General features: G+C 42.4%; 2 protein-coding genes and 1 long non-coding RNA gene across 11 annotated transcripts; 2 read left to right on the top strand and 1 right to left on the bottom strand.

Annotated features, from left to right (window-relative positions):
- Positions 1 to 90949: 90949 nt before the first annotated feature.
- LOC120826256 (CUB and sushi domain-containing protein 3-like) lies at positions 90950 to 347944 on the top strand. 7 transcript variants are annotated; one of them, XM_078081429.1, is made up of 72 exons: positions 90950 to 91552; positions 152768 to 152990; positions 176474 to 176586; positions 194249 to 194446; positions 222419 to 222482; positions 237079 to 237191; positions 250520 to 250597; positions 253815 to 253902; positions 254080 to 254204; positions 262132 to 262253; positions 269158 to 269261; positions 270402 to 270514; positions 277207 to 277389; positions 277732 to 278058; positions 279589 to 279783; positions 281077 to 281215; positions 281582 to 281769; positions 282123 to 282311; positions 285721 to 285837; positions 288248 to 288463; positions 290208 to 290396; positions 293193 to 293293; positions 293716 to 293784; positions 293937 to 294093; positions 294915 to 295106; positions 296993 to 297119; positions 297432 to 297634; positions 297732 to 297923; positions 298344 to 298482; positions 298596 to 298783; positions 299604 to 299722; positions 299948 to 300023; positions 300175 to 300291; positions 303307 to 303420; positions 303515 to 303610; positions 303857 to 304060; positions 304243 to 304367; positions 304816 to 304912; positions 306417 to 306521; positions 306634 to 306752; positions 307244 to 307313; positions 307952 to 308068; positions 308336 to 308545; positions 309284 to 309472; positions 310184 to 310361; positions 312786 to 312931; positions 315052 to 315132; positions 315584 to 315697; positions 315808 to 315996; positions 316169 to 316327; positions 318304 to 318492; positions 319806 to 319991; positions 320488 to 320682; positions 321488 to 321661; positions 323558 to 323731; positions 326668 to 326853; positions 327503 to 327688; positions 328048 to 328221; positions 331757 to 331939; positions 332112 to 332288; positions 333774 to 333953; positions 334335 to 334508; positions 334624 to 334797; positions 337529 to 337602; positions 338252 to 338363; positions 338451 to 338630; positions 339838 to 339897; positions 340647 to 340805; positions 341646 to 341782; positions 342154 to 342241; positions 342860 to 342995; positions 343507 to 347944. In XM_078081429.1, exons 1-72 carry the CDS (start codon positions 91306 to 91308, stop codon positions 343664 to 343666), a joined length of 10782 nt encoding a protein of 3593 aa, XP_077937555.1. In that variant the 5' UTR covers positions 90950 to 91305; the 3' UTR covers positions 343667 to 347944. The 7 variants fall into 7 exon arrangements, with proteins under 7 accessions (XP_077937555.1, XP_077937553.1, XP_077937552.1 ...); XM_078081427.1 differs by having other exon boundaries at positions 222275 to 222482; positions 316169 to 316315; positions 326668 to 326841; XM_078081426.1 differs by having other exon boundaries at positions 222275 to 222482; positions 316169 to 316315.
- Positions 347945 to 435135: 87191 nt separating this feature from the next.
- LOC120826446 (teashirt homolog 1) lies at positions 435136 to 474481 on the top strand. 3 transcript variants are annotated; one of them, XM_040188737.2, is made up of 3 exons: positions 448906 to 449450; positions 449646 to 450321; positions 469907 to 474481. In XM_040188737.2, the coding sequence occupies exons 2-3, from the start codon at positions 450282 to 450284 to the stop codon at positions 473257 to 473259; spliced, it is 3393 nt and encodes a 1130-aa protein (XP_040044671.2). In that variant the 5' UTR covers positions 448906 to 449450; positions 449646 to 450281; the 3' UTR covers positions 473260 to 474481. The 3 variants fall into 3 exon arrangements, with proteins under 3 accessions (XP_077937547.1, XP_040044671.2, XP_077937548.1); XM_078081421.1 differs by lacking the exons at positions 448906 to 449450; positions 449646 to 450321 and adding an exon at positions 435136 to 435328; XM_078081422.1 differs by lacking the exons at positions 448906 to 449450; positions 449646 to 450321 and adding an exon at positions 454890 to 455019.
- Positions 444709 to 448452, bottom strand: LOC120826447 (uncharacterized). Its single transcript, XR_005713242.2, has 3 exons — positions 447818 to 448452; positions 445977 to 446057; positions 444709 to 445327 (listed from the first exon to the last, which is right to left on the bottom strand). It is a non-coding gene; the product is annotated as an uncharacterized LOC120826447 (long non-coding RNA).
- Positions 474482 to 499424: the final 24943 nt, after the last annotated feature.

Here is a 499424-nt window from a genome sequence, read left to right as displayed (position 1 = left end):
TTGGAGTTGATTAAGTCTGCTTTACAGCTGGTAGCCGGGTGCCGCTTAAACGTGTGCGAGTGCAAAAGTGTGCGATGATCGGGGGGAAGAAAGTGGAATACTAAAAAAAAACCCTGCTGTCTGCACAGACACATAATCATGGACCCGTTAAAGGCAAACGAGGAAAAGTATGAATGTGACAACATGCAGCAATACATGGACACGCTAATTGTTAATGCTAAAACGGGACCAAGGTTTCAGATGGGCAGATGTTTCACACCTGCACACTTTGCATTGTCTGTAGAGCTCAAATATCCCCTCTGTATGCACCCCCCCCCCCCCCCCCACACACACACAGCTCCCGATCCCCACCTGCCTGTCAGTCTGTTTAAACAGCTCGCAAACATCATTTCTGTTTTATTTTAAGTCATGTTTATGTATGAGTTACCAACAGTGTTGACTGAAGGTACCTGTGTGTCAAAGAGCAACATGTTAAGGAGGCGCGTGTGTGCATGTGTGTGTGTGTGCAGATGTATTTGAGTATTTTGTGTAAATGTGGGTCACTTGAGATGTACTTTTTTTCAACTTCCACAGGGTGTGTGGATGACGTTTTGGATTATGAATGTGGCTCATGTGGACAGCTGTGAAGAATGACGAGAGTATGAGAGAGAACCATGGAGGGAAACAGTAAGGGAGAGAGAGAGATGATGATCTGGCTATGAGACATATTGAATATTGAATGATTTCAAACAGTGACCGCTGTGTGCGCTGATTTCATATTCATTTTGGGATATAAAGCTCTCCCGCTACGTAGCTAGCGAGCGAGCTAGATGGGTGGACGTTGCTATTCATTGAATCAATCATTTATAACCACATGGGCTACTGTAAGATGAACTGCATCTCTGCCTCTCACTAATCCCAGTTCCCGCTGAAAGCAAAATTACAGCTCTCCATCGCCTCAGCACCTCGGGCGAGCATCATCAGATTCACAGTGAGGTCCACTGAGGAGGGATTTCATGTGTAATCTACTTTCCCTTTGTTTCCTCTTTACTACTCCAGTTGCTCCACACTTTCTCTTCTGTTGCTTTTCCTGCCTCTCTCTTTTTTCCTCCTTTCCACAAATTTCAGATGCACCTCATCACGGCAGGAGGCTCGACATTCCTGCACAAAGACGTTTTAGAAGCGAAAGGAATCACTTACACTTACATCCAAACACACTGAGCTGAGTCTCCCACACGCATTGCGGCATGAAGAGTTTTTCCTTGCCCCGTCCTTCACACCAGGGCACGGGAGTTATTTAATAATAATTCAGTTAATAATATCTCCTCCTCACGAACACTGATAATAGTATGCATTGTGTGTGTGTGTGTGTGTGTGTGTGTGTGTGTGTGTGTGTGTGTGTGTGTGTGTGTGTGTGTGTGTGTGTGTGTGTGTGTGTGTGTGTGTGTGTGTGTGTGTGTGTATATGAGTGTCTTTAAATGACTTTTTCTTTTTCTGTGGAAGGTTGATAATCTTTTGCTCTGTTTCCTCACCTGCAACACGCCAATCCACCACCGAATAACCTTCCCCTCACTTTTCTAATACGATGCATTTTAATTCTTTGCAGAGCACATGATAGGTCATCAGGACCAGAAGTCAGAGGAACTGACAGTAAACCACGTTTTTCTAGCATTTCTACCAGACTTTTGTTTTCGTCTTGGTCCTTGTTGACTCTTTCTCTAATGACTCGTTCTAATGGAGGATCTGCATTGTATGTTAAACTTTAATTGGGTTGGTTCTTGACGTGTAGCGAGAGTGTTTGTGAGTGTGTGTCTGTGTGTTAGTAAGTTATTGTGGTCTCCAACTATCAACAAAGCATCGAGACTCTCATCCAGTCTGAGCATAGTATTTTTATTTATATATTTCAAAGAAAAAGTTTGCCTCAACCAATTTGGAAGGAGGTCCCTCCCCGGTGAAGTCACAGTCTGCACATTATCTTTGATCAAGCCGCCCTGTGATGCGCTCTCTCAAGCGCACCGCGTCGATGCTTCCATCCCCTTTCATTGTCCCCCCCGCCCCCCGCTGTCCCTGCCTGTCCAAACATCGGTCTGCTCCCAGCGCAATGTCTGCCCGACAATTGGACAATTTGGGACGCAAACGTGTCCGGCCGCTGCGTCCTCATGAAAGTCCCATCAGGGTGCACAGGAGTGTGGCCGGCCACCGTGGTGCCGTTTCCTTTCGTAGAGACAACGACCACGACGCGTCTGTTGTTGCATCGCATCTTTTAGGAAAAATCTGTTCAATTCATGGACTCACAGTTGGGTTCGTAGAAGTCAACATAGAGAATTCTAGTGGTGCTACCAAATAGTAAAGCTTTTCGCAGCTCTTTCCTTATTTGCATTTACTTTTCAAGAAACCCACACAAAGCAAAGAATAAAATGCATCATCATATTTGAAACTTTTAACCAATGCAGAGGCAGCAGCTAATCAGTTCTGAGGTTTAGAGTTAGTTATTTATGAGCTTAAAGAAATATTCAGGTGCCCTAAAACATTTCATATATCATTAATAAAGCAAGTAAGACACAAAGACTAAAGTACAGCATGATGAAAAATAGAAATGAGACGGTATCTTCGGAGACAAAAACAAATTATAGATGAAACATGAATAAGGATCTTTATACATAATATAGTCATTTTTGTATTATTAAGTTAAAGCAAAGCCTGGTTATATTTGTATGAAAAAAATGTGATACGCTTTTCGAATAAGTATTCGTCCTCAATAATATAAATACAAAGCCAGTAACAGAAAAAGTGGAGGTTTTAGGTCAAATATTGTTTCCTACTATATTCTCAATAATAAGGTAAATAAACCTCTCCACTACAAAAAACAGCAGTGTGTGTATTTATTCCACAGTGCACCACAAAAACACAGTAATGACCAAATTATTGGGTAAGTTAACCTTCTATTCAAGCTGATTAGATTTCTATCTGCACTGACAGATCACAGCACCAGGTAATCTCCCCTTTTTACATGAGGCGCGAATGTCCTGATTCAAGTAATATTTGTTTACATCTGTACTCTGCTTCGGGCTTCGGACATTTCACATCAACAGCAGCCAATACTATTGGAAATACTTTAAATGTTTAATCCCGAGCTCCTCTGGGGATACTGAACGTCTACTTATTGATAACCAAAGCTTCCTTTACAATCAATATTTCCCCGAGGGAGGCCAAAAAAAAAAAAGGGCTGATGGTGCTTATGAATGCCACGGTGAAGGGCTCAGTCAGCTTCAAAGGCTTCACAGACCAGTTCTCCACATCTGCGTCACCATCGACTTTCTCCCGCCCCAATGCTTTGTTGAGAAAGCGTGGTGCCAAAAGCTACCAGAGATGTGTTGGTAAAAAAGTGACGGTTTCCCCAAGCACGTGTTAAACCTCTCAACATTTTGTCTTTTTTTTCTGAGGCAGGACCTTTGAGATGCTGGTGTGCAGCCTTGGACAAGTGGGACACACACACACACACACACATCCTGGAAATCTTTACAGCCAAAACATGCATTCAAGAGCAGCCTGAAATAATGTGGTGCCGTTGTCTGGATACTGTATTACAAAAAGGGTTTTTTCCTGATAAAATATCAAAGTAAATTCCCTTGGTATTTTGGATTATGTCAGCCATGCAGTTGCTCAGGGACCAACTATGGCCGTGAGATGATCAAGTAGCTCGGAGGGTTGAAATCCGTGGACATCTCTTGTGTACTACACACCAATTCCAGCTGCTCCCAGTGGCTGCAAAATCATTTTAACTTCCATCATTGGCTCCCTCAGTCTTCTCCCTCTGGGTGAGAAAATGGTTTAAATCTCCACCGATGCTGCCAGTGGCTTCTGTTCAAGAACACCAACGCCTCTCTCGCTTCCCCTGTCTTAATCTTTGTGCAACCAGTGTGGCCTGCTTGTTGTCTTGGCGATCCCCAAGCTGAAACCCATTCTTGTATTGCACTAATTGGATGTGTTTGGCAACACCACTGTTACCACGTAGTTATCGGCTTCATGCATAAGGATTACAGTGTATGCGTAGGTCAGGAAAAGCACAATTTTAACTCGATAAACATGAGTTCGTTTAATAAATGGTGTATGAGTTTACTCCAGCAATTTGCTTTAATTCAACACGGGTTAAATTGTACTGACCTTTGGCTGTTTTATAAGCCAGAAGAGTGGCTGAGAAAAACATGTTATTATCTTTGTTTTTTTCCATGATTATGATCTCACCCTTATTATTCTCACAGAAAATATAATCAAGTTAATTTTCAGAGTGCGTTACATTGATTATTTCAATGAAAATGTGCATGTCATTGAACCCAATGTGAGTAAGCAACTGCCTTACAGTTAAATGTAAATGAGGAAGGAGAGGGGAAAAAAAGTTAAGAAGAGAAAAGGAGAAAATGAGATGGTGGCGGCTCTCGAGCTTCTCCACCCTTCACTTCATCCATCCATTATTCAGTATAGCTGCAGGTCAAACTCTCAGCATCTTCTTGACATCCCCCCCTTTTCCTCTATACTGTATCTCCCACTACCTTCCATCTCACTGTCACCCTTTCATTTCCCCTCCATATGGGCTCGCCTTCCGGGCTCTGCCACAAAATCTGTACTTGCGTAAATCTCCTACAAACAAACCTACATGGTGAGGTTGAGGAAAAGATCATGACTTTAGGTTACTATAAATGCTTTATGGCAAAAAAAAAAAAAATCTACCAGGTGCATTTTCCCCAACAAATTACACCAGGGATGAAAGACCAGTTTTGTAATGTTAGATTGTATTAACGATTTTTTATTATGGGAATATGTTTCTGGATAATATCCGTTTGCGGTAGTGAAGAAAGGTTTTTGCCACTTGCCTCTTTGCACCTGTCCTTTCGCATTATGTTTGCATGGCGGGTTCAACAGTTGAGGCACTGAGGCACAGGCAAAGAAATCGAGACATGTAAATGATACATTTCAGGTTTTATTCATAAATTTCTTTTGTTAATTCATACAGAAATGAGTAAGAATTTGTGTGCGTGCGACCGATAACACGACTTGTCCCTTCAAAAACAACATCAAGTGCGGATTTTCTGTGCAGGCAAAAGGGTGTTTAAAAAAAGGATTTGTGCAACAAGTGTCTCTTCAGAGGGAGGATCCCACGCGCAACGTCAGAGTTGCCCGTCAACACTGAAAGGCATAATAATAATAAAAAAAAGATTACCTTGAAGAAAGGCTTAACTTCAGACGTATTCCGCCATCTGTGGAGGGAGTGTATTGTTGCTTTGTCTAACATTCACTCTATTTCCATAACAAGGGGAACTCTCACCTTCACATGTCACCCCAGCCCACTGTTTGCCTCAAAGAAACATTTACGTAACACTACTACATTTACACTTTTATTTTTTTGGAGAACTTCTGCCTCCAGGTTGGCTTTACAGCACAATGGCAGCCTCATGGAGCTGCTGCAAACACACACGTGTACTTTAATGGCATTTCTCACTAACTGGCTGTTTTTTTGGCACGGCCCCCAGAAGAGGTGTAGACTTAATCTTAATGCTGGTGCCCAAACAGGTGTGTTAAAGGAGCAAATGTCTTAAACCTTTCAGTCACTTTAAGAGCTAAACCAAACATCCAGACACTCACGTGCTCATCACGCAACAATTAACCGGTGCGCTTGTAAGTCCCAATGACGTCATTGCAGGCTCGGAATGGTCATAGGCTTGAAGCGACACCGCGCGAGGATGGTTCCGCGTGTCGTCACCATCACCAATAACAGCCCATTGCTGTATTTGTCGACAAAGAGCCACAGGTGAATGGCGGGTCTCCGGTCAGTGGCGGCACCGACCTGCTTATCGGTAGAGCGGCGGCACGTCGGCTTTGGGACAAGTGTCTTCTTCAGCCAAAAAGTAAACCAATGAATTCAAAGAAACTTTTTTTTTATTTATTTTTTTATTCCGAAGCCAGGAGGAAGAGACGTGACGTTTAGACGCGGAGCGGATACACAACACGGAGCCGGTGGACTACGGCGCGCGAGCGCACCTCCCCGGCGGCCGCGCCAGGTGAGTTAATTGATTATTGGTTGACTAATGACCAATACGCGCGTTTCAATGAACGAGCCGCAGCTTTTGGGGCGTCGGCACCGGCTGTTGGCGTGTTGCAATGTGCGTCTGGAGTCTGACGTGAACGCAAACTCTACTTTCGGCGCGGTTTCTTTCTTTCGTCCGTTGTGTGCTTCATGGCCTCCAATAAACCCTTTGTAGAGTTAAGTTAGATTCCTCAGTTGCTTTACTTAAAGTTTCATTCGTCCTTTGGTGTTTTGCGTAACTTTCCTTTGCCCACCTTGAAGGACAAGGTGGCCCTTGACTGAGCCTCTTTAACATTTTACGAACGACACCAAAAGGAAATCCTAATAATACAGGCCTCAACACCGGTGAACGTGGAAGGATCCTACAATGCTAATCCTCAAACTACTTTCACAGAGACAGTTGTGGAAAAGTAACTGTAGTAGTAACAACTTTGTGACTTTCGTATCATGAATCTGAGTCAATGTTTTTGACTAATGCCCGTAATGAGGAAAATGCCCATAATGAGAGCAGATTTATTGACTTTTAATTGACCTTTTTTTCAATTATCAGTTTTTTCTCCCTCCATAAATGTCCTGATTGCATTCTTCTGTGGTGCAGTGTTCTCGTTCCTGTGGTTATGTGGCAAAACTGAAATGAAGGTCCCAGCTTCTGTAGCAGTTGTGAAGCCATCCGTAAACCGCTTTACTTGCAGCTGTCAAACTATTACCGTTATTGACCCCTACGGTGCAGGAGGGGGTTGATGATTTCAGCAGGACAGTGGAAGGAATCTCTTGTTGAACATGGAGGCCGGTTGTCACATTTGTAATGTTGTTTTTGTGTGAAACGTCCTTTTGGATTGAGAACACAGACCTTGTGAGCGAAGAATTTTATCAACCGGACCAGAGAAGTATTGAATAACAATAAAATAATTGGGAGACTGTACGCTGTGTGACTAAAATATTGAAATTACTTTGTAAACGATGGAGCCGTGTGGACAAAACGTGCAAAGAATGTCTAAGAGGCATTTAAAGGCTGGCTGAAGTTACACGGACAACAATTGTGGCATGAAATGAGCTATTTTTAAAAAGGAGATGAGTAAGTGAGCAGATAAAACAGACGTACTATAGGAAAGCCCAGGGAATCCAGAAAATGAAGAGGGGAGGCGAGAGAGATAGAGGAGGAACATAAATTATGAAGCCAGCGGAATAGCTTCCATGACAGAGCGAGTGGGAACATGAATTGTGGAGTGAATGAAGACCTCCACCAATGGACACCGTCTCTGCGACACTTAAGGCCTTTCAAACCAGCCAGGGAGATGGAGCAGAGAGATGATGACTGAAATGAACAAAAGGTGGGGGGTGGGACGCTGAGGTGGAGGGGGGCCGGGGCAGGACAGAGGGAATGAATGAGACGGAGCGAGGTGGTGGGGAGGCAGGGCCGGAGAAATGAGGAACAAAATGCATCGGAGGAAGTTAAAGAGTGAATAAATGAAGCAGCAGGAGAAAGCATGGAAGGATAATGATCCTCGCGGAGTTAAGAGGAAGAGTATTAGGAAGGAGCGAGGTGGAGATAAAGTGAGTGACAGATTAGGGAAGCGCCTGAGAAAAGGGGAAACGGCGGGAAATGAATGGTGAGGACGCGATGACAAAGGATGGAGACCTGGAGGTGTTCTCGGCTCTCTTTTTCTAATACTTTATCGCTCCCTAACATCCCATCACTCAAGCCCCGCTTTTTTTTCACCCCGCTTTACAGTTTTTCTTTTTAACCTGTTCTTCATTTCTTTGTCCCTTCTATGTTTCTCTTTCTGCCAACGTTTTTCCTCTTTGCCTTTTATGTGGTAAAGTCTTAAGTAAACCACGAATACGTTGTTGAGCAACATTTGCTCCCATTTGAAGTTGTAGTGCGAGAAGTCAAGTTGAGAATAATTGATTAAAGCTCTAACAGCTCCTTGTCTCTCCATAATTTAACCACTAACTGAAAATACACCATCAGATTATTTCACCACAAATACATCTCCACTAATCTAGCAACACAACTGTTGTGTGGATTTTCAGTTTTATACTTTTTTAGTTATTTACAGTAAGTAAATTAAGTTTGCAGATAAAAGTACACTTCTCTTTAAAATTGTGATTTTCTCACCGTTCCCATTATCTGTTAATCTGCTGTGTTTCAGTTAGCCAAATTCCCCCACATCTCTCATTGAGAGTCATTAGAGTATGTGTTTACCATGAACCGCAACAATCCGAGGAATGCATGTGTGTGTCCTCATCCAGGTCAGGCCAGGTTGTAGATGGAGAAGATGATTCGAGAGGAAAAGACGACGATAGGAGTTCAGGTGAGGCGTGAAGAGACGAGAGGTGGACAAAAAAAAACAGGATGAACAATTGAAGTGTATCCACGGCAAGACAATTAGTCCCACATGTAGCTGACGTGCATGTGCGCGCTTGTGGTATTTGGAGGCGTGTGTGTTTATATAAAGTGCCCTCTTTTTTCTTTTTTTTTCAAGGGCACTTTTAGGCAGTAGATATTTGAATATCAGTGAAGCGATTCCATAGATATAAATCAAGAGACAAACTAAGAAGTGAGGTCGGTCTGAACAATATAGAAGATGACGGCAAATAATTAAATCTCTCTCAAACCTTCACTGGTTGTTTTCTGCGTCGTTCTGTGTATAAAGTAAATTGTGACATGGCATTTATGTTAATATGATTACTCCGTATATTAATTTTAGTGTGTGTGCGTGCTGTTGTATCTCGGAGGGACAGTTCAGCCTTGTAAGATCTAGTTTTTTTTTTTTTCGTTTTAAATTATTGCTCACACAGCATTATAGTGACGGAAAAGCAAGCTCATGCGCACACACAAAATAAATTTGCAACAACACCCACGTATCTTTGGCGTATACTGCAGCTATGAATCTTTAATGTTGGCTGACATTGTGTTGGGTCATAAAACAACGACTCTTGAGAGGGAGGAATGGGCCTCATAGGTCTTCAAACAAAACTTCATAAACGTTGTTTTGGTATCAAGCAGCTCTGAGCAGCAAGGTGACTAAACCCTAACAACAGGGGAAATAAATGTTAAAAAGAACCAGTTTCAATGATATTGGAAATTAAAATAACTGCACAAATGATTCTTAAATGTGTCCTTGGATGGGTGGTTTTGCAGTAAGTGGATTCCAAGTCGTACATTAAACATTTTACTAACGTTGGAGCACAGGATAATGTATTCAGTATGTGTTATATAGTGTCACAGATTAGGGCGGGTGCAGCGTAATCAGTGCACTACTTGGCTTGGGAAGAGCACCACCATCGGGCTATTTATAGTTAAATCTTTTTTAACTATAAATAGCCCGAAAAGTTTCATTGATTTACACATTGAAAAATCTGCATCTGCTTTACTGATATCTAGTTTCTTGTCAATACATACTTATGAAATATAGTAATAATAATATAGTCTATACAGGTATAATGTAACACTAAATGGAAATCCTCAGTACAAGCCTAGGGGAGTTTCACTCCACAATAGTTATTTATTAGGTTATCCTTTTATTTATTATATTAATTTATATTTAGTTCATTTCATTAGTTCCAGTAGAAATAAGAATCAGGATGAGCTTAGCCTAAAACAATAAAAAATGTAATAACTGACTTATCTATTCCCCAAATAAACAAAGCATTCTTTCCAAGATTAACAAAAAGGGGCTTCTCAACCACAGAAGTGCTCGTAGGCTACATTACACGCCTGGTCAATCCGAGCCGCACCCCTAAGGAGCGATTGAAACACAGAAACCGCCCCGCCCTCAGGCAGCGCGGTGAGAAGCATTCATGTTTCAGCACATCTACCGATGCTGAAGTAATTGCACATTCCACCACTTTTGTGTCGCTCAGGAACCCTCAGGAAACCCAGATAACTGTTAAAACAATACGACCTATGTGTCATACTTTAGATCAAGGGTTTAGTCCAGTAAGAAACAGGAATCAATATTAATAAAAGGCTGTGACCTTGGAGGCATCACTGACTGATGGACCAGCCTGTAGGGATGGTATGAATTTATCTAATCGATACTGCTCATCTGCTTTCTTTGTTTATTTTGTGAGGGGGGGAGACATTTAATGAGAAAAGAATCGCCACAGTTGTATTAAACAACTAAAAATGACAGTCTCACCTAATGCCATCGCTAACCTCACCTTCAGTGGATGAGTGTGGACGGCTGCTCAGCAAAGTAGAGAAAACTAATGCCTCCCAAAGTTTGCAGAATCTACTGGAGCCGCACATGACCTTTTTCGTCTCTGTGCCATGGTGCGTTTCGCACTGTACTGGGCGTGTTTGTGAGAGTAAAGCGCGACTCCGCCCCTTGTGCAAAGACTGAGACCGAAGTGAGGCTTTCATTGCTGCTTTTTTCTGCAGAGATCTTACTCCGTAACTTTCAAAGTACCGATAGCCGAAGCTTTAACTCAAAACCATGCCGATACTAATGTACAATTCATCCCTTCTAGCCAGCAGGTCTGGGTGAGCGTAAGCCGAGGCTCCACACTGTTAGCGCTGTACGGTAGCGCTGCTTCTTTATTTCCACCCACACAAAACAACAAATGTCTTTGGTCCCAGAACGGATTGAAATGATCTGTGGTGTGTGGTTACTGCAGAGAGAGAATAAATAATCAGTGAGGCGATCCGTGCTACCATTTACAGTTGGAATTGGACTATAAACTTTCATTCCAGCACTTGCGGATGGTAGAAATAGTGCCCTGAGATCCTGATGAGACAAAAGACCACAATGAAAAGGATAAATTAGCTTACTTTGCCTATTGAGTTTGGACCACAGAATTGCAGAATCAGCCGATGGAGTGATTTCAGGGGAAAGTGTGATGAGGAAAGCTGTGGCTCAGTCTGCTCTTTGGTAGTAGTAGTAGGCCAGGTACCTTCTGTCAATCAGGTCAGTACATTTTTCTGACACCTCGCAGGTGTCTACTGACCGTCTCAGCAGGACAGATGACCCTGCAGATATTTCTGAGGAGGATTGGAGGACCGGAGCGAACCAGACAGTGATGGAAGTTGTGCTGATGCTTGTAAAAACAGGTCTGTGGACCTCGATAACTAAAAGTTATGACACATGCAGTGTTTTTAGCTGCGAAATGTAAAAGAAAACCACCTCAATCATGTTTTTTTGTTGGTGAATGGTGGGCAATATTTTTGGAGAGTGGTCCACAATGATCTTTGGGAACATTTAAGAGCCTCCCCGTCCGCATTTCTGTGCCTATTATTATTTTACAACGATGCAACACTTTATTGATAGCATATGGTCCCTTTGCCGCTCACCCAGAGTCAGGTCACAGCACCGAGCTGAAAGACGTCTCCTGCTGCATGAGTGATGGCTCTCTAATAACTGAGCAACCCAGCTGCCTGTAATATCCAAGAGGGTCTGTGAAAGTGTGAGACTTGAATCTTTATTGTTTGCTGCACACTAAGCTCCAATTTGTTTGTCTGCACTCGACGATGACAGCTGGCTGACCCATCTCGCATCGATGCCAGCGTGGCGTCATCGGCGACTTTGATCGATATGACAGAGGGGGCACAAGTGGGGCCATCGTTTGCGTGAGGAGCATAGAGAAGGGTGTGCTTGCGTGTGTCTCTCTGGGCACGCATATTCCTGCAGTGGACCTGTGCTAATAATGGGGACGCAAACGCACACATACACAAACTTGGCAATTTATTTTTCCGCTGGAAGTGGTATTTACCAGACAACTCATCATTTCAAGCATGTTTAGTTACCATGGCAACACGCACTGCAGCTCGGGCAAGGGGCACGATGGGGAATGAATGATTAGTGAGTGTTGGTGTTCGTTTGGTGGAGATATTAAGGAGGGATGTGCATGCGTCGCATCAAGGCTCCGTGTGATATGGCTGAGCTTTTGTTTGTCTGTGAGATGAGAGATGAAAACTAAGAAAGGAAACCAACAGGATAGACCGATATATGAAGAAAGGGATACCATGACACGCTGTCCTGTTTGTGTGACAAACCGAATGTCCACTTCAAACTGGATCAGAATGGCCTCCTCGTGATAATGTGAGTGTGTGAGGTATTTGTGCGTGAGTATGAGTTCCAGTGTTCATGTTGTTGGAAACCATCTACGTTTCACAAATTCCAGATAGGACCTGATATGCACTGACAAAGGGGAGAAAAGAACGTTATAGTCTTTTAGTTTTTTTCGGTAAAGCGACATTAGCACAATTTGCTAATGAACAAGCTCCGGGGCTCAAGCTCAAGAAAACGCTGTGCCTGAGCAGTACAGGAAAGACTGTCCTTAATGAGAAGCAAACATCAACTTTCTCACTAGAAATACAGAAGGAAAGTTCATTCAAAAAATCAATGACAAATGAAAAAAGGAAGAGTTGCAAAAGCGCATTACAATACTCCTCCTCGCTTTGCTGGAACTAGTTGCCATTTTGCAACTAGTTCTGTCTGTTTTAGTCGCAAGATTGATAAATCGATAAGGTGACATTTTGCTGCTCACTTCTTTTAACCAATGATCATTCACAAGCAAAATTACTTTCCAGATGAAATTCTATGCTACTAGCCTTCTTAATTTCCTTTTGCAGAAACGTGTGACTTTGATTAGGGCCAATGTCCTCCCATAAAAAAGGTAATTTACTGCTAAAAATGATTATGATGTGTCAAAGTGTTAATTATAATATGTACAGAATAAGCGTTTACAGCTCTCAAATGTTTAGTGGGAATCTATATCCTAGCTCTGCGTACACACACATGGAAAACCACCTTGGATGCATTCACCACTTAACGCACAGTCAATATCTCACACCTATTCGTAACCTTTAAAAGTGAGCAAATAAGGCCTCTCACACAGGCAGACTGACGCACACAAACTGCTGCTCCCTGCAATCAATGGTTTTAAATCAGAGTACAGACAAACGCATACACAAATCACGCACACACACATTGGTTTCAATGGACACCAGCCTGTATGTGCTGTTGATCTAGGAAAATGCATTCATAACCTTTTTATAAGAGCAATGCACACAGAAGACACACATACACACCTGAAGTGAGCCTGCCGTTTTTTGTGATTGATGAGCATATTGATGTTCCATACGGGCTCTGGGGGTTATGACCTAATGTTTTGATCAATGACTGTGTGAGTCTCTGTGCCTGTTTTGTATCTAATATGCATTAGTATTCACTTGTAGGTATGTGTTGTGTATCGGCATGTCATAAATATGCACGTTTTGAGGTGTGTGTCGTTCGACCTTCTGTCATTGATTACAGGCAGGGCGTGATTAGAATGATTTGTTTTTGCGGGCTTGTCCCTGAGGCGTTCGGTACCTCTGCAAAATCCAACTTTAACTTCATATGTAGAGTTTGATGTTATGTGCTTTTCAACAGTAGTGAAATTTCAATGGCATACCAAAAATACCCTTTGATGACACTGTTATTAGAGCTCTACTCGGCAAAGTGTGATTATTGTTAAGAATGTATCTGCTATGTAATCCCGTTGAGATTACAGGTGTCTAATACATTTTTATTGTTGTGCAACGTTACTCAGGAACATTTATTACCAAAATATGTTGGCGGTTGGTGCATAACATCAGTCCGTACAACAATGGACATGTATGTGCATGTGGAGTGTGAAGGGAGTGACCGGTGAAGAGGGATGTCAGAGTCAGTCAGTGGGGGACTCTGGTTCTGTTGATGAGCCCGACTGGCGACGGGAAGAAACAGTTTGTGTGGCGGGAGGTCTTAGTCCTGATGGACATCAGCCTCCTGCCAGATGGAAGGGGCACAAACAGATCTTGTCCAGGGTGAGATGGGGTCGGAAAAAATCTGCCCTTCCATCTGGCAGGAGGCAAGAAACGAGGATTAGTGGGGATTTATGTTTTTTATTTTTTTTAATGATTTATAAAATCATTCCCATTATCTATACTATTAATTTAAAATATTAATACAATATTTTGACAATTTGTGTCACAGGGTGTAAAGAAGTGTAAACCAAAAAAAATTAATTAATATATAGGACTGTCGTATCAATGACTGAATGCCTCAATGGCAAAACTAGTTTTCAGAAGGCAAAACAATTGTTATTTGTCAAGAATAGACTAGCGGGGCTTCATGAGTCCACCAAAGCAGATTGTCTGTTTTAGTAACCATAACAGAGATGCATATCTGAGTAATTTCTTTCAGTTTTCCCACTATTTTGCTGCTTATTGGTGAGACGTCTTCCACAGGCTCACCATCTGACCAAAGGCAAATTCGGGTTTCATGCATGACAACAAAATTAGTTGGATCTTCAAAAAAAAAAAGTAAAAAGCCAAAGACAATATAATGGTAGTGGTGTACAGTAGATTTCAATTTCCATAGTTGTAAAATACTCATTTAAATTAATGGAAACACCAAAGGCTCACTTTCGTTTAAAGATATTCAATATAGTTCCTCGACTATAATTAGCGGGTACTTAAAAGGCTTATTGGAGAGGGAAACAGTGGTATATCACACGTAAATGGGGAGAAGACAAAACTAAAGAACTATAATAAATGTTTCACAAGAGAATATATACTGCAGTGTGCAGCATATTTAATTGGTTTCCGACATCAAAAGAGGATAAAAGATTTGGACGCCCGAGTTATTGAAATGAACACTTGCCTCCATACCAGTCATCATGTATAGTGTGCAAAATATGTTGATAGTCAATTTTAACGGCCTTCAGCAAAACATCCTTTACAAAACCATTTCAAGAGAAAATAATTTAATTGTAGTAAACTAGGATTTCTAAACACTTGATTCGGCAATTGCAATTCTGAACACATTGCATCTTGGACACACGATAAGTCTAAGATGGGAGCTGACGAGAAACACTTTATCTTCCAAGGCTTCCAGTCTAATTGATACAACGGCAGAAACATTTTACTTACCAATTGCACCACAGTCCCTCAACTAGCCAATGTGATAGTAGTAAATTGTCTTAGGAATAAAAGAAAGCACGACCTGATAATGTGATGGTACGACATTCATCAGAAAACACCTCCCCAATAAAACCAGTCGCCTTAAACACAGATGGAATGAGCACAATGGAGAGGCTGCAGACACTGTAATGTCACTCCCACCGTAGGCCTTTCAATTCTGCCTACAGACCTTAAGACCGTGTTTGAGTTAACCGTATTAATAGGTCAGCACCCCCCAAGCGAGGTGTGATGTACTGTGTATACGACATCAGTGAACAATACTGTATGCAGCAACGGTATATTAGCGAGGCTACTGGAAACGTTTCCTCTGCTCTAACTTACGAGTTCGATGACAATCACAAAAGAAACGTTGCAGTTAATTCATACAGAAAACGAGCGATAAAATACCAGCACTTTTTCTCCATTGTGAAATATCTTTTCTGTGGATTACACAATCAAGTGTTCCTTTCCATGGGGCGAACTTCCCTTAACAATAACACCCATTGAGTTGAATTCTGCTTGAAAGTCCTCTATTGTTGAATTTAATTCCCAGTGGTAGGACTGTCCTATGAGGCTGAGTTTGATCTAACTGGGTCAAATGGAACTCCATGCTGTAAGATGCAACCGGTCAGGGTGATACTGGGGTATCATATGCACCGTCACGGCCCCTTTCATTTCTTCCTTGCCAGCAGCAACTGCTATATAAGTGCTCAACTTTAACACCTGCTTATGGAAAGTATAAGAGTTTGAGTAGGTAGAATGCCTCATGCAGATTAAAAATGCATGTGTAAGGATATTAGCTGATCATCAGTAAAAATGTGATTTGCATAAAAGCAATAATGCTTTCTTGTTGAAGATTCCTGGTAATGCTTTATGCTAAACCACTAATGTGTTGACGATGACATTGGAAGAGCTTTAATGTTAGCTGGTAGCAGCCGGTGGGCAGAAAAGTCCACGCCTTGAGTAGCTAACAGCTACTGTTGACGTGCATTCCAGCTCCATTGAAGTTGAACATTAAGATGTTTAAATGTTATCTTGCCAAATTGAGTAAATAGTTTTAGAAATAAAAGAGGGAATTTCCCCCAACCTTCTCAAAATGGCTTTTTGAGAAAACAACTGACAGACTAACACAGACAATGTTATTAGTTTTTATTCAGGCATCATTTTCTTCTCAAGCTTGGCGTGAATTTAATTGTATGTTTTACAATAATAAGCAAGAGGAAATTCTTGTTTCTGTCAAGTTGAGATGACTTAATGTTTGACATTACGTAATGTTGAAATCTCTATTGTGTATTTTAAGGCCTACACTTTTGTGTTAACAAAGTAAGTTAGCTCCACTTAGGCGAGTTAAACATCTCAAATACTTTAGTGTCAAATCCATTTTCACCTAACGGAAAAATACACACAACCAAAATTAGCCGATTTCCTAAAGGTTGTCACAAAGTCACAGGTTTCCACCAACATCTGTTGAAGGCAGACACACATTAATTTGGCCTGTGACACTGTTTTGTATTGGGCCTCCAGTTTTGCTGACACCAACTCAAACATTTGTTTAGGGCCTTATGCCACAGCAGCGGTCCATGTTGCCAACTCACAAAGCACGACCCATCAGGGACACCGATAGAGCAAGAGATGACCCAACATCGATGCTCAAGGAAAGTGGCTATGGCAAATTTTTATTTAAAAAAAATGGAAGCATATAGAAAGATATGATGGATGACCTAAATCTTTTAAAAGTATTTTAAGCTGGCCAGAGAGGGATTTTCATATCAAATGGATGCGAGAAAAACTTAACCTGCGTTCTTCGATGGCACTGCCTAAATTAATATATGCTATATTACACACACGCTCTGATTAACTCTGAGTGCCATCTGGAAATGCAATCAACTCAACAACATCAACTCTGGCATCCCCACTGACTAAGCCTTTAGCTCTAATAAATGCACTCTAATAGTGCAAAAGAATATGCTCTTATTAAGTCTCAGTGCTAAATAAATACTCAAAATTGGGATTATTCATAATATATATTAAATATATGTTTTTAATTCATAATATAATTTAACCATATAAAAACAAGGGCACAACTTTTTCAATATAAAATGTAGTTATATGCCCAAAGTTTTATAGAAGGCCATGACATCCAGCTCATTACACAAATACTTAAACTTTACCCGAAAGTAGCCAGCTGAGTGTGTAAATGTTGAAATGAATGAATGTTCAAACTGGCGTGCATCGCTCATCTGCGGATGAAATGTTGGTCTTGACTAAATTAACCTTAATCTATGGTTAATACTTAGCTTGATGCAATAAGCCAATGCAGGTTCATAAGCAAGGACATGGTAATGGACGGCCCTCCACTTGAAAGACACTAAAATAGTAACCACAATGTTGTATGTGTATTAGGGTGAAAACTGACATTAAAACAAAAAAGGAACCTTCCAGCACTTTATTGAATGTCAATCAATCTTTTGAAAATAAATAGATGGGATCCAGTGGGTAGGTTGGGGACCATTAAGGCCCTGTCTGCTGTGAGACCAGTTTATATCCCAGTCAAGGGCCGTCATTGTCTCTCTCTTCATGCCTTACCGTTCTGTCTCGCTTTCCAAAAGATAAAGCAGAAATACCAACATATATTAACGAAACAAAAATAAACATTTAATAAATACAAATTGTGCACATTTCAAAAATAAATTCACACTACAAAGTGTACTGTAACTGTCAAACCTTAAATACATTTCCAAAAGACCAATATGACATGAAAATGAGGGAACACAATCTTGGAGCATCACTATCAGGACAATTTTAAAATTCAAGCCCCAGAAAATGTCATTCACCAGATGTGTCTGGTCATCCCTCAACATTCAGAGTAGTTAACTTTACGGTGATGTAATGGTAGACGGAATTGCCTGAGAAAAAAAAAATATATATTATCCATACTAAATTTGGCCTTTGCCTACTTTCATCTATGTATTGGAAGCAACGCTAATATTTATAAAGCTTCAGGAGTCCATTGTTTGATGTTCCTGTTGCAACAAACCATCGCAGTGGAAAAGGATTGTCTAGGAGGAATAGGCCGACAGCGTATCTCAATATGCAGTGAATGGAGTGCACCATGACATCTTAGACGGGTCAAGAGCCAATCACAGAACAGGCAGAGATTGACTCACTTTCCTGCCAAAGGGCAATTTGGAGAGTCCAGTTCACTTGATTTGCATCCTTTTTAAAATGCAAGAGTGCCTCAACAAATGCACAGAAGTTCATGTCAAATGAACATGGAGAGGACGAGAGGTCAGCCAGGTTTTGTTGCAAGGCCTCACCGTCGCACCTCCATATCAGACTGCTACAATCCTATGTAGTCTATGATAGTGATGATGACATGAGGCGTTGAGTGGCCGGGAGTTGAAAAAGCGCTACACGTGTTTGGTATATTTACCAATTACAAACCGATGGCCGGGGCAAGCATTGTAGGAGTTGGGTCAATATGAGTTAAGAATACAAATAGACTCAAGTATACCTGAATGTATTCTTTATGTGACCAGTATGAATTATCTGCCGACAGTGTGCTGGTCAAGCCATGCATTAGCAGCAATGTCACGTCTTATTGGGAAACACGTATTAGCCCCATGTGAGCAAAGAACCAAACAACTGGGCATCTGACAGATCAACACATTCTTAGAGCACCGCACTCTTGCAAGACCAAAAATAGCTTTAATGTAGCAAAGGGATTACTTCCGTTGCATGCTTGTGTGTGCGTGCGGGTGTACGTCTTAACATCAATTATGTAACAACCCGGGGAAGATGCATAATCAGGACCTCTGATGCCATGGAATACATTTTCTACAGAAAGAGAAAAATACAAATGTATTTGCATGCACACATCTACACACACAATTTCAGTATCTTCTGGCTCAACTCTATGATATGAAACATATTTGTGGCTCTGTCCAGAGTAATGGAAATGTATTTGCAATTTTGTTAATTAATTAGGGTGAAACATAATTAAATTAGATCTATTTTAATTCAGAGCTATTCTCGAATAACCAACGGAGTCAGTGTGCTGTGATTCTCCCTACAATGTTCTCAACTTGGTATCTTGTGGGTGTCTCAGGCTCTGCTCTCCCTTTCTCTCATCCTACCGCAACGACCATCCTCTCACCACTGGCGTCCCCCAGGGCTCTGTCCTGGGTCCCCTCCACTTCTCTCTGCACACCAACTGTCTCAGCTCTGTCATCCCCTCACATTGCTTCTCCTACTATAGCTATGCTGAGGACCACGGATGGGTATGGTTTGGGCTTTTTCCAATAGCGGTACTGAACAGATACCATTGCCTAAACAGATACTAAAAAAAACCCAAAAGGATTTTTTTTTTTTTAAATGGCAAAGCAATTTGCCAGTTAATATATTAACTGTTTAAACAATACTATAAATAAATAAACACATGGCTTCAAACTACAGCTTTTTACTTAAACTATGAACGGTTTACAGTACACTTGGTGTTTTCCCCCTGTAAGAGTTTTAGGTGTATCCATTAGCTCATGTTGATCATTTGTTATTGCAACTCTACCTGCCAGCGACATCAGACCTCTGCAGCTCATCCAGAATGCAGCAGTTTGACTGGTCTTTAATAAATTCAACAATTCCGTTCCTCCACTGGTTACCAGTGGCTGCCGGCCGGCATCCAAAAATGTGTACTTGCGTACCATTTGGCCAACAGATCCGGTCCATTCTACATCAAGGACATGGTTAAACCTCAGGCCCCCGGCCCGCTCACTCCGCTCTAAGAATCTGCTTGTTGCTCCCTCACTGAGCGCTACACACTCAAACAAATCTTGACTGTTTGCTGTCCTGGTTCCTAGATGGTGTAATGAGCTCCCCATGACAGCAGAAAGGATATTCAGCTTCCGACATAGACTAAAAACACACCTCTTCCGACTGTAGTACTTTGAATTTTGGCATTGTTGAAGAAATTGTACTTTCTTAATTCCTGTTGATCTGGTTCTGTTCCCCTCTTGGTTGAACACACTTATTCTAAGTTTCTTTGGATAAAAGCGTCAGCTAAATGTAACTTGTGTTTTCCCCTAACCAATAACCATCACTATTGCAAGCTACGGCACACACACGTACGAGGACACAGGACCTCTTCAACTAAAATCCTTCAACTAAAAAAAGGGTTTCACTTTCTCATATCATCATAATTACCGAACTCAATTGACATGCCAATTAGAGGAGGACACAAATATTTAACTAATCGGATATTTTTCCGTAGGGTAGAAATTCAGTTTTTGATTTAGGGATTTGAATATTTGGGTATAAATGGCGCAGGCAGATTATAACGAGACAGAGTTTTGTGATGGAGAGAGAAGTTCAGATTTGAATGCATAAATACAGTTTCTAAATTAAAACTAAATGCCAGGTACACACAATTTGTATGTATATTAGTAGCAACGACTATGACAAAGCTATTTAATACAAAAGATTATCCATTACTAAAAATTACTAAAATAATCCATCACTAAATGAAGACAAATCCGTTACGTATATTTTGTATCAGGCATTGTTGGATTTAAGTGCATACTTAACAATATATGATCAAATGTACACTAGTAACATTTTCTTGCATTGTTTGATTTTATACTCTGTGAAAAATGAAGCGGAGCGATACATTTCTTCCCAACTTGCAAACCTAGACTATAAATAACGAATGTTTTCGTCCAATATAGAAAGCCATCCATTTACTTCCTAGGTTTGTGAGGGAATGCTACCAATCCTTCAGTCTCCGTGCCCATTTACATTCCAAAGCCATCAGCTTTCTTTTATCATCTCCCTTTTTCCAGGCAGCTGGCAGTTGAGGCAGCAACATGTGTAACGGCTGACATCATGGCATGCTGACAGAAACATAAAAAGAGGTTTGGATGTGGTCTGGATGGTAATCAGCAATGCTCGAGTAGTTCTAGCCATATTCAAGAGTAAAATTAACTTACAAAGTAAGTACAATTTAACCCCCTTTGAGAAAATAGCAGAAGTTGTGAGGCGGTAATTATTTTACATTATCGAAGAGCAGAAAGGCAAGTTATTGGTTTGGCCCTCCTCAAGCAACAAACAGAGGAGACTGAAAAAGGACGGCTGAATTTTATCTACTCATTTAAAATGAAAAGTGTCGGCCCTTTTTTTGTAGCATGTATGACAAAGCTCTACTCAAACGCTTGTGCTGACTGAATATTCGTCCATTTGAGTGAAATGGTTTTACATCATCGTTTTTTTGTATTGCTTTCTTTTGTAAAAATGTTCCTAAAGTTTCCACTTTTCTTAAATCCAAAAACCAGCAAATTCTGACGAGTTCAAACTCTAGTATTTGAGCGTACATGTTTGTGTGTACATTTCCGTGTGTGGCTGCAAACTTGCAAAATCAGCAGGAGGAAAATAAAGAGGAAAAACAGAAAAGGTAGAGACTGGCTTTAGGCAGTGGCATAGTGTATGTGACCATTGATCTCCAGCTGTAGCACTGTGTGTCTGTGAAACTTTGTGTGTACGAGAACCGTTTTCAGCACCAGGCAGGGTCCCAATGCCCCCGCAAGAACAACACAACGGTTAAATAATAAACTTTTGTCTGTAATCGTTTTCCGTCAAACTGTTTTATGAATACATATCATTGGGAAACAGCCTGATTGCATTTTATGATTCAAGGAACAAGTTAAAACAGCCTATTGTTTCAATAAAATATCTGTAGCTGGCCGCTGCTGATTTCCTTTCATCCATTGATCTTGTACTCTGAGGCAGTTTTATTCCCCATGCTGGCAAGTCGACTCACCAATAAGCAGCAAAATAGTGGGAAAACTGAAAGAAATTACTCAGATATGCATCTCTGTTATGGTTACTAAAACAGACAATCAGCTTTGGTGGACTCATGAAGCCCCGCTAGTCTATTCTTGACAAATAACAATTGTTTTGCCTTCTGAAAACTAGTTTTGAGGCATTCAGTCATTGATACGACAGTCATATATATCTATATCTATCTATCTATATATATATATATATATATATATATATATATATTAGGGGTGTAACGATTCATTCACTTAATCGATTTATATTCCTGCGATCCAACTGAATCGATCTGTGCTCCGCAAATCGGCATTCCGGACGACATATATCGATTGAAATGGTACATAATTGAAACTGCACATTGGATTTAAGTACAAAAACGCTGTGGATGTGTGTTTGTTTTTTAGCACTTTAGACACGTTAAACGTTACTCGATTCAGTCTGCCTGTCTGTGACGTCATCAGTACGCAGCGGCAGCCGCGCGAAACTCGGAACAACAACAAACACAGCGTGGAGGAGACGACTGCGAGCAAGACCTTTCCAAACTAACTTATTGATCCAGCGCGTGGAAACATTTTGGCTTTTGCAAACACAGAGGTGTTCTAAATAAGTCTGTCGCTGTTTGTAGAATATGTAGAAGCCAAATAAAAAACACAGAAACACGACGAATCTTTCCGGCCATCTACTAAGGCGCCGACAGTCGGGCACCTCTAGCAGCGTTACCGCTGCAGCAGCAGCAGAAGGTCCAGCTCTGCAGACACCTCAGGCCTCGCCAGCACCAAACTCAACATCACAGTAACAATTGCCAAGTTTATCTATAAAGACATGCAACCCTACAATGTGGTTGAAAATCCGGGGTTCTGTAAATTGATCCAAACATTGTGTAATTATTGTGTAATGTTTACATTGAAAATGGCACTTGATTCAAATAAAAGGTTAATACATTTGCTATTAATTGCTGTTTGCTTGTTTATAATATCCATAATTAATTTAAACCTGATTTCCTTACAAGAAACAACAGGGATCTCGGAAACTTTGCCTGCACTGTCTAGTAACGTTACTGAATCGAATCGTTCTAAATTAACCCAGATCGTCCATGAATCGAATCTGCAACAATGAATCGCGATTCGAATCCTTGTTGAAATGAATTGTTACACCCCTAATATGTGTGTGTGTGTGTGTATATATGTACATACATATATGTATAACTACCTTCACCACATTGGATTAGCTCTATCACAGTGAAATTAAGGGATATATTTCAAGTCAGAAAGGGATCTGAACCATTTAAGTAAAATAAATACAAAGGTCTTTTTTTAGAAAGCGTTTTCCACAGCATCCTCCCTCGTAATTTAAGTTTTAGTTAGAATCTTGCTTTCGAGTGACTGTTGACCAGCTGCGAGCACGCAGAAGGGTCACCGCCCTTCTTCATATTTGTGTGCAATCCGCCCTCACGAAGTCCTTTTCTGTGCCTGCGGCTTGTTTCAATGTGTGCAGGTTTTGAATAGTCACGATGGAAAATGGTCTCAGGCAGAGAAGTCAGCCTGAAAATCGGTCGTCTCATGTTGTCATCTCAATCTCTCAATCACATTCCTCTTACAAGGTTGTTGACATCCCATCAAAGTGTTGTTGGTCGTTTGGGTATTAAGAAGTACAACATTTCTTCCTGACCTTGCCTTAAACGTGACATTGCAGCCTATTTTCAAACTTGCAACAGTAACAATCAAAAATCACTTATCCCACACATGGCTTGAATACTTAGCAACCTAAGCCCCCCATGAATACAGGACGTAATTATAGGTACACACACGCATATATACTCACGCACACCGTTAAGCCCACCCTGAAACACAAGAACGCGACAACATCTGATTACACATTTCACACACTAGGAATGCAACGAGAAAACAACAATTCAGAGCCCAGATGGCCTTTTTCTCCCCACTTTCCCCTGCCCTCATTAAATATCAAGTATCTCAGGGTGAATTGGCACACAGGAGCTCTATTTTTCAACTGAGGCGTTTCCATTTGTAGCTCTCAGACCTGCAGCCAGGGCTCTGTTGTTCCTTGTCTTCCTAAGGTTTGTGAAATGTTCAGCCTGGTTTCAAGGTAATTACACATGTAATCATGTGAAAAGTGCGAAAAAACAGAATTAAATGACTCCAGGAAGACTCCAGAAACCACACCCTGATGTGATGGCTCTGGCTTTGAAATCTGAACAGAAGAAATTCAGCTGTTAGCTATTAAACATTCTGAAATCTGACTGAATTATTTCAGGGATTTGTGATATCTGCATGGTTCAGTGGGCATGAGCAGATCAGGCAAATGGCCTGTTTGAAACAGCAGAAATAATGAGGTCTGAAATCCCCTGTTTCTGATGTATTAGCCGACTATCAAAAACCCTGTGTGAACATTTAAATATGAAACCGATAACACCAAAGTGCTTTCGAGGACATTTGGAGAGGTGTGGTGGCTGCACGGTAAAAAACCTGCACAATTACATATAACTGCAGAAATATTGTGACTCATTGAATTATACAAATTTAATCTTACTTCCGAGTAAAATATTCTCAAATTAAAAGCATTTATGGGCTTCATAAATGTTCTCCAATTTCCAGAAATGTTCCAATATCTTACAAAAAATCAAATTATTGTCCTTGGGTTTACTGCATGAACTATCCAACCTATATACAACCGTCAGAAGATGATGACATTTATGAACAAGACGCTTGTTGGTCTCTATTGAATGTTTATCAAATAACAATCATTAAAAAGCAGTGTTTAAATTTAGTAGAAACACTAATGCTAAGGAATGATATGCAAACATCCTTTGCTAATGTTTACTTAACGGTCAGCCTGAAAATGACACAGGTCAAATCTGCGCGGTGCTGTGATGGATGGACTTGGCTAAGGGTCAATGCCAAATGTGGGATTTGGCTTATTTTGTTTCCCCCAAAATACGTAATCCAACATGAGACCTTGAAACCATTCAGCACTCATGTGTAATGCTCAATGACTTGCAGTGATCATCACAATGTTCACTAAACATTCACATATTTGTTTTAAAATTGACTGTACAGTATCAAGATTTCATAGTTTTGGGCATCACTTAAATATAACTATCATTAAAGCAGAAATTGGCACTAAATATCAACATGTGCCAGTAGAAAACACTGTGTCTCATTGTACGATAACTGAACAAAAACTGCACAACACAATTAAAAACACCACCCACTGTTTCAGTATGGCTGAAAGACGATTTCAATTTTTCACTGTCTTTTACCTCCTACCTCTGTGACCGTTACTATGCCAACTCTTCATTTTAGGCCAGAATAACAATATGGGGCTATTGGAGGGCTCCCCACCAGTTTAGACACAATCCTGCCAGTTTTTACCCAATCTTGGCACCCAGTAGAGGAGCAGCTCTGTTAGCTATTCCCCAAATCCAGTGCTGATTAGCCATGCATTGTCTTGATATTCAGCTACGTTGCCTAAAAGCAGCAGGAATTTGAAAACTTGATGTGACGATCTGATTTAAATCTGATCTGGTCTTGACAGCTGAAGAGCGTCTGATGCTCAGTATTCAGCACCGTGACGCTTCATCAGAGTTTGTTGCACTTGATCGCTGTCATTAAATGTGATCATTTGTTTGAGACCGGGGAAAAATATGGTTTTAGACACAGTAGACGTTCGTGGTTGTGAGAGGCCGGCATGAAATGGGCACCGGGCGGCTCTGGATAGCACAGTGATAAAGATTGACCGTGTGAGGACCACTTTATGTTATAACATGTGCTAAGAAGATCAAGGTGGCATCCCTAAGGATGTTGCACTATGGACAGAACCATTGCTTTCCTATTTGTGGGCTTTTTGTATCCCTTTCACTGCTGTGTACTGAATCAGAAACAGAACAGTGTTCTCGGTACACTGTGAAATGCACCTTTCCAGATAAAATATTCTATAAGCCTGCCTTTTGGCATTCGTCCTTTCCCTTTTTAGAAAATTATAGTAATGGTCAGTTAAACTAAAGCTGACATTTGTGTCTTTTTTGTCCTACATCGGAAATAATCTTGCCGGACACATTGGGTTCCTTTCTGCTGCACTGCTCACCTGCTGTGGTCATTTGCTGCTGATACTTTCTCTGTTTGCATTTCTCAAGGCTCACCTGTGCAACACCACCTGTGGGCTCTGAGTCCAAGTTCCTCTGTACTACACGTGTGCCTCGCAGATGCTACACGCCCTGTGGATGTTTCTCATCCATTTTAACGAGTAACCAACGTGCCTTACCGAGTTTAGCTCGGCACAGGTCAACGCAGCTGAAGCTGCTTTTTGTCAACAGCCACTGTGCGCCAGGTTTGAAATGTCATCACCTCTCTCCCTTTTCTCTCTCTCCCCCCCTCTCTGACTTGTCTCATTAATGTGTGAAGCAGCCCCCAGGTGTTGCCCCCCTATCACACTTTGCCTTGTTATCTCTCTTCTTAATTGACCTCTGCTCGTTATCTCCTCTAAATGAAGGACCTCTAAGCCAGTGTTTAACGAGTAGAGGAATAAAGAACAGAGAAGGGGTGTTGAGGGTAGGACCTATGACATCCAAGCTCCCTGGGGGGGTTTCAGAAATTCTCTCACACACACACACACACATTCATATGCAAAGACAACCATGTTTGACGTTCACAAACACACAAGCACACGCAGAGTGACACATAGTCCAGCCACAGATGTGCAATTATGCATGGGTCAAGTCAGATCTGGGTATGTCAAAGGTAGGAAACAAGAGGTCATGCTTATAGAGACCGGATGGGAGGAGAGATTAGACGCAAAAGAAAGGAAGAAGGCAGGTCAGGGGCTGTTTTTGAGAAAGGGACCGAATGTTAAATGGGAGACAGAGAGCAGGATCATGAATTAATTAGAAGATTTATACAAACGAGAGGAGTACAGCGAGCCCCAGTTGGCCACATGGCAGCTGTTTTAGATCAGCCACACAACGGCGACTTCAGTCGTAATGTAAAACAAAGTGCTGGTCTTTGCGAGGCAGAGCTTAGCGTGTTTGGCTTTTAAGTTTCTAATGGCAATCAATTACCGTAAACTAATCAGCTGCAGGTGTGTACATGGGAGTTGGAAATGTTGACTGTCAAAAGTGGGACGTAATAAATGAAGTTGCGCAAAAGGCACAGTGAACGACGCAAATCCACATGATGAGTTATGATCTAATTCCACCAGTGGAATTATATTGTTATTTTGTTAAAAGATAAAAGTGCATCGTACATTTATTTGAAAACCAGCTAAATTTAAATCGTAATTACTTCCCCAAATTGCCATGTTAGATCCAACACTCTCATAAAGTCTCGTCCTGCTGTGTGTTGTGTATGTGCAGGCACATGTGATTGTGATAAGTACTGTATTTCTTTGATTGTTCTCCTCTTACTCTGTGCTCCATGGCAATCACTTTCACAGCTCAGCTGGCGTCCGATTATCTCTCACTCGCACACAGAAAATAGAAATACAGAAATACTCTCAGATACACAAACTGCATTATTTGCATACCGCTTCCATCTTGAAATTGTTATTTTGGTAATCAGACAGACCGAGAGGAAAGCTAATTATGGGACTGGATCCACTTAGCAGCAGTGAAGCTTTGTGGGTGTTTGTGTGCGTGCATGTCTGTTAGTGATAAGTGTCCTGTTTCTTCTTCAACATTGTGTAGAAGTAAATGTCAGAATGCACTGGATGGACAAAAAAACAGGGCTCACTTTGTCTTTGAACCTCTAAAAATGGAATGTTGAGCCAGTCTAGTTTCCCAGGGTGAACTTTGGACTTGTGTCGAAGAAACTGCCTTCTTCAACAGACCACAAGGGGGTTGGAGATAATATGGGTTTGAGGGCATGACTACTGGTTCCACAATTGGATCATCTTACAATGTTCTTTAATACTCAAAGGGGGTCCTGGCAGTGGTTCCCAAATGTTTTCCGTCAAATCTCCCATTTGTCATACAGGAACATTGAAGGCCCCCTGAACCAGAATCGTTTGTACTTTTTGTTTTGAACTAATTGGACTATAATAAATAAACTCATTCAGTTCTCAAATTTTTAATGAAAATAAAAAAGCAAATAAAATGAACTTCCGTGCAAACATCATTGCTGAGGTCCTTCGTGCCGACCGTAATGCTTGTAAAACCCAGGGACAGATATGCTTCGTTATGTTTTCGTATTTCTACCTTTTTTTGCCTTTGTTGTGGTCACGCTGCCTGTTATAGCTGTAGCAGATTGTCTTCATCATCACTTACTTTGTAACTGTGCTTTTTCTTTAAATTATCAATTTGATTATAGTGTTTAAGAAGCTTTTTTTATTACAGTTTTCAATGATATTCATGGTTGGTCAGCATTTCACACTTACTGCTGGGATCTCTGGATACAGGAGATATACTATGGATTTTCATTCGGCACGCCTTACCGATGCCGCTCCAACCTTTGTGCGCCATACAAGTTTTCCTAAAATTGAATTTTCTAGAATGTCTTGAACACGTGGCACAGCTGCAGCAAGATATGATCTAATTGTCCCATGTAGTGTTTAAGCCTCATAGCATCTATTGGCCATGACTCAGTGATTTTTAAATCTCATTAATTGGAAGGTTTGTATAATGTACTCTTGTTAAAATAGGATTTGAGCCAGGCTCAAAGAAGAGAAGTTTGGAAAGACACATGAGGATAATCTTCACGGGTGTTCTCATCTCTAAAGTCAAACATGCACACTTCAAGATCCCAAAATAATGGCGCGTCATAGTTTGAGATAATACTGTGTCACAGGGAGAACTGCAGTAGCTCGCATGGTACCCCGCATGCTAATGCCTCTATTTTACAACTTGTATTTCATCATTTTCTAGCCCAACCCGAAGGAAAATCTTTCAGGGGAAGTCTATTTTTAATCTCCACGTACTTGTGGAATCTTTAACATTTGACGCCAAATCCTCAAATACAGGTTGTTTCTCGCAAAACACGATGCACAGAAATTTACAGTGACTCCTATATTCAACTATGTATTTTTACCTTCAATTTACAACTCATAATTTGTAGATAAATGCAACCAGTTGTACAAACACGTTTTCATATTATAATATGCATTTGTGAATTGGCAATTTTGTATTTTAAAATGGAAAGTGTGTTTATTAACCTCTAATGGATTTTGGTGGATCTTTTCGAGTTTTAACATAATTTTCTCTCGCACAATATTTCCAAGTAAAATAAAGATCCAACACTTTCCAGCAGGTGTCGTTAATGTAACATTATTGTTATTGTTATAATGTAACATTATTGTTACATTAAGTTTAAAAACGGATTTAGGATTTAAGTAAATACAAAATGGATACGTACATGCAACCGCTTCGGTGCAAACGCTTTAATGTTTCAAATTTACATTGGACAAATTGGGAACGTGTGTGTGTGGAATTAATATTATAACACACTATTTAACATATGGAAAAGTTGCAGACGTGCTCATTACCACTTACTTTGTGGTATTTTATCGTTTAGTATTAATGGTGCATCATGTTCCAACAGAAGTGACGGAAAGGCATTATAAACCACCAACACAATTCACTGAGTTAATGTGCCGACATTTTACTGAATGATGGAAACTATGCTGATGATTCTCATTTGGAAGGATGCCACATTTTAAGGTGGTATTCATTTAGCCGGTTTCAACTTTTTAAGTGAACTCTGGGTGATTATCAGCATCATTTAGGCCATGAGGACTCGTGGTTGGCAAGTATGCCCATCATCCCTACTTCAACATTGCCAATGATTAATACTGACTTGCCTTTGCATCATAAAAGCATTGGAATTGAGTGTTTGGCCACTGAACCTTTTAAAAGCACTTCCTTTGGATTGAGGAGTCACTAACCCGATGCCCCGAGGTGGGTAATGTCACAGAGGGAAAAGACCTGCTCATAAAATAACTTCACGGAAACTAATCTCACCACACAGAAAATCTGAAAAATTGGCATCTCTTCCTCTGAGGAAGCTTTTTTTATTCACACCTTATCTAATCCACAGAGGATTTGGGATTTTTGTGTTCATTTACAAATCGCAATTGACGTGAGTTCGAAATCGGAGGCATATATACGCATTTGCAGGTGCAAAACTCACTGCATTTGTCCGTGCATTGAATTCACGCTTTACCGGACTTGTTTGTTTGTGAATACTTATGAGACGGTTTTCCATACTTCACTTTCCTTAGCAGTAGTTTTTCATGATTAATTATCTCTCAAGGAAAAGGTCCCCTAACTTCAGACACTGTAAGTAATAAATAGGGAAGGGACGTGATGCTCTGCTATATATATGCAAACCGCACACAGACACACACGCAGGAAATTGTAATTGATAAATGGGCAGCGAATTAACTTCTTAATACACAACCGGGAATACACACACACCACACACACCACACACTTTTCTCTCTAAGTGTGTGGCGTGATTATGGTTATTTGCTTTCATTGACAGACAAGACGGCCCAATTACCATCTCGTCTCCCCATCTCCCACCTCCTCCTCTCCGTCATCCTCTTGCCTCCTCCTCTCCCTTTTTCTCCTCTTTGATTTAGAAAAGGCAGCAAAAATAACTGTTGTTTGAGCCGTTGACTATTTCATAAATTGCTCTGTCTCTTTCTAGCTCTGTCTCCCTCTCTGAGTTTATCCCATCTGCAGGCAATTTGTTGAAAAATTCAGTATATCTATCATACAACTATTTGGTCAATTTTCCTCTTTCTGACACTTAATGAATGATTCTTACAATATATTTTTGCCAATACAACATCATAATGATTCTCTCCCTCCCTTCCCCTCTCTGCTGCTTGTGTTAGTGTGAACTTGTAAATGTGTTTTTGTACCTGCCACTATTTGATCAGAATGTTTTTAAAGACTGGGCAGTAATATGGCTCCTGTTTAAAATTCAGATTGAATTTGTTCAGAACTCAAGCAAATTGAATACAATACCAACCTTCTCAGAATGTATCTGTATTTTCAGCTGAACAAAATATCACATTGTCGTATCTACGGACACTTACTTGATACTAAATTGGCCATTTTCTCTTGGTGATGTGTTAAACAATATTGTTACAGGACCAATTCTGGACTGTGGGAGTGCATCATTTATTGTAAAATAGTCTCACACTGATTTCTTTTCTCTCTGACTTTTATTGCTTTTCACACAAACCATATGTTTTTGTTTTTCAGCTCTGTGTAAATCCAAACCAACTGGAAATAGGATGATCAAATGCAATGTTAGCCTAGGCACAGTATTTAAATATCTTGTACAGCATCACCTGTTGTTTATTATATTGTGGAAATGGTATCATTACCAATGGCAACCAACCAATCAATCATAAAAAACAGCAGCATCTTTGCTGTCTCCCCTCTATCATGCAGAATAAAATGAACAACTTCATGGAAGTGGAAGGAACAGTAACGTAAGCACTGCAGTGTACATGATTACCCAATCGAAAAGGTCTATAGGACGATAAAAATAATTGTACCAACATATCCATTATATATCTGTTAAGCTATATATCTAGTATATTTCTATCTTCCTACATTCTTAACAGCTTGATAAACCCCGAGGCAAACATGCCAATGTACTTTTGACATGATGCACCAGAAAATCTGCTCAGACATATTTTTATCCTGTCGTTTTTATTCCGCGGGGGACCACAGCAGGACTAAAATTTGAAAACCCACGTGTTGTCAACTGCGCAAAGAGACTAGTGCTTAAACATTCGCCCCGCATACTGTATGCACAATTATGATTGAATGCAAATTAACCTTGACAAGCCGGTCGGGTGGAATACGCTCGTCTATGTGTAGTCATGTGGCGCGTACTTGTGAGTACATGCAATATGGAACCATCATGCATTGCTGACGAGGGTTTCTCTTGGGAAATGCTTTGTGCGTCAATCCCGATGTTCTAGTGTTATTCTCCTGCATTCATGTTTGTGTGAGTGAGCAAGTTTATGACCGTATTGGTAATGTGGGGAAGCTTCGGTGGAAAGTAACTCCGAGAAGAAGAATTCAGCAGAAATCATATGCAACTGTCCAGATGTTTTTAGGGTGTGCAGATGCTTTGCAGCAGGCCTAATGTGTCTCCCATAGTGACACAAGAAGGTTCCGCAGAAAGCCGAATAAGATGGTTTTAGACGGTCTAAACGGTTGGAATTAACTTCCATGAAGTGAAAACCCATTCTGAGAGTTTTTTAATTTGTAAGATGAAAACAAGGAACTTACATGCACCCCACAATTACACCCAGCTTTTTGGTCTAATTTTTAAATGGGACGACCGGCTGGAATGGACTCCAGCCCCCCCCCGCGACCCTGTGTGCAGGATAAGCGGTTTGACGATGGATGGATGGATGGAATGGGACGACCATTGAAGACCATATTAAATTTGTGATTAAGACAATTATTTTATATTTACAATGTTTACTGAGGTAATGAGATGAGTACAGTCATTACTTTTATAGATGGCAACTAAGGATTGCCCCAGTGTTTTACAGAAAGACTAAGTTTAAGTTTCCTCCACATGGCTTTAACTTTTTCTTTTTTGGGTCCAGACCCACCTTCAGTACTCACCGCGTTGAGTCTCCAAACTGGTGTCATTAAAGTCTGTCTGTCAGTAAAGCATCACAGCTGAGGTGTTGAGTTGTGAATAATTGTGAGGTCTGCCGAGAATAGACGCAGGTGTTTGGTTTCTTTACAGTCTCATTCTTAACAAAGACAAACCAACAATGAAAGACTAAAGCCAGGGGAACCCAGGCTTTGAATGAGGAGACTTTTCATGTCAATGTCAAAGTCAAAGTCAAGTCTCAAAACTTATGTATTTTGCTCAGTATGTTAAATATTCATTCACACCTGCTGCATCTGCTGTGCAAAATTCCATACATAAATAGACCCGTCTGTGGTGTGTTCTTTCATAAAAGATATCTTCTCATGTGAGGTTACAGGTTATTTGAATCTATTCTCTGCCTCTGTCTTGGTTTCAACTCTGAATTTGCATAAATACTACCACCTTTTGAAACATACGAGGGTACACGCAATTCAAGTAGCCATCTAAGCCCATCTCCGTAAGAGTCCTGTGACCTTACAGCAGCTTTCACCTCTTTCCCTTTTTAAACATCCCCAAAGGCTGACGCCTGGTGACTCTGAAGGGAAAGTCATGCATGTCAGCAGTCTTCTTTGCTCTTCCCTGCACTTCAAACAGACCTGGCACATTGTCACTGCATGTTTAGGGCTATTCTCTCACCGGAAAATGAAGCCCCCTCCACATCATTTCAAGGCAGAAGCAATGGCATACCTCCTGAAGAACAGAGTGGTTTCTCCCCTTTGGTCGGTGTGTTGGTTGTACCGGTTCCTGGAAAAAGCAAAACATCCACACGCAATATTTCCACCCCTGCATTTGACTGCAGGCGCTACACCCTGTTCCATCAATCGCCCATGTGGTGCTAGGCCAGCGTGGCCATTGCTTTGGATAAAAACAGTCTTGATCTGTGAAGATCTCTGTTCTGTGGGTTGTTTCGCCTCGGCACGACGCAGGAATAGATAGTTGGCAAGAAAAATAATTCAGACGTGCTCTGAACTGCTTGTAGGACATCATTACAACCCAGTACAACCCACTGATCATTACAACCCTGATCGCCTCTATTGTTCCAGATGAAATCAGTTTTAAACCATTAGCCAGATTGAAATAGTGAATGCCTCAAAATAGCACAGCAAATAAGATCGAAAAAAGGAATTTCTGCAAATAATATTTTTAGAATTGGTATTAATGTCTACTGTTTCGGTATTTTGCATTAATAATAGCAATCATTACTCATGACTGCAGAAGCAGTTGCAGTTATTACACCAGCGACAGATTCAAAATTGTTATATTTATTTTAAGTTATAAGTACTTGTCAGGTAAACCTTCTGGAAAGTGTCGTATTCTGTATAGTGTCATAGTGTGTTCTTGCGTAGTGTGTACTTAAAATGAAGTGTGTTGAGTTAATGTAACATGCAATGCTGGTCATTGTTGCTTGTGAGTTTCAATCAGGATGCAGAGGGAAAAAAACTGATGGCAGAATAAATGGTCTGCATTCAGGACAATGGGTTTTTTTTTTCCCCCCAAAGCTTTGTGTTTAAATAAATTCCAAATAATTCTTAAATTAATTTTATGTTTATAATATTGTTTTACGTAATGGCAACTGTTACCCCTTAAAAGCTACTAATCCACGTTCTTTTCACTTGTTTTGCCTGTTTGGACTTTGTTTTTGAACGGTTTTGTGTACAATAGGTTACAGTATCCTTGTCTAACAACACCAGATGCCAGCCAGCTGATTAAATCACCGCTTCCAATCAGGCATCCACCAATCACTCCCACCTCAAGGCAAATTATTCAGATGGTAACTAAAGTTGACTTCAGGCTCATTCTTGGCTACTTTAGAAGTGCTTGGTTTTTAAACATGATTATTACCAGCGTGCTCATCACCAAAGTACCAAAACTCTACAACACGTTTTGGATTTGTTATCTTGTTGGGGAACAGAAGTCAACTGATCAAAGGGTGAAAGAGTAGTAAGTAGTTAAAATAGTAGCGTTTGGTTTGTTAATGAAAACCGCTGACTGATACTTTCGTTTGTTTGAGGCTGAGAAAAAGACGCAAACCAAAGAGGTGGTGGTCACATGTCCAAAATGTGGATTGTTTAATATTGCATCCGTATCTCATCTATCATTCTTTCTGCTAAGGTGTGTGTGTGTGTGTGTGAGATTGAAGTAAACCACATCCATCCATTGTCAAACCGCTTATCCTGCACACAGGGTCGCGGGGGGGCTGGAGTCCATCCCAGCCAACTTCGGGCGATAGACAGGGTACATCCTGGATTGGTCGCCAGCCAATCGCAGGGCTACACAGAGACACACAACCATTCACACATCTACGGGCAATTTAAAGTCCCCAATTAACCTGATCCCCAGAGCATGTATTTGGACTGTGGGAGGAAGCCGGAGAAAACCCACGCAGACACGGGGAGAACATGCAGACTCCACACAGAAAGGCCACTGGGCGGAATCGAACCCAGGACCTTCTTGCTGTGAGGCAACAGTGCTAACCACCACGCCACCGTGCCGCCCCGAAGTAAACCACAATATTCATGTTATTTTAAATGCTCCCTAAGGGATGTTTGTGTGTGTCGGTGGACATTTTAAACCCACATTATCCTTTCCAGCCAATAGATTGTGTGTTAATCTCTCTACCTGTGTGTGTGCACAGCAGTGTTTGTGCAGACCCTTTCTACAAAGTCTACTTCCAAACAAGGAGGGATCAAAGCAACGTACTATTGCATGAAACACTCTGCACTGTAGGGCGGAATCTGGCGGTTGGCCCATATTTGTTGTGGGTGTTAAGGGTATTTAAGGATATGTCACATGGACATATTGACTTACTAATTTATCCTAATATCCGATATCAGTCCTAGTTTCTTTCTATAAATATATAGTGTGTATAAATATGAAGGAGACCCCCCCCCACACACACACACACATATATATATATATATATAATTTATTTATTTATTTATTTATTCATCAGAGCCAGAGTCAAACTGGATTATGGGAAAGACCGTCTGACAGCAGACTAAATGCTCACATCATAATAATATGCATGGAATAACCAGATACAAAACTTTTTTGCATACACGCATAGATCAATTAAAAAAACTGTAATCATAAAACTTGGGCCAATAACTCCAAACAAACAAATCCGAAAAATAGGCTGTATTAAATGCATTGTGCTCATTGTCTTGTACTCCTGAGTCACACTCATTATGGGTCCATGGAAATGTGTTTTATCTCATGTTATATAAAGGTAAGCTAAACCGGAATCATCTTCCTTTCACCCTAGTTTTACAGATGGATATTATTATCTCTATCTATATTAAGTCTATCAATGAGATTTAACAAACTTTCCATGTATTTATGAGCAACATGTAGTAAATGCGAATCAAAGACATTTTGGACGACCTTTTTTGTAGAGAAAACCACTTTCTATGTTTAGGCTAAAATAACTGGGACTGAAAATATGCAACAAAATAACAGGTTGGGTGAATATAAATACTGCTTTTCAAATCCCATTACGTTGCCGTCTGTTGGTTCTGTGGTTATATCATCTTGGTTACAAAAAGTCTGGAGAAGGACCATTTGTGTGCCGCACTCACCCAGTGTTTGGCGTTCAGCCTTGCGTCCTAGACGCTGACTCGGCAATACCTATATTCACAGCCATGTTGAGCCATCATATGTTGACATGACTTCATCACTTCTGTCACAACCCCCCCCCCCCCGGACCTAAAGTCACTCACATGACACATACTTTCCTTAGACTTGTTTCTTGACTGTTATCTGATAGCTGTAGTGTAACAGGAAGCCATGCGTTCTGTATTTCCATCACCTTTGAATGCTTGTAATAGAGGAATGGATTCCTAATCTACGTTTTTATTTACCAGCCACAAATCCCTGTGAATCAACGCAACGACACACTTGAAATGGAAAAACCTCGCCAGACTTGTTTAAACGAGACATGTGGGGACCCAAATTGAACACTCTTTCACCTTGGGATCTATTGGCTCATTAGACGATACCACAAATATTTTCAGATGGAGATTGTAGCGAGCTGTTGTCTTCCCGGCTTATTACAACCTATTAGCACTCGTGTCATTTGGGAACCTGAAAGGAGCGAATGCAGTGTCTTCTCCTGTGAGCCGGGCCCGTTACAACATACCAGTACTCCTGTCGTGGGAGAGACCAAAATGAGTACATATATTGTGTCACCCTGGGACCAAGGCTCATTAAAGCATATTAGTACCTCTGTCAGGTAAAGAGATAACACAGTCCAAGCCATTTTGGGTCTTGACCTGCAGTAAAAAATGACACCCCGAGTTGGCCGTAAAGAAGCAGGGACACTATCTCCTTGTCAGAGTTTTTTTTCCCCCATTAGTTATCCTGTTGCTAATAGCGCCGAGACAGGGTTGGCCCAGAGGTCATTCAGCCAATCAGCATAGAACGCTGTAAGTGGAAAGTGGAATGATTATCTCTTTTTCGTCTTTCTGTCTTCGTGATTGCATCTTTCTCTCTCTCTCTCTCTGATTATCGTTGTCTCTCTCTCCCCGTCTGTTGCACTCTCTTCTTATTTCTCTCTATTGTTTTCTCTTAATCTACCTCTTCCTCCTCTTCTTCTTTGAAATTCTCCATCTTTCATTAATCCTCTTTGTCATTCTCCTATGGAAAATGTAGTTAACAAACTGATGACTGCAATCATCTTCATTTCACCCCCCGGGTCACTCACACAAACGCATGCCTGTACCTCGGAGTGTGTGTAGGTCTACTGTACCGATGAACGTGTGTGTGCATGCGGGGGTTCATCCACATTCTGACAGTGATTGAAGCAAAGCTCGCTCCTCATCACGGTTCCGTTAAATCTCGGCAGGAGATTGGCATATCATCTTTTTATTCCTGCAAAGTTATTATCGACTGTGTTCGGATTAAACCCTTTCTATATCATGATTGAGAGACTACTCAGACATGTATCAAATGTATTGAGTCCTTTTGATCGTGCCAAAGTTTACTGTAACATTTTAAAAAGGAAAGCGCGGAGATGCACGCTCTCTTCAAAAGAGTGATGTGTTGAAGTCTCTGCAAAGAAATAATTAGAAGAGAGGAGTCAAACAATGAAGAAAAGTCACACTAAATAAAGAGTGGGGGAGAAAAGAAGATTCTCAAGGAAAAAAGGGCAAAGTAGAAGGAAGAGACTTTCAGAGAGGGGACATTATGTAAAATGGGAGAAGAGCATGTTGAAGATAAAAGGGAGGATGGAATGAACTGAGAGAGTTAACCTGAATTCAGCCTGGTGAATCATGGTCAGAAATTAAACTTATTCATTTGCTGAACCTCAAAACGTCTAAACTGACTTTTTTCGGTGTCTTCCTCTGAGACTGTCTGCAGCCATTAGCACCCTAATTGGACTCACCAACATGTGGGTGATGATCTCATGTAACCACGAGAGTAAAGCAACCATTTCCCTCAGTGATTGGATAAAAACAGTCTATAATGAGGACCTGAATGCTCCCAGAAATAATTAATTCAGGGAGGAAGAACAAAACTATTCCGGAAATATGAATCAGCAATGAGAAATATGACATGGTTAAGAAGAAGCAAATATGAGCAGCAAGATAGACGGATGATTCATGTGGCTTGATCCATGCTAATGGAAGCTATTTGCAATGTTAATTGATGTGGGAACAATCGCTAATACTGTCAGACAGGGAGCGATGTTGACGCAGGGGCGCAAATGAGGAGAAGAAAGCTGAGAGGGAAACAAGATATAACGGGGAAAAAGAAGGAATGAGGGATGAAGAGTGCTGAGTCACCGAGAGAAAGCCAGCAGAACATCAGATTAGAGAGGTAAAAAAATTGGGCAAGAAGGTGGATCACCAGAAGGAAAAAAAAATCTCTCAGGGGGAATAGGAGCAGATAAGAATGGAGAGGGTGATGAGTGGTACAAATTTACAGTAGTGTTGGTCGGCTTGAAAAAAAAGGTTGAGTTGGAGGAGAAGCCGAGGAGAAAAGTACAGTCAAGGAGGATGGAAAGTACAGAAAGGATATTTTCTATTTGCACGGCATTTTATGGTGACAGCCCCAAAAAAGGGGAGAAGACCGTCAAAAGGGAACATGAACCTAGAGTTCAGAGGACAAATATGATACGTCATAAGTGATGGTGTGATTAAGACTGATACATACTGTGATTGTCACCTTATAAAAATAACATTATTTGACATTACATGTAATTTGAAAATTAGTTCCATCATAAATCGGCTAAATAAAATTGTCAATCGATTTATTCATAATCATTTTGTATATGCTTTTGGGCATTTCTTATTACAAATAAAGCTTCATTCTTAAGATTATTGCATTTTGCATCTGATTTGTGAAGTAACTAGAAACTTAATCCGTCAAATATCCGTAGCAGCCCAACGTAAAAAGTATTCAGCAGAGCAGAAGTGCAGAGTAGCATGAAAACAAATGACCTGAGGAAAGTATGAGTACGTCAGACTTGTACCTACAGTACTTGGCTAGAAGGACTTTGTCATATTCAACTCTAAGCTACCAATTACTTAAATTCAAGGATAATATTTTGGTTATTATTATTGTAGATTTGCAGTAGATTTTGTCTCCCATGTCTTAGTCAATTTGGGAAATACACTGTAAAAAAACGGTGGATCGCCACCATCAATCGCTGCTAAGCTAATGTACACAGACTGAATAGGTCATATTCAAGATTTCATGGAAGTAAGCAGAGACTTTTAATCGTTGGTGAACCTGTTGGGGCTCTGACTGGCTGTGTCATATATGGAGGAAGATCCTGTCTCAAGCGCGCTATTAATAATGTAAAACATAATTAAACATTTTAATAATGAATAAGCTTGTGCTTGAAAAGCTTTTTATTATTATACGTGACAGTTGCACTTTTTATTTTGCTGTTGGAACTAACTCAGGAGGTTAACCACTGTTCTCTGAAACCCCAACACGCCCCAGTAATGATATGTTCGTTATTCTCTTGTCACGGTGTGGTTCACTTCCTGTTGTATTTTGTAGTTTTCTGCCACTCGTGTCCCCGGGTAACTTCACTTCCTGCCTTGTCCCGTCATCCCCTGTGATTGTCTAATAGTTTCCACCTGTGTCCAATCACCTGCACCTCGCTTGTGTATTTAAGCCGTGTGTCTCTTGTGTCACTTGTCGCGTCATTGTCATTTGCCACGCATGTCCTTGTCTTTTGTCTTGGATGTCCGTAGTTCATGCCTGTGTGTTTTTGCCCCTTGGCCTTTTTGATTTTTGACCTTTGACTATTAAAGTCCCTTTTGTTTTGAACTCTGCGTCTTGAGTCCTGCCTCCACCCTCACCACCTGACAGAATGACGCGACCAAGAAAGGACTCAGCAGAGTTTTTTCCCCTGGACGAGTTCAGGGGAACCCGTCTGGCAATGGGCGGTCCACGGAGTCTCCAGCGGGCTGCTGGTAATGGGGGAACGGGGGTTCCAGCTGGGTACCTGTACTACTCCGTCTCCCCATCTGGAGCCCTCAGTAGGCATCTGGGTCACCATCCGCCGCCTACCACATGGTCCCCAGAGGAGGAGGCCATTTCGTGGTCGTCCGGCGGCGATTCTCACTGGGAGCGGGTAATGGACCTTGCGGTCCGACTCCAGGCCACCTATGCTCCCCACGCTCGGCCGCAGCGCACAATATCCAGCGCTGGGCCGCAGCGACGTCCCGACCCCGCTCGGTATTTTGTAGTTTTCTGCCACTCGTGTCCCTGGGTAACTTCACTTCCTGCCTTGTCCCGTCATCCCCTGTGATTGTCTAATAGTTTCCACCTGTGTCCAATCACCTGCACCTCGCTTGTGTATTTAAGCCGTGTGTCTCTTGTGTCACTTGTCGCGTCATTGTCATTTGCCACGCATGTCCTTGTCTTTTGTCTTGGATGTCCGTAGTTCATGCCTGTGTGTTTTTGCCCCTTGGCCTTTTTGATTTTTGACCTTTGACTATTAAAGTCCCTTTTGTTTTGAACTCTGCGTCTTGAGTCCTGCCTCCACCCTCACCACCTGACATCTCTGGGTATTTGGAAACTTGCTCAGTTTAGCATGCTTTATCCACCTGTGCAGGTTAAAATAAGGTGAGGCTGAGAAGGTAAAGTAGCCTTCTAAGGAGCAAAGACAGACGGGAGTTGGCAAATTTCTCTTATGCCTCAGATTTTTGTATATTTTATGTTAATTTGCCTCAGATTATTTAGTTTTTTTTTACCATTTCTTGTTTCCTTTTTTTTTTTTCTTTTATTGTCCATGAGCCTTTTACTAATAAAAGTCCCATTTTAGAACTACTCATGCTCACCGAGATAAAGGTAGAGAGAAAATGGAGAGAACGGGAGAGGAGAGACGATGAGTACAGTCAAGAGCGAATATGAAAAGACGTGATGAGAAGAGAGATGAGGTCACATACATATCAGTAATAGGTGGTGGATTCGAAAGCTGCAGAGCAAAACCGGGGAGGAGAATTGCGTCCCGAAGGGGTGTTTGATATGTCGCGTGTCAAATCCAAGGCTCCAAATGAAGAGGAAATGTCACATGTCAAAATCAACATTGAATTTTACTGTTAATGAAGAAAACCAGGCATGGGAGAAAAGGATGGATGAGATGAGTTGATTTGAGTGAGGCGAGTAGAGAGGCAGCAGAGGAAAAGCAAAAGCAGAAGCTAGAAAATGAGTGCAAGGGGATAAGTAGATCAGTTTAAAGACCGCAAGAAAGGGAAAGAATAGGAGACCAACTGTAAGGAAGCTATTAAAGGAGACACGAATGTGTCCATAGTGGTAATATGTGTCAACTGTGCCTTCCCTTTTGAACTATCATTAACATTCTGTCTCAAACTTATTCAGAGCAATTTCCCTTTGAGGGTTAGGTTATTTAGTCAAGATGGGATAACTGAGGAAATTGCAGAATAAGAAGCAGAGAAGAGTGGAAAAAGGGGCAGAGTTGTTTGTCGCTAGAACTGTGTAATTATTAGCTGCAAAGTAGAAAGTAAGCATCTCAACGCTGGCGCTTTTATAACCTAAGACGCTTTCTAGTATGAAGGAATATTTGACACATTAAGGGCTGAAGAAGAGTTGTACAGGTAAAAAGGATAAGCAGAGAGGTGAGTGTGGCATTTAAAAAACCGAGCCATACCAGCCATTTAGTAGCAGGGATTTAGCATTTAATTTAGTCTGGTGAATGCAATTTCCAAGGAAGATGCAAACCATCAGTCCAAGAGATTACATACTCTGCTGCTTTGCGGCAAAAGTTGAAGTTAAGTATGCAATAAAGCCGCTGTCTGACAGTGAGCATTGAGAGTACTGTACCGCCGTCATTGATGCGTTCCAAACAGATGTGGGAAGCCACATGGTACTTAGTGGTAAGCTCTGTTACCACGTAGCAAGACGCTACTAGCTCCGGAACAAAATGGTGTGTCTCATCAACGCAATGTTGCACCCATCGTCTCAGTATTGCCGCAGAGATAATGCTGTTCATTTAAGTCCAAATATTCACCTCTAATCTGTAGTAGACCTCTACTGGGTGCGTTTGCATGATTGTGCAGATGGGATTGTGTGTGTGTGTCCGAATGTATTTTTCAATTCCGCTTGAGTCTGTAATCCGTGCCAAAGGTCAGCACGGGGACAAACCTGTGAGTAATGAGAAGAGAAAGGAGGGGATCGTTTCTGGAGAGGGAAAGAGAGGACCCGAGGAGAGAGAAGGACGGGGACACAACTGAAAGAGAGATTTGTGACTTCAAGGAATTCACGCTGGTAAAGCGAGGAATAAGGAACGGGGGCAACATGAATTGTTATTGAAGGCGCCTGATTCTTGATGGCTGTTCTATACACCTTTGGTGAACTGTATCAAAAGTTAAATTTGATACGTTAAAAGTGTTTTTTTACATTGATCAGCCTTTTGCTCTGTCTAATGCTCTGTCAACAGAATTTGCTCCCCAGTTCATCATCTATCCCAAAGGGAGAACCTTGACCCAGTGAACATTTTCCCTCCTACACCCTATTAAATATTAAACAGCATAAATTAGTAACGATTGGTTAAAAAAAAAAGCATCTGAGCTTGTACCTCCTGCTTGGGTGTGCTTTGGATTGATCAGAATTGGCGGTACTATTCGCAGCTGAAATCCTATTGGTTGGTTCACTGGCGGTGATTAGTGGGGAGATATGGGGATAAATGGCCTAAACACCGTCTGGCTATCAAACCATAGACTGTATACAATCTGTACGTAGTCTCCATGACGCCCCCCTGAAGCATTCAGACAAGCCGTCGTGTGTAAAGTGGTTGGCTCCAACCATCGGCGTCCAGGCAATGGGCACATAGCCTAACCTGCAGCTAATCAATGAATAAATAAGGAGCATAGAGGTGGATTGTTGGTTGAGTCTTGCCCACTCAATTCCGCACAGCAGGCCGCTAGCAGCTATCCGACAGCTACCACACAGACAAGAAGCTGTCTGCGTTTTATGACGGGGCCCCGTGGGGATTGATTGGCTCTTTGCAGCCGGCCTCCAGTCGTCATTCAAAGAACCACTTTTGTTTGTTGCATCCGAATTGCTTAATTTCTTAGCCGATGGCCACAAACACTATGTTTCACTGAGGTAGCACATGGCCCCTTACAACCTATTATGATCATGCCAGGAAAAACCCATGAGCGTAAAGGGATGGGCTCTACTGCTAAATATACTGTGTGTGTGTGTGTGTGTATGTATGTATATTTTTTTTATTTCCCCTCCAACATCTTTCTTTTGTTAACACTTTAAGAAAGCTTTTTGTACATTTTTTTAATGTTTCTATTGCGTTCTCTGTGGATTCAGTCCTTCTGAATATGTTAAATGAATCTTGCCGTCCTTGAAGAATGGCCATGATTGCATCTGATCCCTTATTTAAAATGCAATAGTACAGGGAACCTCATGTTCCCTCTGCTAGACTGTTAAAGTGCACATGAGGTGCAAAAGTATAACGAGGTGAGACTGAAACATTCATTTTTTTCTTTGCATTGTTTAGTGGATTATTCTTTTTTTACAAAATAAAGACTATTGTGAGCATGTTCTAAACATGATTGTGAAAGTGCCAAGCGTGGCATAAGATCTAAATTTGACCCATATTGCCAAAGAAACTAACATCTGAATTAATATAAATTATTATTTTCTTGGATTACTCAGACACACACCTACAGTATGCATTGCCTGACTTGTTTCTCAATATCTTCATCTTTCCCCCCTTGTGTCTTTGGCAGCATCTCATTTTCTCACACTGAAGAGGGAGAAAGACAGATGAGGTGATATGTGATCAAAGTTAAATTGATTTTCGATGTGACTGGATTCAAAACAGCTTCCTCGATTCAGGAAGGTCAGGACAAAATAATCGTTCATTCATTATTGTGTTTGGAAAATTTGTAAAGCAGCTGTTTTCATGGATTTATTTTCTCTGGACTGCGACATTAACAATAAATGTATGTCCTGAAAACCCAAGTGACCATTTGCAACACCCTGCACAGAAAAACACGAGCAAACAGTTCAGAACACTAACGGCATTACACAATGCATGACTTTTTTCCCTTTAATTTCACATCCTTCCTGTCACTTAAAGGCTTTTCTTCAGCTCTGCCACACTTAGTATCGCTTTCCTTAAGCTGTGTCACTTGTTAAAGTCTTTTAGTGCTGCATGCCAAATTACCTCCATCACAGCCATTGGCAGTTGTGCGGCAGTATTTATTTATTTTTTGCCGCTCTTATTCCTTGAAAGAGACTCTCCCTACTCTGCCTCTGATTGGCTTGTCCTTGTTGCCCAGGTTCAGTTTATGTCTCACGGTGAAGATTGTTGTAGGGATCATAATTTCAACTAGTTATAAGCGGCTATATTTTTTCTCAGTTCAGTTTTTGAGAGTATAATTACGTGGTATATTTTCTATAAATGGAGGACACAGATGTTTACGCAAGGTCCTCATAGGAGATAAAGGAGAATTAGCGTTTAATGAGTTTGGAATTAATACATTGAAGAGTGATGTCTCCAAAGTGTGTTCACAAGCAAGTAAGTATTTGCTATTTCTTCTTTAAAACATTGGAGAATGTCCGAGCTGCTTCAGGCTCCAAACCCCTCACCTTATATGTGTCCCCCTGTGTGTCGTTTAACTTGTTGCCATGACAACTCTCATGCATACTTTCAAAACCCTCATTATATTTGACTTGATGATAGTTAATGCTTTAAAACACATCATCCACGCACGTACAAAGCAATTCACGTATACGCACACATACACAGTTATTTTGCGTGATGATCTCAAAGAAGAACGACACTGATTATTCTCCCCTTCATTGAAAGGTCCACATGTTGCTGGTCTTACAAATAATTATGTGTTAGCAGTCTGAAAAATACCATCTCATTTGTTCACTTCAAATCCATTTGACAAGAAATGTGTTTGTACAATCATTATTTTAAATGCTATAACCATAGAACATGACGCTCCCATAGGAAGATGCTCTGCATTCTGACTAATTAATTTAGCTCTCTTGTTATTTTTTGAATATGGTCCCAATTGTTCTAAGTCATGCTAATGAAGACATCCCATTTTACCGAACCACATTAAATCAAAGCACTTGAGCCTTTCTTCCATCATTACTGTTTATGTAAATTTCTTGTCTAATGAAAGTGATTAATTTACAGATCTAGTTTTTAGTTGCATTTGCCGACAGACATCATCCTGATTGCATTTAATGATATCATGACATCAATATCCTTGTTAACTCTCACAGTTGTGCTCCTGTCGCCTCTGATTCATGACACGTTGTCATCACTGTCAATGTCCTGACTCAAATTTACATTCTCCACTTTACTCGCTTAGCGCCCACCTAAAGCCCACCCAGCAGAATACATGCTGCATTGACAAACAAACCAATTGTGTGCAGTGGATTGCTTCATTTTTGGCCGATTCTGTGCAATTCAATTCTCAAGATAAGAAGAAATGTTGTCTTTTTTTCCCGCATTTTTCGTGCTAGCACTCATCTGATAAGAGTCCTAATTTTTAATTGGATCAATGCTTTCCTATTAATTAGCTATAATCAAATTTTGAACCAGTTTCAGACCAAACCTGTTTTAACAATGTTTTTGGGATATTGTTAGTTTACTTTTTGGGCTCCAACATTCAGATATTACATTCATGCCAAGTGAAACTTATTAAGTGAAAGGACATTATTCTGTGACACAGACATTCAACTGTAGCCAATTTAGAATAGATTAATTTGTGACGCACAAATCTTTGTTCAGCATGAGAAATAATTTCACTCACAAGACTGCAGAAATGAGATGAAGATGGGAGCGCCACAAAGGCGCTACAAAGAAACTATATTATTATTATTATTTGACTAGCCCGGTTATATTAACTTACATTCTATTTTTATGCTTTTCAAAACCATAGATCATGCATGCTTGCTCTTTGCTATTGTCACACAGTCAGTTGTGCATCATACATACTTACTATCTTACCAAGTGGAACACTGTCGCACTGGACCAGAATAAACAAAAGCTGCATAATGGCACATGCACTCCTCATTTAAGATGGAACTGACGAGGAGTGGGCCTCTTTAGACGCAGACGCAGTTTCTTATCCGGCTTGCTTTTTGTTGTTGTTAATAGAACTTTCGGTCTGAATCCATTCCTCACATTGTAGGAATCCACAGACAGACTGGAGATGACAGGCGAGCTAACAAAACAGTCTATTGGGGAGAGAGACTGACGCCACAAACATCTGCGCCTTCCCCAGCTGATTTATAGGGAATCGTTCAGAAATTCAAATCAAGCTCTGATAATACTTTGTATTATAAGTAGGCTCTTAATAATTAAGTCCATTGATTTTGATATCATTTTTATTCATTATTAATGGTTGCTTCTTTGGTTTAATATGGTTCAAAACTGAATTCTATAGCTGCGCTATGATTCTTCTATTGACATAATAATCTTTAATATTACAGGATCTTCCATAATTGCGACCAATCACACCATGACATAATTATTCAGTGATCCTACGTGTCCAAGCTTCTTAGTTTATCAGGTTAAGTTGACTCGTGTTGTATTGGAATGTAAATTATTTTCAAAGAAATTAGCTAACGTTGGACAGCAAACAACTAAGGTAACAAGATAACAAAACGGCGTCTGGGATTCTCAGTTGGTTACCCCGATAACTGATAAGTATTTTACCTTTATTCCAGAGTTTACTTCAGCTCAGGATTAACAAACTCCGAGTGATCACCTAACCCCAATAGTCAGCGCAACCAGAGCAGCCCATATCGTTTCCAAGCGATACTAAACGTTGATGTCCTCGAGGCTAACGTTGGGTGGCATAATACTGTTGAGATGTTGATACTGACATTCAAAACCTTACATCCAAGTTCTTGCTGAAGAATAAACAAACGCGTCAACCACCGCAAACATGTGTCAGTCTGCCTGTCCATCTCTCTTCGAAGTACATATTGGTCTGATGTTTACCATTTGTGGTATTTCAGCGCCTAATGTGAGGGCAAATATTAAAGTGATTGTACCATCTTTAAGTAAACTCTTTTCTCAGATAAGTCTCAGATCTAAACACCTAATATAGAAAAGGCTGTGCTGAGAGGTTTAGATTTTACAAACCCTTGAAATAATTAAGAGGATTTTTAGTTGCTCCTCCATGGCTCTGTTTCAAATGCTCTGATTTCTGAAGCAGACGTCTTGCTGCTAAATGTCAGCCAAAGTGTGAGGGAGCATCTTTAAGGCGTCTTTTTATCATCGTTTTTATGCTGTCTTTTTTGTGCATATCCTACTTTTGTTTTTGTGTCACTGGCGTTGAATGAGGACAAAACATCAGTGGTGATTACAGAGATTGAGTTAAATTTAATGGAGAATGTACGGGAGCCCATTTGTGTCCCTCTGCTTTGTATTTGTGTGTCTGCGTGTTTCCGTGTTGGTTCTTGGATGGCTGCGTATTTCAGACTTTCTCTGTGTTTCTGTGAATAAATTGTGTTTTTGTATGGTGGGCAGCTCTGTGCAACATGTATGACTATCTCAGAGGGACAGCAAGCGTTCTGTCTTTCACAGTTGGTCAGCAAAGCACAACTTTTCCTTTCTCTCTCGCTTTCCCTTTGTGTTTCGCTGTGTGTGTGTGTGTGTGCGTGTGCGTGTGCGTGTGCGCGCGCGCGCGGGTTTTAGACTAGCTAAGCATCAAAGTGACCTAAGAGAAGTGTTTTAATGGTTACAACATTTCCTCTTTATCCCTACAGGTAGAATATCGACTCAACAAGCCTAAGCGGTAGCAGCAGGTTTTTAGTGCCGTGGGACGCTGCAGGGTCACAGCTGGAAAACAGGGCACTTATAGGTTTAAGTCTACACATCGTTGTTAGTACTTCTAAGCAAGCTACTGAAGGTCGGCTAGATGTATACCACTCCTCCACGCTGACATTTCCACTTGATGCACTAGAATTGCAAGTTGTGCGAACGACTCTTATCACACCGGATCTATCAGTTGGTCGCACCAGCACATCATTTGGTTGCACCCATTCTGTTGGTACGGCATGGCATCAATTAGTGGTGGAAAGGCTTTTGAGAAGTGGAATTGTTTTCTCCGCGGTGAGTTCCCTCTCCACAGGTACTCCGGGTGGGCCGTGGGCTTGCGGCGCCGGTAATGGCGTTCATCTGATGCTTGACGAGTATCGTTTTAGATTCCTCAATGATGCGCGGATTGATTTGCGGGACCAACTGAAGGTGGATACGAGTGCTGTTACAGGCAATTTCAAATCAATTACAGCTATCGGTTTGGTTAGATTAAATTGTTTATTGCCTTTGGGGAACATGAACGCCAGAGAGAGAGAGAGGGGGCAATAACAACGGCACTTATTTTTTACAACCAAGGAGCCCACTCATTTTGAGGCGAAGAACGTCGTGAATGATAAGATTACATATATCCATTAAGTTTTGTGCCCTCGTGGATTGATCAGTTTGGATGACTCTGTAGAGAGCAGACACAGATTTGCCCCTACAGATGCAAAGGGATTATTAATTCATTGATTTGTAAAATAATATAGTACAACATCTTTATCTGAGTGGCCCTTAGGTCCAAGAGCTAAAATAATAACAGGCTTTTTTAAAACAGAAAGTATGGCAATTAATTTGTACCAATTTTGAGGACAATTAAGTGGATGGCTGTGGATCACAATTGGTCACATTACCGGACCTCTTCCTTTTATACACCTCTGCCACCTCGCTCTCTTTCTGCCTGTCCCTCTTTCTCCTCAGGTCTGCTGCCTTTTCCAGCTCAAAGTATGTGTGTGCGGATTAATACCGGATGAGCAGTCATACTACGGGAAGTCTAATCCGTCATTAAGGAGTTACACAGGGTGTTGAAAGACACAGAACAACCTGACATTAAATGATCATGAAAACTCATTTTAGAGTTTCAGAAGAGCAATGATTCAATGCATTGTACGAAGTGGCGTCACCTTGTCTTGAGAGAAGTGATATTTGACATTATAAATGGCCACATTGCAAACTGAGCTGTGCTTCAAGTTCTTACGAGCCTAATTACAAAGACTTCAGAGTGAGATGTGGGCCCATACTGCTTAATTAAGAACAGCTTCGGAGGAGGTTCCTGCTGCAGCAGCTGACAAACTCAACAGATCAACCTTCAAATGCATCGTGACTGCTTTCTGCCTCTCTTTCTCCCGCTCCATCTCCAAGGACAGGGTCCAGCTTGTTCATCCTGCTGGGCAGTTGATTGGATGGCAGCTGCCCTTCATGAGGGTGTGATTAAAAGGGCAGGAAGGACTACGCAACCAGACACAGCCAGGCCACCACCTGTTCCAAGCACCATCTATAGGAGGGCATGTTTAAAGCCCCGTCCCCGCCACCTTCACAGTTCCCTTCACAAAAGCTGTACACATGAAATCAACACACTGATGTTTTGTTTGCTATTTTTGACTCAAGGTTTTGCTGCGATCCCACAAATCATATCAAATCAGCAATGTGAAGCCTTATTTACCACATTTATCACAAGTTGTAATTTTATTACATAATCTAATTCCTCCATATTGGTTTTGCTACTTGCATAATACTTTCTGATGTGGGGGGTTTAGCCAAGCATGGTTGCTTTTTCATTAGACCAAAAAATGCATGTGTGAAAGGCCTGTAGAAAAAAAGTGTGTGTGTGTGTATGTATGTATGTATGTATGTATGTATATATACACACATATTATAATACCAGTCAGATGCAGGATGTCTGGAAGGATGTCCTTATAGAACATAACAATAAAACGAAACTTTTTTCTTTCTGCAGGTTAAATTTCATGTTCTTCAGTTGCCTTGTCAAGTAGGTGGCTGGATTGAAGTAATCCACTTGGTAATGGTTGAAACCAATTTACTCTGGAATTCAAGTTTAAATTTTGGTTTGCTATGAGAGAACTTGTAGGAGTTGTTATCGTGAAGATGATAATATTATAAGTTCCTATTCCGGTTATTTGTAATACTGAGCTTGTGTTTATGTGCCAGACAAGAGAAACCTGTGGAAAAGGAACAGGGCGAAAGGTTAAAAGACTTAGGGGGTACCATGGAGAAAAAAACAGCCCTAAGGTTGTGGAAGTGTTTGAGCCGGTCAGTGGCCCTGTGTCTCTAAGCGTCCGTGATCGTATTGTGCATGTGAGTGGTGTCACCGTCTGACCTTTTAGAGAAAGGTCAGACCATTTGGAAGCGGAATAGAAAAACCACGCTCAGAAACACATGTTGATCGGTGATACTAATCCACAAAACCGGACTTTGTTCCCCTTTATCAATCTACACAAGTAAGGAGTAATATAGAAAGTGTAAAGTTCATACTATGTTTAGGGTATCTTAGCCATAACCGATGTCATCAGTAGAATGCAACATGACTTCGTCCCTTATAGGGATACAGCACGATAAAGATGTGTATGTTGTTTGTATTTTGGACCTTTGTTCACTATGCTGGATTTGAACAAACCGATGTGTTGGTGTATGTATAAATGAAAGCGATTAATGAGACAATTACCTAGACTATCCAGACATGGCTTGAAAGCATTCTTTGTTCAGAACAATGGCGCTGTGCGCTGTAAAGGATACATGACTTATTCTCATTTACTGACCGAGCCGGCTCCTTAAATACTGCATACACACTATACGTTATTATGGTCATTTAAACGCGACAGTCATGGTATGCTAATGTGGTTGTGGGGGTGGTGGTTTTTTTTAATAGCCTGAGAGATGGTAATAAGGGTATTATTAATGCCATTGTGGCAGTGAGTTAGTTCATGCGCAGGATTCAGTTTTGACATTATAGTAATTCGATGTGGATCATGTTTTCACATTAACAGAGGTGTAGCCACATAATCTTTTCTTTCAATAACCAGAGATGTATCTCTAAATTAATGGCAAATGGCTGCTGCCAGTGGCAAATGTCTTGCTTGCACTTCTAGAGTATTTGAATTGTCAAGATTAGCATTCGCTAAATTGATTTTGTTTCAGTTTCATGCAGCGCATGGTGACAAAGAAGAGAAGAAAGTCTGTCAGGGAACTATAGAGATGGCGTGTTAATTAAATGACTTAACTGGCTAATTAACAAATGATGAAGTGTCATGATGCCCCTGGGAGACTCACAAACACACACCCACACACCCCCACGCACAGACACAGGAACAGCTGTTGAGGTTCCCGATCGAGGCCAGATCTCCTGCCCTCTGCAAGCACACGCCCATGTCCACATCCAGTCTAAGCACTGACACATATGCATCCTGACAATTGGAATTGTGTATGCGTTTATGTGTACTTGTATGTGCGTGAGAAAGAGAGACGCCTGCAACTTGGCAATTTTCTTTTTCTTTTTTTCAACCAATCTTTTTTTTTTTTTTCACTTTGCCCATAAAAAAACAACAATCCAATCTGATTCAGCTTTTATCAAAGCCACAATAAGAGAACATTCAAAGAAAATCAGCAATAATAACCTTGTTTTCTCCCCCCGTCCCACTTAGAAAGCAACATCTGCCTTCAGCTTTGCTCAACGGATCCGATGCCAGAGAGTACTTGGACAGAACATGGCGGTGGAATTGCACCATGGTCGTCTTCCAGATTCTGACGAATGCTCCCTTTTGTTCATGTGGACCCAATGCACATCCTTTTGTTGCTGGGTTCAAACGAAATGTTAAATGAATGAATCTATGCGTAGAGGGAGCTATTACGTATGTGATCACAATCCACAAGTGGGGCGCTTAGATATTCAACCCGGCAAATCTGCACACTTTCCTTTTGCACGTACACAAGAATTAGCCCGTTTAACCAAATGGTGTCTGGCTGTCCTCATCAAAAAAGTAAAAGCAGCAACAAGATTACTTCTCATCCGCCTGGTCCTCCGTGAGTAGTAGAACAGCGGAGGGACTCGGTAGACGGCTCGCAGTGTGACGTCTATTCCTCCTGCCATGACAATAACTCACTGGACAGCATGGCTTGAAGTCTTGCAACACGTCCGCCTGGGACGAGCTGCCCCTCTTCAGCGATACAACCTGCAAAGGCCGATTATGTGGGTTACTGCCTTTTATTTTTTGGAACACTTAATCAAAATTAAGATTTAATTAAGACTGATAGAGAGCACAAGCGATAGGGAGTGTGTGTGTGTGTGTGTGTGTGTGTGTCGAAAGCTTTTTTTCTTATTGGGTGGTGTGGCCTTTGTGGTGCTTCCACAGTTTGTCAGTTTTATCTGACATGCTTTCTGTCTGAGTTTTTGGGCCCGATGTGCACCATTACCCGGTTTGCTGGTCGTGGCAGCGGCCTCATCTGTGCAAACACCCGCACTCTGAGACTACTCGGCCCCTTTTCAACTCCATGTTCTCGTCTGACAGCCCGTATTTTGTCCAGTGCCCGTACTCACTACCTTGTCCTTGGGGAGAAATCATTTGAAAATAAGCAGCTGCGCCACATTGTCCATGTTTGTGCTTTCATTCTCTTGGAAAACAAATCACAGGCGGGCTCTCCTCCACAAGTTAAGTTACACCTCTTTATCGATCTTCATCTTTTCAGAAACCAATTCCCAGTGTTTTTTTTATTAAAAAAAATATATATATATATGTACACAAAGATAAAATACAAGTGCATCTCGGCGTGGAGACCTGGCGGTTGTGTGTAGGGTTCATGAGGGGCCCCCAGGGTTGACTGGAAACCAAAAGATATGCATAAATTAAACTTTTTTTGTTTTAATCTTCTGGGACACTTAATTCATCTTCAGAATTGATATGGCTCCCTTACACTTTACAAAGTAAGCCTTTTAGAATGCAGCTTTGTTTTCCATCAATCCCATTATGAGATTGGTGCCACCGCACTGCTACCAGGAGAGAAGCTGCCAGCTCTGCAATGTAACAGGCTTTTCCCGTACCAGTGATTCTGCTCCTGCTCTCAAAGTACAGCCTGCTCAAACACATCTGCTCACAGGCAGCTTTAAAGCAAAAGAAAGTGGACAACGCTCTTTACCAGCCGGATCTCTGCTTGCCGAGCAGCAGTTGTAGTTGGATGGTAAGATGATTAGAGCGGTGCGCCGGCTCTTCGCTCCAGCTGCGTCCTGGGTCGATGGCCACAGAAATCAGTCCCGTTGTCTTTTTTTGAGCCGGCGGCGTAAGCCCCCTTCCCCAGGCCGCCGTACTGGGAACTGAACGACTGTTTTTTGTTGTTGTTTTTTTACACACCAGGCCTGCAGTTGGCTTCTACTCACCAAAGCAGGCAGCGAACTCTGACATCATTATGGTCCTTGGCCATCCGCCCGGATACGGTTACCCAGTAAAGCATGATGCTGATTTTAAGCACGGCTCGTTGCAGGCCCTCACCTGGAAATGAGCCAGCATGCAGGGGGGGCTACAACAATGTCCATGGTGAGGGCTGCGAGACAGGAATAACCAGATTCTCCTTTTCTGCTGTTGAGAAATGGAAGGGAGTACAAGTCCTTATTAAATAGTTTAACATTCTTATCAGCAGAGTTAGAGTAAGAATTCGTAGGTGTCTGTGCCGCCCTGCTTGGCAATGCACAGTTAGAATGGCCAAGCAGGACCATTTCTCTTTGTGCAGTGATAAAGCTGCAGCTTTTTCCCTGAATACCTGGATCACCGTTTGTGTATAAAGAGTTTTATTTTCCCTCTCAATGGGTGTTTATAACAGCAATATGAAACCTCTCATGCATCAATTTAATCTCTTCGGAGAAGCAAAACACTCATGTAAGTAAAAATGCTACCGATTATTGAGTTGTTGGTCAAGTGTATGCTTTTAGCAGCCACCTGGGATAAAGCAGCATTGCGAGTTGGTCCGGTTGTATAAGACTACTTTAAAATGTGTTACTATAGAAACCTTCAGATGAGCCTGCGGTTAATGAAGTTGATATACACAAGTTGTGGGATCATAATTAGCTCTGTACCTTTGGGAATATAGGAGGTGGCAGCTTTACTCTGCCTGCTCGCTCCGTGATCCGCAGAGCGGGTTTCAGTCTCAGCAGTGTTGTGATACAATACGACTGCTATCTGATGAGCGGTTTGGAGCCATCTTGAATCAAATGCACTCAGGTGATTAAGTGTTTCAGACTGTGCACGGGTTTCCTTTTTAACCAGAAAGCTGTGTTTTTGCTGTCGGATTAAAACGGTCCAAAATATAGGGTGTCTTGCTGCATCCCTCCTCCGGTGGCCTCAATAAGCCCACTGTGTGCCTTTTGGTCGGTCTCTGTAGAGCAACTATTTCAGATGACACGGGATGGTGTTATCATTTGGATAAATGTCAAATATTCAACACTTAGGGCCAAATCCCACCCTTCAATCGTTCTCCCCCTTCTTCCCTCTCCCTTCTCATTAGCAGCCTCCTGCCCCCACCCTCCATCACTCATCCCACTCACCCCTCCTCATTTCTTAGTCAGATGAAGCTTTGCAAGGCAGAAGGTCACAGAAATGTCTCACTTGCACACACAGCTCTCCCCCCTCTCTCTGTCATACACACACAACTTGATCCCCTCTCATTTTTTTTCTCACACTCTTTCTGCTCTCCATCACATGAGGATGCATTCATTATTAAATCTCTCTCTCTCTCTCTCTCTCTCTCTCTCTCTCTCTCTCTCTCTCCCTTTCCTCTGAATACAGTACATACATTATTCTTTTTGGTCGGACTCCTCAGGCTTGATATTATACAAGAGGTGACAGATTCGGGGTTGTGACCTAAAGCTGCAAAGGTTTATTCAAAGGCAAAAGCCTTTCATCTAGGTGCCTTTGAGCAAGGCACTTCACATCACCATAGTAGTGGCAAAGTAGGGTCCAAAAGTCACGATACACCCACTCCCTTTCACAGCTGTGACTAAGCGTAATTATATAGAACAAGCATGTCGTATTTCTTTAATTGATTTCCTTGGTATGCTGAAAACATATAGTATGTCAGAGCTCACCAAACACAAAATGACAGTCTTGAAGGCAAAGCGATATCAGTTGACCTTAAGGCTCCGCTACCAATCATTCTCAACTTCAAGTGTCCAATCCATAATCAGCATTGATTGCCACAATGGGAAAAATGACATTGTCTGTAGTTTAGTTTAAAAAAATAATCATGTCTGCTGAATACATTTTTATTTCCCACATATTTCCCTGACTCCAAAACACAGTGATTATCAAGAGACAAGCCTTTATCACTGATAATAATAATCAGATTATTATGATAATGAGTCTCTTCACTCGCGTCTGGAAGGCGGAGAGAAAGGTAATTGCAATGTGGTCCGAGAAACATTTACAGTGAGCGACAGAAAAGAGAGGGCGAGGTAAGCAGAGGCGCATAGCAGCGCAACAACCACAAAGGATGACAACAGAGAGGCAGAATCAATAGTCCTGCTCTGTGTCTGCACTCACTAAGACATCGACGATGTGACCCCACCGTAACCATAGAGATTAGTTGTCACACCCTTGTCAGATCCACACTCCTTCTTGCCAACTACCTTCACGTATGAAATCTATATTACACACGTGGGGCACTGAAAATAAATCCCTCTTGGACTTTCAGCACTTCTGAGATCTGGAGATTGCTGACCACAATTAGATGTGCTTAAAACCTAATGTAAATTCCCCGCACTATTTGACCCATCTGTGCCACACATGCCGTAGATTAATGTCTGTGAATGTACGATTATAACAGCAAAATTCCATTATTATGAATAAATTTATATGAAAAGATCACCTCATTCACATTGTATTTAACTTTCCCTCCTGACCCCTTGAATGGGTCTTCCTGACTCTCAGGCCTGTAACAACTCAACCAGGGTGCCAACAACCATGAACTGTAACTATTCCAAATCTGCTGGGGATCCTTAAGGTGAACATGTTTCTCCCTCCTCTCATTTCCTATCATCTCTAACTGGATGTTGGCAGTCAAGCTCAGCCGGGGTTGTTCCAGATCACCGGGCCACATGTGGAGCTTTGCGTATGATAAGGAAGGCAAATGATTTCATGCCAGCATTTGTTGATGCTTTTGACCGTCACTGGCTTATTTTTATCTGTTCAATTCAAACGTTTTTGTGCTGGTGACACTCATCATTATTCTCATGTAACATTAGTGCTTAAAAAAAAAAGTGATTATTGTTTGGGTATTGTCGTTTTTGCATGTTTTTTAAGAGAAATTACATCCAGAAAAACAATTATTTTTCTTTATAAATATGTAATCCCTTAAGGTATGAACATCATATATTCTAATTACATTATTGGATTTATTTAAGTTATTTGAACCATCAACTGTTGATTTTTTTTACACAATATTGCATCTTTCCATCATACTGAAGTTCCAATAAAGGCTGAATAATGTTCTGAGAAACTCCACGTATGGTTACCAACAACAGAACTCAGTTCAAACCCCACTGTCACTGCTGCCTCCTCATCCTCACCAACCACAGTCGGCCTCCTCTCTCTCTCTCTCTCTCTCTCTCTCTCTCTCAAATTGCAGACATGGGTGGATGTGGGCTCTAAATTTTCTGTGTGTGTGGTGTCCCCGGCAGAGGAGTGAAGTTAATTGGCTTCAGCTGAGAGGAGAAGCAAGACACACACACACACAAACAAACACACATCCTGTCAGAAAAAAACCCTTAGAGATATTCCCCCACACACTTTTCTAAAACGTAGACTCACACTCACGCTCCTGCTGCCTAGCTCTGCTGAAGCCAAACACTGAAGCGTATTGTTGTGTCTTTATTTAGACCCACGGCTTACGTTGGCCACAACAGCCACTGATAACACCGCCTGTGTGTCTGTGTCCGTGGGTGTAGAGGAGCGTTTGGATGACTGCAGCGTAGCATGTTGCCCATGAAACGGGTCTTCGTGTGTTGTAGAATAGTAGAAGTGGGCTGTCTGCTGAGGGTGAAATCTGACAACGACCACGGCAGCACCCACACTCCAACATTTGTCTTCCCCATGTCCCGCTCATGAATTCTTTGTTTTCTTCTTGCTTTCTTTTTCAGACTGCCCTTTTCTTATTATTTAAACTATTTTCAAACTTTGTCCTCACACACACACACACACAGAGGAGTAAGCGACTCAAAATGAGGCAGAGCAATTACAATAATTCATTTTGTCATTTTTGTGTGTCTCTGTGAGTGTGTGCATGAGAGAGATAGAGGGATGGATGTTTAGAGAGGTTTCATCTCCATGAGGCCCAGACGTGCTCAAGTACTCTAAAACCAATTCTACACTCATACTGACACCCACACACACTCATTAACACACACCGGGTGAGACACATATCCGTCCTAATCCAGCACTGCTGCCTCTTAGGCACTCCTTGGTGAAAAGAGAGAGGAGGAGAGTCGGCGGGACGGGAGAAACAAGTGAATTCAGAGTTGAAGTGTTTTGTCTGGGTTTGCTCCAGAGGGTTTCACTCTAACACACAAACAAACAAACACACACATTTCACACACCTTTTTCCCCTCAAACGCATCGGCCCACCCCAACCCCACAATCTTCCGGTGGAAATGACTTTCAGATTGTTTCCCTGCGAAACCACTTTCACCGGCAGAAAAATAAACAGTGCATTTATCAGGGTATCAGATAGCCGAGACAGAGATAGATTTCACTTTGAATTACCACGCACATTCTTTACATTTTTAACAGAAACGATGCATTTTTTTCAGCCCGGCCTTTTTTCGGTAATGCATTGTAGAACACTGTCTCACTTTACATCAAAGCGAAGGCATGTGTGAATGTTCTTCGAGTTCTTTTGGAGCTCCGGTGACTTACTGGTCCCCCGGTGATGTCACAAAACGCTGCACCCACGGAGCACGGATCAGAAAGCACCTGGTTCATTGAGAACACAAACCTCTCTCTGCTTTCATTCGAGGATGATCTTTTGCAAACAGAAACTGCATCCAAGGCCAGAAATAACCTTGACGTCATAACGTTTGTTACCTTGGCTCAGCCATGAAGATTCGGTCATGTGACCATGACCGTTTTCAGGGAATTCGCCTGTCAGACGCTCGAGCCAATACACTTAGCTTGGAAAGTGTCTTGGCGGCCTCCTTGTCGCTGTCCATAGTGCTGATGTTGGATCTGGTCTCGGCAGGCGGGAACGGTTAGAATTCATTGCCAACTCAAATATTCAGTCAGTCTGGTTCTTATTGCTTTCTACTGTTTGTCGTTGCCATGGAGCAGTGTGTCTTCTGGTGTGAGATTGTTCAAACCTGGAACTGACCACATCATGCAACGCCAGTCGAGCCATCCCATCTAGTTTGTTTGTCCTTGCGTAGTGGAAGTGATAAATTAGCTTCTGTTTAGCTCTTCCTTGCAGCTGTGTGTCCAGTTGGTGTCCAATTTTGTTCCGGCCCTGTTGGCTGTGGTTTGTATTAGTTTATCATGCTGGATCCTGTATAAACTCATCTCTGCAATTGGATGCTGGCTACACAATGTTGCAGCATGATCTTTTTTCCTCCCAGCGATGCCCTGCGTCACACTGGCACTACAATTCAAAGCAGACATTTTTTAATGCTTTCAGGGGAAAGGCCAGACTGAGTGAACTCCACCAGCAAATACCTGCACTGCATCTATAATCGGGCTCAAGCCTTTCTGAAAAGTTTCATTACTGCTCTACTCTTCCAAGTCGAAACCTTTGAGTTGTCCTTTTTTAAACTGTAATTGATTGCCGAGGTCGTCTCTAACATGTTATGAGGAGCAATAATCATATGTGAAGAGAATGGACAAATAAATGGCTCCCTCCTATTTATTCATTTTATTCTCTCAGCCTACATACAGATCTTTGTTCTCAATTTATCTTTTTGTTTCTCGAGTTTGTGCATGTCTGTCGAAATCTGAAAGTTAAGATTCCTCATATACTGTAAGCAGCATTTATCCCGAGAGAACGAAAACATAACAAAATAGAAAAGTAGCATTCTTATGCATATTCAGTCTTGGTAGTCCCAAACTATGCATTAACATGAGTGCCTGTACACTGCACTTTACAATTGAGCAAACAACGGCATTAAAAATCAATAATTTATGGAGCTTTTCTTCTTGTAAGTGACTTGACATTCTGTGCACCAAGTCGGATGAACTATCTTCATCGATCATGAAAAACCGCCTACGGTTAAGACCTCTTTGTGAACCTGGAGGTTAAGGTGATAATCCTACAATACAAATTGCTGAGACACAGACTTGGAAATCCAAGTGATGGAGGATCAATTCAGTCGGGGCTCATCGCCGCTGTGGGGTAAAGGGTATGGTGCCGGTATGTATGAACTTTCTGCTGAGGCAAATGTGTGACTCATTTACTTCCATTTTCCATCTTGACTTGCTGATGCAATATGTGTGTATAGCTTACACACTAATTATCCCCTGAAAGCAAACACCCAAGACATCTTTTTACTCGATGTTCTTCATTAACTAAAACGTCCTTGCAAATTTTATAACTTTTGATGGGTTTGTTTTTGGGAACCAGCTTTAAGCTATGTGCTTACATTTGGCAATTATTACTGAAGTTGAGACTATTTTGCAGGCGCTATAAAACACTTTTACACATTTGTTTTCTAACCTGGATGAATTGCACTTCATCTGAGCTTCAGCACATATCAGCAACAATCTCGTTGCTCTTCTTCTGATGTCCGTGCTCTGGCTTTTTGCATTGGATTCTTGAGGCAAAACACTTGGGCTGCCTTTGGTAATGGTAAAGTCGTTTTAATTCCAAATACCTAATTCAACCTGAATAATGTTGTTTTTTTTGTTTTTTTGCCTGATCCCGATGCAAGCTTTTTAACATTCGGTATCTGCCAATTGGGGTTCTGATACCAAGCCAGAGGACGAACCTATTGGCGTCCTGTGACAAGATGCTACTGGGTTTGATGTAGTTCTGTGTGAGATGACTAATTTCCTACAAAATAATGGCAGCTCCTGTAAAGGTTAGCGTAGCTGCACCAATAACATTAGTTTTTTATAAGCACTGTAAACCGCATTTTATAACGTGTACGATTGGTTGAGAGTGAGTCACACATTATTCAGCGATTAATGTACAGTTGCGGTTCACATTGACCCGAGCGTTCCATATCACTGCCCACTCATAGTAACTGGTTCGATTTTGCGTAACCGTTTTACACATTTTAGCTTTTAGCTCTGTGGTGATCGCCGAAAAAAAGACCGGAAATCCCCCAAAGGATCGGTTTTCGGGCAATGCGAGCTTCGCATTGAATGTGAATGAATGAGATGGTGCGGGACCCGATGCTGTTTACATGCACGTACGGGGACTATTTTTTCTCTAGACTACTGAAATACAATACACAACGTTTGGTGGCTAATACTATTTTCTGCTGAAAGCCAGCTATTTACTTACTATTTATAATTTTGCTAGTAACCTTACTATAAAAGGTACTAGGCAGTAGTTTATCTTAAATAATGTAACAGTTCGAGGGTTGCCGAACACCCCTTACTGCTTAAGTATGGTATTTTTTTGGATATATAAGATTTTCACTGTTTATCCAAATTTATTTGGGAAACCGTTGACAGATGGTTCATCGCATCATCTAAGAGGTTTCCTATGTAGAAAAACCTGGGGATCAGGTCAGTATAGGCTGTGATTCTGGAAATAAATGCCTACCTCTATTTTGGGTTACACAGGTTATTGAAATGCTTGTTTGGGAACTCCAAAACTCCTCAAGCCCAATTTTAAGCCCCAAATCCCTAACTGAGTAACTGAAACCTGCAGCGTGTTACTTTCACTTTCTTCTTGGGCTCAAGAAGTTGAAGAGGCTCTTGTCTCACATTCAGCTTTGCTTAATCATAACTACACACACGCAAAAAAGCTGACTCAAAGCAATGCACTGACTGCAAGATTGTGTCTTCGGTCTGTGTGCATGTGTGTTTGTGTTGCACAGCATTTGTGTGTCTGAGGTATTACTGCAGACGTGCTCCGGAGGTTTTCATCTGCCCGAGTCTGTTGCCTCAGCCCTGCAGAGAGGAAGAGGAGGAGAGCAAACAAGAAGCTTTAGCGAAGAAAGCCGACAACGGGGAAAGTGAAGTAGAGAGTGGCGGTGAGAGGTGTTTTTGGGCGAATTAGACTCTTCCTGAGTGTGAGTCAGGCTATCTGCTTCAGCCTAATGGTGATGGATGGTCCACTGCTCTGCAACAATGGAACACTCATAGATGTATGGCACAGTGAGGCGCGCACACACACACTCGCAACGCACACATTCACAACTTGGGGGATTTAATGATGAGTTATGTTAACTCGTAAGATTTTGGTTCCTTTGGAGGGTATGCCATGCGGGTTGGTCGAAATGGACTGAACAAAGACACGAGACCACTACATCTGAGGAAATTGTTTGTGGAGGAAGGAAATCTTGAAACGATTGGCAGCTGTTGCCTCGGCAGCACAGCAAGGCACCTCCATTGCCCTGCTCCAAAAAGAAAGCAAGAAAAGCTTTGTCGGAACAATGTCGAAGACGATAAAAGACCGATTGATGTCTGCTGTCAATGAATGAATCAAGATAAGGAATATTAATTAAAAAACAGCCCCTCATGTTATGTTTTTTCTAATAACCAGACTATTTCATGTATGTTATTTTAGTCTTTTCCCCAAAACCCCAAGCAGCTGAACCTGCATGAATGCATCACTAAAAATGTTCTAAATGTAAACGTCACAAAATCTCTCAAAGCGAATGAATGAATGAAAGAAATGAAAATACCATGGTGTCATCACCTACATTTTCCTTATAAACTTCACTAAAGTTTTGGAAACATACTGCAAGTCTGATCTTTATTTTGCATCACCTATATCTAACCTTAATTCTGATGTTTTTTCATCCACAACATTGAGTACAGACTTTGGTAAGGCAGACATTTCAGAGGTTTGTGTAACAATTGTTAAGTCACAAGTATTGATCAAGTGCTGCTGGCTAAAAACAAAACAAAAGAATCTACAAAGAGTGAATGTGCACAGGAAGAAAGAGCATTTTTAGCTCTGTTGTGTGACTCGATCTGCTGTCCGATGCCAGCATGAAAGGCAACATACGCCGTTTTGACTTTGTGTTAAATGTATGTGAATGGTTCAAGGCCAGTTGAGTTGATAATGAATCAAGAGGGAAAAGGCTTTCTTTTTTTTACATTCATTTGAAATATACGTGCCTCGGTTTATCCCACCTTTTTCTTTGTCTAGCCTCAACTATAAAAATCCTTTTGGCCTTCATTGCATACATGATTTTCTACTCATTGTAATGGGAAAGCACCTCTCTACCTGTTCAGTCAATAATTTTCCTTCATGAAAGGACACAGGTTTATTATATCTATTTCCTACGGCTACTGTTTGATATAAAATATGACCATGAGCTTTGAAGGTGAAGATTTTATGTTAATACTTTTCTTGAGAATAGATCTTCCAGTCCTAGAGGTGGTAAACTTTTGAATAAGTGTTATGTGAGGGGTTATATTTATATGTGTAACTGTGACCTGAGACATTTTTACCCCTTAACAGCAACATGAGTAAAGCTTGTGCCACAGCCAGCCTAAGCTCTAATGTTCTCAGCTAGATTGGTCTTTAGTAAAAGGTTGGAAGGGAGATTTTAAGCTTCAGGTAGACAAATAGGACCTAAAAAATCATAGTATTTAGAATTGTGGAGAATATATTTGATACAATCGACAATGGATAACATCCTTTTTCAACATGCTCACAGTAATGGCTCAAGCTACCCAAATCATTTTCCTTATTAATAGACTGGAATGTTATGAAAAGAAATATGAAAAGTAATTTCCCTGCTTAGTTTTTATTGAACTCATGAATAGAAGAAATGTAATATATTTTTTATACGGGAGAGGTTGTATTTCCCTTTTAAAATGCAAAGATGACCTTGGTTTGACTTCATCGCCATGCAGTTCCTTTAAAAAAAAAACAAATGTTGGTACTAGTAACACTGCAGGTGCTTTTTTGTTTGATAATTCACGTTTTTCTACTGGGTATGTCACAGCGTGGGTTCTGCTGTAGTCTGATCTCTTTTCTGTTGTGTCTATTTGTTCAGAATATGTTGTCTGAAATAATAATGTGAAACTTACTCTGAAAAGTGAGACCGAGGGTATTGCCTGAGGTCAAAATATATTTTTGAATGTGTCCCGATGGATGGAAAAGCGTGAGCAAGCTTTGAAGAACATGAATCCAATAATCACGCCATTTGGTTTGAGCACTTGAACGAGTAGGACAGTAGAAGTGGAAAAAACTGCGGAGAAATCACATCTATATCTGAATTAATTGATTATATCATTAAGCATGCGTTTTTTTTTCACTTAGTAAATTTATGTTCTGGGGTTATGGGGTGCATCGCTTACAATTTTACCCCATTTACTGCGTGAAATACTAAATACACTAAAGTTAATTGCAACATTTCTGTTGCAGAATATGGTTTATTCAGTGTGTTGTTGTTGTCATTGTTGTTAGCTCCACCCTCTTTAGTCACTTCAGGCTGTTGAAACCAAAGTCACGGCGACTGCATTCACTACGATCTATGATACCACAGAGAACATTTTCACCATCAGACTCCTGTGGCAAGGCTTGTGGGAGTGACCCAAACTCACTGGGCCAATTATATTAAAATGAGTTTCTCAAAAACTGAGAGCAGGTGGAACCGACAGCAGGTCTTTATTTCTACATGAAATACATTTTTTATTTTTTTATTCTAAATGCAGCATAACTCTTGATGTGCCTACGATGTCCTTTTCCATTCCAACATTTGTGCAAAGCATTGAGTGCCAGTGGATGCTGTTAGTGGCGTAGCTTCCACAGATGTGAGCGCTGAATGCAGGTGCTGTGCTGGCTCCTGTTAGATATTGGCAGGAAGTCCACCTCCGGTATGGTATTCATCCATCTGTTGTCTTATTGTCATTGTCTAGATTTCGCTGGTTTGAACCCACAGGATGTTTTCTTTCTCAAGTGCTTGAAACCCCTCTTCCATCACTCTTCCTGCACACTCTATAGGCAGCTCATGCAAGCTGTAGGAGATTTTCAAGTACGTGTTAAATTCTGGTCTTGAATCTGAATCACGGCAAAGTGGTGAAACACGCTCCAGCTAAGTGCTCTCACTGTAAAGGGGATGTCATTTGCACCGCATTCAACTTCTCTCTGCCAATAGTTTTCCGTTTTGCTTGTTTCTTTATGGATCCAACCTGGACGATGGGATTGCTAAGTGGGATGTCCACACTGTCAGTCCCGAGATGCGACCTGTGACACACGCATGCAGAGACGGAATCGTGCACAGTACTCCTCCTGTCAGCCATCTCACCAGGTGCTATTTACGGTGCCACCTGCACCTCTCCGTGTGTTTGTGCGTCCGCGTGTGTGTTCCGCCCTTTGCTCGTGTACGCCTTATGATTAGTTCTTGTCATTCATTCCCAGATTCCCAGAACCAATTCTTTGCTGGCTCTTTATCTCCCTCCCCGTCTCTTTCTCTTTCTTTTTGCACTCATTTGCCGTTGACAGTACCAGATTCTCTCTGACATTTTTCCCATAATCCTACAGTACCAGGAAGTTAAGCCCTGCAGGGGCCAGACTGACATTTAGCAACTGCTCTCTAAGCAGGATTGTTGAACTATGGAGGCGCGCACACACACACACACACACACACACATTAATGCAGAAACACAGACGGAAAGATATGCCCATGTTTTCACACAAAAACTCTTACAGCCCATGCAAGTAGAACTTGTAACCTATAGAATCACAAATTAGAAAAAGGTAAAAGCAATGGTAACGTTCAAATGCACCGTCTATTGACAAAGCCACATGTTACAAAGGTCTGACCTATTTAGCAAAATTGTCAAAAGTCATCAATGCGACAGCACCTCAATTGGAATTTCTTAATGAAGATATTAATTGATCCATCCTCATGAATGCAGTGTCACTTCCTTTTGATTCTTCAGAATTTCCAAGTTACCAATGGCCTTGCCTATTTAATCTTACACCCTCTTCATGTAACAGATCAAAACCCTCCTTTCCCAAAGCAAATCAATCCAAATTCAATTCATGTGCATTCTTCCATGTTTTTGCAGTTCAAATACAGAATTTATAGACCTTTCCTCCCGACAGTGAATTACATGCATGATTTGTTAATAAGAAGTGCCATCTCAAAGTCATTTTCTACAGTAAATACCAATGATTTTGTAGTGTGCGTTGACTGCTGCCATTTTAGACTGTTACTTACAACTACTCTAAAGTGATTACGCAGAAGGTAAACAAACCAGGAGAAAGAGAGGAAATTAGATGAGACGTGAAGAGAATGTGCTGCAAAAACGTGGGGGGCAGAAGTGAAAGAGCAGCGTGTACGGATGAAGGATTGGTTTGAGAAGTATGGATGGAATAAAGAACAGCAGACTGTGCTACCAGCCATCTGAAATGTTATGAGCTGAAATATATTTTCTGCTTTAAACTATATGTAAAATGTGATTTGGCTCCAGTGTGTCATTTCCACAGCTCCGGTTAAAGAGAATGAAAGAAATCTTTAGCTTTTAGAACGAGCTTTATTGGATCGGATTTTCTTGGGCATCTCGCCTGTGTTCTCAGAAATCATTAGAAATGTCTCTCTCTTCATCCCTCTCCTTCTTAATCGACCAATTTATCCATCCTTCTCAAATCTCTGCAGCTTTCTAGTTTAACCCTTAAAGGCTTATTAGCGCTCCTCCTGTGTGTCTAGCTGCCTGCCCCTCATGCACTCAATCCTGTTTCCTCCCTCCTCTCATCCCTCACTATCTCCCAGCCCGTCTTGCTCTCTCCTCTGCTCCCCACCCTCACCCCAATAACAGCCTCTGGCCATGAAAAGTTTTACAGATGTGAGTTGGCAGACCTTGTGTGGTTGGTTTTGTGTGTGTGTGTGTGTGTGTGTGTGTGTGTGTTTGAGCGTGCGCTTACTCGTGCTCGTGTGAATTTGCGGGTGTGTATGTGTATGCTGGCAGACCTTGAGACCTGTCAGTGTCTAACTGTGTCAAACGAGGACGCTGGCAGCCTTCCAACCCCTCGTCTCCCCAGTCTCCCTCTCTCTCTCTCGCTCCGCTCTCCCCTCCCCCGACGCACACATATTAAAGCAAACTCGCAGCCCGTTAGGAAATCTCAGCATGGTGAACTAAACTGGGCACAGATCAGACTGTTGCAAACTATTTGCTAACTGACCTGCAGATACAGTTCAACCACACACAAATGGGTTGGCCCCTAGAAAAGCAATTTTGCAGCCTCGCACTTGATTGGATGTGGCCCGCATGTCTGCCATATCGGCCTGGAAGACATGCCAGACTATCTTCAACAAGTTAACTTGTTGCCCGTGCGCTCTATTTTGGCTGGGAGTCATTTCCTGAATGTCCTGTTCTCGCACTCCTGTGGAATATGTCTGATATACATTAGATCAACCAGCCAAAAACCTAAAGGGGTCGGTATCCTTCGACCGAAAGGCTCGTCTGTAAGTTGAAGAGTGTGCGCCATTAACATATTATTCATCACATCCCATCCTGCTGCATGGGGGCTGGCTTTTTGCCCTGCTTTTGAGTGTGGCTGCACAACAAAAACAGCTACAGACACTTTGGCAATGACATGTTACATCAACAAACTTCTTGATGTTCTTAATGGAACACATTTATTCATAGTCAATCGCTTTCTATTTGCTCCTAAATTGTTATTTTGTTACTGTCATGTCCTGATGTGCATAGAAGTGCCCTCACTTAGATAATGTTTTTATTTAAATCATTATTATTTTGCAATACTCTAATCTTTTGGTTCTGGTAGCATATATCATTGCACGTTTTACATTTTTTTTCATTCATTTTTTTTTAATTTCTCACAGAAAAAAATGTCTAGCTGACTTCTGATACAATATAGATGCTATAATGTATATATTGGACTGAGGTTATTGCAGTAATAGGTTTCATATGATCAATAGGAGCAGGTGTATTAACCTTAAGATAAAATTCCCTGGTGAATTTGCCGTGACCTGCTGCATGTCGACTTTAGAACAGATGGTACGTTCTGCCTTTGGTTGTTGCCTCCATAAAAGCCACGTGTTATGCTTCATTTTAACGGGAGACACACACAAATAGTTACTGCTCATGGCCGCAGATGCTGCTTGAATAGAAAAGATCCCTTAAATGCATGTTGCTGTACACTAGATGTTACAATGAAAAACGGTCGTAACTGAAGAGCCTTGATAATTATCTCCATGAGAGGATTTGAAGGTTACTATACAGTCATTTATATTTCCTAATTTTAGCCGACTTGTGTAAATAAACTTTCCCATGTCTTCTTCTAAATACAAATGAAATGGCTTTTAATAAAGAGTGTAATTTATTCTCAACAAACTCCCACCCCCACAGTTTAACATCATATGGCATCTGGGCAAAAGAGTGACCTTTAATATGAAACCAACAGCTGCCACACTGAAAATGAATGCATGGACATCGTGCTCGTTCATATCTATATCAGTCCCTTGCCCTCTTTCTTTCTACTGCGTTCCTTCGTATGCGACCCTCTTCTCTTTTTTTCTTATACGTCTCCTTATCTTTTCCCAACCTTTTTTTTTATTTCAGCCTGTCTCCGTTTCTCACAATCTGGCTGCAAGGAGAGCAGATGGCACTGATCCACAACTTTAGTTAAGTGACTGTCTCTAATGAGGAAGGACATACAGAGAGGTCGAGGGAGAGGACCAGATAAAAGCCAAATGATTCCCTACATGTGAAAGACAACAAAGCACTCAATTCTCAAAGTTCAAAACCTTTTTTACAACAAACTGTAATCAAGAACTATCTGGCAGTTAACACTGCTGTTCAATGCGCCCTACACAACCCGAACAGCACATTGAAACCTTGCAAAGAAGCTGGAGTGTTTATATGACTCTTAACACTCCCAAAAACCTCTTCACAGGGCTTAATAGGCTAAAAGGCTTAGAGCAAATTCCACTCTCGGACAGAAACAATGAAAAACAACAAAGTTAGATTATTTATTGCGATAAGTCAGCTAATGTTAAGTGGTGACTTTAGTGCTGCCAGCCAGCTCACACTACTAGTGTATTAGTATATCTATAACCTGCGTGTGTCATTCCCTAAACCAACATTTCCAAATGTTTTTAAAGGCGTGTGGCCTCTGAAATGGAGCAATTTCTACATTAGGGTCCCAGTTAAAATTGTGTCTCGGGATTATCCTGTTTATGCATTTGAACACGTACACTTGATATGCTGGTTGCAGAAATTAAACTAGATCGAATCGCAGTTTCGAGGAACCTTAACATGAAGATTGTTTTCCCAATAGGAACAAAAACATTGAGTTGTTTACAAACCAGAGATAGATTAAAGGCACAGAGAACATCTGCATGCACATGTTTTGCATCACAGCTGTTCACACCGGCAGCTATATGATTTTGTGAAAGTTGAAATATTTGAATGTATTGGATTTAACCATTTACCAGGAGTTTATTGATCCAGAGCATTGTGTTTTTGAGAAAATTGTCTAAAACTAACCTAGTTATTTTATTGAAACCCTTGAGTCCTTCACGAGGGACTTGGATACTATGGTGTTTCAACAACCAATCAAGGGGTTGGATGAACTTCTGCCTCTAAAACAAATGAAAACCTAAAGCAATGCACATTGTGATGAGGATCGTCCCCCCGTAGTAAATGGATAGTAGTGATATCACACAGTGCCTCCCCTGTGAGATAACTGCTCAAAGCCTCTGAAGATCCCCAGTTGTGGAGCAGCTCGGCAGGTTTTACAGTGCGACTCCCCCTGCTCGATACCACAGTTGGCTCACTCCTTCCTATTCTTCTGCAGGGACCTCCAGGGCAGTGTCCCGATGGGAATGAACCGGCAGGGTCGAAGACACTTTGATTGAGACGGGAAGGGGTCAATTTGGCAATGCATAAGCTGTGTGTTCTTTGGATCTGGTGCACAATGACTCTGCTCGGGACCCAAGAGGCTTCATTGGATTTGGGGATTTGGGGAGTCCTCATTCATTAGAAAACCTAAAATGCAGATAGAGATGTTAATCTTCATATTTAATTTAATTTAGGAAGATATGCTTCAACTCTGGAGCGTGATATATTTCAGGCTGAGAGAAGAATTTTCCTGTTATTTTAAATTAAATTCAAATGATTAAGCCATGTACTTTTTGTTAAAAGTAATATTGTAATCTTAAGGCAGAGGAAATTGATATAAAAACAACAGTAAACACGTTTATTAGTTGTATGCACAGACCTTTTTTCTTCTTGCATAGGAGATAAGCTAATTTAACTAACCTTAAAATATTGCAAAATGTTTCCCAGCTACAGAAAAAAAAGACATGTAATGTAATGCCTAATTGATGTTCATAAGAAGCAATACATGGAGGGACTATTCCAGCGAAGTCCAGTAACAGTTTTTTTCCTTTAATTTTCTTTTCCCTCCGCGCAGCAACGTTTTTTTCCCTCCTGAACAATTTGCAGCTTAGCTTGAAAAAAAATACTATTTTTACTATACTATTTAGTATTTTTTTTAGTATTTCTAAATCTCTCACTTTACATTGAGAGCTAATAGTTGCTATAACCATCTCTGTCTCTCTCTCTGCAACACAAAGTTTATTCTCATAGGCTGGAAGGAAGGTCGCACTGTGCACCAGCTTTGCTACAGTAATAAATAGAGGATTAAACGGCTTAGGCAAGTAATAACTTCAAGATTGAACTTAACAGAAGGATGGAAATGTAGTGGCGCAATAGATCAACAGGAGGCAGAGGATATGACAAAGAAAGGTGAACAAGATGCTCGTCTCAAGGTCTGTGGCTAAACGTTTAATGCATTGCTTAGGTTCCTAGAACCTCTCCAACTTTTCTCATTCAACAAATCCCACCACGTTAGGCCTTTTCAGGCCACACAAATTCAATTTACTCTCAACTACTGAAGTATAAATTAAGCCGTTATGTTGTAACGGCTGTTGTATGTCGTATATTATTTTTCCGTTTTGAAACACACACTTTCTCAAACTCCGTAAGCGCCAAGAAGATGATATCGATACTCTGCCTATGCCTGTGTCGCAGACGGCGTTTCTGCTTTTACATTGTCAATGGCGTCATAAAAGAACCCCTCATGAGCCTTTTAGAGTGTATAATGTTTCTCACCTGATGCAGTCAGTGAGGCCTTGAATTCAATGGTGTGGGTTGGGTTATGCATACAGAATTACAGAATTCTCAATGCCCCCCGCCCTCCGCCAAGCTGGCAGCAGCTGATGCTGCTGCGATTCTACTGTGGGGGGGGGGTATTGTGCAGTTAGCTGGTAGTTGGCAAACTCAGCGCCTGATGGGCTTTCTGGCAGCTTTGTGAAATGAGCCAATGGCTTAAAGTCCGCCACTGGACTGACAGCGTGTCATAGAGAGGGGTCATCGCCTATTATACCAGAGAGTTTAGCTTACATCCTTTCCTGCAACCCTGACAGTAAACCCTGACACAGTCCAACGTCTGTGCTATCAGACTGTGCTGGAGCTGCAGCACACAATGGCACAATCAAGACAAAGAAAGAACTATAGAACGCTGTATTATTCCATTTGAGACACGGGAGAGGGAGTGTGCAGGACGACGTCTGGAAGGTGAGAAGAAGGCAGGCCTGTTCAACGGTCATATCCACTTTGCTGTGCAGCTGCAATTCCCTTTACAGTGTATTCTTTAGTTTTCAAATTCAAATCAGGTTTACAAAAAAAAGTTAACTATAACCAGTCTCCAATGAAGTTGCTCCCAAATAATCATTTTAAATCATCGCTTTCATCTGAATCATTATATATGCTTCATTTCAAACACTAATATTTGTCTTCTCACCTTGTGTGCCGAACACGGAGAAGATAAGAGTCAAATTAGACGTGTTGGATGACCTTGATGTCCTTGGTGAGCGAAAAGAGAAGAAGGTACAGTTCCAAATCTCTGTCTGCCTTTAGTGCAGAGGTTGTGAATCAATTTTAAGATCCAGACAAGGCTGACGATAACATGAGATTGTCTTTATTGGACGTGATACACATCAAACTTCAGTATTTTGAGAATACTGAGATTTGTTGTTTGCTGTTTTGTTGGACATCTTTTGTGGTCTGGTGGTTTAAAAGGAGCAATGGGCGGAATTGGACAACATCTGGTAATGAAGTTGCTGCTTGCTAGTAAATGAATACCACTGCACTCACGCCTGCTAGCATGTCTGACTGGACCAACATTAGACAACAGGAAACACGTTCTAATCAGATTTTGATTTGGCGACACCGAGCCCCGGGGAGTGATACGATAACATCACCACGTCTTTTGCCTGGATGTGCACCCGTAAAAGGCGGCGCTTTGAAGAGCTGAGCTGAACATGATGATCGTGTGGCGACCTGAACAAGGTAATTTGTGTAGACCTTCAAGCGTTTTTTTTTGACAACTCAATAGGTGATGTAGAAGAGCTCAAATTGGTTGCGCATATACTTATACCATTTAAGTCGGAGCTTTCAAGAAAAGCTCGACATCGGGAGAATTGGTCAGCATACCCCGATTCTTGCAAGCCGTGGCATCGGAATGGTATTAAAAGGAGGATTGATTCAGGCGGGCTGCAGTCAATCCGTGCGAACATTGGGGCGAGTGACGGGATACAACCTGGACGGGTCGCCGGTCAATCGCAGGGCTGACATGGAGACAAACAACCACTCACTCTCACATACCTACGGGAAATGTATAGTCACCAATTAACCCTCAGAGCAAGTCTTTGGACTGTGGGTGGAAGCCGGCGTACCCGGAGAGACCCACTCACACACGGGGAGAACATGCAGACGCCACACAGAATTGCCACTGGGTAGTTTCGAACCAGGACCCTCTCGCTGTGAGGTAAAATTGATTTGACACAAGGATGCTATTTCTTAGTGTTACATTTGCGAGCAAAGAAAAGGCATTCATTGGCGTATTGACTGACTGGAATGAGGTGGCAGTGGTCATGAGTGGGCACAGCATCAACTCTGATAATGGAAAAGGGATGTAAAATACAGTGGCGGCTTTCTGCCCTTGTAATTGCCCCCCAAAAGATGGTTTTAACGCTAATGAGGATATATCCATGTTTAGGGTTAGCCTTGTCTTCGGTTACGTGAAAAAAACGAAAAGAAAATTGGCATTTTATTTATTTTTTTATGCTATTAACTAGGCACTATTGATTGCCGTAATAATGAAGCACCAACTGTGAAAATTCCGAACACTTGGGTTAAAAAAATGACTAAACAAAAATACTTTCTATTATAATTGATCTATGGGGTAATGTGTAAATTAGCTAATTGCCATGCTTCATCGCGGCACCACGGATGGTAATAAATAGCTCCTATACGAAGGAATGAATGGAGAACTGGATGGATAGATGTATACGGCAGTAAGGAGAAGGGAGAGCAAGAATTTGAGGGTTAAATGAATATATGGATGGATGGGTGAGGAGGCAAGATGATGGGGGAGAAGAGATGCATCAACTGGCGGCGAGTGAGTGACGGGCTGGAAGACGAAGAGGCGCAGATCAAGATGAGATGTGCGATCATAGATGATCAAGGTTTGAGAAGTGAGAGAAATATCCCTGATATCTGATCTGTCTGGCATTCCTTTGTTAAAAGTTGTCAGTAGTCATTATCAACATAAAGTAATAAAATATGAAACAATTATTTGAGATCGATTAAAATATGTATGAATTATTTCAATCCATGCACTGTAAGAAGTTCTTTCCAGTGGCTGTTTTTCATCCAAGAAAAAAATATATAACCTACCTGCATGTTTTGTCCCAGCATCTGCATGTAGTTTCATTTTAGCAGAAGTTTGCATACATGAGTTAGTTAGGAAAGAAAAAGCAAAATATGTAATGATTTCATTAACTGAATGCAATTTAAGTCGGTCTTGATGTCATGTTTCTAAAAACAAATAACACAAACACACACAGGCTGTGACAAGAATGTCACATAGTGAATTGAAGCAGTCAGCCACAACCTGAAAATTAAAATCTGTAACTACTGCAGCAAACACCTGTAGGGCATTACAAAACCCTTCTCTTTTTTCATTTTGACTATAAACAAAAGTCTGTAGATGCTTTTAAATGCTGCAGGTGTTTTGATCAAGTTGTCTTAAAATATCCTTATCAACAAGATCACTAGAACAAACATGAGCCCTTTATGTGAATTACAATTTTGCAATTCTTGCTGATGTCACTAGTTCCCAAATGTTCATGAAACATAAAAACAAATGGGAGACTACACCGTCCCATCTCTTTATATAATGTAATTTGCTACCTGCATATCAACACTTGAATCTAGATTGGATGCAAAGTGATTCTGAGCATCAATGTTGCCTGAAATAAAACACGGCTATGAAAAACAAAAGAGGGGAAAGAACCTGATCTCAGTCTGATGGGTATTAAAACACCTGAATGAACTTTTTTTCTTTGTAGTCAAGGGTACAGTGAAAGTGAAAGCCAGCATGGATCTAATACGTTGCAAAAAGCTTGAGGTTTTGTATTGTATGTTGAAATCCTGCTGTTGCGTTAGAAAGCACTGCATGGTTTAGGGCCAAAGTACATTGCTGTATCAAAAGGTATCTGTTGATACCTTTTGAACCGCTACAAAGCCTTTGGTTGTCTGGGACTGGTCTACTTTCTGTTCATAGTCAAAACTAAACATAGAGAAGCCACATTCGGTTATTCTCCTCCACATATTTTGAACAAAGAAACCGAAAGCTGCAGGTCTCATGAGTCCCTCAGCTCCTTTAAATCCAGATTTAAAACCTTTCTGTTTGCTGCTGCCTTTAATTGACCATTTCTGCATTTTGGAATACTGCTGCTTATATTTTTTAACGTTGTCTCTTTTAATCTTTTATGTTTCAATCAATGGGCCTTGTTCACCAATATCATCCTAAGTTATTTCTTACATTTGTCATTTGTCTACGTGTGATTCATGACGTGTTCCTGAACAGCGGAAGTGTTCGCAGGTGCGGTCTTTGAATGATGAATCCAAATATCTCGTGCTCCTATTTAACATATTGTTATAGAACATTTGGTGAATGAGGTCCAAAGTTCTTAACTGTTTATGAACATCCTTGCTTTATGTTTAAATGTTTCTAATGGTTTTATCTGAAGCACTTTGAATTGCCTTGACGTTGATATGTGCCAAACAATTAAAATTGGCTTTCCTTGCCTTTTATTATATTGTCATGTTCCAGCATTTTTTTATTATCCGTTTTTTCTGCAATAGTTGCACTGAACTAAAATTGTAATCAATATAGTTGTTACCTTTGTGACAGGCTGTACGAAATGTTGACGTCTTCAACAGAAAGAAAAGAGCTGAAAGAAATGCAGACGCTGCTTGGATATACACAGGTCCCTCGTCTTGACATAATAGCTAATATGCCGGGTCACGTTCAGCAGACACTGCAAGTGTGTGTGTGTGTGTGTGTGTGTGTGTGTGTGTGTGTGTGTGTGTGTGTGTGTGTGTGTGTGTGTGTGTGTGTGTGTGTGTGTGTGTGTGTGTGTGTGTGTGTGTGTGTGTGTGTGTGTGTGTGTGTGTGTGTGTGTGTGTGTGTGTGTGTGAGAACAAGTAGAGGACATGCAGCCTGGAGCAATGAATTCCAATAGCGTAGCACCGAAAGGTACTAAACTACGTGTGCACACACACACACACACACACTAATTCAACCCTCACACACCTTGTATACAGCTCGAAACTATGTTTTATTCAGAACAATGCCGCAGCCTAAAGGAAATGCTAATGTCGAATTTTAAGATTTCTTACTTCCTGCTTCCTCAAAGATGGATTGATTTGTTGTGTGAGTGTGTAAGATAGTCTTTGCATTGCATTATTCAAAACGGCCACACAAAAAAAATACTCAGTGGGCTTCCAGGATGAACGTGAAACTATGACATTGTTTAGAAGGTTGTGTTAAATGAAAAAGCCCTGACCTTTTAATTTGGATTTAATCGGTATCTGTAATCAGCCCTGATACTAAATGCATTCCTCGGTGTGCACTATAGTTAAGGAGAAAGCTGAGTTTCTATCCAGCGTCATTTTTCACGGTAGTATATAATTGTATATAATGTGTATCTTTTTATTCTATTTTCTTCCCTGTACATGCTGCTGTGATACCAAAATTTCCCTCTTGAGAGATCAATAAAGTAACTATCTATCTATCTATCTGGTAATGTAGTTGGAAGGAAGAACTAAAGGATATTTCAGCTTTGATTTTCTTTCTCTTCCTCTCCTCGTCTCTTCCTTTTGTGCAGCCATGAGGAGAGCTTAGATTTTATTTTATATCAGTGTTTTTGTGGTTCATAGCAGTAATTATGAGTTTCTTGTTAAAAATATATACTATATAACAATATCACCCCCCCCCCTCGTCCTCAGGCTTTGATTAGCTTGTACAAAACACATGGGGGCTATTTGTAAAGGATATCCACAAGCTGTTGGTGGAGATACTCTGAGTGGGCTGGCGTTGTATTCTAGTGACCCTTCTGGTGTAATGGGATTGGGAGCCAAATCTGAAGTGGATTGTTGAGTCAATCTACAGATAAAAATTATTCCACATATTGTGGATTGGTGCTCACTTTACACACCCAAATGTAAACGTGCCTCTGAAGGATACGTAGGGGAAACTGGCTTATACTCAATCTGTGTAAATAGAGGCAACGATTCCATATCATTGCTGTCATCCCTCATTAGGGTGAGCACAGCACAACAAGCTGCTTATTGCCCCTATTTATCACAAATATATGAATTCATTATATATTGATATATTTCACACATCTGCCTTCCAACAGAGTATCCGTCCTTTACATGGAAGAAATGCTAAATCCTTTTAAAGGCATTCTAATTTCTGGTCAGTCAGACAGATACATGTTTTTGATAAGATGATATCAAATAATGTAGTGACTTGGTATGTGCGACCAGAATATGCTTGTGTGGATGTGTATGTTGGTGTTTTTTTACTTTTCTACAAGTCATCAGTGTTGAGATAAGAAGTGTACCACCTGTGAAGTAACACACATATTCAGATGTTGCACACACAAACAAACACGCACACTCCGTTAAACCGGAAGCACAATCACATTGTTTCTCTTTACGGAGTTCTGACCTTAGCCGTTTCGTCCAATTTTCTCGGCTCACAAGCTCGCCATTAGCAGCACCTCCAGCTGTGTGTATTTTGAGTTAAATGGTGGATGTTTAAAGAGTCAGGACAAAAAGAAGAAGCATATATATTTTTTTCATTTAACTTCTTTCAACTTTTGCAAGTATAGTTTGTCTCCCCTGCTGCATGGCATTATCATCATCATTATGGGTGCCACATTTTCACATTTTAAGACACGGAAATAAAAATACAAGCACAGGTTTAAAGATAGAATCTCACTAAATGTATATTTATCAATTTCCTCAAATGGCACATACTGCACAACGCATCGGGATTTTCTTACATACATTACATGCAGTCTCAGAAACATCTTCACTAACATATTCATAGAAATCTGCTTGTGGCCACTACTGCACCAGACTCTCTCTCCCTTAAGGTAAGCCGGATGTGGAATGAGTCACATTTCAGTCCGATTTTAGACACCTGTCTGTCTGACCTGAAAGGCTGTCATTTTAACAAATGTTGCTGTCTGCACCAGCTCCTTTCAGGCTTCATCATCCTCCATCACTCAAGCATCAGTACAACCTGAAGCATTGTTCTATTCTAGAAAGCTAGTTTATATTTTGCTTGCACTCATTAGCCAAAGGTTTTCAGCCATGCTTCAATCAAATCAATCTTTGTCTTCTTTAGTATTGTTGATGCTCTAAGATGACTTTAGTTGGAATTTAGTTGGCTTGAAGCTGGAGGATGAGAGTAAGACGGAGGGAGACAAACATCCAACAAGAATAAAATGTATTGGAATGGGAAGGGATCTAGATCTAAACGGCACGTCCCCCCGCAGCGTGCTTTGTGTCTTAGTCTCTGGTGCGCAAACCTGTCCTCCATTGGTGGTGCATGTTTACTCTGCAGGTTGAGCAGGAGGCTACTAGTTTCCAGCAGCCAGCTGGTGCCACAGTGGAAATGCTGCCAGATTATTAATAATCTGCACCCATCCCCTCCATGACATCTTGGAAAGCAGCCACTTCCATTGAATGCATTTGCAGTCCAATGACAGTGACAATCCTTCTATAAACATTCAATTTTGGACCCTGTGAACCTCATTCACTCTTAATTTGTGAAGTCCCAGAGGTATATCTGGCATTGTTCTTTGCTGCCTTGCAAGATTGTGCACTCTCGAACTGTCCCTAAAGTAAAAATCCTTCTTCGATGATTTGCCCCACCTGAACAGACAGCCTCCCACTCATCATGAATAGAAATGAGACTTCAGCATTCAATTATTCATCATAGTGACGTATTTGTCCCAAAACCCCAAAGTAGTGAACATGCTGAACCTGTATTTTTGGTACACTCTGCTTCATCTTAAAGTGGAAACAGACAACATTTAACTTCACAGAGACAATCTGATCGCTTGAGGTTTTCCTTCAGAGCCTACTCCCTTGAGTCAACTGACACAACCACTAAGCCTCATGCAAATGAAAATGCGATGATGTCACCAATATGCCATGACGCCATCTGCCAACTTCACTTTTGAACGGAGTCTCCTTCTACGGTTCACACTGCCTTTGTCTTTGTATATTGTGCTCATTAATACACATAACTTTTTTATATTTTCACTATAGTTTAATGTCTGACTGTTTCTTCTGCAACATTAGTCACCCGACACCAACGACAATGAGGTGCAACGACAGTACAGGTATGGCATCACTTTGAGTGCGTTGCAAATCTAGATTTCAGCTCTGGCTGTGGGATTTCACAAGTCTGATGGCGACTGCTGGCTGAGTGAAAGAAGCAACAAAGACCCAAACTGTTATCCTCAAATAAGAGTTGGCATGAGAGCTCTTAAAGTGGAGAGTTGTTAAATGTGAAGCCTGCACCAACTCTCACCACTCTTAGACACGCACTAGCAGTTACCTTGCTGTTTGTCAGCTGCTTTTAACGCCTTTTCTCTGGTAGCACGTTCACACATCATCCTTTCCCTCCAGTGTGAAAGCGGCCCTAAAACACCCTCCCTGCTCCTCAAATACATCAAGCGCACAATCAGTGTACAATTACTACAAACCCCTGTGCAAAGGTGGACTAACCCGAGCAAAAGCCCAGGAAGAGGTGGTGCTACAGTTTTTCTACCTGTAAACCGCAGCGACACAGGATGGGAGGAGAAGACAGGAAGTATTTGTTTTGTTTTGTTTCCAGAGTCATTTGGGGGATAATTGACTTCACTCTGCACAGATGTCTCTCCACCTAATGGCAAGCAGTTTTATTGAGTGATACCTGGCAAAATCCGTTATTTGTCATCGTGCCTCTCCCTGTCTCTATCTTAGAAGATAACTGCAGCAGGAACACCTGACCTTTCAGTAGGAGAATCCCCTGATCCATCCATCTTTTTCTCTTCAATCCTCTGCTCCATCCCTCACTCCCGCTCGTCGCTCATCCATTTCCTCTCTTTGAACACGCCCATCTATATCCAAACGTACCTGTATAAGTCCTGCTTGTTGACAGTTGATAAAAAAAGAAAACTAAATCTTCAAATTATTTGTCAATATTTTTTCTTTATTAAATGTTCCCTAAAGTCACAATTGAGACATCATTTGAAGCAGTGTTTCCCTAAAATCCAAGTCAAATTTATAACAAAGTTGAATGTTTCATAGTTTTATAGGTATTGTTGCAGATATAGTCGGCTAATTTATTGCTGTTTAGGCACCACCACAAAGAACAAAATGCAATGTTATCAACTCTCTTGTTTTTATGTTATTGGCCATCTTCAACCGAGATCATTTGCTTTATATTCTATATTCAGAGCAATTGAAAGCTTCTGCTTTCTACTGTGGTTTCTATATCATTTAGCTGGTTTCACTGAATGAAACCAACTGGAACTACTGACGCTATTTTTATTATCTCAGGACTGAAACGTGCTCTTGCTGAGGGGCACAATGCAGGTATTCATTAAAAAAAGAAACCTCAGCAGGAGAACATGCATTCCATGCTGCAATGGAAATGCACATAAACTACAGAAATAAGGAACGGTGACTGTCAGAGGCATGAAACGCTGTTTGAAATTGAAATGAATGATTAATCCAAGAATTACAGTTTTTCATGATTTAATATGGAATCCTAATACACTTGCATTTGTGAATAATACTTGCGAGTTGTGACATGTTGCCTATTCCCCTGAATACTCCTTATTTCAAACCACATGACAGTGCCGTCCACCAGTTTACCAATGTGATGAGTTGTTTGTGACAATCCCGTTCCACCAATCCGTTGGTTTAATGTGAAAACCATAAAGAAACTATATAAATGTCCGGTGCTTCTTGCTTAGGTGTGTCCCCCGCCACCCTGTGACTCCCACTCTGAGTGGGGGGATTCTGATTATTGCAATAAGGGAATTGGCCGTCTGTGTCTCCTACATAATATTATTCCTCTCAAAACGGGTACTTCAATCTCACACTGGGGAACATTTTATGATTTGAGTTTTTCTGTGAATTTGCCGTCATTGTCTTCATATAGTCAGTATCTATTTCTATCAGTAAGATGCTTTTCTCCGACCTTTTCTGTGGCTGGAAGTTAAACAGGTGCGGCAAGAATCTTGCTTATTTGTGAGCCAAATGTCAAGCTTATTGAGATTCATGAAGGAAAATCAGTGTGGAACATTTCTGTTGACTCTAATGTTTTGGTGTGAATTCTATGCATAGATTTATATACTTGAAAATGCCCCCTTGTATGAATTAATGTACTTAACATAAGCAATCCTTCTGGTGAGATATCAAACACTCATTTTATGCACATTTAGCCAAATGTGATGGAACACAAGAGCCGGAATCCATACTGACAGACCTGAACAAGCGGAAGTTGAAGTTTTTATTGAATAGTTCTGCATTTTGGCTCAAAAGTCATTGCTTTTGACCAATTTTGATTGCTTTTCAACTGGTTTCAGGCACTGTCCCTCAAGGTGAAAGCTCTCTTCACATCAACACCAGAACTTGCCCCTTTCTATTTTTTTGAATTAATATACAAGGTTTTCTGCCGTGTTTACGTATTCATGAGCTGGAACTGAGTGAGCAGGCAACCATTCGGGCGCCATCTCAAGGACCATTTGACATGATACGCTGCTGGTGATGGTCACTTAGTGACTTTTCCTGTGATCAAACTTGTGACCTTTGAGTAATTGGATCATATCTCAAACCACTATGTCACCCAGCGCCTTAATACTCTCGGACACCCTAGTCCTCCATCTTCACTCAGTTTGCACAGTGCCATCAATTGAAATGAAGAAATGTTTGGAGTACGTCATTTCATTAACCAAGTTTCTAAAGATCTAAAATCTTTTTTATTTACACTCCATCTTAAAATGAAGCTTTCTTTCCAGTTTTTATTCACTGATGGTCAGTTGAAGAGCCGCATTGAGTAATTGCTTGCATCGCAGCTTGCACCATCTTTATTTGGGGTGGCTGTGGATATTACAGCACAATGCAGCACTGTGAATCAGGTTGAGGAGTCCTACAGCATTAATGCTCAACCTGATTCACCGTGGTGGCCTCAACTGTAGGAATCTTGTTTATAAATTCTGAATTCTATTTATCGAATTCACACAACTTGCATAACATGTGCTTTCTGCAAAAAGAAGTCATGGTCTTGAAGAATGATAACCAGTTCCTAAAGAACAATACAACCATCCTGTTGGAGGCAGCAGAATCCAACAATTTTGAACTTCAAAAACTGATGGACAACCTGAACGAAACAAAGCTGTTCCTGGAGGACGAACACAAGATCCTGCATGGGACAGAACACAGCAATGAGATTGAACTCCGACAAATGAAGAGTGAAATCACGGTCCTTGAGGACATCTGCCTCAAAAAAGAAGAATAGATGCATCTTTAGCAGGAAGATGGAGGACAGAGCGACTGAGTTGAAGAAAATGAAAGCAAAGCAGAATGTGGAGACAGTGTTTCTTTAACCAGATATTCAAGGTCTTTAGCAAGGCCTGCTAAACATCATTATATATAATTATATATATATATATATATATATATATATATATATATATATAATTACACACACGTAAGCAATACAAGCGATCACACCTAACAGCATAATATTACAATAAAATAACACAGATCTAACAATATAGTAAATAACATAAAATGACTAAATGTAGGTCTTAAATAAATAAATCACTATAAAAATATTCAAATTTAACTCGATCAATATCATCCATTCAAAGACGTTACTAGGGAAGATTCAGCCGATGCATCATCAGCAGTTTTTGGTTGGATTCACCATTGCTTCAGTCATACCATTCTTTACAGTGTTCCTTATCACTACCTGACAGACGGGGACACTTCTGACAATCACAAGGGGTTGAATAAAAACTCTTTGTACAATAACTTCCCTGTGGTATTGTGAGCAGCAGAACGTCCCTGCATACTGCTCTTTGTGTACCTACACCACAGCTGAGCAAGGGGGCTCCAGTAATCCCTGAACAATGAGATCATGGCATCAGTTGCCGTCATTTGAAATGTGCATTTAAGTGTGTTGTCCTGAGCGTGTGCTGTATTTTCTAATATTGTCAATATGTATTTACTGTATATCGTCGACTGATCTGTTAAAAAGATAACAAAGAAGATTGAGTTTTTATTTCCTTTGCATCAAAAGTTTAATGTTGTGACATTAAGTTGTAAGTAAAAGTCTGGACACGATTGAGTGCATCTGCAAAACCGCAGTGCGGAAACTAATCTAATAATTGGTTTTAAGAAAAACATAGCTTGTTTAACGGCTGCACACGTTTTCGATCTTGGGTAAAATGACAACACTCAACCATTATTTATAATATATATATATATATATATGAGAGTCCAATACAGCCTCCCAGCCCCTCCTCGCATTAACGTGTTGGATCTGCAGATGAATTCCTCCTAGTTTCTAGCAGCTGCTTGTGAGCTGCAATCAGGCGCCATGGCAGCATGTTGATAAGTGACCGCTGGTCCTCTCAACATGCGGTTGTGGTTTGCAGGACTCGTTCATGGACAGTAAAGCCGTGAAACTTACAGCTGATAATACTTTGATGATGATGTGGATCATTGCGAACCGTCTTTTCCATGTGCAAAGGAAACACTATGTTTCAGCACCCAGGACAGCGCCATATCCAAACACACACCCCTGTATTCTGTAACATTATTTTAAAGTTACATTATTTTTTAACTCGGCCAATAATTTAGTAGTTTCTTACTATTTCTCTGTTGACAAATTGAAACGGCAAAAAATATTCCAGGATCAGTTGACAGTGGGCCAGACTTGACCAATCAAATTTAACTGATTGGTCAAGCAAATTTTTGATTAGCGATAGTGGGCCATTTAAACAATTTATCTTTACTTGAGTCCTCTAAAACTACAGTAAGTACCATGAATATTATATTGTGATTCGGACCGTTTCTATGATGAGAAGGAGAGGCATTTGACTTCTTGGACTGAGTGAAACAATGACAAAACAGTCACCTTGAATTGTATTGTAAGTAGCCCACTGTGCTAGGTTTGACCATACATTTTCAACAGTTTATGCAGGGTTTATTTTTATGATTTATTGATATATTGTAGATATCAGATTAAACAATATTGGATGATTGTTGAAAGTAAAACACTGACTTTTCGCTTTAGTTTGCCTTTGTTTTATGGAATCAAATGGATAAGAAACCATCTCCTCTTTTCCCTTCTTGACTTGTCATGACGGATGGACACACTCGCTGTGCTCATCCTCCTCTCTCTCTCTCTCTCTCCTTTGATGATTTTCTAAGTGTGACCTCATTGTTTAGTTCATTAAACTGAAAGCCATAAATTTGACACCCCTCACCCCGAACACAATTGCGCACACATAGTCTACATACAGGCACAAGCACAGAGTCCACAGACGCTCCCTATTAATCAGGGGAGGCTGGTGACAGCTTCACAGTTGGTGCTTTATTTACAACCCCAAAACGCCCTGCCTAGGCGTGGGTGTTTGCTTGAGGGGGTGTTTGTGCCCTGCTCTTTATAGTGGAAAGAGGGAATGAGATGTAGGTAAATAACATTTTGTGAATATTCCTCCTTTCCCTTCAGGCAGTGTGTGAGATGAGAGAGTATCAAAACCTATCACACTCGAAATTGCTGCTCACCACAGTCAATCACTGCTTTGTTAAAGATTACACACAACCAGCATCTTTGATCCCGCACACACACACACACATTCAGAAGCATGCATGGTGCATTGGAGCACCCAAATCACCACTATCAGAAAGTAATGGGAAGTGGTAGCCGGGAGCGAACTCAGCTTCAGCCCTTAAAAACAGACCCTACATAAATAACTCACTTCAATGTGGAACAGGACCACCAGGATTGCACTCACACTTGAAGTGAACGGCGTAATCCTCCAGAAAGTATGTTAACAAGTACAAAAGATGTTTCTCACATCTGAAATACTTCAGGAGAGATACAGTACATGTCACTTTAACACATTTTTTAAAAGTGTAGACAAAGTAAAGACCGGGGTCTGAGCATCGAGAGCCGCCCCAATACGTGACTTTTGAACTACACATCCGTAGATTTGTAATGAATGAAATACATATGGGCCTTCCGTAAGGAAGATCCTTGAATCCTTACAGAACAAAGCCTTAGTGATCAATTGTAAATGTCAATAAGATACATGTAGCACTCTTTGGTTGGAATCTTTTGTTTTATTCTATCACTAAATACAGTAAGGCGTTTGTTACAGTTTGGAAGGATAGTCTCAGGGTTGACGTCCCTTTTTATATAAGGAATATGTTCAAAAAGGTATTGTTCCTCTTTGTTTGCAAGCCACACAGGAGGTATACATGTTGAAAATCTCTGTTTTCATTATTCATGAATGATATATCATTGATATTAACATAACATATCCTGTTTATGGTGCTGATGTATGCAGATGATATCCTTATGTCTAGTAAAAAAGAAGTGGAATAAAAATCTATATACGATTTATCGGATTTCTGTCAGAAGACAAAAATTGAAGGTTTATAGTTATCAGTTTTTATGGTTCCCTTAAGATATCTTTGTGGATCTCCATAACCAAGCCTGCCATGCAATGCTTGTGTCAACTTAGTTATATGTGTTGCAATTGTTAATCACAGCAGTTCCGTTATATGTGAATATATTACATGTCAAGTATCGAAATAATTATAGTTCAGAATGTCTAAATGACAACTTGCAGTAGTGTACAGTGTGGTTCTGGCCACATACCCACTTTGTATGGGCGTTGAAAGAGAATTATTGACTACTTTGGAGGCTGATGTTGTAGAAAGAAAACAAACTCAGTCAAATATTGTGCATAATGCATAATACGTATAAACATTGCTTCTGGTCTCGCAGATACTAGATGATGGGAATGTGAAAGTATCCGATGTATGAGAGTAGAAAGTATAGATTAAACCTCCCATACAGTAATGCATTTGAATTTGTAATTACAACTAGATAAGCCCCAGGTTTTTTTAAATAAGTTGCCTTTTTTAAGAATTGTCCTTTTGTTTAAGTAAAATCTGACTTACATAAGTCACGCCTTATCCCATAGTTCTATTGATCTGTTTGTGCTACATTCCATGGTCCTGCAATAAATAAAGAAAAAAAGGAACAAATAGTGAATAACTCTGTTCAAATCTCTGTTCATTTTATTGCACACAGAGGTGCTGTTTGAAAAAATGTTTCAGCTCTTCCTCTACTGCACGAAGAATATTTAAAATAGAGTGAAACTGTAGTAATTGCTTCAGAGGAAATATGCTATTTTTTTTAAATGTATTTTGAGTTATACTTAAAATACTTTTAAAAATACAGTGTGGGTTGGCTTTAGATGCCTAAATGTCATCAAGCACTGAAACAGTGAGTGTGTCTTGATCATTTTTTATAAAGGACCTATTCTCCATTTATCCATCAAAACATTTGAATGCACATTATTATGAATGCTGGATGGAAGCAACAACTCGAGAATGACTTTCCTCAGAGCTGCTAAACACAATACTGCACTTCCAGGAGAGACTCAGGCTTATAAATCAAGAGAGACATTATAAGCACATCTCTCTTAACATCTTGCTTTGTAAACAACCAATATGGTCTTATATGAGTTGAAACGGAGGAACCGGTCAGACAACATCCCGATCCAGTCGTCCAGGCCTCATCCATCCTTGGTTTTAAATGGAACCTTTTGCTCAGGTAGTCACAGCTAATCCACACACACCAAATTCCTTTTCTATTTGTTGCCGCTTTCTATTTGTAGCATGGCTCAGATTTCTAGTGATGGCCGACTCTAAGGGGTCATGCAAAATGTCTATAGTAATAAAATATTTTAAACTATCCATCGCTCATGGCACTTATTCGGCACATAAAGTGCAGAGGGTTTCTGCAGGCGGCTAACTGTGAAGCATTCCTCTCCTCCTCCCCTTTTCAATCAGATGGCATCTGTATCCATCCTGAAAGTAACCGAGGGCAACACTTCTTCTGCCATGTGTGAAACTAATCGGAGCCAAAGTCCTGTTGTGTGTGTGTGTGTGTGCGCGAGGGTGTGTCTGTTTGCAATAGCCACTGGCACCTTGTTGTAAAGTCAATGATGCTGCAGCTTGTTGTACATTTCCCAGCTTTCACTCAGACCGAAACACATTCACGCAGCTATATACAATCTGTCCTGCTCCATACGCACCCCACAAGCAACAATCCTTGTGCGCAGCTGGTGACGAACAAATGATGAACAAATATTCTATCTGTTGAAGAGTCAGTGGGCATAAATGGCTCCGTGTGTGTGTGGTTTGCAAAATGTGAATCACTCGATTGCGTTGACAGCGGCCGCCTTCCCGCCCTCCAGCACTGTGGCTTCTCATTGGATATCTCGTTAGTCACTTACCTCATGAGTGGATATCCCGCCGAGGGACCATGCTTGATCAACAAACAAAAAATATTTATTTTTTATATTTAAAAAATGTTTGGCTTGGATGTTGCTCTTTCAGAAAATTTGAAAACCGAAGAGGAAAAGGGTTTCTATGGTCCGCAGTAGCAGTTAAGCCTCCTGCTCATTTACAGCCATGACCGCTTCATGCCAGTCCCAGAGGGGCTCAAGTCAAATTGTTGAAATACACACTCAACATGGTCTTGTTGCCTCCCTGCTGTGAGGATGCTGCAGCCCTGCTGTTCTCGAGCATAGCCACTCTATCTGTAGAGAGTACTCTTTGTATCAAATAGGCTTGGTATTTGCAAAGAATTGTGGGTCCTGTTACCGTGGACAACAGAACTTTAGCAACCAACGGTTGTTACCAGTGTCGTTCATTGCTGTAAATGCATCTTACTCGTCTGGTGGGTGGATAAATGGGCGAACACGATTAGAGCGATAGAGTTCACATCTGAAACTGCCCTCACAATGCAGTTTGTAATGTGGGGCTCTGTGTACGTATTTCACTGCTTTTCAAATGTGAAATATTAAGGAAAACTGACGGTGAAAAGTGGACTGTGCCTTCTGAACTGCTCAGAAGTAAAATGGGGTCTGAAACCCAAATTGGTGATTTGTGAACTGCTTTAAATTTCTGAATCGAGCAATCTGCAGTTTATGCGCACTTCACGAAGCAATTTGCTGCGTGTCTGAAGATTCAACAGTTGCCAGTTTCATAATTATAGCATCAAACTCAAAGTATTCAAAAGAAATTTCCCCTCGACAACGCCTTATACCATCCCTCAACTCATGCTGCCATCCTGTCGCAAAGCTGTTTTTCCAAAAGGTGTTTGCTTGACAGAAAATATTAAATTGTCGTTACACAGAGACACAAGGACAGTGCTGCTCTTTCTTGTAGGTCACTAATGATTTCCCTTTAAGCTTTGCCTGCTGCGTTGTGCGCTCTCGTCTCAGGAGAACTCAGAGATGTCAAACCCAATACGCAACATCATCTGCATGAAAAGATCCTGCACACATTTGCCGTGCTCCATTGTGCCGTCTACAATTGCAGCAATAAGGGTTGCGTACGAGGAACCAGTTGGAGATTGATTTAAGCACTTCTTGAGAGAAGAGTGGTGTCGTCTCAAATCCTAAAAAACAAAGTGATTGCTGTGTGATCGGAGCAATTGCAAGAGTAATGAACCCAAATAAAAAGCAAACAATAAAATGTGGAATGTGGTTTGAGCCGGTGGCACAACTACGTGCGTGGAAATTGGGTCAAGTTGATGAGTTCAGTTCTGTGAACAACATTAGTCTGATGCCACTACCTGCTCGCAGTGTGGGCAGCACTGGCTGAGGCTCAATATACAGTAGGATGAGTCAAGTATGTAAAGTGGACCTTATAGTTTCCTGGGTTTCTAGGACATGCTGCACTACATCACATCTGCCTTTCAGGATGACCGCAAAGAAGCATTCAGAGAAGTGTTTTACTCATGCAAGTCTCTCCAGCTCAACCATCTCATTCCTTCACCTTTCTCTCGCCCTTTCACACATGGATTTCCATTCATTTTGTAGGCACATCCCCCTCCTCTGTCCTCCCCCCTGCCCCTTCACTCCCTGTCCACAATTCTCTAGCCCGAATGTTTTACATCTTGTACCTCCCCATTTCTTCCTTCACCTGTTTTTTTCTGTCTCTTTCTTCATTTTACTGGCCGTTTCTCCTCCTTTCAGCTCTTCCTTCTTCCTCACTCGCTTGTCTCATACTCACTTTGCCTCTCTCTTCTTGTTTCACTGCCTTCCCTCATCTCTTTGCTCATGTCCCCTCTCTTGGGTCTCTCTTTCTCTTATATTCATATAGCCTTCCCTCTCATCTCGCCTTCACACCCTTTCCATATCTTCCACCTCACACCCCCCTCCCTCCCTTGCCCTCTTCCTCACACTCTCCCCTCTCTCTCTCTCTCACGGGACACAGACCTCACACATGGCTTATGGATTTCTAAAAGCAACATCCAGACGTACAGTCGATGCATGGCCCACAAATCTGCACACAGCGGATTTGATACACGTGTGGAGCGAGGCACATCCGTACAGACGGTGTGCACAGCATGAACGCTCCCGAGGCGTGCAGGGAATATTTAGATGATGCCGGTATGATTAACACCGGGTTCGTGATGGGCAGAAAGAGGGAGGGAGAAGAGGGGAAAGAGACTGTGCCTGTAGATGGCAGAAGAGTGCTTTAAGGGATTGTGTGGGAGCAGTGTCCGCACGCCCCAAACACACACACACGCACGCGCACATATTGTCGATAACTCTCACGCAGGCACATTTATATGGCTACACCTGTGAGGATATTGCATTGACTGATTTTGGACAAACACTCTTCAGCACACCAGCACATAAACGCTGTAGATTACACTGAATCTGCACTCAGACACGGGAACGAGTGGTCAACAAATACGAGGCACTGTCGAGGACTTTGATTACGCCATGGAAACGAAATTGACCAATAACATGACTGGTTTTCTAAATGAGAAAAGAGATTTGCATGTTTCCCTTTGGGGCTGATCAGTGACAACACTCTTTAACTTCATTCAAATCGAAAGTGATGTTGAAAATGTTAAGTTCCTTTTGGGGTACTTTTTGGAAAGTGCTTGGATTGCGCTTGCTAAGTACATTTGTTTTGATTACTGCCTAAATTAAAGACAAGAAAATAAAATCACGATTTGACAAATGCTATAAAATGAAATTAACTCGTATCAAACAATGTTCAGTTATTTTCTGCTAATTCACTGTCAGTGATGGCAAAGCAGTTAAAATTCAATGTAATTCAAACTCTTGATCTCATTTGTGCAAACTGTGAGATCTCCAATAACTACATCCAGCAGCTCACATCTCTCCCAACTCAAACAGCCTGAAGTTCAGACTCAACATCCCCCCGACTCTGACCGTCCATTCATAACGTTGGAACAAAACCACATGCCATGCAGCCACAAACGGATGGTCAGAGATGGGTTCTGATACCACGGCTTCCTCTGAGGGGAAATAAAAAATTGATGAATGTGGAAAAATACATACACAAGACAGTTCATTCAGTTGTTAAAATCTTAGAACCCACACCTCAAATTCCACTGTTTGAATTTCACTGTTTATTGTCCAACAATTTACACATGCCTGGATGTTGTGGCACATTTGGTTATCTTATGACAATAGCATGCCACTTTGTTGCTCCTGTTGGCTTAAACCATGAAGCTATCTGCTGGCGAGTATGTAATTCCCGGGCTGATCTTTTATTCATGTCAAGCATGTTTAAGTTCATAGTTGTTGTTATTGACTTGATAGCCACTCACCATTCTCTCTTTTAAAAGCTAGAATGTTTAAATCTTTGCCCCAGTACTTTTGAGAGCGTGAACGAGGTGGCTGTGTGTTAGACTGATGAAGGAAAAGGAAACGAGCCAATTACATCACTGTCATTGCGATACTGCTTTGAATAAAAACGGAAATATGTGATGGTACTCTGAGGTGGAGGTGACCGAAGGCAGGATTCTTCACATCTTCCCTCATCACTGCCGGTATGTTTTGGATGAGATACTGTTTTGATTGCAACAACGTACCAATGCTGCAATCACAACGAGCAAAATGGTCCAACAGGTTTTCAGGATAACACATAGTTGCCAAGATGTGACATTAAGGGGACGAGGAGCTAAAAGAAGCTGTTTTTGACAACTGACTGTTGGTACGCATCAATGCTGGTAGGACGATCATATAAAATGTGAATATGGCAACCGCTGTTGACGGTTTACTGCATTTCCTCATGCTCCTGGTGGTTTGGGTTGATAACATACAGCTAAAACGTCTCGCTGCTTAACAATCACAAACATTGACCAGAAAATCTGTAGTTTCCGTGAAGAACTCAACAGCCCGACTTCACATAACAAATGGATTCGCGTCTGCGTCGATCATGTGCCACCAGATCCCAAAGTCTTCCCTGTATTGATTTTGTTTCAGCGGACATGTAGATCAATGAGCGGTGCCGGACAAACCATAATTGGTTGGTCTGTGTGACTATTGGACACGTGCTCAACGTGTGGTAACTGCTGTAGGGCAGTCCCTTTCCTCTCCCTTTGAACTTGGTTTTGTCTTCCTCTCTTGTTTCACTCCGATTTGGACACCCCCAAGTTTGGGCGTGCGCCCATTCCCCTGGGACGGTGTGGACGCCCCTGCACTTCGAGCCGAACGACCGGGACGGTACCTCTGCGTGCTCCAAATGAACCATGCAGCCCATCAACAGTCTACTTTTTTTAAAACAGTGCTATGATTTCCGAGGAGAAAGCACGTGATTAGAAGCGGGAGATTACGCGCAGCCCTCGAAGGCAGCATTTCCGTACTGGCGGGGAGAAGCAGGAGACGCACCAGCAGGGAGAGCAGACCCACCAAGTCCACCAGGCAAGGCGGGGAGGCGGGTGATACGTGTCTCCTTTGGTTTCTGACAACCACCACGGGGAGAGGAGGAGGGGGGGGAGGGGGTTGTCATTCCGTCTGTTCCTCGTCGGACTTGGACGGAGAAGCAGCGGTGAAGTGCCTGCGCGCATCGAGCGAGCGCCGGTTCCGCGTGTTTGGTAAGGAGATGGAAAGGGACGAGTGACAGTGGAGTAAGTCAGATGAATGGTGGAACCCGCTGGAGAGTGATTCATTTTGTCTTCTTTCAGGAGGGTCGAAGATGCAACGTTTTCCTCGCGGCTGTTTGTGAGGGGGCAGGAGGAGAGGAAGGATTGACGGACGCACGAGTTGATGGGGAGGATGAGAGGAGCGTTTTACGGCCACTAAAATAAATACAAACAAACACCACTGGACGTTATCGGGACACCGAGGGGGCAGAAACACCGCAGAGGGGACTTTCTTTCTTTTTTTTTTGGTTTACACAAGAGACGCGGAGGAAAGGGACACGGGAGGAGATCGGCTTTGACGGAGTGACGGGCGGGTGGTGGCGGGTGTGTGTGGGGGGGAGCGGGGGGGTCTGGGATATTTCTTTTATGAAGAGGGGATACAGCCCGCAGGCGGTGTGGATTTGAAGCTTTTCCGTGGCTCCCTGTCACTCTTTCGTCAGAGAGTGGATTTAAAGAGCGAGCGAGACAACCTGTGTGCCCGTCCCGTCGCTCCCGCCGCCCCGCCGCGCGCCTCATGGATGTGGACTCAATTCATTCGGGCGCCATGGAGGATTTATCTAGTCTGTGTTAACAGGAGGAGGCAACAAAAAAAAAAGAAAACCTTCTTCTTTCTGTCTTTCTCTCTCTCTCTCCCCTCTCTCCCCCTCCCTTGCCCTCTCTCTCTCTCTCCCTCTCCCCCCTCTCTCTCTCCCTCCCTCCGTTTTTCTGGATGTGAAGCAGCATGCGGCCCGGTGAGAGCTTAGAGGGCTCGCGCTCGGCTCGCGCAAGATGTACAGCTGTTAATAACAACACCGACACTGATCACACCGACAGCGGCACGGGCCGCCTCGCGCACCCCGGCTCGCCACAGCGGAGGATGAAGAGGGGGACGACGAAGAGGAGGACGAGAGGGATCAGCGGGAGGATGACGGCGATGCGCTGTTTTCTGTGGAGTCTCGTTCTGAGCTCGCTCTCCTTGCGCGCGGAAGGTATGCGACACACACACACGCACGCACACGCAAGCGCGCTGTCATAAGGGCACTTCGCGCGCAGTGACATAAACGCCCTCACGTGCACACTCGCAGTTTGATTAAGACTGCGTGCCGAGTTCGTTTTTTCTTCTTCTGCGGTAAAAAACGAAAGATTCTGCTTGTGTGCGCCTGTGGAGGGGTGCAGGGAGTGTGTGCGTGTTTTTGGGGTTCTGTGTCTGCGTGCGCGTGAGGATGTCTGCGAGGTGTCTCTGCGTGTGTGCGCGTGAGAGGGGAGATGCTCGTGTGCGCGTGCGTGCACGTATGGTGTGTTGCGGAGGAAGAAGAGAAGTAGAAATTGGCTCATAGGGAGGATGAGGGGGAAGAAGGATAGAACCGGCAACAGCCTCTTTCCCTATCTCCTCATTTTCAGCTCGCTTCAGTTTGCTCTCTCTCCCCCCTCTCCCCCCCCCCCCCCCCCCCTCTCTCTCTCTCCCCCTCTTTCCCTCTCTCTCTCCATCCTACTCTTCAATACAGCCATTGAGCTGGTAGCCAATAAATATTCTTGCAGTAGCCCTTGGGCTGTGGCAGAGAACGTGAGCTGCTTATACCAAAGTGCGTGTGTGTGCGTGTGTGAACGTGAGTTGTTTATCACGATGAAACCTCGAAGCCTTACACAGCATTTTATTCCCAAATATCTGCCACTATATATGCTTAATCTATTTCAGTTAAACAATGTTATATAATGGCGGCGGCTCCCGTTTTCTCGCTCTTATCTTATACGCTTGTACGTTGTGCTCCCCTCCCATACACACACATACACACGCTGTGTTTCCCCCTCTTTCCTTTTTGGGTGAAATAACATGTTAAAATATTCAGTCTCACACTTTCTTTTTGTTAAGTCTGCAACTTCCCCTGCTTCCCGTTTTTAGCTTTTCTTTTAATGTTATCAGAAATGATGTATGAACACACTCACAATTTAGTGGGCTCACACAGTGACACACACACACATATATATATATACTTATACAAACACAATCAATGCTGCATCCGCTTCAATGGTATGGAAACGATGCATCAATGTTGACCAGATGAAGGGAGAGGAGGCGTTAAAAGGAATATACAGGGAGGAGGACAATTGACTCATGAAGAGAGGAACGAAGGGGAAGAAGGAAAGCGAGTTGAGTGACAGAAGAGCAGAGAAATAATTCATGGGGAAGAGACAGACCGAGTTTAAAGCGACTCTTTTGAGCTTCTGGCAACACCGAGCCGAGTTGCTTAGGTCTCAGAACTTCTGGTGACATTTCGGGTTGAGGTCTGGCGAGCGGAGAGGTGGAGTTTGTTGTTCCGTGAATGGTTCCAGGCGAACAACACTACTGTGGAGTCCACGAGAAAGCATTTGTCTCTGTAAAGCCGGGGTGACCCCCCCCCCCCCCCCACTGTAGGGAGATCATGATTCCTTCAGTGACACTTGGCCTTGCACTCCTACTGACTGTAGCTTGACTCAACCCCCCCCCACCCCTCCCAAAAAAAAGGAATCTGCAGCCTATTTGCAAAGGCCTCTTTTTTTGTACGGTTCACTCGCATGGACAGATGAGAGATCGTGTCTTTTTTTCAGTCTGTCCAGCTAACGTGGAGACGAGAACACAGGGATTTCCTCGGGCACAACAGATCTCATTTGAACCCCTCTGGGGCACATATCTGGGCCCTGATCTCCTGGTGGCTGCCCTAGAGAAGCCTCCTAGCGTCAGATGCCTCCGAAAGCCTCGTGGTGGGAGTGTGGTACACACTCCAGGTTGGCTCCAGAGCACCTTTAAGCTAAATGTAAATTTCAGTAGAACTGATAAAATGTCAAAGGTAGCTGCGTAGATGGAAAAACTAAAACCAAAATAAATCCTTTTTTTTTTGCATCAAGGCTGGAAAGAAAGGTAGAAAAATGTGTAATTAAATGTCCCCTTGATCCATGCTGACATTACCGGGACCGCGGCTTTAAAAAGAGGCTGGAAAATTAAGAGCAGCCACCAGCCAAATGCTCATACATTTTGGCTGTGGCCGGTGAATTAGTCTACTCTACTGGCCCTTGGCGGGTTACCAATCATTGTATGGACCTACAATTCTATTCTAAATACCAATCTGAAAGGTAAAGTAATGAAATGGGCGATAATGGATTCACACACCGCTGAAGCCAGTGGACAAAAAAAAACAAGAAACGCTAATTTCTCCGTTGCTTAACACGTTTGACGCAGACGTACGGCACGGCCCCCAGAGAGGTCGCACCTTTGTCATCACACCGCCTTCTAATTGAGGGGCGAGTGTTCCACCACGTCTCGGTGTAATAAAATGAGGTCAAGAGGACAATCTTTGGAGGGGGGGGGGCTGATGAGAGGTTCCAGCAATCCAGCTCGCCCAATCCGACAGGCTATTATAACACACACTCTTTTTGTGTGTGTTTGTGTGTGTTTTTGAATGCCTCGTAATTTCACAAAGAGCCTAATTTTCGAATGATGAAAAATCGTTGTATGTTTCCCTCCCTCCCCCGGCGCCCCCCCCCACCCCCCTCCCAAAGCCCCCTCGTGTCTGTTTCATCTGCTCTCCCCGCTGCTCTGCTCATCTTAACCACCTCTCTCCCCCCCCCCCCCCCCTTCTCCCCTCCTCTCCTGTCCCCTGCCCCTCTGTTTTCCTCTCCTCTGCTCAGCACTTCTTCTGCGCTCTCATCTCTCCTCCGGGCTGCGACTCTTCCGCTCGTCTGTCAGATTTGTCCCCGTGGCTCCTGAGGCTTAATTTACTCACCAAACATACTCAATCGCACGTGTGCGCACATCCACACAAGGCAACCCCCCCCCCCCCCCCCCACACACACACACACATTTCTTACTGTCTCCCGGGCACTCAAATGTATTCTTGGCTACATTCAGCCTGTCGGAATGAAGGCCGAGAGCGTCTCGCAAACCTCACAACCTGCAACCTGCACCTTTGCAGCGGATGGGTGTTGGAGCGCGTTCCCGCCGCCGCCTTTGAACGATGAACCGTCTCCCCGGTTTCCTGACGGTGTGGATTTCTCCAGCACTCAATCAAAGGACTAACGCGGATCAATCCCGGAGCACTAATTGTCTTTTGGACGGTCGTGTAATCCATCGGTGGTCACCGGTGGGCTTAGGGATTCAAACAGGTTGTTAAAGCTGGTCCGCCGAATGTGAAGTAATTAAACCCCGGGGTGAAAAAATGCCTCATTTAATTCATAAATACACGCGCCGTGGGAATGCAGGGCCTTGTTTCTGCAGCATGGCTGAACCGAAAAGCATCAGTCGTCCCTTCGGTGGCGTAATTTAATCTGGTCATCAGTGTGGAATGCTCCTCCAACTAGCCTTTGTATCCCATCTCTGGGTACCAGAGATTGATTGCCGCCGACGACCAAGTCCAGCTTTAATCATTAAGTCATTGATTGATCTCGTCCATTAATACCCCGCCCTCTTATCATCTACCTGCGTTAGCTACCGGACCAGTATTTTGGTCATCATTCTCCGCTGTCAACCATCGATTGATATTCTACGCACAATTAATAACGAGGTTTAACGAGGAGCTCAGAGGCCAAAAAAAAGAAGCACTCTCGCGTGGACCATTAGCGCACCGCAGACTCTAACGCACACTTAATCCCGTGGTTTTACGGCCGGCTCCTCGGGGGGAGCGAGATATGTCTGTCGCAGTCAGCCGCTTGATCATATAAATACTTTTGACTTACAGGGTAAGAGAAAGGTTCAAGGTGGCTCGGGACCAGGGCGATGTGAGAGGGGGTGATTGTAACCCATAAGGCAAGGTTAATTTAATTCCTTCATTTGAACCAGCTTCTCTCCTCTTCTGTCCCTCCTGACCCTCATTCACCAAATCCTCTCCTCTTCTGTTTTCCCCCTTATTATCACACCTCTAGGACACGAGTCCCATCCGCGTTCATGATTCAAGCTAATCTTATACTATTAGCAGAGAACCAAAGAATAAACAGTGAAGAATGTGACGACACTTTCGATATGAACATCTGGTTGAGTATTAACTGGCAGAATATGCAAAATATGTTAGCAATGATCATTCTCAATGCAACCTTTTTTTCTGATGGTAATCAGGACAGCATTAATATCGCTCGTAAACTGTATTTCCAGATGCAAAATGGTTATCTATGAATGTAATTATTTGGATTGGGGTGGCTCTTCACCCTCAGAGCAAGTCTGGGTGTGCGTTGTTTCATAATTCTTAAAAAAAATCTTTTCCAACATTAGAGGGCATTGCAATCTCAGTTCTCCCTTTCGGTCTCCTACAATTATGTTTTGTGCTACTGGAGCTGCACTGGGAACTCCCCGTTGAGTAATGAGCAATGTTTTTGCTGCGTGTATTCTCATCCTTGATACTTTGGCTGCTCAATACCATTTATTTTTTCTCTTCATCCATCTTCCTCCAGCCCCACTCGCCCGTTCTTCTCTTCTCCTGCCTCCTCCAACCCACACTCACCTACTCTGGATTTCCAATCACCCCCTTTCTCACATCCCACATCTCTCCTCTTCCCCTCCTCCTTTCATCCTCTGGTTTTTGCCTTCCCCTCTGCTACCCCCAGCCCCTGTCCGTGGGCAATTTGTTAAAAGTGTTAATTGTAATAGGTGGCTGCTCAGTGCGTTCAGCTCTACTAATCTTGCATGTTTGTTTCCTCTCTCAGCCAACACACACGGTGCATAATTAATTCCTCCGTACACAGATTGAAATCAGGATGATGTGTTTTTCAATTGCTAGAGGGCCAAACGTACTTGTGTATTATAGCGTTTTATGATTTTAAGGATGCCGGCTTCCGCGTACTGAACAGGTGGCGGACTTGAAAGAGGTGATAATTTCGCCGTGCAAATTGGGCTAAAGAGAGACTGCGGTCCAGCGAGCTGATCCAGCTGTTTCCGGGCCCTGTGGATCCATAACTGCTTTTCATATACAATTGCTCTTTTCCCCCAAGATCTTGTGCAAATGTGTGTTTACAGTGTGCTAAGTATCAGCGTAATTTATCAAAATGGAAAGACTCATCAGCAAAGATGAATCTGCCATGTACTAACTTGCCAAATTATGGAATTCTATTTCTCTACGAATATTTTTGGATGCGTCTCTGATTGGTTTTCTCACTGAAACTGTATTATAATTGTGTGCGTTTGCTACAGAATTCCAAGAAATACACAGATGCGCACGTATGCTCGGATCAAATGCACCGAGTGTTCCAACAAAGAAAAGATTCAAGGCTTTCTTCTTCTTCTTCTACTTCTCAATTACTGAGAAGGTGACTTTTGGGGTCACATGATGTTTCTGAAAGACGCAGGCTTTTTGTGTCTACAGTGTAGACACCCTCAACACACACTCTCACACACACACACACACACACACAACACACGGTAATGCATTGCAGATGCAAATACCAACTGTCAGTCTTCCACATCTTCATTATTTCAAAGATGATTAGAAGTAGACATGACAGGAACAGGTTGTGTGGGCACATGCACTTACGCAAACACCACCCACACACGCACGCACACACACACTATTACATATACAGAAATACGTTGCGCACATTAACAAAGCCCGTGATATCCCGAGGTTGAGGCCGCTAACACACAAGCGCGCACACACACACACTTGTTACAGGAAAGACGGATGATAAATTAACAAAGACGGTCCGTTTCCTATCCAGCTGGTGCTCCCTGTGTGTGTGTGTGTGTGTGTGTGTGTGTGTGTGTGTGTGTGTGTGTGTGTGTGTGTGTGTTTCTCTAGTCCTTGTCGAGACAGCCTGTAAGGAAGGAGCTATTTCATCAGTGATGGAAAATAGCCTTTAAAGGTTTCCTATAGAAGGGCGTATCAACTCGGTCAGAGATTTCTGATGCGCTTAATGGCTGCGCGTTCTTGGTTCTTGGTGCTCACTTGGTGAACACAAGCAGTAGCAGACAGCGATTTCATACGAGAGCAACACAACAACAGAACTGAAAAGAAATAATGCAGAATATGAAGGCTTTGCAAAGGTTGTTGAATATTCGTGAGGAGGCCGGCTGTTCCTTCATAAAAGCGTGGCGGGCTGAATATCACTGCAACCTAAGATTAACTTGAGCTGATTAGATTTGGTGCCAGTCCTGTCACTTTGCCTTTGATTTGGGCTTATTTAGGTTCACTGCTGGTGTCTTCACTACCTTGTAGGTATCTCATGTTAGTCAAGGGAAAAATAAGTTTATAAAAACCAACGCAACGCAAAATTCCAATAAATACATTGCATGCATAATCATACTCTACTTAATTTACGGGTTGCAATAATTATTTTAGTGGTTGACAAATGATTCTCGCACAGCGTTGTTAGAAATCTTACCCCTTTTGATTAATTTGAGTAGAGACTGCATACACCTGGCAACTCTTCATCTTGCTATTTGCAAATAACTTTAAATGGCATCTTCATGTAATTCTAACCGTAAGCTCCTTAATGGATTTTCCTCCACAGATGCATGCAAATTGTTGTAGGTGATAATGTTCACTTGATGTAGCAGCACTGATAGTATTTATTCACAAAGATGAAATAAGGTGCTCATCATGTGCTATCACCATTAAACATGTTTAAACTACGTTTCTGTCATTACAATTGAACAAGTCATTAACTCTTTTTGTTCGAGACCTGTCATCGCACAACTCAACACGCTTTTCTTTACCTGCTGTAATTGCACACATTTTAAAATATTACTTCTAACACTGAATGTTTCCGTGCTCTGCTCTTATATCACATTGTTACCACGGTAACAACGTGAGCATAAGATCATTTCAGCTGTTGGTGTAGTACATCAATCAGCGATGCAATTCACTCACTCACACATACAAAGACAAAAGATGTGCAAAAACAAAATGTGTCAGTAAAATAGTATACATAACTAGTTTATTTTCGGCTAAGATCACAAAATCAATTTTCCATGTACTTTATTGTTCCGTCAACTTTCACATAATAGGATCAACTTGACGTATTTATGAAATAAGGAGCCCTTATTAGTGACACATTAAGTAAGAGGCTTAAGGGACCAACTAATAAGCAAGTACAGTAATTGGGTTTGATCATTTGAAATTTCCAAGGATTCCAAATCATTTGAATATCCATCCAGCGTGGGTCCAACAAAAGGGGACACAACCAGATGCACAAGACACAAATACACAGGACACAGATACACAAGACAAAGATACACATGACGAAGGCATGAAGGTAATTAGTTTTTTAAGGCAACACATGAACTCAACACATGTGACCCATTTAATAATCAATTATTTATCAACGGTGTATTTTAAAAAACACCAAGTGCTACACTTGGTTTAATCCTTCCATTTCATACAACATATCTTTCATACTGAAATACTACAGGGAAGTAAGACAAAGACACAGAGCCAACACAAGCAGTTTTTGTGTTTATATGCTTTGACCTGGTGTGTGATGACAGGTATGCCCATGTGGCCATAACCCACTGAAACATGGCTGTCAGCAGACATCACACACACACACACACACACGCGCACACACATCACTATCGCTAAAGCAATATTTATCTTTCTTTTATTATGATTTTTCACATCATGTCCAAATCCTTGCAAGCCAGAACATATTGGGACTATTTAACTGCACACACACACTCCTGCAGACTTATTGGCAAAGCGTGTCAGAGCTCGGCAGGTGATGCGTTTCCTTCCAAAGTGATGTATTTCCTGTCTTCAGTCTTGCGCCTTGGGAGCCTTTTTGTACCGTCGTTCATTTGGCCTATGTGTGTGTGTCTTTATGTGTCCACCTTTCTTTATGTGTGTGTGTGTGTGTGTGTGTGTGTGTGTGTGTGTGGACGCACAGTTGTTTGCCTGTCCGCTCCATTCCCAGAGAAGACTCATTTCCCCAGCAGGCCCTGTCAGGCTGGTTCTCGGCGCACTCAGTTCACAGCTGGGGGGCTGCTGCTGTCACCTGCTTACCTAACATCTCTCCTTTCCCTTTCCCCTCCTATAAGTAAAAACGTCTGTGAATTCTATGCATCAACATACATAGTTAAACGCTCTTTATTTTGGCAAAGAAATTCGACAAAAAAAATACACGTGAAACTGGTCCTTTATAGTTGGCCATAAAATGACTCCAAAGCGACTGTGCAGTCTAAAAGTCCTATTTTTACACCAGTGTTTAGTGCAAGTCTTCACTTCAAATTGCTGTTTTCTAAAGCTTTCACGCATGGGTGACCACCAGCATGCTCCAAAAGGAGGACACCTCTGCAGGGCAGGCAGGGACTTTAACCAACCACAGCTACTCTTTAATAGCATTTACATTCAATATGTGTACATTTTAATAACTCGTTGTAGGGCTGGTTGGTATGACCAAAAACTCATCACAGTATTTTGTAAGATTCGGCTGTTTTTACGGTATATCAGTTTTTTTGTTTTTTTATCGAGTAAACACATAAATTCATTGACTACGAAAATGACCGCCGGCCACCTGAACAGCTGTTCACCCCTCGTTGTTCACTGTTTGTGTGGCTGCTAGTGTTGCCACTAGAGGCAATACCAGCGGCTCGACAAACCTCGCAATAAATCGCTTAAATCTAATTTACGTCGGATTACTCAAAACCTAAAACCCTCCAAACAGCCAACACAGCTCCTATCTTGGGCACAAGTTGTGTTGGTGTGAGCTGCCGAAGAGCGACAACAGTTGTTACGCTATGCACCGGTATGAAGGCACAGTGAATTCATTCGTTGATTACGTGATCGAGATGAACAAACTGTCATGCAGCTCTTAGACAAAAGCCCAGCTGGATGCTCCGCTGGATTAACAGTAAGTGCTTTGATCTGTGGACATCGTCTCCCCCTACACCCTGACCCTACTCCTCCCTCTGTCTCACTCCAGTGTCTCCCTACCCGTCTCTCACGGAGTCAGCGTGTCAGTCAGAGGTCACACACTCGACCACACCTTCACATTCAGACCTGACCCCACAGGACACACACCGACCCCGCCATCTGTCATCTCCACGAGGAGGTTATTTCTCTCCTGTTTCATTGTCCGTCTTGGATTCCCTTTTGTAGAAAAGCAGTGGAGATGGACAAAACAAAAGCCCAAATTAACAATCCCATCTGATTGTGCTCTATTGATTCATTCTCGATTCGATGTGATGAATGCAAATCATGAGCAGAGTCTTGCGTTGTTGCAGCTTCTGATTAGGTTGTTACGATTATTACGTAATTGCTTGTGGTGCTGCACCTGTGATTCACACCTGGGTTGATTCTGACAAATTCCATCTGGACTCACATGTGGATTCTGTCTCTGGTATGAACCTCCTCGTCACGCGACTAACACAGTAAAGGATATAGATAATAACTAAGCCAAATAATTCCTTTCTTCTTTGGTAAGCTTCCTGTGATACATTTAGTTTCTCTTGCATTTGGTGCCAATGTTCCTTTAGGTTTAGTGGATAAGTACGTCTTTGGCTTAAAAAGAATGGCAAACTATTTTATGTACATTTGTTGATAGGACTGTGTAAAAACATGGTTTCCTATCAAGTTTCCTAAGAAAAGTTTCAGGAAATCATTTGAATTGATCCAACACTTTTTTTTTCTGCTTCAAAAGAATGTATTCCATCCCATTCAGAGGAAATGTATATTTGATCAAAGTTATACACTAATAAACAATATTATATACTATTAGGTAATATTATTTATTGTGTCTTTTTACAGGACAGAGAAAAAAAGATTACAAATCAATATCTTGATAACAAAATGAGCTCAGCAACAACAAAAAAAGATTAATAAAAGGGTAGCATAACATAACAAGTTTTATTGGTGAATATAGTACAGTTCTTACAATATTAACATTGTCAATATTGATTGGGGAATTGTCTTAAACCAAAGCCACATGCAGTATCGAGCTATAGGAGTTCTCCCTTTGTCAAGTGATATTTTCACCTTGCTGTAATTTGTGTTTGTGTCCTCCTACAAACACGCTACTCTAAGTGCTAGTCAATGCCCAAATGCCTGCCAGAGATTGGGCTGAAATTAGTTTCTGAGATCAAAACAAAAAGAAAGATGAAGGGATAAAAGCGGTTGAAAGATAGCTGGATTTGAACTGCTGGTCCTTGATGCAACAGAAATCAACATAATTAAAATCCATTTATAAAATCCAACATAGGGGACCTTGAACTCCACATGTGTCACACATGTCACTGCATTCAAGAGACATTCTGACTGACTACCTCTGCTCAGGTACCTGTAGGTATACGCTTCGTGTTCTGTGTGCCCCTATTTCGTCTCACTCTGCGTTTAGAGGGACAATGATAAAACAGGTGATGACCTCAGGAAAAACATATGTTCTCTGGAATGTATTTATTATATGATTAAATAATAGGGAAATAAGGAATAACCCACAGCTGATCAAGCATTTCTCTTATCACTCTTTTCTGATTTGAATGCAACTTTTGCTGTAAATTGTAACAGGCTTGCAACATTCACAAAACTCCAGCCACCAAAATTTAAATATTAATTTGTTACCATTTGCTTATGCATGCACTGTTTAACATAAAGGACTCCTCTAGTGCAAATCTGGGTACGCCATTAACCCAGTTCAGTGATTTATTGCGTTTTCAATTACAGTTACAGCCAACATAATGACACAGGAAGGAAGGATTATGGATTATATGGATCTTCAATTCATTTGTTCATTTTGTACTTGTGAGAAACTGGATTTTTAAAGGGTGTCAAAAACAAAATGGGTCATAAACAAAGTTTCTGCTTATTAAAGCCTGTGTGCTGCTGTTATGCTAATTGTTGACTAGTGTTGGATGAAGTAGTAATCCAGCTACATTCACATCACATTACTTTTAGTCATCTAGAGGGGAAAAAGTTTGATCTTTCCATAATAAGGAAAAGTATGTAAATGTTTTCCTTTGGCTATTTATTTCCTACTGACCTGTCTACTTTAGTCTGTAAGGGTGATAAGTGACTTTCCCTGATACATTGCCATGATTTAGATGTGAATTGCTGATATTTATGTTGGGTTTAAGTGCAGGACTTGTGAGCTATAGATTAGTACCAAACTTTATGCTCTGCTTCTGCACAGCACAGCAAACCAATAACTTGTGCTTGTTAGCCAATTTTCAAACAGGAGGCAATGCAATTATCATAAACAGAGCTGCAGGACAACTTCATCTATCTCCTATGGATTTTCTGCATAGAGAAAACCGTATATTTACAGAAGAGAGCACAACAGTGTATTTTTTTTTGGCGTCTTGTTTTCTACATATAATGGTTACGTAAAATTGGATGTTGCAGTAGAAGTATGGACAACGGTGGCGCATGAAGTAGTAAAGAGTAGACCGGGTGCGCCGGGAACCGCAAGGCTGGCGGTTCAAACCCCGGCTGCTCCGTGTCGAAGTGTCCCTGAGCAAGACAATCAATCCCCAACTGCTCCCCGGACAAAAAACATGAATGATAATAAATACAAACCATAGCATCAAGCTTTCCAAGACAAAACCGCGTCTGCTTTGATATTACTGTTACTCACACAATCCTGCAATAACTATTTAGATTTAGGAAACATAAGTACTAGTATTATTTTCTAATGTGAAAATTGATCAAAATTTTCATTGAGGAAAATAGAACAAACCCCAACAAGAGTTTGGTTATAATTAAGCCAAATGTAGAAGATGCCCTTGTGAGCGTGGCATTGAATACAATGAAATATACAGAACATTTGTAAAACCATGTGGCAGTTCTTTGACGCGGAGTAAAGGAGCGTGTATTAATCTGAGCACCACCTGAGTCTAAGTGCCTGTTTTAGCAAGTACCCTGCCTGCTTAAGGGTCCTTGAGCAAGTCACGCAAATCTGCGGGAGACACTGGGAAGACGGTGTCAACACTGATGATGGAATAATGTGAGTTAATGTGAAGTGTTTGAAGAGTGTGAACCCAGCTGTGGTAATGGCATTGTGGAACTCCGTCTTATATCTTGCAGGCTTTGAGGAGTAGTGAGAATAAGCTGTCACATTCGGTTTTTACAAGGCGGGTGTGTTTTTCTTTTTTCTTTTCCGCTATTTGAAGTGCTTTGTCAGTGCTGAAGGCCCCATGATGTTGTGTCAACTGATGACTATCTGCTTGAACTCAAGACATCTGAGAATCAGTTGGAGAACATAACATGTTCCTCTCAATGCTGGTTGGTTCATTGAAAGGGTTCTGAACCAAAACTCATTCAGGCCCGGGATGAAAAACGGTCTCACTGGACCAGGCACAGGCAGTGTCCATTCATCTGTCCATCCGTCCACACGACCACCATTTGTTTCTATTTGTGAACGTAGTGCGGTTGTCAAGTTGCATCTGCTGTTTTATTATGAAGCTTTCTACTGATGTGGTGAGCATTACGCAACTGTCTACTGACTGCTTTGTATTTTATTACGGCGTAGTGAAAATGTCCTGCCTGCTTCTATGGTGCTTTCTCGATTTAGAAATATGACGTCTATGGTAATTGTGACAAAATGTAAGAAATTAAGTATTTGCATCTCTCTTTTTGAATCAAGGTTGATTTGATGAAAAGCCCTTCCCGTCCGCCTCCTCATCGCTGTAGTAGTCCAGTCTTTAATTTGGTCTAGATGCAAGTGGATTGACCCCTAATGTTGCTGTCTGCCCCCTCGGAGCGAAGAGTTATGAGAAAGACCCCCGGGGGAAATAGATGTAGCAGGTACTAAGTAGGCATGTAACTGTGGAGGAAACAGTGTGGTGCTGAAATTATAATCGCACCTCCTCTTCACAGCTCAGCAGGCTTTAAGGAACCTGCCAAGATCACATTTAACACACACAGATAGACAGAAACACATGTAGAAAGACAGTTCGCCTGGAACACCAACACGCAGTGTGCACCCCCCCCCCCCCCCCCCCCCCCCCCACACACACACACACACCTCCTACTAAAGGGATATGATTGTTCAGTTTTGGGGCACTGCCCTTGGTTCTTTTCAACTGTCAATGGAAGTACATTTTGAAAATAAGTCATCTGTGTAGGGAGAGTTAAGTCATTCACGCAGTAATGCAGCTGTTGCCAATGTTGCGATTAGGCATTGCTGTGATTACTTTGAGCTGATACATCGTGCATCCCGCATAATAAATCAATTTAAATTCAAATGATCTGAGCCATATTGTGTAGGTGTTTTCCTTTTTTCTTTGTTTTTAAACCCAAACATGCTTATCAAATCCATATGCCCTCTGGCCAGAGGAAAAATAAGCAGCAGCTAAGAAAATGTCATTTGAAAGATGGCCACGATGGATGGCCAGTATGGCTCCAACTTAAAATGCCAATGCATACCTTGAGATAATTTGGTTATATGGTTTTGGACTAAATTATGTTTTTTCAGAGACTGGTAGACATTTTTTCCTCTTTCATTATCTTAGCTGTATGCTAACTGCATAAAGATGGAGAGAAACGGTTCCTACTCAGAAGAATTATTGGCTATCAGATATTGTTGAAAGCTAATTTACAAATTACATCAATAGAAAACTGATGTTGCAACTAAAAAAGTAGCGCAACTTGTTACCACTTCACCTCTAAAATGGTCCCAAGGTGCCAAAGACAGGGTTTTGTATTGATTTTCTGTAAAGGTTGAGTGTGAGATTTTGTGTTTGAGGCCCTGCTTGAGTGTTTTTTGCGGGTTTGTGTCCATCCTGGTGGTTCATCTTGGCTTTGTGACAGAGTCGGCAAATCTCCCTGTAGTTAGTCTCGCTGACATTTCACCAAAACTGCCAAGATATGTGCACGTGTACGTGTCCATGTCTTTGTGTGTGCATGTGTGTGTGTGTGCGTGCGCGCGCTGAAGGCCTTTTGTCTTGTGGGCCTGAAACAGCTGGGTGCTCCTCGCCAATTAACGAGGAACTCATTAATTACTGTTTACTGGCTCCCCACAGCTCCACAGAGAGAGCAGTAGCAAGAAACAGTCAGGAGACCAGAAGACAGTTTGAAGTAAAGTTACAGTAAAGTGGCAACTCTCCCGCTTGTTCCAGGAAAACAAAAATGGAATTTAATCTGAAAGTTCGATGGGCAAGGGTCTGAATCGACTGGTCGTCAACACGCAAAGTAGCTCTCTGCGACCAGTAACCAGCGTTGCCCTTCGTAGATGGCCGATTGCAGCCCAGTTTAACGGGTCTTTCACTGTGCATGAGTAAGGGACTTGGCACAAATACCGGGGTTACAAGATTACAAGGATTTTTATATCGCCACTCGACAACAGTGCTGTGCAACAAAATGCAGTTTATAGTCGCATACAAAAAACCCACAAGCAACAAACATGCAAGTAAATTATTATTATTATTGTTTTTATTAGGCAGGAGGAGGAATTTAGGAGTCAACCAGAGGAAAGTAGCGGTTTTGAAGTGTGGGCACGGCAGCTGATTCTTCTGCATTTCTTGCCAGACAGCAGCAGGGTGGACAGCCTGCGAGTAGGGTGGATGTTATCTTGTAATATCTCTCAGGCTTTTGCGTGGGCCACTTGTCACCAGTGTAGCTGATGCTCGGTAGATGGATACCAGCGATGTTCTGGGCGGTTTTAATCACACGCAGTAGAGCCCTCCTGCGCTGCGGCGAGCACCTCCCATTCCAGTTTGTATTGTTTCTGGTCTGGATGCTTTCTACTGCTCTCTGAAAAACGTAAAAAATGCAAACACACTGCAACGCACATAGATCCGCTGGTGTATAAAGTCTGTATTAACCCACACAACATTGCATGGATGATGTTACACTTTTTAGTCAGATAGCCTGTCTTCGCTTTAGGAGGTCGGGAATACGTTGATTATTCTTTTGAAGCTTTTTTTTTGCAGGGCGGCAACTCACCCCGGCTTCTTTATGCCCATCTAAGCTATTCAGCCGCAGACTTCCAATTCATTTCATATAATCAACTAATTATCCTCAGAATAACAAATTGAGCTACTGCTCAAAATTACAACCTATTTCTTGAAAGAATAATTACTCTCATTTCAAATTTCAACAATTATGCTATTACTTGCATAAGTGGAAGGAGGCAGCGGTGGAGTCGATTTTAATGAATAACAAAAGCTACTGAAATAAGGCAAAAGTTAGCAGGGTGTAGTTTGGGTCCTGCAGTACCTGCCTGGTTTCCTGTCCCGCCAGTGAACCACAGTTAAATGTGTGCGAAGTCAGCATCACGAGTAGCGCGGGAGCTATTCAAAAGAAAAATAATAAAGCCCAATGATCCCAGCAAACTGCCCAATGGCGTGCAGCCGTTTGGTAGAAGTGTGTGCGGAACTGAAAGTTGATGAAACGTCAAAACACATCAGAAACTAGATATCCCACAGTTATTTCTACATGGTAATTGTATAAGCACACAGCAGCAGTGCTGGAGGGGCGTTTAGCAGAAGATGAGAGGCACATCAAAAACAGAGAGGAAGCGATATAAACAGATGAGAGGAAGAGAGAGAGACGGCAATGGTTGTAGTTTCTCCCCGAGCTAAATGTCACTGCAGCCACCAGGTTTTGGTTATTTCTCTGTGTGTGCTCAGGTGTTTGTTCATGCCGGTGTCACGTTGGCATATCTCGCACGTCTTTTTGGTTGCCCTGGGGAGATCTTAAAAAGGTCAAGAGGATCAGTTGAGGTATACGCAGACACGCCAGCTTATATGACATGGAAGAAATAAACATCAGATCCACTTTGCGAGTTGAAGCAGAAATTCAAACATTGCTGACAGCTTCATCTGAAATTATTGATCGTTTTCCTCCAAAAGGAGAGACGGCATCCTTCCTGCTTTGTTTGTCTCTTGGGGTCACACCAATGGAGCTGTAAGATGATCACGTACGCCATGAATATGTTATTTGTTTGTTTCCACTAGAAACAGCCCATACATACAGATGTTCACAGCTTCATCAAAATAACACGAGCTCCATGCATGTTTTTTACTTTAGACGATGCCTAATCTGCAGGGACTTGGGTGTGTGTGTCTGCAGATGTATGTTTGCTTGTGGTCTAAGCAGTTAGCTATTGATCTGTGTGTGTGTGTGTGTGTGTGTGTGTGTGTGTGTGTGTGTGTGTGTGTGTGTGTAAAATGGCCCATGTAACGCTGTGTTGATTTTCATGTCAGACAGCAGTGTTCTCTCCTCACTCCATTACTTCCCATTCTGTTGTGCGTGTGCGTGTCTGGCTGTCTGCATCTGTGATTTCACGCCCAAAACAGTTCTTGTGCTTTTTTTTCTTTCTTTCCAGGCTTGCAGCTGTCTAATTGTTCATTACCCAAGCGCTCACACTCACGCGCACACAAACACACACACACATCACAATAACAAGGTGAACTGCTGCTGCACATAATTATGCAAGCGAACTGTGCGCCTCTGATTTTAAATGGTTCCAAAACAGAAATAAGCCTCAATGTCAAAAGCAAACAGTCATTAATGATGGACTCTGCCCCACTGTGTTTAAAACACAGGAAGCCCGGCTGTTTTAGAAGCTTAGAAGGCACTCTATTCTTCATTACATCCATTCAATCCATCCGAAAAACTGTGCCCGCTTTCATGTCTTAAGTGGAGTGCCGTTAGAAGAGAAACTTCCGGATTCGGTTAGCGAGAAGATATAAAATTACAGAGCTCCTGCGTGTTTTAGGAGGCAGACATTTCAAGATGTGTTTAACCGTCTATCAAAGCCGTGATGTCACAGTGTCTTGAAGTCCATCATGGTGTGATGTTTTACACCTGGAGAATGTCCCAGTTTATCAACAGTTAACAACAGTTGTTCCATAATTGTGTTGTAGTTGTGAGGCACAGACATTTTCAGAAGGTTGTGAAACATGAAAACCCTTTGGTCACCGAACAGAATCTGGGTTTTATTGAGGTTTTTATTTACTTATTGTATAAAATGTTATTCAGAATCCGCAGGGCTCCCCTCACTTTACTCGAAACAAAGTAATGTAAAGAAAAAATGTAATCAATTTCATGGAAACGCCACAAAAAACAAATATATAATTTCATATCATTTTTTAGTAGAGCGTTAAATCCAACTATTGAATCTCGATTCGGTATAAAGACGCAGTTGGGGACTGACACTATGGTTTGGTAGTTTCTGCTTACTGCTGTATATCAGGCACGCTCTCTTTGTGCACTCCAATGCATTTCAGGTGTCCTTTTGTCATTAAAGGTTGTCATTTTTTTTCTTTTTGTACCTTCTTTCACTTTATCGGTCTTGTTTACTCCCACTTCTCTTATGAATTGGCTACACAGAATGCCTTTCAACAGTCTCTGGACAATCGACCTGAACGTCCTCTATTCAGCCGAGGGGTTTGCGTGTAGGTGGAGGGGATAGTAGCAGTAGTCAGACTTTTCTTTTCTCAGGACAAAGCAAGAGTCACACATTTTGCATTCAGACTAGGTCAGTAGATATACTTTGCCGTTATTGGTGTGGAATGTTGTCACAAAATTGTAAATCCATCCTGAATGATGAAGGACCGACACCTACATTTGATTTCCTTTCCAACTCTAGTGATGTGTTGAAAACTGTCTAATTAAAATGTTTGAATTTGAATACACCCTCAACAAAATGGAGGCAGAAAGGAATGCTTATTCGCCCCAAATAGGTTTTTAGGAGCGGAACATTTTTTCAGGGAGCAATTTCTTCCATGATAATCTTTTGTTATGGGAAATAACACTGTACAAGCAGCAATTCCCAGAGCCCGGTCTTGCAATTTAAAAGCCTTTTCCTCCAAAATGATTGTCAGTCTCTAGTCTCCACTACGGGGAATATACGGGTCCTTGATCTTAGTTTCAGAAAATGAAAATCCTTACCAGTGGTTTAAGTTTGACATATATTACTGTTTTTGCTTTCTTGGCCCAGCTGTAAACTGTGGTATTATCCACAACCGCTGTTTAAAAAATCTATTCAATCCATAACTATAATAGCTATCCTTTCAGACAAAAGTGTATGGATATACTCGGTTCTTTAATTATAAGTCTGAGAAATATTAATGTTGTTTAAGTACTTTATCTGATAAGCTCCAATTATTATCTTTGCAGACCTGCAATTAACATATAATGGTGTGTTTAACATCTATAGCCGATTTTATTCACTGGCTTTCTGGCAGCTGTAACGTATCTTAAGGACCTGAACTAGTATCTATACACAAAGCACTGCTAATATATAGTGATCCCTTCACTAAGCCCTTTATCGTGGCAATTAGCTGGATGTCTCTTAACGGCCGGAGGAGAATAGGGCTTCGAGCGGCCAGCACAGGTGTGAGAGGGATGCAGGAATAAAGAATGGATTGAGGAACGGATTCATTTACTGGCCGGCTCAGTGAATGACTGACATGTAGGCTTTGTTCCAGCTGACTGACTGGCTGACTGATGCATCAGCGGACTAAATGATGAATAACAAAGCTTTATGACTGCTATATAAATTCCCCATGCGATGCATAAAGAATGAAAGTCCTGGTACAAAGATGCGTGAAGGAAATCAGAAGGGTCCTTAGCCAATGGGAGAATCTGCCTGGTAAGATAATAGAGCCTCCCTCCGCTCCTCTGTTTTTAACTCTTCCCTTCTGTGCAAAACAAACCCACCGTGGAGAATGTGAAGGTCAGCTGCTCACTGTAGTTGGAGGACAAGGCAGTGAAGTTACATTTTGTGTTAAAGACTATAAATGCACGTTCACATCAATGAAGTTATGCAATTGAAGGGGATTGTGGTCTAGGTCCTACCGCTGGTCACCTTCTAAATCCAAATTTCTACTTCTTAACACATTAAAGGATAGTTGTTTTCTCATTGAAATGATCAATAAATGCTCAAATAAACACAAACAAACACTAACACACACACATAAACGTTTATTACAATGACTTATATTCATCCCTTAGAGACTCTCCTCAACACTAACCACTGAGCCTAATGATACCTAACCGTAACCCATCCCAAACCAGGTATTCACCATAAAATGTAATGGTTTAAATTATGTGAATTATCACATTATTAAGAAGGAGAGTATTTTGGTTAAAATGAGACTAATTAACCAAAACTTAATTAGGTCAATAGTAACCAAAATGTCCTCACTTCCAAAAGGGTCCACATTCTTAAGGTCTAAAAATCCTGGTCCTCAAAAAGATAGATGTACCAGTATGCGCGCGCACACACACACACACACACACACACACACACACACACACACACACACACACACACACACACACACACACACACACACACACACACACAGTCCTTCGGTATACCAGGGGACTATACTTAACTAAGAGACAAACAATGTTTTCTAAATGGGCAACACTACATAGTTGTTAACAGACACTGTGTTTGTTTGTGTGTGTGTTTGTGTGCGTTTTAATCTGCGACAGACAGCTGATGTTTAAAAAGCTCTAATGTGTTTTCTCCAATCTGACAACCACATCAATGCAAATCGTCCGGGGAGGCAAACACATGCGCACACACACTCCCACAGTTATGAAACTGGACTTAGGGATTTGAAGTTTGTTTGTACTGCACCTCTCAAACATAGACAGACAAACAGCCACCCTGAGTGATGCACAGACACTTTCACCGACACACAGATGGGCCCAAAGATAGACGCGCACGCACTCATTGAGACCTACAAACAGACCCACAGAAAGCAGATAACTTGAACTTGAAAGAGATGTGCAAACAGGGAGAGGGGCGAGGTGGATGGGTGGGGGACAGGCAGAAAGGCGAGGAGACCACACGAGTAACTGATAAGAACGCATACACTACGAGTCCAAAGCTGGGACACATTTTCTCAATCAACACAATGACAGTGTGTCCAAACCTTTGACCCGCTACTGTGCACTGGCAATCGGTGGTGGGGAAGCACTGTGAGGCAGAGAAAGAGCGACACCACTTTTATATTTTGCACCGTCAGACGTGTCCGCTCACGTTTAATATGGACCGGCTACATCGTCACCTTCAGAGGTTCCTCACACACCACCAACAGGCTAAATTAGAGTCTGTGGAGTCTCTTACTGCGGATAAAACTGTGTGATTTGGATGTGATTTGTTGTTTTTTTCCCATTTATTCAACAGGTATTCCCTCATTGTTGATTCCCTTGAAGTGCTGTCGTTTATAACGCCAGTCAGTGGTGTCCGGGGACTGTTCCAAGTTTCCTTTCAGTCAGTCAGTAAAAACACATGCACATTTATAGTACATTTACACTCGGATTCAATTTGGGCTTGTGGACAAATCTTAACAGATTTCTTGTTTTGATTGGGATAAAACTATTTGCATGCTAATTTAATGAAGTATAGTCGTACCTCAAGGCTTTAAGCTGCACTTCACACCAAATGCATGATTCTTCCACTATAGGAGCTGTCTGAATAGCTCATCTTCATTGTTTCAGCAGGTTCAGCTGAACCGCAGATTGCTGTACGTTTGCTTTCTCAAGCACATGTTCCGATGAACTGCAGCTGAACTCTATGTATGATGCTATGTGATCGAGGCCGATTCGTAAGCATGCCGTACAAGAGGGACGTATGTTTACCCGGAACATTTATGTCCAACTTACAACTTCAGCCTCCCCTAAGCTAACCAGTGAGTGATTGTATTGTCTTTAAATTGATTGACAAACACAGGAAGGCTTTCTGATTCTTCACTGATTTAGAGTTGTTTTCAAGGTTACACCAGTTTTGTTTTGAGCTTTGATCAAATGGCTTTGTTCAATATTCCAAACCTAACAATACAATAGAATATATATATATATATATATATATATATATATATATATATATATATATATATATATATTATATATATACACAATATACAGTACCTCAGATCTGAAGCGTATAGTCCTGTATTAATACACGGGTGATGGTCCTGTTTTTCTCTCTGTCCGTCTGTCGACTGGACTTTCCCGTTTTCAACTTGACCAAAGTCATTTCAATAACACACGCACACACACACACACACACACACACACACTCACACAGACTCCCCAGTTACATCTTATGCCTCCTGCAATACACTGATAAGGCCCTCTCTGTCTCTCTCTCTCTGTCTCTCTCATTGTCTCTGCCTCTCTTGCTTTTTCTGCATCTCTTTGCTATGTCATCCAGTTTTATTCAATGTATCCATCTTGTTTACTGTCTCTCTCTCCTTATCTCTATTTTTGCATCCTCCCCATCTCTCTCCACCTCTCTCACACGCTCTCGGCTTTTCACTCTTTCCATCTTTTCGTCCCCACCGTGCCGCTTGTCCACCGGGATCATTCTGTCTCAAACCAACTCTGTACCTTTATCTGTGTCTCAAAATCCATCTGGGCTCAGAGCCTGGTACGTTGATGTCCAGCAGCAACTCACATCTTAACCATTATCTAATGCAATATTTGAGAGTAAAATTTAGTCCTGTTGCTTTGCTAAAATGTGCTGAGCACTATGGATTTATCAGAGTGCCCTGGAGCAACGAATTTTAATGGTCTGTTATTCCACAAAGCGGAAAGCTATCAGCTCAAGTGCTGATATTTACATTTAAAAGGGGGCATTCAGTATTTATAAAAGAGCTTTCAGACAAAGATAGATTATCTGAGGATGTCAAGTCAACTCTTGTTCTCGTGCCCTTTCTGGTACATAACAGAAAAGTTGACAGCAGCAAACAATCCAGCTCTCTAATCCGTATAGAACATTGCATAAATTAATATTTACTCAGTGGATTATGTCAATGAAGAAGATTAATCTATAGAAGTATGTGGTGTCAGTGATGAGAATAACGTCCTGCAAGGACATTGTGGAAGTTCCATGTTTTTTTGTCTTCTGAGGTTACTTGTTGCACTGTGTTGCTTTGCGTTAAATCAAGCTTTATTTAAATATATGACTTCAAATATTGTAGCGACCCAGTTCAGCAGTGTGTTCTGTCAGTGTCACGTCAGTCCCCTCACGCTGGCCAATCAGGGGGAGTTGCGGTTCATGCTAGACGGGGGTGGCCAGTGATTTCGGGGAGACGGTGGGAGGCGGGTGTTCTCGTTGTTTTGGGGGGCTATAGCGTGGGGTGTTAATATTTCCCCTGCTGGAGAACTAAATAAAGGATTGCTACCAGAATGTCCATTTGCCTGCGTGTGCTGAGTGACGCACTACACCCCGACGCTACAATATTATTATGACTTAAATGCTATTAAGGCCTCATATTCACTTGCGGACAGCAAGCTTCACAATTTGCATGCACTCCGTGTCCATCTTCCGAGTGCAAAATGCATCATTTGCTGAAGCACTTTGATGACTCTAATGATTATTACTGTAAGTAAATCATTGCAAGAACAATTCAGCCACGGGACAATTGGTCTTTGAGTCAGGTAGAGTCGTGACTCCTTCCACGTTGCTCATGTTAAAATGGCAAACATTAAAATCAGTTGGAGGTAAAATGGGGCTTTGAGAATGAATGTGACGGTAGGATTATTTGATGTTTTTCGGCATTATTGCCTTTATTCAAAAGAGTGCAGAGTGTGAAGTGAGAAGGCAGACTTTGTTTCTCAAACTACTTTGGTAAATGCACCCAATAAATTTGTAAAAAAAAATGTATACGATGTAAAAAGTAAAACAAAAAATCTAATTAAACTGAGAGAAAAATGGCTTGTGAAAGCAGCTGCCAATAGACCTTTTTAAGTCTTCAATAAAGTCTCCAATATTGTGGTAGCTACACGTTATCATGTCTTCTCATAGACTTCTTCTAAATCCATACAAAGCTGCATGATTGTGATTATGATCGAATTATTATTCCAAAGCAGTGAAATCTGATTGTCATGCAACAGAATGGAAAAAAGGAGCCAACGGCGTCTTTAACCATTTTTTAATTCATGCAGTATATTACTAATTGGGGGAAATAATAAAACATTTTCTTTTTTTTAAGTAATTTGCAACATTTCAGCCTAGCGTTCTCATCTCAGTAGGCACGAGTGTGAGCATGAGATCTTAATCCATGGAGGGATTACCATCTGAAATGGGTATTATGATACAAACGCCGCTATCAGTTCTAACCCTGCAAACGTATTTACAGTGATAACACTGATCTTTGCTCTCTCTGTGTGCCAGGTTGCTATGATTGCATGTGCATGTTTCTCAATGCAGATCATATTAGGAGACCCTCTTTAAGTTCAACACCAGCGCCTCATTCAGCTGTCACATCTCATTGGCTCCTGGTGCCTCTAAATCGTCCTGCGGGCCAATAAAGCATACCCAAGGTTACAATGTCACAGCAGCTGTTTCCTCACGAGACGGAGTCAATTAATTGGGCCGAATGACTCAGCAAAACGTTCTAACGTGCAGTCTGACAAACACACAGACCCACACCAACACACTGATGTATATTCACTCCCAAACCAATTGTATGTATATACAACACCACCATAATATTGTCAATATGTCTGTCTATCTTTCGCTCTCCCTGTGTCTTTCTCCCACTCACACACGCACTCGTCTCCCTGTTCTGCACTCAATATGGCTCACAGTGCTGAGAACAATGACTAGTGTGATGAGTAGCATATAGAGCTTAACTTGAGCTTTGGTGTGTGTGTGTGTGTGTGTGTGTGTGTGTGTGTGTGTGAGCGTATTGGATGTCAGCAGGGTTGATTCACACTCACTTACCCCCCGACAACTGGAATCATACCACCCGCCTCTTGACGAGCTCACATCAACACACACTCGCACAAAGCTAATTACGAGTCTTCATTACTGTTGGATTATGCTGTTCAGTTCCGCAGCTACAGGATTTTTCTTTATGGGTGGAAGGCAGCTAAGTACTCGTAAGTACATCTGCTACTTTGACTTAAATAATGGATTTGAGCTAAGACTAACAAATGAAGAAGAGTAGTGTCAACCACACCCGATGCCACAAGACACAGCCCTCCAGTCACTTTTGGGGATTTATTTGTTTTTTCTTCTGATGATTGTGAGGATTTGACTTTCCTTCCTTTGCCTTTGGGTATTTGCAATGTTTACGACGTCTGAATTCTGGCGTTGCCAAAGCAAAATAAGACAGTGGTCATTAGCTTTCACAAAGCCCTCACAGTTCTTCCCATTTTGATCAACGATACAGCTGATGTACTGTGCCTTCACACACTTCTGTGAAATGAGGCATTGTTACTGACACTTAAGGCCAGACCATTTTCATTATACCTCCAAATGAAATCCGTCTCTCCATTCCCCCGCCAGCCGGACCACCGTCTATCTTACTGGTCTGGCCCACTTGAGATCAAGCCAGTATGTGGTTCTTTACCTAAAATTTGTTGGTCCGAACACTTTTTAGTTTCCTGCTCTGTCAGACTACTTTGTGATTAAACCTTATCTTATAGAATTGATGGCCAAAAATACAGAAACAAGACCTAAGTTCAAACCAGAAATTCCCTTCAAACTCTATGCGGGGAAAACCATTCATCATCATTAGCTGGTAAATGTAGATTAAGTCAGACAGTATCCTCGGGCTTGTACCAGTTTGCCACGTGCAATTACAAAGCTGTCATTGCTCAAGGGCACTTTGGCAGTTTTGGGAACTGAACCTTTTCATTATGTTGGCTATTATAATCTGCCAGGCTCCATTAATCCATATACCGGCTCTCTTTGCCCTCTTAAAACCACCACACTCACCTGCACCCCTTTCCTCTGTTTCTCCAAACCATGAAGTGAAATATTTAGCATTTTGTGAGCGTGTGTCTCCTCATGTGACCGCACGTTTTAGTGCAGGTGTGATTGCTCATAGCTGCCTGGCTGTGTATACGTTTGTGTGTGTTTGTGTGTGTACTTAAGTATGTGTATTCGTATGTCACGACTTGGCCCTCTGCTGGCTTGTTGCTGCCTACTTACATCATCCATCCAACATAGTTTAAACTCTGAGGCTGTTTTTTTGGCCTCTGCTCCGAAAATGGCATGCCCATGATGAAAAGGGCAATTTCTGTGCAACTACAAGGTCTATCTGGAAAATGTTTGCAGTCCGTATAAAAGAACACATGTGCGTGTGTTCTGATGGGAAATACCAGTATATGTGTTACTGGTTAAGAAATAAAGGACAATTCCATTATTTTCTTATTCTCAACAGTGACGTTTGACTTCCAAAATTCCCCCCCTGACCCGCATAGAACTGATCGGAAGGGGCAGGGTTTTGTCGCTCCAAAAGCGACTGAACGATGTCATATTTTTGATGAAAACTGCAAAGGTGACGAGCATTTATGATTGATATGATTTGGGTGCTTGGTGTTCCGTAACTTTGGGAAGGTCTGTCTGAGAGAAATGTTACGGATATTATCTTAATCTGAGTTTAATGCGCTGTTTCGTGTCTCGGTGTCTTTGTTAGCTCGTTGCTTCATCGATGGGTGGACAAATGCACCGTGTTGCCCTTTTCCAACTTTTTCAGAGCTTTTCAGAAGAGTGGACGTGGTAGCCAAGACTGAAATGGTGTGCAGCAGTATTACATTTGTTTTTGTGGCGGCTGGACGCCAGCTGCGTCCCACAGGTGTTCTTTAGGGTGGAATACTAAATTGCATTACTGAATTTATCTCACAATAAATCATCTACATTTTGTGAAATAGCACCCTGGTAGTCCGGACTTTGTGGAACTGTGTACCTAACAGTGGAAACTCCGCACTGCTATTTTCACTCTTGGGCTGGCTGTGATGACAATCAAGCTGTGTAAAAATGGCCCCCATGCTGCGTAGCGTTCAGCAGGACTCTCAAGATGCTAGCAGAATTAGCATTGATGGAAACCGCGACATGTGCTTTGTTATGCTTATGACTATTATCATGCCAGCATGATATGTGATGGTAAAATGTGCAAGCTGCAGCTTTGGCTCGCAGTCTGCCAAAAAAGACAGATTTGATTTGGAAAAAGGTGGCGACTTGAAGAAAAACATCTGCAGTCGGATAACTTATGAGATCATTTTTCATTTTTTTATGAGGTTGGCTTTGTCGAGAGGCAATATCAAACTTATGTATTGCTCTTATGTGTTCTTTCTGGTTTTAGGGACGATACTGTGAGAGTACAACATTGACCTGTCTCTCCAATGATGTACTGAATGCTATATGATATGAAGTGTACGATATTGAATCCCAAGACAGGTTTACACTGCACAGCTCTGACGGGGGGGATGCAACATTTCGCAGGAGCGTGTGTGTCAGTGTTGGACCCTCGGGTCTCAGCTACCCTACTTTTAGGTGTGATGCACAGACACACGGAGATAGCATCATCCCTGAGAGGCCAAGTTGTGCTGACCAGATGAGGTGTTTTTCTTTCATCTAACATGTTTCTGTGTGTGTGTACGTTGAGGTTTTGGTTGTGGTTTTGGCTGATGATTTTTCTTGATTTCATGATTTCCTGTGCATGCGCGGTTTTATGTTTCATGGGTCTTATACAGCCGGGTTCTGAAACTAACTCAGCACTTTAAGAACATTCATTGAAACTGGGTTGCTCCGAGCAGGAGCAAGAAATGTGCGGCGAATTTCCTTGAATTCTGACTGAACTCATTTAAATTTAGCATTGAGCCCACATCACAAGACTTCATCTTTTGCCCCATTTCACTAAGACAGCTGAATCAGTTGTTTAAAGAGTCCCTACTTCAAATATATCTGTTATACTTAAATACTTAAAACTGTTTAGGTCGTAATTTTTTAATTTTCGGAGGAAAGTTTTCTAGGACTTTTCCTTTTTATTCTTTTTCTTTTTGCCAGAAATGGTATGTTGTCAGTGTCTGTGTGTCTGCACGTCTGTTTGTGTGGGCATGTGTGTATCCTGGTGTTTGTGAGTGCCTTTGTTTCAGAGGCTCAGAAACTGCAGTCGAGATGAAAGCTGAAAAAAGATGGAAGAGAAATATTCATCTAGTTGTGTCTGTTTCCGGCCCATTTCTATCTCTCTTTCTCTCGTCCACCCGATGCCTCTTTGTGTCTTCAAGGTAAAAATCTGTATATTTGTGTGTGTCTGTATGAGCAATATCCAGACAGAAGGGGCAATCTTGCTGACGTCACGCAGTTTCTTATTTTTGAATTAACCTATTTCCTATGATGCACACATACACGCACAAAAACACACACACATTCATACAAACATTTACAGTACATACACACTAAAATGGCACTGACAAATGCTTCCAAACACGTCTGTGGCTTGAAAAATATACAACCATAATGGAAAGAATCTCAAAGAATCTTAAGTGCTATCTACTTTTTAATATATCCTTGAAGTTCGCTTTAATAATTGATTTTAAAAAGAAATATAAAACACATACATAAATATAAGGAAGGGTCAGTTTTTGCATTAGACTGTGTCCCTCCACCTTCAATTTAAATATCATCAATTTATAACTAGTCGAATGTCAGAGAGGAATGATGGCAAGAGGTTAATGTGATTTATAAGTAGGATATAGAACAAATGCACCACTTGTCATAACGGATACAATGTAAGGATGAGGAAAAGCAGAGGATTCTCATGAAATATGGTGATAAAAGAACCAAGTAGGCAGTAGGAGAGAGAGAAAGAGCACAGCGCAGTGTACTAAAGAGAAGAGACCGAGAAACCAGAGCACAGTGTAAAGACTTTGATTTACACACTTGAACATTAAAATCAATCTTCTGGGAAGACGAAAGAAACCGCATCCGTGTATTGTTAACATGTTGCTCGAGAGGAGCGGAGAGAAAAGGCGCTGAGGGTCCTGCTAGAAGCCTCCAGCGACCCACCAACGCTTTCACCCAGGAAGCCATTCTGGTAGCTACAGGCCTAGAGATTGATAACAGCTCCGTCTTCATCACCGTCACAGAGTCCCTCTCGATCGGAGTTTAGTTGGAAGTGCTTAATGTGTCTTCCCGTCAAATTCCTAAGGACAAAAGATGGAAAGGAAGAATGTGTGTGTGTGAAGTTGGAAAAGCTTGAGGGAAAAGAGGGAAATGTGAATGCCAGTGAGGGACAAGTGAGAAAAAATGATGCTCCTGGGGGCCTCACGCATGCACAAACACTTAATTACTTGTATGTTTTTTGTTTTTACACACATGAACACACATAAGCAAATTGTATTTAGTGGATTAAAGTCACTGGCGTGCTATCAGTCTGCATCCTGAGTTTGTTTTGAGCTGCATACTTGCAAAACAGCAAATACTCGTATTCTTCCGTTGACTGACATCCCTTCAGTGCAAATAAAGCATGGATTCATTCATTCTGGACATGCTGCTTCCTCACATCTCTGACAACCATGCGCATAATTTTTGATTCCCCTCTTATCGTTGCACAGGCACACGGGGTGTTTTGTGGTGTGTTGGAAATTGGTTTAACCTCTGGTTGTTTGTTGGCCGAGCTTTGTTTTCCCACTTCTTTCTGATTGCTTCCTTACATTTTCCTTTCTATATTATCCTGGATCATCTCCTATCTTGCCTTTATCTTACATGCATTGTAGTGGAAATTGCTCCCTCATCCAGTTGTTATTGTTATAAATCTACCTTCTCTCCCTGAGTAACCTCCCCTCCCTCCCCTCCTCCCCTCCCTTCACTTTGCTTGGAGGGTGTTTCCTCGGTAGATCACACCATCAGTACTTCTTAACTCGTCCCACCTCCTGTTGTCTTTACCTCTGTCTCTCTCTGCATGACCTCAATTCACAGGCAAGCTCGTGTCCTTTGCTCTCTCTGCGTCTCCTGGCAGGTGTAGCTGTGTTGTGCTTCGGGCCACCGTGTGAGCAGCGCAGGGTGCTTGTGTGTGTGGGTTAATGAAGCATGTTTTTAGTATGTGTGTGTGTGTGTTTGAGGGGCCTTCTGTTCTTCTCTCCTCGCTTTGTCCTCAATACCCAAGCAGCCCTCGTCCCCTCTTCTATTCATTTTTCTGCTGCTTTGATTCCCCTTTCGGTCTCTTTTCAGTGCATGCGTGTGGCTCTTTCACCAGGTGTGTTTTGTTTTCAGCTTGAGGCTAACTTATATGTGAAGGAGAGGGAGAGAAGTGGAGACAGAAAACAGAGTGCCCTAGTTATTGCAGTAAAATGTAGAAGGGGGATAAAATCAACTGCAGTCAAGGCAATAATAGTAGTCCTTATGCAGAAAACTGTAAAAAAAAATCCCTTTGTCCAGGTTTCTGTGTGCGTCATGTGATCTTATTTGTGAGGGAATTTTACCCTTCTAGCTGTCATGATGTCTCTTGCATCCAGCAGCACCCTAATGCTGAAAAAGTAAATTCCATTAATCAAGTGATCTTCTTCCTGCGTTCATTGGGCCCAGTCTGGGAGTTCCTTGTGCGCAATTTCCCCACCAGAAGAAATCCCCTCGAGCGCACACTTGAAATGCGAAAAAGGCCCCTGAGAATGAAACGTTATGGAATACTTTGAAAAAAGTAAAAACGTCATATTAGTGCTGCGGCTTCAAGTGAACCTGCTGTAGGCTGTGCTGATGGCTAATTAAATTATTCAGTGTGATATGTAAAGGGAAATTCCACGTGTCATCTGGCCTCAGCAGTAGATCACAGATCCAGGGATTGTGGTTGTTTTGTATTGAATCTTCAGAGACAGCAACTGAGGACTGCTGGACATTCTGCTGACGCATACGTAAGCCGGCACTCCTTTTTAAATGCAGAGCGTAATGTTAGTATAGTATAGTATAAGACTTTAATCCCAAATGCTTGCATCACATGACCAAAAATATACGTGCATCTGTAAGTGATCAGGGCTGAAACATTATATTACATTAGATTACATTACAGGTCATTTAGCTGACGCTTTTATCCAAAGCGACTTACAGTACACTTTAAACCCATGGCTTTTTACATTTTGCCCAGGGAGCAATTAGGGGTTAGGTGTCTTGCTCAGGGACACTTTGACTTGAGACATGGGGCAGCCATGTTTCTTTTGGATAAAGCCAAGCGTTCCTGTTCCCACTCAATGTGCCAGCTAGGCAAAAACACTGGCTGCTGTTTCTGCATCTACTGTTATTCCTCTGTTTTTTAACTAAACCAATCATTTGCACTTTACTCATTAGACATGTACTGTATTATTCTATCTAGCTGGCAAAATAGCAAATAACTAAATATATATTAGCACATATTGATTTTGCTCCAACATGGACGAATACACATATCTTTGGCCATGAAGAGTTTTTTTTCTCACATTCTGGCTAGTATTCTGGCCCACTTATATTCATTATTACTGACGGAGGATGCACTGTTCAAAACCCAACTCTCTCTCCAACACATTTCAGTTTTACTATAAGGAGGAGAATATTTAGAAATAAACGGACTGCGACATTTTCCACAACATTTTCTGGAAACAAGACTTTGAATTGGGGTTTAAAATTGGGTACCTGTGGGATGGTTTTCCCAAGGAACGGATGGTAATTGAAATTCACCAGTTCGGTGCCAGTGGTGGGAGTGGATGATGTAACCCAGAGAAATATCAGCAATCTGGGTATTGCTGTCGCTTCTCCTCCCCTCTTGCTCCTCTATCTGATCCACGTCTTGTCTCTCCCTCCCCTCTGTGACTCTCAGTGCTCCCAGTCCCTTCGCTCTGCTCCCATCATGCCCCCTGCCTCCCACTCCCCACCACACATGTGTTTGCCCCTAAATACACTCCTCTCATTCCAAACTTTCCTTCATCTTCTGTTGTTCATTAATTGACCGAACCTTTTGTTACTCACTTGATAGAGCTTTTCAATTTATCTCGTCATCTTTACTTTATCCCCCTATTCTCCTTGCTTCCTCTTTCTTATGCCCCTCTCCCTCTTTGAAATCCGAGAAAAAGGAGAGATTGACAAGAAGATGAGATTGAAAAGATGATGAAGGCCAGAAAAGCATGGGTGGAAAGGGGAGGGGGCAGGGAGGAAGATGGGGGGGGGGGGTAAAGCAAGGAGATGATCAAAGAAATGGAGACTCCAGAGAGAGTTCTGGAAATACATAGAAGATTAAATCCAATTAATATTGAATTAGGGGGGGAACAAGACATGGAGAAAGAGAGAGAGAGAGAGAGGGAGAGAGGGAGAAAGGGCGGGGCAGGTGGATGATACATAAATTATGCCGTCAAACGATGCTTAATTATAAGGGAATCACTTCAGCCTTCATAAAGCTTTATACCAATTCTTGAATGGAAAATCTACAAATGATACGGCCTTAAAAAGCATGTCAACTGCGGTGTTTGCCAAAATTCACTGGCAGGTCTCATGTGTTTTCTAGCCAAGTATACATGCTGTGGTAGCTGGCGGATTAGACAAACCAAACCAAACCCTGCCAGGTTTTATTTGGTGACATGTGTTTAACTGTCTTTTTTCCAGCTCATAGTGAGAATTTAGACATTTATTGTATATCAGTATATATATATATATATATATATATTTTAAATGATTGACTACCGACACACCAACTAAGAGAACCAGAGCCTTCCCAAAGAAGTATTCTTTCAGCTATCTTAAGTATTTAAGCCAAACTCTCCCTCATCTCTGTGGAGCGTTTCAGCATCAGGAGGCTCGTTGTTATGGTCCTCTAATCCACAAGATTGTTGTATTTCACCCTCATGGTTCTCATCGGCGTTGCTTTCAGCTATAACAAGCAGTTATTTTCAGCAAGATTCTGACAAAACCAACTGTACATTACCTATCAGGCACCAAAAAAGTGCCAGATATTTCAAAACCAGAGCCTGACGGAGAGACTGCTTAACAAACTTGCTCACTGGTGATCTGCAGGTAGAATAAATAATTTGTGGTTTCTCCCGAGTCACCAAAATAAAAATTCAAAATCACTCTGCTATTCCCCGTTTGGTAAAGATAAAATCCTCATGTACGTCACAGGCTGGAAGCAGGGGCCCAACTGGCTGCAGCAAAGTGCGCTCTCTCCCCTCCTTTTTAACTAAGCCTCAACGTCCAAGAAAAGGAGACCGTCTTTTGTTCTCGACTTATCCCTGGGGTTCGACATGTGTACCTCTGGCTGAAAGGATTTCCATACCCATCAAAAGGACCTTATAGGATGAATTCCCGCGACAACTAAGTCGTCGATCTTAATGCATTTCGTGATTTCCAAGTCCTTCGGAATCAATCACGACGTAAGTCCTGATTGACAACGGAAACCCTTGAGACGTTGACCTGCCTGGAATAATGGTCTTTCTTTCATGCTTGCTTTACCTTCCTTCATCTCTGTCCCCTTTTCTCTTGCCTGCCTTGTTCCGTTTTTTTCCCCCAGCTGACTGTCAGACGTAACACCTTCCTGCTTTTCTTCCATCTGCCTAATAAAATCCCGATGTAAGTCATTCCTTGATAGATACATGAGCTACATCCCCTTTCTTTTATCCTCTCCGTCCTTACTTCTGATCACTGGTTTCCATCTTTCTCTGGCCCATCTTTCTTGATGACTTTGGGGAGCGCCAGTCGCTTTGGCTATCAGATAACGATGTCCTTGATCAATACATTCTGCTCGTGCGCGTTCAAGCACACGGGTCTGTTGTTTGTGCGTGTGCGCCAAAATGTGCGTATGGGGTTTTAAGGCGTATCTTTTTGGGATCAGCATGTGGCCGAGCGTTGAGATTTTAATACCCATGCTGAGGCTACAGGGGCCGACAGTCCCACCATCCATCCTCCCTTCCTAATGAAGCTTTTAACATAACTTAAAAACCGTCGGCGACAACATTATTATTCGTGGAAATAAAGTGAGGAATTGGGCGCGCAGGGTTGAGAGCTGTTGGAAGGAGGGGAGAGATGAATAGCAGAGAGAAACTAGAGATGGCCAAAGAAAAAGAACGAAAGAAAGAGGGATTATAGGTGGAAGAGATTGTGCGGATATGAAAGACACTCGGCAGTCACACCAATTTAAAACGGCACAAAGTATTTTCCATAATGCTGACAATTTTAAAATGCTAAATTAGCTCAGAAAATGTCAGAAGGTCTAAAGGGATTCTCTGAGTGTAGACAATAGATGGAATTATAGACTACTTCTTACTGAGGGTGAGCAACCGACTGTTCGGCTTGACGGGGATCAGGTTGAGGCGTACAGAAATACAGATAGCACGTCTCACCTAATCTTCACTCAAAGTGTTACTAATCTAATTTAACACAAGGATTACTGGTATTGGTTAATATGTTCCTGGAGAGTTTGAATCCTTAATTGAAAAGGAAGTTTGTAGCAGGAGTCGAGCTACCACCTTTAAGGTTCGCGTAAGGACGCACGATTCTTCTGAAGAATATGTGAGAGGAGAGGAAGTCCGCCACGACCATCTGCGCCCCCGGCCTATGGATCACCTTGAAGTTAAAAGGCTGTAGAGCCCGATACCACCGAGTGATCCGGGCGTTGGCATCCTTCATGAGGTGGAATCACTGCAGCGGGGCGTGGTCCGAACAGAGGGTGAACTGGCGTCCCAGGAGGTAGTACCGCAGGGAGTCGACCGCCCACCGGATGGCCAGGCACTCTTTCTCCACAGTACTGTACCTGGCCTCTCTCTGTTTCCAGCTGATGTAGAAGACCGGGCGGTCCATCCCCTGCACCTGCTGGGACAAAACGGCCCCCAGCCCTCTGTTCGACGCATCAATCTGCAAGACAAAAGGGAGAGAGAAGTTAGGTGTATGGAGCAGTGATTCCCCGCAAAGGGCCCGTTTCACGCCCTTAACCGCCCACTGGCACCGCTCCGTCCACTGGACCGGATCTGAGCCACCCTTCCGGATCAGGTCAGTCAAGGGGCTGGTCAGCTCCGCAAAGCCCGGGATGAACCTCCTGTAGTAGCCTGCCAGCCCCAAAAACTGCCTCACCTCTTTTTTAGTCTTGGGCTGCGGGCGGGCTGCGATGGCTGCGGTTTTGTCCACCCGAAGGGAAGCGTGGTGAATTGGTATAATCCAAACGGAGTGGAGAAAGCCGACTTTTCCCTGGACTCTGGTGACAAGGGAATCTGCCAGTAGCCCTTGGTCAAATCCAGTGTCATAAAAAAACGCGCAGTGTCCAATCAGTCCAGGAGTTTGTTGACCCGGGGCACCGGGTACGCATCAAACCGTGACACTGCATTCACCCTGCGATAGTCCACGCAGAACGTTATTGAGCCGTCCTTCTTGGCGACAAGAACGATGGGGCTGCACCAGGCACTGTTGGACTCCTCTATTACCCCCATCCCCAGCATAGCGGCCAATTCTCGCTGAACAATTCTCCTTTTGTGTTCAGGTAACCTGTAGGGCCATGACCGCACCGTCATGCCCGGGGACGTCTCAATGTCATGTGCTATGAGATCCGTGCGACCTGGCAGAGAGGAGAACATATCATTAAATTGGTCTTGCAACCGGGCTATGTCCGCTTGCTGGGCTGCAGAGAGATGGGCGTCAAACAGTCGGATCGGTGGACTTTGGGACCTCTGGCCCCAGCTCCTCTCTCTCCGCTACTGGACACCAGGGACAGGGACTCCGCCTCCCTCCATGCTTTGAGGAGGTTGAGATGGTAGATCTGTGTGGCCCCGCCCCTGTCAGATCGCACCACCTCATAGTCGACGTCCCCTACCCGCCGTCTCACCACAAAGGGCCCTTGCCACTTGGCGAGTAGTTTCGAGCTAGAAGAAGGAAGCAATACAAGTACTTTCTGTCCCGGTGTAAATTGTCTCAGCTTGGCCCCTCTGTTGTACAGCCGTTGTTGACGCTCCTGGGTCTGGAGCAAATTCTCACGTGATAACTCACACAGTGTGTGGAGTTTGGCTCGCAGGTCCAGGACGTACTGAATCTCGTTCTTACCGGGGCTCGGACCCTCCTCCCAGTGTTCCTTAAGCAGGTCGAGCACCCCCCCCCCCCCGTGGTTTCCTGCCAAACAGCAGCTCGAAGGGAGAAAATCTCGTGGAGGCCTGGGGAACCTCCCGTACTGCAAACAACAGATGATCAAGCCATTTATCCCAATTATGTTCATCGTCGTGAATGAACTTACGAATCATGGATTTTAACGTCTTATTCAGTCGTTCAACCAAGCCATCAGTCTGGGGGTGATACAGACTGGTCCGGACAGACTTAACCCCCAGTAATTCGTATAGTTCCCGCAGTGTGCGTGACATGAACAAGGTGCCCTGGTCTGTCTTTCGGGATTCCGACTCGGGAGATGACCTGAAACAGCGCCTGCGCAATACTCTTGGCGGAGATGCTGTGCAACGCCACTGCCTCGGGATATCGGGTTGCGTAATCTACCAGAACTAACACAAAGCGAAACCCCTGTGCACTCCAGTGAAGAGAGTGCCGGTTGGACTCGGCCTGCTCGCGCTGCATCGCCGCGATCTCCCCCAGCATCCGACCGAGTGCGATTGCCGGCTGCATCGCCCCCTCTCTGTTGTCATTTACGTCCATCCCCGGCCGGGCACCTGTAGCAGGAGTCGAGCTACCACCTTTAAGGTTAGCGTAAGGACGCACGGAGACACGATTCTTCTGAGGAATATGTTTTATTTATTGTCTCGCAGTGAGCAGGTTTCGCGTAGTTGTCCTCGTCGGCTCGGCTCTGCTCCTCGGCCTTGCCCCTGAGCGTCTGCTGCAGAGTCTCGATTTCTCTCCAGGTCCTGCTCACTGCTTTTTAAGGGACACACAATCAGTTCTGATCACTTCCACCTGTGCTCTTTACTCTCCTGCCGGCACTGTCCCCTGAACCACTCCCCCACTCTCCCCCCTGCAGCTGAGCTAACCACACCCCGCCACCATAAAGTTCTTCACCTCTTATATCATTTCATCAGTGAATCAATTCCTCATTCTTTTATTACAAATGTAAATGCAGAGCTAGTCCACACAAGGCAACTCAATGTGGGCTGCAAGAAAGAAAAGTAGTAGTTGTAGACTGATTTAATCATACTTAGATAAATGGGGTAAAACAAATACTAATGCAAGCACCATAAACAATGGCTTACCTACATTAAGGTTTTCTAAAAAATATGTTTTAATATGCAAATCAGGAATTATCTTGAGGTGTTGTATCCTGATCGCTATCAATATCGGCGGCATTCTTTAGATTGATCACTAATAATCATAATATATGTGGTTTGTGTTAGTTAAGCCCGTAAAATGTATTTTTGCCCCCGACTATGCAGCGCTTCATAGCATGAATCTATTCAATAACCCAGTGGAAGCCAGTGTAAAGAAAAGCTGTGTTATTCCCATTTTCGTTGTACAAATTACGGCAGCAGACACATGTCAGCACTGACATGTGTCAGACTTGTCAAATCATCTTTGTACACATTGGTTTTGTGTTGAAGACTTCTAACAACACCAACCAAGGTTTTGGGGTGCTTGATCCTGGAGGCTAAATGTCAAACTGTGCTTCTAATCGACTAGTAGTTCAAGCACACCCTGGCATTTGACATTTCCATTCTTTTCTTGCCTGTATTAGATCATTTGTTTGAAGCTAAAATAAAAGTGCACGGATAAGCTACATAATAAGATGAACCATAGTACAAGCACACAGACAAAGGTCGGGGACTTGACTAACGCTGAGACACAACTTATTTTTTCTTTTACTTTAGTCTTCACTTTCCATCCATCTTACACAATGGTGTAGCAGAAACAAAAAGTTGTTCAAGCACACAGTTCCTCTCTTAATGGGAATTCATCAGAATGCATGCTTGGGTGTGTCTGGCCGTCGCCGTCTTTCTTTTTTAGGTTACTTTACCGTCAGCAGGGTTCAACTTTGATCACAGCTGGATGCTGTTTGATCAACGTGTGTCTCGCTCCCTCCTTTTACATCAAAGAATGGAGGTGGTTTGTCCTGTGTGTGCTCAGCTTGTTGTTGGTTTTTACACAATATCAACAAAAAGTCTACAGACTTCTCATACGCTGGTTGGTGACGGCAAGGATTAGTTTGAAGCGTGAATCGCTAGGTAACTCAATATTTTGAGTTACTTAACTTTATATTGTTTGTTAATAACATCCTTTACTGCCCTTTTCACTTCAAAATGCATGAAATTAAACGAGCAACTTGCTGCAAAATGCACTCATTTTGGACTTTTTAGAAAGGAATTTAATTATGACACGCAATCATTAATACACATTGTATACGGGACTGTAATGGAAATCTCCCCAATATATAAAAGTAATACTCTACTACTACTAATGGCAAACAATAAAGGTGAGGCTTGAATAAAACGTAAAACTGGGATGAGGAAAAGTTCAAATACCCTGCCCCCTCAAGTATTGACAACCTTCTGGTCATCAAAAAAGAAAAGTACATAGCCCTCAGGGTTTTCTGTCCCCCCTCCCCTGTTGTATTCTGCACTGTTCCTTCCCTGCAGGAATGGACATACTGGTCACTAAAAAAATCAAAGCCCAGCACAGGTCCGAGTTGGGTACTGTACTGTGCCATTTAGTGACTAACTGACACTGGGGGTATCATAACTGATTTCATCATCCCACTGCCACTCAATGGGGTATCAAATGTCATGTTTGGTTACAGCATTAAATCAATTTAAATAAATAATATGTGTCTCGTGTATACTTGCGTGTAGCCCGGGCAAAAAAAAAAAAAGTAGACATCAGGATATAGTTTTCTAAAACCTAACTAAAAGGGTGTGAGTGTGGTAAAATTAGATACAGGTGAATAAAATGTGTTTCAATCAGACAATATACCACATATAATATTACAGTTCAAAGGTTGTAGTTGGTGCATTAGTGTGTGTATATATATATATATTACTATAACTATACTGTGTTATCTCTAACAGTCTAACTTGGTAGAGGTAAAATATATCAACGTAGTTTGGTTGGTGTTTAACTGGCTTGTCCCGACACTAACAGCCAATCCATTTCCATTCCCAGGTAGGTGGGCGGGGCTTAGGCGTATGCGGTAAGGGTCAGAGTATCAGAGAGAGGCAGAAGCTAGTTGTCACTGTCAAGTAAATAGAGAATTTGTGTAGGAGAGCAATAATGTTCACGACTTGAAGGCTGGCAAGCAGTTAGCCTATGGTTTGGACTGTTGTGATCTATAAGAGGTAAATATAAGTTGTTTTTGTATCGTTTGCTATATTGTGGCTACATGTTGTAGTGTAAAACAAGGTGTGTTGCTAATCGTGAGTAGCCATTAGCATTAGCATGCTACCCGTTAGCTTTGACTTCACACCGTTTTCTGTGCCTTTTGAAATCAATTGTTGACACAAGCTGTTGCTAAATCGCCCTCAAGTAGAATATGACATATGGACATTAGCTGGTTTATCCTATTCAGGAGACGGATATCTGTTGCTGCTGTTTTTTTCTTCTGGGTTCTCACCATCCATTGCCCAGCTTCCCCTCATCTTCCCCTCTGAGTATTGCTTGGATTCAGTGAGTATCGACTAACTTGCACGTACCTTTTTATTTATTGCTTGTATGAAGCCTCTATAGGAGGCACCACCCCTTATTTTTCAAAATAAGGGGAAAGCAATTGTTAGACAAACGTTAGTATATAAAACAGGTAATTGTGTCAGTTTTAAACTGTACCCAGGCCCCGGCCATAGTAACGTTACTACCACACCAGATTCACATATTACTATACAGGGTGTTTACATTCGTATGTTCATCCTTAAAATAGCTAAATCAACTGAAGAATTGATTGATATTTTTGAAAATAGATTTCTTTGTCATTCATGGTGTTCATAAAGACCTTGCAAGTAAGCCACTTATCAATTCATAAAGGTCACTTCATCCTCCAGGACGACTTGGAACATTTCACCTTCGCTTTAGCACTTCTGCCATTATAATAGGGCACGCAGTGTTCCTAAGGGGCTTTTGGCTTAAAGACTCAGGGAAGCAGGCGACCTCACGCAAACAAAGCTCAACAGTCAAGACGGTGACATTTGATTATTCTGGACTAGAAATCTCCCTCCAGTTTGTTTTCCCCCCAACCGAGCAAATGTATTGGTCATTCATTCAGTAAATGCACAGAAACGATTTTAAAAACCCAGCCATAACACCAGATTCAGCAGGCAAATTCTACTCCAACATATACATATGTGTATATATCTTATTCACTTGTGTTTTTTCCCTTCTATCTCTTAATTGTATCTGCATTGTGGGATAAAGTAGTAAAATAATTACCGAAAAGAGCTGTAAGCTTTGGGCAACCCTTTAGACATTGACTTTACACTAACCCCTGACATTTATCAGTAAGGGTGATTCACATTAAACACACACTTGTGGAAGCACACACACACACACACACTTGGTCTTTTAAAGGCCTAGTGGTCTAATGCAAGTTGTCAGCTCTGCCACATTGTTTTGACTTGTTACAAGGGATAGAGCTGGAGGGTAGAGGAGCGTTTGTGTTAGTGTGTTTTCCTCAAATGTCTGCATGTGTACATTGTTTCCTGCATGTAAGTGTGTGTAAACTCAGGAATTCATATAAGACATAATCAGATGATCACCATGTGCATTATGTGTTCACCGTACATGTGTGTTAATTTATTTCAGATGCGTAACACTGTCGTTTGTCGCGCTCGCTTTTTCTTTATTTCCACTGAAAGCGGATACAATAGCCTCCACACAAACATCCCGGCAGGGGCACATTTACACAATAACCCCATGTATACAGTACTTACTCCCACACACAAGCGCACACACTGAGATGTCTTTGAGACGGATTGTACCAGAGTGTAAATCAATGTTTCAAAGAACACGAGGCTCGATCTCGAAAAGCGATCGCTGGCACACAGATTGATACAATCTGCTTCTTCTTTGTCTCTCCTCGCTCTTCCTCCTCCTCCCAGTGGCATCCTCGGATTGGGCTTCTTACATCTGCCTACTCACAGTTAGATAGAGGCACGGAGTTCTTCCTGTGATCACCTCCTTCCCATAAGGGTCTTACTTCTAATTTGCCAGCCAGAAAAAGTAATGTGAAGGGGGAGAAAGCCCTGAAGCGCGATGTATGCATCTGTTTCCTGTCCAATTTAACGAGCTTGAATTAAAGGGAGAAGAGGCCTCTGTAACAGCGGACTGGGCGACATTTTCTACAGATGTGGTTGCACAGGATGAGTAATCCCGCGGTCACAGGCGCCCCCCCCACCCCCTCCCCCAAGGTCGCTGGCACTTTTTAACATGCGTCACTTCACTTTGAATGGGAACATTAATGAGAATTAACTATTTGTCACAATCTGTGTTGCGTACTCTGTTTAATTAAGATTGAAAGGCAAAATACAAAAAGAAACGCGGCAAAGAATTCCTGATAGTCTTTTAGACTTTCTAGACTTTTGTCAACCTGATGATGCAACACGTTTAAATCCTGCTTTGGCATCTGTGTGTGTGTGTGTGTGTGTGTGTGTGTGTGTGTGTGTGTGTGTGTGTGTGTGGCACTCCGTATGGTAAGTGTCACAGCGACCAACTCCACAGGTACCTTGATTTGCCCCGTAAGCAGGGCTCCTAACCACCAAATGCTCCAATTACCAGGCAAAATAAAACTGTGGCGATAGTGGGCAGCCTCAAGGTCTGAATATATTTAGCTGGATCAAAACTAAGGGGAGGTGGATTTGCTGTGTAAGGCTACGCGCTGTGAGCAAAAGCCTTCCCGGGATAAGTAACACTTTCAAAGAAACTGTGAAATTGAGGTCAGAAGAAAGTGATACCTGGTTGCTAAGGAAATGTTGCCAGCTGCGATTTTGATTTTGCCCTCAGAAAACATACTGACTTTTAAGACACAAGCCGAAGTCTTGAGAGTCTTCATCTCTCGCCGTAGTGGCGTCTCTTGCTCTCTCCTGCGCTGCTCTCATCATAGCAGCGGCACCCTTTGCTATCTCAGTAGATATCTGTAATGGCCACAGTGTTCAAAGCAAAGCAGTAGTAGTGTTTGTGTCTGGGTGTTGTGTCGCGGTGTGTGTGTGTGTGCGCGCACGCGCATCCCAGTAAAATCACTTCTCTATGGCGCAGCATTCTCCCTCTCCACCCTTTTCGTCTTCCCTCTCTTTCTTTCTCTCATCCTGCCTGAACGGTCCTCCAGTGATAGTGTGCGTCCGTATCTGCGTGCGTGCCTATGAAGTGAGTCTGCGTGCGCTTGTATGTGTGAAGGGTGCTGCAGGCCAAGCTGGCTGTGTGACGCCTGCCGAGCATATAATGTGGGGATGACAATCTGATCATCTTTTTGTAAATCAGCATGTAGACAAGTGATAAACGGAGAAGAAATGAAATTGTGCCGTGTACAATGTGTTTGACTCGCGAGATCTTATTAAAGCTGGTTATGTGAATCCTACATTTCCATACGATAATTACATTAGTCTATGTGTGTGTGTGTGTGTGTATTCCTACATGCCTGTTTGGAAGTGTATGTCTATACTCTTTTATTTTTATTTTTTATAATTGAACAAACTGCAAGTTATTTTAAATATAGTCAAGTTGGCCTGAATTAAATGCAATCTCTATTAATTATTGCCATTTTTTGAAGGAAAGCTGACGTCGTATTTGCCCACACGTTGCTTCGTGCACGCGTCTCTGCATCGGACTTTCTAACAGGCACACATATGATACAAATGAAGATGGACAGAAAGGTGTTGGGTGGTTGGGTGACATTTCATTGTGACAAGTTTACTTCTGCCGCTACGTCAACAATAAACTTGGTTTCGGAGAAGGGGATCAGGGAAACCCGATTTCCACCGGTAGATTTCACCTGGAGAACGATGTCTTTGCAGTTTATAAGGCAAGCCTGGAGTTTTAATCGGCTTTAGTGTGGCATCGTTATAGCGTGTGCGTAACAAAGCTTTCAGTCGGGATTAAACATGTGGATGAAATGACAGGTTGTGACACTAAGATACATTTAGGTGGTGGGGGGGCTCCGATTACTGCTGGTGGATTAAAGGTAAGCAGTTAATTGCAGTGCATGTAAAAATGTTCCCCAATAACACACAACCTTAACTCAAAGTATTTTAGCTGCGCAGAAAATGCCCCACGGTGAATTTCACCACGTAAGCCGCAGACTCACACGGTCTACATGGAACAACATTGAGGCGCTCAGTTAAACTGGTTTCTGTTTCACGTGTATGAGTGTATGTATTGTGCATGAGCTCTCCTGCTAACATTTGTGTCTTCCAAATCATCTAAACACGGACACATTATAGCCTATTTTTTTAAATGAAGAGTTAAGTATCTCATTATCTAAGTTTGGAGTTATTTCATTAATATTGGCATGTCTAATGATCTAAATGTTGTTTGAGAGAATTGTGTGAACATTGCTTTCAATGGAGCGACACATACTCTAGCCTGAATGTTATTGGAAATAATTTCATTACCTCTTGTTTTTGTGGAGTCTGAATGCTGCTTAATTGTTTTGACTGTAGTGGTTCCAAAGGGCCATTTAGGCATCCAATAAACAGCCATTTGTCATTTTAAAATACCGTGTGCAAATCTGTCAGTATTTTATGTTTGTTCATCTCTAAATAATACTTGTCTGCTACAATGAGCTAGTTTTGGAGTCCAAATGAATAGAACAGGACTACATGGCGTTAATGATTCACTATCCAAATGTTATTTTCTCAGTTCATTGTATTGAGAATTCATATTACAAAATCAACACGTTCTAAATGTAACATATTGCCTTTCACCACTCGCTGGATGTACTGGATGCATTCAAAACAGGCTTTTCCACACAGGTGTGGTTCCTGACTTCATTAAGTTAATTCAGCTAATTGGTTAATTAGAACAATCAATTATCCCATCTTCCTCTATGCCATTCTAGTCATCGCACTAGACTTGGCCTCTGTCCAATTCTTCCACTTGGCTTCAAATGATTTAAATGAGTGCATCTGTCTCCAGGCTTGATGAATGGATGGATGAAATAAAGCGGGGAAGGCAAAGTGATGGATGTGCACACTGATAAACAACTGTATGGAAGGATGGATGAAACCATGAAATGGATGAAAGGACGGGTCAACTTTTCCTGTAATGCGTTAATTCTGGACCTGCTCACTGAAATACTCCCTGTGCTCATCAGCGGGCAGATTCATCAACCTTTACTCTCTTTTGAAATCACAGCTCTAATTCATTCATTTTTGGGTTAATAAAGTGCAGCAGGCTTTGCGAACATCAACCAAATAATGAAAATAATGCTTTTGCCCCCAGCATGGCTCAATATAGGTCATAAATCTTTATTTTCCCACATTTCATAGTGTAGCCACCAATATAAAAGGATACAAATCAACCAAACTTCTTTGTAATGTGTGAAATTATCCAGTCATAGTTCAAAAAGCATTAATTACTTTTTTATCCATTATTGGATGTGGAATCATAGCTTTTTTGTGTGTCTTTGGAGACGTATTTTAAAGTAGAATTCATGCAGGCTTTTCTAGGACATAATTTTCAGCCTTCCGTTTAATCCCCCCACCTTTTTAATTAAATTCAGTTTCATTGGTATGACATTTGACATGCATTAATCCATATTTAAGAAATAAGTACTGTAAAATACATAAAATATGTAAATATAAGAAAAGGAGATGGTGGTGGTAAGTAGGTCTGTTGCAATATGCAATAAAATGACATCGCACACTCAATGAAATCGCGTGCAATCATTTTTGGTGCTGCGATATTCATTGTACTTTTAAATGAATGTCACCAACATTTAAGTTGATCGCGCAAACACAGACACGGAGCAGACACGGACACGTGAAGAGAAGCAGTGAACCCAACTAAGCTAAAATCTCACCCAAAACAACAAACATCCGCCCAGTCTTTAACCTGAACTACTGTCGGTTCCTCTGGATTGCTCATTCGCCTCTTTCGCCCGGCCTATTGTTAGCGGGACCGGGCAGCTCCGTGGACATATACACACGTGTGTATGTATGTGGATATCACACTTTCCTCTCCTCCCTCTCTGTATCACCTCTTTGGATTTAGTTGTCAAGCAGACAGATAACGTCAAAGCACCAATTACACGGCCGCTTTTTATCCTCTCCCTCTCGCTTGTTCTGTCTTATGCACCCACAACCACCAAGTGAGACACACACACACACACACACACACACACAGATTTTGATGTCAAGCACTTGTGTTTACCAGCCATGTCAACAAGTATTACTGGATGGTAATTACCTGCAAACTAGGACTTTTATTTTTGGTCTACACGTCAGCACACACACTCACACAACTCTGTTACCTACAATCACACCAATCACAGAAGAAGAGATTACTCCATACATGTTTCTCATGTGTAGTAGCTCTCACGTTGGAATAAACAATGTTCCTTCTCTCTCACTATCTCTCTTTCTTCAATACCATTATTGGAACCATCAGCCAGAGTGGTGGCATGCACTGGCCCTGGTGCATGCACACACACACACGAACACACACACATTGTCTATCTGGGAAGTTTGCCCACTGCATGCTAAGCTAATGAGATTGGCAACAACAATTGGGCCACATTACCAATATCAGTGGCAAGCTTCCTTCCATTCCGTCTGAAGTGAACCGCAGATACCTACACACACCCACGCGCCTACTAGTACACATAAAAAGACACACACAGAGATCTGCGCTCTGAGACACGGAATCAAACAGACGCGGACTCACCGGCAGATACGGGTGATTGCACAAGACGTGAAACTCGACCGAGTGCAAAGAGCTGTGCCCACAAAGGACTCAAATACAAAACGTATAGAAAGACCGCTGGAGGTGGAAGAGTCTTAACTGGCTGGCAGGAGTTTCTGGACAGAGTGCAGGAAGAAATATATTTAATCTTTTCAAGGAGGCACAAGTTAATATTCACATCATTCAGATTTAAACATTCTTACACATCCTTAAATAAACAGAAATTGTAAATGTCAGAGAGCGTTTGACTGAGGTTATGACTGGGTCCCGGTGTTGGAACCCTGTGTCCACAAAGAACATCCAAAGTGGATAGAAGTCCCTTTAAATAACCTTTATTGCGCTTGAAAGCACTGACATAAAATTTTCATCAAGTGGTTGCCCAAATTCTATTAAACTTTAACCATGAGCGATGCACTTGTTATGGATACAGAGTGCATTCTGACTGAGATGGAGAAGTGCAGCCATTTTGAGAGAAAAAGTCTTTTTCCTCAGTCCTTGAAGAAGTGAAGACCGAGTGTGTAGGATGTTGAAGTACCCTGGCTTTAAATACGACATTACTAGAGAGAATTCGTAACCGTCCCACCCAATTTCTTTGAAAAGCTACTTAGTCTGATAAATGTATTTCATTGGCAAAATTGTTAAAAGTTTAGAAGTCCGGCCTGCCAACATTTTGTTAACTTCTGTCTTGAATTGAAACGTTTTGGAAGGAAGACTGCAATTTGCTAAATGGAAGTGAAATGCACTATGCTATTAGGTCGGACTAAAAGGTGTACAGATGTAATAAATACAATATTTAATGGGAAGGAAACCAGTTTATGGCAACCCAGATGAACTCTCTGGCAGAACCAGCTAAAGTACTGTGTGCAGGTACCACTTATTATTTGCTATTAGACCCATGTCCTTTTGTTAGTTTTGTTAGTAAACCAGTAGTTTTACCATGTTATGGTGGTGTCAGTCTCCACCAGACAGACAAGCAATACTTATAGCTCTTAAGTCTCTTCATCTCTTAAGTCATCATTTATGTAACTAAATACATTTTTTACAAGGTTGTTGCTCATAACGAGGGAATAATGTTAAATCTGGGCTAAGAGCTGTGTGAAAATGTCCCAACCTTTAAATTTTGATGACTTATTTTCCACAGAGGGAAGTGCGTGCCTTTCTAGGAAACATTTACCCGGTATTGCCTTCTTTACCATTGGTATGTGACACATATTATAGGAAACACTTATGTCTTGTCTGAATCGGTACCTGGATGTCAGAGTGCAGGGAAAAACTCAAACAGGGACTGGACGTAAATGCAGAATGGGGCATCAGGATTAAATAAGTTATATATCTCAGCAGGGAAAAGAGTACAAATAGGCAGGCGATGGTGACGGACATGGGAAGTTCTAATTGAACTAATCAAGGCGGGTCAGACATCCAAAACAGGCAGAAAAGGGCACAAAAGCAGGAAGTGAAGGAATGAAAAACCAGGGTAATAAATCACAGTTAAACTAGAAACACAAAACAATTATTTGAATGAATTCCAGGATTTGAATGGTATCATCATTTTTAACAGAGGTACAGCTCAATAAAAATAAATTGCTTAGATTTTCGAACTTCAAATTCTTTGACTGAATCTTCAACTTGTAGTTGTATGTAGCTACGAACATATTGCTGTATTAGGAGAACTAATGCATTGTCAGAGTGTTGACGCAGTAAAAATACTTTGTCTCTATTAGTTATTACATTTTTCATCAGTTTTCACCTAATTATCTGCTCTTCTTCCAATCATTGGAAAATTACCTTTCTTATAGACCCTGCTCATCCTCAACCCCCCCCCCCTCTTTTTTAATACCATCTATTTGCTGTACCTCAAACACTTTCACAATTAGTATGTTCCCTACTACTACTTTTCCTTTTCTCTCCTCCTGTCCTAACTGTCTCACTTCTTTGCAGCCTTTTCCAATCTACCTCCCTCACTCCCTGACCACCCTGGTCCGACACACACACAGACACACGCACATACACACGTACACGCACACATGCCTGGCACCCCAGACCTCTGCTTGTTGCTACGGTTACCAGGCAGCGAGGAAGGCAGAGTGGAAAAAAGAGCGAGGGAATTAGGAAAGAGAGAGAGCGAAAGAAACTTTAAAAGATGTTGCATATGTGTGGAACGGGGAATGGAAGATTTGTCACAGTGTGGGTTTATTCTTTCTATTTAAATTACACAATCATGATAGTTGATGTAACACACTCTCGACCACTGAACTGAAAAAGACACACAAACTCTGCCCTGAAACCTGGATTCCGATTTTAGTTTACAATAAAATGCCAGTGCGGATATGTGTTTCTTGATAATTACAGTTGAATTAGTGGAATTTGATAATTGTACTGTACACTAAATAGACTAAACATCAAAACATCAACCATGGAGCATCAACCTGTCAGCCACTATCCAAGGCCCTGAACTGGCCAATATCAAATTAACTTCTAAAAATCCAAATCCTTCTTATTGCATTCCACAACCCAAAAATAATTTCATATATTATAATGATGAAAACAATCCTCGTTTCTTAAAGCGGCTTGGTTAGGTTTTATATTGTTCCATGTAAGATGACAAATAAATAATCAATGGCCTGAATAGTTTGGGATCATTTGCCTGTTGATCAAGAAATCAACTGGTCAAATTTTTGTTAAAGCTTGAGTTTGTTTGTTTGATACAGGTGAATTCCCCTCCAATATTTTCCTCAAAGGTCTAGAATCTCTGACGAGCACCTTGAAACTCAACTCTGAACATCTGATTATCTTTGCTCTTCTGCAGGCTTCTGAACAGTACAGGGTCAGATGTAAAATGTAATTTCACTAAAGCTATCAATAATGTAAAAAACTGAAACTGTAACAAACTTTGAAAAACAAGTTCCCTGAGGATGAGAAAAAAAAGAGGTGCATTTTTGTCCCTGCTTTGTAGTCATTAAACATATCACGTCATAATTCATGGTCTTAGAATAATATTTGTTTAGAAATAGTTATAGAAACCCTCAATTATCAGTCTAGATCAGGGGTGCCCACACTTTTTCGGCTCGCAAGCTACTTTTCAATCGGCGGAGTTATGGCAATCGACCCCCCCCACCCCCTCCCTGTCGGCTGGTTGTGGGGGCGAGGGGGGATTTTCTACCAGTCAGGCGAACGAGGACTAGCGGTAACCAGACGCAGCAACATCAACGCTGTGTGATTTTTTTCATTCCAATGACAGGCGACGTACTGGCACTGCCCTGGCGATCGACCTATTGGCCACTGGTCTATACTGGTCTGTAGCCGTCTATGTACATAGTAATAGTAATCGTTTGATTAGTGGTAGTGTCTGAAACCAGAGTTCAGTGATCAATTTGTAAGCAAGCAAACTGATCCATAGATATGGAAACATCCAGGTCTGCGTGTCAATGATTAAAGTGCAATACGGATGTACATTAAAGAGTGTTGCTTTCTACCGCAAAACTCATTAGTAGTTTGCAGATTTATTCTTTTACGTCGTACCTGCTTTATTAGTTGACATTAAATAAACTAAAGACAGCAACGATTTAAAAGGAAAGGATAAGGCAGGATATGTTAAAAAGTGTGGTTTACTAAGAAAAAAGGAACCCCACTAAAAGTTTTTGTTCTTAAAGTGTTGATGTGTCAAGCGTGTGTCTTTCCAATTAGGTCGTCCCGCCAGAATTATTTGGACTCTCTGTTTTTAGGGCTTTCAGATCTTGCCAGTTCTTGAAAAAAAGTGTGGCCAAAATTACGCTTTTCAGTTGCCAATAAAGAATTCTCAGAAATAGACCCAAATACTAAAAGATAAGGGAAATGTCGGCTCAAAATTCCATTATAAAAATTAAAAAAAAGCTTTTTTTATTTAGCATATTTCTGGGTGAAATATATCCAGCTCCAAGTCCCATGTATGTCATCCAGGTGGCCTGCTGAACTCATTTAGTAAGACATTGAGTTCCTTTTCACTATCAGAGACACAAAGGCCTCATGTAACACATTGTAGTTACAGCCGTGCATGTGTCGCACGGAAATGCAGTGCGCAGCGAGGAGTGGACAATTGCAAAGCAATTGATTTGGAAATGTGTCAAGAGTAGCATGGGCGATTAGAAGACAATCAGATCATTTCTCAAAATAAAACAAGTTCGTTATTCTTTCCACTACTGGCCTGTCCACGGCCCGTTGGTTGGGGACCACTGGTTAAAAGTGTCAGACAACAGGAGCCCAAAGGTTAGTCTTAACTGGTGGGGAAATGTGCTGGAATTTTAAGTGACGCTCCACTCCACCCTCCCTCATTTATTCTAGTCCCTTGAGCAAGCATCTTACTGGCCCCATGCAGATGTGCTTAATGGCACGTATGAGTCATCCGCCGTATGAGCGCTGTGGATCTGGTGAAAAGTGGTCAACATGCTGAATCCCATCTTAAAAGTAAGATGAAGGCTTATTTCTGTAGGCGACACCATTTTTGTACGATGGCACCTTTCCACATGTGCCACTCAGATCCCAGTCAACTAGTTCTACCACTTCCACTCGTGCATTGAACATTATTAAAGAGTACTATCCTCTGTCTCATGTTACCATTGAAATGGCCGAATGCACAGCATTTATACTGTTTTTGTAAAGTGCACACGGTTCTAAAGTAAAACCGGATCTCTGTAACGGAGAAAGTTGAAGGGCGCATTGAGTCTCTCGACAGAAGTCTGTCTCCTCATTTCAGTGTTTGACTAAAGGTTTCAGTATAGTAGGAAGAGCGTTTGTCTTTTCATAGCTGTTTTAGACTTACTTACTACTGTACCTTACAAAATTAACTTATATGCAACAGAAGCCCTTATGATGCTTGTAAGGATCTCCTTTCCGTTACAATTCGTATTCCATCTTCTCTTCATAACGCAGTTATAATACAGGCCATTTGTAGCTCGTTGGAATGTCTAATGAGCAGCATCACTGTCAAAGACAGATGCTGGATTTGTCTCAGCTTTGTAAGTGTCGTTCAGAATAAACAGCAAAGTAAGTAAGTGCTTTAGGGTTCCCCCAGCCACCCTGATCTCAGAATTAATAACGTAGTAACCGCCACAACTGTCGCGATTATTGTTTACATAATGCAAAACCAGACGTTTTATACCGTCTGAATCCTGATGTTTCAGTCGTACCTCCAAAGTATATCCAGGGCTGTTTCACATGCTGGAGCTGTTCATTTAGTACATTATTGACATTTCTGTCATAGTCATCAAATGTTGTATGAGCTAAACATCGCTATATGCATGTAATTTAGTGAGAACACCCTTCTGAACACAATAATTGCAATGATTTGATTAGTGTGTGTGTGTGTGTGTATCTACTTCTGTGTCAGGATTCCCAAGTTTCAATTTTCTAGTGTTTCATTGATCCCTCCCGGCAAAGAGAGGAGCTGGATGGCTGTTAATCTGGCAACTCTAGAAATGTCAACTGAGAGGATCTGTGTGTGTTTGCGTGTGTGGCAGGTTCAAAGGCCCTCTTCGATCTGTGAGATGAGCTCTGTTACCCCCCCCTCCCCACACACACACACACAATCAACACGATCAATCAAGTGGAGCTTTTGCCTTTGTGTTCAATCTGACCGATCATTTTGACCTTACTTATTTGAAGGGGTGAGGTAAGAAAGTAGTTTGGATTATTTGTGGAGCTTTTGTTACGTATCACTTCTGTCCACAAATAGAGAAAAAAAGGGAGACAAAAAAAGAGCAAAATCGTATGCACTGGTTTGTGCTGCTACCAAACCATCCAACTGAGCACCTCTGAGAATTGTTTGGACTTTCATGCGGCTTCTGAACTCTCATCAAAACATCAAATGGACTCAGTTTATTTTGCAGCCACCAATAACAGATTAAATAGTATTTAGAACAGGTATTATAACCCTCTGTCTTGATGGCCATTCCCCCGTTGAGATGTCCCACGACAGTGACATCATCACGTGGCGATGCAGCGTGGACCATGAAAGTGGAGCATTATATTTCTGCCCACGGCTCTGCTGGTGGAGGGTTGCGGGATTCCCTTGACGAATAAAGGTTTTAACTAAAAAGCAAACAAGCAATGCAGCAGATGAACTGTCGCTTAGAGCAATGCCATGTTGTGGAGGGCCGGTCCCAAATCACTCCATTGCTTTTTGATTCCCCATAACAAGACTTTACTTCCTGAAACCTCCACTTAGTTTAAATCAAAGCCCCCCCCCCCCCTTTTTCCTGGGCTCAGACGGCCTCTGTTTGACAGCAAGTGTTTGCTGAATATTCATGTAAAGAAGTCCTTCCAGTGATTTGTGATGCACTTTTGTTGTTGAGAGTTGACCATGTACATCCAAATGGTATTGCCTGTAGTTACACAATGAGTTTAAAGCTTATAATTTAGCTTATAATAATAACAGTGAATTTACATTTCAAAAAGCTGCAATCTTTTAAATGACTGATCACAGTATTCATATCTGTGTTATCCAGTTGTTGAAAAGTCCTACCATGACAATTTGAAATAGTCTGTGATAATTTGTTATTCTGATTGAATGAATATCAGAAAAATATGTGTATTGTTAAGGGTTTACTTGGTTTGCTTAGTGGCCTGTTTGCTCTCTTTGTCAAAGCCACATGAGTAATCAGGCAGGGAACAAACAGAATGGTGATGTTGAAATAAAACAAGAATTGGAAAGGGAAAGCAGCAAATTGCGTTGCCATGTTTGCCCCCCTGCAATGTTTGCCACCTGCGCTTCCCCTCTCTTTCTACGCTGCGGCACGAGTCAAGTGGAAATGAAATCTGAATCCTGAGAGTGAATCCTGTAATTGCCCCGTCATTGAGCTCGTCCCGTAGTGGCTGGATGTATAATACCAGGTGTTGCTGTTATCTGTGCGATGACGGAGGGATGGGAAAGAAACTGGAGCAAATGTAAGAAAGAGGAGAAAATAATATATCCAAAATATTCCTGAAATTATTACCTTCAAAAGGAGAGTAAAGACAAAAAATCACATAGTGGAGAAGAGCAGGGAAAGGGAAAACCAAAAAAAGAAAAGATTAAGTGGACAGACCAGTACAGCCGTTGAGCAGAGATCAACTAACCTTTAAGAAAGAGGAGAGGACGTGATTGCCGCGTGTATTCTTTCACGATGTGGAGGATGTCATTGGTCCGTGTGGAGATGATGACACCCAGCAGAAACAAATCAATAGAGGCCCCTTCAGACAGCATCTATCTGCTGGTTCCTGAGTCTCATTGATCCTTTATGCAGTGTACAGCTCGCCAATCAGTGAGGGTTTTATGCACGCACAGTACATGTTGAATTGGTGTGCATGCGCATAGGAGGCCGATTCAGTGGCTCAAGAAATCAATGGTATACAACCTGCAATAACATCTACTTACTTTTTCAAAACACTAGCATCAACGCTCAATGTTAATACGGTAAATTCAAACAATGCCAAGCCAATATAATCACTCACACTCTGACTCCGACACGCAAGCTCGTACTCTGCTGATGGTGTTGTGTTGCAGTTGTAGCACATTAGTGGATCCCACAATGGGAAAAGCACTTTGTGTCTGTGGGATTTATCGGACCACGTTTTCATCGGCGCACACCGTAGCCCCGCCCTACACATTTATATTAGATACATGTTCCATGTGTGAAAACTGTTTATGTTGCTTCTAATCGGGATGAAGCAAACATCTGAGCATTGATTTACCTTTGAACATCAAGAAATACTACTTTTAGTTTGTTTTCATCTAACAGCGTTACTTAACAACTGCACTTATCACAACAGGCATAGACAACAAGCTTAATTGGACGGCGGACCTTGTTAACCTGAAATGGGCTGCTGAGCAATTCAGAAACATTCCACAATCACCTGGAGACTAATGGAAAGGCTGACTCTGCTGGCTAAACAGCAGCATTGTAGACATTTTTCTGTTTGAAAAAAGGCTGATTGATAACTGGGTTCTACTCTTCTAAGCATGCAAACTGCTCTATCAGACATTATTTATATTAGTTGTGAAAATCAAAGTAGACGCAGAGGATAATTTGTGTTTATTTTGTCCTTCTGTACAAGGTTATGCACTTGATACATGCTCTCTGTTGGTAGTGCATTTCATGCTCAGCCTCACACTTCCTTGTAAATCTTTAATGTTTCAGGGGCCCGATGGTAAATTCACTTTCTAATTTCATGTTTACTCCAGTTTCGGCTATAGTTGGAAAACGCACTAACGCCGTTCTTCTTTCGACAGTTTTATTAAATTCCAGACATGCTCCTTTTTTTTCGTGACAAGCTGGGATGATTAAAATGTCTTCTTTAATACTTCACATTTTGCGTCACTGGAGGCTCTATTGTATGATGAAATTAGTAATACCAAGTGGAAAAACAAACCCATGTATTAGATATGCTTGAGGCCAGGGTGAATGATAATTATAATTACAGTTATCCCTCCTCCAGTCAATTATTTGTGTAGCGATTGAAAACTGACACCAGCGATGTTTCAATGAATGGCCGTTACAGGTTGGCGCATTAATATTTCAATTAATACTTTGTGCAGTCACAGCACAGCAAATATATATATATATATATATATATATATACGTTTTTTTTTTTGTTTTTTTTGTCTGAGAATTTAAACAGTTCCCTAAACATGACACACAAAATCATAATTGACAAAGTAATCGTGAGTTTCCGGGCACGGGTCCATGATTTGTAGCAGTGGTCCTGGAAGCTTTTAGTTTAGGTGCCACCCTTTTCTCGAGGCCATCAATTAGTGTAGGCCGATTACACACAACAGTGGTGTATTATCTGGAGAGGCTCTGCCTCCTGCAAGTGGCTTCACTAAATGTTTGCAGAGTAGAATGTGTCTATCAGACTGTATCTTCCTCTTTCTGTCTCTCCTCTTCATCACTCTATTCCCTTCTCTCCGCTTCCCTCAACACAACAAAGAGGGCCTCTCTGCTCCCGTCGTTTCTCCATCAGTTCCACTTGTTAGCGCTTTTTTTTTTCTTCTTCAAATCCCGTCCCTCACGCCTTGCTCCTGTTCTCTGCCTTTTTTTTTTCTTCTCCTTTTTTATCTCCAACCCATCGACCCCTTCTGCTTGTGACTGACAGTGTTATAAATTGATTTTCAGCCCGGTGTGTTCCCTCTGTCTCTCTCTAGGCATTTCCCTTATTTAGCCGGGGCCACTCCAGGGTATAGTCTAGACCAGGAGCTGACTGTCAGTCAGAGGTAGCGTGGAGCAGTCTAATTCTTGGCTGACAAGCATTCCTGACAGCAGGAACCAACGGGAAGTTTCAAACACGCTTACCTCTCTCGCTCCGTCTCTCTCTATTGGATTTTGGCTCCTGCTATCCCCCTTTCATCTCTCGTTCTCCCCCGGTCTGCTGCCCCCCCGCCACGCCGCTCTCGATTTGGTCACTTCTTTTTTTTTTTTTTTTTTTTAGTCAGTCCACCACTTTCCTACTCGCTTCCAAAACCACCTAGAGAAAATTAACAGATACTATCATTTTCGAGAGACATGCACAGCTCATTTAAATGGACTAACACCGCATTCATGCGCACACATAGTTGTGAGCAGATGCACACACATCACTCTGCCCCTGGAGCTTGAGTGCTTCTGTGATCGGAATACGGATTGGAAGGTTTGTCCTGTCTGCAATGATTTGATTGGTCAGCATGCTCCTCTGGGAAAGCCGTTCTTTAATCATAAATGAGAGTTTGTGAGATTAGACGGAATAGCCCTTTAAGCAAATCTGGTATCACTGAGGCCCCCAGAGACCGAGGGAGAGAAAGAGAGCGGCAGAGAATGAAAGAGAGACGGACAAACGGAGAGCGGTGGTAGAGAATGTAAAGTGTGTTTTTTCCCCGGAGTTTGACTGGTGTAATGTCACTACACTGCTGAGGATAAAAGTAATATTCTGCATTACAGGATGTGTAGTGTGCACTTTTCTGGCCCCCCAAGTAGGATTAGGGGACGGCGAGTGACCTTGAGGGGGTGCCGCAGGTCCCATTCAAATGAAGAGTTGGGTAATTTCCTGTTTCCCCATTTAGCAGAGAGCACCATGTGGAAACATGATCATAGGGTTCCCTTTGGAAAGTAAACCCCCTCAAAATTACTTTAGACTTTTAATTCAGGATGTGTGAAGTCACATGATCTTACTCTATGGTACACTTTTAATCATTTCTATATACAGTACACAACGCTGTTCCACTACATGAATCTCACACTCCCTAGTAAGTCTTTAAAGACTCAAGCAAGCCAACGTCTGAAAGCCTCTTGGCCTTGAGCTGAATCAAAAAACACAAGGGACTGTTACATTTACATTCATCATTTGGCTGACGCTTTTATTCAAAGCGCCTTACAGTAAGTGCATTCAATCAAGAGGGAGTAACAACAAGAATTAGGAAAGTACTTGCTTCTTTTTTCAAGAAAGCCAAACTCCAAAAGTGCTGTAAGAAAGTGCGATCACAAGTGCTAATAGAGTGCTAACTAGTCCAGGTAAAGTCAGTTATACCTGGACTTATGGACCTAGAGTTATGTACCTGTGTTGTCACAAGTACCCATGGAAAGATCATGTGCAAACTAGAATCATTTATAAAGGCTCACCATATGCAAATACAACCTTTTACAATCCTTTGAGAAGGACGCTTATGGTTATGGGAGGTTTAAATGTGGAGAACATTTTCTCCTCTATCTTGATGCCCACATCGAGTCATCGTTTCACAGCGCTCCTTGGCACAAGCGAGCAGCTCCCTACCTTATGTGTATTTGGCCACCTTTATTGCAAGACAACCCCGTGTTTTAATTTTGAGAAAGACTTAATTGCTGTGGAATACGGGCCGTACATCAGGGGTTCCCACACGTTTCCGGCTCGCGAGCATCCTGCACATTACTTGGTCATTACCTCACTGGAGTCAGCCTCCGTTGCTTTGGAATGAAATTAAATGCGTCCGTTAGCATCGCTAAGGATCGCTTATTAGCATTAGCCTTAGTTCTTGTCATCTCGCGCGGTAGACCGCGCATGCGTGACCTCGTTTTTTAAGCGATGGGGTGGACCTATTGGGCCTCAGACACTCACATTTTTGGAAAGCCAGCGAGGTCCAGCGGACTTCTGTTAGGTCACACAGAGATTTTAATGATGTGTTTTTTTACACTCATAATAGCCCAGACCACATTTTTTGAAAACTTTACATGAAAATAAAAAGTGGAATTATGTGACAAGTACCAGATAAGCCACTTGTTAAGCTTGTGGGGCTTTTTTCCCCTGCTCTGTTATCTGAGATGTTCAAGATGAGATCTTGCTTTAAAAAGAGATCAAGCCTCTATTGCCGACCAGAGTTCATTTAAATCCACTCAATTCAAGAAGGAGATTTTCTTCTTTGTCTTTAAGCTTCTTTTATCCAGGGAATGTTTTGCTGAGCATGCACGCTCTTCAACTAAACCCTGTTCCTCATTAGTATCAGTGCATATCTTCACACCTGGGAGCCACCCACCCCAACTGCAAGTCTTTTACCACTTGCAGATTAGCATTACTGCTCAAGTCTTAAGGGGAAAACATCTTGTGATACTCCACCCAAAGTCGTTTTGGTATTAAACACACTCTAGTCTCCACAGGTAGCTCTGACAGGTTTGCAGCTGTCTTCTTCATAGAGAGCAGTAGTTATCTTTAATTAACAGCATTCTTCAATAACTGAATATAAAGCGGCATGAAAGCTATTTCAGTGCATTGACACATGTTTTTGTATGGTGAACAGAGTGTGTAGTGAATGGCAGGGAAGTTCCTGGGTTCATGGGACTGGTTAACTAGTAGTAAAGGGCCTTTCACACAGAATGAGACAACGTCACTGCGCTCTGAAACCCATTATTTCCAATGACTTGCACGCCGCCACAGACGGGTTTTCGCTGCGTCGAGCAAATCGCACGCGCTGCGGTGTGCGCCGACCCCACCGCCGAAAGCCTCTTGAGGTCAGGGTTGTGGAGCGGGCTTTTTTTTGTTTGTCTCTCTGCGTGAGCGCGTATGAAATAATGCATGCATTTTTGTGTGTATCCTCTGAATCGGTGCGTAAAAGTGCATATGTGTGTTGGTGTCTGTGTGAACGTCATTGTGTGTGCCTGTCTTTCTCTGACTCCGTCCTTGTGTGTGTGTGTGTGTGTGTGTGTGTGTGTGTGTGTGTGTAGAATGGCTGTCAGTTTCGGTCTGGTAGTCAGCATAATTAGAAGTCTCTCTTTTGCCCCCGTCTCACTCTTACGGTTTCTCTCTTTCTCACTCCTCCTTTCAATCGCCCTTGCTTTCATTTACCCCCCTCTCTTTTTATACCTCTCTGTTTCTCTCTCCCTCCCACAGCGTTGCCTCTCTCCTTCAGAGTGATGAGTTTTAAATCATCCTTTCATTCTCTGTGCAATGATGGACGAGGGGAAATATGTCCTTTTCTCTGTGTTTATTCTGCTTTCCATCTCTGTCCCTCTCTCTTGCTATTTCATGCTTTATTCAAACCCGCCCTCCATCCCAGCTATTCAATTTAATGAAGTCACTTCACTTCGACTAAGACACCGTCCAATCTGTTGAGTTCAGATAAAATGGTGATGGACTTGGAGGCCAGGGCTTTAATTTTGCTTGATTTGAAATGATCATATATGGAATATTGTTGAGGCAACCTTACAGTGGCATTATTGGGGAATTGGTTATCAGGTTTAAAGCACCAGTGGAGGGGGTCATTCTGTGAGTCACCGGTCTGTGGGATTGGAAATCATTCAGGCAAAAACACATTTTGATTCGGACGTGTGTTTCATGTGCATGGAGACATCATCACATGGATCAGGGACAACTGAATCATGGATAATGACAGAAAAGGTATTGTATGTACTATATAGCTGAGGGGGGAAGTTCAGGCCCTTTGTAGTCTGGGGGTCTGTGGATGTGCCAAAAACTGGCTAGTGTGTGAAAATCCCCCAGACAGAAGTGCCAGATAAAATACTAAGCTCATACTGTCAGCGAATACCAACTGTTGAACTCATCTCCTTATTTCACAGCCTTTTATTGTCTTCTGTCTCCCTACAACATTGAGAGCCCACAAGACAGATATACAAGGTTAGCCTGAACCTTAATGAGCATTAAGAAAGCTATAAAATATGCAGAAATTTCATATCCACTCAAAACAAATAATCTGGCTGTAATAAAAGAAACCGAGCATGAACGTCGTCGTGATATCTGTGATTCAAAGGCCTGCTTCAACACAGATGTGACAAAGTTAAGTACACTTCACGCAAAATAAACGTTAACCACTAGCGGGATGAGAAGGTTGTCTATACAAGTTGGCTCTTCAATGTACGTCATCTGAAACAAGGTTGCGGTAAAATAACACTCAAATCACAACATTTATAAGTGTATTTTTCTGACCTTAAGAATCGGGAGCAGAGCTGGCCGAGAAGAGAGGCCTTGATCTAATATACACCTCTTTTAACCTTTTATTCAATTAGTCTGACAATTAAAACATTTGAGGCATGAAAAATGAACTGAAAAAGAAAAAATATACAAATATATATATATATATATCATAGTATATCTTCACAGCAGATCTTGTTGCCTAAAGACTCCATATATTGTAAGTCGCTTTGAATAAAAGCGTCAGCTAAACGACATGTAATGTAATGTAATATACATAACAGCCTTAATCCACGAAGACACAATTAAAATCCCTGATTTGCTTGAGTGTTCTCTTGGATGTTTCATTTTGAAAACATCAGAAACCTTGGTCTGATAAGTCCGATCCTTTTCCTTTGAAACTGTGAATTGTTTGTTGTCCTTCCATGAACCTCTGCTCCGCGGAGTGCAAATCCCACCTGCCATTGATCACGGAATGAAACGTGTGTCTACCCTCTCTGAACTGGGCCAAGAATGGCGGTTCAATAACTTCCTTTCTTGCTGTGCGCAATCGTGTTTCCTGGAGTGTCTCAAAGAATGTCTGGCAGTGGCATCTCCGGCCCGTTGTTTCCTTCTCAAGACAAATTGAATGAAGCAAAAAGTAGTGTGCATGTGAATGTTGGCTGCATGACTGTCCGCGCTATTCGTCTGTGTTTCTGCACGCGTGTGCGCTCTCATATGGCTCTGCTTGTCTCTCCCGGTTCCTCAACATCTCTGCTCTTATTGGTTGTGAAGGGACCAGGACAACAGCCCTTAATTGCAGCTCAGGCTGCCATTGGTCATTATATCTGTGCGATGGTCCTGGAAAATGTCTCGTTCAATGAGTGTTGGGCAAATACACACAGGCACACACACACACACACACACGCAGGCATTCTCGACATACACACAGTTTTCTGTTTTGGGCTCTGTCTTGGATAATTGGTGGATCGGGGGGGGGGGATCACCTTGATGTCCCTTTGGACCTGGCTGCCTTGCTAAATTACAAGGCTCATGCACATGACAGGAGAGTGATCATCCTGATATGAGCTTTGCACTGCAAGGACTTTGAACATGTAGTAAAGAGCAGATTTCAATCACACACATGATATACAAGAGTACAGCAAATTCTAGAGCTTTTTCTGATGCTTATTTTCCCTGTTACCAGCAAAGTCCAATGCGTAAAGAAAAGTCGACAGTCGGAGAGGTACATTATAGTGATTTGCAACATCAGCTACCAGCAAGAAGACGCAGGGTCAAGCCCTTATAACGGCAATGGTCGTCTCTGCTATACTTGATCGGGATAAATCCTACCAGCTCAAAGGGTTTCTGCTCTGTAAACTGACTGTGTAGTCTCTATCCTGCAGAGTGGAAGAAGTTAAGTTAAGAAGAAGTTGTATCTATAGAGCTTCGCTAAAAAATAATTAATTTAGTCTGGACCGACTTCACTACCTGGAAACTCCGAGGTTCATCTAACACCTGTGGTGTGCTTGATATAAAAGGGTGATGAAGATCAAAGGGAGAGGCTTATGACCCTGATGTGAACCGGGAAGCCCAAGCAGATCAATTCCATTTACATTCTGCAGTTTAGGCATTTAGCAGCCTCTGTAACCCGGTGAGATTTAAAATAAATACAGCAGCAGAATTTGCTCCACCACTGATTCATCAATAAAGGCAGCCTGTGAAAGGAAGTGGAGGATCAAAACAAGTCATACCCACTGCTCTCACTCCCCATAAACACCTTTTAATATGGTAATATTAAGTTGAAAAAGAAACACCAGAGAAGATTGTGATCATTTTTTTGTTGATATTGTACCTCTGTACACTTATTATACACATATCAATCCTTCAGCAGTTTTATGAACCATTTTCTTTGCTTACCATTTTAGTGTGTTTGGTATTTCATAGAAACAATAATCCATGCTTTATGCAAACGTCACAGGAGAATCAAATTGACCTAGAGTTATCTCTAAACTATAGTACTAATTATTAATTAACGGATGGAAGATAATTGTAAGCTGAGCCCTGGAGTATTGTGTGCATGATAATGTTCGTTGTTCCAATATTAAAAATAAAGCATTGGTGGGATATCGAGCACTGTGACATGGTTTGTATGCTGTGTTTGTCCTTCAGTAGGGAGAAAGAAAAGTTGACATCCACTAATATCTGTTTCAGTTAAAGTAATTGTTAGTTCTGCAAGAATCCAATAACTGCCCTAATCCTTTCTAGTGTGTGCAACAGTTTGCGTATCCCTTTTTTTTCATTTGAGTAGGCACAGTGAACTTGGATTAACTGCATTCAATCTACAAAGAAGTTATGTGCTTCAGTTATGAATGGCTGAGTCATGTTTAAGTCACCTGATACAGGCCTGTTATTGTCATGCGTTTGACTTGCATGTAATTGATTTTCCAAAAGAAAGAAATCGCCGAGTCAAAACTGGAATCCGATAGAATGCTCCGATCGTATTGCCTTCAGCTGCCGTGTGAGGTTATAGAGGTAGCTCAGTGGCAACTGATGAAGGGTACTAGCACCCCATGCTGAATGGGAGTTCAGCTCCTGGGGTGCTGCTCTGGAACCGACCGTAACCTCTGCCCTCGCTCGGGAGGAGACTATTGAAAATAACAAGTTCCTGGGAGCACCACCAACTGCAGATCCGTGGAGCGATACGACTTCCCTACAAATGCTCCAGTCAGAAGGGCCGTCCTTAGCCACAGTGTATATGTCATTAATATGCAATCATACATCAGCATCAAAGGACCAGGATGCATCAGACCCAAGCTGACCTACTTATCACTAATGCTAAGTTATTATAATTCCTACATTGATCATTAGCCTCGCACGGAGAAACAGTTGCCTGGATGTGCATGAGTGCGTTTTTGTCTTTGTGCACATGTGTGAGTGCACCAAGAAGTTGTTGCTCCGTCAAAACACATCACGTGCCGCAAGACACACATTGATTAACGCTAAAGGCAGGCACATGGATCCGTTAAGACACACACAGAATTTTCTTCCGTTATCTGCTTTGTAAACTCCATGCAAAGGTCCGGAACACCATAGTAACCTGTAACCTGCCCTATGATGCCGTCCCATAGACATTGAAAGCCTGGCCGTTGTATTTGCGTATGTTTGAAGGTAACCTTGATGATTAATAACGCATGTGCATAATGCCGCTGTGTGTTTCCTGGAGCGCTAAACGAGGGCCGTAAATGCTAGAAAAGCTCTGCTTGTTAATATGAGAGCGCTCCAACTAAAGATAATCGATTTCATTGGTTCAAACGGGTCTGGGTCTAGACCGGGACCGTGGTCCACCTATCAGTGAACACTGCTCTGTCCTACTGTCTACAGCACAGAAACTGGATGCATTCTACTTCCCTGTTGATGGATAAATTAACTTTTTTTTTTTCTTCTCTCCCCTCTAGGTTTCATCTACACATGCGGTGGCACACTGAAAGGCCGAAATGGAAGCATAGAATCGCCAGGCTTTCCCTATGGCTACCCCAACGGGGCGAACTGCACCTGGGTCATTGTGGGGGAGGAAGGAAGTAGAATCCAGCTCATGTTCTTGTCGTTTGCCATAGAAGAAGAATATGACTTCCTGTCCTTGTATGATGGACATCCGCATCCGGCTAACTTCAGGACCAGGTAGGACCAGTTATTGCTTTAATGATAACTTGTTTCTTGCAAACCGGTGGTAAAAACAAGGTAGCTTTTTTTAGTTTTTCTTTGCTAAGTCACAATAGTAATGATAATTAATGATAATTACTGATAACCTTCATTAAAAACAAATATGGCAAACACCGCACTAAGACCTGTTATGGCTCAAAGCCCTCTGTTTATCAATAGATTACCAAGTGAAGTGCTGCCAGTTTTCAATTATTTAAGCTCCAGCTATGAGAAGGTAGTCCATTGTGCTTCTGCCAATTTAAGAAATGAGCTGTGATGAGCTCAAAAAATTGTCATGAATGAAGGAATTAATTCAAAAGAAAACTGAAAATAAGAGAAACCAGACGGAGAGTGCAGACATGAATATAGATGCTCACGTAGAGGACGTTACCGCGCTGGGCTGGATGAGCAATACTATTGCAGCGGACCAGATGACCTCTCACAGCAACAGGTTGCCGTCACACCGTACACTTTGCCCCCATAACAGGGACACTGTGGTTTCACTTTTGTTATTGAACTATTTTACTGAGCTCAGAACACCCAGAAAGAAGCTCATTTCAGATAAGCTATTAAACTCTCCTCGCGTTATGATTTTATCAGAAAATAAATGGTGCCTCTAAAGTCGGCACATTTTTACAGCCGATATGTTTTATATCAAGAAAACGAAAAAGAAAGTGTCTTGTCTAAAAAGAACACTGATTGGCCATTGCGTTTGTTCCTTCACTTGTCTTGATAAACTACCTGTGAATGAGCTCTATTGTATGATTCACCTGGAACTAATTCTTGGAATCAAGAACATCCAACCTGAGACCAAAAGGCTCCACCCAAGAGGCTCTCCTGCTGACTCCTCTTCTCCAAGCCGGAGGCCCATTCTTTCATTCCCATTCAGGTCTTTGCTGGTTCGGCTGAGAGATGCACGAACCCACAGAGGGAGTTCTGCTTGAGGAACAAATCCACCAAACAAAAGAAAAGACACCTAAACGAGATGCCAACTCTCCTCCTCACACCGCGTTAATACCAGCGCGGTTGGCCACAAACGAGTTCATCTGCAGGCCGCGTGCAATGCTAAAGCATAACTCAACTAGATCCTTTATCCTAATCCTCTAAGCACCTTGATAATGGATATTCGCATTATTATGTTCATACGTGAATCACTTCCAATATTTAATGGTTGTTTAACATGGGAATTGTTACTGTTCTCACTAATTTGAAGAGGACGGGGCCTTGATTTAAAAAAAGTTGATGTGATCATTAATTTCCGAGCACCAACCAGACGATGGCCACATCTGAATTGAAATTAAACAACGTTAGTCGGATTATTTTGTCGTTACAAGGAACACATATCTTTGTTGAAAGCAGATCATGCGTGGATCATAATGTATTTTTGCTCTTTATCTTAATTAGTTGGCTTACAAATGGCAAACATTTCAAAGACAACGGAAGAGAGACTATTCATTTTCACCTTGGGATAATTTGGCTTTTTTCTAGGGCTGTCAATAGATAAAAATCTCACATTTTGAGATTCAATTCATTTAATTAATTCATCAGTCTGGAAACGTATTGCTTATTGGCCGAGTAACATCCCATGTGATTAAGAACGCATGTGTCTAATTGTTCTGTGTGTATCCTGGACCGCTAATTGAGGGCCATACATGTTTTACTTCTAATGCGAAAAGCTCTCCATCTTTAACCACCGCTTCCGTCCCTCTGATCTAACTGACTGCAGCATGCGGCGGTTTCGCGTCAGGGCTCAACGCACAGCAGAAGTAAACAACGTTTCCTTAACTGGGTTAAAATACTTAAGCACGCTTTTTTTTTTCTTGTCCTCTTGAATTTCAATGTCAACGTAAAAGCCTCCATGAAGTTCTGCCGAAGGTCAGAGACCGATGGCTTTTATCACATCCAGCGGGTTGGAGGGAACTATCTCTGACGTAGCGCTGAGCAAGAAATTCTGGTTCGGTTCCGTTGAATGAAATCTATTTGGGTCATGGCGAGATGAAATGAGTCCTCTTGATACTCTGTCAATTGCTGAAAAGCAATTCTCTCACTCTACAGAACGAACCACGTTCCTTTGGTTCAAAAGGGATAATTTCTAATCAGCTAACTGCAATAATAAACCTTTCTCATTCAATCAAGTGGCTTTTAGTGCTCAAATTGCCGTAGAGAGTTAATTAAACAAGGGAACAGAATGTAACATAATGGTGTAAAATATAATAAGACCTTTTCCCTCTTTATACAACATACAACAATTCCAAATTCTGCAGAAGGGAGGACGAGAGAGAAGTGAAAGATGCCCTCTGTGCTTCTTATGGGTAGATTAGGATTTCCTGCCTATCTGAGATAAATGGAAATGATTTGTTGCGTGAGTGTGTGCATGCATACATCCACGTGCATAGCATGTGTGTGCGCACGTGTCAGTTTTTGGAAGATTTATAGTCTGCATACTTGCAATTGCCCCGTTAGTTAAGCCAAATTACCTCGGCTGTATCTCTGTTTTTCTTTCTCTCCTTCACACCAACACGCACACATGCACTGAGACACAGCGCAGAATGGTGATTAAAAGGTTAGATCCATTAACAAGCAAATGGTAATTTAGGGGAGGGGGGGTGATTAACATGAAAAACACACACAGACATGGACACACATCCGTGCACGGACACACATTTCACATTTCATAAATGTAACTGAAGGTCTTGTGTTTGTTTTTTTTAAAGATTGTTGAAATGAAATGCATTAACCCCGTCTGAACTTTAAAGTGGGCCTTTGTTTCCTCTACCCAAAACGTCAAGTTCATTTTTTTCCTTAAATCATCTTTCAAGGGGATGCTGCTGGTCCCTTCAACAATGTTTTCTTCTATTCATAAATTTCAGCAATTAGATTAAGCAACTATTTTCCATGTTCATAAACAAGTAAAAATCACCTTCCGTGATTGCTGCATTTCTACTAAAGACCAGTTCCAGCTTGACTCATGTTTTCTCAAATTTGATCTTTAATGCTGTCTTTGAGTTGTTAATATTGTTAAAGTGAATCAAGGTACCCAATGTGGCATCTCTACCTCAAAATTGAGAATACCTGTAAGAAATATGAGCTAATGACTAGATAATTACTTTAGAAATTTTGACACTCATCACTTTGGCATTTGAACTTCACACCCTTGGAATTTCTGTATAATGACCATTATTAAAGCTGAGAGGAGCTTTTGCTTCAAAGAGATTCATATGTGACTCGTGCATGCAAAGAAGTAATTTCTTTTCTTGTGACAGTGACAATATTTTATCGTTTTTTGAGATGACAATATCACACTGCACGTGTGTGTGGATTTTGCGTCTTTTGACACAAAATGGTATATTAAGTATGAAATGTGGAATTGGGAGCAACTGGTTTGTAAGAGATTGCAGAATATTTGTCATAGTCCTCTTCATTCTGGCAGTGATGTCACCAGTCTGACCACTCCATGTACACCCATTATTCAATATGCACATTCAGCCCAACACAATACAGAGCTTTGTTAATGTTTTAGACTTAAAATAATGTTTCCTTGGAGAGTCACAATGTTATCTTATCTCTCTTAACACTGGATTTCTATTCAAGCGAATATAAAAACTTTTTTTTAATTTTTAATGGTTGTCAAACCTCTGATTGAAGTGGTTGCACACCATTCCCAATCAGGCTGCACATTTTCATGTATTCTAAACCATGTGTTGTTTTACAAATGTCTTAATCAATTGAACTATTTAAGGAAACATCTAAATTGTCTAGTTGTTTTCTTTGTGGATCATGTAACCACAACGGAATTTTAGTATATGACTTAAATCACCTTCATTACAAAGCATTAGCGAAGGAAAAAGCAAGCAGGAGAAACCTGAGGTAAATCTACTTAACCTTCAACACTGGAGATGTGCTTTCATTTCTTGTCTTTGACCACAACAGCAATATTTTCTATAGTTTTGTAGTTTATTCCAGTTTTAAGATGAACCCTCATTGCATTGATGGTTACCTGGATACCAAGACAATCAAATAAACCATCGTTGTTTGCGCTTCAGCTTGTGGTTAGCCTTGGGTTTGAATGCTTATTAGTTTTTCCTTTAATGAAAATGCCAGTTGAGTCTTTTTTCATTTCTGCTTTACAAAGCCACACTTAAGAATGCCATGGTAGTTTTAATAAATGCTTACATTCAGTATTGAAGTATGTGGCTTCATGGCTTTCAGTTTGCTCTTCATTTAACAGTTTAATATGTAATATATATAAAAAAGAATGGACATGAGGTTCTTTACATTACACAGATTCAGTTCCATTGTCCTGTCTCCACGCGGATCTGTAGGCGATGTCTTCCTGTGTCATAAGCTGCCGTTTGAAATGACGGGTCTCCTGTCACTCACTGATATTCTGCCGTAGTATGTGTGAACGACCAGTAAGGTCGCGGGACATTCAATTGTTGGGGGTAGAAGACGTGAGTGGGACAACAATTAGAACTCAGAGAATTGAACAGCTGTCTGACAATTAATAATGTGTCAGTGCCAAGGGAGCATCTGAAACATTTTGGGCATGGACTGATGATCCAAGGCGAGTAAGAAACGGTGGAAGAAATAAGGCGTGTATTTCTTTGCCAGACTTTCAGGATTAATAATACCAGATTGAGGATTTGATTCCGACGGTGTGTGGGACTCATGCCCTGTTGGCTACTTTCAAAAAGCTTTTACAAAAGCTTAAATGCTAAAATGCCATTGGATTCCATTGAAATAAAGTCAGAAAGAGTTTTGGAGAAAGAAAAAACAAGGATTGCCTTGGATGAATAATTGCGAGCAACTCAAAGACTTTGAATACAGCTCCAAAATCCCACATTCCCACAAAAACATTCACCCCTAGACCTGAAAACCTGGTCTTCTTTAAAATTATGTAACCAAGTGATAATTTAAATGAGGATATATCTGAAGCCCACGTTCTGGCTAAAACCAAAAAATAAAATCAATTCATTCATGTTTAGGGCGCATTTAGGGAGGATTAACGCATGTACAGTTTGTCAAAGTGGGACTGTAGGATTGTTATAAAACTGATGGAGGAATGAATATTGTCACGGTTACTGGTTTTATACCATGAAGACATACAGGTGATACTAGTGATTTCCAGTATGTCTGCAGTCCCTTCTGAGATAAGTCACATTGATATAATTTAACCCAGGCGTTTATGCAGAATATTCTTTGCAGCATCAAAGCAGATGACTGAGGTTTCCATGTATTCAAATCCAAAGATGTGTAGACCTTCTATTCTGTGAAGGGCATAGATTTTGCATTTAAGATTTAAGTGTCTTTTATAAATTGGTCCTGCAAAGAGAGCAACTGAAGTTTTATCAGACTATTACATGAATATTTGATCAATGCAATTTGTCAGTCTGTCGGTTACATACAGTAGATTTATTGGGTTCAAGGAAGCAAATCTCTTTTTAAGCCTTTCGAAGTGAAACCAGGTTTGTGTGAATACCTGTCAACACGAAATGTTTTATGCTCTAATCATTATGAATATGGATAGAATGACTGGATTACATTCACACAGTGGTCAAAAGCACATGGATATTTTAAACTTTTTTTTAAATTAAAAGTCCCGCTACTGCTGCCATGTGAGTAAATACTACTGAAAAATAGCTGCCAGTAAAGATTCATCATCTACTGCACTATGGTTTCATGCAAAAGATAATGATCAGAATGTGAAGCTAAAATATTTGATTACTTTAAAATCATTTCTCTTGAATGCAGCATACACGTCGCAGCTTGTTGATAATTGTGAACATTCAGATGTGAAAGATGCATCTTTGCAGGAAGATTAATACTTAAACAATTACCTCTCAACTTCTACTGCAATATCCTAAAGGTCACATTCCTGAGAGACACACACTATGCACAAATTCTCCCCTGACAGAAAACAAAGGGTCAATAATTCTCATTTAATAGTTTTTTCTGTCCTGAAAGACTGTTGTCTTCTGCTGGTCAAAGAAGTATAGTCCAGTGTATCAGTTATGCTCGTCCTACCCGACCGCCGAGCAGCAGGAAGGTCCTATTATGTGGTGGTGATTAGGTTTCCTGTGAATTATCACACCCCGGTGGGATGGGGTTGATTGGACGTGGTATCGCTAATCTGCTGCTCTCTGGAGCCTCTGATCTGAAATCACTGTTATTGTGTTGTGTGCATTATATTGTTATCTTCATTACTGTATATTATTTTTGCAACAGGCATAATACAACAGACGAGATAAACATTTTTTTTTTTAAATGAGCAGAAATACAATAACAAGAATCCACGCTAACTATATACACACGGATATCAGATATACAGATTGCACATAGTGTTTGTATAGCACAGATTTATATTGTTGTGTTATCTTCAGAAAGAACTTTTAAGATAATGAACAAAAACTTTTATACATCTTTTTTTTCCGGTACATGATATATTTTAACTGAATACGTTGCAGATTGTAAGGTACCACTCTATATGTTTCTGTTCTTGATTTTAATCCGTCACTTTCTGCTTTGGCCATTCCATGGAAGATGATTCATACTCCAGTCATCGTGTGCTTGATTTCTAAATGGTATGAGTGGTAGCAAGAGAATAACGAAGGAATACCCAACCGAAAAACCTGCTAGTTTATTCCCTCTCTCCTGCCCTGACCCAGTTTGAGTCGGCCATCCTCCACAAGTTTATACTTGACTAAATCACGCCCTCTTTCCGTTACACAGAACCTCATGAAAAGACACACATAGACACCTGCTATGAACTGCCAAAGGAGGAAAACGTGCAGAAAATAGAAAAAACCTGAGAACCCTGTGATGGGTGCGAAAATAAACCTTTTCCATTTGTTAATATTCCTGAGCAGAATTGAGGACACATCTTTGAAAGAGAGCAAGATATGTAAATATCGATAGTGCGTGTGTGTGATACTGAGCGAGTGGTTTGCGTGAGTTTGAACCAAGGTGTGTTTACCCCTGGGGTAGTGGTATTTCATCTCTTCCTGCATTAGATCTGCCCTTTAGGGGTTAAGAGGTGTGTGCGTATGTGTGTTTGTTAGAAGATCCAAACATTTCGGTTCAGGTTAAAAAGACGGGAAGGAAGAAAAAAAAAAAGAACATTTCTCCTGCATGCTCTTGTGTGAGCGGCAGAATCCCAATTAATTCATGACATAATGAACTTACTGCTGTAAGAACCTAGTAGGCCGTCCAGTGCCAAGAAACCTCCATGAGAGGCAATTATTATTGGCACGTGTACAATAAAGGTACAATAAAGGTAATGCGTCAAAAGTAATTGTGTGAATACATAAAAAAATGTATAATCCTGATGAGGGCATTCAATGAAATAATCCAACAATAAATTAAAAGTTTTATATTTATTTATTTATTTATATATATATATGTGTGTATATGTATGTATATACATATGGGATTTCAGCTGAGGTTTTTTCAAATATTCTCAAACTAATCACTAAATAATTAACCAAATGCCACCAGCATTCAAGTACAATTCATGTATTTTCTTTGCAATTGGGATGCTCAGAGCCATGTGCCTGTGTTGATTGGGGTCAATGAGAATTGGCCTTTCAACCAAGATGTTGCTGAACCGTTTATCCGTCAATGTATCCAAACCTCAGTGTATTTCGTGCCGTAAGTGGGTCAAAGTTGACCCACAGCTGGTAAAACTGGTAACTTGGCTTTGAGGAGTGAAAATGTTGTGTGGCTTTTATCTGTGCATAATTGCTATAGCTTGCACAGCAGGCAGGAGAAGATGTGGATGTATTAGTATATCCGTGCTTGGTAGAGGGATGCTTTCATTGGATGTCACTGAGCTAATTTTGTTTTTAGAAATTAGTAATATTTCTTATTGTGCTTTGAAAAGGGGGAAGATTGCATTAGATTTTTGGATTTTTAGAAATGTTTCAACAGGGAAGGATTATATAGTTGATTACAAACATGTCCTTTTTTATACCTTGCTAAAAACTATATATTTTTCCAAATTACAGGGACACCAATGGGGAAGACAGACAGAAAAAAGTGATATGTTCATTGAAGTTAGATTTTCCTGTTCGCTCTAGCTCATCCCTCATAACACCTTTTCTTCCAATTACTTAAATTCTCTCCTTCTCATTATTGGGTTCTATTTATCACTGTCTGTATCTCCGAACATAACGTTTGACTTCATCATCACTCTTGCCTTGATATATGTACCGGTACTGGTATCATCTCTCACAGTCTTTCTGTCTTCCTGTCAATGACCTGCTCTTTTCTGAAAGATTGTAATTCTCTCTTTCATCCCTCTGTTTCCTAATTGCTTTCTCTCAAGTCCCATCCATCCTTTCTTTCTCAATTCTCCCTATAAATATCATTAATTTAGCAGCGAGAACCAGCTCTCTTCTCTTCAGCTCAGCCTAGATTGTAATTAAAATAATTAAAAGAACTTTAACAAAGCGGTACACTATTCAGGAGTCAAATCCCCTGGTGAAATATCTCTTGAGTCTGTGCAGCCCCTGTGTCTCTTTGTGTCATATTGTAGCTACTCCAGTCCGTAGAGATTGTCGCTGCTTTCATTTAATACACTTGAGACATGTTTTAGTGGATCCCCCTCCTGCTATAATCTGTTGGCCATTTCAATGAGTGAATGAAATACCAACTAACTTGATGAAGGTCTTCTACCTCTACTGCCAGACAATGTCATGTGTTGGTCCACATCAAATTATTTACTAAACCTTAAAGCTTTAAATGGTATCCATCTAAATGGGACTATGATTAGAAAATTAGCATTGTGCTGTATTGTAGAAGACTTGAAACTAGCGATTGAGACCTTAAACTCATGTTTACAATGTAGAGTGAGGTAATCAAGTGAGAAGCAGGGTCATTTACTCTTTACATCTTTGCCAATCGTTTCCGACTCCCTCATATCTCTTTAAAATGTGGGGAAATGGCATAACCATAATGAATGTAAACAGCAAACATGACTATAACTTTGCCATCGTAGGCCTGTAACAATCCAGTCCTTTCTGTCAGAAATGATTGGATTATTACAAGCCATGGATGGCTACAGATACCTATGGTAGTTTTATGCCTGGATAGTTGATTTATTGATTGCTATTGGAATGTAATGAGTATTCATTCAATATAACAAATAAATGTAAATATAAAACATAATTGCTTGAAACACTTGTAACGCCCAGGATGCACTTTACTAATAGAATCTGTGAGGAGTGCCGTTGTTCAGCATGTAGGCCAATAACTGTGTTCTACTTCCAACAGTTTCTACAAATAATTTCCTAGATTGCTAACTCCATTTTTCTAGTCTGAAGACATTACATTACATGTCATTTAGCGGACGCTTTTATCCAAAGCGACGTACAATAAGTGCCTTCAACCGAAGGGTACAAACTCAGGAGAACAAGAAACAAGAAAGTGCAATTTCCTCAAATAAGCCAATTTACAATTTGCTATAGATGAATGACGTTACAAGTACAATTTAAGTGCTACAATTTGTTAGTCTTTAGTCGAGGTAGAGTCTGAAGAGGTGTGTCTTTAGTTTGCGGCGGAAGATGTGAAGGCTCTCTGCGGTCCTGGTGTCTTCAGAGAGCTCGTTCCATCATTTCGGCGCAAGGACAGCGAAGAGTCGAGATCTAGTCGAGTGTTTTGCTCTCAGTGAGGGAGGGACGAGTAGTTTTGCAGATGCAGAGCGGAGAGTGCGGGTTGGGATGTAGGGTTTGACCATGTCCTGGATGTAAGCTGGACCCGATCCACTCACAGCATGGTACGTGAGCACCAATGTTTTGAACTGGATGCGGGCGGCCACCGGTAGCCAGTGAAGAGAGCGGAGGAGTGGAGTAGTGTGGGAGAATTTCGGAAGGTTGAAGACATTAAGCTATGTAAAATGATGAGTACCTTCCAGTTTCCATTCATGAATGTCCATAAGTGACATGCATAATATGGTGGTCTTTGTCATAATCTATCTAGTTTACAGAGATTTCTTGGCAATTGGAACGTTTTTCAAATTTGCCGCTAAACTTTGATTTAGTAGTAGTGCTTAACCTGGAAAGCTGTGCGAGGCCCCTGTGAAACCCACTTAGCCCTTCTCATGGCTGATTCCTCCTGACCTTGTTTGTTTTGGGTGGCAGGCTAATGAGAACCAGGGCTGCGTAAAGAGTCTGCCAATATACCTGGGATGACACTCCTCTCTGGTAACATTGACAGTCCTGTGTGTGTGTGTGTGTGTGTGTGTGTGTGTGTGTGTGTGTGTGTGTGTGTGTGTGTGTGTGTGTGTGTGTGTGTGTGTGTGTGTGTGTGTGTGTGTGTGAGAGAGGTTCCAGTAATCCCAGTGGTTAAACTGGTAATCCCCTCAAGGTGGCCATAAACCCCTCGACACACACGTACACACTTACACATACCCTTCGCACAGACAGACGAGCGCACGCTTCCCCAGGCGAGTGTTCCCTAGGGAGGAATCACTGTGTTCAGCCAGAGACGTGGCCCTCTGCCCCCGGAGGGCAGAACGGAGCCACTGCCCAGCAATACATACGGATTTAAGAAAGGGAGACAAAGGCCGAAGGGGAGATGGAGGGGAAAAAAAACCTTGAAAGGGATAATGAGAGGGAGAAAGGCTGGATTAGGACAACCGCAGGGAGGAGAGGAAAACGAGTAAACTGGCCCGGTGTCTGAACAGAGAGGAGTAAGAATCTAAAGCCTTGCGATACTTTACTCTCTGGTGACAGCAACACCAGATTATTGATCTGTTTGAATTTTTTTTTTGGTCTTGTACCAAAAAAAAGATTCACCCTCCTCAATTTCTTTCCACCCAGTGTTATTGTTTCTGGCTCTTTGGGTCTCTGCAATGACACCGACTGATCTGTGCAGCAGTGTTTCCTTTGAGTTGGTATCCTCAAACAGACGATTCCCTGAGGCTGCAAATGGACTTTGTGAAGAACACAATGCCTTTGGGGAGATGATGTGTTTTGGTCTTGAGATGCCACTTTCTCTTCCTCGGGTTGATGTGCTAATCAGTGCTTGAACTCTTGTGGCCCTCAAAACCTGGAAAAAAATCTGAATGTATGCCTCTCATTGAGAATCTTACATTTCTTTTAAAGCACTGGGCATTATTTCTTTAAAACGTACATTTTATAGCTGTGTGGCATTTGTTCAGATAACAATTCCTTGCTGGAGTCTCATAGACACCCACTGTCCCTCTGCAGCCTGGTAGTGAGCTGCATGTGCTGGGTGAGACATGCTTCTCTCATTACATGAAGACAACCACACTGAACCTCTACTATGAGTCACTCGGTTTCAACACGGAACCCATCAGTGCTCGACACTAACCCGGGACGACGGAGGAATCGTTTCCTTTAATGTGTCACATAACACAAACGGCAAGTCACAGCATACGATGATTCATTCACACTCTGGGCACAGGTAGGTTGTCTCTATTTTCCCCACACACGCTTTCATATCTCAAATGCCACTTCTTTTTTAGATGGTGATCTCGCTTGATTTAGCTCAACAATGCCTCGTTTGAACTTGCAAGTCGGTGTTAGTGTGTCTAGATATAGATATCTTTGAACTGGATTTGTTGGAATACCCAAAGGGGCCACAAAGCGTGGTACATAAGTGCTACTTTATACCATGGTATTCTTGGGCCAATGAATCAAACTTGTCCTTGTAGGGTCTTGCCCCTCTTGACTGTCGCACTTATATTTTGTTGCCTTTTCAAAAGCCCCATTGATTGAATGCTGATCCCCAAACATGGTGCCATTATGGTCCGTTTCAACCTTTTTATGGAATGGACTCACTGACCGATTCATGTTCTGCTGTAAGGGGATTTTTGGGACAGGAGTACAACTTTGTGATGTTTTTATCTCACATCATTTTGTTGTCATATTTTCTGGCTTTCATTTTTGTTGTAAAATTAATAATAAATTGACGTAAATTGCTCTCTCGCAATCAAGACCAGCTATTTTTCCTGCAGCAGTCAGGACCACATACAATGGGGAGAACAAGTATTTAATACACTGCAGATTATCAGACTTACAAAGCAGGTAGGAGAGCAGGTCTACAATTCTATCCCTGATGTCCTTACACAGCTCTCTGGTCGTGGCCATTGTGGAGCGGTTGGAGTCTGTTTGATTGATTCAAACGGGTGCAGTTAATACAGGTAATGAGGGAGGGCTATTACTCCTAATAACAGAAGGGCTTCCTAAAGTCAAACTAAGGTCTGTGAGAGACGGAATTCTTACTGGTTGGTTGATGATCCACTACTTATGTCATGCAATAAACTGCAAAATGACTTTTTAAATTCTTACAATGGGATTTTCTGGATTTGTTTTAGATTCCGTCACTCACAGTTGAAGAGTACCTTTGATAAAAATTACAGACTCCTACATGCTTTGCAAGTGGGAAAACCTGCAAAATCTGCATCGTTGTATCAAATCTCCGCTGTAACTTCTTTCCAAGTAGTTTGAGAACTTGATTTGATTTACCTCCTTGACATTCATTTGATTATCATTTGGGGATGCTAATTTGAATAGCTCACCTTCATCACCCCATCACTTACTGTTAACTGTCAAGATCAGGGCCTTGAAGGGGTGCTGTGGCTGAAGGGCCGTTAGAACGTGAGGAGCATCTAAAAAGTGAAATGTGAAAGATGTCCATCTTATCCTGAACACAGTACGCGATCAATTTTTTAATATTATTTAAACTGATGTAATTCTATTTCAATTCAACATTTAACTATCTTCGAAAAAGACATAGGATACAGCGATTTGGTTAAATGCTTGTATTTGCACACACGCATGCAGAAGGACATGATTGAAAATGACATGTAGGCGTCTGGTTACGCTGCCAATCCTCATCCCGCAGGGAACATCAGAGAGCAGAGACAGACTGGCATAAGGAGACATAAAAGTCAAAAGATGTCTTTCTCTCAGCTCTATTTCGCTCTCCATTATCCTTCAAGACCGAACTACAAAAATTCCATTAAAAGACCATGTAGTGACCTTAACACACATGCACATGCGAGAAACAATGCAGCGTTGATGTATCAATTAATCATCGTCTGACACCTGACCATTATATGCTATGTATCATCACTGGACCATGGGAATTATATAATTGTGATTGTGTGTGTGTGTGTGTGTGTGTAAAATGTCATACTACTCTACAATGACCATTGTTATTCCCCGCTCTTAAAATCATGTAAGCTCTGACAGGCTAATAGATCTTTTGTGGGTGGTTTTGTGTGTGTGTGCAAATGTGTGTATCTTACTCATTAGTATGCAGTACTGGGCACTAGCCCTGTGTTATTAAACATTAAAACTAGATGACAGAATTTGGCTTGAGCCCCGGGGCTGTAACTACCACACTAGGACACAATCAGGGAAACACACACGCACAGTCGCAACCTCAAGATACTTGCACACAAAAATACATTCAAACGTCCATTGGAGGCTAAAACTATTTCAGAGTTTGTTCTCAACGCAGCCATTTTTAATGAAGACTGTCATTTGTTTTCCCACAATAGCATATGAAAGCCACTGGCTTTGGTTGGTCCGTTGCTGCCGTCGATGTATCTTATTTATTTATTGTTCTACACACTACATCCTAATGCTTTGACTTGCATTATATATAACCTTTTTATATGTATACTGTCAAATAGTATTGCTGATAATTGGCACTGTGTTCATGGTATTTGTAATTATAGAAAACTTCCCTTATGCCCAGGCTGAAATCATTTATATGGATGAAATGGCCCCAAACAAAGACTCGCAATTATGGGCCTGTCCATCTAGGAATTGCCCCCCCGCCCTCTGTGATCATCAATTTTTAATATTGTAGAATTTTTTTGTGTTGATTTATTAGTATAATTATCGTTGTTGCCAACTTGGGATAACGTGGAACTTTCTCAGCTCATCCAGCAGCTCACAGAGGCAGGAGGGAGGAGCTACTTTCATTTTGTCAAGGCTTGATCCTAAACGTTTTGGGTTTAGCTCCAAATACAATTTTAAATGTTAGCCGGTGTCAGGCCTTAAAATACAATGCAATGGAGTTAATGTAAGATAACAAAATAAATGCAAGTATTTCAACAACCTCTTTTAGTCCGGCTGAAAAGCAAAAGTAACAGAAAGTCAATTATTTTCAAATTTCCGTTGGAAGACTTTACGGATAACGTCGAGTGGTAAAAAAAAGTCGTAAAAAATATAATGTTGTGTTATTGTGGTAACATAACATTTATTAATTATTGATGCTGTTGGATAGATTGTTATTGCATTATGTTGAAATGTTGTGTTTGAAAGGCCAAACACCAACAAATATGGATTGAAGCATAATAATTGTTGGATGAAAACAAGCAATTTTTTTCAGGAAACACCTATAATGCTTTGAGGCCAGTAGAAATTCAGACTTAGGTGCTAAATAAAGATTGTGAGAATTTGCAGTATAACAGATCACACACTTGTAGGATCTGTTCGATCAATACAATCGCATTGTGGTGCTTTTTAGTGTTCACATTGAGCCTGCTCACTGGACTCAAATACACACAGATTTATGTCTGCCTCCCGGTCGTTATGAAAAATACGATGGAACAAAGTCCATTTGGATATTGAAACTAACAAACACCGCATCTGTCCACAGGTTTAGTATGTGGTATCAAAGCATGCGGTGAAATGGGAGTTGAGCAAGAAGCAGAGCAGCCATATATTAACCTTGGCGTGAAGTTTTATACGTTCTACTCAGAGCCATTCATTTCACTCCGGGGCGGCTTTCTGCAGACTGAGACTGGTCTAGTGTCGGTTCATCTCTAAGGCCTCTCATTTATAATACTGAACTGGGATGGCGTGTGGATATCAGCGAAGACTAAATCTTCAATACGTGTAAAATTCTACAAACAACAAAAAACGAACCCGTAGTAGTGGATCCAAATAATTGTCTGGCAGCTTTAATTTTCTACATAAACGAATGCAGTGCCCATTTAAAACAGGCACTGTCCAAATGCTTGGTCTGTTGTGTCTCTTGAGAACCACCTATATAAACGTCATACTCTACCGGTATCCAGGGCAGATGGTACTTATAGGCATAGTAGACAAATACCTGGGGGGCAACTAAAATTGACACAAATAGCTCCAGATATATTAGGATGTCAAGATATAAAAGTATTGTACCACAAAATAATTTACAAAGGTCCCCCTTTGAACGTCTGCCTTAGATTAAGACAATATTCTGCTATATTAACTTGACTGAAGTGCTGGCCATTAACGGGACTGACCATGAGACACTTGATAGAAGGGGACCTGCACCAGGTATAATTGTGTTTGCCCTACTATGACACTTCAAATGGGCTTTCCGGCAACTTGATACAATCATGTAGGTTCACCAGAATCTCCTTCATCTCAGGAACCTGTTGGCCTTCAGGCAGCGAGCAGCCCGTCACACACAGACCCACATGTCGCTTTGCTGTCACCTTTGACCTGCAGTCAGAAACTCCGGTGGGAGGAGGAGAGATCTTTGCCCTGTAGTAGTGTCTCCCCCTCTGGGTCAGGAACAGCTAATACTGACAACATGCTGCTGGAGGCCCAGGCCATATTGCAGGGCGTCAGGGGAAAACAGATGAACCAGTTCTTACATGGGGAGACTTTCAGATTTGCTGCAGTAACATTATGAAGGAAGGTGGACAGTAGTCGCTGCGGACGCGCACTCGCTGTCCACTGGCTCGAGCGTGTGCACGTGTATGCGCACGAGTGTCACACTGGAAAGAAAGTTTTCAGTATTGTCAAGTCAAGAGGTTAGTGTAGGTTAGTCACTGCACTGCAAGATTTAATGTTTCCAATTGCGATAGTAGCCATTAGTCATTAGATTCCCTCTATGGCGTCACTTTATTCAAATAATGCTGTTTGGAAAGATGCAGGGATTGTTTTCGGGGGTTGTGAGGGCATCTATGGGCGTCTCTCTGCTCGTGATCATTGTCTCCAATGAAGAAAGGTTTGGTTGCAACGTTATCCAGAATTCAACCGCAGCCCACAGCCAAAGTGACCTACAATCATCAAGCAGATGACATGTCCGAGCCAGCAGAGCCCTGAAGTTCCTACCAGCATTAATTGTAATCCGTCCGTCCATCCGCATCAAATTTGGCTTCGTTTAACTTTTTCTTCTTGAGGTCGTTTGCGCCACTAAAAGTCAAGCTAGTTGTCACCGCAGGCAAAGTTTCACCTGTCAGTCCGACAGACAGACACACATAGGAACACAAGTTTGTTTGTTGCTGCAAACATGAAAAATGAAAAGATATGAAAGATACTAGCTGACCTCTACCATCTTAACATTTTTAAAAAATCAATACTATCTCATGCTTCAAAGTATGACACTGAAAAGAAGCCGTTTTACAGAAGTTTCCCAGCAAGCCTTGAGCTCACTTCTAGTTCAGTCAATACTTGTTATTGCTGCACACCTATTTATTGACAGTCCATTGAAACCAGGTTTAAGCTTGTGTCCCATTGTCTGTGTTGTTCATGTTTTATTTTGTATTTTTCCTGCCTTTCGTGTCTCCCTGGTTGATTTCCCTTCCACCCCTGGTGTGTTTTCTCCCCCTTTGGGACTGTCTGCCTTGTCCCTGATTGTTCCCACCTCTGTCCACTGACCTGCACCTCCCCAGTGTATTCAAACCATGTGTGTCCCTTGGCTGGTCGTGGATTCGTCTGCTATCCCCTGTGACACATTCTGCGTTACTTCAACTCCAGATTCCTGGTATTGGATTCATCTAAGTTTATTTTATTTTACTGGTTTAGGTCCTATTTATCTCCTGAAACCCGACTGGCCATCTGCAGCATCATATTTACGATGGTCAGATTATTTACTTGATGAATTTTAAACATGACTGGAAAAATGTTGAGCAAAAAAGGATTGCTAGATATTTGTAGCTGTTCTGAAGCGGTCAATTCTTTCCTACGTTTCCCCCTCTGCCTTTCAACAAGCCACCTCATCCCCTCTTTGCTTCTCATCTCCCTCCATCTATATATCTCTCCACCTATATATATATATCTCTCCACTGTCCCTTTAAGGTCCTGTCAGCTGTGACACCTCCCCTTAAAATGCCTGCAGACACATGCAATCTGTCTCTACCTATCCGCAGAACGGGCTGTGTGTGTGCACTTGCATGTGCCCTACATTTGTGTGCACCCTGCATTCTTGTGTGTCCCTTCCAGTATGTGCATTCATGTGTTTCCTTGCCCCTTTCAATATCTGGTTTAATAAAAAGCGATGACGTAGCCAGCAGTCTAAACAAGCCTCAGCTCAGGGGAGGGGAGGGGTGGGGGGGGCAACACTTATCTAAAGAGGGGGAGGGGTGGGGGGGGCAACACTTAGAGAGAGAGAGAGAGAGAGAGAGAGAGAGAGAGAGAGAGAGAGAGAGAGAGAGAGAGAGAGAGAGAGAGAGAGAGAGAGAGAGAGAGAGAGAGAGAGAGAGAGAGAGAGAGAGGTTCACAACATTCATCATGTGGAAGCAAAGCCTCTTTTCTACAATGGAAGGATACTGTTGCCATTAACAGAGAGGAAAACCAAGTCCAATGTACAGTGTTCCTTTGTATGTCTCATGTATTCTTCTGGCCTATTTGCTACATACTGTATATCTGCTCTTGCACGGACACACGGGTTTAAATTATATGAGAAACAATATGATTAAAGCTGATTATACCAAATCTCATCATCTTGTCATCCTCAACACAAATTAAGTAGTGACAAACACCATTCTAAAATCCAACAATTAAAATAACAAACAAGTGGAGCCCGTTTTCTACTCCGCAATCATGAACTGGGCCTTTAATGTCAGTTCAAGTTAGCCTGACTCTCTGCATGTCCGTCTTGAAACCTCTTTGGCTGACATGAAGGTAATCCACTATTCATCCCCGTTCACATTGTTTCTCCGGAGGGGTGCACAGACAGCGACCGCCCCTGTTGCCTTTAAAGCTCTGGGATGAGAACGCCTCCCACTACGGCGTGATGCACCACAAAAGAGGTTATCGTTCCTGGGCATCTCTGCAACGCTGGTTGGGATCGGAAGGAATGGATGTTTGTGCTGCTGGTTGACATGAATGACAATGAGTGAAACAAACATTTATGGGCCCTATGTATCCCCTCCACAGTTTAGGTTGGTAGAAGGAAAGCACTCTGCTCCAGCGCTGGCTGCTCCGAGCAGGAGGAGAGTTCTGAGGAACGCAGCAGCGCTCAAGAGTTTGTGTCATCATCTGTCTGTCCTTAGTCCTGACTTCTGTCCCTGCAGTGCCTGAAGTCGGGGGTTTGCAGGTTGAGATCCACTGAGAAATATTTCTGAGCAACGGCTCGGGTGGTGTGGCTAAACATTTTATGAAATAAATAGTGTGATTTAAAAAATATGCATTTTCCCCCCCCATCAAACAATCACTTGGTCTAATCGTAAATATAATTTCAACCTACGAAGATTTTCTTTCGCACAATTAGTCATTTAGTTTTGATTTTGCGTTCAGTCCCGTGGTTATATACTTTTGTTTTATGTCAACAAATATGATGTGGTGCAGTGCATCAGTTTAAAATATTCCTTTTCACTCTTGCTTAGCTAATCATAAACTGTAGAGACTTTAGAGAGCTAACATAGCATCCTACTGTCCCGCCCTCTCTGAAGAATGGATTCAGTCAATGAGAGGGGTGACCTGGCCAGGGGGCTTATGTGTGTTTATGTCAATTTGTATCTTGTGAATTTATATTGTGTGTGTGTGACTAATTTAATGGAGTGTATGTCACCATAGTCAAGGTCCCGCCTACACACACACACACACACACACACACACACACACATTCCAGTGTGGGAATGACAGATTTACAAGACATACCAGTGACCACATGTACTGCAACCTGAAAAATGACTGTGTGTGTGTCACCCGTGTTAATCAATCACTCACTTCAGACCCTGAACTTTGGACATGAGTAGAGGAAATAAATGAGAAGATGGAAGGAGGGGCAAGAATAAGGTCAGGAGAGATGAAAACACCGAATGTCTGCCTAGGCAAAGGTGGTTATATTCAGTTTGTCAGCAGGATTAAGGAATAACTGCTGGTCTGATTTCCTTGGAACTTGGTGGACGGTTATTGCATAGGCAGAATAAGTAGTCATTTAAACACAATATGAGGAGAATAGCTTTGAGAAAGAAAGATATTCAGCTAATCAGCATGTGAAATTCCTGACCAACATTTCAGTTAAACATTTAATTGTTGACCAAATTGGTCTTTTATTATGACCATTTGTAATATAAAATCATTCTATCCAGCATGTTGGTTTTTGGGGTCAGTATGAAGAACAAAATGCACACAGCCACATACGTACACGGTTCCTGTAGCTCACAGACAAACCCTCCCTTGGTTCTGCTTTGGTGGTTAGAGATGTGTCGTGACACATGAGATGAGGAAAACACTTAAAAAATGAGCTCCAATCACCATTAATACAAATGAAATACTTAGACGGTACATCCAGAGAAGGAAAGTTGTCTAGATTCAGTGTAGATTTTATTGGAGGTGAAGGTTTAGGAATCCATTACTTACCACTAAGGTAAAAATCCCTCAGAGATTTACCCACTGGCAATCCTAAATAGTTAACAGCAAACATCTGCATTATGAATTTAACTCCCTATAAATGTTTTACAATGTCCAGATTGTCATTAAAGCTGGTATGTGAAAAATGTGATTACTCAGAAAAAACTTACTGTAAGTAAAATTGCCGTAATTATAAGGGCTCTCAATAGATAAATAATTAATCTCACATTTTTAAATTTATTAATGGTGATTCAAAGTTTGTTTTTCTTTTAAAGACTAAATCTTATGAATTAACGAGTAATCACTTCAGAAAGCGTGTATTTTACACACTGTTTAATTGTATTCATTTAAGCACAAAATTACACACATGTGATCACCTTGGAGGCAGAATTCCACAGGTTGGAACGTGTTGAACCAGCGACTCTTCCTGCCGTCCTTGTGCACTTTGCTCTCAACTCTCCATCATTTGACGGCTTGAGGTGCCAACATCTACACCTACGCTGTAGTAAACAAAGTTGCGTTTACTGCCCTAAAATATTTTATTGTGTTAATTTCAGCCAGAATAATCTCAGATTAACGCGTTGACTTTGACAGTCCTAATAGTTCTACATTAAACTAGTGGATTTCCATGTACACTAACACGGCTCTGAATATCTATCCTGAGAATGAGAGTTCATGGTCTGTAGGTCAGATGGCTCTTTGATGTGATTAAACCATGCGGTTCACATCAGATTTGAAGCAATAAATTATTTTTGAATGCTTCACAAAACCCTGACTGGGCAGCATTTATCTTTCCGTATCTATCCTTCTGTCTTTTTTATTTTTAAAGTTAATATCTTCCAACACTATCTCTCGTTTTTCATGGCAGTAATAATGAAAGAGATGTTCCTTTGATAATAAAGACACCATGTGATCCAAAGGAAGGAGAGAAGGAACAAAGGAGAAACAGGAAGGGGGTGCGGGGGTGGTTGGGGGTCTGACAATCGCATTAACCAGGCTGCATGGTTTCTTTTTTGGAGAGAATGATGTGTCTCTATCTTTGTTTGTATGTGTGATCCAGTGTGACGCTCCATATGTTTGTGTGTGGGAAGCAGAGAAAGATATTAGCTAGTTCTTCATTCACTTGCTAATGGGATTTCTCTCTATACACAACACACACACACATACACACACACACATACGTACGTACATACATACATACACAAGCACATGCACACTCCCACAGGAAAAGACCTTGAATGTCAGATACCATCTGTTCCATCTCTTTCACTTTCTGTAAAAGAATTTAGGTTTTACCTCACAAATTCCATAGCACATACATCCAGAGATAATTTACACACATGACAGTACACACAATGTGTGTGAGTGTGTGTTAAAAGTTTGTTTTGGCAGGAGTGAAGCATAACAAATAAGATATTGGAGAGGAAGCCGAAGATAATGGTCTTTTATTTACATAACACAATTTTGGCTGTTTTTTAATCTGGCTGCGTTTTTATCAAGAAGCTCCGTACTGTAACATGAATGCACATAATGCTTCAAACGGAACAGACATTTTCTTTGTTTTCAGTGGCGAATGAACAACATAACTTTTGCTACAACACATCTTGTTGAATTGAAATGTGATGAAGATATGTCGACCCAAAAGCACAGAACATGCCGCTTAAAATATTGTGGGAGAAAAAAAGAAACTAGATAATAAGGGCGTAAGTCAGTGTTTGCTAAGGGAAACGGAGCATCAGGTTTGACCTGCATATAGATCTATTTTCTGTGTTAGTTGTTAGCTATGTTAACTGTAATTGATGAAAGCGATCGGATAAATGATTCTTCCGGCGTTGCCACCACCCTCTGGACTGGAGTGAGCCTCACCCTGTTTGCATATATGGGAGACAGGACCTACAGGACCTACATATTTATATTGAATTGTTATACCAGGCAATGACTTTAAGCCTTTTTCTGGCCACTGATGTATTTATTTAGCATTTCTTCCTCTTCTTTGACAAAAGTATTTGCTGTAAAAATTGTAAATAGTAATATTAAATTCCTCAAACTTTGCACATTATTCAACAATTTTAAATGATTTGCAAATCATCAATATAATATGCAGGGATGGTTATACAATTAACTTATTTCTAACCCTTTTTCCTTTACTGCCTTTTTTAATTGAGTTAATTAATTTATTCTTCTTTCTGGATCGCTAGATTGCAGACATTAAATTCATTTCCATTTGTGATGCGGTTTTGTGCTACAGCAAGTGGAGTAACAGCTGAAAATCTTGCATTTTAATGTGCACGGATCATTTGGTTTGGAGGTGAAGTCCTGTGCTTCATTAATCACACATCGTGAGTAAAATCGTCTCAATAAGAGTGGAAATAAAGTAAAGAAAAGCAGTGAAACAACAGGGAGGAAAGCACATTGTTGAATCACACACTAAAAAGGGAAAAGATATTTGATGAGAATGTAGAAAAGCAGCAGATCATATATGGATTGGTAAGAGAGGGAGAGAGCATGTTCTGGAGTGAAGCACATTTGGTTGAGCGAAAAGGTTGACCCGAATAGCGAAAAGTATATGTGCATAACTTTATAAGTTATATTTGAAAGTTAAATTGGAGGAGGGGGGGAAATGGAAATATAGAAAGATTAAAGCGTAGTCCATTGCAGGCCGTCGACCGGTTACTTAGCTGAACATTTGTTTTTATAGTGGAACAAATTACCAAAGAAAATGCTCTCTGCTCTCTCGCTAGCTAACGCTACAACATTCTACTATCCACTTTCCACTAATAGTCCTCTATTCAATACATCAATATCAGATCCCCTCCATTGATGTCATGTGTTTGCCAAAATGTAACTAAAGTCCTGCAGCAAAGCGCAAATTAAAAAGCCAGGGTTAAGAACAAAACTAAGAAATACAATTGAGCCAAAGGCAATATGAAAAGGCGATGGTGAGATGGTGAATACAATAAAGTAGGTCCATGACAAAATATAAAAGCAAAGTGTTGTTCTTTTAAGAAATCAGGTAAATTGAAATACGGAAAGTAAAAAAGATACGGACATATTGAGACGTAAGATGAGGCCGCGGACGGGTTGCAAGAATACAGAATTGAAGGAAGTAATTTATGTGAATGTTGGTGCACGTTGTGCTGAAAATACAAGGTTTCCTTCCGTGCGAAAGGCAGAAGGTCTTTGTAGGGTGGGAAGACGGATGGAAGTGAATATAGATAAAAAGGAAAGGTGGTATAGAAAAAGGAAATGAAGCACAGAGACAGGGAGTAGATGTTAGGAGACGGAGGGGAGAGGGAAGCATGTGACACAAGGTCGAGGAGGAAGATACGGATAAAAAGAAAACAAATGTTTGCTGTAGGAAAGACAAAAGCGAAGGAAGGAAGAAGAGGGATTCAGGTTGTGTAGCAACTCCTTCCACATAGCCCGCTCAAAGCGGCGCTCTTTGGCCGTGATGCTTGGTCTGTATAAAAGGCACCGACATGGAATGGGGGTGGGGGGGTGGGTGGGGGTATTGTCGCTACGCCACGAAGCAATGCAGGTAGTTCCAGATCCTTTGTGACTTGGTTTAAAAGAAGAAAAATACTTCTTTGAAGTGGGAGCTTTATAACCTTTCAATAAGACTTGATTATGTTCCGCCCCAGATGCTTTATGCCAGACATCAAAGATAGGGGGTCTTCAAACTTAAAATGTAATTTTTACAGTCACTTATTCTGGGTTGTCCTGGTACTTTCTTACTAGGTGTGAGAACTTACACTAAAATGGCCAGATCTGCTTCACCTAAAATATTTATATATATAATACTAAAATGTTGGAAAAGCATTTCCGTTTTGGGAATTTTTGCAGTATTGACAGCAATGAAGATCTTGAATGATTGTGATAACGTCGACGCTCTTCTTTGTGTTTCTGCAGGCTCACTGGCTTCCAGGTTCCTACACCGGTCACCAGCACGGGAAATGTCTTCTCTTTGAGGTTGACCAGTGACTTTGCCGTCTCTGCGCATGGCTTCAAGCTCAACTACGAAGGTCAGTCCGTGTCTTCTTGTTGTTGTCTGTGTGGTACTTGAGAATGTACGGCCTGTGCTTTAATGTGGACATCTAAGACAAGTCCACAGCCCACATACTGTGGGTTAGAGCCGATCAGGCCATCAGACGGTTAATCTCCATTGGTTGAGCCCTCGCTTTGCTACAGAATCTGTTGAGCAGGTGCACTGTGTGTTGTTTAGCCGGAGAAACCCCCGATGATATTTGCTGTGAACATTATACTAACACTTTAATTCCCCATATTTAGTCTTTTTAAGATGGATTAGGATTTGATAAATAGGTTTAAACAAGCCATGATTTTAGAATTGTAAATTAATATAAAGATATTTTAAAGTTGTTGTGAATGCAATTAGAATTTCTCCAATGTAGGCTTGTTTTATTTTATTTTAATTGAACTCTGCATGATGATTGTGCCATTGGGTTTCTGTTCCTTTACTGGCGTCCTCAAGTGTTGTTTTACGTTACAGACATCACATCACGTACATGATTTATTCTCAATTCTTTTGTCAGGCTATTCAGATTCTGAAGGTTTTCATAGAAAACTCAATCCCCTGCCTGACGCTCGGTAAAGGACTTCCTAATGGGTGACAAGTCCATTCCTTTTCAACATGGCAGGCTGTTGAATCCACAGAGAGAAAGACGAAATATAAAGGGGGCATAATAGGCTTGCAGGGACGTTCTGACGGACAGACCTTTTCTCGGTGACACATGGGATTTAGTAAATTTGAGAAAAATTCATATTTGAAATGTGTTCTTGTTACATTTGTTTTTCTACAAAGGAGATTAAACATAAAGCATCCCCTCTTGCCCCCCCCTTTGGGCTCTGAGTAAACATGGCGGTACCATTTCAACAGATGAAAGAAGAGATATGAATAGTTGAAGTGATGGTTAAAATTAGAACTATGTGAATCAGCACCATGTCTTGTGTGCATTAACGTTTTCAGATTGGATTTAGATTAGAAAAACTTTGATGTCCTCAATGAGGCAGTTTGTTCCGGAGCATAAAACAGAGGAGCATAAAATTGTCCACCGGAGGCGCACACACGATACTGTGCAAGTCAACAAAACAAATGAGTACACGATTATGTAGCCCCCTGCTGTGACGTGTTGAGATGTGATTTAAATGGACACACTGCAAGAAATGAATTACTGCAATAGATGATAATGCATTAATTATTAGGTTTAACAAACTGCAATGGCATTACACATTTTTTTGATTAACATTATCATGAATTACTCATTGTTAAACATGTGAATACTCTGTTTGCAATGCGTTTATTAAAGTGTAGAGTAAACAGGTGGTGTATGATACGCAGTTAAGGGCAGTCTAGGGAGTCGAACCTTTTCAGGCTTTCCTGCAAACATGAAAACGGCCTGTTCAAAAGAACTACAGCGGCTGTCCTATTCAATGATTATTGAATATGTTTTTGCACCAATCTGCACACCAACAGATGACAGCGTGATCACATTCATATGCAAACATTGACACTCACAGTGTTGGTCACGGCCACTCGCTGTGGAAAATGGCTGCTTTAACGGCCTCTGTGTGTGCATCCCGAGGAGGGCCTTGTTGCTCGTGTGGATGTAGGTCGGATGGTCGCCGTGTGTTCAGTCTGTTGGTACGTGTGTCTGGTGGGCCGCATAATGACCGTATCCCTGATTGCAAAGTGCTTTGGTGAAAGTCTGCACACATGCTGCATCGGAGTTTGTGTGCGCATAGCTGTGTGTGTGTGTTTGTGCTACTTGTACGTCCAAGCGGTTGTCCCAGATTTATTCACTGGCACTAGTTTCAACTTCCTACTTGGCCCTTGCTTATTCTGTATATCTTTGGGTTTGTGTGTATGTTTCTGTGTCTGTTTGCGACAGAGAAAGGGTTTTGCTCCGGGGGATTTATCTAAAGAGTTTGCTCTTTCCCGACACATTCAGCTATTTCACTTCCTCTGTGTGAGTGAGAAAGGTTGAGCGTACTCACACGTATGTAACGGCATGCTGACGATCTATCCGTCTGTCTTTCTATATTTGTCATTACATACTATCCGAAACACGCAGCTTGGCAGTGAGTTTATAAAGAGAGGAGGAGATTTTCTCAGAAGCAACGATCCACCCGGGTTTGAACAGTTTTTGGCAAGTCATCTCTACTCCATGTAATCCCTCTGCCTAATCTCTTCCTCAAGCTAATTCAGGTTTTAGATTTCTGCAGGTATCGCCTTAGCATTGTCAAAACACATTTTTAGAAAATATTATATTTACCGTTAAAAGGACAAAGTAAGGATTTGCACATCTATACGGACCTCCAAAACCACTAGTTAATCTGGTAACACACACACACACACAATATCTACACATGTTACTAATATAAAAGACTTCTCCCTCCATATGCAAAGTCCCCTTGGATCTGCAATTTTATTATGCATACATTATAATCCAAACATTTATTAATCTGACTTAATTTCTAGTAATTGCTTTAGAATTGTATCTATGATCCATAATCAAGATCACAACCGAACGTGTCGCAAAAGGAGAGAAAAAAGCAAATGAATGTGGAAGGAGGTCGGAGTCGTTGACGTTAAAATGAGCCACGTCATTTCGGCAGCTGGCGAGGAACCCTGGTGAAAATCTGGCCGCTGAGTTATTCCTGGCACGTCAGACCAGCAGGCGTCCCTGGGGAACTCCCTGAAGATGCTGGACGGCTCACCTGTGCCGTGAATGCCCTGAGACTCAGAATCCCACGAGGAGCTCGTGGACGTGCTTTAGATAGATGGATTACCGCGCTGTATTTTTTTTTTTTCATAAAACAAGGTACGAGAAACATGTTGATTCCTCGATACGGTGTGATTGGTGGGATACACTGATGTTATCCTTGAAATGTTATCTTCTTCCTCTGAAGACCGTCAGGTCATTACTAATTCATGCACCAGCACATGCTGTGCAGCATGTATTGATGCATGTGTGAGTGTATCTGTGTCTAAATGCTGCGATAATCTATGATTCTGTCTCATCAGCACAACATCAAAGTGCCTCCAACGTCATGCTAAATAATATATATTGGTCTCTTCTGTCTCGTTTCACACACACACACACACACACACACACACACTTTCTCGTCATTGTTGAAGAGTTTTTAATTTTATTCCCTCTTACTCCTCCATTTGTATCTGCCCAACCGTGTTCAGTTTTATGAATGTTTTTTGTTACAATTTCACCTTTTAGAATTACAAAAACTCAACATCAGAGATAATAGGTTTCATATCTGCTTCCTCTAGAGAAACTATATAAGTACATCTTAAGGGCATTTTGATTTGAGAACAAGAACTATCACTCATCGGCCTCCTCGGAAACATGGACCAGAGAACCTGCACTTCACTCTTGGACATGCAGCCAGGGGACCAACGTGTCAGCAGCACAACAATTTCACTTCCCTCCCGTAATGCCTGAGCTCTCGTCACCACCTGCTGTTTTTCCTCTTCCTCTCTGCACTTATATTGGCTCCACTGCTTGTTTTTCTGTAACAGTGATACACTTTTTACATTCATTTACACAAACCACGGAGAGTTTACGTCATTCCTCAGGAGAAGGCGTAAACAACGACTATTAAAAATAGAAGAAGAAGAAAGAAGAAACAACACATTCAATTGAAAATGGTTTAAGGTGAACAACACACTCAAAAATGTTTACTTCCTCAAACAATCAGGACAAAATAAAGCCGGAGGTTCACACATACTCTATTATATTAAACACAGATCAAAGTCAGACGCATTACATTCTGTTTTATGAAAGCAACTTTACTTTAAAGCGGCAATCCTTGAGATTTTAGTCCTGTTCGATTTAGATTTTATTATTAATCATTTAAAATATTGGACACATACTATAATTTAGAGTATTTTGGTTGATACATCGGGGATTGTGAAGTGCCGACGGGGAATGAAAGAAGATAAATGGAGGAATTCTTATGATCGGTTCACTCCCTAACCTTCCTCCTTTTGGGGGGTTTGAAATTGTTTTTGCAAACAAACAGGTCGTTGCTGGCTTCTGGGAGCTCTCAGTGGCCAGATGTCACTTAAATCAATAGACCCTTCTCCATCTGGGCATTTACCCATCAGTTCCACACAATATCATCAAGAGTGTTACTCACTCACAGATGTTTGCGGCCAATCCAGTGACCTTCTGGGCCGTGATTTGGATTTCCTAGGAGAGAGCTAGTAGAAATATTCAGTGTGTGTGTGTATATATATACATATACGCTCATTGCTGCCCCCGGGTCCATCAAAACAACCTTCTTTAATTTTGTCGAGGAACTGTTTCTGTCAGAAAGGGATTTGAACTTCTCCCACATAGACGTCAGTAAACACACATCTGTTGTTCGGAAAGAACAATTTTCATCTCCTTCCTCAATTATGTGTCGGGCCTGAGCGCTATCCGTCAGCCACGGGAGAAAACACGAGGCAACAACATTCGATCCTCACGGTGATGAGTCTGATCACACTGCTGCATGCGTGGCCACTGAAACCAGCTCCTCGGGGGGAAACCCTTCATCGAGTATCACATTTGAACGATCGTGCAGCTGATTGGCAATGTTCCAGAATAAATTGAACCATAGGAGCCTGCATTCCGGTTTGAAAAGCCTTTGTATTCACGTATAGGAGGCGGCCATTAACGGAGCGTTCCACCATTTTTGTTTCTCTTTGCCTCTGATCTGATCGCTTATCAGCGCTGATTGATTTTGACTCCAGTCTTTTTGACTTATACATGATCTGAGTGTAAAAGTCAAGTTTGTGTGCACATCCTCGCATCTGAGCGCATACATCAATGATGTACATTTCACGACAGTGTTTGTGTGTGTGTGTGTGTGTGTGTGTTTGTGCGTCCACGTGTGTACGGGTATGTGATTGAGGTTCTGGCTGTGGCTTCTCTGATCTTTATCAAAGAGACCTGAGGGGACTGACAATATCCACTCCTCTATCCTCCAACCATCTGTCCGTCTGTCTGTCTTCTTTCTCACTTTCATTGATCATCCAGTCTTTCTCTCCCTCCCTCGGTGCAACAATTCAATCCAGGCCGGTTAATGGGAAGGAGAAGGTGACCCCAATAGTGAAGTTTGGTAAAGGAGCTGTACCTTGACAGGATTTGGGAGGTTGTAATATTGAAAAACAAATTGTGGATTCACAGATAAAATTACTCGCAATTCAGTTATTTTAGAACATTTGAGCCATTGGAGGTGTAAGGAACGGGGAAATGGGGAAGATTTGAGTCTAATAGTATGTGTGTGATGGAAGTATCATCCATGTCTTTTGTGCAGTTGTTAAATATGACACTTTTATAAGGATATCAATGGACTGTGGATGGAATGAATTCATATAAAGCACTTAACTCTGATACCACCAGTACACTGGTAACGGTCTACTTTAAATTATCTGGAAGAGTAAGAAAAGCAGACTCTATCATTGTGGGAGTAGTAGCAGTAAGCTGCTGCTCTTGGTGTTCCATGGAAGTTTGAAGAAATCCCCATAAACGGTCAAAGTTTGATGCAGTTTATTCTGTGAGCAAAGAATAAAAGCTGAGAAGGCTCCAGAAGCCAACTTAATATTCTGTTAAACATGGTCTTATTCAGCCTCCATCTGGGGCTAATGTTCAGCCTTTATTTTTGGTTTCCCTGGAGCTGGTAGTATATATTTTTTATGCGTCTTGCCCAAGTTTCATTTCCCTAATGGAGTCTCTGAAAGTCTCAAGGTTCCTTTTCAGGCATGCTATTTTCTTGGAAAGCTGCATGTTTTTCATCCTGGAAAGTTGTTTTTAAGCAGCAATTTAAATAACTGCTTTTGTTCCACATTTGTATTTACTTTTCTTTGCTAATTTATTAAATATGTGATTAAAGCAACCAAAAAGAAGTAGAAGATCGAGTAAATTACACATGCTGCTTTTCTGCTTTAACATTTAAGAAAAGCCTGGATTGATGGTGTAGCAGATTATAGTGACAGTGTGGCTCACTGCTTTTCTTCTTATTTCTGTCTGGCTTTTTTCTTTCTCTACCGTTTCCCCCCATCGATTGTACACACTCAAATACATTTAGCGATATACTACACCAAGAACAAAAGTAAATGTGTGCCTTTTTTTAAAACTTTATTTTCAGATTGATATTAAGAGCGGTTGTGTATAATGTATATGCGTGTTTCATACTCATTTCCATCGGTACACGGTACGGCACCATCTCACCCTCTCACTCAGTTTTCTCCCATAATCTAATAAACTTGCCTATTTAAGGAGTGATGAACACCGAGGGGAGGACGGGGAAAAGCAGCCAGAGGCAGGGAGAGAATGAAGAACTACGAGGGAATATAGAAGAGAAGAAAAAGATGAAAAAAGCAGTCTGGGACACCAGAAGAGATTAGGAACTCCTGGTAGTACTGAAATGTGCTCCATGCTTCCTAGTTGAACAGGAGCCATCATTGCTGTTTGAAAGCTGTGTGTAGGTGTCCATTATTTAGTGTGAAGGTAGCTCCTTACCGCTTGAACAGCAGCAAGGTCAGATTTAACACGCGGACATCAATCAGAACCATCACACTCACAGCAGGTGTGGACAGTTCAGTGTATGGAGCAGAATTCTGAAGAATCATGTGTTTTTTATCTGCAATCTACATGGTTTTCTTTGTGGCCACAGTGGAGAGATGCATCGTATGCTGAAAGCATCAAAAGTCAGTGAAAAGACAGGAGTTATGCAAATGCAGCAGGCGCAAGTACCTCTCATCTCATCTCATCTTATATCTCACGTCTTGTATCTCATCACAAGCTGTCCTGTTGCACTTCAATTTTATTTTACTTTATTGTATTATAGTTTGTTTTCCTGTTGAGGTTGGTCCCAATCCTGTGAAAGTGACTTAGCGCCATGAAAACGATCTTTTAGCATTTTCATCATTATGTTAGTTTTCCTTTTTTTTCGTTAATGAAAAATCTCAAAGGCAACGGCAGCAAGATCCTTTGCTTTGTGGATGGTTAACACTGATGAGTGACACAAAAAAGTCCCACTTAATTATTACAGAAACCCTCCAATACATAACAAAAAAATGTTTTTTGTTTGTTTTAGATAAAAGAAGTGGGACTCTTCCCATGTTATCTGGATCATATGTTTGTGTCCGACCTCAAAGTCTGTTCACGCAATGAATAATGGATAAAGTAGTTAAAGTTAAGGGGGGGGGGGGGGGGGGGGGGGGTGCGTACGCGACACAACATTTTCCAACACACATTCTCTACATTCTTGGAGGGGGGCATTGAATGGTAGTGGAAACACTGCCTGCCCGTAGGGGCCTCACATAAGAAAAGTCCTGCAAATGATAAAATAACGTGACATCTGGATGTAATTTAGAATTTGATGAAGGAATTTTATTAAAAAGCTGCCGGACCTTTTACTGCTTTTATAGGAATATGTGTGGAACGTCAAGGACTCTCTAAGAGAAAAGTATTCTGGTGCCTATTGGCAAGATGGAGATTTGACTCTAAAGGAATTCCAGCAAATGATATATTGGCCTCATATCAGAATGATATTAAATACTGTGATGGAATTATAGAGATGGGCTACAAAACCCCGTCTGGGCCAGGACAGGATACAATTTACATCAAATGATATATTGATTTGATATTCAGGTCTGGCAGACAACCACTGGCCACCTGGCTAAAATATAGGCTGTGCTGGTACGTAGTTAATATCACTGTGCGTGAAAGTGTGTTGATGTGCCGGAGCAGTGTATGTTTGTGTGTGGTGAGTGAGAGTTGATAATAATACAGCCTCCTGGCCAATGTCAGTCCACTATTCAGCTTTATATCAGCCAACCAATCAAAAGGCCTTGCTTCAGGGTCACGACCTCGGCCCATCCAATCAGCTTCTCCTGCCAAGCAGGAAGGAATGTCACCTGATTAGCATAACCGGAAAACGAGCAGGGTCATGCTGACTCGGCGGTTTCTGTTGCCGTGAGTCAGACAGCGCTCCCAGGAAGAACCTAACCGCAATGTAACAGCATTCCGTTAAACGTGGTGAGGGACGTCTACTGAATGATCTCTAATCACCTTACGCTGCTTCTTATCTACACATTTCATTATTCATTATACTTTGCACGGGTTTCTCTCTCAAAACTGAATCATCTAATTGATCGTCTAAATGTCTATCAGCGCTGTATCCTGCAACCCCTTTTTATGTGCAGATTGTTTTTTCACTATGCCACTGCTTTCAATATCTTTAATTGTGCCTTGTATGAAGGAGAACAGTGGTACTGTACTGTAGCACAGCATTACCAGCTTCGTTAGACTGATTCATCGGATTTAATCAATCTCTTAATGTGAGCTTTTAAAAAGTTTTCATACTACATCACAACAAAGGAACTTTGTGACGTGATATTTTTGACATCTTGCCAATGTAATGAACATATCTGTATGGCACTTTCTAACAAGTTTCTAAAATACAAATGTCTTTTTAACTGCAAATTATATATTTTTGCTCTAGCTATGTCAATTGTTATGATGTTAGAGGACTGGAACTTTTTGATTCAATATCAAAGTACAACGGCAAAGCCACTATCAAAATCTTTGGGGAGAATATTATCGTAATACGAAATTCTGGTACAATCTGTGGAACAAAAGCAAGCGAATGTCATTAAAATAACTTTTTTTCACCTGAATTTTACCTTGTGATGTATCTGTCTGTCACAACCGATATTTGGGTTTATCAGTATTTCTGCGCTGTGATGAAACAAACAACTTTATTACAAATTGAATCCAAATTGTCTTTGATATTCTTTACCTCCCATTCTATGAAGTAAGATTAATGAGAAAGGAAGACATGTTGGAGCAGTGAGGTAAAGGACTATTTTGCTACAACACAATTGGCATTCATTCTATTTTTCAGACAGTATAATCATTGCCTTTATATGTAGAATGATTACTCAGCTCTGTCTGTTTCGCTTGGTTGGTTACACAGTTGGAATGTATTTAAGTGTGTGTCTGTGTGTGTCTTTTTTTACATGCGCTGGCACATGTCAGTCAGCTTCCCGGGGGTTGGGATGGGGGGGGGGTTGTTAAATTTAATAAGTCACGCCACAGTAACCGCAGCTATTAGACATCACACACATTCTGGTACTGCGCTCAAAGCTAGCTAGCTGAACTCAGCGGCGCAACCAAGCAAAACACACACACACACACACACACACACACGGATGTTATTATGTGCGCAAACACTCCAAGTGCTTTTATTAAATATTCAGTTTACCCCAGAGTATTGCTGAAGTTGTCAGTGTACACGCACATTGACAATGACGGTCTCTAAAGGCAATGATCTGTCCACGGGTTACCAGTTAGTGTCTCATACACCACTTAACACCATTAACCTTGCATAGCCCTCCATTGCTTTCTCCTCACTTGGTGTCAGTTTGATTAAGGACAAGCAAAAGGTCTGTCTGAAGTTATTAGAGCTGCAGGAACATTAAGAGCCCAGCTAGTGACCCCTACAGACAGCAATGTTCATTACGCCCATAAGAGTATGTGGAATGATCAACAGCATTAAAAGTAATAGAGCAACAAGCCCTCTAGCATTGGGCACAGAGATGCAGGAGAAGCATCAAGTTGGGGAAAAAAGCTGATTTCCACATTTCCCAATGTGTTTGTGTGTCCGCTCTTTCCAACACATCCGTGCCCGTGTCAAACAGGCGATGCAAAGAGATGAGTGTGGTGACGCAGTAGTTCAAGCAGTTTGACTTTATTTTAAGAGACCAGTTTCCGCACAAAAGCAATTTGTTTTGCTGCAATGGTGGCACTGGCGATTAGATTGGACATGATGGTCAATGTTTGAGCGGTTTGAAATGGTAAATTGACCTTATCTATCGCCGGCTTTGCAGCAACCTGTCTTTACACCATCAAGTAAAAACCAGTTCTGTCAAATAAATATGTACCACGCTCTCCTTCCCTCTTCTCTTCTATTGAGTATTTGTCAACCTGAGGTCACAGGCATTGTTTTGTTCATAGTTATCGGCTGAATATCACACACAATGGTGGCAGTTACCAGCCTTGCACAAAGGATGGATTGAAAGACAAAAATAGTTTGAAGACAAAGTAGAAATAGAAAAGCATTGATCAGTTAAAAAAAAGGCCTTCTGACAGGACGCACTTATTTACTCCGTTCTGTTCACTCACAACTATTGTATCAGATTCTTCTTTGAAAACATGTCTCCCTCCTCCTCTTCCTTTTCTTAATGGCTATTGATTCAGATTTAGGAACATACAGGAAGTGGTACCAGTTGTGTCTTGCCAAGCTCTTTTATTTCTGAGCTCTCTGTCCGTCTCTCTGGGAACCTCTGAGGTGAACCTATCCTTCAGATGACAAGTGGCGCGAGTTGTGCGCGTGTGCGTCAGTGTGTTCATATGTCACAGTGCAGTGGAGCTCTAGCAGAGTGACAGTGATGTCAGACACATAACGATTTTCTATTGGCCGTCGGCCCCCGAGGCCTAACGACCTGTTATTGATCCGACCAATTAGCATTCACACATTTAATTAATACTGAAGCTTAATGCGCAGACACAATCACACACACACAGTTTTAATTAATAGTGAGCACAGGGGCAGCTGTGAGAAGAAATACGAGAGGAAGCAGGAGGAGAGATGGATGCTTGAGACCGAGAAGAGTTAGATCAGTGTAGCCCCGCTCTTATAAGGAGCCGTGTGCGTCGGAGCTCAGCGGCATTCTGACCTTTGATATTACGGTGTAATCCTCAGTGTGAAGCTGAGAACATGAATACATAGTTTGTTGAGCTGTTTAACATGCTAGCACTCAAAAGTGGTAAAGTACACACAGACAATGCCACCGGCTATATAGTCCAGCATTGTAATTGCCAAGAGTCCCAATATAGGTATTTAATGTATTACCATCTCTGTTAAAGCTCTGTTTTTTGCCAAATCAATTCCTATGCACCTGATTAGTCCTTGTCGTCAGAAAGAGGTGTTTCCTCCAATTTTAGGTTGCGGCCAACCCCACTCTACTGCTGTAGATTCTACGGGAAAATGCCTTGCAAATCTGACCCGTGTTTGTATTTAATCCTGATGGCTGCATCCTTTAAACGAAGCACAATTATTTTTGTGCGGTATTTCTGTGTGCCTTTGTGTGTTTGTGCGCCTGTCTAATGAAGTTCTGTTGGCAGGATGTCTTTAGGTGGTGGTTTATTGAACCAGGCCTCAGGGAAAAAATTGATCACAACATCAAGGAGCTCTCCACATTCTCACACACACACACACACGTGCCTTGTATGCATATATACACAATTGCACTTGTAGTCAGTAGAGCGTGCACACTGGTGAAGTGGAGGTAAAGGGCTTATAATTGACATAGCCATGTTGATTTGTGAGCAGTCAGGCTGCTGTCATCATCTGATCGTTCAATTACATACTGGGATATTGCAAGGCTGGAAAAACAAAATGTAATCTTTTCAACAGACGTTCTTTGATGGATATTCTGTCCACAAACCTGAGATAAAGGATTATTGTATTTCTACACATGATTAACTTGTTTTACCCAGTCTCATTAAGTTGTATCCCCCCAAGCTGATTGGGCTTATTTCAATGTTTTAACTCCAATCCATATCAAAGGAGGACGTTACTATTCTCTCATGCATTCATATGTCCTGTTTAGTTAATTTGACTGAATATATTTGCATTCCCAGTGGCCCATAAAGACAGAGGACAGTTTTTCTAACGTTGAGCTGGCAGGTATAATACAATGAACAGTAGATGGTGAACGAGGAGTTTGATTTAAGGGTGACCAGCAGCGGTTTATGGACTCATGGTTTAGCAAACATGGTACAAATAGGTTTACTTTCATACTGTACTTTCTACACCATTTTAATACGGGTATATCCTGTCCCTGGCATCAGTAAGCTCTCCTATTGGGCAGCATTTATGGTCCTGATTAGATGTTTTTTGGTCAAAGGGAGCTGGAACAGTATTAAACCAGGATGACTACATGGCTTCTTGTAACTGCTTTGTGAAATATTGAATACAAATCATTATTATTCACAAAGAACATCAAGGCACAACTAAGACCATTCTCAACACTGCTTTTACCTTCAAGGAGAGTGATGTGCGTGTGTGTATGTTTTATTGTCTGTGTAATTAATCCAGAAATACATTAATGTTCTGTTTTCCTGAGTACACAATGGTCGAACTCCACTAGAAGCTAAAGTCATTAGCAACAGAGGTGTGGGTGTGAATTCATTGAACGTCACATTTTCCAGACGATCTTATGCTTTAAACAGCCATTACTTCATCAGATTTTCCTGCTCTATGTGCACCCTTCAAACCACCTCCTGCTGCCACTTAGTCCCTTTCCCTCATCAATGTTTTCATAATTAATCTTACTTACTTAGAATTACACCATCACCAACCAGCTACCAGTTGTGAGATGCTCGGAGATCCCGACACAATCGAAAGTGGCTTCAGGTGAAGGTGTAATGTGCACCTCGTCCAGTAAAGAGTCCGACACATATCTCTTCTCAGTGCTTTTGTAAGATCGTCAGATCGAGATCTCTTGGATTATTGGAAAAACTCGTGCTTCTAACATGGACCGTTCTCCTTGAGCTGAATGTACCTCAAAGTTCAGATAAATGTATTTCAAAAATGGTGGTAAATTATGTTTTGCTGGTGCTTGTGCCTTATGCGCCAATGGGAGTTGACTCAAGTGTCCAAGGGAATTTGTCTCAAGTTTTTAGTCTCTAGAAATGCTTATATTTTCATCAAGAATAAACTTAGCAAATGCATGACGTAGTTGGGCACAGATATTTGTTGTTAGACTCTAAAGAGGCTGCATTACTTCCTTTCTTTCCCTTAATATTCGCCTTTATTTCTCTGCAGTGTATCGATAATTCTTAATCATGGGCTTTTCAGTGGCATTTTATATTTCATGCTGTTAATGCTCTTCTGGAAAAAAAGTGTCACAGTTTTCAAAAGGGGAATGTCTCATCTTGGCATTAATCTTTTCATATTAAAAAGCGCACAGCCATGTGTAATAAATCCATATTATCCTAATCGTGACAGTGTTGAAATTGCCCGAATCCTCACATGAATGGCAGTCGCCTGACAGCTCTGCGGCAACTTTCTAAAAGCGGAAGGATTGTCCGACAAAAATAATAATTCCACTGTCATTATTACAAATATATATTGATGTATCCGAGTTGAGCGTAATTGTCTCTAAAATGTCTTTTTTTTCATACATTACCCCAGGACTCTTCACAACTGAACTCGTTTTGAGTGTTTTCTCAGTAGATCGAAAGCTTCTGGCCTTTCTGGTTACTTCTGTTCCTGATAGCAGATCGGTAATGCAGGCGTACTGATCAGGCAGCATGTATGGATCAGGTAGGGACGGGTAGGTCTGTCACAAATTGCAACTTTTCTCACGTAGTGCAGTTTTGGCCTTGCTTAGTAGCTTTTCCCATGCTATAGATTCAATGCTAATTCATACTCTTGGCTAATTCCCGATCAAAGGAAGGAATAAAAATGAACGTTATCACTAACCCATCAGAGGTCACAGAGCTGCGCATTGAGGTAATGTTGAAACACAAAGATTACCATGAAATGCTAATCCAATGTTAATGACGAATACTGAGATGAATGCACATGCCGGAATAACGTGTTATAAGCAGAGTAATATCCATGGGAAGTTAAATCAGTGTTTTTTTCTTTTGGCATTGTTGGTGGGAGGCTGACGACAAAAATAATATAGAACCGACGCTATCAAAGTTAATCATCTTAACGGACTGAAATTCTTTTATGATGCAAGTTATTCACAAGTCTATAAAGAGAGTTGGTCAAATTGTTGAATAAATCAAACTGACAGGCAACTGAATTGGAAGATGACTGCCAGTGAAACCTTTTATATATCTAAGTGCCCAGGAACCCATTTCTGTTTATTAAAGGCCTCAGGATCCATCCGTTGATTCTCTTGCAGTCCTTATAAACCTCACATCTTTTATGGGAAATGCCTCGAAAATTACTTTTCAAATTCATTTCTCAGATGTTGTGAGTGGAAACACACGTCCCTGCTTTCTTGTAACAGATCCTCTGCATTATTTTCAAGCGTTTCAGCATTTATTATGTTCCGCCATCAAACTTGGTTCATCTTTTATTAAAGTTACTGCTGAGGAAGGCGTAAAACCTCTAAACTCATAGATTCATCCTTCTCTGTCTTTCCTTTCGTCTCCATATTTGTCTCTCTCTCTCTGTGTCATCGCTGCCCCCCCCCCCCCCCCCCCCCCAAGCCTCCAGCCTGCGGTGTCATCTGTCTCACTAAAAACTCTAAAAGCATCTCATTGCATTCTTTTTCACTTTTTTTTTCACAAACTTTGCAATCCTTCTCAGATTTGACTTTTCATCCTGCCAGCTTACTTCGTGCCTCTCCGTCTCGTGCTCCCTGCACCCCGACTCTGCTGTAATTGCTTATCTAGGGAGAAATAAAATCCAGGTAAATGGTTATGTGTGTGGGAGTGTGTGTGTGGTAGAACGAGTAGCTGAATGCTGCGGTCTGCTCTGCTCGCACGCCTTTGTGTGTGTGTGTGTGTGTGTGTGTGTGTGTGTGTGTGTGAGAGACAAATGCAGATAGTTCTACAGATGGCCCATAAAAGCAGCAGCTTGTAATGAAGCAACTGAGACTCAAATCATGGTTATGGTAAACTGGGGAGAGGCAGAGACAGTGAAAGAGAAGCATATATAGATGGATAGAGAGAATAGTGAGGAGAAAGAAGTGTGAGTAAAGGAAGAGAACGCAGCCGGCAGTAAACCATGAAAAGAAATGTGTTGTAGCTCCTGGCTACTGAACAAACTGGTGTAATGAAACTACGTGATGTTCACAATAAACTATAGAAATAGTAAAGAGGAATGAAGGGATGGACAGAAGGGCTGATACAGTGGCAGGGATGCAACAGAGTAGAGATGGAACGGGAGAGGCAAGGCACACTGGCATGTTGTCAACGTTTTTAATTGAGGAGGAGGGAGCAGGGGGAGCAGGACAGGAGGGGACGAGCAGTGTGACAGGAAGGGAGAGACGTGGAGGGAAGATGGAGAGAGATTATCAAATACAACATGGGAGACATGGGAGATACGGCTGGGAACAATAAACAAGAAGGTGCTAAAGAGGCAGAGACAGATGGAAAAAAGGATGTAATAAGAAGTGGGAACTAACACGCTACCCAGAACAAATGTATGCAGAATAAATAAAACCTTGAGAGGCTCAGACTGGGAAGTGTGTGTGTGTGTGTGTGTGTGTGTGTGTGTGTGTTGGGAGAGGAAATGTGTGCCTGATGGAACACTAAACACCCAACATCCTGACACCGACTGCGGCCACACTAACTGGCAAAATCAATAGGCCACCAGGTCGCCACACTAGGCCAACCTGACATCCAATCACAATACAGCACCGGGGGGGTCGCTTCGGTGATGGATGACCCTGGGTATGTGTGTATGTGCGTGTGTACTAGTGTCGAAATGTGTCTTGTCAGTGTGCTTTTCTCTGTAATGATAAGGAGTATGGTGGGTGGGGGGGGGGTCGGAGGTGGTGGTCTTTAGCAGAATGACTATCGAATGTTGTCCCATCTATGTGGTCCCATCTATGTCGTCCACGCGCGTCGACGCCCGGGACTAAAAACACCCTTTTAAAGAAAACCTTACACGCCATCTTTATTTCAACTAATTACAGGCTTGTGCATTTTGGGGTGTTTTTTTTTCTACCAATGTTGACTCTTTTATTATTTCTGTTAATCATTTACTTTCATCTATTCTATTTTTAAATGATCCACAAGCTTTTTACGTGTTGACCCCATCGTATTCAAAATGGATGCTAATGATAATCAGTAGGATGATTCATTCATGGGAAACCGAGAGGGAACCGCGGGTGTGTGAAAACGCAAAACGTCCACACGATGTCCTTCGTAACCGACAGCTGTGTGGCTGCAGCGCAGGTACAGGTTGGGAACGGGGAGAAGAAGCGAGGGAGGAGGGTGTAATTGAAAAGGAATGGCGATAAAGTTATTTTGTAAAGGAATCAACCAGCCAGCCAAGAATGCCTCGATTGTTCCGTTTGCTGATATTCTCTATTCACTGCCTGCCTTGTGATTGATAACTCAATTTCTGCCCTCAGCGTGGATGGAAAAGATTTCCCTGGATCTGTACGCTAGCTCTCTGTTTTAGTATAATTGCCCAAAAAAACCCAGCAAAAGTTGTGTGAAGAAGTAAATGTGTTGAGGTCTTTCTGGGGACATTTTTCCTGAAGGAATTTCTCATTGTGCAGCATAAAATTGTCCTCACTGCTTCTGTGATTTCCTTTTTGCTCTCCTTGTCCCGTCCCATTTCAACTGTCCGCTCCTCCCTCCCTCCCTCCGTCTGAGTAGTTTCCTACTTCTATCTATCCCGTCCTGTGTCCTCTCCCTGTCTCTAGCGACGAGCGACATTTCCATTTCATCTGTTAATTACAACTCATGGCTTAGGACGGTGTTTCAAAATGCCGATTGATTATGACTTTGATATTTACGATACTGACCCTCCAAACATGCAGCTTATCTTCTGTTCTCCTTCAGACACGTGTCAAATATGAACGTGGAAGCATGCTCAAATAAAAGTGAAGAGTTCGTATCTCTCCCGTATCCTCGAGCAAAACTCTCTCCTCCGTAAAGTTTGTCTAGCGGCGCAAATATTTCATTCCAGCATCTAAAAAGAGCCACGCAGCCGGGTGGGATCAGTGTGGGGGGGGTGGGGGGCACCACCTAAAACACCTGCTGTTTCTCCCCTCTTATAGCTAAATCTGATAAGAATGCAGGCTCAGACGATGCATCTTGAGCTGGACGACCCGCCTTCTGGTTTCCCAGTTGGTTTCTCGTCTCCTCGGCTCTTGCCTCCCCCTCACCCAATCTGTTCGTCTCCTCCTCCCTAGCCCCCTATCTGTCTTAACAGTTTCATAGTTGTATCAATCAAGTTCAAACAATAAGCCCGTAGTTGGTCCCTGTTCTCCCATGTACTTTTCTGGTTTATGGCTTGTATGGTTCCCTCTCTCTGCCTCTATCCGCCTCTTTCCTGAGTGTGTGTGTGTGTGTGTGTGTTGGCATATTTGTGTCTTTGTATATATGTGCCAAATTGTATATGCATGTGTCTTAGGCACCGAACTGTAAATGTATCAAGAGGGAACAAAGTGATTAACCATACAACACTAAAGTCTCCCTCCCTCTCTTTGGTGTGACTTAGTTTGCTTCTTAGAGTGCAGTCAAAACATTTATTGTATATTAATAAGAACTCTAGGCGGAAGGACCTTCTCTTATGGCTGCTTTAGGTATGATTTCAGAACAGACTTTGACGCTGTGTGTTTACGCATTCAATCTGCATCACCACAAAGCCAGTGTGTATGGAACAGTGTTTTCAATGGTACATGCAGTGTGCAGACCTGGGAGCTGTAATTGCCCCAGAGTAGTCTCTGGATGGGACACATCACAGAGCAATAGCTGGGTAAAGTATATGGCTGGGACCCAGTGGAGTGGGGGCTGAAGGCGTAGTTAAACAGTTTAGTGTAATTCAATTGAAGACAGAAATGCGAAAAGGCCTTAATCCTCCTTTTTCTCAATTGTTTCTTTTCTCCTGCAGAACTCCACAGCACATCCTGTGGAAACCCCGGCGTCCCAGCTAAAGCAGTGCTCAGTGGTGGAGGGCGCTTCGCCGTGGGAGACCATGTGCGCTACAGCTGTGTCCCTGGTTACGTCTTAGATGGCCACGCAACACTTACCTGCATTACCAATGCCGGAAACACTGCCGTTTGGGACTTCCCTGCTCCGATTTGTCGAGGTATTAACAACTATACGTGTGTGTGTATATATGTATAGGGCTGTGTGTGGTTGTGCATGACTGTGGATGAAGAGTTTTTTTCTGAAGTAAAGATGTATGTGATTAAAAGAAATACAAAAGGATATTTAACACAATATTATTCAAGTAATAATATCTACATCATGCTTTGGAAGAACCCTAACCCTTCATTTAATACATGTGTCAGTGAGAGAGACAGAACGACGGACAGGCTGTGTGTGTGTGTGTGTGTGTGTGTGTGTGTGTGTGTGTGTGTGTGTGTGTGTGTGTGTGTGTGTGTGTGTGTGTGTGTGTGTGTGTGTGTGTGTGTGTGTGTGTGTGTGTGTGTGTGTGTGTGTGTGTGTGTGTGTTGTTATGCCATACTTTATCATCAAAAGATTTGTGTGGGAGAGAGGCAAATATGCAGCATGCAATGTATGCTGTAGTCTATTTGGGGATTTCAGGGTGGGTGCTGATAGTACGCAGACTATGGCGTTGCATACTATGACACACTACAGTACGTATTGTGAGGAGGAACGTATTTGTCCCACTTAACCGTGTTGTGTAGGTCGATGTACTGTATATCTTTAACACTCTTGCACAGCTCTCTCTCGCAATGAGTTTGGAGAAAACCATATTTAAAGCGATGGCAGCACGAGCAGCATGACTAATAATCACACATAAATGACATCTTCTTTAATGGATTAATTTGTCATATACAGTGCCAGTCAAAAGTTTGGCCACACTTCCTCATTGGATCAAAAGAAGAAATGTGTCCAAACTTTGGACTGGTATTCTTCTTACATTACCCATTTAGTGTAATATTTTGATCAAATGAGCGCTGGCAGCTCATTGTCTTACTGTACCACACCATACGATTTAGTCTCAATGTCTCCAATTGTTCAAATATATTCAAGCTCATCCAAAAACAGAGCGCAAGAATGAGAGTGTGACGAGCGACTTCAAAGCGAGCCGTAGCAAAAGCTTAGTAAGCCACAGAGAGAATTATTTCGGAGTAGGTGGGGGGGAAGCTGGAACTGAAGGCAACAGGAGTTTGGAGATACAGCTGAGGACAAAGGGGACTTTAATGGGATTCCTATTTCTCTTTTGTGGATGACTAAGTAGGCAAGTAAGTGATGTCTAACCATGATCAAAGCCATACAAATTATACAGCCCACTTAGCTGTTTTTTCATGGCTAATCGTATATCTCCCTTTGTGGCTATCTAGTGGATGCCATCAAACTACGTGAGTGGCCAGATGGCAGCTGTACGAGCGAGCCGGTATTTACGGGAATGTGATGCCAGACAACGGAACTGATTGATGGTTTGAGGTGACACGGCGAAAACAGGAGCCCAAGTAAAGACGAATCGGTTGGACAGCCTTAACACACCCTATGCTCCCGATCCCAATGCGATGACATGCAACGGCAACAAATCATTCCTCGGGCCTTCGCTGCTTGGTCGCTGTAGGACTATGTGTTGAAATGTATGTTGTGGCAACTCGGCGGACGTGGATTCCAGATTTCAGAATAGAATTAGCTACACAGAGACATTTTTCAATTAATGAAAAGCATCCTTTTATAATTAAACGTTGGGAAAAGGGGCTCAGGTCGAAACACAAAAGTTTCTTCCCAGTCAGGGTCTTGATGAGAGGGCGAGGCGATATGGGCGCCTCCTGTTTAATGGGACTTCTCTCAAGCAATTTGTAAGATCCCATTAGTCGTTCCTCTCTGCTCCGTTGGTTCCCCCAAACTGCTGTTCCGTCAATCTCCTCCCTCCCCTGCTGCTCGGCCCTCTCGCTTCATGTCCCATCCGATCTGTCTGATGGGCTGCAGGTGTGCCCCATGCCAAGCGCCTATTGATGACAGCACCTGCACTGGGAAGTACACACCCTCTATTACCTCCCCCAACCGGAGCCTTGGGATCCACCTCCTGGGCAGCTTTGCCTGGGCCCCTCCCCCTGGCTCGCCACAATATTCATATATATTCATATTCATATTGGTGGTAAATATACCATAAGAAATAAGATAAGAAACTTAAATATATTTCTTATATTATCAGTGACTCACACCTCTGTAAGCGTTACTACAATGACGCTCATATGACTGCCTGGTGACATCAATGACCTGCACTGACAAAGACATCAGATCATTTAAATATGAACTTTGCCGCTCCACCTGAATGCATTTTGGCTGTAGATCTAATGAGAAACAAAGGGTCAGTCATCAATTGGAGCAGGATTGTAAAGGCAAATCTATGTCGAACCAAAATTAGATCAAAGCACGCGTAGAGGTCACGCAGGCAAATTACTTTTGCGAGTGCTTTTATATCACTCCACGAAGAGTATCTCGGCTCTCGTAAGCAAGGAGGGGTTATATATGTCTATGAAGGGTTGTAATCTGCCGAAGGACTCCTGCAACGATACGAGTTCAGGGGTATCACAGATACAGCAGAAGATCTCCGTCTGTCAGCTGCTCATAACTTCAACAACAAATCCATTGTGACGTTACCTGGAGCTGAGCGTGGGAGTCCCTCAGCGCCGCCGCCGTCTCCTCGTCTCCACCGGAGCTCTGATCCAAAGCGCCCCGACTGCTCTCGGAGGGCTGAGATGGTCGTGTTGGCGTCACTGTCCATCGGAAAGGAGGAAACAATCTAATATATGAATGGCTCTCACGCCAACTCAAGCTGCATCCATGTTTCAATGTGTTCAATGTGTGCATACCAGAGGGAAGCACGTCTCTTCTGTCATGTAAAATGAAGCCAGGACTTCTTCCCAATCTAAACTTTGCACAAAATAAATGAAATGAATTACTTTACACGGTGTTTGAACCTTTAGAGACGTGTGGTGTTGCACTCAGGTCGCTTAAAGAGTTTCAGAAGAGACCTCGATCATCTATTAAAAGTGATTTTATAGAAAACAAAACGACCGTTTACAAACCTGCTGTGAGACGCCGGCTTCAACTTGAGCACAACTTCGTCCCTCCTTGTTCAACTGGAGCTGCTCCTTGAGAAGCTGCGGTCCGGTTGGACCTCCCCAGGACCATGACGGTCCATCCCACCCTCCACGTCTCAAGCTCACGTGAAGCCAGTAAGGACCAGCCCCTTAGTTCCCCCCTCCACCCTCCCGTATCATCGACGGCGGAGGTCTAGGGGTCTAGGGGTCGGGGTCGCCACTTCCTGGTTGACCGGGAGGAATATGGACCAGAGGCGAGGAGTTGTGTCTCCAGCAAGAACATCGTGGACCATTCCCTCATCAGAGATTTCTCCAGGCAACCCAGACCTGCCTGGGCCGCCTGGAGCCGGCTCTAGAGGGGAGGAGGGAGGGGAGGGAGGGGGGGGGGTACTGTAACGTCTCGTTAGCCTCATGCGTCTTTGCTCTGATTGCACTCTGCCTACTCACCTGCCTAGTCCACCCAACTGCCTCATCACCCCACCCACATATACTCCCCTGTGTCCCCCGCTCCAGTTGTCAGATTGTCATTATTCGTCCCCTCGTGTGTGTGTGTGTGTCTCTCGTGACTATTCCCTGTATCTCGTTAATGACTGTGACTGCCCCTTCTGTGGATTTTGCTCGCTCCCGGTTGGAGTGGTGGATCAGTAAAGAACCACCTTCTGTTTAAAGTTACATCTGGTCTCCAGTGTCGGCCTCTGCGTTTGGGTGTAAGGAAGGAACGCGGGTAGAAGAAAAGCGAGGGAAGAGAGGGGAAATGGCAACTTGTCAGTGCTGAGCAAAGTCCATGTCACTTTGTCAGCAAGGCTAAGAGGAGCTAAGCTACTAATACGTTCACACCAGCTCAGCAACATACACGTACACAACTATTCACAATCCCCCCCACAGACACGCAGCATGCACAAAAAAACAGATTCCCACACATAACCACTCACTCGACGCGAGTGTTGTAGGCATGCGTGTCCCTTTTTCTATGTCTGTGTGTGTGTGGGGGGCAGTTGACACCTTGAGGCATTCATACCAGCCGTAATAGCTTCCTGTCAATTATTCCACCATGCAATCAAATGAATGGAAATTCAGTGCTTTTAGGAGTATTAGGGAAAAATCTCTCTTTCTCCCCCTCTCTGTGTATGCATGTTCAATTTGGGTTCTTCACTGCAATTACATCAATGTAAACCACGGCACCCTTTGACATACACAAGTATTGCTTAAATTATTATGCCTTCGTAGTGAATAGACCACATGAGAATATAATTCTCTCTCACTTAAAATGGTGAAAGGGTAAAATGCTGCTGCTTTCAGCTCTGTTTGAATTCATCACCCATCTTTTGAGCCAAAGCATGCTATCAATGAACAACATTTTGAGCAACAGAGTAGGTGGAATTCCGCCTGCCTTTTGAGTTGTCTTGTTTAATACACACTTACAACAATTCTTTAAACTTTACCCGATGGCCTTTGTGTGATACATTCCAAAATAAATACCCTTTCTAATAGGGGTGGGGGTAAAAATCGATTTTTCACGATTCTCTCTAGAACGATTCGGTCTCGATTCAGAAAAGTTAATAATCGGAATTTAAAATAAAATAAAAGTCTGTCTCGCGCGAGATATTTGCTCGCTCGCGGAGCGTGAACTTCCTCGCTTGCGAGGTTAGTCTCTGCTCGCGCTCGAAGGTGTTTTCTACCCGCTCGCTGTTTTTCTTTTTGACAGTAAGGGGGCGGAGCCAGTCACCACGGTCTCTACACCTGATTGGTTACAAACCCCGTCTTTGGATTGGCTGGAGTGATGCATTCACACAACTATAGAAGCCCATTTCGAAATTATGAGATAAAACGTTGTCAAAAAACAAACGCCCCCCTTCGGTAATCGTAGTGGACCGTAGATGACAACCAGCTACAACCATCATTTACCATCATTACCGGCACATTAAGACCAATGCGTCCAGCTCGCAGACTATCTAATAACTTTACCGAACTATGAAGGAGCCTGCGCATATCTTACCTCATTATTTCAATTTTCCAAAAAGTCGATCAAGTCGATTGGCAAGATATTCACAGATTTGGACTTTTTTCCGTTATTTTACAAATACGGACCGGTCTGAGACTAAGAGCAGCTTTTTCTTCATTTAAAAGAAAAATGAATGTTTAATATTTTTTTTACATTAGCTACTTCCATATTGTGTTGAGATGCGAGCTGCATTGGTTCTCGCATTGTTGATAGAAAATCATATTTGTGACAAAGATTTTTTTTTCTCATAAAAAATTATAGAAGGTAATAAGAGATTCCCACCTCTACTTTCTAATAACAATTTGCATTTGATTCGTTAATCCTCCAAGAACCACAGTTAACAAGGGCATAGCCGTGAGCGCTGGATTTCTTTAGGAAAGGTTTACCCACTTGCCACTTTTATTATTATTATTATTAAAGGGTCATTTAGCTGACGCTTTTTGCCCAGGGAGCAATTAGGGGTTAGGTGTCTTGCTCAGGCACATCAACATGGGACATGGAGCAGCCGGGGCTTTAACCGCCAACCTTGCGGTTCCCGGCGCACCCTCTACCCCTGTGCCACGTTGACCCCACTCCTCAGATATCAGGAGGTTGTCTAGCACACGCAGCGCTAGTGGGGGCATGCACAGTTTGGGGTTATTGATTTAGTATGCCGAGAATTGGAGCGGGTCTGGAACCATTGTTAAAGCGGCCCACGGATCCATTGAGCTGCTGTATGTCATTTTGTGGTAAACATTTCTACTTGACTTGGCATTTCAATGGAGCAACAATAGAACAAATCAATCATCACAGCGGTGCTGTATCAGCACATTTCTATTGTTACCAAACTGTGTTATATACTACCATGAGCTAAATAAAATGGGAAAAAACAAACATGCGGCAAGAGTGTGCCACACAAATGTTGTTGCAAAAGCGTGGAAGGGATTTATGTATGACTTTGGCTGTGATCCTTTGTTGATGGATTCTTCCATGTATGAGCGTCAGTATGTGTGCTTCTCCAAAGTCGGTGCAGCATTATTTACAGGACAGAAATACCCTTCAGAATCCAGTCATCCATGTGCATATTTGGGCCTGCGGAAATTTCATCATGATCTCACAGATAGAGAATATTCTTATGAATATTCAAGGGTTGCGTGCATGCGCATCTGTATGCGTTTCTGCCGAGGTGGGGGTGACCTGACTGAAAGAGAGCAAGGCAGAGAAAAACTGAGATTGAGCATCAAAAGACTGCACACTTACACGGTGCTAAGGAAGGGAGCTAAATAAGAGAATTCTGGGGAAATCTTCAAATGCGAATGACCCAGATAATTTTTTGCTGTGTAGTATATGCAGGTGCGTTCATATACTGACTAGCCGAGTATATCATAAACCCAAATTGCTTTCTGCAAAATAACTTCAAGAGCAATAGAGAAAAAAAAGCAATAGAGAAGGAGAGATGGGTGACACAAAGGGACGAACAGAGGGGGGACAAGGAACCGGAGTGTTTTTTTTGGAATTGAAAAAGTAATAATATTCTTTGACAAAACTCCAAATTAGACTGTCTGAGAAACGGAAATGAACGGAGTGTGTGCGTGTGTGTGTGTGTGTGTTTTTTCGTGTCTCTGTGTAGTCACGGCTTGGGCTGCTGCTGCTTGGCGACATGTTTTTGGGTGTACACAAGCGTGTGCACATTATTGGTTGAGCTCGTAGCATGAACTCTGCTGCCATCGGATCAGTCAATATTTACATGTTTTACCTCTTGTGAGTTGTAGCACTGCAGTTATACTATGCCGAACCAAAGCCATCTTTGTTGGGATTTAGCCTTCAAGCCTGCGTCATGACGTAATCCTCATGGTTTGTTCAGATAAGAGGTGCAGCTGATCCTATGACACAGATTAACAAAACGCATTGCATAGGAACACACCAACAAAGATTAAGGAAATAATGCATCTGCTTTGAGTTCAGTCAAATATTTGAAGATGTAGGAAACATAAAAGTAAACAAACTCCTGAATTCTTAACTTTTGAGTCCAAATGAATGCTGTAATACACACACACACACACACACACACACACACACACACACACACTGTTACGCACTGTCTGCTAGCTACAGGATCCTTAATTTGGTCTTTATCATCAAACCATGTACTATTACAATATTGTATGTAAATGTTATTATGCCAAAATATATGGCGCCAAATCCAGCCTAAAAGTTTTCATTATTAAAAAATTCTTTTTTTAACCTGAGAGTTTAGGTCTCGCAAATTCTATGACTTTCATAATTCACCCCCCCTTTGTGTGTGTGTGTGTGTGTGTGTGTGTGTGTGTGTGTGCGTGTGTGAAAGAGTGTGACTGTCTATGTTTATGACTGTATGTGTATGCTAATGTTCCTAATGGCTCAGTACAGTAGTTGCTTGGTGAAACGTTGAGATTGTGACTGTAGTATTGAACATATGAAGTACGACAGTGTACATTTTCAGAATAAGAACATGTCAGTTTGACTCTGTGTGTGACATTGGAGTCGGGGATGTAGCAAATTCTGCTGTTCCCATTTCAAGTAAATGTGTGATGTTGTGGATTAAACGATCGCAGTTAAAGGGTGAACCGAGCAACTTATTTCATTCATTTCCTTCAGTCTTAGGATATGAATGAAGTCACTGTGGTTAAGCTCTGATGGTTATGTTGTGCTTTTAAGTTTAAAACAACAATCTCTACATTGAGCCGCTCCATCTCCTGAGGAAGGCCACAATACTGGCTTGTAGTTTTGGAAAGGCAGAGAATTATTTTGTTAACGAAATATTCTGAAGACACTAGAACTAGAAGACACTCAAAATAATAATGGAAAGAGAGATTTTATCTCGTTCATCACGTCTGTATTTTCTCACTTTTAGTCCCTGTTGTTATTTAAAGCATCAGATATCCTAGAAGAATAAGCAGAAGAGACGGAATGTGATGCCAATTGTTTTTGTGCATGGGCCAGATTCTATGAACTAGTTAAGCCGAGCTGCGACAGATTACAGTGTTTATGCATGTTTGTTGTAATCAGAGACACACACACACTCCCCCTGGAAGTTTGCAACACATTCAAATATGTTGCAAAGACACACACTGACTGGGTGTCTGTGGGTCTGAACCTTTGTGTAACCTCTGAAACTTACAGATGAACATGTTCTCCATTAGCAACCAGGAGGGACGATCTGCTCGTGAGCATCATCAAAAAGTCACGCAGCTCTAAAGTGCCTCTGTTAAAGCCTGTCAAAGTTTTTAATTCACTGCAATTCAAATTATTTTATATAGCCCCAAATCATCAGTTTGCCTCAGAGGACATCAGTGCCTATTGAATAGATTTGTATGTAAAGCACCTGCTCTGCATTCCTGTCAATCCAGCTATTTCACAGATAATAGTTCACAGCATATTCATAGAATTCAATAGAATGTGTTTTGCTCATATGCATTACACAGCATAACAAGCTCAAACCAGCTTTGAACCAATTATTTGCTTGTTGACATTTCAACCACAACAGCATGGTTTTGGATATTCATCATTAAAATTGGGTTACACAATTATCAAAGTTATGAAAAATAGTTCAAATTAGTCTTTAAATGTCTGTAATACTGTATGTTACAGAAATGAACCGGTGATCGCAACTTAAGCAAGTTGCAGGTCTGTTGATTTAATACATACATCATTTTACAGAATATTTAAAGACAATATGTTTGTTATTTTAATGCATTCATGCAACTCACATTGCATCATCACAGAAAAGTACAGCATGTTATTTGAAATAAAAAGTTATTATTTCCTAGCACTCAATGTATTTGTCCTCAAAACAACCTCTTAAATAACTCCCAAGTGGGATTAAATAAACAAGAAAAAGGCTTTCCTCATGACGTTTATGTCTAGGGCTGGAGCCAGTTTGTTTCCCTTCTTCCTCCGCCCTCCCTCTCCCCATCCCATTCTCTCTCACACACACACACACACACACACACACACATTCGTCCAGCCTCTCTGGTCTAGTTATTAACTTGCTAATAGTTCCCTGTGGATGTAAAGCTCTGCTGATCCAAGCAACTGGAGACATATACACACAGGTACTGCCAAACCTACATTCACACACACACACACACACACACACTGACTGCTGCAGTCCACCGTACCTGCTTCGAGAGTGAAATCATCCAGGACCATATGTTTCCCCCAGTGCAAAAAAAGACTAATTTAATCGTTTATTACGCTGTCACATCATTCTCTCTCTCTCTCTCTCTCACACACAAGCAAACACAAATATGCATCTATTTTGTCCTGCTAATTCCACTAATGCGGCGACGTTACTTTGTAATAGGTCTGTGTTCTATTATCGCTGAATTCAGAGTGACTGAAACACCTAATTATATGCTACTAAACTATCCAGACAATTTTTTTATTCTTTAAAAACATTTTTAGTAGAACATACAGTAGTCAGCGTCCACTCACGGATGGGCATTGTTGGTACTTTCAAACTGTTTTTGCTAACGCTGTTAAAATATAATTAATTTGGGTTCAGATGTATCAAAAAGCTAAAAGTGAAGCTTGAGATATGAAAGTTATGAAGAGGCAATTTTTTTTCTCATGACGGATCACTCGGATCCAAACATTCAGAAACCAGAAGAACCAGAGAGAACTGATTCTTAACCAGTAATGAAACTAAATCATTGACATCAATAGAACTAAATCATTGTTATCAACCTTCAGCAATATCGATAAATGGACTACTATTTACAAATAACAACTACTATATACAATATCCTACTATTTAAACAAACAAACAACTTGGCCATTCAAAACACATGCTAAGCTAACTTCTGCCCGGACGTCTAAGCCTGACTGGACAGTGAAATAGGGTTAATGTCATCCTTAGCCTGCTTCGCTCTGGCCCTGCACCGCTGCGTTGCAATGAACTGATTTGCCATTGAAGTAAAGGCCTCGGCAGCAAAGGGGATTTCCTCATCCTTTCTCATCGGGAAATGGCGCCCTGACAAAGAACAGAACCAAACGTCCAGCGAACAGACTGCTCCTAAGTGCTTCTAGGAGCAGCAGTTGTTTGTGAGCGCTTACACGCAAACCAAATCGCTCGGTTGAAGAGGCCTAACAGCTAAAACCTGGAGAACCCGAATCTTTTTCCCTTATTGTTGTTAAACGTCTCACGCGGCGTCAGCGTCCCAGAGTCAGCGCGGTGTTGTTGCCGTGTTGCCGCCATCTGCTGGCCCAACTCGCCCGTTCATCACTGTGGCGCTGTTGTTTAGGACATAATAACTCTGCATTATTTGAAATAATATTTAAAACTCGGTGCTCACCCTAATGAGGCTCTCTCTCTCGCCACATCTCTGTGTCTCTCACTCTCTCATATCAATGTACCAGCCTTGTAGTGACACTTGAAGTACTCTTATCTCCTCTCTGCAGACCTGCTCAATTCCTGCTACTTCTCCCCTCCCCTCCCTTCCCCATGCCGTCTTCTCTTTTGCCTTCATGTCTTGTCCGCCCTCCTTCCTTGATCCGCACACACTGTACCTTCCCTCTCTCCTCATTACATTGATGCTGATGATGGTAGCTGTCTAAACTTTGGTTAACAATGACATATGAGGTTGCCGTTGCAGCTCATCTACAAGCACTCAGCAATGCTAATGTTTTTACCACAAGACTGAGACGACTGCACGCTTCTCTTTTCTTCCTGTCCCTTTTCCCTTTGTTCTCCTCTCTTGTGTTATTTTGCATGCAACCCCTCCGTCTGTGACCTTTTAGGGTTTTCCCATCATGTTAAATCTGTTGTGAAACTCTACATAATTCTCTATGTAGGCAGAGTAGCTTCCATGACCTCAAGGCTGTGGCAGTGATGGTCTAAACGGCTTCTCAATTGGGTAACAGAATAGCATTGCGTCGCCGCTTATGGTGTCATTTCCATCTAAATGCCAATTCGAAGTCTGCCCACAGCCGCTCCTCCGTTGTGTGTGTTCAGAGAGAGAGAGTTCAGCTTTACAGGCAACTTTCCAAGAAAAAAAATATTTAAAGGTGAGTTGAGAGGAAACCAATTGAAATTTTTTTCATGAGCTAAATGTGGCAGGCCAAATACTTTAGTCAAACCTTTTGCTATTGAACACATTGCTGAAGGTTTTTTAAAATTAATCAGCCGTTCTTGTCTTTTGATGGATCCTCAGAGCGTTGCTCAAAGTATTGAGCAATAAGTGAAGGCAAATGATCACACAGCAGGAATTAGCTACGCCTTTTTTTAATTTATCCAGCTGGAACTGAACAAAACAGAAGCTTAACTGCACAATTTTATCCCGACAGATCACCAGTCTGACAAACAGCATGAAAATCTGCAGATTCAACACATTATTTATTTATAAAAAATACCAAACAGGCCGTTGTAAGCATCTGCGCCGCAAAAGTACACAGCATCAGCACTTGGCTATGTGAGCAGGGGATTTGTTTTTTTTATTAAAATTTACACCGACAGAAATGCTTCAGATTTTCCCAACATAGCTCAGAAAATATATAAAACTCCCATAGTTTTACACCGCAATCCGTGACAGTGCAGGCAGCGCATATTTGAGTAGTTTGGATGCTAACTGATCTTTGTTTACTCCACCCTCTGGTTAGTTGAATATCACAAATGCACATTTAAAGGATCAACAAAAAAAGATCTGTGAGAGCTCTCACCACCTCTTCCAGATGACAAACCTGTTTGGACATGGATGTATACGTTAAAGTTAGTGATAACATATTGGATGCAATCATTTTGTATGACCACATCATTTTCTCTAAAAATGATTTATTTATTATTATTTTAGCCACATTCCTTAAGTCATGACTTAGGACCGCTAACAGGTCAGGTGAGAACAAGGTGGCTGTTGGTCCTGCAGGTTGACATGCTTTGTTCAGATAGTAGTGGAGACTTTAATATTCTGATGAATTCTTTCATAATGATGGCAAATATGGATGAAAAAGTGAGCATCATCAATCCGTGTTCCCCTAATAATCCGGCAGAAGGTTTGTGTCAGGTGTACTTTAGTTAACCGCAATGTGATCGGTTTAAAAATGAGTTTACCATGACGGCTTCTCTCCCTTATTAGTCTGCTGACACTGCAAGATTTACAAAATGCACTGCACACCACATGCACCCAAACAACTAGAGTACAACACACACACACACACACACACACACACACACACACACACACACACACAAACTTTCCTTTCATGCTCTAACACGCTCACACGGACTCAAACTCTCACAGCATAGCGGCAGTGCTGTAGTCAGCAGGGCCTCATTGAGCCGCTAAACGATTTAGGATGTTCACAGTGTTTGTATGTGCGTGTCTGTGTGTGTCTGGGAAGGCTTGTGGCATGTTTAGGACAGCAGATTTCTCCTCCTTTCTGCATCTCTTGCGGTATCAACTTCCCTGCCCCATGTGGTATTTGATACTGGTGTTGACAACACACTCCACACACACACACACACACCTCAGCATAGTCGTCTTACGTCTTACGATAGATATTCAGATGATGACGATGAATTTGTGTAAGACCCTCGTGTGGCTCCAACCGGTGGGGTTGCATACAGGTGGGAATCGCTATTTGGAATATGCATACATGCTAAATAGGCTCCATATGTGTGCATTATTGCTGTTATCTTCCCTGCTGTTGTGCAGGACTTTTGCTATGTGGAATTGTAGCCCCGCAGTTTGTGTAACTGTTTGAAGCACATAGTGTAGTTTTGGGGATGAAGATGTGTGATGGTTCAGCTGGCACACACAAATGAAGATCTAGTCTAGGTATTTGCATGTTTAACTAAATGACTGCAACGAGTATGTACATTTATGCGGAACCAGAGAATTAAAGATTAGTCACGGCTGCTTAGGTTTATAACATTCACATGGCTGCTGTGACAGCCAAAGCGTTTGCTTACATGGGCATCAGGACAATAATCATGGCTGTTATGATCACACAAAGAGGTTATTGTAGGTACAGACGAATGAATTGAAAGTCAACATTACAGAGTTGCAAGTTTTCTCGACCATTATATGATACCAAAGTTGAGGTAGGCAAGGTACAAAGGAAGCTATGGCAATAAATCCTGAAAAAAAAACATGCTTCCTAATCCACGATAAACCCACTGACTCACTGCAACCGACAACGGCTGAAGGAAACAAAATAGAGACCATGTCAAAATGAAACGCCTCAGGCGACCTCGCGTTCTATAAGACATTCAAATAACTCTGTGTGGTGGCAAAAATAAGCCTTGAGGCTTTGATGCCGAAGCCGCTCAACTATTGTCTAAAACAAATGAACACACACACACACACACACACACACTGGTCGTGAGTAAACTTCAGAGCTAACCGCCACCCGAGTAAACATTGCAACAGAGACTGCTCAGTTTAAATCACAGGAGCCTCGGGGTTCGTGGCTGATGGATCAGACAGGCTGGTGATTGGTGGCTGCTACCGGTGACAAAGATCCTGCAGAAAACGTATAAGATCGGGGTGCAAACACAACTGGGAGGGCTGCAGGTGAGAGAGTGTTGGGGGGGGGGGTCCCTGTGGATGATGTGTTTACCGGCATGCTGACAGAGGAAACGACCACAGTAAAACATAACAACGCCCGGAGCTGTCACCTCGAGACCGTAACAGCAGAACATGTCGCAGCTATAGACCATATTTGTTGAAACCTGAACTGAAGGAAGTGTGAGTAAGTTTCCTCCTATAGTCCCTTTCAACATACCGGTGTCTTCCCTCGTCCCTTTTCTCTTGGCTTTTTTCTTATTTCACAGTCTTTTTTTAAATATTTTTCTTTGTGTGCCCTTTAGTAATACATATTATTTACATTTTATGAATGTGTCACTTTGAACAACAACAGGATATATTGTTGTTTGCACTGTGACAAGGTAGATGTACCTTACATTTAAATGTTCTTTGTGTGTGTGTGTGTGTGTGTGTGTGTTAGTTAGTTTCAGTATTTGTCATAGATCCAGTGAAGAAAACGTTAACAACAACAACCATCTTCACTACCTTGCAACATGTGGACTGGATCTTTTGACCCAACTCCCTCGTTCTCTCTCTCTCTCTCTGTCTGTCTGTCTGTCTGTCTGTCTGTCTGTCTGTCTGTCTGTCTGTCTCGGCCTACCTCTGTTTCTCTTTGCTCTCTTTCCCCCTGTGTTTCTATATTTTGACAGGTTAATGCTCAGCGAGCGTGTCTGGCTTATACACACAAATACACACCGACATGCACACGCACAGCCTGAGGTGTAACAGGGGATTTCAAGGGGGACAGCGGGATAGACAGTTTAATCTTAGAGAGAGGGAGGAATGAGAAAGAGAAAGAAAGCGAGAGGGAAAGGGAGACACATACATACACATAGAGAAAGAGAGTGAAGTGAAGGGGTAAAGGTTACGGTAGATACTGTCTTTGAAAAGCAGGCGAAACAGAGGAAGGGAAATACTTTATTTCTCTTTCCCAGAGAGGGAACGGGAATGAGGAGAGGAAGTGAGTGTTGAGATACAGGTCAGACGCTAAGCTTTTGTAGACATTTCAAACAGCAGTACGTCAAGGCTCAGAGCTAATACTCCCTTCCTCCAGTTGTACTGCTCTCAGTCTAATCGCCGTGGCCGCAGAATCGGTACCAGACAGGTGAACTAAGTAGAAAATGAACAACAAGCACCACGCTATTAGTTACAGTTTTGAGTCAAAGGTTTTAACTGATTATCTACTGCTTAGATATTGAGTCCTCGCACTTAAACCGGCATGTGTCTGCATATTTTTTAGGCCAGCTGCTCAGGGACCGTCTGGTGCATGGGCAGAGAGTTCAATCCGAAAGGCCCTTTTGCACATACCTGCAGTATGTTAGTCAGTGATGGATCCGGCTATGCCAGAGTTAAACGTCAGTGTGTGCGCGGCAAAAGTTGTGTGTGATCTCAGAAGCGTATGTGATGGTAAATACTCTCGACAATGTGTGTGTGTGCCTGCGTGTGCAACGTTTCAGATGCATTAGTGTGCACGCGTGTGCATGCCTGCGTGTTCATCTGTATTTGCCTGTGCAGATGTGGGTGTCTAGGCTATCCCAAGTTCCCCTGAGACGGAGTTGATTGGCAGCTCTATCCGTGGTTGTCTTGGTGATGATGATGGATGTGTTTTGGGTTACCACGGAGACCGCTGTTTAGGCGTTCCATCCGCATGCATAATGTAGTTTTAGCATAACGAGACTGTCACCGACAGAGAGATGGAGAAAGGACAAAGAAACAACTTTACTTGCTTCATGAAATTTTCATTACATACTGACTCTAAACATGTTGCACTCCCCGAAGATCACACTTGGGGTGTCAGGTTAGGGCCCAGTTATGGCCCTTGAGATGGTGGCCAGAAAGGGGGGGTCCAGTTGCAAGGTGCACACGGATGGTGCATTTTCATGTGGCATGCGCTCACTCACACAGTGCGACACCCCGGTGGACTGATTAGGGATAGCAGCTGGGCCAGCTGTAATAGTAATTAAATATTATCCTGCCAAAGTTAATTCCCCGCGGGCCTTGAGTTTGACATATGTGCTTTAAGTGATACGTTACAACAGTGGCTGGTCAAGATGAAGACTGCATGCAGATGGAGACATAGAGACGGACAAGCAAGTCTTCAAAACAATGCGTGTCCTCTGATAACGATGAAGGAGTCTGTCCTGTGGAATCAAAGAATTTTAACTCATCCTCCAGCTGTTGTGCTGAATTCATAATAACTTTATATAAGTTCTACTTTTTACAATGAAAGCACAGGAAGAGATCCAAACCCCCCTTTGGGATCAGAGACGTGAGATGTGTTGGAATGTAGTTTCCAAAAAGATCAACACTGCTTAAGACTTACTAACAAACTGAAGCTTCTTTTCTTTTTTGAATTATTTCAAGTGCAGGCGAGAGAGATTTCAGTTTCTTGCTCCCACCTTGCAGTGCAGACTTATACAAAGCTTACAATGTTTGAATGTTGAGCCGTATGTTTATTGCAAAAATCACACTTGTATATAGAAAGTAGCTAATACACACAGACGCATGCATATATACAGGCACACATGCCTGGGGAGACACAACTACATATGCATCATTGCTTGCTTAGTCTGTTTGTTCAACTAGACACGTCTACTTAGTACATGAGATTTAAAAACCATGAACATGCAGAGAGATTCCCACACATGTAAAAGACATGTACTGTTTAAGTTGACATTCCCTTTAAATGCATATTTATACATATGCGCTTACAGATGCACGCACAAACACACAACCCTAACCCATTCACTGTTGCATGCTGGTGTGTGTGTATCAGTGGTAACATGGATGGCTGGCTCATTCACAATGTAGCAGACAATCAGCCTGCTCACCTATGCATGACTCTGAGAAACACGCTCTCACACGTGCATTATTTGACACAAATACAGCCGTCTTTTTTTACAGAAAGACACTGCCGTTACAGCGGTTCACAGAAATGCTACTCTTTAGTGCACACAGATATGCCCCAATATACGTATCGGTGTCCATGTTAATGAAAAGCACATGGTGTCAAAGCAGTACTCACATGTGTAATTTCATAAAATCCGGCTAACTCAAACAATAACTAAACATTTCCATGAGAATGAACAATAGATAAGATTACTTTTTCTAGGTTAGTTGTCCTTTTTTTTTACTTAAATCGTTCCCATATTTGGGTGGAAAGTATGTTTGCAGATCAGAACCATAAATCAGATCTCTGTTTGTTTTTTGTCTGAATGGCGACACACGATACACTTCTTGGTATTTTCTCAGAAGTGGGCTGAATGTTCAGTTTTAAGTCAAAACCAACATGATTCTGCACCGGGAATGTATGGCACAAATCTATAGGTTAACACAGGCTTACTTTAATCCACGCCTCTAGTAGCGTGTCGTCACCTTTTTGCAAACCAAATGTGACACCCATGTTAAACAATATGACAATGGACTGAGACACATGACAAAGAACTCTAAAGCTGTACTATATGTGGACATTATGACCCATGTAGATCGTTTTAGGATGTTGTGAGTAAGAACTATATCATAACCATACATATGAACAGGGCCAGTTCTAGGGTTCATTACTTAAATCTCTTAAATGCAGAAAAACCCATTGTGACTAAGATGTTAGAAGCGTGTTGCATTGCATTTCTCGCAGAGGAGCACTTTAAACCTCATGAATAATTCACTCACTAATTCACAGACACTCTCAAGTACACACCACCACCTGCAGACATGCACAGATGCACAACGTCACACAGGGCATATGTGCGCACACACACACACACACAGCTGGATACAAGGCAGTTCCTTGATCTCTGAGTATTTAAAACAGCCTGAAATGGATCTTTGCCAGAAGAGGACACAGTGATTGGCGCGGTGAGACATACTTGTGTTTGATCCGTCGGTGGTGTTGTGCATGCAACATTCACTGGAACAACCGCATTGAATCACGACTGAATTCATGGTCAGGAACTGACAAGACGAGGAGTAGGAGGAAAAGCAAAACCTCAAAAATGATGGAAAATAGGAGAACATGGTGCTTCGGGCAAGAGATAGTTCTCAGCACTTTGTTCTCTCTCCTTCTATCAAACATTCAAGCGGGAGAAGAATGAGACAGAAGCACAAGCGATGAGAAGCTCAAAAACACTGTTTTCCTGGTGCCCCCATAATCCCTGCGTCCTCCATTATGCATTTTGCTTTTGTGTAACATTATTGTTGCACTTCTTACAATGTGGTCTTTGTTTTAATAAAGCATAATATACTTGCAAAATTTGTCAAACTCAAGACCTAATCCATAACAAGCTTCAAAACAAAGAAGCACTGTTGAAATATCCACCGATTGGGGAGGCTCTTTAGCTCTTCTTCATCCTTGAAGTCCCCACACCGGATCTTGAAATTGTTTAATTTGTCGATCTTTCTCTGTCCTCCCGGCCTCTGTCAGCATCACGCCGTGTCTGTCTGCATCCTTCTGCCTTTGGTGTTGCGCTCTGTATTAATATTTCTCCCTCTCCCTTTATCTCACCATAGTTCCTGCTTAATCCTCTCAATCGCCGCCTTGATCCATCTCGATCCAATATTCATCCATTCTCCCCTCTCTCCATGCCTCTGTTCTGTCTTCTAATTCATTTTCTTTCCTTCCTGCCAGTCATTAAATCATCTGTCATCATCTGGGTTTGGTGTGTCATCTGTCTTTCCCTCGGCTAACACCTCCCTCCCCTCCCTCCCTCCCTCCCTCCCTCCCAGTCGTTTTATCTGGTTCGCTCTCTGTCTCACGCCTTTATCAGTAGTCATCAGAACGTTATGACAGCTGGGTGATCGATGCCACTCCTCAAACAATGGCTTAATGCGTTCACAGAGGTGGGTCGGTCTCTACTAAAGCTCTATAGTTGCTGTTATCGGTGTTGAACGATGGGGATGGACGGGGACGCTGTTACTGTCATCCGTGGCCGCTCATTAGAGGCACTTCTTCAACGTTCCTCTCTATGTGTTCTCCACTTTCAAAGTCACTCAGCTGTCTGTCACAGGTCAAGTGGCGTAGAATTTATTCATGCAACGCTTCAAAAAGATGTTCATTATATCGCTTTAAAAAGCAACAAAACATAAATACAGATGAAAGCTGAGGCAGATTAATCACGCGCAGCACGAACATCTTTAGTTTTGGTGCCGCTCTTATTCTGTTACTTGCTATTTTCACCGATTAAACACTGATGGAATGCGAGTTTCAAGGTTATTATAGATGCTGCGCCTCCCGTCTCCTCTCCCTGCTCCTTTTCTTTTTCTTTTCCTTCTATATCAGTCTCTTTATCTCAGTTGCTGTCCCTTCTCTTCCCGTTACTCCACTTCATGTTGTGTTTTATTTTAAGTTCTCCTTTTTGCATGAAGGCTTTTAGAAGACTTAGAACATGAGAAACCATCTACGACACACAGCATTTTCTGGAGGTCTGATATTCTGCTATAGATATCCCTCCTAACGCAGGCTTGTCCATAAAGTAGTGGTCGGAGGGACATTTTTTTAGATGTGATAAATCAGTACTCAATGAAAAATATATATATTTAAAAAGTCTGATCAATCTCAGATTTGTAAATGCCAGTGCTGATGAAGTGGCTGTTGCTGTGTTAACGTAGATGACATTTTAAAGAATATACATCCCCCAAAGTGATATTTAGCATCGCCCGAGTTATTGAGTGCAAGACCAGATGTGAGACACCTTTGTGCTGCTGAACTCTTGCAACGGAACTTGCTACTTCCTGTATTGATTAGCCTTTACATGAGCAGGTATTGATCATGGAAAGCCAGAAATAAAGGTCATCTATAAACATTGAGAATCAAGTGTTTGGTTGTGGTTTGTATATGTGGAGGACTTTTTCTTGTTGAATTAATCAGCACGTTGATGTTCATGAATTGATTCATAAAAAGAGCAAACATTCCCACCGTACAGAGATGCCATGAACCTGGCATCCATTCACTGGCCACACTTATGTAATTTAAGCTTGTACCATCTCAACTATTTCTGATTCGGTACCAATGTGTTTGTGGCGATCGAGGCCAATGTGTTCCTGCATACTCATTTGCATTAACACGCTCTGCAGTCAGCAGGGACATTTATGGCTGTAGTATGTTGGACCTGCAGGTGTGTCCCATGCTCTGTTTGTCCCACTCATATCCGTACGGAGACACTGGAAACACCTCCTTAGTTTTAGAGAGGTGTAGCTAAGTTTGTGTCGGCTGACCTGTGTTGAACACGCCCTTCATGGCCACACAGGAGAGGAAAGAGGAAGAAGGACGGAAGAGACAAGAGTGGAATGTCTTTGGCTAAAGCGCCCATGCGTTAAACTCTCAACATCCAGCTATTTGTTTAAGATGTCAGGGATGACATTTTACAATTACCAACACCCAGGGTCTGTCTCTCTCTCTCACACACACACACACACACACACACACACACACACACACACAGTGAGGCATGGATACAGGTGAACACACACACACACACACACTGTCTAAAATGTGCATGAACAGACACAGAGTCAGACACATTCATTCTCAGAGAATAAAAGAAAGGGAGTCGGGGAGCCAATGAGAGGTAATACTTATTAATCACAACTTTAGGAGATCCTTCTTACGTGATGATTTCAAAACTCTTTTTAATGACAAAATGAGACAACGGGCGCCTGAGTCATCCGTCTCAATACTGCTGAGGAGTCAGAGAGCCTCCGCCTGTGTTCACCACCACCAACACCTTTCCAGTGACTCTCAACGTGCTACCTCTCTGTCCATTTTGCCTTTTATCTTACTTAACAATTTGTTGAAGATGTCTCGCATCCTTCTGCACCCTTCTTCTAACTGCTTCTTTCAATGTAATCCTTACTTCCGTTCTGTTGGGACCAGAGGATCCTTCAAACCAAAGCCACAGGAATAGTACTGCTGACATGTCCCTGAGCGACACGTACCAGCTCCACGGATGATGTAATGTAGTTGATACTGTCATCGGACAAAGCGGGCTAACAATATTGCTCATATTAAAATGATTACCATGGATGTTGCACAGAAAAATAAGGAATAGTAATAGTAAAGCTCTTGTATCTGATATTGTCAGGTAGGTTAATAGTGGGGGGCTAAATGGAAAGAGAAGAATCACAGTTTAATGAGAGAGTCCAGTGATGTTTCACTAAATCTGTCAGGATCATAGGGCTTCTGTAAGAACATAATCGTGATGGCCTTCTATCTATCAATCAATATCTCCACTCTTCACGTCTCCTGGTGATCGAGCATTAAATCACTCCTCTGCCCTAATGGGTCTAAATGTTGGGCTGTTAGTTGACTGGCAGGCAGCATCTGCTCTCTGATTTGTGGACAGATGGAGGAATGAACTGAAGGTCAGCGTGGTTACTAGTTGAGTGTGGGTGTGTGCGTGTCTGTGTGCACCCTAAACGCAATGACAGTAATGCAATGCTGGCAAGCAGTGGAGAGCAACCAATATGTTTTTAACAAGGTTTAAAAGAGGGGATAGAAAAATATGATAGCAATATGCGAGGGAGAGAAAGAATAATGGGAACAGCACATAAAAAAAAGCACTGAATTTGAAGTCACTAATTTAATGGCAGCTACACAGATGAGTCATACTAAGTTAAATGTGGGTATTTATCAGCTTTTAATGTGGTCTAAGAGTCAACAATGTATCGGCATTGTTCCAGAGACACAAGACAGTTGATACCTGAATACCTCGAGGGGCGTCCTACACCAGCAGCCTTTGGTCACAAGCTGAACCTCACAGACAGGGACAGACACAATCTACACGAGGCAGATGAAGGCCGAAGAAAATAGCTTTAAAATAAATTCAAACATCACAGGGACCGTCTCAAAGAAATGGTCCATCCTGACCTATATAAACCTGGGATGAGAAGATTGTAAAACGGCACAGCAGGTGTGAAGCCTGCACTTGTTAAAATGAAAATGTGTGTTGTATGTAATTTATTCTGCAGTCAGATGGGTTCACATTTGTCAAAAGTGAGGATAGCTGTCGCCCCTCATGTCTGCTGCTGATCCCTCGATGCATTTTTGTCCCATGCATGCTGCTAAATCAACTCAAAAACAAATTACCTAAAAAACTAGATAAAGTCAGACATCTTCCCTCAACGTCCTTATTGTGGGTTTTTGTTTCATTTGCGCCTGAGTGAACTGCAGGCTACCCTTAACGTGCGATCCAATATCCTGTTCTGCGTGGTGCAGGACTGAAGCCTCGTTAAAGGTAAAGAGTAGCCCTACTTGTAAAGGAATGAGAGATGCGAACGTTACAAATGAGCAGCCTAATTAAAACCAGCCGTTATACCGTAACAACGGCAGTGTGTACACCGGGGGTGCAAGCTACTTTTCAACCGATCAAGTCATGGCGAGGACCGGCTGACGTTGGCCCCCGTGGCCATCGACCTATTGGGCACCGCTGGTGTGCGCAGTAAATGACTTCTCTGCCAAACAAAGGAGATCAAGGGTTGAGCAGAACATCAGGCATTCCTCCCAAGAAAAAAAACTCAGCGGTTGTTTCAACTAATACCCCAAAAAGATACATTCACACGCGAGCTGCAAAGCCCTCGAGTGGCAGTAGAAATGAGGATTTATCCATTAAGAGCGTGGAAAGAAATAATGGGACACTGTTCCAGAAACACAATTTGCACATTTTTTAATGTGTTTTTAAGTCATTTTGTGCCTAAGCCTAATGATACCTTGAATATAGTTGAGCCGGATCAGATAAAGCGTTTTGTTCTTTAACAGTTTTGGAATGTATTGACAAATGATGATGTCCTTCTGATGGAGGCGTCTCTTATGGGTCCTTTTAAAGGCTTTTTTTTTTTTTACAAAAAATGACTTTTTTTTTCTTTTTTTATTCTAAAGATGTGAGGTGCTTCACCGGGAGGACAAACGTTACATTCTGACATATTGGTTGTGTGTTAACATTCGTTTTAATTCATTTGCAATACCATCGACAAAATGTTATTACAATCACGTTTCTAAAATGTCGTGACTTACATCCGAGTTGAACCAGGAGCCAAGGACAATCAAGAAAGTGCCAAACAAGTACAGTCTATGGTGGTGTGGATTTAGTTTCTAATGTCCTGATTCATTGGAAATGGCTCATTCCACCATCTTGGAGCCGGAGCAGCAAACAGTAGTGATTTTGTTAGAGTTCAGCTCTCAGTGGGGAAGCAACAAGCCAAATGGCAGATGCAGAGCGGAGTGAGCGGGATGGTATTTAACGTTTCCAGGATATAGACTGGACCTGATCTGTTTGCAGCACGGTAGGAATGAAAGGAATGCGGGAAGCCACTGGTAACCAGGAGGAGCAGAATAGTGTGAGTGTACTATGCATGTTGTTGTTAGGCTGCGTTGTCAAGATAAGTTGGAGCTAGTAACGCCAGTACTAGTTTTGTACTTCTGATCCGCCTGTGCCCAAGATCCACTTCCAGTCCCCTCAGAGCTTTTACGATGACAAGGTCCTGAAAGCTACATTGAGGCAAAAGTGAAATTGCATCTTTGTCTGTCTGTTCAGGGTGCATGACACACACTGCAGCTGCAGAGAAAGCTAAGATAAGAGGCCTCAAGCCAGGGGGGGAATTATTAAAAAACAATAATGCTGGATTATTTGTGTGCACTGTTTAACTGCCTCCTGTCTATCCGGTCATTCATGGCAGTTAAAACGAGGTATTAAAGGTACGCAGTTGGTGATGAAGGAGAAATAGGGTTGGCTATATATTCAGTTGGGGATGAGAGTTTGATGGATGGGTGGGTGGATGTAGATAAGGGAGCAGGAGGGATGGATGGATGCAGCCTGAAGAGAGAGGAGAGGAGAGGGTGATGTAGACGACCCATAATCCTTGGAGGCTGACTGCACACTGGGTCCTCTGTGATCAAAGTCTGCGTGTGTGTGTGTGTGTGCGTGGGTGTGTGTGTGTGTGTACCAATCTGACAGTGATAGAGATCTGCCTATCAAAGTGATGCAGGAAAGGAATGGAGTTATGGGAAAGGGAAAAGAAAGAGGGGGAAGAAAACACGAGTGGAAAAGAGAGGAGAGAAAGAGATGAGGCCAGTAAAGCCATTAGACATTAAATCAATCAGTCGAAAGGAAGTATAGAGTGAAAAGCAGAGAGTAAGATCTTAAAGAAAGACACAGGAAGACGGGGAAGGATAAAGAAGGAATCCTCAGATGACGGCAATATTGATGACAGCGCAGTGGGGAAGAGAGGCTGAACGGATGCGAGATCAAAGCACACCGGGCGCCGAGAGGGGAGGAGCAACGGGAGGGGTGAGATGGGAAGAGTTAGGACGAGGAGGGGCAAGGATGAATGAGGAGGGGTAACGGAAGCACAGAGGGAGGCAGGAGGAGGGTAAGAAGAAGAAGAGTGGAGGAGCAGGGTGGTTAGCTCTTCTCGATGTAGAGACGGGTGGGAAAGAGTGTTACAGCGACCACTAGAGGGGCAGACTGACATGATACAAATGTATATTTAAGTGGAACATGGCCAACAATTCCCTCTCTTCCTTCCTCAGTACACACATGCATAGTCACACTCGAAGCTAATGTATACCCCCCCCCGTACTGTGAGTCAGCACAGGTTCAGCCTCCACAGTTGAAAACAGAACACGGCATGAACAGTACAGGCCTCCATTACCTATAGGTTTACCACCTATGCTCCTTTATCTTCTGGTCGACGAAATACTTCACTTGCACTATGTTTGTCTACGTGCCTCCTGTGAGAAGGTATTATTATGAAGTTTTGCGAATAGAGTTTTATTTTGGAAATGTTTGCATATGCATATATGGCAACATAGGTGATGTTGTATTTTTCACTACGTTGTTGGGTGTTGATGTTGAGTATAAAGTATTTAATTATGAAGTTCACATCACATGAGATTGTTTTAACAAAGGATAGCGTGTGGATTTAAGGGGGTTTAATAGCGGAAATAGAATGATATTAATCTGTATGTTTTCTTTCGTGTCTATAATTCCTTTGTGTTTGTTCATTCATCAAGATTTAGGCTCATTTTTGAGATAATTAACTTGTATACAAATCTGTACAATGATTGGATGCATGGATAGCCAGATTAAATAAATAGTTTGAATCCTAACAAGAACAACATCGCTTTGCAGTAACTTGATGTGCTAATTGGGAGAATTTAGGCTCATCCTTTGACTCAAAAAGGTTTTTCAGCAAATATCATTCACCTCATAATCAGTCTTGAAGTAATTTTAAAATCGTTATCGTTTTGTTTTGTGCTTATTTTAAAGCAAACTCCATCGTACAATTTGATGTGGCTTCAGTGACCTCAGCACTCCCTAGTTGTTAGCCATAGATTAATTTAAAAAGCTTATTGGATTTCAAAATATCAAAATGAGAGGATCATTTGTTTGATTTTAAAAGAAGCAGCTGTACGTTCAAATCAAAAACAATATAAAACACTTTTGACTGCTGCATGCTTTTAATTGCTTTGCGGTTGTTTAAAAAGAAAAAGGAAGTCACCAGAAAATGGCCAACAGAGGTGCACAGTAATATTTCACACCGTCACACAGTCGTCATGATTAATGCAGCAGGCGTTAAACACAAGTAGCCGACACATCATGGAAAGTTGACTGGTTCCATGTTATGTCTGATGCACACACATTGAACAGAAGGTTATGTGGACTTCTCCCCCCCCGCCCTGTGAGCACTCAACACATGTCACTTTTTATTAGAGCAGCTGCTTCTGAAGCGTTAGATGACACAATCAGTAAGGATCCTAATTGCATCACGTGTCATCAAAGTTTTCCTTGCTCCTTGCACGGCTTTCAGGTTTTCTTTATATCTACATCGGTTTTCAAGGTGGCTCATTTTTAAAGGAAAGCGGACATTCTTTGGTGCTATGGGTCACCACACCAAGCCAGAGTAAATGCTACAGTATCATGATACAGAGATACGCTGCAAACTAGCTTAGCAATCTTTTTCATTTCACAAGTTAATTTTTTTTTTTTTTTTAAGAGACACTCATTAGTGGACCATGAGCCCCTTTCACCTGTCTGTCAAGTGTGACCGACACATCAATAAGCTGCAGGGCTGAAAGAGGGGTGTGCGGGGACGTGCGTGCGTGCGTGCGTGTGTGTGTGTGTGTGTGTGTGTGTGCATGCATAGCGGTGTGTGTCCACCTGTGTTTGCAGACGTCCTTTGGATAAACCTGTCACAGGTCTCATCCAGCAAGCAGCTCTCTCTCTCTCTGCAGACACCCACACAGACACTAGTCCATCGTTGGCCTCAGCAGAGCTTGGTTCAGGGTGTTGGGTCATTTACACAAATCTCCAGTCGAGCTGTGGAATGAATGTCTGTCTGTATGACTGAATGGTCCGTCCGTCTGTATAACTGCCCATCTGTCGGACTGACTCAGCAACCTCTATGAAACTGTTTGAATGATGATAGTTTGATGAATCGTTCGATGATATGTTCAGGTGATCAGCACGTGTAGCTCGGGACGACGCACGTCTTGTTGCAAGCTTGTGTCAACGCATTTTGACACAATCATGAAACATCTATCGTTCCCAACTTCACTCTCTGACCTTTTAAAGAAAAAAAATGTCAAACTGCTATTTTAATTTGATCGTGTTTATTGTTTCCAATATGAAATAGTTTAGACAAACTCTTCCTGTTTCAATCTGGCCATATATGATTTGTTTCAGTCTAGTTGTTTTGGTCTCTGTTCTTTCTCTCTCCGCTCAGTGCACTCTGTTCTGTCTGATTCCTTCCCATAACAACTCGTATGTGTTTCTATTCATGTCCTTTCTATTGCTTATTGTGTGTGTCTTGATCTCAGACCACAGTTATTCTCCTTACCCCTCCTGTGGGTGGAGTCTGGCTTGGTCTCCACCTTAAGTGTCCTGTCATCTGTGCATGGATTCTCCTAGGCAGCATTGCCTGCGCCTGAGGGATGTGCATGTGTACCTGACAGCGCCTTTCCACACTTTTATGAGGGTTCTGTCTAACTATCTTATCAGTGGGTTCAGTTTGAGGGCAACACACGTGGAGTCGCTTGTACTTCTCTACATGCTGATGATATCAGCAAAGTGAAGCATTCTACAGTAATATAAATCATGCGTTGTCCCAAATTGCCCCCACTGGTGTTTATAGGAAAATATGTCTGCTGTATGAGTGTGTTACATACAGTATTGCTTCTTTTATGTATAACTATAAATTCCACAGGTATAATTTATACCTTTTTTTTAACGGTTGGACTTGTACGCTCTCAGAAAAAAGCTTCAACATTGTATCCTCATCACTGGGGCTTTGGGTGCTTGGCTGGGCTCACTTGGCTTTGCATAAAGACAGGCATTGCCTTCTTTCAGATTATTTCTTTTTGTCAAGAGTTTGGGTACAAAAACATTTACCGATTCATTTTGAAAATGTGGTTTGAGCACAGCCCTCGTCGGTATCTTGCCAAACATCCAAAGTCCCAGTGAAGCAACGAGGTCCAATGTGGTATGTTTTTTGTCTCTGTGAGTATGTCTGTATAAATTATATGTGTATAATTTATGCCGTGTGCACAGCGCAATCCATGTGTCTTTATCTGTTATACAGTAATCAGTGCTACTATTAATTCTGAATAATATCAATGAGATGAGATCGACATTTAGAGAAAATCAGGCAAATCTATAATCACGTCTGGTCTTTATGTTTTGAAACTAATTGAAAGTCAAGTCATTTGGTGACAGTTAACCAGCGAATTGGGAAACAGCTGAATCTAAAGTTCCTCGGTGGTGATTGGAGGAGACGAGAGCGGAGATCTGTGATGGGACAACTTATCTTGTTATTGGAGGAGAGTGGGACAGAAACTGCAGCCTAACCCCTAAAACACCTGGAGCTGACAGTCCAGAAAATGAGGACTGCGTGTGTTTTAGCAAACATATCCTATTTTATTCAGATCTAATTCACATCAAAAGCATGATGTAAGAATTCCATATTTTCACAATATGGTGTCCAAATATGACTTGACTGTTTGGGTTGTGAGAAAGTCATCCATTTCTAACATTCAAGCCACAAAATAACAGTTAGTGTGGCCAATACAGATTGTACCTGTAACATACTAAAATTAAGGTAATCAAGATAACTCAAATCATAGAGGGAGAGAGGTGAGGAGTTTGGGCAGGCTGACATGTTATCTACTTGAGAAATAATATTATTGAGAATTTGGTAATGAACTAAATTGGTACCTTTGGTAATTGATGAGCCCCATCTCATAAAGCTATCCAAAATCAAGAAATTTTATCAAAAAGTCCGCCCCTCAGTCCCTCCTCCTCTCCCTAACCCAGGTTTTCTATTTGTCACTCTGATTTGATTGACAGCTGAGGACACATGTGGGGGCACTGTGAGGGGCGGCAGTGGGGTGGTGACCAGTCCCGGTTACCCCGGCAGCTATGGTAACCAGGCCGACTGTACTTGGATCCTTTTGGCCGAACCTGGAGACACCATCTCTGTCATCTTTACAGACTTCCAGACAGAGGAGAAGTATGACTACCTGGAAGTGGAGGGGTCAGAACCACCGACCATTTGGTGAGTCACTTTATCAATTTATTCATTAATTTATACGTGCGTATGTGCCAGTGATAATCTCTGTGTGGCAGAATTTTCCATTCGTCCGTGTCCGTGCTGTATTTTATGTTTGGGAACAATTTTCTAAATTGCAGTGTTGCAGTGAGTCACGTTTCGGGGTTGAACTGCAGATGGGAACATGTTTCCGTGGGGCATGATTCTTTTTGGAACATCCATTATTTAATGGCACAAACGTAGGTAGATTACAGCTTGCAGAGCATCACAGGCCCCACAGTCTTAAACACGGTAAACAGTATAATAGAGGTGCAACAAAGCTACACTCTAATTAGTGTGGTGGAGGCGTATGTGAATGTCTGAAAAAAATAAAATAATTTGGTTGGTCTCTGACGTGGCATTTCTGCAAAGACAGTGTAGTCACGTAGCAGCTATGTTCATGCAACAATTTGCCCACACTCTGAGTTGAGTGATAAGAAGCAACAAAAAAAAATTTGAATTTGTTTTAAGAACAGATAATAGAGTCATAAAGTTCACTCATAACAAACTTTTATTGCTCTTGCTCTAGATTTGGTAAATTAAGGTATTGATAATAAATTGCTGTTGCTGTAACCAGTTTGATCCGTACCCTGGTCGTGGTCATGTCTGCGCGTGTAAATGCTTTGGAAGTGAGAGGGGCGAGGCAGCTGCTTTATTATTTGTCTTGATGTGTGTCTGTACAGGTGTACAACTCCCATGTTTGCTCATGTGTGCGTACAGTATATGTGTGCATGTATCTGTATGCGTGTGTATACTTCCTATCATGTTACAAGAACCTCAATTCTTCCCTCATCTCGCTTCTTGGTTTGGATTATAAATAAGTGAAGACTATCGCCCGGGGCGGTGCTGTTGGCCTTTGGGCGATAATGTGCTGGTGAATAGTGTGTAATGTTGTCGGTGCCGTGACTCATGTCAACTATTGCTGTGTAATTATTTACTTCCTGAATTGACTCTGGACTCTCGTACAGCACTTTATTCTCATATCATGGGTATTTTCCAGTAGCCAAAGGCTGATAATATGGCTGTAGATTTGAACTGAGTGGAGAGAGCAGCGACATTCAGACATACAGCCTGGAGCAAACATTTTGACTTATGTTGGGAATAACTAAAGATTGTAGAATAACCCTGACCGAAATAATAAATACATGAATGTATGCACAGTGGTATGCAAGGGTCAAATTGCAGAGCACACAAGTCTGAATGTGATTCATCGTAATAAAAACCCATGGACCATGGACTCATGGTTCCTCCCCTGTAAAACATGAAGATGAAACAATACTTGCATATTATCTGAACACCCTAATCTCACCTAGTTAAAACTATTCTGTATCCCTATGGGTCAGATTTTCATATAATCCGCCTGATCCCATGGATGGTTTCTCCTGGTAAATGATGCCGGCTGCTGGAGGTGTTGTAATTATCAAAAGAAGGTGTTCTTGACAAGGCTGCACTGGACTCTTTTGCATCGTTTGAGTATACCTGAGCGTTGTTGCTATGTAGGGGCATCCCTCCATGGCTGCACTATGCCTTTTCTTTTCTGGGAGACACTTCTATATCAGAAAGCATGCATCATCTCTGCCAGCATAAGTACAAGGACTCTGACCTACAAAGTCCTGCAATCTCAACAGAGTACAGCACCTCTGGAAGTAGGTTGAACGGCTTAACCGCAGAACAATTGTGCTGCAGAATGTGTCCGTGCCGTACATGAATGTGTGCTGGAAAAATCAGCAGGGTCTTTGCGACATATCGAGTTAACGTGGAACGAGTTCTAAAGATCTAAAGATGTCCGTCTGTTTTAGGGGCATAAAGGTCACCAGCCTCTGGCTGTGTGGAAGGGGATACTGAGGGTGTAATCTGTTAGTGCCTTCTTTATTTGTACATTCACAGCATGTGAATGGTAGTAACAAAAGCCTAAATAGATATCAGTGGTATTTTTTATATTCTTTATATGAGGTTGATCATTACAGCATGATTTATCAAATTTCCAGTTTCATCCTGTTTCTATACCCTACTAATTAATGTAACTCGGGCAAATGCTGCATAGAAACAACTAACACTTGATGAAATGTCTTAAAATGAGAAAAAAATGCCACAGGTTTTCTGTTATATACTTTTGTAAAAAAAAGAATAGTTGTAGACATGTGGGTGTTTTTTTTTTTTGATGCTACGCAAACCAGCTGTACATTTGATACATTTAAACAATTTCATTAAACTTGTGTAGGTGTATTATCCAGGACAGACTGGCGGACTGCGGTCCGAATCCAGACCCAGAAACCGTCCCACCTGGACCCGACTCAAAAAAGAAGACGGTTGTGATTTAAACGCAGTTTTCGACCGTCGCAGCTTTGGTCGTCTTTACGGTAGTGACTTAAAGCACCGACCAATTGCATTCGAGTTAAACCATCCCACGTGATACTACTCGACCAATTGAGTCGTTGCCTTCCATGCAGGATGACGATATTGTCTCAATACTGCGCACAGACGAGAGAAGTAGCGGCAAATTACAAAGAAAAAGACTGTAGGAAGAAAAAGAAAGTTAGCGAAATTTGAGAAGAAATGGCGCTCTGCGTTGGACAGCGAAAGTAGATCCATAACGAACGGACTCGTTTCTGTTTATATTTCCCACTGCAGCACTAAACCAGTGTCTCATGTGTGTATATACACATGAGACAATTGCTATAATGTGTTGTGTGATTTATTATTTATAATTTGCTGAGACTGCCAAGTCCAAATGTGTAGCAGAAAAGGGGAAATTCAAGCTTATCTTCCCGTTGTTTTATTTTTTCTGAATTTAAGCACTTTATCTGAACAGATTTGAACTTTTTTTTTGTTTTTAATGCAGCCCTACTTTTATTAATTGAGAGAACATTATTTATATTTGCAGTCACACAATAAATATTGTCAAAACAGTTTCAGAATTGATTACATGCAAATGTAACTCCTGGTTTCACATGTGCTTGTGCTTGGTATCAATGCCTGTTTGCATGTTACATGCATTCATTAAGTTGTAGCTGTGTAGCTTTGGTGTGCTTTGCAATGACTGACATCTATTCTCCATACAGTAGTTTCCGTTGATATTTGTCCTGTTTGTCCCCATGGCAGGTCCTGAAGTTTGATATTGACACAAAGTCACTTTGTAAACAGTTCTGTGTTGATACCCTTTCCCTGTAAACAACGTTCAGGTATCTGTCTTATCAGAGTGATCATGGTTGTGGAAGAAAGACACATTGAAATGACTTTAAAATAGTTCAGTAAGTAGTGTACTAAATGCTTTAAATTCCAACCTATTCCGCAATCGACAATTATCTAATTGGCTAAAACCTGTTGTTATAAAAAAAAACGATGAGGCTATGAAAAATAGCCTTTTGGCTGAATGTTTTTTATTAATGTGCACTGTCCCGTATCAAGCAAATAATTTGAAGCGGTCAATGAAGAAGCATGGTATGGTTTCTTATTTATTTACTTAATCATTAATACATAGACAATCACATTTGAAATATTTGTTTTGTTTGTTCAAACAGAGTATCAATTAACCTTCATGATAGTATAAAGTATTTATGCAAATGTGAACCACCTAAAAAAGAAAGACCGGTTGTACATTTTTTGAACAAAACTGACTGTTTTGTGGTAGAATAGTCCTTCCAAAAATTAGGCCGTGCTGCCTGAACCATTAGCAATTGCCTCACAACACTCAGTGCTAATTTACAAATTTCCATTGGCAATTTGTGATAGAAGCTAATAGCTAAAATGCTAATTTCGAGTGGCAATTAGCAGAGAAAGCTATTGGCTGATTTGCTAATATGTGTGTGGAAGAATTTGTTATGTGTTTATCAGTTGCTGCAGGGCTGACAACAGCCGTATCACACACACACTGACACACACATAGGCACGGATGTAATCCACGTCCATGTGTATATACACACACCTACGCGCGCACACTTTCACCCCTGACAAAGATGCTGAGACTCCTCACACAAACCGCCTTATCTAATCGGTATGCAGAGAGGTGTGCTCACGCCTATAAGGGGTAGTATATCTCCGTGAGCTAAGTGCCTGTAATCCTAGTTTAACAACACACACACTTATACCACACAAACACGCACAAATTTCATATTTTGTTGTTTCAGAATCAGTTGCCCTTGAAACTGAGTCGAGCATCTTAAATGCAACGGGCCTCTCTTTCTGTCTCCCTCCCCTCACTCTGCGTGCCTTTCTGTGTATCCGTCTGTCGGTCTGCGGGCCTCTGTCTCTCTCTCTCGCTGTCTTGCAAGTGCCTCTCAACATGGGTCCGGAGTATAGCCTGCTGTTGAGTGCACTTGACAGCCCATCACCATGTCCCTAGTAATGGGGGACTGGGCTATGCAAAGGCTGTCTTTTAACAATCTCTGGCTTGTCACGGATTTGTTTTCTAGAGGCCCTGAAAATTAATTTAGTTGTGTTTGGGCTGGATGCCACGTTGCCAAGTGCCTGGACTCATATCGCTAAGTGCAAGTAAGACAGCTCATTCTGCCCAGACGCCACAGTGTAGAATATATACATCTATGTACCGCACAATATGCACCTGAGAGATGTGGGTTATTCAGATACAGTGTGTGCACATGAGCCCAGCAAAGTGGCGACTGCATGTCATCACCTTACATACATATCTACATATTCTGTACTAACAGTTTTGAAAGATGTCCAACGACATTCCTGCATGTTTGGGTTTTTATGCAGCCATCATTTATTTGACGTCATGGTTTAATAATAATATAACAGAAAAACTGTGATTTTAAATAATGTGATTGGAATTCTTATACTATATCACAACCAAAAAAAAACTAAAATGGAAGAAAAGGAGGACAGATATTCTAATACATTTAAAATGGTAACAATAAAAATGTGTCTACCTGGTGTACAGGCACCATTCTAACAATTACGGCCGTCCTGCTTAATTTTAAAGAAGGGAACAGTAAAAACCATAAAATGGAAATACGTCCAGGTAAGTCCCAGACACAAACCCAATGTCTAAAAATTGGTTGGTATACAGCTAGACTCAGCTTTCGTACCATTCTGTAAAAAAAAGACCTTTTTGTGTGTGACTCATTTAACACTGAATGATAAATGTTCACGCATCTCCTCGCTGCGCTCAAAGTTGTAGTATTTGTTCGAGAGATACAAAAAGAGCCGTGTGAAAAGACAGAAAAAGTTTAAGTGTGTTCATCTTTTGGTGTGTGTGTGTGTGTGTGTGTGTGTGTGTGTGTGTGTGTGTGTGTGTGTGTGTGTGTGTGTGTGTGTGTGATGCTTGCTAATGAATGCTGATGGCAGAGAGGATGCTGGGATAGCATCATCATCCCAAATAGGAAATGGAACACTGACCTTGAACACAAACACACTCACGGGAAAACAAACACACATATCAGGTTGTTTCTACTATGTGTCTGAAGATACAGGGCAACACCAGCCGAGGAATACACACACACACACATGGAGGCAAACTAGCTTGGAACTAGAACTCTGAATCAACATTGTGCTTTATGCTTGTGCCTAGTGCTTTATATAGATAGAAGTGTTGCTGTCAATAATGACAATGTCATTTGGAGAAACACCGTAGCCTTAACTCTGGAGTTCTTGACCTTTAATAGTTCTGTTTAAATCCCTTGCAAGCGCAGAAGGATGCATATGTACAGGTACGAGCAGGTGGCGTGGTACACATTCCGGCCGAGGATTTTACACCACTCTTAAAACTGTGGGTAATGAGTCGAGGACAGTAGACCTTTGCGAGCGAAAGGCTCAAGAAAACGAATGTGAGCGCTGCAGGTTTAGAATTTTTGCACAAATGCTCGCTTTGCAAATGTTGTATGGGGAATGACATTTATTCAAGACATTTGTAAAGCCTTTTTGATGAGGAAAAACAGATTGTATCACGTATGTATATATATATATATATATATATATATATATATACAGAAGTTGTACAATAGAGCTGGTGTACAAGTCCATGAGACAGACTTTTGTCCTGTGGATTTCGGGATCATACCCTTTAGGTATTAAGTAAGTAAATTGACTTAATATCAACCAACACCTTTGAAACAAATGAATAAAAGCTTTTGGGAATTAACCCTAATTTTTCAGAGAGACAATTTAGTGAGAGAAGTGGAGAGACAAGTTGACAGGACAGCAAGAGAGGCGTCTTCGTGTTTTAGCGAGGCAGTGTTCGGTAACGCAGAAGATGACACGAGACGCAAAGAGACAAGAGAGGACATGCGGACCGAGGAGCCGAAAGGGCAATTGGGGTGACAAGAGGAGCCAGGAGAAAAGAAGTGGAGATGAAAGGTAAGTAGGCTAGGTAGGGAGGAGACAAAAGAAGAGGTACATAATTAGGGACAAGTGGGGTGGAGATGAGAGTTGACAGGATAAGAGAGGTGGAAAGAAGCATAAAAAGAATGGAGACACTGGAAGAGAAAGCCTTCAGGGGGATTCATGAGGAAGGAGGTTGTGGAGAGAAAGAGACAGACACTGAAAGGGACTGAGGAAGGCAGAGAAGGACAGACAGACACATTTAGCTTTCCGTGACAGCACATGAAGCCAAATTTGATCATGACAACACTGCAGTTCGATTAAAGCCACGTAAACAACTTAATCCACCGTTTCTGTAACTTGGGTCATAGAGAGAGTGTTCACTGTCTGATTAACATGGGTGGAATTAATTTGATGTTGTATACGTGACGATTGTTCAGATCTGTAGACACCATACGCCGACTAAGCCTGTCCGTTCTCCCGAGCACGCAGCTTGTCCACTATGTAAGTGTTGTCAATTTTTAAAGCCGCTTTCTTCCTCGCAGCTGTCATTAACATCTCAAATGTAGACAATTTGCAGGGTTGTTGCAGATGAGAAGCCACGGGGACAGACATTTGCATTTTATGAGGGCGCTTTTTGAATTCACCAGTTGCCTATAGGGGAAAAGATACATCCTCCACTGCTCAGCATGTAAACGGCTTAATCAAATTACACTTAGAATCAAAGCAAGGTTTATAATTAGATTAGTGCGTGATAATTAGATCACTGTGTTTATGCAAACAAAGTCACATTATACACATTCACTGAGGATTAAAAAATGCAAAATAGGTCACTTCAACTCTCGGGCTTTTAGGCATCTTCAACTGTTGTACTTTGGTTTTATATACCAGGCATCATGGAATAGCTACGTCTCAAATATCTTCAGTGCATTTGATCTTTGTAACGTTTTACTGTCATTCAAATCATTTTCCTCAGCCTAAATAGATCCAAAACACATCTCTCGGGGTAAAAGAAAACGACTGGTGTTTTTTTAATGAATACGTCCTAAATTTGAACGTTTCGGTGAAGGTCTCTATGATTGATATTTCCACTCAATGGCCTCTATCGAGTTTGCTTTTCTCTCTTTCTGTCTCCAGTGCCTGAGCAGGAAAGCATTTTTTATTTTTTTATTCACAGCTTTTATCTAAAGCAGACAGAAACTCTGTTGGCTCCAAGGGCTATAAAATATTCTTTTCATCGAGACAATATTGTCAGAAAATGATTAAGGTGAAAGCATGTTATCACTGCGGGACCAGTGTTTTTTGGAGGTCACTATTGCTGGGCAGTGAAATTTGATGTATACTATTCCCACAGAAAATAACCTTTCCAGGTAGTGCTAAGCCTGACCTGAGGGACCAGGCCACAGTTTGAGCACCACTGGAGCATAATGTGTAGTTGGGCCTGGACACAGCAAATTAACTCTGCAATCACAAGTACATCTTCATTGTCATTCCCTGCACTAAACCCATTGTTTGTGTGAATGTGTATATGCACTAATTTGTGTCTTCATTTGGTTGGATGCCTTTCCGTGTATGTATATGTGCACGGAATTGTTGAACAGTCAGCCACTGGTGATGGGTGGCTGGGGGGCGTTGCAATAATAATACATTGTAATGTAATAGTAATAACACCGGCTCCCTGTCCCTGTCCCTGTCCCCGTCCCCTGTCTCTGCGCTGATTAGCCGGAGCAACACACACGCAAGCACTCAAACACACACAGTGAAAACTGGGCCTGAGAGGAGGCGGGGAGCCGCCCAGCATCGCTGGCTTTTTTGGAAGGAGATTGAGCGAAAAGAATGAAGTGAACCGACAGAGCGATGCAGAGTAAACTATGTAAGTTCTGAGGACGGGAGGGGATTAGGGAGACATAGCAAAAAATAGTAAGTGGGGACGATAAATTGGGAAATGACAGAGGGAAGTGATAGTTTGTTAGTATTATCCACTGGCTTTAATACCCAGTTGTCCCTTTTTTTTTTGTCGAAGGAACACAATCATTCTGAAAAGAAGGAGGCGCATTTTCATTCACGTTGACTGAAGGGGATGTAAAATGGTTCTTCAAAACACAAAAGCAGGATTATTTTATGACAAGTATGTTAGATGATCGAAACACACCTCGGATTTAACAACATATTCAGTTCCACATAACGTCGCAAAGTAACACTTATTGAGACCTGGGGAGATCAAAGGAATAAAGATTGTGAAAACCCAATTATTATCAAGTGTTTATTCTTGCAAAAAGAGGCAGAAGGTTCACAAAGAGCCTTTGCAGCGAGCCAACTGTTGAACTGATGTTGAGACACTCGGGGGAAGAGGCTTCAAAACCGAAGATAGGGAAGCGTAAGATCCCTATTTCTTGTGGATAAATTGGTTAAAGTACAAAACGGTACAGTACATCTGGTTAATGCACAGGTCGTAAACAGGAGGAGGAGAATAGCCGCATGTGACAAGGCCTTGTATTGATTCTAAATCAGACAGATATCAGCATGGTGACACTGGTTTGTCGGTCAGTGGTGTAACGAGCCATGATATGTAATAGATGTCTGTATGTAAGTAGCTGTACGGCATACAGCAGTAGCTGTTTACAGCGCCACAGTCGATGCTTTGAACCGTCCACGTGATACAAAGATTAACTAAGATAATTGTTAAGATGTACTTTGGAGATATGTCCATGGCCAAAAACGCACAGACATCCAAATGTCATTAATCAAAACCAGGAGCACCTCTATTCTGCCTTGACACCACACCCTTCTGGTTCATTTCAACCAGGTTTTGGGAGCTGGTTGCATGATACATTTTAGTGGGTTTGGCCCCAGACTTTTGAGTCATGAGGCCTGGCTAGCGGACAATCTTCCAGTTCAACCCAAAGGTGCTCGGTGGGGTTGAGGTAAGGGCTCATGCACTTCTGCACCAAACCCAACACAGGTCATGTAACAAGTGGTTTCATCATTTGACTAAGCTTATATTTATCTTTTATTCCTTCCCTTCCGCTGTCCATCCGAACCAGCCATTTCACACAAACACCTCGCCGCTCTATGAGTAGGCGGCCAAGGAGGAGGAGAGAACATTCAAATGAGACAAAGGGATGGGAGGGAGAGACAGAGAGGGGTCCTGTTGCGACCACTGATTACTCTCTGCCCACTTGAGATTGATGGAGAGTGACACAGCAGGCGTGCTCAAGCAAGCACGGACACATACGCGCACAAGTACATACACACAGCGCATCGCACAGACACACACACGGAAGACTTCTCTGTGTCTGTATACTGATTGATGATGCCTCCTCCTAGACTACATCTAGACATACACTCCTGCAGAGTCCACGTGTGTGTGTGTGTGAGCATATTCTCTCTCTTCATTTACGTGCGTATGTGTCAGTCCCCGCCTGTTTTAATGAGAGGCTATTAGACAGATTGCCTGATTAAGTAGCACACCCCTTCCGTCTTATGAATAGCCACATCCAACAGTTAGTGCAGCTCTCTGACCCCCGTGACCACTGATGTCAGGATTCTGCATGTTTGCGGACAGCCATTCACTTCACAGATGGTGGAGTCTGTTGACCTTGTCTCTGTGGTCAGATATCAAGTTTGCCACATGTCCATCTTTCTTGCCAATGCAAGATGTCACTTCTAAGTTTAAACCCCTCTGGTAGAACGTCAACGGTCACGATGAGCCGTACCGCACAGACACCTTTGTCCTTGATGACTGATTGCGTTTTGCACCAAAGACAATATATAAAGTTCAATATTGAATACATTTGTGTGCAGCAGTTTGGATATACAGCAACAGCCGTTTGCAACCCGGGGGGGAGTTGCTGCACAGCAGAGAACATCGTCTCTCGTCTCTCTGCTACGCTCTCCTGTCTGTGTTTGATTTCCAAGCCTTTTAAAGCAGTTGAATGTGTGAGAGGTGCTATCATGATCGCGCTCCGGGCATCATCTCAGCATATTACAACTTGAGAGAACAATTGCGTGGAGACATAACAGTCTGTCAAAAGTCGAAAGAATGAAATATGAACTCAACCCAATTTTTTAAAGCCATCTTGCTGCCAATTAGTTTTTGTTTTAGCTACAATTCCCCCCCTCGCACACACACACTGCTTCCTTGCTCTCTCCCTCCTTGTTTCACTGTACCTCAATCGATCTTTGCCACACTGTGCTTTTTATTCCCCACCTCTCTCTCATTCCCATACTGCCGATAGCGTGGTTATTTCCATGGAGGAAAAGAGTCACAGCGGACAGCTGGGAGGATGGTGGACAGAGATGGATGGAGGGAGAAAGGCTCTGTTGGTCTAGTGTATTTAATCAAGTTTGGTATCACGCTCCTTCTGGCAACGCTCTTCTTAATATTCTCTTTCTCCCGCGTACACACACACGTACAAGATCACACACTCGTTCTCCAGCGCAGGGTCTTATTTTGGTTCTGCTGTAGAAACTGGAACATTGGAGGCCGTCATGCATTTTCAGTATCTGTTTACTATTTGTAAAGTCAGCTCCCTGCGTATGTGCGCGGTCAATCAGTGTTGGTTGTTGGTCGCTGACAGACTCCTGTGAGGGTTTGATCATTCAATATGAAAATGTTCTCCCAGAGGGCCACACCGCATTTTGGTTCCGCTGGGCTTTACACAACGGTATTGTGCGAGAGGGAAATATCACCAAAGCGAGTTATTTCCTCTGGTTCCCCAGAGAAGAAGCCCTATTGCTTTCTTTTCATAATTGAGGGCACAAGCTGCAGAGGAACTGGAGAGCGTTTCACATCGTATTTCTCTTCTTGGTTTTTGTCATTTTGGTTTTCCAAATTGTAGGCTGCCATCATCTGTACAATCATGCTAAGGACACCCGGGAGACAATTAAGAGCCCTTGTTTAAACCCTTGTTAGTATGTTTCCCAAAACCAGCTTTCTTCACCCAAAGCATTTTACGCTTATGGGACTTTTAAATCACATAGCAGGACACCCTCTCAGACCAAGGCGTTAACATAAATATTGGAGGCCATCAGAAGGTGATCTATAAAACCTCCGGGCAGCTCAGAAGTGCCTTTATAGCAGATATCCTGGGAGAACACTTACCATCCACAGACAGAAGCCATAAGCGTCGATGAATGATTTAATAATGCTTTACAAATTGTTCACATGGGAGAAATCATCAGGCTCTTCAGGCATTGATGTTCTTTGGAGGTATCAGGTTCCCTGCTGAAAACATCATTTTGAGGTTTACTTGACTATGACAGTAGTTTCCTCTTCCATCATCATCCTTTGTGTGTGCAATGCCTGGCACCTGAGCAGGAGGTGTTCCCAGCTGCTGAGGGCATCCAGATGGCTGACCTTTATAGTCGCCAGCATGTTTTCCCTCGACCCCTCGGCTCAGGCTGTAAGACCGATTTTACCTTCGTCCTGCAGCTACGAGTTGTTTAAGTGCTTCTTGAGCAAGCAGATAAATTATTTAGCATCACACGATTGCTCTCGGTATGGATTCGTGATTTGATTCCTGTTTCAATGTCGGAACAGGTTGAATATGCACACACTTTGCCCATAATGATGCACTCTGGGTAATGATGTCATAGCAGGCAGTGAATCGAAAGCTGTAAACGTGAATATGGTTGGCGAGATCGAGTCTTTGGGAGGAAGAGGGTAAAAGAGGAAGGGTACCAGAGAGGGTAGCAGAAAGGTTTGACCTACAGACAAGCAAGAGATAGAATGCTCTTGCATTTTTCCATGCTTTTCAAAATATGACAAACACAAAGCACTCCCATTTGTTAGGGGTTCAGATATTACATATGAATTGCAATGATACCAATTTTATTCCGACAAGGAGCATTTATCTTCCTTATTTATAGTATACTTTTGACTGCTACTGTATCTATACTACCGTCTAATAAAAGCATAAACTTAACAATGAATAAAAATAAAACAATAACATTTTAGAAACAGCTATGAAAATCTCTCTCTATGTATGTAAACACTTTTTCTTCTCGCCTCTTCATGCAGCTGACAAACCTAATTCACTTGACGTTTTGTAATCATTGTCATTGTAATGACTCAATCAAAGAAAATGAGCATTTATCATCACACTACAGGGACACTTTTCCAAGAGTGGATGAACGGCTATCTCATGATATAAGTGCCCACTTTATTTGTGTTGCCCGTGATCACAGTTGTGTTCTTATTTTGTTCTGTAGGCTTTGTTGTGTGAAGCTGCTTTGCGTGTGTGTGTGTGTGTGTGTGTGTGTCTGATTTTATCTTTGTTTATGTGACTAATAGCAGACATCAGAGAATACTACTGATCTAGGGCACAATGTGACCCTCTGTCTGTCTCTTTCTCTCACACACACACACACACACCTTTTAAAACACCTGCTCAGCAGTCTTGTGCTCCACTTCGTACCGCAGTTATTGGAGGTGCAGGTGTGGGAAAGCACCGAATACAATAAACAAATGTGTGTGTGAGTAAGCATGAATTCCTGTGCGTGCGTGTGTGTGAGTAGATGGTAATGGACTGTGAAGGTCAACTGCAGGCGTTTATAGAAGAAGACAAGCGGACACGAGAGGGCTGTCCAGCACGCACTCGTACCTGTGTCTCAAACGTACCAGCCACGGAGATATTGCTTAAAGAAAAAACTAAGAAAATCTAATGAGTCGAAAACGCGCCTGTGGCTGACATTACAAGATGAAAGCACCATACATCAAAGGACTGATGTATAGAAGGTGATTATTGCCAGAAGAAATAGTAGCACTGCTACATACTTTTGAAGTTACACAGGTTGTCTTATTCTCCAAGTGACTACTGGAAAGCAGTCCCTTCCTCTAAGGCTGCCAACAATGACATGAAGCTCTCACTATGCCAACCACGAGAGCTTTGTTCATCTGCTCAGCCAATTAAGCAATCTCATCCTTCCTACGTGATGAAAGAATTGCAAATTGGATCCTATCTACTAATGCTGCGCACCATCAAAGCCCCAGCTTATGAGCTTTCTTCCATGTGGAAAAGCTGAAAGTGTGTACTGCTGTTCGTAGGTTCCTATGTTGTTTGAGACCTCTTAGATTTACATGTAACGGTCTAAGAGGTACAATAAAAGTTAATACTAGCGTTCAAAGTATTCTAGAAATAACTATTAATTATCCAATACAACACCAACTTCCTTTAAATTCTCCGAAATAAGCACATGAATTGAGTGAATTGAGTCACATCCCTAAGCCCAAGCAGCAAGCCACATCACATGATCTTAGCAAGAACAATGAACAGGAAAAAATCATTTAGTACTTCATTGGGAGCATACGTTAGCATGCTGCCAAATCCCGTAGAGTGAGGTTACAGAAACACACTTGTTGTGTCCTTTCACTGTTCACTCAGTGTTGATACAGACACACGAGGCCGGATCTTTGTGAAGTAAAACAATCCTGAGAATGACCTTTAGTGCCGTTTCTTTACAGCTTGACTACCTTGTTTTGTATGTAGTCATGTAAATATTTATGCGTCGTCGTTGTCTGTGTTTTAAGACCATGGGAACCGAAGGGGAGCTGAATTGGCATTCCCGTTTAAATCAACATCGTAGGACTGACCTCCTTCTGTGTGCTAATGCCGGCGCAAAGAACCGTCATCGTTGTAGCGGACTAACATCCGCACTAACTTTGACTCACGCTCGCATTGCCGTCTTCGCGTATGTAGTCAAGCCAAAGAGGTACTAAAAGGTGAAACATTGATGTGAATTTCGATGTTTTTTTCCCATGACTTCCGGCTTTGCAACAAAGCGTGACTCATTTTACAGCCTCAGTAAATTGTATTTTCACCGTGAAGAACAATGGTGCATTAAGACACAAGCTTACCGAGGCCACAATACAGGTCCTGCACTGCCAGCGACCTCACAAGTAGCCAAAACAGTCATGGAGTTTGATTTTAAACACACCTGATCATGTCAGCAGCCCAAACCATTAGATCCAGAACGCATTCTTGTAACAATGAGAACCTTATTCTGTTCATTAATTAGAAGGCGCTTCATTTCATGTTTGACGCTGTCCATTGTGTTAAAGCTGCCGCGGCACATTGTGAAGGAAGAGTCTGTCCGTAGCCACAAACGGTGCCTAGGGTACAAAAAACCTAACCCATTTTTCCATCAACAAGGCACGTATGCCCCCTCTCCAGTCTAATCCTCAAGGACCTATATTTTGATTTGGATTCAAATAGAAAAGGGGAAAGTTTTTTCTTTGTGCGTGTTTGTTCCAATTTTTTCGCTCTCTTTCTGTCTTCCTCAGGTTGTCGGGCAGTAATGTGCCGTCTCCCATCGTCAGCAACAAGAACTGGCTCCGACTGCATTTTGTGAGTGATGCCAACCACCGTTACCGCGGTTACAGCGCACATTATCAAGGTAAGATGGGGAATGAGATTACGTCCAGCATATTAACGTACACATTTGCACACACACCGTGCACATGCATTATGCATTATTTATTCAACAGTGCTTTTATTTATTCAACATGAGTCTGATTTGACAGCATCTCCTGATCTCTTATCAGTTTGCTAATCATGGTTATTTTTAAGGTTCTGCTCCAGCTCCTTTGCTATTTTATTTTAATCCTTTGCTGTTTTTTTCTGTTTCTTTATGGCCTTTTTCCCTTTCAAGCTGACAGTTAATTACACATGTTCACTTTCAATTTTCCTGTCTCTTTTTGACTACACTCTCTGTATCTCTCCTCAGTTCAGTTCTCTCTTTTCTCTCTTGTCTTTTTCTCTCTGGTAACAGCTCATAGGCGTAGAGTTTGATTTCATTGAGACAAACCCTAACTGTCGAAAAGCATTAGGAAATGAATTTGTCATATTCCAACAGCAGTAACGACAGCTGGATTTGTGGAGCAAATGCACATGTTTGAGCAAATAGTATTTTAGTTTTCATACTCTCCCATGTTTTGTTTTAAGTCTCCTACAAACACTTTTTTGCTACTTTTAAACTTTTTGTAAACCACTTGTGCATTGTGCATAATGTCCATTCAACATCAAAAGTACATTGGGCAGTTAGCTGGATATTTTTGTCAGGCTCCTGCTACTCTGAAACAGGCTGTGAGTAAAATGATCAGTTGGGGCCTCGTGGCCCTCTGTCAATCTTTGCCAACGAATCAACTGCTCTAATCCACTTCAATCAGAGTACCGAGAGCATTTTAATACTCGTGTGCGTTACGTTTCACAGTGAAACTGGTGTAAACTAAAGTCTGGGAAACAACAGTTGCCTTTACTCCGGGCGTCATTGACCTGGTCTACGTAGACGTACAGCACACGCACGTAAATCATGGTCCTTCTCGACAACCAGGCTGCGCCGTGCCCCTTGATTATCACTGACACTCCGTCCACTGCGCCGCGCCTCTCACTTTCACAGCGCATTCAGGTTCACAGCGAGTCACCGAAATACCAAGCAGACTCAGGCCAGAGGAATGAGGTGTGCATCCCACCCAGGGGCTCAGGAGCATGTGTGCTGTGGGAATTGGGCCCCGTTTCTGTAACTTGTCAAAGAAAAACACCAAAGATAATGTGGACGTTTTATGTCATGTTGTGAAAAAACACAATTCATACATGACAACCGCCCCACACACATCTCATCTTAATAATTCAGATTTTATTTTTTCTTCTTCTTCCTCCACTCAGTGTATTTTTCACACGCCGTTTAACACGCTGGGCCTTTAAGACAGTAATTATGTTAATTGGCCTTTCATAAGGCTATTACCATCTGTCTCTGTCATCACTGAAAAACCTTTCTTAGCCTCTTTAAATTAATTCTTTCTTCAGACAAACAACTCATCCTTTACCGACGTGAACATTTAGGTACCTGAAAAACTGTCGATTGAGGTGGAAAGTGGCGTCTCCGCATTGAGCAAAGTACCAGATCAGTGTTGGAATTTCAGAGCTGGTATTCTATAAACGTCCATCAGCAAACGGAATCCAGTTGTGGTGCATGTTGGACATGTAGTGCTCATCGAGGTTTCTCTATGACCCAGTCAATTATTTTTACTGTATTTGTCACAGGGCCACTTGCAGGACTGTGGTCACTTAGGACAGTTAAGGAACTGAAGCTGCAATTAATTCCGTTCATGTTTTTAAAGGAGTTCTGCATGTGCTTATGAGGTGGAAAAAGAAGAATCACAGAATTCTTTTCTCGTGTTGGATTTTTAAAGAACGCCCACTATGCAATGAATGCCTGTACGGTTCTCATAATGTCACAATGATGAAAAGACGTACATATTTTGATTTAGTCACAGCATAGTGTCGAAGACAACGCATGAAAAGTAAAACCATCTTTCTCAATGTACACATTCAGCATTTTGTCATTTTTAGAATGGACAGAGATTGTCTTGTTGTCCACCCTCTTAACCACGTCTCTCCCTCTGAGTTTCTCAGACGTTCCCGCTTGATTGATTGACTGGCAACCTTACCACTCCTCTTGAGATTGGATTTTAATTGTTTTAATTGATCTTAATTAGTTTAAAGGTTAATCAAAATGTTAATGAGTGGTGTCAGTGCGGTAGGTTGATTAATTAGTGGAGTTCTTAACAGGCTTGTGATGGATTGGCTGCTTCCTGTCAGCTGTCAGTCATCTTCATTACCTCATTGGTCCTCACACAACAGTTGCACCTAATGATAATCCGCCTTTTTTATTTTTTACTTTAACTGTAATTTCTCCTCGCTGCCACACTTCTGGTCTACTAAATTATACTTGTCTCAGGGAGAATTAATTATAATGTCAAAGCCCTCGGGCAGGGTTAGTTAAAATTAGTGGCAAACACTTTATGAAAACAATTCCAAATTTGTCTCTGAGAGACTAAATTAACAAATCTGCTTTGGCAGACAGGTTAGTTGAGTTCACAAGCCACTTCTACGGGACCTCGGAGGGAGATATTTGGCTCTAGGAGGTGCCAGCTAGCTGGACAGACTGAGTGAGGGTGCCGTGTGTGTTAGTGTTTGCGAATTACAGCTCATCCACTCTGCAAATAAAGACCTCCCCCCTCGGCTGCTGCCAGAATGATAATGGTCTGATTCGATAATAATCTAATGGTTTTTAGCAATGTTCTCGGAAAATTGGGGGCGAAAAGAGAAATGAGAAAAGGAGAGCATCACAAAGGAACGTCATAGAGAGGGGGGAAGTAGTTAAAACACAGAGGAGATCCAGTAAAAAGAAAAGGACATGGAGACCATTGGAAATCTCTAAAAAATAGAGATGAAGACAGACCGATTTTAAGGCAAATTGATGCCAAAATGTGCTAAAACAAATTACATTAACGTGCGCCTACAGGACCAGTGTAAAGTCTGGACACATTTTCTCATTTCACATACTGGTCCTAATATGACTTTTTAAAAATAGTTATTCCTAATTGAATGGAATTGCTTCTTATCGTTTCCACCGGGAAGGAATCAAGGTGAAATCCGCTGAAATCGTGCAGGTTAACCAGAAACTCCCATCAACTAGGACTCCAGCGGGGCCTCCAACTGCGACCTGCTCACCGACCCAGATCTGGCTTAGCTGCCACCCTCCCACCTGTATGTCGGAATTCTGGCAGCAGGAGGAAAACCCCAAACCAGGTGGCAGCAGCTCCCCTCCCAGCCACGGGCAGCGCTCCGCCTCGCTGCTCCACCGGCCCCCGCTGGGGGCCAAAACGGACGCTGTGCTGATGGAGACCCAGGCCGTATCGCAAAAGGGAGGCACAGGGGAACCAGACAGACTGTCAGAACCTGCTGCAGTAAAATGTGTTGGTTTTCCTGAAGGGATTCGGACGCTCGTAAAAACGTTTGTCCTCAGGGACTGCTAAAATAACACAAAATGAAAGTTTCTTGTTACTGCTTTAATTATTATGATTGAATGTGTGTAGATTCTCGTTCACTGAATAAGAAAGTGTGGACAAACTCTTTGACTGGTAGGAAAGGCCTGTTTTTGACAGCAAGAGAGAAAAAGTCGGAGGGTGTATTCCCACACCTTAATATAAATATGCTCTACTTTTGATTCACACTTTTGCAATGACTTCAATTCAAATGTACAAATACCAGCAATTCTGACGGCTCCTCAGAAAGACATTGAGCTGTTTGAGTAATGGGAAGGCAGAGTGACAAAGACAGCAATGACAAGAGAGAGACATAACAGATATATACAGATATTTTCATTATTTGTTGACAACAGTAAAGCCATTGAATAATAACTGAGCTGGATCCTAAAGGAGATGTTTTCATAGTATTTTTCTGCTTTTAGGTTTTGATACAAGCTTTATTATAAAAATGATTGTTGGTGGGAAAGGCCTTTTACACTGAAACAAAAAATGTTATTGGATTTTTATGTTTCTTAGGCGTACCATTTCCTTGCATCAAATGTTCGTAACGGGCAAAAACCTCTTGGTAGGCTGAGTTACAGCAGCTTGTGAGGAAAATTAAGATTGCGTGTTTAAATCTGTCATTAAATTGAAAAAAAACTAACGTGATTAAAGTCTGACTGATGATCAAAGTTCCCTTCAGCAAAGCAGTGAAACGCAGCTGTTGCTTTGCCATGCGAAGTAGATGGAGCCAGCTTCCAGATGTGTCCGGGCAGCAGTGTGGTATCAGCCCACAGCCACTTTACAGCCTAAGGTCGCTGCTGGGAATGGGAATGTTTTCTTTGTCATCTTGCCTGTTAAATTAGAAAGAAAAAAACACAACACTGACTGCTCTCCCTGAAGCTAGAAACAAGTGATTCATGTTGCCAAATAAACTGTTGACTTCTTAATGGCCGCAGGATTTATGTTTGAGAGTGCAATTGCATAGTGAATTATTTATTTAAATAGGTCAACTTTTAGCAGTTTCGCGGTCATCATTTTTCAAGAAAAAACATTCTCATCAGATAATTGTTTGTCATATCATATTAGCACTGCTGGTAAATCACATGAGCTTCCAGTCAGCCTCTTACAATAACGTAGTGAGCTGCAACTAATTCAGGTAACTGCTATAAATACATGAATTAAGAATAGAAATATGACAACTGCTAAAAAAAAAATCTGATTCATTTCATAATTTAAAAGATCAAAGGTAAGAGGCATTATGATTCACATGCTGAATGCTTGGTGGTTATTTTTGTGTTTTGTATGAGATAAATAATACTTATATGAATAACTTCAGCTGTTGTCCCGGCAAGCGATTCAGTGTCCCGTTTTCTTTGTTAGCTTTTGCTTCGCTGAGGAAATGTACACAAGCACCGCCGTGTGCCCATTTCCTGGACTAATTTTCCTATCATTTTTCATAACTTGTTAGGTTTGGAGTATTTTCAAACGCATAAGTGGATATTGGAGCCAAGACTCTAATGTTTCAAACAGTGTGAAGCATTCACATATTTGTTTGTGATGAGTACACGGTATTCTGTCGGAAGTTGGCTCTGCTCGGTTTAAACCCCAAACGGGAGATTCCAGGTTGTGAGGTAAAGGCCCGGAGTGTCAGTCTGTTTGTCTGTCAGCCATTAGCTCTGGCAGTTAGCCAGCCATCTAGTCAGTTGAATGGTTGCCAGGGTTTCCATTTACTGTACATATTTTAGTCTGCACACTGAGAAATAATGTCAGGCTCTTATCAATGGACATTAACAGAACTGGAGAACCTGGCAGAGCCTCAAAATCCGGATGTCACGGTGTGCCACACAGCACAAATGTGACAAAAAGCACAGAATGAACCCCTCTATAATCGTCTTAATCTGTTGATTACACTTAAATAAAAAAGGTGTGACGAGTAATCAAATCAAACAGGGTGGCGGGGAAAATGAAATACAGAGAGAATATACAAGGTCATCTGAGGATCTTATTACTGCATCAAAATGCAAAATGCTAAAATATTCTCTCTCAAACATCAGAGGTTGTTTTTGTGATGCATTATTTTAATGCTGTTAGAAACATGAATAACGGGGTTCCATGTGTGGTGTTGGTGGGAGATAATTTATTGAACATTTCAAGGGAAAATATGCTAAAACCGAGCATTCAAGTTTAATGTTTTCAGTTCAAACATTGCACCCTGGTATTGTGCGTGAAAGATGGCCTTGTCTTTATAATGTATTTACACCCCGCTAATGCTGTGTAAATGTAGAGGACTTTCATCAAATAAATGACACGTGCAAAGCTAGAACAACCGAAACACGTGTGAGTAGACCTCTCACATATGAACCATACAGGGAAGTTCTTAACTGAAACATAATATCCAAATCCATTTTCATGGTTGTCAGAAAACGCTTGAAACCATTTCATACTTTGCAAATATTGTTTGGTTTGACATGTCTGCACCTCTCATGCTTGAGCACTTGCTGCAAGCAAAGTCAGGCGCTTTGTCTTATCACACATTGGAATCAAGAACCAACACCTGAGTATCAAACTCCGCCAACAGGTGCATCTTTCAAAATTTCAAAAAAAAAATTGCTAATTAGATTTTAAGTCATACTCAACTCCTCTTGGCTCAAGCTGTGAGTGTTAAAAATCAGCGTCATCATTCCTTATGTGTTCTTCAAAGAGAACAGCAATGTGAAACAGGGGAAACATGTCTCGGCCTCTCGGTCCATCAGTACCAGTTCCCCTCTGCTCTTCTCCCGGTCCGTCAAGCTCCTGAAGCTTGCGGATGACACCACTCTCATTGGACTCATCTCAGGTGGGGACGAGTCCGCTTACAGGTGGGAGTCTGACCATCTGGTGATCTGGTGCAGTTAAAACAACTTTGAAGACAGTGGGGATGGTTGTGGATTTCAGGAAGAATACAGCCGCACCTTTCTCCCATCACTCCACCTGTGTGATGGTGCACTTCAACACCCCTATCATTGAGTCCATCCTCTGCTCCTCCATCACCGTCTGGTACGCTGCAGCCACAGCCAAGGACAAGTGCAGGCTGCACCGTTTTTATTATTTTATATTCTATTAATTTACTTTTAAATTATTCTCTTTAGTTTGTACACCACCCACCACGACAATTTGCTCCTGCGTCCAACATACTTTGCAAATAAATGTTTCTGATTCAGATACCTTGGCCAGCTTTGTCTGAGAGTTTTACGGCCTCTTAAACATGCAACATTCTCTGTCCATGACCAGGACAGAAGGGAGGGAGCCATTGGATCGACAGCTCTCTCATGACCTTCCGTCGCCGTCTCAAATCAATAGGCTCTTTCTGAATTGAAACCCTGAATTTTTGATATACCAATTCTCTCCAACATCTGCATAATCAAAATGTCACACCTAGTAGCTTTTCATTCCTATATTTTAGCTGGATTTGACCCTGAATCCAACCTGTGGCTGTCTTCTACAATTACCCCAGCAGAGAGAATAGCAGCAATGCAATACTCTTTAGAAGCCTTCCTCTTGAATTCAATCTACATCGATTCTAATTAGATAAGAACATCCGCATAGACTTCCCTTACTGTAGTCAATCATGTACTCCTCTGTTACATTGGTTCCCTTCTGTGCTCCAACAATTAAAAAGCACTGCAGGCGGACACATACTTGAAACTCTTCCTTTTATCATTGAAAGAATTAGTACTTCTAAATCAGTTTTGCGCTAGATTCCTTTCCTCTTTAAGTTACAATCGCTTAAGTAAAGGCTTACTTACTGTGTTCTATGAGGCTCTGTCACAATATACCCCAAAAATGAAAATCCTCAATGTGGATGTGGTTTAGCAAATGCTAGGGTTGCATTGGTTAGATGTTCTGTCCGTTCTCTCTGCTCTAATGAACGACCCCACAGCATCAACACTTGGCTGTGTCTTTGGATTGTGTCGTCTTGTGTACTTTTGTTTGTGTCTAGCTCAACTCCTGTGCACATACAGATTGACGTGCTCATGTAAAAGTGTCTAAAATCACTCCCATCGTTGCAGGAGTGTCTCATGCTGTGTTTCAGTACGTACTGTGTACCTGCCTCTTTTAAGTTGATGAATCCATCGATGCCTCTTAGACTGTGCAGCAGTGTGTGTTTGTTTGTGCGTGTCTGCCAGTTTGTCTTGTGTCTACACGTGTGTCAGGTATGAGCAATCTGTTTCCTTCCCCGCGGCAGAACCTTCCAATCACAACCCTCCATCATCTCTCTTCATTACGTATTCATTAGTTTCTGTGTCTGCAGGGCGGTGATTGGCTCTTAATGAACAACTGATGGCATTATAAGTCAGCCAATGCTATGGCAACACAATAAGTCAGTCAGTACAAAGGAAACACCAGTCAACCACTGGTGCGGAACCATTATTCAACTCGAGCAGTTTACCCCTGAGGAAGGCCAACATATTGGATACTGTCGAGTGTATGGTACCTTTGGTATGACTCTCGTAATGCCTCAAACCTGCCTGTGATTAATTGCATGCATCTTGAAATGCTCTGAATAATTATAGCCTTTAATCATCTAATTACAGCATTTGGCACCTGTGGAATATGCCATTTTGTTTTTGTATAAATAAACCTCTAAGTCAATAATATCACCTTATATGTTCTCGCATTTCAACTGCACTGGTTTTCGTTGATGACTCCCTTTTCTGCTGTTGCTACGTCAAAACAGGAAGGAACCCACGTCAACGAATGCAGCCGGATTTCATAGTGGAATAGTATGACTGCTGGTCTGTACTTGTACTGTACAAAATAGCTCATCAGACGCATAGGTTTGTGTGAGGGAAATGTTACGAATATCGTCGTAATCACAATTTGGGTACGCTCAATTTGTTGCACTAATACTTGTTGGAGTTGTGTTTGGAGCTTTTTTAAACGGATATGTTTATGTTGTAGCCAAGACTCTTCCCTTTCTGTGGGTATTTGTTCGCGATGAGCGTCTCTTGTGAGCTGGTATGTGGCGTTTCAGCGGGGTTAGCCCCCTCTTACGGGAGCTGGGGGTCTTAGCGGGCAAGGCCTCGCTGTCTGCCTGTATCTCAAACAGCTCATCTACGTTCACACTGCGCACCCCCTGTAGTCATGGATGCAGAAAGAATGTCTCTGTCATTTTTGTTTCCATTTCCATTGGAGATATAAAGAATAGTAGTTACCTGTGCCAAGTAAATCAATAGTTTGAAATATTAGGAAACTGTGAGCGTAAGAAAACGGTGAGCTTTGCTTTGCATAAAGACTGGACACAGGAGGAAACACCTCGCCTGGATCATTCGATCTCGCCTTTCTTATGTCACTCCCTCACAAATGTCAAACTATTGCATTAACATTCTTTACTTAAAAGCATTAACTGGTGATTCCACACATCTCGCAGCAACAGGAATTTCATTCATTCGGTGCGATTGAAAAAAAATCGTTTTATCTATCTATCCATTATTTCGGCAAATTGCAATGTCATGGGGTCATGATGATTACAATTTCATCTATTTATTTTCCAATGAAAAGCCTCTTTAAAAAGTTCTGTAGAAGACTTCACATCTGTAAAATAGCATGTGTCGCATAACAATATTTATATTTAATAAATGTCTTTACAATATATTGGAGGATATGTTTGCCCTCCCATGGGAGGCAACCAGTGGAGGGCATTTAGCCCAAAAGCTTGGTGAGTTCCATCAAAGTCTGTGATGCATGTCTGCTCAAATCCCTCCTCAGAGAGAATGTCTGACTGCTCCACATTACCAATCTAAAAAATAATTCAAAATCCAGATGGTATTGTGGTTAACAGGCAAGTAAGACTGATATAAGTGAGTCATTGAGCTGGATCCTGCCTCTGGGTTACAGTGTAGGTGTAGCTTTTGCTAAGACATAATGTGTTCCAATGTAATGCATTACAAGATCATGTGTAATATATGATGTGGGTACGGTATTTGGCCTCCAACCGATTCAAGAAGATGCGTTATGAAGTGTGCAAAAGGTTTTGTCTCTGGTTTCTTACTGTAAAAATTGAATTCAGTCCCTATTTATTCTGTTGCTAATTCTAATCCAATGTAGTTTTATCAGAGATGGAGTTCTTTACTTATATATTATTAAATATGGTTTACTTAAATGCATCTGCCCTTCCATCTGTTACATTAGAGTTGCTGCTTGTAGGCTAAATTATTAACACTTGCATATTTAACTTTGATGGAGTTTGAGGCAGGACCGGTTTTATTATGGATATTACCGGGGGCTCGATACTCTGAATGAATTTGTACAGACTTTTTTCTTTAAGAACTTTTTCTAGATTGCTCAAATCAGTCTGCCTTAGAGGAGGGATATACCTCTCAAACATGATTATATGGTTCCCTTTGTTGTCAAATATAACATGTCTGTTGATGAATGTCTTACCTTTTTCACATTCTCAAGAAAAGGTTCGTAATGTATGGTTTTCGCCTCCCTTTAGGTTCTGCCATAATATTTTTATTTACACAAATCAGAGCAATACAAGCCAGTGGGTGAAGGACTAATGTCCTTTCGTTTCGTTCGTAGAAATATATTCATTCCACTTCTATTATGTATTTTGAATATCGCTGTCTGTAGTTGTCCAAAGTTGTTTGTGCAATTTCCGGGACACATTTGAATAAGCAAGGGATGAATTCATCTCTGCACTTACAAATAGAAGAAAGAAAAGATGCGGTAGAAGCCTTTTTATTTGGGAAATACTGCCAAGAGTATTCCCCCTGATTTTGTATAACTATTTCACCGGTTATGGGCTTAACAAATGTTATTGTTTGTGTGCAGGTTACTGTCAGGTGAGTTAAAGTGTTTTGCATTCGGTGTGTGCATGTGCTCTGCTTTGAGGCAGCCATAAACCGCAGTGATACTTGAGTTGCTTGGAGCAAAAGTCATTATTGGACAGTAATTATTTGCGGTGTAATTGTTTGTGTTCATGATGTGTGTAATTTATTGATTGAGAATTGCATTGAATTGTCTGGGATGTCAGGTGGCGACATCATTACACACGTAAACATTAACGTTAAAACAACATTAAGCCTCATGGGCTTTGAAACGAATCGTCAGGTTCTTGTTGTCTGGGGGTATCACAGTGGACCTTTGTATTTACAGCAACAAAATGACCTCATTTCCCATCTCTTGGCTCTCACAACGGGATGCAAAATGAATAGAACCACAATGTTTAGTTGTGGTCGGTTTAAAACCTGGTGTTGTACGATATCTTATTTGCTTCAAACCCACATGAGGTCTTTTTGTCACATGAGAAGAAGCTATAATGTCTAGTTTCGGTTTAACTATGACTTGTAATTTATGAGAGGACGATGCGTTAGCACAAAGGGAAGCAAGCGTGAGTAATAATAATACATTTACAAAAAATGATAAACGCCTTCCTGAATGAGGACTCTCCTCAGGATCCTGGCAGCGCTGTTTAGGATGTATTGTAGTTTCTGGATATTCTTGCCAGTGATCCCAGTGAAGAGGGAATTCCAGCAGTCCAGTCTTGAAGAGATGAAGGCGTGGACGAGCTTCTCTGCCTCTGACAGGGTCAAAGTGGGCCGCGGTCTGGATTGGCATCTTCCCAGTCAGACATATTCAGCTCTGCCAGAAAAGATAGAACTGAAACCACTCGAGAGCAGAGTCTTGATAGTCCGATGGTGGTGTGGAGGCGCTCTAGCAGGATAGTGCGACCCGCTGTGTCAAATGCAGCAGTCGGGTCCAGGCGGATGAGGAGTGAGCGTGATCCGGCGTCAGCGGGTCATTTCGTCACACTGAGCAAAGCTGTTTCCGTGCTGTGAGCTCAACGGAACCCTGACGGAAAGTTTTCAAACAAGTTGTTGTGCTTGAGGTGGTCCTGGAGTTGAGAAGCCTCCACCTTCTCTAGCACCTTGGACAGGAAGGTCTGTCGTTGGCGAGAACTGCCGGGTCCAGGTGGGCTTCTTGAGGAGGGGACGGGGGACAGCAACCTTAAGAGCAGGTGGGACACAGCTGGGAAATAGCTACGAAAGCCTTATAAATCACACAGGCACAAACAAGAGGAGCTGGAAGCAAACGTGCGCCAGCCTACCCAAAATGCAACCTGCCAACCTCTCGCTGTCAATCAATCTCTCTCTGTCAATAAGTACATTATCCATTATTGTCTTTAGTACAGTACACAGGTTGGTCTGCAGTATTTGTGATCATGTTCATGCGTTAACAAAAGGAATAATAACCACTGGAAAACTATGTACACTTACAAAAAATCTGTGTGGATGATCTAGAATTGAATTATTTTTTTACATGGTTCATAATTTGCTTAGATTCAACAAACTTTTTTCAATATCATTCTCCATTACCTTTAATTCTTGCATGCCTCCAAGGTGAACACGGTGTGAATAATTAATATCTATATACTGTATGTATTAAACTATCAGCAGTATATGTTAAACATACATTACTTAAATAAGCAGAGATGGTGTGTCAATGTGTTTCAAAATAGATCCACATAATTATACGCTGTCCTGTACGTCACTAATGCTATAAATACAGAGAATATTCAAGAAAAAAATGAAAATGTCCATGCTCAGCAAATATGTCCCCAGGCTTTGTATTTTACATCTATTTCTACAAGATTGATTGAGTACCTGACACATTTTTCTTTCAAATGAGTGTAGAGAAATGTTATCATGGCAGTTGGCATCTCGCGCCCCTTGTAGGGAACCTCACTCACACAGATACAGTTGGAACCACTTATCATGCTGGTAAATTAAAACAATGATGGAGCTCATGTACAGACACATTACAATACATGAATCATATGTGCATTTATATCGCAACATTAGGACGATTGTTGGCATAAAATGTACGTGATGTAGTTGCACCATTCCAAATATAACACATTTGACCGTATAACACATCTATGCACATAAATGTAGCCTCTGTGATACATACAAATATTTCTAACACATTCATTTCTCATCTATCATAACTATTTAATGGATTTATCAGGTCATTAAGAAAAGAACGTATGTAAGCAACTCAGACACCCATTAAGTTAATTTGTCACTCAACTTTTTTCATTGAGGACAAGATATATTTGTGTTTATGTTTTCATTATTTATGTTATTTATTTATGTTATGTAATGTATTCATTTATTTTGACAGAGCAGAGCAGAAAAAAAAAATATCAAATCAGGAGAGAGTCTAATTAAAATCCCCCCCGGCTGTGTTGATGTTCTTATTGTTGCTTGGAATCTAACACAGGTCTCGCACATTCACTCCGTCTTCTCCAACCATACAAGCTCCAATGTAGCAACAGCCACTGCAAACCCTGCAAGGGAAGCGTGTCCTGTACGTAAAGAAAAGACGGCGTCAGTCTGTCGGCGGTTGTCCTTTATTCAAACAGATTAAATAACTATTTATTTTTTACCGTACCACGATCTGACTGCTTTGATTACCGAGCTTAATCAATGTCATTTTGATCAAAGCTGTAATTTCCTTTGCCAGCTTTTGTTCAGAATATGAAGAGGCTTCAAGCGAAACACCTTGACACCTAATGTATGTTTCTGAGCGGCAGAGAGAGAAAGAGCGAAAGATTAAGTTCCTGCGATCAGAAACTGAATGATGCTATTACTGAGTTAATTTCTCTCACTTTCTTTCCTCTGCCTGCTTCTGCCTTTTGCCTTTTGGACTCTGTGTGTTCCTCCAGCTTTCTGCCTGTACCACTTTATCATTTACTTTGCCTTTGTAACTTTCTTTTACACTCAACTCTTCTCTCTCTCAGCGTTGCGAGGGAGAAGAATCTGCCTTTTTGAAATTCCTTTGCTTGCTCTCTTTTTTTTTCTCCACTTTATCCAATCTGTTGTCTGATATTTGTCTCTTTTCTGTATTCTGTTCTCCTCCGCAGTGAAGCGATCTGTAGATTTTAAATCGCGAGGCGTTAAATTATTCCCTGGCAAAGACTCCAGCAACAAGTTTTCAATATGTGAGTTCACAACCACTACGACTAACGCACTAATGCACTAATGCCTGGTTTGGCCATGACTGGTTTTGCTTTTTAATTCAATTTTTTTATTCACTGTCTTCTAATGACTGTTAGTTTCAACACGTTTTTGCCTCAGATTTTGACCAACAGCGAATCATTTTCTATGTGAACATTGATTCACCCCAAAAATAAACAATCTTAAATCTGTAACTGACAGTATTTCCCACACAAATGTGTTGAAATTGCGCAGCCTTTAAGAGATGTGCTTTCGCCTTCTGCCTTTCTGATGTGCTTGTTGTGTTAATGTTTTGTAGATGCATTTTTGTCTGTTTCTTCATGGCTTGCTTTGATATATTCAGTCATGTCTTGATCACGGCCTGCTCGTCCCGGCTTGGGGCTCAGTAATTCAGCTGTGGTCTTATTGTTTCTCGCCCTTGTCCCTCCTGGTCTCCTTCATTTTCCTCACCCGTATTTAATGGGTCTTTCTCACACATCAAATTGATTACTGTGCAACTTTCATACACGGCTTATCAAAGCAATTATTACATCTAAAACGACATTCCTTTGCCGTGACGCTAATGGTAAAATAATAAAAGAGAAACTAATGTAATATTATTCAAATCTATATGCCGGTTTTGGAGTTAACCCTCTTACTCCTGCCAGGAAATTAAAGTACAGTTGTGCATGTATTATCTTAAGCTGTCTACTCAATGCTTAAATCCCGCGCTTCACCCTTAACGAGTACAAAAAGTTACCCGTCAATTTACGACTTTCTGAAATCCCACTTTTGAAACTAACTATTTAATAAGACAGCCTGAAGTAAAATGATCCCGTGTAAAGGTCCTAATGGTTCATAAGTAATTTGACGCGTTGTATTGTAACAGTGGTCACATGAGTTTTATTACATTTTGTTCAAAACTCAACATCAAGAGAACATGCATAAAAAGTCAGTGTCCACATTAACCTCAGAGATTTTGTTATTTTATATTTCATTCTCTCCTTGTTTCAAACACATAGCAACACACACATACAAGCACATAAACTAAACAGTGACCGTTTTTCTTTTTTAGTATCATTCTAAGCAACACATTTTTGACATCTGCACAGTATATTTGCAAAGGGACACATAGACATTTGCATCAATGCAAGGACGTACTCTAATATGTGCCAAAACACAACAATGTCCACACACGGAAAGATGAGAGAACCTTGCTTGTCCATGTTGTTAATTGGTTTCCATGCTTGCCAATTATGATCATTTTGTTCTTTTATTCCTGAATTAATCTGCTTGTTTTCCCGATTTGTGTTTATGTGTGCATTAACACTGCATGAGTGGAGCTACGCACAGCACACAGACACACAACCCAGATTCATCCGGTTTCCTGACAGTATGAGGAGTCATGGTTGAGGTTGGATTTTACAGCTGTGAGCTTCTATGTTAATTAGTCTGGCTCTGATTGGCTCAGATGTTAATTTGCTCTGCTCTGACTGGCTTAACTCTCCAGCGAAGCAACAGGCCTGTGTGTCAGTCCGTGCTTATGTGCGTGGTCTTGTTTTTGTACATGTTTTTTTGTATACGCGCATGTGTGTAAGTGTCGTAGGTTTTTGTGTGGGTGTGTGTGCGTGCACACACACTCTGGTACAGTAACCAGTCCCTCTGTTAATGTGTTAATAGTCCAGATGGTCAAATTAGCCGCTCCAGCAAAGCAACAAACTGTCTACTTATACACACACACACACACACACACACTAGCCACCTGCTGGGTTTGTTGACAAGCACTAAACATGTACATGCATGTTAGTCACTTAGGTTGGGTGGAAGCACAAATGGACACTATTGTTATCGCTGTGTGTTTGTTATACCTAGTTTAGTCGTTTCCCACCCGTGCTTTTGGATTAGGATTATATAACACAACACAGGGGGGGGAAATAAATAAAATACAACAGCTCATCAAAATGAGCATTTTGAACACAGATCAAAAAAATAAACACAGTGGGGGTAAAGATTAGATGTTCACCCTCAGTGCTTTGAACTCGTATACACCAAAATACATGATTAGTTGTGTCTCCCTGTCATTTATATATCCCTCCCTGCATTTGAATATCAAAGTACACCACGGGGGGGGTTTGTTTACTACATGGCTTAAGTAAATAAGAACACAAAGACAGTTCTTCCCCCCTAGTAAAATTGCACTGACACAAGACATTATGAAGGGATGAACGGCAGAAAAAAACACATAGAACTACTCGGTGGCCTAATTTTGCTTTCATTTGTGAGAATTAAAGATGAGGAGGACTCAAGGATTATTAAAATAATTTGCTCTTCACCGTGATCTCATTAAGAAAAACGGGGGATCCTGTCACGTGGGCCATTAAATTGAAGTAAAAATAGGTCACCAGTGAACTCTGGCTCATTAAGATGCTCTATTGCTAATAATTTAATTGTCAGCCAAACTACTAGAGATAGCTTTGTGTTACCTCATACTCCCCTATTGGCATCTGAATAAAGACAAAAGGAGTATTATGTGTTTTGATTTTGGAAAAGTTTTGAAATAGAAACCCTTTCAATTGAAATATGTATCTTTTGTCATTTGCATTCTTTAACTTGTAAATGCTCAAGGGAAATATAGATTGTTTAAGGTTTGTGGGAATAAAACTGAAGTGTACCTTTAAAAAAAAAAAGCCAATGAATTACAGCCAAGGTTAGTCATGAGCCAAAGGAGGAAAGGGAGGCCGGGTGACAGGAAAAGATTAAGAAAACAAGTAAGCAAGCAAAGGAATGAAAGCCACAGACACACTGTCAGCAGCAGTACTGTAATTGGACAAAGAGACAGAGTGGAGACACGCGGCCTCGGAAGCATGCGCGTTGTGATGTCGCGGCATTTGTGTCGTTTTGTCTGTTTGGTGTCTGGATGTTACTGTCGAGATTAGCCCCTGTGTTTCTGTGAGAATCTAGATTGTGTCTAGAAGTGTTGTGCGGCCGCTGCCCCTCTGCCTACCTTACCCCTCGCCTTTCTAACGTGTTTCCCCTCCCGCCTGCTCCCCCCTTGAGCGAACAAGAGACAAGGAAAGCAGCTTTGTTAAACTGGAAACTTAAAGGGGAGGGCTGGATATTTCCCCGTGGCGCCTCACGCTTGCGTTACTTTAATCCCTGGTGCCTCGTCGCCACCTTGTTCTAACCGTCCCTGGCTCTCCACCTGTCTTTCTCCCTGTGTAGTAAATGAAGGTGGAGTGAAACAGGCATCAAACTCCTGCCCTGACCCAGGAGAGCCGGAGAATGGAAAACGCCATGGCAGCGATTTCAGGTACGATTTGTATGCACAAAGTTACACAAGGGGACTTTAAAGGACATTGTTGTATTATGACAGGGCTACACAGCCGTGCACGTCGGCACGGTGTTTGCTTTAACACCTTGTTTTTGTCCCTGTATTTCCGTCTTCTGACTCTGTGCCTTCTGTCCGTGTGTGATTACGTGTGTTCAGCATTGAAAGTGTGGTACAGTTCAGTTGCGGAGAAGACTACGTCCTTCAGGGCAGTAAGACCATCAGCTGCCAGAGAGTGGCAGAAGTCTTCGCAGCCTGGAGTGACCACAGACCTGTCTGTAAAGGTAAGAAACCGCTCTCGAAGCGCTTCTGCACCAGCATGCAAGCCACTGACTCCGCCGGGGCAAGCGCATAGACGGACAGCTGGGGAGAGAAGCAGGGAGCACACTGAGAAGGTAAGAAAAGGAACTACTGCCACTAAATGTTGCAGTGTTGCCCTGGCCTCTCCTCGCAGAAAGAATCACAAATCGGTTTCAAGCCTTTGGTTATAAAAATCCCAAAACAAAACAGTGCATGCTCGTCTGTAGGTTCACCCTCACCAAGGCGCTGCAGTCGTGAGCTCACACCGGGACACTTATGATGTCGGTAGTTGATTGCACACTCCATCATAAACACAAGATACTGTAGCTAAACACAAGGTCTTACCACAAGCAATTCACCTCACAGCATCGAAAGTCACAAAGTTTTTGTAATATTTGCATAGTGCACATCGCACAGCAAAGAAAGGGAATATGGATATAAAGGCGTAATGGGGACTCACGGGCATTTGTCCTCTTTTTACTAAGTGCTCTGATAATTAAGACGTCTCAGATTCCCGTAGTGGTTTTATGTGAGCCACTGTTTTAGTGTCAGGCATGCAACACACACGCTCATATGCACGCGCTCGCATGTCCAGGGGGAGTGAGACGGAGTGAGAGAGGGGGTCTGTCATGTTAAATACCAAAGTCGTTTGTCATGTCTCCCTTCACCGGGCTTCAGACTGCGGCTGGAGACACATATTTCAACATAAAAAACAATATTCACTGGGTGTGTAGGTGAGAGAGAGAGAGAGAGAGGACAAGCTGAAAAATGTCACACCTACTCTTTCTGCTTCAATTATACCCTCTGTGAAAGTGCAACTCGGTGTATCCATCACAAGACATTTGCATACGAAAGCCAGCTGAACTTTGCCTTAACTGATGGCAGATTTAGAACCTAACTTCTAACATCTAGGAGGAAATATGAAATTGATTCATTAGGAACATGCAATTATTTGATCTAACTCTTGGAGGAACCTCCGGAAAACACTAATTACAGACGGACATGAATAACATTCTGTGATGTATTAGTTATTACTTAGTAGAAGCTACACCATGATTATTTTTCTTCCCTAATAATTACTCTGTAAAGATCTAACTCAACTAATTGAAAAGGATTGTGTGACACATGTATGTCATAGTGACCCTTTGTCATGTAAGTAATTGACTTAAATGCATGATCGTGTGGGGGAAGGGAAATCATTGAAACGACTAAAAGACTGTAAGAACCGTTAAGAGACTCAAACAATACTCTGCACCATGAGTTTAAGTCAATTTCTTACTCATTCATGACTGTTAAACATCACATGTCAAGTTGCGTATAGTAGAAAAGCAGACATATTAGGTCATACAAGAGGACTGCACTTCTATTTGGTCTAAATCCAGAGGTCTTCAACGTTTTTCAAGCCAAGGTCCCCCAAACTGATGGCGAGGTGGAGCAGGGACCCCCTATTCTACGGAGTTTGGTCCGCCATCTTTTATTTTTGAGCTTCACGCTCTTTAGACGTGAGCATAAACGCGATCTGATTGGCTGGTGCCGGCGCTGTCGTATCAGCATGAAAGGAGCTGTGAGTGAACCGGTGCCCAGCTTGAGAGCTGCTGAGGGAAGCTGAATGTGTGTGTTGCGCACTGACAGATAACGTCTTCTCCATCAATTTATCTGTTCGCTTCAATATGTTGGATTCATGTTAATTTGTATTTAAAGACCATAAATAAAATTCTGATTCTGATTCGGAAGAATGGGGGGGGAAAAATTGTTTAAGGGACCCCCCTGTTGAAGACCTCTGGTCTAAACTTCCACACAAGTTTCTTTTTTTGCGCCACCCTGCTCTGTTGGAATGTTTTTTTTTTCCAGCCAACATGATTACATTGACAAATTGCTTGAGCCGTACTTTGTACCAAAACTTCTCCTCTATCAGCCCCGCGCCAGAAGACCAAAGTGCAAAGTCAGCGACGGAGTCCATCGGGGGATTATATCTTGCTCAGGGACACCTGAGCGGGGGGGGGGGGGGGGGCGACCCTCTTGCACTCTGGCTGTAGGGCCGAGTGTAACCACCGTCCTTGCCTGCTGCGCTGGGTTTCGTTTAGGACACACAGGAGGGCTGACCTTCATTTAGCCTTTTGTTAGTGTGACTGCACGGATCCTTGTAAGCGGGGCAGGTTATAACCTGGCCTGCATGCAGAGCAGGACCATCTCGTTTGGGCTATTCTTGGTTCCTGCCAATCAACACCACATTACCCAACTTATTATCAGGGATATTATAGTGATGGCATCCGTTGATTGGCTCTTTAAGATTGTTATTGGCTGTTAGGGATTCATCATCACTAAATACGTTATAATTACCAATTAAATACAGCTACTGACATTAAGCCAATCGAGTGGCCCATTTGCCCGCATGCACGGATGGACTAAGCTTCCCCAAAGGGAAGCTGCCAGTGACATTTAAAGTCACTGATATTGTCCCCTATGAATGGTTAAAATGGATGACCTCTCTGACTGGGAAATAGAGCTATCAATCCTCAGGCAGAAGGAAAAGCAAAGGTCTGTGGGCTGACTGAGTCACTTTCATCAGAATACGACAGTAAACTCTCTTTGGGAAGGTAAAAACTTGTCGCTGGTATTCGTCCCCTGAACAAACTACTGTTAAGTGTGAAACCCTTTGACTAAGCTATGTCAAAGTGCACCATGGTTGTTGCTAAGTAACCAATAACTATTTTTGTTATCTTAGGAACCTTACTGCAGCATCCCTCCTTAAAACAAGCTGCACAGCTCAGTATGCTCTGCAATTCTGAACGGCAAACCATAGGAACTAACCATTCATGATCGGCATTGTTCAAAGTTCATTACGTACGATTGTTGAAAACATATCCACAATTCATGCTTCTTTTAGTGCTTGAGTAGAATACATTTTTATTGTATTTTTCTGCAACGGTAAAAGTGCCATTGTTATGCAGGATACATCTGTCCTACTTTGGTGAAACAGAAAGACATCCATCTTCAAAATTCTCATGAATCCACGGATAACCACATTGAGGTTGCCTGAAGGACAAGATACACTGGAATCATGTCTTCCAGATAACAAAGCTAAACCGGCTTTATCTGAGCTGTATGCCAATATTTCTCAAAGGAGCAAGAAATACTTTTTTGCAGCTGTAAACATTCCAAGTATACAGGTTTGAAATAGTCTTTGTTGGAATCGTGGCCTCGCTGGAAAGCATAAGTAATAATACAGAGAATAGTCCACCACTTTTAAAGCCCCTTTCACAGACAAAACGTTTCCCACTTTGCGGCACAAATACAATGTTAAAATAGAATGAAGAACAAAAGAGAGTGACAGTAAGATGTCCAATCAAGACGTCTAGGGGTCGAGGTCTGACACATCAGCACCTGTGGACTTATCTGCACTTAATGGGTGCTACAAAAAACTATTTTGACGTTGTTCAACAGGTTAAATAGTGTGTGTGAACAGAGCAGCCATAGTTGTATTTCTTTACATGTTCAATTGATCCTCAGTGAGAAAACATTAAGTTCTCCACACACTGTCCTTACACAGTGGTACTCCTACTTTGTTTCATCCTGTTGAACCAATAAAGAACGAGCAAACGGCTTTGTCTAACTTGTCTAACTGCTCATATTTGACCTTTACATGCAGGCCAGCCAATAGCTGGTGGAAACTCATGAATAATATTGAAAGCGGTGCAATCTGTCAGGAAGCATCAAGCCAGTTGAGTTATTGAAGGATCACCTCTGCCAAAACACTAAATACAGCTAAATGTGTTGTTTGCAACTAAAGTAAAGTGAAAGGGCACATTTCTCGTAAATGTGCCCTTTATTTCATAACAGTCAACCAATAGAGCGAGATAGATGTGAATTAAGGGAGAGAAATGGAATGGTAATCACTATTAACTTCAATAAAACAATTACAAAACTAAATACAAATAAACTATAAACTGTAAAAAAGCCATAAAATTCCAATGTCCTTCTGTGTAGTCCCCTAACTCTTTATGAGAGAGAGACAGAGCGAGAGAGTCCATGTGGCACCTTGATTAATGGACAGATGGCAAGGCCACCAAGCCAACTGTCTCTCTGTCTATCTGAGTGTGTGAACTCCAGGGGAGCTCACATGATCCGCCTGACTACTGACTCAACCCACTCACATGCACACATATTGACTTTAAACGGGAGAAAAAACATACGAAAGAAACCTGTGTACAAGCATTGTACAGCAACTGTGTGTGCGTGCACCCATTAACGCTCTCGCAAAGAGCAGGGGCCATCGAAACGTTGCGTGCCAGCTTAATGATGTCATCAATCATTCTCTGTGTCCATTGGTCGGCCTGTCTGCTCCCGTAGTCAGCCTGCTCAAACAGCCGTTTCGCCCTTCCCGCTCAAGCTCCTGAGCTCATCTGTGAATCAACACAGTAACACTCAGTGAGAACAAATTAACTCTTTTTTATTTACCAAATAAAAAAAAACAAAAAACAGCTTTTCAAGTGTATTTTTCTCCAAACCAAATGATAGACAATTGTTGGTGCGATACAAAGCCAAAAACAAGCCAGACAAAGAGTGCTCATATTCAAAAATGAACAGGAAAGACTCCTTTTTATTGACACCAAAAGAGAAAATGCCCCATTGAATGCTTTGTCTAAATCTGCTGGTTACACATCATCCCTGTCAAAGTCACTTCAATGAGAAATTTACTCTTCGAGTGAGATCTTTTAATAATGAATGTAATTTAATCATAAAGTCCTTTTGATAAAGACATTCTAATAATTCCTAAGGAAGTTAACCATTTGGAAAAATTACTGTATGAGTCAATGTTATTTTATTTTTGATTTACCTCCCAATTTTATTATCCTCTCTGCTTGGGGTGCAGAGTCAGGCGGATAATTTGGAACCGGTAGGGGTTACGCGTCCGAGTATGCTTCACCGGGTATGCTTCACCGCGTATGTCTGTATGCACGACTGGACCTGATCCCTTCACTTACTAACCGAAACGAAGGCAATCCTGCCGAGAAAACGGGAGTTCTAGACCTTGAGTATAATGCGCAGATCAGAGGCAACACAAAAACCCGGCAACCTTGCCGATGCATTTGGTACAATTATGCTCTAAAGGGCGTAAAACAAATCTTTGGAGAACTGTGAGGCTGGAAATTTGAGCTAGATTTTCCAGTTTGCCCAAAACATAATTTAATTATGATGCACATCCCACGGGTTTGTATGAGTGTGCATGTTTATGTGTATTTGAGTGAGAGAGGAAGAGAGAGTCAAGTTGATCTGAATATACAACTTTAAAAGAGCATATGATGGTAGACACACAAACACACACTGGTTCTGGCCTAAAGCATTTAGTTAATCTCCCTTGTGATTCCAACAATACGCTTTTTGTAACAGATAAACCTCATCAGAATTTTTAATTTACTCCAGAATTCATTATGTCTTCAATGATAGTGCTGCCTTTTTGGCTTCCAGCCCTCAATACTGAGCGGCAGTGTATAAATAATAGAGTGGAATGGAAAGAGATGCAAAAAGACAGACAGGGAGGCTGTTAGGAATCTATTAGTCTCTAAAAATCTATCTTTGGAAATTTAGTCCCTTTTTTCAGTTTTTCACTAACTAAAGATCAAATGTATGTGTAGTGTAAAAGGTGTCCAAACGAGAATTAACACCCAACTGTTCACCTCTATAAGGATTTTTAGCAACCTTTCTTAATTTATTTTGAGCATTCCATTGTTGGTAAGCTAATCTCTTCCTAGAGAAAATACATTTTTTTCCGAAGCCCTGATATTTAAGCGACTTGCTAATAAACACAGCAGAGTGTTGAGCAGCTGAAGGAACGGATGTGTTCCTTCCTTTGGAAACCAAAAGGAAGAAACTTCTATGCAACAGGTCGTCAGATGAAAAACGCCAAATGAATGCTGGAAGTGTTAATAAGCAATAGTTTGCTACTATAGTTGAGCGCAGCAACTTTGTAACTCAATGCAGATTTAAGGAAAAAAAACAAACGTATTTTAGTATCAACACAAGAAGAATTGCACTTCACCAGGCTGTCTCTAATTAGTGTAAACCGCATTACGGGACAGGAAGAAGAATGGAGTGAAAGATAACTAGACGGACAGGTAGAGCCCATGATAGAGTGCCCTGTAAATCACGGACAGACACTGGCCGAGACAGCGAGAAGAAGCAGTGCACGGAGACACGCAGACAGACCGAGGGACTCCGAGGAACGGCCCGAGTTTCACATATTTTATGGGATGCAAGCACCTCTGGTAATTCTGGTGATAACTCTCTCCAAGCTATCGCTATAGCAACCCCATTCCCAATCTGCTGTTGGCACGGTGATGGGAAGGCCATTCGTTCAGGACACACTGATTGAGCTGTCAACGCACATGCATGCATACTCTGTTAGAAAGACACACACGCACACGCTTTGAGACATGTAGATAAGTCGTTTTTCACCGGTAACTCAAACACACACACACACTTCATCTCTGTGTATCTATCACTTTATAAATTGCTGTGAGCTGAACACGGGAGAAGGTCGACTGCAGATACGTTCAGAATTAGGGAAACAAGCGTCAACAGGGTTCAGTCGGGAACACAGAGACGTAGACAGAGAGACAGACGAGAGCGATACGCTGTCGTCTCCAGGGGGTCTTGTACATGTCTCTTACAGCACCACAAGGACACACCCCATTACACACCCAGAGAACACACACATACGCGGCGGTATGATTGTTTGACCTGGACCTCGCCTGCCTTCCAGCTACTCCGTCACAGACGTGTGTTTGTGTGGGTGCTGGAGAGGCTTCTGTGTGTACTGTGTCTGCATGGTGAGTATGTTGGTGATTATGTGTGAACGCATGTCAAAAATGTTCTCTCATACGTAAGTGTGCTGCGAAACGAAGAACTTTGTGCGCTTCAGAGATGATTATTTCGGTGTTTCTCGGTGGCGGCACGTAGCAACCGCATGCGCACACGTCCGTGTTTGTAACATGTGTAATCGAAGGAGCATTTCCCGCTCATGTGCTTTTTGTGTGTGCGTGCGAGCCGCTGGTAGCTGCACGCCTACCGATGAACAAACTAATTAAGGAACAAACACTGCTTCAAACCAACCAGAAAATTACCTCCCTTCTCTAACAGGACGACCCAAGGACAGACACGCAGGTTCTCTATCACATCCAGTCAGAACAAACAGCCTAATAAAGGCTTGGTTGGTTTATTGAACCACCAGCTTGTGTCACTTGTGTAGCTTCACAGTGTTTGTGACGCTTCATATACGTTCGTCATGCGCTTCTCTGTCGACTCAAGCTACACAATGCACTTTAACACACAGGCCGACCACATTTATCTATTGTTCCATCCCGGGGTGATGGTCTAATTTAAGATGCGCCATTTATTTGTTTTTTAAGAACAAGTATAATTGTTATCCAGCTAGTCGTTGGAAGATGTTGACTTCTCAATATATTTTCACAGTAAATTGCTTGTGTCTTTCAGTCAACACCAGCTAATACTGTGGTATTTCACAGCCAATAGCTTCCAATTAAGTACTTCTATTGAGGGAGATGTTGCTGACAGTATCAATAACATCTTTCTGACCCGCTGTTTCTCTTTTCGTTCTGGTTTGCATCTTGCTCTCTTCTCTCGCTGTCACCGGGTTCTTAGCGCTGCAGTCCTGTCACTTTTAATTGTTTTCCGTACACTGCATCTTTGATCCGCCAACTCTTCTATATTTTTCTGTTGTATTTGTTCTGAAACTCTGTGACTAAGCGCATACCTAATGACTCCATTATAAAGGTAATTGCCTCTCTTTAGTGGCGCTGTGACTCACCAGACTCAACACTGATGTGACTCAAGTGTTGCAAATACTACAAATTCTGCCAAAAACAGTCATTTTTGTTTGTTCTTTCACAGTGAAGACATGTGGCAGTAATCTTCAGGGGCCGTCGGGAACCTTTACATCTCCCAACTTCCCAATTCAGTACGAGAGCAACGCACAGTGCGTGTGGATAATTACTGCTTCGAATCCCAACAAGGTAAAATGCATTCTCTCTTTCTCCCTCTCTCTCTCTCTTTCTCTCTCTCTCTCTCTCTCTCTCTCTCAACCACACTCATTCACTCACTCACAAGTCATCTGTGTCTTTTCCCATTACTTTTATATACATGTAGATGTAACATATCAAATACTGCATGACACACAGTATGTTGTGTCTGAATGTATTTACCGAGCTTTAGTTGTCTGCCTCGAGTATTTGAATTTCATGCAGTCAATGTCATTTCAATCAATATAACACGGAAGTCCTTACAGGAAATTTAAAAAAAAGTCAACTTAGCAGCATGTTTTTTCATACTAATTAATATAGGTGATTCTGCAAAATGAAATGCTACTCAGAGCATAGTGGTGTCTAATTGTGATTGGTTAAGCCTACTAAGCACAGAGACCAGAGGTGAGATGGAAGCTGTGATTCGGTGCTTTATGTCCCGGGAGAAATCGGATTGGTATTCAGGATACACTTCCTTATTCCACTCAGGGTCACTGTGGTGACTGCCTGTCGTCATTGGCAACACCTGCGTCAGCACCACGGGGACGCACATACACTTATGTGCGCACACTCCCGCCGACGAACAGATACACTTTAACGTGTGTGTGTGTGTCTGTGTGTGCGCTCTCCAATACGCACAGTGGCTCTTTTAAAACACAAAAATACTCACACGCGCACACAAGCCTACACGTTGCTGCGTGGCTCTCTCTCTCGCCCTGTCGTCTGACACACAGCGCTCACTGTCGGAGCCCAAGGCCTCTGGTTTATGGCCTAGAGCAATGCATTCTCTGTTGAAGGCTAGAACGAGCTTGTGACTCTCGAAGGCTATAATACTAATGGCTTTCGGCACAACGTCCCTGGGTGCATGGGTGCGTGTGTGTGTGTGTGTGTGTGTAGGATGAGTTGGAAATGAATGCGTATGTGCTACGTGTGATTATGGGAATTGCCAAACACGTTGACCTGACTGCAGACCAGATCAACCGGAGCTACATTGAGTCATTTTTATAGCCTCTTATCTTTAAATGATTTACAGATAGTATCCTAACATATGCTTGTTCTTTTTAGCTCATGGACATGTCATGCATCATACTGAATCATATCATACATGTCTTGTGTCTATCACGCTACATTGTGTATACAATATGTCATGCAGCACATAAAACACTATATGAAGAGATGGTCGGGGGGGGACAGCACCTGACCTGAAGAGGACCGATATCCCTTCAGGACAAACAGAGACGCGGTGCCCGAGGGCCTGAGACACATGACGCACAACCCAAACCGTTCCTGGATCAAGTCCCACTGCTCTTCCCTCTTTCTCTCTCACAAAATGTCCTCAATGCCTCGCACAAAAAGCCGAAAATGTCATACTGAACAAATAACTTGTCTGAAGGCAACTGGTAATGGTGGTCATGTTCATCAGTGAGACACTTATATGAATGCTGTAGGACAGAGCAACGGAGGCTCCTTAATATACTGAGCCCATTTAAACAGACGGGGGAAGTTACAAAGCACGAGAAAGGGATCAGCACGACACGGACTGACAAATCATTTAGTTTTACTCCAAATCATATCCCATCTCATCCTGCAAATTGTTATGCTCATGCAGGACACCTGAGAACAAGCACATGTGAGACCATGAATATTGATGGCTTCATAAAGAAAGTTAAACCTCAATATGCAAATGCAGATCTTTCTTATGGATTGTCATCTTAGGTGCTGTCAGACATGTCTTGCTGCAGTCAGATGAGTGTCTTTTATCTCCAGTGGATTTGCTGTAAAGTTGGTGAAGCCGATGGCATTGATCAATCAACATGAAGATTATTTGACATAAAAGCCAAGTACTGTTTTGACAAAAGCTTTACTTTAACAACGCCAGTCGCGTAAATGGCTTTACCATACATTATACCATACTGTTGAATTTGTTATATATATTGCATTTTAAAGTTGCAAAAATCCGTGGTCTGGTTCCGGAGTCTGATGGTAGAACGTCACGTTTGCAGGCTCATGATGGTTGATCAGCGTACATTCTTTCATGGGGCAAGTACATAGAGGCAGAAGGAAATTGCCGTTTCACATCTAGTAAAGTCAAATGTAATTTACTAGTTTAGAAGCAGGCTTGTGTTGGGCAGCCGTCAGAGGCAAACAGGCAGAGCGGGGTAGAATAGAGTGGGAGCACTGATGCTCCGGTGTACCCGCAATGAAATGTTATCTTCAATTAGGAGGCTGATGAGGGAATTAAGGGCAGTTTAGTGGGCAGGTGAGTGGTCAGCTGATCGCCCGAGGAGAGAAGGCAACTAAAAACACAAACACACACTGGAACATGGAGAAGAGAGAGCGTCTGAGTTTGAATAGGGGGAAGAGGCTCATGGTGCAAGCGCCACAGCACGTTCATAGTAGAGGAATAGTTCCCACTAGCACAACATCACTTGTTTTATTGCTTGCACAGGTCTTTCCCTATTTCATCCTTTTGCTTCTTTTTTTTCTCATTCCCTTTGTCTTATCTGACTTTTTGATCTCTTTTTTTTTTTTTTTACGATACCCATTCCCGCACCCCCTTCACTCCCAGAGGCGCTGTCCTCAGAATTACCCAGATTTTTCATTAAAGGACTCAGCCTGAAACCATCATATTACTATGGAGAGACTCATTCTACATTTCTCCCTGTCTCCTCTTCTTGCTCTGGAGGTAAAGTTGCAGGCTTTCTATCTTTTGTCTCCTTTCGTCACTGTCAGCCACATTCCCGCTATCACTCTTTGTCTGCACACCATTTGCTCCCTCTCTCTCAAGTTAAGTGTTAATGGGGTTCTATCGCTCTCTGATGTTATTGCTTCATTTAGTTTTGGCAGAATGAGCCTTTAGAGCCAATTCATTCTCTCCTATTCTCATTTAACCTTGGGGATGGCATGACGGGATGGCCATTACTATACTATACTCTCTACTCTTTCTCTTCTATTTTTTTTTTCTTCAAACAACAAATCTTATTCTACCATTGTACTTTCTTCATTTTCCCCACCGTTTCGTTTTGTCTTCTTTATCTTTTGGAACGTCGCCGTCTTATATTATATTAAGGAGTCAATTCACTTTCTCTATATCATCTGTTTATGATAAATAAGATAACGTGACATTTATTGCAACTCCATGTTTGTCAGCAATTTTTAAGTCCACCAGAGAACATGCAAATGTTGGGTCCCGCCCTGTTATATAAGCTGGCAGCATTAAGAATGAACTGTAATGCATAAGCCATGAATATGAAGAATGCTACTGCAGCATTGCCGTGCTGCACATTTAGTTTTGTATCACCACGACAGCTAAGGAGCAAAGTAATGCTTGCGCGTTCAGTAAGGAAGTTACACTTTTGGGGAGGCTCTCTGTGTACTCATTTGCAGGCATTTGGAGCAAAAATCCAACAAACGCTCAGAAGCCACAGGGCAAAAATCACAAGACTAGAATAAGACTGCACTGGATTTTTTTTGTGATTGAATGGCTCGCTTCTACATCTTCTTGTCAAGACGAGATGCATAGCAATTTCCGTCTGGCTCAGGTTTAAATTTGTTAAACATTAGGTGATAGAACACCGCAATTCAATTGCATTTTTCAGTAAGATAGTCGCATAGCAACAGTAAAAGCCACAGCCTGCATATTCTTTTCTGCAGCTTTTCTTCAGAGTTGGTATCTAAAAAGGAGGCACTTGGTGGATTCAGCTCAATGAATCAGAAGTGAGCGGAAAACTCTAAATTGCAAAGGGCTCTGCCCATCAGTCTTTATCAGCTAAAGCCCGAGTCATCTCACAATGGTGCAATTTATAGCATATAGGCAGAAGCATGTTCACGGGGAGCGGGTGGCGGAGAGTTTACTGTAACACCGCCCCAGACAATCTATTACCCCACGGCCCTGTCTGCGCCCTCTTTGCATCACTGACTGTGCAGCTTGCCAGGTAGTTCAGATATTCCTACAGTAACTGTATCCTCAAGGTATTCCTTTGATCTTATTATGGCATGGCCGGGGAGGAGACTCCCCCATCACATTGTCTCCGCGACAACCAAAGGAAGTGCTTTATCAAGCAGAAATCTAATTCTGTTGCCTCATTGGCTAGAAGCCATAGATGGATGGAGAACAGGAACGCAGCAGCCAATTAGAAAGAGAGAGGGCCGAGAGTGTGACAGCAAGAGGGAGGGGAAGATAGGAGATGGAGAGATAGATGGATGTTTCTACGAAGCCTTCTTATTAGAGGAAGGAAGAAATATCTAGAGTGTTCACTAGCGCGCACACACACACACACACACACTCCACTGAACGACAAAGTCATAAACATGACCTGCTCACTTTCAGAAATGAGGTTCCAATCTAAGTTGATTCCAGTACAGTGTTCACATCGTCGCACACACACATAGACACACATGGACACAGTGTAATGTGGCTATATCCCAGCTGTGGTTAATGCTGTGTGAACAGTGCTGATGTGGCATTAGGGGGGTTATGTAAAGGACAAATACAAGGAGATAGATGGTCCAGTTTCCATCATCGGGGCACAGAAGTCCTCGTCTTATACTCTCTTCCCGGCATGGACAGACAGGTCGGCCCGTTTTCCGGTAACTGTAACAAAAGCTGGAAAATCACCATTTCTAAATAAGCCACTTACAGCCATTATTCTTTGTCTCCATCAAATTCTATATTCTATACTAAAGTATGTTTGAAATCTGAGCAGTAGATCACGTCTCATATACTGAACATGCGTCACTACCAAAGTGAGCTGGAATATGCAGGAAGAGCACGAAACATAATCATCGACATTTTCACTACCATGATAATCAATCAATCAATCATCAAGGATCTGGTCTTGCCTCTGATAAAAGGGGTAAAACATTCATTACATATAGCAGTGCACCTTATATATAGGCGGTCTTGCTGTTGTATTAAAACCCTGCTTTAGACTTAGAGGAATATTGTGATAACTGTGAAAACGGTGGCTTAGTAATCGCAGAAATAGACACATTAATCTCTGCAAAGCTGTTGCTGTCTCCATGAGCGAGTGTGTTTGTTTGTGTGTGTGTGTGTGTGTGTGTGTGTGCGCGCGCGCTTGCCAGAGCGAGTTTAGCAGGTTTGTAGGTGAGGCTTTAATCCAATCTGCCTTACAAGGCGATAAGACCGAGTCAGCATTGTGAGCAGTGGACAGATCCCTTTCTTCATCCGAGTAAACCTTTTCATTTTACTGCTTTACAGCTTCCTCCATTTCATTTTGGCGTGGCTTAATCTGTTGTTGGGTTTCATGCAAACACAATGCCAAGGTAAAACTATGTCTGCTTTTGCTGCCATTAGCAAAACAAACAAAGAATGAACTGGGCTCTTCGGTGTGAGAGAAATAACAAGCAAACCAAATCAGGCAATACAGATAAACAGTTTGACAGCAGGTGGGTGGAAAGGCAACGCCACTGTATTTTCATTTGTTCCTTCTTTCTTCACGGATTCAATGGCCATAGTCGGGATAAGCTGTTTATACCTCATGTCCCAAGGGGGGGGGGCCCAGGTTGCAGATAGTCTAGGTGAAAAAAAACTATTTTTATGGTGCCTGACTCAAAGAGAATGTTTGTGTACCAAGACAGATGCTCGGGAATGAGAAGATATTGATAAGCATGTAAATATGCTGACTGTTAACAAGCCAGCCTTGAGGAAACTCAGACCAGTATGATGTTTTGGATGTTTTTGCTGCAGCAGAATATTCAATCTAGAAATCTGGAAATTCCTCACAAGGAAAGAGGAAGAGGAGGAGGAGGAGGAGGGACGGGCAGAGTGAGGTTTTGGTCTCCCCCTGAGGGTCCAGCCAGAATTCTAGTCTGAAATACTGCTCGCATCAAAGACAAGCTCATTATTTTCCACGGTTCCTCTTTGTTACCACCTCCTTCATCCTTCCGTCTTGCACCTGCCTCCATCCTCTTCCTTCTCTCTATCTCCTCTCCTCTCTCTGTCCCTTCTCATCCTCTCTGCACGTCTCACGTCTTCATTCCCTCGCTCCTCTACTCTGCCAAATGTGTTTCTCTGTGGTCTGAGATGAAACAGAAAGAGTTGGTTAAATAATTCCCAATCAGTCTGGAACTTAGTGCTTATTCTCCCAACTTTGTCTCTTCCTAGTTCTTCTTGTATCACTGGATTAAACCATACCACTTTGTGGGATGCATTAATGAATTCATATGATTTACCCTTGGGTAAATTATAATTCATATATACTTCCATGAGAGGGGGAATATGTCTTTGATATGGTCATAGCTCCTACTCTAAATATAACAACAGCTATAGAGCATACTGGCTATGATTGAGGTCAGTCGAGGGCATTATCTTCTCCTGTAATTTCTCATTTATTTTTTTTGACCATGACTTACATTTTAATTGGAATTTCTTTTGGTGCTTTTTTCTTATTTTACTTCATTTCAAAACTAATTATTTCAGTAAGTCTGTTCTCCATGCTATCAGTGCATTTAGCACATTTTCCTAAAGTCAAAATGTTTTTGAGAAAAAAAAGCCAATAAATTAAGTGAATAAAGTTGTATCTTCAACAGAAAGGCACAATATGTGAAGAAATGGTTTAGAAGCTTCAGCAATAAAGATGGTGACAGTGGCAAAACTAACATTATAGAAGAAAGCTGACATTCAGCTTGTATTGCAATATGAGATATATTTTCCTGCAAAAATCATTGGCCCAAAACTGAGAGTTGTTTTTCCTCAATAAACATTCCTGTAGGCTGTAGGGGTTTATCGCTCATGTCGATGTGATCCGCTTCTTCTTCCCCTCCTGCTGTTGATTTTGTAGCCCTGATTTACCTACTGTCGAACCCCAGGTAGATTTTGACCGGGTTTGTTCTGGACCTCAGCGTTTTTACTGACATGTGTTCCTTTCAACTTTAGGTAATCCAGATCAACTTTGAAGAGTTTGACATGGAGATAGCCTACGATACTCTGACCATAGGAGATGGAGGGGAGGTGGGAGATCCTACAGCTATACTGCAGGTGTAAGTATTACGCTTTCCTTTTATATGCTGCCTTTTTATGCCCGTTGAAAAGGTTTGATTGTTTGTTTTTTGCCATGTAAACCCTTGAGGACAGTGTGTGTCAAACACAGGCAAACTTTAAATGCCTTCAAGAAAACTTTATTTACTGTAGCTTGATTGATTATTCCATTCTGAGGTAAGTGTGGGAGGTCCCACGCTGTATAATCCCTTCATGCCAACATGAGTAGATGAAGGGAGTAGAAGAAAAAAAGTTACTGAGAACAAGTCTATTTAGAGGCAACTATCATAAATATGTCTGATTTATAATTCTCACACATTTTTATTATTACTACAACCTGCCAATGCTCTACACATTAAAAAGTGTTTACCTCACGAACATGAAGTTCAGACATCCTCTTTCATGCAAACAAAGCAGGCTCTGCTGTCATACTAGGCAGATTACCGCTTCTCTTAAAAAACACCATGGAATGAACTCCTGGAATATGAATGGAATAACTTTCAGATAATGTTCTGCCTGAGCTGCATTTTCATTTTAAAAAGCAGATTGTGTCACACAGCGTGTGTTTCATAATGACCGGCTGCATTCATTTATTGTCATTCTATCAAACGTCTAGCAATGTACTTCAAATAAATTCAAATTGTTCAGAGTAATAACTTCCAGCATGTTTCTTTATGTACTCTGTCCCTTTCCATTGTTGTTCTTTCTTTAAGCCATCAGCCATCAATCAGTCAGCTCATGACTCTGCCATCTGCGTGATGTGAGCTCCGCTCAAAAGTCGAACCGTTTGTTGAAAGTGATTCGTAGCGCCCCAAAGTATAAAAGATGCGGACCTTCCTTTCATTCCACCTTGGAGTCCATCACTGTTAACTTTCTTGCCTAAAAGGTGTTGGCAGCCGGGGAAAAAAAACGGTAGATCAAATGAATGTACTCCCAGAAAATTGCTTTCCTGAGGCAGCATTCTGCAAAACCAAAGCAAACCAAAGCAAAGCATTCATCTCAAGCCCAGTTTGCTCCAGAAATGTGTTCACACTGAGATCAGCGCTTGCGAATTTGATTTTGATTGCAGTGCGGAAATCGTACGTTTCATCCTGGTGATTATTATGACAGTGATCTAGTACTAATCTATTTTTCTGCTCCAGCCTATCAGGTAGCTTTGTTCCCGACCTGATAGTCAGTATGACCCACCAGATGTGGCTTCACCTACAGTCGGATGAGAGCGTTGGATCTATAGGATTCAAGATCAACTATAAGGGTAAGAAATGAGCGTGTGTTTGCGTGTGTCGGATGAAAAGTAAATCGAATCAATGTGATTGATGAGGCTAACTGACCTTGAGCTAAAGCACAATCCAAAACAGTTTGTATCCGTCCTGTTGGTTCAACTCCTGCCATCGTGAAATGAGGAACCTTTAATACTTTATCTATTAGATGAATGTAGAGCAAATCTGATTATAGTCTTATGAACAACAAAGGGGTGAGCTTTTTAGCATAAATTAATTATTTGGGTGCCGTCGTCTTTGGATGTATTGTCATAATGAGGTTACAGAGCTCAGTCTGAAAGTGGTGTGTTTTTTTTAAATATAAAAAATCTTGTGTGACAAACCATCTTTAAGTCATGATAATGAATAAATCCCCTTTGATATTTCCTGTAGAGATCAATAAAACATTATGAAGAGAACTACCATTAGAATGCATCTGTACTTATGCAAACGCTTAATTGGTATTATAAATATGCTTTTAACAATGGGAATGGGAAATCTCTTCAAATAAAACAAACGTACACACTTGCTTGAGATTTGTACAATGCATTAGAAATTCCTTTTTTTTATAAGCAGGAACAACACGTAGAAAAATTCACCTGGAAAATTAGACTCGCTCAGTCAAACCCAAATAAAGTTCCATCAATACTGGATCAATATGATCAATGCCTGCTGGCTCCATCGCCCTCAGTATTTACTATTAAGGTGGGCGCCGAGGTTATGAGTTGGTAGCTATGTCAGATGTCTTTGTGTTTTTAAGAAAGAAAAAGGTGTTGAGAGAGCGTGTGTGTGTGTGCGTGTGTGTGTGTGTGTTTGTTTGTGATCCCAAAGCCACATCCAGTGGACCTTAACCATTAAATATAAATATTATCAGTAGCTCTAGCCTTGCTGCAAAGTCACTGATGCACTACACAATGTGTGTGTGTGTGTGTGTGTGTGTGTGTGTTTGTGTGTGTATGTGTGTGTCTGCGTGTGTCAGACAGGTCCTCCATCAGTGAGCCAACGAAGCTGTAACAAGTCACTCACCACTTTCACTCCCCACTTTCCCCGTCTCCCTTCACTCTGTGTCTGTCTCTGTGTCATTTTTCCTCATTAACCACATCTCTCTCTCTCTCTCTCTCTCTCTCTCTCTCTCTCTCTCTCTCTCTTCCTTCCTTCTACAATCACAACATGTTTTCTCTAGTTTGCTCTCTAATGCACTGTTGTGTGGTTTCTGTGCTTCTGTCTTTCCCGCAACCTTTTTACTTTTCACCAGACAGCCACTACCTTGTTGTCTTTCAGTAGTGCTTCTATGTTTCTCTCACTGAAGCTTTTGGTCCTCGTCCATGTCTCATCATTCTCTCTCTGTGCACTCTTTCTTTCTTGTCACTATTTACCCATTATTAAAGCCAAGGTCACCAACCTAGAAACACTTTGACTCCACTCCCTGTTGCAGGGTAAACAAATCACACACCCCAACACATACACACATAAAAAGCAGTCCAGACTGCTTGTACAGCGATCGTTTCATCTACCCTGAATCATCTCGTGTCACAGCCACAGATTTAAAGCAGCGCTGTGGTACTATTGACAAACGTTACGCTAAAGATTCAGTGTGTTTCTGTCTGCTCTATGAATAAATGAATGTATCCTAAGCCTATATATCTGTCTGCGGTCCATAAAGAGGTCCTAGACCATCATTTATGTGTTTAAGGTTTTTTTGTTTTCCGATCCCTCTGTAAGAATGACAATGACTATAATGGATACGGATCGTACCGACCTGTCTTTATGACAGTGCACTGATAATATTTTGTCAAATAAAACCTATTCAATCCGTGAATTCGCATTATCATCCAAACTGGATCACCAACACACAGCAGGAAATACACTGAGGAGCAAATATCAGATAAACCTTTCTGAACAAAGCCCATATCACAAAACATTTGATCGAAGTAATATTTCACTCACGTGCGATATCTTGTGTTATATATAGTTTGTGATATTGATAGATGTGTTTCTTCAAATTGTTGGTAAGATTATTTATTGGCCTCGGCGGTATTTTGTCTGCAGCTCATTTTTAGCTGAGATTTTAAGGGGCGCCACAGAGTGGGATCGTACAGCCCTGCCGTCGCTGTCTATGGTCTAAATGCAGCAGCTGCCAATTTGAACTCGCAGGATTCAACAGTGCACACAGAGAAAAGCCCCCTGCTCCACTTAGGAAGAGCAGCTGATTCCTGCCAATTGTAACGCGCACAGGTGCTCATTTGGCCTCGATCCCCTGCTGCTCATCGTGGCCTCGTCTTGGACGTGGCAAGTGAAGACACCTGTCACCACGTCAGACTGACTGATCTGCTGGACAGTGTGTGCTGTGTGGTTTTTGGTGCCAGAAATGAGCTTCTGATTACCAGACATGAGGGTCTTTGGAACTGGATAATAAGTACCGTTCCCAATATGTATTTATATGTAAGTTAGGACAATTGCTCAGTGAAATATACATTACCAGTTTAATAAGTAGTGTACATTGTAGTTCAGTAAATCAACCAGTAAAACATGTCTGCGCGTAAACAAAATCAGCAGTATTATTTGCCTCTCCTCTCATTCATTTACATTGTAATACGTGCGAATGGTACATTGGAGAATAAGTTTCCAGCGATGAGTCATTCCCTCGAGCCCCGGCTTTTTTTAAGTGCATCGTTCTAGCGTTATCCCATGATCCTGTGTTGTATAATGCTGTGCTAGGAGACCACAAAGTGCAGCACAAACATCGAGTGCCTCCCTCACAGCCAGTTGTAAAAGAAAAGTGCACGGTCCACGCGTCAATCTCAGGACAAATCTTTCTTTCTTTTTTGTTTGCTTAACATGCTATATATAAAAACGACTTTACCGTCGCTCACCTGCAACCGTTCTGCAGACAAACACATGATAGTGTCAAGAGAAGTCAAAAGAAAATTTGATTGAAACTATCATACCTACTCAGCCTGCTATTTTTCTTTTCTCTTCACGGAGACCTGATGTCAGCTTTTACTTTTCAGATTTCATTTTAGATTTTTCATATGTTTTTTTTTATAGTTTTTAATATGTGATGTATTTTACAGGAGAAGATGTCAAGGTGGATTTTTACTGCTCAGATGACCCCAGGTCGGATGGATTGGTTGGTTGTGTGTGTGTGTGTGTTTGTGTGTGTGTATACACACATTTGTGCACCCATATGTTCCTAGTTTGAGATTTAACTGTAGATGAGATGAAACATGTCTCATATTAACAATGAACAACATTCATGAGTGGGACTTTATGGATGATCTAAATGGAGATATTAGGAGAGGAAGAGAGAACTTATTTTAGCAATTGAGGCAGTAGAAAAAAAGAAACCATGGAACTGAACCTTATTTGGTGTTGTATTAACATATCATTTACTGAAGAAGCATTAAGTTAACCTCAATAACAACAGCCTGTTATCATAATCATGTTTTCAGTTATGAATTCCCATCCCAGCTGACTGCCTCCAGTTAGTTGCTATTTCCTGCCCCCAGGATTTGTGTTGTTGAGTCCTGTTGCAGCGCTGCAGTCCGGGTACTGAGCAGGACCTTCACACTGGGTGAAACTGAATTTCCTTCGGAGCGAATCAAACCCCCCGTAATAACAGTTCATGAAATATTCATCCACAACATAACCAGAAATGGGGTTGAATTTTACAGTCCATAACCTTAATCTTAGGGTCATGAGACAAAGCTCGGCGCCTTTTTTGGACGTGTGTGCATGTGTGTTTTGCAGTCCTCTAAAGAATGGGACTCACCGTATAACAGACCTCTGAAGCAGCATTTCATCTTCTAGTCATGAAATATTGACTCCTGTCAATGAGTATAGTATTCCTGTAGCCAGAAATATGATACATATTTGCAGACCATTCAGTCAAATTGCTTCATAAGAAACGGTTCTCACTCTGATTTGTATTATATTAGTAATATATTCAATACATTGCCAGTCCAGTTTGGCATACGCTTACCCGACCTGTGTCTAGACTGGTTTAAATGGACAGGGAGTCCTTTTAAAAGGCTCATCAAGAAGCAGCACCAGAAGGTTCCGAGCGCATTAGACTCTTTGTATTTTACCGAAGCAGAAGAGACGTGTGTCAAATTCTGCTTCAGCCTCTCGGCGGGATTTTGCAGGTTTTTACTCCCTCGTTTTGATGAAACAAAATGTACTAAATTACATATGATAGCGTGCTCACTGGTGTTCCATTCGTTTAGTAGTCCATTCAGACGGGAGAGGATGTGACAGTAACATCTTAACCTTAGTGAAAAATAGAAGATGGTTCTTTTTGATGTGGATGTGCTGTTCCATAACCTGTACTTTCTTGACATAGATTGCAGACATTTATGCGAGGATAGGTACATGCCGAAATCCACTGATAATAGTGGACACACACTCCTCTTGCAGGGTCACGAGACGAGACAAGTCTGGGCGGGAGATATTTCCCGCAGACTGGAGCGATGCATTCCTGCCCCAAGAGGGGTCCAGATGAAAGGAAACCGCTCCATTACTATCTGTGAACCTGAAGTCCAATGCACAGACAGTAACTGATATTTGGGAGTTACACCACTGAGCAAAACAAATATTTTTCTGCGCTTTATGTAACAAGCGCCAAGGGACGTTATGTGTTTTAATGAGAACAGAAAATGTTTATCCTTATCATATCCTATGAAATAACTCCTCAAAAGCTCTTCAGTTGCCTGGTTTGGACCCTAAGTGAGGCGGATAATTCAGAGTGTACTAAATCAGATCATTTTCTTCCAAAGGGACTATTATCTTCACTGTCTACAGTGGGAACTAGTCAAATGGGCCACAGTCTTTTGGTCACATATTCAGACATCCACAAACTAAGCAGGCTTAGCTTCTCATTTCTCTCTCACATTGCAAACACTTTCCTCTCAATTCCTCTTCTACCCCGGCTGTGATAGATAGTTTATTACTTTGTGGGCCTTAGACATGCTGCACAGCAAGAACTTGCGGGAGACCGTAGCGTATGACAAATATTAGACAATGAAAACCGCCACGTATACGTTGAACATTCGATAACTATTAGCAGTCCAGGACTGAAATCAATTTCACAATGGTCACAAAAGACTTAACAGCCAATGAGGTTTTTTTTCTCCAATCTCATTTTCCTCCAAAATGTATTTGCTTGCTCACCAAGAGCTTTACGAGTAATGCATTTACACGTATTTTATGTGTGTGTGTGTGTGTGTGTGTGTGTGTGTGTGTGTGTATGTGTGAGAGAGAGGAAGAGAGAGAGAGCAGCGTCACATGTTTAGTATGCATACAAGTGAATTTCCATGGACAATATGGTGCGAGCATGGCAGAATATTATTGGAAAGAGTGAATGTAATGGGGCTCAATGTGCAATCACAAATACAATGTGGAAGTAATACACACACACAAATACACGCGCGTACACTTGAAGGAGCCTAATCCCCTTTGTGGATCTGTCAGCCTTGTGGTTAAAAACACAATAGGATTTTTGCTATGTGTGTGTGTGTCTGTGTGAGAGGAAGAAATGTGCGCCTGCCGTTGTGTGATGCTACCGACCGACAGAGAATGCGTGATTATGTGTGTGTTTAGTGCATGCATGCGTGTGTCTGTGTGAGAGGAGTAGTATGGGAACATTACGACGGTATGCCGGTTTTCTCGCCTAAGCAATTTGTTTTCTATTCTTCTGCGAGATGTGTGTGTTTCGTGTATGAGTTGTGTTAATGCAGGCACGTGTGTGGAGGCCGGTTGTGATTGGTTGAGTCTGTGGGTCTCATAAAGACGATGTCATGATGGAAATTAATGCAATACATCACAAACACGCACTCTGACACGCACACACATACATATGCGAACAGGGAGACCAAGCACCCACATTTCCTTCCTGTCATTGATCACTCCAGTAAATAATACCGAAAATAGAAAAGGGAACGGGGGAATAAAGGAGAGTAAGGGGGAATAGAGCGTGTATTTTCTGAAATACAGGAAATGTTAATGGACATTATGGTGGCACCTTAGTAAGTGACCCCGTGGTGCGACTCAAGGTGAAAAAAGGAAGTGTCGTGAATGCTTGCCAACTCGGGGGAAAGTGGCACGCAGAGATCGATGCAAACTTCCCAGAGGCTACTAGAAGACATTTGCATGACACAGTAAACCTAGAGCCAGATTGCCTTTTAGCAAGCCATCATACAGCAGTGTTAATTTCGTCGACGAAAACTATGATGAAAATGTTTTGTTAAGAAGGATTAAAATGTCTAAATGTGACTAACACTAATATAGATAGATAGATAAATAGATACTTTATTGATCCCTCAAGAGGGGAATTTTGGAATATGGAATGTGCATTTTTTTTCGTCTAAAGACTAAGACTAAATCAAAAATAGCTGCCAAAATTAACACTGTCATACAGTGAGCAGTAATTGTCTGTTCAAAATGCATGAAGGGCTCTTGCAGCGTGACATGGGGTTTCACAACAGAGGGCGATGGCCATTGGGTGTTTGAGGATCATCTGCAGCAGGACATTATACATGTGGGACTGACTCCAAATAACGACTGCTCATTTCAATGAACAAAGATGTCACACAGACCGACGGTCAGGATTATGGATGCATGTTTTGTTTTTTAAGCATTTGAGATCTCTGAGATCATTTTAATGTCGTCTTCTGAAATTGTGTCTTTCCAGAAATAGACAAAGAGAGTTGCGGGGACCCTGGAACTCCTCTCTATGGAGTAAGAGAAGGGGACAGTTTCTCAAATGGAGGAATCCTGAGGTTTGAGTGCCAGTTTGGCTTCGAACTGATTGGCGAGAGAACTATCTCTTGCCAAGACAACAATCAGTGGTCAGCAAACATCCCCATATGCGTGTGTAAGTATCCAAATCATGTGTAGGTTATTTCCTGGGACAAGGCTGCAGAGGGGGAAAAAGCCATGACATATGCTCTGCTGTTATGTTAACATTCACCACGGTGACAGGACAGAGTTTATTATGGCCTGGAGCAGATGATGACCGACGATGTGATGAATGTTTAACAGAAAATGCCTCTTTCTGCATCTCTTCCCCTTTCCTTCCTTTCTGTTCCTCAATGTTTATTTTGCCCCATTCTTTGTCTTTATCGCTCCGTCTCTGTAACTTTTTTGTCATTGTCTGTCCGTCTGTCTTTGTATATCTGTCTGTCTTTGTGTCCGTGCACTCCTCTTGCTACCGTAGTCCCCTGCATGTCCAACTTCACAGCTCCCTCAGGAACTGTCCTCTCCCCAGATTACCCAGAAGGCTATGGGAACAACATGAACTGCGTCTGGCTCATCCAATCAGATCCGGGCTCCAGAATTCACTTAGCATTCAATGACTTTGATCTTGAGGCGCCCTACGATTCCCTAACTGTGAAAGATGGCGAGACAAATGATGCCGGCGTCATCGGGAGGTTCTCTGGAGCTGAAAGTCCTTCCCATCTGACTTCCAACACCAACACACTGAGGCTGGAGTTTCAGGCTGATCACTCCATGTCAGGAAGGGGATTTAATATCACATACAGTAGTACGTCAGCTCTATTTCCGTTTATGGCATTCACATGTTTTATATACCAGAAGTACCTATTTAACTAAACAAATTGTAAAACAGGATCAAATATGGCAACACTATATTGACAGTATTCAACATGCAGATTGTTTTAATTGATAGTAAAAGAAGATCAGGGGCATGTTTATTATCTCTTACAACAGAGTATGCAGAAACATCTAAACTTCTTGCTGGTATTTGGCTGCTATCTTATTAAAGCTACAAGATAATACTTCTAATTTGACCGTATATACATTTAATGCACGCCTTCTAGCGTAGACCTTTAACAATGTCTATAAATGTTTAGTTGTTTCATTCTGAAACAGTACATCCATCAGCACTATGGGGCCTGACATTTCACCGCCACAATTCAAATAACTATAAAGGTGATTATTACTTCTTGTAGCACAAAAATCCCTGAGAAAGCGGAAAAGTTGGATCAGACTGTAGGGATCAACAACGGAAAGAGTTGTTCCAGAAGAGACACAAGACAACTATCATTGATCCCTGAGGTTTTATGTGGCTCATACAGCAGCCACGCATAGAGGTGTATGTTGGCGAACAAAGAGTATTAAAGGAAGCCTTTTTAGACATCGGGGCTTGTTTCTTGTCATAACCAGAGTCAGTTGAGAAGATCAGCATTCCATGATTCCATCTCTGTGCGTCCAGTACACAAAGTGTTTAGCGCTGCTTAACAACAAGACTAGGAGCGAGCCGAAGCTGTTTACTTCTGTCAAAGGAGAAACAAAAAAAAGAAGAAAAAAAAAGGCTTTTTCAAACAACACACCTTGTGTCTTTCAACCATGTCAAAATAGAATCCAAGACGTTAGCGTTTTAGGCAAATACTCAGAAGTTGCCAGCTGTGCAGATGTGATCAAAACACTGATGTAACAGTCAGCGCTTGCTAGACAACTGGATACAACATGTACAGTAAATAAGATAGTTTGGGATTTGTTAGAGAGCCGATTTGTTCATTTTTGATGGTGCGGGAGACCTGCGTGCTTCTGCTTGCAGTCTTTGAGCTAATTCAGGCTATCAGACAAACTTGAAATAGATACTGATCTTCTTATTTGACGACAAGCAGCGCAAAAGTGTTCTGCCCACAAGATCCTTTCCAGTCTGTCTGTTATTTCAGCAGATAACATTCTGTGTACACAGGGAGGGAGAGGGGGGGGGGGGTCACTATACGTTTGTCCTTTTTAAATAATCTGATTTCTTCAACTGGCAAAACCACATTCCGAAGCAGACATTCTAACGTGAGATTCAAGCATCAGAAATTACCATATTTACAGTTATAAAAGTAATTTTGGAGGGGACGTTTTAATGGCCAGGTCCCAACACTAAAAGACAAGTTGCAGGAATAAATCGATATATTTAGCTCCCAGAAATGTCACCTTAATCTGGTACCGTAAAATATTTGCATATTCTTTGAGACCATTTCTCGTGTTTGTCCTTCTATTTCTGTTCTCTCCCTCATAAATGTGTCTCACTGTAACTTTTTACCAAAAGCATTTGGCCACAATGAGTGCCCGGACCCTGGTATTCCCATCAACGCTCGCCGTTTTGGAGACAGCTTCCAGCTTGGCAGCTCCATCTCTGTGGTCTGTGAGGACGGCTTCATCAAAACCCAAGGAACCGAGACCATCTCCTGTCAGTTGGAAAAGGGAAAAGTCATGTGGAGTGGGCCCATCCCTAAATGTGAAGGTAAATATTGGATCAAAATATTAACTCAGAAACTACCCAGGCCGTGGAGATTAAATGTTGTCAGCTCGACAGAGGGAATAAGATATGGAGTCGACCCAAATGTTCAGGAAAGACGACTATTAATAGACTGTTGGCAAAGGTACAGCCATTAGCTTACAACAATGCTCTGACTCTCTAGGAGACTCTTAACTGAAAGCTGCACACTGGGAGAAATCTATGGAGAAGTGGCATGAATGTGAAGTATATAATTATCATAGAAAGTGTACACTTTAAAAGACACGTCTGGATATTAATCATCACACCACTCAACTTTTAGCAATTCAATATATAATTGTTACATAATTTTCACATTATACCTTATATACCATCCATGCTTATAGTTGGAGGAAGTATATTGCCGTTTAAATATATCCATTAGCGCAAAAAATCAACTGCTTCTATGAAAGTGCAGGCAAATGGAACTGTGACCTGCTTCAGATGAGACAAAAGATCAAAATATTACTTCATCTGCAACTCACAGCAGATAAAGCGTTGACTGAAGTGTTGACGGAACAAAAGGAAGGCTGTGCTAATTAGGCTGCAGGTCATTTAATATTTCCAAATCCTTTTTCACTAATGTGAAAATGTTGGATGGAAATATTGTATTCAGGAGGTAAAGACCAGAACTAATTGATCCCCGAAAAAAAAGTGAAAACTAAACAAGATCAAATTCAAAAGAAGACTGGAACAGAATGGCTCCTAGCTAATGTAACCTTCTGTTACCATTCTGTTGAATTTTCTCATTTTATTTTATTTTAGTAAAGGTTCAAATGTTTGCATTCATTCAATAGATTTTTTTTCGCCGTGGTCTCACAAAACTTTGCTCGGCTGCTTCTTGTTGCCGTCCTGGTATCAAATAAGAGGAAAGACAATGTCCTGCTTTTTATTCAGCATCTTACGAAAAGCACCAAAGGGGTCCGTTCAGGTCCACAAACAGACTGCTTGTGTCATTCATGTATCTCCCACTCACTATTCAAATTTGTGCATAAATGTTTTTAACTTTGCATAATGAAAACTGATGGGTTACAAAGGTTGCTGTTGAGGCTTTTAGGAGGTTGCATTTCTCGCAATCTTCCTAAATCCTCCCAGATCTGTCAGATGTCAGGTCTCACTGCCACACACACAGACCTGGATCCTGACTTCACCTCATGTCAGCCCAGACTTGAGTGGTCTCGATACAAATGAACTCTGGTCGTCCCTTTTGTATCCTCTGTATCTGCCTTCCCTTCCCTCCCTCGGTCTGTCCTCCTCCAGCCCCGTGTGGAGGCCACTTTTCAGCCCCAAATGGAGTGATTTTGTCTCCTGGTTGGCCTGGTTACTACAAAGATTCCCTCAGCTGTGAGTGGGTGATTGAATCAGAACCTGGACGCTCCATCAAAATCACATTTGACAGGTGGGTGGAATGATTCTTTGAGCATAGTCTGAAGACTCTTCTGTGCAGGTTGTTACAACCCGGCTCAGAGGCTGCAACATATAGGGAGACAAGACTATTCTAAGAGTAATAAATACACACTTATTTAAATGAAAACCCCAAAGATCGAGTCCAAGATGAAAATCCCTGAAGTTGCCCTTTCAATGAAAGAGATCCAACATTGGGAAGTGAAGAACACATAATCCTGCAGTTTTTATGCAGTGTCTTGTTCTCGTAACTCTAAAATAACTCGTAAAATAAAATAAAAGGTCATTTATTTGAGTGTAATTTTAAAATGGGAAACAATGATTAGCACCATTGTGATATTCTAATGTTGTTGTCTCACAGGTTTCAGACGGAGCTGGGTTACGACTTTTTGGAGATCCATGATGGGCCAAACCTCCTGTCTCCTTTGGTTGGCTCCTTTAATGGCACCCTAGTGCCCCAGTTCCTGTTCAGCAGCACCAACTTTCTTTATCTACTGTTCACCACCGATAACAGCCGATCAAATGCTGGCTTCAAAATACTCTATGAAAGTAAGTCAGAAACAAATACAGCACATTTGTCTGTACGCACACTGGGACACGCCTTATATTGTCTATGCCTATTACAGACCACAATCATACACTTGGATGTTATACACAACAGAAGGTGTGCATGATGTCAGGACATAACCGTACACTAGTAGCCCACCACACACAGATTCACAAGCTGGCTCTGACATGCAGGTCATCAACTGCGATGAGCAAACAACCTTGATCCCACAGCACGGTGCTTAATGCGGAGAGTCAAGCCATCTGTGGATTTTAGATTGTGCAAATCAGCAAAAGTGCAGATGCATTTTTTGCGCATCCATACAATGTAGACATCTGATCCATCTCTTTTTCAGGCGTTACGGTGGACAGCTACTCGTGCCTGGACCCTGGTATCCCTGTCAATGGGATTCGGTACGGCCAGGACTTCTCCATCGGGTCCACGGTATCATTCGGTTGTGATTCTGGCTACAGACTCAGCCACGAGGAGCCCCTCGTTTGCGAGAAGAACCACTGGTGGAGCCACCCTTTACCGACGTGCGACGGTAAATATAAAATATAAATATAAAATTCATTAAGGTAAATAATAAATATGCAGTATGTATTATGCACATTCAATCAACTATAAACTAAGGTGGGCCATAGCCAACTTTATGAAAAGGCCTAATTACTTTGGTAATGATGTGTTCAAAGTGACATAACACGGCTCAGCATTCGATAAGACGTCCTTTTCAGATAATGCATGTTTTAATCTCACACTAATTGGACACCCAAAACTATACTATACTATATTCCTCAACGCCTCAAAATTAACAGGCGATATCTACCCCATTATCCTCATACCTATGACACGATTACTATCTCTACCACCAATATTTTCATTTCAACACAATCTGCGTGTTTAATCTAGGTGACATGGCTACATCTTGACTGCAGTCTTGCTCATGAAATTTAAAGACAAAAATGATTATGTTTAAAAATTACTTTCATTCCCTCTAAATACGATGAAAGGTAAGAATATTTAAGTTACTCGACCAAAATTAAATTCCAAACCAATTCCATCCATTGCAAAACAAGACCCACAGAAGCTGAAGCGTGTAGAGATCGGAGGTGGAGCCCACCATCCCCATAAGGGAGCTGAGTCACACACAGCATGTTGTTCTGCGACAAAACCACTGGTTAAATCCCACACACACACACACCTACACACACACTAACACACACACACGTACACACACAAGAGGGCAATTTGCAGTGAAGGCTGCTGGGGCTGATAGGGGATGATTTGAGAATAAGATTAGAGGTCCGTGGGCACTACCAATATGTGTGTGTGTGTGTGTTTTGTGCTTTTGCCATGTGCCTCCTTTCAACTCCTCTCCCGTGTGAAACGTGAACACAGGAAGGTTTGAGCTAAGGTTGAACAGATCCTGTGTTGGCTGTCACCTCCTCTCTCTTCTCTCCCAAACCAAGGAGTGAGAGGGGAGGCGGGGGCGCTCTCGTCTCTCGCATTCCTATCAGGGAGGAGCGAGGAAGGAGGGATGCGTAACTGCCGCATCACTTTTGTAGCGGCTTGCTTGCTTCGGCTTGTGGCCTCACTTGCTTGGGGTCCACATTAGAATCACACAGCTCGCTGTACCGACACTGGGTTTCTTCCAAGGAGGCAGTTTGAGCAAATAAACATCAAACAAGCTGCCTGAAAGAGGCGGGCTGAACGCCGTCAGAACGTGTAGCCACACAAATACAGGTACTATTTGCTACTGGGCGTGGTAAGAAATGGTCTAGCATGATGATTGGCAGGTCAACAATGATTGGCGGCATTAAAAGGTACCTCCAGAAAATGAAATCGAATGATGGTCTTAATGTGTTTTAAGTGAATAACCCAATGGCAAGATTATCACATTAGCTAAGCCGAAAGATTACTATTACTGTTCATGTAATATTTATATGGAAAGAATGAACAAAATCTATTGGATTTGTCAAGGCGGAGGATTCCCTTTTTAAATGATGGGGATTCAAATCAAAGTGTGATTGAAATAACTTGCTAAACCCTTCTTGAAGTCCAAAGATGGGTGTTTTGGGGTGGAATCCCCGAATCCCTACTTTAATTTGAAAGAGCATACAGATCTTATGCAGTGTTTTAAATAACTCAGCATTCAACATTAGGAACTTCCTGGCAGGAAAGGAATAATAATGAATTGATTAATTAAGTGATCTGTGTGTGTGTCTGTGCACACGCCTGCTTGCTTCTGTGTATTGTTTCGTTAAAATTGTTCTGCCTCCCCACCCTGGTTTTCTCTAATGCTGATGTCATAAAAACGTGGATGTTGAGAGTGAAGATACGGATGCTCTGGCTCGGAGCACATTTTCAGAGGTTACTATTGGCTCTAAACAGATTGTAGCCTTTGCTGCAGTTGCAAGAGTTGTTGGTTCTCAGCTACCATTGAACTGGTTAATTGACCAGATCATGGAAACTCCAGCAGAACTTTCAGGTTTGACCTTCTGCCAGCTGCTTTGCCATCGTTGCACTTCTGAGGTAATGTTATGGCATTTTCTAGGTTTATTGTAAGAGGAAATGACAGACCAGTCGGCCAAATATGAGATGAACCAACTGGAGCGAGCTGAAATCAAGCACCGTGCGTTAGTATGCATGGAATGAGCAATTTCCCGGGTTTTTCCGAGGACCTGGTCTCAATTCTGAGAATCTCCGTGCAAGCACAGGTCTATTACTGCATAACAATGTACATCGCTGAACCACGTGCCAAACTCGCAGGGTCATCCTGAGGTTGAGCTGAGAGGTTGAAAATGTTTTAAGTGGTCTCTAAGAACCGTTTGCACTGCTCCACTGCTTTAAATATCACTGCTTTGAATTTCTTGGAAATCAAACTGTATTAGCAGGGGAAAACCAATTCAGATACAAAACACATTTAGGTTCTTGCTCAAGATGCAGCTATTGCACAGTGTTAATGTTATGGAAAGTTAGCTTAAACAATACTAAAGCAGTGATTTGATGAGTTATTTTGATTAATGTCTCGGTTTTCTTACTCTAAATAATTTGGGAGTTTGAAACTGTCCATCTCAAAGCAACACATCTTGAAAATCTGTTTCAATTAACAAACACTTCTCAGTAAAAGTGCCCATTCATTGCATAATAAGCCCCTTTGCAGATTAGCCAGTAACCAACTTCTCCAATTACTATTTTTTTCTGTCTGAAGTGAAATGAGATGAAAATGTAAGAAAATTCAAGTATTTATTACAAAGTGGCACTGAAATATAGTGTTGGTTATAATCTGTAATGCAGTCATGTGGACCCACTTGCAGTCATGATAAGTCATTGGTGCAGATCCCACATGAGAAGTACAGATCTTGAAGCTTGAGCTAATTATGGCTAAGCCGAGAAGCTGAAGCGTTCCATTTTGCTCTGCTAGATGCAAGTGCTCATCAATAAGAACAGTGTGTACCTAGTTATGGATGTGTTAAAGAGCCCCCTTCGGCAGAGTGAAACAACTAAAAACGAGTGAGCATCACTGCGACCCACACGATATAACCGATCCTGCTCCTTTAAACAGAAACATAAGCACATTGCTGTTGTTTATCTCTCAAGATCATTATGCAGTGCCAACATGCACGAGGAATCGGTAAAATCACCTATTCATTAGATCATCGCCAGGGGTTGGTTAGTTTCAGGGACATTACACTATGCAAATAATCCATTATTTATCATTGTGATGTGTGGTTACTTTCCATCTCTTGTAGTTTACGCGCGTGTGTGTGTGTGTGTGTGTGTGTGTGTGTGTGTGTTTGCCTTTAGAAGTTGTATCTAAGGTCCACAGGGAGACATTATCTATTTTAGCTATCAACAATCTGATGCTAACCTTCTCTCTCCCATCTCTCTGCACACCTCTCTCTCACTTTCTGCCTCTCTCTCTTCCGCTCTGTCTCTCTCAATCTATGCAGCTTTATGTGGCGGGGATGTGAGAGGTCCCTGGGGGACCATCCTTAGTCCCGGCTATCCAGACAGCTACCCTTCATCTCTCAACTGTACCTGGACGGTTGAAGTCAGCCACGGGAAAGGCAAGAGACACGCACACATACTCACTCCCTAACAGAGTGATGCACAGCGTAGAGACGGCCCCTAACAGAGTGATGCACACCGTAGAGACGGTCCCTAACAGAGTGATGCACAGCGTAGAGACGGTCCCTAACAGAGTGATGCACACCGTAGAGACAGTCCCTAACAGAGTGATACACAGCGTAGAGACGGTCCCTAACAGAGTGATGCACAGCGTAGAGACAGTCCCTAACAGAGTGATGCACAGCGTAGAGACGGTCCCTAACAGAGTGATGCACAGCGTAGAGACGGTCCCTAACAGAGTGATGCACAGCGTAGAGACGGTCCCTAACAGAGTGATGCACAGCGTAGAGACGGTCCCTACCAGAGTGAGGCACAGCGTAGAGACAGTCCCTAACAGACTGATGCACAGCGTAGAGACGGTCCCTAACAGAGTGATGCACAGCGTAGAGACGGTCCCTAACAGAGTGAGGCACAGCGTAGAGACAGTCCCTAACAGAGTGATGCACACCGTAGAGACGGTCCCTAACAGAGTGAGGCACAGCTTAGAGACGGTCCCTAACAGAGTGATCAGGAATCAGGAAACATTTATTAGCCAAAATATGTCAAACATACAAGGAATTTGTCTTGGCGGTTAGTGCGCGACAGTAGACAGACAAGACAACAGTGCACAGGTAATAAAATAAAGTGGAATGAAATGCTAATGCAATGGGTTAGTAAGAATAAGGCTAAGGCTATGGGTTAGTATAAAACAGGGGAATAAAGTTAAACAAATTTTAAATATTAAAAAGTTTAAAAATATTAAGCATAGAGTGCACTAACAAACAAGTAACAGACAAGAGACAAAGTGACAAGTGACAAAGTGATGAATTGCAGTTAAAGTGACATGTGCAGTATGAGGGGGAGTGACCGGTGGAGTGTTATAGTCAGTCAGTGGGGGACCGGGCTCTGTTGATGAGCCCGACTGCCGACGGGAAGAAACTGTTCGTGTGGCGGGAGGTCGTAGTCCTGATGGACCTCAGCCTCCTGCCAGATGGAAGGGGCACAAACAGTTTATGTCCGGGGTGGGAGGGGTCGGCCGCGATCTTTTGAGCTCGCTTCAGAGACCTGGAAGCGAACAAGTCCTCCAGGGACGGCAGATTGCAGCCGATCACCCTCTCTGCAGAGCGGATGACACGCTGCAGCCTGCCCTTGTCCTTGGCTGTGGCTGCAGCGTACCAGACGGTGATGGAGGAGCAGAGGATGGACTCGATGATGGCCGTGTAGAAGTGGACCATCATCGTCTTTGGCAGGTTGAGTTTCTTCAGCTGCCTCAGGAAGAACAACCTCTGCTGAGCCTTCTTGGTGATGGAGCTGATGTTCAGCTCCCACTTGAGGTCCTGGGTGATGATGGAGCCCAGGAAACGGAAGGAATCCACAATAGTGACGGGGGAGTCACACAGGGTGATGCACAGCTTAGAGACGGTCCCTAACAGAGTGAGGCACAGGATAGAGACTGTCCCTAACAGAGTGATGCACACCGTAGAGACGGTCCCTAACAGAGTGATGCACAGCGTAGAGACGGTCCCTAACAGAGTGATGCACAGCGTAGAGACGGTCCCTAACAGAGTGATGCACAGCGTAGAGACAGTCCCTAACAGAGTGATGCACAGCGTAGAGACGGTCCCTAACAGAGTGAGGCACAGCTTAGAGACGGTCCCTAACAGAGTGAGGCACAGCTTAGAGACGGTCCCTAACAGAGTGATGCACAGCTTAGAGACTGTCCCTAACAGAGTGAGGTACAGTGTAGAGACGGTCCCTAACAGAGTGATGCACAGCGTAGAGACGGTCCCTAACAGAGTGATGCACAGCGTAGAGACGGTCCCTAACAGAGTGATGCACAGCGTAGAGACGGTCCCTAACAGAGTGATGCACAGCTTAGAGACGGTCCCTAACAGAGTGAGGTACAGTGTAGAGACGGTCCCTAACAGAGTGATGCACAGCGTAGAGACGGTCCCTAACAGAGTGAGGCACAGGATAGAGACGGTCCCTAACAGACTGATGCACAGCGTAGAGACAGTCCCTAACAGACTGATGCACAGCGTAGAGACAGTCCCTAACAGAGTGATGCACAGCGTAGTGACGGTTGCACTAGCTCTCACCGTGTGTGTTTAGTTTAGTTCATAGCATACTCTGAGTAGTGTGCTCATTTTTATGGACATGATGTCGTTACTGCTTGTACTGTATGATGAGAAGTTGTTTTACATGATGGTTTATGCGTTTTGTTACATGCCTTTTTGTTATCAGTGTAAACATTTCTGTGTCCTTATAATTGTATTACCCTGTAATATAACTGTGGGTTCATTGATACTAATCAACTAACTTCTAAACATTCTCCCTGTCCTTCCACCCATCTGTGTGCTTCTCTACCAGGTGTCCAGTTTCAGTTCAGCTCGTTTCATCTGGAGGACCAACATGACTACCTCCTGGTTACTGAGAACGGAAGTTTCCAGCAACCACTGGCTCGCCTGACAGGCAACGAGTTGCCTAGCAACATCAATGCTGGTCTCTATGGCAACTTCAAAGCCCAGCTCCGTTTCATCTCTGACTTTTCAATTTCGTATGAGGGCTTCAACATAACTTTCTCTGGTAATTCACTCGTCTATAGACATACTATTACTTAATATATAACAATGTCGAGATTTAATTTATCCTCGGTAACAAAAGCAATATAGTGGGTTTTAAACAGTTTTTAACATAGGATGGCAAAGTCCCTTCTTTATGAAACATTTCTCAGGGCAATAAAGTTGCAGTTGTACCAGTTAATTTTGTGTGAAGCAACTCAGTAAACAACATTTATCGTCTCCATCCCAAACAGCTAGATGGCCCTTGGCATGCTATCCAGCTCAGTAATCTGGCTCTGTCAATGCACTAATGTATGGGCATCTCACTTGATGTGTTTTATCCGGCACCACTATTTATCAGCCAAGAAGCAAAAGAACAAGTGAGATCTGTTGTTCGTGTGAGAAACTGATTGCTTTAGTAAACTTTTGGTGGTAAATGGACTTTAATATATGTTGAAAACATGGTGTACAGATGAGCCTATGGAAAGGGAGCACTTGGAGAAACACAGGGAGTCAGTGTCACAGGGGTCTGCGGGTTCGACTAGGACATAAACACCCACCGCCTCCATAAATCAATAGTCAGCTGCACTGAGATCCAGCATATCTGAACTCCTGCATTACCGCGCAGGAGTTTCAACGGCGTGGAACCCACGGCAGCTACGACTGAAACTTGACAAGACTAAAATGGCTATCTAAGCCTGTTTTTTTTTTTAATTTTAGATATAAATGCTATTAACAAAACAAAAAATCTGAACGGAGGAGAGCGGTTACAGAACTTAAGCTGAATAATCAAACAAAGAAAAAAGATAGGGAGATGGATTCGTCACAATGTGTACAAGGAGCTGTGCCAACCCGTGGCTGTAGTCATTTGTCATCATCCTCATCCAAAAATGAGACGTGAGGAGCAGAATGAAGAACAAGTCCACGGCTGAAACTGCCTTTTCTGAACTCAAGATTGTTTGCTTAACATCCCTTTCATCGCTCTCTCTCATTGACTTTAGAATAAATTATACTTATATCTGAGGCCACACTGAGGGACTTTTTCATGCCTCGCAGATGGCATGGTGAGTTGATACTCACAAAGTAACAAATGGGACGTGCCACCAGAGATGTGACTTTACAGTCTCAACATGCTCATGTCCTCCTGCAGCACAAATCACATCCTCCGTCTCTGCCCACGGAAAACAAATGTCCTGATACACCGTGCCGAACACGAAATCAGCCAGTGCATCTCAGGACACAGTGGAGTCAGACCACGATTATTCACAACTGTAGGTAGCGCTAATGTGATGATTATATTTTAATGGACTGGAGTATTTCTTCATGATTTTAGCATTTGATGGTCACTTTTTTAGTTTTATTTCAGATACAGGGGAAGAATTTCCTGGGTTTTTAAAACGATAATTAGTCCTGCTATTGATTTAACATCGTTAGAAGAAGACACTCCAAACCACACTGTGATCTCATCACACCACACTCACTCTTATAACACTTATGCAAGACTCCAAGCAAGAAAAATTGAGTGATGCCTCCAAAAGTCTCAAAATTGAGAATATCATTTTAAATATATTTTGATTCACTGGTTTAGTCCATAATTAGTTAAACAAAATATATTTATTCTGTTTGGGAAGATAAATCAGCCAAGATGATTTCATTTTCCACTCTTGGTTTTTGGCCAGAAGCACAGAAAGGGCAGATTTGTAGAGTGCAGAGTGTTTCATGGTTATTAATGGATGCGTTTTGTAATGAGTTTCCATCTATTTCGCTAGAATATACTTTGGAGCCATGTGAGGACCCTGGGATGCCTCGGTTTGGCAAGAGAAATGGCTACAATTTTGGCATCGGAGACACTTTGTCTTTTTCCTGCAACATGGGATACCGTCTGGAGGGGCTGCCCGAGGTAATCTGTCTGGGAGGAGGGCGAAGAATGTGGAGCTCACCTCTACCAAGATGTGTCGGTACGTAGTCATTTTACTCCTGATTTCATTTTTAGATTATCTAAACTGCTGTTATTTTTAAGTGTTTTAAGAATCCTTTCATTGAGGACTTCGGCTGTTTAGCTGCAAAAGAAACCCTGAAAGTGCACTTGTTCAAATCATTACCAATTCATATTTATCTTTAATGCTACAAAATGAATGTTTTCTTTGTCCTCAATTGTTGTAATCCATTCTCAGTTCTCTCCAGTATCACAAACGAAGAGCAATGCGATTTTATTAATTCATCAGAGCGTTGGTCTGTATTAAACCATTTCGCGGCTGAAGTGTTTTTTTGACAACAAAAACTTTTGTGCACGTTGTGAAACGCAAACATAAGTTTGGATTGCGTTCCCTTTTAGGGAACTTGTGCGACTTCAGTTTAAAAGGCAGCAGATGCACACGGCCAATTTTGATTGAGACATTAAAGAGGATTAAATGACACAGCAAGCAGCTGGAAGAGTAAACTCTTTTTAAGACAACTTGGAACAGAAGAATATCTAGTGTTTGTGTTTTTCTCTTAGAGGTAGAAGACGTTTTATGTATGCCTTCCCTTGAATCCTTTTCATTCCTTCTAATCCTCAAACATATAAGTAAATGCAGGGAACCAAAGTGACACTAATATTTAGAACATTGCACAATGAATGTCAGCGGGTGATCGGTGGGCCCAGAGCTTTGGCCTGTTCACCATCCCGTCTCCCATAACAATTTAAGTTATGAGTTTCATAATCAAGGGCATTATCAGAAATAGGACTCTGAATGTTTTATTCAACACTGGAACCTTTTGGGATTAATCGTGGTCTTGGATGCTTTCCAATCGTATTGAATAAACTGAAGTGAAAATGACAGATGAGGCACAACATAGCGGGGCTCATGTCACGGCCCAGCGTTCAATTAGCTGTACAGTGTTCATGTACTACTTTGAACTACTATCCATAATCACAGTTTGCAAGCGTACAAATTGGAGAGTGAACCACACACTCAAGGTGATCCAAACTGCAACCCAACAGGTTTTACCTTGGGTGGAACATTTGTGTAGATCCTGAATTGACTCACTAATTAACAGTATATAGAAGGATAACAAAGAAGAAATAGTTAAACAAGTAAAAGATATTCTAGGTTTTGAAAACATGCCATTAAAACCGTATTCTGACTTGTATTCTCTGCACACAAGTCAGTTCTTCTGACAACTGGCATCTGTGACTTATATAAAAAAAGGGAACATTTAAATATATTTAAAACAAAACTAAAGCTACAAAACAAATCTTCTTCCTTGTCACTTGAGAGTAACCAGGGTCTGGATGTGTCTGTTCTTACGGAGACGAGTGCAAATGCAATGGCTTTTGCTGGCGGTCAATAGTTATCTTGTCGGTGTGTGTTCCTGGCTGGATATAAAGATCATTTATATTGGTAAAATAAATCTGTTAAATTAGCAAGCGTAACAGAATTAACATGGTGTAACAAAGAAGGGCTACACATATTCGATTTCAATTAAACTTGGGTCAAACTGACGCTGATAGTAAAACTTTTTTTTTTTTAATTGCTCAATTTATTGCAAAAATAACATTTACCCTTTGAGGGACTGTGAAGCTACAAAGGTGCAGAAAGCCTTGACAACCCATTTCGCAGTAATAGAGCTTATATGTTGGATTGCTGATAGTAATATCTTAAACAGAGATCTTAGTTTCCCCGTTCCAGGGTGTTTACGTCTCAGGCCCTTTCATCGACGTGTGAGGAGTGATAATGCAAAGATGCAAATGACTATATTTTGTGCATCGCTGCATCATGTGGTGCACATGACAAAGGAGGACAGAGGAGGAAACAACAACTACACCTGTAACGTGCTGTTTTTCTTTACCTCTTGCAATGCAAGCCTTTGCACTGTGCTTTGTGTTTGACTTTGCTTTTGTGTTTTTTACAAAGAAAGGAAAGCAGGTTTAACGTGAGGCTTTAGTGGCCTGTGTTTATGGTTTTACCCGAGGCTCTCTTTAGCCCTCGTGGTGAGCCAGAAATCTTGTTTTCATAAAGATGTGTCCAGAAGGGAGTTGGAGAGGTGCTAAAGAGGTGTCTTTGCCAGGTCCTTTTTTTCCCCCTTTCTTTCCACCAATTATTTCTGGACATTATCTTGAAAGGGTTAGTGAGGGACTTGAAGAGGCAGAAGGTGTAGAGGTAATTTTCTAAATGGAAACTTTAAGCGGTGTGATTTATTGGCGATATGAAAGCTGTAATATGAGTATTAGACCAGTAGGGGCAGAGGGCGGAGGAGAGGGGGCTTTAGAGGGAGGGAGGGAGGGGGAAGGCGAGGAACGGGACATATATATGTTAGTTAGACAAAGGGCACATGTGAGAAGTGCTGAGCGCGAGTATCTTAAGGGAGATTAGTTTCTCCATTTTAGTGCCTGCTCATTCGCCTCAACTGAAGTAGACAGCTGTCATTCCAGCGGGTTTAAGAGGTTGTTAAATTAGACGCACACACAAGCACACAAAGACATATTCATCCATTTATGGGTAAGAGATTTATTTTCTTCTGGAAGATGGAACAATCGCTCCACTTTAAAGAAAGTCTGTGTTCTCTGTAAGTGTTGACACTTTGGACTGAAACCTTGAATTGTAGGACCAAAATGTTTTTAATAAAGAAAATAATGTTTGCAAAAGTGAGATTTAAATGTGGGCCATTTTTTTGTGGCATAACACACGTTAATGATATACATCATTAGTAATGGCATCAGCGACACAGAGATCTCTACTTACATTTTTCTAATGCTCTTCTTTTGCCATCAGCGGAGTGCGGTTCTTCAGTTATGAACAACGAAGGGATCCTTCTCTCTCCAAATTATCCGATGAACTATGACAACAACCACGAGTGCATCTACAGCATCCAGGTAACTAATCTGTTCATCTTAGCAGGAGCCTTTGGTACTAGATCACTATTAAAATCATTGGAGGTTGGTATTTACCTCCTTGTTGTCTACGTTCTTACCTCGGTCGAGAGGTCATGCTTATGGTTGTTTGTGTGCATGGGTGTGTGTGTGTGTCTGTGTGTCTCTCGATGGCTAATCAGCCTCGTATTTGCTGAGCTTGTTGATCGCTCAATGCATAATGAATCCTCATGGTTGTGCGTTAGTAATTTAGGGTTAATCACTTGTTTGTGTTGCCATCGTGACTGTGAGTGAGCTGAAGAGGGACAATTCATCGACTTTCAACTCCAATTTTCTTTGGAGGGGTCAAACCTGAAGAAGACCTCCACTGAGTGCACTTTTCTATTCGGTCAATACATCTAATTTGGATTGCATGTTTACTCTAGGTGCAAGCTGGAAAAGGCATCAACATCTCTGCTAGAACCTTTCATCTTGCCCAAGGAGATATACTGAAGGTGAACACACAAGCACACACGTTTGGATATTCCTTTGTTAGTCTTCATGCCAGCAGCGACGATGCCAACGCTCATGGCACCAACAGGACCATCTTGGGCTGGTTATTATATCCTATTTACATCTCAACTACGTTGTGCTGTCGTTGTTACAGATTTATGATGGTAAAGACAGCACGGCCCACGTTCTCGGGGCATTCACCGGATCGTCTATGTTGGGCCTGACGCTGATCTCCACCTCAAATCATCTGTGGCTGGAATTCTACAGTGATGCAGAAAGTACAGGGGAGGGATTCAAGCTGGTCTACTCCAGTAAGTGCTCACAGCTAATTGGCATAAAAGTCAAAAATTTCTTATGCAGATAAGTTTGTGTTCAACGCAAACAGGAGCGCTTTGCCTAAAGAACGCTGCAGCAGCATGTTTTGTTTGCAGCTATGAAATCCTGCTGAAAGCCTCACGATGTTTACAGTTATGACGGCTGGAAATCAATATAACTCAGAGGTTGGATACAATGAATAATGCATGAGAGTTTATTTTCTTAGACATCTACAACATATATATCAGATGGGCAACTTTCAAATTATACATCCGGACGATGACAGATGTTTTGAAATTGCAAAACGGGAAAAGAATCGCTTCGTAAATGGCCATTTTTAAGGGATTTGGCCATGCACACACTGCAGCCTTACAGGAGATAACCGGGCGCACCTCGTTTTCCAGGTAATACTGCACATCGAATCCTGGTTAGTGTCTTATAAGGATAAGCTGTAAATATGTCTCTTCTACCACATCTTCATATCCCGCTCACCAAAATTGTGCACATAAATAAGAATGAATATTCTAAATATTAGCATTGAAACGGAGCTTAGGCAGATTGAGAAAAACAACACAATTTGCGAATTTCCAATATTGTTCCGTCTTGTGGATCTATTCCTCTTTTTATTTATTTATTAAATCTGGATGCGGGCTTAACAGGGTCTATGATATCTTGAGCTCATGAACAGAATACTAGAATTTGCCACATGTTAAGGGATATTATTTATTTATGTTCTTTTTGGGCTCTCAGTTGTTCCTCATATTCCATTTGACTTTTTAGGTGTATACACAATAAGGATTTTTTTTTCTCTTTCTAGGTTTTGAGTTGTCTCATTGTGAGGACCCAGGCGTGCCTCAGTTTGGCTTCAAGGTCAACGACCAAGGTCACTTCTCCGGGAGCAGCATCACGTACAGATGTGAGCCCGGATACACTCTGCATGGGGCTTCCACCTTGAAGTGCATGACAGGCGAAAGGAGAGCCTGGGATAACCCTCTGCCTTCTTGTATCGGTAAGCCTCTGGCTCTTTGTAGCCTTTTAACAACGTTGAAAAGACAAACCTAGAAACGCATTCATTATAATGACGATTCATGATCCATACCAAGCAATTAAAACATACATTTTGTCGGATGTGAGCAAAAAAACATGGGAGTTTTGGGACAATTATCACTCAATGTTTTTCTCTTTTCTTTTCAGTGTATTTTCCAACATAATCTTAATTGCATGAAGCTGAATTATCTAACCAACTCTTGCAGGCTACCAAACAGTTCACTTGCTGCTTTATGCAAAGTCTCTGCTCACAGGACCTTCGTTCTATAATATTTAGAGTGCCGGTGGTAGCCAATTTTTTTTTTTTTGCTATTCCTTTGACCATTTGATCCATCTCCTTCCTTGCAGTGGGGGATTTACCGTCTGCCCACACACATGTACAGACACACACAGATCCAACCTCTCCGTGTCTTCGTGTTTCCATCTCATCCCTTATTGAGGTCATTATTTCTTGTTTGTTAACATTGTTTCATAAACACATTTCAATTGAAATGGTTTTCGCTATAGAGCACTGTGTCACATGACCTGCCATTTTGCATTTACCCTGAAATCCACTGGGACCCAAATACCCTGTAGAGCATAAGAATCTAATGAGGAGTTAAAATGCATCTTTAGCGCAATTCTAATTTTCAATTACCTCGTTTTTCCCTTCCCGCTGGTCTTTTCTTAGCTGATTTGTTACATGGTAATTGCTTTATATATATTCCTTAGTAGTTTTTTTTACCATTTTGTATTACTCTTATATCCATTTGAATATTTTATTTTGGTTTCTGGTTGCTTACTTTTTTTCTTTTGCTTAAATAAAGTTTGAATGCCTAAAGTTCTTTATTGAGGCTTCTCCCACCCGGTAATTGGCTGAATGGTTACATTGTCTAATCAAGCCCAAACGAATGCCAAGCCGGCCCAGATTGAAGCACAACATAAAAGCAGCGACTGTGCCCCAGATGTGAGCATAAGCATACCCGCATTCCCAGTGTTAAGAGCCCGTCTTTCTTCATGCGGACTGTGAACTTTCTTATTATGGATTCAGCCTAATACGTCTCCCTCCTTCTCACTATCAATAATGAAAGACTCATAAAACCACCAGCTGATATTCTCTGACTTTATATTTTAGCAGTGACACGCCGTGACCCCAGCTAACCTCCAGTCTTAATATTAAATTGCTTCTTATGATTGTATGTAGTTTTTCCTTCTTTTCTGCCCTTGGTTCCCTCCTTTTTATCTCCATTTCTCCCATTCTCTTCCGTTATTTTCTGTCCCAACTCCTAATACTGGAGATAATATATTCCAGTGACTGAGGGAGGGAAGCCTGAGGGAGGAGGATCATGGGGAGGGAGCGGAAGCAGAGGGTGGATGAAGATTGTGGAAATATATAATGGAGAGCGAAAAGAGAAAGGGGAATTGTTTTCTGTTATATAATGTGTGCTGGTTTCTTTAGGGATGAATGCAGGATCAGCACTTTCCCTCATCCTCTCTCTGTGCGTGAGAAAGAGTGTGAAAAACAGAAGGACACAGATAAGGAGTTGGCTTCTTCTTTTAATTTGTAATTTGTCTCCGTGGTGATGGTTTAATCACCGCTCAGTGGCTACTGAGGTGCACCTAGTGGATCGGAAGGCCTTGATAAACAGTTGCCACAGACCGATGGCTGGTTGATGCACTTGAAGGCACACACACACAATCCTCACTGGTTTTGCTGAAAGGAAACTTGTAACATTGTGAAAGCTGTGCTAATGAGACAGAAACAATACGGTGACATTTCTATAGATCGTTACATACTAACAGTCTTTGGCGTCTCTTACCTGTGTGTGTGTGTGTGTGTGTGTGTGTGTGTGTGTGTGGTTCCTGTAGCGGAGTGCGGTGGCCGTTTTAAAGGCGAATCTTCAGGGAGGATCCTTTCCCCCGGGTACCCTTTTCCTTACGACAACAATCTGCGCTGCACCTGGACCATCGAGGTGGATTCAGGAAACATTGTGAGGTAATTTGGAGGAGCCAAAACCTTTCCGTTAGGAACCTTTAAATAACACTGTCAAAACCTTTAGTGCCCTCCTTGGCAGTTTTCTAAAAATGTGGAATGTTTTAAAATGAATTCAGAGGAAAAGCTTGTCATACGTTACATCAGACCATAAACAAGAAAAGGTGTTTAGAATAGTTTCTCTCAGTAAGCGTTGCGTCTCACACCAGGAGGAAGGTTGTCAGGTTGTAATGGTTTGGTAGCTCTCTTTAATGTCACAAAGAGATACGGTTCTTATTATAAACAGTAATTCATTGTGTTTCCTGGCAATTGCAGTCTTCAGTTGTTGGCCTTCGACACTGAAGCCAGCCACGACATGCTGAAGATTTGGGACGGACCTCCTGAGAATGAAATGTCTCTGTCGGAGCTCAGCGGGTCTCTGCTGCCCGAGAGAATCCACTCCACACTAAACACGGTCACTGTTCAGTTTGAGACCGATTTTTACATCAGCAAGTCGGGATTCGCTATTCAGTTCTCAAGTAAGTACCGTAATGTGCTTCCCCTTCGTCCTCCATTCGCTCCTCTTTCTCACGGTGCCATTTCTGTCCCCGCTCCGTCTCTCCTCTCTCTGTCCAGGCTCGGTAGCTACGGCCTGCAGAGACCCCGGCGTGCCAATGAACGGCAGTCGTAGTGGAGACGGACGTGAGCCGGGGGATTCCGTGTCCTTTCAGTGCGACCCAGGATACGAGCTCCAGGGGGACGACAAAATCACCTGTATACAAGTGGATAACAGATACTACTGGCAGCCCAGCCCGCCTGTCTGCATAGGTGAAGAGTCCAGCTTTCATGCATGTGTAGAGGGACACACAATGGATGTCCTGCATACACAACTGCAGTGGTTTAGGGCTGCAGTACCTTGCTCAAGGACGCGATAATGAAGATGACAAAGATAATGATCAGTGATCTTTCATTATTCGATTATCCTTCCAACTTCTCCCGCTTTACCGCTGCTAAGAAATGACATACGTGCAATTTACCATAAACAAGGCAAACGATGCATGGTTGAGTGTTGGAAAATACAAAAAGAAATAATAGTATTTCAAGACATTGTTTTACTTTTTTCTCTCTTGTCTCGGTCTCCATTTTGTTATTAATCTATTCTATAGGAGCACTAACTTCATTATTACGTTTGTTATTTTAAGACTTTTTCCAAATAAATGTGTACCTTTGCTTATGTTCTCGTCGTAGCGCCTTGTGGAGGAAACTTGACTGAATCCAGTGGGTTTATTCTGTCTCCCAACTACCCACATCCCTACCCGCACTCCAAGGACTGTGATTGGCTCATAGCTGTCAATTCTGACTACGTCCTGTCACTCGCTTTCATTGGGTAACCTTCTTTAATACGTACCAATCGCAGTCCACTGACAATTCTTTCAGTAAAACATGTATCTGCCTTCCCTTGATCTCCACATCTGTGTCTCTTTCTTAATCCATTTCTAGTTTCAACATTGAGCCAAACTATGACTTCCTGTATATCTATGACGGTCCGGATAGCAACAGTCCCCTGATTGGCAGCTTCCAGGACAGCAAACTCCCGGAGCGGATAGAGAGCAGTTCAAACACCATGCATTTAGCATTCCGCAGTGATGGGTCTGTTTCTTACACTGGCTTTCACCTGGAATATAAAGGTAATATAACCTCCCATTCATCCCACCCTTCTTATATACTGTGTTTAGAGCTGGGATTGCTTTAAAGAGAAAGTGCACAAGCCACAGATTTTCTGTTTGCTGGGAGATTCAGGGGAATTTTTAACAGCGGTGACACATTTCCTATGAGTATCATAAGGAAACTCGTATAAAATATATTCGCAATTACCAGCATTGGCCCAGTGTCTAACAGCTTATGTCTTATGGACTAAATGTAACCAGACACTTGTGCATATTTTTATGTTGACGTGATATCAGTTAATGCACATTACTACATCACATCCAAAGCAAAGTAAATACAATTTTAAAATGGATAAATGAGTACATATGTAATCAGGTAAACGGTTACTGTCTTTTCTCAGCCAGCCACTCTTAACTCCCTCCTCGTACTTCAGAAAACATCTTTATGAGCTCTGGTCAAAAGTGAGGTCCCCTTAATATTTTTCCAGAAGGAAGCTACGAGACGTTGAGCACACAGGAGGCACATTCTGAAATTTTCTTGCAATTGGTTGCAAATATGGCCACTAATCTTTAAGGCAGCGGAGGGGCAAAGCCATAATTCATTAGGTTTATGTTGCATTCAAAAGTCGGGGGATGAGGTTATCGTACTTGCTACATCTCTGGCATAGGAAGCTAAGTGAAACCGACTGTTTTAAAGGCCATCGTGGTGCCTTTCTCATTTGATTATTGCAAGAGACATAGTTATTATTAATTTGACTTAATATTTATGCGTGCCTGTCACATTCCCTTTGCCTCATCCTCCGTCCCACTTACTCACCCGTTTTCCTTGTCTCTGTTCCAGCCAAGCTGAGGGAGTCATGTTTTGACCCAGGTGTTGTTTTGAACGGGACCAGGCTGGGATCCGATTATAAGCTCGGCTCCACTGTCACCTTCTATTGTGAGGCTGGATACGTTTTGCAGGTACAGAGAAAAAGTGGACGCCTGGACAAATGGATGGTTCGTTGCTTGGTTGAATGTTTATTTGCTTGGTCCGTCGGATTGATGGGTCAGTATGTTTTTTGATTGTTTGATTGTTTTCTATTTTTTGGATGATTGGTTGATTCATCTGTGGGACAAGTGCTTGATTGGTTTGTTGGTTGCTTAGTTTGTTAAAGTTATCATGTTGGTGGGTTGTTTTTTCTCCAGGGCTATTCTACCTTGACCTGCAGCATGGGAGATGACGGCAGGCCTGGATGGAACAGGGCGTTGCCCAGCTGTCAAGGTAACACACACTAAAACACAGGCTGGCCTAAAGCAAAGCGCATCTTAATTCTTACCTGTAGTTCTATTTCATTGTAGACAGTGTTGGTGTAAGTAGCGAGACTATGACGCTGTGTACTATATGGACTGCATATGTGTCTTTCTGTCTCCAGCTCCCTGCGGAAGCCGTTCCACAGGAACTGAAGGGACTGTTCTGTCCCCAAACTTTCCCAGAAACTATACGTCAGGACAGAACTGCGTCTACTCTATATCTGTACCAAGGGAGTTTGGTGAGTTTATCCTCAACAAGCATAAAATTTGATGCATTTTTACATTCAACAGGATCTTGTGTTAGTGAACATCCTCTAAGGATATTTTACACAATTACATTCAGTACCGGTATCAATCTATTGGGCCACTCGAGTGAAAACTACATTAGAAAAGATGGTACTATTAATGTAATATTAAAAATTGAAGGTAAATTGAAAGACAACAGTGAAGAACAAATCCTGTGATCACCATTTTTGTTGACACGTATTCTCCTATTGTTCTTTCACTCAGTTGCATTAACATTTTTTGACTTTTAATGAAGAACCTTTGGTTTTTAAACCACTGAAAAGCTTTTACACATGATCAAAGGATGCTTGCTGGCCATTCATTTGATTGCAGGTCAGGATTTCTTTATTAAAGTGACATTTACAGATTGGGCTTTTTTTAATCTCGCTGCATTTGATCCTTAAGCCAGACATGAATGGGGCATTATAAAGATCTGAATATCTTAAAGAATTCTTCATATTAAGTAAGGCGGTGTTGAGAATATGAGGGCATTAGAGGAAATTAAGGCTGGACGGGATGCTGTCAGGAAGTTTCTTGTTAAAATCATCATCTGTTGAAACACTCAATGCCAATAACTTTTCTAGCTTTTTCTGGAGCTTTTCACTACATCAAGTTGTCACAAGCAATTTATAATTTGTATTATTGTGTCATGGAGATTGATTGGTTGATGGCAAGCTCAGTAGCAGTGCTGATTACATAGCGCTTTGGAGTACATGGAAATAGATGGACACAGTCTTCTTCAGCAAATACCGTTGAAAACTCTGAATTAAGCCAGAGAACGGACATTAAATTGGGAATTGGGTTGTCAAAGTACCGAATGATTTCATTCTCAAGAGGCGCAAAGTTGTGTCTCATTTTTTCCATTGACTTATTGGCATCTGAATTATTGGTTGAATGAGTATAAGAATAACGCCCTCATCGCGTGGATATGATGTCCAAGCAGCGTTCCCCGAGGCTGATGTTCCCCGAGGCTGATGTTCCCCGAGGCTGATGTTGGTTGCTCTCCCATTAGATTTGCAGCTTTTGGACTGGAAAGGACTCCAAAGGAGTTGAGGGTCACCGGCTCAAGGTTGCAGTTGTGCCAGTGCGATGATCAGAAACATTGTAAACCAGCCACTGGGCGGAGCGCTTTCTGATGTTTCACCTTTTGTACGAATGGCTCCTTTAGCCTTGACACCAGGTTGGGGGAACCCTTTCCGTTGCCGCCTGTTGGATGAGGACATGGCCGAGGACACACACTCAGGCAGCTCATCAGCAGCTGCCCGGGGATCGATGATGTCTAGAGCTGACGTTTGAGGCCTTTCAAATGATCAGTGCAACATTTCAATCAGTCTTGTGGATTGCCTTACATTTTTCTGGAACGCATTACACCCCGGGGGACTGCACGGATCTACCGGTGTGTGTGTGTGTGTGTGTGTCTGTGTGTTACTGCACTGCAGCAGAGGGATTTCACTATCGATGAGCCCTGTGGTTAACACTGTGTGGGACGGCACTGATGAGATCATTTCTCTATGCACGTGTGTGTGTCTTTGGTGTGTATGTATTATCTCACTATGAGAGTCTATGTTAATGGTTTCTTTGCGTGAATGTGGATTTTTGTGTCTTCCAGCCCAGAATCTGGGCCTCGCAGCCTGTCAATATTACAGTGGGGCGAGATGGAAACGTTAATCACTCTAGTTTCCTTGAAAATCTATAATCAGTGGGTGCTTTTAGGTATTTCTGCTGACAGGCACTATTTTATTATTTTTTTACGACCACTCAACACAATCCCCTTACTCATGGGCACGTATGGCTTCGAAACAAGAGGATGGATTCTTCTTTCCCTTCGTTGACAGTTTCTCTTATTTTCCGATTGCTATTCACCACTCTAGGGAACCTTGGCCAATGGCAATTAAAAACCAACTGCCTTGCTTCATTATTTTTTACAGAGAATGGGGTTTTATATGTAAAGATACAGTGTATCTGTTCTGAGTCAGAATGGTGTTTGCGCAAAATGTGGTGCATGCTTTGAAAGAGCTCCACAGAGAGAAAAGCCTTGTAAAAAGTGCCCGTTGACCTTCGTATAGCCAAATATCCTTGACATTGTTCAGATTTAATCCTTTTACACGTCAGCTGGCAAAGAGATGCAGAGGTAATACGTATGAATGTGTGTGTCTGTGTGGTTGTGGGCAGGTAGGGTGTGTATTTCCCTGTGTGTTTGGAATCAGTGAGCTGGCTTAATTGAAGCTGAAACGTCTCTGAAAGCAGTCGGTACCTCTTACATACTGTTTATCAGCGGCAGCCGCTGTATGAGCACGGTGCACAGCAGCGGCAAAGACGACAGGGCGGAGAGTCACATGCACTGAAATGCACCTCAGACCCCTCGACACACACACAACGCACAACGAGGGAAAGCAACCTCATTCTCTGCTCAGTTAGACAATGAGTCTTTTCATAGTAAATCGTTTACCTCATTTCATGAAAAACGCTGTCTGCCTTTTGTTTCTTTCATGGCAACACCAGATGCATGGTTAATATGCAAAGGGTCTTACGTTTTAAGGAAACTAATAGTAATTAGACAGTTGTACTAGATATGGAATCAGGCTTCGGCTGCAAGCTGCCATCGCCGCTGCACAGTAGAATCCACGCTTTCGTCTTGGTTCAATGCACTGCAGCAGTCTTTTTACCTTCTGTTATACTGAGAGAGTTAATCATGGGTTTTGGGACATGAGTTTGACAGGCTACCACATAAGCCTTTATTTTGCTCCACCTGTTTGTAATACTGTTGAAAAGACAGAAAGGTGCATGATAATGATGAGGTTGTGCTTCGACTATTGAGTGTCCTGAAATGTAATTTTCTGCCAGTATGCTTCAAATAGAGGTAGACACTGCAGCTTAATATGACTTAGATCAGGTTATACAGGTTCATTTTTATCATAGAATAATCATTTGCCTTTATCTGTTTTATTTTTGTCCCATTTTGTCTCCAGTCCTCTTTGGTCAGTTTGTGATGTTCCAGACATCTCTAAATGATGTGGTGGAAATCTACGATGGACCAACTCAACAAAACACGCTACTGTCTTCTCTCTCAGGGTCCCACTCTGGTAATGATCCACGGCGAGATGTTTAGATGTATGGACGGACGGACGGATGGACAATCTGAGCTCTTAACCAGTTACTTTTTTTCTGTCTCCCCAGGTGAGTCTCTACCTCTGAGTACGGTAAACCAGATCACAATAAAGTTCACCACGGTCGGACCAGAAACTGCTAAAGGATTTCACTTCGTCTATCAAGGTGAGCCAATCGCAAGGTTTTCTGTGATTTCTACATACCATGCCACAGTTAGATTTATTTATAGTTTTTTATTTCTTTTTTGTTAATTACGCTTTCATCATAGTTTTTATTTAACTAGAAAAGGCACATTGATGTTACACATTCATTTTCCGGGGACGTCATTGCCAAAATAGGAAGCAATAACACTACATTTGGCGTTACTATCAATGCATTATCCTTTATTTGAATGATTTGCTGTTTCTGCAGCCGTGCCGAGGACCAGCTCCACCCAGTGCAGCTCAGTCCCCGAGCCTCGCTTTGGGAAGCGCCTCGGGAATGATTTTGCGGTTGGCTCGCTGGTGCAGTTCGAGTGCAACCCTGGCTACGTTCTGCATGGCTCTAATGCCATACGCTGTGAGAGTATACCTGACAACCTGGCCCAATGGAATGACACCCTGCCGACATGCATGGGTAAATAGCAAGCCAAATGAATGGTCAGAAGAAACAGTAACATCGGACAGCTCAAACGCAGACATGGTTTTGATGTTACCCGGGCCTTTGGCTCCTCCTCTGCAAAGGGAGAGATGGCTCGACAGAGGCTCTTTTCTTCCAAGTTTTAAACTCTGCCTCTCTTTTTTTTCCTTCGCTCCCAGTCCCCTGCGGGGGTGTGTTGTCCTCTCGACGTGGGACCATCCTATCGCCTGGATATCCGGAGCCCTACGACAACAACCAGAACTGTGTGTGGAAGGTCTCCGTTCCAGAGGGGGCTGGAATACAGGTAGCACCTGCAATCCGGCCGCTTTCTGGCTGACCTGCGTATCATTGGCTTAAAAGCTGAGCAGGCAGGACGTTAAGTAAGATAAGATATTGTTAGAGGGATGAATGGATGGATAGTTTGTGAGCGAGGGAGCATCCGGAGCTACCCAGATAGGATCTAATCGTGATAGATAATGCCTGAATGCGTGTCTCAGCAGCTAAACTCTGCTCTCACGGACAAGTACAAAGGCAAAGATGCTTCTGAGAGAGAATAGACACCTCACAGCGTTACAAGTGAAGCATCCGCCTTAATGTTGCTCGACAGATTGACCAGCATCATGTGTTTTACGCCCTTTTTTTTAATTGTTCATGGAAGAAAATTGACCATTGTATCAGATGCAGTTGAATTTTAAGATGCTTTTGTTTATTAGAAATGATGTTTTTCACTACCTCTATACCTGTCTCTCCAGATACAAGTTGTGAGTTTTGCCACTGAGCATAACTGGGACTCTTTGGATTTTTACGACGGTGCTGACAACCACGCACCAAGACTGGGCAGCTATTCTGGTAAATATTTTCAAAAAACACTTTTATTATATTATCTCCCAGCAGGAGTAAAAGAAAACATCCAATGGTACCTGCGTATTTATCTGTAATTCCTTGCTAGACCAATAGGAATATTTTGTTGCATTATTAATTAGTTTTCTGACACCGATGTTCAAAAATAGAGAATGAAATGTAAAAACCACGCCATCATTCACCTTTCTTAATGCTCCCAAAATATACTGGACTGCCATTAGGTACAACTTCAGCTGTAATGAGAGGAGTAAAACTCACAATACTTTTGGGGGGATATTTACTGATTATATGAAACAACTTTATAAGAGTTATACATTTATGCATGTGTGTTGTATATTTTACTGCTACATGCAGAGGAAAACTACAATTTGTCTTATATTTTCCTCCAGAAAGAAGTAAAAATACAATGTGTCTGTTTGAAATATAAAATGTAATTCCCGGTGCTGCTGGAGATTCTCCTCAAGCAAATCATGTGTTCAGTTCCTCCGGATTCATTCCGCCTCGCATCTCAAGACACCCTCCACTCTGGGGACACTAATGCTGCTTTTATGGAAGCCAAGTGTGATTATCTGCTTATGTTCAATAATCTATGGAAATGCTTTACATCTGTACTGCAAACTGGATAAGAGATTATATTGTTGGCAGTGAAATGAAAGGGCTGTATTTCCACACAGTCACGATCAAGTCATAACAGTAAATACATGCAGGGTGAAACAACTGCTAATTAATCTTGTCACATATCCCCAAAATAAATGTCATTTATCCACGCAGTTAATTATTTGTCATTTATTATTGATTCAACCATTTTTTATTTTCCATTATGATAATGACTATGATTTTCTCATAGAGAAATGAACACGGCCAGCAGGGGGGCCACAGACTGTTGAAAGAAACCACTAATTAATTTCCCTCCCAACAGGCATCCAATAACATCCCTCGGCCTAATTCACTGCTCATTCAGAGGAATTTCTCTTTTAACTTTGATAAGTTCGCTGCAACTGAGCAAAGCGCAACATGCAAGTCAAAGGAAGCTCACTGGCCTCGCAGAAAATGTTGAACCTCCACACGTAGTTGTTATCAGAAGTGACCCACCAGTGCTGCTTTTTCAAGCGAGGCCATAGTATTTTCACAGATAAAGAGATTAAAGGCCCATATTCCTTTACATTAAAGTGCATCATCTGATGGGATCACACTGTTGCACAGTGCCAGCTTCGCTTCAGGAGAACATTACCACTGTTTTTGACTTTGTACTTAATCTTTCTACGCTAAGTAGGTCAAGCCAACATTTGAAAAGTGCTTTCAAATAAAACAGATGTCTCATATAAAAGTAATTCCCTTCTCCCTCCTTTGAGAACACTTCACCAAAATGTGTGTTTTGTTGTTTCCTTCGCTGTCAGATAACCAAGATTTTTTGCTTTCAAGACCCAGTTGGAAAATAATAAAAATGTAACCATTGTCCTCTGTTGCTCTCTATCTCTTTCCTGGCTTTTAGGCACGACCATCCCCCCTCTCCTGAATAGCACTTCTAACAACCTCTATCTCAGCTTCAGCTCTGATATTAGTGTCTCAGCTGCTGGTTTTCACCTGGAATATACAGGTAACATATTTCTGTTTTGTATACAGCTTTATCTGTGGTGTTATACGCACAGTATGCACATATAGATGGAAATACTGCTGAATGAAAACTCTATCCCGATGTTTCTTATCAGCCATTGGTCTGGAGTCATGTCCCGAGCCGCAGACACCCAACTATGGAATAAGACAAGGAGACAGATTCATGGTGGGAGACGTAGTACAGTTTTCATGTGAACAAGGATACTCTCTTCAGGTAAAAATACAACCTGTTTGTCTTGATTGTTTGAATTGAAGGAGAACCATTTTTAGAACACACACACACTAGATGTTGAAGTTGTTTAATGCAAAACAAAAGCCAGATGTGTAGGTGGAATCTTCAAAGCCTGCTCGGCTGTTCTGAAGGGCCACCACTCACTCTTTTTATCCCCTGGGTGCACAAACCAAGAACTACTTAAACTATGAATCAGAAAGAAAGCCGGCTCTCGGGTGGGTTTCCCTCTTACTCAACATTCGACTCTGTTGTGGTTTGCACAACTCTTGAATAATGTATGCCTCCTGTGTGGTCTGCCCGTTTTACTTCATACGGCTCTGATGGAGGTTTCCCTTGCTCACCCTTAATAATTGATTATTAATTAATCCAGATCATTGGAGAGTTGGTAAAACACTACCAAACACTAACCCAATTATTTATTATCTATGGAAGAGTCACAGCTGTTGATGTCTTTTTTGCTTTCACATCTCTAGGGAAATGCTCATATCACCTGCATGCCTGGACCGGTTAGAAGATGGAACTACCCTGTGCCACTGTGTCTTGGTAGGTGCCCTCCAAAAAAACGACAACGCACGCACGCACGCACGCACGCACGCACGCACGCACACACACACACACACACACACACACACACACACACACACACACACACACACACACACACACACACACACACAGCCTGGGTGTACTGAGATATTTGCTAGAGTTCAGTGCTGCAGGTATGATCCAATGAGTCTCCATTTACAACCCTGCCTCTCTGGAAAATAAGCTGTTTGATCTTTTTGTGATAAGCTTATTTTTTCAGCATTCTGTGCACAACATGATTAAGCTTTTAAACGGATGCATAGCAAAGTCAGAGTGTGTCATAAGCATGCAGAGTGTGTGCCAAAGCATTAGCATCCACTGAGGCAAACCAGAGGAAACATACCCTGGACAAACATCTATTTGCACAATGGTAATTTAGTCAAGAAGGGAATTTATTTAAGATTCAGGAAACCGATGTGTTATTCAGAAAGATGCAAATCGTCAGGTTGAAGATACTCACTTGTTCATTCAACGGCAGCAACTTAAAACCTGCTCTGTCTAATGCACTCTTACATGTGTTCCTTTTAACACTGAAACACTGTTTCCCTTTTTGTTCCCCCGGTCTGCGTTGTGTGTGTCTTTTTGTGTGTCACCAGCCCAGTGTGGGGGGTCTATGACAGATGTGAGTGGAGTGATTCTAAGTCCTGGTTTCCCTGGCAACTACCCCAGTGGATTGGACTGCACATGGACGGTCAATTTACCAGTTGGCTTTGGTAAGAAACACTTTGAACTTGAGTAAGAAACGGTTTGTGTGAGTGCGTTCTATCGGTTTTCTCTGTCTGTCTTATGTGCCCCTCTTCATGCATCCATGAATAGTGTTGATTGATTCATTTAATTACTCACCCACACATGCACTCAATCAGTGTTACCCACTTATTTAATGGCTGTTTGCAGGTGAAGCATCTACAAATGCTTTTATTGCCGGCCTCTCTGTCCGTCAACTTTTGGATAATTGCTTAAAATATCGAAACTTTTCTCAGGTATCCACCTCCAGTTCCTGAACTTCTCCACTGAGGCAATTCACGATTACTTGGAGATCCGCAGTGGAACGCTGGAGATGGGCTCGGTCATTGACCGGTTCAGCGGTCCGGTCATCCCGAAGCCTCTTTTCAGCACCACCCACCAGACCAGCTTCTTCTTCCACAGTGACTACTCACAAAACAAGCCGGGGTTCCACACCACTTATCAAGGTAAATGCTGCGTCTCTACAAGCCGCTCTCCGACACGATGTGTGCACTGATCATTTGACAAGTGAAGAAAGCGAAAAGCGGACGTCTGTCTGTGCTTTTGCGTCGCAAAACACAGCGACTGAAAGGTGTAAACCTGTTGTTTAGGATTACTTTTCTTACTTCATGTCTCGGGAGCGACAACTGACAATATTATGAACTTTTTCCAGATGACCACAATAAAATCTCTTGTCACTAAAAAGCTTTTCAATAGCATTTTATTTATTCATTACGACAAATCTTGTTAATAGCCCAAATGTGTTCCGGTGGATTCCATTTATCCATCTGCAAATTTACAGTGGCTGATGAATAATATATTTTATCTTTTGACAAGGGGATTGGGTTTTAAAACAGAAAAACAAATGTGAACACAGCATTCTCTTGTTGCAACAGATGTTTTTTTCCACTGATGTATTTCAGTCACATCCCCGTCTTAAATCAAGTAACTAAAACTGTTCGATTTAATACGATTTTGGTTGTAGCTCCCCCCCATGTTACCTGCCAGTATTATTTGTGATTATGGCTGCAAGTTGCAGTTAGTCTTCATCTGAATCCTGAGGAATTCTAGCTAGTTTTCTATGACACAGACTTGTTTTATACTCGGTGTTGGATGGACGGATTTATCGTCTCTCACTGTGAATGATTTTAGTTGTTCTAAGTTTGGCTATTTGTCTTGCCTGACCTGGCTTGTCGTCTCTGCAGCCTACCAGCTCCAGAGCTGCCCAGACCCTCGGCCCTTTCGAAACGGCATTGTGATTGGCACGGATTTCAGTGTAGGGATGACGGTGTCGTTTGAATGTCTGCCCGGATATTCTCTGATCGGAGAGGCTTCCCTCACATGTTTACATGGAATCAGCAGAAACTGGAATCACCCACTACCGCGATGTGAAGGTAATAATGATAATAATACGAATCTATTACAATGTAAAAAAGGCTGTGTTCCGTATGTTTACAGCTACATGTGAAATTACCCTGCATGTATTGGGAAGGGAATACAGACAGTGTTGTGTCCCTTCATTGTTTTTACTTTATTGAATGATGCAAATTTCACTTAAGAGTTGTTTAAAAAAAAAAAAAGTTTTATTTTAAGTGGGGCCCTCATGTGCCCAGATGCTAAGCAAAAGTGATATACGTGTGCCTGGTAAACAGTTATTCTGTAACCGATGCCATATCTGATACCTGACCAAACCATTCTGAAAGAAATCTAAAAATAACCATTACATTTTCATTAATTTTTCCTTTTTTTTTAAAATAGTGTCATCATTTGATATTGCACGTAATGCTGGGGAGCATATCATTAAACAATATTATTCTACACTCATTTAAGGACCCTTAATCTAGAAAACTGTGAATAGTCTGTCCAATAGCTCTCAGGCAGAGTAGCATGACTCCTGTGAAGAGCAACTACACTCCCGAGGAATACCTGCTCTGCAGAACCAAAAGAGTTCAATTAGTTGAAGGCATTAAGGTTTTGTCCAGCGGTCATTACATCACTGATTAAGACGTTTCCTCTCTCAGTCATCCACATAATTACTAAAGCTCCACAATGGTAATGTTAATTTGAATTTGTAAGTGTAATTCTGTAAATCTTCTGTCTCACAGCTCTTTGTGGTGGCAACATCACATCGTTAAATGGAACCATTTACTCTCCTGGTCACCCGGAGGAATACCCCAACTTCCAGGACTGTGTGTGGAGTGTCAGAGTTCCTCCTGGTCACGGCATTTACATCAATTTCACTGTACTGAGCACTGAGCCCGTATATGACTACATTACTGTCTGGTAAGTGTTATCGTCTTGTTTTATCCACATCTTTACTGCAAATCACTGAAATGTTCATTCTCAGTGTGTGTGTCTGCTCATCAGTTGTTACCACCTCTTCCAACTTGATAAAAACATTTTTAAATAAAGATTGTCCAACAATGTGGGGAGCTTCTGCGTCCCAGCATCTCTCTGACACAGGATGTCGTGCTATTTAACATCTCGTCAGAGCTGGCCTCTAATTTCATGAATTCCTGTAAGAGTAACTATGACTACAGACATCTTTCCCTGAATATGAAGCTCCTCATATAGTTCCCTCTTGTCATGTTTTATCCATCTATCTATACCTATAAGTCTCTCCCCTTTCCTCAGTACCTCAGTACCAGTATTCTATACGTCTCTTCATATTCTTCTTAGGTAGAGAGACATTTTGTCAATGCAAAATGTTTAAACAAGTGATTGGACCCTGTAACATGGTTATCTGCAAGTTCTCGCTGCGAGCAGAAACACGCATGGTTGCTGTGCAATATATTTCCATGGTTGCCACATTGCTGCCCTTCTCTATAGCTACAGCTCGTTTGCTATAAATAGACGGCGTGGTGCAGCATCAACAGTTTAGAAACATCCTGGCATACAGGCAGGGTGAGGCAGGAAAAAAAAAAAACCCAACAGCAGCAGCACAGTTTGCTCTTGATACATTTCCATTTATTTTTAGAGCAACAAAGAGGGCCAAATGTCTGTCTTGTACGTTTGTTAGTCTGACCTGATGTAAGCTCTGTCAAGCTTCCAGATTTCTAGGTTTGGCTGGTCCCATAGCCTTCAGGAAGCTCTTTAAACTTGCTATAAAAATACATCCCTTTTATATAATTAGAAAGTGCAGCACAATGTACTCATGCCAAACACGTACCTGGATGTATCCATATGGACAGTATATCAATATAACAGGAATTGCTTTAATCCTTTTCTTCCCGTCCTTATTCTCTACCCCGAACACACGATCCCATCACAGGACCTGAGGTCACGCACAATACATCTGGTAAAGTTTAGCTTCAGTAAAACTTTAGACGTGAACAAGGCCGTGGGTGCTGAGGCGTGTCCTTTTCCAGTAGGGATGTAGGCCCTTACTGCCGCATGCAGCCTGCCTATCTCACACCCCGACACTGCTGACGTGGTGGCCGCCCACCTACACACGACTCCATGAATTGGTCGCACAGCGTGTTACTGACCCCGCTGTCAGTTGGAAATAGTGAACAAAGGAAGAGAAAGCAACCGCACGCGGAAAAAAAAAAAACCTCACAATGTGAGTCACACAGACACAAAGTCGGCTCCCTGCGGAGAGGAGTGCGAGTAGCAAAGGTGTGATTTTCACAGCAGTCTTCAAAGTCCGGAGCCGGCCAACATGACAGTTGGTTAGTCTGCTAATTGGCCTCATACAGCGAGGCTTATGGCAGGATTCCATTGTAAGGTTTGACATATATGTCACCATTGTTACCTAGTGATACTTCACACACTAAAGACTTTTCTCTACTCTGAGTTGCCATAATGTGCCCATCAGTAGTAGCATGCGTGAGCATCATCAATAAATCATCAGATCAAAGTAATGAATGAAACCTCTCTAACCGAAGCACTCAGTGGGAATCAGCACAGCGGATGATTCCTTACATAACATGACAGGTATAATTGCCGTCATCCAAAAACACTTAACAGCAGAGACTAATCAGTCCATTTCATTTCACAATGATACTTTTTAATCAGTGAAAACAGTGTTCTGACAGCTGCTGGGTTGGCCATTAAAGGTGAAATATGCTCAGGATGTTGCACAGAGCCTGGCCTGCGAGTTGACAGATGTCATCCTGTCTGCCCTCTGTGGTAATTGTGTAACTTTTCACAAATGCCGGGCTGATATTAATGGGTAAACTAAAGCCAGGTCTACAACAAGACTCCCATTTGTTATTATTATCTAACTGTTGGCAGTTAGATCAATATTTATGAACTTGAGCATCCCAAAGAAAGAACAGGGGAGCCACGGTTTTGAAACGAGTTGTCATCAAGAGGCAAAAAGGAGCCGCTCTTTGGTAAGTAATGTGGAATCTGAGTATGCAGGGGTTATATGTCTCAATGATTTCTGGGACATTGTTGTTTGGATTGTTCGGGGAGCGAAGATGAGCCCATAGCCATGCAACAATCACCGTGGATGCCGGTACGTTGTCACACATAAAGTCTCCTCTTTCTTTGTTTGTGGCCTCCCAGAAACCATTTCCTTGTCACAAGTAGCCATTTTGCTGTCAGAGAGGAGGGTGATGATTTATTCAAATTTTAATTTAGGTTGACTTTTCTCTTGTGTGTGTTTTTAAATCAAGACCACTTCCAATTGCTCATGAGTCTGTAGTGATTGAGCACTCCCCTCGTGACACTGCATGTCTGCGTGTGTTTCTTCCTCTGTAGGGATGGACCTGACCAATCATCCCCTCAGATTGGCCAGTTCAGTGGGAACACGGCTTTGGAGTCTGTTTACTCGACTTCCAACATCATCCTCATCAAGTTCCACTCCGACTTCTCCGGCGCCGGCTTCTTCGTCTTAAGCTATCACGGTGAGACACCACAGCAGAATCGATTTAGCTGCAGATTTAGCGATGGAAACATTTGATTGAGTTTGTTAAGTTGAAATACTATATTTTCATTACCTTTCTCTGACGTTTTTTAGTTGTTGTCCTGAGGTGTAGCGGTAAACCTGTAATGCAGTTGCAGTGTGAGCATCGACCTGTTTGTTGTTGTGTTCGACTCTCTGTAGCTTCATCATCATTAGGTTCCACTCACACCTGCTTCCTCTGACTCATTGTGACTCGTGAAGTTTGGTCCTTCACTGGAACTTTTCGTTTTGGTCACATTGGCCACAGAAATAATATACAGAGAGAGAGAAAATAATGCATCATTCGGTCGTGCTCATATCCACTTCCATTTTCTTGGTTTAAGAAAATTGCTTTTACGGTCAAACAAAATACTGAAATGAGTTTAACTTATAACCACAAGGGAAAAATATGAGACAAATAAATGTTACTACTTTCATTTTGTTGTGTTTTTTTCTCCATGTCCAAGCTTTGTATGGCATCCAGTTTTTTCTTTTTGCTGTCATTTCCCTTGATTACAATGTGCATAGTATCTACTGCTTATAATAGTGTGGAAATTGTATTAATTCATTCTGATAATGAACTTAAATATAACAGGGAAGAATCCTTGCAGATGAATCTGTCCTCGTCGTCCAAAAGTTTTAGAAAATCAGCACTTTTTCTCAAAAGTTTATGTTCAATGCTCTTCTGTGGAAACATGTCAGGTTGTTGTTGTTGTTGAGCAGGCTTTCCTTTTTCATGCAGATAGCATGTTGTTAATGAATGTTGGTTGGTAGATGTGAACTGTCAGCTGTCACACTCACACAGGAACAGCACCATGTGATAGATTAAAGTTTATTTTTAATTCCTTCTCTAATGGGGGATGCAGACCGTGACAGGGATGATGGAGAAATGATGACATGCATGACAGTGGTGCTGAGCATTGTTTTGTATTAGAAAGAAAGACAGGAGGGAGCGAGAAGAGATGGACGAGACAAACTCCCTGTTTGATTGTATCGAGATAACTTGAGTCCTTTGTTAAGAAATACAGTAAGAAATAGCACAAATCTTACCAGAGTTTCTGCAGCAGGAGGTTGTCAAAGTAAAGGACAAAGTTTCAATGTGTCTTCCTCAGCCTCCTTCAGCGACTTTCAGAAATTCTGGTTTGAAATGCCAAAACAATCTTCAATCCACTGTTGGAGATGTTTATCCTGGTCATTTTCCGTGCATTCATGTATGACCGGGTCAGGGTTGCCAGGGCCTCCATGAAGTGATGACGAACTTGCAGTGGTAGTGATAATGTTGTCATGGACGGGAGGCCGAGAAAGTCAATGTGACATGACTGTCTTGGAGCTTAGTGAGATCAATGACTGCTCGCAGTGATCCTCTCCTCCTATGCGCAGAAGCACTGACACATCTGTACGATGACACACACACACACAAAGACAAACTCAGACATGCACACGCAGAGAGACCACAAGGCTTTGATATGCATGAGAGCAGCAGATACTATTGGCAGGTCTCATTTTCATAGTCAATTTCATCCTGACTTATAGCCCTCAGCCCTTTCTCCCCCTCTCTCTTTGGTCCACTCCCTGTTTGTGTCTGTCTGGATCTGCTCCCCCTCGCCCCCCCCCCCCCCCTTCCCCCCTCTCTCGATCTCCCTCTCTGTTAGTGAGTGATCTATGGTCATGCAGTAATATTGATTACAGCCCACAGCTCAGCAGTGTGAAGGCAGCTCCTTTTTATGATGGAAGGCAGTGCTGCATCGGTGTAGCCGGTCTGTTTTTGATGCCGTGCCAACGTTGCCTGACCGTTTGTTCTTCAAAAAGTGAAGTTAAACAGAAACAATGAAGATGAAATAAAACAGACACCAGGTTGTTTCATTACACGCACAGACTGGCAGGGGAACTGGAAGCTTAGCCGTTGGCGCAGGTAAAAATCAACAGTAACAAAGACACTTCTTGGCAGCTTCAAAACGGTCGAAAGTCTTTTTTTCGCAATCTTAATGGAGCTTATGTTTACGGACCACATTTCCTCTCATTCTTCTACAATTTCCCTCAAATTGTCCTCTCTCCCCTCCTCTGCTGTGTCTCCTCTCCCAGCATACCAATTAAGGATTTGCCAGCCTCCTCCAGAAGTGGCCAATGCTGACATGCTGGTGGAGGACGGCGAATTGGAGATAGGTGAGCTGTCTGCTCGCGTTCCCTTTAAACCTGAGACCTGTAACTCGTTTGTGGCATAGTTTATTAAGATCTGATGCTCATTTACAGATACAGTTCAACCCATAATCAAAAACACTTATTTGTTCTTTTACTATCATGTTATTTACCAATCCAGATTGTTTTGGTGTAAGTGTCCTTCTCTTGGAGACAATATATCGATAAACTCAATAGGAACTTTTTTTTCGGCCATTGATCCGACTTGAAACTGTTTTCTTTGATTTCTGGACACCGTTTTTAAAATGTGTTTTGGGGCTTTTCAAACCAAAATGATTTGGGGGGAATCATTGTCACGGTGTTATAAATGAATCTAAAAGCGTCCACGGACGGTTTACTCCAGGAGAGATCAACAACAAGGTTCCTTTGCTGCTTGAATTTTGCATTCTAAGCACACAAGACATTTTTGTACATTCAGGTGACATCATAAGGTACAGATGCCATCCTGGGTTCTCATTGGTTGGCAGTGAAATTCTAACATGTCGCCTCGGAGAAAGACTACAGATGGATGCATCACCTCCAACATGCCAAGGTGTGTAAATACGTTTAAGAGTTTTTTATTCATTTTGCAAATACTTTATGTTAAAACATTTGAAAAAAATCATCATCGTCATTAACATCCCCTTTTTTCTCTCTTTACAGTCCAATGCCCTGCACAGGATGTGCGGTACGACTCATCAGGTGTCATCCTGAGTCCCGGTTGGCCTGAAAGCTACCCCAACCTGCAAATGTGTTCCTGGAGCGTCACCGTAGAAAAGGGATACAACGTCACCATAACCTTTGAAAGTTTCCACACTGAGAGAGAGTTTGACGTGTTGGAGATTTTTGATGGTAAAAAATGTGCAATCATTTCTCTAAAGCACTCACATTGTATAGTTAATACTCTAAGAAGTGCGAAACACAATGTTTTTCTTAAAGGCATTAAGGTGTTGATATGATCAACATGGGACAAATCACAGATTAGTTGAAACGGTCTCATTCTTTCTCCTCTTTTTCCTCTAAGGTCCAACAGCCAACAGTCCCACTCTGGCAACTCTGAGCGGAGACCTGCCAGCACCGTTTAACCTCACGACCTCTGGCCACCAGTTCCTGGTCCGCTGGTCTTCGGACCACGGCACCAACAAGAAAGGCTTCAAAATCCGCTATGTTGGTGAGTACCAAAGTATGTATCCCAACTTTATTTTACTACTACTTTATATCATCATAATGCATGGACATAAGAGACAGACAGAAAGAAAACACAAAACGGTGTAAATTGAGACGATTGTCATATTTGGAATTTGAAGAAAAGTAGGTTTGGATTTTAAACAGGCGATCTAAGAATGTTGATCCAAATGAATTAAACAAAATGTGTATGGTACCATTCACCTGCAACTTCCTCCATCATCGGCTTACTTCTGTCTGTCTCCTAAAGCAGTTTACTAAAGTGCATTATGGGTAACTGTTCATTCAAGGAACGCCTCATGAGCGCAGGTGCTGATTCAAAGCAATCTTTGCATTTATTCCCTCACCTGGGCTTGCTAAGTATAACTTTAGGCTGTTGGGCATTAAACACCTTCCCATGGGTGAGGAGGCTTGAGCTCATTATTCAAGGGTATTCTTTGACATTTAAGGGGCGGATACTGTATTACCTGTTTTCACTTCATACAGTCCAGTCACAATGCTGTTTCTTTAACCTTTGAATCACCACTGGTGTGGATGATGAATTAGACGCTGAATCGTACCAGAAAAGCCTCCCAGGACTCACACTCCGTAACCTTCTTTGACGTTGTGATTGATGTGAGCATCTGCAAGGATCTTCAAGCATATGTTATAAGCCTGCTAATGCAATGGTTCAACAACATGCTCTGTTTGTCTCACATTATAATGAATGTGTTCTCATTATTGTGTCACATCATCTCCCTTAGTTTTATAAAGAAACCTACTTCTTAGTCATTATAACAAGATATACTGGTATTTCATTATACAAGGGGAAGGAGCCTGAACTGGATCTAATTGGATATTGTCAGCTCGCTGCTTTGTCTTCAGTACATCCCGGTTCAATGATACCAGCCGAAGGCTTTTAATTAGAAATCACTGACCGTTTCCAACCAACCCTTTCCGGCACTGATTATGTGCTTCCTACAAAAATAAAACAGAGTAAACGGAACAAAACTCCCTCCATGACTCTTAAAGGTGGCCACAGCATTTCTGAACAAACATTGATATTTGACCTCATCACTCAAACAAATTGCCCCCCTCCAGATTAATCGATCCCCTTCAACTGGCTCCTCGTTATTCATCCACTGGTTCTCCCATTTCTGGCTGCTGATTGGCTGGAATGCGAGCCATGTTGTTAGTATAAGCGATGGATTTTTAAATTTTAAATTGCGCACACAGAATGAACAGCTAGCAGAGCGTGAGGAAATATTCGCTGAATTTGAAAGGAATTCCGTGTGATTACAATCACGCCTTCAACTGTTCGCTTGGATTAAGAATCCCACCGTACGGATACTGGTGACAGTAACCGTGCAGGTATTTAGAGCAGGCTCATCACCAATGAATTAGGCCAGAGAAGAGGAAGAGCAAACAACTTGTCCAAGCTACCATCTAACTGTACCTTAAACGCCGGAGGAATAAGAAGAAACTGCTAGTGGAAACCTACATGCATGTATACGTTTTATGTCTATCACAGCAATGATCTTAAGCAGAAACAATGGGTCACTGTAGATCGAATAGGAAACGGTGCTGTTAGCTCAGGCTTTAGGTTATAGGATACTGTATAGTAGTGTGAAAAGGTAGTGGTAACACTTTCCATAATACCCATGTTGATATATAATACAAGATAAGTATAGCCTTTCTATAATACATTATAATGCTGTTATGGGTTACTCTAAGTGGCTTACTGTGAGTAAAATAATCAAATATCGATAAATCTATGCAAGAACAACACACAAAATATTTCATAATGATTTTACTTTACTTAACTATGGCTACTTAGAGTGATGTATAATCCTACAATTCTGAGTATTAAGTTGCAAAGCGTGACCTTATGAGTCTAATGTGTCTCTATGCAACGCTTAATAATCTGTTACGAGTGTTTTATTAAAGCATTATGAATATTTAGGAGTGCTTAAAGTTACGTTTGGCCCTCTCCAGCTCTGTACTGCTCAACCCCAGACTCTCCGCTCCATGGCTCCATCTCCTCTCAGAGCGGCGGCCACGTTAACAGCGTGGTGCGCTGGGCTTGCGACCGTGGCTACCGTCTCATAGGCAACGCCACAGCGACCTGCCGCCGCACGGCCCTCGGCTACCACGCATGGGACTCTCCGGTCCCTGCGTGTCAAGGTGCGTTGGTTTGTCTTTGCATGGAATGCGCGTCTCCCTGAAGCTGAACTAAAGCAAAGTGTGTATGTGATGTGGAATAGTAGGAAAGAAACAATTCAATTTGCAAAGTGTGCAAAGCAATGTCAGTTTGAAAAATAAGGTCCGGATGTACAAGTGAAACATTTCAGACTCGTGTTCATATTTTAAGAAAATAAAAATATATAATATATACCCATACAGACACCATACATATACATACTATTTAATATATATATATACAAACAAAACAAAAAACGGCACAGTGCATTGGCCTATGCGTGCCAGCTGTAGAATGTCTCCACAGCTGGCACTGGTAGCGTGTAGAACTAAGCCTTATGTTTGTTTAAAAAACAAAATGATTTCATTGTCTGAGTTATTAAGCGGGCAAAATAATTTATGCAGAAAAATGCTTAAGACAGTTTGGAAAGTATCGACTCCTGCAGCCACAAACATTTACCTTGCACTACTCCCTCTCTTTAATAATATTCTCATTACAAAGTAATAAGTGAAAAGATTGAATTGTGTAATATTGCAGCCCATTTATTGTGTCATGTTAACTAGCATATAATTGGGTATAAATAATTTAAACTGAATCCATAAACTTGACATAATAAGTGACTTGCCTTATATTGTAGCTAACATGGATGTAAATTTCTTAAATAAATAGTGTATTGTAGAAATGTAGCAACATGTATTATTCTTGCTCCAGAATATACATATTGCTGAATTAAGTGAGACAAATGTGTGAAGCAATGTTCACATAAAGAGGCTCGTGATGTCACATTTAATTGATATCCATTTTGTAAAATAGAAGAAAAGAAAACCTATTATTCCGTGTAATGAGTTGCATAACATTTCCTTTGTCTTCCTGTCTCTAAAAGTGTGTAATAAGAACATACTGGAATATGTTCCACAAGGACTAAATGACTTAATGTTGCTTGCTTGTCTTTTCCAACACATCAAATGACTGTTTCAAGTCCCAGTTTGTATCTGGTATTGAAATGACGTCTATTTTAAACCAGCATGGACTGTGAAGCTGCAATTTCAGGATGTATTTTGCTGGAGCTGGTTGGAACTGAACATCAAACATCTGTTGATTGTGTATTGTTATTTTCATGGCTCCATTGAAGAAACAATGCCAGCGTGTTTACAAGTGCACAATATCCTGCAGAAACCTTTCAAACAAAGTACATCAAACCTGCCTACCTGACAGACATAAAATGTGCTTTGGGGCTTTCTGTGTGTGTCTGTTTGCATATTGTCTTATTAACCACCGTGTACGCGTCCTCCCATAGCTGTCTCGTGCGGGGCCCCCAAGGCTCCTACAAATGGAGGCGTTTTAACAGCCGACTACTCCGTCGGAACAAGAGTTTCCTATTTTTGTAACGACGGGTACCGACTCTCAAGCAAAGAATTGACGTCAGCCATCTGTCAGCCGGATGGCACTTGGAGCAACCACAATAAGATACCACGATGTTCTGGTAGGTGACACAAAGATGTCGACGAAATATCAGCAATATAAATACCAAGAGTGACTATTTAAAGGCGCTGTATTAGAGGAAATGTCAGAATCCAGGGTGATTTCTATTGTGTCATTTCCAAAATAGCAGAAATGCAGAACTTTTCTGATTAATCCCCCCACATTACTATAAGGCTATAGAGTTGCTCTCCCAAATAGTACCTACTCTAACTGCCACAGTACTACCACTTCAAATCAATAACCATGGGATAATTATCTTCTGATGAATAAGATGCATATACTAGTTTGTAAGCAATATATAATCAGCTCTTTGATACTTTGATCTGGACATTGTTATTCAAATTAGGTCACTATCGTACATCTGCGTGATATCTTCCAGTGATTTGTCCCCTGCGCTCAATCAGCTTTTTAAAATATCTGACGCTGTTTTGAAATGGTCGGTTTGTGTATCAATTTGAAACAAACAACATTTTCCCTCACCCTGTGCGTCTCTGTAGTGGTGGTGTGTTCCAGCATCGGGTCATTTTCTTTAGAACACGGCCGCTGGAGGATCGTCAACGGCTCCCATTACGAATACCGAACTCGCATCGTGTTCACCTGCGACCCGGGATACTACAGATTGGGCCCTGCGCACATCCAGTGCTTACCAGCCGGCGTGTGGAGCTGGAAGAACGAGAGGCCGCACTGCCAGGGTGAGTAGCAACGACAAACGAGGGTCCCATGACGACTGCAACTGAAAAAAACTATTTCAGCAATGAGCCGGCAATGATAATTATCATTATGTTATATAACGTGTAAGTATTAAAATTGTAGCAATTAAGACAAATATAAACTTGAGCAAACTTAAGCCACGGTAACTTGTTTACTCCTGCATACATGTAATTAAAAAAAAGAAAAATCAAGCAGAGAAATTGTCGAACACGAACATTTTCTGTAAAACAGAGAATAGTTGTTTTTACATGTTTTTCTCACAGATAAAACAAATATCTAAATGATTTATCTTAAACATTTTTTTCATTTTGAAAGTGTTTGCAGTTATTGTGCAAAAATAAACTTACAAGCTATACTGGTTACTCCTAATTAATAGACAGATATGAGATTGATATGCGTCCTTTCATCCAACTCTTTCCCACATAGCAAATAGGTAAATGCCGTTAAAGGTATTTTCAGAAGGGTAAATATTTAAAAAATATTCACTGTACATAAAAGTCATTCCATTCTTTCTTGCAGGCTCTAACCAGTAAGTGGATACAGATTCCTTGACATTTTAAATCAACGTTATTTTTCAGAAAATAACGCTGTGACATTTGAAACTCTACTGTCATTTTCTTTACCTGAAAGGTTTAAAGTGTCAGAAAAGGAAACTATATTTGCACCAAATTACTGTGATTAAGAGCTCTCTAAAAAGGCAACAACCTCACAGAAAGCAAAGGGCTCCAACAAGTTCTCAACTAACTTAAATAACTAAATTGGTGCACAAATGCTTGTGTTTTTCAGTTATATCGTGCGGTGAGCTGCCGTCTCCACCCAGTGGGAAGAAGATTGGTACTCAGACAACATTTGGCGCTACAGCCATCTTTACCTGCGATGCTGGCTTCATGCTGGTGGGGTCAGCCGTCAGAGAGTGCCTGTCGTCTGGGCTTTGGAGTGGAATGGAAACAAGATGTTTAGGTACGTAGCTACTAGAGACAATACTATATTGTGTGAGTATTGTGTATGATTCTGAAGACACCAGGACCGCAGAGAGCCTTCACATCTTCCGCCGCAAACTAAAGACACACCTCTTCAGACTCTACCTCGACTAATAGACTCATAAATTGTAGCACTTAAATTGTACTTGTAACGCCACTTATCTATATATAAGCAAATTGTAAATTGGCTCATTTGATGAAATTGTACTTTCTTGTTTCTTGCTCTTCTGAGTTTGTATCCCGATGGCTGAATGCACTTATTGTAAGTCGCTTTGGATAAAAGCTTCAGCTAAATGACATGTAATGTAATGTGTATGCTGTGATATACGGCCATTTTCTGAGAATTAATCTTAATCTCTTATTATTTGTAAGGCTTAGAGGACATATTCGGGATTCGGGACACACGTCCTTACACTCGCACAAACACACAAGTTGTCCATTAGAAAGGGACGGTGTCTGTGCCCTGCGCCCTTTGTTTGGCTGCACAGCTGCTCCTCTCTGGCCTCGTCTCTCACAAGCTTCTGCTGTGCACTAAACAGATTCAGTTTGAAAGTTGATTTTTTTTTCATATAAATACGGCAGACAGAAAGCACAGCTACTTTCTTCTGTCAGTGTGCCAGCCAGAGGTAACAGATGTTATGACGCGGTGCTGTCACTTCTCTGTGAAACCTCGGTAGAAACAGCGCTTCCCTGAATACTTCACAAGCTGAGAGGGATATAAGAAGCAATTCATAACGCAACAGTTCAATGAAACTTAAGCTAGACTGACGAGGAGGCCTGAGTAAATAGATAGGTAGCCATAGAAATTGCTTTGAACAGCATTGTTGTCGATACTTTTTCTTATTACTCTTCAAAACAAAACCTCATTTCTTGCATCACAATTTATAATTGACATTCATGATTAGGAAGGAGGCCGACAAATCCGGTTAGCTCTGCTGTTACCAGCTAACGTTTGGTGATCCAGTTTCCACGTTGATGTGTCACGTGTTTGCTTAGAGTCGCACGTCTTAAATGTGGATAAACCGGGTTTCAAAGTGTCATTGCCTGCTCTTAGAGGCCTGCCAGAGGTTTCTGCAGATGTTTAACGATTGTCACTGTTAAAATATCCCATATGGAGGAAGCAGACTGTCTTGGTAGAAACGTTCAGCCCTCAAGGTGTGTTTAAAAGTCCCAGGCCTACTTAAGATGTTAGTGTCTTGCTGATATGGTCTTTATAGCCTTCAAAATAACACAGAGAATGCATCTCATGGATACAGCAAGAACGTAAAGTCATTTGGAAATATTGGCAAGTTACCTCTTGGTCACGACCAAAGTAAATAAAAGCGAGTCTAATAAAATAATTTAATACATTTTTATATACAAAAATCAAAAGCACAGCTCGGTATTTGAAAGCAAAATACATGGAATAACATTAGATAGAAACATAAATACAAGATACAGATACAGTATAGATATTAAAAAAGGTAATGAGAGGAAAAGGAGACATTCACCAATAGTATGTATAAAAAAAACAATACCATCTTAACAGTGTTTTGTGGTCATACAAAGGACATTGCAGTATCCTGTAAGATATTTAAAAAATACATCAAACACAGATAGGCAACTGTGGCAGCTCAAGTACAGTTGACGTGAAGTTGAACGGTCTTTGGAGTAATGAAAAAGAAGACTGTATGTACTGGATTTTCCCCACATTCCCGAGCCAACCTCAGCCTACTTTCAAATGTAGGAACCTTTTCAGATTTCCAGGACTAAAGAAGATGCTGTGTGTCTGTCAGGGGTGTGAAGAGGACGGCCTGAGCATCAATCCTCCTCTCGTCCTCAGAGACGATGCTGCCTGTGGTCTGAGTCCCCTGCATGTTTGTCTTTTGTCTTTCAGCCGGTCACTGTGGAATCCCAGAGGGCATTGTGAACGGCCAGGTGATCGGAGAGAACTTTGGTTACCGGGATACGGTCGTGTATCAGTGTCTGCCCGGCTTTCGACTGATAGGCTCATCAGTTCGCATTTGTCTCCAAGACAACCAGTGGTCTGGACAGCTGCCCGTCTGCATACGTAAGGAAAACACATCTTTCACTCTCCCTAAAGATTTGCCTGAGCTGACAAAGGAACCCAGACCCCCTATTTATGTGTCTCAAACACAACTTGTGTGCTGGTCTTTTCATCAAAGTATAGACAATAAATGAATGAAAAGTTTGTACGGCAGCAATTTAGTGCAAGGGGCAGCGGCGTGCGTTTGTGACACGAATCCCAAATCCCCTCCACAGTACGATGAAAACAACCTAAAAGATTCTGTGTAATCCAAACTAGTCTTTGAGTTTTATGCATGTGTGTATGCATGCAGGCAATGGATGAATAGAGATTGCCCTCTAAAACTAAAGTGGATCTTGAGGATGCTTGAATGGTGCAGAGGGCTCAGCATTTCTTATTTTCATTTGGGATTAATACTGGCAGAATATGTGGAGTTTTGTTAATACTTTTAAAATGAATTTTTGTTTCTGTAGTATAGTAATTTGGTCGATTTTGGTCACAAATTCTAAATGGAAACGCTAGATCGAGAGTCAAGAGGCCAAAAAATACATTATAAGAATTAAATTGTTTAGCATTCCATTGCATTTGAACAGGGTCTTTGTCATTGCATACAACGTTGTGATTACATTCCATGCAACAACAAAAAAGTTTTGTTTTTTTAACCATCATTTTGTGATTGAAAAGCTCCACTGATTTAGCATTGCACTCTTAATTAAAGTTATTTATAATATTGCACTTAAAATAAAACTTATTGTCAATGAAGCAGAACCAGAGAATCGGTCTGATGAGAAACTATGTAAGCAGAAAAGTGTACTCAGGTAAGTGCATATATTTGCCAGTTGCGTCTGCGCAACAACTGCTGCTCTTACATTTTTTATTACATTTTCCCAACAAAAGAATGGTTGTTGGGGACCCCTGATATAGCGTATCAGATATAAGTCTTACTCACACACAGATCCACTAATGATTTGGATTCATGCAGCTGTCTCCTGTGGGAGCTCTCTTCCTTCAGTGCAGAACATTTATTAAACAGAATAAAATGTCAAAAATTGACAAGACTAAAACAATCTACAGGTAATGCTCAGCCCCTGTTAGCCGCTAACTAGCTGCCCTCCTGCCGACGTCGGAAGACGCGCTAAGCTGATTCAGTCAATGCTCGAGTATTTCACCAAACTACAACTGCTATTACGTTTGACTGAGGAGTCCAAACTGAAGCAGTTGGTGATCCTTTTTTTAGTTAGTCTTTGTTAGTCTCTATTCAAATGAGATTTTATACACCAAGAAATGTACCGTTAAAGTAATCAAAACCTGAATGTTATTTTAAGTCACAGTATAAAATATAAGTGTTGCGATCAAACCCTTTTTCACCTGCTCCATCTGTTTGAGTCAGGATCAGCCGGTTATCGGATTCTGTATTCATACTAAACATTGATATACAGTACATCCATTCCTCTGAGCATAGAGGAATGGATGAATGAATGAGCATAACACATATTAGGTTGACCAGTCCTGCAGTATGTAGGCCTAAACTTCTAGTTACCTTTAACAAGGTTCATGTCTCCACCAACGGAGTGGTAGAGCTCATAGATCCCCGTCACATTTCAGTCATGGGTTAAAAAAAAAAACTCTTCCAAAATTGGACACTTACTATGAGCGTCCTGGATTTCGAGGCAGCGACTGTGCACCGATGAGGTGGTGATGAGAACGGCCAGCCGGAGCCAATCACAACAGGCCTATTACCAAACGAGACAGTGAGCCAGAGGCGGCGTATTAACACCATGTTTGAAAGGCGGAGGTGGTGACGTGGTGTCAGCAGCGGCGTAATAGAGATTTGAAATTGACTATAAAATAGTTTTTATACTCCGACACTCAAAGAAAAATAAATACTCAATAAATAGATTCCTTTTGGACAATATCCTAATATGCATGTATGCGTTTGACCGTGGCATGCGCCTGTTTCTATCTGCTGTAATAGTGTGTGTATCCGTCTGTGTGTCTGGTGTTTCTGCGCTACGCCGTTTTTATTGAGGTTATTTATGCAGAAGTTATTGAGGGAAATCATTTTACAGCCAAATTATACTGTAATTATGGAAATGAGAGGCTCTTGTTTTGTGACACAAACACAGAATGGTGATGAGACGATGTGTGTGTGTGTGTGTGTGTGTGTGTGTGTGTGTGTACAGCTGCAGGGCACGCTGACGGTGTCAGATAAATTTGTATCTTAGGCAAGCAAACAAACTTCTGATTCCCTCTGATCAAGTGAAAAGCGGCGACTTCTTCTACTTCTTTCCTGCCTTCTATTGTCATGATCAACTCTCTTTTCTGCTCCCTACTCTGTTTTCTCCTCCTCTCTTTTCACCTTTCCATCCACTCTGTGTCTTTCCTAATTTCTTTCCATTATGCGAAGCTGAGTAAGGGGACGATAGTCATTTTTTGGTGTTTACTCAAACATCAGAAATCTATCCTCAGCACAATGAGGACGGGGGACGCGCGCAAACTTCTAAGTAGCTCTATTGAGTGAGTTAACAGGATGAATATTTATGATGCACAATGGCACATAGAGGACACTCAATGCTGACACGTGACATTCAGAGACGTGATATTTCTAAAATAATGACCCCAAATCAAGATGCCAGCTATGACATTCTCATGAATATTTATGAATTACTCTATGAAAGACACTAGCACATAATCTTTGCTTCTTGAGTTTTGGCTCTTTTTTTTTTCGAGACAAAGAAATACATGACTGATGATTCTTAACATCTGCGTTAGATAACGTGTATTTGTTGCTTACTAAGAGGAATTTTAATTTGAGGAACAATTGCTTGTAAAAAGCCCCAAATATGTACACCAGCGCAACCACTTGACGTGTTCTAATACATCATGTGCACGCTCAGAAAGGTCATGAGAAACGTGCGTTCAGGTCTACGTAGCCATGATTAACGATGGCTTCCCTACAGCGATCAGCTGCGGCCATCCGGGAAGTCCCATCTACGGACGCACGCTGGGGAACGGCTTCAACCTCAACAACGTGGTCAGCTTCGTTTGCAACAGGGGTTATGAAATGGAGGGGCCCGCACGGGCGCAGTGCCAGGCCAACCGCCAGTGGAGCCACCCGCCCCCAACATGTAAAGGTGGGGAAAAAAGTTAAGTGTATTCACCCCTAACCTTATTTACCCCTGACCGTTAACACCACCTCACCTCAGCTCTTGTCTTTATTTGCTCTTAATGCATTTTCCTATGACAACCATCCTCCTTTACCCCTGCCCGTTTTAGTTCAGCCCACTCTTTGACTTAATGAAGTTTGAGGTAGATTCAATACTCTACTTCCCTCCCGGCTCCAGCATTCTGTGTGGGGAAACTACTTGTTTTCAGCGAAACAAGCCCTGATTATTCTCCAGAAATGTCAGGAACCAGGTTAGCTTCACAAGTAAATGCACAAGCTATCGGCGGTCTGCCCACTTTACTGATCAAAGTGCCAATGAATTGTGTAAAATTAAAAATGCAACACACTGAAGCTGGATCCAGGACACACACACCTTCATCATAACACCGCATAACATTTCCCATGTTTATTCTTTCCAACACCAAACCCCAAATGAGTTCTTCTGTCTTCCCCACAGCCTCCTTATTATGCCCTATATTATTTTACAGAGCTTTATTCCCAGAGCGAAGCACTGGAAAACGCAAGAGGGGGAAGCGAAATAACCCTCTCTGGTTCATGCCAAATAACACATGCTTCTCTCTCCCGTTGTGCATTTGTGTTTGTGCGTCTCTGTGTCTCTCTGTGTATAGTGGTCAACTGCTCTGATCCAGGTATCCCAGCCAACTCCATCCGCCAGAGTAAAATAGAGCACGGCAACTTTACCTTTGGCACTGTGGTTTTCTACGACTGCAACCCGGGGTATTACCTGTTTGGATCACCTGTTCTCACCTGTCAACCTACTGGACAGTGGGACAAACCACTGCCTGAATGTATAGGTCAGTTTAATCCTTTTTTTCCTCCTCTTCCCCCTAAAAGAGAATGGGTTCAGTTGAGTGTTTGCTAAGCCCCACGCTCTTTAGTAACAGTTGCTAAGCCTGTGGTAATAACAATGGAAGATGAACCACTGGAAATTATCATTTCTTTTTTTTGAAGAATGGGTCCTTTAATGCCAGACAGAGGAAGAAAACAGCAGACGTCTCATTATTACGGTTAATGATGTGTTCTTTGGGCCTGAAGGAAACGCTCGGCTCTTGACAGCCATCTCTCTCTCTCTCTGATTAGTTGAAACGAGCTGTCCACCCTTCCTTCATCTGTGTGTCTCTGAACCCCCGTCTCTCCCTCTTTTGGTCTCTAGTTGTAGATTGCGGTCACCCCGGCTCTCCCCCTAACGGTGTGCTGAGTGGAGATAAGTTTACATTCGGCTCAACGGCTCGATACTCCTGTCTGGGTGGAAGACAGCTGAAAGGAGAATCGTCCAGGACTTGTCAGCTCAACGGGATGTGGAGCGCCCCCATGCCCTTCTGCTCTGGTAACCATTTGAACCCTTATTGAATACACAGACGTCCACCCTATCAGAAGGAGAGCTGGATGGATTGGGGATGTAGATGAAAGATGACACGTCTAAAACATGTAGACCCAATGGAGCGTAGAGCACTTCATGCCTTAACATCCTGCAGGAACACTTTGTTGCCCCCTTTTGCACTCAGCCAAGGGGTAATGGGATGGATGGATGGACAGGTAGAGGGTTGGTTAGGTGCATGAAAAGCGAATATATCAGTACCTGTCTGTTAAAAGGGTTGTGGAGCGTAACCTTCCTCTACAACCACTTAAATCATCAGCCGTGGACCCTTAGCCGGGTACCTTTCTGTTCTGCTCCTCTAATTTCAACTATTTGTAAGCCTCTCACAGGAGTTAGAAAGTTTGAGGCCTTTTTTCTTGTGATGATTCTCCCAAAATGACTTTTCCACTCCTGACGGATATGGAAGCTGAGGAATAAGAATTGGAGAACGCACATATACCCACGCTTTCTTCTCAGAGCCAGACATTTCAATTGGTCCAGTATTGTTTGAATAAACGGGCTACAATATGATGCTGTGGGCAACGCCTGGAAGTCGATTCAATCCAATCACCTTCTGTTTTTGTGTCATAGGACTTGCTGCTGAAAGACAGTAGTGCAAACTAAGGATGTAACAATTAACCAATATTTTTCGGAAAAGACGTATGGTTATATACAAAAACTGTAAATTGGTTGATTGTTGATACGTGTTGTAGTCAGTAAAGTCTTAAAGAGCTTCATTTGAACAGCTTTTCACATGTACGTGTATCATCCGAGAGAGAAAGTTGGGATGCACTCCTCTCCTCTTCCCCCTCTCTGTGTGCTCCTCCGCATACCGAGCGGGGGGAGAGGAGCGCAGTGCATTGCACTTGTGGCTCCCTCCTTTGCCTTGTTGGATGCGTCCCACCGCCATGCAAACAAAGCGGCTAGCTGGGTACAGAAGGTTTGATTACCGTCTACGGCGCTCCGTGCTTTCATTGCCGTCAACAGCGTGTCACTTTAGGGCCATTTTGTCCGTGGATCCAGTGGCGCACATATGTGCCATAAAACGCACCACTGTCATTATTCTGCACACTGCTGTAACAAAAGCAGAGTTTCTACCATCTTATATAAACAGACCGTCTAACTCATGTGGTTCTCAGTGGGATGGCTGGGGGCGTGATTACGGCACTCCGGGGCTGAGTGGCTCCCAGCCACCGTTTTATATAACAAACCAACTAAAAACGCATTCTGGACCAGTTGACTAGCAATGCATTGCTATTTACAGAAATTGCCTGGGGGGGGAGCAGGTTGAGGGAGGGTAATAGTGTACGGAGGAGCGATTCAGGGTTTCTGTCGTGCAGGTTTGTAGCAGGACCCCTCAGAGATAAGGGTTCAGCCCATGATCGAAGTTCTGCCCCACGACTGTTGACGAGCAAATGGAATTTCTGATGTGTTATGTGGAGCTATGTTACCTCATCTCAGGGGGTACGGATTATTTTGTCTACACCTAAAACCTCAAATAGAATTTAGCTTTTTTGTTAAGAAAAAACATTTGACAACATGAAAAATATGTGATGGTTATCCTGAGCAAATAAGTTGTTGTTCTTTAATGCTTAAAACAATTTAAATGCTTCTACATACACTTTTATCACCTCACATTTGGTTGGAAAATTATTCTGTTTCATCACAGTTGTGAAATTCAAATTTCTAAACAATAATAACAACAATCACAGAGACGGTAATCATGAAATAGAAGGTTGGTAATGTAAAACCAAATTGTGAATCTGTTCTTTCTTACATGATAACTCCTCATTTATTTTTCACCATGCGAGTGAGCTGGCCAGCTTTTCAATTGGCTCATGTGAGGATTATTTACAATGATCACAAAAGAAGCAATTCACCACTATCAAGTTGCCATGGTGCTGTTTTCTCGATCAAACCCTCCAGTGTCCCCAATTGAGAACCATTTGGACTTGTATGTTTGAGCCCAAGCGATGACAGACGAGCGAGACTGAGACCACTAGACGTCTGTGCTTTAAAAATGAAGATGTAGTTAGTGTAGCTTAGCATGATTGTTATTATTCTATATATTTTAGTATCCGTACAAGAGGGTTTTACCATGGACAGGGTGCAGGAATAGATCTCCAGAGGGCGCAGTGATCCCTGCAGTCATCGCCATGAAGAGGCAGGAAGTCATAACTCTTGTGCTTCTTTGTGCTAAGCTTACTAAGCTAACCAACTGCTGCTTGCAGTGTCACAAAGTCAATTCTTGTATTTATCTAATAATACAAATTTAGACTGTTATTAAAAAAAACATTTTATTTCAAAACTGAATCAAGTTTTACCTCAGACTTTTTTGGGTACGTCAGGTTTATGAGAATGTCTGCTAGGCCAAGGAGCCTCGGCTCAGTAACCTGTGGATTCACAAAAGCAAACATTTCTCTTTGAGCGCAGGTGCATGTGTGTGTGACCGATTAGAGGTTGTTCCAAAGTCACTTAAGGGAAACGACAGATTAGTTTCCACAATGCTCTTCAATAGAAACTCGCTCACACACATAAAAGCAACACTTCAACCCGTAATCGATTGCTAGTTCTCCCTGTTGAGACCACATACACCCGAGGCTACATTGTGCTTTGGAGCTGTGTGTGTGTGTGTGTGTGTGTGTGTGTGTGTGTGTGTGTGTGTGTGTGTGTGTGTGTGTGTGAGCGTGAGCGTGAGCATCCAATGGGAGTTGCGTAGGTGATATTTTCTCTGAAGGTGTAAAATATGTGAGTTTGTGACCTTACCGGTTTTCGATCTGATCCCGCTAATTAGAAAAGAAATTTAGTCACCATTCCCTCACATGCCCAAACTTTTAAGGTCAAATGATCATGAAATGATACAGTAAAGGTTCATTTGTTTAGCCATCCTGAGGCACAACAGATCTATGTGTTGTGTGTGTAGCATGTGCAAGCTCAATTTATGGCAGCAATCCGCTTGAGATTTAAGGCATATTACTAACCGAGCAAATGAGAAATTGGATTATTTGTTAAAAGTATGAAAAAAATTACATCCGGGTAATTCTTGCCAACGTGGTCGATTATCACACAAAGCATTTTGTTGCACGCTGAAAAAATGGTCTATGAAGGATGTGCATGGTGTGAGTGGTTATGTTTGGCTTGTACATGAGGGTGACAATGTGTGTGTTTCTGTGTGAAATAGTGTTTGGTTGCTCCCAGGAGAGCGCTCTGTCTGTCATGCAGAATTTGCTGACCAGGCAGCTCTGCAAGGGCACAGTCAGAATCACCCACCCACACACACACACACACACACACACACACGACTGCGCATACGTGAACACACCCATTATCACACACACACACACACACATATACAAAAATGTGTAAGATTGTAAGCTTTGTATGCTGAGAACCCTTTTTTCTCACTCTCTCTTGACTCTTGTTTAAATGTGATGACCTTAAAGGTTTGAAACACGTCGTGTCTTATCCGGGGACCCGACTCGATGTCCTTGTGTTCTCCCTGTAGGCGACACAGCCGGTTCCTGCGGCGATCCTGGCGTTCCCTCCCATGGTTCGAGGGAACAGACTGATTTCAGGATCCGTTCCAGCGTTCACTTCAGCTGCTCGGAGGGCTACGATCTGATTGGTTCTTCAGAGAGGATGTGCTTTCCTAATGGGACGTGGTCTGGCACGCAGCCCTTCTGCAAACGTAGGAAGATCATTTTACTCTAAATCAATCTCTTATAATCCAGCACCGTGACACTGATCCAGTGTATGGATCTGCGGATGTACACAGGCTCCTTAAATAATCAGTCATACGTAGAGCTGCAACTCATTGAGATGCACAAAGCTTTTTTTTTCTCACTCACCCCCCCCCCCAGCTGTCCAGTGCGGTAACCCTGGCACTCCCAGTAATGGAAGAGTGTTTCGTTTGGATGGAACAACATTTTCTCACTCCGTCATCTACTCCTGCATGGACGGCTACCTGCTCAGCGGCGCCACCACCAGGCTGTGTCATGCCAACGGGACGTGGTCAGCAGCACAGCCGAACTGCACCAGTACGTTACCCCGTCGAATGTTGAGGGACGGCCGAGTAACTAACTTACCAGCTTGCATGTCGTTGAATAACATCTGATGGTCCACCAGCAAATGCAGTTCTGTGCGGTGCTTTTTAGTTCAACGTTATTTTGAAACAACTGACATGCGAGGTGACTCGCACCCTAAAGAGCAGACTGTCAGCTTCAGGGAATACTAGTATTTATAATTAGAAGGTTAAATCTAGGAAATAGCGTGATGTCTGCAAACCATAAATATCGCCACGCTCCTGATGTGTAATTATAAGCCTTCCTTTCCAGCCTTTTTGGGACTCTATTTGATTCCTGGTTTTAAATCGTTCTACGATAGTATCTGTTCTGAGTAATGAAAGTATCTTCATTCTCTTGCGATGCAGAATCTACAGTGTCATGAATAACCTTGATCTGTGTTTACTTAAGCTAATTAGATTTTTGATGTATGTAAATATCCATAGAATATACTTTTTTCTCATATGAAATGTGACCAAAGCCATGGTTGAACAAGTGTTAATCAGTGCTGCATGTTACACAAATTACAAAATCTGCATGTAAATGGGAACATAACACAAAAAATGAACACAGTACACTGCCTAACAAATGTCTTGTAAAACACGTTCTGTCTAAAGGTGAAATTCAGAACCCCACGTGTTATTTATTTTCCAATATAAAGTACCTCCTTCTATCCTTGCACTGCGTCAAGAAGAATCAGTTATAAACTATATATTTATATATATGCTGAGTAACCACATCTCTTCAATTTCGGGGCCCTGGAAAGAAGAGCGTTTTTATAGAATCCCCTGACTTAACGGAGATAGCTTTTACTGTAGATTGCAATACATTACAGCCATGACCGTGTCCGGGCTGGTGCCTATTAGACTATGAAGGACAATGTGTGTAAGTGCAGTCTGGGGAATCCTAATGCTCCATAAAAGAGCCCAGGACAACCTCGAGCCATTTTTTATATTTTTGTTGTTTCATTTTTAACAAGAGAAGCCAATAACTAAATCTGAAGAGCTCATGTGGATTGCATAATCTCAGAGATGTGCTATATGCTCTTGGATCTCCTCAACTTTAAACTACACGGAACTAGAAGTAAAATGAAGCATACTTTTATGGATAAATATGCAGTTCTCTTGGTCAACGCCAACTTGGGTTTGACCATTCCGCTGTTAATAAATAGGAAAATGTGATTAAAAAATCAAACTCCCGCTGAAGTCCACAAAAATGTAATGCGGCCTTTATCCACGTTAAGTATCTAACCTCTCTCACTAACCTTTCTGCAGTCTGTCCTTTCATTTAATTATGTTCTGATTTAAATCTCCCTCTTCATCCTTCGTTATATTCAAATCACATATTTAAGAAGATCGTGCATGCAGAACCAATAAGCAAATGATGTTGTCCCACGGCATAAACTCACAAACAACCCTAATCTCCATCCCGCCTCCAACTCCTCTTGTCTGTTTCCTGCAGTGATAAACTGCGGGGATCCAGGTGTGCCAGCTAACGGGCTTCGCTACGGAGAAGACTTCACGATTGGTCAGAATGTTTCCTTCCAGTGCCAACCAGGATACAGAATGGAGGAGGACGGGTCACCTGTGAGGACGTGCACCCACAACGGGACCTGGAGTGGGAACATGCCAATGTGTACAGGTACGTTGTTTAATATCCATAAACTATACTTAACATCATCTTTAACTTTTCATCAAACGTTTCTGTAGAGAATGTCGCACAACCAACACTAACACCACTTTGACCAGCGGGTGCTGCTGGTAAATATAAAATGCCCCATCCGCACTGTGCAGCGTATATTTATTCATAGATGAGCTCCTTGTCTCACCTTAGCGACACTATGTAGAGTATGACACAGCAGATTCTGCTGCCCGTGCAGTCAGTGCCACTGTGAGGAAAATTAGAATAAACATAACAGACAAACTTTTCCACTCAATAGTTTATAACTTGGCAGCGATTGGTTACCTGCAGCTGGTTAAAACTGCATCTCTCTCTCTCTCTCTCTCTCTTTACGTCTCCTAGCTGTCACCTGCCAGCCTCCCCCTGTTATCAGTAACGGGGCACTGCAGGGCAGCGACTTCGAATGGGGCAGCAGCGTAAGCTACAGTTGCTCACCTGGTTATGAACTGTCATTCCCGGCTGTGCTGACCTGTGTGGCCAATGGAACCTGGAGCGGCATGCTACCGCAGTGCTTACGTAGGAACACACACACACTCTCACCGTTGCATGCAGGAAAACACATGTACACCTGTAATATTTGCAACACATACTGAAAGGAGATCTGTGTGTGTGTTGGTGCGTGTGCGCACAGCCAAGTTTTGTGGTGACCCAGGTAATCCAGCCGGTGGTTTCAGAGAGGGACGAAGCTTCATCTACCAATCAGAAGTCTCCTTCAGTTGCGCTCCTCCACTCGTTCTGGTCGGCACAGCAACCAGGCTCTGTGAGAATGACGGTACCTGGAGCGGCACGCACCCTCGTTGCATCGGTACGTGGAATACACTCCGTGACCAGACAAAATGTGGACACACACAAATCAGCTTTAGTTCCACCTCATTTTCCATCTTTTTCTCAACAGCAAGGACATCGTGGTAGAAAACCTTTTGTGACATTTTTTCAACACAAAAAAAAAGAAGAAAGTTCTCAATTTAAATGTGTGAAGACAAGCAGCCACACAACAACATATTGATTTGATAAGACAGGGGTCACCAACCCTTTTTGCCTCACGGACCGGGGGGGTGGTAGTAGTGGGAGAGGGGGGGGGGGCGTAGTGGCGCGCTCTCTGTCCGCTGGTGGACAGACAGTAGTGGCCAATTGTATAAGGTGAAAAAAAGCTTGGTGACGCTTGAGAAATATGACAAGAGTGACAAACGCACTTAACTAGGAGAGAGTCTGGTCGATTTTCAAAATAAACGATTTTTCAGAATTGCATTGCATTTCTTTTTTTGTGGTGCGGCCAGGTAGCGATTGGTGGCTTTGTGAGAGACTCATAAACAAGAACATATATCTGGCTCTACATTGAATGCTAGATTTAGAAACAGAAACAGTTTCCAATACTTAAAAAATGCGATTGGAAACCCAGACCTGTCGGACTTCTACCAAGTTAGAATGTGCAAGTTACAACTTTGGTACTGTATTCCTCAATGAATTCACAAGTTCAGAAAACGAATATCCACTGTCCCTAGGAAGCGGTGTCTTACCCACTTCAAAGTCTGGACTGAAATGCAATATTAGTGATGGTAAATCCAACAGAGCCCTTTGACTTTTGAATGATATTTCTTAAATAATTAACATATCAAGGTACAACTGACGTCTATTTAATGTCTCCTGTTGTTTTTCCTTTCAATATATGTTTTGACTTTGTGTGTGGGTTTGTAACCTGTAAAACTAATGATTTTGTGTACGCTGGCCTGTCAGTTTATTATGACTGGTTTGTGGCTTGGCGCACGGCTGTCAGGTCGAGGTGGCGGAAGTGGGACTCAAACGTCGTTCTTGGCAACAAACGCACACTTTAATGAGAAAAACGGGTGACGGACTTTCAACCCAACTCACCAACATCGACAATGCACCTACAAAGAGACAAGGGACACACATGGTTTAAATCCACCGGGGAGGTGCGGGTGATTGGACACAGGAGGAAACAATCAGGGACACGGCAGACAGAAAATCACATGTAAGTGCGAGAGGCAGGAAACTACAAAATAAAACGAGGAACGAACCCACACGGCGACAGGAGCCTTCGCTTGTGTCTAATATTTCCCTGCCTAATGACCGTGGCAATTAGTGGCCCGTCGTTGACGGCCACATTTCAATTTACTGATGTGTTTGCTGTGCAGAGCAGCTGCTGTTCTGTCAAAGTTTAAGTTACACAGACTTATTGGAATACGAATGATGTTGGCACCTCTTAATCTCAAGCACAGTGTAACTGAATATTGATATCCGCGTCATTAGTTTCAGCTTGAACTAAAGCCGACGGCATGTAAACCCGTCTACGTCTGCTCGACAGCTTCATCAGAGAACCACTGCACTTTGAAAATGAAGTTACAATGGAGTTCTACACCGTTTTACAGGATTACTGAGAAAGTGTAAGATACAAGTACACGCTGCGACTTCCAGTATTTAGTAAAAGGTTTCCAGAAATGGGAACCGGCATCCGACTTCAAACGAGCCGCTGCTGCATCTGGGGGTTTAGAATAAAACGAGACGGGAGATTCAGCACACCTTCTACACGGTCCCACTGCGTTAGCTCTCCACCACGTGATGTTTAGAGCACCACTTCACGTGTCTGATTCAGAGCTGGTGCTTAGACATCAAGTATGGTGATGAATTGCAATAAACGAGAGCTTTTGTAGACGCTTGACTCTCTGTTCCTTCACAGCACTCGATAAGGCGCGCTTACAGAACATTACAGCGGCCATAAAGTTGGATGTTGCTTGTGAAACCGTCAATCTAAAAGACAAAAGCTCCCTCTGAAGTGATACTCTGTAGTTTAAGCAGGAATATTTGTATTCTATATCGTGACATTCTTTGAAAACTAACACACACATAAAAATACCAGTTTTTTTATTTTTCCTCCGGACTGTTGGGTGGCGGGCTTTGCGTGGGGTTGCCGGGGTGATTTATTAGCGTGTGATTGCAGCTGCATGTTGGTGCGTGATGTGTAGCCTATTACTGTGACTGAAGCAGAATGAGTTTTGAGCTGAAGCAGCCTGCTCTTTAAATAAGACAGACATATAGGGGGAGGAAGGCGTGTGGGCACACCGGAATACGGTGACATGGAGAAATAAGAAGAGAGCAATGAGAGAAAGAGAGGAAGTGGGAGACAGCAGAGAGAGAGAGAGAGAGAGAGAGAAGGGAGGGGTGGGGGGCAGTTAGAGAGGTGCAGGAAGAGACAGAGTAAGGGAGAGGGGGTGAGTGATTCTGTCATTTCGGAAGCTGTATTGAATAGAGCTCTGCGTCAGGATGTGCTCTACATGCTGATGTTCCTACCACACACACACACACACACACACACACACACACACTCTCTCTGGCAGCCGGCCCTGCTTCGTTTTCCGATAGAGCACTACTGCCCCCTGCTGGAATCTATACCCTGCAGTTACCATGACAACAGAGGAGAGGCCAGTACAGTTGAGGGAGTACATACGACGCTGACGCTAATGCACCTTTCTGTTATGTTGCGTGTGGAATAACTCCTCTGCTTGTGCTGTTCTCTGCAGAGCCGACCAAGACCAGCTGTGATAACCCAGGAACGCCGCGCTACGGCTCCTTGAACCGCACATACGGCTTCAAGGTAAAACACCGGTCTGAAATAACGCTGTCTAGCTTCCTGCACAAGTAGTACAAGAGAATAGATGGTAGGAAAGCCAGACAGGACATGATTTAAAGATTTCAACTTGGACAATTTAACACAGTCCCTGTTTTGAGTTCTACAGTCGAGCCAAAGCCTCAGCTGTCTTAAGTCGGTCAAATCGAGTGGTCATCTTCGTCATGCTGTTGGGTGCTGCTGTGATGCCGCTGCTGTGTGCTACAAACCTACATCAAACGAACAGGAACAAGTTCCACCTGTACCGCAGCTCAATAAGGGCACACAATGTCGCTAAAAAGACATCTATGAAGGCAAATAACCATTTGATTGGACTCAAACTGCTGAAGCGGCATATTAGCTTTGGGCAAACTTAAATGGACTGTTGTGTTTTAAAAGTTTCAGTTTGCTTTTACATGCATTTTTAACAATAATCTACGTGTCTGATGGAATTATATATTTGGTAACTGTCATCGAATGCTCTAAATGTATAAACAAGACCTATTATGGAATTTTAAATGAACATTTTATTGTATGTGGTATTTGTCAGAGCAAAACTGTTAACTGTTAACTTGCGTGTGTGCGTCTGTGTGTGTGTGTGTGTGCTTTTGTCCCATCCTCCCCACCCCCCTCACAGGTGGGGAACGTGGTGTCATTTCAGTGCCAGCCGGGTCACTTGATTCAGGGCTCTTCCTCCAGAACCTGCCAGCCTGATCTGACGTGGACCGGAGCACAACCCGAGTGCATCCGTAAGAAAACATCTTATATTCTTGTTGTCGCCCGTCCATCCTCCTGCCGCCAGACTCACATGCACGCATTTCCTTTCCACCCGCCAGCCCACGCCTGTAAGCAGCCAGAGAGCCCGCTCCACGTGGACGTCCTGGGGATGGATCTGCCGGGTTTTGGCTACACCTTGGTGTACAGCTGTCAGCAAGGCTTCTTCCTGGCGGGCGGCTCTGAACACAGAGTCTGCAAGAACGACGGCACCTGGACAGGAAAGATGCCTATATGTCGAGGTGAGAAAACAAAAAAAAGCTTGTTGTGCATTTGATAGAAGTAAAAGGAGTGAATATGTAGGAGTGTTGTGTGAGTCTTGCTCAAGGACTATTTGTCAGCGGGCATACTGGGGTAAAATGGCCATCTGGTGTGCGGTTAGATTTCCTGGTGGGCTGGTCGCAGTCTGGCAGCCCTGAAAAAGACAACAACAAAAATAAAAGCAATATCCCGTGGTGTTTTATCCTTTGGTAGGTAAGGTTATGAATTTCTCACATCTCCTGAGACAGCAATGATGGACGGAGTGTGTTCAGTTTTAACTGTGACCTTTCTAGCATATAACTATTGGGGTATTTCGTGTGATCGTGGCATTGCTGAAATATGTGCCCAGTATAATCATCCCAGGAAGAAAATCCTTTTTCTAAATCGTTAAATGTGCCCTTTGCGTGTACGTATAATGCGTTGATCTCTGTGTCCGGCAGTCTAGTCTCGGCCAAGTACCAGTTTGTACCAGTCCAGTAGTGGCTTCTTCTAACGTATATATCACACAGTATATCAGCAGAATTGGTTTATTGCCAAGTACGTGAGAATATAGAAGTTATTTGGGCTTGGAAAGATTGAATTGCACATGAGAAAAGGACGAGCCCTGTGTCTTATCAAGTGTTGTTAGCAGGGGAAGTTGTGGACCCACCTGAGTGTGAGGAAAAACTGCCTCAACTTTGAAACTGTTTCACCAAGGCCGTCACCTTTTTGCCCCGAGTTAGCCTCTAAAATGGGAGCACTCTCTGATCCAATTTGAGATTCTAGGACAAGTACCCGCTCGCTTTGCTCGCGTCTGCTTGTTCGCACCAAAGGCTGCATCTTCAAGTGATTTTTTGAAGTTTCCCCGAATGGCCGAAACCCAAAGTGTCTTGTGGCCACTTTTAAAAGCATCCAATATGCCCGAAAATGATTGCTCGTGAACTCCATTTGCATTGCCTGCAAATAGGCCGTAATAGGGTCTTATTTTGGATGACCCTTTTCAACGCGTTTGTCATCATGCCCATGTGTGACTATTAGTGACCCAACCCTCTCATTCTCACGTTATGCACACTCACCCCTGCGTAGACCGAGCGCAACCAGATACGAACAACATGAACATTTTAATTCCTTCTCAGTCTTTGTTCCCACAGCTCTGGTCGTGTTTTAATGAGACATAATATTTCACTCTCTGTCTCTGCGTGTGTTTAGCTGGCGAGAAGAAAAAAACGACGAAACCAGCAACAGGAACTCCCAGCCCCAAACTAAACGGTCAGTCTCAGCCTTTTCTATTGCAGGCCGGTTCAGTCCCGCCATCCGTTGTCTCGTCTACACTCTATTTATATATTCTGTTTCGGTACGGTTTAGTCTACTATAGCTTCGTAGCTTCTGCTCGGCTCATGTCCAATCCGCTCTGTTGTGTTTCACAGTGTTTTTCTTCTGGTTGTATATATTTCATTACACTTTCCACCTTAGTTTTGAACAAATTTTTTTTTCCTCACTACCCAAAGAAAGTTAAATGAACGCTGGTGAAATCTGCCCTCCGCGCTCCCGTTTTGTTCACTTCCCTATTGACTCCTTTGTGATCTGTCCTATTCTGTAAATTAATTAAATCTCTTTGCTTCACAAGAAATAGTTTCCATAGCTACTGTATGCACAGCATCCTGCAATTATCAAAACAGCGAGCATCCTTTTGAATCAAATGAATGGTAATTATTCTTGTGTGAACCAAAGGTGCAACCTGAACTTTTCAATATTACATATATACAGTATGTAATGCGAGTGAGGAACACAAGGAAAGTACAAATGTAATCCTACCGGTATTTTTCTGTAAACCCAAACAAGAAAAACAAGCAGTCAGGCATTTGCTCATGCATGTTATCATTGTGTGTTATTGAAGACTATTGATCAATCAATATCTTTTGTCTTTTCTGTTCTATTATATTTGGATTTGCTCTGTTGCCTTATGTTCTGTTCTATTCTAATTCGTGCCACTGTCTTTGTTCTTTTGCATTCAATAGTTCCAGATGATGTCTTTGCGCCTAACTACATATGGAAAGGTTCCTATAATTACCGTGGGAGGAAGCAGCCTATGACATTGGGCATCACCAGCTTCAACTCCACAACGGGGAGAGTCAACGTCTCCCTTAGCAACGGCAACATGGAGCTGCTGCTATCAGGCATGTTTGAATACGCCCCAGTACGGCACATGTGACTGTACATGACAGGAGTTTTACTCTACTGTATGTGATGACCATGCTTCAGGACATTTTCATGTATAATCCATTGGTGATATTCTGTATAATATGGAACTCCTATCGGTTACACATTTACTGAGAGTCTATGAATCATTTCTTAAAGAGTGTGCAGTGCATCACTTTCCTAAAACTACAAAGCTTCTGTTCAATGTTGCAACTGCACCCCCAAACTCACGCAGACCTCTCAGAGTCCAACAACGACGTCAGCAGGGGGTAAAGACCCTATTGAAACACAAATCCTTCCTCAAGCTAGAACTGGTTCCTGGAGGAAGCAGAGAGAACAAACTCCTTATCACAAAACCCAAACTCAAAATGCTTAAATGAGCAGCTTGGCTATGGATCGATACCCCTCGATACTGTGCACACCCAGAGACCAGAAGGCCCGGGCCCAGTTGCATCGACCTTGAATGCTTTTGCGCTTAAGATTTGCTTTTCTAAGAGGTCAAGTTTACCTTAACTTCGCACTGTGGAGGAGGAGTTTGGGGAAATCCACGTGTTTGCTTTATTTCTGAGAGAAAAACGAGAAGAATAAATCATCTTAACTGAGCATAGAGACGGGAAGCAGAGGCAAGTGGATAGCTGGCTACACCCAGAAATGTTTTTCTAGTTCATGTCTAGCAACATGATTTCTTTTTTAATTGGACAAAAGACTGCATATACATATTTCAATCTTACAATCTGTAATAAGCCAGCCATTGTTCTGTGTACTCAACCTCTTCCGCTGTTGTGTTGTGAACCACTTGTTACTGCTGCCCTCTGTAGGTGTGTATAAGGCTTCCGAGGCCAGGCTGTCACTGCTGATGTACCAGGTGAACTATGCGAACCAGGGAAACCAGCTCAAGGATTCAGCCATCTCTCCAGCCAAAATCATAGAGGACTCCTGGACCATGGATGGATTTGTAAGTCGTGGATAAAAAGCAGTGAACTTATTTAAATTCTGCAAAACTCATTTACAGGGGCTCAAACTAAATGTGACAGGCTTCATTTTGTTGGTTATCAAAATTTGGTGACTTACATCAAAGACATTTTACTGCAGTATTGTAATTTGAATGGACACATGCTGGTCACTCAGAGTAGGAATGCTCACTGCTTATTACTTGGCATGAGGTTCTAGCAAAGTAAATTTTGTTCTGAAATATTTAAAAACTATTTGAATACAAATTCTGAAATATGTGTTGAATTTGTGCTTTTCGTGGTGTTGACACAAACAGGAAGTATAAGCTGCCTTTGTAATGTCCTGTGAATGTGTCCCATGTTCTCATGTCTCCAGGTGTCAGCAGAGCCTGATGGTTCAAGTTACGTGTTCCAGGGTTTCATTCAGGGAAAAGACTACGGGCAGTTTGGACTTCAAAGACTTGGTAACTCTCTCTTAGGTTAAGTAAAGCATCACAAAAGGTCGATTTGGACCAAAAATGATAATTGGAAAAATCTGATGAACTTGTGGAGGAAGTGATGAGGGAGCTTCTCTTTGCTGGCAACTCAGCCCTGCACTGGACTCATTCTCACCAAATGCAAAAAGCTGTCATGTCACAAGGACTAAACTCCATTAACCTCCATCCAAAGACAACGTCCACCTCCATCAAATAGACTTGAAAAAAGTCCTTCACTTTAAGTTTCCAGTATCTGTGTGAGGCCATACATATATTTGTAAAAACAACAAATGTAATACCATCTGAGCACTAAACATCCTACAAGTGTACAATTAAAACTTAAAAAAAATAATGAATTATTTGATCATCCAGCATCCACTGTTGACAAAATGTCCCTTATGTCTGCGGTGAGAAATCAGTTCGCAGCCTCCCTGCCACAGACGTTGTACATACTGTGCAGTAGTACTAGTACTACAACTATTGGAGGAATACTGGATTTCACTTGACAACTGTTTCAATTACGTTACTAAAGCATCACTTTTATCGTGTCGTCCAGTGTAATCTGGTGGATAAGGACAATGCATTTTCTTGTTCTTCTTGTCACAGGTCTGAATATGTCGGAGAGTCAGAACTCGCCCCCCCCTCAGCTTGGTACCAACAGCAGTTCTGTGGCCATCGCTATTCTGGTGCCTTTCTTTGCTCTCATATTCACTGGCTTTGGCTTCTATCTCTACAAACAAAGGTATCTGCTGCAAGGGTGCTTCTTCATTAAGTGTTTTTCTTTGAAATTCCAGCGGCAGAAAATTATGTTCTTGTCACGGCGTTATTACATCACCTCTGTTGAGGCATGGTTAACATGTTTTTTTTTGCATTTTTGGTTGTGGAGGTGCACAGAGACAGTCGAGCAATTGTCTGTTGCAAACCGCAGTGCGAAACGATGATGTTTAGCAGGTGTTAAATTGGATTTTTAAGAGATATGATTGAAGCAGAATTTGCTGGTGTTAGCATTGTCAACAGATGCCAATAACATGTTCTGCTGTTAATATCTCAAGGAAAAGCTTGCTGAGGGAATTAGTTTTGGATGGGCTGATTGGAATCTCCCCACGCTTCCTAAGAAGCACAACACAAAGCGTGTTCTCTGTGCCTCTTCCCCAATGGCTGCGTTCACTTGGCCACTGGCTTACCCAGTATGTGAACTTTAGCCGGAAATTAGAACTATTTCATCACACTAATCTTATTTTTTTTGTCCACAGAACCACACCAAAAACACAATACACGGGCTGCTCGGTCCACGAAAACAACAACGGGCAGGCTGCCTTTGAGAACCCCATGTACAACACCAACGCCAAGGCCGTGGAGGGGAAGGCTGTTCGATTCGATCCGAATCTGAATACCGTCTGCACCATGGTCTGAGGGTCGATTATCTTCTTCCGAACTTAATGACCTGGACATCTAATGGGACCACAATTGATGTGAGACTGTGCAGGGGGGAGAGCCGTGTGCTTCCGCGCAGACCGGAACAGCGTCAGCAACACGGCGTCTACATTGAGTCCAAAATACCTTCAGTCCCAGTTCAGAAACCGAAGCTCCCCGAGCAGAGGATGCGCTCTCCACTTTAAACCAAAAGGCAGCGTTTGCTCCTTTCTTTTACAGGGTTTGGTATCCACGGATGAGATCGAAAACACACGTGACCACCAAATGAAAGGCCTGCTGCCTTCGATAGATGCAGCGCGGCCAGTGTGAGATGCGCCATCAAGTGACCTAAATGGATGCAACCCAACGGAAAAACGAAACCTTCTTACTGCGTCTATATAGCCCCAAGACTCGGCTCTTCATGGATAGTTTATCATTCGATTCTGCATCCGACAAAGCCATTTCAATTCAACCTCTTATTTAACCCCCTTCAGTCTCTGGAAAACCAGAAGTAATGATGAAGCCATGACCTGCTCGTCGGTTATCGTGATATGTCACCGTGTTTCCTTTTTAGACACAGCTCCGGAGAGAAGGACCCGCTCTCAGCTCCGCGACGGAGAGAGAGAGCTCGTCATCAGCACTGGCCGTTGTCGTACGTCATGGGGATAAACTGGGTTGATTTAATTTGTACCAACTTTTCTCTTCATCTGTACCGAAAAACTCACAGGAACAAAGAAGTAAAATCGCTACAGTTTGGGGGGAAATTGACACACAAAAAAAACCCAGTTTCTAAACATGTGGGTTCAAAATTGACGGTGGAAGACGCCGTCGCCAGCCGAGCATCAGTTAACCGCACCGACTGGGTGTGAACAGGAGCCTCTGAATCCCGACACCCGAGCAAACAAACAAGGACAACCTCCTGTCTCCGGGGCAACCAGAGGCTCGTTTTACCGGCCTCTCGTATTTTTCCTTGAAAGCGGACTCCACGACGGCTAATGCTAGCAGACAGTAGCAAGACTCGCTTTGGAAAAGAGACCAGCTCCTAAGCAGAGGATAAAGGGCAGCGCGGGCGACGGAGCTGTAATCCTAACTGAACTGGGATTAGAGCAAAGCAAAACTAAATGGAATGGAAGGGCGAGATAGCACTAATGGAACGGATGAGAAGAGACTGCCTCATGTAATGGCTGAACTGCTCCTTCATATCCAATGGATAAGAGAAGGGGACACAGGAGACAGAGACGACCCCTGACTGAACTGGAGGAAGAGTAAAGGAGTCGTCGAGAGAGAAGACGAGATCTTAGAATGCCAACGCAGCCAATCGGAGCCCGTCTGGTCTGGAATCAACCGAGAGAGGTCAACCTTCCCTCTGCATAATGAATCAGATAAAACGGAATACGGCCTCGAGGAAAGATGAACCCGATCCCGTGAATTCAAATGGATTCTGATGAGAAAGCCGCTGAACGGAAACAGAGGACTCCGATGGACTAACAAAGAAAAAAAGCTCTCGCACTAAAGCACATTTTACAGGAACACTACCTGTCTACCCACTGAGAGACAGACTAACGGGGGGGACGGATAGAAAGGTTAGAGGGAAACTGGCAGAGCGGATGACAGGTACACACACTAACAAAAGTCTGTAAAGACAGAAAGACCCACAGACACAGAAGGAGGTTGACACGTTTCAAGACAAGCGGGGCCTTGAGGCTGTTGCATTGTCCGTCGCTCCGGATTAACAGGTTGTTAGACGGTCGGGCCGAGCGTCGGGAGGAACGGACAGACGGACGGACACTGACAGGCTCAAAGAAAAGGCAAACAGGGTTTTAGCCCTGCAGCTGTGGACGCAGCTCCACTGTTAATCCTGCACTCTGCGAGTGCTTCTCTCCTTTCTTTGTTATTGCTGCAGAATCTTCTGATCTGTAAATCTACTGCATATATATTCGGGAGCATTCACCACCTATATTTTTGTGCTATATATTTACCACAGGGGGAGGCGGCTGGAGGAGAAAGATTATAGCAGAGAGTTTGTTTGTTTTTTAGCAAAAACTAAAAAAAAAGAAATATCACAATAAAAGATTATCCAACCATGTGCTGTCAAACACATTCTCCTTTCTGACATGGAATTGGTTTATTTTAATACCTTCTGTAACGTGGAGTTCCTCTCACTATCACTGTATTTCCCTTTGAGTGTCGGTGGTATTATTGTTGTCATTATTGTTGAGATGCAACGTTTGCCGGCGACAATTGTGCCCTTTAGAGTTGACGTGTCATCAGATGCAGTGCAGCGGCCGTTGGTTTTGCCCCCCGTCACTAGAACTGTTGTCTTCTGTACATTTCCTCCACAGTTGTCCCCCATTGTGACACAGACACCATTTGTTGATCTGCTGGAATAACAGTTTTCCAGCTGTCGATATGATTCCACAGATTTGGGGCATCGAAGCAAATTCGGTGTTGTCAGGGCAACAAATGAAGCTCTTGAGGCCCCAATGCAATTCAACTTATTGATTACACGTGTCCGATCTGCTTCATGACCAGAGTCAACTGGACTTCTCAGAAGGCCACGTCAACCCATAATATAAAAAAACTTATAAATATATTATTTATAAAAGCAGTGATGGCTGGTTAACTGCCCAACATGTAGTTTGTGGACGATGTATGTACAATATGTTTCGACTCATGTAGAAAATGTGTGTATCAGTTTCATGTTTGTATTTTTTTATCCCACATTTTGGGGTGTTTCCAATGCGTTAGTTGGTGAACTAAAATGACTATTTAGTTTCTTTTGCAAAATATGTTTACAAAACCTCTGGAAATCACCTGAGTCTTGGTTGAAGAGTTTGCGTGTTAAAGATATCACAAAGATGAATACTGAGATGTCTGAGGTCCAAATTAATTCTGTTTTAGCGGTTCGCTGATGAGACTTAATGTGCCCTTGTTACAAAATCCACACTCATTATTAATTGGCGCATGTTATTTTCAAGCCTTTGACTTTAGTTGTTTGAAAAAAGTTTATAATACACTTCGCCATGTCTGAGAATTGCGCAGTAGATTTTTCACAGTGTTTTGCTTGTGTACAAAAGCTAGAAGGCCTTCAATGCCATTTATTTCAGAAACACTGAAGCAGCGGACCGTCCGTTCGACAGTTGAGTAAATCCACACACATAACCGCGGCTGTTGACATTCAATACTTCCCCTCGCTTGGGCTTATTTTTATTTCATGAAAATAGAGCCTTATAATCTTCGCTCAGTGTTGCTTGGCTAGTAGTTATTCTGTTTACGCATCTGAATCACCGCTTCACTGTATGTAGCGGCTGTGAGCCGCTGGAGGCCGCTATTGCACATGTTGCCGTTGGTGCACCACTGCCGAGCGAAAAGCGGACGCTTGATTTTGGGTGAAACCGTGCATGAGACCCACATGGTGATGTCAGAGCTTGGCCTGAACGTGTACCATGAGTTTCAATGTTACCGCTTTGAAGCCCATTTCAGGAGACAGAGAAGACTTGCTGTAAACAGCCTGGTTTAAAATGAATTAGTTGAGTTTGGGCCCCACATGTAAACAAAGCCAGTTATTTTTAATGAGTTTGGGTGTCAGAACTTCTACTTTTCTTTTAGAACCCCTGCTGTCGTGAACACAGGCTGACAGAAAACTCTGTTTTTGGATCAATCCTGATTTAAAAGCAGTGAGAGCTGAGGCGTCCTTGTTCATCACGACTGCAACTGTCCTGTAACTCATCGCTATGGTGACACTGTTTTTACAGTTTAGGTTAATTGTTGCTGCTGTTATTGTCATTGTTGCTGTTTTTTTTTTTTTCTTTTTCGGTATGGATCTGACACAGTGCCTACCAAAAACCATTGGACCCTCCCCATCACCTACACACACACACACACACACACACACACACACACACACACACACACACACACACATGCACGGTCTTTCAAACACATACACGCTCATACGCACACACCTGCTCAAGCGCTCTCCTTCATCAGAAGAAGTCATTTTTTTCTAAGCTTCAGTCTATTTTGCCACAAGCTTTTCCTACTGACTGACCGCAATAAGACCCATGTGATTTAAAAGACTCAAAGCTGTTCCTGCCCGGGGACATTGGAAATATTCACCATTTGAAGAAAAAAAAAGAAAGACGAAATATAGAATAAAAAAGTGTTTTGTATAGAAATATATTTTTATGATGAAAGTATTTGTAAAATGTATGAATCTATTATGTAAATTTTCAATGCAATGTAAGATTAAAAAAGGCTAATTGCTTTTGTAAAAAACTGTCTTTACTCTCTTTTTACTTCTGATATTTTACGATGCAAACAGACATGTCACCAATCTAACTAATATATATCTATGAAATACTATGATTTATGAAATATAAATTTAGGGAGTTCATCTCAAGGCGAGATAGCTGCACTTGAGATTATATATATATATATATATATATATATATATATATATATATATATATATATACCAACAGAAGTAGGTGGTAGAATCTATTTTTTGTCAAGCATTCATAGTGCGAATCTTTCTATACAACTTTGTATATTCATTGAAATAATGACATTAAAGTGGTAATACTAAATCAAACAGGGCAGCTTAACAACTACTTGAACTAAACATGAGCCCTGAATGTTTAGTTCAAGCAGCCGATACCGGCCGGCCCTCCAGTCATTAGCAGCAGGCTCCAGTCCAACCGGATATGAACAACAAGTAGAGCCTCTCATTTGGCTTCTTGATCACGTGATTTGATCGACGTTTCAAGAGGAACTATTTCATTTAGTTCTTCTGTTTAGCTCCTTTATGCCAGAAAACAAGAAACACGAGAGCAGATGTTATTTCCGGCCGCCATCGTCGTCGCCTTGTAAACCTGGGCCTGGAGGCAGGGGGCGCTCGTGCGCTCTGTCCCCCCCATCATGAGAACCCGCAGCCGCCGCCAAAGTGAGTTCGGACTGCAACCAAGAACAAGCAGGACATCATCCAGGTGTGCGGACCGCGTTCTCAACTGGACCCGCATTCCAAATGGTAGGAGCCATTTTTTTCCTGCTGTCGTTCGCACAAAGTTGCGCAAACCTGTTGGTGCCAAATGCCGCGCGCGCGGCTCCACGTGCGCGCTGTGCCAGCTGTCACGCGCATGCTTGTTTTCGGAGCAGTGGACCCGGTTGTGTTTATTTGAGTGTTGGCCGCGGTTTGCGGTGCTGTTTGTGACGTGGTGTCTCGGTTTGTTTTAGGTGATAATTAGCCCCGGTCGATCGTGGCCTCGTGAATGAACAGGTGTGCGTGATTAGTAAGCAGGTGTTGGGACGGATATTCCAGAGAGGAAGGAGGATACTGTAAAGTAAACTATCCAAGCGCGTTTCTAATGTTTACCACATGGAGCTTTTACTCAGATAATCGCATTGCACTCATATCATCAATCGTTTTGTTTGAGCTACATTTAAACAAACGATGGTTTGTCTCTATCTTTACGCGTCAGGCGGCGAGTTGCTAAGTAATCTTGGCTGCCACGGATTTTTCTCATTTTTTTGGGGTGTTGTCATTAGTCTATTATTTTTACAATATTAATAAGGGTATTAGTATTTGACGGTGAATCAGTTGTTGAAATGCAGGATGAGCTTTTGGCCTCACATGTTTATTTACAGCACATGTCCACTAGATGGTGTCAGGTGACCTCCATAACTCTTGCAGGATGCATGTATTTAAAAAAAAAAAAAAGCAATCCAAGCAGCGGGAATTCTTGCTGATATACAAAACGTGAGCTTAAATTTAAAAATGTTTGACGGTGTTTATTTTGATGGATTAGTTTTCAATAATTAATTGATGGTGGGGCTCGGATGTTGATCAAAACGTCTTCTCTCAAACCAACTGGGACAATCTGTCTTATTTTCTGTTATCTGCTTCACTTGTGAGTGAATTCGTTTTTCAATCATCAAAATGATTAAAACCTTGAAAAATTGAGATTTGGTAATACCGGCATTGTTTGATGTAAGTTCAAGTTCAATTATATTTATATAGCACGTTTAAAAAACAACTCGGTTGACCAAAGTGCTTAACGAGCTCAAAAAGCAGCGATACAATAAAACACAGACAGAGCACAATACAAAATATCTGACAGTAGAGAAAGAATAAAGTCAAAATATCAAAGCTCAACTTGAATTAAAAGCCAATGAATAATAGTGGGTCTTAAGCAGGGACTTGAACGTTGCAATGGTCCGAGCTGTTCTTACATGGATAGGTAAACTATTCCAGAGGTTTGGAGCAGCCACTGAAAAGGCTCGGTCACCTCTGGTTTTTAACCTGGATCCAGGCACATCGAGGAGCATCTGATTAGACGACCTCAGTGCTTTGATATTTGTGTGGACATGTAAGAGGTCCGACAAGTAGGAAGGCGATGTAAGCTATTGCCCTGCATTTCCTTTGGCCTTATTGCACTGTATTTATTCTGAGGATTGAGGCCTGTGAAGCTGCATACTCACAAAAACATAGGATACTCACATGTAATATGTATACTCGTATGTAATACTCTGGTTACATAAATGTGCTACATGCAGCACTTGTATCATTTGTGTATATTCTAAACATTCTGGCATTTAAATCCTATCCATTTAAATCAAATATGCATAAGTCAGTCGGTGCTAGATTTAAATCGGTGCTCACTTTGCTGAGCACATTTTAGAATTCTTTATTTCATTTTTTCTTTTGGTTGTACCATAATCAAGGCTCTCCGCTAATACCCAAAATGTATTTTATTGTATCGGCCTTGTGAAATCACTAGATGGCGCCAGCGAACCTTGGAAATGCTTCGACCTTGTTGGTCCCAGCTGCTCTAAAATGTAGGTGTTGTAAATATGTAATGTGCCTAAATGAGAGTTGACTTAAAGCAGGCGGAGTGGTCAAACAAACGATAACATTAAGACTTCAGTATTATGGAATATTTATAAAAAACAAAAAAAAAGCTTGCAATGGATTAGCCAGAAAATGTGAGGTTTTATGAATCTTAAGAGAATGTGAATAACTTACTGAATGTAAGTTATACATACTAAAGAAGAGGGGCATAATCTGTGAAATATGTTTTCTGTTACTTTTTTCAGCAAAGGTTTTTTAATTCAAAGAGACACTTAAAAAAGGTAAAATATCTAATCTTTTGTTAAATTTGATCCTAAATACAGAATCCTAATTGTTTCTGCAGAATAGACAACCAGCTAAACTATTTGTGCACCAATATAGCAATCTGTGGTATGTTTAGTGCTTTTGCATTGGTTTTGTATTTGCCATACAGAATGTGGTCAGTAGATGGAGCTTGATGACCTCTGGTACCCGACTAGCTGTTTATTACTGGAGTAGAAGGCATAAAACGACTCATCGGTGTCGATGAACTTTCCCGCATGCACTTTAGTTTTCTCACTCGGAGGCAATGATGAGAGAAAGGAGAACAACAATGACTCAAATTCTGACTCGTTTCATTCAAATTGCTCCTAATATTTCCAGAATTCTTAATCAGTTTGGTAAGTCTGCGCCTGTAACCGATAATCTTTTTTTAAAAGCTTTTTATTTTCTCACTGCAGCGACAAAGAACATTGAGTCCGCTGTGTGTTCTAGTCAAACTGGGACAAGCTGAGGCTGCAGGGTCCGTGCAGAGATAATGATGCAGAGAAGCTCCTCGCAAAGCCCCTGTGTGGCCATGTGACTGTAGAGGAGAGCGTATCGACAGGGTAATTTCATCAAAGACAAAGCCGGGGACCATCATTTGCCCCCACTGCTACAGCAATGAAGAGAAAAGGTGGTTTACGGTTCAGGTTAACAAATTAAAATGGTGTGGATGATATTCTGTTGAGGATATGGCTGTTTTTTTTTTTTTTACCTTTTTATAGAAACAAAAAATTGGTTGTAACCAGAGGGAGGAAGTAAATGCATTTTTTAACAGTAGACAAATTAAAAATTACATTTTAATAATTTATATAGGATGCATCTCTGGGGTATTCTCTCCTTCACTCCCTCTCACAGTTCTTCTGTGTGTGCATAACATCTAAGACATGCATTCAAACACAAGAAATAGGAAAGTAAATCATGTGTTCCAGTCACCGCTTGCATTGTCTCTGATATCTCCTTGTCATCACTGAGAGAGTCTGTGCTTTCTTTGCCTCCTGTAGTTTCTCTCGGAGTATCCTGCAATCTCAGCTTTCCTCTTTGTGCATCTTTCTCTCCGAGACAGTGAACCGCTTCAGCTGTACCAGAATAAATACACACACACATTCATACCGCAAACAAATCAGTCTGAGTTGCTGCTTTGAACGAATAAGGTCAACCAGTGATCCTAATTATTTAGTAAAGAATAAGGTACGGGTTGTGATTTAATTTATTTTTAAATGAAACTGACCACTACGTCTCCAGATGGCTTTGAATGTCCAATAGTCACGCCGGTGTAGATCATCGCGTTCCCGTCATTTGTACACGGTAGATTCTTCCCAAAGCTATTTTATCCTCTCGTTTGAAACCGGAGCTTTCAGAACGGTTTCTTCCGATCACCCAGCTTCCCGTAGTCTTCCTCCTGTGACGGAGAGCTTTCCCAGCTTTCTCCAATCAATCTGGGATTAGGCTTTATTACATGGATATCCCTCTGAGACGGTTTATTTCAATGAATCAGTCGAGTGAATGAACAGAAGTGCAACAGAACGGTATTTTGTACCAGCCACATAAATTATGCATAGTCTTTGGATATCAACCAGCCTTGATCATCTTTTTTTATGCTTTGAATTCCGAGTAAGAGAAGTTGTTAATTGCCAGCCGTGTCACATGTAATCTTGGCTGCGTTTGATGCACTATAAGGCTTCCGTCTATATGTTGGTTATTTATTTAGGTGGTGATGGAGATGCTGTGCGGGATGAAAGGAAGACCGAGATGAAATGTCAGTGTGGTGATTTACAACGCATGTTTTTTGCTAAAATAACGACAAGCTGAACAATAAGAATTCAGTGATTACACAGGAACTTAGGAATATGTGTATTTTGTCTCATTTTAATACATTATATCTCTACTGGTTCATTCTCTTGCTAAGCCACATGTTCACAGCTCACCTCATGTTTCCGTGGTGTAAATTAAGAAATAATTCCGCAGCATGAAGAAACGGCGTCTTTCAATCTTAAACCGTCTCCGTGTAGCTTTTGAGGTTCCTCATGAGTCATAGCAGTGTTTCATGTAAGCAAACCTCACAGCTGTTTGTGACGGTGTGAACGCTAACAACGCTGCTCAAGCGAGCATACAAATGCACATTTCTTTTCCCCCTGATGAAAACAATTGAGCCGGGACCTGATTAAATGAGTGTGAACCGTGCGAAACCTGATCGAGGTGCATAAGTCCGTGATCGCGGCTCCTGGAGGATCCAGTCAATCCCAGGGCTCGAAATATTCAGAAATGTAAATTGTATGCAATGATTTGCATATGGCAGTATTTAAAACCAGTGTCCTTGCCTGAAGAGGGTTTTGTGGTAGACAAAGAGCGAGGATGCTGGTGGACGCCCACCGTGTTGTGATCACAGCACCAGTGGTCGAGTCCCGTTTGGTAAACAAAAGGCCACATAAGATGTTTGAGGGCGCATTCAGTCAAACATGTACAGTTCATTGACGTGCCGGGTAAATGCATCTAAATGTAAATTATCATCTGGCTCAGAGGCTTTTGCAAAAAATGTAATCCTCATCTTCTTTTCCCTTGAAATGAGAAAAATCAACCATTTGAGAAATGTATATTTAGATGCTAAAGCAAATAGTCTTTTTAGATACTTCTCATCCACACGGGTAAAGTTAAGTGCTCGACCTGCAGTGGCTGCTGTGACCAATTGATTAGCATGTCATGCTCAGCCATGTCCTACAGCCAAGGCTACAATGTTAGATTAAACGCCGGCTAGATCTTCATCAGGAAAAAAAAAAAAATCAATGTTTGTTGTTACGGGCGAATAGTGTCTGAGGGGAGAGGGGGGAGGTGGAGGATTGTAGAGTCACTTTACATGGTGTGTTCTAAGCTGTTTGCAATGTGGCGCCTGCTTGTATTGACCTGGATAGGAAGCGAGGGGGAGGAGGAAGAGGAGGACCTTGTCCTGTTGACCACGTTTTGTCGTTGTGACTGTTTTGCCATATCATCACCATTCATATGCACACACCTACTGTCATTATTATTTGAATATTTACTAAAGAACGAGGTAAAAATTGCCTGGTTCAAATAAAACTATGCAGCTTTCAAAATGTAAAATAAGAGCAGTAACAAAACAGTTACTAATAAAAGTCCCAAAAGTAATACTCATCATGCAGAATAGATCAGGATCATGAAACTCACAGTTCGGACGGCAGCTTCCTGTCTGCAGTCCCTGGTTGACTGGAGCCTCTCAGAGACCTGGTCAGGGAGTCTCTGCCCAAAGAAAGATGGGGAGCCACTATAACTAGAGATCCCTGATCGCTTTTTGACGCAGACATTAATAAGAGAACATTTGTGATTCATATTGGCAGCTGCTCCTCAAGGCCCCGTAATGTACCTGGACCTTACGTAGGCTTTTAGCGTCGCTACCTCTGTTAACACCGGCTGCATGTGAGAGGCCGCTTCCATCCCTCCTGCGGTCATTTTAAACACAGATTGGTCGTTTAGAACGTAAGGAATTTGGTATTAAGAATCACAGTATAAAAAATCCGGTCTTAAAAACTCTTCTTACTCTCGTCTTGTGGCTCACGCTCTGTTTTACATCTCTACATTTTAGTTTTATTTAAAGAATGTTGGTCGCTTGAAAAGGAACTAAATTCTGTTGTTTTTTTCAATCCATATTAGGAAACAATCAAAATGTTTGGCGTTTATGTAAATGGCGAACGCCGAAACATTGTGAAGCGTACCGAACCCCGCTGTGCAAAGTGCCATTTACAGCCTGAATTGCTTGCATAGTTGCGTGCGGCTCCAGTGTTTTGAACACACAAGTCACGTGTAGCTGCTGCGCGGCGCTGCCTGTCATAATGTTGTGTCATTCCAGTAGCCACAGCTAGCTTGCAAGCACTAATTAGGTCGCATTAAAACAAAATCAACAGGAAGGAATCAATAGAATTACTTTGTAGCGCGCCGTCTCCCTATGAATGAAGTCATTCTTCAGTCAATGCTCCACACGCGGTTATTCCTGTAGTCTATTAAAAAACATTGTAGGGGAATTTGGGAGGAAAAGGACTGTTTAGTGTGTGTCACCCGTTATGCCTGCCAGAAAAAACTTCTGTCCAAACAACAAAATCAGCAAAACATCAGTAGGAAGAGAACAAAGACGGCTGCAGATGTTTGGTCCTGTGGAATGATGTGCACTTCTTATAGTGCACAATGATCGTGTTGCTTCTGACAGTTGTAGGAGTTCTCAGCCTCTGGCAAAAAGTAAACAAGATGATAGCTTTTTAGAAAGTGAATAAGGAGTTTTTAAACCATTAATCAAATGTTTATTATAATTGTTAAAGGTTCCTGGCCGAGCACAAACAGAATATGCTGCAACCGCACGGTTAATGTCCAGAGTTTTTTTGTTTTTTTTTACATAAATGTATTAAATACACCCACAATTTAGAAGTCTTACAATTGATCTCTAGATTTTTACGAATATTTTAAATAAAAAGCAGTATAGAGTTAAAATGTAGATTTTTATTGGACTTCACCTGCATAACTGAATGCGTTTTTTACTTGCAGCATGTATACATCAGAAAAAAACCCTGAAACAAGACTGCCTACCGAATGTTAATGGGTCTATGATGTATGAGGTCATGTGATGGGGTTCATAAGTTCCTCCTAACATACAAATGGCACAAAAATACCCGGTTAAAGGTGCAGTGCTTCTTTGATTTGACTCCCAAGAATCATTAAGAATGTGTGTATAGTTACTTAAACACTCTACTGTAGGTCCACTTTCTGTCAATCAAACATTTGAATATGCACCACAAAATATTGTGTCGTCATCTCAAGATGTATTTTTTCTCGTGCTCCACGCACCCTCGCGACTCTCAAGGACAAAGAGGGAATGAGTCGGTGTGTTTTTCTGCTGTGTTTCTGGGGCAACCGGGAGATTACCAGGAGAGCGAGAGCCCTCGGTGCTGCTGGAGATCGCAGATAATTATGAATAAACACGAATCTCCAGAACAGGCTCTCGGGCCATAACACCTCTTAACATAAGTGAACAAATAACACGACGGACACATTCTGCTGAGTAAAATATTTAAATTAATGATAAAAATATTGTTGCAAATTGTGCAACCCAGTTTTTTTTTTTGCACCATTCTCCTTTTATTACATTTATCAACTTAATTGAGCTACACATTTAGTGCACAGTAATGATGTAACTATATCTATAGTTCAAATGGCGGAACACGCTAGACTCACAAATGACATTTTGTGATACAAGTGTGATGTTTCTTTTACACTTGTTTGAGTGACCAAAGGGCTCATCTGGGTTGACACGTTTGAGATACCAAATAATGAAATATTAACTTTTACTGCTTGACGTAATTTAATGTGTTGGACATTTTTCCTGTGTTTTACTGGCAATTATTTTCTCGCAGTACGCGTGCAGCATTTAAATCTGCAAGTCGACTGAAACCGCTGTGAAGTGCTTGTTTACAAGTGATTTATGAGTCTGCCTTATTACTGTGAGATTTTATTGATTTGTGGAAATTGCCCACCCCCGGTTATTGTGTGCTTTTCACAGTAGACTTACAGAGGTTGGTCAAAACTGATTTACTTAAGACTTTAGTTCTAAATCCCACAGACGGGCACTGAGGTGCAGGTGGGAGGAAGATGCATCCATGCACACAGCCAGTTGAAAGTTGTCAAACGCCACAGTGAGGAAACCTTCAAATCCTTCACCCCCCTCCTCAGCATTTTGTACCCTCCAATTTCCGTCGCTGACTTCATGCTTGCCATGTCCAGGAAAACTCTTCCCCCTTCATCTCAGCATGGGTGGGGGGGGGGGTTTGTGGGATCGACAGAAACACCCAACGACAGGCCGAGAAGGACCCGCTGGGGTGTGGGATTGCTTGTAGAGAAGCACCCGGCGCACTCGTCTGCAGGATTTGTTTGACTCGGGTAATTGAAAGTGTTTTAAACTATTATAGCAACTGGAGGGCTTGTTTAACTGTCGAGCTGCCAGTCAAGCAAGTGGGCCAAAAGCCTGAGCCCGTCAAGCCCTGTCAGTCAATGGAAACGAGAGGCGTCGGCTTAATGGATTTCTCCACACCGCTCCGTCTACTGAGGGTGGTGAGGAGGAGGAGGACGAGGAGGAGGAGAAGGAGGAGGAAAAAAAATCAATGCATTGTCATGTGTGAGCGTGTGAGCCATCAAACGACCAGGTGGATTGGAACTGTATTTGCCTCGTGTCGATGTTGAGAGGTAACGCTGTGTGTGTGTGTGTGTGTGTGTGTGTGTGTGTGTGTGTGTGTGTGTGTGTGTGTGTGTGTGAGAGAGAGAATGAGAATGCCTGGCCTGTATCTCCTACAGAGTGCGCGTGTGTTTGCGTGTTGCCGAAGGGGAGCGGGCTTTCTGAGATAGACTGACGTTCTCCGCCCGTCTCCAGGGGCTTTTGTTGTGATTTGAGCTGTAAGCGAGAGAACAAGTTTGCTTCTCATACTGTAGCCGCTCCACCGGTGGAAAACTTGTCTGTGAATTTGACCAAATTATTACACCAAAAAAGGTCTATAAATTCCATGATAATGACTAAATTCCTTATTTTTATCGATTCTAATGCTAATGTTTTTTAAAAATGTTTTTATATTAATTCTCAATGATTTCTCAAAACTCTTCATCAACTTACCACAACCTTAAGAGATTGTTTGCCGTGAAAGGAAAATGTGAAAATTCACATTTGAAAAACCAGAAACAATAACAATTGTGTCATATTTCCTTTTTAAGAAAACAAAGGAAATCAAATGATTAACTGATTTAAAAACCTGTTGATTAACTTCTTGTTGTTCAACTAATTGTTACAGCTACTATTGTTTGTATGCAAGAAAGTGTCTTTCTTTTTAATCACAAATTACTAATACAAAAAAAAGCTGTGGCAAAAGCAGTTGTGTATGAATTAGTAATGTTAATAGTACAAAACGTGTCCTTTAAAGACACTGTTAATAGAGGCCTTTTCAACGCCGCCCGGAATGATTCCCCTCATTAGCAGCTGTGAGATGTTTTACTGACTGCAGAAATAAATAATGAAAACGACAGGCCAGCGGACAATAGATCTCACCTCTGACCTTTTGGGTTTGAGTCTTTAACTGTGTAATTTCCCCGAGCTCGCTGTCTAATCTAAACAGGTCTGCGAACAGACAAAATGTGACGGGCTGATGGATGCGAGGCCCACCACGCCCGCCACACAGCACGCCCAAAACGCACACACACACACACACCGCCTCCACCTCGGAGATGTATTTATTTGATCGTTTTTACTCTCGGTCGAATGGAATGGCTGTCGTGGCACGTACCTGCGCTTCATCTCAATACCACCCTGTGTGATTTATAACCAGCAGATCCGACTCAGCGCCATCTTTTCTTACCGCCCCGTCTTTTATCTCCACCAAATGATCGTATTAAGCGCCGCCAGAGACTAATACAACACAGAAGGAGATGTCTGTGTTGAGCTTAACCAGACTACCTCTCCACGAGGCATCAAATCATTTCACCATGGCGAGAGCCCAGAGTGGTAATTACTTGTAATTGGGGCTTCAAATTTCTTTCTCTCACTTGTCCCTCTTTTGCTAAATTGGATGATTTCCACTTCTTTCCTGGAGGAATGATGGATAACTCAAAACCTACGAGGGCAGACAAAATTGTGAACAGTTTTTGTTCCATTTGAAATGCAGCGTTGTTAATGTTCTCCCCTTTTGCATGTTCACACACCCAAAAGCCTTGATATGATAACTTAAAAGTGTTAAGTTTGTATTGACGTACGACTCCTCCGTGGTATTTGTAGCTGTGCTTTTGTGTATGTGTATCCAAACACAAAAACAGACGCGCGTCACTTTACTGCTTGTTCGTATCATCTCAGCCAAAAGACAATATGTGCTCCCATATCCATCAATAATGTGACCGAATGTTTGCAAAGTTGACCGTACCAAGCTGTTCATATCAAATATAAGTTCTTAAGCGATGCTCCATATTATTTCTAAGAGAAATAAGAAACTGAGGTTAATTCTCGTTATTGACTGACTTTTGATTAGTTGAAATGTTGGAAAATGGGGATAAATTCCTGACATAACGCACTACGAAACTTCTACAAAAGTTTTGTCGTCCAATTTACTAAAACACGAATTTTCCCATATACGATGCGATAAAAGCAGCACATCAAAAGGATGATCTTCATTGTTGCCTGTTAATTACATGTAGATGGCCACATGGATTATTCAATCAGGCTAAAGCATTGAAAAAGATCCCTGTGTCTGCAAACATGTTTTTGTAGTGACATTTTGTAGTTGCACGCTGTCTGAGGGCTGCAGAAAACGACCAACAGAAAAGTGTCATTACACAAAGTCAAACTATTTATTACTTTATTTATATTATTATTTTTATTTGTTTATTAACTCACAAACCGATGTTTAAAATTTGCATTACATGAAAAAGTACATAAAGGCGAGTAATTACTGTGAATCAGCACATGCATAAACAATAACGTTATTGGCCAGTATTTCAAGTGGGAGCTCTCTTTTCCTAAAGACTAGGATTCAAATAATTGCTTTGTTGCTCATCTTATGTAAAATAATTTCTAAAGCGGCTGCAGAATGGCAATGTGTGGCAACAGAAAAGAATGGAAGGAAGATGCATGTCAACACCGTGGAGACGAGGCCAAAGCTGGAGGCAGGCGGTGCTCTGCACTGGTGTGAGACTAATGGTGAAGAGCACAGAGGTTCTGCGTGGAGTAATCCTATTTGACCTCGTCTATGAGAAGACGGTCCATTGAATAGTGTTCTTCTAAGTGCGGCTCTGGCAGAACATCCCGTGACCCACTTTTTAAGTCTCAACAACTGGGAAGCACTTCAATGACATTTAGGGGACGGCAGAAAAAGAAAAGAGACTTAAAATCCCCCAACTTTATAAAATCTCTGTGTATGTTTTACTAAAGTCCTCATCTCATCTATTATTGGATAACGTGGTGATTAAAAAAAAAAGAACTGTAGAGGAAATTGTAAATGTTGTTCATGTTGGATGGACTGTAGATGCTCTGTGGACATACTCGCTCCCTGTATGCTCACACACTACACGGCTGTGTGAGGCCGAGGGCAAAGGCCTCCCTGTGTCCCGCCTGCACTGGAGACATCAAAAGGGGCCATTTGGCAGACGTTGGGGGGCCTGAGCACATAGGATTGCAGCAGAAATAACACGGGGTGAGATGTTATTATTACGGGGCTGATTTAGGACTATTATGGCGAAGCTGTGTGGGGGTTTCAGCGCCAACCACCCTGACACACACACACACACACACACACGTATAAAGCACACACCGCATTCATATGGACCTCACTGGCACACATTCATAAAACACATACAACAACACGGCGTATGTTGTCGGCTTGGATTCCCGGTATGAAATAAACACTGAGACACATACGAACACACAGACACACCGAAATGTACACATGCAGGACCTGGAGGAAGATAGATGTGTACACTAAGAAGGGAGGGCTGTGAGGTTGTCTGACGACGAGTAGATCGCATGTGACAGAACCCAAAGTCGGCCGAGGTGTGTCTGTTGACGCGGTGTGATGGGGCGTGCCCTAATGCATTACCGTCCACCAGGGCTTTGTGCATGCCGACCATATGTGTATGTGTGTGTGCAGGCAAGCATGTGTGCGAGCGTGTGTGCGCATCTGGGGCCTCTTTACTGCGATGTTGTGAGCAGCCAATCATTTCTTCCAGTCTAATTAGCACCCATGTAAATTCGGGGTAACCGCGGAGCTCATCCGGGGACATCCGAGTGCGACATGGCAATTGTTCACTGTGAGATGACCGTTGTATGTCTGTGTAGGTGTGTGTGTGTGAGTGTGTGGTTCACCGAGTTAACACAAGATAATGCAAAGTGTAAGCGGGGTGTCCGCCCTAGTAACCAATGAAGCACAGTTTGTAAGTGCTCGTGTTGGAACTTCCCCCACTGCCCCCCCCCCCCCCCCCCCCCGTGACCGCTGCCACTAACCGTTCCAGCCACCACTGACGACTCTGTTTAGGGCACCATCACCACCACCATCATCATCACCATCATCACCATCACCAGCACCACCAGCAGCCGCCCTCTGCTACGTCAGACATACTCGACGGCGACCAGAGAAAATTAAACTCTGCTTCTGTCAGCGTGAAAAGAGCGTTTTGACGACACTTTAACACGAGTGCAAAAAACGAGTGCGGTTACGTCAATAAAGGAGAATTCTACACGGGAGCAGTATTTGATTTTTAAGGCCTGAATTAGTGATTTATCAGAACTTTCCGAACCAATTGTTCTGTATCAGAGAGGGAGGGGGGATGCGTATCCCACCTGATGTAACGCGACAGTGTTTCCTCGTTGGCACCCTGGGGGGGCAGGAAAGGATGAAGGGACGCCGGATCAGAGGGAATAGCGACAGGAAGAATAAACACATGAATAAATAACAGCAAAAGGCAAACAGAACCCAGCCATCAGTCCGATTTGGCCGAGCCTTGTCGCTCGCTTGTTCACTCACAGCTGGGAAATTCACGGTAAAAAATAAATAAAACGTCTCCTGAACATTGGACTCACCTCGATGTCGGCGGCCAAATGTACTTGGCACATGTCAGCATTTTTTGGGGGGCTGTCGGGGGCTGCGTGCGTGTCCAGCATGCTTACGCGTAATGCATCTGTGATCGGCGCGGCCGTGTGCAAGAGGTCAAAAGAGGACAGAACAGAGAAAATTATGTAATTAAAGCTAGAAAAGGCCAAATGTTCTTGAAATACTGTCAGAAGTCAAAGTGCTAGTCGAAATACAATTGGCAAGAGAAGCGGCCATATCAGTGGAAAAGGAAGCGCTGCTTTTTTAAAGGTGTTTCTTGTCATTATTTGGACAGAGTGTCGAGGCAGACTGGAGGAGAGAGAGAGAGAGAGACATGCAACAAAGGTCCCTGCAATGGGATATTGCGATTATGATGCATGCGCTGTAAGCCAATCTGCTACCAGGGGCCTCCTACACACTTAATTTTAAGTGTAAAGTGTAAAGTAAATGTGTCTAGAGGGGATAAAGAGTCCATACGTTCATGCACTAAGAGACATTTACATTGTGATGAATATAGCAGAGAGGTAATCTGAAACAAAATCACTGAATGTAAATAAACTTTCATAAAACAATAGAAATCAGTGGAAGCAGCAGCTGAAGAATGAGGTTGACAACAAGATTCAACAAATTATTTAATCATTCTTTTTCAAACCTTAAAAAATTGCGGACTATTTTGTATGACAAAGCACAGAATGAATGTGTGTGTGTGTGCTTGTGTGTTTGTGTGTCGTCACCATTCACTCACATGTTAGCAGGAACACGTTTCCATCCAAAAGCTACCAGACTCTTTAAATACAGCTCCCAGAGGAGAGATGTAGGGATCTTTTTCTGCGGGCTTGATCTGTGCGCATAAGCAGTAATAAATACACATCTTATATATACGCGCGCGTGTGTGTGTGTGTGTGTGTGTATATGTCTGCATGGCTGACTCAAACCAGGCCCTTTGAAGTGTGGTAACGATGAGGGGAAGTTAATTACGTCCCATTATGCAGGCTGGGTGCGACCATGCACCAGTTAAGGCCATGTTTTTCCCTTTAATTAACTAGAAAGCCAAACGCTCGCCTGTCAGGGAGCTGCTAAAAGAGCATTTCAGAGGAAGAACCCTTGGGGCGCTGATGAGAGGGCGCTACGACTGGCCACATGTTAATGGCGAGGTGTTAGCATCTTCAACCGCCTTATCACTCGCCACTCTCAGTAGTCTTGCGGAAATGGTGCAAAGGGAGATCTCGGGGACGGTCTCTAGGGGAAAACTAGCAAAGCTCCTTGAGTAAAAGTTGATGCCGCGGCACTACAAAGCGTACGGGACCGGGGGAAGTTAAAGAACTTTTTTTTTTTTAACTGCTTGAAAACGAAGCGAAAGTGCCCGAGCGGTAACTTCTTAATTAGAACGTCCGGATGGCTCGTGGATATGAAACTGTGGAACTTTCAAAACTCTGATTATCATCTCCAGCCTGAGATGAATTTCTCTGCTGTAGCTCTCGGGTTTAAAACTACGGATAAATGCATTCACAGATCGGGGGAAGTAAACAAATATTAAAAGTTCCAGTCCTCAGTTTGTGGAGCGCTCAATTTAAAGAAAGACCTTATTTTCAAATATATTCAACCTACATCTAACCTCAAAAACACTTTTTTTATACAATATTTCAAAGCATACATGTTAAACTACAGCTACAAACTAGAACTACACATGTAATAAAGAGGCAAAAGTCTGCAAAATGTAAAGTATTTTTTGTGATGAAGGTGAAAACAATGCGGCATTCCAGCTCATCCACATTTACTTACAATTTGTTATGTTCGACTGTTGCAGTAACATTGAGTTGCAGGGTGATCTGGGAGCGTAATGTGACAAAATCGTTTCTTAACATATTTACATGTTGATATACATATTACACTTATTAAGGGATAAAAATGTCTGTTCCATTTCCTCATCGGCGGTCAACACACACACACACACGGTTAGCCACCTGTCACTGTGTGGCTGGAAGCATCCAGTACAATGCTCCCAGTGACCTGCGCAGGTTTACACTCATTTCTCAACAACAACCGCTCATCTTATTTTGAGTACCTTGTTTAAACTTCACGGTGTTCATCTCGGCACGGCACGCCATGTTCGCCCACACAATATACACGCCCGGACGCCTGCTTGAGGAATGACATGATTGCAAAGAATTAACTTGTCAGGTGCTCCTGGCGAAGGTAACTAAAACTAGCACACTTTAATTGGTGTGTGTGTGTGTGTGTGTGTGTCCTGTGCTGTGCTCAGTAGGATAGCCGTGGTTGCAGAGAAGCATGTTTCCATGGCGGGCAATTACACAGAATGTGACAGCATGAAATATGATGATTACTGTTATACAAAAGGCACATTTATTGAATTGAGGAGACAACAGAGATAACGGCTATTTTTCTGCTGTTATTTTGGTCACTTGATTTTGTTCACTTTGAATAAAATCATTAGTCTTTCGGGGCCTTAGTAGTCGTAATAATAAAATATGTATTTGCATAGCCCCTTTTTATACATGAAATGCAGCTCACACACAAGAGAAATGAAATGCAATGAATTAATGAGAAAAAAAAGAATGCAGGATCCATTAAAAAGGCAGAGAAATAACATTGTTAAGAGTGGTTGTTGTTTTTACTGACAGCTAATTATAGCTGTCAGTAATACAGGCTACACTCATGACGTTTGAGGGTTACTTATGTGTATTCAATCCACACTGTATTTTTAATTAAAAATGCTCGCATGCAGAGAAAGGAGAGGGGACCTGATGCTGCATATAATTATATTAATAAGGGCACGTTTTAAACAACACGTGTACCATTCTTAAGTTGCATGCATAATGCACGAAGCCTTGCAAGGAGCTTAATTAACATGAACCACACATGCATGTGTTGCCACTATACAATACTGTGCACTGCCAAAGGGTGGAGCTAACCACAAACTGAATAAACGCACAGGCATCTGAATCCATGTATATGGCCACAATAACAAAAGAAAACAAAAAACGTTGTCCCCGTTGATTCATTTCATACGTGACTGTCTGATATTCTATATGTAATTAGGCAGCAGCAGATTTAGCTCATGCCATCGTAGGCACCATCCACATGAGGACACACTCTTCTTCTCACTCTCTCCACATGTATTGACCGGTCTGGGGGTCAATGACTGTGCAGATGACAACTGAGTTGTTATTAATGGCATCTGCGTTCCAACATATCCGTATCTGTGCTGGGAAACTGGTCTGTAGCCGGCCCACGCTCCTTCCCCCACACTGGGCTCCAGCTGTCTGGCTCCACTGTGTAAAAAGATCCAGGCTCGTCTCCCTTCTTTATCCCCCTCATAACCTCTTAAAACCAAGGAAAAGCAGGGGCAATCGATTAAAGTAGATAGATGCTTCAATTAGTTGACAAATGTTAAGGGAACACATTTATTTAGCGCCAAGTGTCCTGTGTTGAGCGGAGAAGTGCAAATCACACATTTCAGTTACAAGTCAAATCATTTATTCATGTTCCTAAGTTCAGTAAGTCTCCTTCAGTAAAAGCAAACCCTGTCAGTATTAATCAGGCCATCATTTGTGTGTGTTCTGGATCTCTGGATGGGAGTGAAGTAGGAGGAAGGCCTGCAGCTTCACACACCGTCCGTCTGCTTCAGCCAGTCCGTTTTATTCTCCCAGTACTCCCAGTGTAGCCTCTTGTCTCATGGCAGCGACCCCCATTCATGTGATCATCTGCAGCCACTGTATTGTTTGTTCACACCTCTCGTGGCGGTGGGCTTGTCGCCTTCCTGACTGCTGCTTCGAGAATCAGAATGACAGTAGTGGCGCGTCCTCCTTTCTTCCCCTTTCTCATTCATTCAGTCATTTTATTTTTTCCCATTGAACTTGGTCTGTTCTTTTAGTTTTGTTTTTTTACATCGTTAAGTTCCCTCGTCGTAATCCTTTTTTTCAGCGAACACCATCCCTGGGGGGATAACTTGATATTTATTGAAAGTGATCAATCAAATGAAAAGATTAGATTAGAATAATTTCAGTCTTTTACAATTTGATGATGTTTTGGCTGTCATCTGCTAAATAAGGGAGCTCAGACCTGTCTTTTGTATTTCTTTACTAAATAATATGAAAGAATGTTCCCTTAAGCTTTTTTTGGTTGCATAATTGTGACTTTTGTACTACTCTTTACTGTGACATTTGTTTTATTGTCTGGTATTTAATTGGCAAAATGACGCAAAAATTGATTTGTTTGTTTAAGAAGATATCATTCCAACCTTAAGAAAATGTGTCCCATTCAGGGTGCCTAGTAAAAGCTTTGGGTAGATGTGTATCGATCCCGCCCTTGTGGTGGAAGTCAGGGATCGTTCCTTATTGCACTCTCCCTCATCTGTTTTGCTTTTTCACCACACAAAGGCGCATGCACAGCATTTACTTGTAGCAAATGAGTGTGCAGTAAGAGTGCTACAACAGAGTGCCATTCGTTTTTTCACTCCTCTTTGTTATCCTTCACGTTCTCATTTCATCTTTTGCAAACAGCTTTTTCTCTCCTTTCTGTCTCTTTCTCAGTGGTGTGACGGATCCTCTCTCTCTCTCTCTCCCTCACAGTCTGGTCTTTTAAAAAAAAAAAAACTCTCCATCTTGGTCTGTTCTTCCTGCCCTCATTTCATCCTCCCTCAGTCTTCCACTCCTCTCGCTCCGTCTCCTCCATCCCCCTCGCGCCTCCCCGTGTCCTGTCTCTCTCCCCGGATGGGTTCCGGCTGGTGGGGCCGGTGGCCGGTGTGACGGCTCGGCTGTCTGGTGTCGCGTGCGATCAGGGCGGACGTCGCGCGGCGAGGACGATCGGAGCTGAGCGCCTCCGCCTCACCGCGGGTCACCTTTCACGGGCAATTAGTGTCGGAGCAGAGGCGCGCTCGCCGCTTGTCGGCCTTGCTTATTGTGAAGATCAACGGCAATCAGTCTCCACACTCCACTCTGCACTCTCTCTCTCCCTCTCTCTCTCCCCCTCTCGCTGCTTTCACATCTCTCCCTCAGACCCTGCGTCTCTCTTCCTCCCTGTCTGAATGTGTTGCCTCTCTGTGTTTTTGAGTTTTTCCCCCCCGATGTGCTTTTGCAGCTCTCTGGCTAACGGCCGCTGTCTGGCAATATGTTATCGGACCGTTTCTCTCTCTTCATTATACGCTTTTTGATTTACTTTCTCCTGTTATTGAACAAAAATCCTATAATGCAAGACGCCACACAATGCTCCTCTTCTTCCTTTGCAAATGATTTCATTCACTACGTTTTAAGTGCTGTGCATGATGCCTCCTCCTGTTTTCACAGTATTTTCTTGTCGTTTAGTCTCACATTATCAATCTGTTTATTCATTCAATGGTCAAAGGTTTTTAATTTCAAAGGTTTCTCTATCAAGTGATTCCATACTTAAAAATCTCCTCAGACGGCAACATTTAGATGTGATTAACTCATTCCGATGCACTAAAGATGTCGTCACTTCTGAGGGTCCCTATAAATTGAATGAAGGTATGTGGCAATTTGCGCTGACGTCAGCATCAAAAAACTAGCTGCCAATGTTATCATGGGAATCAGTAGAATCCACTAGAGGTTTGTGCAAGCTGATTCATAACTGGCTAATTATGCTGTAATCTGCTTTATGCATCGCTGTTTCTCAATGACCTGAAAGAGAGCTCGTTATAAGTCTTAATTAACTGTAAAAGCTAAATACATATTTTGTATAAAATAGAGAATTGTAGAAAAGGACTTAATCCTTTATTAAAAAACTTAAAATTCCCAATATTATTCCATAATTCAATGGTGTTATGAATGAATATCACATGCATATATCCTGAGATCACAATGTTAAAAGCAATTAACGGTGCCGCTGTTATGCAGCTATGAAGACACACTGATCCCATCATATTGTGACTGGGATTTGTTGGCAAACGGCAGTGGAGCTCGTTTTGAGTGTTTCTGTGTCCACACGGAACCGGACTCTGTGGATGTGAGCGTCTGCACTTACTGAAAGCTCCGTTGAACAAAGATGACGCTTGTCAGGGTGTAACCACAGGCCTGGTGTGTTCTCGTGTGAGTGTGTGTACACCGCCTGCAGTTGACTTTGTGCAAGCAGGGTGGAAATCGTGGATGACAACGTGGCGCTGCTTTGTCAAGGCCAGCAGAAGAACCTGATCTGAGAATGACCTTTTCACTTTCATTCGGGCATATTCGCTTGAATAATTCGTTTTTCTTGTATGCCAACAGTCACATAAATCTTATCTTTTACATGCCGACATGTACACAGTCTCCCAGATTCAGTGCACCAAATGTAGTGGCGTCCTTGAGCTCTTAATGTTTAAACATTTGCTCCTGTTGCTTCTGATATAACCCACTCATCTGAGTTTTTGATGTGTTCTGTATGCTAATTTGACCAATTAACACGGAAATGACAACAACTGATGTTGTGGATGTGTTGGTCCAAGCACCTCTTGTGTGGTTTGATATCCGTAAGTTTTTTTTCTTTTCAAATACATTCAACCCGCACAGCCCAGTATGTTTTTTTTGCTGCGGTTTTCAATTGTGCCTGGTGTGTTTACGATGTCTGAGAATACATTCATACTATGCTCGTATCAATTCGGGCTGCGGCTGACTATTATGTTCGTAATCGACTATTTTTTAGATTAATCGACTAAGACTCGGTGGCTCCAGCGTGCTCGCGTTCTAAATGTTCCCGCGTTCCTCTGTTTTGCAGGTGCTGCGTTGTACTGTTTGGTTTGGTTCGCAAATGAAATACTCCCCCGTTCAACTTGATAAACTTCTTTTTTTTTCCTTGGTGCATGTGGACAATAATAGCGATATCGCCCCCAGCACTTCCTGTAGTGTACTGCAATACCGACTAAAAAAAGACCCGTAGCTCTGAATCTTTGTATAATATACGACGCGTCGACTATAGAAATCTGCGTCAGCGATTTTTCACAATCAACGTCGTCGGTTAAGTTGACTAATCGTTGCAGCTCTAGTATCAATACCTGTATCAGTTTTAGCAGTGCACGAGATGCTGTTTGATGTTTTAGGGCTGCAGCACGACACGCTTAGTGGTTCAGCCAGCTTGGCAGCTTTAATTGAGCTCAATAGACTATGTTTTGTGTCAAAGTGCATGCCGACTGCTAAAAAGTGTCATGACACAATCATTTAAGTCGAAACGGTCTCACTACTATTTCAATTAGTGAAACAAAAAAAAAGTATCAAATATCTGTGTGCTTGTAGCAACGGTGAACAGTCTTTGTAAGGGTATTTGTTGATGATGTTCTCTTGAGTGCATGAATCATAAATATAAATGTTTATTTGTGGTACCGGTGTGTTGATGAAAGACAGAGGTGGAGAAACGAAACGTGTGTGGATTTGACGTCTAGGAGGCCTCGCCTGTCCGTCTTTGTGCTGCATCTGCATGGCAGTCTATTATTTAAGGGTTAATTAATTAGGGTTAAATATAGGGTTAGATACAATATATAGGGTTAGATACAAATACCCACTGTTATTCAAATATTTGACATTTTATACGTAAATATGACAGAAAGGCAATATTTCTTTGTAAAGATGTAGGAGAGCAATGTCCAGAGTGCCAGCGTCATTGCTGAAGCGCTTCCCCCTCAGCATCACACTGGTGTCGCTCTCTCAGCAACGCTGCCGTAGTTTGCACCGTTTGCACCGTTTGCACCAAACCACCGGCGCAGCCATCACCATGTTTTGCCTTATAGAGACTATAAATGCTCCAAGTTCTATATTTAGCAGCTTTAAACCAAGCCGAACCAAACTGATGTTATTCTGTGGCTCGCTAAGAAACATGCATTTAAATGTCTTTCACTATCTGCCTAGTAAGTGGGTCTTTTGTTTGTTTATGATAAATTTGTATCGCAACTGGATATCAATGTACTGCAAGTAGTTAGTAGTTTAATATATTTGTGTGCAGGTAAATGAATGCAGATAGAATCTGCAACATTAGTTTCATTCTTCTATATATGTATATAGTGTCCTCCATACATAAATTATCGTGTGAATGTAGAGTGCTTGTGCGGTACAGATTTCTGCCACATTGTAACGCCCACTTTTCCACATTCTGCTTTAAACTCAGAAGAGGAGAAATGCAGGAAAAAGGGCACCCTCATTTGCATATGGGGGCTTCATTAGATAAAGCTAAGGACAGCAAAGAGTGCATCTTCAGCCAAAGTGATGAATAGCTGCTGCATCATAAAGTCGTCTAATCGTAACCCTTATTTGCATCAGTGCCTACGTTTTTTTATATATTTAATAACGCACCTAATGGTGGACCCTTACCTTTATTCCCGTGTCCTTTCCAGAAACCTCTGCTAGTGTTCTGCAATTTAAATAGGCTACTTGTGTTTGTGTAAAGAGGCTGTGATTTAAGGAAAAATGGTGGACTGTTGGGATGAGAATGACAATCGTCAAGTTAAACGTGCGTAAAAGGTGTAATTATAATATTTTGATAGAGAGCCACTGGTGCATATATTACAAGATTAGATTTATTCAAAAGAGATTTTCCCTGAAATATTTCATGTTTTCCCAAACTCACTTCCTCAAATAATAGCCGCAAGTTTGTTGAACAGTAACGTGCAGTAAACTTGGATTCCAAGCAAGTATGAAATTCATTTTACTTTCTTCGGTTGTGTCTAACAGAAGGATTGAAAGGGTTTGCACTTCTCCAACTGTAAGACATCGGCTTTATTTGATGTAGGAAATAGGCACCGTACACAAACTACAGGCAGCTAGTCGCCCTCTCAATTGAATGAGGGCTGGGTTAGATTTGATTTTCTCTACTACAATAGTTGCATCACTGAACACATTTGTTATTTAATGTGTAGCCTTTTGTCTTTCCTTGATGTGGTTTGAGTCGTTCACTCGGCTGTTATCAAACGGCAGCTCGACATGTCACCTTAAAATCACCACTGATTCTAAGGCAGTCAAACTACTTGATACAGAAACCAGACGAATTTGAACTCTTATCATGAAAGGTGAAATATATCAAATCACACCTTTGCAACAGGTGATCAGTGCTGAAATATCAGAAGAATCTAAAGTTGTATCTGTTTTTCTTTTCAAAATGAATCTGCTCTCCAAGAAAAAGCAAACAGTAAACACGCTAAATAAATCATATTTTTCCCTTTGCCTTCCACCCTGCCCTTTTTATTAATTCTTTTTACAAACGGACCCAGGGGCAGCAGCGTCTCCCAGGCCTCATGCCATGCTGTCTTTTGAACGCAAACCTGTGCGGATGGGCCTTGAACGGCTGTTTCATCTCGTCATCCGGGGCCTGACGAGATTTGACTGGTCGAGTCCCAAGTGAGTCCTGCATCTCAGCGGCCAGCCATCAGCCTCCATAAACAAACCGGGCCCAAGCAATGTCAGATGTTGGCTCGCATTTAAACGATGGTCGCTCGGAGAGGCGGGTGGAAAGGGAGGGGAGAACGTAACCCCTCCCCGCACAGTTTCATTTTTTTTTTTCCTACCCTTTTAAAAATCTGATTTCTTGTGGTAGTTTAAGCTAAAATCACTGACATGGAGGTCGTGCTTCTGTTTTTCTTCACGGTGGCTGAATTTGACCTTCAGCACATCATTTAGCAGTAACACTCCTATGAAAGCTTTCGGTAAGACGGCGCTTTTGTCTTTTTGTCTCCACGATGACCTAAAACTTCTTCACATTGTCAATGAGCGGTTTCAATGTTTGGTGCAATTGGATTAACTCAAGTCGTGCGTGAGTGAGCGTGACCCCCCCCCCCCCCCCCCCCCCGCTCTGCTCACTGCTGAGTTTGAGTGTTTGGCCTCTTTTGGAAGATTAGAAAACTGCCGTACAAGTCCACCTGTCATTCACAATATGGTTGTTGTGTCATCTGCGAGACATTTCTTAATGGTTGGAGCGCGGAGGAACCCATTCCCTCCAGTGACGCCCGTGGACGGACTGCGCTGTGGGAGCGCACCTGTACGAGCAGAGTTCCCCCAGTGTGACCACATTGCCGGCTACTTCCGTGCTTGTGTTGTGAGCTGTTTGAGCTCTCCTCCATCACAACAACATCCGTTTTCCTGCATGGTGTCGTGAGGATTTCCTTGATGCTAACGCCACCTTCTACTTACTGCTCAGCGGCCAGCTCCTCCAGGGACCACGCCTCGTTCTTTTAATAGGATGGTGGAGATGATGTAGGATGATTAAGTATACATTTTGTTATTTCAGCCTCATTTTCTTGGATTTTGTTTAAATGTTCTCATGCAAATCCGCTCAAATTATTACATTCATCTTTTCATTTTTGTTTTCTGGTCGGGCTTGTATCTTGTTGTCTGTCTCAAATTTCAAACAAGTATTTACAGAGGGATCCTTTTTCTAGATATATCTGGCGTAGTCATGACAACATGCTCTAAATAGAGATCCACCTTATTATTTTGGTACAGTGTTTTTCACACCTGAAGCAAACTGCTCGAATAGACATGAGCCAACCTGGCACACTTATCAAATGAACTGGACTTTGAGTTTAAGTGTTCTCTGACCCGGGCCCTTAAGGCCTTGTCCAGACCTGGCATTAAAATGTGTCTTAAGAGCTTTCCACTGATCCAATCACTTAAGTACAGGTGTGAATACTCTCTGGACTCATTGAGGATCTAAAAGGGGCCTTCTTTTCTAGTCTACGTGCCCTTTGGTCAGGGCTACATGCATGGCAGAGTAGTGACATTACAGTTAGAAGGCCTGTTTCTTATATCGTTTATGCTATGAGGAAGTCCAACCCCTAATCCCATCCCTTTCTGGAGCCTGTACTTGGCTTTATTAGCCTATACCACACACACTGTGAACATACCGAAGGACAGATTGTCTCATAACACCAACATAGTATGATTCTCCTCATTGTTCTAGAACCTAAGCTTAGCCGGCCTTCAGCGCTGCATTGCTCTTAACCTTAAATATTGGCCTTTTTTTAAAGAGGGAAGGAGCGATTGTCCCAAGAGCTTGCAGGCAGGACTTTGCAGGCGCTGATTTATTTGATTTTTAAGGAAGTTTTGCTAACAGGGCTAATGAGAAGCACAGTGCTGTTGAATGATTTAGTAGAAAGCTCATACAGAGAAAAAGTCTAGATATGAATTAAAGAAGGTAGTTCAACAATAAAAAATAAAAGTGTTGCTTCCTTGCTTTTTAAAATGCTCTTTAAAATGGTTTTATGGGTAAGTAAGTAAAATGTATTTGTACAGCGCTTTTTACAGACAAGGTCACAAAGTGTTTTACAATGTGCATAGACATTAAAACAGTCAATATAAAATACAAATATAGCTAATTTCTTCAATAATAAATCTATGAATAACTTATTTTCAATTCTGGTGCACTCCTTTTTAAATTAATTTAATTAATTATTTGACTAAGGAAAATAACAATTTTCTTCCATAGAAAAATCTAAATGAACAGGATTTCAAGTGAAGTATAAAATAATTGACCGTAAATGTCTTGACGGGTCAGACGTGGTCTGTTTGGATCGTAAGACACAGCTTGTATATTTATCAAAAACAGCTGATGGATTTTGTAGATCTCAACGAAGGTGTTTCCTCTGCCATTGAACAAGGGAGGTACCCTTCCTCCCTTTGTAATAGTGTATAGTGTGGTTGGAGTAAATCATTCATGCCAATCTGAAAAATGCGCAATTTGTTTAATTAGTATGTGTGGTCTGGGGGAGTGCACATCTTAGCCATAGATTATTTCTTTTATATATTAGCCGTTGGGTGTCTTACATGAGAAGTACGCTTCATTCTTTAATTAAAACGAACAATACACTGTGTTAACACACATGTGTACCATAGTCTGGAGTCCCTTCAAGGTGGGGAACAAAACAGGCACATCTTGATTGTAAATGGCAACGGATATCCTGCACTCCAGATGTGCCTGTAGTGGGAAGTGGCATTTGGCAAACTTTGTACTTAATTATTTCCTGGTCGGTTGTCTGACTTTTGTAGTCAAACTAGTTATGAGAGGCACGTTTTTATATTTTGCTCCAGCTTGGATCGAACACACAAGGATCAGGATGTGAAGCACTTACTACATTTACTACATTTCACCATAATGTTTGTCTGCAGTGGTTTTCACATACAGCAATAGAGAAGCCGCAACAGGACGTTTCCTTTGGCAGATTGTTTAAAGCTGTTCCATACGTTGTACATATTTTTAAAATTCTAACTCATTAGAAATATTTAAATCAGATTTCCTTTTATTTTAGTTTTAGTCCAATGAGTCCTAAATGTTACATGTTGATATGGAAAGTCATCAGATCTCTCGCCGTAGTCTAACTCTTTTTAGCCAGTTGAAGCTGTGCAGTAAAATGCATTTGCAAACTAATTTTATAGTAGAAGTTATTTAAATTGTGTGAGTACAAAAAAAACATGGCAAATGTGTAGAAATTGAAATATGTTGCTGGCTATTAGGTAGTGTGTGTACGACTGGCTATTCTCAAAACAGGTTTTGATTGTAAGTGGATTTGCTGTACTTGTAAATACCAACTTTGACCCCTTACAAGTGTAGCGGAAGGAGGATTAGGCTCATGTTTATTCAGCATGTGTAACAGCCCCTGGGACAAATCACACTCAGGAGTGGCTGTCGCCCCTGGAGACTAGCTGCACACCCTTAGGTGGTTCTCTCAAATATGGAAATTTCAAGACATGCTCCAATATGCATATTCACTAATGTGCAGTTCCTCAAAATAATAACAGCTCCTCATTGACATCGTCCATCTCCGTCTGTCTTTTGCAAATAGCACAGTTTACAATCCCAAGGCTTCCTATATATGTTTCCATTAATATGTAAACATAAGCCAGTTTTTTCCTTTGAAATCCGTCCTTTTCTGTTTCTCCACTAGAGTGTCTGAGAGTTTTCTTACCTGGCCACCACGAGGTAGTTTTCTCAGGTCTGCTCAACTGCAGCTGAAGTTGTCACTGTTAATATGGGTTCGTATTCAATCATCCTGTCCGCTTCTGAGAGGCGTCTGAGTGACAGATTTAAGAGGCAGTGGAACTGGGGGCTAAACTCAAGGAGGGCAATTTCTTTCCTGCGAACGTAAGATCTCAGACAGACGGGCGCGAGCTGCCGAAAGTTAGACAACACCGTCTGGTCCAGTAAACGCGTTGACAGTGATCAACAAAGGACTGTTGTCTTACCTTTTTTTTCTTTAAAAAAAAAAAAAAGTCTTCTTGTGGTCTCAAAGATCAACTGCTCCAGTTTTTTTCTTCTTTTTTTTTCAGCATTCATCAAAAATGTTCACTGTCTCTTTTTTTTGTGTGTGTAAAGTCGTCGAAGTAAATGAGATTTCCCAAAGAGCCGCGCTCGCACAGACGCACTCAAAGTGATATTGACATGTTGTCAAGCAGGCGCCTCTCTGAGGACGTCCTGGCTTGTTGACGGGCCCGGGCTGCGATCATGATTTCTTTCCCCCCTCCTCTGCTGTTGAGTAATTTCAGCTTGTCTCCCAGAAATGATTTGTTGCTCCTATTTTTAGTCCAAACTCCAATCTTCTTCAGTCAAGTCAGTCAGAAGTTGTCTAGAAAACACCTGCTATGAAGTTCCTTGGAGATCACCTGTCTGAAATCTGGTCAGTTGAGGGTTTCTTGATTGAGCTGAAATGGATGATCATGGTGGGGATTAGGCGGGAAGCAAAGTCAGGTGAGGCTTGTTATTTGAAAATTTGACTAAGAGATTAAGAGATTGGTGGTACGTTTCTTGGACTTTGAGGACAACTCCTGCCTTTCTGCTGTAGGTGGATGTTGAGAGTATCCTTCATCAGTAGCTGGGGAAAGCAAAGCATTGACGGTGCGCAACAATACTTTGATGTGATGCTAAGCCTACAAATGAGTTCTTTAAGGTAGAGCTGCTCAGTCCTTAAATGTCCATGTATAGGTCAATGGACACCTACAATACAAGATGTGTCTGATGCCAGATGTGACGCAGCATCAATGTTTGCTTAAAAGAGCCGCTTTAGAGAACGGAGAAAGTTCTTGATTTAACTGGAAACGTATGTTTTCAAATAGTGGCACGATGATGTCAGTTTGAGACTTGCATTATATGATGTTATCCACATAGGGGCAGTGCAGGAGGCTGTAAACACAACATTGCATTATCATTACCGTCATGTAAATGGTGAACACCGTAGACGAAAGGAAGCGTTTTTATTTGGAGAATCGTTTCTGGTCACCCTGAAGTCCATTATTCATTCTTCTTTCACCTCGGTTTTGGTCTCCACCAACTCCTGAGGGATGTGCCTGACCCTCGAGGCACCACTGCGTAGGTAGTGGCTCATTTATTGTCATTGTTCCGCGCTTGGTATTTGGTGTACAGGGGATAAATCTGAGCCTCGTTTGTTTGATGTTGTGGTACATTAAAGCATAACAACTCTAAAACCTCCACCAAATGGTTTTGGTCCATTTTGTTATTCTGATCAGTGCAAAAAACAACCACATGCAATTTGGGCTACAATTGCTTTTGTCTCATTTCAACTATTTCTATTTTGCCAGAGTGCAGGAAAAGTAACAAAAGAATATAACAACAAAACCGTGGCTAAAATTACAAGACCTGCCCAAGGCTGCCCGTGTTGGTGGCTGACTTATATTAGAATCACGAGATAACCGAGTAGGAATATTTCCTAGAATGAAATAGATGTATTGCTTTTATGGTGCAACCACCCTCAGGATGAAGATGCACAGTGAGAGCCCTGCAAGGTTGAATGGCCGAGGTCATCAGGCAGCTGTGTGACATATTGTCCTGATGTTTGCCTGTATGGGCACCATGTGGCCCCTCAACCCCCCCCCCCCTCACACACACACACATCCACTCATCCCCTCTTGAAACACATGAGGCCAGAATAGCTCATATGAGGGGCTTGTTGCTGTTGACCATAAAAAGAACATCAGGGCAATGAGCCACAAAGAAGAGAAGGAAAAGTGAAAGAAGAGCGGCGAGAAGGAAGGTGGATGAATATGGCATGAACAGAGTCCGGCGAGCGAACAACGAAGATGGACGTGTAGGCGAGAGGAGTAAGAGCAAAGGTTAGAATAAAGAAGCGCAATGGCAAGGAATAAGGCAAGGAGAGAGGGAATAAAGGGAAAGAGAGATTGTGCGCTTTGGGCCAATTGGGAGCCACACTGCTCCAGCTGTGACCATAAAACAGCAGGTGGATGCCATCATTAGGCCCAGCAGATAAAGTAGGACTCCCAGAATCCCAGCTCCCTCAATGCGTCTCAATACCTCTAGGATCACGCATTGATGCTGTGACATAAAACTGCTATAGTAGGTATAAGTAGTTTCTCAGTTTATCAGTTCTACCTATATTAGTGTTGGGTGGTTTGAGATAAGATGTGCATCACAGTATTTGCTGTTGATTATGGCACCTTTGTTGTATATTGCGTTATTTATTTATGTTTACATGACTGACCTTCCTACAAGAGTAGTGGGGCTTATTCTATAGCCAGAAGTACACCCAATATTAAAATACAACATTTTTATGTAATCATAGATCTGCTCAACCCTTTTGATTAGAAAAACGACACATACAAGGACTCAGCATGTGTTAAACAGTTGCAGTGTGTAAAGCATTTTTATTGTAAGTAAGTAAAAAATAAAGTTTTAAGTTGGATGTGTGAACACTAGTAACTGACCTCAGGCCTGTTGTTGCAGTAGAAAAGTAGGCGACCGTACGTCAGTGTTGTTAGTAAATGTTTACATGGCAGGTGGTATTTCTGCCTCTTCTTTTTTTTGTTTTAATCATTGAGCAGCTCCTCTCTCTCTCCGTTGTGGGACGATGTTCTTGTATCATTACTGCGTTTGTAATTCCTCTCCCCACAGTCCAGTAATTGCAGGCCAAGTTCCCCCCCATGCTTTGTGCCGAGGGAACTTGTCGGTAACCACAGTGGCTATGTGTTTTCTTTCTAATTAAAAAAAACGTATAAAATTGTATACGCAGCGCTTGGACTGAAGTTCTTCTAATGGATTTCCAGTCTCTTTGTCCTTTCCTGTTCTTGAATGTAACTATTCCGCTATTCTGCTGTGACCATGAGTGGGATGAACACCCTCATATGGCTGAAGCAGTCTCTGGTGTGATGGTATATCGACTATTGATATCATTCGAAAATATTAACACATGGTGTGTGTGTGTGTGTGTATATGTATATATATATATATATATATATATATCAAATGAATCAGTTTACATAATATATACATTTATGATCAACACGGGCTGTATGTGTAATGTGTGATTATCTGAAATGTTTGCAATAGTGTGCATCCTTTCCCTTTCCCCATCGCCTTTTCTTTTCTTTTTCTGTTTAGTGCGAGCCGCTGCAGTAGTTTTGCATTTAGCTGGGAGTGTTCCCTGAGAGCTGTCATCTGGGATGATAGTTTGATGGCAGATGAGCGCTGCCATTGCAGCAGCCTCCAGGTGCCCTGTGGGCTAAATGGATGCCTCTAACGTGGCACTTTCACAAGGGGCTTCTTCGCTCTCAATTGTCTTCACTGGCTGTGATTTTTCCTGCCCTCAGCAGACACGTCTATTTGGGATGCATCGCTCTTTTAAACTTTTCAGATTCCCAACTTCTCGCTGACCTTCCGCTGTTGATCTGTTCGTGGACAGAATGCAGACGTCGTAGTAAGTCGAACTCCGCATTTGATCCGTTTGGGATCATTTGAAGTCATCGTGCGTTGAGTGACATGCGTAATGGGAGATGATTTCTAACTGAACTTTGTTGTTTGCTCATGTTGTTTTTTTCCCCCCTCTTTCTGAATAAAATATATTCATTCAATTAACTATTGTAGTCAGGAGAAACTTGTTCAATTGAAATCTTCTCAATCAGCGCTAACAACCTCTCACTGTGAGTCGCTGGGAGTTGGAGGATCTCCCTGATTCTGTTGTTTTGGCTTTGGCAACTCCTGATGCATCCTTTGAGTTTTTGATTGGTCTTTCGCCGGAGTTCGTTTTTTCCCCTCTGTGGCCTCAGCGGGGAGCGAAGTGGTGTGTGGAAGCATGTCATCCCCCTGATTTCCCTTTAAAAAGCCGACCCTGATGCTTTTAAATGCATCATCAAGGCAATGGGCTGTCCAAGTCGGTTACAAGTTAACCAAATAAACACTGACAATGAAATTAATAATGCATATTGTTTGCGAATGCCTCAGCTGGATCATTTGACTGATGTATGCAAGGATGGTAATTTATTGAAAGTAAATTCATGTAATTGTGCAGCGGAACTTGATGAAGCAAAAGAAGGTGTCAGCACGGCTTCCATCATCATCAGAAGAAAGAATCATTAAAGAGCAAAAACAAATCCAACTTCAAAGGGTGGTGCAGAACAAACACTTATTTTATGGATGCGTTTCATTTAGACCAAAGTTCGGAGCGGCTCTTATGGTAAATATGTCAGATTTGTTGTTGGTTGTTTGGGGATGTGATAGTTTTGGTTTATTTATTTTTCTCACGGTCCACAGGGATGAAAACACTCACTCTGCACGTATCAAAGTAGTCAGTGTAAATTTAATTTGAAGATGAGGGCGAACAAGAGCTAAAATGTAGTTGTCATTGTCGAGACACATCTCAAGGATGAGGAGCTCAACCGACCAGACGATCCCAGCCCCCAACTTGGTAAAAATAGTTTACAGCTAAATTGTCTGTATAATGATTATGATGTCAGCAAAGTGACATGATGTGGAAATGATACATTTGGCTCACTGATTTCAAAGGGACGAAGTGACAAACGATCTGTCTGAAGTGTTTTAGGGGATTCATGTTTACTTGCATTTGATGTATCTAAAGCTTTGGCCTTTGCTGACCCAGCAGGTTGTGTACTCTCGTGGGACAGTCATTGTCTCGAGATGTCCTCTCCGTATGCCCGGTGTGCACGCTCGGGCCGCCACTCTTATCGGGGATTTTAAATGAGATTGGACACTCCCAGTAAGACATTATCACAATACCGAAGTCATGATGCAATCTTGTTGTGATTGTGAATTTTTTGTGACATGAGTATTGACTTGACAGACTCAACAAATGGAAACGTTTTTTAATTGTTATTATTAATATTACTAGATCATATCAGGTCTTCCACAGATACCGCCAGGGTTCATGACATTTTTGTGTTTAAGTATTTTCATAATTTTCTTTTTCACAAAATGAATCTGCTTCACACACATTGACATGTATCTATCACATCGTATGGAATGGATAAACGGAGGGAGGGGTTGTTATGTTTTAGTCAGAAATGCACACATTCAGACACACACGCATGCAGGGTTTCTCTCAAGCTGCTCCCCCACAGCGAGCGACTGACCTGGAACTGTCCCTCCGAGCCCCCTCCGTTCAAAGAGGATGACCCGCCCCTATCGCTTCTGTGCCAATCACGAGGCTGCATGTCATGTGGTGGCTGTGTCGGGTTCCCCGTGGTTGACCGTGTTCATTCCCCAGCTAGGATCTCTATCAGTTTGTGCTTCCCTGGCCTGCATAAGGTTCAAGATGCCTGGTTTATTTTAGAAAAATACCTAATAATTGGCATGAGTTAACCAAGACGATATTGCAAAACAAATCAACGCAGGTAGATGTTAAGCCTCATCTTCAAATAGCAAATATCACTTTTACTTTCCCTGCATTCAATGCTACTTTCTGGATTGGACAGAAAGAATCAGCATACAGCAGGTTTAAATGAGGTTGCAAAATGTGTCCTCTTGCTCAGCCATCCCTTACGGAGAGCAGTGTGCCTTCATCCTTGTTGGCTACAAATGTGTCAGACAACTCACTAACAACTTTGCTCATATCTGCACTCACGTCAAAATGACCCAGTTCTAAAGAGACACGTCAGATAGACAATAGATGTTAAATATTAATAAAGTAAACCATATGTTCTGGACGAAATAGTGTCCATGCATTATTAAATGTGATTCACTGTGTCAGCTGTTAGTTCATGCTTGTTAAAACCTAATAAAAAATGAGAAATTGGACGTGATTAAAATGAAACATTGTTGTACAGGTCGGGCATCGCATGGGGGATGTACGTCACCTTATTGCATGGAGGCTAATAAATGAAGTCAAGCTCATGTGTCCCTGAGATATATTCAAATTCATGTAAACTTTGCTTTACACGTAAGCTTGTGATGAATCAATCTAATGCAGCACACAGGAAAGCCACTCACGCACACAGACACACACCAAGCCGTCCTTGTGGAAGTTACTGTTCTCAATTAAGAGTCTGATTCACCAAACAAGGCAATAGCCAGTTCAAAATTTAAAAATTGGCTGAGAATTGTAATCTTTTGAATCTATAAACGGAACATATCGCTAGAGTGAACATTTTATAGTGTTTTTCCTACATTTATTAAAGGAAATTGTAATTCACAGGTCCCACCCAGTTACAGTACAGTCATGTCCAGCGACCCTGAACCTCACGTGTCCACAAAAGTCCAAAAAAATAAAAAATCTTCATACAAGTGTTGTTGAGCCACTTGAGCGAAAACAGTAAATATTTGATGAATAGCTCATTGGGACAGAGTGCAACAACATGATAATTAATAGATAGAACTTGCTGACGTGACAACATGACGTGGCTGAAAATACAAGCCAGTTACATCTGAAGTGATTGGTTTCAAAATCCAAATCCAGATGTACTTTTTTCCTCTGTCAGAAGAACTCTTTGAATGCAAAATCACCCATCAGTTTTTCTTCTGTCTTTTGGCGTGTTAATTTGATTTCAAACCGCCAAACATGGTGTCATGGTTCTCTGACAGGGCCTTGGGAGAGAGTTTATCTCATCATTAATTAAATATCATATTTCCCTACATACTGCCTGTGCTTAATTAGGAAGAGGGGGTCATTTTTGAGGGCTTATTAACTGGAACAAATTTGTTAAAGCAAGGAGACCGAGACAGATAAAAGGGAGAGCGAGAGAGAGGGAGGGGAAAGGGAGCGCCTCTGGGTTCAGTCGTCCCTGACAAGGCTCGGCTTTCATGATTGATAACTGCACCAGTCACGGCTCGAGTCAGACTGGGAGAGATGAAGGAGTAACTGGGGGAAGAGACCGAGGGGAAGAGAGGAAATCTGGGCGGAAGGAGAAGGCGAAGGGGTGGGGGGCTGAGAGGAAATGATTGGAGACATATGCTAGCGCTCAAACAAGATAGAGTTAGACAGAGAGGAGGGAGATGTAGGACGGAGAGGGGAGGGACGGTGAGATATGAAAACAAAGAGAGAAACCGAGAGAAGGGGATACGGGGAGGCGGTGGAGATGGATTGCGGCGCTGGGCCACATCACAGAGACTTTATTTATGGTGTCCCAACCACCACCACTCACGTGGTATTTTTAGATGTCTAGATATTATAGCTTGGAAAAAAAAATGTTAGAACAAATATCTACTAAATTGCAGTGTTTCATTGTCAAAACCGTCAAAACCAGTGAACGCTTGCACCACCGTGTGTGTTGAAAGCCGATCGGGCGTCAGGTCCGTGGGGGAGACTGTTTCCCATATCCCTAATTTGCTGCGACAATGGGTTTGGCCCGGCCTGTAAGAGAACAGATGTTTTGTGTGAATGTGAAACCCGGGTTTCCCAAAAAAGTCCCAGTGGCGATGCGTGTGTTTGGAGCGGACCGAGCACAAGTTTTGGCAAACGGCAGCGGGCAAAGTGACTTTCAGGCACGATGGATCAGTAATAACGGGACGACAAAAGCTACCATCAATTTCTAATAATGTGTTGTCACTTGTTTAAGTTGACATTTACAATATTTTGGGGTAAAAAATGGACACTCAATTTCAGTACATCATTCTGCTTCTTTGTGACTAAGTGTGAACTCTTGTTGTTATGGAAAGTCAGCCCTTTGTGGCAAAGTCCTAACATGAAAATGCAACGTTAGTGTTGGGGGAACTACGCCTCCTGTACGGTGTTCCTCAAAGTAAATGAATTGGAGGTATACATGTTGGAACAACATATTAGTTTAAGACTAAAAAGTGAATGATTTTGGGCATTTTTGCTATATTGGAGAGAGAATGAAATCCAGCAGAGGGGCCGAGCTGAAGGACTAAATATGTCGTGCTACCAGGTGAGCTACCAGGTGAGCTACCAGGTGAGATACCTGGGCATCCCAGGTGGAAGTCTGATATCTCTTTTACTCTCTTTTTAAACTCATTTTAGACTTTAATGGTGTCATTAAGGCACATTTTCCTGCAGGGCATTTTGTACCCTTTTTAAAGAAAGAAAAAAGCAACCCTATTCTGAGAAATAGCATAGGTATATTAGTGAATTTAGAAAACAACAAACTTCATTAGTCCAAGCAACATCACTTTGCGGCGGAGAAAACTTCTGAGAGCCATTAAATCTTGAGTGGACTGTCTTTTGAAGGCACGAGGAAACACCGGCGCATTGATCGACAGGCTTGGCCTTGCCTTAATAGAACATAATTGGGCAATTTTGAAGGGTCTCTGAAAAATGACCAAATAATAACACATGACTTATCTTGAGACTTGTTTTCTCAGATAATTGTGCAAAAAGCATCTGGCACACCATTAGTTCCATTTTCATATTAAAACAATAATCCTTTTGAACTAATAGACTCTCTCAAACGCCCGTGCTTGGGTGGTGGCGACCGTGGAGGGGCTGAATAATGTATGTTCCACGAGGACTTGCAGAGAAAAAGGTAATTTGAGGGTAGAAGGAAAAATAACAAGATGAAGACCTTCCTGGAATTTGTCCTGTCACTTGAATTGAAAGTCTTGTTTTTCCACCCCTCGTATTTCAAAGTCATATATAAGCTGCTCTCGCTGTGTCATTTTCAGTTGTTGAATGATAGAATTTAATTTATTACCATGAAGCTTTTAAAAAAATAAAGTAAACCAATAAATGATAGAACGTGTTTGAGAGAAACGCTGAAATGGCCGATGCCTCATGTTTTCAACGACAAAGTGGCCCGTCTTTGCAAGTCCTTTATAAATGTCACATCATTATGAAAGTCAACACTGAGATTATACTAAATTGAAATACAGTATGCGACCCAAAACAAATCCATTAGTGGGATACATCAATCTTTTTTTTAATCAATTACTGGTGTTAATTGAGCTGTGGACCAATTTCCATGCAACTACCAAAGTATGTTGATAGAAGAAAAAAAAATAGGTCTTGTACTTTGCTCTGCCTTCTTACCTTTAATGTGCATAACAAAACGATCCCCAAGGGGACCTTTATTGTTTGGGTCTTTCTTCCAATGAGAGATTGCACCAATATCAGGTCTCAAATTAAAGGATAATTAAAAAATGTTATTGCCGTCCATAAAACTTTGATTAGGCAAACATTCGCCACATTAGGGCTTAATGGCCATTGCCCCTGTGATTACAACAACACTTTTATGTACTGCACAAAGCATATGAAGAAATTAATAATTAAGAACGCAGAAAAAAGGGGGTTTTAAACAGCAATTATACAGCTAACGTTGGGTTGTTTTTAAGAGCTTGTGGTAGGTAAAAGTATTCTGTGTGATTCAAACAGCAGTGTTCTCAGAACCCACACTATGTTTCAGAAGTACCATGAAGGACAGAGAAAAAGAAAACCGTTTCACTGACATAAGCCTTCCTCAAGTGAACAGAAAACTACAAGGACTTCTTAAGATATTTACAAAGAAAGCTCGTTAAGTTACAGATTTAAAATGTATTTTTTTTTTATTTATAGTTGTTTACAAAACCATATGATTATTTGATACAGACGATTTATCGCCAATGAACATTGTATATTGTGGGAGCAGATGTTGGCCACATCACCCCGCCTTATTTATTTTGTGCAATGTCTGCCCGGGTTTCACAGCAAAGTTCAGGTAAAAATGCAACTATTTTCAATGATTACTTACCTAATGGCCCCTGATGAATATCTGCCCGTAAGTGTGTCAATGTTGTGTCATTCATTTTATAATTGATGTAATACGAAACCCTAACGTCAGACGATACGGAATATCCCCAAAGAGAAACAGAACACAACTTGTGTTCGCGGTAACTGAAAATCCAGCTATTTTGCTCCACAGATTCTCAAGCAATCTTTGGAAGACTGAGATGAGTCATTAGCGCCTAAAGGTGCTGTTGAATTCAATAAACCCTCCAGCCGTTTTCATCAAACCAGTTTGTGGCAGCCCAGCACCATATGCTTCCTTGCTCTCTGCATGCAAGAGGCTGAGGCCTCAGTCATCTTCTCATCCGCTGATGTCTCTGATTGTATTCACGAGCTGTGTCAGAACAACGTCAACTTGTGGATTAACATTTTTTTACTGTGAAGATATTGCCAATCCATCTCTGGGTCTCAAAACGGGAATAAATGTTTTTCTGTTAGTGAAGCATGGATGAGCTGTCGAGCTGAAAATAATTGCAGACCAAGTGAAGTTTGTGCTTTTAGTTTCAATAAGTATTTTATATGGAAATAGATTATACAGCTTTTTATTAATTTGGAGCTCACAAAATGTTGTGTACTGGCTTTTATAGAGCAGGAGGCAATGACAAAGTCCGTAAGATGCAGTTGAAAGCTCAGACAAACTAATAAATACAACTATTTTTATATTATAAGGCTTTTTTTTATAGATGAATTTACGGTGCATGCTCAAATATTTCATGATGTTGATATTACATCAGTATATATGTTGCTAACTCATATAAATCAAGATCGAGTGGGTTTTAATTCAGGAACCATTTGAAATGCTCGAAGATGAATGTAAAACTAGTTTAATTGAAATGTCACTATAGGCATTCATTCAATCTAAACACAAATATCCCCAGCTTTTTGTTTTCGAACCTCTGAAGATGTACTTTTCCGGTCTGGAGGTTGCTCATCTGTTGATGATGATAGTTGATTTAACGAAATTCACAACCCTGGGACAGCGGTTTGGTCCAACCGAGAGGTTCCGAGAAGCTCTCGCGGCCGGAGCCGAGAGCCACTTTCACCTTGCCAGGTAAGCTGGAGCCGGTTGCTGTGCAACGCTGCATAATGAATCAGGAAAGGGGAGGCTCGTGCACCCAGTGCCTCTTTTGAGTAAAGCCTTTGCTACAGTGCTCAGTTTTCCACACGGCACCCTGCCCCTATTGAAATACATTATTAATTGGGCTTTCATGTTTCTCCATGATGCTAATAAAGCAACAATGCCGTTTCAAATAGCCTGAAAAATGAGTCCAAGGACGACGGGCGTTGCACAGGAAAGGCGTGGCTGTCCACTTTGAGAAACGATGGGACTCAACAACCAAGATTAATGGAACTCAGGTGGCTTTTAATTAGTGCAGCTGTGCTCATTAATTATCTGCCCACAACACAAATGTTTTTATATTTGGACGAAAGTGTTGAGTTATTTGATTTTGTTTGCCGGTGGATCTAGATGAATGGGTCTTCATTTTGAACGTGAGAGGGGGGGCAGAGGAAGTGTTCCAACGTTGGCTGTTCCTTTACAGACGTAATGTAACGGATGATCGTGTGTCATCTGACCGCGTCATGAAGACGACAGATGGGATCTGAATGGGATCACAACAGCTGCAATGGCAAAATGGACCATGGGTGTGAAAGGTATATATGTGTGTTTTTAGTTTTCGGGTGGAGGGGTCATGTGATCAACTGCACACCTATAAATGATCAGATCTTTAGCTAAGGAGGCTGAATTTAGTTACATCACAATGCTTTCAAGGTGAACAGTAAAAACCACTAAAGATAAATAAACACATTATCATGACTGGTTCAAGTGGTATGTTGGAAAATGTAGTTTTTGACACTGAACTTGTACAATTGTTTGAAGTATTTGTTTACTGCTAAGTAAGGTATATATTAGTGGGCAATTATGACCCATTTAACCTCATAGCTCTAACAATACATCATTGGAACTACTGCTGTTTGATGGCTATTGATTTTACATTTTTTTATTTCTGAGAATTATTTTCTCCAAAAGTGGCTGAAAAAGCTCTGTGTCAAAGAAGGAGGAAAGTAAACACACAAAGAAAGAAAACATATAAAACATCATTACAAAACAAAAAAAAAGTTGTTTTTAACATGCACGTGCGTTTTTTCCTGCTGGTGTCTGGTAGCGCTGCGAGTAAACAAACAAACAGGGAAAGGGACAAAGCCTACACACACGAAGCAATACACTTATTATATAAACAAAACACACCTGCCGTTAAGAAAACTAAAGTAAGATTACTGAGTAAGTCTGTCGTCGGTTCAGCCTGATGCTGTAGCTAAAGAGTTAAAGGGCTGACCAAGTTTATCAAGTCTTGTCTGCTCAATCAGTTCATTGTCACCGTGAGGGAAAGATTGTTCATAGATTTCTTTTACTACTTTTTTTTTTTTTCAGTTAAATTAGAATTGTATGTTTAAGATATCACATTTCAACCATTCTGGGGATTTGAAGTATCCGTAGATACGGTTGATTTGGTTTGCATTTTTAACGTAATTCAAAAGCTTTCAGCCAATTAGTCGTTAAGATGAACAAATATTCCATCTTCTGTCTGTTTTCTGTCCTCTCTCTCGTATCCACTCATTCCTCCCCTCACCCTCCAGTTTCCTTTTTATCCCTCATCGCTGCAGTAAATTTCTTTGAAACATTCATCTGAACATAAATGAGGAAAAGGCAATGGCAAGAGTAAAAATTAAAATTTCATTATTTGCTGCGCCCGGGTTTGGAAACGCAATTAGTATCTCCAGTGTGGCCCAGGGATATTTACTGCTTTGGCCTCTCCTTCCTTTATTGTGGCGTTTCTTTCATCCGGTCTAGCAGTCCGTGGTGCTATAACTTGCTCATTACCTCTACGGGCCTGAGACGACGCCGACAATTACGCCGTATCCGAGGGTTCAACATGTGAACTTGAGGACGGACACAGAAATGATGCATCATGCAATGATTTCACATTTCAAGACCCCGGCAGGAGAAATGTAATTATTATCACCGCAGAGAGAGTGATTTATAGTATTGATATACAGCGATTTTCAAAACAAAGCGTTTTTTGTTTCGCTGGGCAGATGTGTTTAATGGCCCAAATATGTGAGTGTATAAATGTAAAACTGTAGGACAATTTAAGTTACTTAAAAGAGAGGATGTGCCTCAATACCGCATACATTTCAAATTCCATGTACATGAACAGTTTTAACGAATTGGTAACATTTTTAATGCATCATCAGGGCCATTTTTTGTTTTGGCCCAGTGCTGGAACGCACCCGTTCCAAAGTTAGCAATGGCAAAGATCAAAAGAAAAAACACCTGTAATGCTGGACTAAAATAAGCACCACGAGACTCGCTCCGTTCTGTCCACTTGGGCCGGACAAAGCGAGAACATCTCCATCCCCAGTTATTCTGCTGACATGATGCTGGTTCATAGAAGAGATTATTTTTCCTCCACCGGCCTCTTATCTGCTCCAGCAAGTTTACTATGTAAAGAAATCTTAATCGTTTTTTAAAAATATATCCTGAGATAAAAACCAGAGTTTCTTGGTGAAGAAATCATTGCTGCAGTTAGTCAGTGCGAGTGATGGTTAGTCACTTTGTACCTTTTTGATAAATGGTAAATGTAAAGCGTGTGTTGTGGTGAGGGTGTAATGTGAACAATGCGTAGTCTTATTCAACACGGAGCTACCGTTTTAGTTAATGTTAAAACGCCAGCAGCAGACAAAACAAGAAGGAACCTTATTTACATACAACATTCCCCGAGCCACCACTTTCCTCACATGTGCAATTAAGGACAAAGCTGAAAGTCTTAATTTGCTTGATGTGCACTTCTCCCAAGCAGCAGGGCCAGCTAAAACAAAACACCAGCAACAACACTGAGAACTGCAGCGTTCTCTATTAGTTCTGGTTAACAAACACTGCCTTGAACAGAGGCGACGTTGTTTTCCCTCTCAGATATTTTTTCCCTTCCCGTTCCTCGACATGATGAACACGCGAACACTGGAAGTGGAAGATCAGACGACTCGCGGCGGGGGATCAAAGGGAGCGCTCTGATCTCGTAAAATCCCATCAAAGCCTCGTTCCAAGACGCCACGTATTGATCACAAGGGAGACGAGCAGGGAGCGTTTGCTGAAAACTGGGGGGGGGGGGAGGTCATTGAGGAGCGAATCGGGGGGGGGGGACGGACGACGTGGCACTCTGTGTACTCCTCGAACAATCGGACGCTTAACTGAAGGGTGATGGGACGAGAGGAGCGCCTGTCCATCACAGCGCTTTGCATCCGAACCCCCCCCCCCCCCACCCTTACCCTTCATTCTATTTCTATTCTATTTGTTAACGGCTCCGTTTTCAATAAGTGCAAAAGACAATAGGGAGGCAAAGTATCAGTAAAAATACCCCTCCTGTCAGGCTTGCAGGGCCGTGTTGCCAGCAGGTATAGAGCGTGATTTGATTATAGCGTGCGGGCGGCGCCGTAGTTACCCAGTTTGACTAATAAGTACTTTTCAAACCTTTCCCTCTCCTTCCCATTGAGCAGGAATGCTCTGGTTTCTCTAGGAGTTAACCTTCACACACTATCATTACTGTCACTCCGCGCTGAAACTTCACAGAGCGGCTCCCTTCCCGCAGTGCGAGTGTGTGTGTGTGTGCGAGTGTGTGTGTGTGTGCGAGTGTGTGTGTGTGCGCGTGTGTGTGTGTGTGTGTGTGTGTGTGTGCACGACAGTCTAACTCACTGTTTGTCTTTAATTCCTCTCAATTACAGGTTCCCCTGATGTCGGGGTTTGCTGTCCCTGTGAACTTTTTCCAACGTTTGCGTTATAAAAAGTGAAAGCAGCCTTTTAGGAATCAACTTTTAGCGTTCCATTTTTCAGTTTAGCCCTTAAACGCTACCGACGGATCCGTCTGCATCACAACAGGTTGATCAATCGGACGATGCAGGAAGGCGAGAAGAAATCAATTCCCTCTCGTCAATATCGCCTTAACAAGCTTCAATCCTAAATGATAACATACTGCTCAGCAGTCTGAATAAATGACTCCAAGAGAATTACTGATCCCTCAAGCAACCCGTACAGTATGTTGCAGAAATGTCTCTTTGTGTTCACTGTGGCCTCTGCAGTTACAATAATGACGTTTTCTTTTTACCTCCCGTACTGCCGTCTGTAGACGAATCCGCTGTGTTTCTCTGCTCTGCTTGAGCAGCGTGTTTCGTAATTGCTCCGTGTAGTATGATGTATGAGTATGATGCCAAAAGCAGAACATAATCAATGCAGATGTCCCTTCTCCCAAAAGTTGGATTATTTTGCAGCACTTTTTCTAAATAGCCGAGTTGTCCAACATGGTGCATTCGTCCTTGTGGGCCGAATGCCAAAGTCCTTCCAACCAGCTCTGAGCTGACTCCAGTGGCTTGTTCAACTTGGATCCGCTTTCATTACCAACAGGATTCCAATCGAGACATTTTGTGAGTGTCTCTTTTCCGAGACGTATTTCTTTAAACCGTGTCAAGGTTAATGTGATATCGTCTTTGCCGCTTCACAGAGGAAAGCATGTGAAGCTGTTTCACAGGAGTCCTTGGCTGGGCCTCCCGGGAATATTGAGGCATAAGTAAATTAAAGTAAAAAAGAAAAACGTACGCAATCTTATGTTTCTTAGATGCCTCCCCCAGGTCAGACATTAACGATACAAACTACATCACAATAAAGGTTTGAGTGTCTGTGTGAACTTGAGTGCTTTTATTTTGTAAATGTGATATTTGGTCCGATGCTGATGCCGTCCCGTTAAAGGCAAAGTTATACAGTATGTAAGAAACTGCAGTACATACGTATTATGTGTATATATTTCTGTCAGTATTGGAGTCGTAATGGCTCATCAATATTTTGTCTTTTTTCTCTCTCGTTTTCCGCTCAGTCTTTCTTCGGTTGGACCGTTTCAAACACGTCCATCCACAGTATCAATCCGCTCCTCTCATCCCTTCGGCCTGCGTCCCTCATTGTCCACAGCATGTGTGACTTCACCCGTCTCGCCCTCTGGTGACACGTCCTGCCCTTGCTAAGTGGCTTCAGTCCCTCTCCTCGTTTACCGGTGAAATCTATTCTCACACACAGGCCTCGAGGGGCCCAACTGGACTGTAACAGAATTTCTCCAGCCCCGCCGGGCCCCCGACCACAAGGCCGAGAATAAATGGCTGAGGTGCCAGTGCTGGACAGGAAAATCAATGCCTGTTTATACAGACATGACAGTCCCGGCGCCCAAGCTATTCTCCTGCCTGCTTCTCTAGACGCTGCGCTATGCTCTCTTATCCGTCTCACCTCTGCTGAGGATAAGATGCGGGCTCTCTTTGAGCGGATCGAACGGTCGGCGAATGCGCTGTGCCCCCCCCCCTCAATTAGTTCTCAACGTGCGTGGAAGAATCGCACGAGAGCCCGAAGCGAATTCTTTTGATAGACCGACTGCCACGCGATGGGTTGTGTCGATGCTGAGCAGATGTAACGGAGACAACCGGGGTCGTGTGTTCGGGTAGGACGTTGTCTCTCACCGGATGACAGGGTCGCAGAGGACATGTTGCCGTTAAAACTGCTCTGAAAGGTTTTCATTTTCTCCACCAGACGCAATAAACTAAACTGGCTGCAAGCTCGTTTTTTGGGGAGCTGAATGACCTGAAGTTTTAGGAACTTCCATTCACCGGAGAGTCCAGATCATCTTCGTAAATGTCCCATCTTCTCTCCTGCTGCAAACGGAGAATGGTTGGTTTGTTTCTGGTTTGACGACTTCTTCTTCTGAAGCTACTTCTTCAAGCAAAACGTCCTCTGCACACATGAAAACGTCATGGAATTTTTAAATACCAAACGAATCATCAAGGAACGATCACTAATTCCACAATAATCACAATGAATCGCAGCCTTGGCGTTAAAGCGCTTATTTTCAATTTGCCTCTTTCATTCCTCAGCCGTCCTCGTTTCTGCTTCAGTTGAACTCGTCTCTCGTATTCTTTTGCCGCTTCTCATCGATCCCTTTTGTTTGTGGCCGTCTCGTGTTCTATCTGTGCGTGTGCGTGTGTGTGTGTGAGCGCGCGCCTTGTGTTGCTGGTGCTCCGTGCAGGCAGTTGTGCGGCTCTCGAGGGGAGGTGGCACCACACTTGTAACTCATTCTGATTAATGCCCCCTGTCTAAATAAAAACATAAATCACTGCACCTGCCACAGAAGTCACTCTCGCAGTGGTCTAGCTTGTCCGGCTCTGTTCTGGGTTGCGCTGTTGCGCACCCCGGTGACAGAAACACAATTGATTCCCTCATTGCATCAATTTGTCGCCTAATCCGGTGATATGTTGATAAATTTTTACTGCTTTGTCAATTAATTTTCCTGAAAAATGGGCCTGCGCGGCGGACACATCAATACTGAGGCAGTGGAAGTATCGGTGGCAAAATTAAGTGATAAAATTAATTGTCCCCTATCCCGTCTTGTGAAAACATAACTAATGAGGGAGGCAATTATAGTTGCATGTGGTCTCCTTCGGGAAAGATGGAGGAGGTGTTTGAAAAAAAAAAAAGAGACTTTTATGGTAATTGGGCGAGAGGGAGAAGAAGGATCTCGGGGAAATGGTCATCTGAAATGGAGGGTGACTTTAGATACACAGCGCGGTGGATAGATGTTTGCTTCAGCCCTCAGTCACCGCCGTGAAGGACAAACAAAGCGCAGAAGCCTTTTTCGAGAACAAACGTGATTCAAATCAAATGACGGGGAATTATTTCTGCACTGTGACAAACGCCTGAGCTTCTGCTGATTTAGCGCTCCATCCGTCGACGTGCAGGAACGTATCGACGTTGTTGTCGTTGGTTTGTTAGGTGGTCGGTTCGCCGCTGTTGTTCCCAGAAGAGCGACGGAGACGCTGTGCTTTGTTTTGGCATCGGCAGTGATCTTGTTATGCGCAGCAGAAGTTTGACATCACCGGGCTTCAGTTCCTTGTGTCACCTTTTAAGCAGTTTGTTGTAGATTTATTATAGCCGGATGTCCCTATGGGAATGCAAATCCCAGTCTCACAGGCTCCTTGGTCAGTGATCAAGGTGTTTAAATCATGCTGGGTATAAATAATGATGTTACTGCGAATCATCATCGTTGTACGCCGAATAATGGAGTACTCTAAGAACTGTATCCATTATGACAAGCTTCCCCTAGAATTCATATTATGGAGATTTGGATGAGTAGGATGTATTTAATGCATATATTAAATATACCTTTTTAAAATAAATATATCCTTTTGGCGTCCATATTCTAAATGTGTATCAATTATAAATTTGTATAGCCGTGGGTCGTATTTTAGATATTTGATAAATGTTACACACTGTTGATCATAAACTTACTACAGTTTATATTAAAATTGATCCTTCTGATTTAAAACCTGACTCCAAAATGCCATACTTTGTGTGAAACATTTTGTTTATTCCTTGTGGTAATTTGAGATGTTTTCCAGACTGTATCACAGCTCCATGGGGAAGCATTGAGAGAAAGTACGATTGAAAGGACTTTTTAAAAGACTCCAGTGCCCACAAACAACCTGGACCGTGACTCTCAGGAGCAGGAACGTCATTAATACATTCATTAGGAATGGGTTAAGCTGGTGAAGTGCTTCTTTGAATAGGCAACATGGGAGGCGCATTAACGCGATATGATCACGGTCTCTGGGCTGCTGTTGTCCCTCCATCAAACCAACTCTTTGTTTCTAAGAGCTCTCCTGAAAGATGAGCCGTGGTGAGGCTGCAAAGTCGCAATCTCCTCCTGAAACATTCAATCTCATTAATAGGCCTTTTCCTGTAGGTATTCATAAAAGCAGGAGGCTCTGATTCCACCAGTTATCCTCTGCCTCCGCGTGGTGGCTGCTAACTTTATGCTGTCCGCCATGCTGGATCGTTGTATATCAAGAGACCAGTGTGAGATTGTAGGGACAAGATTGCAATCTTCTAAGTGTATTTGTATTGACCATTTTGAGTAAAGATATCCGTCTTATTAGTTTTAGGTGCTAAGATTATGTCGCTGAATACATGAAAACTAAAAGAAAAACATCATCAGCAGATAATTCTATAGAGAATGAAGAGTATGATGGTTATAATGATATGACTCCTCTTCAAAGTAAGGAAGTTTGAACATATGAAATGACGCATGAATAAGTATGAAGTGATTGTAGGTCATGAATAAGTGTTTATTTGACAATATCAAGCCACACTTTGAAAACTGGAAGACCATTTACTCCTCAAATTCAAAGGGCTGGATTTACAGAAAACAAGAAAATACATGAAACTTGAATGGACCTATTGTTGTTGTACAAAGTGGTTGCATGTACGTTAGATTCTGGTTGAAATATGTTTTTTTTTTAAATAAGGCTTATGTGAGATGTGATGGATTAACATTCGCTATTGAGGCCCACGTTATTCCTTTGCATACAAGCGGGCTTAACTGGAAGACGTGCACGCCACTGACTACCATCAGCGCGTCCTGTGCTTATTGAATAGAGGGTTTTCTTAAAAACGAAAGAGAAACTTGCCAGCGACCGAATCATGGCAAGTCAACTCTCTTAAAGGATTTAGCGGACGCCGCCTTCAAGAATAGGTGTGTGCTTTAAATATGAATCAAACCCTTCTAGTTCAAGTTGTTAACTAAATAATGCAGTAACTAGGATGCATTATCAACTTGATGCAAACGTGATATGAGGGGAAATCAGGATGTGTGACTGAGATGATAATTGATATGATAATGCGGTTCGGAGTAGATGGGACAATAGCAACAAATAATAAGGCAAAGCTAAATAAAAGATGGCGGTAAAACTGTTATCGCAGACGACTGACGCTTCGCTGAGGCAGCAGCATCGGTGGGGGGGGAGGGGCGGACGAGAAGGGATCCACCAGCTGCCCGAGATGCTTCCACTACGAGTGCAGTTACTCGTTGGCACACAATGCTGAGCAAACGGGTTGAAATATCCCCTGAAAGGGAATGAAATAGCTGCCCCCTTTCACCCTCGCCACCAACTTTTTTTTTTTTGATTAGCGTGCGATTAGGTTGACAACGGAGGCCAGTATCGTTAATGAGATCAAAAACCTCCGCTATCGGAACACGGCCGACGTGGCCCTCAACTCCGCCACAGACATCAGCTCCTCTTTCACGGCGCTCTCTTCCCTCTCTTGCGCTCAGCGTGGGAATAAAAGGATGAAAAAGGCGATGGCTGCTGTGTGTGTGTGCCTGTGCGTGTGGGGCGGTGGGTTTTGTGTTGGGGGGGTTAGCTGCATAAAAACTGCTCAAGTGCAGAGAGCAGCCCCATCTGGAAGACATGGGACCTAAATGAAGTTGTACAAAACCATTCCATTGATAATAAAGCTAATTTTTATGGCTCTGACAAGTATGTAATTATGTGCAGTGGTGCTTTTCAGATTTTATCACAGTCAATAAACTACAACGCTAATTTCATTCCTGTTTTGACATATTTACATGGAAATATTCGATTTGGGAGGAATTAGAGGCCTTGAAAGCCTCTGATAGATGGCTTTTAATGATCTGTGACCCCCGGCCTGTGGGCTCATCTGTTTGTCGGCCCATCGATCTCGCGGGAGATGTGCTTGGTGTTCTGATCTCTTTAGGCGGGCCGCCATCCAGACAGCGCCGACCAATAAGCCCCGAAACACTGGCCCCTTTCTTGTCTGCGGATTCGTCAAGCCTGCTGATCTGGGAAGATTAAGAGGAAATGGCTGTTTAAGGGCTCCTTTTTATCCGTTATTCATACGTCATAGTGATCATCCCTGCATGTTTTCACTGACCAGCCCGACCGTTTAGGACACTTTGATATTCGGAACACGTAGAACTCTACCAACTGGGTATTCTCACAAACTCTGGCGCAGACACACACACACACACACACACACACACACACACAGAGACAAAGAGGTCATGGTCCAGTCGACCCATCTTCAGCCTAGTGGTGCAGATAAAGTACAGCTGGCCTCACCGGCCAGACTCGTTCTGTTGAGAGACCGCCACAGGGGTCACGAGTGATGACAACGTCCACTTATGGGAGGTGGGAATTGGTGTCAAAAGCGGGAACGGCCGCCCCGTCCCCCCGCAGCCCGGCGCGCACGGCGTCTCGCAGGAGGGGAGCTGGTGTCATAAAAAGTCCATCAAAAGCACCAGTAATTACCCGGGAAATTGACAGTGAAATTGAAAAAGTTTGTGGCCACGAAGACGGCCCGTCCCCCACCCCGAGACCCCCGTTGTGTGACAGCGGCACTTTGTCGTTTGCTAGAATAACTTTTATTGTCAGACTTTTTGTGTAAGTGCATCGGTCACTCCATTCAAATTGATGTCATGGTGCGACTCCAGATGTTTGTGGAATCCAGCGGTGACTTGAGAGGTTATTGCCACATTACAGCCGCCATAACGTTGTCATCCTTCAAGACTATTTGTGAAGTTGTTTTGGAAGTATTGATCGTCTCGCTGAATTAGCCTTAGAAGTTGTGTTCAACATAGAAACACCACAGGCTCACAAATGATATATTATATACAAGTTCTATTTAACTATTCTATAACTGTATGTTATGACAAAAGTCATTTTTATTATTATTTCATCTTTGAATGAAATAAAGGAAACTTGAATAGAGAGACTTTGACACGGGGAGACCTCTGTTCTTTCCTTGTTTTATTCAAAGTTTCAATCGCCTTTTTGTTTATTGTTGTTTCTGTGAGGATGAAGCTCAGAAGACCAAACCTTGGTCTCTTTCGAAAACTAACCGAAGCACTAAGTGCTTTTTGAAGGCACAGAAAAATGATCAACACAGCCAACTCAAGCTTCCATTCGGTTCCCTACAGAAATGCACTTTGGAATTGTATCATTATTAGATGTATTATAGCCGTGGAAAAGATATTATTAAGAACAATCGTCTGTGTGGTAGAGTGATACAGTGTGTGACTTTTAGCCATATTTCTTTATTATTTATTGGAGTTCTAGACATTAAAGCAGCAGCAGCAGAGGGACCAGGACCCAGAGAGCAGACGCGTCGCTGCAGTTAATGTGCAGTTATGTCACTTTTATCTGATCTTTTGTTACAAGGATTATGTTATTCACATTTTGACACATTATATATCCTGATTCTTTATTTTTTTTTATTTACTTTTCTTAATCTTCATGGATTTTAAAATTACTAAAGGCTTTAAAACAGTTATTCACGGCATAAAGCTATTTTTTGACCTTGGAAATATTCAGTATGCAGTATTCTGTAGTGAAGACCCTTAATGTCGCCGTGGAGATGCGGTGCATGTTATGAAGGGCTCGCAGTGCTCGGAGCATTTGAGTCCAAACCGGTAAAGACGCAGAGGACATATAAGTACATTATAATGCAGCTTGTCAATAGTAATGAAATTGTGACATGTTCAAGAACTGCCATGCGCGAGGAGGCTGTATTGTTCTTCTGGTTTTAATGCCAATCTCCATAATCAAGATGAAACCACACACTGCCAAGCACTGGCATAATACAGGCGCTCGCCGATGAGTGATTGATTGAATATGAAATAATGAGGGTTTTCTGGTGCTCTACTGGTCATCTAAAATTCTGAATACAAATCAAATGGAAATTTTATGCAATGAGATGTATTAATGGGGTTCGGGCTGCGTTTTAAGGTCTTAATGTACAGCAATAAGCAACATGGGTTGTCTGGGGGAGATGAACAGTTGTTGCTGTTGATAGGCCATTTTAGTGCATTACTGTCAAAATAATGCATGTCTGTCTGCATATATTTCGAGGCTCTGTGAGCTTAACTTGTGAAAATTACAAGACAGACCGTGGTTGTGCGTCTATAGTTGCCTTTTAAACTGATAAATAATTGTTATTGACTTTGCCATTAATTCCACTAAAGTAAAAGTTGGACCTTTTTTACAACATCAATTTGATCGAGGATTCAGTCAATCCCTTGTATTTAAAATGCAAACATAATTTGCACGTAGGATACATTATAAGTATTTTTCTTTAATCCCTCTTACATTATGAGACGCTGCTGCATTTACTACATTTAAGTTCTTTCAAATTGTCTGAAACTTACCGGCTTTTCATTTTTCTTCATTTTTTGTTTTTCTCAAGTCATTGGCCAAAGAAGGGAACCGTTATTATTGGTATTAAAGAAGACCAAGGGAGAGATCTGGAGAGACCGAGACATCTGCTTGGTTTGTTCCATTGATATTAAGTGATATTTACAGATTGTGGCCAGCAAAATTGCATATTAGAAGCCCAATTAACATTCATGTTGCCCTGGGCATTGTGTAGTAGATCGCAGCTGGTAGGGGAGGTTACTGTCAGGTTCCCATGATGCAGTTCTGTAGTGTGGTTCCCGTGCAGCAAGAGAATTTAACATGGAGGGAAAGGACAAACCCATCATGTGATTAGCGTCCTCGTTGATCTGTCTGCATTCATTTAAATCTCATTTAGATGTCCCAGCAATTAGATTGAATTAAGCGGAATAATATTGTTATGGTTTCAAAACAGAGTGTCATCGGCACCAGCTTCCGTCTTTGAGAGAGGGGGCAGCAGGGCACCGTGTAGCCCCAGGACCGGGGAGATGGATGCAGCCCGTGTTAAGATGCAACAATGCTCTTACAGTATAAAGAGCGCTGATGTGCTGCAAAAAATCCAGTTGGATGTTAAACATTGTGATTATTTCCACGCAGTGCTTCACTTCAGCGCAAGTACATTCATGTTGGTTTGTTGTTGTTTTTTTTCCAAAAATATTTTGTTGTGTTGTTGAATTTTTTACGTGTATTTATGAATTATGCATCAAAAGCAGTAAAAGCTCGGACGACCTCTAGCTCACACACCACTGCGTGCACGGCACAGGGTTCGATTACGACCCACGGCACTGTTCATCCTCTGTGCCTCCCCCTCCTCATGGCAGCCCCCCGCTGCTCTAATCCAAAGATAAATTGATCTCGAAAAAATATATATATATTGAATATATTTTTGTGCAAAGTATTGTGGCTTCATTGAAAAGGCAGACAAATGAAACTGAGCAGAAAGGGACCGATTATCATTTCAACAAATATTTGTTGGAGTGTTTTTCCAGTAGGAAATCACAACATGGACATTGTTAAGGGACGGCCAATACAATTCAAAGATTAAGCATCGCTCTCTAGCTCCAAATCCGCTGTTTGATCACATGTGATCTGATTGTTTAGTTCTCATTTCAACTGGTTACTTTTAGATAACCTTTCTTAAACTATATGAATAGTGTGTGCTCTCCCTGACCAATCCAAACCTTTAAAACTATGACATCATTTAAGCATTTGCGGAGTGCGTTTTTCTTCATATTTTGGTCATACAGTCCAAACGATTCCTCCTTCTCTTCTCATTACAGATGCAGTGCACTCACTTGCCCTCAGTAATATGTCTTAGTGCATCTCTTTATGATGCTGACGTAGGCTGACTCTTAAATACTCTTCTATGCATCTTTTATGAGGGTGGAGTTTACAGCGATTCCACTTCTGAGGCAGTTGTGTGCCAGTGATCTCAAAGGACGTACACTCTTTCCTCGACTTTACCTCAGCGTGACACCGTCAAAAGGTTTAAAAGACCGACTGCTTCCTTTTTTCCCTTTTTGTCCAATTCAATAATGGAGACTCAGGAATCTAGGAGATCCCCTGTTTGACTTTCAACACACACTGAGGATTTCATCTCTTAAATCATAATTATTGGAGACCGTCATTTATTATTTATTATTGACTTCAGTGTACTCCACAAAAACAAATGTAAGCTCACTGCGCTTTTTAATGGATCTTTTTACAGTAGACGGGGAAACTCCAGACTTGCAAAACTGCCTCTGAATCCCAGTGTGTCACTTTTTTGTGCGAACTGAGCTCTCCACTGTACACTCCTCAGTGCCAACCCAAAGTTATTTAACAAGTTTTGATTGACTAAAAGCGTTGCGTATAAAATCGAAAAGAACTTGCATTAGTGAAAAGATTAAGATGCATACTGCATCGGGCCGTGTATGATTGGGTGCTGTCGAGATAGCACTTGAACGTTCTGGTGGGAAGCAAATGCTTTCTGATGACCATCCAGGCTTTTTCCTCTTTGAAAAGCTCTGATCAAATAAGGCTCACACTCGTCAGCGGCGAAGCAGGAGAGCTTTTCATATGAACAAACGATTGATGGACAGCCAGACGCAGGCTGTCTTTTTAATTTTCAAATTAAACCTCTCCCCGAGGATAAAAGCATAGGCTATCCCACATCGACAACTCCCAAATGATAGGAAATGGACATTTTGATTAGCAAAGGATGGGGGATTTTGTGCTGGATCTGCCAATAGTGCTGATGGTTGACTTTTTCTTTCAAACAGATAAAAAAGTGATGACTATTTTCTTTTCATGGGATTTTGTCCGTATTAGTCAAACTGATAAAACACCTGCAGTATGGTCTGCAAAGATGTGCCAATTCATACAGCTGTGTGAGGAAAAGTTAGATCTTTTACAAATTGAGAAATTAAAGTAGATCATCTTGTTTTTAAAAGACGTAATTTCTGATGTCTGCATCTCAGACAGAAACCCAAGTAAACCCAACTTTTAAATCAGTCAGGTGCCCCAAAGAATAAATTGTAGGCATCACTGCTCTAAAACAGCAGTTTGCTGTGAGGGCCTCTGCACGTGTGACAAACCGAGGAGCCACCAGAGACTAATACTAAATGTGCAGCTGCTTTTATTGTGTGTTTTCTTTTATGGGACAACATACATTAAACCCGCTGCAGTAAATAAAGTCTGCTGTAAAACTCTTGTTGCTTGCTTGTAAACATAAACGGCCACGATGAGGTCAACATTCAGTAATTGTGATGCCGTATGAGCGATGAAATACAACTTAATGCTCCGCGACCAAATAGCTTTGCGTTGTGCCTGAAGGGGCCGCGACACGCCGCGGGTAGCAGTGAAACTGTGGGCTGCTTGTGACGGGTTCACGCAACACCGCTCAACCCGAACTGGCCATTGTTATTCTCGACCAAGGGCCTCAGTGTTCAGGTCACTGTTGACTTATAACATGGTGCAAAGAATTGAAAGGTTCGGGTTTGGTTTAATGCTGGGTTTTTCCCCCCGAGAGGTTCATGTTCCCCCGACTGGTCAAGAAGATTCAACATTAAAATCCTGATTTGTTGCTCGGTATCCCATGAATTACGTCCGTAATGGACAGTTTCACCTCTTCAATCAAGTTGTTTTTGTGCCATTGAGTTTGAAAAGGGTGAAGAGCTGCAACGACTGTGCCTTTCGCACAAATCTTATAGAAAAGGAATTTAAAAATGTTGACGTTTTGTGACAAAAAAAAAATTGGTGCTGTAAAATTGTAAAGGTATTGACGCTTTTACATTGAAAGGGTTGAATTTCCCCGCAGCACAATAATCTATTGCATTTCTTCCCTTCTGTGTTGATTTGTGAGATCGTGAAGGCAGTGACGATGTCTCAATGTTCTCAGTGAGTGCACTTTGCATTTCCACTGCTAATCTGTTGACTTGATGCGAATCATAATTGCAAAACCTTTTAAACATTTTTTTGGGCCAAACATTTTTTACAACGCTCGTATTTATCAAGACGTTCTCTGAAAGCCAAAAATACACATATTGTGATGTACAGCTGATGCACATGGAAGTTTATTGATTCATGTTTTAAAGCTCAAAAGTCCACTCAGCTGTTTGAAATGAAGAAGTTTAGCAAAGCAATTCAAACATTTGATTTGCAGCTAGTTACTCTAATAAAATCATAGAGACAGCGATGACAGCCGGCCTTTTGATTCCTTTTACTGATCGCATTTCATTACGTTTTGGCAAAAGAGCCCGTTCCATTACCGTGAGTAATATCATAAGTTATGAATGAGGCGAACGGCAAATGGCATAACACATCAACACTCGGGGCATCAGCGCTCATTCCGAGCCGTTTGAGTGTCACAGCACACTATACAGGCCCAGACAGCAGCAGACGGAGAGCAAAGTGAGCTGGACGCACACTTCTCTCCCTTCAACACGACTTCGTTTCAAAATGTGACGCCGGCCTCGCCGCAACCCGACTCGCGTCGAGCCGGCTTCACCCCTCCACTCGCAAACACGTGACTTGCTTGGATAAGTGGAAAAGTTGACCGGGCCCCATCACCATCATCATCACCATCATCATCACCACCATCAGATGTTTTGTTTCTCTTAAGCATGTTTTAAAGGATTAAGACATAAAAGCAACTGGAGACCACGGTCTGTCATGAGCACTGTGGGGGGATTTGTTGATCGTTACACAAGGCTTTAGGGAGAAAACTGGAGGCCCCCCGTCGAGGGGCTGAAGAGGTCTTGTCATTTGATGTCTTACAATTTGTCATGAGCCTTCTTTAATGATTAACAGCATGGCCTTTTGGTTCACCCCGGTCTGCTTTATTCATTGGACTCTCCCAGCCTCCTTTATATTGGGGCATATCACTTAGGAGCTTCTGCAGCCGAACACGGCTCAGCCAACATTAAAAAGGACGCAAATAACTTTTATATTTGTTTTGAGTTAATTCAACGGCAAGTAGAGTAGAAAGGGCTGCCACAGTAACTTTTGAAATTGAAAGAATATATTCAGCCCGATGATAAGATGACCTCAACATGAACAACAAGCTTAAGAAATAACTCATTCATCTGCGTCGACAAATCAGGAAAAGCATGTTACTATGTGTGAAGTCAGAAAGCCGGAGCACAAGTATAGGTCAATGCTTTTTATCAGGATCAATCGACAGTTTGTGAACGGCAGGACATTATGTTGGATTGAGGAGAATCCAAATCGATGTTCATGCACCTAAATCACATCTATTAATGAACTGGTTTTAAGCTGTTACTGGATAACATGGCAGGAAAAAAATATTTTTGTTTGGAGTTCAGGTTTAAACTGATTTAATTAGTAGTGGAAGAAAGACCGTTGAATAAAATTATACTAAAATAACTAATTTCTCTGACTAAATGTATACCACCTTCATATGGGCTTAAGTGGATTGCGACCGGTGCAGGGATGTAAAATACCTTAATTCTTGTTGGTAGAAGAAGAATAAATCTTAGCTAAGCGCAGAAAGTCAAATATGCCTATAATCTGATCTTCGACTTGTGACTGACCAGTAGGCTCTCTGGACATAAGACCACAGTGTGTCCTGCACTACGTCTTCAACTGCCGACGAGTCATTAAGTGAAACTATTTAAAACGGGTTTGAATAGCATTTCCCTTCTTGGGATAATGTTTGAAAGCACACCGTTCCCTCTGTTGCTCGGCATGGTTACCTGTAAAAAAAAAACTTGCCAATCACAATGACTGGCACTTCTCAAGTTGCACCGTCTAATTTCTGTCTGGTTTTTGATTGGTTTGTCAGCTTTCACCAGGGGACTATTTGGTACATTTTCTTAGCCTGAAAGGACACGTCCGTCAAACTGACTGACAGGTCTCAGGCCCTGTGTGGAAAGCTGATGATTCCCAGCAGCTCACCCCGCTACTGTCCTCTAGAAGAGCGTAAATCCACACCGGTTATCCACAGAATGATGCTCGGCCGCTTGTCTTAAGGTCATATGTGCATTTTGGAAAGGTACCACCGCAAGTTTGAGCTGTCAGTCATTCAGCCGGTTAGGTAAACACAATAAAACATCTTTGATTTTACCACGCAACCACATCCTTAGTCACATGTTTTATTATAGCTGACAACGTAGCTTGAGCAGAATACGTCGTTGTATAAAATGGGAAACTGTGAAATACCTCTCATGAGACCTCAGTCACACACAAGTTTTTAAAGGTGTAGAAAAAAAACATAGCCGAGATAATTATGTGTTTAAAAGACCACTTATTATTTACAAGTAGATCTGTTAATTAAACCCGGGCAGGCTGATGTGGTTGGTGGTTTTAGCCGTCATTGTGGAGGTCATGACACTTTTTTACTGTAAGCCCTGTGTTTGTCTGCCCCTCCCTATATTGCCCATCCTGTTTGCTCCCCATTGCACCGAGCTCAGCAGAGCTGTTCATTAGTGATCTAGCGGGATCATTAACATAGTGACACTATTGGACCTTGCTTCTAACATTAAAGCATCCAAGGTGAAACGCTTCGCAGCGTTCGATTTCAATTAATATGTTGCTCAACTTGGATTTAGCAATGAGACTTGAGCATGAATCAGTGAATGAATTTACTTGGACACACTGAGACAGATGAGGTCGTCAATGCATTGAATTCCACTGCGCTCTGCGACCGAGCACCGCTTGCCACTGCTTGTGTAACTTCTGAACCAAACCCAACATTCTTGCACACATTTCATCAAAGTGGTTCATTCCAGTTTGCATTGTAAAATCATGCTATCTGAGGACAGTCCAGATGTGCTTGGTCATCAAGAGGATCTCTGCAGATTTGGCAAGATAACGTGTTCAGATTTTGAATAAACTGCACTGGTCTATTATCATTTATTTAATGTGAAAATCATTTAAAAGACACACTCAAACTAAACAATCAAGTGAGATTTCAGCATTTCACAGCTTCAGTGGTCCAATAGTTTAATAATGCTTACTGATCCCAAAGTACATCCAGTAAAACAACATTATGAAGGTCTTTGTTAGTTTAGATACTGTAGCTTTTAAATGGTCATTTAGTGCAAAACTTTGAAATTGCTGCAGCTCCTTTTACTCATCCCAACCATTTTTAAAAACATGGGTGCACACTGGACCGCAGGACAGGCCGGGTGGACCAAATTTGCCGATTAGCCTGGATGTGCTGACAACTAAAAGACAAAATGTGCAAAACTGCTCGGTAATCGTCTTCAATGTGTTTATGATTGACCTTTAAACATTTAGGCAATTCAAGGCCTGTCTGGTTCTATTGAAAGAGCACTCTAACCAAAGCAGACTATTATATCCTGAGTTTTTAAAAGGATTTTGTTTGTGAGCAAACATGAGCCCGTCGGTGTGTGCGTTTCATGGACACTATGTTTGAGAATATATTCATTGAAAACGATCATTCTAACGCCTGTGTAACACTTTTCTGAGAGACACAGAGGGGAGACAACGCCACCGAGCGCCACATCTTAATGTGCACGTTTGCCAGTGTGTATGCACACGTGTTCTTATCTGTGTGTGTGTGTGTGTGTGTGTGTGTGTGTGTGTGTGTGTGTGTGTGTGTGTGTGTGTGTGTGTGTGTGTGTGTGTGTGTGCAAACATTTCTCAAGCAGCAAGAGAGGACGCTCTTCCATCTGACCCACAGCTCCACAGGGCGTTATCTCCGCTGGTGTTCCGCATTATTGATAGCTGCAGTGATATTGACAGGCGATGTGGTTGTGGGAAGGAGAAAATAGGAGTTTGATATGACATACCGTGCTTCTCAGCAGGTCCCATAAATAACTTTGACACGTTTTGTATGCATGGGAAGGCCTCTGATTCAGCCTCCCATAAAAAATAAACTTCTATTATGGAATGTATTTGTCAAATGGTGCGAAGATGGATGGACTAGTGTTTAGCCCTTGGCAGGTGGATGGGACCCGCCGCAGCAAGCGGCAGCAAAGGCTTGTGGGGAGGATTTGCTAAGCAACTGTGGGTGGAGGGGTGGGGGCGCAATTATTCAGCATGAAAGGGGATCATTTCAGCACCTGCTTTCTCTTCCCCATCATACATTATCGCAACAGGATATTTTCTTCTTGTACAGTGACAGTATGAGAAAGACGACAAAAAAAGTCATTAAAGAGACGGGGGTCCAAACGAGTGAGTCAGTGACCCGAGACGATCATTTATTTATTGTTCAGGCGTCTTTAATCATGGCTTCTTTCATGTGAAATACTGGTTAATTTAATCACTTTAGCGTGGGGGCATTTATTTGAATTGAGCATTATAATGTAATCTATTGTATTACATATTGAGTACATGACAGGTCGGCTTTGCCTTATTCCAACGGGACACAAGCCAAACATAAATGTTGGGATTTAACATACTGTTTCTGGGGTGATAAAATAGTCCATACACACATCGGAAAAGTGCACGTTGTTTTCACCACATCTTTACTTTGCCGTAACAACAATTGCTAATCGTTAAATGGAATCTTTAAATCGGGCACCAACCACATTCTGCTCATTCATAGTACTCTTCATCTCACAGTATACTTGTTGTTGTGACAGCGTATATGGCCAAGCCATGTTCTTCCATTTTGCATGCGCATTGTGCTTGTGTTGTCTTCAACGAGACAGTGAATGGAAAGCAACATCCCGCATGTCCCCGTAAGCCGCTCTTGCTTAGCATCATTGATTCATTTTTCTGCCGCAGGGCCCCGGAGGGCATGTTCCTTTTCATTTCATGATTTCCTCCTCCACGGCTATGAAGACATCTCGAGACACTTGGAAAAAAAAAAAAACATGCGCGCAGGCTAACGGGGAGCAGATGCAGCAAAGGAGGTAATTGTGCCTGTATCTGCCCAAGTAGAGATATAAACGTTACCTCTTGTTGAGAAACATGGATTTCTGTGACAGGCTCAGCTTCTTTACGTTGGTCCAGTGCAACAACGCTTTGCATCGCTTAAAAACAAGGAGTCTACAGTAATGTGAGCTGCACTAAATGCTGATATTGGAATATTGGAAGCTGATGCTGAACGAGTGTGATGTTGACCCCTATATTAGTCAGTCAGTCATCCTCTATACCCCTTGTCCTAAGAGGGGTTGCAGGGCTGATTGAGAGAAAGACCAAGTAAAGCAAAATTACAGCAATCCATGTGGCCGTTGTGGAGATTTTTCCTTTACCAGCTAGTGGCGCTGAGGAAAGTCATCTGAACTCATCCTGTACAGACCTTGAATATACTGTGTATACATGTTGTAGTAGTAGTGGGCCAACACAGCCTGGTGGAAAATTCTTAATTTAATAATTTTAGGATGATTTATTTGTGGACATATTCAGCGTTGGGAGAGAGCTTGTTAAAGTGGACAATTTGGATGTTTGAGACCAGCAGGCTTTGTCCAGAGTCGAGCTGAACCGTAATAGACTGTTTTATTGTCTCTGAATCGTTGGCATTTGACACCGGGGTTTACAGCATTTCTAGTGTACATCAGGACAAACTGTCCCCTGAATGTCCTCATCATATAAATGGCTCACTACTACTACCTGCACTTGCATGCATAGCAATCAAAAGATATAAAAATCATCTAAATCTGTGCAGTGGGACTCCTTTTTGAGCAGTCGCCCGTGAACTTCCTGAACCAGAAAGCGTGTGATGGAGAACACTTAGACCCTCTCATCCATTTCACATTTGTTCCAATCAATTATTGAAGTAGACAGCCAATTACAAATGAGAGGATTTGAGTGCCCGGCTTTCGTTCCTCCAAAGGCTTGCATTAAACGTCTCTCGGTGGTGAATAATTGGTGCGATTAATTTACTGTTGGGCGCAAGAGGTGTTTTTTTATCTGTCCGTCGGCAAACGACCCTCCCTTATATGATTTAAAGTATTAAGATCAGCGGGGGGGTTGGACTCGTCAGCGAGCTATAACAGGTTGAGATGAAGTTTTAATTGTGTTTTGATCCATGCGATTACATATAGCATTCTAGTTTTTAATCTGCAATTACTCCCTGCTTTGTACCCCTAATTGGGATGGTTGAGTAGCATTGCATGCAAATGAGGAGCGTTGAAAAGGGGTCCAAAAAATGCATCTCCCATTTAATGTATTCACACCATGGGGATGAAATGGGGACTTATTTTTTTTCATGTTCCTGTTTCCCATTAATTATTCCCACAATTTGTTTAATTTGTTGGCCGGATTGACAGCAAGGTAATTCATCCATCTGCACTGAATGACGGGCCATAAAGAACTGACACTTCATGTTGACGCTCTGGATAATTTCCAGTTCACCACTCATGAAGAACACCCACGTCATAATGAAACCTTGAAGGATGAAACGTCGGTTTTATTGTCGGTCAAAACGAAGCTTGAATTCAGTATCTTTTTTCTTCTCTTTTTTTCATATAAATGCAAAGCCCCTCCAATTATTTTGTTTGGCTGTCTTCTAATAATACAGGGGGCGAGTAAGAGGTGGAATATTTCTAAAAGTAGGGTAAGATCTCTGGAAAACCACTTTGTCCTTGCTCTAAATTAGAATCCAAATTAAAAGACCAGATAAAGGAGACAAACTGCTCGTGTTAGTGAGCCTCCTGCTGCATCAAGGGAAGCACAGGTGCACCAGGTCATCACCCGCTTTCTCTAGAGACTCCCTTAAGGGTAAATGTGCCTATGATGGAATAGAGTGGCAACGGAACAGACGGGACAAACGCTGTGGGCCCGCGGCACTCCATCATTCTCCAAGTCCCACGATGGAGCTCCACGTCGCCAGCTCCCAGCAGACCGCCTGCAAGTCCACCTGGTAACTTCAGAATGTAGACTCACTTGTACTTTCTGCTCCGTCTCCAGAGACAGCGAGCTAATTTATGTGATATATATAGTATAGTCTTTTTATTGCCTCTCACAGATGAACAGGTTCAGTGTTTGAGTTTAATCCTCTGCAACTGACATTAAAATATTTTGTTGTGCTTTTTATTAGAGACACATTTTAGTTGATCCATAAAGTAATTGAAGATGGAACATTATTTTTATATATGTTGTTAAATAAAGGTTTAATAGGGCGGCACACCTATTTACCTATGTTCCAAAATATAGTAATATATATATATATAATATATATAATATATATATATAGTACAATGTATTATGGTGCATTTAGTGAAAAAAGTAAAAGCCTGTTCTTAGTGTGTTCCAAGACAACATTCTTGTACATGGACACACCTCTTTGAATGCTACACGTGTGCCACTCATGTCATTCAGGCTCCCGGGTTGAAACAATATGCAACATATGCAAGGCTTTGCATGCAGATGTGACACCATATGTCTTCATTTGTCAGACGGTTGACTCTCTGGCGGAATCGTATCATTCTAATTTGAAATCGTGGTCCCTGCATGTGCACGTAGACCATCAGACATCTCGTTGTGCTGCACGGGTGTAGATCCATTGTCTTGACTGCACCACGCCGCCACCCTCATAAGAACTAGGCACGCACACACACACAGCCTACATACACTACATCGACCATCGCCCACTTGTTTTATTCACATCCCTGAATGTCACTCGCTAGTATTCAATCATTTTGATTAAAAGGCTGATTTTGTCCTGAAACTGTGGAGGAGTTGGGAGCCCCACCATCCGTGACATTTGAGGATTCATATATTTTCATAAACTTTTAACAATGTCAATGGGACATGTCTTCAATCTTAGCCTTACAAAGGCAAAGGCACTCAATCTTTCTTTAGTTGTCGACAGAACATTTGAATATGAGCATAGGATTATTGATGTGACGGTTCATAGGGGATGCTACACAGGGAGATTATGGAGGAGGGGTTTTGTTCTTGTTGCAGGTTAGTTTTGAAGGCAAACGTTGAATGTTCCGTTTATGTTAGCCATGCAGATGTGCTTTGGTCACAGCCTCTGTGATCTCTCATTATGAATTTGATCAGTAACGCATATTTAGCGTGGATAATTTTCATTTTCATGTTCACTTGTAACAATGCAGATTAGATGGGTAGCGATAGTCATCACGTCTGAGTAAACATAAAAGTGAGAAAAAAAAACTCAGCATAGATGCTGCTTTTTGGACAGGATTCGGTTTATTTTTTTAAATGTTAAAGTGCTGTAGTCATAGTGGTCTCTCTTCCGGACGGACTCTGGGATTCGAGGTCGAGTCGTCATTTTTACAGTCGAGCATTTGCTGGATTCTTTGAGTTTGTGGCAGCAGCTGTTAATCCAGGTGTGTCAGAGTAATGTCATGGATGGCAGCAGTCTAAATCAGCAGTGACCCTAATGTGTATTTAGAATAAACAATTAAAAATTCAACCTTTTTATTTAGCTTTGGCTTAACTCCCTCCAGCACAACTCGCTGAGCCGTTGTCCCCCACTTTGTACTTTGTTGTTTTGTTCAGCTGAGGTTTTGTTTTCTTCTTCGTCTGTTTGTTCCTCCTGAATAGTCACATACCTTTCCGGCTCCTGCCTTCCATCTCCTTCCTCCTTCCTCTCTTTATTCTTGTGTATCACAGCTTTCTTGTCATAAGAATGAATTGAATTTGTCCCCTTCAGTGCAAACAACAATAGACAGAGTGGGGACCTTCAGGAAAACAAATTGCCACCTCCTGTCCCTGTTGGGGATTGGATGTACTCTGTGTGTGTTTGTGCACGTGTGCATGTGTATTCCTGATGAGGCTGAAGGGGCATATGAGGATCGGGCCTATGCCAAAGAGCTACCCGGGGTCATTTATTAACATGTCATCCTCACAGTGTCTGTTGAACCAACGAGAGATCCAGACAAATGATGTTAATAATAAAAAGTAGCCCTGCGGTGAGACTGGGAGGTTTGCACTCTTGTCCATGCTGGGCACCTGATGCTTATTATTATAATAAAAAGTCAAACGTGTATTGTACTGTATAGTAATGTAAAGGCCTTCAAATGCCATTTTAAGATTTTATGTGCTTGAAATAGATGCTTCTTCCTCTTATTTCTAGATATTTTTTCCCCCCTTAAGGCATTTGTACCAGGACAGTCTGCATGTGAATTCCCAGCAGTTTTAGGGCCCATAAAAAAGCCCTCTGCTCCATATACATTATTGGTGTTGAGTGCTTAAATTAAAGCCACATACAAGTCTAAAGGATCGGCTCGATGACAAGAGCCTAAAATGGCAACGATCCATGACCAGGCCCTCCATCACCTTGTGAGGGATGAGCAGCCCGGCACACTGAGGGGGACGTACCCGCATTCAAGGACACTCCTCCTATCAACACTGCACATGATGAAACATGCCAACCACTGCCGTGGCTATAAGCCCAGTGTAACTAAACCCTCAGCATTTAACATACAAGCACCACTGACTGCGGTCTGAAGAATAAACTAGTGACATAATAATAATAATGGTGCTGAGATGACTTGGCATATTGAAACTGTTTCCAGAAGCAACTCTGTTTTACAACTCAAATAAGCTTGTTGGGGAGGTATCAGTTAAAAAAAATACTTTTCTGGTTTGACTGCAAAGCTTTATGAACAAACTGTTAAAGAGCATTTGTAGCTGCGCATAGTCAAGCATTAAAAACGTACTCTAGATGCATTTATGTGCATAACATCTGTGACGTTACAGCAAAAGAACACAATGTTTGCTATACATGTTCATATAAATGACATGCTAATGTCAGTGGAGGTCTGTTAGTCGATTTTAATATACCGAATTGCCGCCTTAAGAGAAACAAAGGCTGGACAGAACAAGTTGATTAATGAAGGAGGGAGAAAAAGAAGAATCTCTGTAAGCCCCAGTACATCTTGAAGGAGTTAATAAAGTGGTAAAACATGTGACTGTGTTACCAAAAGTATTCACATTTTGAAACATTCAGTGGAGTCAGTCATTTTCATGCAGCATTCATAATCGTTTCAATACAATAGCATTTTGTAAAGGGGACAGGCTCAAACCTAATTCTCACATAATGGCGCCATTGACAACATTGTAATTCAGCCTTAGTACATGTCCAGTGGAGGTCTGCTGCAGGCATTCAGACCACGAGAATGTTCCTTTTATGAGCGTATTTAATTAATTGCAGGGGAAGGAAAGACACAAAGACAAAATGGCTCGGCTTTAATTGGCTGGAGCGAATATTTCCATTACAGAGAGGGAATATCTCTCTAAATGACAGTTTCAAAGACCAAACTTTTCAGGAATTATTGTGCTTTATGGACGCATGGGTGATTCACAGCCATTTTATGAATGAAATAAATGGGAATAGAAGTGGAGAAATACAATGTATTTCCTTGCAATAATATAAGGTGACTTAACATAAACCATCTTTCTGCATTTTGCCGTTGCCCAGATTTAAAAGTGAATGTCCGTTACATTTGTTTGACATCTTTCATTAGTAGTAAGTCTGCCATCACCATCTATAAATAAACATTCTATCAAATAAAATCTAAAATCAGTAATAATAGAATGGACACTGCTTACACAGTTAACTTCCGTTTCACACATCAACATAATTCAACATAGTGACAATTGGCATCACTTCATCACATTACCGGCATGCTGAACATAAAGGCAGGTGTAGCTACTTTAATGTGGTGCTTTGTCTTTGTGATTATGCTCTAAGCTTTATCAGATATCATTTTAATTTATTTGGTATGTGTTGAATCTGCATTACCGGTGTCCTCCGGCGGGAATTTAGCATTCCATTAGCTGCTACATTTTACAGCTGTCATTCAGATTTACCTGTGGTTATGAGCAGATATGGAACACTGTTGTTCTAAGCCCCGTCCCAGAGAAATAAATTGTATCTTCTGAGGCTGTTCAATGGTGATTATGATAAGTGCGGTAATCTCCTTATCTCATCGCAGTCTCTTTGGTTACTGAAATGTGCTATGAAATGCAGCAAAACACACTGAAATTGAGCAAAACTGCAACTAATGGCACACCCCCCCCCCCTCCCTATTACGTTTCACTTACAATATTGTGCTGATGGTGTGGAACTACACCGACTACATCAATCACAAAGTTTGAATCTGCTTAAAGTGCAGTTACCGGTGCAGTTATTTTATTGCAGATGCAGAAGAAGTGTGTAAGCCTCGTTGTTTTACCAGCTGGCTTTCGTATATCTCCACCAGGCCTCGGTGATATTTGCACCGTCGCACGCCGTTTTTCACAGGTCAAAGGGATCCTCTTGCCAGGAGCCGGTTGAACTCGCATCGCAGGGTGAAGGCCGCAATTTCAGATCTGCCCGGCAACAAACAATGATCAACATCAATATTTCATAGAATTTTCTGTCACAAACATCATGTTTAATAGCCTGTCAGTCACTAATTACACAGCACTAAGTAACTCAGACCTGCTGTTGCAACAAAAGCTGATGATACATTTTGTTATTTGCTGGTAAGGCACTCTGTGACCTTGCAATAAATCACACATTTCCTTCAATATATATATAACCGGATATCTGTTATATCATCTGTGCAAGGACACTGGCTACAATAGCAGTAGAGTGGCAGACGCAATGAATATTATTTAAGGACTCAACATGTCATCTGTAAATACCCATAAATGCCATTACCTCACTTCATAGCATTTAGCCATAAAGAAATGATGAATAGAGTCTCCCAGTGCATCACGACAACAGGTTTCTAAGAGCCCATTGATTTTGGATCTGAGAGTGTTTAGCACTTATAGCAACTTGCTGACAGCACAGCAAACACTTTTTTCATAATTGTTAATGCGTCCGACACCTTTCAACACACAAGCCAAGGTCACGTACTGTTCACACAGTCTGAGATTGTATAAATGAAAACATACTGTGATGGAGGAGAAAAAACAAAAAGTTTTGTGGTTAATTATGCCACATAATTCAATTTTGATTAATAATTAATCTCCCCTTTCCTAACTAAATATCTATAATTAATCAACAAGTCATAGCAAGAGAGTAGGCTAATTGGTTTGAAAACACAAACCTGAATACTTAATTCGTGGAGGAGGTTGACATCGCTAATTGCGGGAGTAATCAAAGCTCCACCCTTTGGGATTTGACGAAGAGGATGGGGGTAAATGGGGGTTAGCGTGATCCGTCACAGCATTATCTTGACAGCTCCATTTACGGCTGGATGAAGATCACCAATGACACAAACAGTAAATGGCAAAGGCCTTGGTGCATTAGGCTGTCGCAGCGATAATCTCCACTGATTGAATCATTCAAGGAGTTTCTCTTAAGACTAACTTGTAACTTTTACAGGCTGCGTGCCTCCCTATAACAATGCTAGCTTGTGAACACCTCGTGCGTGCGTGCGTGTGTGTGTGTGTTACTGGATGAGCAGAAGGGGCCTTGAAGATTCAAAGGAAAGAGACATTGTTAGTGAAGTTTGGAGTATCAATAAATAACGTTTTTAATAAAGATATCACGCTTGCAGGTAAAAGCAAGCCCACAGGCTTGGCAGGGGTGTAAACGCATGCTCTGCTCAGATTCAGTTTAAGGTTTGAAGTTGACAGAGTTCTACCGTGGACGTCAACCATTAGGCCGACTAATCTCTGCAGACCTAAGGGGGTGTGTCTTTGGCTCTTTATTGGTCAAAATTCGAGTAAATCTGTATTTCCAACCACTGCTGATGGATTCATAAGTGTAAAACCATAATAACACAGCATTGAGACAGTAGTCTGTCACATAAAGGGTACAACATCTTAAAGGAAAATACATAAATGAATCTATCAGAAAGCAATGATTCATTCTTCTCTCCACGTTTGGGTTGATCCTCATAACTCATAACTATTTTCCCCAAATATTGACAGATTAACTCACGGTTGGCCTCTCTTGTATCTCTTTAACCCTGCGCAGGGTTGTAAAGTCCGGAAGTATTGAGCAATAACAGCACATTTTTTTATTTCATATTTTCATCTGGGCTTTTGATAATACAAAGATGTAAAAAAATGGCCGACTTACACAGTCAATAAATGCACGGACGGGTAAAAACATTTTTGAATCAATTTATAAACTGAAATACACACAGGGATTCAGAAGTAAATTACACTCCTCTGACACTCTAATTAAATAAAGTACATTTTTGTAGCATTCTTATGTCCACCACCTGTCTCTGCTTGTTTAGGACCATCCCAAAGTTTCCCTCAAGAACGTTTTTATGACCGATTAAGAGATTAGTTTTCAGCACATTGTGTGCGTGTAAAGTACCTGTTAACACATGACTTTTGTTAATGGCCAAATTCCACTGGATAAGTGTCTCAAATTTCAGCGCTGATACTCCATTTATGCATTGCTATCACACTAAAAACCCACCATCCGTTACACATAACCTCTGGGGGGGGGGGGAGACACATTTCGGAGGTAAAATGGCTGCAAACAGAGAAAGTCACAGCTGTAGCGACCAGAGACGAGAATGTGGGTGTGATCTCGGTTAGAAGTGAAAGCTGCTTTAAAGTGCTGATTGACCCCGACGAATCAAACTGCAGGTTTTAAGAGACGTGTGCAGGCGTTTGGTAACAAGCGCTTGGCTTTTATAAATGAAATGATGGCCGACTTTCTATGGATTGTAAATCCAGACTAGATTGGATTACTCTGAATTATGATGCCTCAAACTTATTTATTCTTCTTATTGGCTTTGTTGCGCTTCAAGTGGCAATCTTTTCTTCATTCCCTCCCTTTTGTCAATTTCTACTTTCTATTTTTGTCCCCAGACAAGCTGTATTACCAGCATGCAGGTGACTGTGAACTCGGCTGGATTTGGAATGGTCTTTGTGCGTGACATGGGCTGATCCGCGGAGCTTCCCTTCCCCTGCTGTTTGTGTATGTGTGCTGGATGCACAGTCCATGACTACGGGAACAGGAACAGTAAAGGGTCTTCTGGGGACTTTTCCTTGATATTCCTCCACTGGCCTGAATTCAGTGTCACCAAAAAGTCTGATGCATCAAGCCTCAGACGATTTGAGGCTTGATGCATTGTTGTAGCAGTACCACGATGTGCTAACTTTACTTTGTTTGTATGTTGTTGTGTCATCGGTTGACCATCACGGGGAGCTGTCTGCATGAGCCGACCTGGGGATTTAATGGAATGCATGTTAATGATGTTATTGATTTATTGGTCCAATATTAGGTAATTATAGTGGTATTTGAGTCTTGAGACAAAATACTTTAGTAAACGTCAAAGATACGTCCGCGGTCTTTTAGACTACATGATCTCTTCCTGTTTACTCTCCCTACTCTAAATATTCTAAATTAGTGATAATTTATGGGCGGACCACAGTCTGGTTACAGACCAAACCGCTGTCGCATCCAGATAGATAACCGATAATTACGATTTGTTCATTTTTGACAGAGCCCTTCTATTTTAACAGACAGCTTTTCTAGCCTCTACGGCACCAGGAAAGAAACCGACAAATCGCAAATCCATTATTCATTTTAACTTATTTTTATTTGGTTTGAAGGTCAGTTGTTGACTACATGCAGACGTTTATGCAACTACTCGACAGTTGATCAAATCAAAGCACAAGTTTCGACATTATTGTGATGTTCTGGACCTTTGCATGAATAAATTCTCAAGTGGAGCTCGTTGAATTTTCATTGAATGCCACTGCTGTACAGTGTGTGGAATGATAAAACACACTCTGTGAAATGTTCCATTTCCTTCTCTTTCTCAACGAGTCTTAATGCTTTTCTTTCGCTGTCCATCATCTCTGGGTTTGACTACAGTCTGGATCGCCACAGGAGGGAGGGGGGGGGGGGGGGTTAAGAGGCTAATTTCAGTAATTGATTGTAAGTGTTGTATGACAGCTCCCCTGATTCTGGTGAACAAGTGTGACGTGGGGACTTAAAGGGCCGATTGATCAGACTGATCGATAGCCTGGTGGGTCCACGTAGACGGTGTCTCAGAGAGGGTTCACGCACAGTGCTAATGGTGAGGTGTGTGTGTGTGTGTGTGTGTGCGTGTGCGTGTGCGTGTGCGCATGCGTGCGTACTACTGACGTAATTATTCTCCATGTTTAAAGGGACAAATCCCCATATTTTTATGTAGATGTCAACTCAATGCTGATGGTGAATGTGCGTCCGCCAAAGAAATAAATTCCCCAGTGCGCGACAATGAAGTGGATTGTCAAAAACAAATCCTGATTCTGAGTTCAAGTTTCTCTTTTACTTTGAAGCAAGACATATTTAAGTAACCACATTCCACATCCAAACCCAAAAGAAACAAAGTGAAACTCTCATCAGAGGCAAAGCCCTGCGTCGCCCTGATCTTCCCGTTGTTTCCAGCTTATCGTCTGGTTTCTCGAGGAGGATCCGCGGCACACATCTGTCTGGGTGAGGAGGAAAACGCACACACATCTGGCTCTCTTGGTTACCGTTGGTGACCACACTGGCATTAATTACAGCGTGGTTGAATATCACGGCCTGAAATATGAAGGTAGAACATTTGCAATTTTTCTTTTTAACGCTTTGACCGCTGAGCAACGTCAGCTTGGTGGCTTGATATTTTTTCTTTATATCATAGGAACTTAAAAGAAAATGTGGCCCTTGGAGGCAAAATTCACATTAGGGACAAAACAAGGAGGAGACTGGTATTCTGTTTGGAAATTGGTTTTATTAATGTAACTTGACTCTCCTTTGCAAAGCGGCCTTCTTTCTGCCATGTTGTTTGCAAACTGTAACCTTCTATCGGCGCTGGGAAAGGAAGTTGATAAGCACAGCATTACAATGGAATGTGACATGGCTGAGACCATTAATGTCCCCCTCCAGCCCTCATCCCCAAACACTATTTACCTATTTGACCATTTCCCATCACTGCCAACTTCATGAGCATCAGATTACCCCCCCCCCCCCCCCCCCCAGAAAACAGCCTTTGTTACAGCTGAGACCCGTGCTCGCCAAGTTGGCAGGCTTCTGCGACGGGCATCGTTCGAATGTGTCCGGTCTGATATTTCCCCTCTATCTCCCATGACCCGATAATGTGAACCCCCTAATGAAGCTATTGTGTGCCTGTCCAAAGCCATTGTCTTCCAAAGGGAACTTTCCTTTCTGTCTCCGACACACGCTGCGCTCTGTGATGAACGCACCTGTACTGGCCACATCTCTCCGCCTCCGGCCTCCATCCCCTTTCTATTTCTCTGCCTTATCATTCTTTCCAATTTTGGTCCGTCTTCCACTATCTACGTAGGAAATGCATTTTCCCTTTCGTTCTCGGCTCTCCCGTTTACCTTTTGCAACGGCGAGTGTACACATTGAGATGATGTTATGAACTGAGTCCAAGAACTATAATTTAAAAAAACAAACTTAAATATTTTTGAAATTTGATGAATTAAATAAAATAACTATATACATGCTGACTTTCCGTATTCAACAGCCGTGATGTTTTGATGTCTATTAAAACATAAAAAGAACATTGGAGTTCAATCATTTGTAAAAGAAACCATAATTTCATTTTAACTCTGGAAGCTGTGGTACTCTACATTTAAATTGTTTAACGTTTATAGAGCAAACATTAGGATTATTTCTGTAAGGTAACTTGCAACAAGCAATATTTACCGTTTTTCTTTTGAATCTAGCAAACTAAGATAACATCCCCGCTCTTAATCTGGTCTGCGCGGTTCTGATTGGTCAACGGCCTCTCCGACCAATAGAATGAGCCCAAACACGAAATCTAAATGATGTAAAGAGTCACAGCACGGCGCATTTTAGGTGTGTGCCAGATGACTGAGTTGCACATGTTAAATGTCAGCTCCCAGAGCGTAGCGTCAAGCAGCCGCTTCAGTTGTAGTTCAACTGTCGAGTATTAAATGAAGAGCAAATATTGGCACTGAAGGCGAGCAACTCGCTTTGGCGTTTAAAGTATTTTATAACCCAATCCCTTAATCCTATGTGCGGATTCCAGCTGTACAATACCACAATTAAATGAGTTCATTTGAAACTCATTTAATTGCCTTTTTGCACTCTTAGCTGCTGTGATTCTTCTTTAAATTGACATCACTGTAATGAGCACAGAAGTACTCTTCGTTCATTGCGCACTCTGATGACACCAACTCATCCTTTTGTCCCCAAAAGTAAAAGAGGGTAGACAATTATATGTAGATCTTGTACTTGAATAAATCAGCCGTATATATTCAACACTACAGTTAATCTGAGTCAATGTGCGTGATGTTGTTATTGTGTCTTTTCCGTTGGCTCTGAACTCGATGAGGAAAGAAACGATATGTGAACTGATTTACATTCACGTCTAACACGCTTGTCACAGATTGAACCGAATGTCACATTCCACTAGGTTCCACCTGACGAAGGTAGGGTTTTTGTTTTTTTTCTCGGATTGTGTGTGACTGCCTTCTTTCAGTTTTCATTTCATTACATAAACAGTGTTGCGTTAGCAGAATATCACTTTTCTTGGATGTGCAAGTACATTTTTCTTTCATGCCGAGACTTCCTGAAAATCATACCAAGTATGACACACACACACACACACACACACACACACACACGTTCTCGCAGGCAGCGAGAGCCAGGCAGTGGAGACACCTCTGATGAAACCAGCTAACGAGCCTTTGATGTTGTCCAAGTTTATGAGGCTGATTTCAGCTGCTTTGTGCTCTTCCAGGCCGTCCTGCCGCGGCCTCTCCCACCAAATTAGAAATGGCAGCTGTACACCTCACTTATTCAGAAACAATCAGCACTCACTGTTTTCCTCTTTGTTTGTCCACCACATATTTGTTCCATTATTTACAGCGCACTGTGTGCACTGGGTGGTGGTGGAGGAAACAGTGAAGCACATTGGGGGGAAGCAACTGCACTGCAAATAGTAGTTAAATGTAAACGATGTCAGTATGTCTTTGAACACATGTGTATTTTACATCAATTTTCTTTTGTCCATAAAAACACTGCATTTGTAAAATGTCCTCTCTCTCAATATCATTGCGGGAATCACTATCAGTCTACTGGTGCAATTGTTAAATCTGGAGCAAGCGTCATAGTTCTAAAGGTGCCAGAACTATATAGTACTTTAGTGTTGCCTTTAGTCTCTGTTTTTGTTTACTGCCACAAAGCCACACAGCAGTATAATATCGGCGCACGCTAGTGTAGCAATTTATATTTTTTTTTTTAGGTGTGCCTTTTTATGATGAAGCCACTACAGAAGCCCCATACTATCAGGAAACAGCTGTCCGGCTCTAATCTTTATATGAGCGATATGCTGTTTTTAATGAAAGCCCTCGCAGCTCTCCACAATCAGCTAGCCATATCAGAGCTTATATTTCATCCTGCTATTGTGATGTCATCACCGGGCGCAGGAATAATACATAATTCCCTGTGTTATGACAAACTGTGGCCTTGGGGCAGAGAGGTATATGAACGCTTTTGGGCCGATGTCAAGTCCATGCCATTTGTGCTGGAATAATCGCTCTGGGCTTGTTGGTGGATCATATGAAATAAGGGCTGGCATCGAACAAATAGGTCAGGGCTATTTGAATAAAAAGTGAAGAAGTCAAATGGATGGCGTTATAGCTGCTGCATTATATCTCTCTCTCTCCTTCTCTCTCTCACACCCATATTTAGATCCCTAAACAATATTAGAAATTATAAGAGTATAGAGCTGGTGAAAATAAATGTGTATGGTTGAAGTAGACCTGTACATTTGAAAAGGATTGACGGTATACTTTATAATTGTACGACCAAAGTCAACGAAAAGGCCAAAGCTACAAATAAGGTGATACTTATCAAGTATCTGTTTAGCCAAAGCCGTATGCATCTTTGTCTTTACCGGGGAGACTGTCATGAAAAAGCTATTTAAAACGCATCATTAAGCCACAATGTTGCACTCACATGCTCCGCTATTACGTCAACCCATGTGGTTTATTGAGTTAATCCACACACAAACTGTCCTGCAGCAGTAATTACGGTACTTAAAGCAACAAAAATGTGTTAATCCGCAGCTGACAAATGTCCCACCAACATCACCTTTAAGTTCTGTGTTGGTGTGTTTACAAAGAACTACAGTGCCCAGCATTTGTACAAAATTATTGAGCTTGTGTTTAATTTTATTCTACAAAATTATAATTGTCCATTTGCTTATATCACAGCCTGGACAAGTTTCAGGGCCAATCTTGAAAGCGGAATAAGGACTAAGGCAGAATGTCCTTTCGGCTAAACGGCTGAAAATATGAGCATAGAGACGGTCGGACAGCAGCTCCAGAGACACCAGGTCCTTGTTGCTGTTTGCTTAGAGTCGGCCCTGAAACCTTCTCTCTCTCTCAGCCCCAAAAATCTTTATCTGCTACATGATGCATGAAAGCACACTGTCTTCTCATACAACTTTACATGACCCCTGACCCCATCTGCACAGATGCAATATGACCTCGCTGCCATCATCCATTTTGGCCTCTAGAGTAAATTCAATGCATTTTTATTATGCTGCATGTGTATGTCACTCGGTGTGGCTCTTGCTTTTGATCCTCATCACCACCAATACGTCTTGGAAAGACATCACGCGGCGCTCCAAACAGAAGATGTTGACCCAAACCGGTTTAGCAACGCATCTTCTGTTGCAAGAGAGATTTCTAGTCTTGTATTATGTCTTTGAGTTTGGTATTCTGGTAATTTGCACAGCAATTCACACACGTTGTATTTGTTTGCTTGTTTTGTTTGCTTTGAATGACAATTACAGCTGGATTGTGATTCCAACCGTTCTTCCTGGCAAAGTGAAAAGGATGGACATTTGAATTTCCGTCCTTTTACCAATTTTGCCTCGGTTGAAATATTGGCATTATCGTTTGTGAAATGCTCGCATGTGTTCAAATTTCTTCTACCAATTATTTTTGGCCTATTCAGCTGATCTATTTTAGGCCCAACACTTGTTTCCCATACATTTTCTTGGGATAAAATCACCAAATTACCGGACACTCAGACAACAATTTGTCCACCACCAGCAGCCTGCTTCCTCCAAATGAAGTTTGGAATTCATGGGTTTGTGCCGGCATGATGGCTTCTAGGATTTATGTATGGACTGTCTGTCAGCCTGCGCAACCCAGAGAAGCTTGTGTGTTCGTCTGCCTCATTCAGTGTCTTTTTGTGCCCCCCCTGAGGAACCTCTCAAATTGTCAGTGCCAGGCAACAACTATATGTTCCCCAGAGGCAGCCCAAATATCCAGGGAATCAGGCGTCATTTAGCCTGTAAGAGCCTTTTTCTTTCTCTGACACTCTGTATTCCCTTTTATTTCCCTCTCTTCTTCTCTCTCTGTCCTCCCAACAGTACAAAAATGTAATCTTTGATTTCACATTAAGTGGTCTCATTCATTCTTTCCACAAGCTCCTCTCCCTCCATCACCACTTTATCGATCAGTTTTTCCTCTTTTTGTGTCATGTTGGACAATAATTCATCCCCGAATACAAGGAAGGGTTACAGATATGTTAACTTGGATCATTTATTAGGATACTGTAGCGGTGACAATTGTGTTTGTTCATCTTTAAGTTATGACAGAAAAATATTTCTTGACCTCAAACCTCCGATGTCCTTCTATTTTATTTTTTTATTTTTGTCTGTACATTTCCAATTCCCCACAAACTATAACTTTTGGTTCTATCAACTCCGTCTGAAAGAGATTATATATATATATATATTGTTTATATGTGTATTCAGAACCAGTGAGCAGGGGACTTTTCAAAATAATAATAATTTTCTTTAAACTACGTTAACACAAAATAAAATAGTTGACGGCGTTAATTAAATAATAAGGCATTAACAGCCCGCAAAAGAAATCAGATTACAAGTACTCATTTAATCAAGAACTTGCACAATGATCAGATGTTGTGCGGAATTGAGTGGCTGCTTGTTGTAGTTCAAGATGCATGATTTCATCACAATACGATTCCATTATTCAGCACATTCAATTTTCACTCTGCTCCAATTTAATTTCATCAAGGTATCTCAATAGATCATTATATATCCTGATGTTAGTGTTTATTTATGCACGCACATAAAGCGATCGGTTTGCCATTTAAACAAAGGACCAATTTGTTTGTCAGAGCATGACAAATGCACGCACGATATAATATCCCCGTACGTGTTGTTTCAGCTCTGATAAATGTTTGTGTAACACATTCCTACTTGATGTGTAAGAAGAGAAAGAAGCAACAGCTGTCAGCATGTGATGACTCAATTTCTTGACACGTCTGGCACTGAGCAGCCATTTGGAAACCGAAGGAGATGCTGGCTGACGAGGAACTGCCACAGCCTAATAATTCAAGCACACAGAGGGTGCATGGAGAAGAGGGCTCGCTCAGAGAACGTGTCATGTTTTACCTTGAGTGCCAGCAGAAGAACAACGCCGCTGCTCTGAGTTCGTTCATCACTTTTGCTTGGACTGACCAGCAGTGTTTAAATAAGCAGGCACAGGACGGGCCGTGGCATTTGAGGTCATCTTATTCTTATTCTGATCTCTATCCCTTTTAACACTTTACCCGTGAGGTACTTCTATCTCTTCTTAAAGGAACCGCTAACTTGTGTATCATGAGAAATGTTTCAGTCGGGCCTGTAAAGCCTCTCAGGTGATGCTCCACTCCGTGGATGCCGTGCATACAACTCTGAAAGGTCGCGGTGTTAAGCAGGCATCCTTTTCATACGCAGGGGGGATTGGAGGCCGTTGTAATCGATTCCAAAACTGACATGTTATCAAAGCATTAACAAATGGTGTAGTACTAAAGTATTGGCTGTTGACTTGTGGAGGGTTTGCACTTTGCTCATTGTTGTTTTAGAAATGTGTCTGCTGCATAGAGACTACATCTCTGAGGTACCGTTTGGCCAGTTATCAATGGAAATAATAATAATACGGCCCAACGAATAACAAACAGGGGAAGAGACCTCAGCGAGGCAAAGATTGGGCATCTTGTACAGTACGTGAATGTATGTGTGCGGACGCCGCAGATCTAATTCAAGGTCGTTCAGCGGATGCGATAGTGTCCTCTGTGGCGTATCTTCACTCAATCCTTGGATCACAGCTGACGGGGAGAAAATAGCCACATTCTACGTACAGTAGAACACACCCACACATACTAATCTATTCCCTGTGAGATATAGATAACCCCAGAAACCACAGGTAACGCACAAACAAATCACAAGAAGTTCACTTTATCAGCAGCCAAAGGAGACCAGGCAACCTGTCTCCTCGCCATTGTTAATCGTTCATCTTCTCCCGCTCCAGCCTCCATCCGTCTCTCCCCCTTTTCTTACTCCCATGATCTCTCTCTCTCTCCAGCTCTCTCCTCCCTTCCTCTCTCTTTTCCCTCCCCTCTCACTCCCTCTCTCTTTTCCCTCCCCTCTCACTCCCTCTCTCGGTTCCCTTCCCTCTCTCACTCTTTCCTTGAAGACCGCAATTTAATAACGTCAAGTGCTGTCAGAGGAGGCATTGAAAAATGGCTTCTATAAAACATAACGGCCTTAATCAGAGTGTGCCGAGGATTCTCCCTGCTGCCGCCGACCCCCCCTCCCCCCCCCCCCCTCCCCCCCCCCCCCCCCTCACCTCCTCCTCCCTCCCTCCCTCCCTCCCTTCCTCCAATCCCCGCCTCTAATGAATTAATGTTGAAATATGCAGGGGCTCAGTAGTCATTAGATGTGCGCCGTGAGACGTGATTTAAGATGGCTGCCTTTATGTGTCTGCCAGGCAAGATGGAGCGGGACGGGACGGGACGGGATGGGACGGGACGGGATTGTCTTGGCTGACTGAGTCAAAAGTGCTGTTAGACCACTAACAAGGTGATGGCTTACCACGAGAGGATTTCTAGCAGCACTGTTCTGTGCCTGCTGTTTAGTCTCTCTTTAAGATAAGGAAAGCAGGGAAGTGCTTCGGATGTCAGCAGTGTTGTCTTTGTCTGTAAACGGCCATTTGTCATACGTCCCGGAGAGGGGACAAACCGATGCGTCAGCCAGGGCCCTCTGTGAGTATAAGCTGGTCCGCCAGCTCTGACCTGTAATATTATGGCCCAATCATGCACATGCTCATGTTCCGCACGAATCCAAAAGTATTTCTTTGTTGTTCTCTCGTGTAGCTTACGTGCAAAGTACGCAACAATCACTCGGAGTCGTTTTAAAGCCCACAACATTGCGTGCTATTCTCATCTCATCAACTTAATGTGAAACCAGCAACTTGCTTTTTGCCTCTTGGTGGATGCAGATACAAGTTCCAGAAACATGTTTGACGTATGATCTTTTAAGTTGATATTGAAAAAGTGTTGCGGAAGGTTTCTTATTTGCACATTCAGCAGATATTGAGCAACATTATGGTCCATTTGGAAACTGGGTATTAGGCGCTTTTCTGCTGAAAAAAGCTGCAGAGCTGTGCCTTGTCCCATCCTCCCAGAGCTTCTGTAGTAATCAAAAGGAATGTTTTGAATGATGTTGTGCAGGAGGAGCAACCAAAAATATGAGTCACCGAGGTTAGAGACTACTTCCATTTGTTTGGATCAGAACTGTTCAGAAAGACAGTCAAATAAAATGCACAACGCGCAATAAATGTTTGTATGAAAACCATTTGCTTGTCCCCCATCAGGGGCTCTGAACATATTTGTTCATAGTGAGCGTTGAAGCAATCTGTCAATTGACCAATTATGTTGAAAACTATTTATATTAGATCTATAAAATATTGAAAATGGTCAATTTAATACTTCGAAATGCTGCTTCTCTTGGTTTCAGTTTGCTTTATAAATCCAGAAAACAGATGATTTTTCTTTCAATGTTTTCATTATGTGTCACATAAACCATACATGTGGTTGTTCAGTCTTAATCTCATAGTTTTCATGGTGTCTAACATTTCATGGTTATATATTAATATTGTAATATGTTCTCAATGAGAAGCTAAATAGAAAAAAAGCTTGATATTGTAATACATCTCCGCAGCGGGCTCAAAAGAATCCACGATGCTTCTCCAGTACAAACCTCCTCATCAAACGTTCTTCAAACGTATGTTAAAAAGGGAACATCAAAGTGAAGATGCTGTAACTTTTCTGAACATTTTTTGACAATATTTCATTACTGCTGGGCAGGTCTATAATCTATTTCCTTTGAGACTTCCTTCTTAAGTCAAGATCACACAATTATGAGAGCTCTCATTCTGACGGCCGGGCGGAAATTAATTAATAAATAAACACCGCATTTTTACATTCATCAACATGCGGTAAGAATAGCTCTAATTATCTCAGGTGAATTAACACTTTCATTTTTGTGTCAAAAAATTAATTGTATCCCTTAACAGCTATTCCCATGGGGAAGTTGAAGAAGAAAATGGGAAAGGTAAGAAGATAGAGGAAAAAAAAAACCACAACAGTGCGGACCACCAGGAGTGCTAATTGCTGCTTTCAAAGCCTTGCATCAGTGTTGCCGTCGTTCTCAAGACTTCACCGCGTCCCGCAGAGAGATAGTGTGGGTAGAACCCCGTCACAAATACATCAATGTCAGGTCTTGATCTCCAGGACCTGGCAGGGAAGTTCTCTTCATCTCCACTTAACTAGGCGAGCTGACCGAGAGCAGGCTGCATTTAGAGCAGCGGAATGAGGGAACTGTTATCGTGAGACACCAATGAACTGCGTGCGACATGTGAGCCGTTTTTCATGTTAGCGAATGCCTGTGGTGAGCCTTGACTTTATTCTTGGTGTTCAAATATTCCTGTACAGGTCGATCCATCAATTATGGAAAAGGCCTAATTACTGCAGGCGAAAACCCATCGAAATGCAATGAAACGTAGATTTTGTGGTCCAGTCCTGTAAAAGGCTAAAATCATAATGTTCACCCTCATCACAATAACGTCTTCAAGTATTTGGGAGGCTTCCATTGAAGGAGGGCTGCAGTGAATGATTATATTCATTGTAAATTAATCTGTATATTCTTCTTCTTATGAAGAGAAGTAATGCCTTCACATTGTTTGGCTTGAGCTTCCATCGCTTCAAAACCACAATATATTTAATTGCAAATCCCGGAACTCAAAGAAAGCTCCAATTCGAGGAAACTGGGAACAATTAGTCCATTAGTCATACAGCCCATTATTTGTTAAGTATTGTGGCGTTCTTCTATGATTTTCAGAAAAGAAGACTGAAAACCTCCTGACCAAACGGCTGTACTCGCTCACCTCTTTTTACATATATCTTTTTTTCAATCTTAGTGTATGTTTCCTTCTGACTGACAGGATGTCTGAGTGGGCATGCCCTATACGAGTGTCTTTTACTCTCACCCATTTTGTGTGTTAATGTCTGAGTGAATATCCTTGTACCTCAGATGTGACGGAATGACAGTGAGTGGGAGTGAGAGCGCGGATCGCTTCATGCATGCGTACCGTGCGCTGGCGTGGTCAACCCACCGGTGAATAACACTGCATTAGCTGAGCCATTAGCACATTTAGCTGTCTGTAATGCCCGACTCTTAGTGACACGTTTGGGCCCCCCCCTCCACTTAGGCACCTCATTTGATAGACAGGAGTGACATGCCAGGTGACAGTAATGTCACTGTGTGGCAGCGAGCGCTGCCCTGCTTTCGGAGACGGTGGGAGATGTTTTTGGCCTTCCATCTAAAATAAATCAGCCTGGTTCCTGTCCTTGCAGTTACACTGCACCGAGATCTGCAGCGCAGTATTGGCACTGATGTGCTGCAGTGGCAGAACTCAGGGGCCAGTTTTAGTCGTGACATTTACCGCGTGATAAGTTGTTCAGACAACGGTTGGAATATTCTTAGAACTTAATCTTGAATCCGATGATGTTTTTTATTTCCTAACCATAAAATACTTAAATATTGTTATATATTAGTTAGAACCTAGATTAGTAGTTTTATTATTATGAGCCATAAATAAATCTGTCAGTTAGCACAACGTTACTTTGGGTTTAGGCTGCCTGGTCATTTTGAGGACAATCCTCCTTCAAATAATTTCTTCTACTCTTCATATATGTCCGGAAACCAACTTCTGGAAGTTACTACATTTTTAAAGCTTTCTGTATCTCAGAACACGATTAGATGAAATCACTAAGAAGATACATAGAGGTTACATTTAAGCGCTGAATTGCACTTTAACAAAACGAGTAGTTCTCCCTTGGTGGTCAGACTCCGGAGTGTCACTGTCAGATTAATCCGGAAGTGTAAATCCAAATGTGGACGATGTGAAGTGGTCCTCAATCTTAACTCGATGTACTGCACACTGCCCGTTCACTGTAAATGAGGCCATTTGATGAGCTAAGTTTGGACACAGGAGCCTTAAAGAAGAGACCTGGGAGAATAGATGGCCGGACATCAGTCACTTTAATCACCTGTTTCATTATTCAGTGGATGGGTGCCACCTGGTCATACATGAAGGGTGTCAATGGGATCCAGGCTCTGGAGAGGAGTGAGACATCCCGGAGCACCGAGCGGCGAGTCCAGTGCAGAGAAACCTCTTTATTTTGAGCAGAGGCAGGAAGACATTTGTCTGGCTCGCCGACTGTGTGTTCTCTTTTTGAAAGATAGGAAATAAAAGAAATGGATTATATCTGCGTCGGTCCGATTCATCTTTGGAAATGAGGTCATTTCTTTAATCTCCTTCACTGAGAGATTACATCGTTATGATGAAAATCCACAGAAACTGTGTTCACAGCGGGTTGGAAGGTACAGCAGCATCACAATGTGTTCTGCTTTACTTTGTGTGTTTGGCGGCCTGAATGATTGGGAGCACCCAAGATGCAAGCCACTCGGGTCTGAATCTGGATCAGTTTATTTTCCGCACGTCAGCAAGATCGTTAGCGCTGTTGCGCGTAGATGTAGACCAAATTATAAGAGGACACATCAAAATTCCGGGAAAGAAAGATTGACCCTGCCTTCCTTCCAAGGCGACCTGCGCTTGTGTGAACAGTTTATAGCTTAGCTTTGTTATTGGAGGACGGCGCAAACAAAACCGACCCCGGCTCCGGTCGGAGCATTTGGATTCTGGGTAAAGGTCGGCATACGGGGAAGGTGACCCATGCCCAGAGGACGATCCACACCCTCGCATCCCGATACTTTTCAGAGTAACACTCCATGGGGGAGATAAGAGCGAGAGAGAGAATGAGCTGTCAGCAGGCGGAGTTGGTCCCGTCCCCTTCATATTCCTCACATTACTACAGAGGGAACAATGTGTCTGCGGTGGCAGGTGGCCATAGTTCATAATGTGCTGATGCTGACCAAGTGTCAGTTTGATCCATGGCATCGGAGAGCGGGACGGGGGCCGTGGCTCCTGAATCCTTAAGCAAGCAACTGTGTGGCGCTCCTATGGGGGACGGTCGGAGACATGATACAGATGAGAGCGGCGACTATCTGCCTAATGGCAGACAGATACAAGGCGCAGAGAAGGGGAAAGAGGGATGGAGGGGGGGGGCAGAAGGCAGGACAGATGAGGGGTTGAGTATCACGTTTGAAAAAGGCACAAAGGCAGATACGGCACTTGTCATTGGGTGTTATTTGTCATCCCGGGTCTGGAACTCTGGAACTAATGTGCTGTGTCCGTCCCACGAGCAGTGATGTGTAGGCGTGTGCAGGCGTGACACTACATGTTGTGTGTTTTGAGTGGAACTGCTGAAGCTTTGCCTCAGAAGAGTTTCTTCAAATGGCGGTGGGACGCAAACAAGCTTCTTAACACCGTCTGCCGGTATTATTTGAACTAAGTCACTTAATATTGAGTTGTATGTCTTCATCCGATCGGTGATGGAATAGTTGCGTTCTTGAAAACGTTCATCCAAGCTGCTCATAGTGTTTTTCATTTTCATAAAATATAATTGCATAAAGTATGAAACTGCAAACCCTCCCTGTGAACCCTTTGGCCTTGTGTCTCAAAGGAGTTTTCTCCAGTGTTTGTGGTTTCATTGCAGTTACCTGAATGAACTTTGTTAAACTGGTGTTTCCCACTAATTAAAGTGTTCCTTTGCATCACAGCTTCTCGAGTAGTAAACGCTGTGTGACAGCTCACTCAAAAAGGATCGAGCTCAATATGGAGAATACCGAGCAGTTGACTCGTGGCCTTCCTTGAAACAAGCTGATAAGAGGTCACTTGCATGGTGACGATTTGGCACAGTCCCTCATGGGCCTCCACCGCTTTGATGGGGAACAGATTTCGATGAGTTCTTATGAACTAGAAACCGTGTATTACCTGAAATGAACACAATAGAAAGCAGTTCATGTTCAAGTTCTACTTGTATATGTAGGAAAGACTTTTTTTTGTCGCTCTGTCCTAACCTAATTTTAGTAAATCTAACTTAGCTGTAGCTTCAATTACTGTAGCTTGACACTTAAATTATGTTGCCATGGTTACCTGCATGTTTTATTATACACTCTGCTGCAATTTAGATCAATGAGCGAAACATTGAGGACTTTCTTGTCGTGTCCTGATATATTTTACTGGACGCATACCAGCCAATCACACACAATACACATCTGTTGCTGTGATACAAGATACAAGGATTTTTGTGGGCCGTATCCGGCTGCGTGCCCACATTACAGCAGCCCAGGTAGAGAACGAGATGTACTAAGTCTGAAGCATTGACACCAATAAACTCCACTTTGGAGGGACATGGTTAGGACACAGCACACACACACACACACACACACACACACTCTCCTTGAGGCAGGTTTTGCAGGGAGCGCTGAGCCGAGTGAGCGTGATCAAAGCAACAAAGCGTAGCCGAGGAGACGCACACATCCGCTCGTCTTCAGCAAAAAAAAAAAAGTTTAGCTCACACACGCATCGAAGGAGGTACTTCATCAGTCTCAGGATCTGACTCAACGGCATTTCCATATTCAACAAACTGTCACATTCACACATTCTCACTGGAGCCAGAGGCGTTTGTTTGAAAAAGATAAATTCATTAAGGGATGAGTGAAATATTTACATGTGACAATATATTCCTGTCGGCTAAACTATACCACTTGATAAACTGTAACGTGTGACGGCATCGGGGGCCCTAATAAAATGTTCCCTCAATAAAACTCAATTGTGAGATGTAATGTTTTCTATTCCTTGCTCATAAGATTGTCGGTGGGTTTACCCTCCAGAGCATCGCTGACCCCTGCTCGTCTTCTCTCTGTTGTCCCTCCCCTCCTCTTTCGTTTCCAACCCCCCTCCCCGCTCTCCCCCTCTGTCTCTGGCTTTTGGTCTTCCTCAGCGATTTATTGCACGGGGCGGGCAGACAGCAGAGAAACCTCCCTGTATGGAACGATCTGTCATCTCAACATTATCATCCAAACACACTGCCTTCCATATTGTGTTACAAGGGCTTGGGCAAATTGCTATTTTTATGGGACATGATAAAGGAAATGCTACCTTATGTTCACATTTTTTACCGCCCAATGTCGGCGCGGGACGTGCCATGATTCACCGTATTAGTAGCCAGTCTGTGGGGTGTGCGACTGTGTGGCTCTGCATTTCTTTGTTTGCGTGCGTGTTCCCAGTTGAATGAGAAAATGAATATTGTTGTAAAATGATGAACCGTAAGCAGTTCAACAGAGATTTTATTCAATAGATCCTTAAGTTGTGTCAGGCGTAACAGCAACGTTTGGTTTACATCGGAGGGGAAAACCATAGTTCAGATACAAATGGCAAAACTAGTGTTTATGGATCCCGCAGTCTTAGTTTCAAATAGACACACGTACAGGAATTACTATATAATCTATTTGGGTCAACTGCTGGTTCTCATAAATCAAAAAGTCGTAGAGCTGGAAAAGGTAAAAGGGCAAATAAAATGTGTTGAGGAGAGCGAGAGAGAGAGAAAAAACAACTAAGGGCGAAAGATAAACCTATTACCATGTTCTGTGGGTAAGACGAGTGCATGTTGACTTCATCCGTCTGCTCCCTTTTCTCCTCCTCCTCCTCCTCCTCCTCTCTTCTCCCCTCCTGTCTTTTTCCTCTCCTTCAATCCTTCTCTCCCCGAGCCCTCGGCGTGCCTGACAGCCAGCGCTGCACCAAACTGACAGGCCCTCAAACCGTGGCCAAGAAAGCGAGCATTAATTAAGTCATTGCTGGACTGTAATTTCCTTGAGAAGTAAAAAAATTTCCTCACACGCGAAAAGGTTACCGAGACCTTTTCTGTGTCAAAATTACCATGCGTCATGAATATTAATGCGCCTAATGAAGACAACCTTTGGTTCATCAAGAATGTTCCAGTAGCAGGTGCCAAGCTGATAAACTCGCTCGGTGAAGGCTGTTTTTTCAGGTTTTCCTCCATCTCTTTCTTCTTTTTTTCAGTTTTATGTCAGATCCTTAGAGAGGCAGTTATTTAAATCAACTTCTTCCTATCTAAATTTACTGACTCAATTGAAACACACACGCACACACACACGAAAAGTACACACAAAAACACACTTTTTCTTCTCATCACTTTTCGTCCTTGTTTTTTTTTTTTCTTCAGGCCGGCTGACTTTGGACGTCATATTTCCAAAAGACACGTTGATTTAAAGTGTTTATCGCTCAGTCTGTGTGAGAGAATAAAACTCACACATGCCTTGTATATTTAGCTTCCTGAGTTCAGTCAAGGCCGTTAGCGAGCCAATTATATCCTCGAACGTGTTTCAGACGAGCCTTCACTGTCCATAGGAAATAATGAATGTTGAAGTGGAAGCAGATTACTGGTAAAAAGTCCATTCCAGGGTCTTTTTTTTTTTTTTTTTTTTTTTGCCGAGCGGCTGAAAGCCACTAGCTGGATAGTTGGCTATCTGGCCGACTAGTATTTCGCAAACGGCAATGCCGTGTCTTGCCGAGTGAAGAACGAGTCGCCGCGCGTCGTTGAGCGAGCCTCTTGATCTCTCCAGCTCTGTGGATGAGCTGCCCCTGTTCTCCTCCTCCTCCTCTCCCACACCTCTGCCTGTTACTTCTGTTGTGCAATTGAGATGCAGAAGCATTGACAGAACTCATTTACTGCAATGGAGAACTGTGTAATGTGGAAGGGAACACACATTATTACCACACATGCGACCACACACACAGAAGCACACGCGTGTTTGTAGAAGAGAATGTAACTCTGCGCCATGTTTGAGGAGCCTCCTCAGTTGTGCTTGTACTTGGTGAGTTTGTGCCCAGGTGTTTATTATGAAAATCTCACATCTGTATCACTGTGAGGGACTGGCAACTGGAATGGGGTTGCTATGTTGTCTGGTGCCAACTTAAAAAAAAATGTAAAAATCAGACGCATTTATCTGCGTCAGAATGCCCAGAAAATGTCTCTGGTCGCCTCTTTGTCTCCCGCTCACGCCGCTCTACCTGTTCCTCCTGCATCAGGACGACAAAGAAGGTTCATCCTCTTGAGACAAAGGACCTCACTCACACACATGCGGACACAGTCTCAAACACACACACACACACAAGAGCACCAAGGTCTGCTGTCATACACCTCTCATTAATTCCTACCTGTCAGCCGGCTCCCCCTACCGTATCGGCCCCCCGAAAGGTGACAGCTTTCCAATGACTGACAAAGGCTCTTTAGGTGATACAGAAGATCCCTAGCAACCGCCGGCTTCTGTAAAGTGCCCCTCAAATGTCACTTTTGCTGCTCGGCGACGTGCGCGCACACACACACACACCCACACATAGTATTTTTAAAACAGAGGCCTGCTCTCAAGTCTTCAACCATCTTTGACATCCGGAGGCTGAGGATGTCACAGGGGCCTCAGCTCTTAAAGCTTTTAACATCCGAGAGAGATGGCGTTGTTTGACAGTGCTATTGGTGGATGCCATTGTTGCGTGTTGTTTTTCTTCCCCCGTGTACATTGGATTTTCTTTTCTTTTTTTCAAGATAAGGAAGAGCAAGAAACCGAACCAAACTTTTTCCCTCCGTGTCCATTCGGCTGTCACATTCTGAGTGGCAACAGCAAGCGATAGCGGCGCCGACTCGTACTGGATGGGGAGGGGTCAAGTACATAAAAACGTTTCTTCTGTTGACGCCGTTCAGCTGTCGGGGCTCATTGCGGAGGGCAACCTCACTGGTTTTCGGTGGTATCGGTGCAGTGGAGCTGGTAATGATGGGCAGAGATGTGTAAAACATGAGACTGGTAAAACCGCCCAGCACGACCGCTACTTCTTCTTTAAGACCTCCCATGTAGTGATGGAGTGAACGCAATGGGTGTAACGTTTTTATAGACATGTATTTGTCCCCTACCACATGGTTCCAATTGACAATGTGCCGTACACATACACGAGGGCTTTATGGAGTAACTTCAGTCCAATCTAAATACAGAGACACACTGACACACACACAATCGGTAGAATTTCCACTTTTCGGTGATGTCAAACCAACAGCGTCCATTACTTTCTATAAGCAAGGAGGTTCTTCAGCAGTGAAGTAATCACGGGGATGTTTGTATGTAGCCTGCAAACGGTGATTTCTAAGAGCCTACAAACATGATGTTTCACCCACAAATAATTCACTGACTGATCTAAAAGCGGCTCGTTGAAAAGATGGCAAAGAACTTGGTGGCTTAAAATCGGTATCAGCAGGAAGGCCATAAGAAAGTTTCTGGAACTATAAACGTAAGAATTATGTGACGACGTATTTGAGCCTCGTTGTTCATTTAAAATGGGAAAGGTGTGTTTGACAGAGTGAGCGAGGTAAAGAGAGAGAGAGAGAGAGAGAGATTATCAAATTAGCTCATATACACACACTGTGACTCAAATGAAAATCCCAACAGGGTCTCGCTGCTTGAAGAACAAAAGCTTTTGGTCCGTTCATAACCCTTCAACCCAACAGTCTTTGCAGATGGAAAAGTTTGCTCACCGTCTTTAGTGAGTGTGTTCATGTTTAAGAACAAGTATGCCGGAGTCAGGACGTTGACTTGTTGTTGAAATCTTTTCCTAATTGGGTAAAATGATGAGGTGATGACATTTTGGACAAACATGTAAACTGCAACTTGACTGGTTTGCGGACGCATAGAGGTGACAGGCGCTAATTGTAGTTATCAGCGATGCACTTTATGCAGTGAGGAATATGTATACACAGTATAACAGTGGCACCAAACGGATAACACTTCCAGTTTTAATCATCTCAATCGTTTTGTCAGATGTGAACTGGATTTAAGAGTTCGTTAAACAATTCAGATCAGGCTTAAGTCTGAAAGTTGTCAGACTGCACTTTAAAATCTTGGAGAGAAAAAAAAAAAAAGATGAAAGGAGCCAATTATGATCCGGTATAAAAAAATCTCCCCCATAAACCAATTATCACAAGTAATGGAGCATAATTTCGCATTCAAATGCACGCGGAGGATGTTCTGCATGTTTAGATTAACTCCAGTAAACCAGATGATTACATCCCTTTAAACAAGCACGAGCACAAATAGCCGGCTTCTCCGCACCCTACATTTACATTTAAATACATTAAACACGCATCCGTACAACTGACAGGTGATCACAGAAACTGCTCATGCTGTCCCACACTGATGATGTGTTCGACTACACCAAACTGCATTTGTTGGTTTATCCAACCTCTGGTTGTCGTAACACAACATTTGCATCATTTGCTTGGTGTTTTTTGTTTTTCTTCTACATCATGGTTTATCTCTTTGTATCCGTCGTGGGATCCGTTTCCAGCATAAAGGAGTTAATAATGATTAACTAATCCTTGCTGCAAGATGATAATGGAGACTCCGTTTTACTCTCTCCAACACCAAGGGACACTCAACCTTTTAGAATGAGGAAAAAGTCGAGAATATACTGTGTAGCTCGGGGATCCCTCCGGAAATTAATTATATAACCTATTGTAGCATGCCTCAAAAGTTCACGGTGCATGCGAAACTTAATATGCATGGCCTTCACCTTTACAGGCTCATAAAATTGTAGAGTTGTGATTAATTTATTTTATTTTTTTTTATATATGACAGAGATTATTTATTAAGGCTGTCATATGTTAATTGCACTCTACATGGGTGAGACTTTAAAAAGTTGGCTGTGGTGTCCGCACGCGCAACGACAGAAAGGTCAATGCTATTTTTTAATGCGGCTTTAATGATATTCGGGTTCTTAGTTGACTTTGTGGCTAGTTGTACAATTAATACTGCCGAGTAAAAAACTCTTACTTCTGTAAAATTAAATGTCATAATAGAGGGTTTTTTCTGTGATTACGCGGCATGATTTAGTGCAATTCATAAAGGAAGTGCTATTGGGACCAGCAGGAAAACTGTAATCAACACAAACAATATACCATTGACAATCTTGTGATGTTTTCTTTCTTCCATTTAGTAACAAAATAAATGTGTACATTCATATCATGACATTTATTTTGTTTTAGATACGCGTACCTCGTGCTATTTCCCATTGCACCCACATCTACACTGTGCCGTCCATGGGAGGAAAAAGAAAGGTGGAATGGCGGCTATGTTTCGTCCGCTGGGCTGATGGAGTCCGAGCTGCCCGTGTTCTCAGACCGGAGCAGGTCTGGCAGCTTTGCCTGCTACTTGATTACGCCGCTCTGACAACCCAGCAGCCTGGTAAGGTCAAGCCCTACGCAGTGTCACAGAGGTGGGATGATGATGTATCTCTCTGATGCCTTTGTTTTTCCCCTCTTGGCTTTGTTGTTTTTCTCCTTTCTTTTTTTTCATCCACTGTGTCTACTTTTTGCCCATCTGCCAGGGGACGTGTTTCCCATCAGAGCTGGACAGAACCGTTAACCCTCCGTATACTCGGGCGGATTAATCTCCTTCTGGGGCTTTGTGCTGGTTGGTCCTCATATCTAAGTAAGTTATTCTCTCAAACCCAAATGTGCGCTCATCTCCGGGAGGATTGCAAGAGATTCCGGATGTCTCGCTCCCGTGTGCCTCCGTAGAGACGTCTCTTGTTGTTAGCCTGTAGTACGGGGATATTTCAGCTGATAAATGCTGCAGACTTGGCTGGAGAACCTGAGTTCAGGGAATCAGCTGCTCTTAGTGTGACCTCGGTCATATTGCCTTCTAAAACAAACGGTTATGAATCACCTCAAGTCACAGAACAAGAGTCTGAACTCGCATTGGTTTGTAAGCTAATGAGACTCATGAGATCCGAAGGTGATCCTGCTCCCACATTTCTTCTCCAGAAGCCAGTTTCACAAAGCGGGATTCTTTTTTGTTTTTGCAACTTCACGCTAAACTCTCGGTGTGCGGTTCCACTGATGGAGGTTCACTTCTTACACGGATGGATCGCCGTGGTGATTTGCTGAGTTCCTCACCTGCGTCAGAGCAGGTTATGTTGCAGATAAGAGATCAACCCGCTTACAAGCTCGTTTGTCGACCAATCAAAGCTCGGTACGGAGATGTTTGGGCAATGTTATTTTTGTTATAATTACTAATTAAGTTAAAGTCCTCTCCAGATTTAAAACAGTTTCAACATAAAAATGCAAAAAAAGGCAGCTGGCAATGAATTGTTGACTGTTTAAATGAACATATTTATAATCTCACTGTCATTTACATCAGGATAGATCCCACTATAATTACATGTGTGTTTATTCCGTTGTATTACAATTTAGCAGTTGTAGTCTTTTGACGTGCCTGACAGTAGCGGTTCCCCCGTTCTGTTTAAGTATGAATTCACTTTGGTAGATTCACTGATGTGTGTCAGCTTCCTGAGCTCCGTGTTGCAGGGGGACATGTTGTACTTAGTCACATGTCTCAGTCACAGACTGGACACTGTGTTATGCTGTAGTGAGCTTTTCATGCTGCGGCCAAGAAATGGAAGTAAACCTTTTTACTGCCTTAATTTATATATTAATATTTATTTATTTTGTCCATTTCACACCTCTGGAGTGCAGCTGAAAGAATAGCCGTACATCGGATCTATAATGCTCTCTATGACGCAGTGATGATATGGTTCATGCATTCGCACAGTAAGCGATTTCTTGCCTGCATTACTTACGTGTTTAGCTTTGTCATAGTTTTCTCTTTATTTGCGTTCAGAACAAAGCTTTGTGGGGCGGCTTAGCAGAGTCGTGGTCGTTTTGGGGCAGTTGAGCCAGATAACTTAAAGACACGATGGCTATTTTCAACACTCTTTGCAAAACGGGCCTCCGGTGTTGCTCTGCTTCTGCGTCAGCGTGTCTGTATGAAAATCGGAGGGAAGGGGGGGGGGGGGCTTGTGCGTGTTTGTGTGTGTGTGTGTGTGTGTGTGTGTGTGTGTGTGTGTGTGTGTGTGTGTCGGTGCTCAGGTGGCAGATACCCTGGGTAAATCATTTCAGATCCATTTATTCAGAAGCCCGTGTGCAGAAGACACCTGCACAACGCTGCCAAAGAAGTGCCACGATGTCAGCGACTTTGTTTGCGGCTCTGACCCCCCCGGCGGCCGTGTGTGTGAGAATGTGCACGTGTTCAGACATTTTGGCTGAGCAACGTAAACTCGCAGAATGCGTGGCAGTATTCTGTGATTCTGTGCCGCTACAGTCGATTGTCTCATTCACAAAGAGAAGAAATAGCTTTTCTCTCACGTGTTGCTTTCAATAATTCCCGCTTTAAATCTAGTTTCACTCTCCCGAGGACGATTAGTTAATTTGATTACTGTAATGAACAAGCAGACGCTAAAACGCAGGGTTGTTTGGTTCTTAAATAGCAAATTAATTTTTAAAACGCCCAAGATCAAATTGGTGGTATTTTTAGTCCGGATGAATTTATGTATGTTTTTGACAGCTGTCTTAATCTGTGTTCAAAATGAGCTCGTTTGCGTGTGTCACTTGCGCGCTGACAGTCAGTCGTGACAGTTGTAAAGTGTTCTTGAAAAAGCGCCCGACGTGGACACTCGGCGCAGCCAGACGAAAGATTTGCAGGCTGTGATGTCTGTGTGTCAAATGACTTATCTCACTAAGCATATGCTGGCACTTCAGAATCACACACTTCAAACCCCGAGGCCTTCAAAAGCGTCAGAACGGACCGTCTCGTTCGACACATCAGTCATGTAGCCACCAGCAAAATGAGCGAGATGTCATTTGCAATCAACAAAAAGCTTCCGGAGACATTTAAAGACACTCTTGATGACTGTTTCAATTTGGAGAGACGTGTAATGATATCGTCTCGGCTGCCTTTTTGGTTTCTTTCTGAATATGCAAGTGGGCGACAAAGAGCCCTTTAGACGTGCACTTGAGCTGAAGCTTTGCCAATTATTAATTGGAATCCTGAGGACAATTAGTAAATGACTGCGGCGCCCATTATCCAGCTGTTGCCCCGGCTCGCCGATGAGCGAGACAATATTGGGGTCAATTCAGTCTGCCGGTAACGACAAAGCATCAAATAACGATTCTCTCGATCACACCAACACGCGGCTTCCGCGCCGATAACAAAGCCGTCTTTTGTGCGACGAGCCTGAAATAACATTTTACTAATATTATTGACCTAATGATAGAAAGAGAAACAACAAAATGACCTGATCTACCAAACACCTGCTGTGCTTCCTCACAGTTCTTTTCTTTGAACCCCTTTTTTATTTTACCTCAACGAACACACACACAGACAAATGGATGCGACACACTCGTCTCTGAGCTCCGGGCAAATATCTGTCTTGGTTTGTACTGTTCCACGTGTAGAGAGGGTTGAACTATTTCTTTGCACTAATTGGCCAGTGTCATTCCTGATGTTTGGATAAACAGCGGGAAAATGGGAACGCTGAGACAAATGACGGCTAATTAAGCGTGTGTATGTGCGTGTGTGCGTGTGACAGAGTTGCACAGACACGACCCAACTGACAAAATATGGAGTGAAGAAACAACCAGTTTGACAAAAGCAACAACTCTTGCAAGTGAAACCTAACAAAGAGAAAGTGACTTTCTGCTCTCTTCTAATTGGCTTTAATTCAGCTGCTTAATGTGGATTGGACACACTTTTATTTTAGAAATTCCCCCGATCGAATGAGCGTTTTCCTTAAACGGCGGGCGTCGTTGTATATATGGCCCTCTCTCCCTGCCCCTATATATCTGCTAAAATAAAAAGGAATAAAAAGTCATCTTCAGGGGCGATAAAAAGGAGCTGATGCATGCCTGACCCGCAGGGGACATTTGTTTTGGGAGGTAGCGTGTTGGCGCACCACACGATCCCCGGGGAGATATCCTCTTCACCATTTCTCTGCTGCTTCACCTCGCGTTACAGCCCCTCTCTCCCTGTCTGACTGGCTCACACTTGTGTAAAAGAACACACACACACACACATGCATGCTCAGATATAATCCTTCAACTCCCCCCCCCCACGTTCCCCCCTTTCCGCCTCGCCTTTCTCGCATTTGACCACTTGTCAAGGGATGTTTATGGGCCATTGTTTGCAGTGCTGATGATCATTGTCACCGGTTGATTCCATTACCCACGGCCCCCTGATGGATGGGGCCTACCCTGACGTCCGCTGATACCGGTGTCCTTGACCACTGGGGCAGACGCAATTGGGAGGGGGGGGGAGTTGGAGCTTCTTCTATTGAGTAGAAACAAGGCGTCCTATCGTTGAAATTGTTTTGAGGTGCTCGTTTGCTGGAAGGATGAGGCTGAAAAATCTAGAATAGTTCCACAAAATGTTAGTTTAACTGTTAAATATTACAGTTAATAAAGGCAAAAAATAGTCTGGGCATCACATAAAAACATAAAGCAATATAAGAAATACTTTCCACATTAGAAAGCCTCAGGGTTTCGTGACAACTATGTTTAGGAACAAAAGCAGCTTGTTTCGGGACGCTAGAATGACTACTTTGTTAAGGTTAGGGGAGCTTCATCGTCATGGTTACAGTAAAGGCCATGCGGTTAATGTAACGTCCGTGGTCATGCCTAAAATAAACATGTTGACCGGCGGTAGGAAATGTTAAACAAAGTCTGACTCTTTAATGGCTTTGTTGCTCAGTAATGATGTCACCAGATTTCCTCCTTTGCTGCCGACATATTTACGACTCCAAGTGGGCCTTGTCACTTCAGCGACAACATATGCCTCGTTTGGGAACTTCCTGAAACAACGGGTTTCTTGGACGCACAGACCCCATTTGGCAAACACACACACGCACACACACACTTTCAGCATATCTGATTTAATACCACAAAGGCAATAAAAACACAATACAATAAGCAATAAAACCTGCAGTGTTCATACAGAAAAGCAACAAACGCCCACGTATCAACCCAGAGATGTTGCAGTTACCTCACGACACAAATGCTTTTATTCTTTACGGTTAGTCATGTTCACGCTAAATGTTTTTAATCCCTTTTCATTGGATCTTCTCTTATCAACCTTAGCCTAGCATAAAATCATAATTGCAATATTTTGGATTTTCTTCAGCATTTCCATTTATTTTTGTATTTGAAAAAGAACACACAGGAGGATGGAATTCAAATAACGACAATCTTCTCTACTGATTTAAGTGATCACATGTTAATGATCCAGACACCGTGAATACCCAGGCTGAGGTTGTAGTTCGTATACGTATACCTTGTTATCCAACACCACAAGTTGATGTTGGCAGCTGGACAGTTAATGCCTTGAAGGATGTGAGGAAGACTTCAAGATCGATGGGGAAATAAAACAACAGAAAAAAGAAAATACAGAGAAATGTGTAGAACGCAATGCATTCATTGTAGTAGTTCTTTCCTCAAACGCATCACTTCAAACAAACCACTTTGCATTCACGCTGCTGACCAACTCCAAATGACCAGAGTCCTATACTCTATTTATTTCCCACACGCTACCCACAACCTTAACTTGTGTATCATAGCTAAGGAGTACATTTGTGTTGCTTTCTTCTGGGCTTAATCCCATCATGGCGGTGCATGTAAACACACCGGGGGGGGCGGGGGTGTTGCCCGCGGTCCGGCCTCCTGCGGTGCTCAAGTGTCACAGCATCATTTGAACATTTCTCCAGCATCCCGTTGAATTAGTGCTTCAGACTCGCTAAAACAGATGAGTTTGAAGAGAAGGAATCGTTTAGAAGTCACACATCATGAGCAGACAACTGCAATTACTGATGGGACAAGATGGGCTTGGGTTTAACCAGGCCGAGGCCCCCGACGTGGTGTCGCTGACTGATCGGCCGCGCGGTTTGGTGACGGGGGATGAAGCTGTGTTGAGAGCTAAAACATTTACCACGGGTGCGGCTATTGTCATTTTTCACAGAGCCGGCGCGCCATTGATCAGGGCGATATCTGGCGGAGGGGAACGTGTGGTTAAAGGAAAATGTTTAACAAGCTTCTCCCAAAAATTGTCACATAAAGACTTCCCATTATTATTCTGAACAAAGACAGAGTTGTTTTCTATTGCTCAGATCTGTCTTTTGTCAACCCATCCTCGCTGGACAGATTACTTTGCTTAGGAAACAAGGATCAGACATGCGGCTCTCAGACAGAAACAAGGCCTGATGCTGCACTTTGAAGTAGAACATTAGCTCCGTTTTGTTAAATTGTCTTAATTGCAGCTGAGTTAGACCCTTTTTACAACTGTGATTTGGACTGTCTCACCCTCGTTGCTTTAAGACAATGCCAATGTGAAGGGGAAAAAAAAAATCAGGAAAACCCAAGCCTTCAATAAAACTAACATTAATGGGGTTGCTGTATGCAAAGCTATGCTAATTTTATGCATACTGTCAACCTACATGGTGGCTGTTCTCCGGTCATTTCAAAAGATATGACTGCAATTAGACGACAATTGATTGAAATCATTTGCGTTTTATGATTCAGTTACTTTTGAGAGCTGACAGGGTGTCGTGCAATCCACTGACAGTATATTTTCTCTGCATGCGGGGGATTAACTGCTATCATTGACCCTGACGCAAACTAACGGGTAACACATTCCAAACACACTACTCAAAACCTGGATGATTTGCATGTGGTGCGTCGTTTACCATATTCCTCGATTACCTAACGATTTATGCTTTAATACAACACGCGGAGGCCTTTCAAAGCGATGCGCCTACCTTTACAGTGACTTAACGCGTCGGAGACAGAGAAGGATTGGAATGGTAGTTAAAGGGCTGTGGGGGAAAAGAGAAGTCTTATCAGTTAAGACTTGCTTTGTATGTAGGATCTTTTTTTCTTCCCATCTCTCCTTGGAAGGCAGGGGTGCAGTTGATGAATTCTTAAGCAGATCTGGCTGATAATTGTATTTCATAACTGTCATGCGGAGAGGGACTGTCCGCTGAGAAGCTATTTGTGTCACTGCATCTCTCTCCCTCTCTTTCCCTCCGCAGCCTCTTCAATAAAACTCAAACCACGACAGAGATTGTTAAGTCTACCTCCGAGATTATTAAATCCAAATGGAGAATTTACGGGTGACACTTCATAACAATTAATCTGAGATGCTTGATTAATAAAGTTCGCTCAACCCCTCTCCACCTTCTCTCCCCCACGCCCCCCCACCCCCACCCCCCCCTCTCTCTCTCTCTTTCTCGTTCTCTCCTGTCTTCGCCCTTCCCATCACTGAAGTTGTCCTGTTTGAGGGGGATGGAGGAGGAGGGGAACAGACGTACGGGTGGCAGGATGGTTGTCAGGGACAACTTGAGTGTCATTCTTTTTGATTAATGGAGCATTGTGACCCCGCCCCTAACCCTCCTTCTTACCCAGCATGCCCAGTCTCACCTCTGCAAAGCCAACACACCCCCCCCCCCCCCCCCCTCCACACCTCCAATAACAGGTAAAAATAGAAGTGGGCCGAGTTTCGCTCTCCATTTGAATTGGAGCCTGACATGATTTGATGAGAAGAAAAGCAGAGAAACACAATATAGAAGGAAGGAAGAGGAAGACATAAATGAGGATAATTTGAAAGCGAGAAAAATGCAAAACAGAGCAAAGAGAAACCCCCAAAAGGAAATAAGGCAGTATCCAAGGGTGGAGAATGAATGAGTGAAGGGGGAGGCAGAAAGACGTTTTTGGAGATTGTCACCTACGTAACCTTGTCACCACGTTAAGTCAGCTGTGATTAATTAGTTGAGTGAGAGCGAGCAATTAGGTCAGCAGTTTGGGGTGTGAGTGAGTACAAATGTGTGTAAGCGTATGTCAATGTGTGTTCATGCACAACTTTGTTATTATTGAGATCCTACATTTAAGTATACAAGTATGCAAGCAGCATGGACAATTAGGTTAGTATATAATATTTATATATATATATATATATATATATATATATATATATGGCTTCGTCTTTCTCTCCATAAGGACAAAAAAAACTCGGCCAGACGAAGGTTACACAGGACAGAGACGTGTGAACACCCCCGTGGGGAAACCCCACCCAGTTGTTGTGGTATATTTTTGAGAAAGCGTTGGAAATGCATTTCCAAAACGCTGTCTGCTTTAACTTCACACAATCCTGCTTTTTGCATCATTGGGGCTAATGCATAATTCTGAACAGTTCGATATGCGACTCGAATTTGAATTACATGTGAAATTTGAAAATACAATAAAATGCAAATGTGTAAAACGGTCATAAATTCACATTTTCTGTTCGGTTTTCGAAAAAAAAAAGGAAAACCGAGAGGGGTAAAAATAAGTGTTTTTTTTTCTTAAAGCTGGTGTATTATCGCAGAAATGTGGCTCAAGATTCCTTTGAAAGAGTTTGAGGATAAGAAACGCTTTAGACAAATCCTTGAACCAGTAAAGGCTTACAAAAGATCATATTTAACAATGATGGCTATATATTTCCCTTTTTGCAATTAAAGAGTCCCTCTGTGTAATTTAATGCTTCTTTTCAAGTGTCGGGTCCCCTGAGACTTGGCCTGTAGCTATGCCATCGCTCTTGGTGATTATCATTAATGAATGTCGGCGAGGACCATCCCTCAATGTGACTGGGGAGGAAACACAAGCCCTAATTAAAGGTTCCTATTCATAAATATATGCCTCAAACTGCACGGATCGACAGACGCTGTGCACACAAGTCATTTTTATGTCAGAAAAGAACCTTTTTAAGAGCGTTTTCTCCCTTAACGTACAGCACAGCCATGATGGATTCTCAGCCAAAGTCTGCAGCAAGAGATCTGTGGAATTTCAGATCCACATATATACATTTTGGAGGAAAATTGGGGATTAGAAAGCGCTAATTTGACATGTAAGAAAGAAAAAAGAAGAAAATCACGTGATTTCCAACCGTAGTCTGCGGCGTATAACTGAACATTACCGTACAGTTTTTGCATGTAATCCTCAGGAGACATTCCTCTATCTCCATTAAAAAGTGAAAATATTTACAATATATTTTACTGATCAAACAATGTCCCTGAGAGACAAAACAATCCCTATTGCTGGCGTTCTATCATTAAAAGTAATTTTAATGATTTTAATTGCTCTCATCTCTTCTAATGGTTGCATTGTTTAGTTTGTTCCTCCAGACAAAGCGGTTGGCAATTGTTACGTGGAGAAGATCATGTTAGCATTGAGGTTCATATTGAGTCGTTTTTTCCTCCATTTATTTATTTTTGTATTTTTGGGAAAAGGAGCTTGGTGAGACATTTGGCTGCCTCTGTCCTCCGTTATGGCTGAAAAAATGCTAATTGGAGGGCACGTGTCGAAGAAAACAAAAGGGAAGGGAGGAGGAGAGGGAAGCAGTGTACGTGTCGGAGGAACGTTGAATATGTCACTTTATTGGTTTATTTATTGGAGTTGGGATGGATTTGTAGCAGAGTTGTTCCCAGAAAGTCTCAGATAAAGTGGTGCTCATGTATGAAAAAAACAAATACGGCTCTCTGCAGCTCCGTATGTACGTACGATTATTTCATAGTTCATGTAAACAAGCTGAAGAAGTTAGAAGTTGCCTCTTCTAAATTTCAGCTTTCTTGTTGCTATAAAATAACACGTTGAATCCCTGCGAGACTTGGATCCTTTAATAAACCTGCATGTGTCACCGCTGCACAGCATCTCATCACATTCCTCGTCCAAACTGACACAACCTGAAAAAAAAAAAAGCTCAGGCAAGGATTACAAACCTTTAATTGCATTGTCAAACCTACGGCAACATATATCTTTTTTTTTAAGTCTATACATAAAACAAGTCGTGGAAAAGTAAATCTCCATAAAATATCAAAACTTCTCTTTCTTTCTCTCCACACTCACACTTGGCATTTTAATTATGCAGTCTTATCAGATAGATGTGGAGATATACCTCATGTCAAAGTTAGAGCCTCTTCTTTATTAATTTTTTATTATATATTCTTATATTCAGCCTGTCAATGAGCGTCTGGAATCTGATAGGACCCATCATTGATTGAAGATTACTCAAGATTATGAAGAGCGGCATTATCATAAGCTGTAAGCCGTCGTCATTCCAAATGTTAACTTATTTGAGTGACACCCAGGGAAAAGATTTCACTCTAGTTAAGTCCGCCAAGAACGGGTTCAGAGGTCCGGCGCTGCAGCAGATCGCTATACGACCAACATCGAAATATAAGAGATTGCTCAAAAACCATATCACAGAGACATTAAACACCACGTCAGACCCCTGACAGCCAATTTGCTGTACTCGCATACCAGAGGAGCCCCGACCTTCTGACATCGCAGGTTTATGGCTGCAAAATGGTTAGCCACAGGCCACAATCTGCAATACAACATGAATTATTAACATTAGGAGGTGGGCATTGAGTTCCTGGTTTATGTCATTATGTTTTTTTTGTGGATGTTCGTCGTAATTGCAAAGATAAAAAATATATAAAAACAATTCCCTTCATACAGTGATCACTACTCTCAATACTTTGTCCATAGAAGAATGTCCGTGTGCTGCTGCTGCGTGTGTGTGTGTGTGTGTGTGTGTGTGTGTGTGTGTGTGTGTGTGTGTGTGTGTGTGTGTGTGTGTGTGTGTGTGTGTGTGTGTGTGTGTGTGTGTGTGTGTGTGTGTGTGTGTGTGTGGCTCAAAGCGTTTATATCATTCCAATGTAGAATGTGTTCTTTTAGTTTTTGGAAGATGGGATGCTCTCGATGGCAGTGATGATGATGATGATGATGATAAAACAAGTTTCTAAAACTAACAGATGTAGTTTTCACAAATAATTTTCTGGATTGTTTGGTGGTAAAATAAATTAAATTACACCTCCAGTAGGAATTTTCTTTCTGGGAGTTTATGCGAAGATTGTGCATTGTGTATGTGTATGTGTTTTGGGGAACCTCACCGTTAAAGTTACAGTATTTCTATTGGAAAAAAGTATTTTTATTAGTTGACTTTAAGTGTGTCTTTCAAAAAGCTCGCTCACCTCGTTTGACAAGCAGCAGAACTCCTTTAAGGGACGATCACGTAGATCTCGTGAACAGCTTTGTCGATGCTCACGTCCGACCTGCGAAGGGAAAAAAAGACGAGACAACAGAAAATAGTAATCTATGTAAAATATACATGACAACTACACGGATGTTCTCGCCAGCTCTGAGGGAGTTTCATCACACGGAAGAGAGGAAAACAGGATGACATGTCATCGCGCTGTCACCGTGCCACAGTGTGTGGAAGAAGGGCTTCACGTATACAAGTCGGGGGTGGTGGGAAAACAACCCTTTGTGCGTTCGGCTTTTGTCACTCGTGCTCTTGGACAGGGGGGTTTGGTCCCGGGTGGAATAACGCGCGTGTCTTTCTGTTGTGGGAATGAGTGAATATCTGAGGTCACTGTACTAATTCACATGTCGTCAATTGTATGTCAAAAGTTTTGAAGAGAGTAGTGCAAATGCTCATGTTTTGCAATTATTTTTATTTTTTTTATTGCAGCTGCAAAATTGAAATATTCTTTTTGACTTTCAGGGTGAAGCAGAGAAATTTGATGGAAATTCTTATCAAACGAACGCCCGACCTTCCTTCACATAAAATGACTGATATTAAAGGGATTACTCTCACAATAGTTGAACATTCCAAATAGATGGTACCCAGGAGCAAGGAGAAAGAAAGTGAATGAAAACAAGCAAGAGATGATAAAAGAAAAAGAACGATGTGAGAGAAATATAATACAAAGACCGAGTCAAGCGTTGTAATTGTAACATGATCATTTGAGCGAGTCCGGCACACTGACAGACATTTGAATGCAGAAATGGTTACTAGGCTGCCTCATGAACCACATGTCCCCCCCTGCTGGCCCAGGATCAGACCATGCACAAGCTTCACTGCTGTGCCACTGCTCCATAAAGCAAGAAGGGCTTTACCTCACTCACATCACATAACAGTGGACATCACTATCAACTATATATATAGTCTTACTTTTATCGTGGATACGAGGTGGGCCCCATTTCATCCTCCGTTTTTAGTCACTGACCTGAACATTTTATAAATTGCATTACAATGAGTACTCAAGATTGATAATAGTACTTTAAAACCGGAGATCGTTCTATTCAAATGTCTTTTCCCCCCCTTATTTGAATAGTAGCCTAAAATACATAACAAAACCTCACCCAGGGGCTGTGAAGCATCGCTGCTGTTAACCTTTAATGCTTTTGTTTAAAGGACGAGGAATACAGCAGCACCGCACACTCACACTTAGCTCGCAGAAAAGCAAATTCAACCATTCTACATGTCCAACAACAGTATTTATAATAATTTAAGTGAGCCGGCATCGGCTGCAAAATAAAATATTCAAATTAAAATCTTTTGGTTTTCATGTTGACAGATGATCCGCTTTTCAGTTTGATTTGTGTGTTGTAATTGAATCTAAAACGTGATCAGTCTGAAATAAGTAGACAGACATCTTTTAATCTGTGTAAAACGACACGTCTGTCTGCAGACTTCAGGGTGAGGAAAGAAAAAAAAAACACAACAACCAGTGACGTAGGTGGCCTCCATCAATCAGCGGGCAGGCCTCCCTGACAGACCGGGACCGACAGATGTTGGGGCGGTACTTGGTATTTCTTCTTAGCACATAATAGGCGACCTCAGACACTCTGTGCGCCAGAAGATCATTTTACGCGGACGAGACAGCGGCGCTCCAGACAAACATACCGAGCGTGTTGACGCAGTAATCTTCTGAGGAGCCTCTTAGCTGCTGTGCGTAATAAGGTGGAGACACCCGGTTGTTTTTATTACCTGCTCTCTGGAGGGGGGGGAGGGGGTGTTGGAACTCACCAGGACGGTCGGCAGCAGGGTTTGGTTATCCGGTGTCTCGTAAATCCGCATGCCGGACCGGTGGGTGAATAGTGTCCTAAAGTCCCGTAGGTGTCCGCGTGCTGGAGAGGATGCGCCTTCCGGGCTGGACCGACCCGCTCCCCGTGCGCCATCCCCGTTATTCGGGACGCTATCACTCACACTTGAGACGTTCGCGCCCCTTCCCGCTCGTCCCCCGTCCTCTCCAACCCGTATTTCGTCTCGCTTGAGATCACATTATAGGCTACTTGTGTGCCCTTTATCAACACTTTATGGTGGATAATAGTTAGGACGGAGTGTAGGCTTTTAATGGAGCCCCTCGTGGATTCGGAGCCCCTCCCCTTGGCCACCAGCCTCACAGAAAAAAAGGAAAATAGGTGTAACGAATCGATCTGCGGCTTCCTTTGTCCCGCTAAAGAGGTCACTGAAAATGTCCACGTTTTGGAGCAAACTTTGGAGCAGAGCTGATCTGTACACTTGAACTTCTTATTTGTCTTACGTGTCGGGTTTTATGGAGAAATAACTCAGCGGAGGGTGTCGTAAAGTTGCATTAAAATAATAACTTGGTATAATGTGATTTGTAGAGGTTTGGGTTCTTTTACCGTGTCTTTTTTAAATTGTATTTATATTTACATGTTGCCAGAGATTCCAAGTCCCAATGTTTACATGAATTATTAGTGATGGATGTTTCAGGGTATAATCCCAATAATCAGACGCGCCTGATTCTGCTGCGCTGGTAGAAATATGATCCTCCATCTGTCGGATCAACAACGTCTAATAGGTTTATTGGGGCTTTTAACGATTTTATATGCAGACGCTATTTGTACTTGCATATTAAAAATATGGATTCCTATTGTCGATGGCAGGACTGCAGTCCTCAGCTAATACTAGTTATACTGGAGCCGTAGAGACTATTAAACCAAACACACACACACACACACACACACACACACACAGGCTGCACGTCAACTTTTTGCAAACAGCTCTCATTCTGTTGTTAAAGTATAAGTTTACAAATCGGCCACTTGCGTGTCAACGAACGGGACCCCCTCCCTCTCTACACCCACCCCTGTATCTGTGTGTGTGTGTGTGTGTGTGTGTGTGTGTGTGTGTGTGTGTGTGTGTGTGTGTGTGTGTGTGTGTGTGTGTGTGTGTGTGTGTGTGTGTGTGTGTGTGTGTGTGTGTGTGTGTGTGTGCGTGCGTGCGTGCGTGCGTGCGTGCGGAGACGGTGTAAGCCACGGACTGAAAGCCATCCCAGTGAACAATTAGAGCCGCAGATTGACAGGTGGGCTCTGCCTGTCAGGGTGACGCTTTTCGGAGGGGTGGAGTAAAGGAGAGGCCGGAAAGGCAGCTGGATGCGTCTTGTCTATCAGTGGGGGGAAGAGCTGTCCGGACGCACCGCGCATCGCCAAATGAGCGCACATTTCACTGCGGAGAATACCCGGGGACGCTCGCTGCTCTCTTTTTACGACACCTACAATACATACAAAAGGCGACAACAACAAGAAAACACAACAACAACCACAGCGGCGGTGACGCGCAGTGTGCGGCTCCAGAAGGCGGGCCCGCGCGTTGTGCTTGGCGATGACTTTTTGATCCAAGGCAGACAGGAAATGTGAGTATTTCACGATCCAGATGTTGTTCGGGGAGACGGTTCTGTCGGGGCTGGAGCCCGCTGCATGCTTTCTCCGCGCGGACACACACACACACACTTGACTGACTGACGCGCACCGAGTCCCAGGCTAACGTGTCACTCTTTTCTTGACCCCCCCACCCCTCCTCCTCCTCCTCCTCCTCCTCCCTCCTGAAGACTGTAGCGGAGGTCGCGGACCGGAGCGCGCGGAGCGGGCACCGTGAGAGCCGGAGGACGCGAAGCGAGGCACCGAACGCGGCGCAGTTCACTGTCCGCCGCCGAGTGAGTCGCGGCTCCGTTTCCTCGTCTCGGGCTCGAGGCACGAAGGACGCCGGTGAGGCTGTGAACCCATTTCGACGGGAACACCGCGCGGAGCTCCGGTAGCCGCGCGCACACCCGCCCCCGACCGGCGGAGATCTGCGCGGAGCCTTTTTTTCTCCTCCTTCCTCTCGCCGGCCCGCGATGAGTTTCAGTGATCGGGAGAAGTTAACGGGCGAGCCAGACTTTTCGGCTGTTGCTCTAAGAGGCGCGTAAAGCTCCGCTCTCACCGGACATACCGATTATTACGACAACAACAAGAAAAAACGATCTGTAGAGATTAAACTGCGACCGACGTACAGAGACTTCTTCGCCCCGCCAGGGATCTACACGTCATTCCTGACCCCCCCGCTGAAGAACCGCCACTGCTTCTTCTTTTTCTTCTTTTTGTTTGTTTGTTGTTGTTGTTGATTTCCTCGCGTCGGGCTTCCTCCTGCAGCTCGCTCGCCGTTCACATCTCTGCATGAAAAGTCCAGCGGGAAGTCTTGCAGCAGCATGCCGAGGAGAAAGCAGGAAGCACCGCGGCGGTCAGCAGGTAAGCGCCCCCCCCCGGCTCCACAAACACAAACAGAAACACACGCACAATTATTCTCCCCCACGGTCACGACCACCGGCCCCCGGGAATCCGACTCGATGTGCGGAACAAGTTTTCCCAAAGGGGGGGGGGGGGGGGGGGGGGTCAGACCGGGTCCGTGGAGGCATTCGGAGCCGAATCAGCCCTTAAAATTAATACTCAGCCAAGGCGTGTTTGTCTGGCGCCTTGTCTTTTTTTTTGGGGGGGGGGGGGTTACGCAGACAATCCTTCGCTCCCTGAGAAAGAATACACGCGCACCTCCGTGTCGAGGCTTTGGATCGTGCGTCAGGCTGCCGGCATCAAAGTCCTCCAAACGAACACGGCTCATCTTATCTCGTTTTTACAGGCGAACGTGTTTCACTGTGTTGGTGCCAGTTAAAGAAAAACAACAAAAAAAAGGCAGAAAAAGGAAAGAGGGAGAGAGAAAGAAAAGTGGCTGATTCTCGGTTCCGGATTTGACGCCTGATTGATCGCCTGTCACGCGGCCGCCTTTGATCCGCTCGTTCCCGATGAACATCAGTAAATCAGTCACCAGTGAAAACGCGCATGCGCGCCGGCAGCCGGACTGCCTCAAAGGGTAACTTTTCGCCCCCGCCGAGGAGCAGAGAAAAGACACATTTGAAAGAAAAGTTCTCAAGCGGGATAAATACTTTGCGAGTTAATTCCCGAGGAAGGGGGAGAGGGGGAGGGAGGGAGGGAGGAGGCGCTGGGGCGCAGCGAGATCACAGAGAGAAGCATCTCCTACAGGCCCCCAAAACACTGCAGGGTGGAGAGGAGAGGAGACCTCTAATGGCCACTTCTAGCTCCTGACCTGACCTCTGTGTTCGTGCGTGAGGGAGACGAAGTGTCGTAAATCCGACGCGAGGGGTCAAGAGGTCGGATGCAACGGCGGCGTTCTGCACATTAAAGGGCTGATAAGTACATTAAAATCACGCCTACGGCACCACGAGCTTTCTTAACACTGAATAAGACTGTCTTTTCATAGTAAATATTATAGTTTCAGAAACATCCATTGCCACCGTGCCTCTTCTGCCCCCCCCCCTCCGATGGCCACGGCCGTCACGTTGTCGCTAAGTTGACCGGACACAAACTGTGCAGAGAGAGAATCACATGTTTGCCTGAATCCATTTGATGTCCCCGGGCGGTGTGTGTGTGATTGACATGCATTTCCAAATGACTGGGGTTTGGGAGGGGGGGGGGGGGTGTAAAAGAGGAGCCTTTGAAGTTTGTGCAGTAATGACCAAAGCCGAATAAAACAGCTGTAGAATGTTAAGCAGGCGGTGGAAATGTGAGGTTAAGCAGACTTAATCAAGGTTGTGACAGAAAGACTTTGAACTCGCTGGGGCTGTAATTTCTAATTGACGGCGGGCTTTAGTGATGGATGGAGGAAAATGTGTTTGAAGAACAAGCCTGAGAGCGAATAGTGTCGGTTCGTACCTCCGCTACAAACGGCGGTGGAATCCCCAAAAGAGGCCATGAAAGCCAGTGTTTTCCTGCTCTTTCCCCCGGCCTCTGATGGTCACTCGGCAGAGCTCTGAAGGGGCCTCGTTCAGGCTCCGCTCCTGACTATTGATTTTATTGTCTGGTTTTGTGACAGACGCATGCATCACAGGCAGTAATGGTTAATCCCAATTTGGCAGTCTGTGTCTCTGCATTATTTCCAGCGCATGACACATGGTCAATCTGAAAACTTTAACATCTCTACTGGAGAGAGAGGGGAGGGACGAGGGGAGGGAGTGAGGGGGAGAGAGAGAGATCTTTGTATGCCATTTTAAATGGGCTCTGTTTCATCAGTCACAGTGATGATTTTTAGACCCTGTAATGGCGCTGTACACTATCTAGTTTATGACCAGCGACAATACATCAGTGTTCATTCATTTGGAACCACATTACTGCATCTGTTAGTTTTGGCAGTTGAGTGCAGTGCAATTTGAGCAGCAGAGACTTTTGCTGCAGTCATTTGTTGTCATTTTTCCTGTTTTTTTTCTTCTCTTCCCCCCCTTGTCTCCCCGCAGCGAACTGCTGTTGTGTTGCTGAGGTGTTTCTCACAGGACCTCGAGTAAACCAATGCAGTGAATTCTCGTAGGTTAATTACGATGGGAATTAGAATGTGTTGGGAGGTGGATCACACGGAACGCGTGAGCAGCGTTCTGACGGCGTCTTCTGGCGAGTTGCGTTTCTCGTCCTGTAATGAATTTCCTTGTTTAACTGGCGTTGAGCTTTCCAGGCGAGGACGACAACAAAGTGTACAACTGATGCTATTGTCCCCGTGTTGCCTTTTGATTATGTGCAGTCAAATTTAGCGCTGAAATATTTTTGGTGGTTTTTTTTTAAATGTTAGCCGGACAAAATAAACAATTTGACGACGTTACTTCCTCAGTAACTGAAAATTCATTCTTTTAAAATTCAAGAAATGTATTCATGGGGTGATCTACTGATCTAGAATGTTTGTAGCTGCTGTCATCAGCACATATCTCTACAGATCTACTAAGGAAACATCAGTAGCGTGTTTAAATAGGGCAACATTCTGTACATGTTACAGCTGGATAACCAGTAATTAGGTCACTTAACATTGTATAGGAGACATTCAGAGAAGTAGTAATTCTACATTTGCCTTCCTCGTGGTGCCAGTTTTGATGGCGGTTGATTCTATTCTGTGAACCGGTCGTTCCCCCCGTCAGTGTGATTACAGTGTGGTGCTGAATTCACCCCAGAGGAGTCAAAGAGGTTCTTCCTGCAAAGGAGAAGAAAAAAAGATGACCTATTCTTGCCCAGAAGTCGTTTTTGTGACACGGAGAGGAAGAGGCGGGGCAAAACTCACTGACCAATCCCCGAGAGGAGTGCAGCGTTTGGGGGGGACTTCTCTGGGCTCACTGCTCTCAGGTGGAATCTGAAATCCACTCGCTCACTCCTGGATGTGGAAGTTCAGAAGCGGTTGATGAGAGCGGGCCGTCTTTCTCCACTGGCAGAGTCAGCGGAGGCCGCGGAGGCGGAGGAAGGCGACATGCTGTGATACCGTTAAACACGTCCGCGTGGCGGCTCGTTCCCTCCCGGCTTGGTACTGTAATTAGTTTCCCTTTTGTCTCCCCCCCTTGATAGAAATGTCTTTGGCAACTGGCTGGGTTCGGCCACTCGCACAGTGACGCCGCTAATTAAAAAGTTTAGCGCTCTAAACATAAATCAAGTGTTCTGGTTCCAGTCGGGGGGGGGGGGAGGCGGGCTGTGAAGATGCCGTTAATTTCTTTTAATGCGCGTGATTCAGTGTCTCCAATAAACGGACTTCAGCGCCACGTTTTTAATGATCTGTCTGCATAGCTTAGCTCAGCACGTTTAATTAAAGCGCTCCGCAACATTTGTCCGGATTGAAGCCGCCATGAGGCGCACACGCCGATCGCCGCCTCTCCCCTGACATCATCGGCTGCCTAGAGAGAGAGAGAGAGAGAGAGAGAGAGAGAGATCCCCCCCCCCTCACCCCCTTCGCTGCCGCTACTGCTACCTCAATGCAAAAAGAAGTCTCTTAATTATGACTGGTGAGTGGGGGAGAAGTTGATCTTCCCTTCTTCCCGGCAGCATCGTTACCCACGCTCCCTAATTATCCAGGTAGCTGACGGATCAGTGACAGGGCCCCACCGATTAATGCTTACAAATTCAGCAAGGTGTCAAGTCTGCAAGCTGCCTTGATGTAATCAACTCGGCGTTAGCCACTTCCTTACACACACACACACACACACACACACACACACACACACACACACACACACACACACACACACAGGCACATACGGTTGTTTCCGGTGTGCGCCTTAAAGCCTGCAGTTTGACGTGACAAATCCAGTTGTGTGACTTTTGGAGCCAACACCATGCCGGACACACACAGACACACACCTGTGCTTACTATGTAAGTGCATGATGATGTGGCACCGCAAGTGACATCTTCCCGTGTGTGCAGTGCAGCTAGTTTTCGGTTGGCTCTCCATTGACTGTAGAATATTTGCTCAATGCTTCTCTGACCTTTTTCTCTACCGACTGCCTTTGGGCTTGTTTTGACAGAGAGACCGAGCGGGAACTAAGCCGAGCAGCATTAGTGCATTTCGTTGTTGTTATTGTCGTTACTTTGCATTGAATTTAGCTCACGGCGCCTGTCATCTAAGAAGCCATCGGCCTGGAACCTCGTGTTGGTTTTTATCGGGGGTTTTCTGATAAAGTATTTAATGACGTTTGTCGGAAGCCGACTGTGAGGGGGGGAAAAATGATGTTATTTGATGTGAAAACTCTGCAGACGAGACCGTGAGTGTGTGTGTGAGCGAGAACCTGAAACATCCTGATCTGTGATAAGGCCGTGTATGTAAAGTGTCATTAGCAGGTGACATTGAGTGAAGGAGTCAGTGGGTGTATTTGCCGTCCCACACTCCGCTACACCCGCGTTTTCATCTGCATGTGGCGTCACGGCCGGCGATCCTTCAGGAACCCAAAGACACACACTAACGCGCGCACTCTCGCACAACTACACTCCCACGTCCTCATCTTCGTGGAGGTTAAGTGACAAATGAAGATCGATGACTGCTCTCGTGGAAGAGAGCGGGTCGGAATGAAGGCGCGCGTGGACGAGGCTCTGCGGCGGGGCGACGACGTGAAGGCATTCGGAGGCGCAGCGGCGAGGTAAATCTATCCCGCAGCTTAATGAGGTTCGGGGGAGGCAGGGGGACCTCGTTTTCTCCCTCAAGCGCGACGCCGGGAGCCTCGACAAAGAAGCGGAGGAAACGATGAGGGGAAAACTCCCCGGCGCCCTCTCGCTCTTTAACGCTTCTCGCGTGTGCTTATTGCCCCTGATTTTCAACGATGCATGTTTTCCATTCGCAAAGACACCGTGGCTGTGATTCAAAGCAAGACCGCTGCTCAACGAAAGCCCACGGTCGGGATGGAAAATGTAGAAATAGGAAATATTACATGAATGGAATTGTGTAGTGACATACATTCATTTAACAAACCCAAAGGTGGCGTATTTAGATTTCATCATAAAAAAGTAATTGTCAATTCATTTTCTGATCGACTAATCGATTTATCAGCTAATAGTTTGCTTTATATAGAGATTTAACAGAACCAGTTTCTAATTCTCCACATAGGGTTAGTTAATAAATTGAAAGCTCCAGTAATTAAACTGACCTTTTTATGCAACACAAATTGTACTTGAAGTTGGTTGTCATATTCTGACTGTTTAGGGATTGTGGGAAGCCAAACATCCAGAGAGGCTGCGTCAGCTCCCTCATTGAATCATTTCCCCGCCACTTCTCTGATAATTCAAGCTGTTTGAGGCTCAGACGAGGGACGACACGGGGAAGTGGGCTGAGGGAGGAAAAGGGAAAGAAATGGGAAGCGATGATTTAAGGCGAGGAGACGGGAGGTCCAGGGTACACTCGGAGGTCAGCGTGTCCTCGGGGTAGCCTCCAGTCCACAGTGCGCCTGCTGCTGTTTTCCTACGTTTCCTCTTGCAACACAGCCGTTTTTATATGTCTGTCGTCACAGTCATTTAGCGTGAATCCACTTTATGGTTTTACTCATGAGTTCCAATGTAATGTTACCCGAGTGCTTCTGCGTGTCCCCGCCAGTTCGCCATTGTTGGTTTGTCCTAAAGTCTAAACATTTCCCCTGGGTGATCTTCAGAAAGGACTCACACTTTGTGATTTTAGAAACTGCCCTCGTAGCAGTGGCGCGAGGCGATCGCACTCAACAGAAACATGGCCACCACATCAGGCGCGTTACTCCCCGTACTCCCGCCTCTCGCTGATGCTCGGGTCCCAGAGCCCAGCCGGCTAATCTAAGGCCGCCTCCCGACCCACAAAGCGCACCTCAAACGACGGCGCCGAGGCGGGGCGAGCCCGCCGTCCCGCTGCTGTTTTACCAGCCTCCAACATCTGGGGCGAAGCGTGGATGGGTATGAGAGGGTGTGTGTGTGGGGCAGGGGGGGGGGAGAACAGAGGGGGAGGAAGAAGGGGCTTTGAGGAAAAGGTATTAAAAGTGACAGGTGAACAGGACCCGGGTAGACGTTCTCCTGCGGCAGCTGTGACTGCTGCCGTCGCACTGACAGGTGTCAATTAAGAATTACTGCCGAGGCCTTGCAGTCCTTTTTTTTTTTTCTCCTGCCCAGCTGTCGGCCTCTGTGCCTTTTTGAGAAATAAGACTTTACCCTTGTCACTGCTTTAGCTCTTAGCCACGGTCGCCCCCCGGAAAGTGAGAGCATGGCGGGCACGCTAATCGATAAGCAGTGTATTAGCAATTATTTTGCCCATTGATTTACGGCGGAGGCGGCGACTCCCATCGTGTTATTAGCGGCTGATTACATGCGCCCGTGTCGTACTGCAGAACACGTGCTCTGCTGTTGTCAGGTAGATATTATTGATCCTTTGAGCCAAATACACCTGGCAAAAATAAACGTATTTTATAATGAACGACCATGTTGTTTTATTTAATGGTTCATTTATGTGTATTAACTATTGAATAAAAGGACGCATCATATTCTGGATACAGAAGCACCAGCTCAGTTGCCACTGTAGTCTACAGGGAACTAAATTAGCCGATCAGTTGTCGGACAAACCCGAACACTGCTTTGCTCATCTGTGCTGTCGTGAGAGAACGTTTAAACATTGTCCACTTTCCGTTCAAATTCACCAGCACACAACTAGAGCAACATACCTCTGCATCCTTTGTTCAAAGTTAACAACCGGAAGTGTCTTACTGATTTCCAAAGAGGCGAACAAGCCCAAATTAATAGGAAATAGTGGAAACCGTTAAAGAGGGCGTATGTGTTTGGCATGTTGAGCACAGTTGTAACAAACCAGTGTCTCATATCACTTGTTTCTATTACGTGGCTCAAAGGCCTCAGGGTTTTCAAAAGTAGACAAACGTCGGTGGGGCAGAAGGTTCTGTCCCGAAAAGAGCGTCTCAGGTGTGTGTAGAGGCATTGAGTATCATCCCTAGACAAGCAGCTGGTGCGTATACGGTTAACCGATGACACTTTGTCCTTGAGGTCGGACCCCGAGGAAGGTCACGCTGCGGCCTGGTCTGCTGTCAGCGCCGTACTCCCCTCTTTTTATTGCAGGGATTATTGCTCTTCCCCTCTTCCCCCGTAAACCTTATCTCATCTCCCTATCTGTCATCAATCTCTTATCTCACCGACTCAATTCGACCCTGCTCATATTTTCTTTCATCTACCTCCCATGTTTCTCGCCCCCGTCTATCGCTCCCTCTCGCTTTCTCACCGGATGCTCGAGACTCAGTGAACTGGTTACTAGAACGCAAAGTGCACATCTGAAAAGGGGGAGTATAATATCCACTTCCAGGCACACTGGCCCCCTTCTCACAATTTACAGCGCTTTTGTTTACAAAAGTGTGGTTTCGGCAACATGCAGCAGTCACACTTCTTGCTGCACGGTCACAGGGCACTTAAATCTTGTGCCATTTCCTTTTGAAGTCTAAACACATGACGGTCACAATTTTTCCAAGACCTATTTCTCCTCCCGGGGAAAAATAATCAAAGCATGCTGTGTGCTTTTCAGTTCTGTTTGACCATTTATATCGAACAGAAACCCATCGACCACAATGTTTCTCGGGGGGGGGGGGACAAAGTAATTACTAGGCAGTTGTCGGCTTGATGGGCGCTTGAAGAGGGATGAAATGTCTCTGGAACCCAATTGATTAAACAACAACAACAACAGCGACGAGGACAACGCCACATGCTGCCTCCAGGAGTTCCTCCCAAATCTTCCCTGAGCCGCCGCGTCGTCTCAGACGGTGACAACCGTGGTGTGGGGTTTAAGCTCCGCTGTGTCCCTCTAAGTCGCCGTCTGTCTCGTGTGGCGCAGCGTTGAGGGGGGTCGTGTGCCGGTGTGTGTGTGTGTGTGAGTCTCTCGTCACTCAGACCCTGAGTCCTTGGGCCTCGCCGTCCATCCCGGCGGCGGGTTTCTGATCACCGGTCTTGCGGCTGTTGTCCTGTTCCATCCGTCTCTCTTTGGTATCTTTACACTCGGGTGTTTTTAGAGCTTCGCCAGCTCTCGTATTTGGATGTGCTGGCCTGTTGTTTCTAGGACTGATGCTAAGCTGACCAATCGCTGCCGCTCACTTCCCTCTTCGCTGGTTTGCACCTTCGGTAGAAGTGACTTTTTGCGTGTGGTACTTTGAAATATGAAATGCATTATAATAAGAGACATTTTACATTAAGCCATCACTACTTTCCCTACCGCACCCTGCGTGAACAACGTGTCTAAGTAGGTTTTGCGTGTTTCATTTCAGCATTCCTTTTTAATCGGCGTCTGCTGTTTGAACTGTGCGTCGATTACTGACAGTGTTTGTGGCAAAACGCCCGTTTGTATGAGTGTGAGTGTGAGTGTTCTAGGTGTGTGGGTGACGTACCTTTTTTAGTTTTTCTCTTTCAATGAATGACTCTGTTTTTCCTCTCCCTTCATTTGTTCCCTGGCTTGCCTCCTAGTTGGAGCCCTGTACTTTAACTTCTCTGTTTTAACAATAACCTGCTGATTTAGGAAACATCTCTGTCATGCACATTAAAGTGACATTCCCAAGTGAGTACTGGTAACAATATTTAACACCAACATAACAATCAACATGACTTCCATCATTCTTCTACTCGACAACAGGAAGGTATTTGTGGAGCTTTCGACCTGATTAAGAGTCCTCCGTCATGCCCAACAGGTTGGATGTGATAGTTCAGTCTGAATAGGAACAGCTTTGGCTCTGCACAGTATTTCCTTTAATCAAAAAACTAGAATCCGAGAGGAACGGGAGCCGCGGCCTCGCTGCGTGAGACGCCCCCGGGAGGTGCATTCCAGGCCTGCAAGCGCTTTGGACCGGCTGGAAGATGACGACAACATAATTACGGGCCGTGTTCATTTGTCTCGATACTTTGTTCACACGCAAGAGGCACCGAACAGTATCGATAATGTTAAGCTCCCTTTGTGGGCTGAGTGCCAAGCATTTGTCAGAAGGGAGAATGTGCACGTCGGGATTGGTTAATTAAACTTGATCCAACTAAACAAGATCAAGGAGCAGGATGGCTCGCGCGGAGTAGCATCAAATTCATCAAGTCCAGTCAATTATCTCCTACACTTTCTTCTCACCGACGTTTACCAGCCTTAGAGAGGAAGGAATTTTCATTCTTCCGTGCACATTTGCTGAACCGGTTTATAGCAATCTGCATTACATTTTTGTGTGTTTTTTTGCTGCGGGACAGAGTGAAACCAAATACTACATGGATGCGTTTCCGTCCTTCCATTTCCAAAGAGACACGCTGTAACATTGGGCTTTGAGGTTCAATTATAAAAGTCCAGAACACCTTCTGTGAGAGCCTGAAAACGTGTCTTAAGCCGTTAAAAGTGTCTTCCTCGGGACTGGAAATTAACACACGCGGCTGGACAGGCCTGTCAGAATAGAGGTGGGTTCAAAAAGACATTTTCGCATATTCATTAAAACTATTTTAAACCGGCAGTCGGGCTTGCGGCGTCAGACAGTGGAGCCAGTGTGGAAGCGGTGCTGATGGCACAATCCCGAGCGGGACACGATGTGAACCCCCTCCTCTGGATATTTGGGATCTATTATGTATGGAGGAGCTGAGTGTCTACACGACCAGGGCCAGAGAGCTAGACAAAACTGAGCTTAGGCACCAGTGTGTGTGTGTGTGTGTGTGTGTGTGTGTCTGTCTGAGACGAGGGGCATTAAGGGAGGGGGGAAGGGGAGAAAAAAAAGAGTGACAGGGGACAAAAAAGAACCAGGGAGAGAAGAGTGGGGCGTAGGAGGGAGGGATGAGGGAGTGGAAAAAGAGGAGGGCAAAGCAACAGAGGAGTGAAAGAAAAATGACTTGAGGGGTTGAGGGATGGAGAGAGAGGTGAATAAAGCGAGAGAAAAGTAGCAAGGCAATGGAGAGAGGGGGACAGTGACATCAGTTGAATAGTGGAGGGGAGAGAAAGGAAGGGGGGAGGATGTCACCCATGGCTGCCACTCATCACTCACGGCTTAACGACGCTGTTTCGTTTCTTCCCTTCTCCCGCTTTTTCTTCCCCTGTGGGACGGTGGGTGGATGGGTGGGGGGGTTTGGCCCAATCAAACGGGGTCACACAGAGTTCACAACCTCCCAGGTGGGACCGTCCTCCACCGAGGAAAGGCCTGTGCGTGTGTTTGGCGCGTAGCTGTCCGGACACCGACATGGGCTAGCGAGGACGACTTGCTTGTAAACGATAATGGTTTGGTATGATGATGAGAGACGCCGGGTTTAGCTTTTGTATAAATGCGGTATTCAAACGTGGTTATGGTTTTTGTTTTGTACGGCTTGTTTTTACGTGCAAAGCGCCCTGTCCAAAGTTTGTGTTCATGTGTTTACACTGAAGCATGTGTGTTTACGTGTGTGTGTGTGTGTGTGTACGCACGCGCGTGTTTGTTTTCAAGAAATCCACTCCGGCTGTCTGTCGCTTCCTTCTGGGATTGGCTTGATTCCTATTGCAGTTTTGTTTCAGCGTGTGTGTGTGTGTGTGTCTCCTGTTTCTGGGAAGCATCAGTCGTTTAAAACTCAAACGGCAGGATTGCTCTCCTCCTCGCACCAAATTTGGGGAACAGCTGGGGCGGCCATGACGATGATTTGTCTCCCTCTGCCCGTCCGCCTGACAGGTTGAGAGCAACGCGCACGCATACTTGCACAGACGCTCACTAATAGGCACACACACACACACACACACATAATTAAACATGCACTCGGTATCACAGTCAGGCAGACACACATACCCCTTATGAGAGGCCACGTTCTCGGGGCGCTGCCAAAACACTCTGATTTCCTTTAGCCTGGGCGGCCATACATCAGCTCGGGGCCTCCCAGCCCGGATGGCAGGGGCTGACAGAATGACACGTGTCATTTATCAAACGAGGGGCGCCAGGCCTTCAGGAAGAGAACAGGCCGCCGCGTGACAAAGCCCCCCCGAGAGCGCTCCTCCACTCGCAGCGAGGGGAGTGTGTCAGGGGATAGACACTGACAAATCTGCGGAGATGGAACACACATGGATACACGCTGACGCCAACACACAAGCAGAGGAAACGCACACGGAGAGCACCGACACAAGCCCAGCGATAACTCGTATCAAAGCTGCATTGTGGCTTTTTTTTTCGTTGGCTTGTTTCTATAGAAAGAGGAGAAATGCTCAACCAAAGCCACAAGCCAACATACCCACACATACACCCACATGTATGTTTGCAAAGAAGCGGGATGCCAAAGCCTCCCTTGTTGCCAGCAGCAGGCCTGTCTGCGTGCCCGTCCTTCCTAATGATCGGCCGCTCACTGCCGACAGAAACTCTCTCAGTTGGCAAACGGAGCTCCGTCTCCTTCCTTTCATATCGATGCCACCGCGCGCTCGCGATATCCTTCTTTTCTCCTTCATTATGTCTCCCTCCTCTTCATTCCTTCCCCTCGCTCCGTCGCGCTCCCCCTCCACCCCCGTTCACTCTTTCCGTAGCCTGTTCATTTGTCTTCATAAGCCTAATTTATTTTCTCTGCCAGATGCAAGCTGACAGCCATCAGTCTGTCTCCCACACACACACACACACACACACACACACATGACCCCCTGACATGCAGACAAATATACCACGGCACGCACAAATGCGCGCAGCTCTTTTCTCGCTTTTTCTTCATTCACTCTGTCTGTATTACCTCACACTGCTCTGAGGTCAGCCGTGCAGTCGCATACCCTCTGTTTTACCCCCGTCCTCCGCCCCCTCCGACCACCAAAACACTCCCATTAACATTACTGGAGATGGATGTGTCTTCATGGCTCAGATTGATTGCGGATATGGAGTTATGGTGCCATTTGTGTGTGTGTGTGCGTGTGTGTGTGCGTGCGTGTGCGTGTCAGATGGAGGGCACTTTGGGAGGCGGCGTTTGGAGCTGAAATGTGAGGGAGGCTTCTCTCGTTTTCCAGAACCTTCCAGCCGGTCGTTGTCTGTCCACAGTCAGATATTGTCCTCTGTTGAAGGATTGCTTCCTCTCTTCCTGCCTCCCTCTCTGACTGTGAAGCTGTTCATAGCCATTGTTCGCTCTCTCTCACACACACACACACACACACACACACACACACATTCAGGCATTCATAGTCGCCCACAGACGCAATCAGGCTGAGATGGCTACTGATACTAGTTCACTTTGAGAGCCCAGTACATAATTTACTGACTTTCTCCAGGGACCTTTTTTCAGCTCCCCTGTCCCTCCTCCTTCCCGTCATTTCTTCTTTTGTCACTTTATTGCTGTGGTCATCAGGAAAGGGAGAGAAATGGCTCACGCACGCAGCACACGTACACACTCCGAGCCTTTGTGTGATTCAGCTTGTGCTTTTATTTGTTTATTTTAGTTACACCCCCATGCATTTTATAAGGCTTTAAATCTTAAACTAGTGTTGGAATTAAACGGTAGAACTGTTTAATGGAACACAGTTCGGGACTAACTCACTTAGTGGGCAGAATGAAGAAGAATATTTGGTGATTCGTTAAGGATAACACTTTTGAATGTCCCCGATGAGACGTGCAGTTAAAAGTACTAAAGTGTTTGAGGACATTTGGTCGTCCTGTGCAGCTTCCTGCCCTGAGGGTTTGCGGTTGTATTTAATTTCCCTGAAGTGCCTTTACTGTTTTCCGAGTTCTGATTTTTTTTGGTCTCCGAGGTCACGTTCCCACAAAGTCCTCAGCATTCTTGTGTTCAGTCTTGTGTTGCTTATCTGGCTTCTGGTTTGTTTTAAATATCTTCCAGAGAAGTAGAAATGGCTGGTGAGGAGCTGATGAAATGTTTTAATCCAGAAAGACTACTTATAATACTTGTGTGGCCGCCACCATTGTGTCTTACATCAGTAGTGACCCTAGCTCCTAAAACACAAAACTCATCAGTAGTTGTAATATGAATTATGCTCAAGTTCAACTTCACTAAGCTAATTTATTAGCCCAATTGTGTCGCACCTTTCACTTTTAAAATGTTCTGCGTTAGCATGCTGGCTAGTTCAGAGAGCTTTCTCCCGCTTAATTCTAAATGAAATTCTCAAAAGTGTCGGGAGGAGTATACGGCCCATTGCAGAGAAATAAGAAAGGCGCTACTGACTAGCGTAGCATTTAGGAGGTCACGCTAGATCACCCACTCGCCGGTCAACATGCAACTCAAAGATATTGATTGTGTCATTTTCTAGTTTTCCAGAGATTAAAGCATCAGATTCATTGATGTGTGTGTGTGTGTGTGTGTGTGTGTGTGTGTGTGTGTGTGTGTGTGTGTGTGTGTGTGTGTGTGTACATTTTGTTTCTTTTGCTTCTCTATGTCGTGCTCCTCAGCAGTGTACAAAGCGGATGGCCTCCTGTGAATTGAGGGTTTGTTCAGCGTGGAGAAGGTTGATTGATGGCTTATTGTGCAACGAAACTCGGCTACGCCAAACTGGTTGGGTTGTGACCCTGTTTTGGCCCCTTGCTCTCTCATTTTCTCCTTTTTTAGTCTCCTTTTACTCCGTCTACCTCTGTCCGTCTCTCTCACTCGCACACACACACACACACACACACACACACACACACACACACACATAGTGCATAAACACGTATGTTCAGGCTGTAAACACACTTCCTCTTTGTGCTTCTCCTTCCCTCCCCCCTCCTCATCTTCCCTGCAGCACTAAACGCATCATTGTTGCCATCATTCATTCTTGGCTGTTTCCTTTCTTCCTTCCTGTGCCCACTTTGTTTTCTTTGTCCCCGACTCCTTCAGGACAGGTTTTTTCCCATGAGTCATTTCACCAAGTTTCATTTTACAGACCCTATTCATACAGTCTGAAACACTGGCCACTCTGAAGAAAAGCTCTAAATGACCCCGATAGACAAATCCAGGGCCGCTTTTGATGTAGTTTGCCAACCGGGGATCTACTGACGACTACAATTCAACAAATTGGTGGGGGGGGGGCAAAGTTATCCCAAACACCAGGCACACTAGTTTAGACTGGGGTTCAGCCGGCTTTTCCTACAATGATTTTCTGCTTCTGTTCTCCACACAACCATAGTGATTTATGGTAATTATCCATCTTTGGGGTCATCCATCAACTGGTTGTTGCTAAGCGATGGGAGCAGCTGTTGTGTAGCCGAGGGAAGCTCCACTGTCAGGGGCAATGCAGGTGAATTCAAGACGGCATCTGAGAAGAAAGGGGGATTCTGTGTTGTGCCGGTAGCTGGTTAGTCCCCGAATTTAAATTCCTCCACCCTCTTTCACGAAACGGTGCCCCACGATTGAGCCAAAATAGAAAAAATTAAATTACTTAAAGGTGTGTGGTCAGGCAAAGTGTAAAACGACGATGGATTAGGACAATATCGACATTTAAATCTTGCAACAAACGGGCAGCATTCTTATTGATGTTAAAGAAACTGACAATATTTTCTCTAAAATGGCATCTGCCTGATGCAACCTACATTGGATCAGCGCTTGGCATCGGGTTTTGTAAATCTCCCTCCCGTCATCTTTAATTAGCATTAGTAATGCATTATCTGATTCTGTACTTTACTTGAAAACAAACCAGATGGTGTGCGCAGCACCAGAGAAATGTTCGATTGTTGGGCGTGGGGGGTTTTGGCTGAAAAGCAGAGCGGAAAAGGCTGGAATCTGCCGCGCCGATGATCTAATGGCTGTTGTTTCATCTCAGAGCAAGCAGGCACTGACAGTTCAGGGAAAAGGTGATTTATAGACCACAGTCACTGTCATGGCGTGTCGAAACTGGCTCACAGGAGATCTGAAGAGACGTGGGCGGAAAAAAAAGAAGGGGAGGAACCTGCAAAACAATTTGAGAAAACAATGGAAATTGTTTTCTTTCGAAGAAAATGGGTCCGGTTCTCCAGATTCTTTGTTTTTCTTTCATCACTGGTCTATCGTGAGCAGCGATCATTTGCTGTTACTCATTCACACTGAGCACACGCACACACACACACACACACGTATTGTGCTCGTAGTGGTCTAATGAAGCTGAGCCAGCGGTAGAATGCACCATCCAAGTGACCCATTTAAAAGGCTATTAACATAATGTGAGTTCAAGTAATTGCAAATTACTTGGAAACATTTGTGGAAACCCTCAGGACGGTTGTAAGTTTCAGATAAGGTCATTCTTCTAAATTCATATTTTATAAAGAATCCAAAGCAGCGACACACAGTCTGTAGTCACAGCTGAAAATGATTAAATTCAAAATGTCTGCAGAAAGCCACCAGCAGGAAGAACAGACTTTACCAGCTGTTTCTTTTCTTTCTTTCTTTCTTTTTTTTTCCCTCTCCAACCGGAAGACTGGTGGAAGCTGAGAAGGTGGATTTGTACGACACACAATCTATTAGAAGCCCCGCGGCTATCGTGCCATATGGTGGACTACTCCATGTGGGTTAGCAGAGGGTGGTGCCGCGCGGAACAGCTATTAGGTGGGCTTTGTCCTGTCTGGTCAAGCAAGCTGCGGCGTGAATGCTAACCGGGGATTATTTTATGGATGTAGCTCTGCACCGTGTTGGGAGCGGTTATCTCCTCAATTTCAGCGAGATCCAGTGTTTTGGATCATAATCAAACCAACTCCCTAATCATTTTTACCCTGTAGGTGTGAAATGATTCCTCTGACGGCCACTCGCAATGTGAAGGCTCCGTCGGCCTGGTAGTTGTTGGTGAGGAGGCCGCAAGTCTGTGCCAGATCGCTTCAGTGTGCATTGTCGGCGGAGTAGTCCAAAGACTGTCAGGTCCTATGAAACCACAGCCACGAATATCCCAGAGGAAAGAAAAAAAAGAGCAAGAATGAAGAGACTGGGGAGAGCAGAGAGAGACAGATATTGCCTGACATACTAAGCATTACCATAATTGGCTTTTCTACATGATGGAACAGAGGAAATAATAATGTCATTTTATTTACAGCCTTCTCTCCGCCGAAACACACACACACACACACAACCGCGCACGTCGTACAGGTCAATGACACACACTGATCAGGCCTGTCCAAAGCCATCAGAGGTGAGTGGCAGGGAATGGAGGGGCCGGTGACAAAGCGAAACGGGGGAGAGAAATAAGGCTGCCACACCAGAGCTCCCATTTTGAAGGGCCACTAAACGGCGCCGGGCCCCGCCGGCCGCCCCGCTCCGAATGCGGCGCCCCGGCTACGCGAGGGTAAATCAGCGGGGTGAAAGCTGGCGGAATTGGACATTAGCACTGCAAATGAGAGCCGGGATTGCCCGCTTCGCCGAGACAACATGAATAAATGAAGACGGTTTAGAGGGGAAAGTTTGCGATTTTGTGTGGGTGTGTATGAAAGAGAAGTCTCGTTTCACCCTTTAGAGCCCGTCAGTGTGTCTGTCAGCAGCCGAGGGTTGTTGGATTTGTCACTATAAGTTATTTTAACATTTTGTATAATGTAACTGTAAATTGAAAATTCAGTTTTAAGAATTCTTTCCACTGATTGGCATAGTTGGAAAGAACATGTATGTGTGTTTAGGCATTCTAGATAGTGTTGGATATTTTACTCTTTTGATAAATTCCTTTGAGGATTCATTTATTAATAATAATAATTAACATTTTACAAATATTGCCAAAATCGACTCAAACGTCACGTTCCTTAACAAAATTAGAACATAAAATTACTTAATTAACTTCTTGTGAAAAATTGGCAAAATAATTTAAATCCGTGTGTATCCAATTAGAAGGAAAAACACAAGCGTGTAAATCCAACCAGATCTTCAATGGCAACTTTTTGTACTTGTTGCTATGGACACATTTCAGTTAGAAAGCATTGAGGTTTTATAGCAACGTCTAGTACAGGCATGTTTGCATGATCAATGCGTGTGCATGCGCTTTAGTACAGAGGGATTTTTTTCCCCTCAACTTAGTCCCATTTGTTCTTTCAAATGTGTCTAAAAAGGAAGTTGTGTGTGGACACAGCCTCGGCGAGGTGTGTGTGTGTGTGTGTGTGTGTGTGTGTGTGTGTGTGTGTGTGTGTGTGTGTGTGTGTGTGTGTGTGTGTGTGTGTGTGTGTGTGTGTGTGTGTGTGTGTGTGTGTGTGTGTGTGTGTGTGTGTGTGGTGTCACCTGTCTGTAGCAAGAACCCCTGGACTCGTGGCACAATAGCGGCAGGCTCCTCTCCAGACGCAGATGGCCTTGACCCTCCCCCCGACAGCCACATTGCATCCCTGCATGCACCTGACACGCTATAACACTACACACACGGACCAGTGATCAGACACACGTATCCTACAAACACATATAAAACTTTGCACGCGCAGCATGAATTCCCTTCCTTCTCTCTCCTGGTTTTGTATTTCGTTTTTTGGAAGCAGTTAACTTGTTTCTCTGTCTTGTTTTTTTTTCTGTTACATATGCACTCACACACACACACACACCTCTTGTTCGCTGGCCTAAACACATCTTTTCTCCTCTCTTTTCAAAACTTCCCCTCTTCTCCCGATCCTCCCTGACAGCACAAAGTGGGCTTACGTTTTTGACTGACAACCACAACAGACACCTTCCCCCACTCCTCCCCTCCTCCCTTCCTCCCCTCCACCCTCGTTTTAATCCCCTCCCCTAGCCCTCGCTCCCACCCTCTCCTCTTCCTCTTTTGTTCTGAGTGACGCTCGAAAGCCGCTGTGTCAGCATCTTTTCCATCTCTGATTGCCTTATTAGCCGCCGGTGGCACCCGCAGCCTTTCTGACACAGATGGTGAAGGAGGAGGAGGTTGTGCAAAAAATAAATAAATAAATAAATGGCTGACTTGTATTTGTTGTTGTTACTTTCCCCTCCCACCTCTTCTCTGGCTTGTTTTGCGCGGACACGGACACCTCGGGCAGACGCTGACACACTCCTGACACTGATGCCTGTCAAGGCAACATACGGAGAATGGCAGGGAAAGACTAGAATTCTGTGTGTGTCGGTGTGTGTGCTGCTCACTGTGTCAGCTTGGCGGCTTTGTCTTTACTACACTCACCACGTTGATTTTGGAAAGGTCCGGTTTTAGCGTGTGTCTCAGCACGGTGGGCTGCACACGACGCCGGTTGAAAGAAAGCTGCGGCGCAGCAAAAGTTTGCATTTGTTACTTGGCGACCAACTCAGATGAATGTTTTCAGAAGTGCCTGCGTGTTGTTACAAGCGCACAGTGAGGAGAAAACAACCCCGCTAACGAATAGTTTAATTAAGAGGAATGCTGTACATTTCAGCACTTCAATTCTCTCTCACACACATACACACACACACACACACACACATGCAGACTTTTACACGCATACAACGCTGAGAGTTGCAGCTGTTGGACCTCCAGCTTTTCCCAGGCAGTAACTGGCACCTCGCAGACATCAGGTATTATGTCCATTCCGATTATGGGATAGAGAGCTACATGCTGTTTGAAGCTGACAGCACATCTGCCTCCTCACTGGAGACCGATTCTGGCACCTCAGACAAGCATCTTACGAGGAATGGATTGGGGGGAGCTGCCTTGGCGTGTTTAACCCTCCAGTTCTCGCTCTCCTTTCTTCTCTGCAACGTTTCTCCTCCCAATGTGGTTCCAGCATCATTTGCAAAGCGTTTCACTTTTCCCCTTTTCTAGCAAATGATTCCTTTTTAAAAGACATCATTTTTTTATATTGGTCATATTATTTTTACAATACAAACCATTTGTGGAAGTTGTTTATCTGCTGAGAGCGGTCAGCCATTTCCCACTGACACTATGACTCCCTCTCTCCTTTTAAAATGGCACACTTGAAGCCGTGAGCACTCTGGGAGCATAGACAGTAACAACACGGCTTGTCATGTCCGCTGGCCGTTTCCTTGCATCACGCTGTGAGGACTTCCACAGCCGATGCCAAGTTGACTCCGGCCAACCACGGCTCGGCAAGGCTGATGCAGCTGGCATTTTTCTCCACTATCTCTTTTACTTGTGAATCCATAGTATTTGTGGCGGAATAGAGCAAATCAATGTCAGACACGGATCTGTGGTCACTGTACAGCATCCAAATAGACCATGAAATACGCTGCACAGAGGCTGGTAAATGCTGTGGCTTTTCAATTTGCTGACTAGGGTTTTAAATATTTCTATATTGGATGAATTGTGAAAAGGGGGAAAAAAGTCTGCATTTGTGTTGGGAAGATCTCACCTCATTGATTAATAAGTATCATCAGCGCTGAGTATTTGTTCTTTGTATGATCTAAAATGTTGCTTGTGTCGAGTTTTTAAACCAAGCTGGAACACTGCTGTGGCTCATCTCTGCTCTCTTCCCTGGCGGAGCTGTAGTGTTCAATAGCTTCATTAGGCAGCGCGGTGAAGAGGACTATTTGTCATTGTCAAGATATGGATGTTTGCCACTTTATTGTTGCAAAATCCTCTGCTCTGCTGGGAAAATGGAGAAATCTCTTTAGGATTATTACAGATACCTTGATATAGTAAGGGCGGTAGATGCATAATTGGTGGTGTTCTATTCAAAATGTATCCGAAAACTCTGCAAAGCAATTTCTAATGGCACTTTCTACTCTTTTTGTGTTTTCTAGCTTATGGATCTGAGGACGAGTTCAAAGGGGATGCGATCGATGAAGAGGAACATCTACAAGATGATGGCCTTTCTCTGGATGGTCAGGAAGACGCAGACTATCTTTTCAACGATGACGAGGAAGCAGGTGACCAGTACAGCTGCCAGAACTCTCCAATCAGCAATGGCACTAACCCAGACGCTGGGTATGCCTCTCCACTCAGCACCACCAGTGATCATCTGGTGGACCTAAAGACCCCGTCTTCCTCCACTGATCAGGACAAGGTAGAGGAGAAGCATGGGGAGAGCACAGAGTCCATCAATGGCCTCTCTCTACAGGACAGTCTGTCCAAAATGAAAACTGTCTATGCAAACCTGATCTCTGATGCCTCCTGGTCCAGCATTGCTCTGGACATGCTCAAAAGTAAACAAGGGAACAATTACGCAGCCAGCAATGGCAATGGCAGCACTCACAAAGGGAGCAACGGGCTCCTGGACAGTCACAGCCCAGTCAACATCCATTTAAAAAGCAGATGTAGCACTAGCAATGCCTCAGCCTCCGCTAACATTACCATCAGCAGCGCCAGCACCAGAGCAGTGTCGAGCAACAGCGGCACCAGCGTGAGCTCTGGAACCACAGGGGGATTGGCTTATGACTGGCACCAGGCAGCGCTGGCCAAAACCTTACAGCATACCCCGTACCAGCTGCTTCCTGAGCCCAGCCTTTTCAGTACCGTGCAGCTTTACAGGCAAAACAACAAGCTCTATGGCCCCGTGTTTACGGGTGCCAGCAAGTTCAGGTGCAAGGACTGCAGCGGCGCCTACGACACCTTGGTTGGCCTGACGGTGCACATGAACGAGACGGGCCACTACCGCGATGACAATAAGGACGCGGAGGACGATCGCAGCAGAAGGTGGTCCAAGCCACGTAAGCGGTCTCTGCTGGAGATGGAAGGCAAAGAAGATGCCCAGAAAGTTCTTAAGTGCATGTACTGTGGCCACTCGTTTGAATCCTTGCAAGACCTCAGTGTTCATATGATCAAAACAAAACACTATCAGAAAGTGCCTCTAAAAGAACCGATGCCTGCCCTCACCTCAAAGCTGGTACCCCCAACCAAAAAAAGAGCATTTCAAGACTTGATGTCCCCAAGCTCACCAGAGTCCGTCTCATCTGGTATACTGTTGGGAGAGTCTCCCAAAGACCAAAAAGTGGCCAATCCTTACGTCACTCCCAACAACCGATACGGTTACCAAAATGGCGCCAGTTACACTTGGCAGTTTGAGGCACGCAAGGCCCAAATTCTCAAATGCATGGAATGCGGTAGCTCACATGACACCCTGCAGCAACTGACAGCACATATGATGGTCACAGGGCACTTTCTCAAAGTGACCAATTCAGCCTCTAAAAAGGGTAAGCAGTTAGTTTTTGAACCTGTTATTGAGGAGAAATTTCAGTCAATTCCTCTGCCACCGACTACAACACGACTCCCAGCTCCGAATGGGAAGTCCCAGCCCGACTCCCCATTGCAGCCCACTAACCCTGAGGAGAAAAACGAAGAAGCAAAGGATGACGAGGCTGAGGATGAGAAAATGGAAGGTACGGAACCAGAGAAACAAATAAAAGAGGAGCGAGAAGATCCTCCTGAAAAAGGAGACAAGCCCAGAAAGGCCGGATCGTACCAATATCTGAGAGAAGAAGACTTGGAAGAGGCCCCGAAAGGCGGTTTGGACATCCTGAAGTCTTTGGAAAATACAGTATCAAGTGCAATCAGCAAGGCCCAAACAGGCACACCAACGTGGGGTGGATACCCCAGCATTCATGCTGCCTACCAACTCCATGGATCCTTGAAGTCTTCCTTGCCCTCCTTTGCACAGGTCCAACCTTTATTCAGCAGCAAGGGTTTGAAGGTACTGTCTTCTGAATTAAACACTCTGATCCATTCACCAAACAGCCCCTCGCCACCCCCAAGTCACAAGAGCAATGTGTTGGCCATGGAAGAGCTGGTTGAGAAAGTGACAGGTAAAACTTCAGTGAAAGGTGAAAAAGAGGAAAAGCCCATACAAAGCAAGTGCAGGTCTCTAAAGTCTCCATTGCCAAATCCTAAAGACAAACGGTTTTCACCCAATCCTGAAAAAAGCTTACGGGCAGTGAAGCATACTGTAGTAGAAGACCAGCCTGGGTTGAGAGGTAGAGAAGGCGAGCAGACAGCGAGTAAAAAAGAGAGGGAGATAAAAAGTGAAGGCAATTCACCAAAAAAAACTGTCAGCAATGGCTGTAATATCCTGAGCATCATAACTGATCACTCACCTGAACAACCACTGGTCAACCCTCTCTGTGCTTTGCAGTCCATCATGAACAACCACTTGGGAAAAGCTGCAAAAGTGGCCACCCCCTTCGTAGACCCTTTTGCAATGCTTTATAAAATCAACAGCACCTCTGCCCAGGTCAAGTCAGCTGAGCCTGTGAGTCAGTACTGCGATGATGATGATGATCAGCCCATTGACTTGACGAAATCCAAAAACACCAACGGAAGTACACCGACGGTTGCTTCTGCACCAAACAACAATGGCAGCGTAAACAACAACAACAAACCAGCTTCCAAAGATTTCTCCCTGTCGTCATCGCCGCTCCTTCGGGAGAATGCTTTGATGGATATTTCAGACATGGTAAAAAACCTGACGGGCCGCCTGACACCAAAGTCCACGACCGCTTCTTCCATCTCTGAGAAATCTGACCTGGATGGCTGTACTTTTGAGGACAGCTCTGAGGAACTGTCTCCCATCCAAAGACGGAAGGGCCGACAGTCAAACTGGAATCCGCAGCACCTCCTGATCCTCCAGGCCCAGTTTGTCTCTAGTCTCAGAGAGGCCGCTGACGGGAAGTTGGTGGTTAGTGACTTGGGGCCCCAGGAACGGGTCCACATCTGTAAATTCACTGGTCTCTCCATGACTACTATCTCACATTGGCTGGCCAATGTAAAATACCAGTTAAAGCGAACAGGGGGAACAAAGTTCCTGAAGAACATTGAGTCTGGTCAACCTCTGTTTCTGTGCGGTGACTGTGCTTCCCAGTTCAGGACTCCTTCCTCCTACATTCACCATTTGGAGTCCCACCTTGGGTTCACCCTGAAGGACCTCTCAAAGCTTTCCATAGATTTAATTGAGCAGCAAGCAGTCAGCAGAATAGAGGACAAGACTTTTAGCACCTCTGGACATACAGAAGACGACGCTGGCTCAATATATCTGTGCAAACTTTGCAATCGGACATTTGTGAGCAAACATGCAATCAAATTGCACCTTTGCAAAACACACGGGAAGTCGCCTGAGGACCATCTTATCTTTGTGAGGGAGTTGGAGAAGATTGATAAACAATGAAGAAGCTGATAGCATGACAGATTGTTGACATACTGTTGCACTATAACTCTGAGCTACAATCTGTCATAACAGATGGTGCCGCAACCGTATTGACACATATCGTAATGACAACGTGGTTGATACTGTACACTATATTCAGTTGTTCATAAATGAAAGGACCTCGCGCTGCAAAGGCTTGAAGCTAAGTTGTAAAAGTAGTTCTTTTTTTTGGTGACATAGACGTACCAAATAGTTGCAGCAGCCACAGCACTACATGGTCACTGACTGACTGTTGCTTTCCTAATGCACTGCATCTGATCTGAGCCTTTGGGAAAAGTCCATCTGTTGATTAAAACTGGACCACGCTCTTATTTTGAACACTGATTTTCAATGATTTTTTTCGAAATGAATATAGAACACAACTTGCTTATTATTTATGAGACAGTTTCTGCATGTTTATGTAAACAGTGAGCATATTATGTCAAATACAAGATTGATATCCTTTTTCTTTCTCAAATAGCAGGCGTAGCTGTTAAAATGAAGGTAACTGGTTATGAAAGTAGCCGTGCGAAAGGTGATGTTTATAAAATGAGATGATTTCAGCACTTTAAGGAAGTGTAAATTGATGAAGAAATGTGCTGTAAAAATGACACATCAACTTTTAATTTTGTATCTCTTGATCAACATTGCAATTTGGGGGACTATAATATTATTTTGTATTTGTCATTAAATCCCAGCAATTCATACAAAATATTTAGAATATTGGTCAAATATGAGTTCCTGGTTGTTTCAATATGTACAGTATTTGCGTTAGTAGGCTACCAATTTTATTATTGTGAAGCTACAGTTGTAAAATGAATGAAGTTTAAAGTTATTGTATGAATAATCAGCAAGTATGTATACATGTGTGTCAGCATATCTTGCTCTTTACAGTTCAACATTATTTGTACTGTGTGCATTTTTATAATGTTATTTTCTAGACAAATATGGGGGGAAATGTATAAACTACAGAGTATTGTTGGACCACGATGTCCTTTTTCAGTGAAAAGTAGGTCCTTTGATGAGGTCTACATAAAATGACAGACTTTTAATGGCCTCCGCTCTGATGCACGGTCCTGTAAATAACCTTGAAGGAATAAATTCTCACCCAATGATAGATTTTCAGGTTTTGTCATCAACCCGGTTATTCAGAATGGAATTCTTTTATCCTCAGTTGTAAAATAAACTCCTAGTCATGGATTAACTTGTGGTATTGATTGATTGTTTTTGGGAGAGTGAAATCCATGCAGACTGAAACACAAAATCTGACTTCTTTAGACGGTATTTTGCCATTTTTTTTGGATTTATAAAAGGATCATATGGGGAATATACTGCAATCATATATCACCTTTTAACGTTCTCTGGATGTATTAATAAAATATTTTCGAGGGCGTCAAAGGGCGTGGGGTTCCATCAGCTCTGGGCACTTGAAGGGAGGAGCACTGTTCAATGCCGGGGTTTTTTTCGGCTGGACTTCTTACAATGCACCAACCGAGCCACCTTCTTGACTGGCTTTATGTAACTAAACATGGAGACAGCCATATCAAATCCTGTAAGTTTCTGTCCTACAAAGGACTCCAGGTCGCACCAAGCGAGCAGCAGCTTTCCCGCTGTGAGCCACAGCGCTTCTTAATCTGAGCATCTTTCATAAGCGCTGTGGTTTTGAAACCGTGTGCCCAGCAAAAGGTTTCAGAAATCGCCCCGCAGAGTGGTGATCTCTGACTGACACGGCTTCGAGCTCACCCTCGAGGGTTTGAGTACACTGCTGTGCTGTTGAAACAAAGCTGGCCGGCTGAAAGCTCTAAAGAACGATCCTCTGGGTCCTTTGCCTGACGGATACAATCAACAACATTACCTAACTATAGCAGGGGCCCGATCCATAAATATGAACGTTTAAATGTTTCAATTCTTCACAGAAATTTGACACAAATCCATTTATTTCAGGCGTCTACATGTTTGATGAGTCTTATTGGCAGCATCTGTCAGACATACAGCATATAATCAGCAACCCCAGACAAATAGCAATGTTTTGTTGTCGCCCTCTGATACCGACGCTCAACCCTTCAGGATCTTTATCAGAAGCAGGAGGCTTTAAATATGCAAAGCTTTCACTTTTTCTTTAAACTTGTGTGCTGACCTTTTCCTTGTCGAGGCACAGTAACTTCACCGAGTCCTGTTGTATCACCGTATCACCTGATACAACCACCACTTGTACTGTTTACACCTCAGTTTTGTGCAGATTGTACCAGAAGGGCTTATGTTAATTCGCTTTGGAGGTTTAGTTGCTTTTGGACAGAAGGAGGAATTCTGGTCTACGCTAGGCTAAGCTAAACGGCAGCTGGCTTTTCTAATTGCCATACATACAGAAGCATGATGTCCGTATTCTCATCTAACTGTCAGAAAAAGGGTAATAATGCATTTCTCAATACGCCGTAGTATCGCTCTTTGGTGGCTGTTTTATTCTAATCGGGTCCCGTTCCAGTAATGTGCCTGCAGGTGCTACAGGAAGCCAGCCAACTTAGCAACTTCATGAATGCGACATCGCTCGCTGCGAAAATGAAGGAATTCCAACGTTTTGATTTTGGCTTTTCTATTCGGGTGTAGGGCAAACGGTCTGCTCCAACTGCCTGGTAGGATGAATGTAAAAAACGGTCTTTATCATATAGTACACCGCGCTGAGAAGAAATTCATCTCACATTTCCAAACAAAGTCTGGTGGCTTGTGAGCACAACTTTGAGTGTCTTTTGTGCTAAATGAATGTGATGTTTTTTTCTTCTTTCAATTCAGACGCCTCAATGAGCCCAAATCAGTAAATGTGTTGAAGCGATTTCAAATGGAGACATAATCCCTTTTTAGGGGGAAAGAGTGAATAACATTGCCATAAGGAAAAAACAGATTTGACTTTGTGGTTTAAGGCAGAGCTAAGCTTTATAGTTCCGCCATTGAGACACCTGATAAAAGAAGCCGTGGCATGTCTCCGCTGAAGGCATTTAAGTCGACATGCTACCGCCCCACGCAGCTCTTGAACAGTAGCCCGAGGCATTTTTCCCCAAGAGACAATCGAGTCCCACTGAACTCGCGTTAATAGACCGCGTTCTCTGTGTGGCGGGAAACGCAAGAAGAAGCAGCAGATCGATGGAATACACGGCACCATGCGGGAGCCAATGTTCAGGAAGTTGAATTAAAGAGAGCAACACGGGAGACTGATTAAAAGTAACATGATAATTACATTAAATGACTCATTCCTAATGATTCCTTTAGCTGACGCTTTTATCCAAAGCGACTAAGCGAATGAAGTGCATTCAACCCTGAGGGTTCAGACCCAGAACCAGAATCCAGAAAGCATCATTTATGAAGTACAAAGCGTTCAAGTTACAGCCGGTAGAGGTGTGTTTTTAGTTTGCATCGGAATGCATAGACTTATACACTGTCCTCTTGCATTGGGGAGCTCTCGCACGTTGTTTCCTTTGAAATGTCCATAATATTAATACATATTCCTTAAACTAAACAGTTAACTGTGTAATAAAAATCCTTCGATGAATACGTTTAAAAGGAACCATGAGTTTGCGACCTTGATCTTGAATTGAACCTCTTTTTATGTCTCCACGCAGGCGACCGCCGTTGCCGAAGGCATTTTTGGGGGGTTGTCCGCTTGTTTCTCCCATTCTTATGAAACACAATATCCATATTGTGTTAAAACATCCTCCTGGACACGTCAACGGCAACTGACCCTGAGGAGGTCATTCTAGTTTTCCTTTTGTAATCCGGCAACAAAAAGAGCACCTACATCGAGTTCTCCCTTCCAGGATCGGTCCATTTCTCGTGATGTTTTTGATGAGTCACACATGGTCTCTAAAACGAACCATCTTTGTCTCGTCACAACGGATACAAAAGCTACCAGCCGCCCGTTGTTCTGTTGCTTTTCTCGTGACTCTCGTCTGCTTTTTGAAGCAAACGTGAAACGCGAATTGGCTCCGTGTCATCGCCATTAGCAGGTGAGCAGAGAGCTCACGAGGCAGCGGCACGAATCTGATGCTGAACAAAAGGCCGTTTTACGACAAGCGGCGTGGTGAAGCGGCCTGTTAGCCATTCACGATAATCACAATGGAAAGCTGTGAGTCATCGCGAGCGGCTGTGCTCCTGAGTGGTAACATCTGCACATGCATGAAGTGTTACACGTCGGCCAGACGCACACGGCGGTGCGAGCGCTGAGCCCTTGTGACACGCGCATCATGCGCGCTCATGCCGACAGCGTGGATTCGGTGAATTAACCTCGTGCTCTTTTGTCTCCCCTCGCTGCTTTCTGGGCAACCTTCTGCTGAGTACGACAAGACCTCGCTTTCAGAACGCGTGTGCTCTCTAGGGGGGGGGGGGGATGTTTTTTGTTTTTTCGAAAGCCCTCCGCTCTGCTGAGAACACGCTGGATGAAATGCGGTTTGGGATGGAGAAGCGTTACTGGAGCCACATTTCTGCTCTGCTACTTCATTTTAGGTGGGGTTGAGACTGTATTCTGAGGAGACTATTACCTTCGAAACCACATGTGAATATTTCTAATTTCTAAACAATGCAGAGAAGATCATTCAAAGTCAACTCACTGCTGTCTTGAGTCTCGTGGCTGTGAGAGTGTGGCAGTAATCAAAAGCCATCTATCTGACCGAATTAACATATTTATCTACTCACAGCGGCCCCTCATCCCCCACTAAGCAGCTACTTCTACTGAAACTAGTGATTAAATCAAACATTAAAATTGATATAGGATTGTTATCACTTTTTAATAATCTGCAGTTTGAAACATATTTTACTTTTTTAATAGTGTGTTATTTTGTAATGCTTTATAAATCAGCTAACCAATTTGGGATAAAAAAACTTGAACTTCTGCATCAGGGTTTCAGACGTGCAGCAGCTTATAACAAGTTCTTCTCACCATTGTCTTGTAACTCATCTGTGAAGCTTTAGGAAATGATTAACTCATGATATTGCCAATCGTGGAGCAGAACTTGAACATTAACAGTTTCCCAGAGCGGCCTCTGTTCAATTTTTAAGCATGTGACCTGAAACAAGATAATTATTGACAGTTGATTAATGACAATCAGTTATGTGAAATATAGATATAAATTCTAATGAAATCTTAGAAAGTTATTTGTTGTGGCTCACAAATATGAATTATAGTGCAATTCGTTGGTAAAAGAACAAAAAGTGAATAACGCTGTAAAACTGATTTCCACATTTCAGTCTGAATAAGCTTTTTATCCCATAACTTACCGCCCGTGTTCGTTGTTCGTTGTTCTTACTTGTGCTGGTTGCTTCCCTAAAAATAGTCAGACGCTGAAGAGCCTTCCGGAGTTTCTGACTGTTCACATCTCTGATTATTAGTATGAATCTCCTCGTACCAAATGACGACTCCACCTTGATGGTGTATGAAGCTTAAGACATCAATCAGACGGGAACTGGCTTGTTTCTCACATAACAAAGTGAAAGTGAGCTGGAACGTTCATCTGTTTTTCTGCGGCAACCGTCCTGACAGCAGAAACAACATGGCGCCTTAAATGTTTGTAAAAACATTAAGCCTCGATGCAGGATTTGGAGAGAAGCGGAAGGCTTAAAATCACCCGAGACATCTCGTCATGGACAGAGAGTTCAATCCGATCGCTCGCTGCCACGTTTGTCCCCGTTGGGATCTGCAGGCAGTCAAAACCGTCTTGTTAAGTGTTGTGTACCTGTCAGGATTGAGCCTTGTTTTGGAAGATACAGCCGACGTGATTCATCAGGTGGAGGGAAAGGCTCTTGAAGAATGGAGAAGTGACAAACTCGATCCTTTCGAGAATAATGACGGCTGCCAGCCTGCTGAATGGATGGAGGGTCTTCCAGGATCTATCAAAGCCCCCTTTCCGTGGCTGGAAGGCCCACAGGTGTGACGAGAAGAGCCGTCAGGTATCTCACAAAAATGAAGACGTTCACATAGAAATGACTAGGGGAATTTCACCATTATATTTACTCCATCGATGGGGATCGGGGTTACTGCAACAAGAAATTAGGACACAACGAGAAACCGCTTGAGAAAAGAGCATCCAAATAGTTTAAACTTTAGTAATACTCCACTCTGTGGTAAAGAGGAAAACTGTACTTGAAATATAAGTAAACGCACTCATTATGCCGATTGGTCCCTGTCTGTATGTTCTTTTTTTGTATTTGTGTATTGATATCTTAGCTTTTTTAGCAGGGTGACCCTCTTTAAAGTGGAAAACCATTTTTTGCCATTAATAGCAGAGTGTGTGTGCGTTCTTAGTTTGTTCTTTTGTTTAAGAGCCGACTGCGTGTTAGAATTGCTCTTTGGAAACGTGCTACTCAGTACCTAAGAAACGGTAAATAGGTTACACTCGCGGTCCTGTGCTTCCTCTCACAAATCCCTCATTATTTTGAACTATTCCTGATATTGTTTGCCGGGTTTGAATGTCAAATGTCGTATTCATTTCATCTTGAGCAGTGGCAGAAAACCACTGTCATGTGGTTGGGTTTAGGCCCTTGGACAGTGTGACGAGTCTCATTCACATTCCGTCCAAACCTGACATAATTTGCATGAGAATAAGCCCAAACTCTGCAAACGTGACACGTCCCAGACAAGGGATCACAACTTGGCTGTCATATTAGGCCGGTAAATTCAGGTGACACGGATCCTGTGTCCTCATCTGGGCCAACCTGACAGTGGTTCATGTTCCCTGCTGTCTTTTTCTGAGGGGCTTTGTGAGGAGGAGGAGGGGGGGGGGGGGTTGCTTTTAATCAGCATGACGAAACCCTGCCAACCCAACCCCCCCCCCTCACCCCGCGCACATGCACACGCATGCTCATGTGTGAGAGTGGGCATATGCTGAGGGGCAGTGGGCCGGCCGCTGTGCCATCATTAGTCCGAGCCTCGGCGGCGAGCTGCTGACACATGTCGAAGGAGCTCCGCTCGACCTACAGAAGGTGCATCCGCATTATGCAAAAGGTAGCGGTGTCTTTATGTGCAGCACTACTGTCAGAGGCTTGAAGAAAGAACTGAGGGAGGAAGTGCAGGGGCCTGTGGGGGGGGGGGGGGAGAGGGGATTCGGGGAGGGGGGAAGTACATGGGGAGAGGGAAGCTGAAAATCAATGAGGGAAGTGGATGAATCTGTTTTAAGTCATATTTAGGTGCTGCAAAGTTGTATTTAAACAACATATTGCAGTTGTTTCTGAATCAAATATATTCAAAAATATTCTGGATTTTAGTGGAGGATGAATTGCGAGTTAAACTGCGTTGACTGAAACGGATGGTTGCTTTAGAGCACACGCGACGTGCTGGCTGGATGTTAGTGTGAGGCGTTTGAGGTGGTGAAGTGAACTTTACGTCAGGACAGTAGCTTGTTGTTCCTTCAAACCGTTTGCCTGCTGGCCCTTTGATGACTCACTGCGAGTTAGAGCGCGGAATACACGTGTCGGTGATGATCAAGTGCTGCAGTCCAACGGCATTACCTTTATGGAGTGCAGGGCGCCTGCTGCGCTCACCAAAGTGCACAGCGTTGCGTTTGCTTGGTATTTTTGTGGCTTTAGTGTTTGATACGGAGACATGCACGGGTTGCTCTTGTTGGACTGCTTCCAGTGTTCTGTTCCCTTTGATTCATATGTGTCTCTTCAGAAGAACATTTTTGTGCAAATCGAAACGTGTGTATGTGACCTACATTTTAACAAGTCAGTTTGAGGTTTCATTGAATAGTTTCTTATATTATGCCGTACAAAAGCTGTGGAATGTACATTTATTCAATTATACTAAAGTCAAACGTTATGGTACTTTAGCTGAGTAGCTCTAGTAACGAGTTATTTTGCAGATTTTTATTCTCAACATCTGTCTCTAATAACTATAAACCATTTAAAATATATATAAATGAATCTGAAATGGTTTTTGGTGAGTAGGTTCCGATCATTTCTCTCTAAAATACATTCTTAATACATCTGAGTACATTTATAAAAAGACCATCATGCCCAGTTTCACATAATTGAGCTTTGTTGCAGTTACTTTGTTGTTTTACTTTGGGGTTAAACCCCGTCCCGCCTGACACAAAAGCCCTCCAAGGGGGGAAAAAGTTTAAAAGACTCGTGAAGCAAATGAGTGACTAATGATCACGTCATCCCTGTTTCTCTTTCGTCTGCCATCAGATAGACGGTCAACGCGTCTTTAAGAGACGTGTTAACGGGAGAACCAACAGTCCACTTAGTGCCCCGAGTGAAGGGCAGCGGCATCCCAGAGATGATATTCTGCTCTCACAGCCCACGTCAGCGCAGTGATTTAGTAGCAGGCCCTGCCAGTCCTTTGTCACTTGGGCACAGCAATCCTTCTCTGTCAGTTGCCAAGGGGAAGGACTGAGATTCAGTTTTTCCAATAACGCTTAATGCATCGCCAACAGCGCGTGGTCCAATAGCTCATGAATATGAATATACATATAAATAGACAAGCTGAGGAGGCGGATGGATGTTGGCCTGTCACTTGTGCCTTGCCTAACATCTCCACTGAGGGTAAGTTGTGTCCTGGATCCACGGCACAAACAACTTACCCGCAAAGTCAAAAGAGGCCTCCCTCTTTCTCTCTTGGAGTGGCCTTAACTGCGCTATTTTCTAGCCCCAAATGAACTGGCTATCTTTAGCAGTGAGTTAGTCATCTCTTTAATTAACAGTTATCAAAGAAGCAGGACGGCGGTGGGAAATGAGAAATGACAGGCGGGCGGCAGCATGGTGACAAGTTTGCACTTTGTGCTAAACTGTATTAATATGATGAGTTGGTTTCACGAGCTGAACACACCCAAACAGATGTTTTCATCTCTTTTTCATTTGCATCTCAGTCCATTACAACTAAGCTAAGAGACTGAATTTGAGATGTTTATCCCGTGACTGAAGAATAACTTTGCTCTGTGACAACGGCGGGTAAATGTGGACTGGATTAATGATTGTGTTGTGGTGGCTTTGGTCCATGTTTCACAGGTGATTTCTCTCTTTACATGGAGGACTACGTTACAAGTTTTACAGCTACTTTTGCCAATCCACTGCCCTCTTTGCTATACTAACTCTGTCCTGTTCATCTGATCTTCCTATGATATGTGATCAATATCACCGCTCCTGTCTTCAGGCTTTATTAGAAGTTCAATGGGGCAGATCCTGTGCCTGTTAGTGTTATAAACTCCTAATCGGACATTCTGGTCATCTCTTACAGTCTGTGGTATTCGGATGGAAAACTGTGTGTTCTCTGGAAAAAAACACCCTGAGATCAGTGAAGTTAAGTCAGTTTCTTCACCTACCCAGCTCGCTATCCCCTCCAAAATTGCAGCTTTATGTAATTTGATGAATGACGGGGAAAGGTCATTTGAAGCTCTTTAAACAACATTATTTAAATGCAATGCGGTACGCTCAATTTCCGATCCGCATTCTGAAACTCTTAATGCGTCGTCTCAAGAAACAAATGAATTGCTCGACCTTTGCCAGGACTCTTGTTGACAAATGTGCACATTAATTACTAACTTTGTTCTAAAAGTATGTAATAGAACATTCTTTCATCAGAAAACTAAATAATAAACATGCAAATTGCAGAACAAATACATGTTTTCTCCTGAGATTCTCTGCAAGCTCTGTTGAATCCTTTATAGGACATCAAATAGTCTGAAAACCCCTCGATCCTCTAAATGCAAAAAGATCTTTATTGTGAAATGCATCTGTTGGTGCATCATACGAAGGCTTTGGAGTGGAACCACACGCATTGCTCTTGTCACACCCGTCCAGCACACAATGCGAGGAGAACGTTCACCCAACTCGGCTCTCCAACTCCCTGTTTAACTCGCACTCTGTCACCATCCGGCTCGCTTCTCCACCGCCGAGACAGTATTAACGTGTGACATCTGCAATGGACTTTAACACAACGCGCTGGATTGAGTTCCCCATTCTGCTTCCACGCGGATCCCCCCTCTTACCTTCACTCCAAGCTAAACCAACCCTACCGCCGGGAAAGAGATGTGACAAAACCCGGGAGGGGGGGGGAAGGAAGTGGAAAATATGGAAGCGCCAAAGCCGGGCTGCCACTCAACGACAGGCATTTTGACAATCATAGGCTGTCATCACTTTCTGATCAGACCTGTCAGCGAGAAATGCGGCAACAAGACAGCGCTGCAGAGAGAACGTTCGCTTGTCTCCCTCCTTTGGCCTACTGTACACAAATATTCAGAGTTGTGTTATTTATGTAGACCAAATCACACCGAGACGCGCAAACACATCAAACATGTCAGAAGGTGCTGCCTACCGACTGTAATGATAAAGCAAGTCTGGTTGCACAGGGAATTGGCTGTGCATCCTGCCACTGCTGCAGGGACCCCCCCCCCCCCCCCCCATTAGGAAAACCCAGAGAGGAAGAATGCAAAGGCTTTACCAACTGCATAAAACTATTTGGGATTGAATTGAAGAAAGGTATCTGCGTGTTGAGCATCACTTACTTATGTGCCACTTTTGACCAGTAATCAACTCCCATCAATCCTTTGGGTGCAGTTTTCTTACTGGAGACACTTTGAGTTGAGATTGAGTCACATCAAAACCTTCACTTGTACTTGTTCAAGCCAAAGTGTTTAGTCCTGAAATTGAAAGAGTAACTGTAAAGCTGCTGCAGTTTGATTACGAAATATTACGAAGCTCAATTCAATAGATCCAATTTTTTGTTCTCCGTCCAAACAGGAAAAAACAAGAAACAGAGAAAGGAAATAACATCCGTCATGTCATCTGAGTCTAAGCGCCAGTCAGAGGAGCCAAACTGCATGAGTAAAGGAAATAAAAGGGGATTTCTCCAGCTGGCCGGACATTGTCTCTCTTGTGTCAATATATACATATATTTTATATGTTCTATTATTATTATTTGATTAAAATAACAGATAAGTTTTTGTTTAAAGTTTAAATTCATATTCATATCTATTCAAAACTCACTTAACACCAGGTTTTAAAAAACACAGAAGACTGAAGACAACGCTGCTGAAACGTTAACTGACTGTGACTAACGTAATTAGTCCTGTGTGTTGTGTGGAAAAGGGGTTTTGTTACATTTGTTGTGTTTAACCGCGTTCTGTGCTGCTAAGGACAGGAAGCATCAGTCAGCCGTGAGACAGTGTGTCTAGCTTCATATCACTCGCCGTCTTTGTCTGTTTATCTGTCGGTGTCAACGTGCAAAGAGTCCGCCGTCAGTCTGCAGCGCTTTATTGAAACCAATGATGACATCAAAAGACACTCCGGCGTGCCTCACGTTGCGTATTTATTTGTGAGCTGCTGCTGTTCATTAGCTGCACATCTGTCACTGCTGATGATCATTATAACACTAACTGCCACAGGAGCTGGAACGTCGCTCCGCAGCTCAGAGAGACTTCAGAGGGGCCTGAGTGGCAGCTGTCCACCCAAAATGATACCTGAAATAACGCTGATTGGTCTCAGTACCTGAGCCACATCGTTTTAAAGTGGTTTAGTCAATGAATAAAAGAATAGAAGTGTCTACGGTTTGGGTCCACTGTGCTCTCATCTCAGCATTTGTTTTTTATGGATGAAATGGCATTTCAATTTAACTTTAAAGAGCAACTCATTTAATGCAGCATTGAAATGTGGCATACATTTAGAATATTTATGCATTTTTTACATTTAAAACCTTGAGCAAAAGTTAAACCAATAATAAAAGCTGTGAGCAGAAGCAGGTTTAGTTTTCACGCTTTATGTTCATACATCATTTTTTGTCATTTAATAATAATAATCTGCACGTCTGTAAGCCATCTCTCAGATGTTTTTCTTTTGCATATCTTCTTATAGATTTAATCAATCACACACATAAAACCATATTTACAGCACTGGGACACAGTTGTTTTCTTATTTTCTTTACTCTGTGATATTATACTGTTTTCATTCAGCCCTTCTGGCACAATTTCTGCTGTCACTTTACTTTGAGCTGATGTCATTTTATTGACCTACTGACATTGCCATCTGCAACTAAATCAACATCCAAAATAGACACTTTTAAATGTGGACTATTTTGAGGCTATTCAACAGAAAGCCCAATGCACTCATCTCACATTCTGAATGTAAACAGCACCCACACATATAGCGCTCATTCTTATTTGTTGTCCTCTTCAAGCTGCTGCAGCAATATGTTGCATTTCTTCACATGAAATGAAGGTGTTGGAAGAAAAAGGAATTCTTCCTGCCAACTTCACATAATTGGAACCATCTCGCCCGCACACGTGATCCACACAGCCGCCTCCCTGCAGGATGATTATGACTGTAAAAACAAGGAGTCGGAGAGGGATGGTCCACTGTGGCAGGCAAGGCTGGTCTTCCTTGTCACCCTCTGAAGCTACCAACTAGCAGGAGATAAACAAAGAGCAACAAACGGGACACTGGCATGTGCGTGTCTGTGCTTTTTGCAGCAGCGTCCTGTTTCGTAGCTTCTGTCTTGTTGTTCGTTTTGTACCTTACTCTAACAACTAACCAAACAAACAAACAACTGTTAGCCTCCATCATGTTTCTTTCTTTTTTTTTTTGGTGTATTCTACTCTTCCCACTCAGACATCACTCCCGCGCACCTCATTGTTGTGTAACTTGCCGCTGCTTGATGAACCTGTGTTAAGTGTGCGACGGCCGAGGACGTGTTTGTAGCAGCTCTCGGTGTGTCAAGGTGTTTGCAGATATTAAGTGATTGTTACATGCGGAGTAATTAATTAAAAGGGTGCATTTCAAAAGCAGCAAATGAATATGCAAATGGTGTGTGTGTCTAACGCCTCGTTTTCTGAAGTGTTGATAACAATGTGGCTCTAAGCTCTTAACTGTGATTTTCTTGATCCACCGTGACAAACAAACAGAAACGATAATCCTATTATATTTTTAATGGCACAGATTTGTTTTCTCCAGGCGGTCTGTGGGAGATGTTGTGTTTTTGTGTGTGCAGTTGTTTTGTTCGCCATCACTGACAGAACTTGAAATCAATTTTCAGCCACTTCCTTTTCAGTCTGCGCTGTTTTTCGGCTTATTTCTGCTTCTTTTTGTCTTCATTGTTGTGAAATGCGTGCGTCCTTGTACCGGTCAACTAAAGAGAGCGCAGTTTTCATCTCCAGGGCAGAATTTACGTTAAGTAGCTTTGCATCACCCTGGGTTATTATATTCTGCCATTTTTCATTACGGATATGTCCATTTTTTTGGGTGGTTTTCTGAACATTGACTTGTGGAATAATGTGTTGTCTTTCTTACTAAAGCATTTAAATGAATGACTCTGTAGTGAAAGGGTGTGTATCCTCATAAAGCACTCCGCTTTATTAACCTCAAACGGAACAGAATGTGTTGTTTGTGTCTCACAAGAAAGTCAAACCAGATGTAATTAAATCGCCTCTCATCTTCTTTTTACATTAGAGGTAAAAATGAGGCGTTTGCTATCAGCGGTGGCATAATAATTTACATTTTTCAAACTGGACTGTAAATTAACTACTTTAACCACCTCATTTTTATAATCATTTAACATGCATAAATATGCATACTGTGGAAATCAGACCAAAAATCAAACTCATGCCTTTTTTAATTTCTTATGAATTATGCTGTCAGCAGTTAAATGATCAAACAATATCAGAAATGCCTCAATTCTCATTTGATATTGTCAGATCTCTTAAATAATTCTGATAAATTTGAAGAAGAAAAAAGAAAAAATGTAAATGCCGTCACAGTATCCAGTCCAACTATCACTAAATTCTACATTTGTAGCAGTAATAATATGCACAGATTGTGGACCTTGAGTCGAGACTGTTTGTCACTTTTTCCCCCCTTGAAGAACGTCTCTCTCCACTGTATGTGCATCTCTCCCTCTCGTCCCACCAGGGTTTGACAGTCTCAGCCAGTCAGAATCACACAAATTCGCCGCTCACGTTTGCCTTCGGCAGCACCGGTCACAGCTGCTCGGACGCCTGACAGGCCCATCTAGAGTTCAGCCGCCCTGACTGCGTTGACAGCTTCTGCTATTAAGGACGCCGGCGGTCCGCGGCTTCCCACTGAGCCGCGGACCGCTTCTGGGAATCCGGTGTGTGAGTACGTTTTCCCGCCAAACTCCCTTTAAGGTCTTAAACGGGAAACGTGAGTGTAGAAATGATGAAATAATAGTTCCCTATCTACCGCAATGTCAAAGGTCATGGCTGGATGGACTCTACTTGCTAGAAGACGCGATGGCAAGAAAAGGAAGAAATAGAAACACCGGCTGCTTAAGAAAAGGTACCCTGAAAAGTAACTTTTAAAGCTTTTGTGTGTGTTAAGCTCATGAAAAAGAGAAACTGCAAATTGGGCACAAAGTGTCAACTGTGAAAGCTGGATACCTTTGGGATATAACTTTGACAAACCAATGGCACACTCATTTCCTAACTAATACCTGAACTAAATACCTCATTCCTCTTGAACTCCAGAGGGCTGTAAATGTGCTGGCGTTATGTTTTTTATACCATGTGTCCCTAATCACTGAATAATAGTCTCAACAAAGATATACCAACTGGAATAAACAGCTCTGGGTACTTATGCTGACATTGTACGGGTTTCATTTGAAAATGCTTCACCTTCTCCTCTAGCAATGAAGAAAAGTCAACTTGTAATTATTGTGGAAGTGTTTGTTTGAATCTCAGTCGACAGAGGTATTTAAGAGTCTGAGCCAAATCCTCATGCAGTCTCCCTTGAACCCGACAGAAGACACCGAGACCCCTTTAATCTTGGCGGTAATGCACTGACAAGCTCTTCTGACGCACCTTTCATTTGAAATGTTTTAACGTCTCTTCACATTCGGCTCCTGTCGTCTTCCCCTACTTTGCTTCCCTCGGTCTCCTCATCCCTCTTTCTGGAGGTACGAGTTATCAAACATATAAAAAAAAAGTAAGTTTGAACTAACTTCTGAGGAACATCATTCGAGCTTTAATCAGAATTTTAGTGCGGCTTTTTTAAGAGTATTAATAAATAATAAATAAAGTAAATTTATTAAAGAAATGGCATTTGTTGCATCCTGCTGTGCACCTGGTTTTGCATTCCCAAGAGAGGACAGACCCAATCATCATTCCCAGTCCTCAACCCGGAGAAGCAGCTTCGTACAGCATGCATCCATCCAGCCGGCCGTGGACTGATTATGAGAAGACGGGCCTCTGGGCACAGACAACATACTTTGTGGTGCTTCCTCACTTTTTTTTTTTGCGTGTAATTTTTCATCACACATCGCTACCTTTCTTTTGTTTTTGTCTCCTTACTTTTGTGTTATCATGTGTCTCTTTGAAGTTGTTTTGCGTCCCTTAGTTGTCGTCCTCTTATTTCGCTTCTCCTCCTGGCCTCTGCGTGTCTCTTAGAGTGATATTTTGCATGTAAGAGCCGGGGGGGCCCCGGCCCTTCGGGTCCGGCCTGCGTCTGCTGGGTTCAGTCGGGGCTTCTGAGTGCAGGGAACTGGTTGTTTTTGGGACGCGCAACCTAATTTCTAGATGCTTTGATGCAATGCAGCAAAATATTTATCACAATTTCCATGATTGAGGCTCATCAGCGGTACGATAATAGCTTTATTTTGTCCATCACAATCTTCTGACTGTTTCTTCAGTTCCACTCGTGTGAAAGACGCAGTGCAGTAAGAACCTTTGAAGAGGCTTAGATTGCTCAATGATGAAAGAACAGAAGAAAAATGCTCATGTTTCATGTTCTCTTCTGCTACGGAAGCTACACAATAGACCAATAACAGGACTTACCTGTCTCTGCTCCCTGTCACAGGCGACATAATGGACTTATTAAACATTGATCCTTAATCTCGTGCACTTTGTTAATTGGGGCTTCTTAGTTGTCTGTTTCTTTTCAGACATCCGACTTGCGTAAGAGGATTGAAAGGCTTCACATACTGTACTCTTGAAACTGATTTGTCTTAATGCCGCACTAGACAGCTGAAAGACTTGCTGTCTAGCTGACGGCACGAGGGGGTTTTGGGGTTGAAACTGTCAGCGCCCCACTGTGTGTCCACAACAGGGGTGCACAACTCACCATATGGAGGAGAATTCAGATGCTTCGACTCGAGACATTTGGATTCTGCTTTAATCCAAAGTACATTGCAGTATCATCGATATCGAGTGTATTAAGAGTATGCAGAGCTGCAAGGATAACCTCAGTTAATGCGCCTTATACTCCGTGCCCAATAAGAGCATCCATTAAAGCCACACTTTTAAACCTCGCCTCTTGTAATTCTCACTAACACTTTAATATATGGGCCTCGAAATTTTACAATCCTGTCTGGGAATAAGTTTTATTACAGTAGAAAAAGAGTTTTTCCCTTTACACTGTTATAAAAGATATAAAATGCTGGTATTTTATTCAGAGGCAACATCCTTGAGTGTTTAGGCCACAAAAGCACTTGGGTGAGGTTTGGGAAAAGATAGTTTCATAAACATTTAATCTCAAGATACTGCATTCATTTGCTGTTTTCCCAACCTTCTCTATCTCTAACCAAAGGCCCGACAGGGACAAAACATAACTACGGAACAGTTAAATAAACTACAAGCAAATATCGAAAGATAGCCAATAAATGTATTGTCAATTAACAGTGAATAAGAGTCATTTATTGCCAAAGTATGTATGTTGGACCTAAAAGGCATTTGTCATGACGGGTGGTGCAAAACATCAGACAATAGGACAAATAAACACAGTGCAGGAAATATTAACATTCAATTTTGTAGCAGAACAACGTGTGCAGACTTTTTCCCACCGGACACAAAGGAGGGCTCGGAATTGGGCACAGCTGTAATTGGGGGATCAATCAACTGACAGGCTGCAAAGACTTGAGCGAGACGAGTGAGAGGAAACAGGACAAAAACTGAGGAGATTTCGGGTTTTTCTAACTAAAGAGTCCTAAAGCAAAGGAACTGCTCGACGCTGCCAGAGGGAGGAGACCGGCTGGAGGGAACCTCGGACCGCCGTGGACTACGGAGGGCTTCCTCGCCGTCGAGAAAGATAAGACTCCACAGAAACACCTCTGCCCACACACACACACACACACACACACACACTACTGGGACTGCTCACATAAGACCTTCCTCAAGGGGACGTTTGAGTTGATTATTTCTGTTTGAATGGCTGGACATTCATGTTTTGATTGCTATGTGTGTTTTTTGTTCTCCTGATTGGATGGGCGTCCTTGTGTGTATTCTTGAGATTTGGCTTATGATCCCTTTTGCAGCGGGGTTACCCAGCTGGTCGGGTTAATCATTGCGCCTTGTTCAGAGGATAAAATTATAAATATGACAGGAAATAAAGTAGATTATTTGCCTGTCAGTTGCCCAACGTATCCTTTGGATCAGAGAAGCAAACCTACGCTACAATTTACAATAAAAATAAAGTACACAGGCAAACAAACTGGACCAATCAACCAATACAAATATTACATTTGAGGTCAACAGTTTGATCCAGATCAAATTGTTCTAGAAATATAGATGTTCTCACCCAGATATCTACATCTGATTAATATGTTGTTACAAATGACTCTATATGAAGTATTACACCATGACTCATCTAATAATAAACTAAATGACCTAATATGATCATGCAAATACATAAAGGGCAAAAGACCAAAACAGGAAACAAACCAAAGAGGAAAGTTTTTTTGATAATGTACTTATTTACAGCAGATTAAAGCCAGAACTTTCAATGTAAAAAGGATAGTTATGTTCTAGTTTGACTAAATATATTTGAACTGATAGAAATCTGAAGATGTTTGAGAAGGTTTTGATCTCTAAGCATTTGTATTTTATGTCAGTGTGTAATTGCTGTGGGAAACTAACACAACGCGCCTTCAATATTACTCAATGAAACTTGTTCAAACTAACTTTATAACTTCTTGAAGTTAAACAGAATTAAATTGTATATCCTGAGGACAAATATGTGTTGGGCCGATTATAATTTAGTAGCCATTAAAAGCCACAACCTCTTGGCCCCTTCTGCAAATACACACTAATGCTCGTATGCGCACACACACGCGTCATTAATGTATTTCACTTCAAAGACTTGACAATTTTATGATGACATTCACACTCCTCCAGGGTCAAACAACATCTCCCTGCCGGTGTATCAATTATTAAATATTTTAAGCAGCATGCACAGCCTCCACCTCCGTCACCCCCTCGAGACCGATGCCGTTATCATTTTTGTCAGAGTCAGTTTCCATCTGCATTTGTCATCCCCGCACACATTTACGAGTTATCAATCGCCGTGTCAGGATGCAAAATAACTGATGTTCTTCGGGACGGGATTGGATGGGACTATCTGGGGCTTTCAATCAATGCATATTCTCTCTCTCTCTCTCTCTCCTTCCCATGCCACTACTTCCTCATAAATCTCGAAGCATTGTGGGGCTGTAATGTGTTTGTGGGGGGTGGGGGTTCGGGTGCGGGTTGGGGGGGTGTCCTGGTGACAGAAGCAGTAGTTATATTATCAAACATTACACCTCGGGGCGAACACGGTATCAAGGGCTTTCAGACTGTGTAAGCTCGCCGCGGTGGCAAAGGAGGAGGCCCGACTACAGCGAGCAGGACAAGAAGGGATTACTTTGTGTCGTCCATAAATCAACTCTCCAGCTAAACTAATCTCTCCGGCTGCATGGCAGAGTAAATACTCAGAGTACAGGGATGTAATGTGTGCCTGATGCATCTGGTTACGACTGCCTGGTTGCACGCGAGAAGGGTGAGCGGCACAACGTTGGCGGTTACAAGTTTGTTAATGCATACTTTCCCGCGTGGCAGATCGTTCTCCATCTTGTTTGAGATGATTGTGGCGGGTCGGCCAGCTGCAGGGCGGTGACCGTGTGAGTGCAGAGAGGTGTGCATGTCTCGTATTGGGAATAATAATAATAATAATGAGCGCTTTTGTCCTTCAGATCAGGCATATGACATATGATTTTAAGGAATTAAACTTATGAGGAAGGTTCTAGTTTTTGCATTTCTTTTTCTTTAAGTAATTCCAACAAATAATTCATGGAAATAACGAATGACGACGATGATATATGTGCGCATGTAGCATTTTTCTAATTTTATTTACAAAATCGGTATGTTAGCATAAAGCACATTTTAGTTTTCTTTATAATGAAATACATTGTAAATAATAAATGTGTACAACCCTTAGACCTTTTTAGATATATTCTTCTGTTTTTTGCAGCAGACTTAATGCAAAGATGAAAGCATCTGCAAGTTCATATGGTTACTACATCCATTAAAATAGCAGCCTGTAGCGTTTTGTTATCTGCATGAGGATAATGTGTAAATGTATTTCACCCATAATGTATCCATTTTTTTTATCAAATTTAAAACCTTGTGCCTCTCTCTTCGTGATGACCTGGTATATGAGACCTATAAGACTTCCTCAGCCGTTTGGCAGACGGTTGCACAGTGGTAACGAATAAGGGCATTACCATTCCAGGATACAGTACAGTACATCAGGCTCCTTAATGTTTGAGCAGGAGGAGGGGCAGAATAATGAGACGCCAAGCCGAGTCTTCACGGAAGCAATTTAGGTTCAAATCAGACCTCGGGGAAACAAAGAAAGCCCTGGTGACATGTAGCCCGCTCAGAGTAAATCACCTCTTACATTGTGTCTGGCCTCACCTGATAACTTGGTAGGGTTCTAAATTTCCCTTTGAAAGGGATTTTGTCACTCAGGTTGAAGACACAACTGGGTCCTTGGGACCCATAACGACTATTTAGAATTGCAGCGCAGACAATTGTGTATCCTTTTTTGCACTCCCTTTGGAAAACAATAATTGACGCGGAAGATGCATGAACGTAAAATTGTAGCGAGAGATCTTTTTATTTTTCTAAATGATCCAAGCAGATGTACAAATGTATTTCATTGTGTGAAAATACCTTTTTCTTTCTAATGTTGTGTCCTTTCTTAAGTGGCAGAGCTGAAGCAGTTTGTCTTTTAGTCCATCAGATGATCAAAATAAAATCAATTTTCAGTTTGGAAAAAATTGTAAAAAAACACATTTTTTGTCGAACATAATCCACCTTATATCAATCATATTGTGTATTGTGTTCTACTGGGGCGTCACCCCCATGGCTTCACCACTGCAGTGGTGGATACATATGACAAAATGTCTCCATTAAGTTCAGATGGGCTGTGTTTCCATGTTGGACACACATACTGTGTTAACACGTCTTTGGTATGTTTTCTTTGTCTTTGGACCAGCTAAAGTTTAAGAAAGTCAGGACCACCGAAGTCAATGGAATTGCATTCCTCAAGATTCTGGTTTATTTTATATTTGACGCTGGTTAGAGTACCAGTTTCATTTGATTTAACAGTGCGGAGGGTTTTAGTTGATGGATGAGCGTCACGTTTTTGAAACCGTTCCATGTTGTGTTTGTACAAAGGAGGATTGGAGATATTTTTGTCCCTGGAATGTTGCCATAGATACCGAGGCTGAATACATGGTGTGGTGGTGATATCTGGGCCATAGGCTTGATTTACCATTGTGTTGCGTCCTTCAGTTATGGAGACTTCACAGACCTTTTCTTTAAATTCTATTTAATAAGTTGCAGCTCCCAACCGGAAGCTCTTGGATTTTAGGCTGCAGTGATTTCGGAGCGATAAGGAATCTACAGATACTGTCTCATCATGCACAGAGTGAAACCCAAATAGGACCCTCCTTGTGAAATGGTCCCACGCATTCACCTCCTTTCATTCCAGCAAACCGAGCTGTTTGCCTTTATGTTCAATTCCGTTGGTCTGATTGTCCAGATCCAGCTGGCCGGTCGTAATACTGCATTATTCATAAAACATAAACACACAAAATGCATTCCACTGGTCCACTCCCCACCAAAGTCAGAAGATTAATGAGTCACTCTTTAGGTTATAATTCAAAGTTCATCCTCACATACATCATATTTTGAAGCACATAGATTATAAGAGAGAGAACATTTATCATATGACAAGGCATACACAAGCTCTCCTGCACGCACGCACGCACGCACACACACACACACAGAGGACTCCTGTCTCCCACTACACGTACGCACACTCAAGCACACGCGATTTCTTTTACCACAAGAGTGAGCGTCCTCTTTCACATCCAGTTATTCTAATTTTATTCAGGCTGCATCTCCTCTGAAGCAGTAAAGTGCCGTTTGCACATACAGATGAGAGATAATAGTCTGAGAAACCGGTCATTCCTAAACTAGAGCAAGAAAGATGATAATCATTCATCACAACAATCAAACCGTGAAACACGCAGCTCGCAACATCTGACCTAAAGGAAATAGGTGCTTTTTAGGTTAAGAACGTATTTGACTGACGCAGGTGGTTTGCTTGTGGAGAAAATAAAATGCTCTATATTGATTGTAAGCTTTGCTTTTGTTTGTCTTATTATATTATATATATTTTTTGAATGCAATACGTGTTATCATCTCAGATATTATATTTCTTATATTCTTTTCTTTGATTGTTATGCAGACTTCTTTAATAACCATGTTGCCTCTTTTTATTTCTTAATTAAGTTTAATTGTGATTTATTCACTTTTTTTGTAAGTCAACATATTGTGATGGCATGTTTGTTTGATATTTTTGGAAATACCGTATGCTTAATTGTTTTGCTGAGACTTGGATGAGAAGATGAGTGGCATGTTAGGGCAGTAAATGGAAAGCTACAACCAGAAAATGGTTAGTTTAGCTTACCATAAATACTTTACTACTAATACTATTTTTTCTGGAAGGCTGACTTTGTTAAATTTGACCATGTAACATTTGAGTCCAGGTAGCTGTTTCCTTATAAGTTCTTTTATCTGCAATAAATTGACCATGAAATATAGAATTGTTGTGTGAAAATAGAAACCATTGTGTTCTTAAAAGATATATTTTTCAAACAAAAGTTGATGGTAGGAGACGTATGAAAAATATGGCAAAACGACAGGGACATTTATAGACCGTATGAACATGCATGAAGATGACAAGAAAAAGGAAGGCCGGCGCAGCAAAAGAAAATCCTCCCAGAATACAAATCTGGTACATTGGCTTGACGCTGGTCACAAACGAAACACGGGCTTCATCAACTTTCTAGCAATTTGTACTGACAGCTGATAACCTCTCAAACATCCGAGCAAACATTAACCCTGCCTCTCAAAATGATCGGCTGTATTATGTTCTAATCTTCCCTCAAATACTTGATAAGAAAGGCTAATTTGAGCGCTGATGGAGTCGAGAATACAGCTGAAGCTCAAGAATAAATACAGATATCGTATCATAATCATTAAGAGGCCTAGCTGCACACATTTAGAAAGAAATTGGTCTCTTCACAAGTCCAATCACAGTTTTAGAGTTGATGCCGGCAGATTGAATTCTCTCTAAATTGGCATGGCAATGTCACAGATGCCACTTCAAATGAGGTTTGAACATATATTCGTTCTGTAGCTCATTGGCTCATGCTAATCCTCTCCATTTGCCACTTGTCAGAGGCAAGTGTCATTTAGCGTTGCCATCCTCGCACAGTATTTCAGGCTTTCAGTAACTCATAAAAGACGAGTCAGTCTTTCAATCAGGCAAAGAGGTTTCAGATCAGCTTAAACTTTTCTGGCCATTGATTAGATAATAAATGGTACCAGAAATGTATCCAATTTGGCAAAAATATGACGGCTTTGTAGGATGATTTATAGCGCGAGATCTGTGAATGTAGCTTACATATCCTCGAGCACTGATGGACTTCTCCACGCAGATATAATAAGCTGCACGTTTATACTGCACGGCAAAGGCAGCCATGAAAACTGAGCATCACGTCTCCTCACTGCCTCCACTGTAAAGGAATGTGCATCACCACGCTGACACCTTTTCTTTTTGAGGGCAAGAATGAAACGTAACCTTTAAGCCCACTCGGGCGATCTGCTGGTGAAGTTCACCTGATACGACGGCACCACAACAGCTCTTAATGCAAGTTTGCTGATTCTTCCTGTGAACAATCCTCGTTCTGCTCGTCCATCGCCAAGCCTTCGTCTGCCTTCACACTGGCACTTATTGGTCACTTAACACAAACGCCACAAAACGCAGGCACCCGGCGACAGAAAAGCACGTTGTGAAACGCATGTCAACAGCGTCCTTAGACCCACAACAAGCACGTGCACGCATGCAAAATATGCAGAAGATGCGGCGGTTTTTGGAATGTGGTCATGCCTGTGAGCAGGTTAAACGTGTCCCGTCAGCCTCATTAACGTTTCCATTAACTCTTTGAAGAAGAAGTCGAGTTCTCCCTGCTCTGCAGTTGGGATTGCGTCACATCGGCCCGTGCAGTTTATGCTGACGCTCCTCTTCATCAGGGTGTTATGAAGGGTTTGGATGCAGTAACCTGAAGCTGTGATGCTGCTGATCCTCTGGTGAACTCACCTGAACATCGGACTGTGTTTGTGTACGATGTGTGATTCATTTCATTGGCATTAATCACTGGGTACCAACTGGGTTATTTTCCTGTTAATTGTTGCATTTGTCATAATTAAATATTAATTTACTTGGTTGAATTGTTGTGTGTCTCCTCAGCTGGTGCTGCTGTTGTCATTTCCCAAACTTTCAACGTAGGCTCGGGTCTATGATACCGGGTTTAATTGTATGTGGGAATTAAGGATGCCAATATAAATATTGTTTAGCGGCATTTCTTCCTGTGATATTGGTTTTGGTTGAAACTTGTACTCTATTGTCACTTTCTAGACTCCACACCCATCCTCGAATCTCCTGTCCGGCGACGCATAAAACGTTTAAACCAAAGCGTAGTTTGTATGTCAGCTTGCTATAACATAAATAACTCCTGATCTGCAGTCGGCTTCATGCTGCTGCTAAACCGAGCTGCACTCATTTCCAACTTTCAGCTTACATTATATCCATGTATAATGGCCCAATGCTTATTTTGATATGTTTGTAATATTCTGCTGCATAATTGATGTGTCTTCACCTGCAGCCGAGTACCAGGTCATGGTTTTTTCGAACTCCATTTACCAGACGTATATTCCCATCAACGATTGGAAGTGCTTTGTTGCATGATAATAGACACATGGCGGCTGCAGAGTAGTTTCATAGTTGATGTTGGGCGCTTTATTCCATCTTTTCACTGCTTTACTATGGTCACTCTTTCAATCTCAGTTTTATTCAGCGTTCTGTGTTTGTTGTGAGTTGGGGGCGAGAACATTAAATGTACAAATATTTACATTTTTCATCAATATTTTGAGAACAAGAGGATTTGGCAGCTGCCTGCTAACTTTTTAAATGTCACAAAAGTGAGAAATTGTTGCATCCCAAAAGTCAAATGTGCAATTCAGGCTTTACACTTCTCTCTCCGAAATGAGATGAACACAGATCATATTATCTGCCATTACAAACGTTTTGTCCATGTTTATCCTGTCTGTACTTGATTCTGCTCCCTGGGTCCTCGGTAGCATGTTACAGGTTGGTCGTATCATCGCTCAACACATCAGCTTCCCTTTGTTGAACAAATGAAGTCTTGTGCCCTTTTGAAGCATTTCTGTGCAGCACGCTCAGGCAATTAATGCATCTACGTGAAAAGCCAAAGTGAGAATAGATGAGACACGAGGACACTGGGAGGAAACAAGGGACGGGTTTCAAGCTTCATCACCTTTTTCCAGGTGTTTCTGCCTTCGTGATTTCATCTGTGAACCGCAATCAACTTCTGTAATGAAATAAGTAATTAACATATTATAATTGTGCTACAGTTTGATTTGACAGAAATCATTTTCCATATCGAATACTATGCTAATTTAATCTGTTCTTCACTCGCCAACATGACCTTTTGTGATTAAGTCTATGGCAGATTTCTTCTCTGTGTGTGTGTGTGTGTGTGTGTGTGTGTGTGTGTGTGTGTGTGTGTGTGTGTGTGTGGGGGAGGGATTTATTTTAGAGACTGAAAATGTACAGATGTTACTTTATTACTGCAGATAGTAAAGATACATTACAGCTTTTATGAGTGGGAGACTAGGAGATGAAGTGGCTGAATTTTCCTCTGCATTGAATTATCTCCTCCATTAATCAAATAGTGGATTAGTATGAGGTTGGGATCGGTATCCGTGCAAACTCTGACACGTTAAGCGGGTCAAGTATTGGCTGTATTAAATGACATTATGTGCAGTGAATTGTTGTGAGTGCTGTAAAAGTCTGCCATGTGTTTCCACTATAAGCTATATACAGTATATTCTGTTATGGTGGGCTACTAACTAGTACCGAGTTAAAGCTAGTACTGTCTCATCATACCAGCTTGTGCGACACAAAAAAGTTCAACCCCATAGGCCTTTAATGTGAAACCAGAAGTGAGAATCGTCCCTATTGGTCTGCAAATGTTCTAAGAAGAGGGGAAAGATATGTAGTGAATTTATCTCAAAATGCTCACCAATGTGTCTATTTTTAGATATACACAGATGTGTGTTCCAGTCTGCAAACCCAATTTGATCTAGTTTATCAAATGCACATTACAACGTAAATAAATGAGCATTTCACTTGCAGGTTTTTATTTCATTTTCACACTGTAAATTTTGCCAGTCTACAAATATCAGAATATATTTGACATTATCTTTGTATATGGTGCAGTTGATAAACCTGTGTGCATGGATCGTCTGATGTGCACACATGTTTTAAATTGCTTGGTATTTCTGGGATCAATTTCCCTAAATATATATCTTCATCCATAAGGTCTGGTTAAGACAACCCAAAGACACTTAGGCATATTATCAATAATGACAAAGAGACTTAATCCTCTATAAAATGGTTACTTTAACTATCTACCCCACTAAATTCTTGTTGTTCCCAAAGCTAAACAAAGCACCATGAATATAATACAAATCTTTTTTTTCCCAGAACAGAAACGGATAAATAACTTCTTCCTCCCATTATTTTTTGTGGAGGTCTGTTGCAAATCCTGCATTTCTATTTGAGCAAACAGTCTGCTAAATAACCCAATTTAGTCATTGATACAAGAGCTAAAAACGCAAGATGTAATGTGACTGCATCTTAAACATTCTCGGCGTTTCCAGACGGCAGCGGAGTCTCCTGCCGCTCGAGTCGACTCCTCCAGGCCGAGAATCAAACTCTTCAGACTCCGTTGTCTCAGTGAAAACAAGCTGCCT

Source organism: Gasterosteus aculeatus, chromosome 10 (genome assembly GCF_964276395.1).
Source record: "Gasterosteus aculeatus chromosome 10, fGasAcu3.hap1.1, whole genome shotgun sequence".
NCBI classification, from domain to species: Eukaryota; Metazoa; Chordata; class Actinopteri; order Perciformes; family Gasterosteidae; genus Gasterosteus; species Gasterosteus aculeatus.
Note: the sequence above shows the minus strand (reverse complement) of the source record. Positions and strands in the feature narration are given on the sequence as shown.

What these genes read in the sequence shown, in the direction of transcription:
- LOC120826256 (XM_078081423.1), top strand. Translation starts at nt 91,306, where the DNA reads ATGCGGCCCGGTGAGAGCTTAGAGGGCTCGCGCTCGGCTCGCGCAAGA. An exon ending in CCGGCTAACTTCAGGACCAG is followed by an intron (nt 152,991 to 176,473) that starts GTAGGACCAGTT and finishes GTGTTTCTGCAG; the next exon opens with GCTCACTGGCTTCCAGGTTC. An exon ending in GCCCATCCCTAAATGTGAAG is followed by an intron (nt 279,784 to 281,076) that starts GTAAATATTGGA and finishes GTCCTCCTCCAG; the next exon opens with CCCCGTGTGGAGGCCACTTT.
- LOC120826446 (XM_078081421.1), top strand. Translation starts at nt 435,184, where the DNA reads ATGGGAGGAAAAAGAAAGGTGGAATGGCGGCTATGTTTCGTCCGCTGG. An exon ending in TCTGACAACCCAGCAGCCTG is followed by an intron (nt 435,329 to 469,906) that starts GTAAGGTCAAGC and finishes TGTGTTTTCTAG; the next exon opens with CTTATGGATCTGAGGACGAG.